Source organism: Somniosus microcephalus, chromosome 20, assembly GCF_052327205.1.
Source record: "Somniosus microcephalus isolate GS21.2 chromosome 20, FLI_Smic_1.0, whole genome shotgun sequence".
Classification (NCBI taxonomy): Eukaryota; Metazoa; Chordata; class Chondrichthyes; order Squaliformes; family Somniosidae; genus Somniosus; species Somniosus microcephalus.
The window spans coordinates 74,988,454-75,494,120 of record NC_141006.1 but is presented as its reverse complement, the minus strand read 5'-3'; the positions used below and the strand labels follow the sequence as shown (position 1 = coordinate 75,494,120).

At 47.2% G+C, this 505,667-nt stretch overlaps 2 protein-coding genes across 2 annotated transcripts in view; one reads left to right on the top strand and one right to left on the bottom strand.

Annotated features, from left to right (window-relative positions):
- Positions 1–28,311: 28,311 nt before the first annotated feature.
- LOC147103434 (polycomb protein SCMH1-like) lies at positions 28,312–288,560 on the bottom strand. The gene is made up of 16 exons (XM_085963022.1): positions 288,248–288,560; positions 285,652–285,867; positions 266,055–266,128; positions 252,001–252,072; positions 217,459–217,529; positions 193,224–193,458; positions 168,345–168,433; positions 160,165–160,408; positions 63,073–63,329; positions 62,304–62,433; positions 58,168–58,368; positions 56,642–56,830; positions 55,306–55,437; positions 54,982–55,182; positions 40,159–40,304; positions 28,312–32,511 (listed from the first exon to the last, which is right to left on the bottom strand). The coding sequence occupies exons 3-16, from the start codon at positions 266,077–266,079 to the stop codon at positions 32,386–32,388; spliced, it is 2,118 nt and encodes a 705-aa protein (XP_085819148.1). The 5' UTR covers positions 266,080–266,128; positions 285,652–285,867; positions 288,248–288,560; the 3' UTR covers positions 28,312–32,385.
- Positions 288,561–457,804: 169,244 nt separating this feature from the next.
- Positions 457,805–505,667, top strand: part of LOC147103433 (forkhead box protein O3-like) — a 219,390-nt gene continuing 171,527 nt past the window's right edge. The window contains exon 1 of the mRNA XM_085963021.1: positions 457,805–458,562. Within this exon, the coding sequence (XP_085819147.1) occupies positions 458,143–458,562 (420 nt within the window). The 5' untranslated portion in view covers positions 457,805–458,142. The remainder of the gene's footprint in view (positions 458,563–505,667) is intronic.

Sequence of the window (505,667 nt, the reverse complement as noted above, 5' to 3'; positions counted from 1 at the left end):
CTCCGATCGCAGCGCAAAATCTGGCGCTCAGGCGAGCTTGGCGCCCCGTTTGCGGCTCCACCCAATTTCTCCCCCTATGAATTTGGAAAGAAATGTCTTTGCTGAAGACTTGCTGAATGTAGTAGTGGCCAGGGGACAGTATAGTCAGGGGATAACAACAGAAAATGCTGGAAAAACTCAGGAGGTCAGGCAACATCCGTGGAGAGAGAAAGAGTCAACGTTTCAGGTTGAAACCCTTTGTCAAGTATAGTCAGGGGGATGGATACTGTTCTCTGCAGCCGTGACCGAGAGTTCTGAAGGTTGCGTTGCCTGCCCGGTGCCAGGGCTAAAGACATCTCCTCACGAGAACTTGGACTGGTAGGGGGAGGATCCAGTTGTCGGGGTCCACGTAGGAACCAACGACCTAGGTAGAACTAGGAATGAGGTTCTGCTGAGGGAGCTTGGAGAGCTAAGATCCAAATTAAAAAGCAGAACTTCAAAGGTAATATTCTCCGGATTGTTACCGGAGCCACGCGCAAATTGGCAAAGGGACAAACAGATTAGGGGGGCAAAATTGGGTCGCGCCCCTTTTGGGGCGCTAACTTCGCCGGGGCGTTACTTTTAGCGCCCTGAAAAAGTTAGCGCTCCCGCGCCCGAAAAGCACTGGTGGCGCCCCAAGAGGGAGGTGGGGCGCTACCGGAAGTGCTCCCCATCCCTCTTGGGGGGCTGCGAGTGAGTATCACGGCACTACGTGCCAACGTGCTGTGGTACTGCAGGCCTTCCTCTGCTTATTAAAGGGGAGGGGCCTTGCGCAGAGCGACCCAGGACCCAGCTAGACCACCAGGGATCGGGGTGCCAGCAAAAGAGCAGGAGGTCGGGGACCACAACAGGGGCAGGTGCTGGCAGGCGGCCAGCAACAAAAATGGCCGCCCGGCACCTCCCCTTTAATTTGCACTGCCACGGCTGCACATACACCCCCCCCCCCCCCTTGACCCTGTCGGACATAACGTCCGGCGGTAAGTCAGGGGGCACTACTGAAGATCACGGCCGAGGCGCGAGCGGGGCGCTGCCTTTGGCGATGACGTCATCGCTGGAGGCGCAGCGCCGCAGGGCGCTAACAGTCACTGCCTCCGCTAACCTCCCGCTGAATTTCGCGGGAGGCGTTGGCGGCACCGCGCCCGGGCGCTAGTTGCTTTGCACCCCGTTAACGCCCTCTTAGGGTGCTAATGGGAGGCGCAAGTCCACCGAATTTTTCCCCTTAGAGGTTTAAATGCGTGGCTCAAAGAGTGGTGTGGGAGGAAGGAATTTCAGTTCATAGGGCACTGGCACCAGTACTGGGGAAAGAGGGAGCTGTTCCGTTGGGATTGGCTCCACTTAAACCGGGCTGGGACCAGTGTCCTGGTGAATTGAATAACTAGGGCAGTAGACAGGGCTTTAAACGAATGAAGGCGGGGAGGGGGGGGGGGGCGGCGGGAGGAGGGGGGAAATTTAAAAGCAATGACAGAAATGTCAAGGTTATAGAGCAGAGTAGAGTATTGGGTAAAAATAAGCAGAGTAGGTCAGGAAGGGACAGAGAGAGTAACAAAGGTAATAGGGCATCAGTGACTAAGGTGACACCAGGAAAAAAATAGAAATAAGTCAAAGCTAAAGGCACTATATCTGAATGTGCGAAGCATTCGCAACAAAATAGATGAATTAATAGCGCAGTTGAAATGAATAGCCATTATGAAGATGTGGTTGCAATGTGGCCAAGGTTGGGAACTAAATATTCCAGGATACTTAACTTTTAGAAGAGATAGGCAAAATGGAAAAGGAGGCGGGGTAGCCCTGATAATAAAGGATGGGATAAAGACAGTAGAGAGAAAGGATCTTAGCTCCAAAAATCCAGAAGTAGAATCAGTTTGGGTAGAGCTAAGAAACAGCAAGGGGCAGAAAACATTGGTGGGAGTTGTTTATAGGCCCCCAAACAGTAGTTGTAATGTAGGGCAGAGTATAAATCAGGAAATTAGAGGCGCGTGTAACAAGGATAATACAGTAATCATGGGGGACTTTAATCTACATATAGATTGGGCAAACCAAATTTGCAGTAATAGTGTGGAGGGCGAGTTCATGGCATGTATACAAGATAGTTTTCTAGATCAGTATGTTGAGGAACCAACTAGGGAACAGGCTATTTTAGATCTAGTATTGTGCAACAAGAAAGGGTTAATTAATAACCTTGTAGTAAATGGGCATTTAGGGGAGAGTGACCATAATATGATAACATTTTATATTGAGTTTGAAAGTGATTTAGTTAAATCCGAAACTAGGGTCTTAAATCTAAACAAAGCAAACTATGTAGGTATGAGAGGCGAGTTGGCTGAGGTAGATTGGGAAACTATATTAAAAGGTATGATGGTAGAGAAGCAATGGCTAGTATTTAAAGAATTAATGCATAATTTACAACAAATATACATTCCTTTAAGGCACAAAAACCTGACCGGAAAAGTGGTTCAATCGTGGCTAACAAGAGAAGTTAAAGATAGTATTAGATCAAAGGAAGAGGCTTATACTGTTGCCAAAAAGAGTAAGCCTGAGGATTGGGAGTATTTTAGAATTCAGCAAAGCAGGACCAAGAAATTGATAAAGAAAGGGAAAATAGAATGAGAGTAAACAAGCGAGAGACATAAAAACAGGCTGTAAAAGCTTCTATAGGTATGTAAAAGGAAAAGATTAGTGAAAGTAAACGTGGGTCCCTTACAGGCTGAGACAGGAGAAATTATAATGGGGAATAAGGAAATGGCAGAGAAATTAAACAAATACTTTGTGTCTGTCTTCACGGAAGAAGACGCAAAAAACTTTCCAGAAATAGTGGAGAACCAAGGGGCTAGCGAGAATGAGGAACTGAAAGAAATTAGTATTAGTAAAGAAATAGAACTGGAGAAATTAATGGGACTGAAAGCTGATAAATCCCCTGGGCCTGATGGCCTGCATCCTAGGGCTTTGAAAGAGGTGGCTTTAGAGATAGTGGTTACATTGGTTGTCATTTTCCAAAATCCCATAGATTCTAGAACGGTTCCCGCGGATTGGAAGGTAGCAAATGTAACCCCACTATTTAAGAAAGGAGGGAGAGAGAAATCGGGGAACTACAGACCAGTTAGCCTGACATCAGTAGTAGGGAAAATGCTAGAATCTATTATTAAGGACGTGGTAACAGGGCACTTAGAAAATAATAATAGGATTGGGCAGAGTTAACACGGATTTATGAAAGAGAAATCGTGTTTGATGAATCTGGTAGAGTTTGTTGAGGTTGTAACTAGCAGAATAGAGAAGGGGGCACCAGTGGATGTGGTGTATCTGGATTTTCAGAAGGCATTCAATAAGGTGCCACACAAGAGGCTATTAAACAAAATTAAGGCTCATGGGATGGGGGGTAATTTACTAGCATGGATTGAGGATTGGTTAATGGACAGAAAACAGAGAGTAGGAATAAACAGGTAATTTTCAGGTTGGCAGGCTGTAACTAGTGGGGTACTGCAAGGTTCAGTGCTTGGGCCTCAGCTATTCACAATCTATATCAATGATTTGGATGAGGGGACCAAATGTAATGTATCCAAGTTTGCTGATGATACAAAGCTGGTGGGAATGTAAGTTGTGAGGAGAATGTGAAGAGGTTTCAAGGGGATATAGACAGGCTAAGTGAGTGCCAAGAACATGGCAAATGGAATATAATGTGGAGAAATATGAAGTTATCCACTTTGGTGGGAAAAATAGAAAAGCAGAGTATTTTTAAATGGTGAGAGATTGAGAAATGTTGGTGTTCACAGAGACCTGGGTGTCCTTGTACATGAATCACTGAAAGTTAACATGCAGGTACAGCAAGTAATTAGGAAAGCAAATTGTATGTTGGCCTTTATTACAAGAGGATTTGAGTAAAAGAGTAAACATGTCTTACTGCAATTATATAGCGCCCTGGTGAGACCACACCTGGAGTACTGTGTACAGTTTTGGTCTCCTTACCTAAGGAAGGATATACTTCCCATAGAGGGAGTGCAACGAAGATTCACCAGACTGGTTCCTGGGATGGGGGGATTGTCCTATGAGGAGAGATTGAGTAGACTAGGCCTATATTCTCTAGAGTTTAGAAGAATGAGAGGTGATCTCATTGAAACATACAAAATTCTTACAGGGCTTGACAGGGTAGATACAGGGAGGATGTTTCCCCTGGCTGGGGAGTCTAGAACCAGGGGTCAAAGTCGCAGAATAAGGGGTCGGCCATTTAGGACTGAGATGAGGAGAAATTTCTTCACTCGGAGGGTTGTGAATCTTTGGAATTCTCTACCCCAGAGGGCTGTGGAGGCTCAGTTGTTGAGTATATTCAAGACAGAGATCGATAGATTTTTGGATATTAAGGGAATCAAGGGATATGGGGATAGTGCAGGAAAGTGGAGATGAGGTAGAAGATCAGCCATGATCTTATTAAATGGCGGAGCAGACCCGAGGGGGCCGAATGGCCGACTCCTGCTCCTATTTCTTAGGTTCTTATGTTCATCAGGAAGTGAATCCCTCAACAACCTCAGCATTTGTTTTCCAACAGCTTAATCTCAGATGCACCATCATTAACAGTACAGGAGATCCTTTAATATATATACATATATATATATATATATATATATATATCATTATTAAAAAATAGTCTAGTGTCTAGCATTCATTTATTACACCTCAAATTGCACACTTCAAGGTATCAAAAGTATTCAAAAAAACAAAAGACGTCTCAAAGCGCTTTACAGCCAATGAAGTACTTTGTGAAGTGCAGTCACTGTTGTAATGTAGGAAACACGGCAGCCAATTTGCGCACAGCAAGCTCCCACAAACAGCAATGTGATAATGACCAGATAATCTGTTTTAGTGATGTTGATTGAGGGATAAATATTGGCCCCAGGACACCGGGGAGAACTCCCTGCTCTTCTTTGAAATAGTGCCATGGGATATTTTACACCCACCTGAGAGAGCAGACAGGGCCTCGGTTTAATGTCTCATCTGAAAGATAGCACCTCCGACAGTGCGGCACTCCCTCAGCACAGCACTGGAGTGTCAGCCTAGATTTTTGTGCTCAAGTCTCTGGAGTGGGGACTATGAACCCACAACCTTCCTACTGGGTGATACCCTCAGAGCCACAGCCGTATCAAAGGTAGTCATTCATTTTCTGCTGGTTTGACTGACTGGGAAGCCAGGAATGAACAAACACCCAACTGCAATTAACCTCAGTATGTGCCTATATTTATAACAATTAGACTTAAAGGAACAGGCCACTGTAAACATAGATACACTTCAGCAGCCAGAACTATACAATTGTTACACTTTATGAAGCTCCTGTACTTGTAAAACAACGAGCAATACCTCAGGAGAGCCACTATTATAAATAACTTTAGAATTCCTGCAAAATGTTTCTTTTACAACAAAAATATGTCCTTTGTAAACTGAAAATGATCTTTACTTCACAAATATTTAACACTTCTTGATATGAATTGATACATTCTGGTGTAGAAAATATTCATTCATTTTTAAAAGGAAAAATAAAGACTGGTTTCACTGGGGTTTTTATTTTGCATTTTATTGAATTTAAATTGCTTCAGATAGCACCCAGGATGTAACAATGCTTGAAACCATGCAACAATGGGAAGGTGTCGATGAGGCCGGCGGTTCAGTTCCACACAAGGAACAGACTGTTCGCCAGAGGGCGCAGCGAGCGATGCGCCAATGGGCAATATTTGAAATTAAAAGTTTTGCTGAAGATTCACCAGGAATATCACAAGGCAAGCTCAAAACTTCCCCCCCCCCCACAACCCAAAAAAAAAAACTCGCTTTAACGCTGAAAGAGATGCGGACGTACTATTGAGCAAACTTAAAGATAAACTAGTCGCTGAGTATAAGTGAGATTGGAAGGCACGATTTAAGAAAGCACTTACTTTTTTAAAAAAAAGACCTAAAAACTAAAAGGTGCTTAAAGCAGAATATTTTATAAAATGTAACCACTTGGAGACAGAAGTGAAACATTAGGGCAACTTTCCTGCTGTGTAGCATTTTAACAGTTCAAATAATTTGCACCAGAGAAATATTGCTACATTTTGTGTTGAAATAATTAGAAAACTTTGCTAAGGATATCAGGAAAAACAGACATTTCCAAATGTGCCCAAAAGTTCATTAATACCACTGGATCAGCCAGTCCGCTTGTCTCCTTCGAATCTACTTATTCCCCATCGTCTTGACCTGTTGTTTAAGAATATAATTGCACAATATAATCACATTATTGTCTAACTTCAGTGTGTCACTTCCATGTCAGAGAGAGCAGAAATACCTTTATCATCGATGGTGTTTCTTTTACGGTCTGTGAGTGACTTTCTTCTTTTTTATAAAAAAAATGATACTTGTGTCTGATGTAACAAAGGGACGTAAGACATGATGTAAAGGACTGATGTAATGCCAACCCATCAAAACACCGGGATCACCTTTCAAGCTGCACCAGCGGCTAGACTCCACGATTTCTTTGAAGCAATGACATGGCTGTGAATCATCCGCTCAGTCTGCACCAGTTATTACCCTGGCAACTACAAGGACCTCAGCAAAGATTACAACCATCGAAAGATTCGTCTCAATTGCAACTTGTATATTGCGAGGTGAGCTTCAGCCTGGTTTGTTTGAGTCGCATGTTTTGTACGTTTCTTGGTAAATTATTGCTCATATTTACTTCGATTGTTCTACAGTAGCCTCAACCCCTTCCCGATACCATTTTGCTGATCAATAGATGTACTGTACATCCACTAAGAAAGACTTGCATTTCTATAGCGCCTTTCGCAACCTCAGGACGTCCCAAAGCGCTTTACAGCCAATGAAGTACTTTTTGAAGTGTAGTCACTGTTGTAATGTAGGAAATGCGGCAGATAATTTGTGCACAGCAAGCTCCCACAAACAGCAATGTGAAAATGACCAGATAATCTGTTTTAGTGATGTTGGTTGAGGGATAAATATTGGCCCCAGGACACCGGGAATAACTCCCCTGCTCTTCTTCGAAATAGTGCCATGGGATCTTTTACATCCACCTGAGAGAGCAGACGGGGCCTCGGTTTAACGTCTCATTCGAAAGATGGCACCTCCAACAGTGCAGCACTCCCTCAGCACTGCACTGGAGTGTCAGCCTAGATTTTTGTGTTCAAGTCTCTGGAGTGGGACTTGAACCCACAACCTTCTAACTCGAGAGGTGAGGGAAAAAACTCGGAACTTAAAATTCAAACCAGTTACTTTATTTCGGTCCAGATCCAAACACAAACCACTGAAGTGATGCTGGGTCTAGTTGTGGACCTGGTTCTTCTTACACAGTGTTTACAGCACAGAAACAGGCCATTCGGCCCAACAGGTTAACGCCAGTGTTTATACTCCACACCAGGCATCAGGATTTAGAAGGATTTTTATTGTTTCAATTTTAGAAATCCCTTTTAAAAATGTTCACTGGTTCACAGTTTGCGTTTGTGTCGAGAAATATTCGTCAATAAAATACAACCCGGTAGAATAAACACGCAAGCTACAATTCGATGATGGGATTTCAATCGGCAGCGAGTCGCTCTGCTGACCCATAAGGTTCCACATGGCAGACTGGTCACAAAGTTAAAAGCCCATGGGATCCAGGGCAAAGTGTCAAGTTGGATTCAAAACTGGCTCAGAGACAGGAAGCAGAGGGTAATGGTTGATGGGTGTTTTTGTGACTGGAAGGCTGTTTCCAGTGGGGTTCCGCAGGGCTCAGTACTAGGTCCCTTGCTTTTTGTGGTATATATCAATGATCTTGACTTGATTATAGGGGGTATGATTAAGAACATAAGAAATAGGAGCAGGAGTAGGCCATACGGCCCCTTGGGCCTGCTCCGCCATTCAATAGGATCATGGCTGATCCGAATCTAGACTCACGCCCACTTCCCTGCCCTCTCCCCGTAACCCCTAATTCCCTTATCTGCTAGGAAACTGTCTATCTCCATTTTAAGTTTATTTAATGTTGCAGCTTCCACAGCTCTCTGGGGTAGCAAATTCCATAGATTTACTACCCTCTGAGTGAAGAAGTTTCTCCTCATCTCAGTTTTGAAAGGGCAGCCCCTTATTCTAAGATTATGCCCCCTAGTTCTAGTCTCACCCATCAGTGGAAACATCCTCACCGCATCCACCCGATCAAGCCCCCTCACAATCTTATATGTTTCGATAAGATCGCCTCTCATTCTTCTGAACTCCAATGAGTAGAGTCCCAACCTACTCAACCTTTCCTCATACGTCAACCCCCTCATCTCTGGAATCAACCGAGTGAACCTTCTCTGAACCGCCTCGAGAGCAAGTATATCTTTTCTTAAATATGGAAACCAAAACTGCACGCAGTATTCCAGGTGTGGCCTCACCAATACCCTGTATAACTGCAGCAAGACTTCCCTGTTTTTATACTCCATCCCCCTTGCAATAAAAGCCAAGATTCCATTGGCCTTCCTGATCACCTGCTGCACCTGCATACTAACTTTTTGTGTTTCATGCACCAGGACCCCCAGATCCCTTTGTACTGTAGCACTTTGCAGTTTCTCTCCATTTAGATAATAACTTGCTCTTTGATTTTTTCTGCCAAAGTGCATAACCTCACACTTTCCAACATTATATTGCATCTGCCAAATCTCTGCCCACTCACTTAGCCTGTCTATGTCCTTTTGCAGGTTTTTTATGTCCTCCTCACTCACTGCTTTCCCTCCCATCTTTGTATCGTCGGCAAACTTGGATATGTTGCACTCGGTCCCTTCCTCCAAATCGTTAATATAGATTGTAAAGAGTTGGGGTCCCAGCACTGACCCCTGCGGAACACCACTAGTTACTGATTGCCAGCCCGAGAACGAACCATTTATCCCAACTCTTTGTTTTCTGTTAGATAGCCAATCTTCCACCCATGCCAGTATATTACCCCCACTAAAATCGGCTGTGTGGTTGATACTGAAGAAGGAAGCTGTAGACTGCAGGAAGATATCAATAAATTGGTCAGGTGGGCAGAACAGTGGCAAAATGGAATTCAATCCGGAGAAGTGTGAGGTAATGCATTTGGGGAGGGCTAACAAGGAAAGGGAATACACATTAAATGGTAGGACACTGAGTAGTGTAGAGGAACAAAGGGACCTTGGAGTGCATGTCCACAGATCCCTGAAGGTAGCAGGCCAAGTAGATAAGGTGGTTAAGAAGGCATACGGAATGCTTGCCTTTATTAGCCGTGGCATAGAATACAAGAGCAGGGGGGTTATGCTTCAACTGTATAAAACACTAGTTAGGCCTCAGCTAGAGTACTGCGTGCAGTTCTGGTCACCACATTACAGGAAAGATGTGATTGCACTAGAGAGGGTACAGAGGAGATTTACAAGGATGTTGCTGGGAGTAGAGAATCTTAGCTATGAGGAAAGACTGGATAGGCTGGGTCTGTTTTCCTTGGAACAGAGGAGGCTGAGGGGAGACCTTATTGAGGGGTATAAAATTATGAGGGGCCTAGATAGAGTGGATAGAAAGGACCCATTTCCCTTAGCAGAGGGGTCAAAAACCAGGGGGCATAGATTTAAAGTAATTGAGGGAAGGTTTAGAGGGGATTTGAGGGGAAATGTCTTCACCCAGAGGGTGGTGGGGGTCTGGAACTCACTGCCTGAAAGGGTGGTAGAGGCAGGAACCCTAACAGTTGTGTATGTAACCGTTCTACCTTTAAGAGAACTATTGTATGTAACCGTCCACCTTTAAGAGAACTATTTTAGGTGTTGCACTACTTTATTTTGGCTGCTGTATACTGTAATACCGGTGGTGACCACACCGGCATATAAGTGCTGTGTAATGAGTGATTGGGCAGATTCGCCCTGACCTTCGAATAGTAAAGTCCTGTTAAAGTTTACTCTTGTAGTCTGTGTATTAATTCGCTATACAACACACAGACTTTACAGTGGCGACGAGTTCGATCTTACCCTGCGGCAGCGATACATCCGAAGCAGTTAACAAGCGTCGAGAAGAGGCATCCGCCCTCGCCGTTCTGCTGAGAGAAGACTTGAGTCTGCAGAGCAAGGAAGAAGGAAGAATTCTGACACGAGGCCTTCCATCAGCAACAGGCAGTGATCGTCCCTTCTGTCACGGTAGTGAGTGAGCCGATCAGCCACGAGAAGCAAGTCGGCCACGTTGACTGTGAGTAGGGGGAAAAATAAAAAAGAAACGGAGGATAAGGGCGGTGAACTCGACCACGGCCAGGGGAAAGGAGCTGGACAGAAGTCGGGGCCAGAGGCGCTGGGGCCAGAGGCGCTGAGACTGGGGCAGCGTAGGGCACGGCAGCCGCAGTGCAGGGAACGCAGCCGGTGTGAGAGACCGGACTACAAGCGGGAACGCAGCGGGTAAAAGGCCGGGCACCTACCGAGGCCGCGAGGCGCTGTGACCGGGATCATAAGGCGCGGAGGCAATAAATAAATAAATAAACCAATAAACCGCGAGGGACTCGGCCGCAGCCAGGGGAGGAAAGGACCGGACTGCGGGAGGTCTGGGAGAGCCGAGCGAGCGGGAGAGACGGAGCCCGAGAGAGAGAGCGAGCGAGACCGTGCCGGCGAGCGGGAGAGACAGAGCCCGAGCGAGGGGGGAGCGGGGCCGAGCGAGGTTCCGGCCAGCGGCTTACAGCGGCTGCCGTGAAGGACCGGGAGCTGGAGCTGTCTGACGCCAACTGGTTGTCCCCAGCGCCGGTTGCCCCTGCCGAAAAAGGGAACGCGATCGGCTGTTCTCGCGCGCGCTTCAGAATAAACTGAAGCTGGCGCGCAGGCTGCAAACCCCGTAAACCAGCGGTCGTCGTCCGAGGGCAAAGCTTACCCCTCCCACCAGAGGAAGAAACGCGGGAAGCCGCCAGTTAGGCGGGGAAGAAGACAAGCGCGAAACCGCCATCTTGAAAGTGGGCGGGGAAGAAGATCAGCGTGGGAAACCGCCATTTTAGAAAAAAAAAGTTAAAGGAAAACTTCGTTGTTGTTTCTTAGAAAGATTGTGAAGATGCCTAAGCGTGGTAACATCAACGATTTTGATTCCGAGGTAGAAGATTGGGCCACGTATGTAGAACGCATCGAGATATATTGTGAGGCCAATAAAATAGAAGATGATGATAAAGCTACAACCTTACTAAACTCAATGGGGGCGAAGACATGCGGGCTATTGAAGCATCTTCTATCACCGGCTAAACTGGCGGATCAGACGTTCGCTAATATTGTTGCTGTCCTGAAGGATCATTTGAACCCCACACCACTGATGTTGGCGGAACGATTCAAATTTTATGCGAGAACGCAATGGAAAGAGGAAAGCAACGCGGAATATTTGGTTGAACTACGTAGACTAGCGAAATACTGTCAGTTTGGGGAAAATCTGACAGAGGCATTGAGAGACAAGTTCGTGTGCGGGTTGTCGAAGGAAGGAACACGAAAGCGACTGCTTGAAGAGAACGATCTTACACTTGATAAGGCTGTCCTTATTGCAGCATCGCACGAAGCCGCAGCGAGAGGCACGGCGGAAATGCAGCTGAAGGCAGCGGTACTCAGCGTGGATCAAATGACTTCGGGTACAACGAAATGTTATCGTTGTGGGAAGACAACACACGACCAGAACCAATGCTGGTTTAAAAACCAGGAATGTAGAAAATGTGGCAAGATTGGTCACATAGCTAAAGTATGCCGGTCAGGAAAGAAGACCAGCAACAAAAAAAAGTCACCGCAGGAAAAGCACAGCAAGGTACACAAGGTGACTGAGAAGAGTTCAGATTAACAGAATTCGGATTCAGACTCCAACAGCCAAGAACTGGATAGTCTGAGAATTCACAATGCGAGTAAGGAAGTGTGGTAAACCACTGTTGTTGTTGTTGTTACACACTGTTGTACCTATGCATGCCTCAACATGTCTCGGCTGGCTCCACCCACACAGGCCCAGGTATAAAGGTGATTGACCTGCAGCCCCCTGCCTTCTTGGAACCCAGTCAACCACGAGAGGCATGCTCTGTTCTTTGCTAATAAAAGCCTTTAGTTACTCTCTTAACTCAGTCTTTTATGAGTAATTGATAGCGCATCAATTTTATTAGCAAAAACAAAATGTCGACATTTGCTGAACAGCAGGCTGCTGCACCAAACGCGGAACAGCAGGCTGCTGCACCAAACGCTGAGCAACAGGAGCTGCTGCGAGCCCTCAGACCAACATGCCTGGACCTAGACCCCCAAGAAGCGGGTTCGGGTACCAAATTCGTGCATTGGCTGCGTTGCTTCGAGGCCTACCTGCAAGCCTCAACTGTGACCCTGGACGAAAACAAGTTGGAAATCCTGGCCTCAAAGGTGAGCCACCAAGTTTATACAATAATCCAGGACGCGACGACCTACGCGGCGGCTATCGGTCTGCTAAAAGGGCAATACGCACACCCGGTAAATACGGTCTATGCCCGGCACCTCTTAAGATCCCGCAGACAGCAGCCCGGGGAATCGGTGGAGGCCTTCCTACGGGCACTACGGATACTCGGCCGAGACTGCGATTGCAAAGAAGCATCAGCCGCAGCACACACGGAGGGACTGATCCGAGATGCTTTCGTTGCGGGTCTAAGGTCCGACTACTCCCGGCAGAGACTGTTGGAAAAGGGAGAAATGGACCTGAGAAAGGCAGTGTCCCTCACGCTCTCGCTCGACGCGGCCCACAGGAATATGGACGCCTTCTCCCCTAACCGCTCCGCAACGTGGACGCCACAACCTTGGGTCATGGGACCGCCACCTTCAACTGCTGCTGCGATGTCCAAGGCACAGAAATGTTATTTTTGTGGCCAGGCAAAACACCCCAGAGCACGCTGCCCGGCGAGAAACGCTACCTGCTCCGGCTGCGGGAAGAAAGGACACTATGTCAGCGCCTGCAAAGGTAAAACCGCTAACGCCAGCAGCGCCGCGTGCGAACCGTGGGGGCAGCCATCTGGTCCGCCATCTTGGGCTCCCCCAGCCGCGTGGGGATCGGGACCATGGGCGCCGCCATTTTGTCCGCCATCTCGGACGTCTCCAACTTCAACCACGGGGGACCCGGACTCAACCACCGCCTCATCTGACGACCACATCGACTCGCTCGACCATACGCTGGCCTCCGTGACGCTGGACCAATCTCTCCCTCATCAACTGTCCAGGTCCATGATGGACATTAAGGTAAACGGCCACGCCACTACCTGCCTTTTCGACAGCGGGAGCACGGAAAGCTTTATCCACCAGGATTAAACTCCTGGTCCTGCCCCATCTTTGCGCTGCCGTTCTACTGGGGTTGGATTTTCAGTGCAACCATAAGAGTGTCACATTAGCGTACGACGGACCCCTCCCCCCACTCACAGTCTGCAGCCAGCAGCTTTTAAACCGCCCGCCGCGCACCATTTGCAGCCTCTCCACCCTTAAAGTCCCCCCCCCCTCCTTGTTCGCTAACCTCACCCGCGACTGTAAGCCCATCGCTACCAAAAGCAGGCGTTACAGTGCCGGGGATAGGAGCTTCATTAAATCCGAGGTAGCAAGACTCCTGAAGGAAGGGATTATTGAAAGTAGCACCAGCCCATGGCGAGCACAAGTGGTGGTAGTGAAGACTGGCGAAAAACAGCGCCTAGTTATTGACTACAGCCAGACGATCAATCGCTACACCCAGCTAGATGCATACCCACTCCCCCGCATATCTGACATGGTCAATCAGATAGCACAATACCGGGTGTTCTCGACGATTGATCTGAAGTCGGCATACCACCAGCTCCCCATCAGGGCTGAGGACCGCCAGTACACAGCTTTTGAAGCTGACGGTCGTCTCTACCACTTCCTCAGAGTTCCCTTCGGCGTCACCAACGGGGTTTCAGTCTTCCAACGGGAGATGGACCGGATGGTCGACCAGAACGCGCTCCAGGCCACTTTCCCCTATCTAGACAACGTCACCATCTGCGGCCGCGACCAGCAGGACCATGATGTTAATCTAGAGAAATTCCTCCGTACGGCCCAGCGGCTGAACCTAACATACAACAAGGACAAATGTATGTTTCGCACCAAGCGCCTCGCCATTCTTGGCTGTGTAGTGGAGAACGGAGTCATCGGCCCCGACCCCGACAGGATGCGCCCCCTTATGGAGCTCCCCCTCCCCCACTGCCAAAAAGCACTGAAGAGATGCCTAGGGTTTTTCTCGTACCACGCTCAGTGGGTGCCCAACTATGCGGACAAAGCCAGACCCCTCATCAAGTCCACCTCCTTCCCCCTGACAGCAGAGGCCTGTGCAGCCTTCACTCTCATAAAAGGAGATATTGCGAAGGCCACAATGCACGCAGTGGATGAGTCCATCCCTTTCCAAGTGGAGAGCGATGCATCCGACTTTGCCCTAGCTGCAACCCTTAACCAGGCGGGGAGACCCGTGGCTTTCTTCTCAAGGACCCTCCAGGGCCCCGAGATTCGACACTCCTCTGTCGAAAAGGAGGCCCAGGCCATTGTGGAAGCTGTGCGACATTGGAGGCATTACCTGGCCGGAAAACGATTTACCCTGCTCACTGACCAGCGTTCAGTAGCTTTTATGTTTAATAATAAGCAGAGGGGCAAAATTAAGAACGACAAGATCTTGAGGTGGAGAATCGAACTCTCCACCTACAATTACGATATCTTGTACCGGCCCGGGAAACTCAATGAGCCCCCAGATGCCCTATCACGTGGTACATGCGCCAACGCGCAGGTCGATAGACTGAAGACCCTCCACAATGACCTCTGCCACCCGGGGGTCACCAGGTTTTTTCACTTCATCAAATCCCGTAACCTGCCCTACTCCATCGAGGAGGTCAGGACCATGACCAGGAACTGCCAAATCTGTGCCGAGTGCAAACCGCATTTTTATAGGCCAGACAGAGCAAGCCTGATCAAAGCCACGCGCCCCTTTGAACGGCTGAGCGTCGATTTTAAAGGGCCCCTCCCCTCCTCCGACCGCAATGTGTACTTCCTCAACATAATTGATGAGTACTCCCGTTTCCCGTTTGCCATCCCTTGCTCAGACATGACCAGTACCACGGTCATTAAATGTCTGAATGACCTCTTCGTCTTGTTCGGTTTCCCTAGCTATATTCATAGTGACAGGGGCTCATCCTTTATGAGCGACGAACTCCGGCAGTACCTGCTCTCGAGAGGTATCGCTACAAGCAGGACCACCAGCTACAACCCCCGGGGGAATGGCCAGGTGGAAAGGGAGAATGCGACGGTCTGGAAGGCAGTCCTTTTAAACTTGAAATCTAAGGGCCTTCCGACCTCTCGCTGGCAGGAAGTCCTCCCTGCGACGCTCCATTCCATTCGGTCACTGCTCTGTACAGCCACCAATGCTACCCCTCACGAGAGAATGTTCTCCTTCCCCAGGAAGTCCACATCGGGGATCTCGTTACCGACATGGCTGACTTCTCCAGGACCCGTCCTACTGCGGAAGCACTTGAGGTCCCATAAGACGGACCCCCTGGTCGAGAGGGTGAGCCTCCTCCATGCCAACCCTCAGTATGCTTACGTGGTGTACCCGGACGGGCGGGAGGACACAGTCTCCATACGAGACCTCGCACCTTCGGGTGCTCCCGAAACACCCCCCTCGCCATCCACCACTACCCACGCCTACCCCCAGTACGCTTACGTAGCGTACCCGGACGGGCGGGAGGACACACCCCCCACACGAGATCTCGCACCTTTGGGTGCCCCTGAAACACTACCATTGCCATCCACCACTACCCACAACCCAACCCCGCTAGACGGCATGCCGCAGCCCCAGGACCCGTCATTGACCACCCAACCACTCAATGAGACGCCAGACTCAACGTTGGATGCTGCACCATCACCGCCACCACCACGACGATCAGGACGGCATACAAGGCCACCTGATAGACTTACTTACACGAACCTTTAGTACACTTCACCCTGCCGGACTCAATTTTAAACAAGGGGTGAATGTGGTAAACCACTGTTGTTGTTGTTGTTGTTACACACTGTTGTACCTATGCATGCCTCAACATGTCTCGGCTGGCTCCACCCACACAGGCCCAGGTATAAAGGTGATTGACCTGCAGCCCCCTGCCTTCTTGGAACCCAGTCAACCACGAGAGGCATGCTCTGTTCTTTGCTAATAAAAGCCTTTAGTTACTCTCTTAACTCAGTCTTTTATGAGCGCATCAGGAAGTTGACCTACAAATTATCTGGGTCACACTCAAAATAGCCGGAGTCCAAGTGAAAATGGAATTGGACACAGGATCAGCCCTAACAGTCATAAACCGAAAGGACTACAAGAGGCTATTCTCACATATTCCCTTGAGAGATACCAAGATTGTATTGCAGACATACACGGGGCGAAGAGTATACCCCATCGGAAAGATAAAAGTCAAGGTGAGAGACAAGGGCAAAGAACACCAAGGAATGGACTTATATGTACTGCCTGAGGGGGGTCCGCCACTTCTGGGACGGGAGTGGATCAGGAAAATAAATATGGACTGGCACTTCCTAAAAACCATAAAGAGTGAGAACTCGGTGAAGATAATCAGCCCAGACTCTGGAACTGATGATGGTAAGACCAACCCATGTGCAAAAGACAAGGCTAAAATGGACTTGCAGACTAATGTTGGAAAAACGAAGGAGTGCATAAATGCTTATGCTTTAGAGGAGAACAAAGTTTCAGAACAGAATTCCACTGAGCAACAACAACATAGTTTGACAGAGAATTCTGAGTCTGTCCAGCCTACAGACATGCACACTTCTGAGGAACACCGGGCTCGAACTCAACTCCAATTCAAACTACAACAACAATTAGAACAAATGATTCGCCGTCTTGAGCAAGAGATGAATGCAACGAAAAAGTTCTTTGATACAGAGTGGGAGAATCTGGAAAGACAACAGAAGCAGCTGATGGAGAAAATGGAGCAGGAGCACACAAACCGTCTGCGCGAGGAGGCCAAACGAATCAAAGCTGATTCGGGTTCTGAAGGGGCGTGCCCTAATCTGGTGGAGCAAGATGTTCAGCAACTGAAGGCGCTTGTTAGCAGGTTGCAGGCAGAAAAGGCTGATTTGGTTGCCATGAATTCCGAGCTCCTACTGAAGTTGGGTGCAGCACCACCGAACGATTCATTTGTTGAAATTCGAATGGTGGAGGCTGCAGATGATGGAGAATTAGAAGCAGCAAAGGGACCCCAGTGCAAGGTTACCAACAGCCCTGTAGCCTATCCGTCAAAAACACAGGATGACGATACTGGGAAACGTCTGATGTCAGAAGGGTTAACGGTCAGTCAACTCCTTCATATGCTGAGGGACAAGACTCTGAAATGGGAAAAACTTGAACACGAGCTTCAATCTTCAAAGGAAAGGGTTTCGGAGCTCTCAAAAGTTATTGAAATAGCTGAGGTGACAACACAGACTGAGAAGACTGCAGCAGAGCAGCCCGTGGATGCCAAAAGTACGCTGACTCACGTCAATGTAGAACAACAGAAGGCTGAAACAGCTGCTCCAGTAGAGGGATTGAATAGTCCGATCAATCAATCTCCGAATGAAGTTGAAGTATTGAAATCACAAATGAGGTCATTAGTAAAAGACTTGCAGAAAGCCCAGAAAAAGCTGGATGAAGCTGAACACATGAAGAAGTCTCTTCAGGAAAAATGTCTGGATTTGGAACAAAAGCTGGCTAACATCCAGCTGGGTATGGAGGAAATAGAAGACCCTCTCACTGGCCTAGCTCAGGACGACACCGAATATTACCATGACCTGTTGGACGACACCGAATATTACGATGACCTGTTCTGCCCAGCTTGTGATGAAAACTCCCAAAGTGCAGAAACCATGAAGAATCACAAAAAGTCTAAGGAACACCGGGAGATGGTGGCGCTACTACGGAAAAAGGAGGAAGAGGAGGAAATGTGCATGCAGCTGGCAGCTGACAGTGGAGCCCAGAGAGTCTCCAAGAAGCAGAAAAGGAAAAGACGAAGCAGAAGATGACCATCTGAACCATTATCACCTGCCAGATCACACACGTGGTCCCTCCGAACGGAGCCAAATCAGTTCGGAAGTAGAAAAACTTTCCAAGGTACTCAAGCTTTTAGAAGTCAGCAATGCTGGTTCAGAAGTGACGGAAGTTCAAGCTGTTAAGTCCATTGAAGGACTATTGGATGAGTCACTCCAGCAACGTGAACCGACTACACCACAGGGAACTGTTACAACACCGAGGCGTTGTCCGGACCGAGTCAGGAAGCACAGGAGACGCCTCCACAGAGACTGAATCTGTGAACTGTTTCCGCAGAGACTGAATCTGTGAACTGTTTTCCCGCAGAGACTGAATCTGTGAACTGTTTTCCACAGAGACTACATCTGTGAACTGTTTTACATGAAGTTGGATATATGTTATGTTTAATGGGGAATAAGTATGTTGTAAGCTAAAAAGGGAGGATTGTTGTGTATGTAACCGTTCTACCTTTAAGAGAACTATTGTATGTAACCGTCCACCTTTAAGAGAACTATTTTAGGTGTTGCACTACTTTATTTTGGCTGCTGTATACTGTAATACCGGTGGTGACCACACCGGTATATAAGTGCTGTGTAATGAGTGATTGGGCAGATTCGCCCTGACCTTCGAATAGTAAAGTCCTGTTAAAGTTTACTCTTGTAGTCTGTGTATTAATTCGCTATACAACACACAGACTTTACACTAACCACAGTTTAAAAGTACTTGGATGTGCACTTGGGAAGCTGTAACCTGCAGGGCTACGGACCAAGAGCTGGGAAGTGGGATTAGGCTGGATAGCTCTTTGTTGGCCGGCGTGGACACGATGGGCCAAAATGGCCTCCTTCCGTGCTGTAACTTTCTATGATTCTACCCCATCCTCCTCTCCCCTGACCCCCATCCTCCTCTCTCCTGACCCCCATCATCCTCCTCTCCCCTGACCCCCATCCTCCTCTCCCCTGACCCCATCCTCCTCTCCCCTGACCCCATCCTCCTCTCCCGACCCCATCCTCCTCTCCCCTGACCCCATCCTCCTCTCCCCTGACCCCATCCTCCTCTCCCCCGACCCCCATCCTCCTCTCCCCCGACCCCCATCCTCCTCTCCCCCGACCCCCATCCTCCTCTCCCCCGACCCCCATCCTCCTCTCTCCCGACCCCCATCCTCCTCTCTCCCTGACCCCCATCCTCCTCTCCCCTGACCCCCATCCTCCTCTCCCCTGACCCCCATCCTCCTCTCCCCTGACCCCCATCCTCCTCTCCCCTGACCCCCATCCTCCTCTCCCCTGACCCCCATCCTCCTCTCCCCTGACCCCCATCCTCCTCTCCCCTGACCCCCATCCTCCTCTCCCCTGACCCCCATCCTCCTCTCCCCTGACCCCCATCCTCCTCTCCCCTGACCCCCATCCTCCTCTCCCCTGACCCCATCCTCCTCTCCCCTGACCCCCATCCTCCTCTCCCCTGACCCCATCCTCCTCTCCCCTGACCCCCATCCTCCTCTCCTGACCCCTGACCCCATCCTTCGCTCCTTAACCCCCATCCTCCTCTCCCCCGACCCCTGACTCCTATCCTCCTCTCCCCTGACCTGCCTTTTTCCACTTACAGTCTGTAGCTCCCCCACGGCCGACTCTCAGAGTGGACACTATCCTGAACAGTCACATTTAAAAGTTACATTGAGGTTCTCAGTAATTTACATACATCTCAGGTTGCTGATACCAACAGGGCTTGATGTTTTATCCCTCAAGCACTTTAAAGGAGCCCAGTCCATTGCTGCAGTGCCACAAATTAGGTTTCAGCTCAGTGTGTAGCACACTCTCTCTCGACTGAGTCAGGAGGTTGTGGGTTCAAGTCCCTCTCCAGAGATTTGAGCACAAAAATCTAGGCTGACACTCCAGTGCAGTGCTGAGGGAGTGCCGCGCTGTCAGAGGTGTCATCTTTCAGATGAGACGTTAAACCGAGGCCCCATCTGCTCTCTCGGGTGGATGTAAAAGATCCCATTGCACTATTTCGAAGAAGAGCAGGGGAGCTCTCCCCGGTGTCCTGGGGCCAATATTTCTCCCTCAATCCACATCACAAAAACAGATTACCTGGTCATTATCACAAGCTGGCGGAGTTATAGCTAGACTGCATATGCTGACTCAACCGAGACAAGACATTCAAACAGAACAAACCAGCAAATAACAATTAGACGCAAATGAGCCCGAGCTGCCTCATCTTTTAGGCCTGGTTGGAGAGCGATGGTTTGCACTGTTTTAACTCATTGTTTACTTTACTTATCCTGTATTAACCGACACTACAACCTGTAGAAGGAACACAAACAGGAACAACCTCACACGTGACTGCTATTGGGCATATAATCCATTTGGAAACAGTTTGATTGTCAAATTAAAGGGAAAGTGTAATTGCACAGAATTGCGCCACAACTCCTATCTGTTATAAAGGGCATTGTTTATATAACAAAGGCTCTCAGTTGCCTTTTGCATGTTTTAAACTTAAACTAATAGATAGTTGGGATCAGCCTTTTTGTGTGGAAGAACATCTGATCATATCACAATGAGAAGCAGAGTTAACAATACTGGAGCATACCTCATGATGCCACACGGTGTTTCCACACCCACCTACACTGGCAGTTTTAAGGAATGAACTGTGGACCACTAACATCACTCTTTACATTGATGAGCAGCCATTGTCTTTGGTCCTCACTACAAACTCTGTTCCCTAGCCACCGACTCCATCCCTCTCCCTGGCATCTGTCCGAGGCTGAACCACACTGTTCACAACCTTGGTGTCATATTTGACCCCGAGATGAGCTTCCGACCACATATCTGCGCCATCACCAAGACTGTCTATTTCCACCTCCGTAACATCGCCCGTCTCCACCCTTGCCTCAGCTCATCCGCTGCTGAAACCCTCGTCCATGCCTTTGTTACCTCTAGACTTGACTATTCCAACACACTCCTGTCTGGCCTCCCACATTCCACCCTACGTAAACTTGAGGTCATCCAAAACTCGGCTGCCCGTGTCCTAACTCGCACCAAGTCCCGTTCACCCATCACCCCTGTGCTCGCTGACCTACACTGGCTCCCGGTTAAGCAACGCGCTAATTTTAAAATTCTCATCCTCGTTTTCAAATCCCTCCATGGCCTCGCCCCTCCCTATCTCTGTAATCTCCTCCAGCCCCACAACCCGCCGAGATATCTGCACTCCTCCAATGCTGGCCTCTTGAGCATCCCTGATTTTAATCGGGCCTTCAGCTGCCAAGACCCTAAGCTCTGGAATTCCCTCCCTAAACCTCTCCGCCTCTCTTTCCTCCTTTAAGACGCTCCTTAAAACCGACCGCTTTGACCAAGCTTTTGGTCATCTGAACGAACAGCTCATGTGGCTCGGTGTCAAATTTTGTTTGATAATCGCTCCTGTGAAGTGCCTTGGGATGTTATACTACGTTAAAGGCGCTATATAAATACAAGTTGTTGTTGAAGGTGGTTTAGGTGTGTATTGGCACAAAAGTAGTAATATAACTTGGGCGCCACAGCAAGACTGGTAACTTTACAATAACTGGCCCTTAAAAAAAACACTAAAAAGTACAGGTGTCAGCCGTGGCTCAGTGGGCAGCACCCTCACCTCGGAGTCAGAAGGTTGTGGGTTCAAGTCCCACTCCAGGGACTCGAGCACAAAAATCCAGGCCGACACTCCAGCGCAGTACTGAGGGAGTGCCGCACTGTCAGAGGTGTCGTCTTTTGGATGAGACATTAAACCGAGGCCCCGTCTGCTCTCTCAGGTGGATGTAAAAGATCCCATGGCACTATTTTGAAGAAGAGCAGGGGAGTTATCCCCGGTGTCCTGGCCAATATTTATCCCTCAATCAACACCACTAAACACAGATTATCTGGTCATTATCACATTGCTGTTGTGGGAGCTTGCTGTGCGCATATATGAAAAAGTACTTCATTGGCTATAAAGCGCTTAGGACATCCGAGGTCATGCAAGGTGCTATATAAATGCAAGTCTTTTTTCTTTTTACTGCTGTTTAACATTTAGGCGTATTAAATGATTTACGAGAATACACCGCTCCTTTTAGAAGTTCACGTCCTGGTTTCGAATATAATTCATTACTCCAATTGCTTGTAAAGGACTGTTTAGTGATAACAAGTTAAAAGATTTCATCAATTGGCAGTCGGGAATGCAGCACATCCCTTAAATCACAGGTAATGTGCACACACCTGTGGTGAAACTCTGCCCTGGACTGAAAGACTAAAGCTGGAGATGTAGGAATTATAATCAGTGCTGGATAGCCACGGTTTAGGAGTTGGTGTACTCTTCTTGTTGGGTACTTAAACAAATTTGACTGTAAATTAAACAAACTTCAAATGAAACTTAAACAAATTAAATTAAAATTTGATTGTCCGGGTTGATGATGCACTCCAGTCCCCGCAGCGCCCACCGGTCGCGGAAGTGTGCCGGTGGACACCGCGTGCTCCATCTCCAGGGCCACCCGGGCGCGAACATGGCCGCGGAAGAGAGGCAGGCAATCTGGCTGAACGACCCCCTCGACCGCCCGCTGCCTGGACTAATTAATGGCTTGCTTTTTTTTTTATAAAGGAGTTGGTGTAGTGCCTGAGGCACTAAACTTGCTCCAGGATGATAGGCTCTGGGTGGCCAATCTTCCTGTTGGATTGCTCCTTTTCCATGGCCTGCTAGTTGTACTTATTCTGTTTGTATTGATGATCATGCTTGAAGGGGGAGAGGTAATGCTAGAGCTGCCTAAAACACTAGTTAGGCCGCAGCCAGAGTACTGCGTACAGTTCTGGTCACCACATTGCAGGAAATATGTGATTGCACTAGAGAGGGTGCAGAGGAGATTTACGAGGATATTGCCAGGACTGGAGGATTTCAGCTATGAGGAAAGATTGGATAGGCTGGGGTTGTTTTCTTGGTAGAAGGATCAGATGGGAGTTGAGGAGAACCTTTTTCACCCAGAGGGTGGTGAGGGTCTGGAACTCACTGCCTGAAAGGGTGGTAGAGGCAGAAACCCTCATCACATTTAAAAAGTACTTGGATATGCACTTGAAGTGCCGGAACCTACAGGGCTACGGACCAAGAGCTGGAAAGTGGGGATTAGGCTGGAGAGCTCTTTGTCGGCCGGCACAGACATGATGGGCCGAATGGCCTCCTCCTGTCCGTAAATTCCGATGATTCTATGATTTATTTTGTTTGTATTGATGATCATTTTTCAGCCAAGCAAGTTTGCATTGACAAATAAAAACACGACAGCCAACTGCAATTAACCATTTAACAGTCGGCACCACATGATATACTACTGGCCCCAAAAAACAGCTCCTAGGATGGATGGATGAGCAGTCTATACTTTTCATTCACTCGGGAGAAACAATATTCCAGCTCTTGCAGGCCTGCTGTGCAGGGAATTCACACCTGGAAAGACTCTCAAAGGCCTGGTACTGTCATCTCTCAGATTTGTCTGTAGCCTTTATTAAAAAAAAATCTGACTAAGGCTGAGGCGTTCCCATTAGAACAGCCTCTCGCTGCAGCAAGAAACCACAAGTTTCTGGCTCTTAGCGAAGCTCCACTACTACAAAAATACAAAAGCAAAATACTGCGGATGCTGGAAATCTGAAATAAAAACAGATAATGCTGGAAATACTCAGCAGGTCAGGCAGCATCTGTGGAGAGAGAAACAGAGTTAACGTTTCAGGTCGATGACCCTTCGTCAGAACTGGAAAAAGCTGGAGATGGAACTGGTTTTTAAGCAAGTGTCGGGGCAGGGAAAGGGGGGAGGGGAGGAAAGAACAAAAAGGGAAGGTCTGTGATAGGATGGAAGGCAGGAGAGATTAAGAGACAAAAGGGATGATGGTGCGAGGCAAAAGAAGATGGTAATGGGACAAGTTAAAAAACAAAAGATGGCTCCAGATGAAGTGCAAATGGCACTGGCAGAATGAGCGACAACTACTTGAGGATGTGGAGCCAGGGGACAAGTAGCAGAATGGATAGCTAGTTGGCTTCAAGATGGAAAGCAGAGAGTGGGGTAAAGGGTAACTATTCACAGGGGCAGAAGGTGGGTAGTGGTGTCCCACAAGGATCAGGGCTGGGACCACTGTTGTTCACAATTTATATTAACGATTTAGACTTTGGAATCAAAAACACAATTTCTAAATTTGCGGATGATACCAAATTGGGGGTGGGGGCGGGGCGAAGAGTCAATACTGAGGAGGACTGCAACAAATTACAGGACATTAATAAACTTGCAGAATGGGCATATAATTGGCAAATGAAGTTCAACACAGTTAAATGTGAGGTATTACATTTTGGTAGGAAGAATAGGGAGGTCACTTATCACTTGGAGGGTGCGAGTCCAGGTGGGGTAGAGGAACAAAGGGATCTCGGAGTACAAATTCACAAATCACTAAAAGTAGCAACACAGGTTAGCAAGGCCATAAAAAAATCAAACCAAGCACTAGGGTTTATTTCTAGAGAGATAGAATTGAAAAGTAGCGAAGTTATGCTAAACCTGTATCGAACCTTGGTTCGACCACACTTGGAGTACTGCGTACAGTTCTGGTCACCATATTATAAAAAGGATATAGAGGCACTGGAGAGGGTGCAGAGAAGATTTACAAGGATGATACCAGAAATGCGAGGGTATACATATCAGGAAAGGATGAACAGGCTGGGTCTCCTTTCTCTTGAAAAAAGGCGGCTGAGGGGCGACCTAATAGAGGTCTTTAAAATTATGAAAGGTTTTGATAGAGTGGATACAGAGAGAATGTTTCCACTTGTGGGGAAGAGCATAACTAGAGGCCATCAATATAAGATAGTCACCAAGAAATCCAATAGGGAATTCAGAAGAAACTTCTTTACCCAGAGAGTGGTGAGAATGTGGAACTCGCTCCCACAGGGAGTGGTTGAAGCGAATGGTATCGATGCATTTAAGGGGAGGCTGGACAAGCCCATGAGGGAGAAGGGAATAGAGGGTTACGCTGATAGAGTTAGATGAGGAACGACGGGAGGAGGCTCGAGTGGAGCATAAACACCGGCATGGACTGGTTGGGCCGAATGGCCTGTTTCTGTGCCGTATATCCTGTGTAATCCTATGAACACATTTTAAGCAAGTGGAGGGGCAGGGAAAGGGGGGAGGGGAGGAAAGAACAAAAGGGAAGGTCTGTGACAGGGTGGAAGGCAGGAGAGATTAAATGATAAAAGGTATGATAGTACAAAGCAAAAGGAGATGTTAATGGGACAAGTAAAGAAACAAAAGATGAGTCTAGAAGAGGTGTAAATGGAAATGACAGAATCATCAACGGCTGCCATGTGAAAAAATAGGGGCCGAGGTTATAGTCTGAAATTGTTGAACTCGATGTTGAGTCCAGAAGGCTGTAAAGTGCCTAATCGAAAGGAGGTGCTGTTCCTCGAGCTTATGTTGAGCTTCGCTGGAACAGTGCAAGAGGCTGAGGACAGAGAGGTCAGAGAGGGAGTGGAGCGGAGAATTAAAGTGACAGGCGACCGGAAGCTCGGCGTCACCTTTATGGACTGAACGGAGGTGTTCCGCAGAGCGGTCACCCAATCTGCTCCACTACTGTTTGGGTGGGCCCATGGATCTGATGAAGGGTATGGATTTTTGGTGTAAAGCATTTGTTGCTGGCACCATCTTTATGAAATAAGGGATCAATTCATTGCTTTACATCATTCCGACATGAACATTATACTTTGGCAATCACCATAGAAGATAGGAGCAGGAGTAGGCCATTCGGCCCCTCGAGCAAGCTCCGCCATTCAATGAGATCATGGCTGATCATCCAAATTCAGTACCCTGTTCCTGCCTTCTCCCCATATCCCTTGATCCCTTTAGCCTTAAGAAATATATCCAACTCCTTCTTGAATATATTTAATGAATTGGCCTCTACTGCCTTCTTTGGCAGAGAATTCCACAGGTTCACCACTCTCTGGGTGAAGAAATTCCTCCTCATCTCTGTCCTAAATGGCTTACCCCTTATCCTTAGACTGTGACCCCTGGTTCTGGACTCCCCGACCATCGGGAACATCCTTCCAGCATCTAGTCTGTCTAGTCCTGTTAGAATTTTATAAGTTTCGATGAGATCCCCTCTCATTCTTCTAAACTCCAGCGAGTATAAGCCCAATCGACCCAAATCCATTGATCTGTAAAGTTAATTCTACTAGAATTCAGTCATTCCTTAATGCAGATCTAGGATGGCTTGGAGACCCTACGGACCCATTGTACCATAGATCAGGCCACTCTCCCTATGATTGGTGTCTGAAACGGTTAGTGTTCAAGGAACAAAATATTTCATTCATTCATTCTCAGATATTTAAAAACCGATCAGGAGTATAACCATCTTTGGGCAATACTTTTTCCCCCCAAATCATATCGGTTCCAAAATTCCAACAGTATGGAACTAAAATGCAGCATAAATTCGGGTCTGATGGCACTGCCAAAGGAGAGGTTATAGCAAACATACACACATCTTTCATAAAACACTTGGTGCCTGAAGCTCCCTCTCCAACAGAGGAACTATTTGAAAGGAGCAACTACGGAGCTCCAAAGGCAGCTTTACGGAGAGGGACGAGAGTATCTCCAAGGAACTCCAAACATCACACTCCGTGTGGATCATGGCCATGTGATGGAACAGAGTTCCTACCAACATTTTATGCTGTTGATTTGTATTATTAGAGCTCTGCAAAAACAGCAGGGCTGCAAAAGGGTCAGGTGAGCAGGTAAGTGTTCATCGGAATACAGGTCAGAAACAAACAAGAACCACTAACAAGCTCAGCAAGGACTGAAGAAATAGGAGAGGCCCGTAAAAATCTTTCCAGCAGTAAAGCCTAGAATAAGGCCAAGCAAAACCAACACGTGTAAGCTGGGGTTTCTGGTCAAGGAAGAGTCCTTAGTTCGGGGGGTAGGTGACCTGGTGGCACCTGTTGATGCACTGGAACGCTGCACCTTCGGCAATCCCGTGAGATGTTTACAATTGCAGTTGACCGCAATGGCAATGGAAGTATTAAGCAAACGAGAGCCAATTCTTTAGCAGAAGGGAAACAAAAAAAGAGGGCAAGTTAATCAATGAAAAGTAATCGACCTGAAATGTTAACTCTGTTTCTCTCTTCACAGATGCTGCCTGACCTGCTGAATATTTCCAGCCTGTTCTGTTTTTTTATTTATCATTAATCAGTGCAGTCTCCTGCTCATCCTGTACCTCTTGATTCATCTATACAACAGCAGCCCTACCGGAGGCCTGGTCTGGACTAACCATTGTTCTCTTGGTCAGGGAAATTTGTTGGTTTCTAAACATTTTTTCCTCTCAGAATTGCTGCACAGGTTGTACAACCATCACCATAAAATCTGATATACAAGCTTCACACATTTAGATCTATGTATACAGGGCAGCAACTTAGATACAACAGTGCAACGATAGACCAAGTTATATAGACAAGGAAAGTACCAGGTTCAGTGCCTGGTTTGTACAAAGTTGGTTGATGTCCACAGGTGTGGTAGTGGAGACAATCCAATTGACATCAGTGACCCCGAGTTAGGGAGGAGTGGTGGAGGGGGTCTAAAGCAACCATTTGAGGGACGCAGCTCCCGATTGCTATCTTGTGCTCTAAGCTGAAAAGTGCATTGTGTGTCGATGCTGGGCAAGAAAAAAAGACTTGCATTTCTATAGCGCCTTTCACGACCACCGGACGTCCCAAAGCGCTTTACAGCTAATGAAGTACTTTTTTTTTGAAGTGTAGTCACTGTTGTAATGTAGGAAACGCAGCAGCCAATTTGCACACAGCAAGATCCCACAAACAGCAATGTGATAATGACCAGATAATCTGTTTTAGTGATGTTGACTGAGGAAGAAATATTGGCCCCAGGACACCAGGGAGAACTCCTCTACCTTTCTTTGAAATAGTGCCCTGGGATCTTTTATGTCCACCTGAGAGACGGGGCCTCGGTTTAATGTCTCATCTGAAAGATGGCACCTCCGACAGTGCGGCACTCCCTCAGCACTGCACTGGGAGTGTCAGCCTAGATTTTTGTGCTCCAGTCTCTGGAGTGGGACTTGAACCCACGACCTTCTGACTCAGAGGCGAGGGTGCTCGCCACTGGCTGACAGAATAGCAGCTGGCTCAGCCGTGACACCGTCAAGTAGCCCGCTGACACTGGCCCACATTGGGCAAATGATCAATTGGGCAATGCGCTGGGTGTAAGGGGCTATAAACAACCAGAGATTACACCCCGGTGACGGGAGAAGACAAATTAGAGTGAAATAGTAACTGAAAACATGGGAGCCAGTCAATAGCAGGTTTTACAATAAATTATTGTTTTATTTCTATGAACAAAGTTGTGTACTGATATTCAATGCACAAACTGACATGTCTGTTATACCAAGTGCATCACACCAGTGACCATGCATGACAGGAGCCATACATCCCAGGGGCTGTTGCAAGGCGAGAATGCAATAAGCTTGCTCCTGGTTTAGTGTTCTACCGCAGACAGTGTCTGGCCGACAGCACTCCCAAGCAGAATGCCAAAGCTTTCACAATCGCCTTATCCATAAAGAACCTCAGTTATACACGCAGTCAATAGTTTATTGTCTTATTCTAGGCATTTGATGTTAAAATGTATTCTGGAAAAGGTCACGTAGCACAGACCATTCTTCATTAATAATTAACGGCTAGAGGCTTTCTCTGCCATTAATCACATTTGGGGACAATGACACTAACACAAAATGGCAGTAATGATATTCAGTCTTTTAACAGATTTTTTTTGTTGGATATTGCAAGGTTACAGTTAGTCAAAAAGGAATCCCTCTGATTAGCAAAAGACAAAGCATCCCTCAGATTTTTTTTTTTTATTCGTTCCTGTGATATGGGCGTCGCTGGCAAGGCCGGCATTTATTGCCCATCCCTAATTGCCCTTGAGAAGGTGGTGGTGAGCCGCCTTCTTGAACCGCTGCAGTCCGTGTGGTGAAGGTACTCCCACAGTGCTGTTAGGGAGGGAGTTCCAAGATTTTGACCCAGCGAGGATGAAGGAACGGCCGATATATTTCCAAGTCAGGATGGTGTGTGACTTGGAGGGGAACTTGGAGGTGATGGTGTTCCCATGCGCCTGCTGCCCTTGTCCTTCTAGGTGGTAGAGGTCGCGGGTTTGGGAGATTCTAGTTGTTCTTGTATCACACTGCAACAAAAAATACTACGAGGAAATCCCTTTTGTAAACCTGCAGCTGAATGCGAGGCCATGAAGCTTTGTGCATTTATCCAGGACTTTGGGGTAATCGCTGTAGGGCCAGCTTTACCCCCAGATGTACACTGGCATGCTAAAACCAAAACACCTTTTCATTCATTGCAAAAATGGAATTCAACTCAGGTGGCAAGTTATCCCTTTCATTATGTCCCAAACTTTTATCCAGAATTAAGTTGATTTATTATAGGGACAGCTTCTTCCTGTGGTCCTGACTCACCTAGGCCTCATTGGTCGCCATGGCAATAGTTTTTTGGCTACAGATCATGGGTCATCTGATCATTTCTGTGCCAACTCCTTACCGAGGTGACGTTTGTTCTCAATCGGGCAGTTGGCTGGAGGTCATGAGTCGAATGTTGTGGGCTTGACAGGAATCAACTCTCCTCTGGGAAGTTTACCCACAAGCCGGGAGGGAGTACACAGTACATAGACCACAGGGAAGCAGAGAAAAAAAGGTTCTTTTTCAAAGCCTGATGTTCACCATCTACTCCATGCTTGTATGGCAGTTTGTCAATGAGCATCATCATCTTCAATAATACTTTCCACCCGGCACAGCCTTGAATAGAAATAATGTATACACCACATGGCCTTAAAAATAAGACATGGAACAGACCACTTATCTCGCACATGTGGAAAGTGGAATTTATTCCAGACACAAGGGCCTCCCCTGGACCATTTCTCTCCAACTCCACCCCCACCAGGCATTCGCACTACCATACTCAAAAATCCCCTCCAGGGTTAAGAACTGAATCTGAAGTGTCTCTGGTCAAAAAAACAGAACAATATTCTACTGAGTCGAATATCTTGGAGAGCACTTCAGATTGGTGACTTCACAAGATGAGGATAAAATGGGGGAGGAGGGGCAAAGGATATTGATAAGCTAGCTAGAGTAATTGTGTAAACAGCTAAACTCAGACTGTATATACGGCGAGTGATCGGTGAGATAAACGAAGATTGTTCCATTTACTGAAGATCACGTATTGTATGAATTACTTTTGTTCCTTCTGGAAAGTACTAAAAGGTGATGACTGTTCATTGACCTGGAGGCAAACCTTCATTCCAGCCTTTTTACTCACTTTTGCATTAGGTTCTATTTTTGGCCTTAAGGTTACGGGAACCCTCCACTTCCGTGGAGGCGGTGAAGCCCTTGGGCAGTAGGGTGAGAAACAGCTCGCTTGTCCTGCTCAATACACAAGTACAAATCAGCCTTTGTAATATTTCTCAGTAGACGTAACTAAACAAGCGACACACTTGGGTAAAACAAGTGCCTCTTATTCTGGATAGCGTTCAAGTGATTAAATCACCTGAAATGATCAGCTCTTCCTCGCTCCAAGGTTCTCGGTGAACTATTCTCTGGAACCCGCTACCACAGGGAGTAGTTGAGGCAACTAGCATAGATGCATTTAAAGGAAAACTAGATAAGGGGGAAAGGAATAGGTTAGGGTTAGGATCAAGATGAAGGAAGCTCGTGTGGAGCATAAACACCGGCACGGACCAGTTGGGTTGAATGGCCTGTTTCTGTGCTGTACCTGCTATGTAATATTGGAACTATCACATGATTCAATTGAAACAGGTCATTCGGTTTTCCCTGATAGTTTAGTCGATAAAATCTGTTTGTAACCAATGTTCCCTTTAAGCTGTGTGGCCACATGGGCGCGCAGCTCTCTGGACCTCCCGTGCAGCCGGCTCTTCAATGAGAAAAACCGCGCACTTGCGGCACGTGCAGTATTCTGAATGGGCCGCGCAGCCCCTTAAAGGGGGCGAGCACCCCAAAAAAAAAGTTAACGGGAACATTGTTTGTAACTGAGCCATACAAAGTAGAAGGTCCCAGGTATGAATTCCAGTCCAAGCTAAATTAGCCAGTCTTAACTGGGATGCTAATTGCTGTTTTACAATGGGTTGTAGTGCTGTGGGCTAGGGAGGTCCCCATTCCCGATTGTTAACCAGTGTCTCCTGCTGGCAAGTGTGCATGTTGGGAAGAGGGCAGGACTGAGCTTGGCTGCAATATCCCCATGATTTAATCGCCTGCCAATGTAAAAAACAAACAGCCGCTCGGGCAAGGTAGCAGAGGGCAACCAGCACCCGTGGAACCATAGCCCAGCAACCACCTTCAGGAGGAGGAGAGAAAAATGGGGAGGGGTGAGGAATTGGCAAAAGAAAGTTAATAGTTTTTAAAAAATAGTCCGCTTAATGGATTTCCACCAATTGACTTGGTCTATATTATTAACAGCTCCAATTGAATAGGTGCAATATGTAAAAGTTTGGAAACCACAAATGCTACATGTTCAATTGTGCGACACGATTTTTGTTCTGTACAAAAATTCAGACTTGGTAACAAAAATGAAGAAACAATAAAATAAAGCAACTGAAGAAACAAAAAATGAGACTGTACGTAGTGTTGTCGGAGAGAGATCAGGCTCTTGTTACAAAAAGAACACTGGATCGTCTGACAGGAAAGGAAGAGCAATACCTTCCATACTGTTCTCCTCGGAGTCTTACATGCTCATTATATATATATATAAAAAAATCCTTTAACTTACTGTTAAATTTTCTTACCCCTTTGGAGCAAACTGAAGGAACACAAAAGGCAACTCATCATCACTGCTTTCGAGTCTCACTGCATCCTTCCAGTACTCGAAATGCATGAACCATGATTGAGTTGTGTAAAGAGATGGTAGGTCACCAGCAAATGCCCATCGCAGCCAAATGCCTGGACAACATACGCCAGATCCTACCGTGAAGAGCAATTTAAGTAATGAACAACTGAAACAAACTGGTAAAAAAAAAAAGAAATACAACTGCAATAACCAGAGCATTTTCTTAAAATATTTCATGTCAGCTGGATAGAAACCTCTCCTATCCAGTTCTGAAAATCCAGGACCAAAGCTTCATCGCGAGCTGCAGCTCTTTACAAAATAAAAAAGGTACCGTCCAAGGTTTTCTGTCATCAAGGTGATATAGTCACTGGCGATTCAAAGTACCCATAATCCTGTTTAGCTGGTATCTTAGAAAGACACATGGCATTTGAAAGCCGAGCCAGAAGTGATTAACGTGTTCCTTTCGGTAGGGGCGTGGGGAGTGGCTCGTTCTGGTCTTTCGCAATTTTTGGGATATGTTCCGATCGGCCGAGTTCAAGTTCAGAATTTGCCCTGCTTCAGTCTGTCGATGTGGTAGCAAATCTTCAAGGCTGGCCCTAGCTTCAGTCCCATATACTTCATCAGCATGTCGCTCCGTAACAACAGCAAAGCCTTCCCGTCGATTTCCTGTGATACAAAGTACAATACAATTTGAGCCATTTTTTGTCGGATCAGTTCCGAAGTCAGCTGTTTTCTTCCTGCAGCAGCTGTCTTCAAAGACAGGCAGCGCAATGAACCAAAGCCTTGGATTAACTCGAGGGGGATTTTATACCGAGAGTGGGTCGCTGGGAGAGTGGCACTCTGGGAGAGTGGCACTCAAGTGAAGACCATTAATAAAAGGAGCGCCATTTTTCCAGTTTTTCTTTCGAATTCTGGTACCAATCTTTACGAGGGGGAAGGACATTAAAATGGGAAGCTGGAGTATTGCACTGGTAGCTCTTGGAAAACTGCGAAACATTGGGTCCTGATGCAATGGAGGATGGAATTTGGGCGATTTATATTAAAAATTAGAATATTGTGCAGTTGCTTCCAATAGTATTATCAGTGTTAAAAAAACATTTAGACACTTAGAGGTTGCTAAAGATCAAAGACATCCATTTATATTAAAACTTACAGCAAGGCAACACCACATCACCTGACTTTATGCTTTTTCAGCTAAAATTATGCTGGCTGTCAATTTGGCATCGGCTGCTTCTGATGTTATCTCATTAGGAGTCATTGCATGTCAAGCCCGCGGGCGGTTTGAAGCCTGCCTTTCAACAACCTTGACTCTCGTGTCAGAAACCAGTGTAAAAATCGACCTGTGGGAGGACAGGAACCAGAGCGTCTCGCGTTGTGCAGAATAGCTTTGTTTTTGGAAAAATAAAAAAAAGGGTAAAGAACATTTTAAAAAATTCATTCTTGGGCTGCGGGTGACGTAAGAAAACTACTAGGCACTTAGTCTGAGTATTAAACACGGCTTTAATCAACTGTTTTACAACATGGAGATCTAGTTGTGTCCTTCACTAGTTCCTGTTAAGAATGTCCTGAGCAAGCTGGGCCCATGCCCGAGTATTTATACTCTCCCTGGACAGCGCCACCAGCAGGCTGCTCAGTATCATTTCATAAGTTATTTCCACATGAATGACAAGATTCATGTCAGTGGGCATTATTGGCAAGGCCGGCATTTACTGCCCATCCCTAGTTGCTGAGAAGCTGGGAGTGGGACTGCTTCCTGAACCGCTGGACAGTTGTTTGATACAGCTGACTGGCTTGCTAAAGCCACTTCAGAGGGCAGTTAAGAGTTAACCAGGTTGGTGTGGGACTGGAGTCATATTTAGGCCAGACCAGGTTTTCTTCCCTAAAGGACATTAGTGAACTAGTTGGGTTTTTACGACACTCTGATAACGTCATGGTCACTTTTTTGAAAAGAAACTGATACCAGCTTTCTATTTACAGATTGTTAAAATTAATTTCAAATTCTCCAAATGCCACGGTGGGAGTTAAACTCACATTCTCGGGATCGTTACTAATCCAGTAACAGAGCCACTACCCTACCAGACTCTGAAGAGATTATTTTTAACCCCACTAATCAGCCAATGATACATAGATACATAGATACATAGAAGATAGGAGCAGGAGTAGGCCATTCGGCCCTTCGTGCCTGCTCCGCCATTTAATGAGATCATGGCTGATCCTTTAATTCAGTATCCCGTCCCCGCCTTCTCTCCGTAACCCTTAACCCCTTTTGCCCGTAGAAATATATCTAATTCCCTCTTAAATATATTTAATGAGCTGGCGTACACTGCCCTCTGTGGCAATGAGTTCCACAGGTTCACCACTCTCTGAGTGAAGAAATTCCCCCTCATCTCTGTCCTAAATGGTTTAGCCCTTATCCTTAAATTATGTCCTCTAGTTCTGTTCTCACCCGCCAAGGGAAACATTCCTTCTGCATCCAGTCTGTCTAGACCTGTCAGAATTTTATACACTTCTATGAGGTCCCCTCTCAATCTTCTAAACTCCAGTGTGTACATCCCTAAACTACATAGTCTCTCCTCATAGGTCATTCCCGCCATTCCTGGTATCAGCCTGGTGAATCGCCGCTGCACCCCCTCCATGGCAAGAACATCCTTCCTCAGATGAGGCGACCAAAACTGTACACAGTACTCGAGGTGTGGTCTCACCAGTGCCCTGTACAGCTGCAGCAAGGTATCCCTGTTCCTGTATTCTAACCCTTTTGCTATGAAGGCCAGCATACCGTTTGCCTTCTTGACCGCCTGTTGCACCTGCATGCTCGCCTTCAGTGACTGGTGTACAAGAACACCCAGGTCTCTCTGTACTTCCCCCCTCTCCCAATCTATTGCCATTTAAATAATAATTTGCCCTCCCGTTCCTGCACCCAAGGTGGATAACTTCGCACTTGTCCACATTATAGTGCATCTGCCATTTATCCGCCCAATCGCCCAGTCTGTCCAAATCGCTCTGGAGCTTCCTGGTCTCTTCCTCTGAGCCCACCCCACCTCCTAGTTTAGTGTCGTCTGCAAATTTGGAAATGCTGCATCCGACTCCCTGATCCAGGTCATTAATGTAAATTGTGAACAGCTGGGGGCCCAGGACAGATCCCTGTGGTACCCCACTTGTTACTGCCTGCCATTCAGAAAATGAGCCGTTTATTCCAACTCTCTGTTTTCTATCTGACAGCCAGTTCCCTATCCACGCCAAAACTTTCCCCTTTATCCCATGAGCCTCAATTTTCCATGCTAATCTTTTATGTGGGACCTTATCGAAGGCCTTTTGGAAGTCCAGGTACACCACATCTACTGGCTCTCCCCCATCTATTCTACCAGTTACTCCCTCAAAAAATTCCAATAGATTAGTCAAGCACGATTTACCCTTTGTAAATCCATGTTGACTCTGTCCTATCCTGTCCCCATTTGCTAAGTGCTCCGCTATTTCATCCTTAATGATGGACTCCAGCATTTTGCCCACAACTGATGTAAGGCTTACAGGTCTGTAATTACCTGCTTTTTCCCTACCCCCCTTTTTGAATAGTGGGGTAACGTTAGCTACCCTCCAATCCATCGGCACTGTTCCCGAGTCTAATGAATTCTGAAAAATCATCCTTAGTGCATCCGCTATCTCTAGGGCCACCTCCTTCAGTACCCTAGGATGCATGTTATCAGGCCCTGGGGATTTGTCCACCTTCAATCCCTTTAGCTTCCTTAACACCATATCCTTAGAGATATTGATTTGCGTCAGTTCCTCCTTTGCCAATGTCCCTATTTTTCCCGATATCCCAGGGAGGTTTTTTGTGTCTTCCTTCGTAAAGACTGACCCAAAGTATGCATTTAGTTGATCTGCCATTTCCTTATTTCCCATTATATATTCCCCCGTATCTGACTGCAATGGACCAACTTTGGTTTTCACCAGTCTTTTCCTTTTGATATATTTATAAAAGCTTTTGGAGTTAGTTTTTATATTTTCCGCCAGCTTGTTTTCGTAAGCTATTTTGCCCCTCTTGATCATGCCCTTTGCCCTCCTTTGCTCTATCTTAAACTGTTCCCAATCTTCCGCTCTGGCGCTTTTTTTGGCTATTTTATACGCCCTATCTTTGGATTTTATGCTGTCTCTAATTTCCCCTGTTATCCACGGTTGAGTCACCTTTTTAGATTTCCTTTTATGCCAGATTGGTATAAACAATTTTTGCAATTTTGTCATTCTATCTTTAAATGTTTGCCATTGTTTATCTACCTCCAGTCCTCCCAGGAACGTTGTCCAATCAGACCTACTCAGTTCCCGTCTCATGGCATCATAATTCCCCTTGTTTAAATTCAGGACCTTAGTCTCTGAGTCAATTTCTTCGCTCTCCATTTCGAGTGAGAAATCGATCATGTTATGATCGCTCTGACCCAAGGGTCCCCGTACAACAAGATTACTGATTAGTCCCTTCTCATTGCACAGTACCCAGTCCAATATAGCCTGTTCCCGAGTTGGTTCCTCGACATATTGATCCAGATAACCATCCCTTAAACACTCAAGGAATTCCTCCTCCTCATTATTTTTACTGATTAGGCTAGTCCAATCTATATGTAAGTTAAAGTCACCTATGATGACAGCTGTGCTCTTATTGCACGCTTCTCTAATTTCCCTCGTGATGCCCTCCCTAACCTCTATTTTACTATTTGGAGGCCTATATACCACTCCTATTAATGTTTTTCGCCCCTCGCTATTTCTTAGCTCCACCCATATAGATTCTGTATTAACTGAGTTAATATCCTTCCTTTCAATTGCATTTATCCCCTCTTTTACTAGCAATGCTACCCCTCCTCCCTTTCTTTTTTGTCGATCCTTCCTAAATACTGAATACCCCTGTATGTTAAGCTCCCAGCCCTGCTCACCCTGCAACCGTGTTTCCGTAATCCCAATTAGATCATAATTATTAACCTCTATTTCCACAGCTAATTCATCTACCTTGTTCCTGATGCTTCTCGCATTAAGGTATAAAACCCTCAGGCTTTTTTTATGCTCACATTTTTTATGAATTAGTTTGGCCCTTTGTTTTTTGTTCCTCACCCTTTTACCATTTATTTCTGTCTGCCTTTCACTTTCCTCTATTTCACTACATAGGTTTCTAGCCCCCTGCCATACTAGTTTAAATGCTCCCGAACTGCTTTATCAAAAATTACCCCGAGAACATCAGTTCCATCTCTGCACAGGTGTAGACCGTCCCTTTTGTATAGGTCACACCTACCACAAAACTGGTTCCAATGCCTCAAAAATTTAAAACCCTCCCTCTTACACCACTGCTCAAGCCACGTATTTAGCCTAACTATGACTGATTTTTATTTACAGGTTGCCATAAATCAACAACGGCTGCCAAACTGGTGAAAGGGGCACGAGATGATTAAATTGAGTGCAGTGTTTGCGGGGCTGCACGAGCGTCAGCAGTTAGCAATTAACAACGTAAGGGATCAAGCCGAAGGCTTTTATATAACCACGCAATCTTCACGTGTAAACATTTACGTGAAAGAAAGAAAAGACTTGCATTTCTACAGCGTCTTTCACGACCTCAGGACATCCCAAAGCGCTTTACAGCCAATGAAGTACTTTTGAAGTCGTCATCATACGTGTCCTCACACTGTTCCCTTTGGGGAACTGTATGAAGTGGTGGAAGGATTTCTGGCCGCATTAACGCTCCTTCCGTGACCGTAACCATCTACATACCAGCCATTAGGGTGGTTAGTCCTATGGCGGGAGGGTTTTACGGGCTCCCACAACCCATACGAGGGGGGGGGGCACCCACACCCATGGATGCAAGTATCCCGCTGGATGTCAACCCAGAATTTAGAGCCGGAGCTCCGACTCCACTTGAGCGGGGTTCAAAACCCTACACCTTCTGGCCCAGCGGCGGGGATGCTACCGCTATGCCAAAGGCCCACTCCACTTTTGAAGTGTAGTCACTGTTGTAATGTAGGAAACGCAGCAGCTAATTTGTGCACAGCAAGCTCCCACAAACAGCAATGTGATAATGAGCAGATAATCTGTTTCTGTGATGTTGATTGAGGGATAAATATTGGCCCCAGGACACCGGGGAGAACTCCCCTGCTCTTCTTCGAAATAGTGGCCGTGGGATCTTCTACGTCCACCTGAGAGAGCAGACGGGGCCTCGGTTTAACGTCTCATCTGAAAGACGGCACCTCCGACAGTGCAGCACTCCCTCAAGTACTGGCAGCCTAGCTTATTGTGCTCAAGTCTCTGGAGTGGGACTTGTACCCACAACCTTCTGACTCAGAGGCGAGAATGCTACCCACTGTATTTGTGTTGTCTAATAGTGACCAAGGATAAATGGTGTGTGTTACACCAAGGCCGTGGTATATAAAAAAAAAAAGTATGATAATCATACTTTTAAATCCCTGAAAAATGTTCAAAAACCATAGCCTATTAAGTATTCCACACTATCACTGAGACTAGCATTTACAACAGATGCCTTTGACATACTCTGATATACCATGGCCTTGATGTAACACACACCATTTATGCTTGGTCAACATCAGACAACACAAATATTATTTATAATCAGTCTGTTGTATGTACAGCTGCCATGGTGTGTCACGGGGAGGAAGCTGCAGGACACTCCAGAGTTTTAACTTGGCAGCAATCTTATTCCTTGCAGAACAAGTTGAGTAATTCTGAAAATCGAGGAGGATTATAAGCAACGTTCCCATGAGGATCTAGCACACTTGGGGTCATTAAAAAAGTTAAGTCATTCTTTTGTAAAATCAAGCACCTCCAAATGCCTCTAACCAGCATTCCCAGAAAAGATGAACCGTCAGTGATCTCCAGGCAATAACAAAGCAGTTTATTTGGATTTTAACCCTTTGTATGCTGCAGCGCGTTTACCTGTCGGGATGCGAGCTTGCACTGTCGAGAGCTTTAAGAAAAGCTACACTATTGACGGGCTTAAAAAAAAAACCTTTGGCATTTCTTTTTTAGTGAATCAAAGCTCTTTGTTATAAATTGCTCCCAACTCCAAAAATGGGAGCCAGGAGGAAGCAGAAAGGTTAGACAAAAAGTTTAATGAGGACTTTCCTTTTTAAAAAAAAAGGGGAACAACATAAATTAGGTAGGGAGAAAAAGTAGATTAAAATGAAAATCAAAAGAAGAGAACGTGAAAGAGACGAGATTGGGAGAAGGGATGAAAAGACGATGGCAAATTGAAAACATATTTTTTTATTAAAAATGTCTTCTAAATTATTATTCTTGCAGTGAAGGGGTAATCACAGTAACAAAGCCACTTATGACATTTGAGCGGCTTTATTATTGTAAACTCGGCTGCCCCGTGTCCTAACTCGCACCAAGTCCCGTTCACCCATCACCCCGTGTCCTAACTCGCACCCAGTCCCGTTCACCCATCGCCCCTGTGCTCGCTGCCCCGTGTCCTGACTCACACCCAGTCCCATTCACCCATCGCCCCGTGCTTGCTGCCCGTGTCCTAACTCGCACCAAGTCCCGTTCACCCATCTCCCCTGTGCTCGCTGCCCGTGTCCTAACTCGCACCAAGTCCCGTTCACCCATCGCCCCGTGCTCGCTGCCCGTGTCCTAACTCGCACCAAGTCCCGTTCACCCATCTCCCCTGTGCTCGCTGCCCGTGTCCTAACTCGCACCAAGTCCCGTTCACCTATCGCCCCTGTGCTCGCTGACCTACATTGGCTCCCGGTTAAGCAACGCCTCGATTTTAAAATTTTCATCCTTGTTTTCAAATCCCTCCATGGCCTCGCCCCTCCCTATCTCTAATCTCCTCACGCCTCACAACCCCCAGAGATATCCACGCTCCTCTAATTCTGGCCTCTTGAGCATACCTGCTTTTAATCGCTCAACCATTGGTGGCCGTGCCTTCAGCTGCCAAGGCCCTAAGCTCTGGAATTCCCTCCCTAAACCTCTCCTCCTCTCTTTCCTCCTTTAAGATGCTCTTTAAAAACTACCTCTTTGACCAAGCTTTTGATCACCTGCCCTAATATCTCCTTATGTGGCTCGGTGTCAAACTTTGTTTGATAATCGCTCCTGTGAAGCGCCCTGGGACGTTTTACTACGTTAAAGGCACTATATAAATACAAGTTGTTGTAGTAATATTAGTGTGTGTTCGAGCATGACTTGGTGTGAGCTGAAAGATTATAAAACCAGAAACGGTCAATTCCCTGGACCTCATAGCTGTTAAGAGTTACTTGCAGCCAGGATCCCTGGCACCCAGGGCAGTGTGGATAGGAGCCCTGTGCGGATACATTGCTGTACACGTACGTGCTTTCGGAATAGGTCTGCGTGAGGGCCCAGAGACTGTGGATCTGCATCTCGAACAAACTGCATCACATCCTCCACAGTCCAGCTGGATGGATCCCTGCTGATCAAACGGGGCGGATCTCGTGCCCCCATAAACCGGTCAGAACCTAGGAAAAGATCACAAAATAACCAGCTGTTATGGTTCGGCACTTTTTTTCCCCACGATTGCTCCGATTTATGAAGAATCCACAAACTATGACTGAAGAATCTCAATTAGTTTAAAAGGGGGTGCAAGAACAGAGAGACCTGGGGGTGTTTGTGCACAAATCTTTGACGGTGGCAGGACAGGTTAACAAAGCATACGGGATCCCGGGCTTTATAAATAGAGGCAAAGGGCAGGATTTTCATTGGGCCGTGGAGGCGGGATTGGAGGCGTGTGGGGGGTTAAAATCTCAAAATCGGAGGGCATGAACCCATCCTGCCCCCAACCCGCCTCCATGCCAGTTTCAAAGGAGGCGGATACCCGACCTGTGCTGGGAGCCGCCTCCCCGAGGCGGGAAGGGGATTAGTGCCAATTAACTGCCTGTTAACAGGCAGTTTTTAGCCTAATCCCTATTTTAATTGTTGAAGTGTGGGATTCCCGACGGCTCCAAACCACACCAAGTTAGCGAGGCGGACCGTCGGGCTGAACATATGAACATAACATAAGTAGGAGCAGGAGTAGGCCATACGGCCCCTCGGGCCTGCTCCGCCATTCAATAGGATCATGGCTGATCCGAATCTAGACTCACGTCCACTTCCCTGCCCTCTCCCCGTAACCCCTAATTCCCTTATCTGCTAGGAAACTGTCTATCTCCATTTTAAATTTATTTAATGTTGCAGCTTCCACAGCTCTCTGGGGTAGCAAATTCCATAGATTTACTACCCTCTGAGTGAAGAAGTTTCTCCTCATCTCAGTTTTGAAAGGGCAGCCCCTTATTCTTAGATTATGCCCCCTAGTTCTAGTCTCACCTATCAGTGGAAACATCCTCCCCGCATCCACCCGATCAAGCCCCCTCACAATCTTATATGTTTCGATAAGATCGCCTCTCATTCTTCTGAATTCCAATGAGTAGAGTCCCAACCTACTCAACCTTTCCTCATACGTCAACCCCCTCATCTCCGTAATCAACCGAGTGAACCTTCTCTGAACCGCCTCGAGAGCAAGTATATCTTTTCTTAAATATGGAAACCAAAACTGCACGCAGTATTCCAGGTGTGGCCTCACCAATACCCTGTATAACTGCAGCAAGGCTGCCCTGTTTTTATACTCCATCCCCCTTGCAATAAAAGCCAAGATTCCATTGGCCTTCCTGATCACCTGCTGCACCTGCATACTAACTTTTTGTGTTTCATGCACCAGGACCCCCAGATCCCTTTGTACTGTAGCACTTTGCAGTTTCTCTCCATTTAGATAATAACTTGCTCTTTGATTTTTTCTGCCAAAGTGCATAACCTCACACTTTTCAACATTATATTGCATCTGCCAAATCTCTGCCCACTCACTTAGCCTGTCTATGTCCTTTTGCAGGTTTTTTATGTCATCCTCACTCATTGCTTTCCCTCCCATCTTTGTATCGTCGGCAAACTTGGATATGTTGCACTCGGTCCCTTCCTCCAAATCGTTAATATAGATTGTAAAGAGTTGGGGTCCCAGCACTGACCCCTGCGGAACACCACTAGTTACTGATTGTCAGCCCGAGAATGAACCATTTATCCCAACTCTTTGTTTTCTGTTAGACAGCCAATCTTCCACCCATGCCAGTATATTACCCCCAATCCCGTGATTTCTTATCTTGATCAGTAATCTTTTGTGTGGAACCTTGTCAAATGCCTTTTGGAAGTCCAAATACACTACATCCACTGGTTCCCCTTTATCCACCCTGTATGTTACATCCTCAAAGAATTTGAGCAAATTTGTCAAACATGACTTCCCCTTCATAAAACCATGCTGACTCTGTCCTATTAAATTATGTTCATCCAAATGCTCTGTTACTGTTTCCTTAATAATGGACTCCAACATTTTGCCAACCACAGATGTTAGGCTAACTGGTCTATAGTTTCCAGCTTTTTGTCTACTTCCCTTCTTAAATAAGGGTGTTACATTAGCAGTTTTCCAATCTGCCGGGACCTTTCCTGAGTCCAGGGAGTTCTGGAAAATAATCACCAATGCATCCACAATCCCTACCGCCACTTCTCTCAAGACCCTAGGATGTAAGCCATCAGGTCCGGGGGATTTATCCGCCTTAAGTCCCATTATTTTACTGAGTACCATCTCCTTAGTGATTTTAATCATTTTTAGCTCCTCCACCCCCCCCCCCCATTGCCCCCTGTTTATCCAGTGTTGGGATATTTTTAGTGTCCTCTACTGTAAAGACTGATACAAAATATTTGTTCAGCGGGGCTTGGAGGGTTCGAGATGTCCGGTGTTCAGGTGAGTGATGGGTGCATGAGTTCAGAGGTAAGTGTGTTTGGTGTGTGTAAAGTGTTTAAAGAAGTTTTACTTACATTTACAGCCTTCCTTCCTTCAGGTCTCGGGAGTCCCTCATCTCACCGGCACAGAAAGCAGAATGGCCGTGAGCTGTCAAAAGTTGCAGCATTCAGCTTTCTGTTCTGGAGATCTCTCTAAATCATCCTGAGAGGAAGGAATTAACCTGGAGTACAGATTGTCAGTGTTTGACAGCTTCAAAGAGCTGTCAAACGCTGATATTTCATCTGTCAAAAGCTTTTGACAGATGAAATATCAATCTGTGACGTCACCTGTTGCCGGGTGGCCCTTAATTGGCCTGCTGAGCCCGCTGGGCAGGCTCAACAAGGTCAATCAAGTGAAAATCGCGTGGGTTGGCCACAACTCGATGGGGCACGGTGGCATAGTGGTTAGCACTGTTGCCTCACAGCGCCAGGGACCCGGGTTCAAATCTGGCCTCGGGCGGCTGTCTGTGTGGAGTTTGCACATTCTCCCTGTGTCTGCGTGGGTTTCCTCCGGGTGCTCCGGTTTCCTCCCACAGTCCAAAGATGTGCGGGTTAGGTTGATTTGTCTATGATAAATTGACCCTTAGTGTTAGGGGATTAAATACGTGGGGTTACGGGGATAGGGTGGGATATGTGTTGGTGCAGGCTCGATGGGCCGAAATGGTCTCTATCTGCACTGTGGGGATTCTGTGATTCTGTGAGGCTGATCTACAACCCCGAAAGTTGTAGTCCCGCCTCCTACACGCCTCCTCAATCAAAATTCAGCCCATAGAGTAGAAAAGCCAGGAAGTTATTCCAAATCTAAATATATATATTTACTAGAATGGATCCAGGGCTGAGGGAACACAGTTACATGGATAGACTGGAGAAGCTGGGGTTGTTCTCCTTGGAGCAGAGAAGGCTAAGAATAGAATCATAGAATGGTTACAGCACAGAAGGAGGCCATTCGGCCCATCAAGCCCGTGCCGGCTCTCTGTAAGAGCACCTTAGCTCGTCCCACTCCCCCCGCCCTTTCCCTGTAGCCCTGCAAATTTTTTTCCTTCAGGTATTTATCCAATTCCCTTTTGAAAGCCGTGATTGAATCTGCCTCCACCGCCCTTTCCGGCAGCGCATTCCAGATCCTGACCACTCGCTGTGTAAAAAAGTTTTCCCTCATGTGTCCTCTGGTTCTCGACCCTTCCGCCAATGGCAACGGTTTCTCTCTATCTACTCTGTCCAGACCCCTCATGATTTTGAACACCTCTATCAAATCTCCTCTCAACCTTCTCTGCTCTAAGGAGAACAACCCCAACTTCTCCAGTCTCATCCCTGGAACCGTTCTCATGAATCTTTTCTGCGCCCTCTCTAAGGCCTTCACATCCTTCCTAAAGTGTGGTGCCCAGAATTGGACACAATACTCCAGTTGAGGCCGAACCAGTGTTTTATAAAGGTTCATCATAACTTCCTTGCTTTTGTACTCTATACCTCGATTTATGAAGCCCAGGATCAAAAGGGAATTGGATAAATACTTGAAGGGGAAAACACTGCAGGGTTTTGGGGAAAGAGCGGGGGAGTGGGACTGACTGGATTGCTCTTCGAAAGAGCTGGCACAGACTCGATGGGCTGAATGGCCTCGTTCTGTGCTGTACTATTCTATGATTCTAGTTACCTTCGAGGATGCTACAGAATGTGAATATTGTTGTGTCGGCTTGAATTTGGATCTCTTTTTTTTAATATAACCTTGTCGAAGCTGTCCCTTTGTACAGGTGAATGAAGCGACAAAACAGTCACAATCGGAAGCCCAAAGCACCTCCTGGAGCACATCCAGGGAATGCGTTGGTTTCAAGGAACTCAATCAATTGTACAGGAAACTTTGTGTTATTCGGAGGCTAAATGTCCGGCAAGCTCGAGCCACCAGCAAAAATCAGGAGCCATTTTGTTAGTTTTTTTTTCTTCTCGTGGCTTTTTTTTCCCCAACAGTCAGGCTCTGCAAAGTCTCTGTAGCTTAGCAACAGCTTCAGAGAGACACTTCCAAGGTACGGGCCGACTGTTTAGAAGCTGTTGCTAAGCAACAGTGTTTGTTGTCAGATACGGAGATGAAAAGCTCCGTATGCTTCAACATTAACGCTGGAGTGTCCGGCAGTTTTGAGGGAACGGCAACAGCTCGGTCCCGTCGGTGCCGGATAGCACAAAGTTTCCTGTATTGAGAAAATAGGGAAGTGCCTAGAGTACATCATTAATTGGAAAGATAACACACACCGTGTAGCAGAGCATGTACCAGGGATCAAGCCTGTATCCGCCCTGATTAGTATGGCTTTGCACCAACCGTGCAGCACATTTACCTCCTGAGCCTTTGGGGGAGCCAGATGAGCCACTTTTAAGTTAGAGATAAAAAGAATTGTTATGGAAAGATAAATCCCACTGCTTCACTGCAGAATGAATTGTGGGGCAGACATGTGGGATGGAGAACATACACATGCAGTGCAGCAGACCCTCACTCAACACTGTTGAGAGGAAGCCAGATTATGGTCTCACTAGTTTTGATAAATAAAATACTGAATAATTTCAACACAACCATTCTGTTTCCTAGAATTAGGGGAAAGACTTCTTTTGTGCAAAATCATAGACATTTATGGCACAGAAGGAGGCCATTCGGCTCATTGTGTCTGTACCGGGTGAAAAAGAGCTCTCCAACCTAATCCCACTGTCCAGCTCTTGGTCCGTAGTCCTGTAGGTTCCGGCACTTCAAGTGCATATCCGAGTACTTTTTAAATGTGATGAGGGTTTCTGCCTCGACCACCCTTTCGGCAGTGAGTTCCAGACCCCCACCACCCTCTGGGTGAAAAAAGTTCTCCTCAACTCCTCTCTAATCCTTCTACCAATTACTTTAAATCTATGCCCCCTGGTTATTGACCTCTCTGCTAAGGGAAATAGGTCCTTCCTATCCACTCTATCGAGGCCCCTCATCATTCTATACACCTCAATCAAGTCTCCCCTCAGCCTCCTCTGTTCCAAAGAAAACAACCCCAGCCGATCCAATCTTTCCTCATAGCTAAAATTCCCCAGTCCAGGCAACATCCGTGTAAGTCTCCTCTGTGCCCTCTCTAGTGCAATCACATCCTTCCTGTAATGTGGTGACCAGAACTGTAACCATAAATGTATTTATATAAGGAATAGCGTCCCCACACACATTGCACAGGACACAGCTTCATGCTGAATCTCTAAGTATCTGTGTCCTTATCTACTGTGCTAACTTTGAATTGACTAATGTAGACTTAGCGGACAGCTCATTATACAGGATCATCTCAGTCAGCCAGTGCGATTCTTGTGTGAGCATATGAACAACCCTCATTCAGTATAATTACCTGGTTTGGACAGATTTGTCTGCTAAATTCAGCTCATTACAGAAGCTTTAAGCCAGAAATAAGGTGGATAATAAGTGAATTCTACCAGGACCCATAAGCAAGAGAGATAGAAATGAAAGAGAAGTGAAGGAGTGATTTTTGTATTGACTGTAAATTGGGCATACAGTGACTCTCCCCTGGAGGAGTCGGTGTGGGACCCAGGCAATTTTAATGGCCAACCCAAATTAACATGTGCTCAGAATGCTGCCAGCCTCTCACTTGCTGTGCTGGAACAAAGAGTGGATGGTGGACTGCTGCAATATAAAAGCATCAGGGCAGCTGCCAGGAAAGTGGGATCAGAGCTGCATGACGCACTGATCACACGCCAGTTACACACTAATGGAGCGGATGCCCTTGCGTTTTATGAAGGCAGTGGGGGTCGTTTAAAAGGAGCCCGCAGGAGTGACGTGAAACAGTCAATGGCACCCTGGACTTGGGAACCCAACAATCTGCTATGGCTCAGTGGGCAGCACCCTCGCTGCTGGGCCAGAAGGTCGTGGGTTCACGTCCCGCTCCAGGGACTTGAGCACAAAATCTAGGCTGACACTCCAGAGGGAGTGCTGCACTGTCGGAGGTGCCGTCTTTCGGATGAGACGTTAAACCGAGGCCACGCCTTCTCTCTCAGGTGGACGTAAAAGATCCCGTGGCACTATTTTGAAGAAGAGCAGGGGAGTTATTCCTGGGGCCAATATTTATCCCTCAATCAACATCACTAAAACAGATTATCTGGTCATTATCACATTGCTGTTTGTGGGAGCTTGCTGTGCGCAAATTGGCTGCCATGTTTCCTACATTATTACAACAGTGACTACACTTCAAAAAGTACTTCATTGGCTGTAAAGCACTTTGGGACGTCCGGTGGTCGTGAAAGGCGCTATAGAAATGTAAGTCTTTTGTTTATCTATCTGTGAACACCAGAGCCTTATCCCGCTGCTTCCGGATGCCCCATGGGGGAAAAATGATGAACGTGTTTGGTCTAACAAACAAGGCCGTCACCTGCTCAATGAAAGCGTGAACGGCAGACTGACTGATGTTACTGATTTCCCCGTGGCAGTCTGGAAGGAGCTGGAGGCAAAGCGGCTCAGGCCTGCAGTCACCTTCACTGCAACAGGCAATGATTTGCCAACTCTGGCAGTTGACTGCAGGTCTTGTTACAGGATGTGACACAGCCTCCCTAGAGAAGTGAAGCGTTCTTATGCACCATTCACCAACAACAACTTGCATTTATACAGCGCCTTTAATGCAGTAAAACGCCCCAAGGTGCTTCACAGGAGCGCAACCACACAAAATTTGACACCAGAAGATATTAGGGCAGCTGACCAAAAGCTTGGTCAAAGAGGTCGGTTTTAAGGAACGTCTTAAAGGAGGAGAGAGAGGCGGAGAGGTTTAGGGAGGGAATTCCAGAGCTTAGGGCCCAGGCAGCTGAAGGCACGGCCGCCAATGGTGGAGCGATTAAAATCAGGGATGTGCAAGAGGCCAGAATTAGAGGAGCGCAGAGATCTGAAAGTTGTGGGGCTGGAGGAGGTTACACAGATAGGGAAGGGCGAGGCCATCAAGGGATTTGAAAACAAGGATGAAAATTTTAAAATCAAGATATTTCTCCGACAACTGCAGGTATGCTGTCCTGGGCCTATAAACTCTGTTAAGAGGGCAAGGATTCCAGCAAGTAGAACGCCTTCTATTTCCCTCTAGCTGTAGCTCCTCCTCCTCTTGCCAGAGTGGAATTCCCAGAAGGACTCACACAAATAAGGAAATGTGAAGTCAGAAGCCCTTTAACAGTTTGGAATGATGTACAGCAACTGCAAACACTTTCAAAATTGCGTAATGGTGACGACGCGCCCACAACAACAACTTGCATTTATACAGCGCCCTTAACGCAGTAAAACGTCCCAGGGCGTTTCACAGGGGCGTTATCAAACAAAATTTGACACCGAACCACACAAAGCAATACTAGGGGAGATACATAGAAACATAGAAGATAGGAGCAGGAGTAGGCCATTCGGCCCCTCGAGCCTGCTCCGCCATTCAATGCGATCATGGCTGATCATCCAAGTTCAGTACCCTGTCCCTGCTTTCTCCCCATACCCCTTGATCCCTTTAGCCTTAAGAAATATATCCAACTCCTTCTTGAGTATATTTAATGTATTGGCCTCAACTGCCTTCTGTGGTAGAGAATTCCACAGGTTCACCACTCTCTGGGTGAAGAAATTCCTCCTCATCTCAGTCCTAAATGGCTTACCCCTTATCCTTAGGCTGTGACCCCTGGTTCTGGACTCCCCCGCCATCGGGAACATCCTCCCTGCATCTAGTCTATCCAGTCCTGTCAGAATTTTATAAGTTTCAATGAGATCCCCTCTCATTCTTCTAAACTCCAGCAAGTACAAGCCCAATCGTCCCAATCTCTCCTCATACGTCATTCCTGCCATCCCAGGTATCAGCCTGGTGAATCTTCGCCAAACTCCTTCCATGGCAAGAACATCCTTCCTCAGATAAGGCGACCAAAACTGCACACAATACTCAAGATGTGGTCTCACCAAGGCCCTGTACAATTGCAGCAAGACATCCTTGTTCCTGTACTCAAACCCTCTCGCTATGAAGGCCAACATACCATTTGCCTTCTTAACCGCCTGCTGCACCTGCATGCTTACCTTCAGCGACTGGTGCACAAGCACACCCAGGTCTCGTTGCACTTCCCCTTCTCCCAATCTATTGCCATTCAGATAATAATCTGCCTTCCTGTTTTTGCCACCAAAGTGGATAACCTCACATTTATCCACGTTATATTGCATCTGCCATGCTTCTGCCCAATCACCCAACCTGTCCAAATCATCCTGGAGTTTCTCGGCATCCTCCTCACAGCACAACGCCCACCCAGCTTTGTGTCGTCTGCAAATTTGGAGATATTACATCTAGTTCCCTTGTCTAGATCATTAATATATATTGTGAATAGCTGGGGTCCAAGGACCGATCCCTGCGGTACTCCACTAGTCACTGCCTGCCACTCAGAAAAAGACCCGTTTATTCCAACTCTTTGCTTTCTATCTGCCAACCAGTTCTCTATCCAAGTCAATACCTTGCCCCCAATCCCATGTGCCTTAACTTTACATGCTAATCTCTTATGTGGGACCTTATTGAAAGCCTTCTGAAAGTCCAAATACACCACATCCACTGGTTCTCCCTTATCTATTTTACTAGTTACATCCTCAAAAAATTCCAGTAGATTAGTCAAGATGATCAAAAGCTTGGTCAGAGAGGTAGGTTTTGAGGAGAGAGAGGTGGAGAGGTTTAGGCAGGGAATTCCAGAGCTTAGGGCTTCGGCAGCTGAAGCTACGGCCACCAATGGTGGAGCTATTAAAATCAGGGATGCGCAAGAGGCCGGAATTAGAGGAGTGCAGATATCTTGGGTGGGGGTGGGGGTGGTTGTGGTTGTAGGGCTGGAGGAGATTACAGAGATAGGGAGGGGCGAGGCCATGGAAGGATTTGAAAGCAATGATGACTATTTTAAAATTTAACAAAACAGGGGTGATGGGTGAACGGGACTTGGTGCTACCCCAAACATGAATAGAGGAAAATCTCTACAGCTTTATCTGACGACCTCCTTCAAATATTCCAAGTGAAACAATGATTTACTTGTACTTCTCGCAATTCAGTATACTGTATTCGCTGCTCACGATGCGGTCTCCTCTACATTGGGGCAACCAAATGCAGTGTGTGAAGCTTGTGGTACAGATGGTGGTATGTAAGCATTTGTTGAACACCTCCGTTCAGTCCGTAAGGATGACCCCGCGCTTCCGGTCGCCTGTCACTTTAATTCTCCGCTCCACTCCCACGCTGACCTCTCCGTCCTCGGCCTCTTGCACTGTTCCAACGAAGCTCAACGTAAGCTCGAGGAACAGCACCCATAACCTTTGCCCCTATGTTTTCTTTTCTCTCTCACATGGCAGCTGTTGCTGATTCTGCCATTCCCATTTACACCTCCTCTAGACCCATCTTTTGTTTCTTAACTTGTCCCATTACCATCTCCTTTTGCCTTGCACCATCATCCCTTTTGTCTTTTAATCTCTCCTGCCCTCCAGCCTATCACGGACTTTTCCTTTTGTTCTTTCCTCCCCTCCTCCCTCTCCCTGCCCCTCTGCACTTGCTTAAAAATCTGTTACTTCTCCAACTTTTTCCAGTTCTGACGAAGGGTCATCGACCTGAAACGTTAACTTTGTTTCTCTCTCCACGGATGCTGCCTGACCCGCTGAGTGTTTCCAGCATTTTCTGTTGTGGTTTCAGATTTCCAGCGTCCGCTTTTGTATTTTGCTTTTGTGTCCTTCAAATATCGCTGGAAATGGCCGCCTCTCGACTGGCACTGTCCACAGTTGGTAGGCAGCAGCGGGGATCGCAGCAGCAATGTGGGCAGAGATGAAAATGGAATTGAGGATCCTAACTGTGGATTTTGACCCCAATTTGCAGACAGGTCTGAGCCTCCCACCTGTTTCAGGCAGGATTTCTGGTCACCAGGATTGAGGTCCGCCTGAAAATTGGAGCTGGCGGCAAATTGACACGTCCATAAGGGAGAGATTTTTGGTCCCGCTCATGCCCACTTTTTAAGAACAGCAACGAAAATCGCCGAATAACACCAACCAATAATACAGACTGGGAAGGTTCCCAGTTTGATTCTCTTTCTGTATGGAGCTGACTGACCTCATCCCAGGCAGAAAGAAAAACATACAAAATTCTTACAGGGCTTCACAAGTTTTTTAAAAAATTTATTCGTTCCTGGGATGTGGGCGTTGCTGACAAGGCCAGCATTTATTGCCCATCCCTAATTACCTTTGAGAAGGTGGTGGTGAGCCGCCTTCTTGAACCGCTGCAGTCCGTGTGGTGGAGGTGCTCCCACAGTGCTGTTAGGGAGGGAGTTCCAGGATTTTGACTCCGCGGCGATGAAGGATCGGCGATATACTTCTAAGTCAGGGTGGTGTGTGACTTGGAGGGGAACTTGCAGGTGGTGGTGTTCCCATGCGCCTGCTGCCCTTGTCCTTCTAGGTGGACGAGGTCGTGGGTTTGGGAGGTTATGAACAGCAGGCTCCTATCATCAAATGGCAGTGACTGATTTGAAGTGCTATTCTACCATACAATATCAGGAGTATATTTCACTGCATGCTACATTGAGAGATTGAGTAGACTAGGCCTATATTCTCTAGAGTTTAGAAGAATGAGAGGTGATCTCATTGAAACATATAAAATTCATACAGGGCTTGACAGGGTAGATGCAGGGAGGATGTTTCCCCTGGCTGGGGAATCTTGAACCGGGGGTCACAGTCTCAGAATAAGAGGTTGGCCATTTAGGACTGAGATGAGGAGGAATTTCTTCACTCAGAGGGTGGTGAATCTTTGGAATTCTCTACCCCAGAGGGCTGTGGAGGCTCAGTCATTGAGTATGTTCAAGACAGAGATTGATGGATTTTTGAATATTAAGGGAATAGGGATTTTGGGATAGTGCAGGAAAGTGGAATTGAGGTAGAAGATCAGCCATGATCTTATTGAATTGCAGAGCAGGCTCGAAGAGCCAAATGGCTGACTCCTGGTCCTATTTCTTATGTTCTTATGTTCATTGCATTTCTGTAGCATCTTTCATGACCTCAGGATGTCCCAAAGTGCTTTACAGCCAATGAAGTACTTTTTGAAGTGTAGTCACTGTTGTAATGTAGGAACGCAGCAGCCAATTTGCGCACAGCAAGCTCCCACAAACAGCAATGTGATAATGACCAGATAATCTGTTTTAGTGATGTTGATTGAGGGATAAATATTGGCCAGGACACCGGGGATAACTCCCCCGCACTTCTATCAAAATAATGCCATGGGATCTTTTACGCCCACCCGAGAGAGCAGATGGGGCCGCCGTTTAATGTCTCATCCGAAAGATGGCACCTCAGACAGTGCAGCACTCCCACAGCACTGAACTGGAGTGTCTGCCTAGATTTTTGTGCTCAAGTCTCTGAAGTAGGACTTGAACCCACAACCTTCTGACTCAGAGGCGAGAGTGCTGCCCACTGAGCCACGGCCGACACCAGGGGCACCACAAATAGCCTCAGACCCCTGGGCTGGGGAGGAAGAGGAGAAAACAGAAAGAATAATGAAAATTAACGAGCTTGGGTTCCTGCTCCTGATTCTATTCAGTGATATCTGCTGGAACGTGTGGTCACTGAGCGAGGATAGAGTCAGACTAGGCTATGTTGAATAGCCTGCCAATATGCACTGTTTAGTCTTGTATGTGAACAATGGCTACTTGGGGTCAGGTAATAAAAGGTGACTGTTGACCTGTACCCCAGCAAAAGTCAATGGGCTAGAAATTTGTTATAGCCAAAAATGGGCAGTGTTTAGACTAAACATGGTTAAGTAGTGCCAGTTGAATATCGCCTAGGCTGCACGTAAAATTCGTCCTCACTCCTCACTAAAATGATTGCAGTCATGATTCTCTTCTAAAAGCTCAAGCTCATTGGCGTTATTCAATTCAATTCAATTCAATTTTATTTGTCATATATGCAGCAGACGTGTGTACTGCACAATGAAATGTTGATTTTTACGAGTCCTCCCAACATTGGAATAAATATGGCATAACAATGATAAAAATACTAATAGAAATACTAATAGAAAGACAGTAATAATAAATAAACAACAGTAATAAATACACTGAAAACATAGACCAATATCAGGTGTAGTCTAAACACAAGTAAAGGGGATGTTCATTGATGCTACAGCACTTCATTCGCAGCATTGGTGGGTGTGCAGCTGCCTCAACAACCATAAGAAGAAGGACAAGGAGAAGGAGCACTTATTTACAAATCCTGATGGCAGATCTCCACCCCAGGGAGAGAGCCTGGAGGTTTTCCAAGGATGCTTTGGAGACATTGCTTTTAGCGGTGGAGAGAAGGCAGACGGTCCTGTAACCCCCCAACTGGCAGGAAGCTCTTGCCACAAGTCTGCCAGACTATGTGGAGGGATGTGGCACACCACATCATGGGCAGCACTGTGCTCCCTAGGTCCCACACCCAGTGCAGGAGGAAGTTTAACGAGCTCACACGGGTGGTCAGGATGAGTGAAGGCTTCAACAAATGCTTACATACCACCATCTGTACCACAAGCTTCACCCACTGCTCAATGCACCACACCCCCAGCACTCACCCACTAACAATCTCTACCTAGCAACACTCACACCCACATCTCACACTTTGCACACAATGGCAGATATTCAACTATGGCAGGCACAAGGATCATTAGTTATTAGAATTCATGTGGTATGTTTCTAGGTATATTTATTAAATGTGTTTGGAATATTTTATGGTCTCTCTCATTTCAGCTTTGTGCCCAGGAGGATACTGTGATGTGGCATGAGGCAGAGATTGTATGATGGGGATGTGGTGAGCTGTGGGGATCTGGCTTTCATTCATGCGAATTGGAGTCTGACGAGCCGGTCACGAACAACCCGTCCGGAAGGCTGACTGTCTTGCTGCCTCCACCATTGTTCCTCCTCCCCGTCCTGAGGCAATCCCGCAGCCCCCATGACTGTGAGGAAGTGTTGTGAGCAGATGTCCTTAAACATATAAAGAGTGACTTCTGCACTTGAATCAACACTCCTCGTCGCCCAAAAAACTTGAACTAACTAAAGAAAGCGGTTTCAGTTGCAGGAAGTAGCAAACAGGCACTGAAACTGCAAAACCCTGTCAGGTACAGCTGATTGGGGATGGTGCCTTTAAACATCGCTGCTGCAGCCTGCTTCCTGCTGGGAGACGCCAGCTCTCCCTGTCGTTGTTCTGCGCTGCCGTTAAGGTGAGTGGCTATAACAAAGTCAGGAACTCAGACGTCCAGCGAGCGTTGCACACTCACTGACATCACGATCTCCATGATGGCGAGGTCCCTGGCGATTGAGTTTACCAGCAGCGCTACCGGCAACACCGATATGGCACGTGGCGCCGGACCCAGCATCAGCTGTCATTACAGCGGTCAGTGGCATTTTAACGCCATCTTGTGGCGCAAACCACATGAATTTCTTTCCAATTTCTGGGGAAGTGAATTACTTAAAAAAAAGTGCTGTCAATCACAGTAATGAACACGAGTCAATGAAAATAATGAAATGAGCACAGGAACTGGTATTATGTCATTGTTAAGTAATTGTTGCTTCAGTTGTATACAAGAAGCATTGCCAGAACAAGACCTTTAAGAAGAAATAGCTTGATGAGCAGGATTTCCCAATGTCACTAAGGTGAACCTATTCAGTCACCAAACTCCGCCAGTTAAACTTTAACAATAAGAATGTACACCTTTGGTTCAGATTGGGCGAGGTAGACTGGTGATGGGATGTAGATGCAACAACCTGCTAAGGGTTAGATACAGTGAGAACATAAGAAATAGGAGCAGGAGTCGGCCATACAGCCCCTTGAGCCTGCTCCGCCATTCAATAAGATCATGGCTGATCTGCCTCAACTCCACCTTCACACACTCTCCCCATATCCCTCAATTCCTTTAGTATCCAAAAATCTATCGATCTCTGTCTTGAATATACTCAACGACTGAGCCTCCACAGCTCTCTGGGGTAGAGAATTCCAAAGATTCACAACCCTTCGAGTGAAGAAATTTCTCATCTCAGTCCTAAATGGCCGACCCCTTATTCTAAGACTATGCCGCCTTATTTTAGACTCCCCAGCCAAGGGAAACAACCTCCCAGCATCTACCCTGTCAATGAGATCACCTCTCATTCTTCTGAACTCTAGAGAATGTAGGCCTAGTCTACTCAATCTCTCCTCATAGCACAATCCCCTCACCCCAGGAATCAGTCTAGTAAACCTTTGTTGCACTCCCTCTAAGGCAAGTATATCATCCCTTAGGTAAGGAGACCAGAACTGCACACAGTAAGAAAGCAGAGAAAGAAGCCATGAAGATTGGAGATGGGCAGCCAAGACCTTACCTCCAGAACTGAGCCGTCGCAAGGTCCCTGCGTTACTTTGTGTTAGGCTTGTTGAGTGGTGCAGAGGTCGATAGGCTCGGAACTCCCTGGAGTTTCTACTCATTGGGCTGGAGGGATTTACGGAATTAAGGGCAGAATCCATGGGATCCAGCCGGTGCTCTGTGGGTCCTGGGTGGCCGTCCTCCAGTATAAAGGTTTCAGCTGGAAAAATTATATTGGGCATCAAAGATTAGCTTCACTAATATATTAATCTGGACTAAAACAGGATTAGATTCATTTTCTAAACAAAATGTAACTGTCCAGTAAAGTCAGGATAAAACTTGCCTTCTGAAGGATGTCGGTCTGTTTTTGGTAGTTTGGGTGATAGAGGTGCACTGTATGGTGGGGAGTCTTGCATGTACCTTTTCATTCCTCTTCCGGGTCCCTGAACACCTCCCTCTGCTGATTCATTTTTGCCTGGTGAAAGATGAATGGCTATTTACTAAAACTATGCAAAGCTGTTATCTAAAAATGATTTGCTCGTTTTTCTTTTTTGATAACTGGCAGTCTCCTGCCTGCAGATCTTCCAACCCACCCTCTGCTGAGAGAAGTTAAGCTGCTTTTTGTGGTGGCTCAACAGACATCATCCCTCTCTTCCATGGAGAGATCTCGACCAATGGGATGTCTCCTATTCAGTAGGGCAGTCAGCAAACTGACCAAATTCACCTCTTCACCCAAGTCACAGCAGAGATTGGCAGGGCTTCCTTCGTGGCTCAGTTGGTACGTTGGATGCATAGTGCGCTACCGAGCAATGGAAACCAGAAGGTCCCAGATTTGATCTCGGTCTTGCTGAATTAACCAACTTATATGTTTCAATGAGATCACCGCTCATTCTTCTAAACTCTAGGGAATACAGGCCCACTCTACTCCATCTCTCCTCATAGGACAATCCCCTCATCCCAGGAATCCGTCTAGTGAACCTTTGCTGCATTCCCTCCAAGGCAAGTATATCCTTCCTTAGCTAAGGAGACAAAACTGTGCACAGTAAGAAAGCAGAGAAAGAAGCTATGGCGGAAGTGGTGGAAGCGTGGCTGTTGGCCTTTGCACCCCTTGTAATATTTTAACAGTACAGGAAACTCTTTTTTATCCGGCACCGACGGGACCGGTGTGGTGCCGGTTGATCAAAAAGTCCGGATTACAGAGAGGTATAGTTACTAAGGTACGAGAGCCCCGTACACGGCCACAGATCCAGGCGTCCCTGTTGCATGGCAACAGGTGCAGGAACCCCGGTTACACGGCCATAGATCCAGGCATCCCTGTTACATGGCAACAGGTGCAGGAACCCCGGTTACACGGCCACAGATCCAGGCGTCCCTGTTGCATGGCAACAGGTGCAGGAATCCCGGTTACACGGCCACAGATCCAGGAACCCCGGTTACACGGCCACTAATATGAAGTAAAATTTACCTGAACCTACTCCTGAATTTTGCCGGTTAAGAGAGATTTCCGGTTATTTAGGTGCCGGTAAAGAGAGACTTTCCTGTATTTTGATTTTTTTTTGCCAAGAAAATATTGTATCATGCATCTTTCCAACACTTTCACAAATATCTGCAGGTAGAAACTTCATGAAAAATGCTTGCAAAACTCTCAAAATATCCTTTTCGCAGGTTGTAAAAGGTACCTGGCATGAACCGGTCACTATCATAGTCGATTGGGTTGTGATTGGCTGCATTGCACTGACTGAAGGGCTGGTTCCCAAAAAGGTTGTCGCATCGCAGGCTGCGGCAGAGCTTCTCCAGAAAGCGCAGGGCGTACACAACACTGTTTACGGCTGGCAGGTTTAAAGTGTGCTGCTCACGCTCAAATGTGGCTAAGGAAACAGAACAAAGGAAGAAGAAAAGAACTTAAGAATTAGGAGCAGGATTTGGCCGTTCGAGCCTGCTCCGCCATTCAATAAGATCATGGCTGGTCTTCGACCTCAACTCCACTTTTTTTTAAGAGAATCTCATTGGGAACAACACAATGCATTGGTTACTATTTGTCATGAAGTTCTTGTGGGGGTACATCCTGTTTATCACACGTCTATCTAGGAATAACTACAAATGATCAATATGTATAAATAATTCAGAATTAATTGTGGTTTGTTAATTTTAAACTTGTGCTTTTTAGGTTCTGCGCTAACAGTGCAAATTAAATAACCTGCACACAGCTACATCTCTGCCTCTAAAAGCCTGGATCATATTCCCACTCGATCTCTCGTCAATCAATGTGATGGCATGCAAATCTACACTGAAATGTCACAGCGGAGGGGACCCCGCTACAATTCCATTAGAGTCATTATAGCTTAGGACATCCTTGAGTTTTAGCTCCCTTCTCTGGAAGGCATCCGATTTAACATACGTTCTTCCAGACTATTTCAGGGGGGAAAAAAGAGAGGGAAAAATTCAGTATCGCCCCGTTTGGGGCGCCATTATCGGCCGTGCGCAAAGTTTAGCGCCTGGCGCTAATTATCGCCTCTGACGACAAACTTGGCTTTTATTGTCCCCGGAGGTGATTGGAGCGCTAAATCAGGCGCTTCACACCTGTCTTAAAGCGCAAAGGCCGAGGAGCGAGGCGCTACCTCAGAGCGCTGACGAAGCAAGGAAGGGCAAATCAAAATGAACCTGCAAAGTGCTGCTCAGTCCCCAAAACTCCTTCACACAGCGTTGAATCTCTCCAGAAGTCTCTCTCTCTCTCTCAGAATGTGTGGTGCAAAAATGTCACCAACAAAAAAGACAGGAAGCAGTCGCCTTTAAATAGTGCTCCCCCAGTCCCTTCCCGACTGCAAAACGTTCCCCTCAACCTGTCACTGCTAGCGGCAGGCGGTAAGGCAGGGGGCGCCACTCAATATCCGGTCCGGGGCCCTACCGGGGCATTGCGCACTCGACTGACGTCACGATCTGCCGGCGCAGGAGATCGTGGCGGTAGTGTTTAGTGCCGCCGCAAAATGTCTAGTTAATTTCGCGAGTGGCGCAAACATCGCCGCGCCCGGGCGCTAGTTGCTTTGCGTCCCATTAGTGCCCTCTTAAGGCGCTTGCGGGAGGCGCAAACAACTGAATTTCCCCCCCCCCCCCCCCCCCCAGAGAGTCTACAGACAAAAGCATTGGCTGCTGAAAACAGGGTTTTCTAGGGCAACACATCCGTAGCTAGGATAAGTTGTTCACTTACCAGATATCACCTCTCCACCGTGGCCCTGCTTCAGGAAGGAGAACACCATTTTCTGATTGTACGCACAGTCTATGCAGGCTTGTACAGCCTGTTGCAGGACAACAGAAGCCCGAGCAGGTCCAAAGTGATCTGGAAGTTGCTGCACTCGTTTTCTGTCCAGATGCGGTCCTGCATTGCCATTTTTGTTCAAGTAAACACAGACTGAACATACATAAAGCATAGAAAACAGATAATTACATTCCATAATGTCACGCAGAGGTCACAAGTAACCAATACTTACACATACTGGGGTCATCAGCTTTGGGCCAAGCAGATAAGCATTACAGGAGAGGGTAATCAGAAACAAGCACGTAGTGTAAAGCATTTTAGTTATCAAGATAGGCTAAAAGAGTTGGGACTCTACACTTTAGAGAAGCGTAGGGCTGGATTTTCATTAAGCTTTTGGGTTTTAGTCCCGCCTCCATCGACGTCCGGCCAATCGACGCGATTTTCCCTTGATTGACCTTGTTGAGCTCGCCCAGCAGGCTCAGCAGGCCAATTAAGGGCCACCAGGCAACAGGTGATGTCACAGACTGAAATTTCATCTGTCAAGAGTTTTTGACAGATGAAATATCAGTGTTTCACAGCTGTTTGAAGCTGTCAAACACTGACAGTTTGACTTCTAACCTGAGTCCTTCTACGCAGACTCAGTTAGAAATCTCACCGGCACTGAAAGCTGAAGGCTGTCACTTTTGACAGATCGCAGCCGTTCAGCTTTCAGTTCCGGCTGAGTGATGGACTCCCGACGCCTGGAGGAAGAAAGGCTGTAAAGGTAAGTACAGGTAATTTAAACTTCTTTACGCACTTAGACACACCAAACACACTTACCTTTGCACTCATGCACCCATCACTCACCTGAACACCGACATCGTGACCCCTCCAAGTCCTTCAACCCGACGGCCCGCCTGCTCTAACCTGGCGTGGTTGGGAGCCGTCGGGAATCCCATACGACACCCCTCAAAATAGGGATTAGGCTAAAAACTGCCTGTTAACTACCTGTTAAGAGGCAGTTAATTGGCACTAATCCCTTCCCGCCTCGGGTCGGCGGGTCCCAGTGCGGGGCGGGTACCCGCCTCCCTTGAAACTTACGTGGGGGCGGGTTTTGGGCGGGATGGTGTCGGGACCCCTGAATTCGGGATTTTTGCCCCCCCCGCACGCCTGAAAGCCCGCCTCACGGCCCAATGAAAATCTGGCCCATAGACTTTGAGGTGATCTGATTGAGGTTTATAAGACAATGAAGGGAGTAAGACTGCGTTCCAATTGACAGTTTGTTTCAATTAAATAGGATAGGGTGTAGGGTGGAGCTCAGGAGGCCATTCAGGAGAGTGTTGGAGAAGTAGAACATGGGGCAGAGATAGGGATGAAGGACAGCAATGTTATGGTGGAGGAAATGGATGGATTTGGCAATGGGCAGGATAGGAGGCTGAGCTCAGTGTCAGACACGACCCGGGAGTTTATGCACATCTGGGCTCTGGCCAAGAGGTGGAGGCAGTGAAAGCGAGGGTGGCCGAGTTTCTGGCAGAAGCCAAATAGGATAGGTTTGGTCCTGCCAGTGTTGAGTTGAAGAAAATTCTGCCTCATCTGTGACAATGCTGGACAAACAGTTGGATGCCACGGGGATAGAAAAGAAGTCTGGCTGGGAGGTATGCTGGACGTTAGCCAGCCCGACGCATGGGGACTGACTCCATACTCGAGGACAACGCCAAAGGCAGCAAGGCGACGTGGAACGGAAGGGGGCTGAGGATCTAATGTCGGAGTACACTGGAAGTGACTGTGGGAGAGCGGGAAGAGCAACCACTGCAGGAGATGTACCGGCTACAAAGGGGAGTAACCACCTGAGTGCAGTACCATGGAGACAGATGAGTGACGAGAGAACATAAGGACATAAGAAATAGGAGCAGGAGTGAGCCATTCGACCCTTCGAGCCTGCTCTGCCATTCAATGAGATCATGGCTGATCTTCTGCCTCAACTCCATTCACCGGCCCTATCGCCATATCCCTTGATGCCCTTACTCGTCAGAAATCTATCGACTTCTGTTTTGAATATACCCAATGACTGAGCCTCCACAGCCCTCTGGGGTAGAGAATTCCAAAGATTCACCACCCTCTGTGTGAAGAAATTTCTTCTCATCTCAGTCCTGAATGGCCTACCCTTTATCCTGAGGCTGTGGCCCCTGGTTCTAGACTCCCCAGCCAAGGGAAACATTCTCCCAGCATCCATTCTATCAAGCCCTAATTTTGTATGCTTCAATGAGATCCCCTCTCATTCTTCTGAATTCAAGAGAATACAGGCCTAGTTTACTCAATCGCTTCTCATACGACAGTCCCGCCATCCCAGGAATCAATCTCGTGAACCTTCATTGCATTCCCTCTATGGCAAGTATATCCTTCCTTAGGTAAGGAGACCAAAATTGTACACAGTACTCCAGGTGTGGTCTCACCAAGGCCCTATATAATTGGAGTAAGACTTCTTTACTCCTGTACTCAAATCCTCTTGTAATGAAGGCCAGCATACCATTTGCCTTCCTAATGGCTTGCTGCACCTGCACATTCACTTTCAGTGACTCATGTACAAGGACACCCAGGTCCCTTTGAGCATCTGCATTCCCCAATCTTTCACCATTCAGGAAATACTCTGCCTTTCTGTTTTTTCTACCAAAGTGGATAACTTCACATTTATCCACATTATATTCCATCTGCCATGTTCTCGCCCACTCACTGAGCCTGTCGAGATCCCCTTGAAGCCTCTTCACATCCTCTTCACAACTGACACTGCCACCTAGCTTTGTATCATCAGCAAATTTGGAAATGTTACATTTAGTCCCGCATTGAGGGCGAATGGCGTTGAAGGCGAATGGAACAACTGACCATTTTGAAGGCGGCTGTGGATAGATGAAGGAAGGATAATGAGCTGTCGTCAGTCATGGAGGATAACTTTGACCTGTGTGGTAGGCAGGATGGGAACCAGATTGAAGGGATTTGAACACAGGATGTTGGAAGAGGTGAACAGAGAACAAAAGTGACAATGACAGATTTGAGAACAGCCAAATCACAAATGTGAACGGCCACTTCCTTTTCAAAAACCAACATAGAATCATAGAAATTTACAGCAAGAGAAGGAGGCCATTCGGCCCATCGTGTCTGTGCCGGCCGGAAAAGAGCTGTCCCAGCCTAATCCCATTTTCCAGCTCTTGGTCCGTAGCCCTGTAGGTTACGGCACTTCAAGTGCGCGTCTATCATTGAGACTGGCCAAATTTTATTTTATAAGTAGCATTCCTGCTTAGTGGGATCTAGCCCAAGTGGAATAGTGGAGCCGTGCAGAGGAAGGTCTACACTGTATTCAACTAGCACGCTGCCCTCTCTGAAGAAAGTGCTCGATGTGGTCACTGATTGGGGGGAAGGGGATGGGGCACGGGGAGTTCTATCCCCCAGCACCATAAAACAAAAACAAAAAGTGTATGAAAGTTCAGTGGTGCCTTTTTTTACTTTTGGAAACAAGCCAGACCAGGTAACTGGCTTAAGTCTAACGATGATTCCCCTGAAATTGCCCTGGTTTAGTAGACTTGAGGAAGCAGGTTAAACAAACGGGTACTAACTCGCATCAAGTCCCGTTCACCCGTCACCCCTGTGCTCGCTGACCTACATCGGCTCCCGGGTTAAACACGTCTCGATTTTAAAATTCTCATCCTTGTTTTCAAATCCCTTCATGACCTCGCCCCTCCCTATCTCTGTAATCTCCTCTGCACTCCTCTAATTCTGGCCTCTTGAGCATCCCCGATTTCAATCACTCCGCCACTGACAGCCATGCCTTGAACTGCCTGGGCCCTAAAGCTCAGGAATTCCCTCCCTAAACCTCTCCCCCCCTCTCTCTCTCCTCCTTTAAGGTGCTCCTTAAAACCTACCTCTTTGACCAAGCTTTTGGTCATCTGCCCTAATATCTCCTTATGTGGCTCGGTGTCAAATTTTGTCTGATAATCGCTCCTGTGAAGCGCCTTGGGACGTTTTACCCCCTTAAAAGGCGCTATATAAATGCAAGTTATTGTTGTTGCCAGCATTAAATAGATTTAGTTCGGCCCAATGTTAAGCATTCAGCTTACCTGTTGGAGACTGCAGGATGGCCGTGCTGGGGATAGTGGCTGCATCTTGAGGAACTGTGCTGGTATCTGGCTCTGGTGTGCTAGTGGTAGGGGAGGTTGGCACAGGATTCTGTAGGACACGAGGTTTCCGCTGTGAAAAAAATAAATAAAGTGATCAATTAACTTGGAGAACTGCAACAGAATTGCTCCATCACCCGAAGAAACCGAACCAGACTACAGGACTTGAATTCAGCAAACTCAATAGTTTAGTAAATTCTCGAACAATCCTTTGAAGTGCTGGAATTTTATTATTAAAATTACACACACACACACACACACTTAAAAACCCCCCACAGAATATTCAATATTCAAAACCGAGTGCATTCAAAACACATTTCAACAATTAGAGATTGTGGCCAGTATTTTCTATTGTGCTCCGCAGTCTGCAATTTTCTGCCTACTGTATTCAACAGTTCCTACAATATCCACACTTTCTTTGTACGGTATCTAACAGTGATAACAGCACAGTGGAGGTGGACACTTTGTTCCCACACCTATTGCCCATCCTTAAAATTCCCGACTTACCCTCTGAAGTGGCTTAGCATTAAGAGTAAACCATCCTTGGGGGGGGGGGGGGGGGGGGGAGGGGGGTGGGCAGGAGTTAGTGTTCCTGACTACATGCTTAAATAAAAACCCACAAACCTCTCACCTGTGTTAAAGTTAAATATTTCACACACTCTGCATGCAAGGATGGCTTGGTAGACCAGCTGCCTATCCTAAAGTGAGCTACCTTGCTCCCAGGCTTTGGTCCTCTCTTCTTTGGGATTTTTAATGGTTCCACCGGCTTGGCGTTGGCGGGTGACGAGATTGGATGCTGAATTTCTGGCTTGTGTATGCAGGCTTCCTGCCCCACCCGGCTCCTCTTCCTCCCGGGCTTCCGGCCGCGCTGGACTGGAAGCTGCTCCGATATGGCTTTGACCGAAGCCTGCATGTTCTGCTTCTCTGAATTCACCTCCGGAGGCGCCGACAGATTCTTTGAGATGACCACTGGGGGAAAAAGAAACAAACAAACAGGTGAAAATCAATTTTCGTTCAAACTCTCTGCCTTTAGGTTATCAATGTTAATTTTTATATCTCAGATTAATTTGATTTTGAAGACTGGAAGTAAAATTATTTCAGCACAGTAATGCAGTCCAAGGACAGGATTTTCATTGGGCCGTGGAGGTGGGATTGGAGGCGTGTGGGGGGTTAAAATCCCGAAATTGGGGGGCACGAACCCATCCTGCCCCCAACCCACCTCCATGCCAGTTTCAAAGGAGGCGGGTACCCGCCCCGCCCTGGGACCCGCCTCCCCGAGGCGGGAAGGGGATTAGTGCCAGTTAACAGGCAGTTTTGAGCCTAATCCCTATTTTTATTGCTGAAGTGTGGGATTCCCGACGGCTCCAAACCACGCCAAGTTAGCGAGGCGGGCCGTCGGGCTGAAGGGCTTGGCGGGGTCGAGATGTCCGGTGTTCAGGTGAGTGATGGGTGCATGAGGGCAGAGGTAAGTGTGTTTGGTGTGTTTAAAGTGTTTTAAGAAGTTTTACTTAACTTTACAGCTTTCCTTCCTTCAGGTCTCAGGAGTCCCTCATCTCACCGGCACAGAAAGCAGAATGGCTGCGATCTGTCAAAAATTGCAGCATTCAGCTTTCTGATTCCGGAGAGATCTCTAAATCAGCCTGAGAGGAAGGAATTAACCTGGAGTACAGATTGTCAGTGTTTGACAGCTTCAAACAGCTGTGAAACGCTGATATTTCATCTGTCAAAAGGTCTTGACAGATGAAATGTCAATCTGTGACGTCACCTGTTGCTGGGTGGCCCTTAATTGGCCTGCTGAGCCCGCTGGGTGGACTCAACAAGGTTAATCAAGTCAAAATCGTGTGGGTTGGCCACAACTCGATGGAGGCGGGACTACAACCCCGAAAGTTGTAGTCCCACCTCCTACCCGCCTCCTCAATGAAAATCCAGCCCCAAGTCTCAGTCTTTGAATAAACGCCTCACCACCTCCCTCATTAATGCTATTTAATCATCAGCAGTCCTCTTCTGAATCTGCTGCCTAGAAATAAGATCAAACCTTTACATACAATAACTTGTATTTATATAGCGCCTCAAACGTAGTAAAAAGTCCCAGGGCGCTTCACAGAAGTGTCATAAAACAAAATTTGACACCGAGCCACATAAGGAGATCTTGGTCGAAGAGGTAGGTTTTGAGAAGGGTCTTAAAGGAGGAGAGAGAGGTAGAGAGAGGCGGAGAGGTTTAGGGAGGGAATTCCAGAGTTTAGGGCCTCGGCAGCTGAAGGCACGGCCACCAATGGTGGAGTGATTATAATCAGGGATGCTCAAGAGGCCAGAATTAGAGGAGCGCAGAGATCTCGGAGGGTTGTGGGGCTGGAGGAAATTACTGAGATAGGGAGGGGGCGAGAGGCCATGGAGGGATTTGAAAACAAGAATGAGAATTTTTAAACAACAGAAAATGCTGGAAACACTCAGCAAGCCAGGCAGCATCGTGGAGGGAGAAACAGAGGTAACATTGCAGGTCGATGACCCTTCGTCAGAACTTTGTGAGAAATGTTTAAATTGAGGCCTTTATACAGCAGACACGTGCTTGCAGTGACCACACTTGGCAGTCCAAACCAACAGCTGAAACAATTCCCCGGGAATTATCCTTTTGTGTTGTGATCAGCTGTATACTTTGCATTATAGCAGGTGAATTGAACCCATGTAGAACAGTCAGGCCTCAGGATTGAGTAAGAGTCAAAGTCTGCTGCCTTGGGCAGGATTTAAGAGATGGAGGTTGATAATTTGGGGAGAAGTCACAGAGGGAGGCTACTAAGTCAGAGAGGATTAGAGGAGGAGGCTGCGGGTTCAGGTGAGAATCTGAGTTAGAGACCACGGAATAGCTCATCAGACGGAGGAAGGAGTATAATGAATTCAGTTGGGTTGTTAGGCAAGATGCCGAGAGGTTGTTTCCCCCTGGTTGGAGAGTCTAGAACTAGGGGTCACAGTCTCCGGATAAGGGGTCGGCCATTTAGGACTGAGATGAGGAGAAATTTCTTCACTCAGAGGGTTGTGAATCTTTGGAATTCTCTACCCCAGAGAGCTGTGAATGCTCAGTCGTTGAGTATATTCAAGGCTGAGATCGATAGATTTTTGAACTCTAGGGGAATCCAGGGATATGGTGGTAGGAGAGGAAAGTGGAGTTGAGGTCGAGGATCAGCCATAATCTTATTGAATGGCAGAGCAGGCTCGAGGGGCCAAATGGCCGACTCCTGCTCCTAATTCTTATGTTATGTTCAAGGCGGTCCTCAGGAGATTATTTTTGTTGCGTTCCAACAGAAGTGTGTCTGGGATATTTAGCAGAACTACAGCAACCCACAATGCTTTGCACAGGGTCAGCCATGGCTCAGTGGGCAGCACTCTTGCCTCTGAGTCAGAAGGTTGTGGGTTCAAGTCCCGCTCCAGAGAGTTGAGCACAACAATCTAGGCTGACACTCCCAGTGCAGTACTGAGGGGAGTGCTGCACTGTCGGAGGTGACGTTAAACCGAGGCCCCGTCTGCTCTCTCAGGTGGATGTAAAAGATCCCATGGCACTATTTCGAATAAGGGCAGGGGATTTATCCCCCGGTGTCCTGGCCAATATTTATCCCTCAACATCACTAAAAACAGATTATCTGGTCATCATCACATTGCTGTTAGTGGGAGCTTGCTGTGCGCAAATTGGCTGCTGCGTTTCCTACATTACAACAGTGACAGTACTTCATTGGCTGTAAAGCACTTTGGGATGTCCTGAGGATATGAAAGGCGCTATAGAAATGCAAATCTTTCTTTTCATTGCAGACTAAGTGCTGATGTTGAACCATTTTTTTTTTTGAAGAAAAGAGGAATGAAACCAGACAGATGTTTCCTGGAAATATAATACATAAAGTCAAACCATTCTGATTATCCAAACGTGCAATATTGTAGGTCTGCGCTCTCTCTTTTCCTCTGCTGCTGACTCAGATTCTATATAAAGTGGCCACCAATTCAGCCAGCCCTGAGAGTTACTAATACAGGGGCATCCAACCATGTTGTATCTGTGGGCTCCAAGGGTATGTAACGACGTCAGGCCAACATCCCCAGTATCGAAGCTTTCACCACGCTCGATCAGCTCCGATGGACAGGCCACATCGTCCGCATGCCTGATACGAGACTCCCAAAACAAGCGCTCTACTCAGAACTCCGACACGGCAAGACAGCCCCGGGTGGGCAGAGGAAACGCTTCAAGGACACCCTCAAAGCCTCCTTGGAAAAAGTGTAACATCCCCACCGACACCTGGGAATCCCTAGCCCAAGACCGCACAAAGTGGAGGAGAAGCATCCGGGAAGGCGCCGAACACCTCGAGTCTCTTCGCCGGGAGCAAGCGGAAGCCAAGCGCAGGCAGCGGAAGGAGCGCACGTCAACCTGAGCACCCCACCCACCCACCCCTTCAACCACCATCTGCCCCACCTGTGACAGACTGTGTGTCCCGCATTGGACTCATCAGTCACCTGAGAACTCATTTTTAATGTGGAAGCAAGTCATCCTCGGTTCCGAGGGACTGCCTAAGAAGAAGAACCTGGAGTCACAGAGGGGACAGCTGAAGTTTAAATCCATGCTCCCACTAATTTGCATTTGATACGAATAGACCTTCATGTCCTGATTCAGTGAGGCTCACGAAACATAAAACAAGACAATTAAGCCTGAACGAAATACGAGCAGCAATAGGACCAAGTTGCCTGGGTTGTGAAGGCCTGGACTGTGCGAGCTCAGCAGCTGAATGTGGCTCACGGGCCTGCAGTGCGAGCACCCTTCCCCCCAGCCCTCAATAGACAGATTCCATCTTCCGCGGCATTGTAACAATATGCCCGCCTGCATTTTTGCCCCAAAGTAGAAGCACTGCTTTGCCACTCAGTGAAGAACACATCACAGCAACAATTCAGCTAGTCCTCCAGGAACAACTCGATAATGTCGGCTATTATATTTCTTGCCCCTTCACCCTCTATACACAAGATATTGACTGGAATAAAAATGCAGCATTCTTGTTTGCTTTCAACCAAAGCCAATAAAATGAGCAAAGGTCAGGAAAAATGCCTCAATGAAAAGATGTTGGTGCAGGTGATGATTGCGCTAATTTACAAACCCTGTCTAATCAAATTAAATGCAGATGTGGGAACACGATTTCAAATGGAACATTACTACAGCTTCTCTAGAAAGTGGCATCTGGGCCAACCAAAATCACATGCAACATACTTTCCACCATCTACAAGGCACAAGTAAGGAGTGTGATGGAATACTCTCCACTTGCCTGGATGAGTGCAGCTCCAACAACACTCAAGAAGCTCAACACCATCCAGGACAAAGCAGCCCGCTTGATTGGCACCCCATCCACCACCTTCAACATTAATTCCCTCCACCACCGGCGTACCGTGGCAGGATAGGTGCACCAACGTCAGTGTTCTTGCTCAGGCCAACATCCCCAGCATCGAAGCTTTGACCACGCTCGATCAGCTCCGATGGACGGGTCACATTGTCCGCATGCCTGATACGAGACTCCCAAAACAAGCACTCTACTCGGAGCTCCGGCACAGCAAGAGAGCCCCAGGTGGGCAGAGGAAACATTTCAAGGACACCCTCAAAGCCTCCTTGAAAAAGTGTAACATCCCCACCGACACCTGGGAGCCCCTGGCCCAAGACCGCACAAAGTGGAGGAGAAGCATCCGGGAAGGCGCCGAACACCTCGAGTCTCTTCGCCGGGAGCAAGCGGTGCAAGGAGCACACGTCAACCCAAGCACCCCACCCACCCGCCCCTTCAACCACCGTTTGCCCCACCTGTGACAAGAGACTGTAGGTCCCGCATTGAACTCATCCGTCACCTGCGAACTCATTTTTAATGTGGAAGCAAATCATCCTCGGTTCCGAGGGACTGCCTAACAGAAGAGACTGTGGCTGCAGTGTGTACCATCTACAAGATGCACTGCAACAACTCGCCAAGGCTTCTTTGGCAGCACCTCCCAAACCCGGGACCTCTACCACCTAGAAGGACAAGGGCAGCAGGTGCATGGGAACACCACCACCTCCAAGTTCCCCTCCAAGTCACACACCATCCCCACTTGGAAATATATCACCGATCCTTCATCGTCGCTGGATCAAAATCCTGGAACTCCCTCCCTAACAGCGCTGTAGGAGCACCTTCACCACACGGACTGCAGTGGTTCAAGAAGGCGGCTCACCACCACCTTCTCAGGGGCAACTAGGAATGGGCCTTGCCAGCGATGCCCACATCCCACAAACAAATTTTAAAAAAATCTAGGCCAACCAAAATCACATGCAACATACAGGTTAGAGAACGGCATCTTCTTCGAAATCTATAATGCTGCGGGAATGCAGATTTGCTTTGCAAGTTTAAAATAAAGTTTCAGACTGCAGCACTACTTTAATTACAAATGGGCGACATAGTTGTAAACAAATTGTTCCTGCATCAAATACCTTCACTCAGGATATACGGCACAGAAACGGGCCATTCGGCCCAACCAGTCCATGCCGGCGTTTATGCTCCACTCGAGCCTCCTCCCGTCTTTCCTCATCTGAATCTATCAGCATAACCCTCGATTCCCTTCTCCCTCATGGGCTTGTCCAGCCTCCCCTTAAATGCATCGATACTATTCGCTTCAACCACTCCCTGTGGTAGCGAGTTCCACATTCTCACCACTCTCTGGGTAAAGAAGTTTCTTCTGAATTCCCTATTGGATTTCTTGGTGACTCTTATATTGACGGCCTCTAGTTTTGCTCTTCCCCACAAGTGGAAACATTCTCTCTGTATCCACTCTATCAAAACCTTTCCTAATCTTAAAGACCTCTATTAGGTCACCCCTCAGCCTTCTCTTTTCAAGAGAAAAGAGACCCAGCCTGTTCATCCTTTCCTGATAGGTATAACCTCGCATTTCTGGTATCATCCTTGTAAATCTTTTTTGCACCCTCTCCAGTGCCTCTATATCCTTTTTATAATATAGTGACCAGAATTGTACGCAGTACTCCAAGTGTGGTCTAACCAAGGTTCGATACAAGTTTAGCATAACTTCCCTACTTTTCAATTTTATCCCTCCAGAAATAAACCCTAGTGTTTGGTTTGCTTTTTTATGGCCTTGCTAACCTACATCGCAACTTTTAGTCATTTCTGTTTTTGGACTCAGAGATCACTTTGCTCTTCGACCCCATTTAGATTCGTATTTTCCAAATAATATGTGACCTCCTTATTTTTCTTACCAAAATGCCATACCTCACATTTATCTGTTTTGAAATTCATTTGCCAATTATATACTCATTCTGCAAGTTTATTAATGTCTTCTTGTAATTTGTTGCAGTCCTCCTCAGTATTGTCATCGCAAATTTAGAAATTGTGTTTTTGAATCCAAAGTCTAAATTGTCAATATAAATGGTGAACAGCAGTGGTCCCAGCCCTGATCCTTGTGGGACACCACTACCCACCTTCTGCCACTCTGAATAGCTACCCTTTACCCCTACTTTCTGCCTTCTGTCTTGCAGGCAACTGGCCATCCATGCTGCTACTTGTCCCCTAACTCTGCATTCTCTGACCTTATTCATTAGTCGTTATCAAAGGCCTTGTGGAAATCTAGATAAATTACATCTACTGCATTACCCTTGTCTACTCTCTCTGTTACCTCTTCAAATTATTCAATGATGTTGGGCAAGCAAGACTTTCCTTTTTTGAATTTCATGCTGACTATTCATTATTATATTTTTGGTTTCTAGATATTCTTCTGTTTTTTTCCTTTAATAGGGATTCCATAATTTTTCCTACCACCGATGTTAAGCTGACTGGTCTATAGTTCCCTGCACATGTTCTACCTCCTTTCTTAAATATAGGTATTACGTTAGCTATCTGCCACACCCTTGCCATTACACATTTTTCGAACGAATTATTAAATATGTGTAATCGTACCTCGGCTATCTCTTCCCTAGATTCTTTTAAAGTGCGCAATGTAAGCTGTCCAGACCAGCGGTTTTATCCTCTGAGTTTGATTAGTTTATTTAATATTTATCCTCCTTTTATTTCAAATGCGGTTATATCACTTCTAATCTCATCTTCCAATGTCACGTCCACCTGACCTGTCTCCCTGGTAAATACTGAAGCAAAGTAATTATTTAATATTTCTGACATTTCGCTATCGCTGCCTGTGATGTTATCCTGACCGACCTTCACTTAGAATTAGGTCGCTCATCAGAGGCTTCAATTTTCCTTTAGTACGGAGCAGAATTTTTTTTCCCCATCTCCTGTGTCAACGAAGTACAGGCTGTCTTCTGTCTTTTCAGACACAGTACTGTCCCACATTGTTATACCGTGGCAGCCCTGTAGCTGGGGCTACGAAAAGATAATGCTTTATCCATTGTGAATGTCTGCAACCCTCGCAATCAATGGATTCCCAGCAGACAAATACAATTTACCACTGTGTGGGAATCATTTTTGGTTAAGCTACAGTCTTGCATATACCGCCACATTGTTGGGTGAAGCTTTTTACATCTTAAAAGTATAAGATCATGAAGCACAATTTTTCGGGGCATCCAGTTATCTGTGCTGCTAATTGGACAGATAATATCCAAAGACATTTCTCAAAAAGGGCAATTAGGCCATTACGGACTTTGCTGAATATATTTTGGTTCCAGTATATCTATAGTTTTTACCACTTATTTCGTACGTTTCATATTTCCAATTAATAGTAAATAAGTATTATGGTTGCTTTCGATTGTATAAACTCTACAATGAATCAGATACTAATGGCTGATAGAACAATAATGTACAGCAAAAGCAGAGAATGCTGGGAATACTCAGGAGGTCAGGCAACATCTGTGGAGAGAGAAACAGAGTTAACGGGGTAGATTTTCCTGAAGCTGTCGAGAAGGAGGCAGGACTTCAACTTTCGGGTTTTAGTCCCGCCTACATCGACGTCCGGCCAATCCGCGCGATTTTCCCTTGATTGACCTTGTTGAGCCCGCCCAGCGGGCTCAGTAGGCCAATTAAGGGCCACCCGGCAACAGGTGACGTCACAGACTGAAATTTCATCTGTCAAGAGTTTTTGACAGATGAAATATCAGTGTTTCACAGCTGTTTGAAGCTGTCAAACACTGACAGTCTGACTTCTAACCTGAGTCCTTCTACACAGACTCAGTTAGAACTCTCACCGGCACTGAAAGCTGTCACTTTTGACAGATCGCAGCCATTTTGCTTTCATTGCGGCTGAGTGATGGACTCCCGACGCCTAGAGGAAGAAAGGCTGTTAAGGTAAGTACAGGTAATTTAAACTTCTTTACACACTTTAGACACACCAAACACACTTACCTTTGCACTCATGCACCCATCACTCACATTGCGACCCCTCCAAGTCCTTCAACCCGACGGCCCGCCTGCTCTAACCTGACGTGGTTTGGAGCTGTCGGGAATCCTACACGACACCCCTTAAAATAGGGATTAGGCTAAAAACTACCCGTTAACAGGCAGTTAATTGGCACTAATCCCTTCCCGCCTCGGGTCGGCGGGTCCCAGTGCGGGGCGGGTACCCACCGTCCCTGAAACTTGCGTGAAGGCGGGTTTTGGGCGGGATGGTGTCGGGACCCCCGAAATCGGGATTTCCCCCCCCCCCCCCCACACGCCTGAAACCCCGCCTGACGGCTCCAGGAAAATCGACCCCAACGTTTCAGGTCGATGACCTTTCGTCAGAACTGGAAAAAGTTAGAGATGTAACAGGTTTTTAAGCAAGTGCAGGGGCAGGGAAAGGGGGGAGGGGAGGAAAGAACAAAAGGGAAGGTCTGTGAGAGGGTGGAAGGTAGGAGAGATTAAATGACAAAAGGGATGATTGTACAAAGCAAAAGGAGATGGCAATGGGACAAGTAAAGAATCAAAAAATGGGTCGCGAAGAGGTGTAAGTGGGAGTGGTGGCATCACCAACAGCTGCAATGTGAAAAAATAGGGACCGAGGTTATGGTCTGAAATTGTTGAACTCGATGTTGAGTCCAGAAAGCTGTAAAGTGCCTCATCGAAAGATGATGTGCTGTTCCTCGAGCTTACGTTGAGCTTCGTTGGAACAGTGCAAGAGGCCGAGGACCGAGAGGTCAGAGAGGGAGTGGAGCGGAGAATTAAAGTGACAGGCGACCGGAAGCTCGGGGTCACGCTTACGGACTGAACGGAGGTGTTCCGCAAAGCGGTCGCCCAATCTGCGTTTGGTCTCCCCAGTGTAGAAGAGACTGCATCGTGAGCAGCGAACACAGTATATTATATTGCAAGAAGTACAAGTAAATCGCTGTTTCACCTGGAACAGCCTCCACCCTCACAGTTCCCCAACCCCGCAAAGTCCGCTTCTACCTCCCTCCCAAGATCCACAAACAGGGCTGCCCTGGTAGACCCATTGTTTCAGCCTGTTCTTAACCCACGGAACTGATTTCTTCCTAACTCGGCTATTTTTTCTCCTCTTGTCCAGTCTCTTCCCACCTATATCCGCGACTCTTCCAATGCCCTCCGCACTTTAACAGTTTCCTGGTCCCAACCGCCTCCTTTTCACTATGGATGTCCAATCCTACTACACCTCCATCCCCCACCCGATGGCCTGAGGGCACTCCGCTTCTTCCTTGAACAGAGGCCCAGCCAGTCCCCATCCACCACCACCCTCCTCCGCCTGGCTTAACTTGTTCTCACATTGAACAACTTCTCCTTTGACTCCACTCGCTTCCTCCAAATTAAAGGTGTTGCTTTGGGAACCCGCATGGGTCCTAGCTATGCCTGCCTTTATATTCTTTTTTCCCATCCTACTCGGGTCCCCTCCCTCACCTCTTTTTCCAGTACATTGATGACTGTATCAGTGCCATTTCCTACTCTCGTCCTGAACTGGAAAATGTCATTCCCTTTGCTTCCAATTTCCACCCTTCCTTCACATGGTCCATCTCCGACTCTTCCCTTCCCTTCCTCTACTTCTTTGTCTCCATTTCTGAGGATAGGCTATCGACAAACATCCACTACAAGCCCACTGACTCCCACAGCTACCTGAACTACACTTCCTCCCACCACGCCACAACCTTGGGTCATGAGACCGCCACCTTCAACTGCTGCTGCGATGTCCAAGGCACAGAAATGTTATTTTTGTGGCCAGGCAAAACACCCCAGAGCACGCTGCCCAGCGAGAAACGCTACCTGCTCCGGCTGCGGGAAGAAAGGACACTATGTCAGCGCCTGCAAAGGTAAAACCGCTAACGCCAGCAGCGCCGCGTGCGAACCGTGGGGGCAGCCATCTTGTCCGCCATCTTGTGCTCCCCCAGCCGCGTGGGGATCGGGATCATGGGCGCCGCCATTTTGTCCGCCATCTTGGACATCTCCAACTTCAACCACGGGGGACCCGGACTCAACCACCACCTCATCTGATGACCACATCGACCCGCTCGACCATACGCTGGCCTCCGTGACGCTGGACCAATCTCTCCCTCATCAACTGTCCAGGTCCATGATGGACATTACGGTAAACGGCCGCGCCACTACCTGCCTTTTTGACAGCGGGAGCACGGAGAGCTTTATCCACCCCGACACGGTGCGCAGTTACTCTCTCCCGGTCCTGCCGACGCGCCATCGGATCTCTTTGGCTTCCAAAGCCCAGTCAGCGGACGTCGTTGGCTACTGTGTAGTGACCCTTTCAGTACGGGGCACAGAATACAAAAATTTTAAACTTCTGGTCATGCCACATCTCTGCGCTGCCGTTCTACTGGGGTTGGATTTTCAGTGCCACCTTAAGAGTATCACATTAGCGTACGACGGACCCCTCCCCCCACTCACAGTCTGCAGCCAGCAGCTTTTAAATCGCCCGCCGCGCATCATTTGCAGCCTCTCCACCCTTAAAGTCCCCCCCCCCCTCCTTGTTCGCGAACCTCACCCGCGACTGTAAGCCCATCGCTACCAAAAGCAGGCGTTACAGTGCCGGGGATAGGAGCTTCATTAAATCCAAGGTAGCGAGACTCCTGAAGGAAGGGATTATTGAAAGTAGCACCAGCCCATGGCGAGCACAAGTGGTGGTAGTGAAGACTGGCGAAAAACAGCGCCTGGTTATTGACTACAGCCAGACGATCAATCGCTACACCCAGCTAGATGCATACCCACTCCCCCGCATATCTGACATGGTCAATCAGATAGCACAATACCGGGTGTTCTTGACGATTGATCTGAAGTCGGCATACCACCAGCTCCCCATCAGGGCTGAGGACTGCCAGTACACAGCTTTTGAAGCTGACGGTCGTCTCTACCGCTTCCTCAGAGTTCCCTTCGGCGTCACCAACGGGGTTTCAGTCTTCCAACGGGAGATGGACCGGATGATTGACCAGAACGCGCTCCAGGCCACTTTCCCCTATCTAGACAACGTCACCATCTGCGGCCACGACCAGCAGGACCACGATGTTAATCTAGAGAAATTCCTCCGTACGGCCCAACGGCTGAACCTAACATACAACAAGGACAAGTGTATGTTTCGTACCATGCGCCTTGCCATTCTTGGCTGTGTAGTGGAGAACGGAGTCATCGGCCCCGACCCCGACAGGATGCGCCCCCTTATGGAGCTCCCCCTCTCCCACTGCCAAAAAGCACTGAAGAGATGCCTAGGGTTTTTCTCGTACTATGCTCAGTGGGTGCCCAACTATGCGGACAAAGCCAGACCCCCCATCAAGTCCACCTCCTTCCCCCTGACAGCAGAGGCCTGTGCAGCCTTCACTCTCATAAAAAGAGATATTGCAAGGGCCACGATGCACGCAGTGGATGAGTCCATCACTTTCCAAGTGGAGAGCGACGCATCTGACTTTGCCCTAGCTGCAACCCTTAACCAGGCGGGGAGACCCGTGGCCTTTTTCTCAAGGACCCTCCAGGGCCCCGAGATTCGACACTCCTCTGTCGAAAAGGAGGCCCAGGCCATTGTGGAAGCTGTGCGACATTGGAGGCATTACCTGGCCGGAAAACGATTTACCCTGCTCACTGGCCAGCGTTCAGTAGCTTTTATGTTTAATAATAAGCAGAGGGGCAAAATCAAGAATGACAAGATCTTGAGGTGGAGAATCGAACTCTCCACCTACAATTACGATATCTTGTACCGGCCCGGGAAACTCAATGAGCCCCCAGATGCCCTATCACGTGGTACATGCGCCAACGCGCAGGTCGATAGACTGAAGACCCTCCACAATGACCTCTGCCACCCGCAGATTGGGTGACCGTTCAGTTCGTAAGCATGACCCGAGCTTCCGGTCACCTGTCACTTTAATTCTCCGCTCCACCTCCACTCTGACCTCTCTGTCCTTGGCCATGAAACTACTGAATTGTCGTAAAAACCCATCTGGTTCACTAATGTCCTTTAGGGAAGGAAATCTGCCGTCCTTACCCGGTCTGGCCTATGTGTGACTCCAGCTCCACAGCAATGTGGTTGACTCTTAACTGCCCTCTGAACTGGCCTAGCCAGCCACTCTGTTTTATTCAAGGCGGCGGCTCACCACCACCTTCTCGAGGGCAATTAGGGATGGGCAATAAATGCTGGGCTGGCCAGCGACGCCCACATCCCATGAATAAATAAAAATAAATATTGATGGCTCTCAGCTCTCACAGCTCAGTGACTACCTTACAAGCTACCTGCTAGTTGTCATGATGAACACTCTCACATTTCATGCTGGAATAGAGGACCTTGAGCTATTAAGGACATCTGTCTGGCATTCCAGTGCAAAACATGCTGGAAGATTCACTTCAACTAGATTAGCGCGCACAAGACAAATGCAACACGTCGTCATATTCATTACATACCGCTAGTGCCAGTTCAAGTGTTCCCAAAGCAATCGCAATTTCACCAAGATTTCCTTTTTGAATGTTTAAGATTTTTGATAGGTGAGGGGTATGGAACAAAGGCAGGTAAATGGATTAGTCCTGATCCGACTGAATGATGGAACAGGCTCGAGGGGCTGAATGCTCTACTCTGGTTCATGTATCACGCCACAGCGCAATATGACAGAGGCTTGTGTCCATAATTCACTGAATCCAGAGTTATTGATCTCAGCTGCATGGCATGGTGAGACAGCAAGTGGAGTCCAGGAAATATTGGCGAGAAATCCATCCCGAGTATACTCGGGCATTTCCAAACAGCTGCTTTCACACCAACACAGGTAGAGACCCGAGGTCCAAGGACATGGGAATAGGGAGAAAGTACAACTGTATGTCAGAGTCATAACGGCACCGAAGGAGGCCATTCGGCCCATTGAGTCCGCGCCAGCTCTCTGTAGAGCAATCCAGTCAGTCCCATTCCCCTGCTCTATCCCTGTAGCCCTGCAAGTTTATTTCCCTCAAGTGTCTATCCAGTCTCCCCTTGAAAACATTGAGTGTCTCCGCTTCCACCACTTCCGTCGGCAGCGAGTTCCAGGTCATCACCACTCGCTGCGTAAAAAAGTTTTCCCTCACATCCCCCCTGTATCTCTTGCCCAAAACCTTAAATCTGTGTCCCCTAGTCCTTGTACCATCAACCATTGGGAACAGCCTTTCCCTGTCTAGCCTATCCAAACCAGTCATAATCTTGTACACCTCTATCAAATCACCCCTCAACCAATGTCTGAAATAGGTTTTTCTGAGAGAGTGGGGCATCTGAGTAGCAGTTATACCCACGTGTTGCATCACTGAGTACATAGAATTACATCGAATTTACAGCGCAGAAACAGGCCATTCAGCCCAACTGGTCCGTGCCGTTGTTTATGCTTCACACGAGCCTCCTCCCACCCGACTTCATCTCATTCGACGAGCACATCCTTCGATTCCTTTCTCACTCACGTACTTATCTAGCTTCTCCTTAAATGCATCATTTGAGTAGCACAACCAGGTTCCTGCAGGCAATTCTTTAATCTCACCTAAGGCGCTAAAGGTTACGGTTTTGTTGGAGAAAAAGAAATGACTCTCTTCTCAGAATCTTCACACTTGTAGAAGATCGCTCACCTCGGAATTGCTGTGACAGAGGCTAGGGCAGGGGTCCAAGAGAAGAAATTACTGAGCAGGTTTAATGAAAATCTAATCGAGGGTATCATCTGCAACTGGGTAGATTAATATAAATTTAAATAAAATACCCCAAGCAGCCTTGAGCAGATCTACATTAATGCAAGAAAATATTTTAAAATAGATCACCTATAATTATAATTTTATCTTTTCCAAATAAATGAATATTCTGTGGTGCAAGTACTACTATAGTCTTCCAGTACACTCCTTTTAAATACAGTGAAATAGTTTGAGGCATCACACCTTAGGAAGGATATATTGGCCTCGGAGGGAGTGCAGTGCAGGTTTACCAGAATGATACCCGGACTTCAAGGGTTAAGTTACGAGGAGCGATTACACAAAATTCCCTGCAATTTAGAAAGTTAAGGGGCGATTTGATCGAAGTTTTCACAATATTAAGAGGAACAGATTGGGTAGATGGATAGAAACTATTTCTGCTGGTTGGGGAGTCTAGGACTGGGGGGCAGAGTCTAAAAATTAGAGCCAGACCTTTCAGGTGTGAAATTAGGAAACACTTCTACACACAACGGGTGGTAGAAGTTTGGAACTCTCTTCCGCAAACAGCAATTGATGCTGGGTCAATTGTTAATTTTAAATCTGAGATTGATAGATTTCTGTTAACCAACGGTATTAAGGAATATGGGGCAAAGGCGGGTAGATGGAGTTCGGTCGCAGGTCAGCCATGATCTCATTGAATGACAGAACAGGCTCGAGGGGCTGAATGCCCTCCTCCTGTTCCTAGGTAATGAGAAATTTTAAATTCATCCCTTAAATAAATAAGCAAAAGGGATAGTTTCTCATCATGAAAATTAAAAAAGAACTGGATGAAAGTTAACGTGATCAGAACACTCCTCTTCAATACTGACTTAAAACTTATCTTCTCCATCATGAAGCAGCTTCGAGCCTGATCCACTATTTAAAACAACAAGGAGTATCCCATCCTCTGCGAGCAACCAATAACGACTGCACGTTGACACGAGTTAGCTCTACCTTGCTTGCAAACAGCATGAAATGAGCTGTAGCCACCTTCCCTATCTTGTGTTCAGTTACCACGACAACTCACTATTTACTTCTGCTAAATTCTGCGTCGTCCTGGAAACACTACAAAATGGATTTAGCACAATAGAGATTTCACAGTCGGCCATTCTACATTGTGAGACCGTCATTTAATTAATTTAATTCCCAAAAGGTAATAAAAGTAATAAAGCAGAACAAAGTAAAGAATGGTCAGTAACACAATTGTTCTTGCTGCCAGATCATACAAAGCCTTATATTGCACCACAGGCTTGGGTAGAAACAAGATCCCCTTGAGCACCATAATCAATTGTTTGGATTTACACTGACTGTACTGCAAATTAAAACTAGTACCTTAAATCTGCCACAGTCCAGAGGAATTACAATCTTCTTCACATGTACACCAGCCTTTCTAATTGCTTTGAAATTTATCATATCCTTTGCCCCCAAACACAATGGATAGATGGTCACCATCAAACACAGAAAGGGCAGACAGGCATCATCAATCTGTAACTGGCCACTAGATAGACAGGAACAGCCTACAACAAACAGGCCTCCTCTCCACCCTTGTTGTGCAGGGCCTCATCTTCAGTCAACCCAGCACAAATGCACGGGGATTGAGGGGGCAAGGAAACGACTGATTGATACATGTGTAGAGCAGGTCATTTCCAGAGCAGTGTCAGATCGTGGACATGGATCGGTGGACCCAGTCTGCTGATGTACGGCCCCTCCAGCCTGCTCCGCCATTCAATAAGATCACGGCTGATCTTTGACCCCAACTCCACTCTCCCGCCCAATCCTCATATCCCTTGATTCCCCTAGAGTCCAAAAATCAATCGATCCCAGCCTTGAATATACTCAAAAACTCAGCATTCACAGCCCTCTGGGGCAGAGAATTCCTTAGATTCACAACCCTCTGAGTGAAGAAATTCCTCCTCATCTCAGTCCTAAATGGCCGACCCCTTATCCTGAGACTATGCCCCCTGAGTTCTAGACTCTCCAGCCAGGGGGAAACAGCCTCTCAGCATCTACCCTGTCAATCCCCCTCAGAATCTTATGTGTTTCAATGAGATCACCTCTCATTCTTCTAAACTCCAGAGAGTATCGGCCCAATCTACACAATCTCTCCTCATAGGACAACACTCTCTCGTCTTTATTTATGTTGCTTAATTAGATTAGATTTTTTTGTGAAAAGAATTAACAAGAGTGGACTGTACTTTTTAACAGGAGATTACTTAAAAAAAAAAAATCTCTTAAAAAGGCAAATGCATTATCCACTAACAGAAGTACAGCACTACATTATTGCAAAAGTAAATTCCAATTTTGTCTTTAATTCCTTCTACTTGAGGGTTCAATTAGTTCTATATTCTACAAATATTTGCTTGTAATTTTTTTTGTTGAAAAAAAGTGTCTGCAGTCTTGATTTTAAAGTACTTTCGACATCTTACTACAATAGAGTTTCTCCACAAGGGCTGCATTCGGCATGTGTGTGGGTAACAAATACAAGTGAAAATAATTTTTTTTGGCAGTTTTCAGAATCAGAATTGCCAAAATAAAACAACACATCACCTCACCATCATCAAAATTAAACCACAAGCATTCTGGCTCAATGCAACTAGAAAATGCACCTTTCTAAACATCCCCAAAGCATAGATTTCTAGAACATCCCAATTTACAGCGTTCCTCAATGTATTTTGAATCTTAGATTCTCTAGTAATCAATTTGAAGTGATGACCAACAGTGCACTTGTTATTGAAAGAGAAGCATTTTTTCTATTTACAGGAAACTTTGTGCTATCCGGCACCCACGGGACCGAGCTGCTGCCGTTGCTTCAAAACTGCCGTACTCTCCAGAGTTAATGTTGAGAGATACGGAGATTCTTATCTCCGTATTTGACAACAAACACTGTTGCTTAGCAACAGCTCCTAAACACTCGGGTGTGGCCCTAAAGCTCTGTAGCTGAAGCTGTTGCTATAGCTACAGACCTTGCACAGCTTGACTGTTCAAACAAAGCAAAAAAAAACAAAAAGAATAAAAAAGTCTGCTGATTTTTGCCGGTGGCTCCAGATTGCCGGATAGCTCACCTCTGGATAGCACAAAGTTTCCTGTATATTAGTGCTTTATTACATAGAAATTACAGCACAGGAACAGATAGTCCTAATCCCATGTGCCCATCCTTTTCCTATATCCCTTCATATCAGCCATGGCTCAGTGGGCAGCACCCTCGCCTCCGAGTCAGAAAGTTGTGGGTTCAAGTCCCACTCCAGAGACTTGAGCACAAAAATCTAGACTGACACTCCCAGTGGAGTGCTGCATTGTCGGAGGTGCTGTCTTTCGGATGAGACGTTAAACCGAGGCCCCGTCTGCTCTCTCAGGTGAATGTAAAAGATCTACTGGCACTATTTCGAAGAAGAGCAGGGGAGTTATCCTCAGTGTCCTGGTCAATATTTATCCCTCAATCAACATCACTAAAAAACAGATTATCTGGTCATTATCGTATTGCTGTTTGTGGGAGCTTGCTGTGCGCAAATTGGCTGCCACATTTCCTACATTACAACAGTGATTACACTTCAAAAAGTACTTCACTGACTGTAAAGCACTTTGGGACGTCTGGTGGTCGTGAAAGCCGCTATAGAAATGCAAGTCATTCCTTTCCCTCAATCACCTTTCTAACATATTCGTAAAAGTTGACACGATCTCGGATTCAACCAGTAACTCTGGTGGTGCATTCAACAGCCCTCTGTGCGCAAAGGCTTCTCCGACACCCTGTTCCAAATCTCTTACTATTTCATCTAATATCTATATCCCCCCCAGTCTAGATCCTTCAGATACTGGAAACTGTCCATTTTTATCCACCCTGTCCATCCCTTCATAATATTTTTTTAAACACCTCTAGCAAATCGCCCTTTAATAAAAACAGAAAATGCTGGAAACAGTCAGGCAGCATCTGTGGAGAGAAATGTGGGATTAACGTTCCAGGTCGATGACTTTCCATCAGTACAGGTCTATTGCTTTTTTACCTTTAATCTCCTCGGTCTAATGAGAATAACCTTTCTTCATATTTATACCGGGCAGTATCCCAGTGAATCTGTGTTGCACCCTCTCCATTGCCTCAACATCCTTCCTATAAGTGGAGCCCAAAACGGCACAGAATCATAGAAATTTACAGCACAGAAGGAGGCCATTCGGCCCATCGTGTCTGTGCCGGCCGACAAAGAGCTCTCCAGCCTAATCCCACTTTCCAGCTCTTGGTCCGTAGCCCTGTAGGTTACGGCACTTCAAGTGCATATCCAAGTGCTTTTTAAATGTGATGAGGGTTTCTGCCTCTACCACCCTTTCAGGCAGTGAGTTCCAGACCCCCACCACCCTCTGGGTGAAAAAAGTTCTCCTCAAATCCCCTCTAAACCTCTGACCAATCACTTTAAATCTATGCCCCCTGATTATTGACCCTTCTGCTAAGGGAAATAGGTCCTTCCTATCCACTCTATCTAGGCCCCTCATAATTTTACACACCTCAATCAAGTCTCCCCTCAGGCTGTGTTCCAAAGAAAACAACCCCAGCCTCTCCAATCTTTCCTCATCGCTAAAATTCTCCTGTCCTGGCAACACCCTCATAAACTGACAGTACTCCAACTGTGCTCTTACTAAGGTTTTATATAGATTCACCATTGCATCTCGGCTTTTATATTCTTTACCTCTTGCCATGAAACCCAGTATTCTATTGGCTTTTTTTCCAATGGCATTATCCACTGGAGATGCTGCTTTTAGAGTTTCAGGAACATTAACCTCTAAAAAAAAATCTCTGCTCTTCTAGATCACCCAGAACTCCCCCAAAGTATGATCATTACTTTAAACAAAAATACCACCACACACTTACTGACATTGAATTCCATCTGCCAATTTTTTGTTCATTTCATCTGCTTATGAATATCCCCTTACAGTTTTCTCTAATCTTTAGAATCATTTACTATGCCTCCTATTTTAGTTTGTCTGCAAATTTGGACAACCCTCCCTCCAGCCCTATATCCAAATCGGTGATGTGCACAGTGAATAGAAGTGGTCCCACAACAGGAGTCTCGAGGGTGCTCCTCTCCACTTCCAACGACAAACAAAAAGTGCGAAGAGATCACAATAGAGGCGCTGAGAAATACATAGGAGCTGCTAGATGAGAAAAGGCCAAGGTCCGTCTAGTCCGCCTTGTACCAGCCTGGTAGTCACAGGATACAAAATCTATGTTGGCGAGTGGGCCGGAGATCTATAATTATCGGGGTAGATGAGAAGGATAAGAAAGGTGAACACTCTCCCTGCTGTGAAAACGAGTGGGACAGAGTGAGACCAAATACAGCAGAATCTTGTTTCGTTACCAGGTAAATTTGGAAAAAAGTGTACAGTTTGGTTGCACAAAACACACTAAAAAAAAATCAGCCACACACAGGCGATAGGGCAGCACATTAGTTTGCACACTCGATCAAATTCAAATCCACATTGATGGGGTGAAAGTCTATCTCTGCAATGTTTCACAACTATGAAACAAAGTGTCTTTTGATACATTTATAGAACATTTTATAAATTACAATCTTCTAGGGTAACAATTTTAGGTTCTAAATGCCAATCTCAAGCCAATGCCATGGGCCTACAACAAAAACAACAACTTGTATTTATATAGCGCCTTTAACATAGTAAAACGTCCCAAGGAGCTTCACAGGGGCGATTATCAAACAAAGCTTAACACCGAGCCACATAAGGAGATATTAGGACAGATGACCAAAAGCTTGGTCAAAGAGGTAGGTTTTAAGGAGCATCTTAAAGGAGGAGAGAGAGGTGGAGAGGCTTAGGGAGGGAATTCCCGACTTAGGGCCCAGGCAACAGAAGGCACGGCCGCCAATGGTGGAGCGATTAAAATCAAGGATGATCAAGAGGCCAGAATTAGAGGAGCGCAGATATCTCGGGGGGGGGGGGGGGGGGGTTGTAGGACTGGAGGAAATTACAGAGGTAGGGAGGGGCGAGGCCATGGAGGGATCTTAAAACAAGGATGAGAATTTTGAAATCGAGGTGTTGCTTAACCAGGAGTCAATGTAGATCAGCGAGCACAAAATTAAACTACACTGTTGTAACACAGACATGTACTATACTGAAACCCAAGGTCACAGGACACATACACAGAAATAGATTTCGAAAAGAATCAGGAAAATGGAAAATGTTTTTGGATGCCCTCATTGAAATATGCAGCGTTGACAATCATCACTCAATTGCATAATGTAAATACTTCAATATATCCCAACACTTAGGCTTTGCTGCAACAGGAGGTAATTTAACTCATTTTCCACCGAATACAAACCAATTCATGGAATGGAATTACAAAGGACTTTTGGCTGAATTGAATTTGGAAATGACGCACTATATTTCTGATTACTTAAGACAATGCTCAACATTTTTTTTTAGGAATATGTGCTCCAGGACAAAACAGAACCTTGTTACTGTGGGGTTAATAGCATGAATAAATCATAGAAAAATTCCAACACAGAAGGCCATTCAGCCCATCGTGTCCCTGCCAGTCGGAAAAGAGCTCTCCAGCCTAATCCCACCTTCCAGCTCTTGGTCCGTAGCCCTGTAGATTTCGGCACTTCAAGTGCATATCCAAGTACTTTTTAAATGTGATGAGGGTTTCTGCCTCTACCACCCTTTCGGGCAGTGAGTTCCAGACCCCCACCACCCTCTGGGTGAAATTTTGTTTTCCTCATCTCCCCTCTAATCCTTCTACTAACTACTTTAAATCTGTGCCCCCTGGTTCTTGACCGCTCTGCTAAGGGAAATAATTCCTTCCTATCCACTCTATCTTGGCCCCTCATAATTTTATACACCTCAATTAAATCTCCCCTCAGCCTCCTCTGTTCCAAGGAAAACAACCCCAGCCGATCCAATCTTTCCTCATAGCTAAAATTCCCCAGTCCTGGCAACATCCTGGTAAATCTCCATTGCACCCTCTCCTGTGCAATCATATCCTTCCTGTAATGTGGTGACCAGAACAGCACGCAGTACTCTAGCTGTGGCCTAACCAGTGTTGTATACAGTTCTAGCATAACCTCCCTACTCTTCTAGTCTATGCCTCGGCTAATAAAGGAAAGCATTCTGTATGCCTTTTTAACTACCTTATCGACCCGTCCTACTACCTTTAAGGATCTGTGGACATACACTCCAAGGTCCCTCTGTTCCTGAATAGGTAAGCACGGTTTAAAAAGAGTGGGGTTGGGAAATTCGATAAGGCCCAAAAACAGGTACGTGCACCGCGAGGCAAGATATGCCCGCGCCCGTTTAGAAACGCAGGCAGCACATCAATTTGGCGCGGTCTACTAATTTAAATGATTTTAGCGCACAGCCTAATGCTGAACGCGCTGCCGACAGGCTGTGCGCTCAGCAGGGGGCCCAACGTCGCATGGCTGGAGCGATGCCGCCTTTTCTTAAAGCTGGGTGGTTAGTTTTCAAGGCAGTCTCTAGCCCTTAAAGGGGAACTGCCTTCTGAATAAAAAATTAAAAGTCATTCAAAACTAGGCAGTCTGCAGCTCTTAAAGCTGAATTGCTTTCTGCACATAAAAAGTGGTAAAAGTGCTTCAGCACCAACACAAATGGCTCTTCCACTTCTTCCTCCTCCCTCTGCGAGCAGTTTGTCCCCTTTGCTGTCTCTGCTTCATCTCCATGTCATGCTGCAGCCCATGGGGGGCTGTACCTACAGCCCCCAGGACTGGGAGCAGGTGGTGTTCTCAGAGGCCTTCCTTGAACATCCAAAGCCTTGCAAGTGTCCGGCAGCACTCCCTGCACACTAACAACTCTAAGTGTATTGCAACAAACTACTACTCCAATAAAATGTAAAAAAAAGTCCAAAAGCTAAAATCAAAACTTACCCGAAAGTAGTGCGTGTCCCTTTAAGAAGCACTGGCAGCGTCTCTGTAGTACCGCTGCACGCACATTCCTCCGTGCGTGCTTTGGAGAGGGCGGTAATCCAGAGCGGCGACATCCAAAATCACATTTGTGCGTCAATTCGGGCGTTGCACGCCGACTGACGTCACGATCTGCATATTTACATGTGGGACGCGAGCGCAGGCAATGGCAGCGCCAACGACCTCCCCAAAATGGCGGCCGCTGTGTTCCGCGCTGGAAGCGAGGTGTCCGCCATTTTTTTCAGCCTTAACTGCCGGCTCTACACCCGTAAATTTCGCACCCTAGAACTCTTACGTGTCGACTCCAGCAGAAGTGTCAACGAGGCCAAGTTGGCACCCGAGTCCGAAGGTTCTGGGTTCAAGCTCCAATATATGGACTTCACCACAAGGTCTAAGCTAACACTTAGGGGAGTACCGAGGGAGTGCTGCACTGTCAGAGTCTTTTGGAGGAGGCATTGAACTGAATCCTTGTCCATACACCTCTTGTGTGCGAAGCAATCCCACTTTGCTATTCGAAAGTGAGTAGGGAGTTCTCCTGGTGTCCAGGCCAACATTTCTCCCCCAGTAACAACACTTCAAACAACTTAACCGGTCATTCATTTGTTTGCTGTTGGTGGGGCCTTGCTATGTGCAAATAAACTGCTGTGGTTGTTCACATAACAACAGCGACTGCACTTCAAATAATAATTCATTGATAATGCAAAGTGCTGTGGGATGTTCTGGGGACCATGATAAGGTGCTGTATCAATTTCTTTCATTTAAAAAAAAAAGCACAGATCAACCATTTGCACAAAAGTGTGGATGTACTTGGTGGGGGGGGGGGGGGGGGAATTGACTGAAAAATGAAATATAAAGACTCTTGAAATTAACTGTACATTTTTCCCTCCTAAAATAACCAATTAAGGGTACAGACCCGAGGACAGAATTTCTGATCGGCTTGAAAAATACTATAGAAAGAAAAAGTGCGCCTTTCACAACCACCGGACGTCCCAAAGCGTTTTACAGCCAATGAAGTACTTTTTGAAGTGTAGTCACTGTTGTAATGTAGGAATCGCAGCAGCTAATTTGCGCACAGCAAGCTCCCAGAAACAGCAATGACCAGATAATCTGTGTTAGTGATGTTGATTGAGGGATCAATATTGCCCCAGGACACCGGGGAGAACTCCCCTGCTCTTCGTCGAAATAGCGCCACGGGATCTTTTACGTCCATCTGAGAGGGCAGACGGGGCCTCGGTTTAACGTCTCATCCGAAAGACGGCACCTCCGACAGTGCAGCACTCCTTCAGCACTGCACTGGAGTGTCAGCCTAAATTCTGTGCTCAAGTCTCTGGAGTGGGACTTGAACCCACAACCTTCTGACTCAGAGGCGAGGGTGCTGCCCACTGAGCCACAGCTGACACATAGGGGAAGAACTCGACTGTACATTGCGTGTAATGAATTATACGCGTCATTTATGTACGAATTTATGATTTCATCACACATCATACACAAAGTTTTCTAGCTTTTCCTCATTTTAATATATGGCCCATCCAGAGGAAAGGAAGCAGGGTCTTTCAATCTACACAGTGCCCTATAAGCAAAGTGTGTGTCTGTGGCAGGCTCGTCATGGTTGGCGGACGAAATGTCCATTAGAATCATCAAATAATACAGCACAGGAGGCCGCCATTCGGCCCATCCTGCCTCTTTGGTAGAGCTCTCCAATTAATCCCACTCCCCCTGCTCTTTCCCCGTAGCCCTGTAATTTTTTTCCCCTTCAAGTATTTATCCAATTCTCTTTTGAAAGTTACTATTGAATCTGCTTCCACCGCCCTTTCAGGCAGCGCGTTCCAGATTGCAACAACTCGCTGTGTAAAAAAATGTTTCCTGATGTCGCCTTTGGTTCTTTTGCCAATCACCTTAAATCTGTGTCCCCTGGTTACCGACCCTCCTGCCAATGGGAACAGTTTCATAGAAACATAAAAGATAGGAGCAGGAGTAGGCCATTCGGCCCCTCGAGCCTGCTCCGCCATTCAATGAGATCATGGCTGATCATCCAAATTCAGTACCCTGTCCCTGCCTTCTCCCCATATCCCTTGATACCCCTTAGCCTTAAGAAATATATCTAACTCCTTCTTGAATATATTTAATGAATTGGCCTCCACTGCCTTCTGTGGTAGAGAATTCCACAGGTTCACCACTCTCTGGGTGAAGAAATTCCTCCTCATCTCAGTCCTAAATGGCTTACCCCTTATCCTTAGACTGTGACCCCTGGTTCTGGACTCCCCGGCCATCGGGAACATCCTTCCTGCATCTAGTCTGTCTAGTCCTGTTAGAATTTTATAATTTTTCCATTTAATAGTTTCTCCGTATTTACTCTATCAAAACCCTTTATGTTTTTGAACAGCTCGATCAAATCTCCTCTTAACCTTCTCTGCTCTAAGGAGAACAACCCCAGCTTCTCCAGTCTATCCGCGTGACTGTAATCCCTCATCCCCTGGCACCATTCTAGTAAATCTCTTCTGCACCCTCTCCAAGGCCTTGACATCCTTCCTAAAGTGCGGTGCCCAGAACTGGACACAAGACTCCAGCTGGGGGCTAACCGGTGTTTTATACAGGTTCAGCATAACTTCCTTGCTGTTGTACTCTATTCCTCTATTAATGAAGTCAAGGATCCTGTGTGCTTTTTTAAACAGCCTTCTCAACTTTTCCTGTCACCCTCGAAAGATTTGTGCACAAACACCCCCAGGTCTCTCTGTCCCGGTTTCCCCTTTAAAATTGTACCAGTTCTATACATTAAGCTTGAAGCTGTGCTCCAAAGACCTTCAGTTTTCACAGCTACCGTTCAGCTGCGACGTTAAACTGAGGCCCCGTCTGCTCTCTCAGGTGGACGTGAAAGTTCCCATGGCAAGAGCAGGGGAGTTCTCCCCGGTGTCCTGGGCCAATGTTTATCCCTCAATCAACATCACTAAAAAAAAAGATTATCTGGTCATTATCACATTGCCGTTTGTGGGAGCTTGCTGTGCGCAAACTGGCTGCCGCGTTTCCTACATTACAACAGTGACTACACATCATAAAAGTACTTTAGCAAAATACTGCGGATGCTGGAAATCTGAAATAACAACAGAAAACGCTGGAAACTTTTCTGTTGTTATTTCATAAAAGTACTTCATTGGCTGTAAAGCGCTTTGGGACGTCCTGAGGACGTGAAAGGCGCTATAGAAATGCGAGCCTTTCTTTTGCTTCGCACGTGTCAAGTGTGCGATGGGTGGGCTCACACTTCCACAGTGTACCACAGCACAATCACAGGCTGCCGAGTCACTCTCTGCTTCGGAACATTATTATTCATTAGATTGTGGAGACTCTGAAGTTTTGTCTCAACAAGACAGGGAGCAAGCAGTGTTTACAGATACAACTCGAGCGGTTTATATTAAAAAAAAATGCAGGAGACAGATTACTGCATAGAAGGCAGAAGAGCAAGGAACGAGAATGAGATCATGTATGAAACAACACTCCAGCGCCAGTGAACAGAGAGAAACTCAAATGGTGGGAACTACCAAGATTATACTTTCAGCCTTTCATATCTGTGCCGTATGAAAATGTTCTAATTTGTCAAATAAACACAGCTATAGGTTATCACCAGTAGAACAACCTCCTTAAAGGCTACTTTGATCAGTTGGTTTTAAGGATTTCAGGGTTTTCAAGGACACCTTCAAAGCCTCCTTGAAAAAGTGTAACATTCCCACCCACACCTGGGAATCCCTGGCCCAAGACCGCACAAAGTGGAGGAGAAGCATCCGGGAAGGTGCCGAACACCGAGTCTCTTCGCCGGGAGCAAGCGGAAGCCAAGCGCAGGCAGCGCAAGGAGCGCACGTCAACCCAAGCACCCCACCCACCCGCCCCTTCAACCACCGTCTGCCCCACTTGTGACAGAGACTGTAGGTCCCACATTGGACTCATCAGTCACCTGAGAACTCATTTTTAATGTGGAAGCAAGTCATCCTCGATCCCGAGGGACTGCCTAAGAAGAAGATCAGTTGTAGCTCCATAGAATTTACAGCAGACACAGGCCATTTGGCCCAACTGGTCTGTGCCGGTCTTTAGGCTCCACACGCGCCTCCTCCCACCCCTATGTCATCTAACCCTAGATGCATATCCTTCTATTCCTTTCTCCCTCGTGTATATATCTAGCTTAAAGGCATCTGCGCTATTCACCTCAACTACTCCATGTGGTAGCAACTTCTACATTCTAACCATTCTCTATTTATTAGTGACTATTGACGTAAGAAAACTACTAGGCACTTGGTCTAAGCGTTAAACAAAGCTTTAATCAACTGTTTTACAACACGGAGGTCTAGCTGTGTCAGTCACTAGTTCCTGTTAAGAATGTCCTGCGCAAGCTGGACCCGTGCCCGAGTATTTATACTCTCCCTGGACAGCGCCACCCGCAGGCCGCTCAGTATTATTTCATAAGTCTTTCTTTCATGAATGACTGATTCATGTCAACTATCTTATATTTATGCACCTAATTTTGGACTCCCCCACAAAAAGAAAAGCAAGACTTGCATTTCTATAGTGCCTTTCACAACCACCGGACGTCTCAAAGCGCTTTACAGTCAATGAAGTACTTTTTGAAGTGTAGTCACTGTTGTAAATGTAGGAATCGTGGCAGCCAATTTGCGCACAGCAAGCTCCCACAAAACAGCAATGTGATGATGACCAGATCATCTGTTTTTCAGTAATGTTGATTGAGGGATAAATATTGGCCGCAGGACACCGGAGAGAACTCCACTGCTCTTCTTCGAAATAGTGCCGTAGGATCTTTTACATCCACCTGAGAGAGCAGACGGGGCCTCGGTTTAACATCTCATCTGAAAGACGGCACCTCCGACAGTGCAGCACTCCCTCAGCACTGCACTGGGAGTGTCAGGCCTAGATTTCTGTGCTCAAGTCCCACAAGTGGAAACATCTTTATGTCTACCCTATGAAACCCCTTCACAATTTTAAAGACCTCTATCAGGTCACCTCCCAGCCTACTCAGTCTTTCCTGATATGTATAACCTCGCAGTTCAGGTATCATCCTTGTAAATCTTTATTTGCACCTTCGGTGCCTCTATATCATTTTTGTAATATGGAGACTAGAACTGCACACAGTACGCCAAGTGTGGTCCAACCAAGGTTCTATACAAGTTTAACATAACTTTGCTGCTTCTCAATTCTATTCCTCTAGAAATGAACCCGTGCTCGGTTTGCTTTATTTTAAATGGCCTTGTTAACTTGCGTTGCTACTTTGAATGATTTGTGAATGCGCACCCAGGGACTGCTTTGCTACATTACCCCATTTCGACTCTTATTTTCCGAGGAGTACGTGGCCTCCTTGTTCCTCCTACCAGAATGCACCACCTCACACTTACCTACGTTAAAATCCATTGGCCATTTACACACCCATTCTGCACATTAAGGTCTGATGGATACCATCATTTGCAAAGCTGCCTTTCAACAAGCAGCCGCCCTGCTGCGAACACTCAAGTTGCCTTTCGACTAACTTGGATAGGCAGATGCAACATTGGTGGCCTGAAAACGTTTCATGAGTTTAACCTTTGAAACTGTTTATATCCATTCGAGCCCGAGCACTACATCTGTTTGTGCACCTTGTTTCCCCCCCACCCCCCTTTTGTTTTCCACGATGTCCCCTCTGCTCTCTCGGGTGGACGTAAAAGATCCCATGGCACAATTTCGAAGAAGAGCAGGGGAGTTATCCCTGGTGTCCTGGTCAATCAACATCATTAAAACAGATTATCTGGTCATTATCGCATTGCTGTTTGTGGGAGCTTGCTGTGCGTAGATTTGTCTGCCACGTTTCCTACATTACAACAGTGACTACGCTTCAGGAGTGCTTCATTGGCTGTAAAGCGCTTTGGGACGTCCGGTGGTCGTGAAAGGCGCTGTAGAAATATGCAAGTCTTTCTTTTACTTAAGAAACGTACGAGGGGGAATTTTTCAGTCGCAACGTTAAAGCGGTGGGACCTGGGAATGGTGAGACAATGGGGAAAGAAGTCCACCACAAGTGATTTTCCCACTTCAGCCTCACTTCATTATCGGAAGGAGATCCCGAGCTGGAATGAGCCAAGCGCCAGCTGATGGAGACGGAGGTGGGGGAGGGGGAGGAGGGTAGGAAGAAAATTGCATGTCCATCCTCCGCTATACAGTCCAGAGATCGGGACCTCAGAGGGCCTGCATTTAAGGGAAGGATGCTATCTGACTGAGCACCAACACTTTCTGCCGTCATGAGAGGGAATGAATGAAGCGCACTGCAAGGTTAGTGAGTGTGAAGATTCCACTGCCACCATTTACAGTCATGTTCAAAGAGTTCTCGCCACTCCAGTCCACCATGGAATGTGTGGCAATTCCAGGGCCATGGACTGCAGAGCTCTCAAAGAACCCTAAGCCCAGTCGAAATGTTTCTTTTGAATGGAGATCTGCCCAAAAAAAGTGATATGCGAACAGATATTTTTTGCTTTCAAATTTTCGGCATAGAAATATTCTGTGTAATTTAAGAGATCAGCCCTTAAGCTTTCATAATCTCCCATTGTTCAGATACACAAATGCACAGGAACGGAACTATGAAAGTGGTAGGGACAGCTGGCGAGAAAGAGAGAGAGAAAAGAAAGACTTGCATTTCTATAGCGCCTTTCACGACCACCGGACGTCTCAAAGCGCTTTACAGCCAATGGAGTACTTTTTAGAAACATAGGGACAGGAGGAAGCCATTCAGCCCTTCGAGCCTGTTCCGCCATTCAATGAGATCGCGGCCGATCTGCGACCTAACTCCATATGCCCGCCTTTGGCCCGTATCCCTTTATACCTTTGGTTAACAGAAAGCTATCAATCTCTTACAATTAACAATTAACGACTGATCTAGCCAATCAATTGCCATTTTTTGAAGTGTAGTCACTGTTGTAATGTAGAGAGAGAGAAAGAGAGAGAGAGAGAGAGAAGGAAAGAGAGCAAAAAAAGTTGGGTTGGAGAAGTCAGGCTATAGCAGGAAGGCTGGCCTGTGTTGGATCTGTGAAAGATCGGACACTGAGGCAAAGTAGGCCGAGGCCTTGGGTCTGTGGCCATGCCCGGAAAGGAGATTTATATTAATTTAAAAGGAACAAAGCTGAACATAATAAAAAAAATAGAAAGGGAAAAATGAAAGAAATGCCTGCCTCACATGCTGTTCTGATTGGCCCATGCCGTCACATATGGGCCAATCAGCAACACTGGAGGCTCAGTACAATATTAGACATTACGCAGATAAACATTTTCTTTCAACGTTTAAGGAACAGAATTTCCTCATTTTCTCGGCATAATTACGGTGCAAGAACGGCCTAGTGATTATTCTTAGTGAGGAAACTTGCACGCAACTGATTTACACGGTCTTACGCTGAAGCATCGCTACGCGCAGTTTCCTCGCGCTTCCGCGCCACTCCTGCACTGCACCTGCTGAAACTGCACCGCTCATTAACATAGCTCCGCCCCATGCTAAAAAAGAGCAGCTCTTGTGAGTTTCCTGCATTTACTCCAGTAATACGTTGGCATGCATTTACGCTCATATTATAGTTAGGTGCAACATGGTCGGAAGTCACCCGACACTGGCGTACCTGAGGAAGTCCAACCTTGGGAGAGTCCCCAAAAGTTTCTAGCTTTATTTCTGGAGTTCGTTAGCGATTTTTCTTCACGCTTTTCTGTGATTTTTCTTACTGAGACCTGCACGACACTTAGCCAAAGCGCTCTCAGAATCAGTGCACACAAAGTTGCGTTACAACTGCCCAAAGCAACTGGAATAGCCTTCCCCAAGGGGAAAGTGGAAACGCTGTTGAAACACGGTGAATGAAGCAATTTAAACAAAAGTTAGAGCGAGAAGTAATCTTGACACTTACCGTTAACTCCCCAAGCCTTACTCTGAGGAATGGCGTATGTTCCGCACTTTTGTAGCGCACTGAGTTTCCTCAGGTCCCTACTGGTGGTGCTGCACGTGCGCTCGTTTTACACTGGCTTTTACGGTCTGGCATCGGCAAATGAACGCCACAGGAAATTTGGGCACAAGTTCCCGTCAGCAAGATCGGCGCAGAAACCGGCATAAATGGGATCGAGGAAATTCCAGGCCTAAAACACTATAAATATATTAGAAGCAAGCTTTGTGCGAATCCAGGGAATATTATTTCCTTCATTCACTAATTGCCAAATTTACTTGAGAATATGTGCGAAGATTCCCCGACATCAAGGGCATTATTTTCTTCCATGTTAAGCGAAACATTTGCAATGGTTTGGCAACAGTTCCCTTCTTGTGTGTTTGTCATTTATTCTAAGGATATTGCTAACGACACCACCGTCCAAGAAACAGATACCAGTGGAGTTAAAAGAAAACCTCTCGGATCCAATCACAGAAACAGCCAAACAACACAAAACCAGTGCGTATATTTCTAAGGATACTCTGAGATACTCTAATTTACAGGAGTACAACACCTAAAGTTGGCGGAAGTCACGAGTCACGAAAGCAACAATGATTTAACACGCCAAACTTTGCCAGCAATGCTCACATTAAGATCGCCGTGCCAAGTACTGGGAGCCCACAGAGCGCAGAATAAAAGCACATTTCACGTCAATAAGAAAAGCACATACCAGGCAAGCACTCGAGTGGCCACCTCACGTCTAGAACCTCCAGGGGAGGGAGGGAAAGAGAGCGAGAGAGACACGGCAGGAATAGCACATCGATGGATGGGCTGTTCGGCTTTCCCTCTGCTGTCAACGTTTTGAAACAATAATATTCAGTGCAAGTCTCCTCCAGCGCTCAAAACAAACCTTGTCCTGAAATGGACTAGAGGCACACACAGACACTGTAATAGCTGTTTATACACACGCAGTATGTTGGAAAATGCCTGCTGGCACATTCCAGAGAGATTTATGTATATACACTACAACTTGAACAGGTTGGCCCTCTTCTAACTGCCAAAGCCTACAGGAATTAAAAAAAGTTTCATTAAAAATGGCAAAAGGGCTTGAATAAAAAGGGGTTAGAAACTGAAGAGAAATACCGAAATAAGGGAAGCACGAAGCGCACCCTAAGCCTTTTGACTGCAATGACCTTTCTTTCCTTGCGGTTTATCAACCAGAAAGGCCATGAACTTTTCGGGATATGTTTGACAGAGTGTGTAACAGGTAAATCTGTCCCAATTCAATGCTTCTGTTTAGAATTACAACCCAAACATGCAGCAAATCAAACGAAAGTGGCCAAATCTAACTAGCAAGCTCCAATAGCGACCATCAGCAAATAACCACATCTTTTTTGTCCACTGTTGCTTGCAGTGAACCCTTTACCATCTTCAGCAGCATTTTTCATAGGGAAGTTACAATACAGGGATAGCCTTAGTAAAACCTCAATTAACCTCTTCTTCTTAGGCAGTCCCTCGGAACCGAGGATGACTTGCTTCCACATTAAAAATGAATTCTCAGGTGACTGATGAGTCCAATGTGGGACCTACAGTCTCTGTCACAGGTGGGGCAGACGGTGGTTGAAGGGGCGGGTGGGTGGGGTGCTTGGGTTGACGTGCACTCCTTCTGCTGTTTGCACTTGGCTTCCGCTTGCTCCCGGTGAAGAGACTCGAGGTATTCGGCGCCTTCCCGGATGCTTCTCCTCCACTTTGTGCGGTCTTGGGCCAGGGATTCCCAGGTGTCGGTGGGGATGTTGCACTTTTTCAAGGAGGCTTTGAGGGTGTCCTTGAAGCGTTTCCTCTGCCCACCTGGGGCTCTCTTGCTGTGTTGGAGCTCCGAGTAGAGCACTTGTTTTGGGAGTCTCGTATCGGGCATGTGGACGATGTGACCCGTCCATCAGAGCTCATTGAGCGTAGTCAAAGCTTTGATGCTGGGGATGTTGGCCTGAGCGATAACACTGACGTTGGTGTGCCTATCCTGCAAATGGATTTGCAGGATCTTGTGGAGGCAGCGTTGATGGTACCTCTCCAGTGCTTTGAGGTGCCTGCTGTACATGGTCCATTAGTGTGGATACATGACACACATTAATGCCAGCAGGAGCGGCATCGATGCAGTTTTTGAAAAATCTTCAAACGTGCACACATTACTCAGCAATAGAGGTGTTAAGAGTTATAGGCAGGATTTTCATTGGGCCGTGGAGGCGGGATTGGAGGCGTGTGGGGGGTTAAAAATCCTGAAATCGGGGGGGGGGGGGGGCACAAACCCATCCCGCCTCCATGCCAGTTTCAAAGGAGGTGGATACCCGACCCACACTGGGACCCGCCTCCCCGAGGCGGGAAGGGATTAGTGCCAATTAACTGCCTGTTAACAGATAGTTAACAGGCAGTTTTGAGCCTAATCCCTATTTTCATTCTTGAAGTGTGGGATTCCTGACGGCTCCAAACCACGCCAAGTTAGCGAGGCGGGCCGTCGGGCTGAAGGGCTTGGAGGGGTCGAGATGTCCAGTGTTCAGGTGAGTGATGGGTGCATGAGTGCAGTGGTAAGTGTGTTTGGTGTGTTTAAAGTGTTTAAAGAAGTTTTACTTACCTTTACAGCTTTCCTTCCTTCAGGTCTTGGGAGTCCCTCATCTCACCGGCACAGAAAGCAGAATGGCCGCGATCTGTCAAAAATTGCAGCATTCAGCTTTCTGTTCTGGAGAGATCTCTAAATCATCCTGAGAGGAAGGAATTAACTTGGAGTAGAGATTGTCAGTGTCTGACAGCTTCAAACAGCTGTGAAACGCTGATATTTCATCTGTCAAAAGGTCTTGACAGATGAAATGTCAATCTGTGACGTCACCTGTTGCCGGGTGGCCCTTAATTAGCCTGCTGAGCTCGCTGGGCGGGCTCAACAAGGTCAATCAAGTCAAAATCGCGTGGGTTGGCTACAACTCGATGGAGGCGGGACTACAACCCCAAAAGTTGTAGTCCCGCCTCCTACCCGCCGCCTCAATGAAAATCCAGCCCATAGAGTTACTTGAGGAAAAGCTGTTTCCACTGCTCAGTAAGTTGGTAAACAGGGGGCTTAAATTTAAGTTAGTCCTCAAAAGAACAAAGGAAGAGGTTAAACGCGACGTTCTCTGTAATTTTTCTTGGTGCTGTGTGGCCCCTTTAAGGGGCTGCACGGGCCATTCAAAATACCGCCTTTCCTCATTTTTTGGACTGAAAAGCCGGCTGCGCGGAATCCCCGGAGGGCGGCGCAGCCCCACAGCCTAAAAGGAACATTGATTAGAAGAGTATTTTTTAAACTTTTATTTATACAGAGGGTTGTAAGGACATGGAATGCCCAAACAGAAACAGAGGTGGAAGCAGAATCCATAATAGCTTTTAGAAGGCTTGCATTCCTACAGCGCCTTTCACGACCTTAGGACGTCCCAAAGCGCTTTACAACCAATGAAGTACTTTTTGAAGCGTCGTCACTGTTGTAATGTAGGGAAACGCGGCAGCCAATTTACGCACAGCAAGCTTCCACAAACAGCAATGTGTATTATGGGCAGTTTCTTAGAACAATACGTTGTGGAACCAACCAGGGAACAGGCTGCTTTAGATCTGGGAATGTGTAATGAGACAGGATTAATTAATGATCTCATAGTAAAAGATTCTCTAGGGAAGAGTGATCATAGCATGATAGAATTTCAAATTCAGTTTGAGGGTGAGAAACTTGGGTCTGAAACTAGTGTCTTAAACTTAAATAAAGGCAATTACAAGGGTATGAAGACAGAGTTGGCTAAAGTGGACTGGGAAAATAGATTAAAAGGTAAGATGGTAGATAAGCAGTGGCAGACTTTTAAGAAGGTATTTCATAGCTCTCAACAAAGATATATTCCAGTGAGAAAGAAAGACTCTAAGAGTAGGATGAACCATCCGTGGCTAACTAAGGAAGTTAAGGATGGTATCAAATTGAAAGAAAAGGCATACAATGTTGCGAAGATTAGTGGTAGGCCAGAAGATGGGAAATTTTTTAGAAACTTGCAAAGGATGACTAAAAAAAGAGGGAGAAAATAGATTGAGAGTAAACTAGCAAGAAATATAAAAACAGACAGTACGAGCTTCTACAAGTATATAAAAAGGAACAGAGTAGCTGAAGTAAACATTGGTCCCTTAGAGGATGAGACTAGGAAATTAATAATGGGAAACAAGGAAATGTCAGAGACTTTGAACAAATTATTTTGGCCTCGATTTTAACTGACTCGTGGAGTTGGGATTGGAGGTGTGCGGGGGGGGGGTTAAAGTCCCGAATTCGGGGGTCCCGAGACCATCCTGCCCCAAACCCGCCTCCATGTAAGTTTCAAAGGAGGCGGGTACCCGCCCCGCACTGGGACCCGCCTACCCGGGGCGGGAAGGGATTAGTGACAATTAACTGCCTGTTAACAGGCAGTTTTTAGCCTAATCCCTATTTTAAAGCTTGAAGTGTGGGATTCCCGACGGCCCCACACCACGCCAAGTTAGAGTCGTCGGGCCGTCGGGTTGAAGGGCTTGGAGGGGTCGAGATGTCGGTGTTCAGGTGAGTGATGGGTGCATGAGTGCAAAGGTAAGTGTGTTTGGTGTGTCTAAAGTGTGTAAAGAAGTTTAAATTACCTGTACTTACCTTTACAGCCTTCCTTCCTCTAGGTTTCGGGAGTTCATCATCTAACCGGCACAGAAAGCAGAACTGCTGCGAACTGTCAAAAGTGACAGCCTGCAGCTTTCTGTGCTGGTGAGATTTCTAACTGAGTCTGTGTAGAAGGACTCAGGTTAGAAGTAAGACTATCAGTGTTTGACAGCTTCAAACAACTGTGAAACACTGATATTTCATCTGTCAAAACATCTTGACAGATGAAATTTCAGTCTGTAACGTCACCTGTTGCCGGGTGGCCCTTAATTGGCCTGCTGAGCGGGCTCAACAAGGTCAATCAAGTTAAAATCGCGTGGATTGGCCACATCTCGATGGAGGCGGGACTACTATCCTGAAAGTTGTAGTCCCGCCTCCTTCCCGACTTCTGAGTGAAAATCACCCCCTTTGTATCTGTCTTCACGGTAGAAGACACTAAAAAGCATCCCAATAATAGTGGAAAATCAAGGGGCAAAAGGGAGGGAGGAACTTAAAACTATCACTATCACTAGAGAAAAGGTACTAGGCAAACTAATGGGACTAAAGGCTGGCAAATCCCCTGGACCTGATGGCCTGCATCCTAGGGTCTTAAAAGAAGTGGCTGCAGAAATGGTGGATGCACTGGTTGTAATCTTCCAAAATTCCCTGGATTCTGGAGAGGTCCCAGCGGATTGGAAAACCGTAACTGTAATGCCCATATTCAAGAAAGGAGGGAGACAGAAAGCAGGAAACAATAGGCCAGTTAGCCTAACATCTGTCATTGGGAAAATGCTGGAATTCATTATTAAGGAAGTAGTAGCAGGACATTTAGAAAATCAAATATAATTAAGCAGAATCAACATAGTTTTATGAAAGGAAAATCGTGTTTGACAAATTTATTACAGTTCTTTGAGGATGTAACGAGCAGGGTGGATAAAAGGGAACCAGTAGATGTAGCGCACTTCATGGGAAAGCTTTCCTTAATTATATCAATTTACTACCCCCCCACCCTCTAATTTTCTGCTCTCCTGGGGGCCGACTAACGACTGGTGGGGTACGGATCAATCTTGCGGACAGCTTTCCAGTGCCTTGTCCAAATGGCCACCCGTCACGTACGAGAGTGAGAGTGTAAGCTGGCTACTCGATCCTGGAGAGTATGGTGGCCAAATCCTTTATCTTCACCTCATGTCCGCACGCACCCACGTGCCGCTGGCAGGGGTTGGTCGGTAGCAGTCAGGATAAGGACTGCTGCCCGAGTTGTCCCTCCCTGGCCCATGGGCAGTGACGCCCATTGCAACGCCCTGCCTGCCCTGCCGAGACCAGCACTGACCATGGCATGCCTGCAACCTTCTGATTTGCATAGCTTAGCATGAGCAGGAAATACCTTCTAGCCACTCGGCCTTTAGGGAGCTCTTGATCTGTCCTTTTGCATCATTGAGATACTCATTCACCTCTCTGCCAAAGTGGTCAGGCTCCAATTCAAATGTCTGTCAGCCAATGAAGATTCTAGTCACACAGTGATTGGGTGACCTAGTTTGCTGAATAATGGAAGGGGGAGGGGTGGGTAGCAGTTTGATATGAAATAACCATTGACCAAGGGTTTGAGTAAGTTTTGTTTGGCTGTTATTCAAGAGATTTAACTGCAGCCTTTTACAGTTCAGTGAACAGAAAGAACATTTTATTTCAAACAGAGAATGTTGTTGGCTATACCCTTCTGAAGAAAAATTCCATTGTAGGGAATAATCACTCAGATCCTAACTGATGACAAACTTCACCCCCTTCAGCCCCCTCTCTTGAAGGGGCTGATTCTTTGCAGGGTACAGCTCCACAGGTGCCCTGTGGTACCTCAGCCAAGGACCAGCGTTCACGTTTGAACCTCGCTAGTGAGTGTCCTGACCACTGGGGCATTATAACTGGATCCAATTCTGCCAACACTCATAAAAACATACGAACAATGACCGAAAGGTAAAGGCTCTCTGGTCCACCCAGCCTGTCTCACGCAATGGCGATACCTTGTGTATCACAATATATACACTCGCCACCCCACCCCAAACCATGGGATCTCCTGGGAGAGGCAAAAAAAGATAACAACTCCAGGCCAATTTGGGGGAAGAAAATCTGGGAATTTCCTCTCCGATCCATCTAGGAGATCGAAACTAGTCCAGGAGATCACTCTGGCCCTATATTCCCAGAAGTACCCACTTCCAGAGAGGTCAATAACCAGGGGGCAGAGATTTAAAGTAATTGGTAGAAGGATTAGAGGGGAGTTGAGGAGAACTTTTTTCACCCAGAGGGTGGTGGGGGTCTGGAACTCACTGCCTGAAAGGGTGGTAGAGGCAGAAACCCTCATCACATTTAAGAAGTACTTGGGTATGCACTTGAAGTGCCGAAACCTACAGGGCTACGGACCAAGAGCTGGAAAGTGGGATTAGGCTGGAGAGCTCTTTGTCGGCCGGCACAGACACGATGGGCCGAATGGCCTCCTTCTGTGCCGTAAATTTCTATAATTCTACGATTCCAGTGGGGCAGCTGGACAGCAATCAGGAGTGAGCTGGCCTTTGCTCCCTAACCCAGGAGCAGCAAGGGCAAGTGGAGCACCTCCCACATCCAAGCTGGCCGAGAGGAGCTAACTCAGCACAGGACAGCCATCAACCGTGGGACCTTTCTTGTCAGTGTGCTGGGCTACCCAAGGATTGAGGGAGGTCGAGGGGCCTCTGTGATGAAATATTCCATTCATCACTGCCTGTGACTGTGGTTGGTTTCAGTTCCCTTACCTCAGTTCCGTCTCCTCACCATTGTATTGTATATTGTAATGTATTGTGTGTAGGGCTCCGCCCATACCTGGCCCCTATGTAAGCAAGCTCAGTCTGGCCTCATATCCAGTACTGCAGACCTCCAGATGGAAGATACCTCTCTCCACTGCGTGTTACCTTCTAAGTTAATAAAAGCCTTGTTTTGTTTCGCTAACATCGAGTCTCGGAATTATTGAGGCACATCAGCCTCGTTAAATACGAGTCGTTGCTGCTTCAGGATCAGCACCAAGGGCCAGGAAAGATGCTGATTCTCCACAAACTGAATTGGCAATTAGCTGAAAACTGACAAGTCAGTTCAAGTAGCTTCTTCCAGACACAAAATCTAAAATGGCACAAACACAGCAGACTACTTTTTTTGTTGTTGCCAGGAATAAATATCTGCAGCCAGGGGGTGTGTGTGGGGCGGGGGAGGGGGTGCACAATAGAGAAAGGATAGAGAGAGAGAGAGAGATAGGAGAGAGAGAGAGAGAGCATAAAGAGAAAGCATGAGAGAAAGTCAGGAGAGAAAGAGGAGAGGAGTTGAGAAAAAGACAGAGAGAGCGCATGCTTTAAATTTCAAGTGCTTTTTGCCCCTCTGCCAGAGAATGTTGGCTCCCATTTAACAACCTTTGGTTCACCCCCCCAACCAAGTCTTTAAGTTGGGTCAAAACGGAGTCGCTACTTTTGAGGTGTGAAGGAGCAATGCGTGCAGTCACAAACCCCGAGCACTTCAGCTGTCAAATCCTTTAACTGTGTATATATTCATTCAGTTCCTCACACACTTCAGCTCAATAATGTAAAAGCAGTTACATCAAAATTCAAGTCAATCCCATTGTTTCTTTCCGTGTGGATACTACTGACGTCATCTTGGATTTTTGAGTTGGCTCCACATTAAAATCTGGAGCTCACATTAGGAAGAGTCATTTTCTAGGTCATGCTTTTTTCAATTCTTGGAATTCACATCAGTGCACTGAAGATTTGTAAATGGTCTCACTGTATTTATAACCACTAGCTCGGACTCTTCATGGAGCCCCGTGAAACATCATAGAAGACTGAATGAGAATTTTAAGTAGCTGAATACATTTAGATAGAAAAAAACATGAACCAGTGAAAGATTTAACATGTGTCTGTAATACTAACTAGCTACATTTTTAACATTCTATTTGGGGGCAAAATGTGGCTCAAGAACAGTGTGCCGTTCAGTCAGATACCATTTGTCAATTTCACCAGATATTCATGTCAAATTCCACCAGCAACAGCGGAGAATGATCACTTGGATATGGTCAGTGAGTTCTGCCACTCCCAAGTGGTCATTGCTCAGGTTCAACTGAAGGTCACTCACAGCAAGAGAGTTAAATGAGCTGGTCAGTAAAGAAATTGGGGGACAAGGTACGCCGGGAGCTGAAATTCTTCATACTGCAAGCCTCGTGCTGAAGAACTCCAAATGCTCGCCACAGCCAAACACGTTGGCCATTTTCACCGTCCAGGTCCAGTGCTGCACAGACACACACCGTGCTGCACAGACAGACATTTTACTACCTTACAACAGTGACTACACTTCAGAAGTACATCATTGGCTGTCAAGCGCTCTGGGATGTCCAGAGGTCAGGAAAGGCGCTATAGAAATGCAAGTCTTTCCTTTTATTGGGAGGATGTGCAGATTTGCATGTGATGTCAGATAACCAGTGTCCACTACTAAGTGGCCCGTCCTCCATGACGTAATTTAGAAACATGAAGCAGTGAAAGGGTTTATATATGAAGTTAAAGCTGTCTAAATGATAGACAAGTGTGGCCACTTCTTGTTGGTTTGATATTTGCACGTGCCCCACTAGCCGAAAACCAGTTAGGAGCCTCACATCTAGAATTAACCAACCACACATTATTCTGATACGATAGCAAAATACTGCAGATGGGGGAAGAGAGAGAGACGGGGGGGAGAGAAAGGAGAGAGATAGACGGGGGGGGGGGGGGGGAGAGAGAGAGAGAGAGAGAGAGAGAGACGGGGAGAGAGAGATGGGGACAGAAAGAGAGGGACGGGGAGAGAGAGAGAGACGGGGGAGGGAGAGAGATGGGGAGAGAGGGGAGAGAGAGAGATGGGGGAGAGAGAGGGAGAGACACGGTTGGGGGGGGGGGGGGGGGGAGGGACTGTTCAGCATTATTGTTGCAGCTTTGCGGAGAGTTTATGACCCCATCACAATCTCTCAATGGAGACCCATAGAGAATTAAAATAGCCAGTAGGGTTTTACAGGGTGGGGGTGAAGCAGTTTTGCAGATCATTCCATCCTCCCCCGCCCCTTTAAAAATGATACAAATTTGTTTGCTTTTTTTTGGTGAAGCATGAACATTGGAACGTTGTGTTTTCAGACAAGGACAAGGTGTTCTGTGGCAAAGTCACACTAAACCAAGCGAATAATTAAGTTATCAGAAAGGAAGAGAGTGTACTGAGAATCACGGTTTAAAAAAATTTAAATACATTTACATAAAAAAAATCGTATCAATAAAAAAATTGGGTGCATTATAAGTCAGCAACAAAGCTGCTCGTATTATCCAAGTAATGAGTACATTTAGTACCTCGCCAGCCTGTTCAGTGGATTTCTGACTTAAAACATGTGCCGACCGGCATTATTCTGTAAAATACCGAGAGGCAGAATCTGTGGCACCAGCTGTTTCCTGTTTTCAGATAGTTAAAAAAAAAATTGGCTTTTTTTTTATTCGTTTCTGGGATGAGGGCGTCGCTGGCAAGGTCAGCATTTATTGCCCATCCCTAATTACCCTCGAGAAGGTGGTGGTGAACCACCTTCTTGAACCGCTGCAGTCTGTGTGGTGAAGGTGCTCCCACAGTGCTGTTAGGGAGGGAGTTCCAGGATTTTTGACCCAGTGACGATGAAGGAACGGCCGATATATTTCCAAGTCAGGATGGTGTGTGACTTGGAGGGGAACTTGGAGGTGGTGGTGTTCCCATGCGCCTGCTGCCCTTGTTCTTCTAGGTGGAAGAGGTCGCGGGTTTGGGAGGTTATGAACAGCAGGCTCCTATCATCAAATGGCAGTGACTGATTTGAAGTGCTATTCTACCATACAATATCAGGAGTATATTTCACTGCATGCTACAGGAAGGCAGCACATTATATTTTAAACCTTGTGAGAACTCACAAGGTCATTGCAAATTTCCACACACTGCTCAATTTCTCACGGTGCTGCTCACAAACAATAATTTTAAAATGGAGTTTGAAGGAGTAGATCCAGACAGAGATTTAAGACAAGGAGAGAATGGGGAACTGGTAATCATAGAAATTTACAGCACAGAAGGAGGCCATTCGGCCCATCGTGTCCGTGCTGGCTGACAAAGCTATCCAGCCTGATCCCACTTTCCAGCTCTTGGTCCGTAGCCCTGGAGGTTACGGCACTTCAAGTGCATATCCAAGTACTTTTTAAATGTGATGAGGGTTTCTGCCTCTACCACCCTTTCAGGCAGTGAGTTCCAGACCCCCACCACCCTCTGGGTGAAAAAAGTTCTCCTCAACTCCCCTCTAATCCTTCTACCAATTACTTTAAATCTGTGCCCCCTGGTTATTGACCTCATTGCAGCATTTCAATTGAAAGTTGATAGAATGTTTGTAAAGTTGGAGAGGATTGTATGAAATGTGCAGCAAACAACAGAGAGCGTGATGATTGTAGGCCTGGCTGTAGATTGTGTCAGCCGTGGCTCAGCGGGTGGCACCCTCGCCTCTGAGTCAGAAGGTTGTGGGTTCAAGTCCCACTCCAGAGACTTGAGCACAAAAATCTAGGCTGACACGCCAGTGCAGTGCTGAGGTAGGGCAGCACTGTCAGAGGTGCCGTCTTTCGGATGAGACATTAAACCGAGGCCCCGTCTGCTCTCTCAGGTGGACGTAAAAGATCCCGTGGCACTATTTTGAAGAAGAGCAGGGGAGTTCTCCCCGGTGTCCTGGGGCCAATATTTATCCCTCAAATCAACATCACTAAAAACAGATTAACTGGTCATTATCACATTGCTGTTTGTGGGAGCTTGCTGTGCGCAAATTAGCTGCCGCATTTCCCACATTACAACAGCGACTACACTTCAAAAAGTACTTCATTGGCTGTAAAGCGCTTTGGGACGTCCGGTGGTCATGAAAAATGCAAGTCTGTCTTTCTGTGTACAAATATGTTTTATCAACAGTATAAGTCTTTCGTGAAAGAAACTGGCTGAACTGAGACAAAACTAAACTGATCCTTACAGTCACTGTTGGCCAATCTGTGCATCCTCCATATTTAGTCTGTATGCTCACAGCTGATTCTCGCTTTGCCTAATTCCTACTAAAACATGGACACAAATTTATGATCAAAGGGCATCTTGAGGCAATAGGTTACTGGTTCTACAGGTACGGCTCATTAAAACAAGTGACAGTCCTCGGGAGTTGTGTATTCGTCAGTTGTGGCTCAGGTAGTAGCACTGTTGCCCCTCCGAGTCAGAAGTCCCACTCCAAGACTCGAGCGCACAATCTCGGCCGACAGTCCAGTGCGGTACTGTCCGAATGCTGCACCGAGACATTGAACTGAGGTTCCATCTGCCCTCCGAGGTGGCTGTAAACGATCCCGTGGCACTATTTCGAAAAAGAACGGGGGGGGGGGGGGGAAGTTCCCTGCGTCCTGGCCACAAATTAGCCCTCAATAAACACCACCAAGACAGTTTAATTGCTTATTTACCCCACTGCTGTTTGTGGGAGCTTGCTGTGCACAAATTGGCTGCCACATTTGCCTGTATTGCAACAGTGACTACCCTCCAAACAAATTAATTGGTCGAGAAGCACTTTGTGACGTTCCGAGGTCGTGAAAGGCGCTATATAAATGCAAGTTCTTTCTTTAGCACAGGTCCTATTATCTCTGATGGCCACTAAAAACAAATGAATATGGTAAAGATTGCCGTACAATGTTTATAGTAATGATTCAAGGGACATCAAACTACAAGTGAAGCTTTAGCAGTTTACGATCTGAATCCTGAAATTAGATTACTTCTAAAAAAATTGACAGCTAGAAGTAGAGGGGTATTAAACCAGGTCCAATCACTGGTCAGTGCTGCGTCAGCTGATCAATGCTCCCCAAAGTATCTCCTCCTGATTGGTGTCCGGTGGCACATGTTGGAAAGAGCAAGTGTGCGGACAAAACGAGGCTCTTATCTGAGGAAGGATGTTTTTACCATGGAGAGAGTGCAGTGAAGATTCACCAGACTGATACCTGGGATGGCAGGAATGACGTATGAGGAGAGATTGGGTCGATTAGGCTTATATTCGCTGGAGTTTAGAAGAATGAGAGGGGATCTCATTGAAACTTATAAAATTCTAACAGGACTAGACAGACTAGATGCAGGAAGGATGTTCCCGATGGCGGGGGAGTCCAGAACCAGGGGTCACAGTCTAAGGATAAGGGGTAAGCCATTTAGGACTGAGATGAGGAGGAATTTCTTCACCCAGAGAGTGGTGAACCTGTGGAATTCTCTGCCACACAGGGCAGTGGAGGCCAATTCATTAAATATATTCAAGAAGGAGTTAGATATATTTCTTGAGGCTAAAGGGATCAAGGGATATGGGGAGAAAGCAGGGACATGGTACTGAATTTGGATGATCAGCCATGATCTCATTAAATGGTGGAGCAGGCTCGAGGGGCCGAATGGCCTACTCCTGCTCCTATCTTCTCTGTTTCTATGGCTCCACAGCTGTGATGCCCACCCCTGTTGAGTAGCCACCAGGGCTTGCACATTGAGAATGGTCACTTGGGCGACGTACCCGGAGGGTGGCTGGTACCTGCAGAACTGTATCGCAACATGGGTAGCGCCCGCGGAACCGAACCCACCATGAATCGGCGCGGTGAGGATACAAGATAATTGGAAATGCAAAAAAGGAATGTAACGTGTTTGGGACAGGTTTATAGAATAACCATCTCTGGGAAATTCCACCTCCAATATTGCAAGCTTTGCAGTTTTTTGTTGGCAAGATTATTCTGGTCTATAGGGGCAGGAATCTAATTGGATCATTTTGTTCACTTATGGAGGGTTGGTTATCCTGTGCAGCATTTACAGTACTTTGACATGATTAAGTATTTAGTTTAACAACTTGAACAGGACTAAATCACAGCACATTTAGCACTCAGTTCCGGATTCGTACTGGCAGCCCGTTTGACTGATGGGCGAGGTGGCAGATCGGAGTTATACTGCTGACTCCGCATTGCTGTCTGAATCCGGGAAAGCGCAGTTCCTCGTGTGTCTACACGCATTTGCAGATCTCTACTCCAAATGCCAACTAAATTTTGAAGTCACTGAGGGACATTTAGGTAGCATTTTAAGTTTACTTTGCAACTGTCCGCAGTTATGTTGTGCCAGAGCGAGGCTGTAGCGGTGTCACCCGATATCCTGAAAGTGGTCTCGCATCATTTGCTAACATGCAGAATGCTGTCACTTCAGCGACTTGAGCTACAGTACAAATTTTTGTGCCAATGCAAAGCTGACATCACCTCGTAAGGACAAGAGAAGAAAAGGTGTCGTATACCCATCTATTTGGGCTGGTTTCCTGTAGTAACCCTGCAGTAGTGTCAAGGAAACGAGAGGCAGTTACGGAGTATGACGCACGAGCAGAGTGCACCCGCAGCACTGGTCAGAATCTTCATAGGAACAGATTTTAAATGACCTTGGCGTCCACAGCAGTGCAGATGGTTAACAAGCCCTCACACGAGGAGCACTGCCCGCTCAACCGGAACAGCAAATGATTCCCAGTCAAAGACACTTTTCAAGTTCCTACAGCTATCTCCTTTTATGATGAAGAGGGAAAGAATTATTTTAAATACATCAAGATGTCAGTACGTCCCCTTGAAGAGGGTTTATTTTCTGTTCACGACAAAGATGGATCAGTTTCTGTGTTAAAGGGTTCCGTCCAATCATAACAATTAAAGTAATTGGTAGAAGGATTAGAGGGGAGTTGAGGAGAAGTGTTTTCACCCAGAGGGCGGTGGAGGTCTGGAACTCACTGCCTGAAAGGGTGGGAGAGGCAGAAACCCTCATCGCATTTAAAAAGTACTTGGATATGCACTTGAAGTGTCGTAACCTGCAGGGCTACGGACCAAGAGCTGGAAAGTGGGGATCAGGCTGAATAGCTCTTTTTGGGCCGGCACAGACACGATGGGCCGAATGGCCTCCCCCCGTGCCGTAAATGTCTATGATTCTAACCAAGCAAAGAACAAAGTGGAATAAGCAGCAAAGAGAGTTACACGACGCAAAGAGAGAATGTGCAACTGGATGTTGAGATTCAGTGTGTGTGAGGGAGAAGGAGAAAGAGAGAGTTTGGAACAAAGAAATAGTCCTTCCGGTCGAGAAAACCTAGCAAAGGATATTAAGCTGTTGCATTCATTTATCAGTTTCTCCCTCCACCATTCCGAGGAAAAATTAAGCAAACTAGAAACTCAGCCCAAATTATTTTGAAGAAATGTTGTTACGCCTCTGCGGATCCTTTTCATCTGAACACCCATCCATCCATCCACGTGGCCGAGCCATGCTAGAAAAGACACAGGTGTGGTTTTGCCATTTGTCATTTTTTGTGCGTCATCATTAAATTTAGTCGATTGCCTTTAACTCGCAAAACCACTTGCTATCTATTTCTCCCTCGACCAGGTTTCATAAGATTTCACACACTAATGCAACGGTCCAAGATCAATCTTTGCCATGCCAGTCACTTCAGCCGAGACTTTCCAATTGGAGTGATTTTAATGGCAATGTTAAATTTGGTTAAAACAAATGCCTGACACTGGCGTAACCATAACATAACTGGAAAATCTAGGCTCCTATCTTTTGCGACATACAAAGTCCGAAACTTTCAGTTCAAGGAGATGCCCCAGTCAAGTGGCATCGAGAGGAAGGCCGCTGGTGAGGTTTGCTGGGCAGGCTGCAGTTACTTCTGACTGTTAATGCAGTCGATTGCCCTCATACTCTACTGAAAGGATTCAGCAGCCACGCCTTAGCTGCATAAGCAATGGAGCCTCAGGCCAAATCCAACATTTTTAATCAGCGGCCTCATCAACTGGAAAATATAGCATCAGATGCCAACATATCTTGGGCATTAAGATTTAGGATTTAAGCACCACTGAAGCAACGTCCTCCTCCTGATTGGTGTCCAGTGGCACATGTTGGAAAGAGCAAGAGTGTGGACAAAACTAGGCTCAACAGCATGATTCCCACCAAAGTGGAGTAGCCGCCAGGGCTTGCACATTGAGAATGGTCACTTGGGCGACGTACCGGAGGGTGGCTGGTACCTGTAGAACTGCACTGCGACATGGGTAGTGACATGAATCAGTCATTCATGAAAGAAAGACTTATGAATTAATACTGAGCGGCCTGCGGGTGGCGCTGTCCAGGGAGAGTATAAATACTCGGGCACGGGCCCAGCTTGCGCAGGACATTCTTAACAGGAACTAGTGAAGGACACAGCTAGACCTCCATGTTGTAAAACAGTTGATTAAAGCTTTGTTTAACGCTTAGACCAAGTGCCGAGTAGTTTTCTTACGTCAGGTAGTGCCCGCAGGACCGAACCCACCATGAATCGGCGCGGTGAGGATACAAGATAATTGGAAATGCAAAAAAGGACTTCAACGTGTTTGGGACAGGTTTATAGAAGAACCGTCCAGGGAAATTCCACCTCCAATATTGCAAGCTTTGCAGTTTTTGTTGGCAAGATCATTCTGGCATTGGCCAAATCCAGAATTTTAATCAGCCTCCTCATCAATCAGCAAATATAGCAGGCATCGGATCCCAACATATCTTGAATGTTGAAGTTTAGGATTTATGCACCATTGAAGTGACGTACTAAAAACATAGGAACAGGAGTAGGCCACATCAGCCCATCGAGCCTGTTCCGCTCTTTCCAAACCGTTAGGCCTGTGAAACAGCAGGAAAAAAATAGAAGCATAAACAGAATGGAGTTGCTCCAGATTGCCAGGGCTTGTGGATAAGGTCCACAGGCTGCAGTTTGAACAGGAGGAATACAACTGGCCTCAGCGTCGGCGCCCTTGGGAAAGTGAAAGGAAAATTTGGCCAGAGTGCCTGCCCCTGGGGAATCCGCAGTGATCCCCAGTGGAAATGCACGCGCACGGACTCTGGGCGATAACAGGCTTGGACTCTGTGGCGATTGAACGGACATACATGGATATTAACTCGAGCAAGGTTCTGGAAGGCACACAGAGTTCAGAGAACACTGCCTAGCGAAGGCAAAATAAAAAGTCAAGGCACCAGAGGAGGAAACAGAAGAAAATTCCCAAGAAGGCAAAAGAACAAAAACAAAGGCTGTTTAGCATTTGCTGCAGAACACTTTGGCAGTTGACAAGGACCCTACATCACGCACCATTTGAAAGGCGATTGACGGTTTTGCGTGCAGTACAAGAGATGTCCCTCTTGGCTTTAGATGCTATACACAGGGAAGCACAAAGTTACTGAATTAATTACTGAAAGCAGACTGCAAGACTCCTAATTGTCCAACGCCATTTGTTTCGAGTTAAAATTGATTTTAGAAGAAAATAATAAATCAAACAACAACAACAACTTGTATTTATATAGCGCCTTTAACTTAGTAAAAGTCCCAAGGCGCGGCACAGGAGTATTATAAGACAAAAATTTTACAGAGGCACATAAGAAATTAGGGCAGGTGACCAAAAGCTTGGTCAAAGAGGTAGGTTTTAAGGAGCGTCTTAAAAGGAGGAAAGAGGTAGTGAGGCGGAGAGGTTTAGGCCGGGAGTTCCAGAGCTTAGGGCCCAGGCAACAGAAGGCACGGCCACCAATGGTGGAGTGATTATAATCAGGGATCCTCAAGAGGGCAGAATTAGAGGAGTGCAGATATCTCGGGGGGTTGTGGGGCTGGAGAAGATTATAGAGATAAGGAAGGGGCGAGGACATGGAGGGATTTGAAAACAAGGATGAGAATTTTGAAATTGAGGCGTTGCTTAACCGGGAGCCAAAGTAGGTCAGCGAGCACAGGGGGTGATGGGCGAACGGGACTTGGTGGGAGTTAGGACACGGGCAGCCGAGTTTTGGATGAGCTTAAGTTTACGTAGGGTGTGTTGGAATAGTCAAGTCTAGAGGTAACAAAGGCATGGATGAGGATTTCAGCAACGGATGAGCTGAGGCAAGGGCGGAGACGGGCGATGTTACGGAGGTGGAAATAGGCGGTCTTAGTTATGCTGCAGATGTGTGGTCGGAAGCTCATTTCAGGGTCAAAGGTTGCGAACAGTCTGTTTCAGCCTCAGACTGATGTTAGGGAGAGGGATGGAGTCAGTGGTGGGGACCGAAGACAATGGCTTCGGTCTTCCCAATATTTAATTGGAGAAAATTTCTGCTCATCCAGAACTGGATGTCGGACAAGCAGTCTGACAATTTAAGAGACCGTGGAGGGGTCGAGAGAAGTGGTGATGATGTAGAGCTGGGTGTCATCAGCGTACACGTGGAAACTGACTCTGTGTTTTTGGATGATGTCGCCAAGGGGCAACGTGTAGATGAGAAATAGGAGGGGGCCAAGGATCGCTCCTCGGGGGACACCAGAGGTAACGATGCGGGAGCGGGAAGAGAAGCCATTGCAGGTGATTCTCTGGCTATGATTAGATAGATAAGAATGGAACCAGGCGAGTGCAGTCCCACCCAGCTAGACGACGGTGGAGAGGTGTTGGAGGAGGATGGAGTGGTCAATCGTGTCAAAGGCTGCTGACAGGTTGAGAAGGACGAGGAGGGATAGTTTGCCTTTGTCTCAGTCACAAAGGATGCCTCTGGGTCAGAAGGTCGTGGGTTCAAGTCCCACTCCAGAGACTTGAGCACAAAAAGCTAGACTGACACTCCTGAGGGAGCGCTGCACTGTTGGCGGTGCCATCTTTCGGATGAGATGTTAAACCGAGGCCCCGCCTGCTCTCTCAGGTGGATGTAAAAGATCCCATTGCACTATTCTGAAGAGGAGCAGGGGAGTTATCACCGGTGTCCTGGGGCCAATATTTATCCCTCAACCAACATCACAAAAAACCGATTATCTGGTCATTATCTCAATGCTGTTTGTGGGAGCTTGCTGTGCGCAAATTGGCTGCCGCGTTTCCCACATTACAACAGTGGCTCCACTTCAAAAAGTACTTCATTGGCTGTAAAGCGCTTTGCGAAAGGCGCTACAGAAATGCAAGTCTTACTTCTTTCCTCGTCGCTTCAGAATAAAATCCCTTCTTTTGGTTTCTTCCTGGGGATCAAACGCAATATCCTAGACCTCGGAGTTAATCCCACTAATGCAACAAGAGCAGCAGCCGAACAGAATGAACCCGTTCAAAAAGGCTGCGTGAGACTGATTGTTCTGACAATATTTGGTTTCCAGTCGGGTCCGTCCACCACTCTTACTTTCCCCAGCTAGTGCTCTTCAACTGTCCATCGTATAGTTCCTCACAACCCAGGACCGCTTCCTATCAGCTTACAATCTCAAACATCCAACAACTAGTTGGGGCGCACAAAAAAAAGCGCTGTTAAATTATCCACGCTTCCTTGCTTTAGGAATAGTTTTATCAATGCTTTCTACAGGCTGCTCTGACAATACCTTTATTGCATATCGTTACAAGTATTGGCACAATGGTACTTCAGATAATACACAACTAGTGCAGCTGTAATTAGCAATGTTATAAAAAAGTTGCCTTCACTGATTGAAGACAAAAACTACAGGTGCACTCAGACTTAAAACTAATTATACATTAGCAGAGAGGTCAATAACCCGGGGGCACAGATTTAAAGTCATTGGTCGAAGGATTAGAGGGGAGTTGAGGTGAACTTTTTTCACCCAGAGGGTGGTGGGGGTCTGGAACTCACTGCCTGAAAGGGTGGTAGAGGCAGAAACCCTCATCACATTTAAAAAGTGCTTGGATATGCACTTGAAGTGCCGGAACCTACAGGGCTACGGACCAAGAGCTGGAAAGTGGGATTAGGCTGGAGAGCTCTTTTTCAGCCGGCACAGACACGATGGGCCGAATGGCCTCCTTCTGTGCTGTAACTTTCTATGATTCTAAACGTGAATGAAGTGTCAGTACCCGAGAACTACCACAGCAGGGTTGCTGTTATCTCACCTGCTCTCATTACACTGTGTTGTGACTGGGGTTCAGCTTCCTCGATAAGACACACTAACTAAAAGGTGTCACAGTCTGGCGTCAGCACTGCAGTGACTCTTTGAAGCATCAATGTCACTCACCCCCGATCGTAGTTACTACCACGCAGTGTCAACATCTCCCTGAATGAAGGTCTAGTGCAGATCCCGTGGGCTGATGCTGCCTCACCGGCGATTGTACCAGTGAATCGGTGTTCGGACAATGCTTGTGCACTTAGCAGCTTTGCTCTGCATTACCATTCTGATTTATGGAAGTCTGATTGAGTGCAAAGAGCTGACTGGATGATGCAGCAATAGGGATCCAGTGGAAAAACCACAATGCCCGCGAATGCATTCTTGGGGTTTAGTAAGTGCCGTGCATGCATGAGCCCCAACCATAGTAGATTCACATCCGCAGATTCAATGGCAGCCACTGGTGCTAGAGCATTACAGCCCGTTAGCAGAACATGTTGTGGTAGAGTTTCCGCAATCAAGAAATTGCGCCCAAAATTGCGCTGGTTACAGTCCAAGATTTGGACGAAATTAATTTGCATGAACACAAAACGTAAAATGTTCAATGAACCAGCGCAGTCGGGCAGCGTAATAGATAGCAATCATTTCTTTTTTCCCCCCCCCTTTCCATTAAGAAGTATTCCTTGATACGGCACAAAGTGGAGGAAAAGCATCCGGGAAGGCGCTGAACACCTCGAGACTCTTCGCTGGGAGCAAGTGGAAGCCAAGCGCAAACAGCGGAGGGCGCGCACGTCAACCCAACCACCGTCTGCCCCACCTGTGACAGAGACTGTAGGTCCCGCATTTGACTCATCAGTCACCTGCGAACTCATTTTTAATGTGGAAGCAAGTCATCCTCGGTCCCGAGGGACTGTCTAAGAAGAAGATTATTCCTTGATGTATTTAAGAGCGGTAACCTGGTGCAGTTTGATTAACACAGCTGCAACTGCGGTTAATAAGGGTGTCCAGCAATGTTCCTGTTTAGCTGCGCGGCTGCCTGAAGCTTCCGTGCAGGCCGCTTGCAGGTTTCTTATCGGAAAAACCCGCATGTGTGGAAGTTTGAATGGGACGCGCAGTCCCTTAAAGGGGCCACGCAGCCAAAAAAAATTAAAGGGGACATTGGTGTTCAGTCCTCCGTCTGTGAGCAACCAGATTTAAAATCACTGAAAATGACTTCAATAAACTATACCGAACCATTTAATAGTTTCACTGATGCACACTAGTCGGTTTCTTAGTAAATTAAATATTTTTTGATTTGAAAAAAAATCTTTCAAAAACGTGCCGACTCGTGCTCGTGCGCCGAAGACAATGGGCGCAATTTGAAGAGCCTTCCCGAACCAGCGCACTCGGCGGAATCTCGTAATGTCGACCTGGGGCTTGGCCAGTTTTGTGGACGAGGCCTGATGCGGGCGAATTTAATCTCGAACCGGCGTAAAATATCGAGGAGAGCGCGAAGGCAAGTGGTTTTGGGCGTAACTCTACGCATTTAAGATTCCCCCGATCTTTTGCGCGTTGGGCCAAGTCCGCGCGGCTTGCCCCGATACGCTGAGCATGAACTCTCACCCCGGAGTCTCAATCCAGTTTGCTTTCACGATTAACAAGAGTTCATGTCCAGCGGCACCCATCAGCTCTGCTGCCACGTCACAACAAGGTCGATAACCCCATAAAAATACATTTGTAAAGGCTGCAAAAAGAAGATTGTTGAAGGCACACGAACGCCAGCAAACAAGACCTAAAAGGAAGCAACTGATGTGCGGCAACCGTTGGGAATATTCTCTGATGTAAGAAAACTACTAGGCACTTGGTCTAAGCGTTAAACAAAGCTTTAATCAACTGTTTTACAACATGGAGGTCCAGTTGTGTCCTTCACTAGTTCCTGTTAAGAATGTCCTGCGCAAGCTGGGCCCGTGCCCGAGTATTTATACTCTCCCTGGACAGTGCCACCCGCAGGCCGCTCAGTTGATTCATGTCATTCTCCAAAAGGGGCCTCGTCTTTGCTAAAAAAAAATATTTGGCCAACATTTTGTGGTTGGGGGTGGGGGGGAAGCAGTAGAGAGGAACAAAATCCTTTCCATCATATTGTGCTCCATGCACTAGTGATACATAGAAACATACATAGAAGATAGGAGCAGGAGTAGGCCATTTGGCCCTTCGAGCCTGCTCCGCCATTCAATGTGATTATGGCTGATCATCCTAATTCAGTACCCTGTCCCTGCCTTTTCCCCATATCCCTTGATCCCTTTAGCCTTAAGAAATATATCTAACTCCTTCTTGAATATATTTAATGAACTAGCCTCCACCGCCCTCTGTGGCAGAGAATTCCACAGGTTCACCACTCTCTGGGTGAAGAAATTCCTCCTCATTTCAGTCCTAAATGGCTTACCCCTTATCCTTAGACTATGACCCCTGGTTCTGGACTCCCTGGCCATCAGAAACATCCTTCCTGCATCTAGTCTGTCCAGACCGGACAGAATTTTATAGGTTTCGATGAGATCCCCTCTCAATCTTCTAAACTCCAGTGAGTATAAGCCCAATCGACACAATCTCTCCTCATACGTCATTCCTGCCATCCCAGGTATCAGCCTGGTGAATCTTCGCTGCACTCCCTCCATGGCAAGAGCGTCCTTCCTCAGGTAAGGTGACCAAAACTGCACACAATACTCAAGGTGCGGTCTCACCAAGGCCCTGTACAACTGTAGCAAGGCATCCTTGTTCCTGTACACAAACCCTCTCGCTACGAAGGCCAACATACCATTTGCCTTCTTAACCGCCTGCTGCACCTGCATGCTTACCTTCAGCGACTGGTGCACAAGAACACCCAGGTCTCTTTGCACTTCCCCTTCTCCCAATCTATTGCCATTCAAATAATAATCTGTCTTCCTGTTTTTGGCACCAAAGTGGATAACCTCACATTTATCCACATTATAGTGCATTTGCCATGTTTCTGCCCAATCACCCAACCTGTCCAAATCGTACTGGAGTTTCCCGACATCCTCCTCGCAGCTTACCCTCCCGCCCGGCTTTGTGTCGTCTGCAAATTTGGAGATATTACATCCAATTCCCTCGTCCAGATCATTAATAGATATTATTAACACTACTGGCGCAGACTCAATGGGCCGAATGGCCTCCTCCTGTGCTAAATCGCTGATTACACAGAGGTCATTTGTGAGAGATAAGTGTCGCACTCTGGAGCCTTGCTGGCGGTCAGCACAGCAGTGGCAATACAGGAGCACGTAGGCCCAATCTTCATATGCATCTTGACACTGGAAAGGCTCATAAAATTACCGCCAATATGTTTTTCTTTGACAAATCTTTATTTCGCCATCAATTGTTTTAAAGGGGCATAGTTATTAGAGCAGATTTTGCTCTGCAGTACTGATAAAAAAATTCTATTTTAAAGTCAAAACATTCAAATTACACCGATGTTTTGGATAATGTTTAGCAACAGGCGCCACACATGCTAATTTTAATTGAAGGGGAAAAAAAACTAGCAAAACAAAAGGATTGGATGGAAGAGGCCTACCTCCAGCTGCCTGCTGTACCAGGATTCAAGGGGGAATACTTAACGTATTTTATAGGCTTTCAGCCTAAATTAGCCACAGCTGGAGTAATTTAGTCTGTGCTATTAAAGTGTTTCGTATAGGACAGTCAATTTTTCCTTTTTAATTCTTAGTACAGACTTTTCTTCTTAGGCAGTCCCTTGGAACCGAGGATGACTTGCTTCCACACTAAAAATGAGTTCTCAGGTGACTGATGAGTCCAATGCGGGACCTACAGTCTCTGTCACAGGTGGGGCAGACGGTGGTTGAAGGGGCGGGCGGGTGGGGTGCTTGGGTTGACGTGCGCTCCTTCCGCTGTTTGCGCTTGGCTTCCGCTTGCTCCCAGCGAAGAGACTCGAGGTGTTCGGTGCCTTCCCGGATACTTCTCCTCCACTTTGTGCGGTCTTGGGCCAGGGATTCCCAGGTGTCAGTGGGGATGATGTACTTTTTCCCAAAGAGGCTTTGAGGGTGTCCTTGAAGCGTTTCCTCCGAGTAGAGCGCTTGCTTTGGGAGTCTTGTATCGGGCATGCGGACGATCTGGCCCGTCCATCGGAGCTGATCGAGCGTGGTCAAAGCTTCGATGCTGGCCTGAGCAAGAACACTGACGTTGGTGCGCCTATCCTGCCAATGGATTTGCAGGATCTTGCGGAGGCAGCGTTGGTGGTACCTCTCCAGTGCTTTGAGGTGCCTGCTGTACATGGACTGGCGCGCAGAAGTCAGATCAGCACCTAAATCGTCGCAATTCAATCGCCAATACCCATGCAATACAGTCCGTCCAACTACGCAGAATATATAGCAAAAGTAACAGGGCATTCGGCCCAACTAATCTGTGCTGGTGTTCATACTTCCCACAAGTCTCCTCCAATGTTCTTTATAAGCTATTCTGACGAAGGGTCATTGACCTGAAACGTTAGCTCGGTTTCTCTCTCTACAGATGCTACCTGACCTGCTGAGTGTTTCCAGCATTATCTGTTTTTATTTCTCTAAGCTCTCTGCCGGTCCCACGTAACCCGGGACCAGCTTTTTCAAGGTTAAGTTTCGCGCATGTGGGGAACAGTGAATGGGCTGTGCGGCCCAAAAAAAGAGGGACTATTGGCCTCCTCCCATTCCATCTGCCTCATCTCAGCCTTTCCGCTGATCGTTCTGTTCCCCTTTCCCTCATGCACTCGTCTAGTTTCCTTTTGAAAGCACTCGACTATTCGCCTCAACCACTTCCTGTGGTAGCGAGTTCCACACTCGCCGAGTTAAGAAATTTCTCCTCATTTCCCTATTGGATTTATTAGCAACTATCTTGTATTGATGGCCCCTAGTTTTGGATTCTCCCACAAGTGGAAACATTCTCTCCACATCTACCCCGTAGTAATTTTAAAGGCCTCCTCGAAGTCTTCCCTGTTCTAAAGAAAAAAGCCCCAACTTGTTCAATCTTTCCCGATAGCTGTAAGCTCTCAGTTCTGGTACCGTCCTTGTGAATCATTTTTGCACTTTCTCCAGTGTTTGTGTCTATTTTATAGGATGGCGACCAGAACCGTGCACAGTCCTCCAAGTGCAGCCGGACCAGGGTACGATACCAGTTTAACATAACTTCACTACTTTTGAATTCTATACCCCTAGAAATAAATCCCAGTGCCTTTTTTTTTTAGTAAAACCCATCCAATTCACAGGAGACAGATCAATGCACACTAAAGCCTGGCAGTGGGCTGAATGGGCATTCGGCCAGATTCCACCCACTGCATCCACTTCTGGCGCAGTGAGCAACTCTCACATGCCAGCTGCTTTTGCTCCCGCTTAATTTCGAACTTCAAATGATCACAAAAAGCCTGGGGGCACAGAAATCAGACTTTGTGCTTGATATTAGAGCATGTTACTAGAAGCTGTGGCTCAGCAGGCAGCACTCTCTCTCGCCTCTGAGCCAGAAGGTTGTGGGTTCAAGTCCCACTCCAGAGACTCGAGCACAAAAATCCAGGCTGACACTCCCAGTGCGGTGCTGAGGGAGTGCTGCACTGTCGGAGGTGCCGTCTTTCAGATGAGACGTTAAACCGAGGCCCCGTCTGCTCTCTCAGGTGGATGTAAAAGATCCCGTGGCCACTATTTCAAAGAAGAGCAGGGGAGTTTTGGTCGCCTTATCTGAGGAAGGACGTTCTTGCCATGGAGGGAGTTCAGCGAAGATTCACCAGGCTGATACCTGGGATGGCAGGAATGACGTATGAGGAGAGATTGGGTCGATTGGGCTTGTACTCGCTGGAGTTTAGAAGAATGAGAGGGGATCTCATTGAAACTTATAAAATTCTGACAGGACTAGACAGACTAGATGCAGGGAGGATGTTCCTGATGGTCGGGGAGTCCAGAACCAGGGGTCACAGTCTAAGGATAAGGGGTAAGCCATTTAGGACAGAAATGAGGAGGAATTTCTTCACCCAGAGAGTGGTGAACCTGTGGAATTCTCTACCACACAAGGCAGTTGAGGCCAATACATTAAATATATTCAAGAAGGAGTTGGATATATTTCTTAAGGCTAAAGGGATCAAGGGGTATGGGGAGAAAGCAGGGACCGGGTACTGAACTTGGATGATCAGCCATGATCGCATTGAATGGCGGAGCAGGCTCGAAGGGCCGAATGGCCTACTCCTGCTCCTATCTTCTATGTTTCTTTCTCCCCAGTGTCCTGGCCAATTTTTATCCTTCAAACAAAACCGCTAAAAAAAAAATCTGGTCATTATCACATTGCTGTTTGTGGGAGCTTGCTGTGCGCAAATTGGCTGCTGTGTTTCCTGCATTACAACAGTGACTACACTTCAAAAAAAGTACTTCATTGGCTGTAAAGCTCTTTGGGACGTCCGATGGTCGTGAAAGGCGCTATAGAAATGCAAGTATTCTTTCTTTAACAATCATCCTTGAACCAACGACCTTCTGACTCAGGCGAGGGTCTTACCAACTGAGCCATGGCTGACGGTATAAAGATAACACCACAGCCGATGACCCAGGAATATTCCACTCCTCCTCAATAAACAACATGGCTGCTTTAGGCTTATAAGGCACACGTGAATAGAAAATATTTGTATTATTTTGGACACTTTGCATTGATGCCACAACCATTTTTAACTGGAGAATTCTATTCATTGGGAAAGTACAATTACAACCTAGAATAAAAGCCTTAAAAATAAAGTTAAAAAAAAAATCCATTATATTATTAGGCTTTTTACCTTCAAATGTTGAAAATCACTGACCACGTTTAACATTTCACAGAGCAAAGAGGAAGCAGTAAATAACTCCCCTTCCTGTCGCAATACTTTCCCATTATCCACTCCATAGGTCAGGGAACACCAAAAGCATTTCCCCAATACAGCTCCCACACAGTTATCACAGGGTGATGACACGAGCTGTTCTAGGGAGAGATGAAATGCAGCTCAGTAGAAAGCACACGAGCTTGTACCTGGAGTTCAGCACTGCTGACTGACGAGACTGCGACACCTCTCCGGCCGGTGCTGCGCTGAGGAATCCGAAAAACCTCTGGCCATGTTCACATTGTGCTCCGTAAAGCAATCCTCTCGGCCACTTTTTTAAAAAAGAATTTGACCTGGCTCTTCACATCCTCGCTTGCTCTCTCTCTCTCTCACACTCACACACACACTCACAGCTTGAAATGCGGCAAATCATAAATACTCCACAACAGCTGGCTGAATTATCTAGCCTCGTTTAAAATCATTCCCAGCAGAGCCAGAAACTTTGTTTCCTCAAAACATGAGGCAGTGCAAATTTGGCTCAAATGTGTCCAACACCTGGACGAGACCATAATAAACAGCCCCCATTATTCCTAATCTACCCTCCGGACCGCCCGAGTTTACTGCAGCCCTTCTGAAGCATGGTTAGCCTTGGAGTGCCTGCTCCAACTCGAGTTATTCATTGTTCCATGACTCCCACCTTTCTGTACCCAGCTCGGTTATCCAGCCAGCTGATACGATGCCAAATCTAAAACCATACTCCTGAAATTCCATCGCTTTGTGAAATGAGGGGGGGGGAAAAGCCAATGACAGCGCCTGTCCCCGGCACAACCCAATGAGGTGGATCCAATGTTCTGGAGCCCCGGGGGTGGGTAGCAACTGTTCCCACGGCGAGCCAATGAGAGGCAGCAAACTGGATGCATAATTAAACCTGGGAGCCCTGCCTTTTGCAGCCTTTTCAAAACATGCATGTGATTATCTGTCCACATATACAGCCGCTTAGAATAAGAGGATTAGGCAACATGAGAATTCACGGGGATATCTGAAACAGAGCGCATCAGGGAGACACTGCTGTTTCATTTTTAGTTCAGTATTGACCAGTGCTTCTCAGCACCTCCCCGCCCCTCTCCAAAAAAATTCTATTTTTTTTTTTAAGTTTACACAGTTTAACATGGCTTCTTTCCCTACAGACACAGAAACATAGAAGATAGGAGCAGGAGTAGGCCATTCGGCCCCTCGAGCCTGCTCCGCCATTTACTGAGATCATGGCTGATCATCCAAATTCAGTACCCTGTCCCTGCCTTCTCCCCATATCCCTTGATCCCTTTAGCCTTAAGAAATATATCCAACTCCTTCTTGAATATATTTAATGAATTGGCCTCTACTGCCTTCTGTGGTAGAGAATTTCACAGGTTCACCACTCTCTGGGTGAAGAAATTCCTCCTCATCTCTGTCCTAAATGGCTAACCCCTTATCTTTAGACTGTGACCCCTGGTTCTGGACTCCCCCGCCAACGGGAACATCCTTCCTGCATCTAGTCCTGTTAGAATTTTATAAGTTTCAATGAGGTCCCCTCTCATTCTTCTAAACTCCAGCGAGTATAAGCCCAATTGACCCAATCTCTCCTCATACGTCATTCCTGCCATCCCAGGTATCAGCCTGGTGAATCTTCGCTGCACTCCCTCCATGACAAGAACATCCTTCCTCAGATAAGGCGACCAAAACTGCACACAACTGCAGACAAACTGATTCTTCAATATCTGCTCGTAAATCGCACATTTAATTGCAAACAATATTTTATTCCCTGCCCCTGCACGCGCTTAAAACCTGTAACATCTCTAACTTTTTCCAGTTCAGATGAAGGGTCATCGAGCTGAAACATTGACTGTTTCTCTCTCCACAGTCGCTGGCTGACACGTTGAGTGTTTCCAGCCTTTTCTGTTTGTATTTCAGATTTCCAGCCTCTGCAGTAATATATATTTTTTTTTAATGCAGTTTTCCTTCTTTTTCAATTCTCCCTCCACTTCCGTTAGCGTTTTCTTGTGTTTCACTCGCCCACAACACTGCCAGAACCGTCAGTAACCAGAGGGCTCAGATTTAAGGTGATTGGCAAAAGAACCAAAGGTGACACCAGGAATCAAAGCACGTCGTTGTGGTCTGGAACGCGCAGCCTGAAAGGGCGGTGGAAGCAGAATCAATAGTAACTTTCAAAAAAGAGAATTGGATAAATAGTTGAAGGGAAAAAAATTACAGAGCTATGGAGCAAGAGCGGGTGGGGGGTGGGGGCAGAGAGTGGGACTGATTAGGTTGCTCTATTGAAGAGGCACAGGCATGATGGGCCGAATGGTCTCCTTCTGTGCTGCATCATTCTAATCCCTGGCTTTCCGGTGATCACAAAGCCTCATCCCGCCATTAGCTTTCATCTCTAAATGAATACCGGCATCAATCTCAGTTCTGACATCAGACTGCGAGGGAGGGGAGAGCGCGGAGAACGAGCTTTCTCACTGGCTGATACAGGTGGGCACACAACCGCCGTCAATGGGGAAGAGATCGAGGGGGACCCAGCTCGTAAGCAGGTCGACACAGAAATGTAAATGGATTCCCTCCCTTTGGGAACTGTGGGTGGGCTGGCTTCCAGTCTGGAGCAGAGGCATTCGGTCTAATACACAGGGCACGGCTCTCCAACGGAGGACTGCTCTCCCAGGACCCACTGGGTGGCATAAAAGTTCCCAGTGAGAAGAGGCAGTGTAGACCGACCCTTAGCATAGGACGACCATACGTCCCCGTTTTCCGGGGACAGGCCCCGGATGAGGTAGTGCGTCCCCGAGCGAACAATGTTCCCGGTTTACAAAACTCATCCCCGAAGTGTGCCCCTGGGTGGTCAGTCTGCCCCCAGGCAGTCAGTGTGCCTCCCGGGTGGTCAGTGTGCCCGCAGGCGGTGAGTCTGCCCCGGGTGGTGATTGTGCCTCCCGGGCAGGGAGTCTGCCCCCGGGTGGTGACTGTGCCCCACCAGACCGGACCTGAGCTATCAGTTTGTGGCTCCCCTCCTCCCTCTCACCGTCGATCTCCCACACCTCAGGCTCGGACACTTGGCCAGTTTCACCTCCCGCCCCCGCTCACGGAGCTTTCTCCGAGCACCAAATCGGCCCTCGCAGCTGGTCGGCTCCATGCTCATGATGCCCAGCCACCCAGAGGGTCCGCCGCCCGTCCGATTAGCACAGTCGGCCCCAGCGAGTCCTCGTGGTTGTTATCTGACCCTTGTGTTGACTGCCACAGCTTGAGTGTTAGAAATAAACTGAGAGATGACCACTCGGACCCGATCCATTGTCAACCACAGATCATCCTTTCAACATTCCAATCCGGAACTGGAGATAAACCTCCCACCTGAGACTGTCAGTGGAGCCAGTGGGGTTTCCCATTGCCACTACAATAAAAAGGCACATAAACAGAAGGAACTAGAGCAACATCAAGCTAAAAGGAAACTGCGGATAGCTTGGGTCATCTGTGGAATTATTTATGATCGGAGAACTATTTGGTGAGTACATTAATCCTAGGCAGTGTGTGTGTGGGGATAGTCGGGGTCAGGAGTGACCTCAGTCACTGGGGGAGGGGGTCAGGTATCTGAATGCGCTTCAATATTAATAGCATGACGCCCCGTCCGCAGTAATTATATGGACATTTGTTTTGCAGTTTGTAGTGTGTCTGTGCAACTGTTAAAATACAGGCTCCTAAACATTTTGCCTCGCTTCGGTGTGCAACCTACATTTGCCGTCCTGGCTACTTGGCTGCGCTCCCAGCCTGCGCGTCCCCGGATTCGGCTTAGAAAATATGGTCACGCTACCTTGCCATAAAAGAATGGAGGAAGGGGAAGAAACCGGAGCCCGAGTCACCTTCTCCCGCTCTTGCCCGCTCCCTTGTAGCTGACTGGGGACAGGTAGAAACAGGGCAAAGAGTAGGATAGAAATTCCAGCAATAAAAGGCCCGATATCTGGCATCCCAACGATGTTTTAGCAATAAAAGTGGAGGACCATATGGCGAGTCTTCAAATTACACCTCAGTTTTTAAACTGGATAATCCCAGTGAGCTTTGAAAGGAAATATCATCGTTCAAGGAGCACAAGTATAATTTAATGAGGATCGGTCAGGCCTGGCGACGATTATTTCACTTCGGTAATGTTGAAATATACAGATAGATGAGTAGAGTTAGTTCCCCTCTTACTGGGGTGGGAGAGAGAAAAAAAAACCCATCAACCAGGGCTCCTGTTCCCGATTGCTGCCCAGTGATCCCTGCTGAGTCATAAGGTCGTGGGTTCAAGTCCCACTCCAGAGCCGTGAGCGCCAAACTCTAGGCCGACACTCCAGTGCAGTAGAGGGAGTGCTGCACTGTCGGAGGTGCCATCTTTCGGATGAGACGTTAAACCGAGGCCCCGTCTGCGCTCTCAGGTGGACGTAAAACATCCCACGGCACTATTTCGAAGAAGAGCAGGGGAGTTATCCTCGGTGTCCTGGCCAATATTTATCCCTCAATCAACATCATTAAAACAAATGATCTGGTCATTATCACATTGCTGCTTGTGGGAGCTTGCTGTGCGCAAATTGCCTGCCGTGTTTCCTACATTACAACAGTGACTACTCTTCAAAAAGTACTTCATTGGCTGTAAAGCGCTTTAGGACGTCCCGTGGTCATGAAAGGCGCTATAGAAATGCAAGTTTTTCTTTTTTTAAATGGTGGAGGGTATCATGTGCTGAAACACTGGACCCAGGTATGTTATTCTATGATTGTTGCTTCGTTAGTTGTGAGGTGCGCAAAGAAACTTCCAGAAGAGAGCAATTAAAGTAATTATATTTGAAAAAATTTGATTCATGGCAGCCAGCTTATAGCAGAAGGAGGGTTTCCATTTTTGTATTTAAAACATCTGGGAAAGGAGTGACGTCAATTGATCGAAAAGCAAATTGGACAACACAAAGATTGTGTAAATGAAAGGGTATTGATGGACTTTTGATCTCCCCTCACCAAGAAAAATACACAGCATCTAGAAGCCCTCGCCCCGAACCTGGTGTAATCATGTCCCAATAGCAGTCATTTTATAATGGCTTCTTGATGTTCCAGAAGTTTAATTGTTTGAGCGCATTTTCTCCCCGTCATGCCCATGGGTGTCATTCCTCAGGAAACTCGCCACTACCTTAGGAGAGATTGAGTAGAATGGGCCTATACTCTCTGGAGTTTAGAAGAATGAGAGGTGATCTCATTGAAACATATAGGCCTAGAAATTCAGTATAGCCACGTTCGGGGCGCTAAAGTCGGGCGGTCGCTAAAGTTCGCACCCGGCGCAACTTCGCGCCACCTTCGCCGATATTCAGTCGCATCGCCCCAAGAGGTTGCTGCTGCGCTAAAACAGGCGATGCACTACTATCATTAGGCGCTAAGCCGGCGGTCCGGAGCGATACCCCCGAGGCCGGGCGCAGCGCAGGTGCGGCGAGTTGTTGATTGACGGCAGACACTCTGGCGCCGGCCAGCTCTTAAAGGGGGAGGGTGGATTTGTTTGCCTGCCATGCCCTGCACACTGCAGCCCTCAACCTAGGCCTGACCACTTCTGCTTCATCTGTGCAACGCCCAGGGCTATGGAGAAGGCCAGGGAGAGAGCGCAGCGCTTCAGCGAGGGTGACCGGAGGGTGCTGGTTGGCGGAGTGGAGCGCAGGCGCCATGTTCTGTTCCCAGAAGGTGGCAGGAGGCTGCTGCCCAGCGCCTACCGGAAAGCCTGGAGGGAGGTCTCAAACAGGGTGACTTCCAACAGCGTGGTTGCCAGGACTCCTGTGCAATGCCGGAAAAAGTTCAACGACCTCACTCGGGTTGTCAGGGTGAGTACCCTTTCCAGTGTCCTCCTCATCCCTGCATGTGCACCTCAGTTTATGGGCAAAGGGACCTGAAAGCCCTAAGGGCCAGCCCTCATCCAGCAGCTATGGGACGGTCATGAAAATCACTTGCACATTCAGCACTTTGCACACTGTTCAAGCTATTCGACCATGGGAGGCAGTGCAGCCAAGATCAGGGCTTCACACTGTACTTAGAGGCCGTCCTTTCTCTTGCAGGCCAAGGTGGCGCACAACCGTAGGAAGCAGCGCGAGACCGGGGGAGGCCGTCCTGACGTCAAAGAGCTCTCCGACCTCGACCAGCGTGTGGAGCGCATTATGGCAGGCCGGCTGATTGGCCCCGTTCTGGGCACCAATGGTAAGGGCATCACCTTTTTGACCTCTCGCTTTCCACTTGCGCCTCAGATCAGCATCCTTTGCCACTGTCCGACCAATGCAGTGCATGGCAGCACTCATGCCTCCCTCGCTGCCGCCCTGTCCTCACTCTAAAGCTACTCTTGTGCCTCCCTGCTTTCAGATGGTGAATCGCCAGGTGAGGAGGCGGGCCCTCAAGCTGCCACTGTCAGCGATTCCGAATTCGAGGAGGAGGAAGAGGAAGTCGGCCCATCAGTGCCACCCTCAGCCGAGCCAGCCCATGGCGCTGAAGGGGACACGTCTTCCCTGGAGGGGAGCCGGGGGGGAAGGGTCAGAGGAGAGTGAAGCTCCGGGGCCCAGCGGCCTGCAGCAACGCGGGAGGGGTGGGGAAGCTCGGCGGACTTCTCCCCAGAGGGTGAGTGCGGCCTCCAGTCCTGCGACGGTGAGCGCAGAGGAGGTGCGGCTCCTGGAGGAAATGGCCGTCCAGGCTGAGCGCAGGCACACTGAGCTCATGGCTGCAGTGGCAAGGATGCCTGACTCCATTGAGTCTCTGTCAAGGAGTGTGCAGGAATTTGGAGCAGCACAGGCCAGGAGTCTGCAACAATTCAGTGCAGCACAGGCCAGGAGTCTGCAGGACTTCGCGGCAGCACAGGCGGCTTCGAGCCAAGTGCTCAGTCGTGCCGTTCATTCACTGGCTGGTGTCATGTGGACACAGGCCAGGGCCACACGGGCACTAACTGCTACCACCCTCGCTGGATCGGCCAGGCATCGCCAGGGCACTCGCCGCACAGCAGAAGCCCAGTCTGTTCTTCAGCTGTTTGCTGCGCATGCTGCAGTGCTGGCCCGTGCGAGTGCCAATGTCTCAGGCAACCAGGGAGTACCTGCGATCTGCCAGGTTGGCACCATTCCTGCAGCCGACACTGCCACTCCGCCATTGCAGCTGCCACGAGCCGCTGGACAGACTGCAGCCGCCCAAGCAGAGTTGGAGCAGTCAGCAGCCGGACCCTCCAGGGCCAGAGCTGGTGCAGGCCGACCCCCAAGGACATCTGCCGTCTCGCCATCTGACCCTCAGCAGCCTTCCCCCAGCCTTGCTGCAGCCACTGGGGTCCCATTGAGGAGGAGCTGCAGGGCGGGCAGGGGCCAGTCACGGATGCGAAAGGCATCACCCTCGCAGGGCAAAAAGTGGAAGGTCTGGCCAAATGCTTTGTGTTTGTTGAAAGGCCGAGACTGGTGTAGTTGTGTTTTTGTAAGGCCGAGACTGGTGTATTTCTTTTTTTTTTGTAAGGCCGAGACTGGTGTCTTTCTTTGTTTTGTGTTTTTGGAGGGGGCTTCTCTCCATGAGTTTGTAATGTGGGAAGGGCAGAGGTTTCCAAGAAATAAATGTTCTTAAATCACACACTCCATGCTTTTTTTTGCAAGTCCTGGTTGCCCTGCTCGGCTGAGGGCTTGTGGAGCGGCTACATTCATCCGGTGACATTGGCACAAGCCATTCCCTGAGAGGGGGCCTAGAACCAACGTTCAATAAGCCGCCGACAGGCGGCCCTTGCACTTTCTGCCTCCCTCCTGTGCTGGTCCTCCTCCTCCTCCTCCTCCTCCTGTGGTCCTCCAATCTCTGGTGGCAGTGGCTGAGTCCTGCGGATAGCCAGGTTGTGCAGCATACGACCACGAAATGGGAGACTCGCTCCGGCGAATATTGTAGGGCTCCTCCGGAACGATCCAGACAGCGGAACCGTTGCTTCAGGACGCCGATTGTTTGCTCAATGATGTTCCTGGTTGCTTGATGGCTGTCGTTGTATCCCTCTTCAGCAGGGGTGCTGGGCGCACGGAGCGGGGTCATCAGCCAGGTACACAAAGGATAGCCTTTGTCCCCGAGAAGCCATCCGCGTGGGTGAGGCTGGGCCTGGAACATGTCTGCCACAGAAGTCTGGCGCAGGATGAAGGCATCGTGGCTGCTGCCTGGAAAGCGGGCATTGACAGCTAGGATGAGCTGCCTGTGGTCACACACCAGCTGAACGTTGAGCGAATGGTAGCCCTTCCGGTTGCGGTAATCCTCGGCATTCTCCAGAGGTGCCCGCAAAGCCACATGCGTGCAGTCAATGGCGCCCTGCACCATGGGGAAGCCCGCGAATGCTGCAAAGCCCATTGCACGCTGTTGCTGCTTGACAAGGGCCATGGAGAAGGAGATGAACTGACGTCTCCTTCTGAAAAGGGCATTGGTCACCTGGCGGATGCAGCAATGCACGGCGAACTGGGAGATGTTGGAAATGTCCCCAGTAGCAGATTGGAAGGAGCCGGTGGCATAGAAGTTGAGAGCCACCGTCACTGCTACCGACAGAGACGTCCTGCTCCTCAGATGTGGCTGCAGATCACCGCCAAGCAGGTGGCAGATCTCAGTGACCACCGCCCTTCGGAATCGCAGCCTCCGAACACAGTGCTCGTCAGACATGTTCAGATAGGAGAACTGCTGGCGGTATACCCTGGGTGGGTAAGGCCTCCTTTCCCGACGCCTGTTGCCCCCTCTCCGTCTGGCCAGGACTGCCTGTGATGAAATATTTCCATTCATCACTGCCTGTGACTGAGATCGGTTTCAGTGTCATTTCCCTTCCCCCAGACCTCATTGTATTGTGTACTGGAATGTGCTGTATTGTATACTGGAATGTGCTGTGTGTAGGGCTCCGCCCATACCTGGCCCCGTTTGTAAGCTAACTCAGTCTGGCCTCAGTCTCCAGAAGGAAGACATCTCTCTCTCTTACGTGTTACGTTCTAAGTTAATAAAAGCCTTGTTTTGTTCTGCTAACTTCGAGTCTCGGAATTATTGAGGCACATCAATTTTATTAACTTATTTTTCAACACTATGGATCAACTCCTGAAACCCGAACGTTTGGATTTGGATCAACATGCTCCGGACGCATCAGCACGCTTCGGACACTGGTTTGAGTGTATGGAATTCTTCCTGGACAATTCCGCAGCCGTCAAAGACGCTACGGACGCTGCGCGGATGAGACGCGGAATTGGGTAAGCCACCGGGTTTACCCCCTCATCCAAGACGCCGAGACGTACCTGGCCGCCTGCGACATCTTAAAGGCGCATTACCAGCAGCCTACGAATGAGGTGTATGCTAGGCACCTGCTCGCCACCCGCGCACAGCAACCTGGGGAATCGGTGGAGGAGTTCCTAAGCACCCTGAAAATGCTTGGCAAAGACTGCAAGTGCCGAGATGTAAAAGCCGCAGTGTACACTGACGAGCTTGTTCGCGATGCCTTCATCACAGGCCTCAGCTCCACTTACATCCGGCAAAGACTGCTGGAAAAAACGGGGTTGGACCTGAAACAGGCTGCGGACACCGCGCGATCCCTGGATGTGGCCCAGAGAAACTCGGACGCCTACTCTTCAGCCCGCGCCGTCCACGCGTGCACCGCCATCTTGGAAGGCATCTTCCCCGCCCGACAGCCCGACACCGGCTGGGCCCCGCTCTCCCCCCAGAAGCCCTACGACAGCCGCGACGCGTCAGGGACCCAACTGCTACTTCTGCGGGCAGCCAAAGCACACCAGAAACCTGTGCCCGGCGAAAGGCACCACCTGCTTTAAGTGCGGTAAGAAGGGGCACTTCGGGAAGGTGTGCAGAGGGAACCCCGCCGGAAAACCAACCGCCGGAAAACCCGCCACCGCCGCGTGTGCGCCGTGGGAGCGGCCATCTTGGACGCCATCTTGCCCGACCTCGTGGGGTCCGCCATCTTGTGAGCAGACAGCGTGGACGCCATCTTGTATCGATCAGGGCCCTACAGTGGCATCGGTCACAGTGGACCAGACCAGGCCGCACCCGCTATCCAGATCAATGGTGGACATCGAGGTAAACGGGTGCCGGGTTAAATGCTTAATTGACAGTGGAAGCACGGAGAGCTTTATCCACCCAGAACTGGCACAACAACTCTCCCTAAAGGTGGTCCCTACTCAGGGTACCATCTCTATGGCTGACAAAACCCAGACATCGACCATTCTGGGTTACTGCACGGTACAATTGTGCGTTAACGGAACTGTATATGATAATTTTAAAGTATTAATCATGAAGAACCTATGTGCGAGCGTGATCTTGGGCCTGGATTTCCAGTGCAACCACCAAAGCATCACGCTCAAGTACGGTGGGTCCCAGCCGCCCCTCACAGTGTGCGGTCTGGCTACCCTGAAGGTAAAGCTGCCTTCGCTATTGGCGAACCTTACCCCTAACTGCCGGCCAATAGCGACCAAAAGCAGGAGGTACAGCTGGGAGGACAGGCGGTTTATCGCGACCGAGGTAGACAGGCTCCTGAAAGAGCGCATTATTGAACGCAGCAATAGCCCGTGGCGCGCCCAAGTGGTGGTGGTAAGGGGTAAGCGAGAAGAAACGGATGGTGATCGACTATAGTCAAACGATCAACAGGTACACCCTACTAGACGCCTACCCGCTACCCCGCATATCAGAAATGGTGAACCAAATCGCCCAATACCGGGTGTTCTCCACCATCGACCTCAAGTCAGCGTACCACCAGCTCCCTATCAGACCAGAGGACCGCCCGTACACCGCCTTCGAGGCGAACGGACGCCTCTACCAATTCCTCAGAGTCCCCTTTGGGGTGACGAATGGGGTCTCGGTCTTCCAGAGGGAGATGGACCGCATGGTCGATGACCACCACTTGCAGGCAACCTTCCCCTACCTCGACAACGTCACCATCTGCGGTCACAACCAGCAGGATCACGACTCGAACCTCGAGAGGTTCCTGAAAACCGCACAAAAACACAACCTCACCTACAACGAGGACAAGTGCGTTTACAACACCACGCGCCTCTGCACACTAGGCAGCATGGTGGAGAGTGGGGAAATCGGACCAGACCCCGACCGATTGCGCCCCCTACGGGAGCTGCCCCTGCCCAACACTCCCAAAGCCCTGAAAAGGTGCCTGGGGTTATTTTCTTATTATTCTCAATGGGTCCCCAACTACTCCGACAAAGCCCGCCCCCTCTTGAAAGCATCCTCTTTCCCGCTCTCTGCTGAGGCCCACGCCGCCTTCAAAAGCATTAAGCAGGATATTGAGCGGGCCACGCTACAGGCAGTGGACGAGAACACTCCATTTCAAGTGGAAAGTGATGCGTCTGACTTCGCCTTGGCGGCCACCCTCAACCAGGCGGGGCGGCCCGTAGCTTTCTTCTCGAGGACCCTCCAAGGGCCCGAGATCAGACACTCCTCCGTGGAAAAGGAGGCCCAAGCCATCGTGGAGGCAGTGCGCCACTGGCGCCACTACCTAGCCGGCAAACGCTTCACCCTACTTACCGACCAGCGGTCGGTAGCGTTTATGTTCAATAATAAACAGAGGGGGAAGATTAAAAATGATAAGATTCTTAGGTGGCGGATCGAGCTCTCCACCTTCGAGTACGACATCATTTACCGGCCAGGGGCCCTTAACGAATCCCCTGACGCCCTCTCACGAGGGAGGTGTGCCAGCGCCACCGGGGATCGGCTACATACCGTCCACAACGACCTCTGCCACCCAGGGGTCACGCGGCTGTTCCACTTCATAAAGTCCCGTAACTTACCCTACTCGATTGAGGAAGTTCGGTCCCTGACCAGGAACTGCCGCACTTGCGCTGAGTGCAAGCCTCGGTTCTACCGCCCAGATAGAGCCCACTTAATCAAAGCTACGCGGCCCTTTGAGCGGCTCAGCTTAGATTTCAAGGGCCCCCTCCCGTCCGTCGACCGCAATGTTTACTTCCTGAACATTGTGGACGAATACTCCCGGTTCCCATTCGCCTTCCCCTGCCCAGACATGACCAGCGCCACGGTCATTAAATGCCTCAACAGCCTGTTCTGCCTGTTCGGTATGCCGAGCTACATCCATACGGATAGGGGGGCGTCCTTCATGAGTGAAGAGCTACGCCAGTACATGCTGTCCAGGGGGATCGCCACAAGCCGTACCACCAGCTACAACCCCCGGGGTAACGGCCAAGTGGAGCGAGAGAACGGGACAGTATGGAAAGCAGTCACTCTAGCTCTAAGGACCAAGGGCCTCCCTATCTCCCGCTGGCAGGAAGTCCTCTCGGATGTGCTCCATTCGATACGGTCGCTATTGTGTACGGCCACTAATACCACGCCTCATGAATGAATGTTTGTCTTTCCCCGGAAATCCACCTCAGGCGTATCCATGCCGTCATGGCTCTCCACCCCAGGTCCGGTACTCGTGCGAAGGCATGTGAGGGGCCACAAGACGGACCCTCTCGTGGAGCCAGTACACCTACTCCACGCCAACCCCCAATACGCATATGTCCGGCACGCCGACGGAAGGGAGGACACCGTGTCCATAAAAGACGTCGCCCCAGCCGGCATCGACAACAACCACGGCAATAGCGGCAACGACGATCACAGCAACTCTTACCCACCCACTACTCTTCCATCACCCCCGGAAGAACACCGACCAACGGCACCCCCACCAACTACCCCTTCAACAACCCTGGCGGCACCCCCGGCAGAGACCCAGGAGGCTACCGGGGACACCCAGCCGACACCCGCGGCACCGCAACAGCCACGTCGGTCGCAGAGGAGTATCAAACCCCCGAACAGACTAAATCTATAGAAGGGGTGAATGTGATGAAATATTTCCATTCATCACTGCCTGTGACTGAGATCGGTTTCAGTGTCATTTCCCTTCCCCCAGACCTCATTGTATTGTGTACTGGAATGTGCTGTATTGTATACTGGAATGTGCTGTGTGTAGAACTCCGCCCATACCTGGCCCCGTTTGTAAGCTAGCTTCAGTCTGGCCTCAGTCTCCAGAAGGAAGACATCTCTCTCTCTTACGTGTTACCTTCTAAGTTAATAAAAGCCTTGTTTTGTTCTGCTAACTTCGAGTCTCGGAATTATTGAGGCACATCACTGCCACTCTCTCACGGCGTCTGTGAGCCCTTTGGATGCAATGGAGAAGGCCAGCGTTTGCACCCATTGCAGCCCCCATTATATGTTTGCAAACAATGATATGACACTGAAGGCAAAGACAAGTGGAAAGCTGTGGCCTGAAGCCACAAGTACCTGTCCGAGTGTGGAGCCAAAGTAGAAAGCTCTCTACCTTTGTCTCTCTGCAAAGATCCGTCTCTCAAAAAGGAGTGCTGCGAAATGGCAGCCTTTTCTACTGCAGGAGGAGTGCCCTTTAATTTGCGCCCCCCACGCCCCGCATCGACTGAGAACCGTTCCCCTCTATTAGTCACTAGGGGCGCCAGGCGCACAATAGGGCGTCGCGACTGAATTTCCGGTTTGGGGCGCACAAAGGGCGTTGCATGAGGAAATGACGTCAAGATCTGCGCGCGCAGCTGAGCGCGCGCAAAGACTTTGCGCCGCCGCTAAATCTTGAGTGAAGTTGGGGAGAGGCGCAGATCACGCTGCGCCTGGCCGCTAGCCGCCTAGCGCCCAACATCTCCTCCTCCTAAGGCGCTACCGGCTGGCGCAAGCAACTGAATTTCTAGGCCATAAGATTCTGAGGGGGGTTGACAGGGTAGATGCTGAGAGGTTGTTTCCCCTGGCTGGAGAGTCTAGAACCAGGGGTCACAGTCTCAGGATAAGGGGTCGGCCATTTAGGACTGAGATGAGGAGGAATTTCTTCACTCAGAGGGTTGTGAATCTTTGGAATTCTCTACCCCAGAGGGCTGTGGAGGCTGAATCATTGAGTATATTCAAGGCTGAGATCGATAGATTTTTGAACTCTAGGGGAATCAAGGGATATGGGGATTGGGCGGGAAAGTGGAGTTGAGGTCGAAGGTCAGCCATGATCTTATTGAATGGCGGAGCAGGCTCGAGGGGCCGAATGGACGACTCCTGTTCCTAATTCTTATGTTCTTATCCAAGTGGGCATTCTACTGTGTGAGCTCAGAGTGTCTGCAGGCTGCTCACCCCACATTCACTGACACTGAATTCCATCTACCATTTTTTTGTCCATTTCATCGTCTCATCAATATCCCCTTCCATCATCCATTGGCTCTCAGAATTATTTAACATGTTTCCTATTTCAGTATTGTCACCAAATTTGGACACCAAAGCCCTTATGTCCAAATCATTGATGTTTTCAGAGATGGAGGGTTTTTTTTTCCACTAGCGCAAAGCAGTTTACACAATCAGCGCCAACAACCGATTACAGGAAATGCAGTTCAAATGAGGCACAAATTCATTCGCAAGTCTAATGTTCTAGGGTCAATTTTTGTCCAATACCGGCTTGCCTCCCCCCTCCCCGATATTTCTGAAACTCTCAACCTGCCTCACTTTCTGCTCCACCACCCAATGCTGTTCATCTCCATCCAGCTCTCCCAAATGGCACAGAGTAGCTGTAACGGCCACCCACAAAGACACACCGCTTTCAACTACAACTTATTGTTGTGTTTTGGCAATGTGGGATGCTCCATCACCTTGGATTTGTTTTACCCAGCAGTTCAATACAGTACCAAGTAAACACGTCTCACGTGTGGGCCCTGTATTCACAAAATAGGGGTACGGTAGCACAGTGGTTGCATTACTGGACTAGTAATCCAGGGGCCTGGGCTAATGATCCAGAGACATGAGTTCACAATCCCACCACTATTCAGTTAATTAATTAAATCTGGAATAAAAAGCTGGTATCAGTAATGGTGACCATGAAGCTATCGGATTGTCGTAGAAACCCATCTGGTTCCTTAGGGAAGGAAATCTGCCGTCCTTACCCGGTCTGGCCTATATGTGACTCCAGACCCACTGCAACGTGGTTGACTCTTAACTGCCCCACTGAAATGGCCCAGCAAGCCCCTTATTCAAGGCGGCGGCTCACCACCACCACCTTGGAGGGCAATTAGGGACGGGCAATGAATGCCAGCGACGCCCACAGCCCGTAAGTGTATAAAAATAAAAAATAATACAGTTTGCATCTAGCACTAGATATTCCTGGAGCAGAGACCAGATGAATTTGTACGTAATAAAACACCAAGGGGGAAAAATTCAGTATCGCCCCGTTTGGGGCACCATTATCGGCCGTGCGCAAAGTTTAGTGCCTGGCGCTAATTATCGCCTCCTACAGCAAACTTGGCTTTTATCGCCCCTGGAGGTGATTGGAGCGCTAAATCATGCGCTTCACACCTGTCTTAAGGCACAAAGGCAGAGGGGCGAGGCGCTACCTCCGAGCGCGGGCGAAGCAAGGAAGGGAAAATCAAAATGAACCTGCAAAGTGCTGCTCAGTCCCCAAAATGCGTGGTGCAAAAATGTCACCAACAAAAAAAGGCAGGAAGCGGTCGCCTTTAAATAGCGCTCCCCTAGTCCCATTCTGACAGCAAAACGCTCCCCTCAACCTGTTGTTGCTAGCGGCAGGCGGTAAGGCAGGGGGCGCTACCGGGGCGTTGCACACTCGACTAGTGTCACAATCTGCCGGCGCAGGAGATCGTGGCGGTAGTGTTTAGCGCCGCCGCAAAATGTCTAGTTAATTTCGCGAGCGGCGCAAACATCGCCGCGCCCGGGCGCTAGTTGCTTTGCGCCCCATTAGCGCCCTCTTAAAATGCTAACGGGAGGCGCAAGCAACTGAATTTTTGCCCCCCAAGACTGACAGAAGCCCTATTAACCCTGCAGCTCCTACGGGAACAGGACCTTTTCTGTACAGAGTCACATTTAATTGGATTTCAATTTTGATTAAAAATAAATTGATTAAGACAGCTGCGGAACAACAGGCGTTTGCGTTAACTGCCAGAAACATACAACCCGTACATTTCACACCAAGATTAGACCAATAATCTATAAAATGCTCAAAAGCCACACGCAGCTTCCGTGTTATTGCTGCCGAGAGTCCGGCTCGCATCAGTGTAAGAAACAACTATTAGATTCATAGATGAAGTTTGACTCTTAGAACAGAAATTAAAACTGTAGTCAGGAACAGATGGGGGAAGGATCAGCACGGCCAATTAACAAACACCAAAATGATAAGGTGGTCGTAAAATGCAAGGAAACAGGGAGGATAGCACCTGCTAGATAGTAAGGAGCCACGAAGCCATAAAATGCCCTTGAAGAAACTTGACAAAACATTCCTCAGAGGAAAGGGTTCGGCGGCCATGTAGAAAGAGACAGTGAGAGATGTTTTCCCGCATCACACTTGGGATAAAGATTAGTATAGGTGATTAACATTAAATAAATCACGATAGCAAAATACTGCGGATGCTGGAAATCCGAAATAACAGAAAATGCTGGAAAAACTCAGCAGGCCAGGCAACATCTGTGGAGAGAAAAGAGAGTCAATGTTTCAGGTCGAAACCCTTTGTCAAGACTGAAAAAGCACAGGAAATGAAACAGATTAAAAGGCCAGGCTGGGACAGACCTAATCTCGAGCCGTCTTTTGTCTCCACTAGTCCTATCACCATCTCGTCTCGTTTTGAATACCTCTTAATGTCTCTTCACTTCTCTTTTGTTCTCTCCCAGCCTGGCCTTTTAATCTGTTTCATTTCCTGTGCTTTTTCAGTCTTGACAAAGGGTTTTGACCTGAAATGTCGACTCTGTTTCTCTCGCCGCGGATGTTGCCTGGCCTGCTGAGTTTTTCCAGCATTTTCTGTTGTTATTTTAAATAAATCATGGCCCACAGAAATAACTATAAATATAGTGGGCTGAGAGCAGAAGACAGACAGCGAGGGGGCGAAGGCTTCTTCAAGGTGGAAATTAATGCTGGCTCAGGCCTAACACCTCCAACAGCTCGGGGGACGAATCAACAGAGGCGACTGTTGTTGCTGACTGCAGAGACTTGCTGACCCAAGACCGCCACGCTGCCTCATCGAACATCGAACCAACCATCCATCCCGTCGTGGCGTTCCGCTTCGGGAGTCGTGGATCGCTTTCTACTGTCACGGGTTGTATGTCTATTATACTCAGCTTAAACCATATGTAATATCTGATTATGCTTTAAAACTGTAGCTCTTTAATAAAAGCCTTACAACTTCTAAAGCCCTGTTGGGTAATCTGTGTGAGCCTGTGATCCGGATCTTACATCAGCTTGTCTTGCACTTGCACGGTTAATGTTTTGTTTAGGATCAAAATGCCAGAAAAATCCTTGCACAAGGCAGGCAACATCTGCAGACCCCCTACTTCCAAATAGGATTTGTCATCATGTGCATCCCTCAAGGTTTAATCATGTAAATTCAGTCCAGAAACTAGAAGCACGCGAGCCAAACATGCTTGGCCTGGCAAGAGCTGGAGCCAAGTGGAAGGACGCAGCCGCACTCTCGGGAGGCTGGTGGTGGTGGGAAAGTCAGTGTGCGGCAACAGGCCTGCGCTGGCAGTCAAAGGCCAGTTAACACAGTAGTCTTGAAGTTGTAGACCTCGTTGCCCTGCACTGGGGAGCGAGCTGTACCGAGATCGCTCTGGGAAGCCAGTTATAAAGAGCAGCTTATCCATCAGGTTGCAGTCTTGTTTCCTCCCAAAATATTCAAACAATACAAACGCAATGCGATGAAAAGCAGGGCCGTGTCCTCAACCTTGCCACGGAAAGCACTGATAGCACTGATTTTTTTTAAAATGAGGAAACTTTAGGTGAAAGGTCAAAGTTTACACTGCAGAATGTGACCACCAAGGTGGAAAAAAAGAGGAAAGAAGTGAAGATAAACCCAAGACGCGGCAATTAGGTGACGCCTATACCAACTTGTATTTATACAGCGTCTTTAACCTAGTAAAACGTCCCAAGGCGCTTCACAGGAGCGATTATCAAACAAAATTTGACACCGAGCCACATAAGGAGATATTAGGGCAGGTGAGGGTTTTAAGGAGCGTCTTAAAAGGAGGAAAGAGAGCGAGAGGCGCGGAGAGGTTTAGGGAGGGAATTCCAGAGCTTAGGGCCTTGGCAGCTGAAGGCACGGCTGCCAATGATAGAGCGATTAAAATTGGGAATGCGTAAGAGGCCAGAATTGGCAGAGCGCAGAGATCTTAAAAGGGTTTCAGGGCTGGAGGCGGTGACAGAGATGGGGGGGGGGGCGAGGCCCTGGAGAGATTTGAAAACAAGGATGAGAATATTAAAATTGAGGCGTTGCTTAACCGGGAGCCAATGTAGGTCAGCGAGCACAGGGGCGATGGATGAATGGGACTCAGTGCGAGTTAGGAGGCAAGCAGAAGTGTTTTGGATGACCTTAAGTTTATGGAGGGTAGAACGTGGGAGGCCGGCCAGGAGAAGCTTCAGATTTTAAAACCCTGTATGTTGTAGGATAAAGGGAAGACTGATGGTGTGAGTCACACTCAACTGCTACCACGCAATGAGCTGGGAGCCAAGATCTGGGATCACACTTTTGCTGCAATTCCTCTTAAACAATTAATTATAAGTCAAGCTGCAGCAAGCAGCCACTGTACATGCACACTCCATAAGCTTAGCAATTACTTTTACAAACATAGCATCAGAATTAGCAGCAGGAGTCGGCCATTCGGCCCCTCGAACCTGCTCCGCCATTCAATAAGATCATGGCTGATCTTTGACCTCAACTCCACTTTCCCGCCCGATCACCATATCCCTTGATTCCCCTAGAGTCCAAGGGCAGGATTTTCATTGGGCCGTGGAGTCGGGATTGGAGGCGTGCGGGGGGGTTAAAGTCCCGAATTCGGGGGTCCCGACACCATCCCGCACCCAAACCCACCTCCATGCCAGTTCCAAAGGAGGCGGGTACCCGCCCCGCACTGGGACCCGCCTCCGAGGCGGGAAGGGATTAGTGCCAATTAACTGCCTGTTAACAGGCAGTTTTTAGTCTAATCCCTATTTTTGATGTTGAAGTGTGGGATTCCCGACAGCTCCAAACCATGCCAAGTTAGAAGAGGCGGGCCCTCGGGTTGAAGGACTTGGAGGGGTCGAGATGTCGGTGTTCAGGTGAGTGATGTGTGCATGAGTGCAAAGGTAAGTGTGTTTGGTGTGTCTAAAGTGATTAAGTAAGTTTTACATAACTTCTTACCTTTTCAGCCTTCCTTCCTTTAGGCTCCAGGAGTCCCTCATCTCACCGGCACAGAAAGCAGAATGGCTGCGATCTGTCAAAAGTGACAGCCTGCAGCTCTCTGTGCAGGAGAGATTTCTAACTGAGTCTGTGGAGAAGGACATGTTAGAAGTAAGACTGTCAGTGTCTGACAGCTTCAAACAGCTGTGAAACACTGATATTTCATCTGTCAAAACCTCTTGACAGATGAAATTTCAGTCTGTGACATCACCTGTTGCCGGGTGGCCCTTAATTGGCCTGCTGAGTCCGCTGGGCGGACTCAACAAGGTCAATCAAGTTAAAATCGCGTGGGTTGGCCACATCTCGATGGAGGCGGGACTACAACCCCGAAAGTTGTAGTCCTGCCTCCAAACCAACTCGAGTTAAATTCCTGCCCCAAAAATCTATCGATCTCAGCCTTGAATATACTCAATGACTCAGCCCTCTGGGGCAGAGAATTCCAAAGATTCACAACCCTCAGTGAAGAAATTCCTCCTCATCTCAGTCTTAAATGGCCGACCCCTTATCCTGAGACTGTGACCCCTGGGGAAACAGCCTCTTGGCATCTACCCTGTCAATCCCCCTCAGAATCTTACAGGTTTCAATGAGATCACCTCTCATTCTTCTAAACTCCAGCAAGTATGGCCCCAATCTATTCAATCTCTCCTCATAGGACAGACCTCTCATCCCAGGGATCAATCTAGTGAACCCTCCTTGCACCATCTCTATGGCAAGTATGTCCTTCCTCAGATGAAGAGACCAAAACCGTGCACAGTACTCCAGGTGCAGTCTCACCAAAGCGCTGAACAATTGTAGTAAGACTTCCTTACTCTTATACTCCAACCCCCTTGCAATAAAGGCCAACATGCCATTTGCCTTTCTAATTTTTTGCTCCACCTGCATGCTAACCCTCCGGCCGCGATTTTGGGGTTTGGAGGCGGGTCATAGGTTAAATTCATTTTGATTGACAGCGGGTTCCGATCCCACCATCAACCCGCCTCCAAACAGCGTTCCCAAGTGTCGGGTGCCTGATTTGCGAATGGACCCGACACCCAACGGCGGGAAGCAGATTTAAGGCAATTACCTGCCTATTAACAGGTAATTGCCAGTAGTTGTCAGCCTTTTTTTGGATTTTCCCGCTTCTGGCTCTGGTTTCCCGACGTCCGGACACCACGCCAGGTAAGTGTGGCGTGTCGTGAGTCTGCTGTAATGTTTCTGGATTGATGACAGCTGCAGAAGTGGTGTGAAGGATCCAACGGTGCACTGGTGAGTCCCAGAGGAAAGAAAATGTTGGGTACTGCATTTGAATACATTTACAGATTTCTTTATCTTACAAGTTTTAAAATCCATGTCCAGTGCCACCTCATTGGCAGAATCTCTCTCACCAGTGACAGATCGCTTCTATCACCTCACCTGCAGCTGCCATCTGTTCCAGCCTATGGAGGGAGTTATTGGAGAGCCTGGGTGCAAGAGGTCACCTTTGTGCAGTGATTGTCAGTGTTTGAAGCACCTCAACGCTGTCAAACACCGAGAAATCAGCTGTCAAAATAAAATTGTGCCTTTAAGGAAACCGGCAGATGACGCGTCATCAAATGACGTCATCTGACCGGCTTTCAGTTATCTGACTGGCAAGCCCACAGGGTTAGCTTAACAAGGTCAATCAATGGAAAATCACATCTGTGGAACGGAAGCAGCTGGGGGCGGGATTGGAAGCTGGAAACCACCTGACCCACATTCAACCCGCCTCCATAGGGACAGGTTGATCTCCTGGAAGAATTTCGATCGCCTAGATGGGTCGGAGAGGAATTTCCCAGATTTTTTTCTCCCAAATTGGCCATTGGGTCTTTATCTGGTTTTTCACCTCTCCCGGGAGATCACATAGGTTCGGGTGGATGCAGAGTGATAGAAGATTTGAGGTTAGGATCAGATCAGCCATGATCTTATTGAATGGTGGAGCAGGCTCGAGGGGCCGATTGGCCTACTCCTGCTCCTATTTCTTATGTTCTTAAAAAACCGCGGCCTCCGTGTTTTCTGTACGAGGACACCTAAATCTCTCTGAGCACGAACAGTTAATAGTTTCGCACCATTCAAAAAATATTCTGGTTTTCTATTCTTCCTACCAAAGTGAATAACCTCACATTTCCCCACATTATACTCCATCTGCCATTCATTCTCTGCATGTCCTTGACGCTGGATTCTTTCCACCCAGGGAGAAAGGCGGCAAAGCTGAAACCTTGCAATGATTGTGTTTTTACAGCATCAACCCGTTTTCTATAGACTTTTCAATCTCTATTTAACGCAGAAAAGTGCAAAGTAATACATTTTGGTTGGAAGAACGAGGAGAGGCAACATAAACTAAAAGGGGTGCATGAACAGAGAGACCTGGGGGTATGTGTGCACAAATCGTTGAAGGCGGCAGGGTGAAAGTGGTTAAAAAAGCATACAGAATCCTGGGCTTCATAAATAGAGGCATGGAGTACAAAAGCAAGTAGGGAACCTTTATAAAACACTGGTTCGGCCTCAACTGGAATATTGTGTCCAATTCTGGGCACCGCACTTTAGGAAGGATGTTAAGGCCTTAGAGAGGGTGCAGAAAAGATTTACGAGAATGATTCCCGGGAAGAGGGACTTCAGTTATGTGGATAGACTAGAGAAGCTTGGGTTGTTCTCTTTAGAGCAGAGAAGATTGAGAGGAGATTTGATAGAGGTGTTCAAAAATCATGAGGGGTCTAGACAGAGTAGATGGAGGGAAACTGTTCCCACTGGCGGAAGGGTCGAGAACCCAGAGGACACAGATTTAAGGTGATTGGCAAAAGAACTAAAGGCGAGTGGTTAGGATCTGGAATGCACTGCCTGAGGGCGGTGGAGGCAGATTCAATCGTGGCTTTCAAAAGGGAATTGGATAAATACCTGAAGGAAATAAATTTGCAGGGCTACAGGGAAAGGGCGGGGGAGTGGGACTAGCTGAAGTGCTCTCGCAGAGAGCCGGCACGGGCTCGACGGGCCGAATGGCCTCCTTCTGTGCTGTAACCATTCTATGATTCAATGTACTTGCTAATTGTTGGAAAATACTTTTTAAACACAAATGATATGAATCAGCAAATATCTGGATATAACAATTATTAAATACTAGAGTGCTGTGCTAGTTTTATACTGAAACCTAGACCGCCAATTAGAAGTAAAACTCTAAGGCTAAAGATAACAGTCTAGACAGGCAGCACACACGTTATAATATAGTACATTATCTTCCTATATCTAGCAATAGATTTTATAATCCCTCACAGAATTCACAAATCTGCATTCGCCATTTATATTGCAGTCCAGGTTTGGATGAACCCTAATATTAAAGTGCCAAATTACATAGAAGGTAGAGCACAGAAACAGGCCATTCCGCCCAACTGGTCAGTGCTGGTGTTTATGGGCCACATGAGCCTCCTCCCACTCCTCTTCATCTAACCCAGCCAGCCTAACCTTCTATTCCTTTATCCCTCATGTGTTTATTTATGAGGGAATCAAGGGATATGGGGATCGGGTGGGAAAGTGGAGTTGAGGTCGACGATCAACCATGATCTTATTGAATGGCAGAGCAGGCTCGAGGGGCCGAATGGCCGACTCCCGCTCCTAATTCTTATATCATGTTGTTCAACTTCCCTTTAAATGCATCTGTGCTACTCGCCTCAACCACTCCCTGTGGTAGCGAGCTCCAGATTCTAACCACTCTCTGGGTAAAGAAGTTTCTCCTGAATTCCCTATTGGATTTATTAGTGACTCCCTTAATATTTATGGCCCTTGGTTTTGGTCATACCCACAAGTGGAAACATCATCTCTACGTCTACCCTATCAAACCCTTCCATAATCTTAAAGACCTCTATCAGGTCACCCCTCAGTCTTCTCTTTTCTAGAGAGTCCCAGCCCGTTCAATTGGAGTTCATTATTTGCCCTAGTCCGGTGCAGCACAGGGCAGTGCCAGTTGGCATGTATGTAGAAGTGAGGAAGAGTGATGCTGACAGGGTGACTGCTTGTGTAAACAGGGCTGCAAACAGAACAACCAGGTTTGCCGGATTAACCAAATTTTCACCATGCGAGATCCATCGGTGCCCAGAGAAAAAGTTAGAATCCAAACCGATGCACATTGCACATCCCTGAACCTGTCACAAGATACCACAGAGCGGTCTGACGAGCTGTTCATTACTTCAGTAAAGTTTGAAACTTAAGCTCAAGTCATTTGAAATATAAACTAAATCATGATCAGATTTTAGTCCAGTAATTATTTCCTAAGAACATAAGAATTAGGAGCAGGAGTCGGCCATATGGCCCCCCCGAGCCTGCTCCGCCATTCAATGAGATCATGGTGATCTTCGACCTCAACTCCACTTTCTCACCCGATCTCCATATCCCTCGAATATGGGCATTTGCAGAGTTGCCAACATGCCAACCACAAATTCCAACTTCTGCTTGAACAAATTACCTGGTAGGCAGCAAAACTCCACAGTAGTTTTGACAATCAACAACAACTTGTATTTATATAGCGCCTTTAACGTAGTAAAACGTCCCAAGGCAGTTCACAGGGACGTTCCCAAATAAAATTTGACACCGAGCCACATAAGGAGAAATTAGGGCAGGTGACCAAAAGCCTGGTCAATGAGGTGGGTTTTAAGGAGCGTCTTAAAACGAGGAGAGGTGGAGAGGTTTAGGGAGGGAGTTCGAGTTTCGGACCCAGGCTGCTGAAGGCACGGCCGCCAAAGGTGGAGCGATTAAAAATTGGGGGATGCGCATTTAGGATCACGAATACAGCTCCTGTGCTAGGTGGTCAGAACAGATGGCGCACTTCAATGCCCCCAGTGCCCCCAAAGGGAACCCAGGTAGACAGCAAAAGTGTCATTCCTCCAAACAACCCAAGAGGACATCGGACACCATTGAACAGTCAGCCCTGAAGTGAGTGCACAAAAGGTCGTGTGCGTCTTCTGGACAGATGGGAAAAAAGGAAAGAGGGAAGAAAAGCCGCCCTGATAAAGTGGTTTGCCTAAATGACAACGAAGAAGAACCCAGTCACATTGGAATTGTACTACGAGATTGCAAAAACTTTAAGACAATGCAGCATTAAAAAAAAATCACTTCAAATTGTAGAAGGTTCTACAACAATGAAACAGGAAATCGAAGAACAAAATAAGCTCCAGCACAAAACTGTGCCTCAACCCAACGATCCAAACACTGGACCCCAGACTCTCTTCATTTGGTGAGTCGATCTATTTTGATGAACAGATAATTAAAGAATGTTACAGATGTTGAAATACTGTAGCGAGAATAATCTGTTATGAGAAGATCAAGGATGGAACTTCAATTGGATTTGGATAATCAACTGGCAACGTTCTTACTGGCGGCTTAAATGATCTCCCTCAGGTTGAAAAATACAGACTCGATAAATACGACAGATAACTTTGGAAAAACAAGTCAGGTCTTGAAGCAAACAAATGAGCTGAACTTGCTTTAACTAAACATTATGAAAGAACAAGCTAGCTCATTTAAACATGACGATTTTAATTACAAATCTTATCTTTAAAAAAAAGATAATTAGCTTCAAAGACATGCTCGTACAGCTGGAGGGCAAGGAAGAGGAGAACAAAATGGTGTAATGAATCAAATCCACTTCATGTGGTGGAATGAGTCTCCTCTGTCTCTCGGCCGATGATCCGATAAGACATAAATTTGGGCTGTGTCAATCCAGCTGCTCGCGGCCATTTACCCATTGCCCACAGATGCCGCCAACGGGGCGAACTGGTACGAAACTGGCCCCCTCACTGCGGGAGGCTGGTGTGGTAAATGGCGAATTGGTTGAGCTTGCGTGAGTTTGGAGTAGAGGCGAGGCAGTTTTAGTTGGCATGTAACCATCGCAGACTTGATCTGGGAGCACAGACTGCTTGATGCTTGCACTGAATGCCCAAACTAGAAATGGTTTCTGGCACTAACATCTGTCAAAAAGAGGGTGTTTAACAAAAAAGCGCCCCATTTCTGTTGATAGAAATGCTGCTACATAATGGACAACCTGTCCTAAAACATTCTTGGGTTTTACAAAAACAGGACACTGGTTCAGCCCATTAGTGTTCCAGAGTGAACATAAGAAATAGGAGCAGGAGTCGGCCATTCGGCCCCTCGAGCCGAGGTCATGGCTGATCCAATCTTGGTCTCAACACCACTTTCCCGCCTGCTCCCCATAACCCTCGACTCCCCTGTTGCTCAAAAATCTGTATCGCAGCCTTGAATATATTCAATGATTCAGCTTCCACAGCTCTCAGGGGTAAAGAATTCCAAAGGTTCACGACCCTCAAAGAAGGAATTCCTCCTCATCTCCGTCTTAAATGGGCGACCCCGTATTCTGAGACTATGCCCCCTCGTTCCAGATTCCCCCACAAGGGGAAACATCCTCTCAGCATCTGCCCTGTCCAACCCCCTCAGAATCTGGCCAAGAAATTCGGGTTGGAGGCTTCCCGCGGGTGCAAGCCTCCGACCTGCACTTACCTAGCACGCCGGCCATTTTGCTGTGGGCCCGCGTGGGATTCCGATCCTGGGCCTGCTCCAGCTGCCGGCGCGCAGTGCTTGCGTATCCCAGGGGCGCAGTTAGTTTGAAGCGTCCCCTGGGATCACGTGGGCCATGGAGAGCCAATGGTAGCAGGGAAGACCTGTCAAATCTATGAATACAATTCAGCCCCAAAATATAACTAAAACTTCAAATACATTTTTTAAAAGCCACATTTTTAAAATAACTATAAATTACATAAAATAACTATTTTAAATATAAATTTTTGAAAAAAATTACAGTTTCTAACGGGGCTAAAAAAAAAACTTACCTTTCTTTAAAGTATTTAAAAATAATAAACCTGTGGAAAAAATGTTTTAATTTTACTTAATTCACCACTTACCTTGTTAAAAGCAGGCCTTGTGACTGCTTTTTTTTTTAAAGAAGCGTAGCTCCTGGAGACTTACCCTCCCGGAGAAACCTGCAAAAAAAAACGGAAGTTCCAGGTGTACGCGCTGCCTCTCCGGCGCACGCGTTCGACCTGTGGACCCCTTCCTTTAAGGGAACGGAAGTTCCGGTTTCGCGCGCATGCGCAGTGCATGCACGAAACCGGCACTTTTGTTGGGCCTACGTGCGAGTACCCCGCGCGTACTCACCCGTGGGGACCCGAAGTTCTGGCCCTATATGTTTCAATAATGTGGTAGGTCTCACAGTCACACTTCCCATGGGCGAGTTCTTGAAGCTGGGAATGTTATCAGCAAAGACGCTGAGGGCCCCCAAGGACGTTACTCAAGGAGATGGCAGGAAAACATAAATTAGGAGAATTATTCATTACAGATTGCAGTATCTTTCTCTGCATCTCTCTCCCCTTCTCCCAGACTCACAGACCCTCTCCATCTTTCTTACATGAGCACGGAGCATACAGGTCCAACGTATGATTTGTTTCTCTTAACCCTCTCCATGTCTCTGTATTTCTTTGAGGGGGTGCTGCACTGTTAGATGTGCCCTCTTCCGGATGAGACATTAAACAGTCTGCTCTCTCAGGTGGACGTAAAAGATCCCACGGCACTATTTTGAAGAAGAGCAGGCGAGTTATCCCCAGTGTCTTGGCCAACAATTATCCTTTAATCAACATCACTAAAACAGAGTTAACGTTTCAGGTCGATGACCTTTCGTCAGAAATGGAAAAACGCAAGAAATGGAACAGATTTTTAAGCAAGTGCAGGGGCTGGGAAAGGGGGGGGGGGGGGGGGGGAGGGGATGAAAGAACAAAAGGGAAGGCCTTCTATCCTCTCACAGACCTTCCCTTTTGTTTTTTCATCCCCTCCCCCATTTCCCAGCCCCTGCACTTGCTTAAAAATCTGTTCCATTTCCTGTTTTTTTCCAGTTCTGACAAAAGATCTTCGACCTGAAACGTTAACTCTGTTTCTCTCTTCACAGATGCTGCCTGACCCGCTGAGTATCTCCAGAATTTTCTGTTTTTTATTTCAGATTTCCAGCATCTGCAGTATTTTCTTTTGGTTTCACTAAAAGCAAATGATCTGCTCATTATCACATTGCTGTTTGTGGGAGCTTGCTGTGCGCAAATTGGCTGCCGCGTTTCCCACATTACAACAGTGACCACACTCCAAAAAGTACTTCATTGGCTGTAAAGCGCTTTGGGCCGTCCAGTGGTCGTGAAAAGCGCAATAGAAATGCAAGTAATTTCTTCTTCCTTCAAATGTTGACATAAAAATGTTGCCAAAACGGGAGGAGATGGAGCAGGAACTGCTTTAGTTCATTCAGAGTTCAATGTGTGATCAGGCTGCAGTTCAGAACCCGAGCTTTGTCTGACTTTTTTGTCTCTCTTTCTCTTAAATTTAAAGTCTAAAAGTGGGATTGGAATCAATTCCACAGCGCACTGTAAATTTGTTCCCTTAACAAATGCCTTTTGAAAGTCCATGTACACAGCGTCAACCCTCTCCGTTACCTCAAAGAACTCAATCAAGTTAATCAAACACAATTTGCCTTTAACAAACCTGCGCTGACTTTCGTTTATTAACCCATACTTTTCCAAGTGCCAATTAATTTTGTCCCGGATTATTGGCCCGTATTTTCCGATCCCTATGGGTGCGAAGCGCATTCGCTGAAAACCGGCACTTCCGCTCTGTCGAGAATCCTCTTGACAGATCGGACGCCTGCCCGGGAGAAGGGCCTCCGCGGGGGGAGAGTTCCGCTTTCTGCACAACCTCCGCCCGCTGAAAACCTTTAAAAATCTAACGCCTGGTAAAAGCATGAGGCCTGCTTTTACCAGCATAAGAGTTTAAAAAAGTAAAAAAAAATTTTCCCCACTCATTTATAATGTAAAAAATACTTTAAAAAAAAGTTTATTTTTTAGCCCCGTAAAAAACTTTAATTTTTTTTCAAAAAATAAAATGTTTAAAATACTTAATGTAATTTTAAACTCATTTTAAAAATGTGCTTAAAATTAAAAAAAAAATGTTTTAGTTTCTTCTTTCAGTGATCCCCATTCATATATTTGACTTAGTCTTATATGAATAAATAAACTTACTCCTTAGCTGTGCTGCCGACCGCAATTTCAGGGCCATTGTATATTACAACAGTGACTACACTTCAAAAGCATACAATTGGCTGCAAAGCACTGAGATGTCCCGAGGTCATTAAAGGCGTTATACAAATGCAAATCTTCCTTTCTTGTGGAACCATATCTCGGCAAGAGTCAGTGGGGGGGAAAAAAATGGGAAAATAAATACCACCTAATGAAAAATAAATGATCATTTTAACATTACTAAGAGCCTGAACACAAGTCTTCTTATGGAAGGAACCCAATGCACAAGGAGTGGAAGTAATGTTTGAACTTGAGTATCCCCTATTTTAATTGCTCCACCATTGCCGGCTGTGCTTTCAGCTGCCGAGGCCCCGAGCTCAGGAATTCCCTCCCTAAACCTCTCCGCCTCTCTTTCCTCCTTTAAGACGCACCTTAAAACCTACCTCTTCTGTCCCAATATCTCCTTCTGTGGCTCGGTGTCAAATTTTGTTTGATATTCGCTCCAGTGAAGCGCCTTGGGACGTTTTGCTACATTAAAGGCGCTATATAAATGCAAGTTATTGTTGTTGCTGCTGTCAGTGTGATGGACAGACAGCAGAATATCGCCCACATCCAATGACGAAAGGCTGCAGCTCATCACTGTAAAGCTCACCATGGCTGTGACTGGTTAAAGTGGAAACCATCTGCTGGGAATTAGCTTTGACCCCGAGAACTGTGGTCCACGTCTCTGCTTAAAATAAAGATATTGTGTATGTGTGCACTTCAAAAACTGGCTTTAGCGTACAGGAGAAATGATAAAGATGAATTAGCCCCAGGAACTAGATACTGGAGGAGCGGACAGAGTATTTAACACATGATGTTTGCAACCTGTTTTTTTTTTTTAAATTCAAAACTTTTATCTCGTGTGTACTGGTGCTCGGGTGGTATATCCGTACTATTGCAGCAAGCTTTGGATACTGTCATACAAGAAATCTAAAGCTGCCCTAACCATTTTCACCTCTCCTCATGGGGTGGATGCTTGCTTCGGTGCAGGCGCCCAAACATCCATTCTTCACGGTCGAGAACACACTGTGAGCCTCAGCAGGCTAGTCATCCACTTGGAGGTGGGAGGGGCGGGCGAAGAACATAAACATAAGAACATAAGAAATAGGAGCAGGAGTAGGCCAATCGGCCCCTCGAGCCTGCTCCACCATTCAATAAGATCATGGCTGATCTGATCCTAACCTCAAATCTTCTATCACTCTGCATCCACCCGAACCCATGTGATCTCCCGGGAGAGGCGAAAAACCAGATAAAGACCCAATGGCCAATTTGGGAGAAAAAAATCTGGGAAATTCCTCTCCGACCCATCTAGGCGATCGAAATTCTTCCAGGAGATCACTCTGTCCCTATATTTTCTACAGTACTTACCTTCTGTAAAGGCGATCTCCACCCCAGCCAGGAACAGGAATAAAACCATCTCCTGAAATCTAACAGAATTAGAACACAGTAGGAGCAGAACAAGGCTACACGGCCCCTGGGCCCACTCCACTACCCACAGGGCCATGACCATTCCGAACCCAGACTCATGTCCAATTTCCTGCCCGCTCCCCGTAACCCTTAATTCCCTTTACTTCTAGGAAACTATCTATTTCTGTTTTAAATTTATTTAATGATGTAGCTTCCACAGCTTTCTGGGGCAGCAAATTCCACAAACCTACCACCCTCTGAGTGAAGAAGTTTCTCCTCATCTCAGTTTTGAATGAGCAGCCCCTTATTTTAAGATTATGCCCCCTAGTTCTAGTTTCACCCATCATTGGGAACATCCTCACCGCATCCACCCGATCAAGCCCCTTCACAATCTTATATGTTTCAATAAGATCGCCTCTCATTCTTCTGAACTCCAATGAGTAGAGTCCCAATCTACTCAACCTCTCCTCATATGACCACCCCCTCATCCCCAGGATTAACCGAGTGAACCACCTTTGTACTGACTCGAGAGCAAGTATGTCTTTTCTTAAGTATGGACACCAAAACTGTATGCAGTATTCCAGGTGCGGCCTCACCAATACCTTGTACAACTGCAGCAATACCTCCCTGTTTTTATATTCCAACCCCCTAGCAATAAAAGCCAACATTCCATTGGCCTTCTTAATCACCTGCTGCACCTGCATACTAACTTTTTGAGTTTCGTGCACCAGGACCCCCAGATCCCTTTGTACTACAGTACTTTCCAGTTTCTTGCCATTAAGATAATAACTTGCTCTATGATTTTTCCTGCCAAAGTGCATAACCTCACACTTTCCAGTATTGTATTCCATCTGCCAAATCTCTGCCCACTTACTTAGCCTGTCTATGTCCCTTTGCAGGTTTTTTATGTCCTCCTCACTCACTACTTTCAGTCCCATCTTTGTATCATCTGCAAACTTTGATATGTTACACTCGGTCCCCGCCTCCAAATCGTTAATATAGATTGTAAAGAGTTGGGGACCCAGCACTGACCCCTGCGGAACACCACTAGTTACTGGTTGCCAATCTGAGAACGAACCATTTATCCCAACTCTCTGCTTTCTGTTAGAGAGCCAATCCTCCACCCACGCCAGAATATTACCCCCAATCCCGTGATTTTTTATCTTGAGCAATAATCTTTTGCGTGGCACCTTGTCAAATACCTTTTGGAAGTCTAAATACACTACGTCCACTGGTTCCCCTTTATCCACCCTGTATGTTACTTCCTCAAAAAACTCAAGCAAATTTGTCAAACATGACTTCCCCTTCATGAAACCATGCTGAGTTTGCCCTATTAAATTATGTTTATCCAAATGTCCCGTTACTGTCTCCTTAATAATGGACTCTAACATTTTACCAACCACAGATGTTAGGCTAACAGGTCTATAGTTTCCAGCCTTCTGCCTACTACCCTTTTTAAATAAGGGTGTTACATTAGCAGTTTTCCAATCTGCCGGGACCTTTGCTGAGTCCAGTGAGTTTTGGAAAATTATTACCAATGCATCCACAATCCCTACCGCTACTTCCCTCAAGACCCTGGGATGCAAGCCATCAGGTCCAGGGGATTTATCCGCCTTGAGTCCCATTATTTTACCAAGTACCACTTCCTTAGTGATTTTAATTGTATTTAGTTCCTCCCCCCCTAGAGAAGGAAATGAAGAAAAGGACAGGGCTGCACCCCCCCCCCCACACACTAACTGTGACCAACGCTCCCTTTAAGCTGCGTGGCGCTCCGTAGCTCCCGCGCAGCTGGCTCACCGGCTTTTAAATGGGAAAAGCTGCGCATGCGCGGTGTTTCGAATGGGCCGCCATTAAAGGGAACATTGATTGCGACACCCTTGCCGTCAGCCCACTCAAGATCATCAATGCCCTACTTGCAAGCATATACAGGAAACTTTGTGCTATCCGGCACCGACGGGACCAAGCTGTTGCCGTCCCATCAAAACTGCCGGACAAACCAGCGCTAATGTTGAAACATACGGAGATTTTGAGCTCCGTATCTGGCAACAAACCCTGTTGCAAAAGCTTCTAAACAGTCGGCAGTACCTTGCAAGCGTCTCTGTAGCTTAGCAACAGCTTCAGCGAGACCTTGCAGAGCCTGACTGGTGAAAAAAAAGCAACGAAAAAAAAAACCTACCGAAATGGCTCCTGATTTTTGCCGGTGGCTCGAGCATTCCGGACAGTTAACCTCCGGATAATACAGTTTCCTGAATGATTCACAATTTGCCCTCCATTCTTCGGCTGTTTGCAAAATTATATTTGTTCAGATGGTGGGTTTGCTGATAGTAAAGGCACCAACTAAACTTGTATTTATACAGCGCCTTTAACATAGCAAAACGTCCCAAGGCGCTTCACAGGAGCGATTATCAAACAAAATTTGACACCGAGCCAATTAAGGAGATACAGCAGGTAGACTACCTTTTATCCGAACTTCCGAAAACCGAAACCCTCTAAAAACCGAAGGTTTTTTCGTTCAGCGTAAGTCGTGCGCACGACATGACCAGAGTGGCGCACGTCTTACGCTGAGCAGAAGGTCAGCGTAAGTTGTGCGCACGACCCCGACCCCCGCCGACGACCCCCCGCCTCCCGCCGACCCCGACCCCCGCCGACCCCCCCGCGGACCCCGACCCCCACTCGACAAATTTCCCAGTCTTATAAAATACCTTCCGAAATCTGAAATTTTCCGAAAACCGAAACACGGCTGGTCCCGAGGTTTTCGGATAAAGGATAGTCTACCTGTATTGGGACAGGTGACCAAAAGTTTGGTCAGAGAGGGAGGTTTTAAGGAGAGTCATAAAGGAGGAGAGGCGGAGAGGTTTAGGGAGGGAATTCCAGGGCCCAGGCAGCTGAAGGCACGGCCGTCAATGGCGGCCGGAACACCAGAAGTGTTGCACGCCCTCGAACGCTGGCCAAAACCATGCACGATCGGCAAGGGTCGAGGTCACCAATCTGCAGTACACACTGGACACTGTCGGCGCCCTACCGAGATCTGTCATCCTGCGATCACCGTGAATAAGCAAACGATTTCTGTTGTTGCTGTTGGTTAAAACAGGATCCTGCTGCTTGTTCGATGCCACAAGCATCATTCACAATAGATTACCGTGGCCAGTGATTGACGGAATGCCAAAGAGTCTGCCGACACAGACACACTCGCGAGTGCGCGATGGGAAGCGCAGGAGTTGTTGGAGGCTGCAAGAGGGAGATGAAAGGATTTTGATTTGTCATTGCTGACATTCCTGTTGTGTCATCCACTTGCAACTCCCGACTCCTCCAGATCTTAATCATCTCCCCACCCAGAGCAGCTGAAGAGCATTTCCTGTCTGCAGCTATACGTGGCTTCTCGGACTTCTAAATTATTTATTAAAAACAATCGCGTTTGCATTTGCTGAACTGTGAATCACAGTTTTGTTGCGGGTCACACACTCGGTTCAGAGCTTCCAAGAGCCTCGATTTTAAAATTCTCATCCCGGTTTTCAAATCCCTCCATGGCCTCGCCCCTCCCTATCTCTGTAACCACCTCCAGCCCTATAACCCTCCGAGATCTCTACGCTCCTCCAATTCTGGCCTCTTGTTTATCCCCGATTTTTTCGCTCCACCATTGGCGGCCGTGCCTTTAGCTGCTGAGGCCCCAAGCTCTGGAATTCCCTCCCTAAACCTCTCCGCCTTTCATAAGAACATAAGAAATAGGAGGAGTCGGCCATTCGGCCCCTCGAGCCTGCTCTGCCATTCAACGAGGTCATGGCTGATCTTTGACCTCAACTCCACTTTCCTGCCCGTTCCCCATAACCCTCGACTCCCCTGTTGCTCAAAAATCTGTCTATCTCCGCCTTGAATATATTTCCATCTCTCGTTCCTGCTTTAAGACATTCCTTAAAGCCGACCTCTTTGAAAAGCTGTTGGTCACCTGTCCCAATATCTCCTTATGTGGTTCAGTGTCAAATTTTGTTTGATAATTTTGGTGGCAAAAACAGGAAAGCAGATTATCTGACCAGCAATAGATTGGGAGACGGGGAAGTGCAACGAGACCTGGGCGTCCTTGTGCACCAGTCGCTGAAGGTAAGCATGCAGGTGCAGCAGGTGGTTAAGGCGGCAAATGGTATGTTGGCCTTCATAGCGTGAGGGTTTGAGTACAGGAACAAGGATGTCTTGCTGCAGTTGTACAGGGCCTTGGCGAGACCACACCTTGAGTATTGTGTGCAGTTTTGGTTCACTTATCTGAGGAAGGATGTTCTTGCCATGGAAGGAGTGCAGCGAAGATTCACCAGGCTGATACCTGGGATGGCAGGAATGACGTATGAGGAGAGATTGGGACGATTGGGCTTGTACTCGCTGGAGTTTAGAAGAATGAGAGGGGATCTCATTGAAACTTATAAAATTCTGGCAGGACTAGACAGACTAGATGCAGGAAGGATGTTCCTGACGGTCGGGGAGTCTAGAACCAGGGGTCACAGTCCAAGGATAAGGAGTAAGCCTTTTAGGACAGAAATTAGGAGGAATTTCTTCACCCAGAGAGTGGTGAACCTGTGGAATTCTTTACCACAGAAGGCAGTAGAGGCCAATACATTTAATATATTCAAGAAGGAGTTGGATATATTTCTTAAGGCTAAAGGGATCAAGGGATATGGAGAGAAGGCAGGGACAGGGTACTGAATTTGGATGATCAGCCGTGATCTCATTGAATGGTGGAGCAGGCTCGAGGGGCCGAATGGCCTACTCCTGCTCCTATCTTCTATGTTTCTATAATCACTCCTGTTTGTTGCCCTGAATTTTCAAGAGGGATATTTCTGTCAAATCAGTTTTTCTTTGTGCAGGAGCTAGAGGGACAACATCTGGTTGATGGACACAGGGTGAATCAGAGTGTTTATCTTTTGAAATGATAAAAGCTCACGTCAATTTTTTTTTTTTTTTTTTATAAACGAACTGGCGACATGGACTTTTGCTTAAAGCGGGAATCATGGAGATTTCTTCAACTTGAAGCGAAGTTAGGCAGAAATCCTGATAAAAGTTAACTGAGCATGTGACCCACCATCAGTGCGGCCGAAAAGGGGCAGCCATTTATCCAGCAGCATGTTCTGGGAACAAGGAATGCCATCATGGATGGGAATAAAACCGTAACTGTGTGAGGAAGAGTCAACGCTGTAATTTGGGCAGTCAGATGCATCAAGTCTGTGCTCCCTGCTAAGCAGGAACCTAGTTTAAACTCCTTTCTGCCCAGAGAGGAACAAATCTAAAGCCAGAACTCCAAGTGCATTTGTCGAAGCTTCAGGAAAGGGAACAAAGCAACATTTCCTTTGTTGGTCTTGTGGGCCGAGGCCCAAGAGCAGCAGTGATCAAGCCCATCGTAGTCTCCCTTATGGAGCGGTGATGTTGGAAGTATGTGTGAATCGATGTGGGTACAGATATCATTCGCGGGTTCACATATAGTACATTTCAAGTTAGTTGCTTTAAATAAAATGGAAATAAAGACATGGAATGGCACAAAGTTTTGGTATCTCACCTCACCCCACCAGTCCCCAGCATGCTTCAAGGCTGTGAGAGCTTTCATCCGTTGGCTGCGATCAGGTTCTTGTTGTATTGCATCCCTACCTCCGAGAGCTCTTCCGGCCCTGCGAACATCCAACATATCCGCGCTCCTCAAATTATGGCTTCCTGAGCATCCCCGATTTTATTCGCTCCACCATTGGTGGCCGTGCCTACAGCCTCGGCCCCAAGCTCTGGAATTCCCTCCCTAAACCTCTCCGCCTCTCTTTCCTCCTTTAAGATGCTCCTTAAAACCTACCTCTTTGACCAAGCTTTTGGTCATCTGTCCCAATACCTCATTCTGTGACTCGGTGTCAAAAAATGTTTTATTGATAACACTGCTGTTAAACACCTTGGGACGTTTAAGATAGAGGTGCTATATAAATACAAGTTGTTGTTGAATCAAAGCTTTAACGAGTCCCAGAACTTGCAGAACCTAAACTGAGTGTCAGTGAGCAGGAAATTGGTGAGTAGTCCGTCACTTTATTGACGATTAGGAGGAGGCTGACAGGGCATTAACCGGCTGGGTTAGATTTGTCCTGATTTTTGTGGACAGGACATACCCAAGCAATTTTGTATACTATCGGGTAGATGCCAGTGTCTTAGTTGCACTAGAACGGCTTGGCTGAGGAGCAAGGTAGTTCTGATGCGCAGGGCTTCAGTATTAGAATCAGTACGCTATCAGGGCCCAAAGGCCAGGTTGCTTTTGAGTTGGGCAGACAGCACCTCACAGTGATCAGTCCTCAAACCTCCCCACAGTGGGAAGAAATGCCAAGTTGCTAGTTTTCGTCCATCAGTGGCATTGCAGAGACCAATAACTGCAGGCTTCATCTAAAAAAAAAAAATTCATTCACGGGATGTGGGCGTCGCTGGCAAGGCCGGCATTTATTGCCCATCCCCAATTGACCTCGAGAAGGTGGTGGTGAGCCGCTGCAGTCCGTGTGGTGAAGGTGCTCCCACAGTGCTGTTAGGGAGGGAGTTCCAGGATTTTGACCCAGCGACGATGAAGGAACGGCCGATATATTTCCAAGTCAGGATGGTGTGTGACTTGGAGGTGGTGGTGTTCCCATGCGCCTGCTGCCCTTGTCCTTCTAGGTGGAAGAGGTCGCGGGTTTGGGAGGTGCTGCCGAAGAAGCCTTGGCGAGTTGCTGCAGTGCATCTTGTAGATGGTACACACTGCAGCCACGGTACGCCGGTGATGGAGGGAATGAATGTTTAAGGTGGTGGATGTGGTGCCAATCAAATTGCACACATGTCCAGCAGAGGGACCTAGTCATGGGAATAACGTGGTCATTTTTTACAAGTTGCACTGCAGCAACTTGCCAAAGCTCCTTCAACAGCACCTTCCAAACCCGCGACCTCTACCACTTAGAAGGACAAGGGCAGCAGGCGCATGGGAACATCACCACCTACAAGTTCCCCTCCAAGCCACACACCATCCTGACTTGGACCTGTATCGCCGATCCTTCACTGTCGCTGGGCCAAAATCCTGGAACTCCCTTCCTAACAGCATTGTGGGTGTACCTACACCATATGGACTGCAGCGGTTCAAGAAGGCGGCTCACCACCATCTTCTCAGGGGCAATTAGGGATGGGCACTAAATGCAGGCCTAGCCAGCGACGCCCACATCCCATCAATGAATAAAAAAAAATTTCTTGGGTAGATCCTGGCTGAGACGTAGATGGCCAGGTGTGAACACTGGCCATTCATACTGGGACGTTGTCCTCTGCTTTAGCAACACAGCAGGGGGTGGAGTCCTGTCCTGCCCTCACTCTTGACTTTTTCTGTAAAATTAATTAGGAGGAATTTCAGCTCCGTGGCATAGCAGTACCGTGACGGGTGGACTTGCATTTATATAGCGCCTTTCAATTCCTCAGGAGGTCCCAAAGTGCTTCACAAACAATTCATTATCTTTGAAGGGTAGTCACGATTATTTTTGTCGGCAAACGCAGCTGCCAACGTGCGCACAGCAAGATCCAACGCAGCTGCCAATGTGCGCACAGCAAGATCCAACGCAGCTGCCAACGTGCGCACAGCAAGATCCTACAGATGGTGGTGAAGGCTGCACAACATACTGTGGGAATTGAACTACCTGCTGTGCAGGATATCTATCCAGAGGTGTGCCGGGGGAAGGCCCTGAGAATCATCAAAGACGCGAGCCACCCCAGCCACAACCTCTTCGCCCTGCTCCCGTCCGGTAAGAGGTACTGAAGTATACGGTCTCGTACCTGCAGGTTTCGGAACAGCTTCTACCCCCAGGCCATAAGACTCATGAACGAATAGTTTATTATTTATATTACTGTTGTCTTGTTTATTGTTGCTGTGTTTCTGTTGGTATTTTTATCATTGCTATGCAATATTTATTCCAGTGTTGGGAGGACTCGTAAAAATCAACATTTCATTGTGCAGTACATATGTCTGCTGCATATATGACAAATAAAATTGAATTGAATTGATCCCACAAACAGCAACGAGATGAATGACCAGCTAATCTGTTTCGGCCGATGTTGGTTGAGGGACAAATGTTGGCCTGGACGCTGGAAGATCTGCGCATCTTCCGCCTGAACAGGCAGGCTGGACTCCACCAGCCCGGTGGTAGTCAGGCATGGAAGGTGCTATTTTGATGCAACTCAAAAGTCACCTCAGTCACCAGGAGGAGGGTTTATTAAAAAATGAAAGCGAGCGACTGAAATCGAAGAGGGCATTCACGCTGCTACTTGGGCAAAGTGAAATGGCGAGTTACATTTCGCACTGCTCCAGTTATAGTATAAATGCTGCCTGAATCTGGAGTCCGTGCTTCACCTGATCCTGGAGTGAAGATGAGAAACTCACCCTGCCACAGGGAGTTTCCCTCCACTTCATTCCAGATACCCGATCGGGCCGTAATCGAAAGAAAAACTCGCATTTCTATAGCGCTGTTCACGACCACCGGATGTCCCAAAGCGCTTTACAGCCAATGAAGTACTTTTTGAAGTGGAGTCACTGTTGTAATGTAGGAAACGCCGCAGCCAATTTGCACACAGCAAGCTCCCACAAACGCAATGTGACAATGACCAGATCATCTGTGTTAGTGATGTTGATTGACGGATAAATATTGGCCTCAGGACACCGGGGAGAACTCCCCCTGCTCTTCTTCAAAATAGTGGCTGTGGTATCTTTTACATCCACCTGAGGGGGCAGACAGGGCCTTGATTTAACGTCTCATCCAAAAGATGGCACCTCTGGCAGTGCAGCGCTCCCTCAGCACTGCACTGGAGTGTCAGCCTAGATTTTTGTGCTCAAGTCTCTGGAGTGGGACTTGAACCCACAACCTTCTGACTCAGAGGCGAGAGAGAGTGCTGCCCACTGAGCCATTGGCTGACACTGGTCTAATACCCAACTTATCCTACACAAGTACTTCACATCAATGCTAAACTTTTAGCAGAACAAGGTTGTGCAATTGAAGGGTTAATGCTCACATTATACAAGCTCCTGGTTCAAGCTCTTTATCTTCCATCCCTGCGGTGTGCAGGTCTCTCGGTTTGATCATTAAAATTTCTTTGACAATCTGGCACTTATAACTTACAATTAGACCCAGCACCATAAAACACAAACATCTCCCTGCAAGAGTTTTGTGCTCAAAACTGCAGCGCCAAAATATTGGTTTCTGCAGCGTTACCTTAGCTACAAGATCTTTAAAACTCAGGCTGTTGCTCGATTGAGAAGGGAATATTAACCCTTCAGCTGCTCCATCGCAAATGGATCTGCCAGTCAGCAGGTGAAGAGCAACAGTCAGATAGCAGCGACACCTTCAGAGAGGTCCATGGTATTGTGGTTCCCCCCTTCCCCATGACCCAGTTTTCAAATTCATGACACTTGATCGAACATTGTGCTTCGTTCGTGCTGTCGATCGGTATCAGGATTATTCCAGGGCCGCACGATCTGAGATGCTGAAACTACGCGCTCACACAGACCGTGAGCTCTGACTTTCAGGCGACCCAAAATTGGATTCAAGTAGTCAAAATGGAGGTCAAAATTAAAGTAACGTTATTCTACATCTAGGTAAATAGTGACACCTAGTGCCCGATTGCCAAAATCACAGCAATCACTAAGTCAGGCAGCATCTGTGGAAAGAACAGGACTGTTCCAATGAAGAGTCCGTAAAGAAAGACTTGCATTTCTATAGCGCCTTTCACAACCACTGGAAGTCTCAAAGCTTTACAGCTAACGAAGTACTTTTGAAGTGTAGTCACTGTTGTAATGTAGGAAACGCGGCAGCCAATTTGCGCACAGCAAGCGCCCACAAACAGCACTGTGATAATGAGTGAGAGACACACACAGAGAGACAGAGAGAGAGAGAGAGAGAGACACAGAGAGAGAGAAAGACAGAGAGAGAGAGAGTGACACACACAGAGAGCCACGGCTGACAACACCTGAAGCGTCTCATCTGTTCTCAGAGATGCTGCCGCCTGACCTGGAATATTTCCAGCATTTTCTGTTCTTGTTTCAGATTTCCAGTATCCTGTCATTATACTGAGAGACTGTCCCAATTAACAGCATGGATCTTTCTTGCAGTGTTAAAATGAAATAAGTGTGGAATACTGTGTGCAGTTCTGGTCGCCACACTATAGGAGGGATGTGATTGCATTGGAGAGGGTGCAGAGGAGATGCACCAGGATGTTACCTGGGCTGGAGCGCTTCAGCTATGAAGAGGGACTGGACAGGCTGAGGTTGTTTTCCTTGGAGCAGAGAAGGCTGAGGGGGGAACCTGATTGAGGTGTACAAAATTATGAGGGGCATAGATAGGGTAGATAGAAAGGAACTTTTCCCCTTAGTAGAGGGGTCAATAACCAGGGGGCATAGTTTCAAGGTAAGGGGCAGGAGGTTTAGAGGGGATTTGAGGAAAAACTTTTTCACCCAGAGGGTGGTTGAAATCTGGAACTCACTGCCTGAAAGGGTGGTAGAGGCAGGAACCCTCACAACATTCAAGAAGCATTTAGATGAGCACTTGAAACGCCATAGCATACAAGGCTACGGACCAAGTGCTGGAAAATGGGATTAGAATAGACAGGGCTCGATGGCCGGTGCGGACACGAAGGGCCGAAGGGCCTCTTTCTGTGCTGTATAACTCTATGACTATGACCAAGTCAACAGACTTGAGGGTCATGTGTACTCTCCCCAACTGAAGTCTGTTTTACAGGTCCCTTGTTGTGCCCCGCTCCCCTCTCCTGTTCAAAAGGTTAAATATCCCAGGGCACAATGAGCCCCACAGGCTGGGAGTCCTGCTATAAATTCCCTGCAGCAAGCGAAGCTCTTTCTCGGGTGTATAAAACAAGTCTTACCCTTAGTTCCTGGAGGTTGCAGGTTGTCACCAGTCATAGAACACCATCCCACGGGGAAAATATCCCGAGAGTCGTATCGACACCAGTAATCAAAGGCCCCTCTCCAACCATCGAACGTCACCAACACTTCCGTCCCTCGCACTTCTCCAATAGTCGCGGGGCAAATAAAATGCGGGTTCTTCCGGTCAACTGCCTCCAGTTTCATCCCCACTTTATAATAGTTCTGTGAAGGTGACGGTGGTTCCTGTTTAACGCAAAGCACACAAGCGCTGATCAATGACTTTTGTGCTGTCAAGACCCTGGGCCATGTTCTGTACAGTTGTTAAAAGGACATTGTTTGGAACTTAAGAATTAGGAGCAGGAGTCGGCCATTCGGCCCCTCGAGCCTGCTCCGCCATTCAATAAGATCATGGCTGAAATTCAACCTCAACTCCACTTTCCCGCCCGATCGCCATATCCCTCGATTCCCCTAGAGTCCAAAAATCTATCGATCTCAGCCTTGAATATACACAAAGACTGAGCATCCACAGCTCTTTGGGGCAGAGAATTCCAAAGATTCACAACCCTGAGTGAAGAAACTCCTCCTCGTCTCAGTCCTAAACAGCCGACCCCTTATCCTGAGACTATGCCCCTGAGTTCTAGACTCTCCAGCCAGGGGGAAACAACCTCTCAGCATCTACCCTGTCAATCCCCCTCAGAATCTTGTATGTTTCAATGAGATCACCTCTCATTCTTCTAAACCCCAGAGAGTATCGGCCCATTCTACACAATCTCGCATCATAGGACAGACCTCTCATCCCAGGAATCGATCCAGTGAACCTTCGTTGCACCACCTCCAAGGCAAGTACAGTATATCCTTCCTCGGATAAGGAGACCAAAGCTGTGCAGAGAAACCATTCTCAGATCTAAATTACTGCCATGTGCAAGGTCACCTGGCACTGCAGCTTATTTAATACGTGACCAACATCTCACATCAGAAGAGCTTCAACGAAATATTGCAGCTATCAGGAGTGGGTCCATTTGTGCAGCTTTACTAAAGTGGCCGTGGAGGTAAGGGCTGAATAAAATATAAAAACAATGTAAAAAAAGGAGTTTGAGTAAAATCACAGAGTTCAAAAACTAGCAGATAAATTTAAAAATCTAGAGATTGCGAGTAAGTAGGGAACTCCGCCAGAACCTCCAGCAATCTTTCTCCTCTCCTGGAGGCATCAATTCTCCGATGACACACAGTGACGCAGAGACTGGCCAACCTCTGGTACTTTGCCCAAGTTGGCCTTCATTCATTCTTCAGCCTTGCTGGGGGTCAATAGGCTATTTGACATGGGGAGGGGGCATCGTAGCCAAGCTCGACCCAATCCACAGCTGATGCCACCTCCGTGGTCCATGGAAGGTTTCTGGATGGCGAGGAGGGTCGGAAACCCTGGCTGATTTTCCCTTTTTCCGGTCCAGGGTTGCGAGACTATTGTAGTAACATTAGCACCAACCTGACATCACTGAACTCCGTACAGACTGGGGATCAAACCCGAGCCCCTCCTTGTCTGTATTGCTCAGTGATTGACTGGACAAGCTTACCTGACCAATTTGGAGGGGGGGGGGGGGGGGGGTGGATGGAGTACAGACAAATGTTAGTTCATATAATTAGGCTGAAAAGAAAAAAAAAGTCTTGCATTTCTACAGCACCTTTCACAACCTCAGTGTCCCAAAGCAATTTACAGCCAATGAAGTACTTTTGGAGTGTAGTCACTGAGGAAGCCAATTTGCGCACAGCCAGCTCCCACAAACGGCAATGTGATAATGACCCGATAATCTGTTTCAGTGATGTTGATTGAGGGATAAATATTGGCCCCAGGACACCGGGGAGAACTCCCCTGCTCTTCTTTGAAATAGTGCCACGGGATCTTTTACATCCACCTGAGAGAGCAGACAGGGCCTCGGTTTAACGTCTCATCCGAAGGACGGCACCTCTGACAGTGCAGCACTCCCTCAGTACTGACCCTCCGACAGTGCAGCGCTCCCTCAGCACTGCCCCTCCGACACTGCAGTGCTCCCTCAGATTTTTGTGCTCAAGTCTCTGGAGTGGGACTTGGACCCACAACCTTCTGACTCGGAGGCAAGGGCGCTTCCCACAGATGCATTAAAGCAACTCCACTTCCAAAAATATTCACCTGAATTACAGAAAATATTTAATTAATTAGATTTTAACTAAAACACTTTCAGGCTGTTAAAGGAAAGTTCTGGCCTCTATTTAATACACAGGCCACCCAGCACTAAATCACATCAAAAAAAATACATCACCCTGGTCGTCCCAGAGTGAAAACCAATTGTTTGCTTGGTGTCTCAGTCACAATCAACCTGCTCCAAATAATAATGTTCACGCTACTCTGATACTGACCACTAGGAGGTGAACACAAGCAGCCTGGCTCCCAGATCCTGAAAACTCAGTGAAATAAATTCTCATCTCCCCATGAGATCTTTTGTCAATGATTTTAAATCTATGAGCTCTGGTTATCGACTCGCTCACCAGAGGGAATCGTTTTTCTCTATCCACTCTATCAAAACTTTTCATTATCTTGAAAACTTCCATTAGGTCACCATATGGGATACTTGCCTTCATTAGCCGAGGCCTTCATTAGCCGAGGCATAGAATATAAGAGCAGGGAGGTTATGATGGAGCTGTACAAAACGCTGGTAAGGCCACAGCTGGAATACTGTGTGCAGTTCTGGTCGCCACACTATAGGAAGGATGTGATTGCATTGGAGAGGGTGCAGAGGAGATTCACCAGGATGTTACTTGGGCTGGAGCGCTTCAGCTATGAAGAAAGACTGGATAGGCTGGGGTTGTTTTCCTTGGAGCAGAGCAGGCTGAGGGGGGACCTGATTGAGGTGTACAAAATTATGAGGGGGGTAGATAGAAAGGACTTTTCCCCTTAGTAGAGGGGTCAATAACCAGGGGGCATAGATTCAAGGTAAGGGGCAGGAGGTTTAGAGGGGATTTGAGGAAAAACTTTTTCACCCAGAGGGTGGTTGGAATCTGGAACTCACTGCCTGAAAGGGTGGTAGAGGCAGGAACCCTCACAACATTCAAGAAGCATTTAGATGAGCACTTGAAACGCCATAGCATACAAGGCTACGGACCAAGTGCTGGAAAATGGGATTAGAAGAGACAGGGCTTGATGGCCGGCACGGACACGACGGGCCTCTTTCTGTGCTGTATAACTCTATGACTCTATAACATCCTGCTAAACCTCCTCTGTACCCTTTCTAAGACCTTTACATCTTTCCTGAAGTGTGGTGCACACAACACTCCAGCTGAGGCCTAACCGGTGATTTATAAAGTTCTAGAATGATCTCTTTGCTTTTATTTTCTATTCCTCTATTTACAAACCCAAGTAACCCAGATGCTTTTTTAACCACCTTATCAACTTGCCCAGCCACCTTTAAGGATTTGTGTAACTGGACACCAAGGTCTCTCTCTGCTCATCTACACTTTTCAAAATCGTGCCATTTAGAAACATAGAAGATATGAGCAGGAGTAGGCCATTCGGCCCCTCGAGCCTGCTCCGCCATTCAATGAGATCATGGCTGATCATCCAAATTCAGTACCCTGTCCCTGCCTTCTCCCCATATCCCTTGATCCCTTTAGCCTTAAGAAATATATCTAACTCCTTCTTGAATATTATTTAATAAATTGGCCTCTACTGCCTTTTGTGGTAGAGAGTTCCACAGGTTCACCACTCTCTGGGTGAAGAAATTCCTCCTCATCTCAGTCCTAAATGGCTTATCCTTAGACTGTGACCCCTGGTTCTGGACTCCCCGACCATCGGGAACATCCTTCCTGCATCTAGTCTGTCTAGTCCTGTTAGAATTTTATACGTTTCAATGAGATCCCCTCTCATTCTTCTAAACTCTAGCGAATATAAGCCTAATCGACCCAATCTCTCCTCATACCTCATTCCTGCCATCCCAGGTATCAGTCTGGTGAATCTTCACTGCACTCCCTCCATGGCAAGAACATCCTTCCTCAGATTTATAGTGTACTGTCTTTCCTTATTACTCCTCCCAAAGAGCATCACTTCACACTTCTCCGCACTGACCTCCATCTGCCGTGCTTCTGGTCACCAATGTGGTGTGCAACCGAGTTCCACAGACCAGGAAAATCCAAGGTTCAATTATTTGGACTTAATTAGCTGGTCTTAGGCAGGGTGGATGCGACAAACGACCTTGGAATCCCCGGGACAGGTGGGAAGGAGGATAAATCAGCTGGGGTACTTTCCGGATCGCTACCCAGTAACCCCGCTGAAAAGTGAAGGCACTATTGCGCTCGGCTGTGATGACTTCTTCCTCCTTGCCTCCACAGTGAACATAGTCTGCTGTTGCTGAGCACCACACAGAGAGCTGTGCAATGTATTGGAGGGACGTGGCCTGTCCCCATGAAACCTCATCCCAGCATGAGCCAGCATCTCCCCCGCCACCCACAAACCCGCATCACTAATTTGCAACATCATCATCAAGCCGTTTGATAATATCTGTGCAACATCTGGGCATGGGAAGGGCTATAAGAGACGGAACCATGAAAGGAATTTTCAAATCTCGGTTACAGGCGTTAATATTACACAACCTGGAATCCAGCTCAAGCAGGTGCACGATACTTTCCCAGAAGCAAAGTCACTAACCGAAGGCAGTAAATGTACTCAACTTTCCTGCCAAGGAGCTGACGCATTACTATTGCCAGTAACCACAAGCAGTCCTCTATCGCAGTGCAAGGTGGAGTGACAGAATTTCAAATGCTCAACAAAATACAGATAACACACATTGAAGGGGAGGAACTGAAGATTAAATATAAAAATGTTCTGGCCAATTTCTATCGTATGCTATAGCTCGTGTAATCCATTCCTCACCTTGCTGTAATGAAAAGCAGAGTAATAAATGCCCATAGGGAAAACGTTCTGGTAAACTCCCAGCCCTTTCAGTCGGAGCTGAGCAAGGGGTTTTACAAACATTAACCACGTGATAATCTACACAAACCCTTTTCACAGCTAAGGTCAGGAACTGGCACCAATTTCAATGGACAAAGATGGGCTGATTGGAGTGTGGAAGAGTCAAGAGTTTCCCAGTATAGCCAGTAAAAGGGACAGAATAAAGCACGTTAAAAGCTAAAGGCACAAGTGCTGTTCCACTATATAGTACCAGGTATTACAGTAGTCTTGGGCTATGGTAGCACAGTGGTTATGTTACTGGACTAGTAATCCAGAGGCCTGGATTAACGATCAGGAGACGAGAGTTCAAATCCCACCACGGCAGCTGGGGAATTTAATTCCATTAAATAAATCTGGAATTTAAAAAAACTAGCATCAGTAATGGTGACCATGAAACTACCGGATTTACCGATCTTACCCGGTCTGGCCCAGATGTGACTCCAGACCCACAGTCATGTGGTTGACTCTTAGCTGCACTCTGAAATGGCCCAGCAAGCCACTTATTCAAGGCGGCCTTTGAGGGTAATGGGACTAGGACTGCGGCAGGTGGTGAGAGAATCAACACGAGGGAAAAACCTACTTGACCTCGTCCTCATCAATTTACTTGTCGCAGATGCATCTGTCCATGACAGTGACCACCGCACAGTCCTTGTGGAGATGAAATCTCGTCTTCACCCTCCATCGTGTTGTGTGGCACTACCACCGTGCTAAATGGGATAGATTCAGAACAGATCTAGCAGCTCAAAACTGGGCATCCATGAGGCGCTGTGGGCCAGCAGCAGCAGCAGAATTGTATTCCACCACAATCTGTAACCTCATGGCCCGGCATATCCCTCACTCTACCATTACCATCAAGCCAGGGGACCAACCCTGGTTCAATAAGGAGTGCAGAAGAGTATGCCAGGAGCAGCACCAGGCGTACCTAAAAATGAGGTGCCAACCTGGGGAAGCTGCAACACAGGACTATATGCATGCTAAACAGCGGAAGCAGCATGTTATAGACAGAGCTAAGCGATCCCACAATCAACGGATCAGATTAAAGCTCTACAGTCCTGCCATATCCAGTCGTGAATGGTGGTGGACCATTAAACAACTAACGGAAGGAGGGGGCTCCAGGAATATCCCCATCCTCAATGATGGTGGAGCCCAGCACGTGAGTGCAAAAGACAAGTGTTTGCAACCATCTTCAGCCAGAAGTGCCGAGTGGGTGATCCATATCGGTCTCCTCCTGAGGTCCCCACCATCACAGAAGCCAGTCTTCAGCCAATTCGATTCACTCCATGTGATATCAAGAAATGGCTGAGTGCACTGGATACAGCAAAGGCTGTGGGCCCTGACAACATCCCGGCTGTCGTGCTGAAGACTTGTGCTCCAGAACTAGCCGCGCCTCTAGCCAAGCTGTTCCAGTACAGCTACAACACTGGCATCTATCCGACAATGTGGAAAACTGCCCAGGTATGTCCTGTCCACAAAAAGCAGGAAAAATTCAATCCGGCCAATTAACACCCCATCAGTCTACTCAATCATCAGTAAAATGATGGCAGGTGTCATCGACAGTGCTATCTCACTTACTCACCAATGCTCAGTTTGGGTTCTGCCAGAACCACTCAGCTCCAGCCCTCATTACAGCCTTGGTCCAAACATGGACAAAAGAGCTGATTCCAGAGGTGAGGGGAGAATGACTTCCCTTGACATCAAGGCAGCATTTGACGGAGTGTGGCATCAAGGAGCCCCAGTAAAATTGAAGTCAATGGGAATCAGGAGGAAAACTCTCCACTGGCTGGAGTCATACCTAGCACAAAGGAAGATGGTTGTGGGAGGTTGATCATCGCAGCCCCAGAACATCGCTGCAGGAGTTCCTCAGGGCAGATTCCTAGGCCCAACCATCTTCAGCTGCTTCATCAATGACCCTCCCTCCAACATAAGATCAGAAGTGGGGATGTTCGCTCATGATTGCAGAGTGTGTTCAGTTCCATTCGCAACTTCTCAGATAATGAAGCAGTCCATGCTCGAATGCAGCAAGACCTGGAGGACATTCAGGCTTGGTCTGATAAGTGGCAGGTAACATTCGCGCCACAGAAGTGCTAGGCAATGACTATCTCTAACAAGCGAGATTCTAACCACCGCCCCTTGGCATTCAACAGCATTACCATCGCCAAATCCCCCACCATCGACATCCTGGAAGTCCCTATTGACCAGAAAACTAACTGGACCACCCACATAAATACTGTGGGTACAAGAGCAGGTCAGAGGCTGGGTATTCTGTGGCGAGTGTCTCACCTCCTGATTCCCCAAAGCCTTTCCACCATCTACAAGGCACAAGTAAGGAGTGTGATGGAATACTCTCCACTTGCCTGGATGAGTGCAGCTCCAACAACACTCAAGAAGCTCAACACCATCCAGGACAAAGCAGCCCGCTTGATTGGCACCGCATCCACCACCCTAAACATTCACTTCCTCCACCACCAGCGCACCGTGGCTGCAGTGTGTACCCTCTACAAGATGCACTGCAGCAACTCGCCAAGGCTTCTTCGGCAGCACCTCCCAAACCCACGACCTCTTCCACTGAGAAGAACAAGGGCAGCAGGCGCATGGGAACACCACCACCTCCAAGTTCCCCTCCAAGTCACACACTTCCTGACTTGTAACTATATCGGCCGTTCCTTCATCGTCGCTGGGTCAAAATCCCGGAACTCCCTCCCTAACAGCACTGTGGGAGCACCTTCACCACACGGACTGCAGCAGTTCAAGGCGGCGGCTCACCACCACCTTCTCGAGGGCAATTAGGGACGGGCAATAAATGCTGGCCTTCCCAATGACGCCCACATCCCGTGAACAAATTTTTTAAAAAGGCAGTGGGATGATGCAGGCTTGTGCAGATGGATGATTTCCAATGCTGTCACAAGAGGGGAGGAGATGGGCGATGCCAAACAGAAATGAGGGAATTCCCATAGGGAGGGAGAAACTGGAAGAGAGAGTAATCCCAACCGAGGCTCATGTACTTCCCAACAGCTGAATCAATACCAGTCCTCGGAGGACACAGATCGCCCCTGGGCACTTTCAAGTTAGTGAGGAAATACTGAAGGGAATAGTGGAGATGGGGGAGCTCAACAGGAAACTACTTTTACCAAATGGAGAAAATTGCACAGCAATGCCATGACCTTAAATAAAAGACACTTAAAATATCAAAGGAGGAATGCCTACCTTGTGAAATATTCTGACTGGTGCCATTTCTGCTCCACTTAGAGTTTTCAGCAAGAACATGGGCCACGAAGATGCATTCAGTCGAAATCCTAGAGTCACCGTTACAAAAGAAAATGTGTAAGATTAGTTTGCTGTGCACAGTATCTCATTCAGAATGCAGCGAGAGGCCTCAATCAGCAACCAACGTGGCAGTGTGAACAACCAAGTACAGGTCTAAAATCTCAACCCACCAACACCAGGTCACATCACTAACAGGCAGATACACCGTCTCCTTTCCAGAGGAATCGAACCGCTGGGAATAAACTAAGTGCCTCGCTTTGGATCTTGACGCTGCTGCTAAATTCCGTGTAACAGGATTTGTAAGATCCGAGATCTGGGAGAGTCCAGAGCAAGGGGGCATAACCTTAAAATTAGAGCTAGGCAGTTCAAGGGTGATATCAGGAAGCACTTCTTCACACAAAGGGCAGCAGAAATCTGGAGCTCTCCGCCAACCCCCCCCGCCAAAAGGTTGGGGGTCAATTAAAAATTTCAAAACGGAGATCGATAGGTTTTTGTTAGCCAAGGGTATTCTGGGTTATGGAACCAAGGCAGTTAGATGGAGTGAAGATACAAATCAGCCATGATCAACCTGAATGGCGGACGAGGCTCACGGGGATACATAGATACATAGATACATAGAAGATAGGAGCAGGAGTAGGCCATTCGGCCCTTCGTGCCTGCTCCGCCATTCAATGAGATCATGGCTGATCCTTTAATTCAGTATCCCGTCCCCGCCTTCTCTCCGTAACCCTTAACCCCTTTTGCCCGTAGAAATATATCTAATTCCCTCTTAAATATATTTAATGAGCTGGCGTACACTGCCCTCTGTGGCAATGAGTTCCACAGGTTCACCACTCTCTGAGTGAAGAAATTCCCCCTCATCTCTGTCCTAAATGGTTTAGCCCTTATCCTTAAATTATGTCCTCTAGTTCTGTTCTCACCCGCCAAGGGAAACATTCCTTCTGCATCCAGTCTGTCTAGACCTGTCAGAATTTTATACACTTCTATGAGGTCCCCTCTCAATCTTCTAAACTCCAGTGTGTACATCCCTAAACTACATAGTCTCTCCTCATAGGTCATTCCCGCCATTCCTGGTATCAGCCTGATGAATCGCCGCTGCACCCCCTCCATGGCAAGAACATCCTTCCTCAGATGAGGCGACCAAAACTGTACACAGTACTCGAGGTGTGGTCTCACCAGTGCCCTGTACAGCTGCAGCAAGGTATCCCTGTTCCTGTATTCTAACCCTTTTGCTATGAAGGCCAGCATACCGTTTGCCTTCTTGACCGCCTGTTGCACCTGCATGCTCGCCTTCAGTGACTGGTGTACAAGAACACCCAGGTCTCTCTGTACTTCCCCCTCTCCCAATCTATTGCCATTTAAATAATAATTTGCCCTCCCGTTCCTGCACCCAAGGTGGATAACTTCGCACTTGTCCACATTATAGTGCATCTGCCATTTATCCGCCCAATCGCCCAGTCTGTCCAAATCGCTCTGGAGCTTCCTGGTCTCTTCCTCTGAGCCCACCCCCCCTCCTAGTTTAGTGTCGTCTGCAAATTTGGAAATGCTGCATCCGACTCCCTGATCCAGGTCATTAATGTAAATTGTGAACAGCTGGGGGCCCAGGACAGATCCCTGTGGTACCCCACTTGTTACTGCCTGCCATTCAGAAAATGAGCCGTTTATTCCAACTCTCTGTTTTCTATCTGACAGCCAGTTCCCTATCCACGCCAAAACTTTCCCCTTTATCCCATGAGCCTCAATTTTCCATGCTAATCTTTTATGTGGGACCTTATCGAAGGCCTTTTGGAAGTCCAGGTACACCACATCTACTGGCTCTCCCCCATCTATTCTACCAGTTACTCCCTCAAAAAATTCCAATAGATTAGTCAAGCACGATTTACCCTTTGTAAATCCATGTTGACTCTGTCCTATCCTGTCCCCATTTGCTAAGTGCTCCGCTATTTCATCCTTAATGATGGACTCCAGCATTTTGCCCACAACTGATGTAAGGCTTACAGGTCTGTAATTACCTGCTTTTTCCCTACCCCCCTTTTTGAATAGTGGGGTAACGTTAGCTACCCTCCAATCCATCGGCACTGTTCCCGAGTCTAATGAATTCTGAAAAATCATCCTTAGTGCATCCGCTATCTCTAGGGCCACCTCCTTCAGTACCCTAGGATGCATGTTATCAGGCCCTGGGGATTTGTCCACCTTCAATCCCTTTAGCTTCCTTAACACCATATCCTTAGAGATATTGATTTGCGTCAGTTCCTCCTTTGCCAATGTCCCTATTTTTCCCGATATCCCAGGGAGGTTTTTTGTGTCTTCCTTCGTAAAGACTGACCCAAAGTATGCATTTAGTTGATCTGCCATTTCCTTATTTCCCATTATATATTCCCCCGTATCTGACTGCAATGGACCAACTTTGGTTTTCACCAGTCTTTTCCTTTTGATATACTTATAAAAGCTTTTGGAGTTAGTTTTTATATTTTCCGCCAGCTTGTTTTCGTAAGCTATTTTGCCCCTCTTGATTATGCCCTTTGCCCTCCTTTGCTCTATCTTAAACTGTTCCCAATCTTCCGCTCTGGCGCTTTTTTTGGCTATTTTATACGCCCTATCTTTGGATTTTATGCTGTCTCTAATTTCCCCTGTTATCCACGGTTGAGTCACCTTTTTAGATTTCCTTTTATGCCAGATTGGTATAAACAATTTTTGCAATTTTGTCATTCTATCTTTAAATGTTTGCCATTGTTTATCTACCTCCAGTCCTCCCAGGAACGTTGTCCAATCAGACCTACTCAGTTCCCGTCTCATGGCATCATAATTCCCCTTGTTTAAATTCAGGACCTTAGTCTCTGAGTCAATTTCTTCGCTCTCCATTTCGAGTGAGAAATCGATCATGTTATGATCGCTCTGACCCAAGGGTCCCCGTACAACAAGATTACTGATTAGTCCCTTCTCATTGCACAGTACCCAGTCCAATATAGCCTGTTCCCGAGTTGGTTCCTCGACATATTGATCCAGATAACCATCCCTCAAACACTCAAGGAATTCCTCCTCCTCATTATTTTTACTGATTAGGCTAGTCCAATCTATATGTAAGTTAAAGTCACCTATGATGACAGCTGTGCTCTTATTGCACGCTTCTCTAATTTCCCTCGTGATGCCCTCCCTAACCTCTATATTAGGATGATAGGCCTACTCCTGTTCTTGTGCTCCTATAAACACTACAATGATCAGACCAAGGTCTGCAGTCATTCCAGGTAGCAATGAACACAAGAGGTTAAAGAAAAGATTAAGGCTGATTCATATTGATGGGCGTGCTCCTGACAGCAGAAACATGGTCCTCTCTCCATTGATAGTGCTGTCGAGCGACAATACGCCAATACAAGATGATCCAACCTCCAGAAATTTGGCAGCGGGGACCCACATTTTCGTGTGTTGTTACTGATCGCCACAATCTTGAATTGCAGCGCAAGATTCCCTCCATTGCCAATGGGAATTGTAGGTCCCTCACCTTGTGTAACAGCGAGAGAGGTCGGGTAAGGGCAGTGCAAGGAGGTTGAGAGACTCCATTTGAGCAGGGCTCTGTCCAGAACCAGTTATAAATATACAAAATAACAACAGAAAATGCTGGAAAAACTCAGCAGGCCAGGCAACATCCGTGGAGAGAGAAACAGAGTCAATGTTTCGGGTCGAAACCCTTCGTCAGGACTGAAAAAGCACAAGAAATGAAATAGATTGAAAGGCCAGGCTGGGAGAGAACAAAAGAGAAGTGAAGAGACATTAAGAGGTATTCAAAACCAGACGAGATGGTGATAGGACTAGTGGAGGCAAAAGACGGCTCTAGATTAGGTGTGAAATGTGCTGGCAGAATGGGAGACAGCTGCCATGTGGGAGAGAGAAAAAAAAAGGGGGAAGGGCACAAAACAAAGGTGTGGATAAAAAATATATGTAAAAATGTAATAGGGGCCGAGGTTATGATCTGAAATTGTTGAACTCGATATCGAGTCCGGAAGGCTGTAAAGTGCCTAATCGGAAGATGAATATAAATATACAAGTGTTGTAAGAGCTGTACACTAACTGAGCTACGTGTCTGGTGTGTGCCGTCGGACATGCACAATCCTCCATAATTGTTTTTTTGAACATTTGTAAATTTGGATGAACCTCAAGGCGACAACACCCAACAGATCCAATCTGAAGAGCAGGATTCACCTGCAGCATGTTGGACATGAACACAAACTACGTTAATAATGAGTACTGGAAACCCCACTCATAGCTGCAACGGCAACACTTGCCCCAATTTATAAAAACTACACCGTGTCGAGGATCTGCAGCAGTTTCTATCTCTATTGAAAAAACACGACAAGAGAAGCTCCCACAGTTCCAATTTTAGTAGCATTCTAAGTTTAATGATACCGCCCCTGGGAGGGTCGTATACTAGTAAGACGGTGTACTACAGGAAACTCTCTTAACCAGCAAAATTCAGGAGTAGGTTCAGGTAAGTTTTACTATAGATTAGTGGCCGCGTAACCGGGGTTCCTGGATCTGTAGCCGTGTAACCGGGGTTCCTGCACCTGTGGCCGTGTAACTGGGACTCCTGCACAAGTGCTGTGTATCAGGGGCTCCTGCACCTGTGGCCGTGTACGGGGCTCTCATACCTTGGTAAGTATACCTCTCTGTAATTCGGACATTTTGATCAACCGGCACCACGCCAGTCCAGTCGGTGCTGGATAAAAAAAAAAGAGTTTCCTGTACTCTAACTTATCGCGACTCATTTCTCGACAGGGGATACAGCACGTTATGTTATTTTAGGACACTGAAAATCTAGTACAGGAACTGGAGAAGTGACAGTAGCCATGTGATAATGGGGTGGCTGTTCCATTATTAATGGAGGTACCTTGACATTTCATACCTCACTAGTAATTTGCCCGTGGCCAGTTGATGAATATATTTTTTTAATGTACAAGATGGCGACTGAGTTGGGAGCGCAACCTCCGAAACTACAGCATGACAGATGACTGAGCAAAACGGAATGAAATTATGACATAGCAATTTACAAAGATCAATACTGACAGAATAGCATCAAAAATTGTGACAACAGAAGTTCCAGGTGTGTCGGCAGGAAGCGCATTATCCTACGCAAGATTTTTATATTGTATAACAACATGAGTCCTGCAAGCAATGTTCCCGCTAAGGTGCACGCGGCCGTGTGGTAATTGGAAAGGTCCCGCGCAGGCCTCTCAATGACTTTTACACTGTAAACACCGCGCATGCGCAGAAATTTAAACGGACCGCGCATTAAAAGAAACGAGCTGCGCAGAACAAAGTGCAGCGTACAGGGAACGTTGCCCGCAAGTCTTTCCTGCAGTATTCGTCAATTACAAGAGAAATGCAGGGAACAGCACCAACCGCTGTACATGGCCTTCTTTGATCTCACAAAAGCCTTCGACACCGCCAACCGTGAGGGATTATGGAGTGTCCTCCTCAAATTCGGCTGCCCACAAAAAAGTTTGTCACTATCCTCCGCCTGCTTCACGACGACATGCAAGCCATGATCCTGACCAACGGTTCCACCACAGACCCAATTCATGTATGAACCGGGGTCAAGCAAGGCTGTGTCATCGCACCAACGCTCATCTCAATCTTCCTTGCTGCAATGCTCCATCTCACCCTCAGTAAGCTCCCCACTGGAGTGGAGCTAATTTACAGAACAAACGGGAAACTGTTCAACCTCCGTCGCCTCCAGTCCAGATCCAAGGTCATCCTATCTTCTGTCGTCGAATTACAGCGTGCAGACGACGCTTGCATCTGCACTCACTCGAAGGTTGAACTCCAAACCAACGTCAACACCTTCACCGAAGCGTACGAGAGCACGGGCCTTACACTAAACATCTGTAAGACAAAGGTCCTCTACCAACCTGCCCCCGCCACACAGTACTGCCCCCAGATTATCAAAATCCACAACAAGGCCTTGGACAACGTGGACCACTTTCCATACCTCGGGAGCCTACTGTCAACAAGGGCAGATGTCAACGACGAAGTCCAACACCGCCTTCAGTGAGCCAGTGCAGCCTTCGGTCACCTGAGGAAGAGAGTGTTTGAAGACCAGGACCTCAAACCCGGCACTAAGCTCATGGTCTACAGGGCAGCAGTGATACCTGCCCTGCTGTATGCCTCAGAGACATGGACCATGTACAGCAGGCACCTCAAAGCACTGGAGAGGTACCACCAACGCTGCCTCTGCAAGATCCTGCAAATCCATTGGCAGGATAGGCGCACCAACGTCAGTGTTCTTGCTCAGGCCAACATCCCCAGCATCGAAGCTTTGACCACGCTCGATCAGCTCCAATGGACGGGTCACATTGTCTGCATGTCTGATACGAGACTCCCAAAACAAGCGCTCTACTCGGAGCTCCGGCACAGCAAGAGAGCCCCAGGTGGGCAGAGGAAACGCTTCAAGAACATCCTCAAAGCCTCCTTGAAAAAGTGTAACAGCCCCACCAACACCTGGGAATCCCTGGCCCAAGACCGCACAAAGTGGAGGAGAAGCATCTGGGAAGGCACCGAACACCTCGAGTCTCTTCGCCGGGAGCAAGCGGAAGCCAAGCGCAGGCAACGCAAGAAGCACATGTCAACCTAAGCACCCCACCCACCCGCCCCTTCAACCACTGTCTGCCCCACCTGTGACAGAGACTGTAGGTCCTGCATTGGACTCATCAGTCACCTGAGAACTCATTCTTAATGTGGAAGCAAGTCATCCTCGGTTCCGAGGGACTGCCTAAGAAGATGATTCCGTCAAGAACCTGGAAAGTTATATCCAGCAGTCGGTCTCTGGTCACTTTACAGTCACTGCATCCGCCACTTATTTTATTACCTTTACAGCACGGCAGACACACAGATCAACAAACTGAATTCCTCCCTGCTGTCAAGGCATAAACACAGTCATGTCAACCAGGTAAATACTGAGTGATATGAACAATTCTATTGCCCTTTTGCATCAGGCTCCTCACGGTGTTGCTAACATGCGCCGAGCTCCCGCTTTAGAACCAGTGAATGTCGTGATAAAAAGAACGTTCAGTTTCTTTCCAAATACAGGAACCAAAAATCAAAAAATCCACAAACAATATAGACAAACTTGGCAAAGTCTGGTGCTGTGATCAACGTCAGCAGTTATAGGGCCCAGAACATCTAGTTGTAAAGTTAAGTGACTGAAAATCAAACTCGCTGCAGCCACATTATTGTCTACAAATAGCAAAATCCATGAAATACATTCCCAAAAAGCACTAGACTATAAAGTACCCCGGAAATTCCTCCATCCTACAGGAAACTTTGTTATATCCGGCACCGAGCTGTTGCCGATCTATCAAAACTGCCAGACATACAAAGTTAATGTTGAAGCATACGGAGGTTTTCATCTCTGTATCTGACAACAAACACTGTTGCTTAGCAACAGCTTGTAAACAGTCGGCCCGTACCTTGGAAGCGTCTCTGTAGCTTAGCAACAGCTTCAGAGAGACTTTCCAGAGCCCGACTGTTGAAAATAAAGCCACGAGAAGAAAAAAAACCTAACAAAACGGCTCCTGATTTCTGCCGGTAGATCGAGGTTTCCGGACATGCAACCTCCGGATAAACCAAAGTTTCCTGTACTTTGTGTGGCTGATGTAGATGTAGAATTTTACTAATTATACATCGAGGTGATTAAGCCAGATGATTGAGTCAGGAGTAGCGGAGTGTGTCGCTGTGATGCCTCCTCTGTAGTTAGGAATCGGGCATTGAATTGTGGGTAGCAGGCTCGCCTCCGAGTCAGAAGGTTGGGGGTTCAAGTCCCACTCCAGAGACTGGAGCACAAAAAATCCAGGCTGACACTCCAAGGGCAGTGCTGCACTGTCGGAGGTGCTGTCTTTCGGATGAGACGTTAAACCAAGGCCCCGTCTGCTCTCTCGGGTGGACGTAAAAGATCCCACGGCCCTATTTCGAAGAGGAGCGGGGGAGTTATCCCCGGTGTCCTGGCCAATATTTATCCCTCAACCAACATCAATAAAAACAGATTATCTGGTCATTATCACATTGCTGTTTATGGGCGCTTGCTGTGCACAGATTGGTTGCTGCGTTTCCTACATTACAACAGTGACTACACTTCAAAAAGTACTTCGTTGGCTGTAAAGCATTTTGGGACGTCCGGTGGTCATGAAAGGCACTATATAAATGCAAGTCTTTCTTTTTATATGTTCCATGGTCTGTTCCGGGTGCTCACAGTCACGCACGGGTAAGTTTTTAATTCTCCGTTTGGGCACCAAGTATCCGCATCGGCCAACGCGGTTTGAGCGGACGCAGTTCAGGGTTGCCCATAAGCTCCCTGTAGTGATGTTAACGACAGAATTCATTTGGATTGTTTGGCATTCTATCCCCACTTTGGTCATCCCCGTTCCCAGTGACCTCTTTCAGTCCTCAGAGGAAGATGGCCCAACATTAAGGGCTTCGCCAGTCGGGAGGCTCAGAGTCCGAGAGGATCCAATTCAGATCAGCCACGGTCTAATTGAATGGTGGAACAGGCTAGAGGGGCTGAATGGCCGCCTCCTGTTCCTAAGTATGGGAATCATTTTCTTCACTTTACCTCCTTTACAAGCTCACAGTTCGTTCACTATGACTCCGAGGGAGGCGAGGTGCACTTGCACTGTGCTCCACACTACGGTAGCATAGTGGTTATGTTACTGGACTAATAAGTCTAGAGGCCTGGACTAATGATCCAGGGATATGCAAGTTCAAATCCCACCACGGCAGCTGGGGAATTTAAATTCAGTTAATTAAATTTAAATAAAATCTGGAATAATAAGCTAGTATCAGTAATGATGACCATGAAACTAATGGATTGTCGTAAAAACCCATCTGGTTCACTAATATCCTTTAGGGAAGGAAACCTGCCGTCCTTACCCGGTCTGGCCTATATGTGACTCCAGACCCACAGCAATGTGGTTGACTCTTAACTGCCCTCTGAAGTGGCCCGGCAAGTCACTCAGTGGCTCACCACTACCTGCTCAAGGGCAATTAGGGATGGGCAATAAATGCCGGCCTTGCCAGCGATGCCCACAGCCCGTGAATGAATAAATAAAAAAAAAAATCAAACATGTAGGTCCAGGGCTGACACAGTGGGCAAGATTTTCATTGAGCCATGGAGGCGTGTGGGGGTTAAAATCTTGAAATCGGGGGGCACGAACCCATCCCGCCTTCAAAGGAGGCGGGTACCCGACCCGCACTGGGACCCGCCTCCCCAAGGTGGGAAAGGGATTAGAGCCAATTAACTGCCTGTTAACAGGTCGTTAACAGGCAGTTTTTAGCCTAATCCCTATTTTCATTCTTGAAGTGTGGGATTCCCGACAGCTCCAAACCACGCCAAGTTAGCGAGGCGGGCCGTCGGGCTGAGGGGCTTGGAGGGCTTGAGATGTCCGGTGTTCATGTGAGTGATGGGTGCATGAGTGCAAAGATAGGTGTGTTTAAAGTGTTTAAAGAAGTTTTACTTACCTTTACAGCCTTCCTTCCTTCCTTCAGGTCTCGGGAGTCCCTCATCTCACCGGCACAGAAAGCAGAATGGCCGCGATCTGTCAAAAATTGCAGCATTCAGCTTTCTGTTCTGGAGAGATCTCTAAATCATCCCGAGAGGAAGGAATTAACTTGGAGTACAGATTGTCAGTGTTTGACAGCTTCAAACAGCTGTGAAACGCTGATATTTCATTTGTCAAAAGCTCTTGACAGATGAAATGTCAATCTGTGACGTCACCGGTTGCCGGGTGGCCCTTAATTGGCCTGCTGAGCAGGCTCAACAAGGTCAATCAAGTCTAAATCGTGTGGGTTGGCCACAACTCGATGGAGGCGGGACTACAACCCCGAAAGTTGTAGTCCTGCCTCCTACCCGCCTCCTCAATGAAAATCCAGCCCAGTGTCTCAAATCCAGCCAAAAGCTGCACACAGTGCAGGACCCAAGCTCCCGCGCTCATCAAATCTCAGGCCGCAAAAATCTCAATTTTTGGATGCAGTGCTTTGCGTGCCTCCGTGCTGGAGCTCCACTACAGACAGCCTGTGAAAAGGCTGCCAGTGCCTAAAAGGCTCCATTAGTGCTTGATGTGTCGCCGTTAAATAATTCAAGTTAGTTAATTTGGAGACGTGCCCAGTAAATCAGAAACCAATTGCTTAATCTATTCGTCCCATTCATAAACCTGCAAACTAATTTGATTTTACTCATGAATAATTTAATGCAGATTTTTATTTAAAATAAATATATGCACATATTTGTGAATATCTAAAAGGACCTTCTCAATTCTCAATGCATTTACACATTTAATAATTTATAATCTGTTTAATGAGAAGAGCAATTTAACAAGGCAAGGAGCAACGATTTCAATTGATCGGAAGGATTTCAATTCCACCTCGCCATGTCATCGTGCGGAGCAAGACAAGAAGCGTTACCTGCTCCAACACTGTAATTACCCGAGTCTGCTGGCTAACGTTCAGTACCCACCACCAAGCCATCAGGATGTCTGTAAACGCTTCTTCTAACACGGATGGATTAACATCTGGAACAGCCTTCTGGGTCAGGTCGTGTCGGCATAAACTCGGGGTCATTCAAGAGGCAGTGAGTGGACCACGAGTTTCTACGGATGCATGAGCTTAATCAGGCTTCCTCATCTGTACAGCTCATTGGCTGCACTGCAATCTTCCCACCTGCCTCGTTAGACAATGAGAGGTTGGTCAGCCACGTTACGATGTGGCTTCTCGCTATAGGGTACTTTTAATGTTAATGGCTATTGGATTTTTAAAATCATTGTAGACAGATGTCTTCTGCTGTTAAAAAGAGTTCATTAACCAACCCACTTGCAGGAGGCAGGCTGGGCATTTAAATGTTATAATGGGGCTGCGTGCCTCAGATTTTATCTGTCTTCCAGGTTTAACCCTGGCCGGCTGAGTTTCCCGGGTCTCGGGAAACCAGGCAGCTAAAGGGAAGTAGCACAATGGTTATGTTACTGGACGAGTACTCCAGAGGCCTAAGCCAACGATTGAGAGACGCGAGTTTAAATCCCACTACGGCAGCTGTGGAATTTTAATTCAGTTAATTAAATAAATCTGGAATTAAAAAAAGCTATTATCAGTAATGCTGACCATGAAACTACCGGATCTGGCTCACTGGAATCATAGAATGGTTACAGCACGGAAGGCGGCCATTCGGCCCGTTGAGCCCGTGCCGGCTCTCTGCAAGAACACTTCAGCTAGTCCCACTCCCCCGCCTTTTACCCACAGCCCTGCAAATTTCTTTCCTTCAGATACTTATCCAATTCCCTTTTGAAAGCCACGATTGAGTCTGCCTCCACCACCCTTTCAGGCAGCGCATTCCAGATCATAACCACTCGCGGTGTAAAAAAGTATTTTCTTGCATCACCTTCAGTTCTTTTGCCAATCACCTTAAATCTGTGTCCTCTGGTTCTCGACCCTTCCGCCAATGGGAAGTTTCTCTCTATCTACTCTGTCTAGACCTCTCATGATTTTGAACACCTCGATCAAATCTCCCCTTAACCTTCTCTGCTCCAAGGAGACCAACCCCAGCTTCTCCAGTCTATCAATTTAACTGAAGTCCCTCATTTCTGGAATCATTCTCGTAAATATTTTCTGCACCCTCTCGAAGGCCTTCACATCCTTCCTAAAGTGTGGTGCCCAGAATTGGACACAATACTCCAGTTGGGGCTGAACCAGTGTTTTATACAGGTTCATCATAATGTCCGCACTTTTGTACTCTATACCTCTTATTTATGAAGCCCAGGAGCCCGTAAGTTTTTTTAGTTGATTTCTCAACCTGCCCCGCCACCTTCAATGATTTGTGCACACATACCCCAGGTCTCTCTGTTTGTGCACTGTGGTAAACCACTGTTTGTATTCCTGTTTGTATTCCACTGTGTACATGCCTGGACATGCCTCGGCTGACTCCTCCCACAGGTCCTAGTATAAAGGTGACTGCTCCCCAGCCCTTGGTATCCTGGACCGGTCGACCACTCGAGGCAGACCTCCATTCTGTTGTTAATAAAAGCCTTTAGTTACTCTTCTAACTCTCAGTCTTTTATGAGTAATTGATAGCGCATCATGCACTCAATTCAGGATTGTACTCTTTTGTTTATATGTCCCCTCCTCATTCTTTCTACCAAAATGCATCACCTCACACTTTTCTGTGTTAAATTTAATCTGCCACGTGTCCACCCATTTCACCAGCCTTCCTGAAGTCTATCACTCTCCTCCTCACTGTTCACTATACTTCAAGTTTTGTGCCATCTGCAAGTTTTGAAATTGTGCCCTGTACACCCACGTCCAAGTCATTGATATACATCAAGAAAAGCAGTGGTCCTAGAACCGACCCCTGGGGAACACCACTGTGTACCTTCCTCCAGTCTGAAAAACTGTTCACCACTACTCTCTGTTTCCTGTCACTTAGCCAATTCTGTATCCATGCTGCCACTGTCCCTTTTATTCCATGGGCTTCAACTTTGCTGGCAAGCCTATTATGTGGCACTTGGTCAAACACCTTTTGGAAATCCATGTACACCACGTCAACTGCATTACCCTCATAAACCCTCTCTGTTATCTCATCAAAGATCCCATGGCACTATTTCGAGGAAGAGCGGGGGAGTTATCCCTGGTGTCCTGGGGCCAATATTTCTCTCTCATTCAATATCACTGAAACAGATTATCTGGTCATTATCGCATTGCTGTTTGTGGGAGCTTGCTGTACGCAAATTGGCTGCCGCGTTTCCTACATTACAACAGTGACTACTCTTCAAAAAGTACTTCATTGGCTGTAAAGCACTTTGGGATGTCATGATGTCGTGAAAGGTGCTATAGAAATGCAAGTTCCTTTTAATTGTAAATTTTTCTGAAGTTCACTTTTCTTTTCTAAAACTTTTTTTTAAAGATATAAAACTTCCCAGCCGTCAGCAAGCATCCTCTCAACAGACACAACACGCCACAGGGTGGTGCAGTGCGGATAAAAATAGGTACGCGGACAAGCTTAACCCTGCAACAGCCACAGGAAACCTTCAGAGAGCTTGCTGCACAGTTCAAAAGTGCAGAGAGGGAGAACGGCTGCCGTACGCTCGCCTCTGTCGTCAGGGGGAAGCAGCTGTTGCTGCACCTTTTGCCAAGGGGCAAGATACAGTCTGGCTTAAGGAAGCACCTTTCAGTTACTGCGTCCACCAGGGAACAAAAAAGGAGTACATGGCCACCGACCCCGCTAATGGCCGTTCGTTTTGACAGTTGTTAACCCTCTCTGGGGAGGAGACCAGTGCTGCAACTTGACGAAAAACAGCTTTGATCAGGGAGATAGCAAGCTAGGGAAACGGGTAGGAGAAATGAAGGAGAAGAACTTGCATTTATTACATCACCTCAGCACTTCTCTCCAAAGCCTCTCAAAACTTCACGGAGGAGAAGGTTGAATGGGAGGGTCAGATTAATTCAATGATAGTGCAACTGTATCAAAAATTACAGGAATTTTTTTAAAAATCCGGCACGGACGGGACCGACGAGGTGCCGGTTCATCAAAAATTCCGGATAACCGAAAGCTATAGTAAAAGATAGAGCCGAGAGCTCCGTATAAAGCAACAAACCCTGTTGCTTATCAACAGGTTCAGAACAATGGCCACAAGTTCCAAGCGTCTCTGTAACTTAGCAACAGCTGCAGCCACACCCTTGCACAGCAACAGATGGAGGAAGGCAAGTAATAAAACTTACCTGAACCTACTCCTGAATTTTGCCGGTTAACCGAGATTTCCGGTTATTTAGGTGCCGGTAAATCGAAAGTTTCCTGTAACAGAGAGTTGCAGTAGCTCTGGTCTGAGGCTTGATCATTTCAAACTGCATCGTTGCAAATGTAGATAAAGTGAACATGATGGCTGAGGTTTTTCCCAGGACATCTCTATCGATCTCAATGAAGGACAAAGGGACTTATTTTCTTTGATATGGTATTGAATAGAAAGACTTGCAGTTATATCGCACCTTTCACAGCCCCTGGACATCTCAGAGCACTTTACAACCAATGAAGTACTTTTTGAAGTGTAGTCTCTGTTGTAATGTAGGAAACGCGGAAGTTAATTTGTGCACAGCAAGCTCCCACAAACAGCAATGTGATAATGACCAGATAACCTGTGATGTTGATTGAGGGATAAATATTGGCCCCAGGACACCGGGGATAACTCCCCTGCTCTTCTTTGAAATAGTGCCGTGGGATCTTTTACACCCACCTGAGCGCGCAGACGGGGCCTCTGTTTAATGCCTCAGCTGAAAGACGGCACCTCCGACAGTGCAGCACTCCCTCAGCACTGCCAGCCTAGATTTTTGCGCATAAATCTCTGGAGTGGGACTTGAACCCACAACCTTCTGACTCAGAGGCGAGAGTGCTGTCCACTGAGTGTGTGTTTGTGTCTAGGTTATTGAAAGACAAACAAGGTGGGTTTATTCTTTCTGCTCTTGTGGCTGATGCAATTGTGCCTGAAATGAATAATCATCAGTAAAGTTACATTATTATTTAAGTAAGTGGATTTATGTAAGTCAACGCCCAGGCTAAAATAGCATCGTACATTAATAGCTTGGGCATGAATGGAAAATCCTGATCCAATTCTTCCAACATATACAGTTAATTACTTGGAAGTACTGGCTTATTTGGACAAACATGGCAGCTATTTTGTATCTACAAACAGCAATAAGGTGAATGCCTGGTTAGAATCGTAGAATCAGAGAAATTTACAGCACAGGAGGCCATTCGGCCCATCGTCTCCGTGCCGGCCGAAAGAGAGCTCTCCAGCCTGATCCCACTTTCCAGCTCTCGGTCTGTAGCCCTGTAGGTTACAGCACTTCAAGTGCACATCAAAGTACTTTTTAAATGCGATGAGAGTTTCTGCCTCTACCACCCTTTCAGGCAGTGAGTTCCAGACCCCCACCATCCTCTGGGTGAAAAAAATTCTCCTCAACTCCCCTCTAATCCTCTGACCAATTACTTTAAATCTCTGCCCCTGGATATTGACCTCTCTGCTGAGGGAAATAGGTCCTTCCTATCCACTCTATCTTGGCCCCTCATAATTTTATACATCTTAATTAAATCTCCCCTCAGCCTCCTCTGTTCCAAAGAAAACAGCCCCAGCCTATCCAATCTTTCCTCATCGCTCAAATTCTCCAGTCCTGGCAACACACTCGTAAATCTCCTCTCTACCCTCTCCGGTTAGTCTCAGTCTGCTGGCTGAGGGAATAATGTAACTATATTATGAACACACATTAATAAAAGGGGAGAGAGAGGCTGGTCCATTGACCCCACTCCATTAAACCCACTCCTCCTCATCCACAGAGTCCCTGCTCTTCTTTTGAACAGTGCTACGGGATCTTTCAACATTCATTGTTCAGTTTAAAATTTAATCTGATAATGCGACACTCCCCGAGGACTACACAGGAGCGCGAGCCTACACTAGGTGCTCAACGCCCAATTTTAACCTAACCCACCGAGAAGGAACGGGTCAGATACCCGCGTCACACCCCGCTCGATTTAACGTTGCATTGAGGTCACGTTAAAAATCGGGGCTCTTCTAACTCAGGCAAGGATTGCCGCACTAACAGACAAAAATAACACTTGGATAAAAAACAGATGTTACAGGAACAGAGAACTGAAGTTCCCAAGTGAGAGGTAATCAAAAGAACCAGGGCATTGGGCAAGAACTGTTGACTCCAAACCACTTGAGATTTTTTAAGTACACAATTTTGCTACAATAACACATCACCACATCCTACTCGATTCATAATTAATTGTCTTCTGCCATTCCCTGTAGGGTATATTTTCCTAATTTAACACTGACCCAAGCAATATGAAGCATTAGAAACAGCGTAGAATATTTACGTGTATAAAACGTCACCTCCAAAATATTGGGAAGTGCACCATTGTCAAAATTTGAAGAGGGCGGAGATGTCCCAGAATCTTAGTAATAAATCTCATTGACTTCAGTGCTCACACCTCAAGTGAAAACTTCCAAGTTCACCACTGCAGCATCCCTGGAATAAGGTTTTAAAAATCACACGAGGGCTGCAAGTGAGTTTTAGTCAACACCATGAGTGGGGTGCAAATCACACTCTCCCATCTCCACAGCATTTATGCGGTTTATACCACACATTCGTAGAACAAAATGAAAATAATAAAAAAGGTACAAATATTGAACGGGGACTAGATTTCCGTGTGGGTTTATGACGAGTGGCTTGGGCTGGTCATCCTGTAACTGTCTCTTTCACCATGCACGTCTGCACCCCACCCCCCATCCCCAATCCAACTCATTAATCAGGTCGCCTCTGTGAAATAAAGAAAACTAGTCGATGGAAGTTAATGCATTAGCAATTTTAACCTCCTGGATCCTCTTGCCGAAACGTACCATGGGTTAATGAGGGCTGTTGTGCAAAGACCTTTCTTGTTAGCCGTCTAAATGATAGCATCGTCCGCCCCGGCGGGTGGACGTAAAAGATCCCATGGCACTGTTTTGCAGAAGAGCGGGGGAGTTCTCCCCGGTGTCCAATATTTATCTCTCAACCAACATCACTAAAACAGATTATCTGGTCATTATCACATTGCTGTTTGTGGGAGCTTGCTGTGTGCAAATTGGCTGCTGCGTTTCCTACATTACAACAGTGACTACACTTCAAAAAGTACTTGATTGGCTGTAAATCGCTTTGAGACATCCGGTGGTCGTGAAAGGCGCTATATAACTGCAAGTCTTTCTTTTCTTTCTTTACTGGCAGCTGAAGAATTCAAACTTAGTTAATTAAATAAAAATCTGGAATAAAAAGCTAGCATCAGTAATGGTGATCACGAAACTACCGGATCATCATATAAACCCATCTGGTTCACTAGTGTCCTTCAGGGAAGGAAATCTGCCGTCCTTACCCGGTCTGGCCTATATGTGACTCCAGACCCACAGCGATGGTGGTTGACTCTTAACTGCCCTCTGAAATGGCCTAGCAAAGCCACTCAGTTATCTAGAAGGCGGCTCACCACCACCTTCGAGGGCAGTTAGGGATGGGCAATAAAATGCCGGCCTTGCCAGCGACGCCCACATCCAGTGAATGAATAAAAAGAAAAATGACCTGCTGCAAACTGACACTGGGACAGGAACCAGGGGCACTGGCCAATTTCAAATCTTCATCGCAGGGAACTACGGTTTCGGAACGAGGAAGAAGAAACAGTAAAAGGCAAAGTTCGGTGAGGAGCGGAGCCACGCAGACCAGCTTAGGAGCTCAAAGAAAATAATCCAGCAGGGTTCCTATTCACTTTCCAGCGACATTTGCCGAAAACGAAATGCACAGGGGCGTATCAGACAGCGCTGTGATTCCCCTCACGATAGATTAGCCTGCTGACGCACACGGCCCAGGCTCACACACGACGAGTGGCCACTCGAGCGAGGTGCTGAGCTGCGCACGCTGCCCGCGGGACTGGACCCCAGCCCGGAGAGGAGGGAGAAAATCCAAACAGAAAAAACAGAGCACAACAAGCAGACGGAAGCTAATCTACGGGACTAAATATTTTTGTGGTGCTGCGTGTAAACGTTTTCGCTGCTGGAGAACTCGCCCTGGTCAGATAACGGGATCTGGAGATCGGTTTTGCCGGATTTCTCCACCGCGCTCCGACCAGGACGAGTTCTCCCAGTTTGTGATACAAAGTATGGTTTGTAAAGGACCCCTGGTGGCAAGCCGGAACAGCTGCAAGAAAATAAACTGAAAATCGGAGCCGATAACGTGAATCAAAAGGCGGAAGCTCGTGGAGTGTTCAGATACAATGCGTGAACCCCCCGTGCCGTGGATTGCGACTGTATTTCGGTAAAAGTCCCAGTGGCGGCTTGAAATCCAGCCAGTCTTCACTCTGGCCAACCACCATCCAGGGGCAAGGGTCTTGAGCCTCAGCACCACACAGAGGCTCTTAATTGGCAGGGAAAGTGGGGCTGGGGGCAAGGAAGGACCACTACAACAACACATCCAAAGGCGCTTCACAGGAGTGTTAGAAGACAAAAAATTCGACACCGAGCCACATAAGGAGAAATTAGGGCAGGTGACCAAAAGCTTGGTCAAAGAGGTCGGTTTTAAGGAGCGTCTTAAAAGGAGGAAAGAGAGGTAGAGGGGTTTAGGGAGGGAATTGCAGAGCTTAGGACCTAAGCAGCTGAAGGCACGGTTACCAATGGTTGAGCGATTATAATCAGGGACGCTCATGAGAGCAGAATTAGAGGAGCGCAGATATCTCTGGGGGGTTGTGGGGCTGGAGGAGATTACAGAGATAGGGAGGGACGAGGCCATGGAGGGATTTGAAAACAAGGATGAGAATTTTGAAATTGAGGCGTTGCTTAACCGGGAGCCAAATGTAGGCCAGCGAGCACAGGGGTGATGGGTGAACGAGACTTGGTGCGAGTTAGGACACGGGCAGCCAAGTTTTGGATGACCTTAAGATTACGTAGGGTAGAACGTGCGAGGCCAGCCAGAGTGCGCTGGAACGAGGGGTCACAGTCTCAGGATACGGGGTAGGACATTTAGGACTGCGATGAGGAGAAATGTCTTCACTCAGTGGGTGGTGAACCTGTGGAATTCTCTACCACAGAAGGCTGTGGAGGCCAAGTCACTGAATATATTTAAGCAGGAGATAGATATATTTCTAGACACAAAAGGCACCAAGGGGTATGGGGAGAGAGAGCGCGGGAATATGGTATTGAGATAGAGGATCAGCCATGATCATATTGAATGGCGGAGCAGGCTCGATGGGCCGAATGGCCGACTCCTGCTCCTATTTTTCTATGTTTCTATGTTACAGGCTCGATGGGCCGAATGGCCGCCCTCTGTGCTGTATGACTATGAATTCAGTCCAACAATTGGGTGGAGGACGAATTCCAACAATAGATGCTCGGTTACAAACACTAAGCAGACGGCAGGCTGGGCCCGTCCCAAACTCAAGTTTAAAAAAAAATAATATATATAAAAACACCGTTGGAGCAGGAGAAAGTGCATTCACAGCAGGATCCGATCTGAAAACAAGTCCTGCAGTTGTTTTAACTTCTGTAATTAAAAGACAAAGTTGGCAATGAACCAGCTTTCAGCCTCCAAAACTTGACAAAAACGTCGACTCTGCTTGTGGAGAAACTCAGGAGCCTTCATTAACGTGCCCCAGATGTGTCTGAACAGATCTGAATTGATGGGTGGAGGGGGGAGGAGAAAACACATCTGCATTAAGTCCAAGACTTTTGAAATGGCAATGCAGGAGGGGCACACACTTCTCCACGCTCCAAAATTACTTTTCAAGCATCCAGTTTCTGACGCAAATGCTGCCCGAGGCAAAAGACACAAGTCCGTCGAGAACAGCGACAGCAACGGCGCCAGGTATTCACAGTGTGTTGATGGGGTCATCATACAGCATTTGCTAGTTAAGCGCAGCCAGCATTGCAAATGGGGAACGAGGGTAACAGCATCCCATCGTGTTGCTACACAGGCCCACACCCAAAAGCACTAATGACTCGGTCTATTAAGGGAATCGAGGAATATGGGGATCGGGCAGGAAGGTGGCGTTGAGGTCGAAGACCAGCCATGATCTTATTGAATGGCGGAGCAAGCTCGAGGGGCCGTGTGGCCGACTCCTGCTCCGGTTTCTTATGTTCTTATGACTGCTGTTTCCTGGCCTCCTCGGGCTTTTCGATTGTCTGGTTAACTCTTCTCAAGTCAGCTCTTTTCCAATTGGTACAAAAGTAGAATGGCGGGCTCGAGCTTTTATTTAAGAAATTAAAGAAAGGTCAGGCTTTGTATCAGTGTTTTTTTTAACCAAACAATGTGAAGTGAAAAATGAGGCACCACATCCTTGAAGTTAATATTGGCCCACACAAGCTGTGTTACAATCTACTCAGATACCAGCACAAAGAAGTCAAGGGCATCAAGGATCAGTAAAAGTGACCATGAAGCTGTCCGATTGTTGTAAAAACAAAACCCAACAGGTGCACTAATGTCCTGTAGGGAGGGAAACGTGCCGTCCTTACCCGGCCTGAGCCTCCATGTGACTCCAGTCCCACACCCAACGTGGTTGACTCTTAACTGCCCTTGGAAGTGGCTGAGTGAGCCACCCGCCCGATCAGGGCAAATAGGGATGGGCAATAAATGCCAACCTTGCCGGTGACGCTCATATCCCGAGAATGGATAAAAAAGGAAAATTGTAGGAAAGCAGCAGCTTAAAATGCTGAGCTCCAAAAGCCACAAGGTTAACACAGCACGAGTCTCTTAACAGAGCTCCCAATGGCAAGCAGAACGTTTGTTTTACCAAGCAAGCACTGATAAACGGAGCAAATTAATCGTTGCCCGAGCAAATGCACTCGCTCAAAGTACTCATTAACTGCAGGGCAGTAAGGTTACATGCACTTAGCAACATGTTTTGGGAGCATTAAGCCACTTTTTTTTTATATATTCATTCACGGGATGTGGGGGCCGCCGGGAAGGCCAGCATTTATTGCCCATTCCTAATTGCCCTCGAGAAGGTGGTGGTGAGCCGCCTTCTTGAATACAACGGAGACTCACTAGACCATTTCAGAGGGCAGTTAAGAGTCAACCACATTGCTGTGGGTCTGGAGTCACATAGGCCAGACCGGGCAAGGACGGCAGATTTCCTTCCCTAAAAAAGGACATTAGTGAACCAGATGGGTTTTTACGACAATCTGGTAGTTTCATGGTCACCATTACTGAAACTAGCTTTTTATTCCAGATTTATTTATTAAGTGAATTTAAATTCCCCAGCTGCCGTGGTGGGATTTGAACTCATGTCTCGTGATCATTAGTCCAGCCCTCATGTTACCACTATGCTACCATCCCCTTTTAAATTGTGCAGAAATACCAATAGGCATTTAAACATTAAAATAAACGCCAAAAGCAAAAAGTGCCAAACCTTTTCAATAATGCACGGCTACAAGCTCATTGTCCAGAGCCTTTCAACCTCATTTCAATTTGAAAGGGGTCTGGGGATTATAAGAGCGGAGCTAGCCCCGTCACAACTTGCAGTAGTTTGTTTTTTCGATTTGAAAAGGAGCAAACTGTTCCCAACTTGAAACTCCAGCGTAAAATTCAAAAGGTGACTTGACTCTCCTCTGGAGTTCCTTTTCTCCGCTCTTTATAACATGGCCACCTTTCAGCTCGTTACTATTTGCTGAAATTTTTCTCCAAGCTAGAAATCCCATCCGTCTCGGTGGCCACCATGACCAGGCTTTGCCCGTTTTATTTATCACATTTTCCTGTTACAGGGTTCCTCTGTGTCCCAGGCTGCAAACGCCATCTGCCCCCCACAAAATCCTGACCGTCTCCTGTATGCAATAATAAAGCTCGACTTGCAAAGAATGGCTAGTTATTAAAATCAATGAGCCAAGTAGAATGAACTGTTACAGACTTGTTCCTCAGGTTGGCAACCTGCTCATCACAGAATAGTGCAGCACAGAAGGAGGCCACTCGGCCCATCGAGTCTGCGCCGGCTCTTTCGAAGAACAATCCAGTCAGTCCCACTCCCCCGCTCTTTCCCCAGATCCCTGCAATTTTTTCTCCTTCAAGTATTTATCCAATTCCCTTTTGAAGGCTACTGTTGAATCTGTATCCACCGCCCTATCAGGCAGCGCATTCCAAATCCTAACCACTCGCTGCGTAAAAGAGTTTTTCCTCCTGTCGCCTCTGGTTCGTTTGCCAATCCCCTTCAATCTGTGCCCTCTGGTTATCGACCTTTCAGCCACTGGAAACAGTCTCTCTTTATTTACTCTCTGTCTAAATCCTTCAATGATTTTTAAACACCTCGACCAAATCTCCTCTTAGCCTTCTCTGCTCATCTTTGCTGATACTCAAGGTGCCGGAGGACACGGTGTGCCGTTCCCCCTCTCCATCAGCTGCATGCCAACAGTGTAAATGATCCGCTATTCAGAGAGCTGACAGCATTGTAGACAAATGAAATGCACGATTGGGGCATGACCGAGGTTTCACTGAAGTAAATTTTCCTACATCACAACAAGGACTACACTTCAAAATTGTCTGTAAAGCGCTTTGGGGCGTCCGGAGGTTGTGAAAGGTGCTGTATAGATGCAAGTCTTTCTTTCTAAGTACATGTCATTGATTTGTACGTTTGCTCCTTGGGTCTCCAGGTTATAAAGTGGAGCCTCATGCACGGTCAAGAGACTAGCCTCTGACACAGAATGTCACACACACAACTCACTTTACTTTAACTGGATACTCTATCCACCGTACTCTAGGAAGGATGTGAAGGCCTTAGAGAGGGTGCAGGAAGGATTTACAAGAATGGTTACAGGAATGAGCGACTTCAGTTACGTGCATAGACTGGAGAAGCTGGGGTTGTTCTCCTTGGAGCAGAGAAGATTGAGGGGCGATTTGATCGAGGTGTTCAAAATCATGAGGGGTCTGGACAGAGTAGAGAGAGAGAAACCGTTCCCATTGGCAGAAGGGTCGAGAACCAGAGGACACAGATTTAAGGTGATTGGCAGAAGAACCAAAGGCGACGTAAGAAAAAGCTTTTTTACGCAGCGAGTGGTTAGGATCTGGAATGCACTGCCTGCAAGGGTGGTGGAGGCAGACTCAATCTTATCCTTCAGAGGGGGAGTTGGATAAGTATCTGAAGGAAAGAAAAAAATTGCAGGGATGTGGGGAGTGGGACTAGCCGAGAGTTGGTGTGGGCTCGATGGGCCGAATGGCCTTCTTCCATGCTGTAACCATTCTATGATTCATTCTATTCTAACTGGAACTCCTAACCCAGTGCATTTAAGGGGAAGCTAGATATGTATGCAAGGGAGAAAGGAATAGAAGGATATGTTGATGGAGTTAGATGAAGTAAGGTGGGAAGAACCTCGTGTAGAGCGTAATCACCTGTTGGGCCGAATGGCTTGTTTCGGTACGGTGTAATTCTATGTAATGTAATGCCACAGCATCTTTAATTCCTTCAACCATTGAGAGTGAATATTCCATTACCCAGAGACAAATATTATTGGCCACACGTCTCCTGAGCAGATCACACAGCCTGAACGGTCTGAGAAACAAGGTTATAATTTAGTTGTAGCACGGTGACTACCTGTAGTGGTGGAATAAATTTAACTTTTCCCTTATTTCCACATTTCATTGAGTCTCTGCAACTACTGGACTCTCCCCTTAAAATCATTACTTCCTAATGGGATTGGTTTAAATTTATCGCTTTGTGAATTTTGGGCATTGGGGGAAGGGAGACACCGACAAACGTTATGAAAATCAAAAAGTATCCTGGCGATATACATCCAACTTCAAGTCAAGTCATGAATCAGCTTGCCGTGTGGTTCCTGAATGTGGTCAGCCAGCAAGAGCCACTTGTGGCCTCAATGGCCCCAAAGGTCCACGGGCCGCAATTATGGTAGAAGCGCGAGGGGGAGGAGCAATAGCCAATGTTCCCTTTAGGCTGCACAACTCTCTGGACCCCCCACGCAGCCGGCTCTTCAACGGGGAAAAACCGTGCACGCGCGGTATTTTAAAAAGGGCCGCACCACCAAAAAAAACCCCAGAACATTGGTCACAGTTGGTACTCCTAAGGTCAGAATTCCCATATCCCAAGTCATTTTTGGGAACTGGTGAGTCGCCATACTGGCCGACCGACTGGTGACTATTATGCGGCCCACCTGGAGTCTGAGCCAGGAACATGGCCGAGATCTTCTCACCTGCACGCCCCCCCGCCGCCCCTCCTTCCACCAACCAAAAGATTTGGGAGGCCAATTTATTTTTTCCCCCAAACAGCCGCCTTACAAAAAGAGCCAAAGATCTGGCCATAAAAAGTTTTCTTGTATAAAGTTTTGAAGCAGCCCCGCTTTGGGGCACCTGCAGTTCCCCTCCGAGGGGAGATGGACCCGGCATCAGGTGCGCCCCCTACCCTGCCAATGACATTTTAAATTGTAGGACAACGCCCGACTCCACAAACCTTGTGGATGTTCAAGGCCAACACCTTTTCTCCCCCCTAACGTATTGGGCAGCAAAAGAACAGTTTAGAGGTGGTGGCAAGAAACAGGTAGAGATGTCTTAAGAACGTAGCCCTGGGATCCAGAATGACTAGTACTGGGGGCCAACAAGGAAGCAAGACATTGCCCATGTTACCCTTAATTTATTTATTCAGCAACAGGAGAGAAATACAGGAGGACGGGCAATAGGGCACATAAGAACGCAAGAATTAGGTGCAGGAGTCGGCCATTCGGCCCCTCGAGCCTGCTCCGCCATTCAATAAGATCATGGCTGATCTTCGACCTCAACTCCACTTTCCTGCCCAATCCCCATATCCCTTAATTACCCTAGGGTCCAAAAATTCTATCCATCTCAGCCTTGAATATACTCAACGACTGAGCATCCACAGCCCTCTGGGGTAGAGAATTCCAAAGATTCACAACCCTCTGAGTGAAGAAATTCCTCCTCATCTCGATCTTAAATGGCCGACCCCTTATCCTGAGACTATGCCCCCTAGTTCTAGACACTCCAGCCAGGGGAAACAACCTCTCGGCATCTACCCTGTAAATCCCCCTCAGAATCTTATATGTTTCAATCAGATCACCTCTCATTTTTCTAAACTCCAGAGAGTATCGGCCCATTCTGCACAATCTCTCCTCATAGGACAACCCTCTCATCCCAGGGATCAGTCTGGTGAACCCTGGTTGCACCCCCTCCAAGGCGAGCTTATCCTTCCTCAGATGAGGAGACCAAAACTGTGCCCAGTGGCCCCAGGTGCGGTCTCACCAAAGTGGCCATTTACCGGAACCTTCCGCTCCTTACCGAGAGGTGGCTGCAGCATCCCCGCATTCTTCTCGCAGTTTCCAATTGGCTGAATCTCAGACGAGTCCACCAGCCGCCAGAAGTCGTTCTTGTTGTCGCTGCCGTCGAGGCGCAATCGCAGCCGGGCACCGGTTATCCCGACAACTGTGGCGATGCACGTGGAGGTGACGTTCCGGGGGTCCTGAGCTTCCAGCTTCATCCCGATCTTGAACTCATTTACAGGTGGCGTATATGACTGGGGGGGAAGAGAGAATCAAAAAGGGTTTTATGTAAATATTGAAAGCAACCTCTGATCATTCTCTGCCATCCCAGAATAGCTTGCCACTTTAGAAAGAATCACTGAGTTAAAGAATAAAGTATTAGAGGAACTGTGCGTCATGATGAGAATCGGTAAGGTCAGACCCCCGACTGGGTGACCTGTATTTATTTTTCCTTCCCAGTTACATTCGTTCTTTTGAGGGGGAAAAAGTAGACGTCTTCTACTTGCTGTAGATGATGGGCACAGGGCTAAGGAACACGGGGCAGAGTTTCCGCCACACCCAAAATCGACCGAACCCGTGCACAAGATCGAGGAGTTTCAAGCGCAAGTTATGCCCAGCGCAAAATCGATTAACTCGGTCCAAAAGGAGTTGAATAATATCTGGACGGAAACAGGAGGATACAAACAGTCTAGGAAAGGTTCACTTGCAGGTGGCCCTTCGGCCTACTTGATCTCATTCTTCTAGAACAGCAGTCCTGCTGTCTACCTATTACGGTATCAACTTGCTGTATAAATGGATCCAATGTCCCGGCCTCAACCCACCTGCCCAGTAACCCATTCCGGCTGCAGATTACCCTGTGTGTGTGTGTGTGTGTGTGTGTGTGTGTGTGTATAAAGAAATTCTTCCTCACGACTTGCCCTAAACTTGCTCTTCACAACTTGTGTCCCTGTATCTTGTTGCAATGATCACTCTGTGGGACACAGACCTTCTCGTGCAGCCCAAGGGCGGGGGGGGGGTGGGGGTTGGGTGAAGAAGCAAATACTGGAGATGTGGAGATGGATGAGCATTTTGGGAGTTGTGCTCAATAACTTTGGTTAATAGGAAATATTTCTGCAGAATTTTTCTTCAGGAGAGTACATGGGTGGGCTGGAGTCCATGATTAAATAAATGTAACCTAATTTAAGACAGGAACAGACTGAATGGTTCAAAATATCTTTTCTTGTTCCATGTTGTACATTCATAGAATCAGAGAAATTTACGACACAGAAGGAGGCCTAATCCCACTTTCCAGCTCTTGGTCCGTAGCCCTGTAGGTTACGGCACTTCAAGTGCATATCCAAGTACTTTTTAAATGTGATGAGGGTTTCTGCCTCTACCACCCTTTCAGGCAGTGAGTTCCAGACTCCCACCACCCTCTGGGTGAAAAAAGTTCTCCTCAACTCCCCTCTAATCCTTCTACCAATTTCTTTAAATCTCTGCCCCCTGGTTATTGACCTCTCTGCTAAGGGAAATAGGTCCTTCCTATCCACTCTATCTAGGCCCCTCACAATGTTATACACCTCAATTAAATCTCCCCTCAACCTCTTCTGCTCCAAAGAAAACAACCCCAGCCGATTCAATCTTACCTCAGTTAAACTTCTCCAGTCCTGGCAACATCTTGGCAAATCTCCTCTGCACCCTCTCTAGTGCAATTACACCTTTCCTGTAATGTGGTGACCAGAACTGTACGCAGTACTCTAGCTGTGGCCTAACTAAGTGTTTTATGCAGTTCGAGCAGAACCTCCCTGCTCTTGTATTCTATGCCTCGGCTAATAAAGGTAATTATCCCGTATGCCTTCGTAACTGCCTTATCTACCGGTCTTGAAATCTGGAATTCTCTTCCCCCCCCCCCCCGAAACAGGCTGTGGATGCTGGGACAACTGGAGTTGACGACTTTGAGCAACAGGTTTTAAGGGATATGGAGCAAAGGCGGGTAAATGGAGTTGAGGTGCACATCAGCCATGATCCAACTGAATGGCAGAACAGGCTCGAGGGGCTGAGTGGCCTCCTCCTGTTCCCAATGTTCCCATGGACAATCCTGCTCACGGTGTGGACTACAAAGTATTAGAAACATTGCTGGCTGGGGGCGGAGCGCGGCCCGTGCACAGCGCTCTTTCCTGGGGACAGAGTGTGGCTCACAGCAAGACAATACAACAGGGGGTCTTGCCAACAGAGAGATGGACCCGGCCGCTATCTGCATCTCACTGGCGGTGCAGTATAGCCACAGTCTAAGATGACACTGGGTCTGGCTCAAGTTCTCTTTCATCCCTGTCCACCTTCAACAAGGAAATCTGCCATGCCGGCAAATATGGGGAGCGTACCAGTGTCGTAGAATCACGGCCTCCGATGCGGGCAACTTGCTACTCGGACGCTGGCTCAGCTGCGCTACATCTTTTCCATGACAACCAACATAATGTTGCTGTGGTGGAGCTTTCAGAGATCTTGGTCCAGGAAACTCCCCACCAAGCTCATCCCATTAAAAAACCACAGGGAAACACCTTTACTTAGAATGTACAACACCGAAACAGGTCATTCAGCCCAACCAGTCTGTGCTGATGTTTATACTCCACACCAACGTCCCCGCTAATTTTTCTTTGGGTCATACAAGACTCCTCCCATTCCATCTACCTCATATCTTTCTATTCCCTTTTTCTCTCTTGTACTCGTCTAGTTTCCTGTTGAAAGCAGTTAAGCTACTTTCCTCAACCACTTCCTGTGGCAGCGAGTTCCACATTCTAACCATTCTGAGTAACCATCCTTGTAAAACGTTTTTGCACTCTCTCCAGGTGCTTCTATGTCCTTTTTAAAAAAAAATAGTACGGAGACCAGAACATAAGAAATAGGAGGAGTCGGCCATTCGGCCCCTCGAGCCTGCTCCGCCATTCAATAAGATCATGGCTGATCTTCTACCTCATCTCCACTTTCCTGCACTATCCCCATATCCCTTGATTCCCTTAATATCCAAAAATCTATCGATCTCTGTCTTGAATATACTCAACGACTGAGCCTCCAGAGTCCTCAAGGGTAGAGAATTCCAAAGATTCATCACCCTCCGAGTGAAGAAATTTCTCCTCATCTCAGTCCTAAATGGCCGACCCCTTATTCTGAGACTTTGACCCCTGGTTCTAGACTCCCCAGCCAGGGGAAACATCCTCCCTGCATCTACCCTGTCAAGCCCTGTAAGAATTTTGTATGTTTCAATGAGATCACCTCTCATTCTTCTAAACTCTAGAGAATATAGGCCCAGTCTACTCAACCTCTCCTCATAGGACAATCCCCCCATCCCAGGAACCAGTCTGGTGAACCTTTGTTGCACTCCCTCTATGGCAAGTATATCCTTCCTTAGGTAAGGAGACCAAAACTGTACACAATACTCCAGGTGTGGTCTCACCAGGGCGCTATATAATTGCAGTAAGACATGTTTACTCTTTTACTCAAATCCTCTTGTAATAAAGGCCAACATACAATTTGCTTTCCTAATTACTTGCTGTACCTGCATGTTAACTTTCAGTGATTCGTGTACAAGGACACCCAGGTCTCTGTGAACACCAACATTTCCCAATCTCTCACCATTTAAAAATACTCTGCTTTTCTATTTTTCCCACCAAAGTGGATAACTTCATATTTCTCCACATTATATTCCATTTGCCATGTTCTTGCCCACTCACTTAGCCTGTCTATATCCCCTTGAAACCTCTTTGCATCCTCCTCACAACTTACATTCCCACCCAGCTTTGTATCATCAGCAAACTTGGATACATTACATTTGGTCCCCTCATCCAAATCATTGATATAGATTGTGTACAGCTGAGGCCCAAGCACTGATCCTTGTGGTGCCCCACTAGTTACAGCCGGACAACCCGAAAATGACCCGTTTATTCCGACTCGCTGTTTTCTGTCCGTTAACCAATCGTCAATCTATGTTAGTATATTACCCCCAATCCCATGAGCCCTCATTTTGTTTAATAACCTCTTGTGTGGCACCTTATCGAAAGCCTTCTGAAAATCCAAATACACCACATCCACTGGTTCCCCCTCATCTATTCTGCTAGTTACAACCTTAAAAAACTAACAGATTCATCAAACATGATTTCTCTTTCATAAATCCGTGTTGACTCTGCCCAATCCTATTATTATTATATCTAAGTGCCCTGTTACCACATCCTTAATAATAGATTATAGCATTTTTCCTACTACTGATGTCAGGCCAACTGGTCTGTAGTTCCCCATTTTCTCTTTTCCCCATTTTCTCTCTCCCTCCCTCCTTAAAAATAGTGGGGTTACATTTCATAAGAACATAAGGCGTAGGAGCAGGTCGGTCGGTCATTTGGCCCCTCGAGCCTGCTCCGCCATTCAATAAGATCATGGCTGATCTGACCTTGGCCTCAGCCTCCTACCTTCCTACCTTCCAATCCGCAGGAAACGTTCTACAATCAATGGAATTTTGGAAAATGACAACCAATGCATCCACTATCTCTATAGCCACCTCTTTCAAAACCCTAGGATGTAGGCCATCAGGTCCAGGGGATTTAATCGGCTTTCAGTCCCATTAATTTCTGCAGTACTATTTTTTTTTTTTTTATTAATACTAATTTCTTTCAGTGCCTCAGACTTCTACAGACTACAAATGCCACAAGATTGACAGAGGCACTTTCATATAAATAAACATAGTGAAAGGCTCCAAAATCATTTGCAGAACCTTTGACGTGCCCCATCTTAATGCTCCATCACTCGATCTGTGGGATACATTAGGAAGACCCTTAGGATGCAAGTCACCTCCCACAGGTCTTAGCAATACATTTTGTTTATGCTGCAGGTTAAAAATTAATTAGGTAAAGTTAATTAGTCAGAGGTACAAAGCCTGGCTTAATGCAGCAGTATAGCCCTCAGTGACTCGGTTGCAGTGAAGCCGGGGCGGTGAGTTTTAATTAGAAGACTGTCACATGATGTGGATTTTGAAAGTTTATACCGTCAAGGTTTTTTTTTTAGTAAAATATTTCCAGTGATTTAGTCGAGACTGTGGGTACAAAATAAGGAAAACATTGCATGGAAATCAGAGTGTACGGCGCTATATAAATGCAAGGCACTGTCCAATTGCTCAATTTGAACAGGACGCGAGTCTCACTACACTGGAAACCGGTTTCAAGAACCTTAAATCACAGTGCGACTCAAACGCAGAGCCCGCCCATCCGTCTGGCTACGTGTTTCCTCGTGGCGATGGACAACTGAAGGTCACTGGAATGTCTGAACCACCAGACAGACAGAGGCTGTTCCAAACGGTTTGTCTATCTGAACTACCAGAGCAGGGACAGTTCCGCGTTCTCCCATTTTAGATCCTCCTGAATTTGGGTGACGCAGAGGTTAGCTTTTGTAGTGGCATCTTAAATTCTTTCACATCTTAAAAATAAATCATTTAAATTCCGATTCTAGAATCCCAAAACAACATCTTATAAAAAGGAAACCTGGCTAAGCAGTGGACCATTGTGTGGGGGCGGGGGGGAATATACAGGAATTAAATCTGAACGCCATCTTAAAAAAGGTCAAAAATAAAATACCGAGAGGCCCGATATAGTTTACAACATTGTGGGTGGAGCAGAGAGCCCAAGGAGCAATGGGATTTTAAAGGGGCTGTATTGTGCAAAATCTTAGTAGTAATAGAATTAAAACTCTAAATACATTTCCTGACTATTGGAAAATAAATGAACGAGTGAAAGGAGTGTTTCTTACCCCACTGCCATTTTCAAGATGAACCATGTGAGGGAGGGGCACTTGCACACTCTGGCCCACGTGAAGTGGCCACTTGGTCAGCGAGCTTGGGGGCAGCTTCCTCACCGCGCCTGGGCACGGCCCCGGAACTGGAGCACGAGCACTGGTGAAGCCGAGACGCGGTCTACGAATTAAGTTTTAAATTTGAGACCAATACCCCACCCTGCTATTATTACAAAAAGTACGTTCGATCAAAATCCAAATCTCGCTGGGGCTCTTTCCCCTAAAAAAGACAACTAAGTGGAGACCTGATCAACATTCCCGCTAAGCTGCGCCGCGGTCGAGGTCCCGCGCAGGCCTCTCACCGGCTTTACAATTGAAACAACCGTGTATGCGTGAAAAATTGACTGGGCCGCGCAGCCCCCCCAAAAATTTTTACAGGGAATATTGGACCGGATCGCGATCTTTAAAATGATCAAGGAGGTCTTTAAAGTGATCAAGGGGTCCGATAGGGTGGATATGGCTCAGTGGGTGGCACACTCGCCTGAGTCAGAGGTTGTGGGTTCAAGTCCCCCTCCAGACCCTTGAGCACAAAAATCTAGGCTGTCACTCCAGTGCAGTGCTGAGGGAGTGCGGCACTGTCGGAGGTGCCGTCTTTCGGATGAGACGTTAAACCGAGGCCCCGTCTGCTCTCTCGGGTGGACGTAAAAGATCCCATGGCACTATTTCGAAGAAGAGCAGGGGAGTTATCCCCGGTGTCCTGGGACAATATTTATCCCTCAATCAACGTAACAAAACAGATTATCTGGTCATTGTCACATTGCTGTTTGTGGGAGCTTGCCGTGCGCAAACTGGCTGCTGTGTTTCCCACATTACAAGTGACTACACTTCAAAAAGTACTTAATCAACTGTAAAGCACTTGGAGACGTCCGGTGGTCATGAAAGGCGCTACATAAATGCAAGTCTTTCTTTGTGGAGAAACTGTTGCCACTGGTGAGCGAGTCCAGAACAATGGGGCATAAATAGAAGATAGCTATTAAAGGACCACAAAGGAATCAGTCGGAATTTCTTTACACAGAGAGAGTGGCAAGAATGTGGAACTGAAGGAGACAGAGTCAATGCATTTAAGGGGATGCTTGGCGTATACATGAGGGATAAGGGAATAGAGGGTTGGAGCCGGATGTGAAGAAATAATTAGAGTGGGAAAGGGCTCGTGTGGAGTATGAGCACCGGCACAGACCAGTTGGCCCAAATGGCCTGTTTCTGTGCTGCGGATTCTATGTAATTCTATGTGCGCTCATTTAAAATTACCAACCACACCTTGGAATTCTGCCAAAGGCCTTATCTTTATGCAAGATTTTCATCAATCTACAATTTCTTAATTTAACCCATGTTCTATTCATTTTCTTCTTGGTTGCTGGGTTCCAAGACACAATCACACAAGAAGCCTCGACCAGTTGCCATAACACCAGTCAAGAAATGGAACCTTCTGCCGAAAACGATTTCAGCCGAACAATTATTTTGCAATTGCGTTTAAGGAAAAAAAAAGGCATGCATGTTTTCTTTTTGGGGCCATTGCCAAACCTCAAGGAGTGAGAGTTCGTCGAACCTTCAACAGCCGGGCCTTGCCTCTTCTAGACGGGGCCAGGCGTGATCATGCTCGAGTTGTGCCCACAGGATTCCAGCTCATCTTACGATGGACTGGCGCTCGGCCAACGTTCTGCACATTTGTTTTTGCTCGGGGTGGGGGGAAAACAGGTAGTCAGCGGGAAAACAAAAAAGACGGCGTTTCTGTTCAATGCTCAACTCGCTCAGGGAGGGAAGAGGTCGAATTTGTCCGAAACTTGACAGCTGAATAAGATCAAAGAGGTTGCTGGGACACGACCTGCTGCCCACGTCTTCAAATTTAGAGTTAGCAAAAATTCCCACCCGTCAGCGCTGGAAATAAGCAAAATAATAAATGTTTCTCATGAATCTGAAAGCCCCCCTATGTTGCGCTGAAGATTTGCAACTCATGGAAGAGGGTTTTTTTGGGGGGGCGGGGTGGGCGGTTGTGCAGAAACAGCGATTTTTTGAGAAGTAATTGCGAGGCTCGGCAATTAGAAGGGTTACAGGTAACAGTCTGGCAAACCCTCGCACAACTGCAACCCTCCGAGGACACCGTCACCTGAGGCTCCCCTTAATTTTTAATATTCGTTCCTGGGATGTGGGCGTCGCTGGCAAGGCGGGCATTTATTGATCATCCCTAATTGCCCTCGAGAAGGTGGTGGTGAGCCGCCTTCTTGAACCGCTGCAGTCCGTGTGGTGAAGGTGCTCCCACAGTGCTGTTAGGGAGGGAGTTCCAGGATTTTGACCCAGCGGCGATGAAGGAATGGCCGATATACTTGTAAGTCAGGATGGTCTGTGACTTGGAGGTGGTGGTGTTCCCATGCGCCTGCTGCCCTTGTCCTTCTAGGTGGAAGAGGTCGCGTGTTTGGGAGGTGCTGCTGAAGAAGCCTTGGCGAGTTGCTGCAGTGCATCTTGTAGATGGTACACACTGCAGCCACGGTACACCGGTGGTGGAGGGAGTGAATGTTTAAGGTGATGGATGGGGGGCCGATCAAGCGGGCTGCTTTGTCCTGGATGGTGTCGAGCTTCTTGAGTGTTGTTGGAGCTGCACTCATCCAGGCGAGTAGTTGGGGGAAAACAAAAAAACAAACCATCTTTGTCCACCATTGTAGAATTTTTAAAGGCCGCACATTATCCAGTTCCCTCAGTCAGAATGGATCGTCCAGCTACAGTCTATCCCTCTTAGTTCAAGGATTTTGATCGCTTCTTTTTTTATTTAAAAGCACCACGTTCTCACTCTGCTGCATTATTTTCATTGATTCCAGCAAATTATTTGTGCTAAAAAAAAAATGAATGCTCCAAGAACATCTTTTAATTGCTGGCAGTCGACATCTAGTGAGTTTTGAACAGACTGGCTTTAGAGAGAGTGCTGTCCAGGAACTGCTACACTATCAACTGGACACAAAGTCTGACGCTTTAAGTCAATTTTCTTCTACCTAATTCTGTATTTCATGATGTAGAGGTATTTGTTAATGGTCAATGATGTAAGAGATTCATTATTGAGATTACTGATTTTTTGATGTTTTAACAAGGCAACCATCACACTTCGGTGGTGAGGGAGAAATCGTTTTCTAAAAGCTATAGAAGTAATAAAATGAACATTGTAATGTAGGATTGCAAACTGATGACCTTTCAGAATTACTGTGGAATAGGTTGGTGAAATGTAGACAATTCAAACCCAAATTCCAATGATTATAAAGGTTTGCTTCAAGTGCGCGCGCGTGTTTGTGTTGGGGGAGGGGAAGAAAGGAGAAAAAAAAAAAAAATTTTAAATGCAATCTGCACACTCAACTTGCTCCCTACTGACACAGGAAGCTGCTAATGAAATATGACGACCCACTGCCAACTTATCACACAAGAAAATAAGAATTAGGAGCAGGAGTCGGCCATACGGCCCCTCGAGCCTGCTCCACCATTCAATAAGATCATGGCTGATCTTCGACCTCAACTCCACTTTCCCACCTAATCTCTATATCCCTTGATTCCCCTAGAGCCCAAAAATCAATCGATCTCCGCCTTGAATATACTCAACGACTCAGCATCCACAGCCCTCTGGGGTAGAGAATTCCAAAGATTCACAACCCTCTGAGTGAAGAAATTCCTCCTCATCTCAGTCCTAAATGGCCGACCCCTTATCCTGAGACTGTGACCCCTAGTTCTAGACTCTCCAGCCAGGGGGGAAACAAGCTCTATTCTGAATCTTATGTCTTTTTATTCATATTTTGCTTCCAGATTGTCATATTTCAATATTGGAAAAATTAATTAAAATTTTCATTTTCCTGTTCTAGTCCTTTCAGGATTTACTTTTAGGGTCAGTTTCAAAAGTGTAGAGTAAATTCCCTTCAAGAAATGTGCACAGCAGCTGTATGCCAAAGAGAAATATGTACAAGTTAAACAAGCTGCCTCCAAAATGCAAGAACAGAGAAGTTAAATTGGAGGGAAGGAAGAACAACATTCCAGATAAAGCCTGCAGTGAAGAGAACAACAACTTTGGAAAGAAGAAAATGTTTGAACTCGTTTTTAAAGAAAAAAAGACAGGATTAGGGTGCGAACAAAAAGGCATTAGGGAGGCACATAATAAAATGACACGAAAATAAAACTCGATTTCACCATCAGAAATGGTTTAAAAAAGTGATTAGGGAGGAAGTTAGATCTTTAAAAGTTAGAGGATTACAACAAAAACAATAACAACTTGTATTTATATAGCGCCTTTAACGTAGTAAAACATCCCAAGGCGCGGCACAGGAGTATTTTAAGACAAAAAATGTGACACCGATCCACACAAGGAGATTAGGGCAGGTGACCAAAAGCTTGGTCAAAGAGGGAGGTTTTAAGGAGCGTCTTAAAGGAGGAGAGAGAGGTAGAGAGGCGGAGAGGTTTAGGGAGGGAATTCCAGAGCTTAGGGCCCAGGCAGCTGAAGGCACGGCCACCAATAGTTGAGCGATTATAATCAGGGGTCCTCAAGAGGGCAGAATTAGAGGAGCGCAGATAACTCGGGGGTGGTGTGGGGCTGAAGGAGATTACAGAGATAGGGAGGGGACGAGGCCATGGAGGGATTTGAAAGCAAGGATGATAATTTTGAAATTGAGGCATTGCTTAACCAGGAGCCAATGTAGGTCAGCAAGCACAGGGGTGATGGGCGAACAGGGCTTGGTGCAAGTTAGGACACGGGCAGCCGAGTTGACCTCAAGTTTACGTAGGGTGGAATGTGGGAGGCCGGCCAGGAGTGTGTTGGAATAATCAAGTCTAGAGGTAACAAAGGCATGGATGAGGGTTTCAGCAGCGGATGAGCTGAGGCAAGGGCGGAGACGGGCGAGGTTACAGAGGTGGAAGTTGGCGGTCTTTGTTATTACATCGAATTTACTGCACAGAAACAGGCCATTCAGCCCAACCAGTCCATGCCGGTGTTTATGTTCCACTCGAGCCTCCTCCCGTCTTTCCTCATCTAACTCTATCAGCATAACCCTCTATTCCTTTCTCCCTCATGGGCTTGTCCAGCCTCCCCTTAAATGCATCGATACTATTCGCTTCAACCACTCCCTGTGGTAGCGAGTTCCACATTCTCACCACTCTCTGGGTAAAGAAGTTTCTTCTGAATTGGATTTTTTAAAGTTAAAGTGTAATAGAATAACTGATGAATATTTGGAGAAAATAGTTGAATTACGGAACTGTTACTTTCCCAACGGTACTCACCAGGGAGAAAAAAAAACTAGGTTTGCAATCCAAATTTCATCAAATATTTTGAGGTCAGTGAGGAACAGGACCAATAAATCCTCTGGGAATATAAGCCAAGTCGCTGAAGGAGACTCGGCAGGAAATTTGCAGAGCATTAACCGCAGTAACGAAAGAATCACTGGAGAGATTCTACAGGTGTCCAAGCTAGCAAAAATAGTATCTATATTTAAAGAAAGGATAAATCTGACCAGTTAACTACAGGCCAATGCTGCCAAAACACTGGAAACTAAACTAAAGAGGAGGTTGGGGCAACTTATGTACAGAAAAAGACTTGCATTTATATAGCGCCGTTTACGACAACCAGACATCCCAAAGCGCTTTTTGAAGTGTAGTCACTGTTGTAATGTGGGAAACGCGGCAGCCAATTTGCACACAGCAAGCTCCCACAAACAGCAATGTGATAATGACCAGATAATCTGTTTTAATGATGTTGATTGAGGGATAAATATTGGCCAGGACACCAGGGATAACTCCCCTGCTCTTCTTCAAAATAGTGGCCGTGGGATCTTTTACGTCCGCCTGAGAGCAGACGGGGCCTCAGTTTAACGTCTCATCTGAAAGACGGCACCTCCGACAGTGCAGCACTCCCTCAGCACCGCACTGGAGTGTCAGTCTGGATTATGTGCTCCAGTCCCTGGAGTGGGACTTGAACCCACAACCTTTTGACTCCGAGGCGAAGGTGCTGCCCCCTGAGCCACAGCCATAGTAATCGCTTAATAACTAGCAACAAGGATTCGAATGGTGGAATTAATTGCAAAAAGCACAGTAGATAGTCGAGAAGGTGCTAAATGGAATAAATGGGGTCAGTGATTTAATCCTTGTCGCTTCTCATCTACATAATTTATCTCCGTGCAGAAACCGCTTGCAAGATTGCTTAAATTTACAGGTGACACTAAAATAGGGAAGTGCTATAGGGACAGAAAATGCAGTTACGGTTTTATAGAAAGATTGCGATTGCATTTTTGATCAAGTCTCTGAAGCACTTTGGGGCGTTTATAATTGCTTCCTATTTTTGGTACATTAAAAACGGGTGCTGTGGGCTTTTGCATTATCAAAGGACAAACTTGCATTTATATAGCACCTTTCACGTCCTCAGGATGTCCCAAGCCACTCCATAACCCATGAATTAATTTTTGAAGGGTAGTCACTTGTGCAATCTAGGCAAACGTGGCAGCCAATTTTCACACAGCAAGGTGCCACACACAGCAATGAGCTAAATGGTCAGATAGCCTGTTTTAGTGATGGTGATTAAGGGATAAATCTTGGCCAGGACACCAAGGGAACTCCCCTACACTTCTTCAATTATTCATCTTTTATGTCCACTTCAACAGGAAGATGGCGCGTTGGTTTATTATTCCATCTGAAGGGTGGCACCTCCAACAGTGTAGTACTCCCCCAGCACTGCACCAAAGTGTCAGCCCTAGATTATGCGCTTGAACCCACGATCTTGTGACAGAGGCGAGAGCGCTACCACCGAGCCTAGGCTGGCACCTAAAGGGCTACTTTCATTTAGTGAGGTATTGGGCCAGAACGTCGGGTCCCCACGGGTGAGTACGCGCTGGGTACTCATGCGTAGGCCCAACGAAAGTGCCGGTTTCGTGCATGCACTGCGCATGTGCGGGAAACCGGAACTTCTGTTCCCTTAAAGGAAGGGGTTAATCGGCGCACGCGTTCGACCTGAGAGGCAGCGCGTACACCTGGAACTTCCCATTTTTTTTGCAGCTTTCTCCGGGAGGGTAAATCTCCAGCAGTTACACTTTTAAAAATCAGTCGCAAGGCCTGCTTTTAACAAGGTAAGTGGTGAATTAAGTAAAATTAAAACTTTTTTCCACAGGTTTATTATTTTTAAATACTTTAAAGAAAGGTAAGTTTATTTTTAGGCCCGTTAGAAACTAATTAATTTTTTCAAAAATTTAAATGATTGTTTAAGTTATTTTATGTAACTTAGTTACTTTAAAATTTATTTGAAGTTTTAATTATGTTTTGGGGCTGAATTGTATTCATAGTTTTGACAGGTCTTCCTGTCAAATCTATGAATACAGATTCCCTGCTACCATTGGCTCTCCATGGCCCACGTGATCCCAGGGAACGTATCGAACCAACTGCGCCCCTGAGATACGCAAGCACTGCGCACCGGCAGTTGGAGCAGGCCCAGGATCAGAATCCCACGCGGGCCCACAGCTCAGCGGCCGGCGCGCTAGGTAAGTGCAGGTCGGAGGCTTGCACCCGCGGGAAGCCTCCGACCCGAATTTCTGGGCCAATATCATCAATTTTTTCTTTGATTTAAAAACTACGAGAGGTATAAATGCACAGACATCGTAGAGTCATAGAAATTTATCACACAGGAGGCAGCCGTTCAGCCCATCGTGTCTGGGCTGGCCAACAGAGCTATCCAGCCTAATCCCACTTTCCAGCTCTTGGTCCGTAGCCCTGTAGGTTACAGCACTTCAAGTGCATATCCAAGTACTTTTTAAATGTGATGAGGGTTTCTGCCTCTACCACCCTTTCAGGCAGTGAGTTCCAGACCCCCACCACCCTCTGGGTGAAAAAAGTTCTCAACTCCCTTCTAATCCTTCTACCAATTACTTTAAGTCTCTGCCCCCTGGTTATTGACCTCTCTGCTGAGGGAAATAGGTCCTTCCTATCCACTCTATCTAGGCCTCTCTCAATTTTAAACACCTCAATTAAGTCTCCCCTCAGCCACCTCTGTTCCAAAGAAAACAACCCCAGCCGATCCAATCTTTCCTCATAGCTAAAATTCTCCAGTCCTGGCAACACCCTCGTAAATCTCCTCTGTACCCTCTCTAGTGCAATCACATCTTTCCTGTAATGTGGTGACCAGAAGTGTATGCAGTACTCTAGCTGTGGCCTAACTGGTGTAGACATTATTCTACAAATAACTCAAATTTCAAGCAGCTTGATTGCCCTATCCCAGATCAGGGCAATCATCAGCTTGGATTTTGATTCAGGTATCCAGAAATTTCAAAAATGTAAACCAGATGCCAATTCTTTTTAAAAATAAAAAGTGCTCTTTTAGCTCCTACTTCCATGTTTTAGGATGGACAGACAATTTTAAACGCTATTACAGGCTCTGAAAGAATTTCCATCATTGACAAAGCTAACATTAAAACGGAAGTCGTGTTCACATCCCTGCCCTGTCCTATCTGGAAATGGACTTGGCAAAGAGCGGAATCCAAACTTGGTAGTCCATTGGAGTGTGTTTTGAAGACTAATACTAACTGAAGGAGCAAGGAATGGAGAGGGAGATGGATTGATTGAAGCACCCAAGCTATCAAAGGGAGGAGGAGGGCACCACAAAAGATTCAAATTACAAATCCTATCAAAAGTATCAAATGATATCTTGTTTGGGCCCAGATACTACCTCCAGACTTATTAAAAAGAATTTGCATAGCAACTTATAGCATAAAAACATCTCAAAGCGCTAGGAAACTTTCGATTTACCGGCACCAAAATAACCGGAAATCTCGGTTAACCGGCAAAATTCAGGAGTAGGTTTTACTTCATATTGGTATTTGCCTTCTTCCATCTGTGCTGTGCAAGGGTGTGGCTGCAGCTGTTGCTAAGCTACAGAGACGCTTGAAACTTGTGTTCATTGTTCTATAGTTGTTGCTAAGCAACAGGGTTTGTTGCTTTATACGGAGCTGTCAACTCTCCCTATCTTTTACTATAGCGTTCGGTTATCCGGAATTTTTGATGAACCGGTACCACGTCGGTCTCGTCTGTGCCAGATAAAAAAAAGTTTCCTGTAAATACAGAAGCTTTTCTGTACCAACAGCAATAAGATGAATGACGAGCTGCCTTTTTCCAGGTGGTATTGGAAAAGGGAGGAATGTTGGCTGGGACACCAGAGAACTCCCTGCTACGAGATCACGCAATTCCAACTGAACAGACAGATGGGACCTCGGATGTAATATTCATTTGGAGAATGGCTCCTCTAACACAGTGGCACTCCCCTCAGTAATTTACTGGAGTGTCAGCCTAGATTATGCACTCAAGTCCTGGAGAAGGGCTCAATCGACACCCTACTGACACAAGCCAGCAAACATAATGATTCCTATTCTGCTATACAAGTCATTCAACAATAGAACCAGAGCACAATGCAGTTAACGAGTTGAAGTTAGGGTACTGGGTTTCATTTTTTTAACCTTGGAGAAAGCGGAACCCTGAAGTAATCTTAAATTGGTGAACAATCTTTGTTCGACACTGATTTTAAAGTTCTCATATTTGTTTTCAAATCCCTCCATGGCCTCACCCCTCCCCACCTTTGCAATCGCCTCCAGCCCCACAACCCTCCGAGTTATCTGCGCTCTGCCAAATCCCCCGATTTTAATCGCTCTATCATTGACGGCCGTGCCTTCAGCTGTCGAGGCCCCAAGCTCTGAAATTCCCTCCCTAAACCTCTCTACCCTCCTTAAAACCCATCTCTTTGACCAAGCTTTTGGTCACCTGTCCTAACATCTCTCTATGTCGCTCGGTTTTGATAATCGCTAAAAGGCGCTATATAAATACAAGTTGTTGTTGTTGTCGACACGTGCTTTTAAGTTGCCCCCCCCCCCCCCCTCCAAGCCAGGTGGAATTCATCTGGTTTAAAATGGCAGCAAAGAACATCACCCTTTGACAACACTTCCCAGCCTTATCCTATTGTACTTAAAATTACAACGCTTCTATCAGACACTTCATTCCACCTGAAACCTCACTGGAAGTCAGGTAGATATCACGCCCATTAAACACAAACCACAGAACCGGTAATACTAACTCTGGGTTTCTCACTTCTTCAGTAGTGTAAGGGTTAAATCAAGAGTTGTGCTGAATTTAATCGAAGGCAGGCGTCCCATTCACCGAGGCGCAGCAATCGTTCAGCAGACGGACTTGGAGGCAAGAGGCAATTACAGAGAAGCCCTATTTCAGTCACAGATGTGCTAAAGAGCCAATCATTAACTGTCAAAATAGGTTGAAAATTCTGGTCAAAAATTTAGATTTTCCAATTAATCAAATAAAAATAATTAGCTGGACTGACTTAGAACAACAGATACATAATCACGCCAAAGGTGAAATGAAATGACTATTACTGGAATTTAAAAAAAACTTATTTTTTCCTATTGCAGGAAAGTCATTGGCTGTATTCATGATTCTGGTCCCGTTTAACAGATGGGTTGTGGAGTCGGCACTGTATAAAATGCAATTATCTTCATTAAACTTTCTTCATCGACGGAGCAGAGATAGCAGATTGGACATCTGTTCCTGACGCAGGAGCTGAAGACAGCAGCGGAGAGAGGGCGAGCCCATGGCTTGATGGAGAGTGAATGGACAAGCTCTCCGGACAGGCACCGCTCTGCTCGTGAATGAACATCCGTATGAAAAACACACAAGGTTACGGTGGCCTCGGGACGGTCACGTAACTGAAAGTCTGCTGGGGCGTTAAAACAATAGCACTTGTGTTTATACAGCACCTTTAACGTAGTAACGCGTCCCAAGGCGCTTCAAACAAAAAAAATTTGACACCGAGCCACACGAGATGATATTAGGGCAGGTGACCAAAAGCTTGGTCAAAGAGGTCGGTTTTAAGGAGCGTCTTAAAAGGAGAGAGAGGTAGCGAGGGGGAGAGGTTTAGGGAGGGAATTCTAGAGCTTGGGGCCCAGGCAGCTGAAGGCATGGCCACCAATGGTGGAGCTGTAGGAACTGGGGTTCCTAGCCGAAGAATTGAGATCGACTCAGAAAATCAAAAACAATAAAATTTAATGAACAAACGAAGCTGTACAGGAAACTGTAGGATACAATGCAAATAGGTCTGGTCTGCTTGAAAGCCTCTCTGGAAACTACTAGAAGGTTCCGAGCTCAACTGCTAGCAGGTTCCAAGCTCAACTGCTAGAAGGTTCTGAGTTCTGACGCCATGACGTCATCATGTTCTTCCCGCCGTTGAGAGATCACGTGACGGACGGCATGACGTCATCACGCGGAGTACAGGAAAGAAGCCCTAGTACAGTTAACAGATACATTAAAGGTGCAGCCCCCAGCTGTACTACATTGCTGTAAAAAGGAATTATATACAATTGTCCGTAATCCTCTGGTGGTTCCGCCACAGAGCGATTATAATGGGGAATGCTCAAGAGGTCAGACTTGGATATCTGCGCTCCTCTGAGGGTTGTAGGACTGGAGGAGATTAGAGAGCTAGGGAGGGGCGAGGCCATGAAGGGATTTGAAAACAAGGATGAGGAAACTGGCGATACGGGATCAGCCTCCCGTTATACAGACCCAGAAAGAGCAAAAACAAAGACTTGCAGGGCATCTTTTAAAGCAGTGCAACATCCGAAGGTGTTTCACATAGTTGGGGGGGAATGCAGCCAGTAGCAAAACAAACAAACAAAACTTGAGAGATGAGTTGGGGGTGGGGGGGGGGGCGAGAGATGTGTGGGCTTCAGCCAGAAAAAAGTTTTGGCTTGTTTGAGACTTGATATCAGAGCATAAAAATCTAGGCCGACACTCCAGTGCAGTGCTGAGGGAGTGCTGCACTGTCGGAGGAGCCGTCTTTCGGATGAGATGTTAAACTGAGGCCTCATCTGCTCTCTCAGGTGGATGTAAAAGATCCCATGGCACTGTTTCAAAGAAGAGCAGGGGAGTTCTCCCTGGTGTCCTGACCAATATTTATCCCTCAATCAACATCACAAACAGATTATCTGGTCATTATCACACTGCTGTTGTGGGAGCTTGCTGTGTGCAAATTGGCTGCTACATTTCCTACATTACAACAGTGACTACACTTCAAAAAGTACTTCATTGGCTGTAAAGTGCTTTGGGATGTCCAGTGTTCCTAAAAGGTGCTATAGAAATGCAAGCCTTTTTTTTTTATTAAAAGTGGACTCGCAAAAGGAAGATCATCTGGGCTGCCTACCCTCACCACGATCCAGTGGCATCTGCTGTAATTGCCTGTCTTATGGACGGTTAATGCAAGACAGGATTAGGTTCAGCTTTGATAACACTCACGATTGAAAAGTCACCCACACTCACTATCTAGGCTCTTACACAGACTGGGCTTTTTGACAAAGTGCCACAGACACCCACTGGACCACAACCAGCAGAAGTTAATACCGTCAGTCGAGCAGAACAGGAGAAATTGGTACAAAAACCCTCACACACCATGATGAAGGCGTCACTTTCTAACTATCTACGTGGAGAAATGCCAGCCTAATTAAAAGCACTGAACTAGTAAGGGATTAAATTCAACTTTGACTCATTTTCCTTGGCTTGCCAGAACTACATTTCTTAGAGGGGGGAAAAAAGCACCACAAACAAACAACTGAACCAGGCCCAGCTCTCCGGCTCCACGCAGCCATCAGCACCGGACCCGAACAGAAGCAGGCACCGGGGCTTCCTCCAATCTGCAACCCAGGCAGCCCATCCCACTGAGGCAACAACAACTTGGAGTTATATAGCACCTTTAACGTAGTAAAACGTCCCACGGCGCTTCACAGGAGCGTTAGAAGACAAAAGAAATGTGACACCGAGCCACAGAAGGAGAAATTAGGGCAGGTGACCAAAAGCTTGGTCAAAGCGGTAGGTTTTAAGGAGCATCTTAAAAGAGGAGAGAGGTAAAGAGGTTTAGAGAGGGAATGTCAGAGCTTAGGGCCTAGGCAACAGAAGGCACGGCTGCCAATGGTTGAGCGATTATAATGAGGGATGCTCAAGAGGAGCGCAGAGATCTCGGGGGGTTGTGGGGCTGGAGGAGATTACAGAGGTAGGGAGGGGCGAGGCCATGGAGGGATTTGAAAGCAAGGATGAGAATTTTGAAATCAAGGTGTTGCTCAACTGGGAGCCAATGTAGGTCAGCGAGCACAGGGGTGATGGGTGAACAGGACTTGGAGAGAGTTAGGACACGGCAACCGAGTTTTGAATGACCTCAAGTTTATGTCGGGTAGAACATGGAAGGCCAGCCAGGAGTACGTTGAAATAATCAAGTCTAGAGGTAACAAAAGCATGGATGAGGGTTTCAGCAGCAGATGAGCTTAGGCAAGGGCTGAGATGGGTGATGTTACAGAGGTGGAAATAGGAAGTCTTAGTTATGCCAAAGATATATGGTCAGAAGCTAATTTCAGGGTCAAATATGACACCAAGGTTACGAACAGTGCGGTTCAGCCTCAGACAAATGTTAGGGAGAGGGATGGAGTCAGTGGCTCGGGAACGGAATGTGTGGCGGGGACCGAAAACAATGGCTTCAGTCTTCCCAGTATTTAATTGGAGAAAAATTTTGCTCATCCAGAACTGGATGTCGGACAAGCAATCTGACAATTTAGAGACCGTGGAGGGGGTCAAGAGAAGTGGTAGTGAGGTAGAGCTGGGTATTGTCAGCGTACATGTGGAAACTGAGGCTGTGTTTTCGGATGATGTCGCCAAGGGGCAACATGTCGATGAGAAATAGGAGGGGGCCAAGGATCGATCCTTGGGGGACACCAGAGGTAACGACGTGGGAGCGGGAAGAGAAGCTGTTGCAGGTGATTCTCTGGCTACGATTAGATAGATAAGAATGGAACCAGGCGAGTGCCGTCCCACCCAGCTGGACGACGGTGGAGAGACGCTGGAGAAAGATGGAGTGCTCAACCTTAGCAAAGGCTGCAGACAAGTCACAAAGTCAGGCAGCGCCTGGCTCCCACCTAGTTAGTGAGAGTTGGGTAGGCATGGAAAATAGCCAAGTATAAGAAAACCCGACATCGAGGCTGAATCAGGAGCATCACACAAGGGGAACACAGCTCGCCCTACCCGAATGTGGGAACTCAAAAATAGTGGTACAACCAAAGCTCACTGCACAGTGAACTGGTAGGTCAAGTAGAACCCAACACTGCCATCCTTCCACCCTTCCAGAGACTGGAGCACAAAAGTCTAGGCTGACACTCCAGTGCAGTGCTGAGGGGGTGCTGCACTGTCCGAGGTGCCGTCTTTCGGATGAGGCATTAAACCGAGGCCCTGTCTGTCCTCTCAGGTGAATGTAACAGACCCTATGGCACTATTTTGAAGAGGAGCAGGGGAGTTCTCCCCGGTGTCCTGGGGCCAATATTTATCCCTCAAACATCATCACTAAAACAGTTTATCTGGTCATTATCACATTGCTGTTTGTGGGAGCTTGCTGTGCGCAAATTGGCTGCCACATTTCCTACATTACAACAGAGACTACACTTCAAAAAGTACTTCATTGGCTGTAAAGCGCTTTGGGACGTCCAGTGGTCATGAAGGGCGCTGTAGAAATGCAAGACTTTCTCTTTCTATTTGCAGCCACTGAATACCGGCAAGAAAATTAGAGGAAAAAAACACAAGACACGGTATGTACAGTCATATCAAATTAATGCCTTTGCACTGTGGAACTGATGGCGTCCCTGCACAGTTCAAGCTCGACTCTCCCTGATGTTAGCAGGATGGATCGACTGAAGTGCAATTTTTATTTTAAACACCACAGCCGGCTGTCTCCCATCACAACTGGTGAACATTTCCATACCACACGAGGGGGCCTGAACAATGGGCTTTATTTTGTGATTTAGTGCACAGCGCCACAATGTCGACAACATCGCGCAACCTCAAGTCCCGGCAGAACGTGTGGACTAGTTTCAAGAAAAATACTTCTCGGAATTTTTAAAAAAATATTCCCCCGTCAGATTAACGTGGAACAAATTAAATTACTGTCTGCAAAGCAATGGAGGCATGACCTCGGGAACCCATCAGACCTCTGGCTTTCCAGGTCAGTCACAAGACTGTCATGGAACCAAGATATCTCCAGTCATTTTGCGAAAACACCTACTTCTGTAAATGGTTTCATGAGATTCATCTCAAGTCAGTTGATTATGAAAACTTTTACAAGAACGACTTGCATTTCTACAGCGCCTTTCACGACCACCGGACGTCTCAAAGCGCTTTACAACCAATGAAGTACTTTTTGAAGTGTAGTCGCTGTTGTAATGTGGGAAATGCAGCAGCCAATTTGCGCACAGCAAGCTCCCACAAACAGCAATGTGATAATGACCAGGTAATCTGTTTTAGTGATGTTGGTTGAGGGATAAATATTGGCCCCAGGACACGAGGGATAACTCCCCTGCTCTTGCCGAAATAGCGCCGTGGGATCTTTCACGTTCACCCAAGAGCAGACGGGGCCTCGGTTTAACGCCTCATCCGAATGACGGCACCTCTGACAATGCAGCACTCCCCCTCTGCACTGCACTGGAGTGTCAGCCTAGCTTTATGTGCTCAAGTCCCTGGAGTGGGACTTGAACCCACAACCTTCTGACTCAGAGGAGTGTGTGCTACCCACTGTGCCAAGGCAGTGATTAGTCAGCCCCGTCGAGTACATCGAACACAGTTACAAGTTCCTCTGGTCACATTCCCAAGAGCGGGTCTGTGAACAGGATGTTCGCTCATTCAGTTTATTTCAGATACAGCGATAAAGATGCGCAAATCACCAGAGAGGATTAAATATCTACCAAATATTGTTGTATTAGAAGCATCTCTGTTTAAAAATGGATTGATTTAGAAGCAATTTAACCTGATGCATCAAGTCACCTTACAGGCTAGGAAGATAAGAACTTGCATTTATATAGCGCCTTTAACATAGTCAAACATCCCAAGGAGTTTCACAGGAGCGTTACCAAACAAAATCTGACACCGAGCCACAAGGAGGAGATATTAGCACAGGTGAGAGGTAGGATTTAAGGAGTGTCTTAAAGGAGGAGAAAGGGGTGGAGAGGTTTAGGTAGATAATTCCAGAGCTTAGGGCCCAGGCAGCTGAAGGCACAACCGCCAATGGTGGGGCAATTAAAATTGGGGATACTCAGGGGGCTAGAATTTGAGGAGCGCAGAGATCTCGGGGGGGTTGTGAGCCTGGAGGAGATTACAGAGATAGAGAGGGGCGAGGCCATGGAGGGATTTGATTTGACACCACGTTCGATCCCCTGGTCTGTCCTGCATTAGCTCATTTCAACCAGGCCAGGGTCTTCAGTGTCCCCAGTACCAGGCTGTAGGATGGAAGCAGGAAACTAGATTAGACAGAGCTTGCTGCCTCTGATGACTACCTGCTGGTCCGTGATGTGTGCTGGGCAGAATTGGACTTAGTGCCGACACTCGGTGCCCAAGTTCACGTGAAGAATGACAAACATGGCAAGATACAGGAGAGAACCCTGCACCCATACCAAAGCATGGGGGGTACCGCCATCAGGACAGGAAGAGGAAGACAAATGGCAGCTTTGATACAATAACAGAGCGACAAATGCAACGTATACACAAGTAGCCAGTTGGACTTGCCAACTCGGCGAACCCGGAACAGGCACGAGGGGCTGAATGGCCTGCTCCTGCTCCTATGCAAGCCCAGTAATTCGAGATCGATACCAGACCCGGTGTGTGAGGGGCAGTGTTACTAAAAGCAATCATTTTAAAAAACTTTTCAGAAAATGAATTCTCAGAAGCAGGCAAGGTCACGATTTTAAAAACGGCATTGGGGCCCTCTGATCACAAACCCAGTAAAGTAACAGGCCCACTACATTCCCAGGATGACCAAGCCCTTACAATGCAGAACTGGTTTTTCTACAATTTAAGTCTTTAGAAGTAGATAATAAAGTTTGCCACAGTTAACTGGGAAATGTTATTTTAGATTAATTTTGAAGTGCTTATTTGGCTTAAAGTCGGATTGAGAGACGCCAGCTAATTAAGACGCAATATTCAGATTAGGATTCGGAACAGCGGGGTTGGACCAATGGATTAAGTTGTACACTTCAAAAATAAATCCTTAATTATTGTATGCTGAACCAGTCCGTGCACATGTAGCTCCGACTGTGATACAGTCGCAGATTTGCCCCACGGGTTGTGTAGAAAACCAGACGGTAGGAAATCGGTTCGGTTTGAAGTGAACGCGGGAGTGGGACTCGGATGGTGTATAAATCCCAACAGTGAAGCTGAAAGTTTTACAGCTTTCACCATTTATGTAAATGTGAACCGCAAAACTTGGACGGAAAAGTTAATTGCGAGGTGGAAAATAGGAGTGGGAGGAAAGATGTAAAATTGCAGACCAAGAGCTGGAAAGTGGGACTAGGCTGGGACAGCTCTCCTTCAGCCGGCACAGACACGATGGGCCGAATGGCCTCCTGTGCCATAAATTTCTATAATCCTATGTACAGGAAACTCTTTGGTATTCGGCACCGACGGGGCCGGCGTGTTGCCGGCTGATCAAAAATTCCGGATGACGGAGAGGGTTATCAACCAAGGCTATTTTTAACAAAGAAAAATTTTAAAAATCAAGAAATGTGCAGTGCACAGTAATTGGGTACTCACCTACAGAACGTTGTGTTAAATGGATGGTGGAAGATGCTAGATTAAGTACAGTACTGCCAGTTGAGGGTAATGCAATGCAATGACTACCAGCAGCGTGGGAGACACACAGTACCCCTGTGAAATGGCGGATCAGAAGAGACTCCCGGCAGCGCGGGAAAGTCAGACTCCTGTTACAGGGGTATTGAGGTGTTCGGACTTCCGACAGCACCAAGAAGCCGAGTAGTGGCAGTTTGGAGAACTACCTCCACTGACTAACTCGGCCACCGCGGGAGACTCGGACTCGGCAACACTGCCGGTTATTGAGGTGTTGTTTTCGGAGTATGAGAATTTTGCCGGTTAATAGAGAATTCCGGATATTTAGGTGCTGTTTAAACAAGAGTTTCCTGTAGTTTGATGATCCAGACAGTCTGCATTCCCTCCCCCCAGTTATTGTACCCAACCTCACCCTATTAATTTTACATCCCCCCCCCCCCCCCCCAACAATTAACTTTCCCATCCAAGTTTTGCGGTTCAAACTTTTATTTCTCGTTAAGGCCCAAAAACTTCTTGCCTGGTCATGAACTACTTTGCATCACAGGGAGGGGAGTGGTCCCACGACTCGGACACTAATTAGATTCAGAGAGCTTCGGCTGACGGATGAGCACGGTTCTGAAAATAGCACCCGACAGTCACATGGAGATCTCTCCGATTAGCGCAGAGTTATCAATTATGGTCCGCTTCGCTCATTTTCATAATTAACATCATACATCATGAGAGGCAACATATACCAATGTCCCCGAGTGAATATCGCCACCAACCTCGGGTGTATACAAGTTATTACAGCACTAAGAAATAAAAGCCTATTTCACCTGCTTAAAGCAATGAGAAGGAGCAGCAACAGCACTCGTCTCCTTAAGGTATTTGTCCCAACTGAAATGACCTGAAAGCAGAAATAAAATAGTGAGCAAAATAAATTCAACAACAATAAAAAGTTTTTTTTTTTTTTTTTTTTTTAATAAATAAAGGGAAAGGAAAGCTCCAAGTTCCCAAATCTATTCACAAGCCTGTAATTTCAGAAAAATACTTTGCGTTTCCTTCAGCACAAATGAAGGCCAAAACCCAGTTGGGCTTCATTTGCACTCAATCGCCTCCTCCAGTGGAGGCTTAATGCGGGCTCGGTGCGTCCATCTGCAGAGACCACCAACCTTTCAGAGCCAGCTGTCCAGGCAGAAAGCAAAGACTGCCGTACGGCATCAAGTGGCTGCATTGGCACCTCGAGAAACATGGTCCAGATCAAAGGTCGACACTAGGGCTGGTGCCCTGGCCTGTCACTTGCACCTCGACCAGTTTGAGGAGCACTGAAGTAATAAGGCACTTATTTTAATATATAAAAAGGGTGGGGAGAATTGGTACATAGACAATGAAGCTCCCCCAGGGGTGGACTTTACAGGATATTCAAGATTAAACATTTCAATGTTAATGAAACAGGCTAGGAATGTTGATATTGAATTACTGATAATACAATCTGTGCTATTGCCTGTTGCTTTAAACTTAAACATAAAGACTTTGAAGTAATTGGCAGAAACAAGTCATTTGATATTTGTACTACCGGACATGTAGAACAAGGCTACATTGTACGACTCAAAGCTGAAAGCAATTTTTAAAAAAAACAAATTACTTCTGGTAGAGACACTTATAGTTGGTGGCTCAGCACAAGTAGGCAATTTTGAGATTGTTACAGCATCGAAAACTCACTGGCCATTTATCTCTTGTCCCAGATTAACAGGTTGTTAATTGCACCAAGGTGTAAGATACCCTAGTTGTGTATAATAGATATATAGGATTAATTTCACATGATGAAAGTTTTTGGTTTCTTGTTAACTTAATGGCCCAGTGATTCCGGGCACAACGCGCGAGTACGGACGGGGTACTCATGCGTGTGCCCGGAGGAATTGCCGGTTTTCAGCATGCACTGAAAACTGGCATTTCCTGTCCTCTGACCCAAGGGGTTAAGAGGCAGAGCGCGCGTGACTGCACAGGCAGCGCGTGCGCAGTAAAATTCCTTCCCCCCACCCCCCCAAAGAGTTGCGCGCGTGTAAAGGCCTCCGGTCTTTACGCGTGGAAAAACCAGACGTAAGTATTTAGCTTTTCAGGTAAGTGGGCTTTTAGTACAATGTAGACATTTTTTTCCCCACAGGTTTGTTATTTTTAAAGAATTTACAGTAAGGTAAGTTTAGTTTTAGACCCTATTTTTTAAAAATTTATTTTTTTCAAAAAATTGATTAATTGTTTAAAACATTTCTTTAAACTTATAGTTAATATAATCAGTGGGATGTTTTTTAAAAATTTTATTTAAAGTTAAAGTAGTGTTTTGGCAGCCCATACTTTTCATGAGTTTGACAGCTCTTGCTGTCAAACTCATGAATGAGTTTCCCCTCCCCTGATTGGTTGTACAGTGCTCACCTGATCCCAGCCGGCACATCGCACTAACTACGCCGCTGGATCAGGTAAGCACATCGCGCCGACAGCTGAACCAGGCCTGTGACAGGAAATGCAAGCAGGCCCGGGCTTCAGATGTCGGCGCGCCGGGTGAGTGCACATCGGGGGCTTGCACGCGCGGCAAGCACCCAATCCTAATTTCAGGGCCAATGAAATGGTTAAATGTTGTTCATTCACAGGATGCTTTAGGGTTTGATTTGTCTGCGTACAATTTAGCCGGCACCGTGCTTTAGGTGTTTGCTGAAAGGACAGGACGTATAAGATTCGAGTCTCTTGACTTGTTATCATGGCCACACTGGGAAACAGTTAGCCAAGGAAGTTTTGAGATGAGAAATGAAACAAGTGGAGAAGAGGATAAAAACAGTTGGCATCTTGTTGTTTTGAAGGAAATACATTCTTTCTGGGGGGGGGGGTTCTTGTTCACAATAACACTTGTCATGCCATAATGGATCAGCAATAAGATTATTTAGTGAGAAACAGACTATAAAAAGATCTCAAGCTTTTCTCAACAAGTTGCAAAGAATAATCAGAATTTGAAAGGAGTAACAAAGGTTACATCTCTACCCGGGGAAAAAACACAGTACAATTGTCTATGTCTCTATGTTTACTACTGAAAGATAGTGTGTGTGTCTGGACTTGGTCGAACACAATAAACGGATTTTTTTTGCATCCATATTTGGAGTTGGATTCAAACGGTTACAAAGTATCTCTGATTAGTACCGATACACAGTCATTTATGCAGTATTGGTTCTGAGAGGGACTGAATAACTTAAGTGCTAGTTGTGCGGTTCCCATTCAGGAAGAGGAACAAGTTTCATATTCTTGCCCCAACTGACATTTCTCTCCTCCTCTCTTCATAGGGCAAATGGTAGCATCGTGGCGATGTTACTGGACCAGTAATCCAGAGACCTGGACTCATGATCCGGAGACGTGAGTTCAAATCCCACCCCGGCAGCTGGGGAATTTAAATTCAGTTAATTTTAATCCGCTAGCGAGGTAGATAAACTGAGCAGCACGGTGGCATAGTGGTTAGCACTGTTGCCTCACAGCACCAGGGACCCGGGTTCGAATCTGGCCTCGGGCGACTGTCTGTGTGGAGTTTGTACATTCTCCCCATGTTTGCGTGGGTTTCCTCCGGGTGCTCCGGTTTCCTCCCACAGTCCAAAGATGTGCGGGTTAGGTTGATTGGCTATGATAAAATTGACCCATAGTGTTAGGGGGATTAAATATGTGGGGTTACGGGGATTGGGTGGGATGTGTGTCGGTGCAGGCTCGATGGGCCGAAATGGCCTCTATCTGCACTGTGGGGTTTCTGTGATTCTGTGAATTAAATAAATCGGAAATAAAAAGCTAGTGTCAGTAATGGTGACCATGAAACTACCGGATTGATGTAAAAACCCATCTGGTTCACTAATGTCCTTTAGGGAAGGAAATCTGCCGTCCTTACCCGGTCTGGCCTGTATGTGACTCCAGACCCACAGCAATATGGTTGACTCTAGCAATTGGCCTAGCAGGCCACTCTGTTGTAACAAGCCGCTACAAAAAACAAGAATAAAACCAGATGGACTACCCGGCATCGACCTAGGCATTGGCTTCAGGCAAGGACTGCAGCGGTTCAAGGCGGTGGCTCACCACCACCTTGTCGAGGGCAACTAGGGATGGGCAATAAACGCCGGCCGAGCCAGTGACGCCAACATCCCAGGAACGAATAAAAAAAAACCATGCTGGGGTTACCAACCGCCCTCCAAAACCTCACCTGAGAGCATTTCACCATCCCCCATTGCTGAGCCTAGATAGTGAGTCTTGGCAAATGATTCCACCATGAGGTGAGGGGGGTAATCCAAGCCCCAATCCTATCCTCATCTAACGTGCACATACACACTCACTTTTGAGGCATGACTGGAACTGCGATCAGGAGTGTGGAAATCTCGCTAAATGTTCCTCGCTAACCCAGCACCAGGGAGGCCGAATGAAACTTTAACGGTCATCCCACCAGAGATGATACTACAACTACAACAACTTGTATTTATATAGCGCCTTTAATGTAGTAAAATGTCCCAAGGGGCTTCACAGGAGCGATTATCAAACAAAATTTGACACCGAGTCACATGAGGTATTAGGGCAGATGCCCAAAAGCTTGGCCAAAGAGGTAGGTTTTAAGGAGCATCTTAAAAGAGAAACATAGAAGATAGGAGCAGGAGTAGGCCATTCGGCCCCTCGAGCCTGTTCCGCCATTTAATGAGATCATGGCCGATCATCCAAATTCAGTACCCTGTCCCTGCTTTCTCCCCATGTCCCTTGATCCCTTTAGCCTTAAGAAATATATCTAACTCCTTCTTGAATATATTTAATGAATTGGCCTCTACTGCCTTGTGTGGTAGAGAATTCCACAGGTTCACCACTCTCTGGGTGAAGAAATTCCTCCTCATCTCAGTCCTAAATGGCTTACCCCTTACCCTTAGACTGTGACCCCTGGTTCTGGACTCCCCCGCCATCGGAAACATCCTTCCTGCATCTAGTCCTGTTAGAATTTTATAAGTTTCAATGAGAGAGGGGTTTAGGGAGGGAATTCCAGAGGTTAGGGCCCAGGCAGCTGAAGGCACAGCCGCCAATGGTGGAGCGATTAAAATCGGGGACGTGCGAGGTCAGAGTTGGAGGAGCGCAGAGATCTCGGAGGGTTGTGGGGCTGGAGGAGATTACAGAGATAGGGAGGAGCGAGGCCATGGAGGGATTTTAAAACAAGGGTGAGAATTTTAAGCTCAACACAGACTCGGGATCAAAACTGGAACCATCCTGCTCTGTACGGTTCTATTCCACACCGAGCGGCAATTTTACTTACTGAGGCACTGGGGAAACACTCAGAGTTCTATATTCTAAATCTTCCCGTCAAATATACTGCTTCTACAGATTTGATCTAAAATATGCATTACAGTAAAATAAAATATTCTCAGAGTCTGAACTAAAGAACGAACTCGCATTTAGATACACAGAACAATTGTGTTATCTAGAAGGAAACAAACAATTCTGTTGCTTTTGCATGAAGATAGTGTTATCTGCCAGATTGAAAATCACAATGTTTAAAATTCTGGGGCGGTACAGTCCCAACAGATTACCAGCTTGCCATCTAGCTAGTTTAAATTCACAGCTCCGTGACAATCTGCCATGCTGAAGAATACGAAGAGTTGGAAGATTAGCACGTGAACTGACCGCTGACTGCCAGGAACGGACACATTCGCGGCTTCAACTTCCTCCTCAACTGAAGATTTCAGGTTTGCAAAAGCACCGAGTCACAGTGCTGCATTTCAGATTAGCACCAAATCAAAAATGTTAAAATACTTGAGAATCAGGCCCTGCTCAAGGTAGTTCAAACCCTCTCCGTGGCCTCGCTCCTCCCCATCTCTAACCTCCTCCAAGCCCTACAACACTCGAGAACTCCACCTTCCTCCAACTCTGGCCTCTTGCGCACGCCACCCCCCCCACCCCACCCCCACTTCCTTCGCCCCACTACTGGCAGTCTTGCCTACAGCCGTCTGGGCTCGAAGCTCTGGAATTCCCTCCCTCAACCTCTTTTCTCCTGCTTTAAGACACTTGTTCAAATCTCTCTTTCACCAAGCTAGTAGTCACCCCCCCCGAATATCTCCTTTGGCTCTGTGTCAATTTTGTCTGATTATTCTGCTGTGAAGCGCCGTGGGACATTTTACTGCATTCAAGGCGCTGTAGAAATACAAGTTGTTGCATCAACAAACAATCACAACCCCTCTCAAATAAACAATAGTACAAATATGAAACAGTCTGCATTCAATGTTCTGTAACATTACACTGGTGACGCTGGCAAGTTTATTTTTAAATTTACAGAGATAAATCAAGTTTGCACGGCCAACCAATGGTACCTGCTTACCGCACACATATGTAAACATTCATGTTCATGTGCACTTTGGGAATTCAAGCATTTCAATTCTGAGCTACTTTCAATTATTCAAAACCAGCTCTCCTAGCAAGGCAATCACTTAAAAAAATCATCAGGAAGATTTGCTGAAGCGTGCACTGAGAATCTAAGCTCAGGAAAAGGACGATGCTTAATTTCCTTAGAGGAAAAACACCGACACGTTTTCTCAGACCCCTGGATTTACAGATGAGGTGTGACAGCAAGATTTGAGATGTTAAAAACCAACAGGAAAGAAGGGCCAAACCCCCAAACCGCTCTTGGCAACTTTAAAAAAAAAAAGATTTTTTAGAAAGCATCGCGGACTCAAACCTTCACTTCTTGCTGCAAGAAAAAAAAGTGATTTCTAACCATTACTTCATGCTAGGCTTCTAGCTTGGATGAGCGCTGGAACACTGAATGCACTTCTTGACTGCTATGTAAAAGCACATTTATATTAAACACTTCAATGACAAGCCGCCAATCCAAATGTTTTCTTCCCCATTTCCTGCCAGTCACAGCAGAGGCCAGCAGCGAGCCGTGTTGAATGGAGGCTCTTATTTCATCACGCTTCATGCAGCATTTCAAACACGTCCAGTCCGTTCAATGACAAAACAGCTAACGTCAGCGGCGAATTCCGACCGGAAATACGAGCAGCTCTCAAAAAAAGCGCCTTCCTGGAAAAATTGCCAAGCGAGAAGGTTCTACAAATCCAAAATGGTCAAAACACTGACAAGACTGAAGAATGCAAGGATGTCCAAAAGTTATGAGTAGTGCAATGATCCAAATTCCACCGCCTCCCCCCTGCCAAAAATAGCACTTTTAGTGCATTTTGCCAGCAAAATGCATCTGTGCTAGATCAGTGCTGGTGTGTTATTTTAAAATTTATTTTGAAGGTCCCCGCCAGCCTACTGGATAAAGACACCACCCATCGTTGTTCTAATCCATACCAATGTTCCCTTTAAGCTGCACAGCTCTTTGGACCTCCCACGAAGCCGGCTTGCCAGCTTTACAATAAGAAAAAAAAAACCCACACGTGCGCTAGTCAGAATGGGCCACACAGCCCCTTAAAGGGGCCACACACGCAGAAAAAAAATTAACAGGAACATTGGGCAGCAGGACTGAGATTTTGATTCATTGTTGAATTAACACCTCGGCTGGACACTACAGTTTGCCTCAGTGCCCTGGGTCTTTGGGGGGGGGGGGGGGGGTGGAGAGCATAGAAGATAGGAGCAGGAGTAGGCCATTCGGCCCCTCGAGCCTGCTCCGCCATTCAATGAGATCATGGCTGATCATCCAAATTCAGTACCCTGTCCCTGCTTTCTCCCCATATCCCTTGATCCCTTTAGCCTTAAGAAATATATCCAACTCCTTCTTGAATATATTTAAATAGGCCTCAACTGCCTTCTGTGGTAGAGAATTCCACAGGCTCACCACTCGGTGAAGAAATTCCTCCTCATCTCTGTCCTAAATGGTTTACCCCTTATCCTTAGACTGTGACCCCTGGTTCTGGACTCCCCGGCCATCGGGAACAGCCTTCCTGCATCTAGTCTGTCTAGTCCTGTTAGAATTTTATAAGTTTCAATGAGATCCCCTCTCATTCTTCTAAACTCTAGCGAATATAAGCCTAATCGACCCAATCTCTCTTCAGACGTCATTCCTGCCATCCCAGGTATCAGTCTGGTGAATCTTCGCTACACTCCCTCCATGGCAAGAACATCCTTCCTCAGATAAGGTGACCAAAACTGCACACAATACTCAAGGTGTAGTCTCACCAAGACCCTGTACAACTGCAGCAAGACATCCTTGCTCCTGTACTCGAATCCTCTTGCTATGAAGGCCAACATACCATTTGCCTTCTTAACCGCCTGCTGCACCTGCATGCTTACCTTCAGCGACTGGTGCACAAGGACACCCAGGTCTCATTGCATTTCCCCTTTTCCCAATCTATTGCCATTCAGATAATAATCTGCCTTCCTGTTTGTCACCAAAGTGGATAACCTCGCATTTATCCACATTACACTGCATCTGCCATGCATCTGCCCAATCACCCAACCTGTCCAAATCATACTGGAGTTTCTCTGCATCCTCCTCACAGCACACACGCCCACCCAGCTTTGTGTCGTCTGCAAACTTGGAAATATTACATCTAGTTCCCTCGTCTAGATCATTAATACATAGTGAATTAACTGGGGTCCTAGCACCGATCCCTGCGGTACCCCACTAGTCACTGCCTTCCACTCGGAAAAAGACCAGTTTATTCCAACTCTTTGCTTCCTGCCTGCCAACCAGTTTTCTATCCAAGTCAATGCCTTACCCCCAACCCCGTGTGCTTTAACTTTGCACGCCAATCTCTTCTGCGGGACCTTATCAAAAGCCTTCTGAAAGTCTAAAAACAGCACATCCACTGGTTCTCCCTTATCTATTCTACCAGTTACATCCTCAAAAAATTCCAGTAGATTGGTCAAGCATGATGTACCTTTTGTAAATCCATGTTGAATTTGTCCGATCCCGTCATTGTTTTCCAAGTGTTCTGCTATTACATCTTTTATAATGGACTCGGGAGGGGGGCGGTAGAAGCAAAGGGTAAAGAGCGAGGGTTCTCACTGCTGGTACAAAGAAACTGAATTAGATCCTGAACTCAGTGTCTGGTATCAGCTCAGTTTGGCAATGCTGGAGGTGCTCAGACTTCAGGCGTAGATTTATACTGACTACAGAAGGGTTGAAAAGAGTGATGTCCAACTCTCTCCCCCACATTCCTTCTTCACTGCTGACTACATCTATAACATAACATAACGTCATAACGGCACAGAAGGAGGCCATTCGGCCCATCAAGTCCATGTCGGCTCTCTGTAGAGCAATCCAGTCAGTCCCATTCCCCCGCTCTATCCCCGTAGCCCTGCAAGTTTATTTCCCTCAAGTTTTTTTAAAAATTCATTGATGGGATGTGGGCGTCGCTGGCTAGGCCTGCATTTAGTGCCCATCCCTAATTGCCCTTGAGAAGATGATAGTTAGCCGCCTTCTTGAACCGCTGCAGTCCGTGTGGTGAAGGTACACCCACAATGCTGTTAGGAAGGGAGTTCCAGGACTTTGGCCCAGCGACAGTGAAGGATCGGCGATACAGTTCCAAGTCAGGATGGTGTGTGGCTTGGAGGGGGTGATGTTCCCATGCGTCTGCTGCCCTTGTCCTTCTAAGTGGTAGAGGTCGCGGGTTTGAAAGGTGCTGTTGAAGGAGCTTTGGCGAGTTGCTGCAGTGCATCTTGTAGATGGTACACACTGCAGCCACGGTGCGCCGGTGGTGGAGGGAGTGAATGTTGAAGGTGGTGGATGGAGTGCCAATCAAGCGGGCTGCTTTATCCTGAATGGTGTCGAGCTTCTTGAGTGTTGTTGGAGCTGCACTCATCCAGGCAAGTGGAGAGTATTCCATCACACTCCTGACTTGTGCCTTGCAGATGGTGGAAAGGCTTTGGGAGTCAGGAGGCGAGACACTCGCCGCAGAATTCCCAGCCTCTGGCCTGCTCTTGTAGCCACAGTATTTATATGGCTGGTCCAGTTCAGTTTCTGATCAATGGTAACCCCCAGGATGTTGATAGTGGGGGATTCAGCGATGGTAATGCCATTGAATGTCAAGGGGAGATGGTTAGAGTCTCGCTTGTTGGAGATGGTCATTGCCTGGCACTTGTGTGGTGCGAATGTTACTTGCCACTTGTCAGCCCAAGTCTGAATGTTGTCCAGGTCTTGCTGCATATGGACACGGACTGCGTCAGTATCTGACGAGTCTCGAATGGTGCTGAACAGTGTGCAATCAGCGAACATCCCCACTTCTGACCTTATGATGGAGGGAAGGTCATTGATGAAACAGCTGAAGATGGTTGGGCCTAGGACACTGCCCGGAGGAACTCCTGCAGTGATGTCATGTGATTGAGATGAATGACCTCCAACAACCACAGCCAACTTCCTTTGTGCTAGGTATGATTCCAACCAATGGAGAGTTTTCCCCTTGATTCCCATTGACTTCAGTTTTGCTAGGGCTCCTTGATGCCACACTCGATCAAATGCTGCCTTGATGTCAAGGGCAGTCACTCTCACCTCACCTCTTGAGTTCAGCTCTTTTGTCCATGTTTGGACCAAGGCTGTAATGAGGTCAGGAGCTGAGTGGCCCTGGCGGAACCCAAACTGGGCATCAGTTAGCAGGTTATTGCTGAGTAAGTGCCGCTTGATAGCACTGTCGACAACACCTTCCATCACTTTGCTGATGATTGAGAGTAGACTGATGGGACGGTAATTGGCCGGGTCGGATTTGTCCTGCTTTTTGTAGACAGGACATACTTGGGCAATTTTCCACATTGCCGGGTAGATGCCAGTGTTGTAGCTGTACTGGAACAGCTTGGCTAGGGGCGCAGCTAGTTCTGGAGCACAAGTCTTCAGTACTATTGCCGGGATGTTGTCAGGGCCCATAGCCTTTGCAGTATCCAGTGTCTTCAGCCGTTTCTTGACATCACGTGGAGTGAATTGAATGGGCTGAAGACTGGCATCTGTGATGCTGGGGACCTCAGGAGGAGGCCGAGATGGGTCATCCACTCGGCACTTCTGGCTGAAGATAGTTGCAAATGCTTCAGCCTTGTCTTTTGCACTCACGTGCTGGGCTCCACCATCATTGAGGATGGGGATATTTTTGGAGCCTCCTCCTCCTCTTAACTGTTTAATTGTCCACCACCACTCACGACTGGATGTGGCAGGACTGCAGAGCTTTGATTTGATCCGATGGTTGTGAGATCGCTTAGCTCTGTCTATCACATGTTGCTTCCGTTGTTTGGCATGCAAGTAGTCCTGTGTTGTAGCCTCACCAGGTTGACACCTCATTTTGCGGTATGCCTGGCGCTGTTCCCGGCATGCTCTCCTGCACCCTGTTAAACCAGGGTTGATCTCCCGGCTTGATGGTAATGGTAGAGTGAGGGATATGCCGGGCCATGAGGTTGCAGATTGTGGTTGAATACAATTCTGCTGCTGCTGATGGCCCACAGCGCCTCATGGATGCCCAGTTTTGAGTTGCAAGATCTGTTCGAAATCTGTCCCATTTAGCACGGTGGTAGTGCCACACAACACGGTGGAGGGTATCCTCAACATGAAGACGGGACTTCGTCTCCACAAGGACTGTGCGGTGGTCACTTCCACCAATGCGGTCATGGACAGATGCATCTGCAACAGGTAGATTGGTGAGGACGAGGTCAAGTAGGTTTTTCCCTCTTGTTGGTTCCCTCACCACCTGTCGCAGACCCAGTCTGGCAGCTATGTCCTTTAGGACTCGGCCAGCTCGGTCAGTTGTGGTGCTACCGAGTCACTCTTGGTGATGGACATTGAAGTCCCCCACCCAGAGGACATTTTGTGCCCTTGCTACGCTCAGTGCTTCTTCCAAGTGGTGTTCAACATGAAGGAGTACTGATTCATCAGCTGAGGGAGGGCGGTAGGTGGTAATTAGCAGGAGGTTTCCTTGCCCATGTTTGACTTGATGCCATGAGACCTCATGGGGTCCTGAGTCAATGTTGAGGACTCCCAGGGCTACTCCCTCCCGACTGTATACCAAGTGCCTATCCAGTCTCCCCTTGAAAACATTGAGTGTCTCCGCTTCCACCACTTCCGCGGCAGCAAATTCCAGGTCATCACCACTCGCTGCGTAAAAAAGTTTTTCCTCAGATCCCCCCTGTATCTCTTGCCCAAAACTGTGAATCTGTGTCCCCTAGTCCTTGTACCATCAACTAATGGGAACAGCCTTGCCCCATCTAGCCTATCCATACCGGTCATAATCTTGTACACCTCTATCAAATCACCCCTCAACTTCCTTTGCTCTAATGAAAACAAATCCAGCTTCTCCAACCTGTCCTTGTAGCTAAGATTCCCCATCCCCAGAACCATTCTGGTAAATCTCCTCTGCACCCTCTCAAGGGCCTTCACATCCTTCCTAAAGTGTGGTGACCAGAACAGGACACAATACTCCAATTGTGGCCGAACCAGCGCTTTATAAAGGTTCAGCATAACTTCTCTACTTTTGTACTCAATACCTCTTATTTATGAAGCTCAACATCCCATATGCTTTGTTAACCACTCTCTCAATATGTCCCGCCACCTTCAGGGACCTATGCACATTAACTCCCAGGTCCCTCTGTCCCTGCACACTCTTTAAAACGGTGCCATTAAGTGTGTATTGCCTCTCCCTGTTCCTTCTACCAAAATGCATCACCTCACACTTCTCTGTATTAAATTCCATCTGCCACTTGTCTGCCAATTCTGCTAGCCTTTCTATGTCTTGTTGCAGTCGATTGGTATCATCCTCACTGTTTGCCACACCCCCAAGTTTGGTGTCATCTGCAAATTTAGAAATTTTACTCTGTATTCCAATATCCAGATCATTTATATATATCAAAAAAAGCAATGGCCCCAGCACCGACCCTTGAGGAACAGCACTGTATACCATCCTGCAGTCTGAAAAACAGCCATTTACCACAACTCGCTGTTTTCTGTCCTTAAGCCAATTCCTTATCCAAGCTGCCACTGACCCACCTATTCCATGAGCCTCAATTTCGTTAATCAGCCTTCTCTGTGGTACTTTGTCAAACGCCTTCCGAAAATCCATGTAGACAACATCCATTGCATTCCCTTCATCAATCCTCTGTTACTTCATCAAAAATTCAATTAGATTAGTCAAACACGATTTGCCTTTTACAAATCCATGTTGGCTCTCCTTAATTAGCTTAAATCTCTCCAAGTGCCTGTTAATTTTTTCCATGATTATTGTTTCTAAAACTTTACCCACCACTGATGCTAAACTGACCGGCCTGTAGTTACTAGGATTATCCTTACACCCTTTCTTGAACAATGGTGTCACATTTGTCACTTTCCGATCCTCAGGCACCTCCCCCGCATCTAAGGAAGATTGGGAAACTATGGCAAGCCCTTCTGCTATCTCCTCCCGCAATTCCCTTAGCAACCTGGGACGCAAGCCATCTGGACCAGGCGACTTGTCTACTCTAAGCATACCCAGCCTTTCTAGTACATCCTGTCTATCAATTTTCGCCCCTTCCATTGCTTCTACCTTTTCCACTGCTATCGATATTTTGTCAGCATCCACCTCCTTAGTAAACACTGATACAAAGTACTCATTGAGTATTCTAGCCTTGCCCTGCGCCTCCAAGCATATATCACCTTCTTTGTCGCTAATAGGCTCCACCCCACCTCTTACTACCCGCTTACTGTTTACATGCCAGGATACGATTTTTGGGTTCCCTTCTATGTTAACCGCCATTCTACACTCATTCTCTTTGCCAATCTTATGTTCATCTTCACATCCCCTCTCAACTGATCTGTATTTGGTCTGGTTATGCCCTGAAAAATTCACCTGACATGCATCATATACCCTCTTTTTTTATTTCATCATCTTCTCCATCTCCCTCATCATCCAAGGAGCCCTTGCTTTGGTTCCCTTACCCTTCCCTCTTGTTGGAATGTACCTAGCCTGTACTTGGAACATCTCCTCCTTAAAGATCACCCATTGTTCCATTACAGTTTTTCCTGTGAGTCTTTGGTTCCATTTTACCCTGGCTAGATTCCCTTCACATCCCATTGAACTTAGCCCTATTCCAGTTTAGAAGTTCCACTCTAGATTGTTCCTTGCTCCTCTCCATTGCTAATCTAAATCTTATGATACAATGACCACTCATACCCAAGTGTTCTCCCAGACACTTGGTCGACCTGGCCCACCTCATTCCCTAGCACCAGATCCAGCAATGCCTCCTTCCTAGTTGGGCCAAGAACATACTGGTCAAGGAAATTCTCAACACATTTCAGAAATTCCTCCCCTTCCTTTCCCTTTACCCTAGCATTATCCCAATCGATATTTGGGTAATTAAAGTCCCCCAATATCACCACTCTATAGCTCCTGCGTATCTCTGCGATTTCCCTGCAGATTTGCTCCTTTACCTCCCTCTCACTATTTGGAGGCCTATAGAATACCCCCAATAACGTGATCATACCCTTATTGCTCCTCAACTCTAACCAAATGGATTCTGTCCTTGTCCCCTCAAGAACATCCTCCCTTTCCAACACTACAATGTCTTCCTTAAATCAGCACCGCCACCCCACCTCCCTTTTTTCCTTCCCTATCTTTTCTGAACACCTTGTACCCTTGAATATTAATTTCCCAGTCCTCACCGTTTTTAAGCCACGTTTCCGTTTTTGACACATCACATTGCCACACGGCTAACTGTGCTTGTAGCTCACCAACCTTATTCACCCCACTTTGTGCGTTTACGTACATACATTCTAAACCCATTTTTGAATTTTTCATAGTCTTTCTTAGTCTGCTCCTATCCAATATGGTACTACTACCGCCTTTAGTACTATCCAACACTCATTATTTCATGCACCTTATTCCTCTTTTCTACTGCTATATGCTGGTGCCCATCCCCCTGCCAAGCTAGTTTAAACCCTCCCCAACAGCACTAACAAACCTCCCCGCGAGAATATTGGTCTCGGCTCCGTTGAGGTGTAACTCGTCTGGCTTGTACAAGGCCCACCTTCCCCAGAAACAGTCCCAATGTCTCAGGAATCTAAAGCCCTCCTTCCTGCACCATCTCTCCAGCCACACATTCATCTGTTCTATCCTCCTATTCCTGTACTCACTAGCACGTGGTGCCAGGGGTATTCCGGAGATTACTACCTTTGAGGTCCTGCTTTTTAGTCTCTCTCCTAGCTCCCTAAACTCTACCTGCAGGACATCATCCCGCTTTCTGCCTATGCCGCTGGTACGGATATGGACAACGACCTCTGGCTGATCACCCTCCCCCCTCAGTGTCCTGCAGCCGCTCAGTGGCATCCTTGAACCCGGCACCAGGGAGGCAACATACCATCCTGGAGTCACATCTACAGCCGCAGAAACGCCGGTCTGCTCCCCTAACTATTGAATCCCCTACCACTATTGCTCTTCCACTCTTTTTCCTCCCTCCCATGAAGCTGAGCCACCTGTGGTGCCATGGACTTGACTCTGGCTGCACTCCCCAGAGGAACCATCAGAACAGAATACTGGTTGGAGAGCGTGATGCACTCCGGGGACTCCTGCACTACCTGTCTGGTCCTCCTCTTCCATCTGGTGGTCACCCATCCCTCTCTGCCTGCATACTCTTAAACTACGGGTGTGGATCAGGCGGGCAACAACTTGTATTTATATAGCGCCTTCAACGTAGTAAAACGTCCTGAGGCGCTTCACAGGAGCGATTGTCAAACAAAATTTGACACTGAGCCACATAAGGAGGTATTAGGGCAGATGACCAAAAGCCTGGTCAAAGAGGTCAGTTTTAAGGAGCATCTTAAAGGGGGAGAGGTCGAGGAGCAGAGAGGTTTAGGGAGGGAATTCTAGAGCTTGGGGCCCAGGCAGCTGAAGGCACGGCCACCAACGGTGGAGCGATTATAATCAGGGATGCTCAAGAGGGCAGAATTAGAGGAGCGCAGAGATCTCGGAGGTTGTGGGGCTGGAGGAAATTACAGAGGTCAGGAGGGGAGAGGCCATGGAGGGATTTGAAAACAAGGATGAGAATTTTAAAATTGAGGCATTGCTTAACTAGCAAGGCTGCAACGTGTCCATGCCTACACTCGGTGTCTGGACTCTCTCACAAAGATTGGGTGCTTTAATGAAGTACCCCAGCAAGAGTCAGTACCTTTAACAGAAGTTATGGGGAGGGAAGCAGAAGGGGAAAAAATATATATAACCACCATATTTTATCACCAATTCATGGTCAACCTCAGAGGAAAATGCTCCACAGATTCACAAGTATACAAAGCATGTGTGTGCATGAAATATGTCATGTAACAACAGTGGGGAAAGTGACAGCTCTGGAGTGTGCCTGGCACCAGAGGCAGCGATGATCCCACTCTTATTGCTCATTTTACCTCCATAGGTCCCCAGCCAACGTCCCCAGGGTAGTTTGCCTGATGTCAGGTGATTATTAAGCTATATAAATTAGCTCATGAAGGTAATTATGCAGAAGTAGCATAACCGGAATGGACACAGGACACACAGTAACTGCTAAACACAACTGAGCAGAAGCAACTGACAGACTAACTCCCCTTCCTCCGATTTTTAGGTGAAGGTTTTGGAGGATGCAGAAGAGATTTACTAGAGCGGTTCCAAGGATGAGGGATTACTGTTACGTGGCTGGACTGGAGAAGCTGGGGTTGTTAAAAAAGGTGTTCAAAATCATGAAGGGTTTCAATAGAGTAAATAGAGACGGTTTCCAATGGCTGAAGGGTCGATAACCCAGAGGACACAGATTGAAAGTGATTGGCAACAGAACCAGAGGCGACAGGAGGAAAAACAATTTTAACATGATGAGCGGTCAGGACTTGGAATGCGCTGCCTGATGAATCTGTATCCACCGCCCTAATAGTAGCCTTCAAAAGGGAATTGGATAAATCCTTGAAGGAGAAAAAATTGCAGGGATATGGGGAAAGAGCGGGGGGAGTGGGACTAACTGGATTAGTCTTCAAAAGAGCTGGCGCAGACTCGATGGGCTGAATGGCCTCCTTCTGTGCTGCACTATTCTATGATGGAGAAAGGAATAGAAGGATATACTGATAGGGTTAGATGAAGTAGGGTGGGAGGAGGCTCGTGTGGAGCATAAACACCGGCACGGACCAGTTGGGGCAAATGGCCTCCTCCTGTGCTATTCTGTGATTCAGCTCTCTCTGCAGGTGGCTGTCACAGTATCAGACTCTGCCCAGCTCACTCAGCATCCTAGAAAAGACAAACAATTGCATGCAACAGGAGAGAACAATTGAGAAATTTCTCCCTGGCCCAATCCAACAGCCATCAATTCAACCTGGACAGGCTTCCTTTCACAGATTGTATTTTCATCGTCCCAACAGACCTGGAACCTATAACGTGATCATCTAATCCCCATGCACACTCCTGCAACCTTCAATTGGTTTGATAAACAGTTATCCTTCCAGCCTGTTTTTAAAAAGAGGTATTAATACATCATTAACTATCTTTCAGAGCAGCCTGCTCATCATTCTCACTTCACACTTGCCAATTTTGTATCCATGTTCTGTGTTTCGGAAATCATTTTCTACGCACATTTCAGCATTGTAACCGCTTGGATCATGTTCTTTCTCTCCAGCACGAACTGCAGGGAGTTTACGACACAGGTGATGACTATTCAGCCCATTGTATCTGTGCAGGCTCCTTGCTCGAGCAATCCAAAGTGCACTGCCCTGCTCTCGCCCCACAGTTTAGTATCTTCCGCTGCTTCAAGTATTTTTCCAGTCTATCCTCATTAATTTGGCATTGGGTTCCAGAACTATATTCAGTAAATAAAAAAGCATTTCACGACCTCGGGACGTCTCAAATGCGCTTTACAGCCAATGAAGTACTTTCTAAAGTGTAGTCACTGTTGTAATGTAGGAAATGCGGCAGTCCATTCGCGCACAGCAAGCTCCCACAAACAGCAATGTGATAATGACCAGATTATCTGTTGGCCAGGACAGCAAGGAGAATTCCCCTGCTGATCTGCAAATAGTGGAATAGAATTTAAAAGCAGAGAGATCATGCTAGAACTTTAAAAAAATCACTGGCTAGGCCTCAGCTGGAGTATTGCTGACAACTCTGGGCGCGACTCTTCAGGAAAGAAGGTCTTAGAGAGTACAGAGGAGGTTTACCAGGATGTTAGCAGGGTTGAGGGACTTCAGTTATGAGGAGAGATTGGAAAAGTTGGGACTGTTCTCCTTGGAACAGAGAAGGTGAAGAGGTGACCTACTAGAGGTTTTCAAGATGAGGAGAGGTTTTGATAGAGTAGAGAGAAAAATTATTCCCTCTATGCACAATTTGGCTGCCGCGTTTCCTACATTACAACAGTGACTACACTTCAAAAGTACTTCATTGACTGTAAAGTGCTTTGGGACGTCTGGTGGTCGTGAAAGGCGCTATAGAAATGCAAGTCTTTTTCTTTCTCTGGTGAGTGGGTCAATAACTAGTCACAGATTGAAAATCACTGACTAAAGATTTATAGGGGAGGTGAAGAGAAATGTTTTCACTCGGTTGTCGGGATCTGGAATGCTCTACTTGAAAAGGTGGTGGAAGCTGAGAAAGGGAGTTGGACGGGTTCTCGGGGGCACGGAACTCACAGGGGTTACGGACAAAAAGCGGGGGGGGGTGGACTGCGCATGGCTGCTCTTTCAAAGAGCACAACGGGCCGAATGGCCTCCTTCTGTGCTGCAAGTTTCGATGATGTAGGATTCGAAGGGCTTTGCGACACAATATAAGGCAGCATACACATGTTGGTCTACCTTTCATTCATGACAAGATAATTAGTCAGCACTCAGCCTGGGCTCACACGTGAAAATGGCCCCTTGACATAACCGGGAGGACTGCCAGTGTCTGTGGACTTGTACTCGAGCAAGATTCAGCTCCTGGGGGCGGGGGAGTTTAGAACATTTGATGCAGCAGAGAATGAGAACAGGTGAGGTGGGGGGGGACCCGGATAAATAGAAAGAAAATAATTTGCTCAATATAAAATGAAACATCTTTTTAAATTTCAAGTTGGTTATTTCTTTTTATTCGACGAAGATTTCTTCACTCTGGCTTCTGAAAGCCCCTGGAGTGGGACACTGGGAGCACAGCATCAAAGAGCAGGAAACGTAATTCAAACACTACAGGAGAGGCTCGGAAAATATTCCCTGTAGCTCCAACTGGAGACATTGATCAAACGCGGGCAAATGTAAATGATGTAAATAGGCAGACGGGGCATCAGTTAAAGCGGAACACTGAAGGATTTAGCAATGTCGGAGCACTCTGGAATTATGGAGAGGGGGGGCGGATGGCTCAGCTTTGTATTTCGGTTTGTGTTTTGCAGCCTTTCAGCAGGTTGCCTTTCTCGCAAGAGAGAAGAGCCGCATTGTGGCAATGAGGCGAAGAAAGAAATGTTACTGGGTAAATCAATCTGTAAATAATTAAATGAGACAGCAGCTTCGGGAGAGAACGAGGCTAAACAGAAATCACGATTTACACACCATGAAAGACATCGCCACCAGTTGCTGCATGTCCGTGAAGATACCGGATTCAGATGGAGCTTCCATCATCATCTCCCGCCCTGCATTACCAGCCTCTTCAAACAAAACCTCAATTTCCACATCTAGCCTCGACATGTGGGACTAGATTTCCCACCCACAGTCAACGGGTAGAAAACCTAGCTCCTGGTTTCACAGTGAACATGCTGTGGGTACCAAGAAAGTCAGACTAAAGGCATGAAAGGAAATTAACTGAAAAATAAACAGATACTGGGTGTGGGGGGGGGGGGGGGGGGGGAGGAAAGAGGGGGAAGAGAGTGGAGAAAGGTAAACACATTTGGGTTATTCAAAATATAATTTAATCCCACGATGTGAGAGTTAATGTAATGGATGAGCTTTGCTGGGCAAAATAGTCCTTGTGCACCTCCATGAAGGGGAAAAGAACAAACTTGCTTTGAAATAGCACCTTCCATGTGCTCCGGACATTCCGAAGTACTTCACAGTCAATGCAATGCTTTGAATACGTAGTTGGTTTTTGGTGGTAATGGTTGAGGGATAAATGTTGGCCAGGACCATCAGGAGAGCTCATTACTTTTCTTCAAATAGCATAGAAACAGAGAAGATAGGAGCAGGAGTCGGCCATTCGGCCCCTTGAGCCTGCTCCGCCATTCAATAAGATCATGGCTGATCTTCGACCTCAACTCCACCCACCTGCACTATCCCCATATCCCTTGATTCCCCTAGAGTCCAAAAATCTATCGATCTCAGCCTTGAATATACTCAACGACTCAGCATCCACAGCCCTCTGGGGTAGAGAATTCCAAAGATTCACAACTCATCTCGGTCTTAAAAGGCCGACCCCTTATCCCGAGACTGTGACCCTGAGTTCTAGGCTCCCAAGCCAAGGGGAAACATCCTCAGAGCATCTATCCAGTCAAGCTCCATTTCTTATGTTCTTATTTGGCTCACCACACCTGTGCTGGATCGAGCTCTTCAACGGGAGCAATCTACTCTAATCACATTTCCGTGGCCTTGCCTCAAATCCTTGTACGTTGTTCTTCAAATACTTACCAAATTCTCTTTTAAAATGATAGTTCTGCCTCAATGGCCACTTGTGGTAAAACATTCCATGTTTAATAACACTCAGAAAAAAAAAACTTTCAATTTCCCACTTTGTTCTTCTAGTGACAACCCTTAGCGGATGAATACTTTGATTTAGGTGAACCAAAGTTCACGGAAGCAGAATAAATTAATACGCTATATCAGATTAAAAAGGCTTACTTTATTAAATGTACACTTGGTACCCAGTTTTAATGACAATATATACTGGCTGTGCTCATAATTGTATTCATCACCAGCGTAGATTACAGTTTGCTTGTAAACAGGGATGGCATCACTTAATCAAGTAGCTAATCAATTTTCTGGCATGCATTTGAACAGCGTAACTAACCCAGGTCAGTCAGACCCTAGAGACTGCCTGCAGCACCAACAATCTATAATGGAAGGCCATTATGTACGCACCAGATAGGAACAGCTGACCCTAATTGGTCCAAACTGCAGTACCTTCACATCTGTATCCCTTTCCCCATGCTCCAGCCCTGCTCCCTCCAATCGCTCTCCAAAGATCCACGATAAACTTCAAATACTTGCCTGCACATTGAAACAATGGCACTGATTTTTTTTCAGTCCTATTCAGCTTTCTAGCTCAGCTACGTAGATTGAAACAGAAGATCACAAGAGATACCGGACAGTCATTCCAGGATCATAATCTATTCAACGGGTTCAAAAGGACAAACTACTGGAGTAATGTCCAATTGATAAATCTCAACCCAGTCACCATTGCCTTGAAAGAACTCCCGAGAAGTCCTTATTCAGAGCACATTGTTTTAATTTATTATTAGGAGGTCGCAATTCTGTTTTTATTCAGACGTGGCTCAGTGGGTAGCACCCTCTCCTCTGAGTCAGAAGGTTGTGGGTTCAAGTCCCACTCCAGAGACTTGGGCACATATCTAGGCTGACACTCCAGTGCAGTGCTGAGGGGGTGCTGCACTGTTGGAGGTGCCGTCTTTCAGATGAGACGTTAAACCGAGGCCCCGTCTGCTCTCAGATGGACGTAAAAGATCCCATGGCACTATTTCAAAGAAGAGCAAGGGGAGTTCTCCCCGGTGTCCTGGCCAATATTTCTCCCTCAATCAACATCACTAAAAACAGGTGATCTGGACATTACCTCTCTGCCATTTGTGGGAGCTTGCTGTGTGCAAATTGGCTGCCGCGTTTTCTACATTACAACAGTGACTACACTTCAAAAGTACTTAATTGGCTGTAAAGTGCTTTGGGACGCCCCGAGGTCATGAAAGGCGCTATATAAATGCAAGGTATTCTTTTTATGCAGATTTCATTCACCAATACAGATCGGAGACATCAGTTGCGCCACGTCCTTGATACGCAAGGATAATAATGACGCATCAATAAATAATTGTGCAGGATTACAGAAAAATAACATGCAGCGACATTAGCAATATACACCATAAAACCCAAAACAGCTAAAATGTTAGAATCCCACACAGTAATAATGGAATTTGAATTAATTAATTGGTGAAAATCACTGGTCTTAATTATATTGTGTCACTGTTGGATCTATTGAACTGAGAAGTGACACTGAACTCACATCTTCCGATCGGAGGAGGCAGTGTCAACTTCATACACTTGGGTTATAGTCCATACACTTGGGTTATAGTCCATACACTTACATAAGAACATAAAAAATAGGAGCAGGAATAGGCCACTTGGTCCCTCGAGCCTGCTCCGTCATTCAGTAAGATCATGGCTGATCTTGGGCTCAAAGCCACTTCCCCGCCCACTCCCCATAACCCTTCACTCCCTTATCTTGCAAAAATCTGTCTATCTTCACCTTAAATGTATTTAATGACCCAGCCTCCACGGCTCTCTGGGGCAGAGAATTCCACAGGTTTACGGCCCTCAGAAGAAATTCCTCCGCATCTCAGTTCTAAAAGGGCGACCCTTTATTCTAAAATTGTGCCCCCACGTTCTAGATTTCCCCACGAGGGGAAACATCCTCTCTGCATCTACCTTGTCGAGCCCCCTCAGTATCTTATATGTTTCAATAAGATCACCTCTCATTCTTCTAAATTCCAATGAGTATAGGCCCAGCCTGCTCAACCTTTCCTCATAAGTCAACCCCCTCATCTCTGGAATTAACCGAGTGAATCGTCTCTGAACTGCCTACAATGCAAGTATATCCTTCCTTAAATAAGGAGACCAAAACTGTACGCAGTACTCCAGGTGTGGTCTCACCAATACCCTGTACAGTTGTAGCAGGACTTCCCTGCTTTTATACTCCAACCCCTTTGAAATAAAGGCCAACATTCCATTTGCCTTTTTGATTACTTGCTGTACCTGCATGCTAACTTTTTGTGTTTCATGCACAAGGACCCCCAGGTCCCTCTGAACTGTAACATTTTGTAATCTCTCCATTTAAATAAGAATTTGCTTTTTTATTTTTCCTGCCAAAGTGTATAACCTCGCACTTTCTGACATTATACTCCATCTGCCAAATGTTTGCCCACTCACTTAACCTGTCTATGTCCCTTTGCCTGTTCTTTGAATCCTCTGCACAACTTGCTTTCCCACCCATCTTTGTATTGTCCGCAAACTTGTCTATATTACACTCGGTCCCCCTTCATCCAAGTCACTAATGTAGATTGTAAATAGTTAAGGCCCCAGCACCGATCCCTGTGGTACCCCACTAGTTAGCGTTTGCCAACCGGAAAATGACCCATTTATCCCAACTCTCTGCTTTCTGTTAGTTAGCCAATTCTTTATCTATGCTAATATATTACCCACAATTCCGTGAGCTCTTATCTTATGCAGTAACCTTTTATGTGGCACCTTATCGAATGCCTTCTGGAAATCCAAATACCCCACATCCACTGGTTCCCCTTTGTCCACCCTGCTCGTTACCTCCTCAAAGAACTCCAGCAAGTTTCATAAAAATAAGCTGACACTGCTTGACTGCATTATGATTTTCCAAATGCCCTGCTACTGCTTCCTTAATGAAGGGCTCCAGCATTTTCCCAATGACAGATGTTAGACTAACTGGTCTATAGTTTCCTGCTTTCTGTCTCCCTCCTTTCTTAAATAGGGGTGTTTCATTAGCAGTTTTCCAATCCGCTGGGACCTCTCCAGAGTCCAGGGAATTTTGGTATATTGCAACCAATACATCCACTATCTCTGCAGCCACTTCTTTTAAGACCCTGGGATGCAGGCCATCTGGTCCAGGGAACATGTCATCTTTTAGTCCCATTATTTTATCAAGTACTATTTCCTTAGTGATAGTCTTTAGTTCCCCCCTCCCTGTGGCCCCCTGATTATCCATTATTGGGATGTTGTTAGTGTCTTCTACCGTGAAGACAGATGCAAAATATTTGTTGAGTGTCTCTGCCATTTTCCCGTTCCCCATTATTAATTCCCCAGTCTCATCCTCTAAGGGACCAAGCTACCCTTTTCCTTTTTATATACCTGTAGAAGCTCTTACTATCTGTTTTAATGTTTCTTGCCAGTTTACGCTCATAATTCATCTCTCTATTATTTTTGAGTCATCCTTTGCTGGTTTTTTTAAAATTTCCCAATCTTGGCCACAGTGTATGCCTTCGTTTTCAATTTGATACCATCCTTTACTTCCTTAGTTAGCCACGGATGGTGCTCCCTTCTCTTAAAATCTTTCTTTCTCACTGGAATATATTTTTGTTGAGAGTTATGGAATATCTGCTTAAATGTCCACCACTGCATTTCAACTGTCTTACCCTTTAATTTATTTTTCCAGTCCACTTTAGCCAGTTCTGCCCTCATACCACTGTAATTGCCTCAGTTTAAGATCAGGACACTGGTTTGAGATACAACTTTCTCACCCTCCAACTGAATTTGAAATTCAACCATGCTATGATCACTTTCCTAGAGGATCCTTTACTAGGAGATCATTTATTAATTCGCTCATATTACACAGTACCAGATCCAAGATATCCTGCCCCCTGGTTGGTTCCATTTACATACTGTTCTAGGAAGCCATCCCAGATGCACTCTATGAACTCCTCCTCAAGGCTACCATGGCCAATTTGATTTGTCTAATCAATATGGAGATTAAAAATCACTGATGATTATTACCATACCTTGTTTACAGGCCTCCATTATTTGTTGATTTATACTCTGCCATACTTACGGTATGGCATTATGCAACATTAGAATTAAACATTTTTTAATAGCAGACTGGAGTACGAGGCTTGGACTTTCGGGGAATCAAGGGATATGGGGATAGTGTGGGAAAGTGGAGTTGAGGTCAAAGATCAGCCATGATCTTATTGAATGGCAGAGCAGGCTCGAGGGGCCGAATGGCCGACTCCTGCTCCTGATTCTTGTTATGAGGCCTCATGGTTAGACAAATCACACAATGGGAAGGTTCAACGTGATCATTACTTTAAGTTTGCTCGCTGACTGTGCTCATTTTGACCGCAAGCTTGAATATGGTGCCGATTGCGGTTATGCCTCTTTAGGGAGGCAGGCATGAGAGCCAGGGTCCCCAGGTCAGAATACCTCAGGCAAAAGGACCAATCTATAAATTCATATTAACGGCTAGTTTGAGACCAGAAAAGGAGTTTGAAAACTAGCCTGTTTGAGTGAGAATGACCCATTATTGCCGGGCCTCCTGGTATGCAGCAGCAGTTTTCAAACTTTTCTGCGTGGCAGTAACCCCGACAAATATTAGCAAGATTCCAGGGAGGCTCGGTTCAAACTTCCAGAAGAGAGTCAATTATCTAAAGCTAAGCAACACCATCATAGCGGTTAATGCTTTTATTGGTATACAACACAAATAATGTGCTAGTAAGTCAATACAGGTGCGAATAATTTTTTTTTTTTTTTTTTTTTTTTTTTTTTTTTAAATGGAACTCTGTTTATAGGTAAGCCCTCCTCTGAACAGGAATCGAATTACATTGCACATCACGTAAGGCTGGCTTCTTGACCCCAATTTGGAAAAAAATCTGAAATTAAATTCCATTTTTATTACACGGGATTCCAGGATCTTTACTGGGATTTTGGGATTTGCTCCACAATCTCAACCAATTTTTCAGCCACTTGTTCACCCGGCTAGCAACCATTTAGATCACACACTCCAAAATTCCCACCCTAAACCCCCTCCGCCTCCCTTTAAAGTCCCTCCTTAAAACCCACCTCTTTGACCAAACTTTTGGTCCGCTCCTTTGGCACGGCGCCCATTAAAAAAAAAACTTCCGAAGTCCTTGGAGATCAATGGCCCCATTAATTTTGTTTGGTGCCGGGCGGCCCCTTTAAGGGGCAGCGCAGTCCGTTGAAAATACCGCGCATGCGCGGGGTTACTGTTGTGTCTGTGTGTTGATAGAGACACTGAAGACAGGAGTTGGTTTGATAGGTGTTTACTAAACAAAGTCTGGAGGGGAACTAACAGATACAACACAATACTCAGGCTTATATAGCCCGAGTGGCCATTACCGGCATTACAGTACACATGGGGCTCATTAAAGGCACATACACTACAGTTACTGTACTGGAAAGCCGGCTGCGCGGGTTCCCTGAAGCACTGCGCAGCCATGCAGTTTACAAAGGAACATTGTTTGGGATGCTTTTCTGCATTAAAGACACTATAAATCAAATTGTTGTTGCTTTAGCGAGTGATCTTGATTATGGAATTGCACATGTAATGCAAATAATTTTTTAAAATACAAAATAACAGAAAATGCTGGAAACACTCAGCAGGTCAGGCTGCATCGAGGAGAGAGAAACAGAGTTAACGTTTCGGGTCGAACCCTTCGTCAGAACTGGAAAAGGTTAGGGAGGAGAGATTTTTTAAGCAGGGGCAGGGAGGAAGCAAAAAGGGAAGGTCTGTGATAGGATGGAAGGCAGGAGAGATGGACTGACAAAAGGGATGATGGTGCAAGGCAAAAGGAGATGGTAATGAGACAAGTTAAGAAATAAAAGATGGCTCTGGTTGATGTGTGAATGATGGCAGCAACATTAACAGTTACCATGTGTGGAAACAAGAGAGGGAAAAAATTAAAAAAAACACAGGAGCTAATTTATAGTCTGAAATTGTTGAAATCGATGTTAAGCCCAGAAGGCTGTAAATTGCCTAATCGAAAGATGAGGTGCTGTTCCTCGAGCTTCGTTGGAACAGTGTAAGAGGCCGAGGACCGAGAGGTCAGAGTGGGAGTGGAGCGGAGAATTAAAGTGAGAGGCGACCGGAAGCTCGGGGTCACCCTTACGGACTGAATGGAGGTGTTCCGCAAAGCGGTCGCCCAATCTGCGTTTGGTCTCCCCAATGTAGAGGAGACAGCATCGTGAGCAGCGAGTACAGTATACTAATTTGCCCCTCTCCATAGCCACGTCACTTCTATTAATCCTCCATTTTAAAAATGGTGGTGAATGTGCTGCAGCTTGGGGTGTATGTGCAGCCTACATTTGAGATACATGTCTGGAGCAGGGAATGCAATGCATTGCAAGCGCGGGTAGTGAAGATTTTGTATTCTAGATTATTCCTGTATTTGTTGACTTATTAGCCCATTATTTTTGTTGTTGCTGCACAAGGCCAATTCCTGCAACAGTTGTTGTACATCTTCCACTAACCCCAAGAACAGCTGCTCCACATCTGCCAAGAAAACTGCACTTTGTAAAGCGGAAACTTGATGTCATGCAACAGGATTGTTGGAAGAGGTTTGCTTGGAAACGCTGCTACAATTCCGCCATGCCAAAATTGGGGACCCATGTCCCCCGCCCCCTTTCTAAATGTCTCGGTTGGACTGCACATGGTTGAGGACATAAAAACATAATTAATTAGGAGCAGGTGGTGGTCATACGGCCCCTCGAGCCTGCTCCGCCATTCAATAAGATCATGGCTGAACTTCAACCTCAAACTCCACTTTCCCACCCGATCCCCAGATCCCTTGATTCCATTCATGCCCAAAAATCTATCGATCTCAGCCTTGAATATATTCAACAACTCAGCATCCACAGCCCTTTGGGGTAGAGAATTCCAAAGATTCACAACCCTCTGAGTGAAGAAATTCCTCCTCATCTCGGTCTTAAATGGCCGGCCCCTTATCCGGAGACTGTGACCCCGTGTTCTAGACTCCCCAGCCAGGGGGAAACAACCTAGTTGAGCAATAAAACCACAGCTAAGGCTGGGCTGGGGGGGGGGGGGGGGGGGGGGAAGAAAAGAGGAGAAAGAGAGGAGAGAGGAGAGAGGAGAGAGAAGAGAGAAGAGAGAAGAGAGAAGAGAGGAGAGAGGAGAGAGTTGGAAGAAAGAGATGAGAAAAAAGATAAGAAAAAGAGGACTCAATTTCTATCAGCAACCTTCTGCTATGTATAGCTCCGTAGGTAAACATAAACGAGTGTCAACAATATACAAACCATGGTAATGACAACATTAAAAAAAAACGATAGCAATTGCATTCAACACTTGTAAATTATAGCTTTCTACCTAGCAGAGCGGGAGACAATAAAGGGATAATGCGCTACCTAGACCGGATCCAAGACAGAATGGCATCTTTTGATTAATTCACAGTATAGCATCATTCTTTCACTCATTTGATGTTTAACTGGTGCAATAAAGATTACTGGGACACCACATACCAGAGCAGAAAATGATGGTAAATCATAGCAGATCAATTATTTGTAAAAAGGAAAAAAGACAAGCCAACGTTATGGATGTCCCGTTAATACGTCTTTCCTCTCCCACAGATATCGACTGAGCAGCTGTAGATTTCCAGCATTTGTTCCGAATTTCCAGAATTTGCCACTTTTTTCTTTTCCGTTCACCGACCAGACCAGACCAGACCGGCAGATGTTCAAAGCCAATCGGAAGCAACAACTCTTTATAAAAGGGATTTGTTCAATTAAAAATCTCACTTGAGTTGTGCGGGTCACAATGTTAGTGAATCAGGCTCGTCAATTAAATCAAGACCCGAATGCCCCACTGAAAATTTTACACGACACAGGCAGGTTTCCTCCTTAAGCTTCTAAATAACTCGATGTTAATGTGAAAGTTGAAAATAATTTGAAATCACTAGCCCTCTTTCAGAGCAATTCCAATTCAGACACATTCGTCCTTAAAGAAAATAAAAGTGTGAATGAACTGGCAGGAAATTCCATTTTTTAAACTAGCTTAAACCAGTGACACATTTGAACTTGGCTGGTATTGCTTATAAATCAAACTATATGGACTATAAAAAGGTGCATCGTAAGGATATGCATTCATTTGTTAAAACTATTCCAACACTCTCCCACGTTCTACCCTCCGTCATCCAAAACTCTGCTGCCCGTGTCCTAACTCGCACCAAGTCCCGTTCATTCATCACCCTGTGCTCACTGACCTACATTGGCTCCCGGTTAAGCAACACCGCGATTTTAAAATTCTAATCCTGGCTTTCAAATCCCTCCATGGCCTCGCCCCTCCCTATCTCTGTAATCTCCTCCAGTCCCACAACCCTACGAGATATCGGCACTTCTCTAATTCTGCCCTCTTGAGCATCCCCCAATTTTAATCGCCCCACCATTGGTGGTCGTGCCTTCAGGTGCCAAGGCCCAAAGCTCTGGAATTCCCACCCTAAACCTCTCCGCCTCACTTTCTCCTTTAAGACGCTCCTTAAAACCTACCTCATTCTTCCCAATATCTCCTGCTGTAGCTCGGTGCCAAATTTTGTTTGATAACACTCTTGTGAAGCACCTTGGGACGTTTTACTACGTTAACAGGGCTATATAAATACAAGTTGTTGTTGTCTGAAGTGAACCCAATTTATGGTTGAAGATTGTATCTATGAACATCTGAATGAAGAGGAGCAATCAAGTTTAGGAGGAAAGAAAACCAGATTAGTACAGGTTGAGTGTCCCAAATCCGGAGTTCCGGAATCCAGGGCGATTGGTGGCAGGCGTCCGGAATCCGTAAAATGTTCCTGAATCCGGACACCCTGAGGGAGGCTTACCAAAAACCGGAAACATCGCAACCTGGGCTTGTGGTAAACCACTGTTATACCTGTCTGTATGTGTATGTGTATTCCACTAGGTACAGGTCTGGACATGGCTCAGCTGACTCCTCCCACTATTCCAGGTATATAAGTGACTACCTCCCAGTCCCTTAGTATTCTGGACGGGTCAACCACTCGAGACAAGACCTTCATTCTTTAGTTAATAAAAGCCTGGTTGTTACTCGCTTAACCTCAGTCTTTTGAGTAATTGATGGCGCATCAATTTTATTAACTAAATTTTTTATAATGGAGAAGATCCTCACACCAGCATGCCTGGACCTGGACAGTCGGGAAGCGGACGCTTCCACCAAGTTTGCTCACTGGCTCACGTGCTTCGAGACATTCCTGACTGCCTCCACTGCGGTCGTAACGGATGCGGACAAACTGTCTGTCCTGATCTCCAAGGTGAACCATCGAGTGTACTCAGTCATCCGGGACGCGACCTCGTACACAGCCGCCCTCCAGCTCCTCAAGACCCAGTACACGCGCCCTGTGAACGAAGTATACGCCAGGCACCTTCTGGGGAGTCGCAAGCAACAACCTGGGGAATCGACTGAGGAATACCTCCAAGCACTGTCCGTGCTTGGCCGGGCCTGTGGGTGTAAGGCGGTAACGCCCGCTAAGTACACGGAGGAACTGATCCGGGATGCCTTCGTAGCGGGCCACAGGTCCAACTACACCCGACAGTGACTGCTGGAGCAGAGTGACCTCACCCTCGACAAAGCCTCCGAAATCGCACTAACGCTGGACGCAGTCTACTGGGGCATGGAAGCCTACTCCTCTGCACCGTGGACGCTGCGGGGAACGACAACCTGGGACATGGTAGGACAGCCCCATAGCACCGTGCCACCCCAGCTCAACAACGGCCCAACTACCGCAGCAGTGTCCCAAAGCCAGACAGCAGTATCCCAAGGCCAGAAATGCTACTTCTGTGGCCAGGCCAAACACCCCAGAGCGCGCTGCCCAGTGAAGAATGCGACCTGCTCGGGCTGCGGGAAAAAGGGACACTACACCAGCGTCTGCAAGGCCAAAGCCACCCCGAACGCCAGCAGCGCCGCGTGTGGGCCGTGCGAGCCGCCATCTGGGGCCCCCAACAGCGCCGCGTGTGGGCTGTGCGGGCCGCCATCTTGGGCCTCCCCAGCCATGTGCGAACCACCGCAGCAGCAGCCATCTTGGACGACTCCAGCCACATGGGAGTCATGGACGCTGCCATCTTGGACACCAGCCGGGACGCAGCAGACCGCCAACCCCCCCCCCCATCTGATACCCGCAGCGACACACCGACCCCTACGCTGTTCTTTAGTTAATAAAAGCCTGGTTGTTACTCGCTTAACCTCAGTCTTTTGAGTAATTGATGGCACATCAGGGCTCAGGAGTTTCCGGACTTCGGACATCAGAAACACGTTCCGAAGTCCGGAAAAATCCGAAAACCGGCTCAGCCTCGGTCCCGAGGTTGCCGGATTCGGGACACTCAACCTGTAGCAGTAATGGTGACCATGAAACTACCGGATTGTCGTAAAAACCCATCTGGTTCACTAATGTCCTTTAGGGAAGGAAATCTGCCATCCTTACCCGGTCTGGCCTGTATGTGACCCCAGACCCAGGGCAATGTGGTTGACTCTTAACTCGGAAATGGCCGAGCGAGACACTCAGTTGAAATTATAATAAGGCCTCCAGCAAAAGGACTGCGGCAGTTCACCGACCACCTTCGCAAAAGGCAACTAGGGATGGGCAATAAATGCTGGCCTTGCCAGCGACGCCCACATCCCGTGAATGAATTTTAAAAAATCAGCAATAAATAGGAAAAGGGAGAAAAAAGAAACATTACCAATTACATAATACTGAAATAATGCATTAGAGGGGGAAAAAAATCTAAATCTAAGGAAAGGAAACCCTGTTGACCTGCAAACATTAAACATCAGAAAAGCATCATCAAGTCTTCACATTGATAGCATGGCTGCATGAATCCTTGAAAGTAATGCAGCGCATTAAACTTTAATTGCAGATGCAAGATAAATTACAGGAAACTTTTTTTTAAATCCGGCACCGACGGGACGCCGGTTGATCAAAAAGTCCAGATTACAGAGAGGCATACTTACTAAAGTACGAGAGCCCCGTACACGGCCACAGATCCAGACGTCCCTGTTGCATGGCAACAGGTGCAGGAACCCCGGTTACACGGCCACAGATCCAGGAACCCCAGTTACGCGGCCACTAATATGAAGTAAAACTTACCTGAACCTACTCCTGAATTTTGCCGGTTAAGAGATTTTTCCAGTTATTTAGGTGCCAGTAAAGAGAGAGTTTCCTGTAGTACAGTAGCATGGTGTGTGGAAGTTCAAGAATCATAAAAGATCCAACACTCGGCCATGCCACACGTCTGACTTCAGTGCTAAATGTTCATTTATGATCATGTATTGATCTCACTCTTGAAAGACGACCGTTTTGTCTTGCAAAATGTATCCATTTTAAAAAGGAAACTCAAACATAACAATTGCTTTCCCACTGAACCAATGTCCAATAGGCACTGTAGCGCCGAGATTGCTGTTCAAATTGATTCATAGAAACATAGAAGATAGGAGCAGGAGTAGGCCATTTGGCCCTTCGAGCCTGCTCCGCCATTCAATGAGATCATGGCTGATCATCCAAATTCAGTACCCTGTCCCTGCCTTCTCCCCATATCCCTTGATCCCTTTAGCCTTAAGAAATATATCTAACTCCTTCTTGAATATATTTAATGAACTGGCCTCTACCGCCCTCTGTGGCAGAGAATTCCACAGGTTCACCACTCTCTGGGTGAAGAAATTCCTCCTCATTTCAGTCCTAAATGGCTTACCCCTTATCCTTAGACTATGACCCCTGGTTCGGGACTCCCCCGCCATCGGGAACATCCTTCCTGCATCTAGTCTGTCCAGGCCTGACAGAATTTTATAGGTTTCGATGAGATCCCCTCTCAATCTTCTAAACTCCAGTGAGTATAAGCCCAATTGACACAATCTCTCTTCATACGTCATTCCTGCCATCCCAGGTATCAGCCTGGTGAATCTTCGCTGAACTCCTTCCATGGCAAGAACGTCCTTCCTCAGGTAAGGCGACCAAAACTGCACACAATACTCAAGGTGCGGTCTCACCAAGGCCCTGTACAACTGTAGCAAGACATCCTTGTTCCTGTACTCGAACCCTCTTGCTACAAAGGCCAACATACCTTCTTAACCGCCTGCTGCACCTGCATGCTTACCTTCAGCAACGGTGCACAAGAACACCCAGGTCTCTTTGCACTTCCCCTTCTCCCAATCTATTGCCATTCAAATAATAATCTGCCTTCCTGTTTTTGCCACCAAAGTGAATAACCTCACAGTTATCCACATTATAGTGCATTTGCCATGTTTCTGCCCAATCACCCAACCTGTCCAAATCGTACTGGAGTTTCACGACATCCTCCTCACAGCTTACCCTCCCACCCAGCTTTGTGTTGTCTGCAAATTTGGAGATATTACGGCTTGTTTGTTTAAAAACAAACCAAATTTTTGGCAGCATTTCCAAAAATCCAGCACACAATGAGTTATATGGAAAGGGGGCATAGATTCAAGGCAAGGGGCAGGAGGTTTAGAGGGGATTTGAGGAAAAACTTTTTCACCCAGAGGGTGGTTGGAATCTGGAACTCACTGCCTGAAAGGGTGGTAGAGGCAGGAACCCTCACAACATTCAAGAAGCATTTGGATGAGCATTTGAAATGCCATAGCATACAAGGTTACGGACCAAATGCTGAAAAATGGGATTAGATTAGATAGGGCTGATGGCCGGCGCAGACGCAATGGGCCGAAGGGCCTCTTTCTGTGCTGTATAATTCTATGACTCTATGATCATTTGCCCATCATAACCATTAGCCTCAAACATTTGGCATGCCTCTCTTCCTTTAGCTGAACACTCATGATTCCGCTGAAGCTGTTACTACATTAAAAGGCATTATACAAATGCAAGTTAATGATGATCCGGGAGACCATAGTTCAGGTGATTCAAGGTACATTGCCTAGAGGAGATAGATTTAAAATTTTAATTTGTTTGAAGTCAAACCAGATCCAGAAAACCTACTGAACTCGATGCCAAACCAAATCCTTCTTCAATCCTCCTCTCTCTGTCCCCACAAACTAAATACACAATTATCTTCATCACTCACCAGGCAACAACAGCTCCAGTAAATTCCCAACAGGCAAAATAATTATAGCTAGATACACATGCAGACATACTTCACTCTAACAAACCTTTCATTACATTTTTCCCCATTCCCCAGTTGATGATCCATTTAAAAGAAAAAGCAAAAAGCAGCATAAGCCTTAAAACTAATAGCATCAACTCTCTGCCCTGCAAATTCCCAACAAGGACTCAGGGCACTTACTTTCTAAGTGAGAAGTTAAGGAATCAAATTTAATTGCAGCATTGAAGGTGAAGTATTGATGATATAAAGCCCTCTGCCTCGGTGCGTCCCAGCGCTTTTATATTCAATAGCATGCAGAGGGGTTGAACCGCTCCCTCAAGGAGCTCCAGAAAGAACCATTGTATCCAAGAGGAATTCACAGAATCACAGAATCCCCACAGTGCAGATAGAGGCCATTTCGGCCCATCGAGCCTGCACCGACACATATCCCACCCTATCCCCGTAACCCCACGTATTTAATCCCCTAACACTAAGGGTCAATTTATCATAGCCAAATCAACCTAACCCGCACATCTTTGGACTGTGGGAGGAAACCAGAGCACCTGGAGGAAACCCACGCAGACACAGGGAGAATGTGCAAACTCCACACAGACAGTCGCCCGAGGCCAGATTTGAACCCGGGTCCCTGGCGCTGTGAGGCAACAGTGCTAACCACTATGCCACCGTGCCCCCCTTGTTCCAGAGATTAGCTATAAAGTGCAGGCACTGGCGGTCATTACTTGCCATGGAACTGGTTTGTTTACGGCCCTATTGGAGACTGTCTCTTTAAATTTTTTTTAATCAATCACTGCCCAAAAAAGAGGGGGGGAAAAAATTAAGAGAACACACCAATTGAGAGATGCTGAATAGAGATGGCTTTAGATTGGATTCCAATCAGTCTGTGCACAGACCAACTACAAAAGCAATTAATGGGAGTCAGCAATGGAACATCTTGACATCAACAAGTCCCCAATTTAAATTGTCTTGAATCTTCAATGGTTTAAATCAGTTAAACATAAAGGCCATGGGGCCTACAACGACACCAGTACTTCACCCTATGTTATCTTCTTTAATACGGAGCTTAAGGTAACTACTCCCTCGGAAAAATGGAAGAGCCAATGAGTGTTATTTCTTTTGTTTCTTTTATTCTTTTGTCCGATCGCAGCCCTGCCTCCGATCTAGTTTCTTTTCTTTCCAGTTTTGAAGAAGGGTCCAACCCGAAACGTCAACTCAAATTTCTCTCCACGGATGTTGCCTGACCTGCTGAGTTTTTCCAGCATTTTCTGTTGTTATTTAGTGTTATTTCTATATTGTATACAATACTGTGCAAGTCTCAGTAGAGGTGGGGGGAAAAATGCGCACTCACACAAGATTTAGAATTTGAAAGCAGCATGATCTCACAGAAAAACAAACATTCCTGAATGAGAACGTGTTCTGCTACTCCAATGTTCAATGCAAGGGTTATACAGCATTGCAGTCCCATACAAAGTGGGATGCCAGCCCAGTTTTGTTCAAGCAGAACCCTTTTGTTTGGCACAGTTCCTTCCAAAAACAAATGCCACAAAAGGGGACTGACTTCACCCAGGTCAACCCAACTGATGGTTTACAATACAGAAACAGATTGGTGGCTTCTTGCATACTCAAGATAGCATTTCACTCAAGTCGAAGCATTTACCTTGATATGGAGATGGAGTATTCGATGGGCGGCCACTGCGTGCGTACTTTTGTCTTCTTCCATCTTTCCAATCTAGAAGTAGAACAAAGAAAAAAAAAGATTGGCTTACCATTCTCAGGACAATCGTTCTCATGTGTAATTTGTGCAGAAGTGTGGCCAAAGACGCTCCATATATCCACCTTTCACATGGAAGTGTGTGGGCCTCACTCAATAGGTGAATAGAATAGACATGTTAATATATAATGTATTTAATGATAAGCATTCACTTCTATTCCAGAAAGTTGCAATGAGTGGACAGTGGCAATGGGTAGTAACCAGGACATCATCTTGAAGGAGATATGGAATTCTCGCGCTCAGGGACTTTCCCCAGGAACATAATTAAGTTCTTAACAATTACAGTCGCAAAAGTATAGCAGAAAACGGTAATTTGACTGCTTTTCTGATTCATGTCACACTGCACTACATGACTATCCCATTGTGTTTGTCTGCAATATAAACATATTAAAAAGAATGATTGCCTTTATACCTTAAATTCAAGAGAATGTCTCAAAGAGTAGATGGCATTGTGTTAATACTCCTGTTGACAGATGTGCTCATATTTCAGACTTTGATGGGACATCAAACACTGCAGAAAACAATAGCATAAAACATTTCAATGAAGGATTCGCGCAAGAGGTGGCCGGTATCTACTATATTAGAACGCTGGACTCTCAAGCTGGAAACTCACGTTCAAATCTCAGACTTGACTGGCATTTAAACCAAAGTCTTACTCAGGGAACTGTTGCGAGAGTCTGGAATGGGTCCTCTAAAGGGCAAAGAAAGAAGGAAAGAAAAGGAAGGAAGGGAAAAAAGGTTGAGGGAGGTGGCAGCCTACCCACCTAGCAGCTTGACGGACGAGTCTCGTCTTTCCCAACCTGGCCCATCCCACCCTCTCGGGGACAGTGTGGGTTATAGGGAACTAGAACAGATGGCAGAAAGCTAAAAGTATAAAAAAATAAATCTTTAACCCTACCACGAAACAGGCCAGTCTCACGTGGAAAGAAATGGTTTCACATGCAGAAGACTGGCGACTTGACTCGCTGAATCCAACTAACTTGCCAGAGTACAAAACATTTCTCAGATGCTGGTTGCAGCTGACAGCAAGTGTTATTAATAGGGAACAAACAGATTGCAAATGGTATTAAAAGTCCTTAATAGTTTTATGAACAGCTTGTGACAGCACAGCAGAGTGCTGAGGAAACGAGATGAACGGTAAATCTATACTGCTGCATTCTGATGTAGGAAAACAAGCCCAATTCACATGTACGTCTTCAACCAAGATCTATACACTAACCGCGATTAAAATTCCAACAAATCCATTTTTCCCCCAGAATATGAAGTTTCTTTTTTTTTAAAAACCTAGTCAAGATCACTACGCATTACATTAGTTCTCTTGTGCACCGCACCTAGACTGAAAAGCACGAGTTCGACAGTTGCTGATGATGCAAATTGAGTGGCTCATTTTCCCCCTCTCTCTCCTGAAGGCACTGGCTCCAACTGGACTGCGGTCTCAGTCACAGGCAACACTGCAGTACCTTACTAAAGGAGCGATGCTCCATGGTATAAACTTAGATGACGGCGGCAAGCTGTTCCACCATGAATGAGCATCACAAACCTCGCCTCGCCCTACAGCCACAAACATGCACTTTTTACACCACCTTTCGAAATGTGGACCATGGCTGATGTTCTTTTCCTTCTCCCGGTCGAGGGGCCATTCTCGACCCCCTACTGCTACCCCGGGCGAGATCAGCAAACTCAGCACAAACTGGGAGGTTGACTGATTCCCATCTAGTTTATTGTCGGTGGAGCATTACATTAACACCCTTGATCTTAAACAAATCCAAAAATCGCGTTGTTTCAAAAAAAAAAAAAAAAAAAAAATGTCTGGGATGCGGGCATCGCTGGCAAGGCCAGCATTTATTGCCCATCCCTAGTTGCCCTCGAGAAGGTGGTGGTGAGCTGCCTTCTTGAACCGCTGCAGTCCATGTGGTGAAGGTGCTCCCACAGTGCTGTTAGCGAGGGAGTTCCAGGATTTTGACCCAGCGACGATGAAGGATCGGCGATATATTTCTAAGTCAGGATGGGGGGGTGACTTGGAGGGGAACTTGCCAGTGCTTCCATGTGTAGAAGAAATTTGGAAATCTCCCCCAAAAGTCTGCGGATGCTGGGACCATCGGAGCTTTCAAGGCTGACAGATAGATATGTTAGGTAAGGGTAGCGAGGGATATGGAGCAATGTTGGGAAATTAGAGTTGAGGTGCAGATCAGCAATAAACAGAAGAGCAAGCCTGAAGGGCTGAATGGCCGACTCCGGTTCCTAATGTTACTAAAGAATGAGATGTCGAGTTTCTCTCGACACACAGCACAGGATTGAATGTCAGTTATGCAGGGGCCAGGCTGACCAGGAACAACATTCCCGTCCCTGGCTGGTGCTGAAGGTGGTAGCCTGCAACTAGGCAAATGCACATCTCATTTGGACATCTCTCCAATACCCATTATAAAAAGTGCTGCATTAAACATCAACTGTGACATGAAAATATATGAGACAGCTGGCATTAGATCAATACTTTGACAGAAATATTACTGATCATTCCACAGTGTGCAATGTCTTCAAATTAGATCCACACTGACTTAAATCAGGGTTTAAAACAGTTGAATGCGCGAAAAAAAACTGAACACAGAAACGTACTGTTCGCTCAAGTCAGTCAGGACAATTCATTTAATCCTGAGGTTGTCAGTCACTACAAGAAAAATGGATTGCAAATACTCATTTAGAACTCATGCACTAGTACTGAGATTGCGTATAAACACTGAAGCATTATTTCCTAAAAAGCTGGACAGGATTCCGGATGGATTAATTGTTTACTTAACAATGTCAGCCATGGCTCAGTGGGTAGCACACTCGTCTCGGAGTCAGAAGGTTGTGGGTTCAAGTCCCACTCCAGAGACTTGAGCACAGAATTTAGGCTGACACTCCCAGTGCAGTGCTGAGGGAGTGCTGCACTGTTGGAGGTGCCGTCTTTTGGATGAGACGGTAAACCGAGGCCCCGGCTGCTCTCTCAGGTGGACGTAAAAGATCCCACGGCACTATTTTGAAGAAGAGCAGGGGAGTTCTCCCCGGTATCCTGGGGCCAATATTTATCCCTCAATCAACATCACTAAAAACAGATTATCTGGTCATTATCACATTGCTGTTTGTGGGAGCTTTCTGTGCGCAAATTGGCTGCCACGTTTCCCACATTACAACAGCGACTACACTTCAAAAGTACTTCGTTAACTGTAAAGTACTTTGGGACGTCCGATGGTCATGAAAGGTGCTATAGAAATGCAAGTCTTTCTTTTACTTGTACCAACCACATAATTAACTTTTCACTTCCAGCCTCACTTTTATTAATTTAGAAAGTGAGAGTCCATACACCATTCTGGAGCCAAGAAGGTGGGTATGTTTACCCAGCCACTCGAGCACAGCACAGGTCCAGCCCATCTAACCTGCCCCTTCTCCTGCAGACAGCTCTCCATGGGCGAGGCTCAATGTGTTTAATCTGGAATCCAGCCTTTGTTCTACCACTCAGTGGCCAGGGGGAAAAGTCTGGTTATTAATTACACATTAGGAGTAATAAACCGGTTACTTCTCCAATTTTTTTCCAGTTCCGACCACCCCAGCCACAGTCTGTTCGCCCTCCTGCCATCTGGGAGACACTACAGATGCATTCGCACCCGTACGACCAGATTTAGGAACAGCTTCTTTCCCAGGGCTGTCATCCTACTGAACTCTACAAATAAACTCTAAAGCCTGCACATCTGCCAATGCACTTTATTATGGTTATGTTTATGTTAATATACTACAAGCCAAATGTATGTTGAATGTTTAAATGTCTTAATCTAAATGTACACTCTCGGGAGCCGCAAGCCTACATTTTGTTGTACTGCACTTGTGCACTAACAATGACAATAAAAGTTGATTTGATTTGAGGTCATCAACCCAAAACGTTAACTTTGTTTCTCTCTCTCTTCACAGATGCTGCCTGACCTGCTGAGTGTTTCCAGCATTTTTTTGTTTAATGTTAGGAATAATAAACATGGCTATTGTTAATAGGTACAGATTGCATTTTCTTTTCTTACATCTTTGTACTCATCAAGGTGAGAGATGTTAATGCTGGGAACCGGAACACATTCTGCTTCAGGCACCCGGGGGGAACTTTCAACTTTGGTTTTGGCGGGGGGGGGGGGGGGGCGTAAAACAGGGTGCAGCGGATTGGCTGCTAGTTATATATATACCCCACATGACTTCCCTTTTTATTGAAGTCAACTGAAAGGAAAAATCAGGCAGGGTGCAGAAGGGGCGGCTGATCGTCCATATTATACCCCTGTGGAGTTGAAAGTTCTGTCCCCAGAGTCCACATCAAGCACTCCCAGGTCAGGTCACATATTGTACAACTAGAGTTAAGCTCCCTCGAGGAGTAGCTCCACTGCGACATTATTTTCCATTTTCCACACCAACCATCTTCATGCTTGTTCGAGTGATGTTTAGAGCTAAATTAGAGTAAGTTTTGTGCTCTAGGTCCATGCCCATTAGGACCAGGATTGAGACTGCCAAACTCATTCCATGCAAGACCTCCACAGCCTTAAGAATTAGGAGCAGGAGTCGGCCATACGGTTCCTCGAGCCTGCTCCGCCATTCAATAAGATCATGGCTGAACTTTGACCTCAACTCCACTTTCCCGCCCTATCTCCATATCCCTTGATTCTCTTACTGCCCAAAAATCTATCAATCTCGGTCTTGAATATACTCAACGACTGAGCATCCACAGCCCTCTGGGGTAGAGAATTCCAAAGATTCACAACCCTGAAGGTATGAGAGCGGAATTAATTAGAGTGGACTAGGAAAATAGATTAAAGAGTAAGACGGTACATGATCAGTGGTGTACATTTAAGGAGTTATTTTACAACTTCCAAAAAATATATATTCCACTGAGGGAAAAAAGGGTGTAAAAGATAGCCGTCCGTGGCTAAGTAAAGTAACTAAGGATAGTATCCGACTAAAAACAAGGGCATATAAGGTCGCCAAATCTAGTGGGAGGATGGAAGATTGGGAAGTCTTTAAAAGACAGCAAAAAATAACTAAAAGATTGATTAAGAAAGGGAAGATAGATTATGAAAGTAAATTAGCAAAAAATATAAACAGACAGTAAAAGTTTCTATAGTTATATAAAAAGAAAAAGGGTGGCTAAAGTAAATGTTGGTCCCTTAGAGGATGAGACCGGGAAATTAATGGTGGGAAACATGGAGATGGCAAAAACACTGAACAATTATTTTGTATCAGTCTTTACAGTAGAGGACACTAAGAATATCCCAACACTGGACAAACAGGGGGCTCTAGGGGGGGAGGAACTAAATACAATTAAAATCACTAAGGAAGTGGTACTTGGTAAAATAATGGGACTCAAGGCGGATAAATCCCCTGGACCTGATGGCTTGCATCCTAGGGTCTTGAGGGAAGTAGCGGTAGGGATTGTGGATGCATTGGTAATAATTTTCCAAAACTCACTGGACTCAGCAAAGGTCCCAGCAGATTGGAAAACTGCTAATGTAACACCCTTATTTAAAAAGGGTAGTAGGCAGAAGGCTGGAAACTATAGACCTGTTAGCCTAACATCTGTGGTTGGTAAAATGTTAGAGTCCATTATTAAGGAGACAGTAACGGGACATTTGGATAAACATAATTTAATAGGACAAACTCAGCATGGTTTCATGAAGGGGAAGTCATGTTTGACAAATTTGCTTGAGTTTTTTGAGGAAGTAACATACAGGGTGGATAAAGGGGAACCAGTGGATGTAGTGTATTTAGACTTCCAAAAGGCATTTGACAAGGTGCCACGCAAAAGATTATTGCTCAAGATAAAAAATCACGGGATTGGGGGTAATATTCTGGCGTGGGTGGAGGATTGGCTCTCTATCAGAAAGCAGAGAGTTGGGATAAATGGTTCGTTCTCAGATTGGCAACCAGTAACTAGTGGTGTTCCGCAGGGGTCAGTGCTGGGTCCCCAACTCTTTACAATCTATATTAACGATTTGGAGGCGGGGACCGAGTGTAACATATCAAAGTTTGCAGATGATACAAAGATGGGACGGAAAGTAGTGAGTGAGGAGGACATAAAAAACCTGCAAAGGGACATAGACAGGCTAAGTAAGTGGGCAGAGATTTGGCAGATGGAATACAATACTGGAAAGTGTGAGGTTATGCACTTTGGCAGGAAAAATCATAGAGCAAGTTATTATCTTAATGGCAAGAAACTGGAAAGTACTGTAGTACAAAGGGATCTGGGGGTCCTGGTGCACGAAACTCAAAAGGTTAGTATGCAGGTGCAGCAAGTGATTAAGAAGGCCAATGGAATGTTGGCTTTCATTGCTAGGAGGATGGAATATAAAAACAGGGAGGTATTGCTGCGACCGCACCTGGAATACTGCATACAGTTTTGGTGTCCATACTTAAGAAAAGACATACTTGCTCTCGAGTCAGTACAAAGGTGGTTCACTCGGTTAATCCTGGGGATGAGGGGGTGGTCATATGAGGAGAGGTTGAGTAGATTGGGACTCTACTCATTGGAGTTCAGAAGAATGAGAGGCGATCTTATTGAAACATATAAGATTGTGAAGGGGCTTGATCGGGTGGATGCGGTGAGGATGTTCCCAATGATGGGTGAAACTAGAACTAGGGGGCATAATCTTAAAATAAGGGGCTGCTCATTCAAAACTGAGATGAGGAGAAACTTCTTCACTCAGAGGGTGGTAGGTTGGTGGAATTTGCTGCCCCAGAAAGCTGTGGAAGCTACATCATTAAATAAATTTAAAACAGAAATAGATAGTTTCCTAGAAGTAAAGGGAATTAAGGGTTACGGGGAGCGGGCAGGAAATTGGACATGAGTCTAGGTTCGGAATGGTCATGGCCCTGTGGGTAGTGGAGTGGGCCCAGGGGCCGTGTAGCCTTGTTCTGCTCCTACTGTGTTCTAATTCTGTGTTAGATTTCAGGAGATGGTTTTATTCCTGTTCCTGGCTGGGGTGGAGATCGCCTTTACAGAAGGTAAGTACTGTAGAAAATATAGGGACAGAGTGATCTCCTGGAAGAATTTCGATCGCCTAGATGGGTCAGAGAGGAACTTCCCAGATTTTTTTCTCCCAAATTGGCCATTGGGTCTTTATCTGGTTTTTCGCCTCTCCCGGGAGATCACATGGGTTCGGGTGGATGCAGAATGATAGAAGATTTGAGGTTAGGATCAGATCAGCCATGATCTTATTGAATGGTGGAGCGGGCTCGAGGGGCCGATTGGCCTACTCCTGCTCCTATTTCTTATGTTCTTATGTTCTTATGAGAGAAGTTTATCCTCATCTCGGTCCTAAATGACCGACCCCTTATCCTGAGACTATGCCCCCCTAGTTCTAGACTCTCCAGCCAGGGGAAACAACCTCTCAGCATCTACCCTGTCAATCCCCCTCAGAATCTTATGTTTCAATGGGATCACCTCTCATTCTTCTAAACTCCAGAGAATATAGGCCTGGTCTACTCAATCTCTCCTCCAAAGACAATCCTCTCATCCCAGGAATCAGTCTAGTCAGTCAGACAGAAGAGTCTTTGATCATCATCCTGCATTAGGACCCAGACCCCAGGAGGTGAAGGCCAATGTTTAACTTGCTGCTGAAAGTTTTAAAACTGACAGCCGTACACGGGGTTCACAACACCCCCATTTTTATTTCAGAACTAGACAGAGCTCTCAATTTGAAGAGCACCAACCACAGCGTCAGTATGACTGCCCCTCTCAGCAATCTCGAATATCAGACATGTTGAACCCCTTACGCTGCTACACTTTGTTCAAACATTATTTGCTCACGGGGGTCAATGTTAAAAACCTTTCATGTCCTCGGGACATCTCAAAGTGCGTCACCGCCAATAAATCACAAACAGTTACTGTTGCTTTGACGGCATAGCAAGGTCCCATAAAGAGCAATGAGATGATTTACCCCCCTGCCCTCTCCCGAGCGCATCTCATCTCCGAGACCCAACTCCAACTCCCTTGACCCCATTTCCACTATACCACTGACCGCCCAACAGAGCTGCCTGGCCCCCCATACTAGCTGACATTAAACAGAGTTCCCTCACAAAAGGTAAATCGTGCTTGACTAATCTACTGGAATTTTTTGAGGATGTAACTGGTAGAATAGATAAGGGAGAACCAGTGGATGTGGTGCATTTGGACTTTCAGAAGGCTTTCGATAACGTCCCGCATAAGAGATTGGCGTGCAAGGTTAAAGCACATGGAATTGGGGGCAAGGTGCTGACTTGGATAGAAAACTGGTTGGCAGACAGGAAGCAAAGAGTTGGAATAAATGGGTCTTTTTCCAAGTGGAAGGCAGTGACTAGTGGGGTACCGCAGGGATCGGTGCTAGGACCCCAGCTATTCACAATATATATTAATGATCTAGACGAGGGAACTAGATGTAATATCTCCAAGTTTGCAGATGACACAAAGCTGGGTGGGCGTGTGTGCTGTGAGGAGGATGCAGAGAGACTCCAGTACGATTTGGACAGGTTGGGCAATTGGGCAGATGCAGTATAATGTGGATAAATGCGAGGTTATCCACTTTGGTGGCAAAAACAGGAAGGCAGATTATTTATTATCTGAACGGCAATAGATTGGGAAGAGGAAGTGCAACGAGACCTGGGTGTCCTTGTGCACCAGTCGCTGAAGGTAAGCATGCAGGTGCAGCAGGCGGTTAAGAAGGCAAATGGTATGTTGGCCTTCATAGCGAGAGGATTCGAGTACAGGAGCAAGGATGTCTTGCTGCAGTTGTACAGGGCCTTGGTGAGACCACACCTCGAGTATTGTGTGCAGTTTTGGTTGCCTTATCCGAGGAAGGATGTTCTTGCCATGGAGGGAGTGCAGCGAAGATTCACCAGACTGATACCTGGGATGGCAGGAATGACGTATGAAGAGAGATTGGATCGATTAGGCTTATATTCGCTAGCGTTTAGAAGAATGAGAGGGGATCTCATTGAAACTTATAAAATTCTAACAGGACTAGACAGACTAGATGCAGGAAGGCTGTTACTGATGGCGGGGGAGTCCAGAACCAGGGGTCACAGTCTAAGGATAAGGGGTAAGCCATTTAGGACTGAGATGAGGAGGAATTTCTTCACCCAGAGAGTGGTGAACCTGTGGAATTCTCTATCACAGAAGGCAGTTGAGGCCAATTCATTAAATATATTCAAGAAGGAGTTGGATATATTTCTTAAGGCTAAAGGGATCAAGGGATATGGGGAGAAGGCAGGGACAGGGTACTGAATTTGGATGATCAGCCATGATCGCATTGAATGGCGGAGCAGGCTCGAGGGGCCGAATGGCCTACTCCTGCTCCTATCTTTTACGTTTCTCACATCAGCCTTAACCCTCTTCCTTTCAAAACTACCAACACTCCCCTCAAAAATCCCAACCCTCGACCCCTCTGTTCTCGCAAACTACCGCCCCATCTCCAACCTCCATTTCCTCTCCAAAGTCCTTGAATGTATGGCCGCCTCAAATCCCTGCACATCTATCTATCCCTGTTTGAATCTCTCCAATCAAGTTTCCACCCCTCCACAACAGCAAAATGGCCCTAACCAAAAAATCAAACAACATCTTCTGTGACTGTGACCATGGTGCATTATCCTTTATTCACCTCTCTACAACCTTTGACATGGTTGACCAGACCATCCTCAACCAATACCTCTCCTCCACTCACCACCTGAGACTGCCCTCGCTTGGATTCTACTTTTACCTATCTCAAGTCAGAGCATCTCCAGCAACGGCTTCACTTCCAACCCTTGCACCATCATCTCCGCAGTCCCAGACCTATCCCTGCTCCCTTCCTCTTCCTCATGCTGTGTCTTGGCAGCATCACTGGCAAACATGAAGTCACATTCCACATGTACAGGGTAACCCCCACCCGGTTCTACCTCTCTATCACCTCTTGACCCCTTGCTACCTCTGTGCTCAGACTACTGGTCAGACATCCAGTCTTGGATGAGCTGCAATTTCCTCCAGCTAAACGTTGGGAAGACCAAAGCCATTGGTCCCCACCACAACCTCTGTATATTTTTCAATTACTCCATTCCCCTGCCCGGTCACCGTCCCAGATAAAGCCAGACTGTTCACAACTTCGGGGTCCTGGTTGACCTCAATATCCTTCCAGTCACAAATACCGCCTACGTCTTCCTCCATCAACATCACCCACCTCTGTCCCGACCTTCATCCATGTCAGTCACCTCCAGACTCAACCATTCCAATGCTCTTCTAGTCACCCTCCCATCCTTCACCTTCAGTTCATCAAAAACTGCTGCCTGCATCCAATTCCACACCAAATCCTTCTCGCCCATCACCACTGTCCCTGCTGACCTATATTGGCTCGCTGTCCTCAAAATTTAATTCTTATCCTTGTGCTTAAACTCCTTCATAGCCTCGCCCTGCCTTGTTTCTGTAACCTCCTCCAGTCCTACAACTCCACTCCCAAACTCTTCGTCCCTCTGCCTTCTTGCACCTCCCCTCTCTTCACTCCACCATGGGTAGCTGCATCTTCAGCCACCTAGGTTCCATGCTCTGGAACTCCACCAAAAGAAACACAGCCTCTCATCTCCCTCTTCTCCTTTAAGACCCTCCTGAAAACCCAAAACAACAACAGAAAATGCTGGAAATACTCAGCAGGCCAGGCAGCGTCCGTGGAGAGAGAAACAGGGTTAACGTTTCAGGTCTGGGACCCTTCATCAGAACTGGAAAAAGCTGGAAATGTAACAGATATTAAGCAGGTGCAGAGACTGGGGGGGGGGGGGGGGGGGGGTGGGTAGGAGGGGAGGCAGGAATTGAAAGAACATACTGTGAAAATGTTGCAAATGGGAATGGCAAAATCATACTGCATGAAAAATGGGGGCAGGGATTATGATCTGAAATTGTTGAACTCAGTGTTGAGTCCGGTAGGCTGTAAAGTGCCCAATCGAAAGAGGTGCTGTTCCTCGAGCTTACGTTGAGCTTCATTGGAACAATGTAATAGGCCGAGGACAGAGAGATCAGAGTGGGAGTGAAGCGGTGAATTAAAGTGACAGGCGACCGGAAGCTCAGGGTCACCCGTACGGACTGAACGGAGGTGTTCCGCAAAGCGGTCGCCCAATCTGCGTTTGGTCTCCCCAATGTAGAGGAGACCGCATCGTGAGCAGCGAATACAGTATATTAAATTGCAAGAAGTACAAGTAAATCGCTGTTTCACCTGGAAGGGGTGTTTGGGGCCCTGGACAGTGGGAAGGGAGGAGGTAAAAGGGCATGTGTTGCATCTCCTGCGCTTGCACGGGAAGGTGCCAGGTGAAGGAGAAGGGCTGTTGGGGGTGATTGAGGAGTGGACCAGGGTGTCGCAGAGGGAGCAGTCCCTACGGAATACTGAAAGGGGAGGTGAGGGGAAGATGTGTTTGGTGGTGGGATCACATTGGAGGTGGCGGAGGATGATCCGTTGAATGTGGAGGCTGGTGGGGTGAAAGGTGAAAACCCACTGCTTTGACCAAGCGCTTGGCCACCACTCCTAAAACACACTTCTTTGGTTTCATATCCTTTTTTTTTTTTTAATTACACATCTGTGCAGTGCTTTGGGATTTTTTTTCTGCTGTTAATGGCATGATATAAATGCAAGTTGTCACTGAACAACCAGCTAATCTACTTTGGCGGTATTACGTGAGCAATGATTGTTGGCAAGGGCACATGGAAAACTCCCTGCTCCTCTTTGAACAAGAGCCACGAGTTAGTTTATGTCCAATCGAGCAGGCAGGGCCTTGCTTTAATACCTCAGCCAAAAGGCAGCAACTCTGAAAATGCAGCTCAAGAGCCAGCTCTGATCATGTGCCTTGGAACAAGATTTGACTCCATAAACTGCAGACTCTGGAGGAGAGAATGCCATCATTGAGCCAAACTTAGACTTAGAAATACCAAACCCAGTGAAATAGTTTACAATGAAAGTGTAACCTGTGAGTGCCTGCTCTTCCACGTGAGTGTCCTCAAAATAATTCTCCAATTAGCTCATTATAGCCTCCAAACTTGAAGTGTATTAGTCTCCTCTTAGAAAGCCTAGCAGACACGATGTAGCAAACAAAGATCGAATTGACCCATTTTTAAAAAGTGTTAATTAATGAGATTTTAATTTTGTGGAAAACAAGCTTTTAGACTTCTTTAAATTCTAATGGAAAACAAAAATTATTTTCTTTGTTACTGGTCCATAATCAGTAAATATGGAAACCTACTGTTCCATCATGTACACATGGTTTCATCTGTTGCCAGCACAGAAGGCTTAAAGACTTTGGTTCTATTTCCCTGGATCTTTCCCCATATTTTTCTGTCAGCTGTGGCTCAGTGGGTAGCACTCGCACTTCTGAGTTAGATGGAGTGGGACTTGAACCCACAACCTGAAACTGTACACAAACATTTAGGCTGACACTCCACTGCGGTACTGAGGGAGTGCTGCACTGTCGGAGGTGCAGTCGTTCAGGTGAGACATTAAACCGAGGCCCCGTCTGCTCGCTCAGGCAGATGTAAAAGATCCAATGGCACTATTTTGAATAAGAGCAGGGGAGTTATCCCCGGTATCCTGGCAAATATTTATCCCTCAATCAACATCACTAAAACAGATTACAAGAAACTCTTTTTTATCCGGCACCGACGGGACCGGTGTGGTGCCGGTTGATCAAAAAGTCCGGATTACAGAGAGGTATAGTTACCAAGGTACGAGAGCCCCGTACGCGGCCACAGGTGCAGAAGCCCCGGTTACACGGCCACAGATCCAGGAGTCCCTGTTGCACGGCCACAGATCCAGGAGTCCCTGATGCACGGCCACAGGTGCAGGAACCCCGGTTACACGACCACTAATATGAAGTAAAACTTACCTGAACCTACTCCTGAATTTTGCCGGTTTAGAGAGATTTCCGGATATTTAGGTGCCGGTAAAGAGAGTTTCCTGTATCTGGTCATTATCACAGTGCTGTTTGTGGGAGCTTGCTGTGCGTAAATGGGCTGTCACGTTTCCTACATTACAACAGTGACTGCACTTCAGAAAGTTCTTCATTGGCTGTAAAGCGCTTTGGGCCGTCCAATGTCGTGAAAGGCGCGAGAGAAATGCAAGTCTTTTTTTTAAATCTTACTTTTTCTGCTTTGCCACTCCCTTCATTTACAATTCATTTAGATCAATACTATGTTACTCCGATGACAATCTAAAACACAAAATCGTAACAGCTACATTTCTCTTCCCTTCTCCACCAAGGGATCAGTCTTTGTCAGTGTATCCATTGGCCTGACTTCTAATAGCTAGTTTTCTGCCGTCCTGTGGAACGTTTCAACTCAGCCTTAGATGCAATATTCGTAAACCTCAGCAAAAACAAAATCCAGAGAAGCAGAGGGCCCTTCTCCACTTGGACCAGACTCCAACTGATTGTACAGGAAACTTTCGATTTACCGGCACCTAAATAACCAGAAATCTCGGTTAACCGGCAAAATTCAGGAGTAGGTTCAGGTAACTTTTATTATTTGCCTTCTTCCATCTGTTGCTGTGCAAGGGTGTGGCTGCAGCTGTTGCTAAGCTACAGAGACGCTTGGAACTTGTGGCCATTGTTCTGAACCTGTTGCTAAGCAACAGGGTTTCTTGCTTTATACAGAGCTCTCAGCACTCCGTATCTTTTACTATAGCTTTCGGTTATCCGGAATTTTTGATGAACTGGCACCACGTCGGTCCCGTCCGTGCCGGATAAAAAAAAAAGTTTCCTGTACCTTACCAGCAGCTTCATTTTTGACTTCCCAAATTGGGGCTATCCCATGGGACTTTTACCAACATTTTGAATCTCTCATTCTGCAATTCTCTCCATTTTTCTGTGAAAGCTATAAACCTGCGGCCTTGCCAATGACTGGCAACAATTAGGTTGGTACCGGGAATTGTTCATTTTAGCAGATTGCCTGCACTCACCTTTTTGAGGTCCCGGCTTTCTCATTGTAGAGAAATATACCGTTGATGTACTCCGATCAGCCGGGATCTGGATCCTGCAAAGAGGGAAAAAAAAAATAAGCACACAGGATTACGAAGCAAACTATAACATCTAATTAATCGGGCTTCAAATCCCTACCATTTACATGGCCAAAAGCCAAGAAATAAACTGTAGGACATATAAAATGTACTTGCCCTTGGGCTAAGGTAGGAAAGAAGAAACCTGAAGCTACTTGGTGAGGTGGACATTACCGATAGATGTGGAAAAACTACTGCAGAAAGCTGTTAATTGCAACCCAACACAACTCTTAGTGCATCATCAGGTCCATGGGGTGAAACTGGGCAAGGGAGGGAACAGGCAGAAGTGCATTTTGCGACTGTTACAGGACGTAAGAAAATAAGAATTAGGAGCAGGAGTCGGTCATTTGGACCTTCAAGCCTGCTCCGCCATTCAATGAGATCATGGCTGATCTTCTACCTCAACTCCACTTTCTTGCACAATCCCCATATGCCTGGATATCCAAAAATCTATCGATCTCTGCCTTGAATATACTCGACCACTGAGCCTCCATAGCCCTCTGGGGTAGAGAATTCCAAAGATTCACCACCCTCAGAGGGAAGAAATTTCTCCTCATCTCAGTCCTAAATGGCCAACCCCTTATCCTGAGACTGTGGCCCCCTGGTTCTAGACTCTCCAGCCAGGGGGAAACATCCTCCCTGCATTTACCTTGTCAAGCCCTGTAAGAATTTTGTATGTTTCAATGAGATCACACCTCATTCTTCTAAACTCTAGAAAATATAGGCCTAGTCTACTCAATCTCTCCTCATAGGACAATCCCCCCATCCCAGGAACCAGTCTGGTGAACCTTCGTTGCACTCCCTCTATGGCAAGTATATCCTTCCTTAGGTAAGGAGACCAAAACTGTCCACAATACTCCAGGTGTGGTCTCACCAGGGTCAATACTCTGTTCTATTAAATTTGATGGAACTGATCATCGGGCAGAGCATATAAGCAGTGGTCGGTGAGATAATGCCCATTTTACGTCCCTGCCCAATTTCACCCCCACTCCCAGACATCCAACCATTTCAACCAATGATTTTTGTGAAGAAGCCACAAAAATAGTAATTTTTAAACTAAAACTGGATTTGATTAAGTGAATTGTAAAAGTAGATATATAGCATAATAGAAACAGGAAGTGCTGGAAATACTCAGGTCAGGCAAGTTAGCGTTTCAGGTCTGTGACCCTTCGTCAGAACTGGAAGTTAGAGATATAACAGGTTTTAAGTAAGTAGAGGCAGGGAAAGCGGGGAGGGGAGGAAAGAACAAAAGGGAAGGTCCGTAATAGGGTGGAAGACAGGCGAGATTAAATGATAAAAAGGGATGATGGTGAAAGGCAAAAGGAGATGGTAATGGGACAAGAAAAAGGAGTCTAGAAGAGGTGTAAATGGGAGTAGCAGAATCATCACCAGCAGTCCGAAAAAAATGGGGGCCGAGGTTATGATCTGAAATTGTTGAACTCAATGTTGAGTCCGGAAGGCTGTAAAGTGCCTAATTGAAAGAGGAGGTGCTGTTCCTCGAGCTGTCGAGCTTCGTTGGAACAGTGTAGGAGGCCGAGGAGAGAGAGGTCAGTGTGGGAGTGGAGCTTAATAACCCAACATTAAAATTCAGTGGTCAGGAAGATAAAAAAAAATCTTGGGAGTTTCAAGAAATCCAATAGGGAATTCAAAAGAAACTTCTTTACCCAGAGAGTGGTGAGAATGTGGAACTCGCTACCACAGGGAGCTTAGTTGAAGCGAATAGTATCGATGTGGTGGTTAGATAAGCATATGAGGAAGGAGGGAATAGAGGGTTACACTGATAGGGTTAGATGAGGAACGACGGGAGGAGGCTCGAGTGGAGCATAAACGCCGGCATGGACTGGTTGGACCGAATGGCCTGTTTCTGTGCCGTATATCCTATGTAACGCCCTCAAGATTTTACTTCTGCAAAAAAATTGTCAGCTTGGCTCAGTGGTAGGACTCTCACTCTGAGTCAGAAGGTTGTGGGATCAAGCCCCACTCCAGGACTGGAGCACAATCTCGACTGCAACTTCAGGTGAAGTGCTGCTTTGTCAGAGGTGCTGCATTTCAGTCGAGATGTTAAACCAAGATGTTAACAAGAGATTTAGGCGGTGGATCTAAAAAAAAGTCCCAAAGCACTACTCGACCAAGACCATGGGACTTCGAGATCCTGGCCAAATCTGATCTTGAACCGATCACCTGGGCAGTCGCCTCCATGGGGGTCCGCTGCGTGGACATGTCCTGCAATGTTTGGCTACATGACAAGTGATAGCACTTCAAAAAAAAAAAAAAATCAATCAACTGCGAAGCCCTTTGGGACTCAGAGGGACTAAATGCAAGTTCCTGCTTAAAAAGGTACAAGGAGTTTTAGATTAATCTGGAGTGTCCACCTATAAGTAATGGCCCAGAAATTCGGGTCAGGGTACTCATCCGTAGGCACAATGGAAGTGCCGGTTTCCTGCATGCGCGGGAAACCGGAACTTCCGTTCCCTTGAAAGAAGGGGTTCAGAGGTAGAATGCGTGCGCTGGAGAGGCAGCGCATGCGCATTGAACTTACATTTTTTTCCCAGGTTTTTCCAGGAGGGCAAGTCTCCAGGAGTTACACATAAAAAGCAGGCGCAAGGCCTGCTTTTAACAAGGTAAGTGGTGAATTAATTAAAATTAAAACATTTTTTCCCCCACAGGTTTATTATTTTTAAATACTTTAAAGAAATGTAAGTTTATTTTTAGCCCTGTTAGAAAATGTAATTAATTTTCAAAAATTTAAATTACTGTTTAAAATTATTTTGTCTAATTTATAGTTATTTTAAAAATGTGATTTTTTTTTACATTTATTTGAAGTTTTAGTGATGTTTTGGGGCTTATAGTATTTATGGTTTTGACAGCTCTTCCTGTCAACTTTATGAATGGGCATTTCCCTGCTACCATTGGCTCTCCATGGCCCACGTGATCCCAGGGGACGCTTTGAACTAACTGCGCCCCTGGGATACGCAAGCACTGCGCGCCGGCAGTTGGAGGCGGTCCAGGATCGGAATCCCACGCGGGCCCACAGCTCAACAGCTGGCGCACTAGTTAAGTGCAGGTCGGAGGCTTGCACCCGTGGGAAGCCACCGACCCGAATTTCTGGGCCATTGAAGAAAATGGTCAGCAAACAGCACATATCAGGCACTGGATGCTGTACTATCCTTAGGACAGGATTTCATAATAAATTCTGAGAGGTCTCAATGGAGAGGATGGCTGGGTATCATCCATTTCATTAGAAAACCTCCAAGTGTAGTTTTTGTTGTGTATGCACCTTTAAGAGAGAACTGATTTTATACTGCAGTACCGGCAGTGACCACACCTGTATATAAAGCCATAGCAGGCTTCTGTACTTCAGTTTAAGCTTACCCTCTGTTCAGTAAATACCTGTTATTATTGTTCTCCTGCAGTCCGTGTATTATTGATACTTGATACTACACTGGCGACGAGCAGGTTCCAACTCACCTGCAGTACTGCATCACCTCACGGGGATCTTTCCCTGAAAAGAAGCTTCTTGGAGGTCGAAGTCAGAGCAACGGGCGTCGACCGCCCAGGGATCCATCGGAGTTCGGAGAATTGCAGGGGAGGCTGTGGAGAGCTGGGCTTGGCTCCCCAGTCAAGGTGTTCCAGCAAATCGTGCTGGTAGCAGGTAGTGCGCTGACCCTTCCGGACTGTGGCGGGCTCGAGCGGCTCTGCAAAAGGGGCCGTGCAGCATCATTGGGAGGAAGAGAGAGAGAGAGAGAGAGAGAGAGAGAGAGAGAGAGAGAGAGAGAGAGAGAGAGAGAGTGGAACGCACAGGGCGCAGTCGGAGCTCAAGAACCGGGCAGCTAAGAGAAAATAAAACGAGGGGAAGGAAAAGTGAGACGCGCCAAAGCCGCGGGTCGCCACCATTACCCTGTAGAACGCTAGGAGCAGCGTGGCAGCAAGGGGAAGGAAAAGCGCGGGAGGCGCCATTTTATTCCATTGGGGAAGAAGGAAAAGCGCGGGAGGCGCCATTTTAATCCATTGGGGAAGAAGAAAAAGCGCGGGAGGCGCCATTTTAAACCACTCAAGATGCCGAAGAGTGGCAGTATCACTGCTTTCGACAACGAGGTAGAAGACTGGACCACGTTGAAGTGTACTGCAAGGCAAATGAGGTGGCCGATGGAAAGGTGGCGGTATTATTAAATTTGATGGGCGCGAGAACGTACGGCCTATTGCAGAATTTAATTACCCCAGCTAAACCAATGGAGAAAAGTTTTGAAGAGATTGTTAATATCTTACAGGAACACCTAAACCCTACAACGCTGCCGATAGCAGAAAGATTCAAGTTCCATAAAAGAAACCAGCACAAGGATGAGAGCAATGCTGACTACCTTACGGAACTACGCAAGTTATCGAAGCACTGCCAGTTCGGAGCAGGACTGGCAGACATCTTAAGGGATAAGTTTGTCTGCGGGCTCCAGAGTGAAGGAACCCAGAAACGACTACTTTCGGAAAAGGACCCGACGCTACAACAGGCTTTCAGCGTGGCAGTATCCTATGAAGCAGCAGCACGGGGAGCTGCGGAAATACAACAGAAACCACAAGAATACAGCACTAACGAAATGGCATATGGAGCAGAAAAGTGCTATCGCTGCGGCAGAACAACCCATGATCAGAAGGACTGCTGGTTTAAGGGCAAAGTATGCAGGCAATGTGGGAAAATGGGACACATAGCAAGAGTCTGCAGGTCGGGAAAGAAAACCAACACTACAAGAACTACTAAGGAAAAGTACAAGAAAGTAAAAAAAAGAGACAGTAGTTCGGAAGATCAGGAGAGTGATAATGACTCCGGGAGCAGGAGACTAAGTTGTCTAAAGTTACACAACGTGATCTCAAAGGAGGATCACCGAACCATTTGGGTCACCCTCATGATAGCAGGGTCCCAAGTAAAGATGGAATTGGACACAGGATCAGCCCTAACTGCCATGAATCGACGAGGCTATGAGCAACTATTCTCACACATACCCTTGAAGGACACGTCCATTGTATTGAAGACATACACGGGGCAAAAAGTCTACCCCAGAGAAAAAATAAGGGTGCCAGTTAAATACAACAGCAAAGAAACACAGAAACTGTATCTATATATACACTACCAGATGGAGGACCACCATTATTGGGATGTGAATGGATCCAAAAAATACAATTGGATTGGCATTCCATTCAGGCGCTAACTGTGACTGACAAAAAGGATGATGACGTCACACCTGGACGACTATCAAAAATTCTAACTGACGCGAAAGAGGTGTTCCAGCAAGGACTTGGGACACTAAAAGGCGTAACGGCAATGATAAAAATCGAAGAGAACGCAAACCCCAAATTTTTTTTAAAGGCCAGACCGGTACCGTACGCGATCCACCCAGCCGTTGAAGCAGAGCTGGAGAGTCTGGAGCGTTCGGGTGTGCTGTCCAAGGTGGACTGGAGCGAGTGGGCCACACCCATCATTCCTGTAATGAAGAAATCATTGAGCAGCACGCCTGGGGAGCCAAAGAAGGTTCGCATCTGTGGGGACTTTAAGGTAACTGTGAACCCAGTCCTGCACACAGTACAATATCCACTTCCACGGATAGAAGATATTTTCGCCTCACTATCTGGAGGGAAACGCTTTACAAAGATTGATCTGGCCCAAGCGTAGCTACAAATGGAGGTGGAAGAAGCATCTAGGAAATACCTCACGATAAACACTCACAAAGGTCTTTGCCAGTACAACTGACTGATATTCGGGGTAGCATCAGCCCCGGCTATTTGGCAGAGGGCGATGGAACAAGTCCTGCAAGGGATCCCGGGGACCCAGTGTTATTTGGACGACATCCTGGTTACGGGCGAAAATGACAGTGAACACCTTGCCAACCTGGAGCAGGTGCTCACTAGATTACAACAATATGGGCTACGAGCCAACCGCCCCAAATGCGAGTTCTTCAGGAGACAAATCTCGTATTGTGGCCACATGATTGATGAGGAAGGGTTGCATAAGTCGCCGGACAAGATTGAGGCTGTAGTCAAGGCTCCAGCACCGGAAAATGTGTCGCAACTGAGGTCGTTTCTCGGGTTGGTGAACTACTACCATAAGTTCTTGCCGAATTTATCTACAATTCTGCACCCACTGAACGCCCTGCTACAAACTGGAGTAACATGGAAATGGAGTGATGAGTGTAAGCGTGCCTTTCAGAAATGTAAATGCCTAATCACTTCAAAAGAAGTATTGGCCCACTACGATCCAACACTACCGATTCGGTTGGCATGTGATGCGTCTCCCTACGGCATCGGAGTGGTGCTGTCACACAAATTCCTCGACGGTTCAGAGAGGCCAATAGCCTTTGCGTCGCGCTCGTTAACCTCAGCCGAGCGTAACTACACCCAGATTGACAGGGAGGCCCTCAGCCTGGTGTTTGGGGGGGGGGGGGGGGGGGGGGGAGGTGAAGAAGTTCAATCACTATCTGCACGGGCAGAAATTCACCCTACTGACTGATCATCAGCCCCTGGTCTCCATTTTTAACCCAAAGAAGGGCGTTCCGGTGATGATGGCGCAACGGCTGCAAAGATGGTCACTTTTTCTAGGGGCACATCAATACGACATAGAGTACAAGGGTACGAAACAGCATGGAAACGCTGATGGGCTGTCGCGCCTACCGTTGCCTACAGTGGAGGAAGCACCTGCAGTGGGCCCTGTTGAGATATTCCATACGACCATAGTCGAATATCTACCTGTTACAAACTCAAGTATAGAGAAGGAAACCCGAAATGACCCGACACTCTCTCGGGTCTATGATTTGACGGTGAAGGGATGGCCAGCACATGGCGACTCACTGTTGCCAGCATTCTCGCCAAGGAGAGAACAGCTGTCAGTGTGCCGGGGGACCTTGATGTGTGGATCCCGAATGGTAATTCCACCCAAGTTGAGAGATAGAGTGCTCAATGAGCTTCATGAGGGTCATCTGGGAGGGGTAAAAATGAAGAACCTAGCCAGGGCATTTGTGTGGTGGCCGGGAATCGATAAAGAAATCGAGGATATGACCAAGAGATGCACAGGATGCCAGAAGGTCCAAAACGCTCCACCACAGGCCCCGCTACACCCATGGGAGTGGCCCTCATCTCCATGGCAACGGGTACACATTGATTTTGCTGGTCCATTTATGGGCTCAATGTTTCTAATCGCCGTGGACGTCCATTCGAAATGGCCAGAGGTCATCAAAATGTCCTCCACCACCACGGAGAAAACTATTGCAGTCCTACGGACCATCTTCGCCAGGAATGGCTTGCCAGAACAGATTTGCTCCGACAATGGGCCACAGTTTGTGTCCGAGGATTTCCGGAGGTTTCTGAGGAATAATGGGGTGAAACATTACACATCTGCCCCATATCATCCAGCCACAAATGGATTGGCTGAGAGGTTTGTTCAGACCTTTAAAAAGGCAATAAAGGCGATGTATAACGACGACATACCACTACAACACAAGATGGATAATTTCTTGTTTGCTTACCGGAATGCGACACATGCAGTCACCAACCAAGCTCCAGCCATAATGTTCTTCAACCGAAGGCTAAGACGTCGCCTGGATTTGCTCAAACCAAACATAAGACGAGATGTTGAGGATAAGCAATTCCAGCACATCAATGAGAAGCCAACCAGGAGCTTCAAGATAGGGCAACCAGTCTTGGCCCGCAACTACCGAACAGAAAAATGGCAGCCAGGAACGATATGCACACAGCAGGGACCACTAATGTACACAGTGGACGTTGGAAAGAGCATCGTGAGACGCCATGCTGACCAGATTCTAGAGTCACAGGAACAAGCCAAACCCATACCACGAGCATGTGCACCTGGTAATGAGCCCGAAGTACAGATTGCATCTACCTCAGAATCAGTGGTATTGGAAGCTGACGAACCAACCAATGACAATGAGCCAGAATCGACTCCGCCGCAAGAACAGGATACTCGACAAAGGCGCTATCCAGTCAGGGTCAGGAAGCCTCCTCAAAGACTGAACTTATAAATGATTATTTCAGTTGATGTATATAGTACAGAGAAAATTGTAATTAGTTATTATTTAGTTGTTAAATGAATGTTATGGACTGTTTATCTAAAAGGGGAAGAATTGTTGTGTATGTACCTTTAAGAGAGAACTGATTTTATACTGTAGTACCGGCAGTGACCACACCTGTATATAAAGCCGTAGCAGGCTTCTGTACTTCAGTTTAAGCTTACCCTCTGTTCAGTAAATACCTGTTATTATTGTTCTCCTGCAATCCATGTATTATTGATACTCGGACACTACAGTTTTGTTATTGCAAAATCATGTCAAACTCCACCGGTCACGACCTTTAACACTTCTGCAATAGCGGTGTGTGTTCAGTAAGACAGAAGCAAGGATGCTGCTGGGTTTAGCATTTTTATTTTCACACTTAAGGAAAGGAAGTTGACACTTTTAAAACACCAACCGGTAACAGAAAAAAAAATTCATTTTTCACAGCACCTTTCAAAAAGCAGAACCAACATTTCAGTGGCTAAATGCATCACATGCGGTGGCACTGAACCACAGACACCTGGCAGGTCCCAGCTTCGACCCCAGGTCTGTACTGTTAGTTGACCTCAGTCGAGGCAGCATTCCCGACATTTCAACATGCCTCAGTACCCCACTGGGGTTCAAAGAGTCAGATTGTTCACTCCCGATCACTATCCCCGAATGGCCAACTCCTGCTCCGATCTTCTATGTTTCTATCCAGTGAGTGTACTGGAAGAGAACCGGCACAAGCTCACGTGCGACGCTCCCTACAGTCAAATAATCCGGCAGCACTCACTGTCCAAACTCAACACGTGAAGAATGATCCATTTGGTGAGCTACAAGGAACCATGGCCCATGAATCCATACCTCAGAAGGCAGGTCTCCAATACGGCCAGCCTTTCAGAGGTTGCACCCTTTATACGGAGCAGTGCAGGAAACGAGGGAACTGCCGTCTTCTGTCCGTGGCCCTCTCCCAACGTAACTGTAGTGATTTGAAAGGGATAGATTGGGAAACCTAGAACGAGTGCAGCAGGAGTGAAAACAACACGGAATTGCTACAGGGAACACTTGGTCAATGAGCTCACATGACCAGGGACAGCATTGGACCCAACAGTTAGTAAACAAGCAGGAAATGGTGGAAGAGTTCAGTGTTGGGAGGAGAACATCTTGGCAATAGTGACCAAAATTTGGCAAGAGAGTTAAGGTTGCGCTCACGATAGAAAAGAAGACTGAGATGAGGAGGAATTTCTTCACTCAGAGGGTGGAGAATCTTTGGAATTCTCTACCCCAAAGGGCTGTGGATGCTCAGTCGTTGAGTATATTCAAGGCTGAGATCGATAGGTTTTTGGGAATCAAGGGATATGGGGATCAGGCGAGAAAGTGGAGTTGAGGTTGAAGATCAGCCATGATCTTATTGAATGGCGGAGCAGGCTCGAGGGGCCGAATGGCCGACTCCTGCGCCTAATTCACATGTTCATCAACTTTAGAGAGATATTACATTGGCCTATTTCTGTGCCGTATATCCTATCAGCCCATGCTCCATTCGAGCCTCCTCCCATCTTTCCTCATCTAAATCTATCAGCATAACCCTCTATTCCCTTCTCCCTCATATGTTTGTCCAGCCTCCCCTTAAGTGCATCTATACAATTTGCCTCAACCACTCCCTGTGGTAGCGAGTTCCACATTCTCACCACTCTCTGGGTAAAGAAGAAGTTTCTTCTGTATTCCCTATTGGATTTCTTGGTGACTATCTTATATTGATGGCATCTAGATTTGCTCTTCCCCACAAGTGGAAACATTCTCTCTGTATCCACTCGATCAAAACCTTTCATAATTTTAAAGACCTCGATTAGGTCACCCCTCAGCAGGGAGAATCCAAGTGGGGGGGAGATGAGCTAAAGAAAATGGACTGGAGAACACTTAAGGGGAGAAAGCATAAAAAAATACACACAGAACCATTGAGAGAAAAAAGACCAATATGGGACAGAGGAGAATAAGGGCCAAAAAAAATTGTTCCTAATGTATAAAGCTATGGGTCGCATGGTGAACAAAGACACATAACGAGACAACATAAAAGAGGTCTCGAAACTGGTGAGGAAAGCAGGTAGTATTACAAGTGTCAAGCAATTCTATAAACAAATGTAGAAAAAGGAGATGGCGAGTACATTGAAAGATCCTAAAAGGTCAATTTTCTGTGTTCACACAGAGGAGATCCTGGGCTGTACCCCTAGCACAGAAGTTGAATTTCCTGAGAGGAGAGGTAGTAGTACTAAAATAAATAGAAATTTCAGACAGCGCAGTTACCGATAGGCTAGGGACGTTCAAAAAAGGACTTGCATTTCTATAGCGTCTTTCACAACCTCAGGACGTCCCAAAGCGTTTTACAGCCAATGAAGTACTTGAAGTGGAGTCACTGTTGTAATGTAGGAAACGTGGCAGCCAATTTGCACACAGCAAGCTCCCACAAATAGCAATGTAATAATGACCAGATCATGTGTTTTTTTTAGTGATGCTGATTGAAGGATAAATATTGGCCAGGACACCGGGGAGAACTTCCCTCCTCGTCTTTTCGTGCACCCGAGAGAGCAGATGGGGCCTCGATTTCACCTGAAAGGCGGCACCTCCGACAGTGCGGCACTCCCTCAGCACTGCACTGGAGTGTCGGCCTGGATTTTTGTGCTCAAGTCTCGGGAGTGGGACTTGAACCCACAACCTTCTGACTCAGACGCGAGTGTGCTGCCCACTGAGCCACGGGCTGACAAGGACGGCAAAAGCCCCAGGCTTGGACGCACTTCACACAAAGGCACTCTCTGAAGTAGGCTAGATCTAACCTATCTGTGCACCTTCCCTCGGGAGGACAAGAGGACACCGGTTCAATCTAGTAAAAGGGCGCATTAGGACAGGTTATCAGGAGGTGGTTCTTGCAGAATACGAGCAACATTTGGAGTGGGTTTCCGGGCAGAATAGTGGAGGCAAAAAAAAAACCTGGAATTGTTTGCAAAACAATTAGATGCAGCAATGGGGAAGAGACTCATTCATTAATATATGCCAATAGACCATACTCATCCATAATTATTTTGGTCCAGAATTTGCAGTTCCAATGACTGCATACGCACAGCATGCGCGAAAACCCAGAACTTGCGATCTGTCCAGGTTCGCCTCGACAGATCCAATGCACCAAAAGTAAAATCACTTTTGCTGGGGCAGAGTGGGGTTATTTGTCCAACTACTGCCCAGCAAATCCCTTACACTAGGGCCTGCTTTCACCAGCGCGAGGGTTAATATTAATCTTAAAATTTAAAAATAAAAAATTATGCACACTTTAAATTAGCTTATGCAAATTTTGGCCCAGATAAAAGGTTTAAAATTATTTTTCAAAAAATTAAATTTTTATTGTATTTGCTTTTAATTGAAGGGACTTTTAATTCAATTTTAAAATGAGAACATTTATTTTTATTCCATTTATATAAATTATTTGGGGATTCCTCGTATGCCAACGGGGGTTCCCTTCGTAAATGGAATCCCCATAAGTATATGAGGAATCTTCCTTTCTGATCGGAGGACCTGGCCCATGCGATCCCAGGGACGCTTCCAAACCACCCGCGTCCCTGGGATCCGTGGGCCTTTACGCAGGCGAACGCCTGCAGGCTCGAGACCCAAAGTCTCCGCAGCCTGGGAACCTGAAGGTAGGTGCGGATATTTTTAAGCAGGTCAGAGGCTGCCTCCAGACCGCAAATTCCAGGCCTTTTTAAAAATCGGTGATTAGTTTTTTCCAGTCCTGTATGTTCCTGCTTAACAAAAAGAAACATACTGCAGGGATGTATAACTGTGAGAATTAGGGTAGAGGTTCCTTACATGCTTCATATACAAGAGCAAAAAACAGAGTTTGCATAGAGCAGCTGAATGCAAAAAGTACAGAAAGCAAACTAACTAGCTCAGTCATCGTCTGCTGCTTTGAACCTGTGTTTTCAGACACTCCAGTTATTATGAAGTAATTCAGTGCACAAGGACAGCTTTTGAAGTTCAACTGACATCTCAATATCGGAGTTTCAAAAAAAATTCTCCTTCCGACCCTACCCCATCCCATCCCAATAAACCGAGAGAGCAGGTGTACACCCGCAAACTAGTGTCCGTCTATCGGCAAGGCAATGCTCACTGTGTAACGCGCACGCATGCTTCTGGGATTCGGTGCAAGACAACAGTACCTGGTATAAAAGGCGGAAATCTGATGTTGCCTGCATTTGTATTTCCCCCTCCCACTTCACATTTTGATGGCAAATTTTTTTGCCAAGCTACATGACCAACAGACGGGACACTGGCACACACGGGGCATGAGTCTCCGTTTGAGTATCACTCTACTGCGACCACAACGAATATAAAAGTGCCTTAGTGTCAGCCGTAGCTCAGTGGGTAGCACCCTCACCCGAGTCAGAAGGTTGTGGGTTCAAGTCCCACTCCAGAGACTTGTACACAAAAGATCGAGGCGGACACTCCAGTGCAGTGCTGAGGGAGTGCTGCACTGTCGGAGGTGCCGGCTTTTGGATGAGACGTTAAACGGAGGTCTCGTCTGCTCCCTCAGGAGGACGTAAAAGATCTCATGGCACTATTTCAAAGAAGAGCAGGGGAGTTCTCCCCGGTGTCCTTGGGCCAATATTTATCCCTCAATCAACATCACTAAAAACAGATTATCTGATCATTGTCACATTGCAGTTTGTGGGAGCTTGCTGTGCGCAAATTGGCTGCCGTGTTTCCTACATTACAACAGTGACTACACTTCACAAAGTACTTCATTGGCTGTAAAGCTCTTTGGGACGTCCGGTGGTCATGAAGGGCGCTATAGAAATACAATTCTTTCTTTAAGATTTCAGTAAAGTGTGTGATGATGGACACTTACTCCACTCCAGCAGTAAAATTAGAGGCGTTCTTACATATTTAAGTTGTTTCTCCATTTTGTTCTGTAAAGGGTGAAGTATGAGTGATAGTGGAGGGAACAATTTGAAACATCAATAAGATCATACACATTAAACTGAAGTGCGATTTTTAACCTATTGCTACCAATACATCAAAGAAGCACAGTGACAACACTGTATTCAATTCAATGACAACATAGACCACATGCAAGCATGGATTGAAATGCCTTGCTCACAATTCTCCTCCCAAATTGTTTTTTTTTTTTTTAAAAACACAGGCCTTGAAATTACACTGTGGGATAATTGCACTCGAATGGTCAACATATTCACCTGAAATTCCTCTCTCCGCTAGATTAGCAAGGCTTTAACTGGTTTTAAAATAAAATGGGTTAATGCCATCTCTAAAAGAGCATGGGGATAGTTTCAGAGGAACACAACAACATAATTTCAAGATCATTACTTTTTCTGATAGCGGGATTAATATTGATTACACACAGCCTGTGTATTCGCACTCCCACTACCTTTGCCTCTCACCATAGGTTCCAGACAATACAATACAATACAAATCGCTTTATTGGCATGATAAGGTACATCTTATGTTGCCAAAGCATCAAAATACATTTATGGTTGAACACATAAACGCGGTTCCATTCATAGTGTATAAACAGGTATATCCCTGAGTTTATAAATATATTTTCGCCTTGTTTATATATACTCTTGTCTTAGTTTACTGGTTGTCCCTCTGTTCATGGCAAGCTGTAACATAGTGTGCCGCCAGACAATCAAAATCAAAAACCAATAATCAAACAGCAGAAAGCTGGAGTCAGAGCATAAACTGCGTGTTAGCAAATATCAATTCCTGTCGTAAAATGAGAACACAATGGATAGCAAGGGGCAATTACAAGGCATTATCTCAAATAGATTTAGAACACATGACAAACCAGGAGAACAAATTGAGTGGTTAATCATCAGATTCCTAAATTCAGATCACAGCCTTAACATTCCCTTATATCCACTTTTTTTTTTTAATCTCTGGAATTTGAGACACTGTTTCTCTCCGCTTCCTCACTAATTTTTTTAATTTTCTATAAACAAAATGGTCAGTAAAGTTACCGGTGAGCGCCAACAGCTACTACACTTGGTGTGGTCAATTTGTGAGGGTGCCTACATTGACATGATTGTGATATCACACTTTCACTGCCTCTGCATCATCGGAAAATAGCCCATAAATCACATAGGGCAGGATTTGCCAACCGGACTTAGACCAGCTTTCTGGATCGGCTCCAATGGATCGGGGCGGTGGGGAAAAACATGCCGGGAATTGCAGCTCCAGCGCTCGATCCCCTCCAGCATGTTTGGTTGTTAGTGCCGGAGGGGGTTGGGCATAGACCACATCTATTCAAATGGAATGCAAGCAACAGGAATAGCCCATCTAATGTATTTGCTCTCATTTGGACCCTAGCAATCCTAGATGTCAAAAACAGCTGATCACTCTCGACATTCAGCATTCTACAGCTTGGCCAGGGCAAGGGGAGAAAGGAGATGTTCTCTACATTGCAAATACAGTAATTGGCTTTTTTTTTTATACCTTCTGCTCTTAATGTGGCAGAAATTTGCACGTCAACAGGTGATGGACAAAACACGCACTAAACATCATTAATATACACTAGTCCATGTCCTGTGGCATTGCACACAAGGAGTCGAGGCCAAGTGTGGTCCTCAGGCAAAGCAGAATTACAGAGCGCGAGATAATCCGACATAAACAAATCCATATTTTCAACTCAGACACTGTCCATCAAAAATTGCTATGTCCACGTCGATATTGGTCCATATAAACTCGGCGCACTGTAATTACATTCTCCCGCCAGCAATGTCACCACTTTCATTAAAAAAAAGGAAAAAGTTGACATTGCGCAGACCCAAGGGCCCAGAAATTGCAAAAGTAACGGCGAGTTCCCAGCGCTCGCCATCATTAAGGCAAAAAAAAAACCACAAGAATTCATGGTGAGAAAGGGCTACGGCACGAGTTGCAAATTCATAGAAATTTACGGCCCAGACAGGCCATTCGGCCCATCGTGTCTGTGTCGGCCGAAAAAGAGCTCTCCAGCCTAATCCCACTTTCCAGCTCTTGGTCCGTAGCCCTGTAGGTTACGACACTTCAAGTGCATATCCAAGTACTTTTTAAATGTGATGAGGGTTTCTGCCTCGACCACCCTTTCAGGCAGTGAGTTCCAGACCCCCACCACCCTCTGGGTGAAAAAAGTTCTCCCCAACTCCCCTCTAATCCTTCTACCAATCACTTTAAATCCATGCCCCCTGGCTATTGACCTCTCTGCTAAGGGAAATGGGTCCTTCCTAGCCACTCCATCTAGGCCCCTCATAATTTTATACGCCTCAATTAGGTCCCCCCTCAGCCTCCTCTGTTCTGAAGAAAACAACCCCAGCCTATCCAATCTTTCCTCATAGCTAAAATTCTCCAGCCCAGGCAACATCCTCGTAAATCTCCCCTGTACCCTCTCTAGTGAATTGCCACAAATTGCTGGCCGATTTGCGCCACTCCACCGTTAGCCTCGCGAAAACAAGAGCTCGCTGTTAACCTCCCCATGAGTTTTAAGAAACTGCTGCATATACAAATTAATCTCACCGCAGAAAGTTAGGGCTGGTATTTGATGTCATAAGGGTGGTGAATCTTTGGAATTCTCTACCCCAGAGGGCTGTGGAGGCTCAATCATGGAGTATATTCAAGACAGAGATCGATAGATTTTTGGATACTAGGGAAATCAAGGGATACGGGGAGCAGGCGGGAAAATGGAGTTGAGGTAGAAGATCAGCCATGATCTTATTGAATGGTGGAGCAGGCTCGAGGGGCCGAATCCTGCTCCTAATTCTTATGTCCTTATAAGGACCCTGTTCATGACATGATTTATGATCCGACATGAAACTCAACCTTGGAGGCACAGAAAGGGAACAATTGAAACTGGAGTCTCATTCCGGCAGGTAGTAAATTATTCTTAGAGGCTCTTTTTCCATTTTGTTTTTTTTCCCCCCTTCTCCTTCCCCCCCACCCCCCTTTCTGTATCTAATTTGACACTAAGTCACGCTATTTCCTTCTCCATCAGTTTCTTTCTGTATCTTTAAATTTCATTGGTTAAGGAGATAGTCCACTGGACCAGACACTCACGAGGTTCCAGACGTACTGTTGACATCGCCGTGCAGCTATCAATTCGCATTTCCAACAGGTGAGGGGAAAAACCAATTTACGACAGCCACTGCAAGATGCATTTTCTGGGCCAAAATTTGTGAGTTGATTAATTTTATGCGCAGAATAAGGGAAATGGTCTTTATGTGTATCATTTGCAGTTTACATTAGCATTCTTATGTCAGCTGTCGCTCAGTGGGTAGCACTCTTGGGTCAGAAGGTTGTAGGTTCAAGTCCCACTCCAGACACTTGTGCACCTAGGCTGACACTCCAGCGCAGTACTGAGGGAGTGTTGCACTGTCAGAGGTGCCATCTTTCAGATGAAAGCAGGCAAACATAGTATTTATGTTGCATCAGACCTATTAACAGACAACATTAAACCGAGGCCCCGTCTGCTCCCTCAGGTGGATGTAAAAGATCCCGTGACACTATTTCAAAGAAGAGCAGGGGAGTTCTCCCCGGTGTCCTGTGGCCAATATTTATCCCTCAATCAACATCACTAAAACAGATTATCTGGTCACTATCACATTGCTGTTTGTGGGAGCTTGCCGTGTGCAAATTGGCTGCCACATTTCCTACATTACAACAGTGACTACACTTCAAATAGTACTTCATTGGCTGTAAAGCACTTTGGGACGTCCGGTGGTCACGAAAGGCGCTGTAGAAATGAAAGTCTTTCTTAATGCAGAGAATGTTAATTCAGTTAGATAGTAGAGTCTAACCAAATGTAACTTAGCTACTTCCATCAAATGTGAACACTCATACCTAAAATATTAGCCAGTAATATGGTATGAAGGTGAACCATGATGTGCAAGTCATCAAATATGGTTTCAGGTCTAGCATGCAGTACGTCCTGGTTTAGCACCATCAACCCCACCCCCTCACACTTCGATGCCATAGCTGCAAAGTACAGCCAACGTATGTTAATAAAAACGTTTATGTTCAAAAATATCTGGGAGTTAAAGGCTCAGAGCATCTTGATATCCATCAATCGTTATCAGAACCTTTAACTGAAGATTTTTTATGGCCTTGTAATTCCCCGCAAATGTATTGATTATTCTGTAGATTTTTATTATATACAAGTATAAAAAAAAGCCCTTCTCCAAACAGGTTACACTGTACTGAAGTACACTTTAAAACAAGCTGGGTCAATGCCAGCTGATAGCATGGGCTGTCCGAGCAAGTCTTCATGCACTCTTTGTGACGAGCCAGTTATTCTACATAGTTTGCGTTGACACGAAGCAAGGGGTGCACGACCATGGCCAAGAGGGAATCTCCAGCTGCTGACTTCACACAAGCTATAAAATTACCAATTGTGAGCATGAAGCTCCCAGTGGCCCAACTGGGAATTTTTTTAACTTAATATTTAATCTTTTTCTTTTTAACGTCCATGTGGCAAGCGACCGCCCAACAAGAAAACATGGTCAGCATTAAATGCAGTCAGCGAGCTTTGCGCAAACGCATGAAAAGCGAGCGCTCCACTTTCGCTAGTCAGTGGGTGACACAGAAGAGGACAACGTGCCAGGAGTTTGCCAGCCTCAGTATCTTTCGAAATAGGCACCAGTCTCAATTACAGTAGTGCCTGCGGTACAGCAATGCCTTCATTCCCCCTAACTAAAGTTACACATTCTCACTTTCTATGTGCCCATCAACCTGAACCACCTTGCATTTATATAGCATCTCAACACAGAAAACGTCCCAAGATGCTTCACGACCGAGAAACAAATTCTCAGCAGCCGTATGAGAGACAACTAGAAGCATGGTTGAACAGATTCGTTCATGGGATGTGGGCGTCGCTGGCAAGGCCAGCATTTATTGCCCATCCCTAATTGCCCTCGAGAAGGTGGTGGCGAGCCGCCTTCTTGAACAGCTGCAGTCCGTGTGGCGAAAGTCCTCCCACAGTGCTGTTAAGGAGGGAGTTCCAGGATTGTGACCCAGCGACGATGGCGTGTGACTTGGAGGGGAACTTGGAGGCGGTGGTGTTCCCATGCACCTGCGGCCACTGTCCTGCTCGGTGGAAGAGTTTGCGGGTTTGGGAGGTGCTTTAAGAAGGTTAAGGTGAGGGTAGAGGTAGCAAGGCTTACGGGATCAGACAGAAAGTGCGAGATACAGAGCATACAAGAAATTCAGAGAAATAAAAAGCCCGAAACAGCTGAAGTCTCTGCAAATGAAGGTGAAATGGGGAAGGGAGGAGGGACAGTAGGTTAGAACCGAGCTACCAAAAGGCACAGGAAGGGCACAAGGTTGGAGGCAGCTATAGAGATCGGTTGGGGAAAGGCCGTGGAGGGATTTGTAGATGGGGACAAGGATTACGAATTCATTGCTGGGGTGGGGGAAAGACAAGGAGTCAATGGAGGTCACGAGGCCAGGGCTGCTGGGCAAGGGGACTTAGTATGGGACAGGATGGGAGCAGCAGAGCTTTGCACGAGCTGCAGTTTATGGAGTCACGAGTTCCAGAGGCTGGCATGGAATGCTTTGGCGATAATTAGAAGTAACAAAAGATGAGGGCTTCAACAACAGTGCAAGTGATGTGGGGCAGAGGAGAGAGATGTTGCGGAGTTGGAAATAGGTAGCCTTGGTTATGGATACGATATGGGGGCTTTGAAGCTCAGCTCTGGGTCAAGAGGACATGAAGGTTGTGTATGTTCTGGTTAAGAAAAAAAAAAAAAAGTACTTTATTGGCTGTAAAGCACTTTGAGACGTCCGGTGGTTGTGAAAGGCGCTATAGAAATGCAAGTCTTTCTTTCTTTCAAGGGAGAAGGGGGGGGGGGGTGGTGGGAGAGGGATGGAGTTAGTGGTAAGGCTTCAAAGTTTTGCTGGGAGAACAATTACATCCTACCACTGCTCTTACCAACCTTACTGCTATTTCATTTTCCAGTGAATTCAAAATGTAACAACAACTAGAAACCACCAAAATAAAACACGTAAGGGGTGGGGAATTTTCTCTGTTCATTATTTGTAGTGAAATCGTAAACAAGTTTATAGTTTTGCTACAGAATAGCTCACATAGGAGTGAGGAGAGTTGTCAAACCAGCGCTTTACTCCCACCCGAGTTATTATAAGCAGTGAAAGAGAGAGAGAGAGGAAGCTTACAGGGCAGTCCTGCTAGGGTCCATTAAAACTTGTGGGAAATTAGTTGTCACCTTAATAGGTGTTAAGCATCAGGTTTCAGGTGAAGCAGAAAAACAGTCTAGAGAAAGCAATCCTGAGAACAGCCAAATGTTCACTCATGGAACAGACCTGACATTTGTGATATAGGAGATTAAGAGGCACTGTGAGTAACTTACTCCGTTTACAGCCTCAAAGTTTCTGGCCTGACTGTTGAACAAAATAGGTTTACAAAAGACAATCAGCTCATACTGTACCTTCAAACGGTCTGTGCTTTTGTCAAGGCCAAATTGTTCCTGATTGAATACCGGTCTGCATACACTTAGATTTCAGTCCTCATTACAACACTGAAAGCTGCAATATCCCTTTCCCAGACATTCATCAATTCCAGGTAATCCTCAAGTTCAAATCCAATTAGTGATCTTGACGCGCAGCATGCCTTAGGATCGGGCGCTCTCCGGGGACAAATATATCTGCAATTAAAAGAAAACACAATTTTAAAAAGGAGGAAAGGATTCAGATAATCAGATGCAAACTAAGGAACAGATCTTTACATCGCACCTGAATGGGGGAGCAGGCTCGAGGGGCCCTATGGCCTACTCCTGCTCTCATGTTCTTTCACTGTATTCCTCTAGAAGACCTTACAATGGGATACTGAATGCTGGTTATTTCTCTCCCCCACCCACCCCAAAATCCTCCCATGACACACACACACACTATTCCCCATTTCAGAGGATGCACAAACCTGCTCCTGTCGCTCTCCAACGTGCAAGAAATTCTTCACCCTCCAATGCTTTCACTTTCCCCGCGGAGATCTGCCTATGCCCCAATCTGCACCTTCCCTGTCTTGATGGCCCAGTTTAGGTTGGAAAAAGACTGCATGGGAAGTGATGGGCCTGTGTTTCCCACATTACAACAGTGACTACACTCCAAAAGCACTTCATTGGCTGTAAAGCGCTTTGGGACGTCCGGTGGTCGTGGAAGGCGCTATAGAAATGCAAGTTTCTTTCTTTAAAGCCCCGTGCGATGGCACCATACTGCAGTGTGGAATGATGCAAATTTAACTGTCCTTAAACTGTTGAGAGGTGGGAAGAGGGTAGTTACAATGTCACAAGAACAATTTGTACAAAGTGTACTCGGGGAAAACAATTGTATTCCTTCTGCACGGAACTGGGTATCTGGGCTAAATCTTGAAGCTGGTGCAAAAGCACATCACAACCCTTGGGGTTACAATGCAAAGCCAGTAACTCCAATCACAATGGCAAACGGTTGTTGTCACAATATATTGACAGCCGGCACTGTGTGACGTGACACATGTGGCTGGAGTCTGTCAATACCGCGACTGCACATTCCTCCTCCCCCACCCCCAAATGGAAGAGTTCCAGGATTGATGCATTTTAGAAATATTTCCAATCTTCTGAAGGGTTTGTGCCCTTTGGAAAAAAAAAACTTTAGCTTCTAACTTGGCTGAATAATCCCCGGCTGGAGGCAGCAGGCGCTGCACAATGTTGAAAACCGTGGAGTAAAAGCTCGGATGAAAAAAGCCTTTTCGGTTACATTTGCTGGGGAGGTTTGAAGCTCAGCTTCGCCCAGACGCCGCCGGGGAGACGGTTCGGAGCCTCTGGGCCCGCCTTCGACAAGCCAAAGAAAACTTTCGCCGCCGAAAGATCTGAAAACTAGTCGGAGACAACGGGTCAAAAAAAAAAAAAAAATATGCGCTGGCAAATTTCTCCACCAGTCGGTCTAAAAAAAAAACTGATCAAGTTGATTAAAAACGAAATAAAAACCAGTGCCGCCTGGAATTATTTCATATAAAAAAAGACGGGGGCAAGATTTTTGCAGGCAAAAAAAAGTGTCTTCACAAAAGCACGATTATCCAATTGATAACTACTGCGAATCACAAATTAAACGATTACCCCGGTGTGTGTGTGTGTTACTGTGAACTGCAGTCTGACTGCGAGGCAGCCGCCAGCAATCCAGTCCCAGCTTTGTACAAGAATTTCCAACGCTTTGAGCCCGCCTGTTCGCAATATTCCGTGGCCCAAGTATAGGTTAAGGGTTCTGAATCGCTAACTCCGATTCTTTTGGCAGGACCTGCGCTCTCAGCTTCACTTCACCTGCTTTATAAAAAAATTAAACTAAATAAAAAAGAGGGGGGGCGGGGGGGAAGTAAAATGCTTTTGCCCCCCCAATAGTACACACACACATCAACAGACGCCTGCAATCACATTTGCAAATCATTACTTTCCTAGCAATCCTGGGGAAGAGAGGGAAAAATGCACACATATATATTGTAAAAACTGCAGGCTGGGCGCTCGCAGGCTGGGGAGGGGGAAGCGGCGCCTTGATTGACGGCTGATGTTAATTTCATCCTCGGTAACCGACAAGGCCCCTCTGCAACAAACCAGGAGGGAGAGAGCCAGCAGCAGCACAATGCAACGGGAATAAAACCAGCAACAGTCCGGACTTGGAGAGAGGAGGGCAATGCATAAAAATTGCATAAAGATGCATGTAGCGCCCCCGGAGAGCGCCCAGCACCGGACACACTGGATACATTGCATTGGATACATTTCACTGGATATATTGGACTGGATACATTGTATTGGCTACATTACATTGGATTTTTTGCACTGGATACATTATATTGGATACATTTCAGTGGATACAAAGCGCAAGGGGATACATTCAGCCTAGTTACAAAACATCCAGCGCGACTCTACCTCTTACTCCTCTGAAAAGCCACTGCTTTTGTTTCTCTCCCCCCTCCCCTTGTTTGCAAAAGAGGGTCGGCTGGGATGTTTTGTCCCCGGTGATTCCCCCCCTCCTCAATCTCCGCGGGGATCCAGTACTTACTTTTCTTTTCCAACAGAGAGGTTTTTTTTCCCCCTCTTCCTTGCCCCCCTCCCCTCTCTGGCGTGTCTCAAGGCTTAGATTTCAATCAGTCTCCGCCATATTTGAGGAGTGCGCAGTGAAGAAGGAGGAGGAGAGAGAGAGAGACCCCCATTTGGATGTGACTCTGAAAGTGCAGACACTGACACTGCACGACCCCTACTGATCAAAGCAAGGAAGCGCCCCGGTGCACCGCCGAAAGCAGCAAAGGCGGCCGGTGCTCCCGCAAACTCTGGGACACAGGAGTCCGCAATCAAAAACAGCTCACTGCAATTCGGGCATTTTTTTTCATTCAAGGTTTTGTGCAGGCATCGATTATTTGGTTCTGCCGCCTCCAAGGCGTCATTGTGGGAGGGTCACAAGGTCATTCTGACATCAGTTGTGTGTTTATAATAACATGGAGTTTGGAGATAAATCAAGTTTTAAAATATGTTCTTATGTAATTTGGGAAAGCTTTTAGTCAGGTGAAGTTTCCAAAGTTGGGAGAAAAAAATAATTGCTTTTATATTTTGTCTTTTTAGGTATCTGAGAGACATCCCAAAATGTTTCACAGTCAATGAATTACTTCCAAGTGCAATGACTTTTGCATTGCAGACAAACATGGTAGCCAACTTACGCCTAGTGAGTTTCCGCAAACAGCAATTGGATAAATGATTGTGTTGTGTTGGGTGGGGAGGGGAAGAATGCTAACCAGCACTTGCTCTGCAAAATATTGGAATAAAAAGAGAAAGATTTCCATTTCTATAGCGCCTGTCACAACCTCAGGATATCCCAAAGCACTTCACACCATCTGTTGGAGTGTAGTCACTGTTGTAATGTGGGGAACGTAGCAGCCAATTTGCACACAGCAAGCTCCCACAAACAGCAATGTGATAATGACCAGATAATCTGTTTTAGTGATGTTGATTGAGAGATAAATATTGGCCCCAGGACACCGGGGAGAACTCCCCTGCTCTTCTTCGAAATAGTGCCGTGGGATTTTTTATGTCCACCTGAGAGAGCAGACGGGGTCTCTGTTTTAACATCTCATCCAAAAGACAGTGCAGCACTCCCTCGGAGTGTCAGCCTGGATTTTTGTGCTCAAGTCCCTGGAGTGGAACTTGAACCCACGACCTTCTGACTCAGAGGCGAGGGGTGCTGCCCACTGAGTCACAGCTGATATTTGTTGGCATAGATTAGTAAGCCAATTTGGTGGTGTTATTTTAAATTGTTAATTCAAGTGAAATAAAAATCAGTAGAATCTGCTTTGTTTTGGTTGGTACTTTTTGTAATTAGCTTTCAAGCAGTTTGAGTTCAGTAGGTTTGTCGTTTCCATGGCGACTTTCATGTGAAGGAAATTTAAAAGAATGAATTACATTGTCTTGAAAGGGAGTTATTAAAATCAACATTGTAAGGTCAACTTTTATATTAAGCTATCTACAACTCACATAAAACAGACAGCGTGGTAATTTTGTTGATAGCACATTAATTTGTTTGCTTTTCACAGGCCATCATCACAGTTTGGTTTAAAGCTTATTATAGCTTAAATATCTTTTTTATACTGCGTTAAACCAAGCGTCGACTCAATGGCGGACCGAGTGGGGCGGCCTCAATAATTTTGCTGACTCTCTGGTGCACCACGTTGCTATATTTTGTGTAAGCAAATATTAATGTTTAAAAAAAAACTGTTCATATCAAGAGAGAACTTGCATTTATATAATGCTCTGTGATGACTTCAGGACGATCCAAAGTGCTTTCCATCCAATGATTACTTTTGAAGTTCTGTGACTATTACTGAAGGCAAATGCGACAGGTAATTTATACACAGCAAGGTCCCACAAAGTAGAAATAGGATGAGTGGCCAGTCAGTCCATTTCCGGTGATGTTGGTTGAGGAAGGAATGTTGACCAGCATCGTCCCACTCCAGGGACTTGAGCTCATCAATCCAGGCTGACACTCCCAGTGCAGCACTGAGGGAGAGCTGCACTGTCGGAGGTGTCGTCTTTCAGATGGGACGTTAAACCGAGGCCCTGTCTGCTCTCTTGGGTGGACGTAAAAGATCCCATGGCCGCTATTTAGAAGAAGAGCAGGGGAGTCCTCCCCGGTGTCCTGGGCCAATATTTATCCCTCAATCAGCATTACTAAAACAGATTATCCGGTCATTATCACTTTGCTGTTTGTGGGAGCTTGCTGTATGCAAATTGGCTGCTGTGTTTCCTACATTACAACAGTGACTGCACTTCAAAAAGTACTTCATTGGCTGTAAAGCGCTTTGGGACGTCCTGAGGTCGTGAAATGTGTTGTATAAATTCAAGTCTTCCTTTCTTTCAAATATCTCACAGGGCCACCTTTGAATTAGCTCCATACCATCGTTGCTTCGTGTATCAGACCACATTACTGAAAGGCATCAGGTGCTAGTTACTCACTCATAGGTGAACACTCAGGAACAAACTGAAAAAATGGAAAAGCCCGTTTCTTAAAAATGTTGAACATCACAAAAGTGCCGTCTTCTTTTTAACAGTCTTGCTTTGTGAAGGGAAGCGGGAATATAAGTTTATGCAGAAGTTACCCATACGTCAAGCTTTGGTCCACTGCTGCATTCTTCAAGTAAAGCTGAAACATTGTGAGGCAGATCATGTTGTAAGAAGGAAGCACAGGGCCAGTATCTCGCCTGAAGCTGCTTCTGTCACAGCTCGGTGGGGCGTTGGTACATACATTGTCTGAGGAATGTTATTGGTAATAAACCTGAGCATTATTTTATTTCATTGTACCATGGTTGTCCCACTTTGCTTCTGTGGAAGTGAGTGTTGGGAGGAAAATGCAATTTGTTTCATTCGATAGGGAAATACCTGTTAAGTAAATGTTGACATGTCTCTGTACATTTGTCGTATAAATCACACTCCTGCTCATGTGAAACATTTTTTTCTCACAATCGGTGACTTGACAATCATGACTTCAGTAGTTATGTTTTATATCGAATTGGTGTGATCACATGTCAGCAGTCCCAGGTGAACATACTATCACCTGGAATTTGCGGTCCTGATGACAGCGAACTGGCAGTCTTTGTCATTTCGCCTTTGAAACTGATGCAACTTCGGGATTTAGCGCATGCGCAGCCTAATATGGAAATCCTGAAGTTGCGGTCTGTCATTGACAGCTCCGACACGGGCTGCATCATCCCCAGACCAGGCCTGGTCCATCTCTGCCGCTTAAGCTTTAGACTCCCCACTCGGTCCCACCAAACCCTACCAACATGCTTGGGGCAATGTTACTCTACTCTGCGGCTAGCCCACTCACAACACGTGAGCCGCTAAATGGAAGAGATATTAGGGGGGAAAAATTCGGTATCACCCCATTTGGGGCGCCATTATTGGCGGTGCGCAAAGTTTAGCACCTGGCGCTAATTATCGCCTCCAACAGCAAACTTGGCTTTTATTGCCCCTGGAGGTGATTGGAGCGCTAAATCAGGCGCTGCACACCTGTCTTAAGGAGCGAGGCGCTACCTCAGAGCGCTGGCGAAGCAAGGAAGGGCAAATCAAAATAAACCTGCAAAGTGCTGCTCAGTACTCAAAACTCCTTCACACAGCATTGAATCTCTCCAGAAGTCTCTCTCTCTCTCTCTCAGAATGCGTGGTGCAAAAATGTCACCGGCAAAAAAAGGCAGGAAGCGGTCGCCTTTAAATAGCGCTCCCCCAGTCCCTTTCTGACAGCATAACGCTCCCCCCAACCTGTCGTTGCTAGCGGCAGGCGGTAAGGCAGGGGGCGTCACTCAATATCCGGTCCGGGGCGCTAACGGGGCGTTGCACACTCGACTGACGTCACAATCTGCCGGCGCAGGAGATCGTGGCGGAAGTGTTTAGCGCCGCCGCAAAATGTCTAGTTAATTTCGCGAGCGGCGCAAACATCGCCGCGCCCGGCCGCTAGCTGCTTTGCGCCCCATTTGGCGCCTTCTTAAGGCACTAACGGGAGGCGCAAACAACTGAATTTTCCCCCCTAGTACTTTTATAAATAATCCCACCATTGTTAAATTTCTGCTTGTCAAATGAAAACGTGATACCACAACTTTTTTACTCCAAGAGTATTCCATCGAAAAACAAGCAGGACTTTCTTCCCATTCTTGTTCCAAAATAGAAGCCATTAATTCCAACGGACACAACGACATGGTAATTTCCTGACATCTTCTGTCTGCCTTAAAATTCATCATAGAAGTATCAATTGTTTATCCTATTGAACACAGCAGGCAGCAGTGTGGCACTCCCAGACGATATTAATTGCCCCAGTTCTCTCTGCAGCAGAAGCTGTTGGCTTAGTGCAAACATTTGAGGCCAAGAAAGTGCCTGACAAGACTTGATTTAACCATCCCCAGGGACTCTGATACTCCCTGACAGCTGTGAGGATAACTGACTATTGCTGCTCACAATTGCTTAATCTTTGAATCCTGTACAATACATCGAAGCACAACAAGTAACCGTGGCGCTGTGAATAGTTGTACTATGACCTTGTCCCTCAAAGCCAGCAATAGCTGTATCAAATGTACCTTGTGTACATTTCTGTGTAATTATGGAAATAATATAGTGTTAAACATACTGTGTACTATACAGTATCAGTTGGAAAGAAGTCAATGAAAACCAGCTATTATATAGATACGGTCAGAAGCACCTATTGGATTGAAATCACGCTGTATGATGTTAATAAACATATAATGAATTTGTATGAAATTCCTTTTTCTTTTTTTAGTGAAGGTGTCAACTCATTTATTGAAATGGGTTAATGATTAAATCTGTCTCATAACTCAAGGTGACTCTGGATCCATTCTGTTGTCTCTGAGCTAGGAACCCCCTCACCTGGTCTTAGCATGGGCCAATTGATCAATCTCTTCCTACTTGCCACCTGGCAATGCAATCCGATTACCTGGTGAAAAACAAGGTGGCTGATGCGCCTCAATAACTTCAAGGCTCAAAGTTAACTGGATAAAACAAGACTTTTATTAGCAAAGAAAGATGCCTGTGGCTTCACCTAGCGTTCTGCTGCAAGACAAGCCTGGGCTTGTCTTAAGTAGGGCCAGGTACGGGCGGAGCCGACACACCCAATGGGGAGAAAGGGGGCGGTGCACTATATACAATACAAGGTGAAAACACAGGAGCAGGCAATACAATATGTGTAGTTAAATACAGAGGCCTAGAAATTCAGTCGCGTTTGCGCCCACTTACTGGCTATAAAGTGGTTTGCGCCTAAAGTTTTTTATCGCCCGAAATTCAGATGGACCCTAACATCGGCGTTAGCCGGTAGCGCCGCGCCCGCACCGATGACGTCATCGGTGTGCGCAGTGCCCCGGTTGCAATGCTATTCCGGCCCGATGGCCAAATTCAGTTGCGGCCGCCTCACCCGTGGCAGCCGCAAACAGCGTTTGTGAAACGGGGTCTTGCAGCTCCGAAAGGCCGGCGCATAAAGGTGGAGCGGCGGCCGGCCGCTTTCCCGGCGGCCGCCTGCCCGCACCTCCCTCCCCGGACTCCTGCACCACCCCCCCGCGGCATTGATGTCTGAGTCCCGCGAGCCCGGCACTTCTCCGTGGTGCCGGGCTCATTTGCCGGGGGAAACCACCGGTGATCTGACAGCTGCAGGCAGCTCCTCCTTAAGAGAAGGAGGAGGCCTGCAGTACCCCAGCCTGCCGCACCGCATCGGGTGCCGCAGCGGGAGCTGGACGCCTGAAAGTGACATTCATCGCCCCTAGCGAGGCGGCCAAACCTTGCAATAGCGCCCGCCGCCGTCTTGGCCCGTCGCAACTGAATTTTAGGTGGGCGCTACGGGAATCCTAGCGGGCGCAAAATTTCGGGCGCAAAAGACCTGGCGAGGCCATACCGAATTTCTAGGCCAGAGTCTGATGAATGACATATTTCATCACATTCACCCCTTCTACAGATTTAGTCTGTCCGGGGGTGTGATAGTCCTCTGTGACCGACGTAACGGTTGCGGTGCCGCGGGTGCCGGCTGGGTGTCCCAGGTGACCTCCTGGGTCTCTGCCGGGGGCGCCACCGGGGTTGTTGAAGGAGTAGGTGGTGGGGGTACCGTTGGCTGGTGTTCTTCCGGGGGTGATGAAAGAATAGTGGGTGGAGTGGGTGGGTAATAGTTGTTGTGGTTGTTGCCGTTGTTGTTGTAGTCGTTGTCGTTGTTGCTGTTGTTACCGGCTGGGGCGAGGTCTTTTATGGACACAGTGTCCTCCTGTCCGTTGGCGTGCCGGACATACGCATATTGTGGGTTGGCGTGGAGCAGGTGCACTGGCTCCACGAGAGGGTCCGTCTTGTGGCACCTCACATGCTTCCGCAAAAGTACCGGACCTGGGGTGGAGAGCCATGACGGTATGGATACGCCTGAGGTGGATTTCCGGGGAAACACAAACATTAGCTCATGAGGCGTGGCATTAGTGGCGGTACACAATAGTGACCGTATTGAGTGGAGCACATCTGGGAGGACTTCCTGCCAGCAGGAGATAGGGAGGCCCTTGGTCCTTAGAGTTAGAGTGACTGCCCTCCATACTGTCCCGTTTTCTCGCTCCACCTGACCGTTACCCCGGGGGTTGTAGCTGGTGGTACGGCTCGTGGCAATCCCCTTGGACAGCATGTACTGGCGTAGCTCTTCACTCATGAAGGACGCCCCCATATCCGTGTGGATATAGCTTGGCATACCGAACAGGCAGAACAGGCTGTTGAGGCATTTAATGACCGTGGCGCTGGTCTTGTCTGGGCAGGGGAAGGCGAATGGGAAACGGGAGTATTCGTCCACAATGTTCAGGAAGTAAACATTGCGGTCGACGGACGGGAGGGGGCCCTTGAAATCTAAGCTAAGCCGCTCAAAGGGCCGTGTAGCTTTGATTAGGTGGGCTCTATCAGGGCGGTAGAACCGAGGCTTGCACTCAGCGCAAGTGCGGCAGTTCCTGGTCAGAGACCGGACTTCCTCAATCGAGTAGGGTAAGTTGCGGGACTTTATGAAGTGGAACAGCCGTGTGACCCCTGGGTGGCAGAGGTCATTGTGGAGGGTCTGTAGCCGATCCCCGGTGGTGTTGGCACACATCCCTCATGAGAGGGCGTCGGGGGATTCGTTAAGGGCCCCCGGCCGGTATATGATGTCGTACTCGAAGGTGGCGAGCTCGATCCGCCACCTAAGACTCTTATCATTTTTAATCTTCCCCCTCTGTTTATTATTGAACATAAACGCTACCGACCGCTGGTCGGTAAGTAGGGTGAAGCGTTTGCCGGCTAGGTAGTGCCGCCAGTGGCGCACTGCCTCCACGATGGCTTGGGCCTCCTTTTCCACGGAGGAGTGTCTGATCTCGGGCCCCTGGAGGGTCCTCGAGAAGAAAGCTACGGGCCGCCCCACCTGGTTGAGGGTGGCCGCCAAGGCAAAGTCAGACGCATCACTTTCCACTTGAAAGGGAGTGTTCTCGTCCACTGCCTGTAGCGTGGCCCGCTCAATATCCTGCTTAATGCTTTTGAAGGCAGTATGGGCCTCAGCAGAGAGCGGGAAAGAGGATGCTTTCAAGAGGGGGCGGGCTTTATCGGAGTAGTTAGGGACCCATTGGGCATAATACGAGAATAACCCCAGGCACCTTTTCAGGGCTTTGGGTGCGTTGGGCAGGGGCAGCTCCCGTAGGGGGCGCAATCGGTCGGGGTCTGGTCCGATTTCCCCATTCTCCACCACGCTGCCTAGTATGCAGAGGCGCGTGGTGTTGAAAACGCACTTGTCCTCGTTGTAAGTGAGGTTGAGTTTTTGTGCGGTTTTCAGAAACCTCGCGAGGTTTGAGTCGTGGTCCTGTTGGTTGTGGCCGCAGATGGTGACGTTGTCGAGATAGGGGAAGGTTGCCTGCAAGTGGTGGTCATCGACCATGCGGTCCATCTCCCTCTGAAAGACCGAGACCCCATTCATCACCCCAAAGGGGACTCTGAGGAACTGGTAGAGGCATCTGTTTGCCTCGAAGGCAGTGTACGAACAGTCCTCTGGTCTGATAGGGAGCTGGTGGTACGCTGACTTGAGGTCGATAGTGGAGAACACCCGGTATTGGGCGATTTGGTTCACCATCTCGGATATGCGGGGCAGCGGGTAGGCATCTAGTTGGATATAGATGTTGACTGTTTGACTATAGTCAATCACCATCCGCTTCTTCTCGCTACCCCTCACCACCACCACTTGGGCGCGCCATGGGCTGTTGCTGCGTTCAATAATGCGCTCCCTCAGGAGCCTGTCTACCTCGGTCGCAATAAACCGCCTGTCTTCCCAGCTGTACCTCCTGCTTTTGGTCGCTAATGGCCAGCAGTTAGGGGTAAGGTTCGCGAATAGCGAAGACGGCTTTACCTTCAGGGTAGCCAGACCGCACACTGTGAGGGGCGGCTGGGTCCTACCGAAATTGAGCGTGATGCTTTGGTGGTGGCACTGAAAATCCAGGCCCAAGATCACGCTCACACATAAATCCTTCATAATTAACAGTTTAAAATTATTATATACAGTGCCTTTAACGGACAATCGTACTGCGCAGTAACCCGCAATAGTCAATATCTGGGTTTTGTCGGCCATAGAGATCGTGCCCTGAGTAGGGACTATAGTTAGAGAGAGTTGTTGTACCAGGTCAGGGTGAATGAAGCTCTCCGTGCTCCCGCTGTCAATTAAACATTTAACCTTGCACCCGTTTACCTCGATGTCCACCATCGATTTGGATAGTGGGTGCGGTCTGGACTGGTCCACTGTGATCGACACCACTGTAGGGCCCTGATCGGGACAAGATGGTGGGCCACACGAGGCCGGGTAAGATGGCGTCCACGATGTCTGCTCACGAGATGGCGGACCCCACGAGGTCGGACAAGATGGCGTCCAAGATGGCCGCTCCCACAGCGCGCACACGGCGGTGGCGGGTTTGCCTGCGGGGTTCCCTCTGCACACCTTCCCAAAGTGCCCCTTCTTACCGCACTTATAGCAGGTGGTGCCTTTCGCCGGGCACAGGTTCCTGGTGTGCTTCGGCTGCCCGCAGAAGTAGCATTTGGGGCCCCGATGTGTCGCGGCGGTCGTAGGGCTTCTGGGGGAAGAGCAGGGCCCCGACGGTGTTGGGCTACCGGGCGGGGAAGATGTCTTCCAACATGGCGGCGCCCTTGGTGCGTACGAGGCGGCATGGGCCGCGTGGCCTGAAGAGTAGGAGTCAGAGTTCTTCTGAGCCACATCCAGCGATTGCGCTGTGTCCACAGCCTGTGTCAGATCTAGGCCCGTTTTCTCTAGCAGTCTCTGCCGGATGTAATTAGAGCTAAGGCCTGTGATAAAGGCATCCCGAATAAGCTCGTCTGTGTATACCGTGGCTTTCACGTCTTTGCATTTGCAGTCTTTGCCAAGCACTTTTAGGGTGACTAGAAAGTCCTCTAGCGACTCTCCGGGTCGCTGTGTGCAGGTAGCAAGCAGATGCCTGGCGTACACCTCGTTGGTAGGCCGCTGATAGTGGGCCTTTAGAATGTTGCAGGCATCCAGGTAGGTGGCGGCGTCTTGGATGAGTGGAAAAACCCAGTGGCTTACCCGATTCTGCAGGATCCCGAGTTTCACATCTCCGGTGGCTTTAGAGGCTGTGACGGCTTCGGAGTTGGCCATAAAAAATTCCAAGCACTGGAACCAGTGTACAAACCGTGCCGATGCATCCGGAGCATGCGGGTCCAAATCCAAGCGTTCCGGTTTCAAAAGTTGATCCATCGTTGAAAGTTTGCTAATAAAATTGATGCGCCTCAATAACTTCAAGGCTCAAAGTTAATTGGATCAAACAAGGCTTTTATTAGCAAAGAAAGATGCCTGTGTCTTCACCTAGCATTCTGCTGTTCTGCTGCAAGACAAGCCTGGGCTTGTCTTAAGTAGGGCCAGGTATGGGCGGAGCCGACACACCCAATGGGGAGAAAGGGGGCGGTGCACTATTTACAATACAAGGTGAAAACACAAGAGCAGGCAATACAAACACAGGAGCAGGCAATACAATATGTGTAGTTAAATACAGAGTCTGATGAATGACATATTTCATCACAGTGGCCATCATATGTTGCCTGGAATTTGAATATTGTGACTAATAGTCCTGTGATTGTCAGAGCGAATTATGCCTCAATCAAGCAAAGTTTCTTCAGAGGCGGTCCATCTTCCTTGAGTAATGCAAGTGAAATATTGAGGGCGATTTTAACCCGACTCGCTCAGCAGACACCAGGCAGGCGGGCAGTTAAAATCGCCCTGGCTCTTACCTGTCTGAAAGCCGCCATGATTGCAATATCTGCAACTTTAACCTGCTGTCCTGAGCAGGCAGCAAGGTTACATGCCCGGAGCCAATAGGGTCCTTCTTTATATCTGCATGTTGCGGTCCGATGGCAACATTGAGACCTGAGCAGGGAATCCACCTGGAGTTAAAATCAGGGCCAAGTCCCAGCACTGTCTTAGTCTTGTGAGTTTCCTCATATCTAACTGCTAATGTACACTGCCAATCAATCAGGACCTACACCTGGGTCAGAACAACTACAGGAAACTCTTTATTATCCGGCACCGACGGGACCGGCATGGTGCCGGTTTATCAAAAAGTCTGGATTACAGAGATGTATAGTTAAAAGGTACGAGAGCTCCGTACACAGCAACAAATCCAGGCTTCCCTGTTGCTTAGCAACATGTGCAGGAACTCCGGCAACAGACCAAGCGTCCCCGTTGCTTAGCAACAAGTGCACGAACCCCAGTTACACAGCCACAGATCCAGGAACTGCCACTAATATGAAGTAAAACTTACCTGAACCTACTCCTGAATTTTGCCGGTTAACAGAGATTTCCGGTTATTATTTTTTTTAGGTGCCGGTTAAAAAAGAGTTTCCTGTACAATGCAGTTCAATTATATATTTATAACTTCATTTTTCAGCCTCACCCACTATTGCACTCTGTATATGGCACATTCAACGCTGCATTCAGAAAATGCACACATAATCTTTTTGAATAAATAGCTTTGTTTTTGTATGTTTGTATTATGTTAATCAAGCATTCACCTATCTTAGTGATGTCATCAGAGGTCTGCTAGTTGAGCTTCCGCTGGGAGCTGGGAGCCTCCACCAGTACTAATCAATTGCCAAAGTGAGATATTTGCACTGGTCAGCAGATACGGGTGTGTGGTTAGGCACAGCGCATCTCTCAAAAACCCTGACCAGTCCGAGCACCCTGAGGTCCTCCTCCTCCTCCAAACACATCGCATAGGGTGTTCCAATTGGGAAACCCATTGATGCTGGTAGTGCTGCTGGGGAAAAGTAATTTACATCAATTAGCACAAAGGCTCACACTGCGATTACTTTGCATGGCTGATGTAGATGTAGAGCAACAACTATAATGTTACATTTAGGTGGCTAAGCTAGATAATTGCGTCAGGAGTAGCGGAGTGTGTCGCTCTGATGTGTCAGCCGTGGCTCAGTGGGCAGCTCTCTCGCCACTGAGTCAGAAGGTTGTGGGTTCAAGTCCCGCTCCAGAGACTTGAGCACAAAAATCTAGGCTGACACTCCAGTACAGTACTGAGGGAGCGCTGCACTGTCGGAGGTGCCGTCTTTCAGATAGGACATTAAACCGAGGCTCCGTCTGCTCTTTTGGGTGGACGTAAAAGATCCCATGGCCACTATTTTGAAGAAGAGCAGAGGAGTCATCCCCGGTGTCCTGGGGCTAATATTTATCCCTCAATCAACATCACTAAAACAGATTATCTGGTCATTTATCACATTGCTCTTTGTGGGAGCTTGCTGTGCACAAATTGGCTGCTGCGTTTCCTACATTACAACAGTGACTGCACTTCAAAAAAAGTACTTAATTGGCTGTAAAGCACTTTGGAACCTCTGGTGGCTGTGAAAGGCGCTATAGAAATGCAAGTCTTTCGTTATTTTTGTGATGCCTACTTCATATTTGTGAGTCGTTAACTGTTCCTTGGTCTGTCCTGGGTGACCACAGTCAAGTGTCTGCATCTGTCACGGTTTGTGCGGATGCGACTTAGGGTTTGCCCGTAAGCTTCGCGGAAGAGCAAGATGTTTTGTTTGTGGACTTCTTGTGAACTCCATTTGGCTTTCCGAGCATCGCCAGGGTTGAAGTCGCATAGTCGAAGGTTAAGCGCGTGGGTCCAAAAAAGGGCTTTTGAGAACCCAAGAACCGGCAGGAAAAATAACAACAAAGTGAGAATGGTTTGGAAATTGCTAAAATACACTTACCTTTACATTACTGTGTAACTTTCATGACCGCCATGATACTTACTGCTGCCTAGCAAACCTGGAGGCCCATTTGAAACGAACATTCTTTATGTGAGGTATGTCAGAACAGTGACGTACGGTGTCAAAGACTGGCATGCCTCGAAATGAATATTAAAATGACCAGCACAAGCACGATGGGCCAAATGGCCTCCTTCTGCGCTGTATTATTCTATGTATCATTCTAAAATGAAGCACCCGCTCATTTGAGATGGTTCCACCCACCAGAAAATGCATCGGGGCACAAACCCGATGTGTATCCAGTGGGGGCAGGACTTCTGCCCATTTTCTGCTCTGACTGTTGTGACACTGCCTGAAAATCACCAATACAACCAAGGAAAATCTAGGCTTATGTTCCAGGTCTGATTTCTAACTTTTCAAAATTCTGTGGAATTCTTTAATAACAACAACAACAACTTGTATTTATATAGCATCTCTAACGTAGTAAAATGTCCCAAGGTGCTTGATGCGCTATCAATTACTCATAAAAGACTGAGAGTTAGAAGAGTAACTAAAGGCTTTTATTAACAACAGAATGGAGGTCTGCCTCGAGTGGTCGACCGGTCCAGGATACAAGGGCTGGGGAGCAGTCACCTTTATACTAGGACCTGTGGGAGGAGTCAGCCGAGGCATGTCCAGGCATGTACACAGTGGAATACAAACAGGACAAACAGGAATACAAACAGTGGTTTACCACATTCACCCCTTGTTTAAAATTGAGTCCGGCGGGGTGAAGTGTATTAAAAGTTAGTGTATTGGAGTCTCTCCGGAGGTCTTGTCTGCCGCTGTGATCGGCGTGGCGACGGCAGGGGTAGTGAAGCTTCCGGCGTCGAGTCCAGCGTAGGCTGTGGCACAGGCGTGTCGTCCTCGTAGATATCGAGCGGGTCGCGGGGCCCAGGCCTGCCGTCTGCTGGGGCTGGATATCGGATCGTGGGGGGGGTGGTAGTGGGTAGTGGGTTACTGTGGTCCCCGAGGGTGCAAGGTCTCTTATGGAGACTGTGTCCTCCCGCCCGTCCGGGTATGCGATGTAAGCATACTGGGGGTTGGCGTGGAGGAGGTCGACCCTCTCGACCAGGGGGTCCGTTTTATGGGTCCTCACGTGTCTTCTCAGTAGGACCGGCCCTGGGGACGTCAGCCATGGCGGTAGCGATGTCCCTGATGTGGACTTCCTTGGGAAGACAAACATTTTCTCATGGGGGGTGGCGTTAGTGGCAGTGCAGAGCAGTGACCGAATAGAGTGGAGCGCATCGGGGAGCACATCCTGCCAGCGGGAGGTTGGAAGGCCCCTAGACTTTAAGGCTAGCAGGACGGCCTTCCAAACTGTCGCATTTTCTCTTTCCACCTGTCCGTTCCCCCGGGGGTTGTAACTGGTGGTCCTGCTTGTGGCAATACCCCTAGTTAGCAGGTACTGACGGAGTTCGTCGCTCATAAACGATGAGCCCCGGTCGCTATGGATATAGCTGGGGAAGCCGAACAGGGTGAAGAGGTTGTTCAGACATTTAATGACCGTGGCACTGGTCATGTCCGGGCAGGGGAAGGCGAACGGGAAACGGGAGTACTCATCAATAATATTGAGGAAGTACACATTGCGGTCGGAGGAGGGGAGAGGCCCTTTAAAATCAACGCTCAGGCGCTCGAAGGGGCGAGTGGCTTTTATCAGGTGGGCCCTGTCTGGTCTATAAAAGTGTGGTTTGCACTCAGCGCAGACTTGGCAGTTCCTGGTCATGGTCCTGACCTCCTCAATAGAGTAAGGCAGGTTGCGGGCCTTGATGAGGTGGAAGAACCTGGTGACCCCCGGGTGGCAGAGGTCATTGTGGAGGACCCGTAGTCTATCGATCTGCGCGCTGGCGCAGGTGCCACGCGATAGCGCATCCGGGGGTTCATTTAGCTTCCCTGGCCGGTACAAGATCTCGTAGTTGTAGGTGGAAAGTTCGATTCTCCACCTCAAGATCTTGTCATTTTTGATTTTGCCCCTCTGCTTGTTGTTAAACATAAAAGCAACTGAACGCTGGTCAGTGAGCAGGGTAAATCGTTTTCCGGCCAGGTAGTGCCTCCAATGACGCACAGCCTCCACAATCGCCTGGGCCTCCTTCTCAACAGCGGAGTGTCTGGTCTCCGGGCCTTGGAGGGTTCGTGAAAAGAAGGCCACGGGTCTCCCCGCCTGATTGAGGGTAGCGGCCAGGGCAAAGTCGGACGCGTCGCTTTCCACCTGGAAGGGGATGGATTCGTCCACTGCATGCATGGTGGCTTTGGCAATGTCCTCCTTGATACGGTGGAAGGCTAAGCGGGCCCCTGCCGTCAAGGGAAAAGAGGTGGACTTGATCAGCGGACGGGCCTTGTCCGCATAGTAGGGGACCCACTGGGCGTAATAGGAGAAAAACCCTAGGCACCTCTTCAGGGCCTTGAGGCAGTGGGGCAGTGGAAGTTCCATAAGGGGACGCATCCGGTCGGGGTCGGGGCCGATGACTCCGTGTTCCACAACACAGCCAAGGATGGCGAGGCGGTTTGTGCGGAATATGCACTTCTCCTTGTTATATGTCAGGTTTAGGAGTTGGGCGGTGCGGAGGAATTTTTCGAGGTTTGCGTCATGGTCCTGCAAGTCACGGCCGCAGATGGTCACATTGTCCAGATATGGGAAAGTGGCCTGCAACGCATTTTGATCTACCATCCGGTCCATCTCCCTTTGGAAGATGGAGACCCCGTTGGTGACGCCAAAGGGAACCCTAAGGAAGTGATAGAGGCGGCCGTTTGCCTCAAAGGCAGTGTACTGGCGGTCCTCAGGGCGGATGGGGAGCTGGTGGTACGCTGATTTCAGGTCAATGGTCGAGAAGACGCGGTACTGCGCGATCTGGTTGACCATATCAGCTATACGGGGGAGTGGGTAGGCGTCCAGCAGGGTGTAGCGATTTATTGTCTGGCTGTAGTCGATGACCAGGCGCTGCTTCTCGCTGGTCTTAACGACCACAACCTGGGCTCGCCAGGGGCTGGTGCTGCCCTCAATAATCCCTTCTTTCAGGAGCCGCTCCACTTCGGTTTTAATGAAAACCCTGTCCCCGGCACTGTATCGCCTGCTCTTTGTGGCGATGGGCTTACAGTCGGGGGTGAGGTTAGCAAACAGTGGTGGGGGGGTGACTCTGAGTGTGGAGAGGTTGCACCTGGTGCGCGGCGGGCAATTTGGAAGCTGCTGGCTGCGGACTGTGAGTGGGGGTAGGGGTCCACCGTACGCCATCGTAACACTTTTAAGGTGGCACTGAAAATCTAACCCCAGCAGGACGGCAGCGCAGAGGTCAGGCAGGAGCAGAAGTTTAAAATGATCGTACACGGTCCCGTCTACTACGAGTGTCACCACGCAGTAGCCGCCGATGTCCGCCGACTGGGACTCGGAGGCCATAGAAATCCGCTGTTGCGCAGGCAGGACTGGGAGAGAGCAACGCCGCACCGTGTCGGGGTGGATGAAGCTCTCCGTGCTCCCAGAGTCAAAAAGGCAGATTGTATCGTGACCATTTACCTTAATGTCCATTGTGGAACTGGCCAGTTGGTGCGGTCTCGCTTGGTCCAGTGTAACGGATGCCAGCGTAGGGGTCGGTGTGTCGCTGCGGGTATCAGATGAGGCGGTGTCGGGGGCCTGCTGCGTCCCGGCTGTCGTCCAAGATGGCGGCGTCCATGATCCCCATGTGGCTGGAGGCGTCCAAAATGGCTGCTGTACCGGTGATTCGCACACGGCCGGGGAGGTCCAAAATGGCGGCCCGCATGGCCCACACGCGGCGCTGCTGGGGTTCGGGGTGGCTTTGGCCCTGCAGCCGCTAGCGTAGTGTCCCTTCTTCCCGCAGCCCGAGCAGATCGCGTTTTTCGCCGGGCAGCGCGCTCTGGGGTGTTTTGCCTGGCCACAGAAGTAGCATTTCTGGCCTTGGGGCACTGCTGTCTGGCCTTGGGACACTGCTGCGGTAGTTGGGCCGTTGTTGGGGTGTGGCTGGGGTGGCACGGCGCTATGAGGCGGTCCTACCGTGTCCCAGGCTGTCATTCCCCGCGGCGTCCACGGTGCAGAGGAGTAGGCATCCATGCCCTGGTAGGCTGCATCCAACGATAGTGCAAGTTCAGAGGCCTTGTTGAGGTCGAGGTTACTCTGCTCCAACAGTCACTGTCGTGTGTAATTGGATCTGTGGCCCGCTACAAAAGCGTCCCGGATAAGTTCCTCTGTGTACACGGCGGCCTTTACATCCTTACAACCACAGGCCCGGCCAAGCACAGACAGTGCCTGAAGGTATTCCACGGTCGATTCCCCAGGTTGTTGTTTACGACTCCCCAGGAGGTGCCTGGCGTACACTTCGTTCACTGGGCGCGTGTACTGGTCCTTGAGGAGCTTGATAGCATCCGCGTACGAGGTCGCGTCTTGGATGACCGAGTACACTCGGTGGTTCACTTTGGAGGTCAGGACATCCAGTTTGTCCTCGTCCGATTTGATTGCTTCGGAGGCGGTCAGGAATTTTTCGAAACACTTAAGCCAGTGAGTAAACTTGGTGGATGAGTCCGCCTCCCGATGATCTAAGTCCAGGCATGCTGGTGTGAGGATCTTCTCCATTATAAAAATGTTGTTAATAAAATTGATGCGCTATCAATTACTCATAAAAGACTGAGAGTTAGAAGAGTAACTAAAGGCTTTTATTAACAACAGAATGGAGGTCTGCCTCGAGTGGTCGACCGGTCCAGGATACAAGGGCTGGGGAGCAGTCACCTTTATACTAGGACCTGTGGGAGGAGTCAGCCGAGGCATGTCCAGGCATGTACACAGTGGAATACAAACAGGACAAACAGGAATACAAACAGTGGTTTACCACAGTGCTTCACAGGAGCGATTATCAAACTAAATTTGTCACCAAGCCACATAAGGAGACATTAGGGCAGGTGACCGGTCAAAGAGGTAGGTTTTAAGGAGCGTCTTAAAGGAGGAGAGAGAGAGGTGAAGAGGCGGAGAGGTTTAGGGAGGGAATTCCAGAGCTTAGGGCCCAGGCAGCTGAAGGCACGGCCGCCAATGGTTGAGCAATTAAAATCGGGGATGCTCAAGAGGCCAGAATTAGAGGAACATCACCACCTACAAGTTCCCCTCCAAGCCACACACCATCCTGACTTGGACCTGTATCGCCGTTCCTTCACTGTCGCTGGGCCAAAATCCTGGAACTCCCTTCCTAACAGCATTGTGGGTGTACCTACACCATATGGACTGCAGCGGTTCAAGAAGGCGGCTCACCACCATCTTCACAAGGGCAATTAGGGATGGGCACTAAATGCAGGCCTAGCCAGCGACGCCCACACCCCATCAATGAATAAATTTTTTTTTTAAAAATCTCGGGGGGTTGTGGGACTGGAGGAGATTACAAAGATAGGGAGGGGCGAGGCCACGGAGGGAATTTGAAAACAAGGATGAGAATTTTAAAGGTGTTGCTTAACTGGGAGCCAATGTAGGTCAGCGAGCACAGGGGTGATGGTTGAATGGGACTAAGGTGGCAATAAACGTTCCAATAAGTTTCTGCTGGAACAGAGCTTCTGAAGCTTAATTTCCTGGTAGTCGCTCATGTCCCTTTTAATATATTGAACCACTGTCAATGAAAGCAGTTCAGTATAAAGTGTTAGTTTCTGGTCTGCTAAATCTATCCCAGTTATACTGTAGGGTAGACTAAATGACAATGGGGATCTCCGCCCTTGCGTCTGACTGGGATCTTACCCGATGTTGGCGGATGGTCGCTACAAGTCAGCAGGCCAATTGGCACACTGAACGGGAATGTTTATATTTGCTAGCGGAGCTGGCTTAAGTTGGAGGCAGCAAATGAGTGTGTGCTCCAGGAAGTTATCAACTCCTGACAACAGGAGACTCAGAGGGCTGGATTTTGATTCAGGGGCAGGCTGGGGTTGTGTAATCCGCTTTTCGTGTTACCCACCCGATTCTAAATCGATGTGGGAGAATGAAGCGATTTTAACTTAAGTGGGCAATTGAATTCCAGCGTGTGGGAACCCATGGCCCAATTCGTTTTTTCAGTCTGAAACTTGCCTCCGATGACGTCATAATTGCTGCTGCATTTAAGGTCTGCAACAAGCCTTGCTTCTTCTGCAGACTGCCAATCATTTGGCCTTTCATGTTAGAGGGACCTGGAGGCAGAATGACCAGCGAGAGACCTAGGTCTGCCCCCAGGTTTGATGACGTTGCCCTGCAAGCTTTAGTGGAGGGAGCAAGAGCCAATAAAGAGGTGCTCTTCCCTTCATCAGGGAGGAAGAAGCCTCCCCAGCAGACGAAGGCTGTGTGGATCCAGGTGGCCCAGGAGGTGAACTCGTTGTCAGTAACCCGCAGAACCTGGCTTCAGTGCGGGAAGAGGTTTCCTGACCTTCTGGAAAAGTGAGTATGACTTTCCCATCACCCTCAATCTGATCCCCATTGCCTTTCCTCACCAGCACTCAGCATTAGCAATCTCTTCCTTCACATTCCACTTGACACTGACATCCATGCACCCTTACCCATTCCCTCTCTCTCTATGGTCACATTCACCTAACTATTTGACTATGCAGCCCTCACACTCCCTATCACTGTGATGCTATGAAAACAACTTACAAAACACAGGGAGGGCCCTTGGTCTTGCCACCTCACTCCATCTTTGTCTCCTTCTAAGCACCTATGCTATGGATTCTCTACACTCACTCCTTCATTCTCACTCAAACTCCACTTGTCTCCCTCATTGCAGGAAAAGAGAGCTCACAATAACAGGGAAAGAGCGAGGACAGGAGGAGGGCCACCCTCAGTAGCCCAGCTCACCCCCTGGGAGGAGGCAGTCCTGGAGATCGTGGGAATGGAGGACGATGCGCAAGTGGGGGACAGACAGACGGGTGCATCACAGCAAGCTGGTGACAGAATAGTTTTCCATCTCTCTCATTGACATTGCATGAGTTGCTGATAATGATTCTGAAGCTCTAACAGATGGACTTATGATCATCTGCAATATGCAATGTGCATGTAACCTTGGCATCACATCTCTGACTCTTTCCTTTCCTCCCCCACAGGACCATCGACAGCACCCATCCCCACTAGCCAGGAGGAAGAGCCTGAGCATCCAGACTCCTCAGAGGAAGCTGCAACCTCTGAGGGCGCAGCGTCAGCAGAATTCCCAACACCCAGCACCAGCGCAGACACTCACACCTCGGTGGGACCATCGCGAGATAGAGTAGTGTTGTCACCTGGTGTATCACAGCTCACAAGTGAGCATCAGCAGATTGTGGAGACAGGGACAGCAGTAGAGAGTCCTCATCGGAGGGCGCAGGACTCTGCCAGCTCGGCTCAGCTGCATGTCGACCTTCAGCCTCTGGGTCCATCCACAAGATCAGCGGTGCTGGAACTCCAGGAACAGATGCAGGAGTCTCTGGCAGGTTTTGTCTCCAGGGTCGCTGCAAGTGTGGAGCGAATGGAGGAGTCCATTGCAAACATGAGCAGAGCCTTTGTGGAGTCATTGGCACATGAACGCATCACCATGGAAAGGATGGCAACCTCCATGGAGGTGATAAGTCCCCAGAGTGCAGAAAACATGGTGAGTGTTCAGAATAGACTGACATCTCTGGAGGAGCGATGGTCATCTATTGAACAGAGAAACCAGACCTTCATGGAAGTCCTTCTGAGTAGGACTGCCAGTGCAGATACGGGTCCCCATGGCCCCCCTGATGTGCAGCAAGGTGCTCTCAAGCCACTTGCAAGCGCTGAGGGGGACCTGACCCATGAGAGGGAAGTTGGTGGTAGACATCAAGGAAGTGGGGGCTCTTCTCCAAGCGCTCACACTTCCATGCTACTGCAGAGCCCTCAGTCAGAGCCCCACCAGGGTCCACACCCAACTGAGATTGACGTCTCAACCCCTGCACAGCCGCAGGAGCAGCAGACTGTTGTCGAGCGCTCACAGGTTCGCAACCCCAGAGGACGCCCGCCAAAGGTGTCGAGACAGGAGCAGCAAGAAAGTGAGCAAGGGGCCTCCACATCTGCTGAAGCCACAGGGGAAGCATCATGTAGGAGCACGTGTAAGAGAAAGATACTGCACAAATAGTCACAAGGGTAGTCACTTGGGTGAAATTTGATGTTTAATATTAAAAAGCCATCAGATGGTTACTGTAAATAAAAAATCTGATGGCTACTGCTGCAGTTGTGGCGTGTGTCATTTCGCTAATGGGACTTCCACATTGAGGGCTTAGGATTACTTGGTATATGCCTCAGTTGAGGAAGCGCTCAGTCAAGGCAGCAAGAGGGGTTTCCCAGGAGGTCACACTGTAGATGGGTGTCAGGCTCCAAACTTCCACAGCTGTGTGGAAGGGTTAAAATCACAAAGGCCTTTCAAAATGGGATAATAGAGGCAATTTAGTGCTTGTTAAGGGCCTTAAGGGCCTAGCCCGCCTCTTGGAGGCGAGATGGAGATGGGAGCAGTAAACACGATTTCTTGAAAATTGCTTGGAGGCAGGATGGAGGCAGGGTTGGGCTCACCTGCCCGCCACTTTTTGCAATTTTAACACCCCACACGCCTCCATTCCCGCCTCCACGGCCCTGTGAAATTCGAGCCCAGTGTGTTTATACTCCAGAGCTGTCTCTGATGCTGCTCTCACATATTTCCAATAAACGGCCTGCTGAATTGTTTGCCTAAGCCATTAATACACGTCTCCAAATTAAACAGAGCATTGCAGTTGTTTTAGGAGCTCCAATCCATGGTCCTGCAGAAGGGATAGGACAAAGGACTGGACATATGGACTTTCCTGGAAAGTTTCAGCGTAACTACAGGGGGGAAGAGCAGAGTTGCGCCTTTTTTAATGAGGAAATTTGCACTTAGCTGAGTTATGGCAATTTACGACGAAATGTCGCTCCGCGCTAATTTCCTTGACGGTTTGAGCCGCTTCCCAGATACATCTTCCGAAACCCTCTGCCTCTCATTTACACAGCTCCAGTCCCATGAAAAGGTCGGCTTTCGCGGATTTCCTGAATTGAAACAAATACATTTACGCCCAAAACTTTGGCCGTAGATCAGCTCGAAGTCCCCTGACGTTGGAGATTTCTGCAGTTTTGATAACAATTTTCTTCACAATTAAAAAAAAAATCTTATTGAGACTTGCGCTATACTTAACCGAAATGCTGTCGGTCTCAGCGCACCTGAATGCTTTTGGACTCCCACCCCTCCCTTTGTGTTCAGGAGGACAAAGCAGCTGCAAGGGCCTTCCCAATGGGCATACCCTTGCGGCAGAGGCAAGAGGCTCAGAGTGAGACGCCATGGCAGAAGACAGCAGCCTGATATATCCCCATTACTGGTGGCGCTGAATTTGCACTTGTTTCACACCAGTTTTTACATTCCACCATAGCCTAATGAGCTCCGCAGGATATTTGAGTACAAGTTGCCATCGACAAAATTGGCACAGAATTCGGCATGACTTCTGCATAATTGCAAATTTAGCAAATTCCGCCCCATGATTCCAACAATAACCCTTGTTCTGCGTTTATTGCAAGGGGGCTGGAGTAGAAGAGTGAGGAAGTCTTGCTGCAAGTATATCGGGCTTTGGTGCGGCCACACCTGGAGCACTATGTACAGTTTTGGTCTCCTTAGCTAAGGAAAGATGTACTTGCCTTAGAGGGAGTGCAGCAAAGGTTCACTAGATTGATCCTGTGATGAGAGGACTGCCCTATGAGGAGAGATTGAGTAGATTGGGCCTATATTCTCTGGAGTTTAGAAGAATGAGAGGTGATCTCATTGAAACATATAAAATCCTTAAAGGGCTTGATAGGGTAGATGCTGAGAAGTTGTTTCCCCTGGCTGGAGAGTCTAGAACTAGGGGGCATAGTCTCAGGATAAGGGGTCGGCCATTTAAGACTGAGATGAGGAGGAATTTCTTCACTCAGAGGGTGGTGAATCTTTGGAATTCTCTACCCCAGAGGGCTGTGGAGGCTCAGTCGTTGAGAATATTCAAGGCCGAGATCGATAGATTTTTGGGCTCTAGGGGAATCGAGGGATATGGGGATAAGGCGGGAAAGTGAAGTTGAGGTCAAAGATCAGCCATGATCTTATTGAAAACATGGCCTATTCCTGCTCCAATTCTTATGATCTTATAACATTGGCACAAAAGCAAAATACTGCGGATGCTGGAAATCTGAAATAAAAACAGAAAATGCTGGAAACACTCAGCAGGTCAGGCAACGTCTGGGGAGCGAGAAACAGAGTTAACGTTTCAGGTCGATGACCTTTCGTCAGAACTGGAAAAAGCTGGAGATGGAACAGGTTTTAAGCAAGTGCAGGGGCAGGGAGAGGGGGGAGGGGAGGAAAGAACAAAAGGGAAGGTCTGTGATAGGCTGGAGGGTAGGAGAGATTAAGAGACATTAAAAGAGATTAAGAGATGGTGCAAGGCAGCGATTTACTTGTACTTCTTGCAATCCAGTATACTGTATTCGCTGCTCACGATGCGGTCTCCTCTACATTGGGGAGACCAAACGCAGATTGGGTGACTGCTTTGCGGAACACCTCCGTTCAGTCCGTAAGGGTGACCCTGAGCTTCTGGTCGCCTGTCACTTTAATTCTCCGCTCCACTCCCACTCTGACCTCTCGGTCCTCGGCCTCGTACACTGTTCCAACGAAGCTCAACGTAAGCTCGAGGAACAGCACCTCATCTTCCGATTAGGCACTTTACAGCCTTCTGGACTCAACATCGAGTTCAACGCATTTCAGATCATAACCTCGGCCCCTATCTTTTTTTTTTCTCTCTCTCACATGGCAGCTGTCAATCATTCTGCCAGTGCCATTTACACTTCATCTAGAGCCATCTTTTATTTCTTAACTTGTCCCATTACCATCTCCTCTTGCCTTGCACCATCTCTTAATCTCTCCTGCCTTCCAGCCTATCACAGACCTTCCCTTTTGTTCTTTCCTCCCCTCCCCCCTCTCCCTGCCCCTGCCCTTGCTTACAAACCTGTTCCATCTCCAGCTTTTTCCAGTTCTGACGAAGGGTCATCGACCTGAAACGTTAACTCTGATTCTCTCTCCACAGATGCTGCCTGACCTGCTGAGTATTTCCAGTGTTTTCTGTTTTTATTTTATAACATTGGTAGTTGTTGTTTGTGTGGAATAGAATACAATAGTCAAGGCTTTCCAACTGGGGTGTATCTCTGGTGGGGAGGGACTTCTGCCCACCAGGGAGATGCCTTGGTGAACACTTGAGTCCCGGGTAATGTACGTACTGGGAACTCACGGTGCTGGAGCTCGGGGCCTGCCACAGCAAGAGGAGATAGAAACATAGAAAAATAGGAGCAGGAGTCGGCCATTCGGCCCTTCGAGCCTGCTCCGCCATTCAATATGATCATGGCTGATCCTCTATCTCAATACCATATTCCCACTCTCTCACCATACCCCTTGATGCCTTTTGTGTCTAGAAATCTATCGATCTCCTTCTTAAATATATTCAGTGACTTGGCCTCCACAGCCTTCTGTGGTAGAGAATTCCACAGGTTCACCACCCTCTGGGTGAAGAAATTTCTCATCTCAGTCCTAAATGCCCTACCCCATATCCTGAGACTGTGACCCCTCGTTCTAGACCCCCCAGCCAGGGGAAACATCCTCCCTGCATCCAGTCTGTCTAGCCCGGTCAGAATTTTATACGTTTCAATGAGATCCCCTCTCATTCTTCTAAACTCTAGTGAATACAGGCCTAGTCGACCCAATCTCTCCTCATACGACAGTCCTGCCATCCCAGGAATCAGTCTGGTGAACCTTCGCTGCACTCCCTCTATGGTAAGTGTATCCTTTCTTAGGTAAGGAGACCAAAACTGCACACAGTACTCCAGGTGTGGTCTCACCAAGGCCCTGTCTAACTGTAGTAAGACATCCTTGCTCCTGTACTCAAATCCTCTTGCAATGAAGGCCAACATACCAGTTGCCTTCCTAACTGCTTGCTGCACCTGCATGTTTGCTTTCAGTGACTGGTGTACAGTAGGCTGGTAGGCAGTAGGCAGCCTCTTAGATGCCTGAAAAAATGAAATAATTATTTATTGTTGCTGCAGCTCCAGTGCCATGTACATGGCCATGGCTGGAGAGCAATTGTACCGGTCCCTCTGAGACCCCCGCTGAATTATGAACAACGGGGTCTAACAGGCACTTCTGGCCGGCCTCCCACGTTCTACCCTCCATAAACTTGAGGTCAGCCAAAACTCTGCAATCATTGGCGGCCGTGCCTTCAGCTGCCGAGGCCCTAAGCTCTGGAATTCCCTCCCTAAACCTCTCCTCCTCTCCACCTCTCTTTCCTCCTTCAAGCTCCTTAAAACCTACCTCCTTGGCCAAGCTTTTGGTCATCTGCCCTAATATCTCATGTGGATCGGTGTTAAATTTTGTTTAACAATGCTCCCGTGAGACGCCCTTGGGATGTTTTACTATGTTAAAGGTGCTGTATAAATACAAGTTGTTGTTATTGTTGTTGTCCAGGAACAAAGCAATGCAAATGGCAGGAAACCCAGCGGAGGCCATGTTTCTCTCATTTCAATACGTGGGCGGGCACATTTTACGCCCTCCGAGAAAGAGAGAGGGGAGATGTGGAACAGGTGCAGCATTGTCCCTACGCAGCCTTCCAGCCCCATCTGCTGGAGCGCTGGCAGCTGTGGGCCAGAAAGACAAAGCCCACCGTCTCTTTGGCCGTGCCTATAACTGGTTCCTCAAACAGAGAGTCGCAGCTGGTCTGTGTGAAATCAGGCGGATGCTGAAACATGTGACCCAAGACAGATCCTGTCTAAGCTTTCCAGAGTCCATGGTTATTTTTGGGCCTGAAAACAATACCGTTCACACACAGCAAGTTCCTCATTTCAGTCATGTGACGAAGGAAAGAGGTCAAGTAAAAATAGAGTAATTAGATCTCAATTAACAGCTGAATTTTCTTGTGATTGCTAAGGATGTACATTACTACCTTTATAATCAATTTCCGTACTTTTTGCAACTATCTATTTTGTTAAATAAAGCATATGTTTAAAGTATACTAATTAATCTCCTAATGTTAAGAAAGATTTTCTTTTGCTCTTTTTTTTGCCAGCAGCATTATCATTATTGTCATGGGCTGGGCATTGCTCTTGGGTAGTCTGGAGCCTAGAACACATTATGATGCTTAGTGACGTAAGAAAACTACTAGGCACTTGGTCTAAGCGTTAAACAAAGCTTTAATCAAATGTTTTACAGCATGGAGATCTAGTTGTGCCCTTCACTAGTTCCTGTTAAAGAATGTCCTGAGCAAGCTGGGCCCATGCCCGAGTATTTATACTCTCCCTGGACAGCGCCACCAGCAGGCTGCCCAGTATTATTTCATAAGTCATTTCCACATGAATGACAAGATTCATGTCACTTAGGTGTTAAGATGGAGCTACGTTAGGTGTTAAGATGGAGCTACGTTAGGTGTTAAGATGGAGCTACGTTAGGTGTTAAGATGGAGCTAAGTCTAATCTAGCCTGTGAAGATACTGCCTCTAGGGAAGTGGCCTAAATAGGTGCATTCTGAGGTCAGTTCGAGACTCGGGGATAGAGCGGAGGAATGGGACTGACTGGATTGCTCTACAGAGAGCCAGCACGGACTCGATGGGCTGAATGGCCTCCTTCTGTGCCGTATGACTCTACAGGGGTGATTTTATCAATGGGGACATGATGGAGGCGGGACTGCTGCTTGTCGGGTTTTAGCCCCGCCTCCATCGACGTCCAGCCAACCCAATTTTTTGACAGATGAATTGTCATCGTTTGACAGCTCTGTGAAGCTCTGTGAAGCTGTCAAACACTGACAATCTGTCTTCTAAGTTGGGTCCTTTACTGAAGACTCACTTAGAAAGCTTTCCAGAGCAGAAAGCAGAGGCTGCTGTATTTAAGAATGCAGCGGTCATTCTGGTTTCTCTGCCGGTGAGATGAGGCAGCTCCACAGCCTAAAGGGATGAAGCCTGGAGGAAGAAGCAAAGGTAAGTAATCTGATTAAAACACTTTAGACTCACCTCACACACTTACCTCTCCACACTTGCACTCATCATTCACCTGCACACCGGACATTTCGGCCCCGCAGACCCCCGCAGACCCACGGCCCGCCTCGCTGACCCTGGCGAGGTTCGGAGCCGTCGGGAAGCCCGCACTTTAGGGCTCAAAATAGGGATTAGCCAAAAAACTGCCTGTTAACTACCTGTAAACAGGCAGTTAATTGCCACGAATCCCCTTCCCGCCTCGGGGAGACGGGACCCGGTGCGGGTCGGGTACCCGCCTCCTGGAAAGATGGCACGGAGGCAGGTTGGGCGCGGGATGGGTACCCGCTCCCAGATTCCGCCATTATCCCGGCAGTCCCGCCTCCATACCCGCCTCCCCAGGGCTGGGAATATCGCCCCCTATGACTCTATGACTCATTGTTGAGGGAAGGTGATCGAGCTTGGCAGCTGCTTATAAATCTGCTGTTCCTATCTTTGGTGATAGGCCAGGTTATCAGAAAAAAACACCAGCAGGATAGTCAAAGGAAGGGTGGGGCCAATTGGAGACCAAAAAGAAAATCTTCATGTGGAGGCAGCGGGCACGGCTGAGGTACTAAATGAGGACTTTGTCTTCACAAAGCAAGAGGATGTTGCCAATGTCACAGTAAAGGTGGAGGTAGTGGAGACATTGGATAGGATCAAAATAGGTAAAGAGGAGGTACTCAAAATTTTGAAGGGGGTTTGATAGAGTACACAGGGAGAAATTGTTTCCATGGCAGTAAGGTCGATAACCAGACGACACAAATTTAAAGTAATTGGCAAAAGAACCAGAGGGGAGATAAGGGGACATCTTTTTACACAGTGAGTTGTTCGGTTCTGGAATGCACTGCTTGAAGCAGATTCAATCGTAACTTTCAATAGGGAATTATCCTGAGGCTATGCCCCCTAGTTCAATACTCACCAGCCAGGGGAAACAGCCTCTCTGCATCTACCCGGTCAATCCCTATCAGAATCTTATAGGTTTCAATGGGATCACCTCTCATTCTTCTAAACTCCAGCGAGTATGGGCCCAGTCTACTCAATCTCTCCTCATAGGACAACCCTCTCATCCCAGGGATCAATCCAGTGAACCTTCGTTGCACCGCCTCTAAGGCAAGTATGTCCTTCCTTAGGAATATGGGCTGTGTATGTCTAGATGAAGAAGAAAAATGTAATGAAACAGTTTTGTATGAACTCTGAAGGGAAATGGAAGGTCGTGGGTTCAAGCCCCACTCCAGAGACTTGAGCACAAAAATCTAGGCTGACACTCCAGTGCAGTGCCAAGGGAGTGCAGCATTGTCGATGGTGCCGTCTTTCGGATGAGACGTTACACTGAGGCCCCGTCTGCTGTCTCAGGTGGACGTAAAAGATCCCACGGCACTATTTTGAAGAAGAGCAGGGGAGTTATCCCCGGTGTCCTGGGGCCAATATTTATCCCTCAATCAACATCACTAAAACAGATGATCTGGTCATTATCACATTGCTGTGCGCAAATTGGCTGCCGCGTTTCCTACATTAAAACAGTGACAACACTCCAAAAGTATTTCATTGGCTGTAAAGCGCTTTGAGACGTCCGGTGGTCATGAAAGGCGCTATATAAATGCAAGTCTTTCTTCTTTCTTTTTACATAAGTGGACATCAGAAGGGTCAGGATTAGCGTTGGTTGCAATGCTCCTGAACTTTGAAGAGCCATGACTAAATGTCTGGGAAAGAAGAGGCGAAAACTGGAAAACATTTGTTATGCTCCAGTCAACGGTAGTACTTCACTGGGCGATGTCATAAATGTAACCGATTATGAGATTTACATAAGCGTTCATAGTAGTGTGTCCATTGACAACAGAGGAACGAAAACGTTTGACACTGTGAGGAATATATTTGAGATAGAAGATAGGAGCAGGAGTAGGCCATTCGGCTCCTCGAGCCTGCTCCGCCATTTAATGAGATCATGGCTGATCATCCAAACTCAGTACCCGGTCCCTGCCTTCTCCCCATATCCCTTGATCCCTTTAGCCTTAAGAAATATATCCAATTCCTTCTTGAATATATTTAATGAATTGGCCTCAACTGCCTTTTGTGGTAGAGAATTCCACAGGTTCACCACTCTCTGGGTGAAGAAATTCCTCCCCATCTCTGTCCTAAATGGCTTACCCCTTATCTTTAGACTTAAATGCCTGAACATTAGTTTAATGTTTTATTAGTTCACAGCTGGATAAAAAAATGTTGGTTTTTATCACTTTGAAGTAAAACTATGAGCAATACAACAATGGATCCAGTTCTGAAAACCACATGCAGTATTAATCAGCACCATCATATAAACATTTACCAGATTCATTTTAACACCCACTCACCAACCAAATGTTGACTGAGACCGTCCAAAACCAATTTTCCTTTTCTGTGTACCATTTTGTGGAAGCATATTTAGAATGAACCAATATTTTCTTTAGGCACATTTAAACCCATCAAATTAATGTGTGCTTTTGTTAAACAAGTACCGAATAGGTTGTTTATACCGAGAGCCAGTGCTGTAATCGGGACGAAACAATTAAGTCTAAATTGGTGGTTTTAATAGCCGATGATTTTTATACAGCTGGGCAGCTGTTTCACTGTATTTGTTACTTTTTATTCAGAACATGTGGGCATGCATACACAAGCAATTTACCTGCACACATCAAACATTGCATGTACGCCGACATACATTATGCATGCAGATAATTGAAAAAATGTGGAATGGCAATGTCAAGACATGACCTACGATACATATGGAATAAGGTAGGTGATTATGGAGCTGATGCACTGACCAAGCAAGAGGGGCATGTACCAACAACAACAACAACTTGCATTTATATAAAGAAAGACTTGCATTTAAACAGCACCTTTCACAGCCACCGGACATCTCAAAGTGCTTTACAGTCAATTAAGTACTTTTGAAGTGGAGTCACTGTTGTAATGTAAGAAACACGGCAGCCAATTTGCACACAGCAAGCTCCCACAAACAGCAGTGTGATAATGACCAGATAATCTGTTTTTGTAATGTTGGTTGAGGGATAAATATTGGCCCCAGGAATAACTCCCCAGCTCTTCTTTGAAATAGTGCCATGGGATCTTTTACATAGAAACATAGAAGATAGGAGCAGGAGTAGGCCATTCGGCCCTTCGAGCCTGCTCCGCCATTCAACGAGATCATGGCTGATCATCCAAACCCTAGCACCCGGTCCCTACACCGACAGCCATCCCACCCAAGCCCTATCCCCATAACCCCACATATTTAATCCCCCCTAACACTAAGGGCCAATTTTTTTTTTATCATGGTCAATCAACCTAACCCGCACATCTTTGGACTGTGGGAGGAAACCAGAGCACCCGGAGGAAACCCACGCAAACACGGGGAGAATGTGCAAACTCCACACAGACAGTCACCCGAGGCCGGATTTGAACCCGGGTCCCTGGTGCTGTGAGGCAACAGTGCTAACCACTATGCCACCGTGCTGCCAACTGAGAGAGCAGATGGGGCCTCGGTTTAATATCTCATCCAAACGACAGCACCTCCGACAGTGCGGCGCTCCCTCAGCACTGCACTGGAGTGTTAGCCTAGCTTTATGTGCTCAAATCCCAGGAATGAGACTTGAACCCACAACCTTCTGACTCAGAGGCGAGTGTGCGACCAACTGAGCCACAACTGACACTTACACAGCGCCTTTAACATAATAAAATGGCCCAAGGCGCTTCACAGGAGCGATTACCAAACAAAATTTGACACCGAGCCACATAAGGAGATATTAGGGTAGGTGACCAAAAGCTTGGCCAAAGAGGTAGGTTTTAAGGAGTGTCTTAAAGCAGGAGCGAGAGGTAGAGAGGCAGCGAGGTTTAGGGAGGGAATTCCAGAGCTTAGGGCCTCGGCAGCTGAAGGCACGGCCGCCAATGGTGGAGCGATTATAATCGGGGATGCTCAAGAGGGCAGAATTAGAGAAGCGCAGATATCTCAGGGGGGTTGTGGTGCTGGAGAAGATTACAGAGATAGGGAGGGGTGAGGCCATGGAGGGATTTGAAAACAAGGATGAGAATTTTTAAATGGAATGGGGCGAATTTAACTCACAAATCCACTTTATAGAAGCGCGTGTTCAAATTGAGACCAGCTGAGTCGCACTATTGAGCTGGGTTTAGCTTATACAAGTGCCAGGTTGAAATGCACAATGCATCTACATTTACTGTTAAAAAAACGTTGTATATGGTATGCACTTCCTGTCCATAAACCTTACTTCCCGATGTCATGTTTATTGGTCGTGTTAGCATTTCCCGGTCATTTTTGCAGTATGTACTTGCAGGCTTTGGTCACCAGGGGGTTCTGTTGAGCCAGTTTCTGAAGTCTATTTCCCAACTCCATTGCCACCTTGTATATAAAATGAACTTATATTCAATCAATTAGCCATGGACAACACCACAGACAATTTACTAATTGTAATATACCAAGTGATTGATTTCTTGGTTTAGATAGAGTAAATAAAGAGAAACTGTTTCCAATGGCGGAAGGGTCGATAACCCAGAGGGCACAGATTTAAGGTGATTGGCAAAAGAACCAGAGGTGACATGAGGAAAAACTTTTTTACGCAGCGAGTGGTTAGGATTTGGAATGCGCTGCCTGATAGGGCGGTGGATACAGATTCAATAGTCGCCTTCAAAAGGGAATTGGATAAATAGTTGAAGGATAAAAAATTGCAGGGATATGGGCAATGGTCCCTTTAAGCTGTGTGGCCGCGTGGCGCTCTGGACCTCCTGTGCAGCCGGCTCGCGGGCTTTTCAATGAGATAAACCGTGCATGCACAATGTTTTGAATGGGCCACGCAGCCTCTTAAAGGGGCTGCGCACCCAAAAAAAATTAAAGGGAACATTGGATATGGGGAAAGAGCGGGGGAGCGGGACTAACTGGATTGTTCTTCGAAAGAGCTGCCACAGACTTGATGGGCTGAATGGCCTCCTTCTGTGCTGTACTATTCTAGGATTCTATGAGGGAGAAAGGAATAGAAGGATAAACTGATAGAGGGGTGGGAGGAGGCTCGTGTGGAGCATACACACTGGCATGGACCAGTTAGGCTGAATGGTCTCCTCCTGTGCTGTGCTATTCTAATATTCTGTGATGGGCAACTTAGGATAAATCTGTTCTCAATACTTTCTTTAAATGGACTTCAGACTCACTGGTATAATTGGGGCTGTACTTCACCAAATAGCACCAACAACAACTGCAGAACATCAATAACTGGACATGAATCAAATTGGCGACCATTTGTGTGACATTTGGCCTAACGACACAAGAACTAAAATGTGTATATGTGTGCAGTGGGTGGTGACGGCAAGGTATGATGATTGATTTTGCCAGCAATTCTTGTCCCATTTTTCTTCCTTCCCTCCTGAACCTAATTGTGGCTCCAAAGCATTAGCAGCCCTTCAGTATCTCACCCCAGTGGCCGTTCTTTGCATGCGAAGCTGGACAGTGAGTCTTTGAAACTATTCCACTGTTGGGGCATCACCAAATGCCAACTGAAGTGCACTTTTCAAAAAGACCCTCTTTCACTGCTTTCAACAATTCAGAATTTGTGTGCACGGGGGAGGGAATGCAGGGGGTGGCGAATACTCGCTTCAGTGCCTGTATGTAAATGATGACCTTAACTGTTCAGCTGACTCCCTCTTTTCTGTCACACTTTTGGGAGGAGGCGAGCATTCTTTGTTCTATCCTAAAATTAATTAATTGTCTGCACCTATGTTGCCAAGTGAACGTTCTTAGCCCTTTCAGAAGGCATTCCAAACCAGTTATTTGCTCAATAAAAACGGGATTAAAACGTTGTTTTTTTTAAATTCGTTCCTGGGATGTGGGCGTCGCTGGCAAGGCCAACATTTATTACCCATCCCTAACTGCCCTTGAGAAGGTGGTGGTGACCCACCTTCTTGAACAGCTGCAGTCCGTGTGGTGAAGGTGCTCCCATGGTGCTGTTAGGGAGGGAGATCCAGGATTTTGACCCAGTGACGATGAAGGAACGGCTGATATACTTCCAAGTCAGGATGGTGTGTGACTTGGAGGTGGTGGTGTTCCCATGTGCCTGCTGCCCTTGTCCTTCTAGGTGGAAGAGGTCGCGGGTTTGGGAGGTGCTGCCGAAGAAGCCTTGGCAAGTTGCTGCAGTGCATCTTGTAGATGGTACACACTGCAGCCACGGTGCGCCGGTGGTGGAGGGAGTGAATGTTTAAGGTGGTGAATGGGGTGCCAATCAAGCAGGCTGCACTCATCCAGGCAAGTGGAGACTTTTCCACCACACCCCTGACTTGTGCCTTGTAGTTGGTGGAAAGGCTTTGTTAGAGTAGCGAAAGCATGATTAGGTAACCATTTGCACATGTGCAGTCTGAGTTGTGTTGAAGGGGTTTGGCCACAGACATTATAAGCACTTGCTGTGTTTTGTCACATGTTCACAGCAGGAGACCCATTCATAAGATAGAAACCCCAAGGAACAAGATGTCGAGCCGGGAACACACACACACACACACACGTGTGTAACATGCACCGCCCGTTGAGGGATCACTGAACTGGAGAACAAGAGCAGGCTACAATCATTCCCCTCTGTGGCGATGGGGTTGTTGGCCCCTGGCCCTGATTGACCCACTCCTGGTGCTCACAGATGCCAGAAGCAATTGCAAGGTGGACCTGACTCGGAGACAGATTACTGACGGGAGCGGGCGGTGGGAGGCACCCCCCTGAACCTGCTCTGTTTCTCAGGCAGTTCGCCTTCCAGTGTTGTTTTCCCTTTCTGAAACAACCAAATCAGGAGAGAGTGCCAGCCACCAAAAAACACAGTGCTTTTTAGAGGGGCATAACTTAAAGAATTAACAACAAAAAACAAAGGAAACTTCGAAACCAGCCCCAGCCCCTCTGGTTGTGTCGATTCTCAGCGGTCTATTCCGGGGGATCCTCTCTATCCCCACTAGCTGGCTCCTCTCTCCTGATTTATATTATGGAGATACAGGGAGCCGCTTTCGTTGCAATCCACTGAATTCGACTTTGTTCCAATATAATTTCAGCTAGAACTGTGACTTTGGATGAAGCCGCTATCTATCGCAAGGAGACAGGGTGCCAGATTTAGATTCCCTCGATTACAAACTTTTTGTGTGTAAATAATTTTAAACTAGATTTTTAAAAGTGTATATATATATCTCATTATTATTTTTACAATGCTGGCCCTGTCAGTGTGTTCCGTGACACACAATAATCTGGGGACATCAGATTTGATCATTTCTTTCCAATCATTTAATCCGCGATAAAAAAAAGTTTATCTTCAATCTTGTGAAGTGGAAGCAGCTGAGATGTGTCCTGTCAGCGGAGACCAAAGAGGGCTGTGGGATTAAAAATAAACACACGAGGTCAAACAATTTCAGTCTAAAAGTAAAAATCGAAGTACACTATGTCAGATCTGGCAGCACAGTGTGTCCAGGCATTGTGCAGTCTTAGACTGACTGGCCCTGGCGTTAGCAGCAATCCTCTTAGCTTTGAAATTGGAGGGTGGGTGAAATTAACGCTGAGACCGACATGGATATGACAGGGCGAGGAGTTGGGGGGGGTGGGGTGGGGGGAGCAGGTAGCAATCCTGTTGGAGATGCTCACTTCAGAAATCATTTGTAATTCTGTAAGATTAAAATCGACGGAGGGGCATCGACATGGTGACTGAAGAGGCATTTATTCCCCAGAATAAATACATTCACCCGTTTATAAATCTGCGCTTTTCTTGCTTGTAAGATTTGTGTTACTTTCTGCCTGCAAAATCTATTCATTTAGTATAGAAACATAGAAGATAGGAGCAGGAGTAGACCTTCTCTCCATATCCCTTTAGCCTTAAGAAACATATCCAACTCCTTCTTGAATATATTTAATGAATTGGCCTCAACTGCCCTGTGTGGCAGAGAATGCCACAGGTTCACCACTCTCTGGGTGAAGAAATTCCTCCTCATCTCTGTCCTAAATGGCTTACCCCTTATCCTTAGACTGTGACCCCTGGTTCTGGACTCCCCCGCCATCGGGAACATCCTTCCTGCATCTAGTCTGTCTAGTCCTGTTAGAATTTTATAAGTTTCAATGAGATCCCCTCTCATTCTTCTAAACTCCAGCGAGTATAAGCCCAATCGACCCAATCTCTCCTCATACATCATTCCTGCCATCCCAGGTATCAGTCTGGTGAATCTTTGCTGCACTCTCTCCATGGCAAGAACATCCTTCCTCAGATAAGGTGACCATAATAGTGTTACTAAAACAGATGGAGACAAGAAAGGTTGCAATGTTCAGAAGAGAGAGAGGTTGGAGATTGGAAGTATCATCTATTAGGCAACAAACTTCTCCTTGTATCCTGTTCAAGAGTATGAGAGAGGTGTTCGGAGAGCCTTACCAGTCTCTTTGAACCGTATAAAATTCTTAAGGGGCTTGACCAGGTAGAAGCTGGGAGGATGTTTCCCCGTGGCTGGAGAGTCTAGAACCAGGGGTCACAGTCTCAGGATAAGGGGTCGGCCATTTAGGACTGAGATGAGGAGAAATTTCTTCACTCAGAGGGTGGTGAATCTTTGGAATTCTCTACCCCAGAGGGCTGTGGATGCTCAGTCGTTGAGTATATTCAGTCAGAGATCGAGAGATTTTTGGATACTAAGGGAACCAAGGGATATGGAGGTAATGTGGGAAGGTGGAGCTTAAGAACATAAGAATTGGGAGCAGGAGTAGACCATATGGCCCTTCGAGCCTGCTCCGCCATTCAATAAGATCATGGCTGACCTTCGACCTCAACTCCACTTTCCTGCACTATCCCCATATCCCTTGAATCCCTTAATATTCAAAAATCTCCACATCTCAGTCCTAAATGGCTGACCCCTTATTCTGAGACTGTGACCCCTGGTTCTAGACTCCCCAGCCAGGGGAAACATCCTCCCTGCATCTACCCTGTCAAGCCCTGTAAGGATTTTGTATGTTTCAATGAGATCACCTCTCATTCTTCTAAACTCTAGAGAATATAGGCCGAGTCCACTAATCTGTCCTCATAGGACAATCCCCCATCCCAGGAACCAGTCTGGTGAACATTCGTTGCACTCCCTCTATGGCAAGTCTATCCTTCCTTAGGTAAGGAGACCAAAACTGTACACAGAACTCCAGGTGTGGTCTCACCAGGGCCCTATATAATTGCAGTAAGATGTCTTTACTCTTTGTTATGTTCATTAATAACTAGTCGTTTTTATTAAGAACAGCTAGCTTTTGCTAGACACTTTATTGAGCACATGTGGACTAGGTACAGTATCTGTAGAGGCATCCATCTTGACTGCTGCCTTGTGGGTAGCCTAGTGCATCGTGGGTAGTGTAGTCTTAAACACATGCAACTATATACACAGCAATACAGCTCTATGGCTCCATCTAGTGTACCACTCTAGAATGACATGTTATTGATCATTACATCCCCCTTTCTTTGAGGTTAAACAAAATCAATATCAATCAACTTACAAGAAACATGATAAAGAAGATATCAGTAACACTTTTGTTAGTGCTCTATAAACATAAACATTTTCACAACAGTCAACACATTTTCAAAGCTTTACTTTATACTCAAAGATTAAGTCTATCAGGCTTTTTTACTTCACGTGTGGATCTTCTCAACACGGGTAAGTCTGATGTGTCTTCATGAGATTGTTCTGGTGGTGATTGACAAGATGCAGTTGCGGCATTGCCATCAATCTGCTCTTGGATAGTTTCTTGTGTTTTCAGGAGGGAACGGCGGTTCCTCCTGAGAATCTGTCCTTCCTCAGTTCTAACAGTGTATGACCTTGGTCATACTTCCTCAAGAACTGTAGCTTTCCTGTTCCATGCATCTGGATCCTCAATCCTGACAACATCATCCCTTGTCAATGGTTTTAGAGTTTTGGATGACTTGTCACAGTAGGATTTCTGTTTCAGCTTTAACAGTTGAAGTCTCTGTCTCAGTTCCTTACTTTGCTGTTCTTTTGCACAGCAGGGTAGCGTGGTGCGCAACTTGCGACCCATTAGTAGTTCAGCAGGTGAAGAACCAGAGTCTAAAGGTGAGGCTCGGTAGCTCAGCAGGGTGAGATAAGGATCAGACTTGCTTTCTGTCGCTTTCTTCAGTAGCTGTTTGAGAACTTGAACACCTTTCTCTGCCTTACCATTTGACTGAGCATACAAAGGACTGGATGTGATGTGCTGAAAGTCATAATGTGCTGCAAACTGTTGCCACTCCTTGCAGTTGAAGCACGGACCATACAACTATATACACAGCAATACAGCTCTACAGCTCCATCTAGTGTACCACTCTAGAATGACATGTTATTGATCATTACACTCTTATACTCAAATCCTCTTGTAATAAAGGCCAACATACCATTTGCTTTCCTAATTGCTTGCTGTACCTGCATGTTAACTTTCAGTGATTCATGTACAAGGACACCCAGGTCCCTCTGAACACCAACATTTCCCAATCTCTCACCATTTAAAAAATACTCTGCTTTTCTATTTTTCCTACAAAAGTGGATAACTTCACATTTCTCCACATTATATTCCATTTGCCCATGTTCTTGCCCACTCACTTAGCCATTGAAGTCTCCTTGCATCCTCCTCACAACTTACATTCCCACCCAGCTTTGTATCATCAGCAAACTTGGATATATTACATTTGGTCCCCTCATCCAAATCATTGATATAGATTGTGAATAGCTGAGGCCCAAGCACTGATCCTTGCGGTACCCCACTAGTTACAACCTGCCAACCCAAAAATGACCCGTTTATTCCTACTCTCTGTTTTCTGTCCGTTAACTAATCCTCAATCCATGCTAGTATATTACCCCTAATCCCATGAACCCTAATTTTGTTTAATAACCTCTTGTGTGGCACTTTATCAAATGCCTTCTGAAAATCCAAATACACTAAATCCACTGGTTCCCCTTATCTATTCTGCTAGTTACAACCTCAAAAAACTCTAACAGATTTGTCAAACACGATTTCCTTTTCATAAATCCATGTTGACTCTGCCCAATCCTATTATTATTTTCTAAGTGCCCTGTTACCACATCCTTAATAATAGATTCTAGTATTTTCCCTACTACTGATGTCAGGCTAACTGGTCTGTAGTTCCCCATTTTCTCTCTCCCTCCTTTCTTAAATAGCGGGGTTAAATTTGCTACCTTCCAATCCACGGGAACCATTCTAGAATCTATGGAATTTTGGAAAATGACAACCAATTCATCCACTATCTCTATAGCCACCTCTTTCAAAACCCTAGGATGCAGGCCATCAGGTCCAGGAAATTTATTGGCTTTCAGTCCCATTAATTTCTCCAGCACTATTTTTTTACTAATACTAATTTCTTTCAGTTCCTCATTCTCACTAGAGCCTTGGTTCTCCATTATTTCCGGGAAGTTGAGGTAGAAGATCAGCCATGACAGGTGGAACAGGCTTGAAGGGCCGAACGGCTGACTCCTGCTCCTTTTACTTATGTTCTTATATGCAATATTCCAATCTTGAGCAGCCTTGGGCTCTCCGGAGACTGAGGTTGATGAGAAGAAGTGTTTGGCATGAAGTGAAAACCCCATTTCTTGGAGGCAGATGGCAAGTTCCATTTGAGGTCAGAGGAGAAAATGAAGCCAAGAATCTCAAAAAATGAGCAAGGAGGACGGTGCCATCAAAACTGAGAGGTGGCAGCTGTTGGTTTGGTCGTTCAATCGCAAGAAGAAACTGCTTCTTTGAAGAACTTCAGGTTTGTTTTTATTGCGTTGTGCGTCAAAGGGCCTGGATCAAGATGAAGTGATTCAGCCATTGCACTGTGAGAGATAGGAGGTTGTGTGCACTGAGATGTGATTTGAAGGAAGTTGATCAATTCAGAGTGGGATCAAGAATGAAAAGGTTTGAATGATAAGTGGAGTAGGTTATTGACATGAAGAAAGAAAAGATGGAAATCGCCCTTGGAACACGAGGGGGCTTCAGCATAACACTACTGACGTAATAAAACTCACTACACACTTGGTTTGAGTATAAAGCAAGGCTTTAACCAACTTGTTTCAGAACATGGAGGTCTAGTTGTACTTCACTAGTTCCTGTCTTACAAAATGTCCCTGGAAAGCTGGGCCCACGCCCGAGTATTTATACTCCTTGGATGGCGCCACCAGCTGGCCATCCAGCGTTATTTCATGAGTAGTTTCTTTATGATGATGAGATTTATAACAACTACTACCCCAAAACCTACCAGCAAATTAAAAGCATCTCTTGAATCATTGTGAACTGAACTCAATACAGGTAGCTATTTTGTATTTTTATTTCAGTCTCTAATCTAATTTGTTTACATGGGGTTCTTTAATCTAAACCACTTAAAATTAGCGCTGCACTGATTTTGTGACTTCAGAGAACATTTCAGTTAACATGAAAGCAACATTTGAAAGGAGTTGCTGCTACTGGAGTGATTAAAATGACATTGATTACTCTTAATGTCGATGCTTTCATGCTTCTCAGACCGGGAGGCCGCTCTCGGGCATTCAGTCGTCTTCCTGATGAAATTAGCTGGCAAGTTCTCGGTGAACTAGAACACATCGGGAGACCACATCAGCTCCGTGTTCCGTGAGATGGAAGAAGTCACGAGCAACATCGACCTCCTCGTTGACCAAGACTTGACAATCTCACCATGAAGGCTTTTAAAATCGCGCCGGCCATTCTGGGAAACAGCGGCCAATATTCACGCGGCTGGTGTCGATCCACTATCCAGATGGACGGACTCGTGGGACGCAAGAACCGACACCTCGTCACTGACCCAACAGCAGAGGTCCCTGGCTCCGACCTCCCTCGCAGACAATGGACGGCGCTCAACCCAATCCGCACGGGGCACGGATGATGCGGCCGCCTGCTCCACCAGTGGGAGAGGAGGGATGACCCGAAGTGTGACTGTAGCCGTGAGTCCCAGACCATGGAGCACATCACACCAACCTGCCCACTGAGATCTGTGGCGGGAGGCACCTCATTTCTCCACTTAGCATTTCAGGAGGCCATCGAATGGATAGTCAAACCGGACATCCCATAATAAGCTTTTGCTGCCATGCGAAAGTAGTAGTAATTACTCTTAATTTACATATCAACCAGAAAAAAACTGCTTTTCAATTTGTTTCGAAAAATTTAACAGTTAAAATCAATCTGAACTTTGCATTGCAATTTTTTTTTTTGCCTGTTTAGATCAAAGTGGGATGAAAGCTTCACCATCTTTTACCAAAAATCAAACAGATGCAACGTTTTACGATCTGCTTTGTTCTAGGTGGTATCTTGAACATTCTATACAACATCTCGGAAGATGAGAGTTTGGGGAAATACTGAGGAGTGTTTGCTTGTGATAGTTGCTCTGGATCATTTAATGGTATTAGAAAAAAACAAAGGTATGTTTACAAGTTTCTCAGCCAGGACCCTCTGCTCACCCGCTTCTGCCAGACGTAGGGTAACGGTAACGGTAAGTTGTGGAATAAGTTTTCCAACAGTAGTTATTTCCACAATGTTTTATTTTACTTTCCGTTGGAGTGAAATCACAATGTGTGATATTAGTATATGAACATATTGGGCTGGAGTACGCCGCCGGCCTGAAACAATACGAACCTACCTTCAGGCTCCAGGGCTCTGGAGACTTCGGGTCCTGGGCCTGTGGGCGTGCGCCTGCGTAAAGGCCCACGGAGCCCAGGGACGCAGGCGGTTCGGAAGCGACCCTGGGATCACGTGGGCCAGGTCCTCCAAGCGGAAAGGAGGATTCCTCATATGCTTATGGGGATTATGGAACTGAATCCTCATTAGCATATTGGGAATCCCCAAATAATTAAATAATTTACACAAGTCTAATAAAAATAAATGGTCCCATTTTCACATTGAATTAAAAGTCCCTTTAATGAGCCATTTACAATAAAAAATTAATTTTTTTCAAAAAGAATTTTAATCCAGGCCAAAATTTACATAAACTAATTTTAAATGTTTGTGGATGATTTTTAATTTTTTAATTTTTAATTTAAGATTTATATTAACCCTCACGCTGCTGAAGGCAGGCCCTGCGCCTGCTTTTATCGGGCGTAAGGGTTTCGTGGGCATTTGCTGGGCAGTAGTTGAGCAAATAGCCCCACTCTCCACCAATGAAAGTGATTTTGGGGCACAGGCGGATGATCTGTCAAGGCGAACCTTGACAGATCGCAAGTCCCGGGTTTTCGCGCATGCGCTGTGCATGCGGGGCCTTTTACAAGGCTTACGACGGCGTACACTGTCATTGGCTCCGCAAAATCCGGGTCATTACTGTGTTCGTAAGAAATTCCTTTCCTCTGTCTATCATGTAAGAAGTCACACAACACCAGGTTATAGTCCAACAGTTTTATTTGAAATCACAAGCTTTCGGAGCGCTGCTCCTTCATCAGGTGAAGTGGAGAGATGCATATAGACACAGCTTATATAGTCAGAGAATAATGCCAGATGACCATTTATGACTAACTGCCATTTATCACACCTTGGCAGAGAGATAATCACAGCAATCAAAGGTGTGAATGGTGTCCAAACAGGTCAGTCAGGAAAACATTACATCAAAGAACAATGAGGTGGGGTCACAAGGGGTTAGTTAGAAAGATTACCTGTAATCATCTGATATTATTCTCTGACTATATAATCTGTGTCTGTAGGCATCTCTCCACTTCACCTGACGAAGGAGCAGCGCTCCAAAAGCTTGTGATTTCAAATAAAACTGTTGGACTATAACCTGGTGTTGTGTGACTTCTTACATTTGTCCACCCCAGTCCAACACCGGCATCTCCACACTCTGTCTATCATAACAGAGTCATTGGCCTGTTTCAGAAATGCACTCTGGTGCTAACATGTTCCTATGCTTGTCATGCCACCCGTGGCTCAGTGGGTAGCACGCTTGCCTCTGAGTCAGAAGGTTGTGGGTTCAAAGTCCCACTCCAAAGACTTTAGCGCAAAAATCTAGGCTGACATTCCAGTGCCATACTGAGGGAGTGCTGCACTGTCGGAAGAGCTGTCATTTGGATGAGACGTTAAACCAAGGCCCCGTCTGCTCTCTCAGGTGGATATAAAAGATCCTTTAGCACTCTATTAAAGATGAACAGGTGAGTTGTCCCCGGTGTCCTGGGGCCAATAGTTATCCCTCAACCAACAGATTATCTGGTCATTATTGTAATGTATGTACCTTTAAGGGGGGAACTACTTTTTACAGCTCATGTATACTGTAGTACCGGCAGTGACCATACCTGTATATAACGCTGAGTAGTAATCTGTACAGATCAGTTGCAGTCTGAGCCACGTTGAGTAAACACCTATTGCACCATTCTCCGCAGTCTGTGTCTTCTTATACACGGACGTAACATTGGCGACGAGGCAGGTTCGAACCTACCTGCAACTCTGCATCACCTCCCGGGGATTCGTTCCTGGAGATCAGTGGATTGGAGGTCAAGGCCAGAGACTCGGGCGTCGACCACGGGCAACCGCCCAGTCATCCAGCAGAGACTCGAGAATTGCGGGGGAGGCTGTCGAGAGCCAGGCTTGGCTTTCCAGTCGAGGTGGTCCAGTGAAACGGGCTGGCAACAGGTAGTGCGCAGACCCTTCCCGGACAGCGGCGGGCTAGAGCCCGACCGAGCGGCACAGCAAAGGGCCGAGCAGCGTCGACGGGGGAGAGAGAGAGAGAGGGCAGAGCGCACAGGGCACAGCCGGTGTTCAGGGGCCGAGCAGCATCGGAGAGAGGGAGAGAGAGATGCGCAGAAACACGCAAGGCGCCGCCATTGCCACGAGGACCGCCGAGAGCGGCGTTGGCAGCAGCGCAGGAGAAGCGCGCGAAACCTACAGGGCGCCGCCATTGCCACGAGAACCGCCAGGAGTGGCGTCGGCAGCAACGGGGAAGGAAGGAAAGCGCGGGAGACGCCATTTTAAGCCATTGGGAGACGCCATTTTAAACCACACCCAAAATGCCGACGAGTGGCAGTATCACCGCATTTGACAATGAAGTCGAAGATTGGACTACATATGTCGAACGAATAGAGGTATACTGCAAGGCAAATGGGGTGTCAGATGACAAGAAAGCGTCGGTATTGTTAAATTTAATGGGTGCAAAGACGTATGGTTTATTACAAAATCTAGTAACCCCAACGAAGCCAATGGAAAAGAGTTTTGAAGACATAGTAACGATACTAAAGGAACATTTAAACCCCACACCGTTGCTGATAGCAGAAAGATTCAAGTTTCACAAACGGAACCAGCATAAGGATGAAAGCAATGCTGATTATTTAACAGAACTGCGCAAACTATTGAAACACTGCCAGTTTGGAGCAGGACTGACAGGTGCATTAAGGGACAAGTTTGTGTGTGGGCTTCAAAGTGAAGGAACCCAGAAACGGCTTTTATCTGAAAAGGACCTTACGCTAGAAAAGGCTTTCAGCATTGCGGTATCATATAAAGCAGCAGCACGGGGCGCTGCAGAGATACAACAGAGACCGCAAGAATATGGCACAAACGAAATGTCATATGGAACAGAAAAGTGCTATCGCTGCGGCAGAACAACACACGACCAGAATGATTGCTGGTTCAAAGACAAAGTGTGCAGACAGTGTGGAAAAGTAGGACACATAGCACGAGTCTGCAGGTCGGGAAAGAAAACCAGCAATAAGAAACCTACCAAAGGAAAGTACCAGAAGGTACATAAGATGACGGAGAATAGTTCAGACGAACAAAAGAGTGATAACGACTCTGAAAGCAGGGAACTGAGTTGTCTGAAACTACATAATGTGATCACAACGGAGGATCACCGAACCATTTGGGTCACTCTCAAGATAGCAGGAGTCCAGGTAAAGATGGAATTGAACACTGGATCAGCCCTAACAGTTATAAACCGACGGGACTACGAGCGGCTATTCTCACACATACCCTTGAGAGACACAAAAATTATTTTGAAGACGTACACGGGGCAAAAAGTCTACCCCAAAGGAAAAATAAGGGTGACCGTTATATATAACGGTAAGGAAACACCAAAACTAGACCTGTATGTATTGCAAGATGGAGGACCACCATTACTGGGACGTGAATGGATCCGGAAAATACAACTGGATTGGCATTCCATACAGGCACTGACTGTGGCTGACAAAAAGGATGACGACGTCATACCTGGGCGACTGTCAAAGATCCTAACTGACGCGAAAGCAGTGTTCCAGCAAGGACTCGGAACACTAAAAGGCACGACAGCGACGATTAAAATAGAAGAAAACGCAAGCCCAAAATTTTTTAAGGCCAGACCGGTACCTTATGCGATCCGCCCAGCCGTCGAAGCAGAGCTGGAGAGTCTGGAACGTTCAGGTGTACTGTCCAAGGTAGACTGGAGCAAGTGGGCTACACCTATCGTTCCTGTGATGAAAAAGTCGTTGAGCAGCACGCCTGGGGAACCAAAGAAGGTTCGCATCTGTGGGGACTTTAAGGTAACAGTGAACCCGGTCCTTCACACCGTACAATATACACTTCTGCGGATTGAAGATATTTTCGCCTCGCTATCTGGAGGGAAACGCTTCACTAAGATTGATCTTGCCCAGGCGTATCTGCAAATGGAGGTAGAAGAAGCATCAAAAAAATACCTCACAATCAACACCCATAAAGGTCTCTACCAATACAACCGGCTGGTATTCGGGGTAGCATCAGCTCCGGCTATTTGGCAGAGGGCAATGGAACAAGTCCTGCAAGGGATCCCAGGGACCCAGTGTTATTTGGATGACATCCTGGTCACGGGCGAAAATGACAGTGATCACCTTGCCAACCTGGAGCAGGTGCTCACTAGATTGCAGGAATATGGGCTCCGAGCTAACCGCCCCAAATGTGAGTTTTTTGGAAAACAAATCTCGTATTGTGGCCACGTTATCGATAAAGAGGGGTTACATAAGTCCCCAGAGAAGATTGAGGCAGCAGTCAAGGCTCCAGCACCGGAAAATGTGTCACAACTGAGGTCGTTCCTCGGGCTGGTAAACTACTACCATAAGTTCTTGCCAAATTTGTCTACAATACTACACCCACTGAACACCCTACTGCAAACTGGGGTGCCATGGAAGTGGAGTGACGAATGTAGACGAGCTTTCCAGAAGAGCAAAACACTAATCACATCGAAAGAGGTATTGGCCCATTACAACCCAGCATTACCAATTCAGTTGGCATGTGATGCGTCACCCTACGGCATTGGAGCGGTGCTGTCGCACAAATTCTCGGACGGCTCAGAGAGGCCAATAGCCTTTGCGTCACGATCACTAACCTCAGCTGAGCGTAACTACGCCCAGATTGACAGGGAGGCTCTCAGCCTAGTGTGGGGAGTGAAAAAGTTCAATCACTATCTGCACGGGCAGAAATTCACCTTGCTGACTGATCACCAGCCTCTTGTCTCCATTTTTAATCCGAAGAAGGGTGTTCCGGTGATGACTGCGCAACGACTACAAAGATGGTCACTTTTTCTAGGGGCGCACCACTATGAGATTGAATATAAGGGCACGAAACAGCATGGAAATGCTGATGGGCTATCATGCCTGCCACTGCCTACTGCGGAGGAAGCAACAGCAGTGGATCCTGTCGAAATATTCCATTCGACTATAGTTGAATACCTACCGGTAACTAACGCTTGTATCGAAAAGGAAACCCGAAATGACCCGACACTGTCTCGGGTATATGATTTGACGGTGAAGGGATGGCCAGCACATGGCGACTCACTGTTGCCAGCATTCTCGACAAGGAGAGAACAGCTGTCAGTGTGCCGGGGGACCTTGATGTGTGGATCCCGAGTGGTAATTCCACCCAAGTTAAGGGATAGAGTGCTCAATGAGCTTCTTGAGGGTCATCTGGGAGGGGTAAAAATGAAAAGCCTAGCCAGGGCTTATGTGTGGTGGCCGGGAATCGATAAACAAATCGAGGACCTGACCAAGAGCTGCTCAGGATGCCAGAAAGTCCAAAATGCACCACCACAGGCCCCTCTACACCCATGGGAGTGGCCCTCATCTCCATGGCAACGGGTGCATATTGATTTTGCTGGTCCATTCATGGACTCAATGTTTTTAATAGCCGTGGATGCGCACTCGAAATGGCCTGAGGTCATCAAAATGTCCTCCACCACCACGGAGAAAACTATTGCAGTCCTACGGACCATTTTTGCCAGGAATGGCTTGCCAGAACAGATTTGCTCCGACAACGGACCACAGTTTGTGTCCGAAGAGTTCCGGAGGTTCTTGAAAAAGAATGGGGTAAGGCATTACACATCCGCCCCGTATCATCCAGCCACAAATGGATTGGCTGAGAGGTTCGTACAAACCTTTAAGAAGGCAATAAAGGCTATGTACAATGACAACATTCCGCTGCAGCACAAGGTGGACAATTTCCTGTTCGCCTACCGGAATGCGACACATGCAGTCACCAACCAGGCCCCAGCCATGATGTTCTTTAACCAAAGGTTAAGATCTCGCCTGGATTTGCTCAGACCAAACGTACGAAGAGATGTTGAGAGTAAGCAATTCCAGCACATCCATGAGAAGCCAACAAGGAGCTTCAATGTAGGGCAACCAGTCTTGGCCCGCGACTACCGAACAGAAAAATGGCAGCCAGGAACGATATGCACACGGCAGGGCCCACTAATGTACACAGTGGACGTTGGGGAGAGCATCGTGAGACGCCATGCTGACCAGATCCTAGAGTCACAGGAACAAGTCAACCCCATACCTCACCCATACGTACCTGGTGATGAATCCGACGTACAGGTAGCATCTACCCCAGAAACAGTAGCATCGGAAGCTGATGAACCAACCGACGACAGGGGGCCAGAATCGCCTCTGCACCAAGAGCAAGACACTCGGGAAAGGCGCTATCCAGAAAGGATCAGGAAGCCTCCCCAAAGACTGAATTTATAAATAGACTATTTTCAGCTAATGTTGCATGTTAAAAGTGTTAATTGTAATTAGTTTGATATTTAATTGTTAAATGAGTGTTATGGTACTGTTAATCTAATAGGGGAGGAATTGTAATGTATGTACCTTTAAGGGGGGAACTACTTTTTACAGCTCATGTATACTGTAGTACCGGCAGTGACCACACCTGTATATAACGCTGAGTAGTAATCTGTACAGATCAGTTGCAGTCTGAGCCACGTTGAGTAAACACCTATTGTACCGTTCTCCGCAGTCTGTGTCTTGTTATACACGGATGAACAATTATCACTGCTGTTTGTGGGAGTTTGCTGTGCGCAAATTGGCTGCTGCGTTTCCCACATTACAACAGTGACTACACTCCAAGAAGTACTTCATTGGCTGTAAAGCGTTTTGGGACATCTGGTGGACATGAAAGACGCTATAGAAATGCAAGTCTTTCTTTTACTTTCTGCTAATTTTGCACAGCACAGCATTACTTTATATTATAGTTCATTTCAAGTGTTGCATTAGCTAGTTGAATGTGTTCTTACTCTACCTTTTCAGCCATTAATGAGCCCATTCTACGGGTCTATTTCTTCATGCCTTTTATTACACATTTGCATTTTTAATGGTGAGGGGGTTTGTGCGCAAGGGGGGTGGGTGAGGGGTGCAGTCCAGAAATTAATTAAATATCCTTAAAGTCTACACTTTTACTGAGTGAAAGACCCCAGCTCTCTAAGCCTGTCACGGTAACTGAGGGCCTTTAAACTAGGTTTCAAACTAGTGGCTTCCTTTGAAACTTTCCAAGGCCCCTATATCACCCACCATGTGAGGGGACCAGAACTGGAAACAGTATTGTAGATGAGGCCTGACCTGGGCCTTGTACAGAGGCAGAATAATATTTCTTGTTTTGTATTTAACTATAACACCCAGGCACTTCTCCTGTCCAGCAGCCCAGAGTGTGCAATCCTGTATATACTCATGCTGCATTTTTCTATATTAAAAGCCAATATAGGTCTATCCTCCCGTAAAATCTCCATTTACCTATTTTTCCCATCTCAGGCCCTTACACCTGTACGTATCTTTGTATCATCCTCAAATGTGTGGACAGTTCCCCTGACGCCTTCATCCAGATCATTGATGAATATGGGGATGAGCAAACGACTCCAATCCTTATGGGACTCCACTTGTGACTGGTACCTCAAGCAGAACCACTACCATTAATAACTATCTTCTGTTCCTTATCCAACCCACAATCTGTCTGCTTATCCCACAGGACTCAAGCTGATTTACTGGCTTTTTGTGCTGCATCTTGTCAACGTTTTTTATGAACCAAGATAGACAATGTCGATCCAGCTACCTACTTCCACTAACCTATTAACTGCCTCAAAAAAAAACCGCCGGGTTGGTGAGATCCAACCTTCTTATCCATCAACCGTGTTGAGATTCTTTACAAGGTGGGTCATCCAGTTTATCTCGAATGATCCCTTCTGGCAACTTGCCTGTAACGTAAGTTTTTTTTATTCGCTCCTGGGATGTGGGCATCGCTGGCAAGGCCAGCATTTATTGCCCATCCCTAATTGCCCTTGAGAAGGTGGTGGTGAGCCGCCTTCTTGAACCGCTGCAGTCCGTGTGGTGAAGGTGCTCCCACAGCGCTGTTAGGGAGGGAGTTCCAGGAGTTTGACCCAGCGACGATGAAGGAACGGCCGATATATTTCTAAGTCAGGGTGGTGTGTGACTTGGAGGGGAACTTGGAGGTGGTGGTGTTCCCACGCGCCTGCTGCCCTTGTCCTTCTAGGTGGAAGAGGTCGCGGGTTTGGGAGGTGCTGTCGAAGAACCCTTGACGAGTTGCTGCAGTGCATCTTGTAGACTAATGTAAAACTAATGGGCCTGTAATTTCCCAGTTCTGACTTATTTCCCTTTTTAAATATAAGCATCACACCACACGGGCCTCGCTCCAGTTCATGGGAGGATTCTGAGGCCACAGTGAGCTGTTCAATGTGTGAGCAATGGGCTCAGAAATAAAGAATAAAAGAGGAGAGGGGGGGAAGGAGCGACTTACAGAAAGAGTGGTAGAGCATGAGAAAAAGCTTAATATTCCTTTGCCTATTATTTTAACATAGGTGTTAATCTGTTGAAGTCTCTGCTAAAATAGCGGACAAAGGGAATGTTTTGCCAACATGTTAAATATTTGCCCACTACTACAGCAACAACAATTTGCGTTTATATAGCACCTTTAACATAGTAAAACATCCCAAGGCATTTAACCGTTAACTAATAACACTAATAGTAATTTCTCATGTACAAGGAGAAAAGAAAGAGAGAGAATGAATGCAAGACAAGCAGGAAGACCAAAAGGGAAACAGAAAGAATTAGAATGGGAAAGAAATAGCGAGACAGCTATAGGAAGAATGACACAATTGTTTAGTCAGTTAGTTAGTGTCCCATATAGTGAATTTTATGTATATCTACTGGTGTAAATAATGTGTCAAGAAAATTGGCTCTGCCACAAGGCCTCCTTTATAGTGCGTTTGCCCTTCACAATACTTTCAGCTCCAAGCACCATCAAAACCTACAAATCAAGCAAATAGACTGCACTACCTTTCGCATATTATGAATGATAATACGTACCTCTAAATCAAGTTAAAGCACTAATCTAATCTCTGTGTTAAAATGGCATTCATATAATGACTTGAGTTTTGCTTACGGGCCCTGAGAGTGGATTAGCTCTTTGTAAGTCACATGGAGGTATCTATTATTCTCTCTTTATTCATTGCTTGAGACCAATGCAAATCTCTCTTATGTAACGTAATCAGCCTGTGGTACTTTGAAGGTCCAGCACAGAAGATAGGACCAGAGACGTGCACTTTGCACAGTTCGTCAGCAATGATTGGCAAAATAAACTCTGCGGTTAAGAAACAGAATATGCCTTTTGCAGTTGGTGTATCGTGTTATTAATCGCACTGCGTGCTGAGAATGACTGGAAACTGACGCTGAAGCCTGGATTTTCGGACCAGCATTATTTATGCCAGCATTATTTGAAACACCATTACCCAGGGTCAAGCTTTTTCAGCTGAGCACCTGGAAATTGACCTTTACTTATCAATAGAAATGGCTCTTTAAATCAAATCGAGCCTCGCAATGACTGTTGATGATATTAGAGAATGAACACTTACTGCAATCGTATATTTCTCTGTCTGCTGGAGGTGTTTAACCCGTTCACTTAAAATGGGTCGATGCCTCTGCTAAAATAGTAGCCTGGGGTCTCTTGTATGAATGCAGCAAGTGTTTGCCTGCTGATATCACCAACAGTCATTTCTAGATTTCAGTTTCCATTTTATTAAATTTTATAGAACTGCGTCACTGAATTAGACACAATTACATAGAAACATAGAAGATAGGAGCAGGAGTAGGCCATTTGGCCCCTCGAGCCTGCTCCGCCATTCAATCAGATCATGGCTGATCATCCAAATTCAGTACCCTGTCCCTGCTTTCTCCCCATATCCCTTGATCCCTTTAGCATTAAGAAATATATCTAACTCCTTCTTGAATACATTTAATGAATTGGCCTCTACTGCCTTCTGTGGTAGAGAATTCCACAGGCTCACCACTCTCTGGGTGAAGAAATTCCTCCTCATCTCTGTCCTAAATGGCTTACCCCTTATCCTTAGACTGTGACCCCTGGTTCTGGATAACATATTATGACAAGGTTGCCGTTGCATTCGATATTAGCTGGGAAATTAATAATTTGAACACTGAATGCAGAAACGGCTCAAAGGGCTATATTTAATGTTCCACATATGACAATATAATTGCTGTGTTATTGTATTGTTACAGTGCAGCAGTGTAATATAAGTAACAATAAAGCTACTGACACACCTTAGTGTACATTATGTCATGAGCAATGTTATTCATAGTTTTTAAAAATTTATTCTCGGGATGTGGGCGTCGCTGGTAAGGCCGGCATTTATTGCCCATCCCTTGCAGCCCTTGAGAAGGTGGTGGTGAATCCTCTTGAGATAGTGGCCCAGAAATTCGGGTCGGGGGCTTCCCGCAGGTGCAAGCCCCCAACCTGCACTTATCTAGCGCGCCAGCCGTTGAGCTGTGGGCCCGCGTGGGATTCCGATCCTGGGCCTCCTCCAGCTGCCAGCACGCAGTGCTTGCGTATCCCAGGGGCGCAGTTAGTTTGAAGCATCCCCTGGGCTCACGTGGGCCATGGGGAGCCAATCGGAGCAGGGGATGCCCATTCATAAGTTTGATAGGAAGACCTGTCAAAACTTATAAATACTACGGGCCCCAAAACATCACTAAATCTTCAAATAAATTTTTAAAAAACATCACATTTTTAAAATAAACTATAAATTACATGAAATAACTATTTTAAACAATAATTTAAATATTTGAAAAAAATAATTTTATTTTCTAACGGGGCTAAAAATAAACTTACCTTGCTTTAAAGTATTTAAAAATAATAAACCTGTGGAAAAAATGTTTTAATTTTAATTAATTCACCACTTACCTTGTAAAAAGCAGGCCTTACGCCTGCTTTTTAAATGTCTAACTTCTGGAAGCTTACCCTCCCGGGAAAACCTGCAAAAAAAAAACCTAAGTTCGATGCGCACGCGCTGTCTCTCCTGCACATGCGCTGTCTCTCCTGCACATGCGCTGTCTCTCCTGCGCATGCGCTGTCTCTCCTGCGCACGCGTTCGAACTCTGAACCCTTTCAGGGGAATGGAACTTCGCATGCAGGAAACCGGCACTTCCATTGGGCCTACGGGTGAGTACCCCGTGCGTACTCACCCGTGGAGACCCGAAGTTCTGGGCCTATATGACAATAACCTACTGTGTAATTCAATGATGCATGGGACAGTCCTGTGTTGTCAATAACTTCTGGTCATCTTCCTAAATGAAATTCGGGATATGCTGGCATGATTGAAGATATGATGATGACCAAGACATGCCAAGTCGCACATTGCCCTGATGTTGGGGATATCCTAGTTCAGAACATGCAAATACATATTTTATTTTATCTATTTTTCAGGCGGAGTTTTTGTGCTCATCAGAACAAGGATGTCAATGCAGGAAAAAAGGAATCCAATCAAACCGCACTTAACCTCTCTGAAAGCTCATGCATTTCAGCACTTATTGATTCCCCGCTCAGGCCCGAGTTAAAATTACAGTCGGGTCTCAATGATGTCACCGGGGCCGCAAGCTACATGTATGTAAAGAAGGACCCTGTTGGCTCCGGGTGCGTGGTCCTTGCTGCCTGCTCAGGAGAGCGGGTTAAATTTGCAGATGCTGCGATCGTGGCGGCTTTCGGACAGGCAAGAGCCAGGGGCGAGTTTAACTGCCCACCCGCCAGGTTTCCGCTAAGCGAGTAGGGTTTAAAATCGGCCTCCATTATCAGCAAGTTACGCTTTTGAAGCTAAAATCATTTTGACCTTGATCCTTACCAAAGTCACTAGTTTCCACTTACCCTTCCAGCTTGGCATTCCTCTCCCGATGCTGTTACACTCTTGCCTGGAATTTCTTCACCCAGTGAGTGGTGAACCTGTGGAATTCTCTACCACAGAAGGCCATTGAGGCCAATTCATTAAATATATTCAAGAAGGCTAAAGGGATAAAGGGATATGGGGAGAAGGCAGGGACAGGGTACTGAATTTGGATGATCAGCCATGATCTCATTGAATGGCGGAACAGGCTCGAGGGGCCGAATGGCCTACTCCTGCTCCTATCTTCTATGTTTGCCACTGCTCCAATTCCACTCATAAACACCGAGCGTGTGCCCTGCCAAATGCTGGTCCCACAGCCTTAAAAGTTCTGCTCCCACAAAAAAAACGGGTGCTTCCCACTCCCTAAGTGCAGCATGCACGGCTGCCCTGACTGTCCCAGCAGAGAGACACATTACCGTCATCATGTTGAAAGGTCAAAGAGCAGCTGAATGCAATTGCGTTGGTCATTGCTAGTTTATGTTTTTAGAGGAGTTATGACATGAATGTGACTTTAAGGGGGAAAAATTCAGTTGGTTTGCACCTCCCGTTAGCGCCTTAAGAGGGCGCTAATGGGGCACAAAGCAACTAGCGCCCGGGCACGGCGATGTTTGCGCCGCTCGCGAAATTAACTAGATATTTTGTGGCGGCGCTAAACACTACCGCCACGATCTCCTGCGCCGGCAGATCGTGACGTCAGTCGAGTGTGCAACGCCCCGGTAGCACCCCGGACCGGATATTGAGTGGCGCCCCCTGCCTTACCGCCTGCCGCTAGCAACGACAGGTTGAGGGGAGCATTTTGCAGTCAGAAAGGGACTAGGGGAGCGCTATTTAAAGGTGACCACTTCCTGCCTTTTTTTGTTGGTGACATTTGTGCACCACGCATTCTGAGAGAGAGAGAGAGAGAGAGAGACTTCTGGAGAGATTCAACGCTGTGTGAAGGAGTTTTGGGTACTGAGCAGCACTTTGCAGGTTCATTTTGATTTGCCCTTCCTTGTATCGATTTAGAAGAGACTGTGGGGGCTGCACTCTGAGCTCTTTCCCTGGGTGTCTCCTTTGTTCTTTCCAGCAGATTTGATGTACAGGTCTCTCCAGGCCGAGATTCAGGCCGAGACTCAAGGCTGCAATGAGCAGGGTGTGGATGGAGAGCAAGATCGACCCTCCCCTTTAAGAACTGGCCGGTGCCAGTGTGTCTGTGTTCCATTGCTGACTGACATCACATGAGCTTTGCCAGCGCTCTGAGGTAGCGCCTCGCTCCTCGGCCTTTGCGCCTTAAGACAGGTGTGAAGCGCCTGATTTAGCGCTCCAATCACCTCCAGGGGCAATAAAAGCCAAGTTTGCCGTCGGAGGCGATAATTAGCGCCAGACGCTAATCTCTGCGCCCGGCCGATAATTGCGCCCCAAATGGGGCGATACTGAATTTTTCCCCCTAAGTATATTACATGTTTTGAAAAAACAATAATGATGCTAGGAACACATAACCATTATCAATTGACTATAATCTGTAGGGGTGGTAGTACTTAAAACCAGCTATAAGTATAAAAATTATCATCGTGTAATGATTCTGAATGAATCAATTAAATGGCTATTATTGTGTTGAAATACTACAGATAACAGGGCAACTTTCATTGTATTATTTAATGTTTCGGGAGATTTTCCAGTATCATTACCTACACACAAAGTCTACATTTACTCTTTATTAGAAATATAATATTCATTAATAATTACTCTTCCAATACATTTGGCCTTCATGATTCCAATTTTGTGTTGAGGTTGTGTCTACATCGGCCAGAGGCGCACTCATGAATGATTCATGACCCTGACAACATTTAATTGTTATTCTACCGAGCGTTACATCCTTCTTAATCTAATCAATTTGAGAGGAAACCACTTTAAAGGTTGCTTTACTTTTTTTTTGAGAACCTTCGGGCGGTTTGCGAATTTGTGCCAATCGAATCCGCTTGGCTGGCCTGACGTTTTGCCAGTTCTCAACTAGTCCACCAGGTGGCGCCCCTCTGTGAATGTGCGATCGAACATCTCAGGGAGGAAAAGCTGGGGCCTAGTTTTGAGCTATTTGATGTTAAACGTATGAGGAGAGATTGGGTCGATTAGGCATATACTCCCTAGAGTTTAGAAGAATGAGAGGGGATCTCATTGAAACTTATAAAATTCTAACAGGACTAGACAGACTAGATGCAGGAAGGCTGTTCCCGATGGCGGGGGAGTCCAGAACTAGGGGTCACAGTCTAAGGATAAGGGGTAAGCCATTTAGGACAGAGATGAGGAGGAATTTCTTCACCCAGAGAGTGGTAAACCTGTGGAATTCTCTACCACAGAAGGCAGTTGAGGCCAATTAATTAAATATATTCAAGAAGGAGTTAGATATATTTCTTAAAGCTAAGGGGATCAAGGGATATGGGGAGAAGGCAGGGACAGGGTACTGAATTTGGATGATCAGCCATGATCTCATTAAATGGTGGAACAGGCTCGAGGGGCCGAATGGCCTACTCCTGCTCCTATCTTCTATGTTTCTATGTTTAAACCACAAAAAACTCCACTGGTACATCTCAGAGGTGCATGTAATGGCCCAGTAATTCCTGTCACAACGTGTGAGTACGGACGGGGTACTCACGCGTGTGACCGGAGGAATTGCCGGTTTTCAGCATGCACAGCGCATGCACTGAAAACCGGCATTTCCTGTCCTCTGACCCAAGGGGTTAAGAGGCAGAACGCGTGCGACTGCACAGGCAGCGCGTGCGCAGTGAAATTCCTTTTTTTTTTCAGAGTTGCCCGAGTGTAAAGGCCTCCGGTTTATATTTCAGAATTGAAAGCGTTAAAAGCAGTATTGGCCTTTGGCGGGAATCTTGTTAATATTGTGATTTTACCACTAACAATCTGCCCAATTAAACCCTAGCAATGACTGTTAGTGATATTAGTGAATGCATGCTCAATATGTTTGTAACACATTCCTTCAGCTATTATTTAACACAGATGTGCAAATAAAAGAGTTACAGCCTGCGTTAATATAACAGGCAGCGGAATGTCACTCGAGCACACAAGGTGTTTGACTGCTCCTGCTGTCAACAGCCATTTCTAGGCTAGAATTTTAATAAAACGATACCTCTGTATGTGTAAATTAATGTCCCGAAGAGCGCATGTAAACTCCCTAGTCACGCCTGCTGTTTAAAGTAAGGGTAGGCAATGGCAACATTCACTACATTCAAGTAACTATATAAAAACATTTTAAAAACAAACCTTTCATTTTTCAATTAATCTCCAAAGGCAGGAAGTCAAAATATAGGCAGGCAATTCCAGAGTCCAGGGCCAAGCTGGCTGAAGGCACAGTCACCAGTGGTGGGGCAAAGGGAGTGTAGGATGCATAAGAGACCAGAGTTGGAGGAATGTAGAGTTTTGTAGGGCTGGAGGAGGTTACCGAGAGAGGGCGAGGCCATGGAGGGCTTTGAACACTAAGATGACACTGCATCCTATACCATGTTGTTACGAAGAAACTACATTACTACCTTTTAACAAGTTCAGTCTGAAAAATTTCAAATGATATTGAAATTTTGTCACTTCTGAACTGACTTATCTAATACCAGTTGCTGTTACTGTTGGAAAAGAAAGACTTGCATTTATATAGCGCCTTTCATGACATCAGACTATCGCAAAGCATTTTACAGCCAATTAAGTACTTTTTAAAAAAAGTGTAGTCACTGTTGTAATGTAGAAAACACAACAGCCAATTTGTGCACAGCAAGCTCCCACATACAGCAATGACCAGATAGTCTGTTTTTAGGTATTGATTGAGGGATAAATATTGGCCTGGACACCAGGGGTAACTCCCCTGCTCTTCTTTGTAATCGTGCCGTGCAATGTTCCCTGTAATTTTTCTTGGGGCTGTGCGGGCCATTCAAATGACTGCGCGGTTTTTGCATTGAAAAGCTGGCGAGCCGGCTGCACGGGTCCCCTGGAGCGCCACGCAGCCATGCAGCCTACAGGGAGCATTGATGCTATGGGATTTTTGTGTCCATCCAAGAGGGCAGACGGAGGCCTCGGTTTAACGTCTCATCCAAAAGATGGCACTTCTGACAGTGCAGCGCTCCACTCCCTCAGTACTGCGCTGGAGTGCTGGAGATTGAATCCTACACTATTGATACAATGAGTGAGTGGAAGTCACTCCTGTTGAGGTAGTTGAGAGGGTGTTCCGTGAGAGCTCGCAAAAAAGAAAAGAAAGACTTGCATTTATATAGCGCTGTTCACCCCAAAGTGCTTTACAGCCTTTTGAAGTGTAGTCACTGTTGTAATGTGGGAAATGCAGCAGCCAAATTGCGCACAGCAAGCTCCCACAAACAGCAGTGTGATAATGACCCGATAATTTGTTTTTGTTATGTTGGGTTGAGGGATAAATATTGGCCAGGACACCAGGGAGAACTCCCCCGCTCTTCTTCGAAATAGTGCCATGGGATCTTTTACGTCCACCTGAGAGAGCAGACGGGACCTCGATTTAACGCCTTTTCTGAAAGATGGCATCTCCGACAGTGCAGCACTCCCTCAGCACTGCACTGGAGTGTCAGCCTAGATTTTTGTGCTCAAGTCTTGTTGAGTGGGACTTGAACCCGCAACCTTCTGACTCAGAGGCGAGGGTGCTGCCCACTGAGCCACCCAACGCTAGATGGAGGTTATTAATTGCACCATAAATGTTTGGAAATCCAGCAACTCCGTAAAACTGGCCGGCCCCATCTCGCCGCTGCCGTGCTCTGATGCCAAAGGTGATGAATTTCCCCAGCTCTCCTGTAAAGTATGCCAGTCACTTGGCAAACGCACGCTCATACTGCAGCCTGGCTGATAGCAAGGGACTCCCCGCGGCTGCATAAAATGAGCCTGTGCCATAAAGGTTGAGTGGGGCGATTACCTTCAAAGCCAGAGCCAGAGAGAGAGCAGGTCCTCATGCAGTAGGCGGCACTACTGCCCTATTGCCTCTCCGGTGAAGCACACTTCGTTCACATATCTCCTCAGTATCATATGACCTGTGCCGCCTGTATACTCTATGGCGGGTGGGATGGGGGCGGTGGTGGTAATATTCTCCTTAAATGGTTCCTGACTTTCCTTTGCTCCATCCTGTTTTGTTTCTCCTCCTCCTCCATGATAATGGCAGACAAGGGTATTCCCACAGGGACTGTTATGTCTGTTTCTGTAGATAGGGGGTGGGGTTCCAAAATCTGCCAGTGGTCTGACCCTATCAGAAACAGTGAGGAGCAAGCCCAGCTCTTTATAGGTGGAATGTCAGAACAATTGCTGCAAAAACTGCTTCCCAGCTGCAGAAGTCATTAACAAAACTCTCCAGACTCAAAAATGCCTCACTTTAAAATGTTTTAAAATTCATTCACGGGATGTGGGCATCGCTGGCAAGGCCGGCATTTATTGCCCATCCCTTGTTGCCCTTGAGAAGGTGGTGGTGAGCCGCCTTCTTGAACCGCTGCAGTCCGTGTGGTGAAGGTGCTCCCACAGTGCTGCTAGGGAGGGAATTCCAGAATTTGGACCCAGCGACAATGAACGAACGGCCGATATACTTCCAAGTCGGGATGGTGTGTGACTTGGAGGGGAGCTTGGAGGTGGTGGTGTTCCCATGCGCCTGCTGCCCTTGTCCTTCTAGGTGGTGGAGGTCGCGGGTTTGGGACCCCTGTGTCAGCTGATCCTGGTAACAGCAGCACCTGATAATCCTCAGTCTAACCTAACCCTGGCTGCAAGTGTAAGTTTGGTTGAGTGTAAGTGCAGGAAACTCAGAGCTGGTGCATCATTATAATATATGTAAATGAGAACTCGGCGGGTCAATCGCGGGAAAGGCCAAAAAGTGCAAGGGAGCTCAGGCTGAGCGATTTTACAGCAAAAACAGCATCTGCACGATTTTCCTGACACAAAAGTTGACTTGCCCCGATAATGCACCAGAAATACAGCAAGGAAACTCACCTCCTTAACCTTTAAACAAACAACGAGCAGCGAGTGAGCTGCAAATGTATTATTAGGGACGTGGTAACAGGGCAGTTGGAAAATGACAATATGATTAGGCAGAGTCAACACAGTTTTATGAAAGAGAAATTGTGTTTGACAAATGTATTAGAGTTTTTTGTGGGTGTAACTAGCAGGGTAGATGAGGGGGAACCAGTAGATGTATTGTATTTGGATTTTCAGAAGGCATTTGATAAGATGCCACACAAGAGGTTGTTACAAAAGATTAGGGCTCATGGGATTGGGAGTAATATATTAGCATGGATTGTGGATTGATTAACAGGCAGAAAACAGAGTGTAGGAATAAACAGGTCATTTTCGGGATGGCAGGGTGTAATGAGTGGCGTGCCACAAGGATCAGTAATTGGGCCTCAGCTATTTACAATCTATATTAATGACTTAGATGAAGGTACTGAGTGCAATGTATCCAAATGTGGCTGATGGTACAAAGCTAGTTGGGAAAGTACGCTGTGAGGAGGATGCAAACAGCCTGCAAAGGGATAAAGACCGGTTAAGTGATTGGGCAAGAAGTTGCCATATGGAGTACTAGCTGGAGTGCCCGGCGGTGCCGAGGCTTTTTCGAGGGCATGTTGTTGTTGGAAGACAGAGAGCGACTGGGGGGGAAGAGAGAGAGCGACTGGGGGGGAAGAGAGAGAGCGACTGGGGGGGAAGAGAGAGAGCAACTGGGGGGGAAGAGAGAGAGCGACTGGGGGGGAAGAGAGAGAGCGACTGGGGGGGAAGAGAGAGAGCGACGGGGGAAGAGAAAGAGCGACGGGGGAAGAGAAAGAGCGATGGGGGGAAGAGAGAGAGCGACTGGGGGGGAAGAGAGAGAGCGACTGGGGGGGAAGCGAGAGAGCGACTGGGGGGGAAGAGAGAGAGCGACTGGGGGGGGAAGAGAGAGAGCGACTGGGGGAGAAGAGAGAGAGCGACTGGGGGGGAAGAGAGAGAGCGACTGGGGGGAAGAGAGAGCGACTGGGGGGGAAGAGAGAGAGCGACTGGGGGGGAAGAGAGAGAGCGACGGGGGGGAAGAGAGAGAGAGACGGGGGGGGGGGAAGGTGGCCCGATGGACCCCTGCGAAGGAAGGAAGAAGGTAAGCTCTCCCTCCCTGTCCCACCCCCTCACTCTTTCCCTCCCTCACCCTCTCTCTCCCTCCCCCATCTCTCCCTGCTTAACTCTCTCTCCCTCCCCCTCTCCCCCCGTCCTCTCCCTCCCTCCCCCTCTCCTCACCCTCCCTCCCCCTCTCCTCACCCTCTCCCTCCCTCACCCTCTCTCTCTCCCTCCCCCTGCTTTACTCTCTCTCCCTCCCTCCCCCCCTTGTCCTCTCCCTCCCTCACCCTCTCCTCACCCTCTCCCCTCCCCCCACCCTCTCTCTCTCCCCTCCCCCACCCTCTCTCTCTCCTCTCCCCCCACTCTCTCTCTCTCCCCTCCCCCCACCCTCTCTCTCTCCCCTCCCCCCACCCTCTCTCTCTCCCCTCCCCCACCCTCTCTCTCTCCCCTCCCCCCACCCTCTCTCTCTCTCCCCTCCCTGCACCCTCTCTCTCTCCCCCCTCCCCCCACCCTCTCTCTCTCCCCTCCCCCCACCCTCTCTCTCTCCCCTCTCCCTCCTTGCCCCTCTCCTCTCTCCCTCCCTGCCCCTCTCCTCACTCTCCCTCTCCCTCCCCCTCTCCCTGTCCTCTCCTCCCTCCCTATTTCTCTGATGTCTGTCTGTTGACTGTTCCCCTCTGCTACTCCAGGCCCCGCCGTCCGCCCGCTCTCCGGGGCAAGGTAAGAGCCGGGCTCCGGCCCCACACCCACAGCGCCAGGGATCAGCACCCAGGGAACCCGCCCGCCGCCCAACGTGAACAACAAACACCCTCCTCACCTGTCACGGAGTTGAAGTCTCCGAAAGCGGCCACGGTGCCCCGAGCCTCTTCCCCCGCGCATTCAGGAGGCGCGGGGAAGAGAGAGAGAGAGAGAGAGACTGGGGGGGGGGAGAGTGAGACGCCGCCGCGCACCTGCTCCGCGGAGCTCCGTGCCGCCACCGCCGCACCAGCCTTTACTAAGATGGCGGCGGTAGCGACGCTCGGCTGAGGCCCGCCCCTCCAGCCTTCACAAAGATGGCGGCGATCGGGGGGCCGCTTGTTGACTGGGGCCGGGAGGTGCCTAGCTCGGGCGTGGGTGTGGAGGAGAGGCCAAAGCTTCAAGGCCTACAAAAAACGGTGAAAGGTAGGAAAATTATAGAGATTAGAGAAAAAGATGTACAAATTAATTAACTTTTTTGAAAAAAAATTTGTGTTTTAAAAGCAACTTTATTTTTTGCTGGAAATGTAGATTTGAAAAGAAACACGCAGAAAGCGGGAAAAAGAAATGAACAGTTTGGAATCAAGATGGCGGCCGCTCACCTCGGTTAAGAACGATAAGGGCCCGCCCACACACGCACCAATTGGTCGACCATCATGTCACCGAAGCGTAGGATTGGTCAATCGTCCTGTCGCTCGACTCTAGGAGGGCCCACCCGCACGTGCGACGAACCCGCCCCCCACCACGCAGCGATTGGTCGAACCGTCGGGTCGCTCGACCGTACGATTGGTCGACCTTCATGTCACTCTATGCTGTCAGTCTATGCTAATGAGCGGATAATGAGCGGAATTTTGAACGTTTTTTGGATACCGCGGCCGCAATTTTTGTCTTGCCGAAACGTAAATACACTTATGACCGTTCCGGAATCGTAAGCTTTCTTTTGATGTAACGCACGTGTAGGTACGCTCTATAACTTTAGAGTGTATAGCCGGACAGACACACCGAAGGACAGACAGACAGACAGACAGACAGACAGACAGATCGATCCTTTTATATATATAGACTAGCTGGGGAGCCCCGCGTTGCGAGGGCAATTTGGGGGCACGAGGGCAATTTTGGGGCATTTGGTCTCCCTGCCCCTGTGTGTCCCCCCTCTCCCTGTCATGTCCTCTCCCTGTCCTATCCCTCCCTCCCCTCTCTCCCTCCTCTCCCCTCTCTCCCTCCCCTCCCCTCCCTCCCTCCCTCCCCTCCCCTCTCTCCCTCCCTCCCCTCCCCTCTCTCCCTCCCCTCCCCTCCCTCTCCCCCCCCCACTCCCCCGCTCCCCCACTCCCCTCTGTCCCTCTCTCCGGCCCCTCCCCCTGCCTAGCGCCTGAGGTCCAGTGCCGTTGCTGAGGTCCCCCGCGTATCGCGCGGCTGATGGACGGCCGCTGCGGGCGGGCGGGCAGCGCATGCACGGTGAGTGTGGGCGGCGCATGCGCGGTGAGTGCGGGCGGCGCATGCGCGGTGAGTGCGAGCGGCCCGCGGGAGCCGGCAAGGCCGTTAGCGAGCGGGAAACTTCGGGCAGCGCGCCCGCGCTACGTCCATGACACCTGAGAGGGGGAAGTAGAGAGAGACAGAGAGGGAAGAGGAGAAGGAGAGAGAGGGAAGAGGAGAGAGGGAAGAGGAGAAGGAGAGAGAGGGAAGAGGAGAAGGAGAGAGAGAGAAATTTTTTCAGCTTCAGGCCCCGAGTCCCCCCTGCGCGAGGGTGAGGAGGAGGGGGGGGGGGTTGCTAAACACAATATAAAACTCAAATAAATTGTTAATTAATTGCCTAACACATAATTGAAATATTTACCTTAGTTCCCTAACACACAGAAAGTGTGGGGGAAAAAATAGTGGAAAATCAAGATGGCGGCCACTCACCTCGGTTCAGAAGGATAAGGCCCGCCCACACACGCACCGATTGGTCGACCGGTCAGGTCACCGAAGCGTAGGATTGGTCAATCGTCGAGTCACTCGACACTCAACTGTAGGAAGACCTCGACGTCACACGGTCGCTAATGAGATGCTAATGAGCGGAACGCTGAACGTTTTTGCGATACCGCGGGCGGGATTTTTGTCCGGCCGAAACGTAAATACGCCTATGACCGGTCCGGAATCGCAAGCTTTCTTTTGAGGCGACGCGCGCGTCGGTACGCTCTGTAACTTCCAAACGTATAGAGACCAGGCGGACAGACAGACAGACAGACAGACAGAAGAGCCGCTTTATATATATCGATAATGCAGGGAAGAGTGAAATTATCCACTTTGGTAGGAAGAATGGAAAAACAGAATATTTTTTAAAAGGTGAAAGATTAGTACATGTTGGTAGGCAGAGGGATTTGGGTGTCCTTGTACACGAATCACAGAAAGTTAACATACATGTACAGCAAGCAATTGGGAAGACAAATGATATGTTAGCCTTTATAGCAAGGAGATTAGAGTATAAGTGTAAGGGGTCTTGCTGTAATTATACAGGGCTTTGGTGAGACCGCACCTGGAGTACTGTGCACAGTTTTGGTCGCCTTATCTAAGGGAGGATATACTTGCCTTGGAGGCGGTGCAACAAAGGTTCACTAGATTGATTCCTGGCTTGGGTGGATTTTCCTATGAGGAGCGATTGAGTAGATTGGGCCTATATTCTCAGGTGTTTAGAAGAATGAGAGGTGATCTCATTGAAATGCATAAAATTCTTAGAAGGCTTGACAGGATAAATGCTGAGAGGTTGTTTCCCTCTGGCTGGGGAGTCTAGAACTAGGGATCATAGTCTCAGGATAAGGGGCGGCCATTTAGGAATGAGATGAGGAGAAATTTCTTCACTCAGAGGGTTGTGAATCTTTGGAATTCTCTACCCCAGAGGGCTGTGGAGGCTCAGTCGTTGAGTATATTCAAGGCTGAGATCGATAGATTCTTGGGTACTCAGGAAATTAAGGGATATGGAGATCCGGTGGGAAAGTGGAGTTGAGGTCGAAGATCAGCCATGGTCTTATTGAATGGCGGAGCAGGCTCGAGGGGCCGTATGGCCGACTCCTGCTCCTAATTCTTAAAGGAGTTTGTGTAGCTATTTCACTCCAGTGTGTGATCTCCTCTAAATGAATAAAGTATTCCGCAGGGGAGCCCAGCTGATGAGATTATATTTTAATAATGAATGTAAAAAAAAGCGACTTCAACTCAGGTTAATGCAGCCATTCTAGGCACTTAATCTAAGCTAGGATAAAGTATTTATAACAATGAATTTGACACTTAAAGTGTCAGATTTTGCATTGATCTGAAATATTACTGTAATGTTTTATAACCCATGTTTAGTATATGGAGAATAATGATTGGGAAGGTGTCTCAAAATTGGAATGCATTTGAGGGATTTGGCTGACGTTATCAACCTTAAGGGTGAAAGCCAAGAGATTTGTACCTACCCCTAGGAATGCAATACAGCTTTGAACAAGTTATGATGTGTACAGTTTACCTTTTCAGAGTTTCCCATTGAGTTTGCACCCTATCTCTCACTCCAACCTATTGTGACTGAAACATTGTCAGAATGAAGTGTTTGACACTGAAACAGTGGGCCAGGGCTACAATGGGTTAACTGATGGACGAAGGTGGTTTTAAGAGAATAAGAAATAAGAGCAGGCCATTTGGCCCCTCGAGCCTGCTCCGCCATTCAATAAGATCATGGCTGATCTTCGACCTTAACTCCACTTTCCCGCCCGATCCCCATATCCCTTGATTCCCCTCGAGTCCAAAAATCTATCGATCTCAGCCTTGAATATACTCAATGACTGAGCCTCCACAGCCCTCTGGGGTAGAGAATTCCAAAGATTCACCACCCTCTGAGTGAAGAAATTCCTCCTCATCTCAGTCTTAAATGGCCGACCCCTTATCCTGAGACTGTGGCCCCTGGTTCTAGACTCTCCAGACAGGGGAAACAACTTCTCAGCCTCTACCCTGTCAATCCCCCTCAGAATCTTATGGGGGAAAAATTCAGTTGTTTGCGCATTCCGTTAGCACCTTAAGAGGGCACTAATGGGGCACAAAGCAACTAGTCGATGACTATTCGTCAGGACTCCCATTTAAGAATTGGCCGGTGCCAGTGTGTCTGCGTTCCATTGCTGACTGACATAGAAACATAGAAATATAGAAGATAGGAGCTGGAGTAGGCCATTCGGCCCCTCGAGTCTGCTCCGCCATTCAATGAGATCATGGCTGATCATCCAAACTCAGTACCCTGTCCCTGCCTTCTCCCCATATCCCTTGATCCCTTTAGCCTTAAGAAATATATCCAACTCCTTCTTGAATATATTTAATGAACTGGCCTCCACCGCCCTCTGTGGTAGAGAATTCCACAGGTTCACCACTCTCTGGGTGAAGAAATTCCTCCTCATCTCAGTCCTAAATAGCTTACCCCTTATCCTTAGACTATGACCCCTGGTTCTGGACTCCCCAGCCATCGGGAACATCCTTCCTGCATCTAGTCTGTCCAGGCCTGACAGAATTTTATAGGTTTCGATGAGATCCCCTCTCAATCTTCTAAACTCCAGTGAGTATAAGCCTAATCGACACAATCTCTCCTCATACGTCATTCCTGCCATCCCAGGTATCAGCCTGGTGAATCTTCGCTGCACTCCTTCCATGGCAAGAACATCCTTCCTCAGATAAGGTGACCAAAACTGCACACAGTACTCAAGGTGCGGTCTCACCAAGGCCCTGTACAACTGCAGCAAGACATCCTTGTTCCTGTACTCGAACCCTCTCGCTACGAAGGCCAACATACCATTTGCCTTCTTAACTGCCTGCTGCACCTGCATGCTTACCTTCAGCGACTGGTGCACAATAACACTCAGGTCTCTTTGCACTTCCCCTTCTCCCAATCTATTGCCATTTAAATAATAATCTGCCTTCCTGTTTTTGCCACCAAAGTGGATAACCTCACATTTATCCACATTATAGTGCCTTTGCCATGTTTCTGCCCAATCACCCAACCTGTCCAAATCGTACTGGAGTTTCACGACATCCTCCTCACAGCATACCCTCCCACCCAGCTTTGTGTCGTCTGCAAATTTGGAGATATTACATCCAATTCCCTCGTCCAGATCATTAATATATATTGTGAACAGCTGGGGTCCTAGGACCGATCCTTGCGGTACCCCACTAGTCACTGCCTGCCACTCGGAAAACGACCCGTTTATTCCAACTCTTTGCTTTCTATCTGCCAACCAGTTCTCTATCCAAGTCAATACCTTGCCCTCAATCCCATGTGCCTTAATTTTGCACGCTAATCTCTTATGCGGACCTTGTCGAAAGCCTTCTGAAAGTCCAAATACACCACATCCACTGGTTCTCCCTTATCTATTTTACCAGTTACATCCTCAAAAAATTCCAGTAGATTAGTCAAGCATGATTTACCTTTTGTAAATCCATGTTGACTTTGTCCGATCCTGTCACTGCTTTCCAAGTGCTCTGCTATTACATCTTTTATAATGGACTCTAGCATTTTCCCCACTACCGATGTCAGGCTTACCGGTCTATAATTCCCCGCTTTTTCTCTACCACCTTTTTTGAATAGCGGGGTAACATTAGCTACCCTCCAATCCATGGGTACTGTTCCAGAGTCTATCGAGTTCTGGAAGATGACCAGCAATGCATCTACTATCTCCAGGGCCTCTTCCTTAAGTACCCTAGGATGTAGATTATCAGGCCCTGGGGATTTATCGGCCTTCAATCCCGTCAACTTCCCCAACACCATTTCCCTACAAATACTGATTTCTTTCAGTTCCTCCCTCTCATTAGTCATTATGTTCCCCGACATCTCTGGGAGGTTATTTGTGTCCTCCTTTGTGAAGACAGAACCAAAATATGTATTTAATTGGTCTGCCATTTCTTTGTTCCCCATTATAAATTCCCCTGATTCTGACTGTAAGGGACCTATGCTTGACTTCACCAATCTTTTTCTCTTCACATATCTATAAAAGCTTTTACAGTCAGTTTTTATGTTCCTTGCAAGCTTACTTTCATAATCTATTTTCCCCCTCTTAATTAATCCCTTTGTCCTCCTTTGCTCAATCCTAAACTGCTCCCAATCCTCAGTTTTGCTGCTTTTTTTGGCCAATTTATACGTCCTCTCTTTGGATCTTATGTTATCCCTAATTTCCCTTGTTAGCCACGGTTGAGTCACCTTTTTTGATTTATTTTTATGCCAAACTAGGATAAACAAATTCTGTATTTCATCCATGCGATCTTTGAATGTTTGCCATTGCCTATCCACCGCCAACCCTTTGAGTGACATTACCCAATCAATCCTACCCAACTTGCATCTCATACCATCATAGTTCCCTTTATTTAAATTCAGGACCTTAGTCTCTGAGTCAACTACTTCACTCTCCATCTTAATGAAGAATTCGATCATATTATGATCGCTCCGACCCAAGGGGCCTCGCACAACAAGATTGCTAATTAATCCTTTCTCATTGCATAATACCCAGTCTGAGCTTCGCCAGCACTGTGAGGTAGCGCCTCACTCCTTGGCCTTTGTGCCTTAAGACAGGTGTGCAGCGCTTGATTTAGCACTCCAATCACCTCCAAGGGCGATAAAAGCCAAGTTTGCTGTCGGAGGCGATAATTAGCGCCAGGCACTAAACTTTGCGCACGGCCGATAATGGCGCCCCAAATGGGGAGATCACCTCTCTTTCTTCTAAACTCTGTGGAATATAGGCCTAGTTTACTCCAGTTACTGAGTAGCAACGCAATCTGTTTTCAGAAGTAGAACCCTCCAAATATTAATTGAGTTTTTCTTTGGTAGATATAGTTGTACAGCTTGGTCAAATGTTACGCTTTTACGGCAGCCACTTAAAATAAAGTACAACCAGTAAAGATTATCACCAGCGCAATCATCGTTACACTAATGCAGCTTAATAAAAGTATCATCGGCCTTCCAGGTAAAATGAACCTTATAGGAAATCTTTCTGAGCTTCAGAGACAGCGAAGAATTTTCTATTAGCAGCTTCCTGAGTCTAGCAGAAAGAGGCAAATAGATAGGCTGCATTTAGCCCGGGACGTTGATATCTGTTGTGTTTGTACCGCTATACACAATTACATAAAATAATAAAGCAGCAGAGACTGAGAGTAACTTCAAGAAATCTTTACTGGGTAACTGGAACTTCGGCACTGACTATACAAATCGATACACGTCTGTTATATACGCTCGCAACTAAGGATGTACATCCGCAAAACAAAGTAGTTCCTTCAATGTTGTATACATTACACTTCCTCCCCCTTTAGTTTAATAGTATATTAACGCAAAATTTCTATAATTAACATACAGAGCCTGTCTTTACAGTAACCTTGTTGTTTTCTTAAAAGTAACAAAATTCAAATTCCAACATAACATTTTATTTTGTCAACAGCCCTTTTACAAGTCAAGTCTCTGGGGAGGCCTCCTCTGCCTCTCTGGGTAACGTCTCTCCAGACTCTTTTGCTTTGGGGAATGAGACTGTACAGGTACAGGTGCATCAGATGAGCTTTAAGCTTTAAGGGCTAGATTTTCAGTATAGGCAGTTTTGGGGCGCTAGCTTTAGCGCCCGCCCGAAGTTAGCGCCCGCCCCAAAGTAGCGCCCCGTTGCCGGGAATTCAGTGGCTTCGCCCTAAGAGGTTGGTGGAGCGCTAAAAGAGGCGTTCCACTACTCTCTTTAGGCGCTAAGCCGGCGGTCCAGAGGGATAGCGCCCAGGCGGGGCGCAGCACGGGTGCGGTCATTTTTGCACTGACAGCAGACCCCGTGGTGCCGACCAGCTCTTAAAGGGGGAAGGGACGAATTGGTCTGCTGCCACGCCCTGCACACTGCAGCCTTGCAAAGAGGCCTCAACACTACTGCTCAGCCCCAGGGAGTCATGGCAACGCCAGAGAAGGCCCGTCAGCGTGCCCTGCGCTTCTCAGAGGGTGATCTGGACATAATGGTCACAGCTCTGGAGGTGAGGCGCAAGATCTTGTTTCCAGAGAGTGGGAGGAATCCAACCCACCACGACTACACCAAAGCCTGGAAGCAGATCGCCCAGAGGGTGACGTTCACCGGCGAGGCCCCCAGGACCCACAAACAATGCCGTAAGAAATACAACGATCTGACCAGGATTGTGAGGGTGAGTAGCCTTTCCAGTCTCCTCCTCATTCTTGCATGTACACCTGACATGATGGGCAAAGGGACCTGAAAGTCCTTTTGGCCAGCCCTCAGCCAGCAGCATTGGGACAGTCATGAGCATCAAATGGCCATTCGGCACTCTACACTTTGGCCAAGCTATTCCACCATGGGAGGCAGTGGACAGTACATCAGGGCTTCACTCTGTCCAAGCTATTCCACCATGGGAGGCAGTGCACACTACATCAGGGCTTCACTCTGTCCAAGCTATTCCACCATGGGAGGCAGTGCACACTACATCAGGGCTTCACTCTGTCCAAGCTATTCCACCATGGGAGGCAGTGCACACTACATCAGGGCTTCACTGCGCACTTACAGCCCGTCCTTTCTCTTGCAGGCTAAAGTAGCGTTTAATCGCCAGGCCCGTGCCAGGGGTGGCCGCACCAAGCTGCAGAAGCTCACTCGGCTGGAGGAGCGCGTGTGTGTGCTCATGGGAGCCCGTGTGATTGTCCCCACAGCGTGCGGTGTATCCGACCCTCCACTGCCCGGCAATGGTAAGGACCTCGCCTTTTGGCCCTCTCGCGTCGCACTGGCCCATCCGAGCTACCTCCTTTGCCACTGTCCCACCAATGCGCTGAATCCCACCAGTCCTAACTCCCTCGCTGACGCCGTCTCCTCACTCTGAAGCTACTCTTGTGCATTCCTGCTTTCAGCTGGTGACGACCAGGACCCTGAGGCTGCCAGTGACAGCACCTCCAACCAGGAGGAGGAGGAGGAGCAAGCCGGACCTTCGGGGGAACAGTCACGTCCCGCAGGAGAGGAGGAAATGCTTGACACCTCCTCACTGGACGAGTGCCTGGAGGAACTGTCGCAGGGCAATGCAGCTTCTGGGACCAGTGGCGTCCAGCCACCCAGCAGCCGTGCGCGTGGCCCGCGGCCTTCCCCCCAAAGGGGGGAAGGATCAGAGGGGAGTGCTGCTGCTCGGCACACTCGCCGTCACCAACGCGGCAAGGGTCCCCTAGTTCGGCCCCCTCCTCCCCAGCGGGAGAGTCGCGACTCCAGTCCGGACACCTTCACTTCGGAGGAGGTGCGGAAGCTCGATCAGGTGGCCGACGACTCGGACCGGCGCCACACGGAGCTCATGAGCGTGGTGGGGCGCATGCCTGAGGCCATCGAGTCGCTGGCGACCAGTGTGCGCGAGTTCGGGGCAGCAACTGCCGCGACTGGCCGCATGCTAACTGATGCCGTCAAGACCCTGGCGGATGTGATGCGCGCGCACACCAGGACCACAGGGCCACTCACTGCTGCCACACGCGCTGTCTCAGGCAGGCATCGCCAGGGCAGGCGCCGCGCTGGACCATCCCAGTAAGCCGGCCGTCGGCTGATTGCTGCGGATCCTGCAGTGCGGGCCCGGCCGAGTGCCACCGCGCCACAGCACCAGCCAGCGCATCCCAGACGCCAGCTGGCCCACATTGCGCCATCCGTCGCCGCCATTCCCCCTCTGGGGCGTCAAGGGCAAGCGGCTGCAGCTGATGGTGGCCAGGCTCAGGTGCGCCACTCAGGAGACGGCCCCTCGAGGCCCAAACGCCGTGTAGGCCGCCCCCCAGCGGCATCTGGCGGAAGGGCATCTGAGCCTCAGGCGCCTTCCCCCAGCCTCGCAGCAGCCACTGGGCAGAGCTTGCGAAGGAGCAGCAGGCAGGGCAGGGGAGGCAAAATGCTGGCCAAGGTCTCGCCCTCGCGGGCCACTCAGTAGAGGGTGTGGCCAGCTTTCCTTTAATATGGCGGTGGCCATCTTTATTTTGCCCATGGTTGTGCTTTTGGAGGGCTTTTTTTTTGCGTTAGGCCGACGTTGAGGCCCGGTTTCAATAAAGGTGGAGTGGCTCCTCCCCAGTTTGTGGGAGTGAGTCGTTTGTTGGGCTTTTTGTGGGGCCCGTTTATTGTTTTTGGGGATTCATGTGGGAAGGGCTTTTCATTTTTGTGTAATAAAAAATTATCTTTATTCATGCAGTCTCCATGGTTGTTCTTCTTAGTGTTTGTTGGCTTCGCCGGCTGAGGGCTTGCGGAGCGGCTGCATTCATCTTCCCTCATGGCCCCTGGCCATTCCCTGACAGGGGGCTTAGAAGTACCGTGTAATAAGGTGGCGTCGTGCGGCCCTTGGCCCTGGTCGCTCCCTCCTGGGAACGTACTCCTGCTCCTCCTCCTCCTCCTCCTCCTCCTCCTCATGCTCCTCCTGCTCCTCCTCCTGAGGTGCTGGTCCAACGTCAGGTGGCAGTGCCTGAGTCCTGCGGATAGCCAGGTTGTGTAGCATGCAGCAAACCACCACAAATTGGGAGACCCGGTCCGGCGAATACTGGAGAGCTCCTCCGGAGCGATCAAGGCAGCGGAACCGCTGCTTGAGGACCCCAATAGTTAGCTCGATGATGTTGCGGGTGGTTTGATGGCTCTCGTTGTAGGCCTCTTCAGCAGCGGTCCTGGGCGCGCGGAGCGGGGTCATGAGCCAGGTGCACAAAGGATAGCCTTTGTCCCCGAGTAGCCATCCTCTTGGGGGAGGCTGTGCCTGGAACATGTCATGCACAGTACTCTGCCGCAGGATAAAGGCATCGTGGCTGCTGCCTGGGAAGCTGGCATTGACTGCCATGATGCGCTGCTTGTGGTCACAGACCAGCTGCACATTCAGAGAATGGTAGCCCTTCCTGTTGCGATACTGCTCGCCATGCTCCAGAGGGGCCCGCAAAGCCACATGCGTACAGTCAATGGCGCCCTGCACCAAGGGGAATTCCCCGGGGAAGGAGATGAATTGGCTTCTCCTTCTGAACAGTGCTTCGGTCACCTGGCGGATGCAGCGATGCGCGCCGTACTGGGAGATGTTTGCTATGTCCCCAGCAGCGTATTGGAAGGAGCCGGTGGCATAGAAGTTCAATGCCACTGTCACCTTCACTTCCACCGACAGAGACGTCCTGCACCTGAGCTTTGGCCGCAGATCTCGGCGAAGCAGGTGGCAGATCTCTGCAATCACCCCCTTTCGGAATCGGAGCCTTTTAACACATCGCGCGGCACTCATGTTTAGGTAGGAGCGCTGCTGGCGGTATAGCCTGACTGGGTAAGGCCTACGTGGCCGACGCCTGTAGCCCCCTCTGCCTCTAGCCAGGGCTGCCCCTCTCACAATGCGTCTGCGAGCCCTACGGACATGGAGCTGCAGCTCCGCGTTGGCACCCCATGCAACCCCCATCAAATCCTGGCAAACACTCTAATTTCCAAATGGCCACTTGCAGCGCTGTTGCCTGAGTCCAAAAATACCTGGCTCTTGCTGCTTGAAACCAGTTAGCTATCCTCCTTGTTGTGTCTCCAGAAATGCGTTGCACAAGACTGTTTTCTGAAAAAAGGATGGCCTTTATACTGGAGAGGACGTTCCCTTTAATTAGCGCCCCCCGGGGCCCGCGCTGGTTGTGTTGCGTTCCTTTTTCCAAACGCTCCGGCCGCCCGCCGCACAATGGGGCGGTCCGACTGAAGTTTGGAGTCGGGGCGGCCAAAGGGCGTTGCACGAGGATGTGACGTCATTTTCTGCGCGCGCATCCGGGCGGGCGCTAAACTTTGCGCCGGCGCTAACGGGCAACTTAATTTGGGGCGGGGCGCAAACTGCGCTGCGCCCGGGCGCTACACGCATAGCGCCCGGAAATCACTTCTCTTAAGGCGCTAACTGCTGGCGCAAGCAACTGAAAATCTAGCCCTAAGTTCCTTGGAGTCCACATCACGGAAGACCTCTCCTGGTCCCTCAATACCTCCTCTCTGGTGAAGAAGGCCCAGCAGCGCCTATATTTCCTAAGGAGGCTGAAGGGATGTAACCTGTCACCCCTGATCCTCTCTAACTTTTACCGCTGCACAATAGAGAGCATCCTGATGAACTGCATCACAGTATGGTATGGCAGCTGTAGCTACTATGACCGGAAAGCCCTGCAGCGGGTAGTCAAAACTGCCCAACGCATTACCGGCACCCGGCTACCGACCACAGAGCACATATACCAGAAACGCTGTTTACGGAGGTCACGGACCATCATCAAAGACCCTACCCACCCCAGCCACAGTCTGTTCGCCCTCTTGCCATCTGGGAGACGCTACAGATGCATTCGCACCCGAACGACCAGATTTAGGAACAGCTTCTTTCCCAGGGCTGTCATCCTACTGAACTCCACAAATAAACTCTAAAGCCTGCACATCTGCCAATGCACTTTATTATGGTTATGTTTATGTTAATGTATTACAAGCCAAATGAATGTTGAATGTTTAAATGTCTTAATCTAAATGTACACTCTCGGGAGCCGCAAGCCTACATTTCGTTGTACTGCACTTGTGCACTAACAATGACAATAAAGTTGATTATTATTATTATTATTATCAGCACAGGTAGAGCTCTCAGCTGTGGATGAGGCTGGTGCTGATGCTGATGAATCAGGAGTGTCTGTTTCCATGTCAGGTGAGTCTGGGCAAGGTATAGAGGTGTTTTCCACCTGAACATCCAGAATTGGTCCACATTACTTCTCAAAACGTTCTCTCCCACATCCACAGTATACATCAGCGGTCCCTCTCTTGTGGATATTGTCCCTGGTTGCCACTTTTCCATCCGGAAATCACGAGCAAGAACTGGCTGTCCCACACTGAAGCTTCTTGTTGGCTTAGCATTCAAATGTTTGAACTGTTTGTTCTCTACATCACGACGTACATTCGGTTTAAGAAGGTCCATGCGAGATCTCAGGTTCCTGTTCAGAAACATCATCGCTGGAGTCTGATTAGTGGCTGCGTGTACTGCGTTCCGATAAGCAAAGAGGAAATTGTCTATCTTGTGTTGCAGTGGTAGATTCTCGCTGTACATTGCTTTGATGGCCTTCTTGAAAGTCTGTACGAATCTTTCTGCCAAGCCATTTGTAGCTGGATGGTACGGGGCAGATGTGTCGTGCTTGATTCCATTTTTCCTCATGAAACCTTGGAATTCATCAGAGACAAATTGTCGTCCATTGTCTGTGCAGATTTGTTCTGGTAGGCCATTTCTAGCGAACATGGTCCTCAGAACTGAAATGGTCTTTTCAGATGTGGTTAATTTCATTTTAATGACCTCGGGCCATTTGGAATGTGCATCGACTGCAATCAAGAACATGGAGTCCATGAACGGTCCAGCAAAGTCGATGTGCACACATTGCCATGGTGATGAGGGCCATTCCCATGGATGGAGAGGGGCTTGTGGTGGTGCGTTCTGGACCTTTTGACATCCTGAGCAGCTCTTTGTCAGGTCCTCGATCTGTTTGTCAATTCCCGGCCACCACACATAACCACGGGCAAGGCTTTTCATCTTTACCGTACCTAAGTGGCCTTCATGCAGTTCATCTAGCACTCGGTTACGAAGCTTGGGAGGAATCACAACTCGTGAGCCGCACATCAGTGTTCCCCGACACACTGCTAACTGCTCCCGCCTAGCTGAGAATGCTGGAAACAATGAGTCACCATGTGCTGGCCATCCCTTCACAGTGATGTCATAAACTTTTGACAATGTAGGGTCATTGCGTGTTTCTCTTTCAATGAGGGAGTTTGTCACTGGTAGCTGCTCAACTATTGTTGTGTGAAATACCTCTGCTGAGTCAACTGTTGTAGTTCTCTCTGAGGTCGGCAGTGGTAAACGTGACAAACCATCGGCATTGCCATGTTGCTTGGTCCCCTTGTATTCAATGTCATACAGGTGAGCCCCTAGGAAGAGTGACCATCGCTGTAGCCGTTGTGCCGTCATCACTGGAACGCCCTTCCTTGGGTTGAAGATTGAAACGAGAGGCTGGTGGTCAGTTAACAGTGTAAACTGTTGACCATACAAGTAGTGGTTGAATTTCTTGACTCCCCACACAAGGCTGAGGGCCTCTCGGTCAATCTGTGCATAATTGCGTTCAGCTGTAGTCAATGATCTTGAGGCAAAGGCTGTTGGTCTTTCTGAGCCGTCTGGGAACTTATGTGATAACATGGCACCAATGCCATGGGGTGAAGCATCACATGCCAGTCGAATAGGTAAGGATGGGTCAAAGTGAGCTAGCACCTCTTCTGAAGTAATGAGTCTTTTACTCTCTTGAAAAGCTTGTTCACAGCTGTCACTCCACTTCCATTGTGACCCTGTCTGTAGCAGTGCATTTAGTGGATGTAACACTGTGGATAGGTTGGGCAAGAACTTGTGATAGTAGTTCACCAGTCCAAGATATGATCTCAACTGAGACACATTTTCAGGTGTTGGTGCATTAATCACAGCTTCAATCTTGTCCGGAGGCCTGTGTAAACCGTCCTTGTCAATCACATGTCCACAGTATGAGATTTCCTTTTTGAAAAACTCACACTTGTCTCGGTTTGCTCGGAGCCCATACTCCCGTAACCTGATGAGCACCTGTTCGATGTTGGAAAGGTGGTCATTGTCATTCTTGCCAGTAATGATGATGTCATCAAGATAACACTGAGTACCTGGGATCCCCTGCAGGACTTGGTCCATTGCCCTTTGCCAGATTGCAGGAGCTGATGCTATTCCGAATACCAGCCGATTGTACTGGTAAAGGCCTTTGTGCGTATTTATTGTCAGGTACTTCTTTGATGCATCATCAATTTCCATTTGGAGATAGGCCTGGGCCAAGTCAATCTTTGTGAAGCGTTCCTCTCTTGACAGGGAAGCAAAGGTGTCCTCAATGCGAGACAATGGGTACTGTACTGTGTGGAGGACTGGGTTAACAGTCACTTTAAAGTCTCCGCAGATGCGCACTTTTCTTGGCTTTCCTTGTTTTGTGCTGGAGGTTTTCTTCATCACTGGAACTATAGGTGTGGCCCATTCACTCCAATCCACCTTGGACAGGACCCCTAACTGCTCCAAGTTCTCCAGCTCTGCTTCTACTGAAGGGCGAATTGCATAAGGCACTGGTCTGGCCTTGTGGAACTTTGGATTTGCGTTCTCCTCAATCTTAATTTTTGCTTTCATGCCCTTAAGTGTTCCTATTCCCTTCTTGAACACTTCCTGAGAGTCAGAGAGTATTTGTGACAGAGCGTTGCTGTCCTCCTTTGCTGACACAGACAGTGCTTGGATGGTGTGCCAATCCAACTGTATTTTCCTGAGCCATTCGCGTCCCAGCAATGGTGGTCCTCCATTTTCCACTACATAGAGGTTCAATTGCGGTATTTCTTTGTATGTCACTGTCACTTTTATTTTACCTTTGGGGCACACTCTTTGTCCTGTGTATGTCTTTAACAGTACTTTAGTTGGCCTTAGCGGTATGTGTGAAAACAGTCATTTGTAGTCATGTACAGAGATCACTGTTAAAGCTGAGCCTGTGTCCAACTCCATTTTCAGCCTAACTCCTGCCACTTCTGGAGTAACCCATATTATTCTGTGATCCCCTGTCTCTTTCACACTGTGTAGTTTTAGACAAGCCAGATCCTCTTCCTCTGAGTCTGTGTCACTTTTTTCTTTATCTGAACTGTCTCCAGTCATGTAGTGTACCTTCTTGTGTCTACCTTTAAAAGGTTTCTTGTTTTCAGTCACTTGATGTACCTTTTTGTTACTCTGTATTGTATCAGTTTTCGGCTTCTTATTTGCTTTGCAGACTGTTTCAATGTGCCCTCGTCGGCCACATTGTCTGCAGTCTTTATCTTTAAACCAACAGTCATTGTGGTCATGTGACATTTTGCCACAGCGATAGCACTTCTTTTCTTGTTTCAGTGACATTTTATTAGTTGAATATTCCAGGGATTTTTGTTGAATTTCTAAAGCGCCACGTGTTGCTGCTTCCATTGATATTGCAATACTCAGAGCCTTCTCCAATGTGAGGTCTTTTTCAGACAGGAGTTTCTTTTGTGTGCTTTCATTTTGCATGCCACACACAAATCTGTCCCTCAATGTGTCTGATAAGCCCACTCCAAATTGGCAATGTTCTGATAATTTGCGCAACTTTGCTAAATATTCAGAAATGCTTTCATTTTTGCTCTGGTTCCGTTTATGGAATTTAAATCTTTCAGCTATGAGCAGTGGTTTGGGGCTTAAATGGTCTTGGAGTGTGTCCACTATTTGTTTGAATGTTTTGTTTGCTGGCTTTTCAGGGGTTAATAAACTACGTAGCAGCCCGTATGTCTTTGCACCCATAACACTCAGCAAAACAATGGCTTTCTTTTCTACCTCCACTCCGTTAGCCTCACAGTACAACTCCACTCTTTCAATGTAAGTTGCCCAGTCTTCAATGCTGCTATCAAATGCTGCAATCGTGCCAATCATCGCCATTTTTTTTTCCAAACCCGTTTTTCTTTCTTTACTAGTTAGCTAGTGTCATGCAAGTCCTGTGCACTTTTCACTTGACTTACGTATCCCCGTTTTCTCTACCTTCTCGCTCCTTTCTTCCAAGTTTCGGTGTCCTCTGGATGCGATGCCAGAATAGGAAGACGTAGGTTCATAATTCTCGTCGCCAATTTGTTGTGTTTGTACCGCTATACACAACTACATAAAATAATAAAGCAGCAGAGACTGAGAGTAACTTCAAGTGATCTTTACTGGGTAACTGGAACTTTGGCACTGACTATACAAATCGATACGCGTTTGTTATATACGCTCGCAACTAAGGATATACATCCGCAAAACAAAGTAGTGCCTTCAATGTTGTATACATTACAATATAGGAGAACATTTTATCTTTTTGAAAGGTGAGGAAAAAGAAAAAAAGGATTTGCTTTTATATAGCACCTTTCACAATCTCAGGGCATCTCAAAGCACTTTACAGCCAATGAAGCGTAGTCACTGTTGTAATGTAGGAAACGCAGCAGCCAATTTGCGCACAGCAAGTTCCCACAAACAGCAATGTGATAATGACCAGATAATCTGTTTTAGTGATATTGATTAAGGGATAAAAGAGGGACACTGGGGAGAACTCCCCTGCTCTTCAAAACAGTGCCATGGGATCTTTTACATCCACCTGAGAGAGCAGACGGGGCCTCGGTTTAACGTCTCATCTTAAAGACGGCACCTCCGACAGTGCAGCACTCCCTCAGTACTACACTACCAGCCTAGATTTTGTGCTGAAGTCTCTTGGAGTGGGATTATGAACCCACCACCTTCGGACTCAAAGGCAAGAGTGCTACCCACTGAGCCACAGCTGATGCTGCTGGAGAGCGCTAAAGAAAGAATGAAAGACTTGGGGGGGAAAAATTCGGTATCACCCCGTTTGGGGCGCTAATACTGGCGGTGTGCAAAGTTTAGCGCCAGGTGCGATTGATCGCCACCTCGAGCGATATTGTGTTGTAGCGCCCCTGAAGGTGATTGCGGCGCTAAATCAGGCACTGCACGGTACTCTTAAGGCGCTAACCCGGTGGCGCAACGCAATTTCCCCGCGAGCGGGCGCAGCACAGGTGCTGTCAATAATTGATTGGACCTAGACACGCTGGCGCCAGTCAGCCCTTAAAGGGGTGGATCAATTCTCATCTGCAGCCACACTCTGCACCTTGTAGGCCTCAAACTCGACGGCAACCTACCTGTGGCAGCCAAAACTTCAAGGACACGGAGAGGGTCAGGGAGAGAGTGCAGCGCTTCAGCGAGGGGGCATTGGATGCTCTGGTTGGTGCGGTGGAGCGCCAGCGAGGTATGCTGTACCTGGAGAATGGCAGGAGGCCTAATCAGACCGAATACCGCAGAGCTTGGAGGGAGGTTTCCCAAAGAGTCACCTCCAGCAGCATGGTGCCCAGGACTCCTGTGCAATGAAGGAAGAAGTTCAACGACCTCACTCGGGTCGTTAGGGTGAGTGCCTTTTTCACATTCATCTTCATCCCTCCATTTGCACCTCACTTTATGGCCAGAGGGTGCGCGAAGCCCCAATGGCCAGCTGGCATCCAGCACCCATGGCCCTTTCTGGAAACACACACGCACATTCAGCTCAGTGCATAATGTAAGGGCTATTCTACCATGGGAGGAATGTGATGTCAGCTCAGGGCAGTATAATGTAAGGGCTATTCTACCATGGGAGGCATGTGATGTCAGCTCAGGGCAGCATAATGTAAGGGCTATTCTACCATGGGAGGCATGTGATGTCAGCTCAGGGCAGCGTGTTTCATCACACCCCGTCCTTTCTCTTCCAGGCTAAGCTGGCGGGTAACCGCAGGCAACAGCTTCGTACTGGAGGAGGCCCGACTCACCTGCAGACCCTTACTGACCTGGAGGAGCGAGTCCACCAGATCATTGCAAGCCGAATGAGTGGTCCCGTCGCCTCTGGAGCTGCCGACCCCATTGTGCACAGCGATGGTAAGGTCATCACCTTTTTGAACTCTCTCCTTCCACTTGTTCCCCCCACCAGCATGCTTTTTCACTCTGGACCCAAGTCAGTGCATTGCAGCACTCATGCATCCCTTGCTGCCACCCTGTCCTTTCGCTAAAGCCACTCTTCAACCTCCCTGCTTTCAGATGCTGCATCACCAGCTCGGGAGCCGGGCCCTCAAGCTGCCACTGCGACTGACTCGAGAGGCGACGAGCAGGAGGAAGCCGGACCATCCGAACCGCCCTCAGGCGAGCCAGCCCCTCTGCAGACTGGGGAGACTACTTCCCTGGAGGGGAGCGGGTGGGAATGCTCTGAGGAGGATCCAGCTCCAGGAACCAGCAGCCTGCAGCAACGCAAGGGGGGTAGGGAAGCTCGGGGGCCGTCTCCCCGGAGGGCAAGTCGGGCCCCGAGTGCTGCTGCACAGAGCGCAGAAGAAGTGCGTGCCCTCGCAGAAATGAGTGCCCAGGCTGGGCTGAGGCACACTGAGCTCATGGCTGCAGTGGCAAGGATGCCTGAATCCATCGAGACAGTGGCAAGGAGTGTCCAAGACTTTGGCGCAGCACAGGCCAGGAGTGCGCAGAACTTTGGGAAAGCACTGGCAAGGAGTGCGCAGTACTTTGGGACAGCACTGGAAAGGATTGTCCAGGGCTTCACCGAAGCACTGGCACCTGCCACGCAAGTGCTGAGTGCAGCCACGCAGTCACTCACTGCTCTCATGCAGACGCAGATTGAGGCCACGCGAGCACTGACTGCTGCCACCCTCGCTGGATCGGGCAGGATTACCCAGGGACCTTGCAGCACCACAGCAGGCCAGCAATCTGTGGACCAGCCGATTGCTGCGCATGCTGTGGTGCTGCCCCGTCAGAGTGCCAGTGTGTCGGCCGACCAGGGAGCTGCTGTCCGCTCTCAGGATGACAGCATTCCTGATGCCACCACTGGCATGTCTCTACTGCAGCTGCCACCACCTGTAGGACAGACTGCTTCCACCCATGCAGAGTTGGAGCAGTCAGCAGCCGGGCCCTCCAAGCCCAGAGCTCGTCCAGGCCGTCCCTCAGGGGCATCTGCGCTTTCGGACAGTCAGCAGGCCTCCCCCAACCTTGCTGCAGCCACTGGGGTCCCATTACGGAGGAGCTGCAGGGAGGGAAGGGGCCAATCTCGCAAGCGAAGCAGATCACCATCGAGGGGGAGAAAGTAGAAGGTGCTGCATTTACCTGTTATTTGTAGAATTCAAGGCCGAGGATGCTGGTCCGAATGTTAGTGATGTTTTGGACAGTCTCCCGGGTGTGCGAGCCACTTATGTGGCAGTCTGTTTGTTTAGCTTTTTGTTGCCATTGCTTTGTCATGCGGGAAGGAAGCACATTTTGTTAAATAAACAAATTTCTTTATTTACAATGGCCATGTCTGCTCTTTACATGCATTTTGCCCTTCACAGGCTTTGGGGTATCAGAACGGTTCCATTCCTGTTCTTGGAATGGCAGCAAGCATTCCCTGAGAGGGGCCTAGAAGCGACTTCTGATAAGCCTCTGACGGACGGCCCTTCCAGTTTCTGCCTCCCTCCCGTCTTGGTCCTCCTCCTCCTCCTCCTCCACTGGTGCTTCAATGTCTGGTGGCATTGGCTGGGTCCTGAGGATTGCCAGGTTATGCAGCGTGCAGCACACAACAACGAAGTGGGAGACTCGCTCAGGTGAGTACTGAAGGGCTCCTCCGGAATGGTCCAGACAACGGAACTGTTGCTTCAGCATGCTGATTGTGTGCTCAATAATGTTCCTGGTCGCTTGATGGCTCGCATTGTAGCGTTCTTCAGCAGGGGTGCTGGGCGAACGGAGCGGGGTCATCAGCCACGGGCACAGAGCATAGCCCTTGTCCCCGAGAAGCCAGCCTCCTGGGTGAGCCGGGGCCTCGAAAAGGTCTGCCACAGAGGTCTGGCGCAAGATGAAGGCGTCGTGGCTGCTGCCTGGAAACTGGGCATTCACAGCGAGGACCAGCTGCCGGTGGTCACAGACCAGCTGTACATTCAATGAATGGAACCTCTTGCGGTTGCGGAACTCCTCCGCATTCTCTACAGGCGCCCGCAAAGCCACATGCATGCAGTCAATGGCGCCCTGCACCATGGGGAAGTCCGCTATTCTTGCGAAGCCCTCTGCGCGCTCCCTCTGCTTGTCCGGGGTCATTGGGAAGGAGATATTTTGCCGCCTCCTTTTAAAGAGGGCATCAGTCACTTGACGGATGCAGCAATGCACCGCGAACTGCGAGATGTTGGCTATGTCCCCAGTTGTGGCCTGAAAGGAGCCGCTTGCATAGAAGTTAAGGGCAACAGTGATCTTCGCAGCCACCGACAGAGATGTCCTGCACCTTAGCTGAGGCTGCAGATCTGGCTGAAGCAGGTGGCACAGCTCAGTCACCACCTCCCTACTAAAGCGCAGCCTTCGGAAACACTGCTCCTCCGACATGTTCAAATATGAAAATTGCTGTCAGAAAACCCTGGCAGCGTAAGGTCTCGTGTGGCGATGTCTGTTGGCCCTCCTCCGTCTGGCCATGCCTGCCCCTCTATCCCTGCGTCACTGTGCCCTGTCAAGATGGTTCAGAAGCAGGACGTTCCCATCCAATGCAGCCCCCATATTAAGTGCGCATAGAAAGTTTTGCCATTTCAGATGCTCACCAACAGCAAGGTAATGGTCAGAAGGCTGAAGTTCTTCTGCCAGCACTGGCTCGGTGTAGAAAGGGCTCTCCGTCTGCAGCTGAGCAACTCTCTGTATCTCGCTAAGAAGTTGTGGTCCAAAAATGGCTGCCGCTTTTAAACCACACCAGTCCCCTTTAAAGAACGCCCCCCCCCCCAGCCCGACAGCGACTGGGAAACGTTCCAGGTAAGCGGTCCTTATTAGCGCCAGGCGGAACGGAGGGGGGCGCCACTGAATTTGCGGTCCGGGGTGCCCCAAAGGCGTTGCACACTGATCTGCGTGCGCCAGCGAGCTGGCGCTACGGTTTAGCGCCGGCGCAAAATGTCCGCTCAATATGGGGAGAGGCGCAGGGTTCGCTGCGCCCGGGCGCTAGTTGGTTAGCGCCCCACTTGTCGGCCTCTTTAGGCGCTAACGGGTGGCGCAAACAACCGAATTTTTCCCCTTGGATTTCTATAGCGCCTTTCACGTCCACCGGACGTCTCAAAGTGCTTTACAGTTAATGAAGTACTTTTTGAAGTGTAGTCACTGTTGTAACATAGGAAACACGGCAAATAATGTGCGCACAGCAAGCTCCCACAAACAGCACTGTGATAATGACCAGATAATCTGTTTTTAGTGATGTTGATTGAGGGATAAATATTGGCCCAGGACACCGAGGATAACTCCCCTGCTCTTCTTCGAAATAGTGCTGTGGCATCTTTTACATCCACTTGAGAGAGCAGACGGAGCCTCGGTTTAATGTCTCATCCAAAAGACCGCACCTCTGACAGTGCAGCACTCCCTCAGCACTGCACTGGAGTGTCAGCCTAAATTTATGTGCTTATGTCTCTGGAGTGGGATTTGAACCCACAACCTTGATAAAGGCAAGTGATGCTACCCACTGAGCCACAGAAACGATGTTGGCCTTACTGATTGGAAAATGCTGCTTGCGTCCCTGCTTGAATTTGTGATATGTGCTCCTGGGGGCACCGTTAGTTCTGCAGCATCTTGCTGAACAAAGGCATTCTCCGTGTGGTACTGAGCCACAGAATTGGGAAGGTTCCAGGATAAAAACCTGGCTTGTGATGCATCAGCTGATCTAAAGTGGGCCATGTAATGTATGTACCTTTAAGGGGAGAACTACTTTTTACAGCTCCTGTATCCTGTAGTACCGGCAGTGACCACACCTGTATATAAACCCTGAGTAGTGATCTGTACAGTCAGTTGCAGTTTGAACCCTCATTCAGTAAACACCTGTTGATCGTTCCCTGCAGTCTGTTGTCTGATTATTGAAGGACACAACATTAAGCTACACGGATATAACATTGGCGACGAGGCAGATTCGAACCTACCTGCAACTCTGCATCACCTCCCAGGGATTCGCTCCTGGAGAACAGTGGAAGGAGGTCGAGTCCAGTAGCACGGGCGTCAACCACGGGCAACCGCCCAGTCATCCAGCGGAGATTTGAGCATCGCAGGGGAGGCTGTCGAGAGCCAGCTTGGCTTTCCAGTCACGGTGGTCCAGCGAAACGGGCTGGCAACAGGTACTGCGCAGACCCTTCCCGGACAGCGGCGGCTAGAGCCGACCGAACGGCACAGAAAAAGGCCGAGCAGCGTCGACGGGGGAGAGAGAGAGGGCAGAGCGCACAGGGTGCAGCCGGTGTTCAGGACCGAGCGGCGTCAACGGGGAGAGTGACGAGAGAGAGCAGAGCGCAGCCGGTGTTCAAGGGCCGAGCAGCGTCAACGGGGCAGAGAGGCGCGCAGGAAAACGCGAGGCGCTGCCATTGCCACGAGGACCGCAGAGCGCGGCATTGGCAGCAGCGCAGGAGCAGCGCACGAAACCCACAGGGCGTCGCCATTTGCCACGAGGACCGCCGAGAGCGGCGTTGGCAGCAGCGCGGGAAACGCCATTTTTAGCCACAGCGGGGAAGAAAGGAAAGCGCGGGAGACGCCATTTTAAGCCGCAGCAGGGAAGAAAGGAAAGCGCGGGAGACGCCATTTTAAGCCAGTCTAACCACACCCAAAAATGCCCAAGAGTGGCAGTTTCACAGCGTTCGACAATGAAGTCGAAGATTGGACGACATATGTCGAACGCATAGAAGTATACTGCAAGGCGAATGAAGTGCCAGATGACAAGAAAGCGCTGGTATTGTTGAATTCAATGGGTGCAAAAACGTATGGCTAACTACGAAACCAAGTAACTCCAGAGAAGCCAGTAGAAAAGGATTTTGAAAACATAGTGTCAATCCTACAGGACCACTTAAACCCCACACCACTGCTGATAGCAGAAAGATTTAAGTTTCACAAAAGGAACTAGCATAAAGATGAAAGTAATGCTGAGTATTTAACGGAACTGCGCAAGCTATCGAAACACTGCCAGTTTGGAACGGGACTAGCAGATACTTTAAGGGACAAGTTTGTGTGTGGGCTTCAAAGTGAAGGAATCCAGAAACGGCTTCTATCAGAAAAGGATCTTACGCTGGACAAGGCTTTCAGCATTGCAGTATCACATGAAGCAGCAGCACGGGGCACTGCAGAGATACAACGGAGACCGCAAGAATATGGCACAAATGAAATGTCATACGGAACAGTGAAGTGCTATCGCTGCGGCAGAACAACACACGACCATAATGATTGCTGGTTCAAGGACAAAGTGTGCAGACAGTGTGGAAAAGTAGGACACATAGCAAGAGTCTGCAAGTCGGGAAAGAAAACCAGCAGCAAGAAATCTCCACAGGAGAAGTACAAGAAGGTACATAAGGTGACGGAGAGTAGTTCAGACGAACAGAAGAGTGATACAGACTCCGGAAGCAAGGAGCTGGGTTGTCTGAAACTACATAATGTGAGCAAAACGGAGGATCACCAAACTATCTGGGTCACGCTCAAGATAGCAGGAGTCCAAGTGAAAATGGAATTGGACACAGGATCAGCCCTAACAGTCATAAACCGAAGGGACTACAAGCGGCTATTCTCACATATACCCTTGAGAGATACAAAGATTGTCTTGAAGATGTACACGGGGCAAAAAGTCTACCCCAGAGGAAAAATAAGGGTGAACATTATATATAACGGCAAGGAAACACCAGAAATGGACCTATATGTATTGCCAGATGGAGGACCACCACTACTAGGACGTGAATGGATCCGGAAGATACAGCTAGATTGGCATTCCATACAAGCACTGACTGTAGATGCCAAAAAGGATGATGACGTCACACCTGGACGACTGTCAAAAATGCTAACTGACGCACAAGAAGTGTTCCAGCAGGGACTCGGAACACTAAAAGGCATAACAGCGACGATCAAAATAGAGGAAAATGCAAGCCCAAAGTTTTTTATGACCTTATGCGATCCGCCCAGCCGTCGAAGCAGAGCTGGAAGGTTTGGAACGTTCAGGAGTACTGTCCAAAGTGGACTGGAGCGAGTGGGCTACACCCATCGTTCCTGTAATGAAGAGGTCGTTGAGTAATACGCCTGGGGAACCAAAGAAGGTTCGCATCTGTGGGGACTTTAAGGTGACAGTGAACCCAGTCCTTCACACTGTACAATATCCGCTTCCGCGGATTGAAGATATTTTCGCCTCGCTATCTGGAGGGAAACGCTTCACTAAGATTGATCTGGCCCAGGCGTACCTGCAAATGGAGGTAGAAGAAGCCTCGAAACAGTACCTCACGATCAACACTCATAAAGGTCTCTACCAATGCAACCGGCTGGTGTTCGGGGTAGCATCAGCTCCGGCTATTTGGCAAAGGGCAATGGAACAAGTCCTGCAAGGGATTCCAGGGACCCAGTGTTATTTGGACGACATCCTGGTCATGGGCGAAAATGACAGTGATCACCTCGCCAACCTAGAGCAGGTGCTCACTAGATTGAAGGAATATGGGCTCCGAGCTAATCGCCACAAATGCGAGTTTTTCCAGAAGCAGATCTCGTATTGTGGCCACCTTATTGATAAAGAGGGGTTACATAAGTCCCCTGAAAAGATTGAGGCAGTAGTCAAGGCTCCAGCACCGGAAAATGTGTCACAACTGAGGTCGTTCCTCGGGCTGGTGAACTACTACCATAAGTTCTTGCCGAATTTGTCTACCGTACTACACCCACTGAACACCCTACTGCAAACGGGGGTACCATGGAAGTGGAGTGACGAATGTAAACGAGCTTTCCAGAAGAGCAAAGCATTGATCACATCAAAAGAGGTGTTGGCTCATTTCAACCCAGCACTACCAATTCGGTTGGCGTGTGCTGCATCACCCTATGGCATTGGAGCGGTGCTGTCGCACAAATTCCCGGATGGCTCGGAGAGGTCAGTAGCCTTTGCGTCTCGGTCACTAACCTCAACCGAGCGCAACTATGCCCAGATTGACAGGGAGGCCCTCAGCCTAGTGTGGGGAGTGAAAAAGTTCAATCACTATCTGCACGGGCAGAAGTTCACCTTGCTGACTGATCACCAACCACTTGTCTCCATCTTTAATTCAAAGAAGGGCGTTCCGGTGATGACTGCGCAACGGCTGCAAAGATGGTCCCTTTTTCTAGGTGCGCACCAATATGAAATCGAGTATAAGGGCACGAAACAGCATGGAAACGCTGATGGGCTATCACGCCTGCCACTGCCTACTGCGGAGGAAGCACCAGCAGTGGATCCTGTCGAAATATTTCATTCGACTATAATGGAATGCTTGCCAGTAACTAACGCTGGTATAGAGAAGGAGACCCGAAATGACCCGACACTGTGTCGGGTATATGATTTGACGGTGAAGGGATGGCCAGCACATGGCGACTCGCTGTTGCCAGCATTCTCATCCAGAAGAGAACAGCTGTCAGTATGCCAGGGGACCTTGATGTGTGGATCCCGAGTGGTAATTCCACCCAAGTTAAGGGAGAGAGTGCTCAATGAGCTTCACGAAGGTCATCTGGGAGGGGTGAAAATGAAAAACCTTGCTAGGGCTTATGTGTGGTGGCCGGGGATCGATCAGCAAATCGAGGACCTGACAAAGAGCTGCTCAGGATGCCAGAAGGTCCAAAATGCACCACCACATGCCCCTCTACACCCATGGGAGTGGCCCTCATCTCCATGGCAATGGATGCATATTGATTTTGCTGGTCCATTCATGGACTCAATGTTTTTAATAGCCGTGGATGCGCACTCGAAATGGCCTGAGGTGATCAAAATGTCCTCCACCACCACGGAGAAAACTATTGCAGTCCTACGGACCATTTTTGCCAGGAACGGCTTGCCAGAGCAGATTTGCTCTGATAACGGACCACAGTTTGTGTCCGAAGAGTTTCGAAGATTTATGAAAAGGAATGGGGTAAGGCATTACACATCTGCCCCGTATCATCCAGCCACAAATGGATTGGCTGAGAGGTTCGTACAAACCTTTAAAAAAGCAGTAAAGGCCATGTGCGATGACGACATTCCACTGCAGCATAAGGTGGACAATTTCCTGTTAGCCTACAGAAATGCGACACATGCAGTCACCAACCAGGCCCCGGCCATGAGGTTCTTTAACCGAAGGTTGAGATCTTGTCTGGATTTGCTCAGACCAAATGTACGAAGAGATGTTGAGAGTAAGCAATTCCAGCACATCAATGAGAAGCCGACAAGGAGCTTCAATGTAGGGCAACCAGTCTTGGCCCGCGACTACCGAACAGAGAAATGGCAACCAGGAACGATATGCACACGGCAGGGCCCACTAATGTACACAGTGGATGTTGGGAAGAACATTGTGAGACGCCATGCTGACCAGATCCTAGAGTCACAGGAACGAGTCAACCCCATGTCTCGACCATACGTACCTGGTGAGGAACCCGACGTACAGGTCGCATCTACCTCAGAAACAATCGCATTGGAAGCTGATGAATCAACCGATGACAGGGTGTTAGAATCGCCTCCGCACCAAGAGCGAGACACTTGGGAAAGGCGCTATCCAGAAAGAATCAGGAAGCCTCCCCAAAGACTGAATTTATAAATAGACTATTTTCAGTTAATGTTGCATGTTAAAAGTGTTAATTGTAATTAGTTTGATATTTAATTGTTAAATGAGTGTTATGGTACTGTTAATCTAAAAGGGGAGGAATTGTAATGTATGTACCTTTAAGGGGGAGAACTACTTTTTACAGTTCCTGTATCCTGTAGTACCGGCAGTGACCACAACTGTATATAAACCCTGAGTAGTGATCTGTACAGTCAGTTGCAGTTTGAACCCTCATTCAGTAAACACCTGTTGATCGTTCCCTGCAGTCTGTTGTCTGATTATTGAAGGACACAACATTAAGATACACGGATATATCAGGCCAGCAGTTAGTTTCCTGCTCCTGTTCCCTTTCCCATGACTCCTGGTGTAGGACACCGGGATTGTGCTGAGCTGCGATGCCCTTCCATGTGTAAATAGCTTGCAAACGCTCACCGTCCAGACTCACAGGCAAAGAATCGGTCGCTTGGGTGAGACAGCTAATTTTGCCCATGAACCGTACCCCAGGAAGGATCATCATCATCAGGAGGAGAGTGAAAAGGACTTAAATTGGCGGCCGTGCCGTCAGCTTCCGAGGCCCAAAGCTCTGGAATTCCCTCCCTAAACCTCTCCACCTCTCTACCTCTCTCTCCTCCTATAAGACGCTCCTTAAAACCGACCTCTTTGACCAAGCTTTTGGTCACCTGCCCTAATATCTCCTTATGTGGCTCAGTGTCAAATTTTGTTGATTACGCTCCTGTGAAGCGCCTTGGGACGTTTTACTACGTTAAAGGCGCTATATAAATACAAGTTGTTTTTATAAATCTAGCATTGTTTTGGTTACCAGGAAGGGAGAACAGTCACGCTTCCATTTTTCAAGTGGTGCAACTATGGGCTAGATTTTCGGGGAGACGTCAGGCGGGGTTTCAGGCATGTGGGGGGGGAAAATCCTGAATTTGGGGGTCCCGACACCATCCCGCCCAAAACCCCGCCCCACGTAAGTTTCAGGGGCGGCGGGTACCCGCCCCGCACTGGGACCAGCCGAAACCAGGCGGGAAGGGATTAGTGCCAATTAACTGCCTGCTAACAGGTAGTTAACAGGCAGCTTTTAGCCTAATCCCTATTTTGAGGGGTTTCGTGTGGGATTCCCGACGGCTCCAAACCACGCCAGGTTAGAGCAGGCGGGCCGTCGGGTTGAAGGAGTTGGAGGGGTCGCGATGTCGGCGCTCAGGTGAGTGATGGGTGCATGAGTGTAAAGGTAAGTGTGTTTGGTGTGTCTAAAGTGTGTAAAGAACTTTTACTTACCTGTACTTACCTTAACAGCCTTTCTTCCTGTAGCCGTCGGGAGTCCATCACTCAGCTGGAACTGAAAGCTGAACGGCTGCGATCTGTCAAAAGTGACAGCTTTCAGCTTTGAGTGCCGGTGAGAGTTCTAACTGAGTCTGTGCAGAATGACTCATGTCAGAACTCAGACTGTCAGTGTTTCACAGCTTCAAACAGCTGTCAAACGCTGATATTTCATCTGTCAAGAACTCTTGACAGATGAAATTGCAGTCTGTGACGTCACCTGTTGCCGGGTGGCCCTTAATTGGCCTGCTGAGCCTGCTGGGCGGGCTCAACAAGGTCAATCAAGGGAAAATCGCGTGGATTGGCCGGACGTCGAAGTAGGTGGGACTAAAACCCGAAAGGGGAAGTCCCGCCTTCTTCCCGACAGGTTTGGCAAAATCTACCCCTATGTTTTTCACAATGTAATGGGGCATTACTGAGTCTCAGTGTTTGATAAACGCATAATGAGGGTTTGCCAAACAATTTTTTCATAAAAGATTGTTCTCCTTTAAATCACCTCTGATCTGAATATGTAAAGTTAGGTTTTTTTAATTCATGGACATAATGGGGGAATCTTAATCTAAAAGAATGGGTGGGCTGGGGTCGGGTGCGAAGTTAAAGTGTTAAAAATCGGAATCGCCTCCAACCCGCCCACTTCCGTTTCTAACGGAGGCGGGACAGGGTGAGGGCAGCCAATCCACTGCCAGGAGGTGGCTCATCCATTTAAATGTTATAATGAGACTGGAAGCCTCTGCTTTAACCTTCATTTTGAATTTAACTTCAGCTGGTCGGGTTTTGCAGGCCTCGTGAAACCTGCCAGCAAATGCAAGGCGAGGACTGCTGGATCCAGTAGAGTTAAGTGCCTTTACACCTACCTCCTGGATCCAGGGTGCCTACCTCACCCACCCGCCACGATCGGAGACCCCCACACGAGGCATCCGACACCCCCAGGCCTCCGATCCCCACCATGAGGCCTCCCCACCCGCTCCATGCTCCTCCGGCCCTCCGATGTCGTCTGTCTTCCCCCCTCCCCCCCCCCACCGCACCCCCCCCCCCGCTCTTCCTTCACCCCACCGCTCCACCGGTCGCTGATCTTTGCTGTCACCCCTCCTACCCTCGTGCTCCTCCCGGCCCCAATCTCGTCAGATCACTACCCGTGCTCCTCCGGCCACCCCCCCGTCCCCAATCCTCTTGCAATCCCACCCACCCTCACCCCCCGTGCTCCTATGGCCCCCCCGCCCCCCCCCCTGGCCCGCATTCGATCCCTCCCTCCTTTCTCTTTGCGGCCTAGTGCCGCAGGCTGGCTGGCTGTGAGTGGGAAACAGAGGCTTCCCCTGCAAATCAGGCCCTGCCGTTAAATTCAGCAGAACCTGTGGGAAACCCGTTCTCCTGGAATTCACAAGTGCCTCGGAACCGCCCCCACCCACCGCCTCCACTTCCAACATGCCTTCCCCATTAAAATACAGCTCAATGATTTTCAAACTGATTTCTTTGGTTCCCTGAGTATTCAACGAGTCCAGTGCTGCCCCATAACACCAGTAAATAGGCCAGGCATTTTAATAACCATTAACAAAGCTGCACTTCGCTGCACAATAATGATGTTGCTGCATAATTGATAATAAAAGTCAGAAATTAAAATGCTGTGACTTTGAGAAGCTATTGACAGTTACTTCAGGCAGCAGTTACTTAGGCAGCATCTTAAGTGCTCCCAATTCCCACATACGTCTCTCATACACCTATCCGCTTTTACCCTAAGGAGGTTTGGCATCAGAAAGTAAGTAGGCATGTAGCATTCTGAAATGCAGGTGAAAAAGTTGGATTTCAGCTCAGAATTATTATTGACTAATTTTTGGCACACTTGGCTAAATTTTTCAGTTGCGTGATTAGCAAAGGGACCCACCGTGGGGGAATCTAGAACTAGGGGGCATAGTTTCAGAATAAGGGGGCGCCCTTTTAAATCGGAAATGAGGAGGAATTTCTTCTCTCAGAGGGTCGTGAATCTTTGGAATTCTCTTCCCCAGAGAGCTGTGGAGGCGGAGTCATTGAATATATTTAAGGTGGAGATGGACAGATTTTTGAAAGGTCAAGGAGTCGAGGGTTATGGGGAGCGGGCAGGGAAGTGGAGTTGAGGCCAAGATCAGATCAGCCATGATCTTATTGAATGTTAGAGCAGGCTCGAGGGGCAAATGGCCGACTCCTGCTCCTATGCCTTATGTTTTTATGTATCCTTTTTTAAAATCATTTATACTTGGAGACTTCTTTATATTTAGAAGTTCGGGGCTAAATGTTGTTGCTGTTTATGCTACCGCTCCCACCAACGCAAATTTGTAAAAGAAAGGAAAGACTTGATTTTATAAAGCGCCTTTCACGACCACCGGACGTCCCAAAGTGCTTTACAGCCAATGAAGTACTTTTTGAAGTGTAGTCACTGTTGTAATGTAGGAAACGCGGCAGCCAATTTGCACACAGCAAGCTCCCACAAACAGCAATGTGATAATGACCAGATAATTCGTAGATCTCACGCTCTTGCCGGTTTAACCTATGCTGCAATGCTAAGCTGAACAACGTCGAGCATTCGGCTTCTTAACGCTTTGCTGCATTACTATCAGAATTTATTTTTTATATTCCTTCACTGGCAAGACCAGCATTTATTGCCCAGCCCGAATTGCCCTCGAAAAGGTGATAGTGAGCCACCTTCTATAAATACAACTGAGTGTCTCGCTCGGACACATCAGAGGGACGGTCAACCACATTGCTGTGGGTCTGGAGTCACATCTAGGCCAGACCGGGTAAGGACGGCAGATTTCCTTCCCTAAAGGACATTAGTGGACCAGGTGGGATTTTACGGTAATAGCGTTTTATTCCAGATTTTTATTTATTTAATTAATTGAATTTAAATTCCCCAGCTGCCGAGGTGGGATTTGAACTTCAACATCGCTGGATCATGAGTCCAGGCCTCTGCATTACTAATATTTAACATGACCTTCTTCTTCTTAGGCAGTCCCTCGGAACCGAGGATGACTTGCTTCCACATTAAAAATGAGTTCGCAGGTGACTGATGAGTCCAATGCGGGACCTACAGTTTCTGTCACAGGTGGGGCAGACGGTGGTTGAAGGGGCGGGTGGGAGGGGGGCTTGGGTTGACGTGCGCCCCTTGCGCTGCCTGCGCTTGGCTTCCGCTTGCTCCCGGCGAAGAGGCTCGAGGTGTTCGGCGCCTTCCCGGATGCTTCTCCTCCACTTTGTGCGGTCTTGGGCCAGGGATTCCCAGGTGTTGGTGGGGATGTTACACTTTTTCAAGGAGGCTTTGAGGGTTGTAACATATTGTAACATGACCACTATGCTACTGTACCCTCAATCACAGTATAGTGCCAGGAGAAGGTGATTTCATTGTGCGGGGTGTTGAGGGTTGATTCTACGGTGCTGTGAGCCAGGAGACCAGGTGTTCAACATGTGCAGGAGGATCACAAGTTTGGGAGAACAGGCCCTGTTCCCATTTCCTACTGGTCTGCAGTCCGCTGCGTCACATGAGCTTGACGTGCTTGGAGTAGATCTTGACTTTATAAAATGGAGGATAGCGAGCCGGCATTCCGTGTTACATCTCTCCCGAAATAAAAATCAGGAGAGATGTCAAAACAGGCCGCCGCCTCGCTAACACTATCGTAGGATTCGCTAGATGCAACATGCTAGAAGGATGTTCCCGATGGTCGGGGGAGTCCAGAACCAGGGGTCACAGTCTAAGGATAAGGGGTAAGCCATTTAGGACTGAGATGAGGAGGAATTTCTTCACCCAGAGAGTGGTGAACCTGTGGAATTCTCTACCACAGAAGGCAGTAGAGGCCAATTCATTAAATATATTCAAGACGGAGTTAGATATATTTCTTAAGGCTAAAGGGATCAAGGGATATGGGGAGAAAGCAGGGACAGGGTACTGAGTTTGGATGATCAGCCATGATCTCATTAAATGGCGGAGCAGGCTCGAGGGGCCGAATGGCCTACTCCTGCTCCTATCTTCTATGTTTCTATGTTTCTATGAACAAAGTCAAGATCACGCCCTTGCATCCATTTCACGTCTGAATCACTTTAAGGCCCTAAATGTGATTCAATTGAACATCCAGCTCAGTTCTTTATGAATTATGTCGGGTTTACTCTTTTATTGGGGGCACGTGACGCCCTACAGGGCTGATTTTCCGAGCACGTGTTACCGGGTGGCTTAAAATGGTGATGAGCCCTGGTCCCCCGAGCAGCCTCCCATGGAGAAAGTAATGACGTTCCTGGCCTGGGAAAATAATGCGCGGGTTACCTGCAGGACACAGTTGATTGGGAGATTCAATCGCTATCTCCCGCTGTTGCTTGGAATGGCCCACTTGCATAAAAATTCAAGCTAGCAATCAGCTGGACAGTCACTGACACAGCTCTCTCTGGCTTTGGATTAGTACGAAGATCTATTTTCAGGAGACTGCTCAGTTTTGTCATGGCCTGCCTTAGTAAACTAGTTTCTGGGTGCGGATCTGAGGCATTCCTCAGTAGGAATACGCTGGCCTGTATACATGGGTAGCAAAGCAGCCTCCTTTTTTTAAATTCATTCTTGGGATGTGGGCGTCACTGGCAACTCCAGCATTTATTGCCCGTCCCTAGTTGCCCTTGAGAAGGTGGTGGTGAGCCACCTTCTTGAACCGCTGCAGTCCGTGTGGTGAAGGTACTCCCACAGTGCTGTTAGGGAGGGAGTTCCAGGATTTTGACCCAGCGACGATGATGAAGGAACGGCCGATATATTTCCAAGTCAGGATGGTGTGTGCCTTGCAGGGGAACTTGGAGGTGGTGGTGTTCCCATGCACCTGCTGTCCTTGTCCTTCTCAAGCACCTAAGGGTCAAACACACTTGCCTTGTATACCTCTTCTGATCCTCGTCTAGAATGTGCAAGTAGAGAAGGCTGCCCAGTAAGATACCCAGAGATGCTATGTAGGCTCAGTGCAATTGTTATTCCCTTGGCAAATACTGTTCCTGCAGATGGGAGATGGGGTGCAGCTAGCAAAGGTATGTTTAGCTTTAGTAGCAAAAGCAACAAATAAGACAGAGCATAGAAGCAAGGAAATCATTGGGTTAAAATACAGCTATAATTCGAATCATAGAATGGTTACAGCACAGGAGGAGGCCATTCGGCCCATCGAGCCCATGCCGGCTCTCTGCAAGAGCACTTCAGCTAGTCCCACTCCCCCCGCCCTTTCCCCGTAGCCCTGGAAATGTTTTTCCTTCAGGTACTTATCCAATTCCTTTTTGGAAGCCATGATAGAATCTGTCTCCACCATTCTCTCAGGCAGTGAATTCTAGATCCTAATCACTCGCTGCGTAAAAAAGTTTTTCCTCATGTCCCCTTTGGTTCTTCTGCCAATCACCTTAAATCTGTGTCCTCTGGTTCTCGACCCTTCCGCCAATGGGAACAGTTTCTCTCTCTCTACTCTGTCTAGACACCTCATGATTTTGAATACCTCTATCAAATCTCCTTTCAATCTTCTCTGCTCTAAGGAGAACAACCCCAGCTTCTCCAGTCTATCCACGTAACTGAAGTCCCTCATCCCAGGTACCATTCTCGTAAATCTTTTCTGCACGCTCTCTAAGGCCTTCACATCCTTCCTAAAGTGGGGTGCCCAGAATTGGACACAATACTCCAGTTGAGGCCGAACCAGTATTTTATACAGGTTCATCATAATTTCCATCATAATTACTCAGCAGGTTCCCTTTAAGAAGAAGACCCAGTATCGCTGACTTTTGGAGCCTGACACACGGTGGCCATTTCATATGTGCATTCAATGATTACTGCTCTGTTCAAGCACAGAGGCCTAGAAATTCAGTTGGCGCCGCGCCAGGGCTTTAGCGCCGGAAATTTAGCGCCGGCGCTAAGTCCCCCTGCGCGCGCCAAAAATTCAGTAGCGCCGCGCCCAAACGGCTGCCGGCGCTACAGGAGGGTGTCAGCGCCTCGAAATGGGCGCTGACTGCCGCATTGCGGCGCAATTCCGGCGCTGCGGCACCCGATGCGGTGCGGCAGGCTGGGGAAGTGCAGGCCTCCTCCTTCAGTTAAGGAGGAGCTGCCTGCACCCGCCCGCTGGCCGTTGAAATCTTGAAAAAAATGAGCCCGGCACCTCGGAGAAGTGCCGGGCTCGCAGGCCAGACGCATCTGTTCCGCGGGGGGGGGTGGAGGAGTCCGGGGAGGGAGGTGCGGGCAGGCGGCCGGCGGGAAAGCGGCCGGCCGCCGCGCGACCTTAATGCGCCGGCGCTAACTCGCGTAGGACTCTGCTGAAACATCGTTAGTTGCGGCTGCCACGGGCGAAGCGGCCGCAACTCAATTTCGGCGTTGGGGCCCGTCACCACGGCAACCGGGACGCTGCGCACACTGATGACGTCATCGGTGCCGGCGCAGCGCAACCGGTCTAACGCCGATGGCAGGGCCCCACTGAATTTACAAACCGGCCATAACTCCGGCGCTAGGCCCTCTAGCGCCTCAAATGGGGCGCTAACCCTACTGAATTTTCAGCCCAGAGTCTCCATTATTGGGCCCTCACCTTAGTAGCATTTTTTTCCTGAAGGGCTTAATGAAACGAGTAGACAGCTGGTGCTCAGGTCCCAACGCCTTAGCCCTCAGTGCACGGGTTACCTGCGGCTGGTGCCCATTAGCGCTACTGGTGTCAAGTGTGAAATTATCAACCCCTATACTTCTAATGACGAAAGCGTAAATTAGAATCTGAGTTGTTGATCATTTCTCAAGTACGATGGTAAAATCATCTAAAAATGTGCAATGCTTTAGATTCTTGCTTTAGGCCAGAAATGATATGATGCTCGTTAGAGGGCTACAGAGATATTCTTACACATCCTTTGCAAGACTGGAGGGACAGACAAAATCCATGAATGGTCTGATGCTCAGAACGAACCAAAGTGCAGGCGCCGGCTTTATCTGCAGGGTCATCAGCACCATCAATGGTATCTGAGCTGATTTTGATCAAGGAGTAATTAATTGTTGGCTGGCACCCTTAACCGAATTTAGAAATCAAGGATTCAAGCCGTCTTGAGTTCGTCTGACGTCTGAATGATGGGGAGGACCTGTGAGGGGTGTTCGGCGCTTCATTTATTAGAGGCTCTCATAAGAAAGTACGTTGAAAATGGCAGGTAATTAGTGACGTAAGAAAACTACTCGGCACTTGGTCTAAGCGTTAAACAAAGCTTTAATCAACTGTTTTACAACATGGAGGTCTAGTTGTGTCCTTCACTAGTTCCTGTTAAGAATGTCCTGCGCAAGCTGGGCCCGTGCCCGAGTATTTATACTCTCCCTGGACAGCGCCACCCGTAGGTCGCCCAGTATTATTTCATAAGTCTTTCTTTCATGAATGACTGATTCATGTCAATTAGTGTGTGTATTGAGGCCTAAATGAACTGAGCACATTCCCCTCACTTATGAATGTGCTTTGATGTGTGGAGTGAATTGTGACCATTTTTCACACAGCGAAAAGGCTCCTTCTTAACTCTCTGGTGGTAGTGAGGCGGATGGCATTGAATGGACTCTTGGCCTTGCATTCTGTTTCAAGAAAGTACTTCAAGAGTACAAGCAAGCACCCCAGCATTTAAATTCTTTGTGGGAAGCCACACAACACCAGGTTATAGTCCAACAGCTTTATTTGAAATCACAAGCTTTCGGAGCGCTGCTCCTTCATCAGGTGAAGTGAAGAGATGCATATAGGCACAGCATATATAGTCAGAGAACACTGCCAGATGATTACAGGTAATCTTTCTAACTGCCCTTTATCACACCTCAGCAGAGAGATAATCACAGCAATCAAAGGTGTGAATGGTGTCCAAACAGGTCAGTCAGGAAAACATTACATCAAAGAACAATGAGGTGGGGTCACAAGGGGTCAAATGTTGCAGATGCTGGGGTCTGTATGAAAAACAGAAAAAACCCCAAAAAACTTTGCTGGAAATCACAGCAGGTCCGGCCGCATCTGTGCGGAGAGAACAAGCCAACGATGACTCGAGTCTGGATGTCTCTACATCAGGTGGGGTTACATGTAGCGTGACATGAACCCAAGATCCCGGTTGAGGCCGTCCTCGTGAGTGCGGAACTTGGCTATCAGTTTCTGCTCGACGATTTTGCGTTGTCGTGTGTCTCGAAGGCCGCCTTGGAGAATGCTTACCCGAAGATCGGAGGCTGAATGTCCTTGACTGCTGAAGTGTTCCCCGACTGGGAGGGAACACTCCTGCCTGGCGATTGTTGTGCGATTGTTCAAATTCTTTCACATGTAGCAATGAGAAGACCCCACTGTTAGTTTACCGGAGAGAGAGGGTGAGAGAGCAGGTGTTCTCAATCACTGCCTGGTCTTGTCCTCCACGGGTCCAGACTGCAGAGACATATTGAAGGTGCTCAACATGTCAGAAGACTGGAGCCAAAAAAGAGTGACAGCGTAAGAGAAGGTTAATCATTCTGTACTGTAAAAGTGGATAGTTTTGTTGAGGACCAGATACCCTTGTGTTTTTCCTCTAGATAACGTTCTCCATCATAAATCAAACCACATATGGCACTAAGCATCATTTCAAACAAGTTTTTAGTTTCAGATGATTACTCCTGTTCCTATATTAGGGTCCTCTGGCCTCTGGGATCTCAGTGCCGACCCTTCTTGTACAAAAACAGCAATGTGTTCAAAATCATGAGGGGTCTAGACAGAGTAGATAGAGAGAAACTGTTCCCATTGGCGGAAGTGTCGAGAACCAGAGGACACAGATTTAAGGTGATTGGCAAAAGAACCAAAGGCGACATCAGGGAAAAATTTCTTTATGCAGCGAGTGGTTAGGATCTGGAATGCACTGCCTGAAAGGGTGGTGGAGGCAGATTCAATTGTGGCTTTCAAAAGGGAATTGGATAAGTACCTGAAGGAAAATTTTTTGCAGGGCTCCGGGGAAAGGGCGGGGGAGTGGGACTAGCTGAAGTGGTCTTGCAGAGAGCCGGCACGGGTTCGATGGGCCGAATGGCCTCCTTCTGTGCTGTAACCATTCTATGATTCTAATGTGTGGAACATTGATTGATTTGGTCTCAGCAGTCTGTATTGAACACCTTCATGAATTAAGATAATGTTCCTTACCGTGTTTAGAAAGTGTAGGAAGAGTTGTCAATGGCATTGATTTGACGATGTATCTTTAAATGGCAAACAGTAATTTCTCTTACAGAACAGGTCTATTCTGATCCCTTCACTGCACTTAAACAAAACCTCTTTTCATTTGCATTGATACGCACAAGACCACTCGACTCAAGTGTTTGTCCTCATTGAAATTTGAAGTACATTTAATGAACAGAATGCGTTCCTTTATTCATCATACCACAGCTAAGTTTAACAATAGCCACATCTGGATTTTTGTTACATCTCCACGTCGGCATAGCAACATGGTCCAGGATGTTCACGGAGCTGAAGAGAAGTCGCAATTAAAGTCGGATCGTTCCCTTCATGCGTTTTGAGAGCTGCAGTAACTCTCGCTAGCTACATTAATTCACTTTTAAAATTTCCCCATTATGCCATTACTAAATTCCTACCGTTATTTAGAATTATTTTCTTAAACTTGTTTGTCTTACTACAAATTTCGAGGCCTTGAAGGTTCGCAGAGAGTCCCAGATGTCACAGTTTGTTCTTCTAGCCTTAAAATGCAGAACTCTTCCACAATCCTATTGTACAGAATTCTACTGTTCTACCTGCACACTGCTGCCTCTGTGGTTTAGGAATTTGCAATCAATGGCCCGTAATGTGCGGTCAGCGGCGTTGCGACGGCGATTGCCATTGACAGCGAAGAAAGCTGCCCACAGATCTCGTGACCTCTTTGGCGAAAACGTTAGGTTTCTCGAGGTGTCATTGATTCTAGCGCCGTGAATAGGGGATACCTAGTGTAGTGCAGCAGTGACATCATCAAGCGGTCTTAGCAGCCAATCACATTGAAGAATTCTCAGACAGCAAACCATTAAAAAAAAATCATAATGGAGAAATTTGACACTCCGCGATTACAACAATTAAGGGCGCGATCTTGCCAGCCCTGGGGAAGCGGGTTTGGAGGCGGGACTGCCGGGAAAATGGCAGAATCTGGGCTCAACCCGCCTCCGTGCCATCTTCCCAGGAGGCAGGTAGCCGACCTGCGCCGGGTCCCGTCTCCTGGAGGCAGGAAGGGGATTACAGCCACTTAACTGCCTGTTAATAGGTAGTTAACAGGCAGTTAAGAGGATTATCCCCATTTTACCCACACAAGTGCGGGCTCCCCGAAGGCTGCGAACCCCGCCAGGGTCACCGAGGCGAGCAGTGGGTCTGCGGGGGTTGGAGGGGTGCAAAAGTGCGCTGTGAAGGTAAGTGATGGGTGCAAGTGTGGAGAGGTGAGTATGTGAGGTAAGTGGAAAGTGATAGAAAATGTTTACTTACCTTTGTTTCTTCCTGCAGGCTTCAACAGTTGGGTATGCGGAGAGTCTCGCATCTCACCGGCAGAGATGACAGATGGCGGCTGCATTCTCCGATGCAACAACCATCTAATTTCTGCTCACAAGAGGTTTGATGAGTCTTGAATACAAGAACTCATCAAACTACAGAGAATGTCAGTGTTTGACAGCTTCACAGAGCGGAAGTTCTCTGTAACCGGCTTCCCCTTAATTGGCCTGCTAATCCCACTGGGTGGACTTAACAAGTTCAATCAAGGGAAAATAGCGTGGGTTGGCCAGAAGTCGATGGAGGCGGGACTAAAACCCGACAAGCAGCAGTCCCGCCTCCAACGCGCCCCCAATTGACAAAATCGCCCCCTTAGTTTTTCCAGGGCCAGAACGGTTGTTTACCAGTCAATACATTGTTAAAACCCCAGTTACACCTGCTCCCAAAAGGCTTAACATTTAATGGGGTTTTTAACAAGAAAGAAAGAAAGACTTGCATTTCTAAAGCGCCTTTCACGACCACCGGACGTCTCAAAGCGCTTTACAGCCAATGAAGTACATTTTGAAGTGTAGTCACTGTTATAATGTGGGAAACAGCGAGATTAGCATGGAAAAGTTCAAGTTTCTGTCAGTTCCACTGATTTCACAGATTGCCGGCTACGGGAGTGGAGGTGGGGGGGTGGATCCACAGTGCAGCCAGTGTCGGAACAGTGAATGACTGACTGCAACTTCAGGAATTCTGCGTTTCGATGCACGTGCGCTAAATCCTGAAGCCGCGGTCAGTTTCAGAGGGGTAAGGACGGTGAACACCGAGAGTTTCACCGTCATTACCCACCGCAAACTCCCGGCCAATGTTTCTTGATAAAATTACTTTGTACTCTGCCTACCATTATTAAATAACAAAACTGGAGTTTGACAGAGTTTCCGCTCAGGCTGTCTCCCCCCTTCCCATACCTCAAGAGCTGTGGACTTGATTCGTGCTTCAAAGATCAATATTCAGCAACTATTGATTACTGTAAAAGTGGACAAATCACCACATCGTTGAGTGTGGAAGAACAGGTCTTCTAATTTTACTTTAAAGAGAAAATGGGACTCCAGTCTTGCAAAGTCTAGTTAAAATTATTTTCTTAAGGTTTTTCCCCATAAACTTTCTCCACTTTTTTTTAGGCCACATGCTGATCCACATCCTCCAGATTGATGTTTCTCTTTCATGTTGGCATGAAGCAGTCAGAAAGAATTTCTTCCATTTGTTTTAATATGGGTGTTATTTTTTCCACCTATCTGTTCCATGGTGATTTAGCAATCAGGCGCAGATCACTACTCATACTCGCTGATTTCTTCCATCTCCAACCACCACCACATTTTTTGCCTATGATTAATTCTTTCCGTGCTCAGCACAGCAGACATAGGGTTAAAATTGGTTACGGCTACGTATTCCTGCAGGCTGCGGAGAATATACATTGTGGAAGGGTTTATATGTGTGGATCAATTGCTGGCATTGCCCTTGGATTTAAAGGGGTAAAAATTGGGTAGCGCTAATTTTAGCACCCCGAAAACATTAGCACACCTGCGGCCGATTTTCCCAGGTAACGCCCTGAGAGGGAGGAGGGGCGCTACTGGAAGTACCCCGCGTCCCTCTTGGGGCGCTGCGAGCCAATATCGCAGCACTACGTGCCGCGGTACTGCAGGCCTTCCTCCCCTTATTAAAGGAGAGGGGCCTGCCGCAGCGCGCCCCAGGGCCCGGCTGGGCCACCAGGGATCGGGAGTGCCGGCAAATGAGCCCAGCACTTAAGAGGAGTGCCGGGCTCATGGAGAGCAGCCGGCACCCTGTGGAGGGGGGGTTCACGGGGGCCGAGGACGGCAGAGGGGGCAGGTGCTGGCAGGCGGCCTGCAACAAAAATGGCCACCCGCCACCTCCCCTTTAACTAGTGCCACCCCGACTGCAAGTAGGCCCCACTGACCCTGGCGGACATAGCGTCTGGCGGTAGGTCGGGGGCGCCAGCCAACATTACGGCCGGGGCGCGAGCGGGGCGCTGCGCTCAGCGATGACGTCATCGCCAGCGGTGCAACAGCGCACGTCGCTAATGGTTAGCACCACCGCTAACCTCCCGCTGAATTTCACGGACGACGTTAGCGGCGCTGCGCCCAGGCGCTAGTTGATTTGCGCCCCGTTAGCGCCCTAACAGGAGGCGCAAATCAACCGAATTTAGCCCCCAAAATGTCTTTAGAGGTGATAGAGTGTATATTCTAACAAACTGGGCTACATTGACAAGGGTTCTCTATCTGACACGGGAGTGCCACTGCAGTTATGTTAATATTGGACAGGCAAAGGCACACTCCAGTTCATGAAGGACATGAGGTCTGCTTATACCAATGAAGGATAAACCTTTGGCTTCACAGCTTATAAAGTCTATCAAGGTATTACTGCATTTAACACACAGCATATTACTGTGTTGCTCTCTTGCTCATTTCAAATGGATGGGGGCCAGGAAGTTAAATGTAACATATATCATAAAATCTTACCTCAAATACTTGTTAAATACCAGACTTTATGAAATGAGACAGCACCAATTATGATCCAACGTTCCATGTACAAACATGGATTATTTGGAGTAAATTGTCCACTAGATATTCACATTGAACAAATTCGCTCAGACAGGTGATCATCCTCGTATAGCAGGATTGTAGTAATACACAGGTAACAAAGGCAGTCTTCACATAATTTGAATAAACAGAGACAGATATTATGATGCCTTGGTGTTGCCCAACTTTTCAAAATCTATAATTGGGAGTAATATCATAAATAGAGTTACAATGTTGAAATGACTCAGCTCGGTTGATTAAGGCATTAAAGGCTGTTCGTTGGGTAAGGAAGTAGCACTTAGGGAATTTAATATGGAAATTAGTGAGTTATCAACCTGCGTGACAGCAACTCAACAAATTATTTTTTATCTTCATGCTTGATATATCATTCAAGCTAAATGTGTCCTTGTTTGTATGTTTATTATTTGAGTTGAAGTAACTGTGGATGTAGAAAATGGAAGAAATGTCATTAATGGTTACCATAGTAACAAAGTTATTTATGATCTTATGATACTGAAAAATTGCAACATTTTAACAGTATTAAAAGCATATTTTAAACTCTTTCATTGAGGAATCTTTTTTGTGTACAGGAAACTCTCGTTTAAACGGCACCTAATTATCCGGAATTCTCTAATAACCGGCAAAATTCTGGAATAGGTTTTGAGGCTTCCGTATACTGTATATTTGTGGCTGTGTAACCGGGGTTCTGATGTGCCAAATAACTGCCCGAATCCGTGAAGTTAAAGCTTAAGACTGAAGGCTTTTATTAAATAAGAATCCTGGCAGAGTTAACAGAGTTCATCATCGACCGAGCCCTTGGTAGAACATACCAGAAGAGGGGCGGGGCCAGGGAGGAGCATTAGTGGTTCCCCCCGGTGGAACATTCCAGACATTACAAGTACAAGTACAAATATCAGAACACAGTTATTTCATCACAGGTTCTCGTACCTTTTGCCGTGTAATCGTGGCTCCTGCACCTTTGGTTGTGTAACCTGGTCCCCTGTACTTGTGTCTGTGTTACGGGGCTCCAGCACTTGTGTCTGTGTTACGGGGCTCCAGCACTTGTGTCTGTGTTACGGGGCTCCAGCACCTGTGGCTGTGTCACGGGACTCCAGCACCTGTGGCTGTGTCACGGGGCTCCAGCACCTGTGGCTGTGTCACGGGGCTCCAGCACTTGTGTCTGTGTCACGGGGCTCCAGCACCTGTGGCTGTGTCACGGGGCTCCAGCACTTGTGTCTGTGTCACGGGGCTCCAGCACCTGTGGCTGTGTCACGGGGCTCCAGCACTTGTGTCTGTGTTACGGGGCTCCAGCACTTGTGTCTGTGTTACGGGGCTCTCGTACTTGTGTCTGTGTTACGGGGCTCTCGTACTTGTGTCTGTGTTACGGGGCTCTCGTACTTGTGTCTGTGTTACGGGGCTCCAGCACCTGTGTCTGTGTTACGGGGCTCTCGTACTTGTGTCTGTGTTACGGGGCTCCAGCACCTGTGTCTGTGTTATGGGGCTCCAGCACTTGTGTCTGTGTTACGGGGCTCTCGTACTTGTGTCTGTGTTACGGGGCTCTCGTACTTGTGTCTGTGTTATGGGGCTCCAGCACTTCTGTCTGTGTTACGGGGCTCTCATACTTGTGTCTGTGTTATGGGGCTCCAGCACTTGTGTCTGTGTTATGGGGCTCTCGTACTTGTGTCTGTGTTATGGGGCTCTCGTACTTGTGTCTGTGTTATGGGGCTCTCGTACTTGTGTCTCTGTTACGGGGCTCTCGTACTTGTGTCTGTGTTACGGGGCTCTCGTACTTGTGTCTGTGTCACGGGGCTCCAGCACTTCTGTCTGTGTTACGGGGCTCTCGTACTTGTGTCTGTGTTATGGGGCTCCAGCACTTGTGTCTGTGTTACGGGGCTCTCGTACTTGTGTCTGTGTTATGGGGCTCTCGTACTTGTGTCTGTGTTACGGGGCTCTCGTACTTGTGTCTGTGTCACGGGGCTCCAGCACTTGTGTCTGTGTTACGGGGCTCTCGTACTTGTGTCTGTGTTACGGGGCTCCAGCACTTGTGTCTGTGTTACGGGGCTCTCGTACTTGTGTCTGTGTTACGGGGCTCTCGTACTTGTGTCTGTGTCACGGGGCTCCAGCACTTGTGTCTGTGTTACGGGGCTCTCGTACTTGTGTCTGTGTCACGGGGCTCCAGCACTTGTGTCTGTGTTACGGGGCTCTCGTACTTGTGGCTGTGTTACGGGGCTCCAGCACTTGTGTCTGTGTTATGGGGCTCCAGCACTTGTGCCTGCGGAACGGGGCTCTCGTACCTTGGGCCATTGTCGCTCCATGTCCCTTCTGCGTTATCCGGAATTTTTAATCAACCGGCACCATCCCGGTCCCGTCGGTGCCGGATACCAAAGAGTTTCCTGTATTTTGATTTGTTCTCTCTGACACGTGGTACATAAGATCATAAGAATTAGGAGCAGAAGTTGGCCATTCGGCCCCTCGAGCCTGCTCCGCCATTCAATAAGATCATGGCTGATCATCGACCTCAACTCCACTTTCCCGCCCTATCCTCATATCCCTCGATTAGAGTCCAAAAATCTATCGATCTCAGCCTTGAATATACTCAGCGACCGAGCTAATAGACCTTGTTATTCTGCATTGCACTAATAGGAGAACGTGGAACTGACAAGTTAGTGAAAGTTGGTCATCAAAAACAAAGTCCGAATCCAAAGTGGTTCAAATAGGTGTGTCGGAAGAATTTGGAAAAATCTAAAGGTTGGCTGAATTTAGCCTCAGATCTAACCAATTCCTGATTAAAATCTTTTTACCTCAGATGAAAACTTTCATCTTTAGTGAACTCTCCTGTATATCATTAGTAGCAGTTCTGTATAAGAGTGCTCAGGCATTAACAAATTGCAAATGCTGAATTATACTCCTGAATACCAGTAAAGATTTAGGGGAAAAAATTGGGTATCTCCCATTTTGGGGCGCTAATATCGGCCGGGCGCAAAGTTTAGCGCCCGGCGCTAATTATCGCCTCCAACTGCAAAATTCACCTCTATAACCCCCTGGAGGTGATTTGAGCGCTAAATCAGGTGCTACACACCTCTCTTAAGGCGCTAACGTCGGGGAGTGAGGCGCTACCTCAGAACGCTACCGAAGCTCAGGCGATGTCCGTTACCATGGAAGCCAGACAGACTGGCGCCGTCCAGTTCTTAAAGGGGAGGGGCCATCTTGCTGGCCAGCCACACCCTGCTCATTGCAGCCTTGAATCTCGGCCTGGAGAGACCTCTAAAGCAATTGCATTGGAAGTACTAATGGACAGGCACAGGGAAAGAGCTCGGCACTTAGGAACCTCAAAAGTGGTGCTGAGGGCCAGAACTCCTTAGGACAGCATTAAAACCAAAACTTTTGCCGACAAGGAAAGGCAGGAATTGCCCGCCTTTAAATAGCGCTCCCCCAGCCCCTTCCCGACTTGAAAACATTCCCCTCTACCTGTCGTTCCTAGCGGCAGGCGCTAAGGCAGGGGGCGCGACTCAATATCCAGTCTGGGGCGCTACCGGGGTGTTGTACGCTCGACTGACGTCACGCTATGCGGGCGCAGGAGAGCGTGGCGGTAGTGTTTAGTGGCCGCCGCAAAACGACTGGTCAATTTTGCGAGCGACGCTAAAATCGCCGCGCTCGGGCGCTAAGTTCTTAGTGCCCCATTAGCGCCCCCCCAGAGGCGCTAACGGGAGGCGCTAACCAACCGAAATTTTCCCCCTTACGCCCCACATTTTTTTAGGGCCTGGGATATATTCCATATTCCAAGCATAATATGAGCAAGAAGCAGCGGAGAGGGCATGGTTTTATATTTGAGTCCTAATACCTTTGGGTAGAACTTGATCAATAAAACCTCCCTCATTAGTGGCACTTATTTTGAGTATTTTTTTATTCATTCCTGGGATGTGGGCGTCGCTGGCGAGGCCGGCATTTATTGCCCATCCCTAGTCGCTCTGGAGAAGGCGGTGGTGAGCCGCCTTCTTGAACCGCTGCAGTCCGTGTGGTGAAGGTACTCCCGCAGTGCTGTTAGGGAGGGAGTGCCAGGATTCTGACCCAGCGACGATGAATTTCCAAGTCAGGATGGTGTGTGACTTAACAACAGAAAATGCTGGAAATACTCAGCAGGCCAGGCAGCATCCGTGGGGAGAGAAACAGAGTTAACATTTCAGGTCTGGGACCCTTCATCAGTGTGACTTGATGGGGAACTTGGAGGTGCTGGTGTTCCCATGCACCTGCTGCCCTCGTCCTTCTAGGTGGTAGAGGTCGTGGGTTATCTTCAAAGGATGGAACATTAAGTAGACCTCAGGAAAATTCAAACCCTAAAGCTTCCACCTGCAAGCTCAACACTTTACCAACCGATCAATCTCACCAGGCACATGAAGATCTTCAGTCATGTGGCATAACTGAAGAGATTGTGGTAGACTGACTCCAAGACCTTGTTGGATAGTGCTGTCATTGTGCAGGACGTTCTAAGCTGTTACCATAATAACTCGCTTCGTCCCCAGTGAAATATCAACTCCCATTTAAGTGATAACGTCGATTATGAAGTGGTGCTTCTGGGGTGGTAACAGCCAACCGTACTGAATAAATCCTGAGGCCGTAGGTTATAGAGCAGCAGGGGGTCATTTTGTGTTAAGGATTTAATGATATTGTGAAAATTGCAGAGAGGATCCACTTAACCCAGTGATTGGTGGTGTGAAAAATCAGTGTTTACTTCAGTCAAAGATCACATGCGTTTCAGTAGTGGCTGTGCAAAAATACAGCTCTAATACAACCATATGGGAAGGACAAGCAGTTTGAAGACTGCCAGGAAACAAGACACCTATCAATAGGCAAAGCACACGGCACTGCAGCATTATGCAGCAACCAGTCACAACCTACTTACAGCAACACCCATATCATATTATAGATCAATAGCCACTCCCACAACATTTAGGTAACAAGACCCAAACTTGCATATTTCTTTAGGGGATAAAAAGGGAGATAATATTTATCCCTCAACCAACATCACTAAAAACAGATTATCTGGTCATTATCACATTGCTCTGTGTGGGAGCTTGCTGTGCGCAAACTGGCTGCTGCGTTTCCTACATTACAACAGTGACTACACTTCAAAAAGTACCTCATTGGCTGTAAAGTGCTTTGGGACGACCCGAGGTCGTGAAAGGCGCTGTAGAAATGCAAGTCTTTCTTTTCTTTAAATATTACTAGCAGTCCGTGAACCAGCTCAGTTAGGTCTCAAGTTTTGCTACACCGCTGTACAGCACAGATGAGCTAATGGACACTGAGGTAATGGGAATATGTGGCTAAAGGGAAGTTATTCAGGCCCTGTTTAATTCCATGTACATTCTGATAAAGGATCTAGCTGTTTTCTTTCATGAATTTTGTGCTAAGGGAAGTTAGTGTTGGGGAAAGGAGCACTTTTCATTTTGGACACCCAGTATTAATGACAAGCACAACCAGATCAGCCTTAAGGTGCGTTTGCTCTCGCCCAACAACATGAATCAGCTTCAATGTCAGAAGAGCATGTCTAATAGATGAGTTTGGCAATTTTCCATTTCCCACACTAGGCATCCTCTTGCCTCACTGTGTGACTGTGCCAAATTGGGGGCAGTTTGCTGCTTAAATGGAACTGGACTAAGACTACTAATGTAAAGAATTTAATCCAACAGTTAAAAACAAAGACTTGCATTTCTATAGTACCTTTCACGGCCACCGTACATCCCACTGAAGTACTTTTTGAAGTGTAGTCACTGTTGTAATGTAGAAAACGCGGCAGCCAATTTGCAGACAGCAAGCTCCCACAAACAGCAATGTGATAATGATCAGATAATCTGTTTTAGTGATGTTGATTGAGGGATAAATATTGGCCCCAGGACACCGGAGAGAACTCCCCCGCTCTTCCTCGAAATAGTGCCACGGGTACTTTAACGTCCATCTGAGAGAGCAAACAGACCTTGGTTCAACATCTAATCCAAAAGACAGCTCTCCCTCAGTACTGCACTGTCAGCCTATTAGGCTCATGTTTCTGGAGTGGGAACCTGAACCCACAACCTTCTGACTCAGAGGCAAGTGTGCTGCCAGCTGAGCCACAGCTGACCCTTTGAGGTTAGATTTGAATACAAAGTCCCAGAGGTAAAAATATATCTAACCCCGCTACATCACCCCATTACCCGAACAATTATGCCTCAGAGGATTGGTTTAGACTGTGGTTTCTGTTTATTGAGTATGACTTTTAGCCAGTCTTGCAAATAATCTGCTCTGGGCTAGCAGGTGAAATCACTTTAATACAAAGGCAACTCTCAGGATTTTATTTACATGTAGTTAACCACTGTAATAAATACCAATTAGATGAGAATGGAGTACAGACATCATGGTGTTCTTCATATGGCAATCGAGGGATATGGGGATCGGGCGGGAAAGTGGAGTTGAGGTTGAAGATCAGCGATGATCTCATTGAATGGCGGAGCAGGCTCGAGGGGTCGTATGGCGAAGCAGGCTCGAGGGGCCGTATGGCGGAGCAGGCTTGAGGGGCCGTGTGGTGGAGCAGGCTCGAGGGGCCGTGTGGCGGAGCAGGCTCGAGGGGCCGTATGGCGAAGCAGGCTCGAGGGGCCGTGTGGCCGACTCCTGCTCCTAATTCTTAGGTTCTTATGGTAATTTGTGTAGATTTTTTAGAACCCGCTGTTCCCTAGAAACCCAACAAGACAATATTGCCTCTTCTCACTTAATGCTCACCTGCTGTTACTGGTAGTTAATGAGCTCATTCTTGGGCCATGATGAGATACTTTAAATGATTTTTAATGCTGCTTTCTTAATAGGAAAAGCTGATTAACACAAATGTGAGTGCAGTATAATTATCACTTTTCTTTTTAACCGAAGTGTACCACCTCACATGTAGTGACATTGAATTCCATCCGACCCTTTTATTGTCCATTCCACCATCTTATCGACATCCCCTTGCAACTTCCTTTGGTCTTTAGAATGATTTACTATGCCAACTATTTGAGTATCGTCTGCAGGTTTGGACACCGCTCCCCTCTAGCCCTATGTCCAAATCATTGATGTACAACAGAGAACAGAAGCGGCCCCAGAACAGAACGGTGAAGGGTTAAACTGAAGCCCTCCAGAGGGGTCTGAGAATCCTCACCCTAAAATTAATAAAACTGCGAGATTCTGTGTCTAATAATCCCTGTTTTATGAATCAAGATTCTGATTTGTTTTGTGTTGTCGAAACATAATCTGAACACAGGGGGGCACTGTATAATTATAAACCAGGTTGGAACCTATTAAAAGACTAAAAATGGGTTATACTGTAATGCACTGTACATCCATATAACCGCTTGGAGTGAGGAATTTGTAGGTTTTTTTATTTTTAAAACTGAGACAAGCCACTAAGCTGGCTCAGCTTGCTGCTGGCCCACCACCATTCCCCGCCCGAACCATCCCAGGCTTCCCACATCCGGAGCCAATACCCCAGAATAATTTCCAATTTCTTCCCTATCCCCCAAACCGCTATCGGAGTCATCTCCCCCATCCTTAATCCCGTTTAGCACTCAACTACCTCTCTTTGGTCGTGTACTTGTGGAGATTATCAACTGCTCTTTACCCTAAGCTTCTGTTGCCCGCCCCTGGCATTCAAAACTGCCGTTGTAACCTCTATCACTAGAAAAAAGGCCACTCTCGACACTTTTATCTTCCCCCTTCCTCTCAAAGGTCCTCAAGTGTGTCATCAATATATTAATGATCTGGACGAGGGAACTAGATGTAATATCTCCAAGTTTGCAGACGACACAAAGCTGGGTGTGTGTGTGTGCTGTGAGGAGGATGCTGAGAAACTCCAGGATGATTTGGACAGGTTGGGTGATTGGGCAGAAGCATGGCAGATGCAATATAATGTGGATAAATGCGGGGTTATCCATTTTGGTGTCAAAAACAGGAAGGCAGATTATTATCTGAATGGCAATAGATTGGGAGAAGGGGAAGTGCAACGAGACCTGGGCGTCCTTGTGCACCAGTCGCTGAAGGTAAGCATGCAGGTGCAGCAGGCGGTTAAGAAGGCTAATGGTATGCTGGCCTTCGTAGCGAGAGGGTTTGAGTACAGGAACAAGGATGTCTTGCTGCAGTTGTACAGGGCCTTGGTGAGACCAGATCTTGAGTATTGTGTGCAGTTTTGGTCGCCTTATCTGAGGAAGGATGTTCTTGCCATGGAAGGAGTTCAGCGAAGATTCACCAGGCTGATACCTGGAATGGCAGGAATGACGTATGAGGAGAGATTGGGTCGATTGGGCTTGTACTCACTGGAGTTTAGAAGAATGAGAGGGGATCTCATTGAAACTTATAAAATTCTAACAGGACTAGGCAGACTAGATGCAGGAAGGATGTTCCCGATGGTCGGGGAGTCCAGAACCAGGGGTCACAGTCTAAGGATAAGGGGTAAGCCACTTAGGACAGAGATGAGGAGGAATTTCTTCACCCAGAGAGTGGTGAACCTGTGGAATTCTCTACCACAGAAGGCAGTAGAGACCAATTCATTAAATATATTCAAGAGGGAGTTGGATATATTTCTTAAGGCTAAAGGGATCAAGGGATATGGGGAGAAAGCAGGGACAGGGTACTGAATTTGGATGATCAGCCATGAGCGCATTGAATGGCGGAGCAGGCTCGAGGGGCCGAATGGCCTACTCCTGCTCCTATCTTCTATGTTTCTATGTTTCTATCACCATCCAATTCCTCATCCAGATTTCCCAACACTCGCTGACAAAATCCTTCCAGCCCAGTTTTCTCCTCACCTACAGTACCATGGCATCCCTGATTGAAATCACAAACCATGTCCTGTACGACTGTGACCTCAGCGTGTTGTGCCTCCTCATCTCTCTATGGCCTTCAACACGCTCCACCAGTCCAATCATCCTCCACTGCTCACTCTTGTTTTCCAGTCTTTCATCGTTCCCTTCCTACCTGTCCTAATGTAGCCACCACATCTCCTTCAATGGCTTCTCTTCGCATGTCTATTTTGTCATCTTCAGTGTGCCCCAAGGTTCCAGGCACTTCTTTTGTCTTTGGAAAGATAATTTGTAAGCATTTTAGTGATTTATGCACAGGGACACCTAAATCCCTTTGTTCCTCCACAGCTCCTAATCTCTCACCCATTAAGAAAATTTGTCTTTCTCGGATCCAGTGTGGATAACCTAACACTTCCCCACAATGAACTCCATCTGCCACAGTTTTGCTCACTCACTTAGTCTGACTATCTCCCTTTATATCTTATACAAAAAGAAAATACTGCAGATGCTGGAAATCTGAAATAAAAACAGAAAATGCTGGAGAAACTCAGCAGGTCAGGCAGCATCTGTGAAGAGAGAAACAGAGTTAACGTTTCAGGTCGATGACTTCCTGCTCCCACCTACACAACATACTGTGACTCCTAACTTCGTGTCATCTGCAAACTTGGATGTACAACGCTCTATTCCGTTAAGCGCTTTGGGACGCCCAGTGGTCGTGAAAGGCGCTTTATAAATGCAAATCTTTCTTTCTATTCCTTCATCCAAGTCATTGATGTATATGATGAAAAGTTGAGGCTCCAGTACAGATCCCGAGGGAACGCCACTTGTCACATCCTGCCAATCAGAGTACATTTCCTTTACCCGTACTCTCTGTCACCTACCTCCCAACCAATTACCAACCCACAATTGGTTCCCTCCAATTCCAATTGTTGTTGGAGTTATCCTAATTTTATTTTAATATTTTTTGTCTCCTCCAGCCCGCACACAATGGGCTAAAAATTCAGTTGGGCGCCGTTTGGGGCGCCAAGCTCGCCTGGGCGCCAGAATTACTGCTGCGAGCGGAGCCACTTGCGCCATCCGGATATTCAGTTTCTGCGCCCCAAATGGAAGCGGGCCGCTACTTGAGGCTTCCCGCGCCCCGCTTGGGGCGCTCACCCTGAATATCAGCGCGCTAAGGGCCGCAGCGCCACACGCTGCGGCACGGCACGCTGCGGTACTGCAGGCCTTCCTCCCACTGTTAAGGGGGAGGTGCCTGCAACAGCGCGATCCCCGCTCGCAAGTGCCAGCAAGTGAGCCCGGCACCAAGGAGAAGTGCCGGGCTCTCGGGAAACAGCTGGCAATGCCGCGGGGGGGGGGTGGTTTAGGAGGCCGGGGACGGAGGTGCTGGCAGGCGGCCGCCGAAAAAGCGGCCGGCCGCACCTCCACCTTAACTAGCGCCACTACCGCCACAGGTAGGCCCTGTGAACCGGTCGCTATTTGCGACCGGCGTTAAAGAGGCAGGTGCGACCAAATATGGTCATCGGGGCGGGAGCGGGGCGCTGCGCACACCGATGACGTCCTCGGTGGCGGTGCAGCGCTACAGGCTAACGCCGCCATTAGCGCCCCGCTAAATATCGCGGTAGGTGTGGCCAGTGGCGCTAAAGCCACTGAGTGCCCTCTTTGGGCGCTAACTGGTGGCGCAGCCCACTGAATTTCTAGGCCAATATATTTTCTTACATTCGGTAATTTTATTGAAAAAACGAACAGCATAAAGTTGTATTTCCCCCTTTATACTTGCCTTTTCCTGTACCAAGTTAGCAAAACAGAGGAAAATATGTCATTTGCTGGTAAAGAGGGTAGACAGGTGGTTAGTTCCCAGGCCTCTATCAGTGCTGTTCACAAGTTGGCAGTTAGGAAGTGTGCAGATTGCACCACACAGTCACTCACCCACTGATCTTCTATACTTCACTGGGGGAGTGCGGAGCTGCTGGCCTCTGCTCAGCACCTTCCCCAACAGCGTAGCAAAGATTATGAACATGCCATGTGGAGAATCAATAAGCATGAGGCTGCATCCTACCACCTGTTGTACAGATAGCACGTCGAAGAGTTGCTAGCATTTAATCCCTTCCATAGGACCGCAGCACAAAACATCTACTGGATTGTCATTGTAAGTGCAAAAGTGAAAACCTTTGGCCCTTATCTGAATAACCATTGTGACATCACTGAGTCTTGGTACGAGAACAACACAGAAAAGACAAATTGGGCTTAAAGGAACAAGGAAAGCGGACTGTGTGCTGCCGGGTACTAGAACACTGCCCTTTCCGCACTGGGACCTGGGCTGACATTCAGCTCACACTGTGAGATGAGAGGCTGCACATTCTGTTGCCTACCTGTGAGGGTTCCATGGAGAATACATTTGGCCGTTCTCAACTTAGCTGATGATGTAACACTGCCTGTAATGCCTCAGGAACTTGGCACAGAACTGTCAATATTCTTCAGAGAAACCAGAAGGGTGTTTGGTATCGGAAATAAGAAAACTCATCGAAGTACAGAAAGGGGAGGGCAGATCTTCTGAGGTGGTAGTTGAAGAGCGTTGCTGATCTGTGTACATGGACCCTAAGTTTCCTTGGAACTCCACTGCTTCTATAGAAGATAGGAGCAGGAGTAGGCCATTTGGCCCCTCGAGCCTGTTCCGCCATTCAATGAGATCATGGCTGATCATCCAAATTCAGTACCCTGTCCCTGCTTTCTCCCCATATCCCTTGATCCCCTTAGCCTTACGAAATATATCTAACTCCTTCTAGAATATATTTAATGAATTGGCCTCAACTGTCTTCTGTGATAGAGAATTCCACAGGCTCACCACTCTCTGGGTGAAGAAATTCCTCCTCATCTCAGTCCTAAATGGCTTACCCCTTATCTTTAGACTGTGACCCCTGGTTCTGGACTCCCCCGCCATTGGGAACAGCCTTCCTGCATCTAGTCTGTCTAGTCCTGTTAGAATTCTATAAGTTTCAATGAGATCCCCTCTCATTCTTCTAAACTCTAGCGAATATAAGCCTAATCGACCCAATCTCTCTTCATACATCATTCCTGCCATCCCAGGTATCAGTCTGGTGAATTTTCGCTGCACTCCCTCCATGGCAAGAACATCCATCCTCAGATAAGGTGACCAAAACTGCACACAATACTCAAGGTGTGGTCTCACCAAGACCCTGTACAACTGCAGCAAGACATCCTTGCTCCTGTACTCGAATCCTCTCGCTATGAAGGCCAACATACCATTTGCCTTCTTAACCGCCTGCTGCACCTGCATGCTTACCTTCAGCAACTGGTGAACAAGGACACCCAGGTCTCGTTGCACTTCCCCTTTTCCCAATCTATTGCCATTCAGATAATAATCTGCCTTCCTGTTTTTGCCACCAAAGTGGATAACCTCGCATTTATCCACATTATACTGCATCTGCCATGCATCTGCCCAATCGCCCAACCTGGCCAAATCATACTGGAGTTTCTCTGCATCCTCCTCACAGCACACATGCCCACCCAGCTTTGTTTCATCTGCAAACTTGGAGATATTACATCTAGTTCCCTCGTCTAGATCATTAATATATATTGTGAATAGCTGGGGTCCAAGGACCGATCCCTGCGGTACCCCACTAGTCACTGCCTTCCACTCGGAAAAAGACCCATTTATTCCAACTCTTTGCTTCCTGTCTGCCAACCAGTTTTCTATCCAAGTCAGTACCTTACCCCCAATCCCATGTGCTTTAACTTTGCACGCTAGTCTCTTATGCGGGACCTTATCAAAAGCCTTCTGAAAGTTCAAATACACCACATCCACTGGTTCTCCCTTATCTATTCTACCAGTTACATCCTCAAAAAATTCCAGTAGATTAGTCAAGCATGATTTACCTTTTGTAAATCCCTGTTGACTTTGTCCGATCCTGTCACTGCTTTTCACCATTTAGAAGTACTCTGATCTATCCTTTTCAGGTCCAACGTGGATGACCACACACTTGCCTGTATGAAATGGCTTTGGTCTTCCCACTGTTTAGCTAGAGGAAATTTCTGCTCATCCAGTACTGGATGTCGGAGAAACAATCTGACAAATTAGAGACAGCGGAGGAGTCGAGCAAGGTGGAGGTGAGGTATGTGATAAAAATGATAACTTCCGGGAAGTTATGTCATCACTTCCTGTGAACTATGAACTATGAACTATGAACTGTGTACATACCTCACTTCCTGTCATATGTCACTTCCTGTTGGACTGGTATAAATACTGGTCTGTTCAGTATTGTAAGAGGCTTCTACCAGAGGCATGGTAAAGACCTCTCTTGTGTATATAATGTGTTTATAAGTTACTTAAAGCTTACTTTAAAGTTACTTGATGGTAAGTCTCCTTTTTCTTACATCAAGGTAGATCTGGGTGTCATCAACATACATGTGGAGCCTAATGGCCCTGAATTTCCGATCGGAGGCTTCCTGCGGGCGGATGCCTCTGATCGGAAAAAATCTACGCACTTACCTGCTGGCTCCATAGGTCCTGAGACTTCGAAATGCGCAGAGGCCCAGGTATCCCAGCACAGGTGGTTCGCGAGCGTCCCTGGGATCACATGGGCCATGGGGATCCAATCAATGAAGGGAATCCCCCTTTACAGTTTTGACAGTTCTCTGCGCACCGATCTGTCAAAAGTATGAATGGAAATCACATTTAAAAACATAGTTAAGCATTTAATAAATGTTTTTTAAATCACATATTTAAAATTACATTAAATGGACTATTTTAAACAAAACTTTAATTTATTGAAAAAAATTATTGAAGTTTTTTACGGGGCTAAAAATAAACTTACTCTTTTTTAAAGGTATTTTTAAATTATAAATGAGTGAAAATTTTTTTTTTTTTAAACTCTTATGCAGGCCTTACGCTTTTACCAGGTGTACAATTTTTAAAGGTTTTCAGCAGGCGGAGGTTGTGCAGAAAGCGGAACTCTCAGCCCGCGGAGGCCCTTCTCCCGGGCAGGCGGAGGATCTGTCAAGAGGATTCTCGACAGATCGGAAGTGCTGGGTTTTAGCGCATGCGTTTCGTATGCCTGAAACGGGCACTTGCGAGGCCCCTACGGGTGCGTACACACCTCGTACCTGCCCGTGGGGGTCGGAAAACCCGGCCTGATATGTTTTCAAATAGTGTCGCCGAGGGGCAGCTTGTAGATGAGAAATAGGAGGGGGCCAAGGATCGATCCTTGGGGACACCAGAGGTAACGCTGCGGGAGCGGGAAGAGAAGCTGTTGCAGGTGATTCTCTGGCTTTGACTGGCTAGATAAGAACGGAACCAGCGTGTAAAACAGGCGGCCGACCAGGCGAGTGAGGATAACATTGCTCCCAGGTCTGTGGGATGCTGGGAGGTTGTGGTACTGTTGAGAGAGAAGCGGATTATTTAAGAGTACAGCTATCCTACGCTTTTGTGTCAAAGGAAAGCCATTGCAGATGCACATTGAAGCAAAAGGGCAATATAACTTGGGTATCAAGTCCCAATCTGGGCACAGTAAATCCAAGCAGTGTAAAACCTTGCAAATGGCCCTCACCACTGCAATAGTTCCTGACATGAATCAGTCATTCATGAAAGAAAGACTTAGGAAATAATACTGAGTGGCCTGCGGGTGGTGCTGTCCAGGGAGAGTATAAATACTCGGGCACGGGCCCAGCTTGTGCAGGACATTCTTAACAGAAACTAGTGAAGGACACAACTAGACCTCCATGTTGTAAAACAGTTGATTAAAGCTTTGTTTAACGCTTAGACCAAGTGCCTAGTAGTTTTCTTACGTCAGTTCCTACATTACAACAGCGACTACACTTCAAACTTAATTGGCTGTAAAGCGCTTTGGGATGTCCTGAGGTTCTGAAAGGCGCTATAGAAATGCAAATCTTTCTTTTCATTGGACCTGGGAGTTTTTTAAATATGTAATAAAAATATGTGTAGGGCGTTTATAATTTTAAGACACAGCAGATGCTCCAACCCCTGCCAGAAGTGTGGAGTGCTGCGTACCCATCAGAGCGCATGTGCACAGACCTCCATTGTCATTATATGTTGACGTGTGCCAGACTCAAGTCAGGGTTCAGTATAACAAGGCTTTGCTGACTGCACATCGATACCACACTCAGATCGGTAGCCGCAGTGCCATTTGCAGTATTATTTAGACTGCGATCAAAGAAGCAGAGGGAAGATTACCAAATGAACAAGCCTCAGGCAAGGCTAGAGATTACAAGAGTTTTTGTTTTTCTTCCCAGAGTTGCAGATATGCGGAATAGACCCCCATCAAAAGCAATTAATAACATGTTACTAAATTACCGTAAAATAAAAGAGCTCGATAAAGAGCTGGGCTAAGAACGGTATGAAGAAATTTAAGGCTAAATGGATGGACAGCGATTAATGGAGTAAAGCTCGTCAGGGTTTAATAATGTTGGATTGACATGATGAACTTTCACCACATAAACTTTTGGGTTCACGGAAAAGATTCACAGAACTTACATTGCAACATTTGCATATTGAATTATCATTGGCCCGCAGGCATCAGTAAGGAATACCTATTATATTCACATGTGATCACATGCTGAGCTGTCATTGGCCTGCAGGCATCTGTAAGGACTGCTATTGTTTGGAAGACCCAGGCTAGGGGTCCTAATGCCATCTTGTCCCCACTGTGCTGTATGAGTCAGTTGACAGACCTATTGCTTATTAAAAGAGTTGAACTGTAATACTCCGTTGTCCTGCAAGTTATTATTTTTGTACAAAGTGTGCAAAACAAGACATACATCATCATGGAAGATGTTTTCCCTCTCCTTTTCTTCCTTGAGTGTCAGCCTAGATTTATGTGCTCAAGTCCCACTTCAGAGACTTGAGCACAAAAATCTAGGCTGACACTCCAGTGCAGTGCTGAGGGAGTGCTGCATTGTCAGAGGTGCCATCTTTCGGATGAGTCGTCTGCTCTTTCAGGTGGACGTAAAAGATCCCATGGCACTATTTTGAAGAAGAGCAGGGGAGTTCTCCCCGGTGTCCTGGGGCCAATATTTATCACTCAACCAACATCACTAAAACAGATGATCTGGTCATTATCACATTGCTGTTTGTGGGAGCTTGCTGTGCACAAATTGGCTGCCGCGTTTCCCACATTACAACAGTGACTACACTTCAAAAAGTAGTCAATTGGCTGTAAAGCGCTTTGAGACATCCGGTGGTCGTGAAAGGCGCTGTAGAAATGCAAGTCTTTCTTTTTTCTTTCTTTGAGGGCCCGCCGTGTGTTGGCGTACTGTTGCACAGGTACTGGGAGCCCTCCAGTAGCTTGGCCAAATGGCCACGTACATTCACTTTTTAAAATTCGTTTATGGGATGTGGGCGTCGCTGGCAGGGCCAGCATTTATTTTAATTTTATTTTTTATTCATTTTATTCCATTTTATTTGTCACATAACCAAATACAACAAGTGAAATCCAGTCAGTGAAATGCTTTTTTCTTAACGAGCCGAGCGCACCAAGCAGCAAAGGACACTTAGCTGCCTGGTACGCACGGAGCCCGCAAGGACGGCAGCCATCTTCATCGGCGCCATCACAATAGGGTCCGCTCTCGCCTCGCTCCGCCTTTCCCGCACTCCTGCCCGACAATCTTCAGCCGCTGTGGTACCGACGTCCCGGGGCCTGCTTCTCCCTGGCTCTCCTTCCACCCAGTCTGACCTCCGAGCCTCCCGCGGTGTCCGACCTTCCAGGGCCTGCTTCTCCCGCCCTCGGTCCAGTGGCCGCCTCCCCTCCTACCGGTTCGACCTCCGAGCCTCCCGCCGAGGAGCTGCCGGCCGCCGTGCTACAGCGGGTCGTGGTGGCCTCCATCGCTGCTTCTGCTGCCTCCCCGCTGACTCGCCGAACTCATCAGCGCCGATGCACAGTGTCTGTAGCGGGAGTGGGCCGACCGACTCAGGGAGAGCGCTTACCCTGCGACCACCACGGACGCCATCTTGACCAATTCTATAGGCCGGTTAGCCTAACATCTGTTTTCCACTCACGCGCGTGATTGATTTAATTGCCAACCGCCACCGGTCCGCTTGCCATCTCTATCTATTGCCCATCCCTAATTGCCCTTGAGAAGATGGTGGTGAGCCGCCGCCTTGAACCGCTGTAGTCTGTACTTCTTTGAGTGGTTTGGTACAACTGGGTGTCTCGCTAGACCATTTCAGAGAGCAGTTAAGAGTCAACCACATTGCTGTGGGTCTGGAGTCACATATAGGCCAGACCGGGTAAGGGCGGCAGATTTCCTTCGCTAAAGGACATTAGTGAACCAGATGGGTTTTTATGACAATCCAGTAGTTTCGTGGTCACCATTACTGATACTAGCTTTTTAATTCCAGATTTATTTAATTAACTGAATTTAAATTCCCCAGCTGCCGGGGTGGGATTTGAACTCACGTTTGCCGATCAGTAACCTAGGCCAGATATGTGAGCCTAGGATACAGAGTGCCAACGGGCGAGTCTACCATGAAGGGAGTACCACTGCTTAGTCTGATTCTATCCTCACCTCACTGTCACAAGGGGTTCATTGCAGGAAGGAGTCACATGACAAGTGGGCAAGAGTGAGAAACTGATTTTTGTTTGCTTTTTCCGAGCCAATTAGGCCTCTCAAAACTTTCGTCATTGACTACAAAGCGCAACAGGAGTGTAGAATCCATGCAAAACAAATGATCAAAGGGCAGTGGAAGTAATGAACTTGACGAGTAGAATAGACATTTCTTATTGCACATTGTCTTGTGGTCTCGATGGGACAAGTAACAATAAGATGCAGCAAAAAAACACAAAGAAATAAAAAATGGAGGACTTAAGAAAACATACCAGTGCGTGTTGTAAGCTGGAAAAGTGCTTTGTTTTTCATCTCAAGAAAACTGCAAAGTAACTTGGCCCTGGCTGGTTGGAAATCAATATGTTCTCAACTTTAGTGTTTGTGTTACATATTACTTATTGCGATTGAGTAGAATGGGCTTATATTCTCTGGCGTTTAGAAGAATGAGAAATGAACTCATTGAAACGTATAAAATTCTTCGCGGGCTTGACAGGGTAGATGCGGAGAGGTTGTTTCTCCTGGCTGGAGAGTCTGGAACCAGGGGTCACAGTCTCAGGATAAGGGGTCGGCCATTTAGGACAGAGATGAGGAGACATTTCTTCACTCAGAGGGTTGTGAATCTGTGGAATTTTCTGCCCCAGAGGGCTGTGGAGGCTCATTTGTTGAATATATTCAAGGCTGAGATCGATAGATTTTTGGGCACAAAGGGAATCAAGGGATATGGGGATCGGAAGGAAAAGTGGAGTTGAGGTCGAAGATCAGTCATGATCTTATTGAATGGTGGAGCAGGCTCGAGGGGCCGAATGGCTGACTCCTGCTCCTAATTCTTACGTTTTTATGAATTCAACTCACTGCCGTCCGTTTTGCACCTGAAAATCAGAAGGCCAGATGTTGACAATCTTGGGGGATGGGCATCATGGTCGCCCTATTGATGCCCAAGGCCCGCCTGATGCCATATTCAAGCAGGACTGTGAATAGCTGAGCCGCCCACCCGCCTGAATAAAGCATGAGGCGGCTTTACTAAGCAAATCGGGCCCTCCGCCGGTTGTAGTAACATGATGCAAAATACAGTTACAAATGGGCAGAGCTCGCACCGCTCAAGCACCGCCTAGTGGTGCCAGGTTCTGAACGGCCTCACCAGCGGCCTTTTAAGGGAACAATGGATGCCACTCGAAAAAAAAAAGCCACAAAGCCTTTTTCAAAGTTAGATTTTTGGCGTGCTCCTGGCTAGGAACTACCTGCGGGCCACCTCAGCGTCGAAACCGTCCGGAATGCGCCAGACCCCGACCAGCGAGCTGCATCAGGAGGCTCGTTTGGCGGCCGCAACTTCCATTGAAATGAGGCCTGTAGCCTCGGGGCGGCACATAGTGGTTGTGTTACTGGGCTAGTAATCCAGAGGCCTGGACTAAAGATCCGGAGACGTGGGGTTCGATTTTCATTGAGGAGTCGGGTAGGAGGCGGGACTACAATTTTAGGGGTTGTAGTCCCGCCTCCATCGAGTTCTAGCCAACCCACACGATTCTCCCTTGATTGACCTTGTTGAGCCCGCCCAGCAGGCTCAGCAGGCCAATTAAGGGCCACCCGGCAACAGGTGACATCACAGATTGACATTTCATCTGTCAAGTCCTTTTGACAGATGAAATATCATCGTTTCACAGCTGTTTGAAGCTGTCAAACACTGATAATCTGTACTCCAGGTTAATTCCTTCCTCTCAGGGTGATTTAGAGATCTCCCTGGAACAGAAAGCTGAATGCTGCAGATTTTGACAGCTGGCGGCCATTCTGCTTTCTGTGCCGGTGAGATGAGGGACTCCCGAGACCTGAAGGAAGGAAGGCTGTAAAGGTAAGTAAAGGTTAGTAGAACTTCTTTAAACACTTTACATAGACCAAACATACTTACCTCTGCACTCATGCACCCAGCACTCACCTGAACACCGGACATCTCGACCCCTCCAAGCCCTTCACCCGATGGCCCGCCTCGCTAACTTGGTGTGGTTTGGAGCCGTCGGGAATCCCACATTTCAACAATAAAAATAGGGATTAGGCTAAAAACTGCCTGTTAACAGGCAGTTAATTGGCACTAATCCCCTTCCCGCCTCGGGGAGGCGGTTCCCAGTGCGGGGCGGGTACCCACCTCCTTTGAAACTGACATGGAGGCGGGTTGGAAGCAGGATGGGGTCAGGACCCCCGATTTCGGGATTTTAACCCCCCACATGCCTCCAATCCCACCTCCACGGCTCAATGAAAATCCAGCCCGTGAGTTCAAATCCCACCACGGTAGCTGGGGGAATATAAATTCAGTTAATTAAATAAATCTGGAATTAAAAAGCTAGTATCAGTAATGGGGACTGTAGGGGGTTTTGCACAGGCGTGTTCGGGTCAGTCAGCTTTGCCTCTGACTACCTTCCTTGAGCGGTTCGAATCGCTCGCCCCTGGGTTCTGGACACCGGACTTAGATACAGGCAACGATACAGAGAAGACTCGAGTAGACAGGTGGTTGGATGCAAACAAAACCAAGATTTTATTGAAGAGGAAAACTTGATACAATCTTATGGAAAATTATTAGTGTCCACTTCTACAGGCAACAATTACACGAGAGTCATAATGATACTATACTTATACAGGGAATGGGGAACACACGGCACATCGAGGGAAAACAACTATCTTAACAATCCTCTTATCCTTAACCCACCCCCTATACCTAACTAGGTTAATCTATGAGGGGTCAGAATTCATGCTCACCAATAAAAAGGGTTTGTTAGACTCAAAACCGCGGTTGGGTTCAGGGTTCGCTCTTGGTGCTCTCTGGAGCCTGCCGTCGTCACGTGGGCTCCGGGTGCTGCAAGGGCGTTGCCCAGGTTCGAGTACCCCAAAGTTACAGTCTCTGCTTGGGTACTTTACTTTGCAGGGATGATTCTTTGCCGACAGTTTGAGTTTGCATGAAGATACTCGCAGGTCGGCTAAGGCTGAAGGCTCGATAATTCGAAGCCTACCCTCAGTTGGCCTTCCCCGGGTGGTCTTCCTCCTCCTCCCCTCGTCGCGTCCCGCTTCGCCTGGCCTGAATTGCCCGTGTTCGCCCGACCCGGTGTCGGGACGAGTCTAGATGGAGTTGGAGAGGGCATGGGCAAAGGCCAGGGGGTAAGCGCGGGACGGGGGAAAGGGTGGCAGTCACAAGGGCGAGGGGCCGAAGGACCGGGGAGCGGTGATACCGACAGCAGTTGAGCAGCAGTCTTCTTCTTCTTCGTCCAACGACTACGACTGCCCCTTGCTACCTGGGGGCCTTCAATTATACCTTCGTCGAAAAACCTTATCTGCCCGTCAAATCAGGTTAGTTCTTTGTTTTACTTTTGGCGGGCTAGTTAAAATAATGGTAGCAATCTATACTGACGGGTTTTTAGATGGCCGGTAATTGCTTCTACCGGCCCGATAATGGACTCGTATTGTCCTGAAAGTCCTTGATGGGCTTGTCCAGCCTCGATGGATGTGTTTAATCTGTTTCCGATTATGTATGCAGACTGTTGATGGCTTTAACTGTAGGCCTCATTGAATTCAGATCTGCCTCTGATTCGGCCTAATACATAATTCACAGTTTGTCTGGGTCCCAAATCACAAAATGCTGTTCACAGGAAACCTGCAGGCTTGGTTTCGACTTACCTCAAACAGCCTGGGTTGCAGAATCCATTTTGGAGACCCGCAGGCTTTCTGCCACGAGGCACGGACGCCATTTTGGGCACCCTTTTTAATTTCAAAGAAATGTCCACACAGGGTCCCTTTCATCGATAATAACCTTCGGGGAAATGCACAAATTTTGTGAATCTTACAGGACCACGAAACAACCAGATTGTTGTAAAAACCCATCTGGTTCACTAATGTCCTTCGGAGAAAGAAATCTGCTGTCCTTACCCGGTCTGGCCTATATGTAACTCCAGACCCACAGCAATGTGGTTGATTCTTAATCTGCCCTCTGAAATGGCCAAGTAAACCGATCAGTTTTCTGCTATGAGAAACTGCAGCGGATCCAGAAGGTGGCTCACCACCACCTCCTCAAGGGCAATTAGGGATGGGCAATAAATGCCCTTTTGGGTGCAAGTCGAATTTATGCCCCACTCTCTTTAGGGGAAACTAGCCAAGTGTCGACCATTGAAAGATATGAATACTTGTAGAAAACAAGTTTCGTCCGGATCCAAGGTTGGGACCAGTGTGACTAGAGGAGATTCGATAGAGGTGTTCAAAATCATGAGTGGTTTTGTATAAGGAGAGAATCTTTCCAGTGGCAGAAGTGTCGGTAAGCAGTGGATACAGATTTAAGGTGATAGGCAAAAGAGCTAGGGTGGAGATGAGGAAAAATATTTTTACATGTGAGTTTTTTTGATCTGGAATGAGTTGTCTAAAAGGGTGGTGGAAGCAGATTCATCGAGTCATAGTGGCACAGAAGGAGACCATTCGGCCCATCGAATCCGTGCCAGCTCTCTGTAGAGCAATCCAGTCAGTCCCATTCCCCCGCTCTATCCCCGTAGCCCTGCAAGTTTACTTCCCTCAAGTGCCTATCCAGTCTCCCCTTGAAAACATTGAGTGTCTCCGCTTCCCCCACTTCCGTCGGCAGCGAGTTCCAGGTCCTCACCACTCGCTGCGTAAAAAAGTTTTTCCTCACATCCCCCCTGTATCTCTTGCCCTAAACCTTAAATCTGTGTCCCCTAGCCCTTGCACCATCAACTAGTGGTAACAGCCTTTCCCCGTCTAGCCTATCCAAACCCACCATAATCTTGTACACCTCGATCAAATCACCCCTCACCCTCCTTTGCTCTAATGAAAACAAATCCAGCTTCTCCAACCTGTCCTTGTAGCTAAGATCCCCCATCCCCAGAACTATTCTGGTAAATCTCCTCTGCACCCTCTCAAGGGCCTTCACATCCTTCCTAAAGTGTGGTGACCAGAACTGGACGCAATACTCCAGTTGTGGCCGAACCAGCGCTTTATAAAGGTTCAGCAAAACTTCTCTTTTGTACTCAATACCTCTATTTTTGAAGCCCAGGATCCCATATGCTTTGCTAACCACTCTCTCAATATATCCTGATTCAATAGTAACTTTGAAAAGGGAATTGGATAAATACTTGAAGGGAAAAAAATTATAAGGCTATGGAGAAAGAGCAGGGGGAGTGGGACTGATTGGAGAGTTCTTTCAAAGGTGTGATGGGCCTTATCTGAGGAAGGATGTTCTTGCCATGGAGGGAGAGCATGGAAGATTCACCAGGCTGATACCTGGGATGGCAGGAATGATGTATGAAGAGAGATTGGGTCGATTGGGCTTGTACTCGCTGGAGTTTAGAAGAATGAGAGGGGATCTCATTGAAACTTATAAAATTCTAACAGGACTAGATAGACTAGATGCAGGAAGGATGTTCCCGATGGCGGGGGAGTCCAGAACCAGGGGTCACAGTCTAAGGATAAGGGGTAAGCCATTTAGGATTGAGATGAGGAGGAATTTCTTCACCCAGAGAGTGGTGAACCTGTGGAATTCTCTACCACAGAAGGCAGTTGAGGCCAATTCATTAAATATATTCAAGAAGGAGTTAGATATATTTCTTAGGGCTAAAGGGATCAAGGGATATGGGGAGAAGGCAGGGACCGGGTACTGAATTTGGATGATCAGCCATGATCTCATTGAATGGCGGAACAGGCTTGAGGGGCCGAATGGCCTACTCCTGCTCCTATCTTCTATGTTTCTATGAATGGCCTCCGACTGTGCAGTGTCATTCCGTGATTCTATAATTGGATGTGTTTTACCCGGCTCCTTCTCTGTCTATCCCGGCCCGTGGCTGTGTTTATTCCTGGTTTTCTAGTGTCGCTGCTGTCACCATGTTGTCCTTTTCACCTTCCTGGTAAAACAAAATTTTAAAAATTGGCAGCATATTTTGTAGCACTGCGTCATAGTAGGCGGGTCAGTGACATCACAATGATCCAGCAGCTGCAATTGTTCCCCCAGAAATGCTCAAAGGCAGGAAGCCTGGCTCCACCGAAATGCCGTCTGAAAGGGCGCATTTTAAGACTGAATCATACTGAACCCTCTAATTATGACTATGGCAGATAAATATTTTCTGTGTTAAAGCAGAACCCAGTGCTGAGGCTGGAGACAGGGGCTGGGAGCAAACTGGCCACCGTTACCATATAAACTCAAACTCACCGCCCCCTCTCAAAATTGCTTAAAGAAAGAAAGACTTGCATTTATATAGCGCCTTTCACGATCACTGGACGTCCCAAAGCGCTTTTCAGCCAATGAAGTAGCAAGATCCCACAAACAGCAATGTGATAATGACCAGAGAATCTGTTTTTAGTGATGTTGATTGAGGGATAAATATTGGCCCCAGGACACCGGGGATAACTCCCCTGCTTTTCTTCGAAATAGTGCCGTGGGATCTTTTACATCCACCTGAGAGAGCAGACGGAGCCTCGGTTTAAAATCTCATCCGAAAGACGGCACCTCCGACAGTGCAGCACTCCCTCAGCACTGCCCCTCCGACAGTGCAGCACTCCCTCAGTTCTGCCCCTCCGACAGTGCAGCGCTCCCTCAGTACTGCCCCTCCGACAGTGTAGTTCTCTCTCAGTATTGCCCCTCCGACAGTGCGGCGCTCCCTCAGGACTGCCCCTCCGACAGTGTGGCTCTCTCTCAGTACTGCCCCTCCGACAGTGCGGCGCTCCCTCAGTACTGACCCTCCGACAGTGCTGCGCTCCCTCAGTACTGACCCTCCGACAGTGCTGCCCTCCCTCAGTACTGCCCCTCCGACTGTGCAGCGCTCCTTCAGTACTGCTCCACCAACAGTGCGGCACTCCCTCAGTACTGCCCCTCCGACAGTGCTGCCCTCCCTCAGTACTGACCCTCCGACAGTGCAGCGCTCCCTCAGTACTGCCCCTCCGACAGTGCAGCACTCCCTCAGTACTGCCCCTCTGACAGTGCGGCACTCCCTCAGTACTGCCCTGTAGTTCTGGTCGTCAATCAGAATTGTCTTATAATTGTTACTGGCCAATGAAATTGCTGAAAAGTGACTGCCATTATTTTGTTATTAATAAAGATGTGCTTGGATTTGGAGCATGCGTTATATTGGGATGAAGAATTGTAGTCAATCGGGGTAAATCGGAATGATATGGAGTGTTGGAATTCTCAGCCGGGCTTGCTTAGATTAGTTATGTTTATCAATTGGAAATGATTGTACAACCTTGTCTCCTTAACAATGCTGATTATATTGATAATCAGGGACATTCACAGCAACCCTGTTTGGTATTCAGGTCATCCAGTATCCACGGTATAGATCCTTTACATGCTTTCAACTGTAGGACAAACATGCCAACGGTCAACAAAAATACACTTAATTGTTTTAATATTGACAACCCTAAGAGAAGGTAGAAGACTAAAGTACAGAACCCCACCAATGCTGAAAAAAGTAACAGAGTAGACAAAATGGGCAGGATTTTCATTGGGCCATGGAGTCGGGATTGGAGGCATGTGGGGGTTTAAAATCCCGAAAGCGGGGTGCACGAACCCATCCCGCCCCCAACCCGCCTCCATGCCAGTTTCAAAGGAGGCGGGTACCCGACATGTGCTGGGACCCGCCTCCCCGAGGCAGGAAGGGGATTAGTGCCAATTAACTGCCTGTTAACAGCTAGTTAACAGGCAGTTTTTAGCCTAATCCCTATTTTCATTCTTGAAGTGTGGGATTCCCAACGGCTCCAAACCACGCCACGCGAGGTGGGCCGTCGGGATGAAGGGCTGGGAGGGGTCGAGATGTCCGGTGTTCAGGTGAGTGATGGGTGCATGAGTGCAGAGGTAAGTGTGTTTGGTGTGTTTAAAGTGTTTAAAGAAGTTTTACTTACCTTTACAGCCTTCCTTCCTTCAGGTCTCGGGAGTCCCTCATCTCCGGCACAGAAAGCAGAATGGCCGCGATCTGTCAAAAATTGCAGCAGTCAGCTTTCTGTTCCAGAGAGATCTCTAAATCATCCTGAGAGGAAGGAATTAACTTACAGTACAGATTGTCAGTGTTTGACAGCTTCAAACAGCTGTCAAACGCTGATATTTCATCTGTCAAAAGGTCTTGACAGATGAAATATCAATCTGTGATGTCACCTGTTGCCGGGTGGCCCTTAATTGGCCTGCTGAGCTCGCTGGGCGGGCTCAACAAGGTCAATCAAGTCAAAATTGCATGGGTTGGCTACAACTCGATGGAAGCGGGACTACAACCCCGAAAGTCGTAGTCTCGCCTCCTACCCGCCTCCTCAATGAAAACCCAGCCCAATACATCAACTGCGTCTGGTGATATCACCATGCCTGGCGGACATGCTTTGTTAGCACTCTGCCCCAATCCTGCTTGTTTGCTACCTATATTTTCTTATATTATTGCAATTTTTTTTTTAACTCATTGATGTCCCTTAATATGGTTCTTTGATAAAAAAAATTGACGTAGGTTTCAGAATCAGACTTATTTATGTACAAGTACCAGTCTGTACCCGCATGCAGCAAGACCTGGATGACATTCAGGTTTGGGCTGATAAGTGGCAAGTAACATTCATGCCACACAAGTGCCAGGCAATGACCATCTCCAGCAAGAGTCTAACCACCGCCCCTTGACTTTCAATGGGCATTACCATTGCCAAATCCCCCACCATCAACATTCTCGGGGGGTCACCATTGACCAGAAACTTAACTGGACCAGCCACATAAATACTGTGGCTACAAGAGCAGGTCAGAGGCTGGGTATTCTGCGGCGAGTGTCTCACCTCCTGACTCCCCAAGGTTTTTCCACCATCTACACGGCACAAGTCAGGAGTGTGATGGAATACTCTCCACTTGCCTGGATGAGTGCAGCTCCAACAACACTCAAGAAGCTCGACACCATCCAGGACAAAATAGCCTGCTTGATTGGCACCCCATCCACCACCTTAAACATTCACTCCCTCCACCACTGGCGCACCGTGGCTGCAGTGTATACCATCTACAAGATGCACTGTAGCAACTCGCCAAGGCTTCTTCGGCAGCACCTCCCAAACCCGCGGCCTCTTCCACCTAGAAGGACAAGGGCAGCAGGCGCATGGGAACACCACCACCTCCAAGTTCCCCTCCAAGTCACACACCATCCTGACTTGGGAATATATCGGCCATTCCTTCATAGTCACTGGGCCAAAATCCTGGGACTCCCTCCCTTACAGCACTGTGAGAATACCTTCAACACACGGACTGTAACGGTTCAAGAAGGCGGCTCACCACCACCTTCTCGAGGGCAATTAGGGATGGGCAATAAATGCTGGCCTTGCCAGCGATGCCCACATCCCGTGAACGAATAAAAGAAAACAAGACCATTAAGCAAAAAGACCCAACAAGTTGGGATTGCTGCAATTCTCTACAGTGGCTTTTCCTGCTATTTTGCCTAAAAGTCCATCAATTTGAGATACAATAGGATGCTGTGAGCAGTAGCTATATTATTCCTTGGATATTGAATTCAAGGGCTTTGCCTCGCCATTTATTGTAGCACTCTACTTGGGCTTCTCTGAGCTTCTGCAGTCATTTAGTTATAGAGTTCCTGCCCATTCGTAATCAATGGGCAGAAATTCTAACTTCTCAGAAGATTGCCTCTTCTTAATCAAGAGGCGTTTCTTCCATCGTTGCTCTCCGATAATGTTTGCAGAACCATCGTTCTTCTTGACCTTTACATTGTGCACTTTCCTAACTTTGTTACATGTTGTATTTTCTTGCTGTATAACAATATTTAGGATCAGAAAAATACAAGTCGCTAGCAATCTATGAGCTCTTGAGAAAAGGCAAAGGGTATCACACATGCAGAAACTGGAGCCATTGAGACCATCTTGTTTCCAACTGAAGTTTTGAATGCGTCGAGGAGCCAAATGCCAGATTGCAAAATTGCTTTAAATCAGTAAAATATATTCCTTGGATCTAGGTTCACCATCAGCTCTGCACTGAAGCCATTAAATTCAGTGTCGCCCATTTCTCGAATCTTTCGATCAGGCACTTTACAGCCTTCCAGACTCAACTTCGAGTTCAACAATTTCGGATCATAGCCACTGCCCTCATTCCTTCGGACCCCAGCTGTTGATGAATCTGCCATTCCAATTTATACCTCCTCTAGACCCATCTTTTGTTCCTTTACTTGTCCCATTACCATCTCGTTTTGCCTCGCACCATCATGTCTTTTGTCTCTTAATCTCTCCGGCCTTCCATCCTATCACAGACCTTCCCTTTTGTTCTTTCCTCCCCTCCCCCCTTTCCCTGCCCCTACACCTGCTTAAAACCTGTCACATCTCGAACTTCTTTCCGTTCTGACGAAAGGTCATCAACCTGAAACATTAACTCTGTTTCTCTCTCCCCAGACGCTGCCTGACCTGCGGAGTGTTTCCAGCATTCTGTGTTTTTATTTCAGATTTCCAGCATCTGCAGTATTTTGCTTTGGTCTCAAATTTGATTCATCCACTCCTCTCGCTTTCCTGATCAACCTAATGAGCAGTGAGGAGCATTTTGTGATTGACAGCATGGATAATCCAAATTCTCAGCTTCGGCGTACAGGTCAACCAAGGGGCAGGTGTGGGGTCCACCAGAGTCTGCATACTAGGGTATTGGCCGAGGATATGCAGTCTCCAGAGAATACATCCGCTACACCAGCAAAGACACGCTGATCCAGGCCGACTTGAACAACCTACCACCAACCCGTCCCAAATCTAGAAGGCAATTTTGGACTGTCGCCGAAGCCCTTCAGCGATCTCCCCTCAGCCTTGATGACCGATGGTGAAATGCTTGGAAGGACTGCGACATACGGAATGGATTCCTTATGGAGGACCCCACAGTCCAACCCGAAGGATCAAACCTTCCTCGCAAACAGCGGACAACCATCAACCGCCTCAGAACCGGTCAGGGTAGATGCTGCCACCTTCTCCATAGATGGAAGATTGGCACACTGAAGGCGGTGTTGGACTTCGTCATCGATATTATGTCCGTGTATAATTGAGACACGGACTGCAGGAGTTGATTATAACAAGTCTTTACTGAATGGAGACAACCTGTAAACTGAAACTACAGAAGCCTGCTAGGGCCTTTTATACAGGGGTGGTCACTGCCGGTACTGCAATCTGAGACCAGTTATTCCCTTAAAGGTACATACACAACAATTCCTCCCCTTTTAGATAAACAGTACATAACATTCATTTAACAACTAAATAATAACTAATTACAATTACAATTATGGTTGCCAGATACATTGGTTGAAGTTAAGCAATTATAAGTTCAGTCTTTGAGGAGGCTTCCTGATTCTGTCTGGATAACGCCTCTTTGGGATATCAGGTTCTTCTGGCAAGGTTGAGTCGGGATCAATGTTGTTGTTTGGTTCGTCTGCTTCCAATATCACCGATTCTGCGGTAGGTGCAATTGGTACTTCGGTTTCATCACCAGGTGTATCAGATCGTGGTGTGGAGTTGACGTTTTCCAGTGACTCTAGAATCTGGTCAGCATGGCGTCTTACAATGCTCTCTCCAACGTCCACGGTATACATTAGAGGTCCTTGCCGTGTACAGATCGTTCCTGGCTGCCATTTCTCTGTGCGGTAGTCCCGGGCCAAAACTGGTTGACCTATCTTAAAACTCCTGGTCGGCTTTTCATTCATATTCTGAAACTGCCTGTTCTCCACATCTCTTCTGACGTTTGGCTTAACCAAATCCAAGCGGCATCGTAGTCTTCGATTGAAGAACATCATGGCTGGAGTTTGGTTGGTAACCGCATGTGTCGCATTCCGGTAGGCAAACAATTTGTCCACCTTGTGTTGTAGGGGTATATCTTCATTACACATTGCCTTGATAGCCTTCTTGAATGTTTGAACAAACCTCTCGGCCAATCCATTAGTGGCTGGATGATATGGGGCGGATGTGTAATGCTTAACACCATTGTTCTTTAAGAACCTCCGGAACTCTTCAGACACAAACTGTGGTCCATTGTCAGAGCAAATCTGTTCAGGCAGCCCATTCCTGGCGAATATGGTTCGTAAGACTGTGATAGTTTTTTCTGTGGTGGTTGAGGACATTTTTATTACCTCTGGCCACTTTGAATGTGCATCCACCGCAATTAAAAACATCGAGTCCATAAAGGGACCAGCAAAATCAATGTGCACCCTTTGCCATGGAGATGAGGGCCACTCCCATGGATGTAGAGGGGCTTGTGGTGGGGCGTTTTGGACCTTCTGGCATCCTGTACAGCTCTTGGTCATCTCTTCGATTTCCCTATCGATTCCCGGCCACCACACAAACGCTCTTGCTAAGTTCTTCATTTTTACCCCTCCCAGATGACCCTCATGAAGCTCATTGAGCACTCTATCCTTCAATTTGGGTGGAATTACTACTCTGGATCCACACATCAAGGTTCCTCTGCACACTGACAGCTGTTCTCTTCTCGGCGAGAATGCTGGCAGCAGTGGTTCACCATGTGCTGGCCATCCCTTCACAGTTAAATCATAGACCCAGGAGAGTGTCGGGTCATTTCGTGTTTCCTTTTCTATGTTTGCATTCGTCACAGGGAGACATTCGACTATAGTCGAGTGGAATAACTCCACTGGATCCACTGCCAGTTCTTCTTCCACCGTCAGCAACGGTAGGCGCGACAATCCATCAGCATTCCCATGCTGTTTAGTTCCTTTGTACTCGATGTCATATTGGTGTCTCCCTAGGAAAAGGGACCACCTCTGTAGCCGTTGTGCCGTCATTATCGGTACGCCCTTCTGAGGGTTGAAAATGGAGATGAGAAGTTGATGATCAGTTAGTAGAGTAAATTTCTGACCGTGCAGGTAGTGATTGAACTTCTTCACCCCCCACACCAGGCTGAGGGCCTCTCTGTCAATCTGGGCGTAGTTAAGCTTGGCTGAAGTTAACGAGTGTGACGCAAAAGCTATCGGCCTCTCTGAACCATCAAGGAATTTATGTGACAGTACCGCCCCAATGCCGTAGGGAGACGCATCACACGCCAGTCTTATCGGTAGTGATGGGTTGTAGTGAGCCAATACTTCTCTTGAAGTGATTAGGTCCTTACTCTTCTGAAAGGCCCGCTTACATTCATCGCTCCATTTCCATGCTACTCCCGTTCGTAGTAGGGCATTCAGTGGATGCAGAATTGTGGACAAATTCGGCAAAAACTTATGATAGTAATTCACCAATCCGAGGAATGACCTCAGTTGCGACACATTTTCAGGCGCTGGAGCCTTAACTACCGCTTCAATTTTGTCAGGGGACTTATGTAACCCCTCTTCATCAATCACGTGGCCACAATACGATATCTGTTTCTTAAAAAACTCGCACTTGGGGCGATTGGCTCGTAGCCCATGTTCACGTAGTCTAGTGAGCACCTGCTCTAGGTTGGCAAGGTGTTCACTGTCATCTTCACCTGTCACTAGGATGTCGTCCAAGTAACACTGAGTCCCCGGAATCCCTTGCAGGACTTGTTCCATCGCTCTTTGCCATATCGCCGGAGCTGATGCTACTCCGAATACCAGTCGATTATACTGGTAAAGACCTTTGTGAGTGTTTATCGTGAGATACTTCCTAGAGGATTCTTCAACCTCCATCTGCAAATATGCTTGTGCTAGGTCAATTTTTGTAAAACGCTTCCCTCCAGATAGTGAGGCGAAGATATCTTCTATCCTTGGAAGAGGATATTCTACTGTGTGAAGGACTGGGTTCACCGTCACCTTGAAGTCCCCACAGATGTGAACCTTCCTTGGCTCCTCAGACTTATTGTTTAACGTTTTCTTCATGACAGGAACGATGGGTGTCGCCCACTCGCTCCAGTCTACCTTAGGTAACACACCTGCATTCTCCAGATTCTCCAGCTCTGCCTCGACGGCTGGGCGAATTGCATATGGTACTGGTCTTGCTTTGAAAAACTTGGGAATTGCATTCTCCTCTATTTTTATCGAGGCGGTCACGCCTTTAAGAGTGCCCAGTTCTTGTTGAAATACCTCTTTGGCATCAGCTAAGATTGTTGACAATCATCCAGGAGTGACGTCGTCATCCTTTTTACCAGCCACCGTCAGTGCCTGAATGGAGTGCCAGTCTAAACTTATCTTTCTGATCCATTCACGTCCCAATAACGGTGGTCCACCATCTTGCAGAATGTAGAGATACAAATTCCGTATTTTCTTGCCGTTGTTTTCGACAGGCACCCTTATTTTTCCTCTGGGGTATACTTTTTGCCCCGTATACGTCCTCAAGACAATGGATGTCTCTCTCAAGGGTATGTGTGAGAATAGCCGCTCGTAGTCTCCTCGATTCATGACGGTTAGAGCTGATCCTGTATCCAATTCCATTTTGACTTGGGACCCTGCTATCGTGAGGGTGACCCAAATGGTTCGGTGATCCTCTTTTGCGATTACGTTGTGAAGTTTGAGACAGCTTAGTCTCTTGTTACCGGATTCACTATCGCTCATCTGGTCTTCGGAACTACTGTCCGTCATCTTTTGTACTTTCCTGTACGGTTCCTTAGTAGCCTTTTTGTTGTCGTTGGTCTTCTTCCCAGACCTGCAAACTCGTGTAATGTGTCCCATCTTCCCGCATTGCCTGCATATTTTGTCTTTGGACCAGTAGTTCTGCCGCAGCGATAACATTTTGCAAATCCCCGTGTCATTTCGTGGGTGCCGTATTCCTGTGGCTTTTGTTGTATTTCTGCAGCTCCCCTTGCTGCTGCTTCGTATGATACTGCCACGCTGAAAGCCTTATCTAGCGTCAGCTCTTTCTCTGAGAGTAACCTCTTCTGGGTTCCTTCACTCAGGAGTCCACAGACAAATTTGTCCCGTAAGGTATCTGCCAGTCCTGCTCTGAACTGGCAGTGCTTTGATAGCTTGCGTAGTTCCGTAAGGTAATCAGCATTGCTCTCATTTTTATGCTGATTTCTCCTGTGGAATTTAAATCTTTCTGCTATCAGCAGCGGTGTAGGATTTAGGTGTTCCTGTAGGATAGCAACAATTTCGTTAAAACTCTTCACCATCGGTTTGGCTGGAGTAATCAGGTCCCGCAATAGGCCGTACGTTCTTGCGCCCGTTAAATTTAGCAATACTGATGCCTTTTTCTCATCGGCTATTTCGTTTGCCTCGCAATATACCTCGACTCTTTCCACATACGTGGTCCAGTCTTCTATTGCATTATCGAAGGCAGTGATATCGCCAGTCTTTGGCATCTTGAAAATCTAAGATGGCGCCTCCCGCGCTTTGCCTTTGTCCCCGACGGATCAAAATGGTGCCTCCCACGCTTTTCCTTCTTCCCCGCCGAGTTAAGATGGCGCCTCCCGCGCTTTCCCGCCGCTGCCGCAGCTGCCAACGCTGTTGCTGGTGATTATATTTATTTTACTATCCTGTAATGGCGACGCCCTATGGTCTTCACGTCTCCCCGATCGCTGCTGCCAACGCCGCTCTCCGCGGTATTTTTATTTTTCTATCGCGCTTCAATATTTGCTCCGTTAATTGAAGAACTGTTTCCGTCATGGAGCGGACCCTCTGGGACACTTCCCTCCATCTTCTTAGGTCCGAACGTTGCCCGGCTTTGAAGCACCGGCTGCGCCCTGTGTGCTCCACCCTCTCTCTCTCTCTTTGCTTCCCGACTTGCTGCCCGGCCCCGTTGCAGAGCCACCCGATCGAGCTCTAGCCCGCCGCAGCCCAGGAAGGATCAGTGCACTACCTGCCACCAGCCCGATTAGCTGGGAAACCACAGACTGGAGAACCAAGCCTGGCTCTCGACAGTCTCTCCTGCACTTTTCAATTAGATGATTTGGATGGCGGTTGCCCACGGTCGACGCCCGTTTCTCGAGTTTCTTTGGATTATTTTTTTTTTTCTTTCTTCTGGCTTCGACCTTCAATAACGTCGTCTGAGGTGCTGCCGAGTTGCAGGTAAGTTCGTTTCTTACTCGTCGCCAGTATTATGTCCGTGTATAATTGAGACACGGACTGCAGGAGTTGATTATAACAAGTCTTTACTGAATGGAGACAACCTGGAAATTGAAACTACAGAAGTCTGCTAGGGCCTTTTATACAGGGGTGGTCACTGCCGGTACTGCAGTTTGAGACCAGTTATTCCCTTAAAGGTACATACACAACAATTGACATTTGCCCTTGTTGACAGTAGGCTCCCGAGGTATGGAAAGTGGTCCACGTTGTCCAAGGCCTTGTCGTGGATTTTGATAATCGGGGGGCAATACTGTGTGGCGGGGGCAGGTTGGTAGAGGACCTTTGTCTTACGGATGTTTAATGTAAGGCCCATGCTCTCGTACGCTTCGGTGAAGGTGTCGACCTCCTAAGAAGAAGAAGAAGAAGATGGAAGATTAAAGAATCCCCATCATGCGACTGTGGAGCTCCTAATCAGACCCTGGAGCACATCATTGAGCACTGCCCTCAGAGGAAATTCACAGGCAGCCTACAAGATATCCACGCTGTTACACCGTAAGCTTTGGCCTGGATATCTGACTCAGATATTGACATTGATTTGCTTTGCTACTGCCATAGGAAAGAAGAAGACCTCGAGGACCCCAGCTATAATACACTAGAAGGTTTAGATCAACCTTCCTGTAAAGGGGGCAGATTAAGAGGGCAACCTGCACATTATGGGGTGGGCCTGGCAGTGACTCTCCCAAAGTAGCTATCCAGCACCACGTTTCCCCCCCCACCCCACCCCACTAACCCCCCACCCACCCTTCTGTAGCAGGTGCCCAACATACACCCGGAGTGGCACCGGTGCCTGCCCAAAATATGCCAATGTGCTGACCGGATACACTGCAAGGGCAGCAGCTGTCCTCAGTCGTGCCGGCTCCCCCACATTTATCCCAGCAGAATGGGCCTGAGGACATGTGGAGGGCCTGGACTCGATAAAGGAAGATTTTTTTTTTTTAACCAGTACTTGACTGAGCCAGTAAACTAATTTCAGCCAGTGTCGAAAGTGTAGTAAGCCAGGTTTTTCAGATCACCCTTACATTTTGGGCAACAAAGATTCGCAACTCCAGGTTATCCCCCCTTTTGAACGAAATGGAAGTCAGCGGAAGAGTTAAATCGTGGCACAGGGAAATAAGCAGAAGGCTGAGAGAAAGCAATGTGTCAGGAGCTGGGGCAAAACAATCCCCTCGTGACACACCAAGAGGAAATGTAATCCAGGTCCGATTGAATATACAACTGGGAGGGTTGATTGTATGAGCTTGGTGAAGCAGAAGTGAGCTGTCTACCGCCAGGATCAAGCAGTCAGTGTCTGCAATCGTAGCAGTCTGGCCTTTTAACTGATATAATTGCCAATGATAACTCCAGTTGAACCAGATGCATCCATTTCATGAACATATTCCTGCCGTCTCAAGTATGTTGTATTTATCTGTTAAACATTATCTAAGTGCCCAGCAGTTGTTTCAGCATTTTGACCTCGACGTGGGCTGTGGTCTGTTTTATTGAATCTATCCTGTGGCTTTAAAGCAGTATTGCTGTTCAATAATTATTCCTGCTGATATTAAATATGCCTACAGTACAGTACAGTGACATATAGAGACAAAGTATTATAAAATTTATCGCATCAGGCCACAGCGGCCACTTCATCTGACTAGCTCGCCGGCCGTTAATGCACTACCTCTTAAAAATATAATCTTTCCTTGAAGTGCACTGGGAGATTGACAGCAGATTTTACACACTGCACACTGTAGTCTAAACTTTTTTTTATGATGGAAGGTCATAAACTCGCATCTCCCAGCAGAACCTTTACTGCTTACATTTCTTGGCTTTCAATCTCTGGAAGTACTGACAATATTCAATATTTAAGACAGAAGTTGCTATGGCCCAGAAGATCTACTGAAATGTAACCTATTAGGTCAGACTGCCCCCATAAATAAGTCTAACTGGTGCAGCACTGTGGCACACAGCATGTCAATACAACGGAAGTATAATTGAAAACCTAGGCAAAACAAATATGAAGCTTAAAAGGTTTTTGTTTTAGACGAGCACTTTATGGGCAGTCTCTTATCAGTAAATAGAATATCCCCCAAAAATGTAATTGCCACTAATTGAAATGGCTTTTTTTTCCCAGCAAGGGTTCTATTCCTTGTTACTAATTCCTGAATCAATAAATGAAGTAAATTGCTCCAGATCAGTACTGCCCTGGCCTAGAACTCTTGTTCAGCCTCCAGAGGAATGGTTGAAAAAATTGTTTAAAAAAAAAAGGCATTCGTCAATATAAATATGGCGTGCCCACCCCGGGGCAGGGTAGAAGCTGCTGTACAGGTTACAAACGGTGGAGAGTTAGCCCCATTGCAGCCAATGGACCAACCTTCTCAGATACCATCAAGGTTAAAGTGTATTTAATTAGATTAACAATTAGACACATTGTTGGAAAATTCAGGCGCACCACCATTTGTGCAGTGGAATAAAGCTGGCATGAAAGAAAGATCGATTCGCATTTATATAGCACCTTTCACGACCACCGGACGTCCCAAAGCGTTTCACAGCCAACGAAGTCCTTTCTGAAGTGTGGTCACTGTTGTAAATGTAGGAAACGCGGCAGCCAATTAGCGCACAGCAAGCTCCCACAAACAGCAATGTGATAATGACCAGATAATCTGTTTTTAGTGATGTTGGTTGAGGGATAAATATCGGCCCCAGGACACCGGGGAGAACTCCCCTGCTCTTCTTCGAAATAGTGCTGACGTAAGAAAACTACTAGGCACTTGGTCTGAGTATTAAACACGGCTTTAATCAACTGTTTTACAACATGGAGATCTAGTTGTGTCCTTCACTAGTTCCTGTTAAAGAACGTCCTGAGCAAGCTGGGCCCATGCCCGAGTATTTATGCTCTCCCTGGACAGCGCCACCAGCAGGCCGCCCAGTATTATTTCATAAGTAATTTCCACACGAATGACAAGATTCATGTCAAGTGCCGTGGGATCTTTTATGTCCACCTGAGAGAGCAGACGGAGTCTTGATTTAACGTCTCATCCGAAAGACGGCACCTCCGACAGTGCAGCACTCTATCAGTACTGCACTGGGAGTGTCAGCCTAGATTTTTGTGCTCAAGAATCCAGGACCTTCTGACTGAGAGGCGAGGGTGCTACCCACTGAGCCACAGCTGACATGGCAACATCTTGGCCCTGAGATTACAGTGTGGGATACATGTACGAATGGTTAATGGCCTGGATGTCCTGCATATTTACTTGACCTAAAAGATTGTGGAAAATCATAGAGTCATAGAAACGTACAGCACAGAAAGAGGCCATTCGGCCCATCAGGCCTGTGCTGGCTCAAAATGCAACGTGATTTACATGTAGAATTAGAATTTCACACAAATCTCATCGATCTTTTACGATCGTCTATCGATTGCTCCACCCGAACGCAACTTTGCCCATAATAATAGCCCTTTCCTCAAGTTACAGAGCCTCATACACGAGTCTCCTGCAATTGCGCTTGCTCAGAGGCTGTCTTCAAGTCACGACCAGAATTTCAGCCGCACAGACGCTCGTAGTCACCTGAAGCGGCCATTTTCCAGTCTTTCTGAGAACTAAAATGGGCTCTTTTGCTGGCCCTATGCTTGCTTGCTATTATAATGGATGAGGAAGAGGGCTGGGCTGAGATGCAGTAAGGGAGCTGGGAAGCCAGTCCAACACCCTTGCCTCTGAGTCAGACGGTTGTGGGTTCAGGTCCCACTCCAGAGACAATCGGCGATTGAAGGAGATTTGGGTGAAATTCCAATTCCGCACATAAATTGCTTTTTTGAGCTAGCACAGGCATGTGATTCCTTGGATGAGAAGGTTTCCCTATGAGGTGAGATTGAGTAGATTGGGCCGATACTCTCTGGAGTTTAGAAGAATGAGAGGTGATCTCATTGAAACATCTCAGATTCTGAGGGGGATTGACAGGGTAGATGCTGAGAGGTTGTTTCCCCCTGGCTGGAGAGTCTAGAACTAGGGGGCATAGTCTCCGGATAAGGGGTCGGCTATTTAAGACTGAGATGAGGAGGAATTTCTTCACTCAGAGGGTTGTGAATCTTTGGAATTCTCTGCCCCAGAGGGCTGTGGATGCTGAACCATGGAGTATATTCAAGGCTGAGATCGACAGATTTTTGGACTCTAGGGGAATCGAGGGATATGGGGATCAGGCAGGAAAGTGGAGTTGAGGTCGAAGATCAGCCATGATCTCATTGAATGGCGGAGCAGGCTCGAGGGGCCGTATGACCTACTCCTGCTCCTAATTCTTATGTTCTTATGTTCTTATGTTGTACTGACAGTGAAGTATGAGTAAGAATTTTTCAGTGTGTAGTAATTTCTTTTAATTAGATTGGAAGGTTTTCCAAATGTATGAAATATTACAGTATTATTACCTTACATTTGGTATTATTTAATAGATTACAAAAATAACAGAAATCCTACCACAGGCTCTCAGGAGATCCAAAGACTGTGATTTGTTTTTTAAACATCATAAATTGGGGACAAACCAAAATGGAGCATTTAATTGAAGTTAATAGAAAGCTGTGTCAGCTGTGGCTCAGTGGGCAGCACTTTCACTCTCTCAAAGCAGAAGATCGTGGGTTCAAATCCCACCCCATGAGACTTGAGCACATAAATCTAGGCTGACACTCGCAGTGTTGAGGGAGTGCTGCACTGTCGGAGGTGCCGTCTTTCAGATGAGACGTTAAACCGAGGCCCCGTCTGCGCTCTCAGGTGGATGTAAAAGATCCCACGGTGCTATTTCGAAGAAGAGCAGGGGAGGTCACCTGGTGTCCTGGGGCCAATATTTCTCCCTCAACCAACATCACTACAAACAGATCATTATCACATTGCTGTTTGTGGGACAGTGACTGCACTTCAAACAACTCCATTGGCTGTAAAGCACTTTGGGGCATCCTGAGGTTGTGAACGGCGCTATATGAATGTACATTCTTTACAATGAAAATGTACAGTACATCGATCAGTATCTATTAAAGGTAAGCTGGCGTTTGGGTGTAACTCTTTATTGAATTAGCAAGATCAGATAGAATTAGATAAAAAGGAAAATTTACCTACTCTCTTCAACTTTGATGATGTCCTGTATTATGGGCTTTAGATCTTCACCTTGGTTTCGCAATTAAAAAAATATATAGGCCCGTATATTCCGATCCCTACGGGTGTGTACCAGCTGTGTACACACCCGTAGGGGCATCGGAAATGCCGGTTTCAGGCATGCCAAGAGCATGCGCTGAAAACCAGCATTTCCGATCTGTCAAGAAAGCTTTCGACAGATCGGACGCCTGCCCTGGAGAAGGGCCTCTGCTGGGGGGAGTGTTCCGCTTTCTGGAGAACCTCCACCCGCAGAAAACCCTTAGAAATCTTACGCCTGGTACCAGCATAAGAGTTGAAAAAAAGCTTTTTAAAAATAATTTTTTTCACTCATTTATAATTTAAAAATACTTTTAAAAAAGGTAAGTTTATTTTTAGCCCCGTAAAAAACTTTAATTATTCTTTTCAAAATTTTAACTAATTTTAAAAACGTGATTTTTAAAACATTTATTTAATGTTTTAGTGTGTTTTTGGGGTTATCTACATTCATATATTTGATGGGTCTATCTGTCAAAAGTATGAAGGGAGGTTCCTTCTCCTATTGGCTCCCCATGGCCCACGTGATCCCAGGGACGCTTGCGAACCGCCTGTGCCCCTGGGATACCTGGGCCCTGCGCATTTCGACTGTGGAGAGGCCCAGGATCGCAAGTGTCCGGACCTCAGCAGCCCTCAGGTAAATTCGTAGATTTTTTTCCGATGGGGGCAGCCGCACGCAGAAAGCCTCCGATCGGAAATTACGGGCCATAATTTCAGCCAACCATTCTGATAGTAAAAAGAAAAGGGAAGAACTTTCATTTCTGTAGCACCTTTCATGACCACCGGACGTCCCAAAGCGCTTTACAGCCAATGAAGTACTTTTGAAGTGTGGTCACTTTTGTAATTTAGGAAACGCAGCAGCCAATTTGTGCACAGCAAGCTCCCACAAACAGCAATGTGATAATGACCAGATAATCTGTTTTAATGATGTTGGTTGAGGGATAAATATTGGCCCCAGGACACCAGGAATAACTCCCCTGCTCTTCTTCGAAATAGTGCTGTGGGATCTTTGTCGCACACTTGAGAGAACAGACGGGGCCTCGGTTTATGTCTCATCCAAAGGACAGCACCTCCAGTAGTGCTGTACTGGACTGTTGGCCAAGATTATGTGTCCAAGTCCCTGGAGTGGGACTTGAACCACACAAACCTTCTGACTCAGAGGTGAGAGTGCTGCCCACTGAGCCACGGCTGACATACTTGAAATAATTTCAAAGCCACAGTTTTGGTTACATATCTGAAACTATTAAAGAGGAACTAAGGGGGGAGATGACAATGGTCTGCATGAGTTCTGTAGATGGAACTAAATGATAAAAAAACTCTAGAAGGCCCGAAAGACCTTTTCTCATTATTATATGCTTCAGTGTGTCAGGTCACTCACAAACACAGCCCTTTGATGCATTCAGAATCAGATATTTTTTTACATTTGCAGATTAATCGAGTTTCTTACATTGTACTTTTACATCAAAATGCAACACCATCCATTTACTTTCTTGCAGTGTCCTCTGGGTAGGCTGACATTACTGTAGCTAGCCTGTACTCGGCAACCGTTCCACATAACTCTCAACCAAATTCCTTTCTCATGAATAAAATAGATATCTATCAGTTCTACCTAGTACATTATGGGCTATGCTGTTCTTGTGATTTATGCAGAGGTTGAACTCATCTGACAACAATCTACTGCCAAGTTAAACCGTTGCAAGGTTTCTGGCAACATTAAATAAATTGATGGCTTCTTAAGCACAACTTACTCAATTTTTTATTTTGAATTATTTTTTTGCCCGATTCTGTCAGCCTTCACAGTCTCCGACCACCCCCACCCCCTCCCCACCCCTCTACTCTTTCCCCTTCATGTCATTTTCATTTCTGGTTTCATGCCTTGCAGAGTTACCTCGCACTGCTCAATAAAACTTAAAAAAGCAAAAATAGCTGATTTGACATTAATGGTCACGCTTCATATATTTGTGGTGGCAGACAACATATTCATGAGGCATTAACTTATTTTAAGTGTCTGCTGCAATTATTCTGTGACTGGACTGTGAATTATAAACTTTTCAACCTGCAGTGGAGAATGGAGTTGAGATCGCTTCAGCGAAGATTTTTTCTTGTACCTTAGCCATGCTTTTTTAAAATAATATATCATAGAATGATACAACACAGAAGGAGGCCATTCGGCCCATCGTGCCTGTGCCAGTAAATTTATCAAAACAGAAAGTAAATCACAAACTTACCAGATGAATAACAACCTGTGGGTTATTTGAGCTCGATAGATTAGGGGGACATTTAGACCACACTCAGAGTACTGCGTACAGTTCTGGTCGCCATATTATAAAAAGGATACAGAGGGTGCAGAGAAGATTTACAAGGATGATACCAGAAATGCGAGGGTATACATATCAGGAAAGGATGAACAGGCTGGGTCTCTTTTCTGTTGAAAAGAAAAGGCTGAGGGGTGACCTAATAGAGGTCTTTAAAATCATGAAAGGTTTTGATAGAGTGGATACAGAGAGAGTGTTTCCACTTGTGGGGAAGAGCATAACTAGAGGCCATCAATATAAAATAGTCACCAAGAAATCCAATCGGGAATTCAGAAGAAACTTCTTTACCCAGAGAGTGGTGAGAATGTGGAACTCGCTCCCACAGGGAGTGGTTGAGGTGAATAGCACAGATGCATTTAAGGGGAAGCTAGATAAGTAAATGAGGGAGAAAGGAATAGAAGGATATGCTGATGGGGTGAGATGATGTTGGGTGGGAGGAGGCTTGTGTGGACCAGTTGGACCGAATGGCCTGTTTTCTGTGCTGTAAATTCTATGTAATGAGGGGTGGATGGAATACGGTGCTTTTTCTTGGCAGACTAACTGGTGGGCTTCAGAAATGTCCATACATGAAAACCCTCGATTCATTTTCATCTATCATATGCCTTTCCATTTTATTAGTCTTTTCTTTAATTGTTTCTGTTTTGTCATCCTGTCTCATTTCCTTCCGTTGCGTCCAGTATGTTTCTTCATAACCTGCTGCTGATAAAAACTCTGTCATAACTATAGTCGGCAGTGATGTGTGCATTGCCAAATACTGTAAGGAGCAGTCATACTTGTTAATCTGTCTCCTGCACCATTGCTGGTCTATCACACTCAGCTCACTCACTCAGTAAAACCAAGGCAGATTTTTTTAAAATACTAAATTGCTACCAGTGAGCAGTAATCCAGTCTCGAGGTGCTGCTGACATCCAGAAACCACTCAAGCTTCACACTTTTGCTAAACGAATCACCCCGCATTTTTCGAAGCTATTATTGGTCTGGTGGACAGTGAGAATTAGAATCTATAACATAACAAAATCCAGATTGAGAAGGAGCCATATGGTCCGTCAAACCCACTCCTCCAGAGGCACTGTATACTCATTCTATCATGGACTTTGCTCCCCCCCATCACTGATATTGTATACTTGAATTTTCAGGAAGCTTTTACAAGGTTCCACATCAGCAGTTAATAGCACAGGCACAATGGACCGAATGGCCTCCTCCTGTGCTGTATGATTCTATGAATAGCCAAGGTAAAGATTTGCAGAATAGATGGACATCGTACTGCAATAGGTAAATCATTTGCTTAGAAATAGGAAACTGAGGATAGACATAAATAGGAACTTTTCAGGCTGAAAACAAGTTACGATTATAAAGGGGACTGAGAAGATTGATCCAAGCAAATTGTTTACTGCAGCACACAGTTCAAATACCGAGGATTCAAGTTAAAATGAGGAAGTTAGGACCAAGAAGGGAAGCCGAGTAGATTGTTTTGATACAAAGGGTAATAGAGTTGTGGAATAAGATACCAGGGAAGGCCACTGACATGGACAACATAGATGGGCTCAAGAGACAGTCAGATATGTTTCTGGAAAGAGAAGGGGTTGAAGGTTATAATGGGAAGACAGATTGTTCGGCTTTCGATCAATTGAAAAGCTTTGTTCGCCTTTGTACCTTTCAAAGGTTTTTTCCTGTTCCTAAAAGTGGTTTAGTTCTCTCAGAAAGATAGAAAGATAGAAAGATAGATAGATAGATAGATAGATAGAAAGAAAGAAAGAAAGAGAAAGAAAGAAAGAAAGAAAGAACTTGCATTTATATTGTGCCTTCCACAACCTTAGGGCATCTCAGAGTTTGAGAAACACAGCAACCAATTTGCACACAGCAAGCTCCCACAAACAGCATTGAGATTAATGACCAGATCATCTGTTTTTGGTGCTGTTGTCTGAGGGATAAATGTTAACCAAGACATCCAGAGAGTTCCCCTGCTCTTCCTCAAATAGTGTCATGGGATCTTATAGCCCCACCTGAGAGAGCAAACGGGACCTCGGTTTAACGTCTCATCCGAAAAACAGATTATTATTAAAAACTATTAATTTGTAGGAATTTCTAGTTCCTATCAAGAGACTGAGGTCGACTCAGGCGATCAATCAAAAGATGTTTAATGTAAAACTAACTGAGTTTAACAAACAAACGCAAGAGAACTATGCATACAGGTCTTATCAGTTCAGAGGCTCCACGAGGACTGCCTGGGCGGTCCCGTGGCTGGCGTCATGACGTCATCACGTTTTTCCCACCATTGTGGATCACGTGATGAACGGCGCGACATCATCGCATTTGCCCGCGCTCTTAAAGGGACCGCGCTCTGTACATGCAAACAGTATATACAAAGATACAGATTCAGGCTGTAGCTAACACATTGTTAAAGGGAATTATATACAGTTGATCAGAGTCCCTTAGTGGCTCTGCCACATGCGCCCCCCCAGAATTGTCTTTAATAGAAAAAGTCAAACGGCGAGGAGGCCTGACAAGCCTGTCAGAGCGACTTCTGTACACCTGAAGTGGGAGCTGCTGGATGGCGGGCGGGCTGGCGGGTGGTTGCGCTTGATCTGGCACGGCGACTGTGGGTGGTCGACCACGTTTTAGCAGCTGTGCGGTCTCGACAGGGCGGTCAAGGTCCAAGTGTGCCGGCTTCAACTGGTCAACCGAAATGTGGTCCGGTTTACCTCCGATATCCACTGAGAAAGTTTTGTCTCCCGGCTCTAGCACGCGGAAAGGACCAGTGTAAGGGGCCTTGAGCGGATCCCGATGCGCGTCGTGGCGGATGAACACATATTCGGCGTTCTTCAGCTCTGCTGGGACGTGGGAGCTCTGAAAGCCGTGATGCGATGTTGGTACTGGTGCAAAACACCTGGCTGCCTCCTGGTGGCTGAGGAGTTGGTCGGATGCGGACCATGGTTCTGTTGGCATTGGAAGAAAGTCCACTGGCACTCGCAGCGGCTGACCATAGACTAGCTCTGCCGAGGACAAGCGAAGATCTTCCTTGGGTGCCGTGCGAAGACCCAACAGGACCCACGGTAGCCTGTCTGCCCATCCAGCGCCTTGGAGGCTGGCCCTCAGTGCGGCTTTTAGCGACCTGTGAAATCGTTCGCACAGGCCGTTCGCCTGTGGATGGTAGGCTGTGGTGCGATGTAGCTTGATGCCGAGCCCCTGAGCCACTGCGTTCCAGAGCTCAGAGGTAAACTGCGGTCCACGGTCAGAAGAGATGTCCGCAGGTACCCCGAAACGGGTGACCCAAGAGGAGATGAACGCCCTGGCTACGTCTGCCGAAGTGGTGGATGACAAAGGAACTGCCTCTGGCCATCTAGTGGTGCGGTCTACCATCGTTAGGATATGTGTAAACCCATGGGAAGGTGGAAGTGGCCCCACCAGGTCCACATGCACGTGGTCGAACCGTCGTTCCGGAACTGCAAAGTTGGCCAATGGAGCTTTGATGTGGCGCTGAACCTTGGCCCTCTGGCAGACCACGCAGGTGTTGGCCCAGTCGCGGACATCTTTATGCATGTCCCGCCAGACGAACTTGGACGACATCAGCCTCTGAGAGGCCTTCATTCCAGGGTGTGACAACCCATGAATGGCGTCGAACACTTTGCGGCGCCAGGCAACCGGCACGATCGGGCGAGGGTCTCGTACGGAGACGTCACAAAGCAGCGTGGTGCCTGCGGAATGGAATGGGACATCGGCCAACTGGAGGCTAGAGATGCCGGTTCGGTAAGCCTGCACCTCTGGATCCGAGGCTTGATCCACAGCCATGAGGGCATAGTCAATGCCGAGCTGGACTGCATGGACGGTCGCGCGGGAGAGGCAATCTGCCACCAGGTTGTCTTTACCGGCCACGTGCTGAATATCAGTAGTGAATTCGGAGATAAACGTTAACTGACGTTGTTGTCGGGCTGACCACGGTTCGGCGGTCTTGGCCATAGCGAACGTTAGTGGCTTATGGTCCACAAAAGCAGTGAAAGGACGTCCTTCCAACAAGAACAGGAAATGGCGGATGGCCAGAAAAAGAGCCGGCAACTCCCGGTCGAAGGTACTGTACGCTCGCTCGTTTCGCCGTAGTTGACGGCTGAAGAACGCCAGCGGTTGCCACGTTCCATTTACCCACTGTTCCTGCACTGCACCGATGGCGTAATCTGACACATCGGTGGTGAGGGCGATGGTGGCGCCTGGCAGCGGGTGCGCGTTGGCTAGGGCGCGTTTTGTGTCATCGAATGCCCGGTCCATGTCGACCGTCCAGCTTACTGGATCCTTGCCAGACTTGCCCTTGAGGGCCTCGTACAGGGGCTGCATGAGCAGAGCTGCCTTAGGCATGAAACGGTGGTAAAAGTTTACCATTCCGAGGAACTCCTGCAGGGCCTTGATGTTCTGCAGGCGCGGAAAGGATGTCACCGCCTCTACCTTCTCTTGCAAAAGCACCACTCCCTCCGATGTAATGCGATGTCCCAGGAAATCAATGTGGGGCAGACCAAACTGACACTTGGCCAGGTTGAGAATCAGGCCGTGTTGGCTGAGGCGTCGAAAGAGGGTGCATAGGTGCGCGATGTGTTCCTCCTTATTTCGACTGGCCACGAGGATGTCGTCTAAGTAGACGAAAAGGAACTTGAGGTCCCGCAGCATGGAATCCATGAGGCGCTGGAAGGCCTGGGCGGCGTTCTTCAACCCAGAAGGCATCCTCAAAAATTCAAAAAGGCCGAATGGGGTGATGACTGCGGTCTTCTGCACATCCTGCGGGTGTACCGGGACCTGGTGGTAGCCTCGGACAAGATCCACCTTGGAAAACACGGTGTTCCCTGCCAAATGGGCAGAGAAATCCTGAATGTGGGGGATCAGGCGTGGTAGCGTCGCCGCATGGCCGCCATCCGCCGCCAGGTTTCGGTACTATGTGGAGAGGCGAAGACCAGAGACTATTCGACCGGCGAATAATCCACAGGCGTTCCATCGTAGCGAACTCCGCCATCGCGACCGCCAGCTTGCCGGGTTCGAGGCGCCGGGCCCGTGTGTGGACCGGGGGGCCGGTGGTGGTGATGTGGTGTTCCACACCATGTTTTGTGGCCGTAGAGGAGAACGTAGGTCTGGTCAGGTCTGGAAATTCACCTAGCAGGCGAGCGAACTCATCCGGAGTTGGGAAAGCGCAGGAGACGGAGCGCGACATGGTGTTACAATGGTGGCAAGGAATAGAGTGAAACGTGGCCGCATTGATCAGCCGCCGGTTCCGCACATCGACCAGGAGGCCGTTGGCGCACAGGAAATCTGCACCGAGAATGGCTTGTGAAACCTTGGTCGTAACAAATTCCCAAACAAATCGCTGGCCTCCGAAGCACACCTGGACCCGCCGTTTGCCGAAAGTCCGAATAGCTCCGCCATTAGACGCTTCGAGAGAGAGGCTGTGCCTCCCAGCTTGTACATCAATAGCGGACACGAGTAGAATGCTGCACTGTGCGCCGGTGTCGCATAGAAATCGCCGACCAGAGATGGAATCAGTGATGAACAGCAGCTTGCCAGAATTTCCGATTGCCATCGTAGCCGCGGGGCACCTGTCAGACCCGTTCTTCTTTTGCCGGGGTTGCAGTTGTTTTTTTTTGGGAGAGAAGCTGCAGGGAGGGTGGCAACATCTGGCTTTCGTGCCAAACCACGCATGTTAGAAGCACAGCCCTGAAGGTTGAGGAGCTGGTGCGACGTCTGTGGGGGATGGGCGCCTCGTGGCAGCGCAGTACTGCTGCATCACCGCGAAAATCTTGTCCGCTTCGGCAGCAAGCGGTGCGCAGTCTGTGACTTTGGACCTGGCCAGGGCAACTTGTACTTGCTCCAGTAACTGACTGAGGAATAGCTCCCTAAAGAGGAAGCATTCCGGTTCGGAGCCAAGGAGCATGAGCATTTGGCTCATTAGCTCAGACGGCTTGGAGACCCCGAGGCCGGGCATAGCGAGCAGTCGGCGGGCGCGCTCCGACTTCATGAGCCCGAAGACCTGTAACAACTGCGCCTTGAGTGTTTCATACTTGCGGTCGTCCGGGGGTTTCTCAAGCAGGCTGACGATCCGCGAGGCGGTGGAGCTGTCGAGTGCGGAGACCACGTAAAAGTATCGGGTCTGATCCGCAACGATGTTCCGTAGTGCAAACTCGGCTTCAACCTGGATGAACCACGAGGTCGCTTGTTGCTCCCAGAATTGCGGTAGCTTCAATGCAATGGCGTTTGTTTCCATGCTTCATTCCTTCTGCGAAAACCATTCGCAAAAGTCGGGGTCACCAATGTAGGAATGTCTAGTTCCTATCAAGAGACTGAGGTCAACTCAGGCGATCAATCAAAAGATGTTTAATGTAAAACTAACTGAGTTTAACAAACAAACGCAAGAGAACTACGCATACAGGTCTTATCAGTTCGGAGGCTCCACGAGGACTGCCTGGGCGGTCCCATGGCTGGCATCATGACATCATCACATTTTTCCCGCCATTGGGGATCACGTGATGAACGGCGTGACGTCATCGTGTTTGCCCGTGCTCTTAAAGGGACCGCGCTCTGTACATGCAAACAGTATATACAAAGATACAGATTCAGGCTGTAGCTAACACATTGGTAAAGGGAATTATATACAGTTAATCAGAGTCCCTTAGTGGCTCTGCCACAACTTCAATAAATTGCTCCCTTACAACTATCTCCTTGTTTTATTCTCTCTGTCTTTCCATCACATGTTTATCTGAAGAAATCTAAGATTAAATATTACTGTTTTAGATATCAAAACTTTGACATTTCAGCAGCACCTCCCAAACCCGTGACCTCTACCATCTAGTGAAGGGATAATTACTAGTCCTAGCCCTTTTCGGGCTACCCCAGATCAGGCGTATTCCCCAGACGTTCACCTTCAACTAAAGTTAGAGATAGCCCAATTCTATAAGATGCTTAATTGGGTCTAAAGGTCCAGACTATCTCTCCCTAAAGGAAAGAAACGACCTGAAGATATTACCGTCCTCCAGATAGCACTTTTAATAAGTTTAACTAGACTTGTAACCTTCCGGATATTATGAGGGTCCGGAATACTCCCCCAGAATTTGCAACTCCTTACCAAAGAGTGTACAGAAATTGAGTTTGCAAGTTTGATACAGAAATACTATTTGAGACAATTCTAAAAATATATAGATTTATTTAAGAGCCGACATACAGTTAACAGCGTGTGAGTCAATCGCGACTTTAACAGTTCAAAATACAAATAGCTTACATTTCTTATTCTCAGGGATCCTTATTCTCAAATCTTAACTTTGTACATTTTTACATTTCTTATTATTTCTGATCCAGAATATCCACCAAAATCAAATGAGTACCTCTTGATCCCCAAGACTCAAAGAATTAAAAAACTTACAGAGCCTGCCTCTGAAGTTGAGAATCGCTTGCCCTTTCCAGCGACTTCTGACTCTCCATCTGAAAAGCTCTATTTTTATACCTTTTTTTCATGGTTTATCCTTTGAAGTTTTCTGCTGATGTAAGCTAATTATCTCTAGTCATTCTTTGTTGAATTCATTTCTACTCTTATTGTCAATTCAGCTGCCAACTCTCAGAATCCTGTCTGTTGTTTAGGTGTTCAAAACGTATCATAAAAAACGGTTATAACTTATGTATCTATTTGATGCCTTTTTTATCGAAGGTCTTCCATTCAATTCTAAAATCACCTAGCTGTTTGGAAGCAGACGTCGTGACTCCTATGTGTTCCAAGTTCAACACAAAAACCATGTGATTGCTTGGTGTCATCTATTGAAGACATATTTTCAAAGTCTTCTGTTTGTATATTTTACAACATGTAAATTGAAAACACTTCAACCAGGGTGTTTGTTTTCCTAGCCATCTTAGTTGGTTATATTACTGATTTATGTTTCCTGTCTCATTTGATGTTACTTTTATCAAAGGCACATGGTTTTTTAATGTTCTAAGTTTCTGTTCGAAGTGTTAGTTTTTAACACTTTACATGGGCATTGTTATTGTGTTGGACCCAATGTTCAGACATAGAGGAACCTCCAACCCTTTGCTTCAATGGGGCCATTGTCTTAGTATTAACAATCAATTCCCATTTCAAAAACTTGTATGGTGTTTACAACTTTTGTGTTAACACTTCATCTTATCTCAAAAGCCTGTGTTCTGTTTGCAGCCTGTGTCGTTAAGGCTTTTCAATTTTTAAACCTAGTTTTCATATTTTAATAAAGTCAAAATTCCGTTCATAGGATGGTGTATCTCTTGAAATATGGCTATTTCCTTTACACTAGAAGGACAAGGGCAGTAGCCGCATGGGAACACCATCACCTCCAAGTTCCCCTCCAAGTCACACACCAGCCCGACTTGGAAGTATATCGCCGTTCCTTCATCGTCGCTGGGTCAAAATCCTGGAACTCCCTCCCTAACAGCACTGTGGGAGCGCCTTCACCACACGGACTGCAGCGGTTCAAGGAGGCGGCTCACCACCACCTTCTCGAGGGCAACTAGGGACGGGCAATAAATGCTGGCCTTGCCAGCAATGCCCACATCCCATGAACGAATTTTTAAAAAGACAAACGTGAACACATGAGGATGCTATTCCTCAGTCCACTATTTTAACGCGGGTTACGTTTCTGCATTTCATTCAGAAGTTTCTCTCATGCTCCCAGAAGTGAGCACTTACTCCTTATTAACCAAAGTGCGACCTTAAAAACACAGTCCTTGTCCTTCTAGTGTAAAGGAAATACCCATATTCCAAGAGATACACCATCCTATGAACGGAATTTTGACTTTATTAAAACATGAAAACAGGGTTTAAAAATCTAAAAGCCTTAACGATACAGTATCTGATACTGTAGTGTTGCCCGGGGTAAAACAGAACCCCTCATTACTGTATTTAGCCTACTGGATATGACATTAGCCCTCTCGTGACCTTCTGAATGTTGGAAAACAGTGGAATAAACAATTTATTAGACTGTGGTTTAGGCCAGGGTTGTCCAGTCTTTTGGAGCAGTGGGCTATATCATTGAGGTACATCTGATTAAGGACGCACTTAAGTGAATAACTTTAGCATGGGCGCAAAGCGGAAACCACTTTGCCGCAATGCTAAAGTTGTATTGTACGTACACTCTAGGTTACCCCCTCCGCCATCATTTCAGTCTCTCTCTAACAGTGAACTTCACAAGGATAATGTTGTGTATGTACCTTTAAGAGAAGAACTGATTCTATACTGCAGTACCGGCAGTGACCACCCCTGTATATAAAGCCATAGCAGGCTTCTGTATTTCAGTCTTGAGTTCCCCTCTGTTCAGTAAATACCTGTTTTATTGTTCTCCTGCAGTCCGAGTATTATTGATACCCGGACACTACAGATAACATTTCATAAGTAACCCCCAGAGTCACAGCTGTTTTGAAAATTTGGGCCTCCTCTCCTTTGCCTTTTAAATTTACTTTAGTACTTTCTACTCCAGAAAGCCCAGGAACCCTGCACTCCAGGGACTTGTGCCATTGGTAGGTCCAGATCACAACTGCAGATTGGTAGTATTATTGGAAGTTGGTAAACCCACTATGCTCGTGGAAGGATACAAACCCAACTACAGGAAACTTTCGTTTAACCGGAGGCTAAATGTCCGGAAAGCTCTATCTACTGGCAAAATTCAGGAGCCGTTTCCTATAAGTTTTTTTACTTCTCGTTGCTTTTTTTTTCCAGTCAGGCTCTGCAAGGTCTAGCTGAAGCTGTTGCTTAGCTACAGAGACGCTTTTAAGCTGCGGCCGACTGTTTTGAAGCTGTTGCTAAGCAACAGGGTTTGTTGGTTCACACGGAGCTCAAAAGCTCCGTATGTTTTAACATTAGCGCTGGTTTCTACGGCAGTTTTGATGGTACGGCACCAGCTCGGTCCCGTCACTGCCGGATACCAGAAAGTTTCCTTGTAATTTAGTAATGCGAACCATGATTTCTGTTGACTACACATGATTAGATATGGAGAGTTTCAGGAACAGGGGTCGCCCATTTAAAACGGAGATGAGGAGGAATTTCTTCTCTCAGAGTGTCGTAAATATTTGGAATTCTCTGCCCCAGAGAGCTGTGGAGGCGGAGTCATTGAGAGATTGGTTTTTAATTTTGATGAACGCAAATAGTAAAGTTGGAGAATTCCATTTGTAGTTCTGTAAAGAGTGTACTAGCTTGAGATTGCTAAGTGGTTATTCTGACTGTGTCTATATAATGCTCGCACGGTGCAACACTTAGGCCCCGATTTTCTGCCAGCCGTCGGGCGGCTTTTCATGCGGCTGTGGGCCGAAAATCGCTGAAAAAGCGGGTCACGACCCCCCCCCCCGCCTGACTCCCCGCCCTGTCTGACTTTCGGACCGCCGTTTCTCTCCGACCCGCTTCAGTCCCGCCTGCCGCTGGCGGGACTGGCCGTCGGAACAGTAATGATCAATTATCACCTTGTTTAAGCCAATTTTAGGGTGCCCTTGCGACTTTCAGGGGATCCCCACATTAAACACGCCTGCGGGGAACCCCGCTGATGAAACTGGCGTGAAGCTTGCCAGCTTGCTTGCTGTCAGCTGCAGGTCAATCGGAGAAGCTGCGATTTAAAGGGACAGCACTTGTATGTTGAAGCACCTTGTTGTTGCAGGTTTGGGGCTACTTCTTCAAGGCTTGGGCACAGCTGTGGAAGGTTGGAGCCTCACACACTTCTCCAATGCGATCTCCTGGGAAGCCCCTCTCGCCACCCTCACTAAGCGCTTCCTCAGCGGAGGCATCTACGAGAAGCATGGGATGCCTTTTTTTCCTTCCCTTCTTGCCATTAGAGGATCTCCAGCAGCAGAGGTGGCAGCAGCAGAACCAGGAACAGCAAGATGAGCACCAGGAGCACCAGGCTGCTGCTCACTCACCTGAAGCTGCACAGGCCAGAAGGGGCCAGCGCTTGGAAGTGGCTTAAGAGCACCTTGCTGCGCGTTAGGGGGCCATGGGGTCCCGTTTCTGCACTGGCAGTACTACTCAGAAGGACTTCCATGAAGGTCTGGTTTCTCTGTTCAATAGATGACCAATGTTGCTCAAGAGATGTCATTCTCTTATGAGCACTCACCATGGTTTCCGTACCCTGGCGAGTTATCTCCTCCATGGAGGTTGCCAACCTTTCCATGGTGATGCGTTCATGCGCCAATGACTCCACAAAGGCTCTGCTCATGGTCGCTATGGACTCCTTCATTCGCTCCACACTCGCAGCGACCCTGGAGACAAAACCTGCCAGAGACTCCTGCATCTGTGCATGGAGATCCATCACCTCTTCTGTTGCGGATGGACCCAGAGGCAGAGGGGCGACATGCAGCGCAGCTGAGCTGAGCTGGCAGAGTCCTGCTCCCTCCAACGAGGACTCTGCACTGCTGTCCCTGTCTCCAGAATCTGCTGAGGCTCACTTGTGAGCTGTGAAGCACCAGGTGACAACACTACTCTATGTCCCGAAGGTCCCCCTGAGGTGTGAGTGTCTGCGCTGGTGCTGGGTGCGCTTACTTCTGCTGACGCTGCGCCCTCAGAGGTTGGAGCTTCCTCTGAGGAGTCTGGCTGCACAGCCTCTTCCTCCTCCACAGTGGGGAGTAGAGGAAGGAGTTAGAGATGTGATGCCAAGGTTACATGCACATTCGAGTTGACATCTGCTGACACCTGCATCCATGCAGCCTTGGTCTCAGTGGGAGGCCTCTTCCTGCCTGACCTAGGGAAAAGGACCTCCCTGTGGGCCCTAACCCCATCCAATAATGCCTGCAGTGAGGCTTCGTCGAATTTGGAGGTAGCTCGGGGTCTGGCACTGGCCACAGCTGCTGTAGGCTCCTCTGCCATCCTGTATGGTTCGTTTGGAAGCCTTCAGAGGATGCAGTGCTTGCTATGGACCTTGAAAGCACCACGAATGATGACATCATACTGTGGGGCTTTCTGACACGAATTGAACAATTAGCAAGGCTGCCCACATACTGGGAATTAATTGGCCACTTGAGGGAAAATTGCGTGGAGCTGGCTGACACATTTTTTTGTGTGTCAGAAACCCCACATTCGGGGAAATCCGACCATTTCCCACACAAGCCAAAAATCGGGGCCTTACTGTTTTTGTCTCCCTATAGCAGGCTCAAGAAACTTTTCAATGAAACTTATAAAGAAAAGAAAACTCCAAGGAATACACACTTCATCCACGGACATCAAGATATGATAAAAATATATATAGAGGTTACATTACAGTCCAAAGATGTGCAGGTTAGGTTGATTGGCTATGATAAATTGATCCTTAGTGTTAGGGGGCTTAAATACGTGGGGTTACAGGGATAGGGTGGGATATCTGTTGGGGTTATGGGGATCGGGTGGGATATGTGTCGGTGCAGGCTCGATGGGCCGAAATGGCCTCTATCTGCACTGTGGGGTTTCTGTGATTTCTGTGATTCTGTGATTACATCTCCGTCCTTCACAGACACACTCACATTGCAGTGACCTTTGCACTATATCGTTTTTATGCACAGTAACTGTCCATTGGATACAATTTTATGTTCTCAGTTTCAGAAATTCAATGTTTTAATGGTTAATAAATGTGTTCAGAGAGTCCCTGATCTTGCTCGGTAGTAATCAATATTCCTTCAGCAAAAATCATAATTTTAAATCAATTCAGTTTTAAAATATTGAAATGAATATTTGCTGAAGTGAATTTAAAGCAGCCACTTTTTATTTATATTTGACTCAGACCCCAGCCTATCAATCGTGATGCAATTGTACTAGGTGGGGCGAAGAACTAACATTCATTTTATTTTTTTTATTTTGAAAACTGTGTACAGATGAAACATTCTCGATCTCTTCAGGGATCCCCACTAGGAGTAAGTGATTGTGCGCAGATTATAATTTGTGAGAAAATAAACAAAATGTGGCTGCATAGAATCTTTAAAAGGAGGTCAACCTGTTCTCATGTTAAACAAAGATACACCGGGGGGAAAAAGATCATCCAAACTTAATCGATGTCCAGCATCTCCTGCTGCAAAACATAGAAACATAGAAAAATAGGAGCAGGAGTCGGCCATTCGGCCCTTCAAGCCTACTCCGCCATTCAATATGATCATGGCTGATCCTCTATCTCAATACCATATTCCCGCTCACTCCCCATACCCCTTGATGCCTTTTGTGTCTAGAAATCTATCGATCTCCTTCTTAAATATATTCAGTAACTTGGCCTCCACAGCCTTCTGTGGTAGAGAATTCCACAGGTTCACCACCCTCTGAGTGAAGAAATTTCTCCTCATCTCAGTCCTAAATGTCCTACCCCGTATCCTGAGACTGTGACCCCTCGTTCTAGACCGCCCCCCCCCCCCCCCCCCCCGCAGCCAGGGGAAACATCCTCCCTGCATCCAGCCTGTCTAGCCCTGTCAGAATTTTATACATTTCAATGAGATCCCCTCTCATTCTTCTAAACTCTAGAGAATACAGGCCTAGTCGACCCAATCTCTCCTCATATGACAGTCCTGCCATCCCAGGAATCAGTCTGGTGAACCTTCGCTCACTCCCTCGATGGCAAGTATATCCTTTCTTAGGTAAGGAGACCAAAACTGCACACAGTACTCCAGGTGTGGTCTCACCAGGGCCCTGTATAACTGTAGTAAGACATCCTTGCTCCTGTACTCAAATCCTCTTGCAATGAAGGCCAACATACCATTTGCCTTCCTAACTGCTTGCTGCACCTGCATGTTTGCTTTCAGTGACTGATGTACAAGGACACCCAGGTCCCTCTGTACATCAACATTTCCCAATGTGCACACAATTATGCTGGCTAAAGATAGGAATCAGGCTATCAGTGGTGGCCTCCATTGTTAAATAGGCAGCTAACGCTCTAGCCTCCAACTCTCTCCCCAGTACAAACTTTTCCTACCTCCTCATTTAATTAACACTACTATAGAAACATAGAAGATAGGAGCAGGAGTAGGCCATTTGGCCCCTCGAGCCTGCTCTGCCATTCAATGTGATCATGGCTGATCATCCAAATTCAGTACCCTGTCCCTGCTTTCTCCCCATATCCCTTGATCCCTTTAGCCTTAAGAAATATATCCAACTCCTTCTTGAATATATTTAATGAATTGGCCTCAACTGCCCTCTGTGGTAGAGAATTCCACAGGTTCACCACTCTCTGGGTGAAGAAATTCCTCCTCATCTCAGTCCTAAATGGCTTACCCCTTATCCTTATACTGTGACCCCTGGTTCTGGACTCCCCACCATCGGGAACAGCCTTCCTGCATCTAGTCTGTCTAGGCCTGTTTGAATTTTATAAGTTTCAATGAGATCCCCTCTCATTCTTCTAAACTCTAGCGCATATAAACCTAATCGACTCAATCTCTCTTCATACGTCATTCCTGCCATCCCAGGTATCAATCTGGTGAATCTTCGCTGCACTCCCTCCATGGCACGAACATCCTTCCTCAGATAAGGCGACCAAAACTGCACACAATACTCAAGATATGGTCTCACCAAGGCCCTGTACAACTGCAGCAAGACATCCTTGCTCCTGTACTCGAACCCTCTCGCTACGAAGGCCAACATACCATTTGCCTTCTTAACCGTCTGCTGCACCTGCATGCTTACCTTCAGCGACTGGTGCACAAGGACACCCAGGTCTCATTGCACTTCCCCTTCTCCCAATCTATTGCCGTTCAGATAATAATCTGCCTTCCTGTTTTTGCCACCAAAGTGGATAACCTCACATTTATCCACATTATACTGCATCTGCCATGCTTCTGCCCAATCACCCAACCTGTCCAAATCATACTGGAGTTTCTCGGCATCCTCCTCACAGCACACACACCCACCCAGCTTTGTGTCGTCTGTAAACTTGGAGATATTACATCTAGTTCCCTCGTCTAGATCATTTCCCCGACGAAATTTCTCTCTTTTTCAACTGTCAGCCTTGGCTCGGTGGTAGCACTGAGTCAGAAGGTTGTGGGTTCCAGTCCCACTTCAGGATTTGAGCACCTAATCCAGGCTGACAGTTCATGCAGTACTGAGAGAGCCTCCGCTGCACTGTCGTCTTTCAGATGAGAGGTTAACCCAAGGCCCTGTCTGCCCTGGGACAATATTTAGCACTCAATCCACATAACAAAAGCAGATAATCACATTGCTGTTTGTGGGAGCTTGCTGTGCGCAAATTGGCTGCCGCGTTTGCAACATTACAACAGTGACTACACTTCAAATAGTACTTCATTGGCTGTAAAGCACTTTGGGACGTCCGGTGGTTGTGAAAGACGCTGTAGAAATGCAAGTCTTTCTTTCTTTCTCTCATGGACATGAAAGATCCCATTGCACTTGACGTAAGAAAACTACTCGGCACTTGGTCTAAGCGTTAAACAAAAGCTTTAATCAACTGTTTTACAACATGGAGGTCTAGTTGTGTCCTTCACTAGTTCCTGTTAAGAATGTCTTGCGCAAGCTGGGCCCGTGCCCGAGTATTTATACTCTCCCTGGACAGCGCCACCCGTAGGCCGCTCAGTATTATTTCATAAGTCTTTCTTTCATGAATGACTGATTCATGTCAGCACTATTTCGAAGAAGAGCAGGGGAGTTCTCCCCGGTGTCCTGGGGCCAATATTTATCCCTCAATCAACATCACTAAAACAGATTACAGGAAACTTCGCGATATCCGGCACCGACGGGACCGGCGTGATGCCGATCTATGAAAACTTCTGGGCAGACCAGCGCTAATGTTGAAGGATACGGAGGTTTTCATCTCCGTATCTGACAACAAACACTGTTGCTTAGCAACAGCTTGTAAACAGTCGGCCCGTACCTTGGAAGCATCTCTGTAGCTTAGCAACAACTTCAGAGAGGCTTTCCAGAGATTGACTGTTTAAAAAAGTGCTAGGAGAAGAAAAAAAAAAGAAAAAAAACCTAACAAAATGGCTGCTGATTTCTGCTGTTAGATCGAGGTTTCCGGACATACAACCTCCGGATAAACCAAAGTGTCCTGTACCTGGTAATTTATCTCTTTGCTGTTTGTGGGAACTAGCTGAGAGCAAATTGGCTGCTGGACTTCCTACATCCTGAGGTCGTGAAAGGTGCTATAGAAATGCAAGCTCTTTTCTTTCTTTTATGCCTTGTCACAATGATGCCGCTCATGTACCTTCCTGCACAGTAGTCCGTAGAGGTGCCTGCGCTGCTGCCAACCCAGCCATGGCACAGCATTAACTCACCGACAGGTTGACAGAACCTTTAAATTAACACAAAGGCCACCAACATGCAAATCACAGCTTCTGGCACACGTACTGTCATGAATCTTGCCATTCATGTTGAAATGACTCATGGGATAACACTGGGCGGCCTGCTGGGGGCGCCGTCCAGGGAAAGTATAAATACTCAGGTGTGGGCCCAGCTTGCTCAGGACGTTTTTGTAACCAGGAACTAGTGATGTAACTAGAACTCATGGTTGTGAAACAGTTGATTAAAGCCTTGTTTTAAACTCAGACGTAGTTTTCTTACGTCACGTACATTAAATTAAAAACTTACCACAAGTCATCAGAAGCAGGCATTATAAAAACCCTGCCCCCATTCCCTCTTGCGTCTCTCATGGGTCTTTTACTGTACCTGCCCCTTTAATGGTGCCGCTGCCTTTAAGGCCCGAATTGCTGTCAGTCTTCTGGTCCTCACTAGCCCTGCACTGAATAAAAGCATTTCTAGCAGTGCCCGGAGTCTGTCCTCTTCATTATAATGAGAGCCATCAGGATATCCTGGCACTCCAATACATGCCGGGGCACCGTGCACTTACACGCACCTTGACCCCAAGCAATGCCTGTCTAGAAAAATTGGCCCTTTACTTTTTTCAATCAAGGTGATGCGCGGCACAGTGGGACTCGGCCTCTCGCCTCGGTTTCTCAGTTTTAAAAGTAGCAAAGACAATTAGGTCTTTGAAACAACTTCTACAAAACATCTTTATTTTGGATTTCTATATCATCATGACATTTACTGAGGCATTTAAAAAAAAATATTCGGTACACTGAAAGGCATTGTTAATTAAATCATAGAATCATATAATGACACAGCACAGAAGGAGGCCATTCAGCCCATCGTGCCTGTGCCGGCTCCTTGGTAGAACTATCCAATTAATCCCACTTCCCCCCTGCTCTTTCCCCACAGCCCTGCAAATCTTTTCCCCTTCAAGTATTTATCCAATTCTCTTTTGAAAGTTACCATTGAATCTGCTTCCATCACCTCATGCAGCGCATTCCAGATCCCAACAACTCGCTGCGTAAAGAAATATTTCCTGATGTCGCCACTGGTTCGTTTGCCAATCACCTTAAATCTGTGTCCTCTGGTTATCGACCCTTCTGTCACTGGAAACAGTTTCTCCTTATTTACTCTATCAAACCCAGTCATGATTTTAAACACCTCTATCAAATTTCCTCTTAACCTTCTCTGCTCTAAGGAGAACAATCCCAGCTTCTCCAGTCTATCCGCGTGACTGTAATCCCTCATCCCCTGTTACCATTCTCGTAAATCTCTTCTGCACCCTCTCCAAGGCCTTGACATCCTTCCTAAAGTGCGGTGCCCAGAACTGGACACAATACCCCAGCTGGGGCCTAACCAGCGTTTTATAAAGGTTCAGCATAACTTCCTTGCTTTTGTACTCTATTCCTCTATTAATAAAGCCAAGGATCCCGCATGCTTTTTAACAGCCTTCTCAACTTGTCCTGCCACCTTCAAAGATTTGTGTCCATACACCCCGAGGTCTCTCTGTTCCTGCACCCCCTTTAAAATTGCACCACTTAGGTTATATTTGCCTCTCCTCATTCTTCCTACCAAAATATATCACTTCACACTTCTCGGCGTTAAATTCCCTCTGCCATGTGTCCGCCCATTTCACCAGCCTGTCTCTGTCCTCCTGAAGTCTGTTTCTATCCTCCTCACTGTTTACCACAATTCTGAGTTTCATATCATCCGCAAACATTGAAATTATGCCGTGTGTACCCAAGTCCAGGGCATTAATATATATCAAAAAGAGCAGTGGTCCTAATATTGACCCCTGGGGAACACCACTGTGTACTTCCGTCCAGTCTGAAAAACAACAATTCACCACTACTCTCTACTGTCCATATCTTAGCCAATATTGTACCATGCTGTCACTGTCCCTTTACTCCCATGAGCTTCAATTTTGCTAATAAATCTATTACGTAGTGCTTTGCCAAATGCCTTTTGAAAGTCCATATACACAACATCAACTCCATTACCCTCATCAACCCTCTCCATTACTTAGAAACATAGAAACATAGAAGATAGGAGCAGGAGTAGGCCATTCGGCCCTTCGAGCCTGCTCCGCCATTCAATGTGATCATGGCTGATCATCCAAACTCAGTACCCTGTCCCCGCCTTTTCCCCATATCCCTTGATCCCTTCAGCCTCAAGAAACATATCCAACTCTTTCTTGAATATATTTAATGAACTGGCCTCCACCGCCCTCTGTGGCAGAGAATTCCACAGGTTCACCACTCTCTGGGTGAAGAAATTCCTCCTCATTTCAGTCCTAAATGGCTTACCCCTTATCCTTAGACTATGACCCCTGGTTCTGGACTCCCCGGCCATCAGAAACATCCTTCCTGCATCTAGTCTGTCCAGACCTGACAGAATTTTATAGGTCTCGATGAGATCCCCTCTCAATCTTCTAAACTCCAGTGAGTATAAGCCCAATCGACACAACCTCTCCTCATACATCATTCCTGCCATCCCAGGTATCAGCCTGGTGAATCTTCGCTGCACTCCCTCCATGGCAAGAACGTCCTTCCTCAGGTATGGTGACCAAAACTGCACACAATACTCAAGGTGTGGTCTCACCAAGGCCCTGTACAACTGTAGCAAGACATCCTTGTTCCTGTACTCGAACCCTCTTGCTACGAAGGCCAACATACCATTTGCCTTCTTAACCGCCTGCTGCACCTGCATGCTTACCTTCAGCGACTGGTGCACAAGGACACCCAGGTCTCTTTGCACTTCCCCTTCTCCCAATCTATTGCCATTCAAATAATAATCTGCCTTCCTGTTTTTGCCACCAAAGTGGATAACCTCACATTTATCCACATTATAGTGCATTTGCCATGTTTCTGCCCAATCACCCAACTTCATCAAAGAACTCAATCAAGTTAGTCAAACTCGATTTGCCTTTAACAAATCCCTGCTGACTTTCATTTATTAACCTATTCTTTTCCAAATGCCACTTAATTTTGTCCCGGATTAATGTCTCTAAAATGTTCCCCACCACTGACATTAGGCTGACTGGCCTGTAGTTATCGGGTTTATCCCTCTCCCCTTTTTTAAACAGGGGAGTAACATTTGCAATCCTCCAGTCCTCTGGCACAACCCCATAACCAAGGAGGATTGGAAGATTGTGGCCGGAGGATTGGAAGATTGTGGCCAGGGCCTCCACGGTTTCCACCCTTACATCCCTCTAGGATGCATCCTATCCAGACCGGGTGAGTTTTCTACTTTGAGGACTGTCAACCTTTCAAGTACCTCCTCTTTATCTATTTTTATCCTATCCAATATCGCTCCAGCCTCCTCCTTTACTGCTACAGTGGCAGCATCCTCTTCTTTAGTGAAGGCAGATGCAAAGTATTCCTTTAGTACCTCAGCCATTCCCTCTGCCTCCACAAGAAGATCTCCTTTTTGGTCCCTAAACAGCCCCACCCTTCCTTTGACTAACCTTTTACTATTTATATGTTTATAAAAGTGTTTTGGGTTCCCTTTTGTTTTAGCCATTTATCTTTTCTCGTGCGCTCTCTGTCCCCTCTTATTCTTTTTTTAGCTCTCCTCTGTACTTTCTCTATAAACAATGATGAGTACCTGGAACTGCATGTCTCTTATTTAATGAGAGATTTGTACCTGATTAAGTAGTTTACAATTATTCACTGACCTCAAGATTAAGAGGTAGCCTTACATTGGCTTCCTTGTATTTAAAATATATAATATTCGTTTCCAGTTGTGCTTTTTTATTCAGTTATTAGTCAGTTTATGTGCGAGCTGTGGCCATCAACAAATCCCAAGCTCTTGATCAGTATTTACATCTGCAAACGGATCTTTGAAACTAGGAAGGGGTTCGATAGTGTAGATGTGGAGAAGATGTTTCCACTTGCAGGGAGTTCAAAACGAGGGGTCAAAAATATAAGATAGTCACTAATAAATCCAATAAGGAATTTGGGAGGCGCTTCTTTACCCAGAGAGTGGTGAGAATGTGGAACTCGCTACAACATCTCATTGAAACGTATAAATCTCATTGAAATGTATAAAATTCTGACAGGGCTAGACAGTCTGGATGCAGGGAGGATGTTTCCCCTGGCTGGGGGGCTCTAGAACGAGGGGTCACAGTCTCAGGATACGGGGTAGGACATTCAGGACTGAGATGAGGAGAAATTTCTTCACTCAGAGGGTGGTGAACCTGTGGAATTCTCTACCACAGAAGGCTGCGGAGGCCAAGTCACTGAATATATTTAAGAAAGAGATAGATAGATTTCTAGACGCATAAGGCGTCAAGGGGTATGGGGAGCGAGCGGGAATATGGTATTGAGATAGAGGATCAGCCATGATCATATTGAATGGCGGAGCAGGCTCGAAGGGCCGAACGGCCGACTCCTGCTCCTATCTTTCTATGTTTCTATGTAACATGGAGTAGTTGAGGTGAATAGCACAGATGCATTTAAGGGGATGCTAGATAGGTGCATGGGGGAGAAAGGAATAGAAGGAGATGCTGATAAGGTTCGGTGAAGTAGGGGTGGGAGGAGGCTCGTGTGGAACATAAACACCAGGATGGACCTGTTGAGTCCAATGGCCTGTTTCTGTGCTGTGAATTCTATGTATTTCTGTGTAATTACTGCCTTACGATGTTGAAAAGAGTCATTAATGAGATTTGCAGTAAACTGGTTCTCCAGGATTTAATGTGCTAAGTTTATAAATTACATTTTGTTGGTCAATAAATGTTACACTTTTGTACTTTACAAGTGTCTTCAAGAAAGTAGCTGAGCAACAAAGCAGTTAAATGAACGTTCTGGAAATTACTGTTTTATGGAGTTTTAGTATGAACATGGATAGTTTTATACCAGATCATGTTGACACGTTTCACCTTAAAGGATTCAAATGCATAATTATGAGAATTTGCAGGCTCCCAATTATTGCTTGCATAACACTTATAAATGTCAGTATCCAGAACCTATGCTTATTTCTCGCTTGCATTTAAACCCAATGCACGCAACGTGCACTCCTTCCATATCACTGCCAAATCTAATTAAAATACATTATGTACAAAATAGGAATAGGCTTTCATTTATTTTCTGTTGAAACATTGTTCAATATTAAATTGAGACATGCAAAAGCATTGACATTTGTATCAGAACTGTGATTTATTTGTTTTGTAAATGTTTTATGTCAGCATATACTTTATTTACGTTATCCACAAAAATTGTATGAAAACATTATATTAGGGAAAATATTTTGGAACAAAAGATCTACGCATTTTATAACAGAATTACTCAAAGGGAAAATACATTTAGCAAAATGCCACATTGTTGCAGGTGGTCCCTTATTTTGTGTCAGCTGTGGATCAGTGGGCGGCACCCTCGCCTCTGAGTCAGAAGGTCGTGGGTTCAAGTCCCACTCCAGAGACTCGAGCACAAAAATCTAGGTTGACACTCCCAGTGCAGTGCTGAGGGAGTGCTGCACTGTCGGAGGTGCCATCTTTCGGATGAGACCTTAAACTGAAACCTCATCTGCTCTCTCAGGTGGATGTAAAAGATCCCATGGCACTATTTCAAAGAAGAGCAGAGGAGGCGTCCTGGGCCAAGATTTATCCCTCAACCAACATCACTAAAACACATTCTCTGGTCATTATCACATTGCTGTTTGTGGGAGCTTGCTGTGTGCAAATTGGCTGCTGCGTTTCCTACATTACAACAGTGACTACACTTCAAAAAGTACTTCATTGGCTGTAAAGCGCTTTGGGACATCCGGTGGTTGTGAAAGGCGCTATATAAATGCAAGTCTTTTTTAATGAAAAATATTAAATACATATTGTTTAAAAAAATCTTGTTTGCAGTCAAACAATGGTGGAGAAAAAGTAAAATGTGTGTTTTAAGTTTTGGCAGTCACTATGAAAAAGTGAAGACTATATTTTTAAGATTAAGAGTGGGACACAGACTTCAATGGGACAGTGAGAAAGAAAGACTAGCATTTCTACAGCACCTTTCACGACCACCGGACGTCCCAAAGCAATTTACAGCCAATGAAGTACTTTTTGAAGTGTAGTCACTGTTGTAATGTAGGAAACGTGGCAGCCAATTTGCTCCCACAAACAGCAATGTGATAAAGGACCAGATAATCTGTTTTAGTGATGCTGATTCAGGGATAAATCTTGGCCTGGACACCAGGGATAACTCCCCTGCTCTTCTTCAAAATAGTGCCATGGGATCTTTTACATCCACCTGAGAGAGCAGACGAGACCTCGGTTTAACGTCTCATCTGAAAGACAGAGTAGATGGAGAGAAACTGTTTCCATTGGCGGAAGGGTCTAGAATGAGAGGACACAGATTTAAGGTGATTGGCAGAAGATCCAAAGGTGACTTGAGGAAAAGCTTTTTTTTACGCAGCGAGGGGTTATGATCTGGAATGCTCTGCCTGAAAGGGTGGTGGAGGCAGATTCAATCGTGGCTTTTAAAAGGGAGTTGGATATGTACCTGAAGGAAAAAAAAATTCAGGGCTACAGAAAAATGGCAGGGGAGTGGGACTAGCTGAAGGGCTCTTGCAGAGAGCTGGCACGGGCTCAACAGCCTCCTACTCTGCTATAACGATTCTATGACAGCACCTCTGACAGTGCAGCCTTCCCTCACTACTGCACTGTAGTGTCAGCCTAGATGTTTGTGGTCATGTGCCTGGAGTGGGGCTTGAACCACACAACCTTCTGAATCAGAGAGCGAGAGTGCTGCCCACTGAGCCAGGGCTGAGGCTAGAGAGAGAGACAGAGAGAGAGAGACAGAGAGAGAGACAGAGAGAGAGAGAGAGAGAGAGAGACAGAGAGAGAGACAGAGACAGAGACAGAGAGAGAGAGACAGAGAGAGAGGCAGAGAGAGAGAGAGAGACAGAGAGAGAGAGAGACAGAGAGTTCAATTATATATGTTGAACCAGGGCTGAGACCAGAGAGAGAGCTGCCCACTGAGCCAGGGCTGAGCCAGAGCTGAGACAGAGAGAGAGACAGAGAGAGAGACAGAGAGAGAGAGACAGAGAGAGAGAGAGACAGAGAGACAGAGAGTTCAATTATATATGTTGAACCAGGGCTGAGATTAGAGAGAGAGAGAGAGCTGCCCGGTGAACCAGGGCTGAGGCCAGAGAGAGAGAGAGAGAGAGAGAGAGCGCGAGAGAGGGAGCTGCCCAGTGACCCAGGGCTGAGACCAGAGAGAGAGAGAGAGAGAGAGAGAGAGAGAGAGAGAGAGAGAGAGAGAGAGAGAGAGGGAGCTGTCCCGTGACCCATAAGAACATAAGAACATAAGAAATAGGAGCAGGAGTAGGCCAATCGGCCCCTCGAGCCTGCTCCGCCATTCAATAAGATCATGGCTGATCTGATCCTAACCGCCAATCCACTATCACAGAACCATCTCCTGAATCTAACAGAATTAGACACACGAAATAGGAGCAGGATCAGGCTACACGGCCCCTGGGCCCGCTCCGCTACCCACAGGGCCATGACCGATCCGAACCTAGACTCATGTCCAAATTCCTGCCCGCTCCCCATAACCCTTAATTCCCTTTACTTCTAGGAAACTGTCTATTTCTGTTTTAAATTTATGTAATGATGTAGCTTCTACAACTTTTTGGGGCAGCATATTCCATGGACCTACCACCCTCTGAGTGAAGTAGTTCCTCCTCATCTCAGTTTTGAAAGAGCAGCCCCTTATTCTAACACTATGCCCCCTAGTTCTAGTTTCACCCATCATCGGGAACATCCTCCCCGCATCCACCCGATCCAACCCCTTCACAATCTTATATGTTTCAATAAGATCGCCTCTCATTCTTATGAACTCCAATGAGTAGAGTCCCAATCTACTCAACCTCTCCTCATATGTCCATCCCCTCATCCCCGGGATTAACCGAGTGAGCCTTCTTTGTACTGACTCGAGAGCAAGTATGTCCTTTCTTAAGTATGGACACCAAAACTGTACGCAGTATTCCAGGTGCGGTCTCACCAATACCTTGTACAACTGAAGCAATACCTCCCTATTTTTATATTCTATCCCCCTAGCAATGAAAGCCAACATTCCATTGGCCTTCTTAATCACTTGCTGCACCTGCATATTAACCTTTTGAGTTTCGTGCACCAGGACCCTCAGATCCCTTTGTACTTCAGTACTTTCCAGTTTCTTGCCATTAAGATAATAACTTGCTCTACGATTTTTCCTGCCAAAGTGCATAACCTCACACTTTCCAGTATTGTATTCCATCTGCCAAATCTCTGCCCACTTACTTAGCCTGTCTATGTCCCCTTGCAGGTTTTTTATGTCCTCCTCACTCACTACTTTCCCTCCCATCTTAGTATCATCTGCAAACTTTGATATGTTACACTCGGTCCCCTCCTCCAAATCGTTAATATAGATTGTAAAGAGTTGGGGACCCAGCACTGACCCCTGCAGAACACCACTAGTTACTGATTGCCAGTCTGAGAATGAACCATTTATCCCAACTCTCTGCCTTCTGTTAGATAGCCAATCCTCTATCCATGCCAGAATATTACCCCCAATCCCGTGATTTTTTATCTTAAGCAATAATCTTTTGTGTGGCACCTTGTCAAATGCCTTTTGGAAGTCTAAATACACTACGTCCACTTGTTCCCCTTTATCCACCCTATATGTTACTTCCTCAAAGAACACCAGCAAATTTGTCAAACATGACTTCCCCTTCATAAAACCATGCTGACTTTGTCCTATTAAATTATGATTATCCAAATGTCCTGTTACTGTCTCCTTAATAATGGACTCCAAAATTTTACCTGCCACAGATGCTAGGCTAACCGGTCTATAGTTTCCAGCCTTCTGTCTACTGCCCTTTTTAAATAAGGGTGTTACATTAGCAGTTTTCCAGTCTGCCGGGACCTTTGCCGAGTCCAGGGAGTTTTGGAAAATTATTACCAATGCATCCACAATCCCTACCGCCACTTCCGTCAAGACCCTAGGATGTAAGCTATCAGGTTCAGGTGATTTATCCGCCTTGAGTCCCATTATTTTACCGAGTACCACTTCCTTAGTGATTTTGATCGTGTTTAGCTCCTCCCCCCCTTTAGCCCCCTGTTTGTCCAGTGTTGGGATATTCTTAGTGTCTTCTACTGTAAAGACTGATATAAAATATTCATTCAGTGTTTTTGCCATCTCCATATTTCCCACCATTAATTTCCCGGTCTCATCCTCTAAGGGACCAACATTTACTTTAGCCGCCCTTTTTCTTTTTATATAACTATAAAAACTCTTACTATCTGTTTTTATATTTTTTGCTAATTTACTTTCATAATCTATCTTCCCTTTCTTAATCAATCTTTTTGTTATTTTTTGCTGTCCTCCCACTAGATTTGGCTACCTTATATGCCCTTGTTTTTAGTTTCTTTACTTAGCCACAGATGGCTGTCTTTTCTTTTACACCCTTTTCTTCTCAGTGGAATATATATTTTTTGGAAGTTGTAAAATAACTCCCTAAATGTACACCACTGATCATGTATCGTCTTACCCTTTAATCTATTTTTCCAATCCACTCTACTCAATTCCGCTCTCATACCTTCATAGTCTCCTTTATTCAAGCTTAGCACGCTTGTTTGAGATCCAACCTTTTCACCCTCAAATTGAATATGGAATTCAACCATGTTATGGTCACTCATTCCAAGGGGATCCTTTACTAGGACATTTTTAATTAATCCTGTCTCGTTACACAGGACCAGATCTAAGGTTGCTTGCCCCCTGGTCGGTTCAGTTACATACTGCTCAAGAAACCCATCCCTAATACACTCAATGAACTCATCCTCAAGGCAGCCCTGCCCAATTTGATTTGTCCAATTAATATGATAGTTAAAATCCCCCATAATTATAGATGTTCCCTTATTACAAGCCTCAACTATTTCCTGATTGATACTCCGTCCAACAGAGTTGCCACTGTTCGGAGGCCTATAGACTACGCCCACTAGTGCTTTTTCCCCTTATTATTCCTTACCTCCACCCAAACTGTTTCATTATCCTGATCTTTTGACCCAATATCATTTCTCTGTATTACAGTGATTCCTTCCTTTATTAACATAGCCACCCCACCTCCCCTTCCTTCCTGCCTGTCCTTCCTGATCATTAAATAACCTGGTATGTTTAATTCCCAGGCATTGTCACCCTGCAGCCATGTTTCTGTAATGGCCACAAGATCATACCCATATGTAGTTATTTGTGCCATTAACTCATCTATTTTGTTACGAATGCTACGTGCATTCAAATAGAGAACTTTCAAATATGTTTTGTGACACTTAGTTCCTGCTTTTGCCCTTTTTATTACTTTACCTTTTACTCCATACCTTCTGCCCCTTCCTGACACGCTCTGGTTTTTAATTTCACCACTGCTACCTAAGTCTATGACCTTCTCTGTTGTCATTTGTATTATTTGCTCTCTAGGAACCTCCCCCCCACTAGTTAGTTTAAAGCCCTCTCTACAGCCCTAGTTATATGATCCGCCAGGACTCTAGTCCCAGCACTGGCCAAGTGAAGCCCGTCCCAACGGAACAGCTCCCACCTGCCCCAGTACTGGTGCCAGTGTCCCAGGAAGCAAAACCCATTTCTCCCACACCAGTCTTTGAGCCACGCATTTAACTCTCTAATTTTATTTGTCCCAGGGCTGAGACTAGAGAGAGAGAGAGAGAGCTGCCCAGTGACCCAGGGCTGAGACTAGAGAGAGAGAGAGCTGCCCAGTGACCCAGGGCTGAGACCAGAGAGAGAGGGAGAGAGGGGGAGAGCTGCCCAGGGCTGAGACTAGAAAGAGAGAGAGAGAGAGCTGCCCAGTGACCCAGGGCTGAGACTGGAGAGAGAGACAGAGAGAGAGACACAGAGAGAGAGAGCGAGAGAGACAGAGAGAGAGAGAGAGAGAGAGAGAGAGAGAGAGACACACACACAGAGAGCTGCCCAGTGACCCAGGGCTGAGACTAGAGAGAGAGAGAGAGAGAGAGAGGGAGCTGCCCAGTGACCCAGGGCTGAGAATGGAGACAGAGAGAGAGAGAGAGAGACACACACAGAGAGAGTGAGAGACACAGAAAGAGAGAGAGAGAGAGCTGCCCAGTGACCCAGGGCTGAGACTGGAGCGAGAGAGAGAGCTGCCCAGTGACCCAGGGCTGAGAATGGAGACAGAGAGAGAGAGACACACACACACAGAGAGAGTGAGAGACACAGAGAGAGAGAGAGAGCTGCCCAGTGACCCAGGGCTGAGACTAGAGAGAGAGAGCTACCCAAGGCTGAGACTGGAGAGAGAGAGAGAGAGGGAGCTGCCCAGTGACCCAGGGCTGAGAATGGAGACAGAGAGAGAGACACACACAGAGAGAGTGAGAGACACACAGAGAAAGAGAGGGAGGGAGCTGCCCAGTGACCCAGGTCCCAGCCTGGAGACCGAGCTTGTTGGGGAGTCTCCAGTAGCCGGGCCGGGGGGGTCACCTACTGCCGTCACCGGGCTGGTGCGTCACCGCAGCGTGACGTCAACAAAGGGGATTTCTCCCTGTTAATTTATTCAGGGATGCGCCCCGCCCCCTCCAGCAGCGGCGGCCAATGGGAGCGGCGCCGGCCGGCAGGCCCCGCCCCCGGTGGAAGGCTGCTGTCAGCGGGCTGGCCAATCAGGCGGCGGCCGGCGCTGTAACCTTTTCTCAGTGGAGCCACATGGAAGTGGCGCCGGCTCAGTGCGGGCGAGCGGGGCGCCAGCTGGGGCGGGCGGACAGAGCTCAGTGCGGGCGAGCGGAGCGCCGGCTGGGGCGGACAGAGCTCAGTGCGGGCGAGCGGGGCGCCGGCTGACAGACAGAGCTCCGGGTGGGCGAGCGGGGCGCTCAGCCCCTTTAAACCCGCGCTGCTTGTCATTTGCAATTATTAATTATTTTTAAATCCCCTGCACTTGACATCCATTCACGATATTTTATTGCAAATTATTATTTTTGTGGGGGGTTTTCGGGGGAGGGGGGAGCGCTGGCTCATCAGACATGGAAGAAGCCGTGGCGCCTCTGGTTGACATCGACCCGGATTTCGAGCCGCAGAGCCGGCCCAGATCGTGCACCTGGCCGCTCCCTCGGCCGGAGCTGCCCGGAGCCGAAGGGAAAGGCGAGGAAAGCGGCCCGCGTCAGGAAGCGGCGGCCGGTACCGGCACCGGGCTGCGGGCGGACGCCAAAGCTCCCCCGGCCCCGCAGTCCGCCCCGGGCGCCGGCGGCGAGAGCAGCCAGCACCGCAAGAAATCGTCCCGCAGGAACGCCTGGGGCAACCTGTCGTACGCCGACCTGATCACCAAAGCCATCGAGAGCTCGGCCGAGAGGAGGCTGACACTCTCCCAGATCTACGACTGGATGGTCCGGCACGTCCCCTACTTCAAAGATAAAGGGGACAGCAACAGCTCGGCGGGCTGGAAGGTATGGCTGCTTCTTGGGCTGCATTTACAGCCGGAGCGTTGCATTTATTTGAGAGAGAAAGAGAGGGGAAAAAGCATTTTAAGAAGGAGCTGGTTAACGTGACTCGAGCTTTGACAGCACCTTGTGCAGGTTGTCAGGTTTAGAAGGAAGCTTTCGGCTGTGCATTAAGTAAGAATTAATTTTAAAGTGTAGAAAGACTAATTTTGAACTTGGGGAGACAAATCAGCTCACTCGGAGTTTCAAAGTTTATCTGTCATTCTATTTCAGCCTCTCTCCACACTCCAAGTCTAAATGCAGCCAGTGTTGCGGGACAGGTCAGTGCGAGATTACACAGCAGTCCAACTTGTTGAACCCTTGGCGATGTGCAGACAAGCTATGGCCCTTCTATCTGTAATTTTTTCAAGTGCAAAAAACGGCAAGTTAGTAATCTGTAGATCAATCCAATATGTGTTTTGTTGCAGAAAGCTAGCCAATTCCAAAGCACATTGCACAATCTATTGCTGTTAGGATTCGGGAATCGCAATTCACAAACCCAGCTCCAATCCGCTGCCAGTTACCACATAGAAACCACAGTCACTGAGCCCAGGTCCTAGAAAGGTTTTGAAATGCGGATGGAATTTTTTAAACCAGATATTTCCCAGTGCAATACACATTGTGGTCGTTAATGATTGTACAGTATCTCGGGGACAAGGCGATGCATTTTGCCTCCTGTACTAATTCCAGAATGCAGCATTATAATCGTTAGTTAAACAAAAGAAGAAAATCAGGTGATAAAAGATTGGATCACCACTTTAGAGTTAACCGGTTCTATACATTGTGCTGGCTGCACAAGCATTCTAATTGGGGAAAATGTGCTGAGATTGATCAAAGAACAATTGGGAGATGTTTCATCGCGTTTGCTTTCTTGTGGCGAGTCCCTGAGGACGTGTAAAGGGACAATGCCAGAGCCCGATTAATGCTTTATAAATAAAAACTGTAGTGCTGTTCTTCCGAAGTTGATGTATAGATGGTAGTTGGAAACAAGTTTGCACCGAGTTGCCTTATATACAGTAATAGGGAACAATGGGTGACCATTGTAAGAGTGGTCTCAAGTTAAGCATAGATAAACCGAGAGGACAAGATGCACCTTAGTGGGCAGCCGTGATTGTCAGTTTTGTTGTGTAGTGCATATGCATTTAGTGCAATGCATGCAGTATACTTCTTTGAGGATCTAGTTAGGTTGACTTGGTGTATGAGTGATTGTCCTCTTATAACTTGCCTTCTTTGCATCTACACCATGACTCCACTCCACCATTGATTTGTGGAGCCCTCTGCCTATCTTCAAAAGCCTCCAACATATCCTAGCTCTCCGAACCATGCCTTTGGCCACCCTCTCCCAATACTTCCAATCCTGTGTGAAATGCCTTGGTGCATTTGCCATGTTAAAGAAGCTGCACAAATGCAAGCTATTGTCATCACAAGTTGGCCTTCCAGGTGGACTGATGGCTGCAGTTAAAATGAAAAGATGAATTGTGTCAGAGGATCAAAATTACATGGTTTGAGTGTCAATTTACACAGTGAGCTTTACGATAAGACTCACTTTATAAAAAAAAAAAATCAGCGAGGTGAAAATAATGCATTGAGACACAACTACTGAAAAAGTGATGTGCAAAACCATTGACATAAGTTGCTATAATGTGAGGATATACATGTAGGAGTTCAGAGTTCAATGATATGATTCTGCCTATAACAGCTGGCATTAAACTGTCATTGACCTTAGCTGCTTATAGGGAATCTCCCCTTTCTCACATCTGAACTAGTAATGTATTGTTGAGCAACGCAATCTCTCGGAGGTAAAAAGAAACATTCTCAGTAAACTGGGGAAGGACCACAAGTGCCGCGATGGGGAGCTGTTACTTTTATTTCACTCTGTTTGAGGGGAGTGGATTGCCTTTATTCATTTGTTTTCAGTTTCAATGTTAGTCATTTTTAAGCTATTCTATTGCATGTGCCAGATTAAGTACTAAAACAAGTGTTTCAATCATAGCTGGGTCTCCAGTCACTCTTGTGTTTGCTAGTTTGATACTTTTGGTCTTTGGGTGAATTTACATGTGTAACATTAAAAAAAACCACACATTTTACAACTGCAGGAGTTAGGCCAAGACTTTTGCAAGGAATAGTTTAAAAATTGGTCTATAAACTTAGCTTTTTTTTTATTAGCATCTTTCTTGATTCAAATGATTGATACAAAAACATACCTTTGTCTCTGTTAACTAGCTTCATGTATCTAATTTGACACTGAAATCCCCATCTGTGCTGTGTACAGGGCGGTGAACTCCGGCCCTGTGCCTTTTGCCTCTCTGGGCAGTACAGAGTGTGCAGAATAGCACATGTTTGCTTGTGTGTAAATGTATTTTCTACAAGTAAGCACTGGTAAGATTGAGTTTCATAAACATTGGCAGTGAGTTTGTGTGAAACTAGAAGGGATTCACCAGGTCTTAGCTAAGGAATAGATGGGTTGCTGTAACATTTTGTATTCAGGAAACAACGGTTTGAGCTACATTTTCATTGTTTGAGCCTAGTCTTCAGGTGGGGAAAGTCTCAACCGTCATTGAATCATAGGCAGTTACAGCACAGGAGGAGGCCATTCGGCCCATCGTGTCTGTGCTGGCCGACAAAGAGCTCTCCAGCCTAATCCCACTTCCCAGCTCTTGGTCCGTAGCCCTGTAGGTTACGGCACTTCAAGCGCATATCCAAGTACTTTTTAAATGTGATGAGGGTTTCTGCCTCTACCACCCTTTCAGGCAGTGAGTTCCAGACCCCCACCACCCTCTGGGTGAAAGAGGTTCTCCGCAACTCCCCTCTAATCCTCCGACCAATTACTTTAAACCTCTGCCCCCTGGTTATTGACCCCTCTGCTAGGGGAAATAGGTCCTTCCTAGCCACTCCATCGAGGCCCCTCATCATTCTATATACCTCAATTAAGTCTCCCCTTAACCTTCTCTATTCCAAAGAAAACAACCCCAGCCTATCCAATCTCTCCTCAGCTAAAATTCTCCAGTCTTGGCAACATCCTTGTAAATCTCTGTACCCCCTGTAATGTGGGGACCAGAACTGTACACAGTACTCGAGCTGTAGTCTAACTAGTGTTTTATACAGTTCAAGCATAACCTCCCTGCTCTTGTATTCTATGCCTCGGCTAATAAAAGCAAGTATCCTGTATGCCTTCTTAATATCCTGAGTGGTGGTTGTGCCAGTGATGATTTGGATCTATTTTAATATCCTTCAAACAGCCACGAGAATTAATTGAATCCAGTGGCCTGTGGGAACTGTATTTCCATCCACACAGATAAAGCTGGAGCACTGGGGGATAATTATGTTAAACTCCACTCCTTTACATTGTCTGAATCAGTGAATAATTCAAGTCCGCACCCTGGTGATGTCATTACGACTGACTTTATTAGAACCAAAAATCTTTAATAAAAAATCAACATAATTAGAAAGTCAAACAGATATTCCAATTTACCATAATTATTTTAAATGGTTGGAGTATTAGAAGGACTCCTGATTAGTGAAATTTCCCCTTCAAGTCCCTCTTAACCGAGTGGACCCAACTGAAACATTGTTGCCTGACATATTTTATTTAAAAACTTACACCATGATTTGGCTGCAATAGAACTGCTTTAAGTGATTAAGGGTTAAATACATTCATACCCTTATAAAGATTTTCATGCACAAAGACTATGAACTGTTATTCAGAGTTTAACACGGTGAGTTAGAATTTTGAAAATGCTGCAAAGTTTGGCGCTTACTTCCAAAAATGGACGTGTTTAACTCAGTTTAATACGATGACTAAAAATTCCTTTAAAATCTAAATAGGTTTTAAATTTATAAGCTTCATCTGAAGCTCTTTACTCAGCAATGTGAAAGAACACACACTGGTGTCCTCTGTATGACCAGCGGCCTGTGAAACACGACGGACCCGAATGAGATTGGAACATTATTCCAGCAATGTCTTGGCTGGCATTTAGTTGCAAGGACTGAATTGCAATCTTACCGGCTGGATGCAAGCAGCAGGGGGACGGAATCGAGATCATTCTGAGGACTCTAGTACGTAGAGAGTGTATGTGTTTGTTATGGCCTGTGGTTCGACTATTTCAGATGAGTGAAAGATTAGTGAAACCACTTAACTAACTATTGTTATGGCATAACTAAACTCCATACAAAGGGTGGTAGAAGTTTGGAACTCTCTTCTGCAAACGTCTGTGGATGCTGGATTAATTTAGTTTTTAATTTTAAATCTGAGATTGATAGATTTTTGTTAACCATAGGTATTAAGGTATATGGAGTTAGGTCGCAGATCAGCCATGCTCCCACTGAATGGTGCAACAGGTTCGAGGGGCTCCTCCTGTTTCTATGTTCAATATCTCAAAAGTTATTAATTTTTACCAAAAAAACCCTCACTATACAATGGCCTGAACCGAACTGTATGTAGAAATGTATATATAAAAAATGCCTTTCAGCTCTCCCTCCCACCCCCTGCATCTCACTTGATAAAGCCAGTGTGTAAATGAGTTATCCAGGTCGAAGATTCCAGGTTTGATTTGTTGAGTTTAGCCAAATGGCAGTAGGGGGCACTACAATTGTCCTCCAGTGGTGCGAGGCTGGGAAGGGGGAATAAATCCGCTGGGATTCCCATACCTGTTCAGCGATACCTGCTGGAGAGTGCACCTGCGCGGCCAGCAGGATGGGGACCGCTGTGCTAACTCCGGCGTGTTAAATAGTCAGCTGGCCTCACCGTCCAGGTTCGCGCAGGAAGAATGGCTGTTTGGAAGAGGTACTGGAGCCACTGGGCCATACCCCACCAAGAGTCGGTGCCTTCAGGAGGCATTAGCAGTATTTTTCTGTTAAACCCTTTCCATCGGAAGGAGAGAAGGAAAAAAAAAAAAGCCTCTGCATTTTTAAACACCGAGATCATTTTCTACTCAGCTCCAAGGTGATCTGTGCACCTGACTTCGAAATCTCTGGAGAGCCTGTGAGTGCTTGCCGTTTTCTGAGCACACACTTTAGTAGGAATTGATATTTATTCCAATCTCATACATTTCAAATGTGGGGAATTGGAAATGTTCCAAATGGCAAGTCAGGATGGGAGAATACCTGCAGCTAACTGTTCTGTGACATGATTTGCTGACTTGGTTTTAAAAGTTCCAGAATTTTATAGCAGGAAAGGTATGTTTTCAGATTGACTAGCGTGTAAAGGATTATGTTATAAAGCGATCTGAATGATATTTAGTGAGGCGTAATATTGTTTCAGCAGCTTTCTGGAGTGGCTTTATAACAATTTCATGAATAATTTAATGTAAACAAATTAAATCTTGAGAACGATTGTATTTTTAATGTGCTCCAGCTATTCCCTTTATGTTGTTTGAAGAGCCGGATTGCTGCTCTGTGTCGCGCTGTGCTGCAGTGTAAGTGAGTCTACTCTTCCCCAGGAGTAGGGGAGCGTCCGCGATGAAGTGAAGCAGCAAAATACTGTGGATGCTGGAAATTCTGAACAAAAAAACAGAAAATGCTGGAAGGACTCAGCAGGTCGGTCTGCGTTTTTGCTTCGTAAGGAAGGGAATGATTTCCAAACATTGAGGTGTATAAAATTATGAGGGGCCTCGATAGAGTGGATAGGAAGGACCTATTTCCCTTAGCAGAGAGGTCAATAATCAGGGGGCATAGATTTAAAGTAATTGGTAGAAGGATTAGAGGGGAGTTGAGGAGAACTTTTTTCACCCAGAGGGTGGTGGGGGTCTGAAACTCACTGCCTGAAAGGGTGGTAGAGGCAGAAACCCTCATCACATTTAAAAAGTACTTGGTTCCGGCACTTCAAGTGCATATCCTACAGGGCTACGGACCAAGAGCTGGAAAGTGGGATTAGGCTGGAGAGCTCTTTCAGCCGGCACAGATACAATGGGCCGAATGGCCTCTTTCTGTGCTGTAAATTTCTATGATTCTATGCAACAGTGCGTAACATGAATAATAAGATGGATGACTGCTCGGGTGCAAGACCTGGTAAGATTTTATTTGCCCCATGTAACTAGTAAGGTACACAACAGTTTCTGGGGTAGATCCTCCTTCTCCTGAAACTGGGTGCATTGGGTCGTCTGTGCACAGCAACTACAGGAGAATTGGGAGAGGAGGAATGCACATCTGTACAGACCCCCACCCAGTATTCCATCCATTTTTGAGTAGATAGCCAGGCAGGTCCCTAATGGGCGTCTGCTCCTCCTTGCCTGCTTTTCCTGTATTTGCTGTGCCCAGGTGACCCAGTTCTCCCAGGTATAGGACTAGGAAATTCCAGGCAAGATTAACAGTGCCACTGTTGTGTAGGATTCTTAGCTCTGCTACTAATACATCTGTGTCAGCTGTGGCTCGGTGGGCAGCACCCTTGCCTCTGAGTCAGAAGGTTGTGGGTTCAAGTCCCACTCCAGAGACTTGAGCACAAAAATCTAGGCTGACACTCCAGTGCAGTACTGAGGGAGTGCTGCACTGTCCTAGGCATCGTCTTTTAGATGAACTGTTAAACCGAGGTCCCGCCTGTCCTCTCGGATGGATGCAAAGGATCCCGTGGCATTATTTGTAGAGAAGTGGGGGAGTTCTCCCCAATGTCCTGACCAATAGTCGTCCCTCAATCAGCATCATGAAAACAGAATATATGGTCGTGTATCGCGTTCGTGTTTGCAGGATCTTGCTGTGCGCAAATTAGCTGCTGCATTTCCTACATTACAACGGCGACTACTCTGGCTGTGAAGTGCTTTGGGATGTCCTAAGGACATGAAAGGCGCTATATAAATGCAAGTTCGTTCGTTCTTCTGTGACAGTAGTGGAAAGCAAGCATTGCAATGAGCGGAAGCCCCAGTTTAAACTGTCCTTTATAGGCCAATTTCTTTATAGTAAAAGGGTATATTGTACCCTCATTGCTCTGGAGAGTAATTTGAAACATTTTCTCTTTGTCTGAAGGACTCTTGCTATAGTGTGGTTCAGTACACCGATGGCCCTTTTAATACTGCACTCAAATGATAATTCTTCACTGAGTTCAGACAGTGTCAGCAGCCTATTCTACCAGGGGGCGCATTACACACAGCCTACTTGTGTCCTTACCCAATATCTACACACATTTTCCAGCTGGGGTGGTCACAGTATAGTGAGTGATGGTGTTCAACAAGCTCTATCAGGTCTTTGACTGGAAAAGGATCAGGGTGCAGATGGGTGAGAGCACATGTTTGCAGTGTGCACTGTGAATTCCCCAGCAGGATCTGCTGGAAATGAATGCTGTTTTGTTTTACCTCTCAGATCATAGGTTGTTGCTGGTTGAATTGCAATTTTAACAGATCTACTGCCAACAACAACAACTTGTATTTATATCGCACTTTAAAGGTAGTAAAACATCCCAAGGCGCTTCATAGGAGCATTATATCAAACAAAACTTGACACTGAGTCATGTAAGGAGAAATTAGGGCAGATGACCAAAAGCTTGGTCAAAGAGGTAGGTATTAAGGAGCGCCTTAAAGGAGGGGAGAGAGAGATGGAGAGGTTTAGGGAGGGATTTCGGAGCTTAGGGCTTTAGCAGCTGAAGGCACGGCCACCAATGGTGGAGTGCTTAAAATTGGGGATGCTCAAGAGGCCAGAATTGGAGGAGTGCAGATATTTCGGGGTATGGGGGGTTTGGTTGTAGGGCTGGAGGAGGTTGCAGAGATGGGGAGGGGCGAGGCCATGGAGGGATTTGAAAGCAACATCAGTTCTGGAATAGCACTCCTTTATCGGAACGCCCATTTACTCTCATGTTTTGCTGTTATGTTCAGATACTGAAAAGCTATCTTTGCCCGAGCACGCTACAACCTAGGTTACCAATACCGCTGATTCGAATACCGCAGCATGTCTATATTTTTAACAATTAGTTCAGTATTACTGGTGTGCAATCACTCAATCGGTAATAATTAAATAACATTCTAACTAACAAGTAGTTAGTGATGAATTTTAATTGATTTTCCACTGCCAACAGTAATTGCAAAGTGAATGAACACAAATGGATACACTGGTTCGACTGTAATGTGAGATAACCCACATTTAATGTCAATTCTCAGTAGACCTACAGATCTATTATACTATAATGTGTCAATGACTTCGGCGCGCGACACATGCGCAAGCTGAATCTTTGAGATTTGGCCGGCTAGCTGGCGTAAAATCAGAGACTTTGTACACACAGTGACACCAAATGCCAGCTTTTACACTAATATATCGTGACTGCTAATTATCTGTAATCAATGATTGGGAGACATTGTTCGCTCACAGCAGCAAACAGTTCTTGATATTTGGGTCCAGTCTAGGTCCGGGCCAGGAGATGAAAGTCTCTTGTCGTCATGGCTCTGTCCGATACGAAATCAGTTTGGGTAGCCACACCTAGGTCTTAGTTGACAGAGGTCCAAAGGCTTAAAAGAACCCTTAATCTCATTTTGTTTGACATTAAGTGTCAGCCGTGGCTCAGTGGGCAGCGCTCTCGCCTCTGGGTCAGAAGGCTGTGGGTTCAAGCCCCACTCCAGAGACTTGAGCACAAAAATCTAGGCCGACCCTCCAGTGCAGTGCTGAGGGAGTGCCGCACTGTCGGAGATGGCTTTCGGATGGGACATTAAACTGAGGCCCCGTCTGCTCTCGCAGGTGGATGGAAAAGATCCTATGGCACTATTTTGAAGAAGAGCAGGGCAGTTCTCCCCAGTGTCCTGGGCCAATATTTATCCCTCCATCAACATCACTAAAACTGATCACATTGCTGTTTGTGGGAGCTTGCCGTGCGCAAATTGGCTGTTGCGTTTCCTACATTACAACAGTGACTACACTTCAAAAAGTGCTTCATTGGCTGTGAAGCGTTTTGGGACGTCCGGTGGTCGTGAAAGGCGCTATAGAAATGCAAGTCTGTCTTTCTTTTTAAATACATCGTGTCCCTCAGCGATGGTGCAAGAATGGCTGGTGTGCACAAAGTGAACATTTTCCATTGGTGCCTTTGGGAGCAACCTCCTGCTGTTGGCTTTAAGGTGCATTCTTGGAGCAGTGAGGAGCATGGCGTGCCCGTGGATCATGCTGTACCTGACCTGAGGGTGCTGGCACTAGATGTAACGAGGAGTGATCGGAACTGCAGGTAAGTGTGAGTAATAAGCAGTGAGGTGGTTCAGAGTTGCTGGCATCTTTGAGTTCTAGGTAGAGAGGGAAGATCAGAGTTCAGATGTTGGAGCCCTCTCTGTTTATTTAGTATGGGTCTCCTCACGAAAAAGCTAGTCATCTCCAAACCCCTGTGTAAAGGACACTCCATCGTTTCCCTCTGTTATTGGACTGCAAGAACAAAATCCTATCGGAAGGACAAGTGCTGTTTTAATGGAACCCTTGGATAGGGGAAGCAGCAACAAATGGTGTAAAATGAAATGAAGCCACCCTAGTAAAATCCACTTTATCAATAAAAAAAAATTATAAAGACCGTTTCAAAGCTGCAGACTTGTCTCAAGTCAGATGGTTGTAAACTGCTTCAGTTTCGTTTGAGTGTTTCACGATGTCCTGACTGAGAGAGTGCCTTATAATCACTCCCAGTTATCCATTATTCTCCATTTAAACGCTGTTGACAGAGGCACCAAAAGTTTAGCCTCAATACATTCCGGTTGCTTGCGGTAAACTTTGCATTTAGGTCACTGCCCTGAAAGACAACAGCTGGGACCAGTCAACAAGTGGATTTTTTCACTTTGTTTTAGCTTCTTTATCTTTACTTTAATGCCTGTATAGAATCATAGACTGGTACAGCACAGAAGGAGGCCATTCGGCCCATCGTGTCTGTGCCGGCTCTTTGAAAGAGCTCTCCAATTAGTCCCACTCCCCTGCTCTTTCCCACAGCCCTTGCAAATTTTTCCGTTTAACGTATTTATCCAATTTCCTTTTGAAAGTTATTATTGAACCTGCTTCCACCGCCCTTTCAAGCAGTGTGTTCCAGATCATCGCAACTCGCTGCGTACATTTTTTTTTTTCCTCATGTCGCCTCTGGTTCTTTTGCCAATTACCGTAGATCTGTGTCCTCTGGTTACCAACCCTTCTGCCACTGGAAACATTTTCTCCTTATTTACTCTATCAAAACCCTTTTTGAACACCTCTATCAGATCTCCCCTTAACCTTCGCTGCTCTGAGGAGAACAACCCCAGTTTCTCCACATAACTGAAGTCTTTCATCCCTGGTGCCATTTTTAGTAAGTCTCCTCTGCACCCTCTCTAAGGCCTTGACATCCTTCCTAAAGTGTGGTGTGCAAAATTGGACACAATACTCCACCTGGGCCTAACCAGTCAGTCCGTAAGCGTGACCCCAAGCTTCCGGTCACCTGTCACTTTAATTCTCCGCTCCACTCCCACTCTGACCTCTCTGTCCTCGGCCTCTTACACTGTTCCAATGAAGCTCAACGTAAGCTCGAGGAACAGCACCTCATCTTTCGATTAGGCACTTTACAGCCCTCTGGGCTTGACATCGAGTTCAACAATTTCAGACCATAACCTCCCCCATTTTTTCAGGCGGCAGCTGTTGATGATTCTGCCATCCCCATCTGTAACATTTCATCTCTCCGGAGTTCAACCCTAGCACAGATCGTGCCTTTAGTTCCCTCCTCCCCTCCCCCTCCCCCTCCCCCTCCCCCTGCCCCTACACTTGCTTAAAACCTGTTCCATCTCCAACTTTTACCAGTTCTGACGAAGGGTCATCGACCTGAAAAGTTAACTCTGTTTCTCTCTCCATGGATGCTGCCCTGCCTGCTGAGTGTTTCCAGCATTTTCTGTTGTTGTTTCAGATTTCCAGCATCTGCAGTATTTTGCTATTGTATTAGTGTTTTATAAAGGTTTAGCATAACTTCCTTGCTTTTACACTCTGCCTCTATTTTGAACAGCTTTCTGAGCTTGTCCTTCAAAGATGTGTGTCCATGCACCCCCAGGTCTCTCTGTTCCTGCACCCCTTTTAAAATTGGACCATTTAGGTTACATTGCCGCCTCTCCTCATTCTTCCTACCAAAATGAATCACTTTATACTTATCTGCATTAAATTTCATCTGCCATATGTTTCACCAGTCTGTATGTCCTTCTGAAGTCTGTTACAAGAAACTCTTTTTGGTATCCAGGACCGGCGTGTTGCCGGTTGATTAAAAATTCCGGTTGACGGAGAGGGTTATCTACCGAGGCTATTTTTAACCAACAAAAATTTAAAAAAATCAAGAAATGTGCAGTGTACAGTAATTGGGTACTCGCCTATAGAATGTTGTTAAACAGATGGTGGAAGATGCTAGATTAAGTACAGTAGTGGCAGTTTGGAGAACTACCCCCACTGACTAACTCGGCCACCACGGGAGACTTGGACTCGGACTCAGCAACATTGCCAGTTATTGAGGTGTTGTTTTCGGACTATGAATTTTGCCGGTTAATAGAGAATTCCGGATATTTAGGTGCCGTTTAAACAAGAGTTTCCTGTACTATCCTCCTCACTGATTACAACATTTCCGAGTTTCTTGTCATCTACAAACATTGAAATGATGCCCCGTATACCCAAGTCCAGGTCATTAATCAAGCAGCGCAGTGGTCCCAACAGCGACCACTGGGGGACACCACTGCAGACTTCCCTCCAGTCTGAAAAACAACCGCTCACCACGACACTCTCTGCTTTCTGTCTCACAGCCAGTTCCACATCCACGCAGCCACTGTCCCTTTAATCCCATGGGCTTCAACTTTGCTAACAAGTCTATTATGTGGAACTTTATCAAACGCCTTTTGAAAGTCCATATACGCAACATCAACTGTACTACCCTCATCCACCCTCTCCGTTACTTCATCAAGGTAGCCAAACATGATTTGCCTTTAATAAATCCAAGATGGTTTTCATTCATTAACCCATATCTTCCCAAGTGCCAGTACTTTTGTCCTGGATATTATTGTCTCTAAAACGTTCCCCACCACTGACGTTGGGCTGATTGGCCTGTAGTTGCCGGGTTTATCCCTCGCCCCTCTTTTGAGCAGGGTTGTAACATTTGCAATCTTTCGATCCTCTGGCACCACTCCTATATCTAAAGAGGATTGGAAGATTGTGGCCAGAGCCTCTGCAATTTCCACCTGTACTTCGCTCAGTAAGCTAGGACGTATGCCATCCAGACCGGGTGATTTTTCTACTTTGAGCGCCGCCAACCTTTTAAGCACCTTCTCTTTTTATCTATTTTTATCCTATCCAATTTTCTACTAACTTCTCCTTTTACTGTGATATTGGCAGCATCCTCTTCAGTGAAGAAAGGTGCAAAGTCCTCATTTAGTACCTCCGCCACACCACCTGCCTCCACCAGAAGATCTCCTTTTTGGTCCCTGATTGGCCCCACCCTTCCTTTGACTAACCTTTTGTTATTTGTGTTAATAAAAGACTTTTGGATTCCTTTTTTTATGTTACCCACTAACCTATTCTCATACACACTCTTTGCCCTGCTTATTTCCTTTTTTTCAGTTCTCCCCTGTACTTTCTGTATTCCGCTTGGTTCTCTACTGAATTATGAACCCGACATTTATCATAAGTCTCCTTTTTCTGTTTAATTTTATCTCTATATATTTAGGCATCTAGGCTGCTCCAGCATTGGATGTCCTTCCTTTCCCCCTTGTAGGAATGTGTCGATTATATACCCAAACTCTTTCCTCGTCAAAGGCCTCCCATTGCTCATTTATTGTTTTATCTGCCAATCTTTGATTCCAATCCACCTGGGCCAGATCCTGTTTCTACTCACTGAAATTAGCCCTCCTCCAGCGGAGTATTTGCACGTTTTCCATAATTACTCTCAACCTAATGACGTTGTGATCGCTGGTTCCCAAATGCTCTCCCACTGAAACATGCATGGAGGTTGGAGGGGCGGTGGGGGGGGAGCGCAGAGGAAGGAGAGCTGGGAATTGCTTTGATTTTTGACTACGATTGCCAGTCAAGCAAACGCTGATCTGAGTAGATTGGGCCTATATTCTCCGGAGTTTAGAAGAATGAGAGGCGATCTCATTGAAACGTATCTTAGAGGGCTTGACAGGGTCGGTGCTGAGAGGCTGTTTCCCCTGGGGTCATAGTCATAGTCGTAGGATAAGGGGTCAGCCATTTAGGACTGCGATGAGGAGAAATTTCTTCACTGAGGGTGGTGAATCTTTGGAATTCTCTACCCCAGAGGGCTGTGGCGGCTCAGTCATTGAGTATATTCAAGACAGAGATCGATAGATTTTTGGGCACTAAACGAATCAAGGGGATATGGAGATAGGGTGGGAAAGTGAGTTGATGTAAAAGTTCAGCTATGATCTTATTAAATGGTGGAGCAGGCTCGAGTGGCTGTACGACCGACTCATGCTCCTAATTCTTATGATCTGAAAATGGACAGCTGACATGCAATGTTCCCTCTAATTTTTTTTCCCTGCACGGGCCCTTTAAATTTGTTTCACGGCCACTGTACGCGCCACATCTCTTCCCGCTGGATAGCTGGTGAGCGGCCTGTACGGGACCTCGCGATCAGAGCGCGGCTGCGCACCTGGGGGAGGGGGGTGAACATTGTTGGCGTGTGTGTGACCCTTGACAGTGCCAACAAGCTATTGCATCATGTGGGTGAATTGCAGCTGAGCTGGATCCTGGAATCGCCCAATGTCCAGCTCACACTTCCAGCATGGCGATCAGGAGCAGGAACCCTAGTCACTTTTCCCCTTCTTAACGCAAGGGAACTGAGGCCAATTATGGTGCCCCAATGCCATTTTTGCCTGAGAAGCCAGCTCGGCACAGACTGGGGATTGAGATTGAGATCATCCTCGTCTGAGGTTCATATTCAATGGGTAAAGTTTTTTTTTTTATTCGTTCCTGGGATGTGGGCGTCACTGGCAAGGCCAGCATTTATTGCCCATCCCTAGTTGCCCTCGAAGGTGGTGGTGAGCCGCCGCCTTGAACCGCTGCAGTCGGTGTGGTGAAGGTACTCCTACAGTGCTGTTGGGGAGGGAGTTCCAGGATTTTGACCCAGCGATGATGAAGGATCGGCCGATATATTTCCAAGTCAGGATGGTGTATGACTTGGAGGGGAACTTGGAGGTGGCGGTGTTCCCATGCACCTGCTGCCCTTGTCCTTCTAGGTGGTAGAGGTCGCGGGTTTGGGAGGTGCTGTTGAAGAAGCCTTGGCGAGTTGCTGCAGTGCATCTTGTAGATGGTACACACTGCAGCCACGGTGCGCCGGTGGTGCAACAGCTTATCCATCGAGGAACACACCTGGGATTTGTCCAACCCTGACTACTCTATTACAAGAGTGATTCTTGAAGACTGTACAATGTGCATATTGGAGAAGGATGGTCCATCATGTCTTTGTTGTGAACAGTTGTCTCCAATGTAGATCAGCAATTGCAGAATGATGTGGAAATCCCATTTTAAATTGGGTAGCGCATTTCTGATAGGAATCCTTGAAGTATATTGGAAACCAGGAGGCTAGCAGCCAAATAAACTGAATACAACTGTGGTTTTTGGCAGGTAATCACATTCTCCCACCCAAAATGCAAATAAAAGCACTTAAATGTACTGTACAACTCTGAAATGCAACATAAACAGCTATAGCTGTTACCGTACAGTCAATCTCCTCATCAACTGCCTTCATTAAAGGGGCAATCCTGTTCTAGTCTGAATGGCCCAAGAAACTGCTGGGAAGGTGATTTTTATCACTGACAACCATTAATGAAATATGACAACCCCACTGCTGTTGTGACTTCATAATAAACATACTCGTGGTTTAGTGTAGAATGTAGATTATTGGGGGTAATTTTAAGCTAATGCGCCGGGCGGGGAAAGTCTTCAGATTTTTCAATTTCTTCACCTTGACTTCCTTTGGAATATCACCTGCTGTCTTCATGTCTCCTATTTGGATAATGTGGGGCCAGTGTTGTAATGTTTTGCCAAAGAAAGGATTGGTCACTCCAAGAATGTTGGTGCAACATTCCCTTTCATTTTTTTTTGGCCCGCGCGGCCCCTTTAACGGGCCGCGCGGGCCATTCAGAATTCCACACATGCTCGTTTTTTTTCTATTTTAAAAGCCGTCTCTCCGGCCACTCGGGACCTCGAGAGCGGCGCGTGGCCGAGCTTAAAGGGAAAGTTGGTTGGATGCCCCATTTAAGGCGGAAACGAGGAGGAATTTCTTCACTCGGAGGGTGGTGAGTCTTTGGAATTCTCTACCCCAGAGGGCTGTGGATGCTGAGTCGTTGAGTATATTCAGGGCTGAGATCGATAGATTTTTGGAATTCTGGAATTTGGAGGAATTAAGCGATCTGGAGATTGGGCGGGAAAGTGGAGCTGAGGTCAAAGATCAGCCATGATCTCATTGAATGGCGGAACAGGCTCGAGGGGCCAAATGGCCGACTCCTGCCCCTATTTCCTATATTCTTGTACCTCCTGATTTTACTTTCCATTGACCTTAATGCAGAATTAAATTGGCCAGGGTGTAAATTGGGTGGTGGGTTAGCTTAAAATGATCCCCCATAGAGGCTATGCATTAAAAATGCTAATCTGTTAACCTCCTAACCAGCAGCATGTGTATGATGCCTGATTGGATGTTTTCAATTTGCATGTGGAAGAAGTATAGTCCAAAATCCAATGACCTGGCTCTGATCAGATACTTTGATCTAAATTGGGGGTTCCTCATGTTAACCTAGGCCATTAGAGGGTAGAATTCCTATACATGGGTTCAGGACTTCAGTAAATCTTATTTTATCCAACATTTTATAATCTCTCGACTCTCAGTCTTTGTGATCCCACTTGTGATATTACTGAAGCTGAATCATCAGATTAATGCTTTTCAGTGTTTCCTTGTGCTGCACATGTAAACATAACGAATTAATTCGAACCTGGTTTATTTGTCTTTCTTTCCTGTTGTATAAATGCAATGGGCCATCTGTTTTATTCTATTTCTAACTAAGATGTCTCCAGCACATTCATTTGTGAGTTAGGAGGTGTTACTCCGATGTGGAATACAACTGGCGAACTCCTGCATATTCAGCGTCTTTCAGTCCTCTGAGTATCCCTCCGATAGTGCAGTACTGAGGGAGCGTCGCACTGTCGGAGGGGCAGTACTGAGGGAGCGTCGCACTGTCGGAGGGGCAGTACTGAGGGAGTGTCAGAGGGGGCAGTACTGAGGGAGTGTCAGAGGGGGCAGTACTGAGGGAGCGCCGCACTGTCGGAGGGGCAGTACCGAGGGAGGGCAGCACTGTCGGAGGGGCAGTACTGAGGGAGCGCCGCACTGAGGGAGCGCTGCACTTTCGGAGGGGCAGTACTGAGGGAGTGCTGTACTGTCAGAGGTGCCGTCTTTTGGATGAGATATTAAACTGAGGCCCCGTCTGCTCTCTCGGGTGGACGTAAAAGATCCCATTGCACTATTTTGAAGAAGAGCAGGGGAGTTCTCCCCAGTGTCCTGGCCAATATTTTATCCCTCCGTCAACATCACAAAAAAAAATGATCTGGTCATTATCACATTGCTGTTTGTGGGAGCTTGCTGTGTGCAAATTGGCTGCTGCATTTCCTACACTTCAAAAGTACTTCATTGGCTGTAAAGTGCTTTGGGCTACCCTAAGATCATGAAAGGTGCTGTAGAAATGAGTTTTTTCTCCTCGCTGTGTACCCTCGCTCCTCCACTGGAGTCCCCATTCCTCCTTTTGTGTGTCTCGATTCCTCACTGTGAATCCTTTTCTTCCCCATATAAAAGCAAGTCCTTTCCTCCCTCCCTCCGTCTGTCTCTTCCGTACTGCGTCTCCCTCACTTCTTTCACTGTATACAATTCACAATTCACAATTCAAATCACTTTATTGGCATGATAAGTTACATCTTATGTTGCCAAAGCATCAAAATACATTTATGGTTGAGCACATAAACGCAGTTCTATTCATACAGTGTATAAACAGGTATATCCCTGAGTGTATAAATATACATTCGCATTGTTTATATATATTCATTTCTTAGTTTACTGGTTGTCCCTCTGTTCATGGCAAGCTGTAACATAGTGTGCCGCCAGTGTTACACAGCTTCTCTCCTCTCCCAGTAGGAATGGGAGTTTTTGGTTGTCATTCAGATTTCTGAATTCAGGGCATATTTGTGAGAATTTTTGGTAGAAATTCTCCCTGATGTCCTGATATTTTCCACAGGCTGTGAGGAAGTGCATCTCTGTCTCCACTACTCCCTGACTGCAGTGAGAGCATATCCTGTCTTCTCTTGGCAGCCTGGTCTGCCTGTGTCTGCCTTTTTCGATCGCTAGGCTATGTTCGCTAAGTCTGTACCTTGTCAAGGTTCTTCTCAGTTTGTTATCCTTTACCATGGTCAGGTAATCAGCTATGTTGTATTGTCTGTTTAGGGCCAAGTAGCAATTGAGTTTGCTTTGGGTTTTTGTTGTTTCTGCCCAATATGTCAGATATTTTTCCTTTTGCTTAGCGACGATTGTGTTGGGTCGAATTCTTTGTGTTACCCTGTCACTGTCCTGGGGCCTCTCTGCTGATTGTGTATTCCCTTCTCTTCACTTTGTACTCTCTCTCCCTATCGCCCATTCCTCCCTGTGTAATCCTTTCATCTCATTGTACATGTTTGACCCTCATTGTATAGCCCTGTTTACTCACTTTATATCTCATTCTGTAGCCCCTCTCCTCCATTGTGAACCCCTATTCCTTGCTATAAATAAAGCATCTCTCTTGTACATGTAAAGTGACAAAGCCTACGGCACCAGGCTAAATATTAAAAATGCTGATCTGTTAAATGTACCAGAATGTGGTCAGTAAAAATGTCTCAAAATTAAACTCTTTGCGTTGCCTGAAGCGGTCACATTACTGAAATGTATAAACCACTGTTCTCCAGGCGCCATAAAATGTGCAGTCACCAAAGAAAAAATAATCCAGCTTGTTTTATATCGGTTCAACTTCAGTGCACATCCCGAAAATGAGTGCGCAAAACACGTGGAAAGCCATTTAAACCTTTATCAACAACGCATTATGTTGAGAAATTAAAATGAGAAAACTGGGATTGATGAAGTTCATCAGAGTAGTGACTAGTCCTGAGTGAAGTGAAGAAATGTTTGGAATGATTTTGGTCCAACGCCAGCAAAGGACCCCGAACCCCCTCCCCCTACCTGCAACTCACCCGATCACCTGTTATATTGTGAAATACACGGACATGATGGACTTTATCTATCTTTACTTCCTTTTTTCTATTGAAACAATGGCCGCACTTGTGCTCAGAGTCATTTATGTACATAGCTTGGGGGGGGGGAATTTATTTTTGATGAAGAACATTTGGTGTGTGACATCACAGGTGTTACTATCTGACACCGAAACACAAAATTAACGCAAAATAATCTACACATTCTTCCATGAGGCTGCCGAATGTACAGGAATATCATGATTATAAAATGCATGGGATTAAACATCATGTATAAATTTCATAAATGATTTGTACGGATGATCATTAAAATATTACATCATGTGGATTGTCTCAAATAAGTCCTATGGCCTGCAGTGTCAGGGCGAGAGTGATGTCCTGTGCTGTTTAAGCCCTTCACCAAAAACAAAGAAATAACTTGAAGCAATCAGACTGAGAGGTAACAAACGAGGTAGCGAGAGACCAGAAAAAAATGCAAGATTTTTACAACAAAGTAAATTTTTCTCCAAGGTCCTAAATTTTTTATTTTAACATTATCCTCCATAAGCAACACCACGCCACCAGTAATACTAATATGGTGTATAAATGGGAATGTTTAATGAATAAAAGTTGTACTTATTTTTTTCTTGTGTCTCTACCTTGTTTCTTACTGTCTGTCTGATTTGCTATACATCTCCCTAGCTTTTTGAAGCAGAGTTTAAACCGAGTAAGAAGGGGAAAGAATTGTAGTCAAATGATTTCAAACAGCCTTCACCTTGATTAGATGATGGGTATAAGCTTCTTGTGTTTTGTTTTACGGTACATGAACCTTTCGTTGAGGTTATTGTCTATCAAGCATTTGTTTTCATAGGAACTGGAATCAACTAGTTCATTCCTTTCCAGATCTCAACATCTCCCTCAATCCCATCTCTCTCTTCAGATACATATCCAATTCCCTTATTCTGCAATGCGTACTGCCCTTTGGGTGAAAATGTTCCTTTTTTACTCCTAACAAACTAATTTTTAATTTGTGTTCCCCTGGTATTCGAGCCCTTCTCCATCGTGAAAAATTTGCCTGTATCTAATGCCAATTATGAGGCACTGTATTCCATTTGCAAATGTATTCTCTTGGCTGCCTCCTCCACTGTCAAAGTATTCTGCCGCTCTGGTATGTGGGTGTTAAAATTTGAGAAGACCGTGTCCAAAGAGAGGCGCATGCTTTGCCTTCCTGACAAGCACAGAAAAGGACGGCCATCGACGTAAAGGCTTTCTAAGCTGCAGAACCTGACCAAATGTAGGGCCCAGAATAAGCAGGCGCGTGTCATTGCGAATCCAGAGACAGTTAGTTACACTTTGACAGTGAAGTAAAGGGCACGGACGTGGATCTGGGAACAGCAGTGCTCCTTCAGTGCGCGGAGCTTCACAAGGAACCAGCCATGATGTCAATGGAAATCTTTGTTGTCAGAATGAACGAAAACCCACGTGACAACATTCCCTTGATTGTGACAATGATTCCCTTAAAGTTGCCCATTTTGTATTCAGAATTGCAGCAAACCGCTCCATCAAAACTGAAGGCACTGGTTTGAAAAAACAAACTACATTTACGCATTGATACGTTGAAGAGGAGGTGATATGGAGCGAGCGATAGTACTTCCCTCTTTGGTACTGAGGAAATGCTACTTTTATATTTTCACATTAAATACACACTACTAAGGACGCCATTCAGCCTCTTGCTCGCTGTGCCGTCTAGTCCCAAGAAGACACTAAATTATGTCTCTATTGAAGTCGCACAAAGTGGATGTGAGCGGCAGCAGGTGATGTGACGGTGGCAGTGTGCAGTCAACATCAATTCCTGGGATTGCTGACTCCAATATCATTATTTGAAAATCGGCTTTCAAAAGAGCAATGGGCCGTGAGCACAGCCAAAGTTCTTTCTAACTGAAGGTAGATTTGGAATGCTAACCAGTCGCATTTTGCAGAGGCAAGCTCCATTTATAAAAAAAAAACCCTATAAATATTAGGAATATGAAGTAAAGACACAAAATCCTAGAACGCACAGTCAACAGGCCCATCAGTCCTGTAAAAGGTTTCAAAGTGTAGACCCTTCATCACAACAGCTCGGACAAACTTCTGATCAAGAGTCTACATCTAAAAAAATTAACAGACCAAGGCCGAGAAATTCGTCCTGGGCGCTGGCGCAAAATAGGGGGGGGGGTATCGGATTGGCTGCCCGTTCTACACCGCGCCTGATATTCGGTTCCACTGCACTCCGTGGGGCTATATAAATGCAAGTTCTTCCTTAACATACGTGTTTTACAGGTTTTGATAAAATGAGTGATTTCTGCGCAAGAAACATTCTGACATGCACAGAATGAACAATAAATCCAATTCTAACTGTCGAACAAGATTCGATGTGGGAATTGGTCATTGCTGCCGGAGTCGTTCAGTCATCCCAGAAAATGCATCTTTCTTTCTGCCATTCTCGTCGTTCTGTTAATTTCAGTAAGGGAAGCTGGAGTGAATTTCTAAAATTGAAGGTAGATTTCAAGCAAATGGCTCAAAGAATTCTAGGCTAGTTTTGCTCCGTGCTCATTAAAGGTGAAAACTTTGTATCCTTTGACATTGAACAAGCTAGCCTTGTAAACTTGAGATTCACTGTGAATATCACTGGGTTTCCATGTTATTGAGAAAAGACAGACTTGCATTTACATAGCGCCATTCACAGGGCGTCCCAAAGCGCTTTACAGCCATTGAAGTACGTTTTGAAGTGTAGCCACTGTTGTAATGTAGGAAATGCAGCATTCAATTTACACACAGCAAGCTCCCACATACAGCAATGTGATAATGACCAGATGATTTTTTTGTGATGTTGATTGAGGGATAAATATTGGCCAGGACACCCCTGGTCATCTTTGAAATAATGCCATGGAATCTTTTACGTCCACTTGACGGAGCAGACGGGGCCTCGGTTTAACGTCACCTCCGACAGTGCAGCACTCCCTCAGCACTGCACTGGGAGTGTCAGCCTAGATTACATGCTCAAGTCTCTGGAGTGGGACTTGAACCCACAACCTTCTGACTCTGAGGCGTGAGAGAGTGCTACCCACTGAGCCACAGCTGACAGAGCAGGTTACGCCGTCAGTCATGGAGGCAGAGCAAGTTTAAAAAGTCATGCAAAAAGTCACTCTGAGTTGGAAAATATCTTTTGAATTATTTTACTGAATCTGGGTGCGATAAAGTTAAGCATTTCTCCTAATTATTGCCATTGCAGTCACATTTTATAATGTGTGTAAATAATTCTGTCAAGAAATAATAATTGTTGCGTGCAGTTTGTCTGTTTTAATGGAAGCACATGGAAAAATACAGTTAAAGGGAACTCCAGTTAATGGTCTTCTCTTTTGAGCATTTGTGTAAAGAAATATACCTCGAGTGTAATTTTAGAAAGGACTATACGTGAAATGTTTTTTTTAAAACTTGCCATGAGGTGGCTGGCTTTCATTGAACAGCGTCCAGAGAGCCAGGACTGAGGTTTAAGGGAATAAACATCTTGTGACCCTGCCTAGTGTCAGAAATGTGGATCAGGACAGCAGACACCCTGTGCTGAGTTATTACTACTTATGTAATTTTTAAAAAAATAATAAAAATGATTGTTTCATGTGCTTTTCAGGATAAGGACAGTTCATTGAAACATATAAGATTCTGAGAGGGGTTGACAGGGTAGATGCTGAGAGGCTGTTTCCCCTGGCTGGAGAGTCTAGAACCAGGGGGCACAGTCTCAGGATAAGGGGTCGGCCATTTAGGACTGAGATGAGGAGGAATTTCTTCATTCAGAGGGTGGTGAATCTTTGGAATTCTCCACCCCAGAGGGCTGTGGATGCTCAGTCGTTGAGTATATTCAAGGCTGAGATCGATAGATTTTTGGACTTTATGGGGATCGGGCAGGAAAATGGAGTTGAGGTCGAAGATCAGCCATGATCTTGAATGGCGGAGAAGGCTCGAGGGGCCGTGTGGCCCACTCCTGCTCCTAATTCTTATGTTCTAAAGCTATGCTGAAATAATTGAGTGATTCAGTTGACACAAATTGTGATCATCAGAATAATAAGACTGCACTCCAATTGTAACTTTCTGTAGCCCAATTATTATTTCTCTAACATGTACAGGTAGCGGATGTGTAAACGTGCTCACTTATTTCTAATGTGGCTGAGGAAACAGTTGGCATCGGGCAAAGCTACAAAGCGCACTCTGATGCCACCTTGAAGGTTGATGTCACAGGAGAAACCGAGAGAAGATCCAATAGCGCCTATAAGGAAAGTCCGTCAGATGACGGGAAAGGTCAGGATAGTTGGAAATATAGTTAGTGGTTATGATGAAACAGATTGACACAACTCCTCTATATACTAGAATGAATACAGCCCTTTTGATTGTTGCTGATGGCCTTTTGGGTAGCGGCAGGGCCTGATGTGATGTAGGTGTTGAGGCCCTGAGTTCTGGAGCTTCCTCCCTAAACCTCTCCGCCTCTTTCCTCGTTTAAGACGCTCCTTAAACCCTACCACTATGACCAAGTTTCATCTGCCCTAATATCAATGGTGACAACTTACCTTTATATATCACCTTTAACATAGCAAAACGTCCCAAGGTGCTTCACAGGAGCGATTATCAAACAAAATTTGACACCGAGCCACATAAGGAGATATTAGGGCAGGTGATCAAAAGCTTGGTCAAAGAGGTTGGTTTTAAGGAGTGTCTTAAAGGAGGAAAGAGGGGTAGAGAGGCAGAGAGGTTTAGGGAGGGAATTCCAGAGCTTAGGGCCCAGGCAACAGAAGGCACGGCCACCAATGGTGGAGCGATTATAATCAGGGATGCTCAAGAGGGCAGAATTAGAGGAGCGCAGAGATCTCGGAGGGTTGTAGGGCTGGAGGAGATTACAGAGATAGGGAGGGGCGAGGCTATGGATGAATTTGAAAACAAGGATGAGAATTTTAAAATTAAGGCGTTGCTTAACCGGGAGCCAATGTAGGTCAGTGAGCACAGGGGTGATGGATGAACGGGACTTGGCGTGAGTTAGGACACGGGCAGCCGAGTTTTGGATGACCTCAAGTTTACAGAAAGAAAGAAAGACTTGCATTTCTATAGCGCCTTTCACTACCACCGGACGTCCCAAAGCGCTTTACAGCCAATGAAGTATTTTTGAAGTGTAGTCACTGTTGTAATGCAGGAAACATGGCAACCAATTTGCGCACAGTAAGCTCCCACAAATAGCAATTGTGATAATGACCAGATAATCTCTTTTTTTTAGTGATGTTGGTTGAGGGATAAATATTGGCCCCAGGACACCGGGGAGAACTCCCCCCTGCTCTTCTTCGAAATAGTGCCGTGGGATCTTTTACGTCCACCTGAGAGGGCAGACGGGGCCTCGGTTTAACGTCTCATCTGAAAGACGGCACCTCCGACAGTGCGGCACTCCCTCAGCACTTCACTGGGAGTGTCAGCCTGGATTTTTGAGCTCAAGTCTCTGGAGTGGGGACTTGAACCCACGACCTTCCGAGACACGGCTACGGAGGATGGAACCTTGGAGGCCGGCCAGGAGTGCGTTAGAATAGTCAAATTTAGAGGTAACTAAGGCATCCCTTTATGTGACTGTCAAATTTTGTGTGATAATCGCTCCTGTGAAGCGCCTTGGGATGTTTTACTTCATTAAAGGCGCTACAAGTTGTTGTTGTTGTTGTCGATAGAGGCCAGCGATTCTTGCGTATGATTCTCGGTCTGTGCTGAGTTACTGATCACAAACAAGACATCAATTGGTCTCCGCACTAAGTGGTGAAACAAGATATGGTTCCTGCTCCTGACGGACGCTCCTCGACACCTGGTGAAAAGGACATGTATGTGTGGACATCGGGTGAGGACCTGGTGGAGCTCCGTTGTGATGCCTTCCACGGTCAAATTGCAACTGACATGCCCATGTCTAGGCTCAGGAATGAAAGAATGTCCAGTGGGGCAAGGCACCAGAGAGCTGCTGATGCCCACGGGACCGTTCCTGGAGTAAGAATCTGCACTGTTGGGAGAGGATGGGCGAAATTTAAAAAACACATTATTTGTGACAGGTTCTTGCAAGGATTCGGGGAGGGGGGGGGGTGGGTGCGTCTGAATATTATCTTTGTATTATAACTGCGCCATACAAAGGCTTAAAAAAAAAATCTCCAAGCATTTTAAGTTAATTACATGTAATACAGCTGGGTAACAATAGTTCTTCAGTTTTTTGGCCTTGTTTTCGTGAATGCATATGATCCCCTGTCCTTTCAATGACCCCAACTCGATTCGGCAAGCATAAAACATTCCTTTGCCTGCAACAACGACGCGGATTGGTGGCTTGCGTTGCCTGACCTCAATTGCTGATTCTTGGCTGGCGAGTGCATGCAGATGATATTGTGTCAACACTCGGCAAACTGTGAGGTGAAGCGAGGGAAGTCGGTTATAGATGCTTTTGTTGCGGGGTGGGTGGGGGGGAAGGACTGGCGCAGAATGATAATCCTGACTGCGCACTGAGCTTTGGCTCGGGTTACTGAGTTACCTAGGCTTCATTCCAAACATAGACACTGCTCCCTTGAAATGATTCCGTGAGAGGTTTTGAAAAGTAACTGAAGGTAATCCCACCCAGACTGGCGCGCAGTTTCAAATGTACTTTGATTATCCATCAGTGCCACTTCGATACATTCCTAATTTTGACTTTTTCACTCCTATATACGAACATACCCACAATGACGGACAGGTAAAGACCCTCTGGTCCACCCAGCCTGTCTCACATAATGGCGATACCTTGTGTATCACACTATATACACTCGCCGCCCCACCCCAAACCATGGGATCTCCCGGGAGAGGCAAAAAAAAAGCAGATTAAAAAAAAACCCAGGCCAATTTGGGGGGAAAACAATCTGGGAAATTGCTCTCCGACCCATCTAGGTGATCAGAACTAGTCCAGGAGATCACACTGGCCCTGAATTTCCTGCAGTGCCGACCTTCTGTAAGAGGTGATCTCCGCCCTAGCCCGAAACCGGTCCAGCTCTCGCTTGAAGGAATTCAGCGAATCGGCCTCCACCGCACCAGACAGCAGCCTGTCCCAGAGGTCCAACTACTCTCTGGGAGCAGAACCACCTCCTGACATCTAACGATAGCAAAATACTACAGATGCTGGAAATCTGAAATAACAACAGAAAATGCTGGAAAAACTCAGCAGGCCAGGCAACATCCGTGGAGAGAAAATAGAGTCAACGTTTCGAGTCAAACCCTTTGTCAAGACAAAGAGTTTGACTCGAAACGTTGACTCTATTTTCTCTCCACGGATGTTGCCTGGCCTGCTGAGTTTTTCCAGCATTTTCTGTTGTTGTTTCCTGACATCTAACCTCGATCTGGCCTTGGAGATCTTAAGCTTGTGCCCCCTGGTCCTTTTAATTAACCTATTTATTTAATATGGTGGGGAAGCTTACATCACAGGATATAACAATAGGGACAAGCCCAAACCATCAGAATACGTCTCGGTACTCCAGTTGGGTAGAGTTTGGTCATTTTTAAAGTTGTGTTTGACAAAGCTTTGTCCATTTGTTTACTAAGATACCTCACAAACTCTGCCAAAAACCCCTTTGTGCACCTTGGCAGGGGACCTTGCCATGGGCGTGGCAATGGTGCAGGCCTTTATGCTTTGTCACTTTGGCAGATCTTTATTTTGTTAAAAGAGGCAAACACATTTTCATGGACAAAGTGTCCCTTTGAGACTTTTTGCAAAGCAAACAAATCAGGTGGTTGTAATGGAGAAAACGCTAGAAGACAGAATGGCAGCAGCACATAAACAGGAGCAGGAGTCGGCCATTCGGCCCCTCGAGCCCGCTCCGCCATTCAATAAAATCATGACTGATCATCGACCTCAACTCCACTTTCCTGCCCGATCCTCATAGCACTTTAGTCATGATATCAACTCAGTTATTGAAAAGAATTCAATATTTTGCATATATATTTATACAATGTGTTTGGCATGTAATTGTTCATTTATACTGTTACTGCATAGGACCTTTTTTCCAAAGGGGAGAAATTGGCTTCCTTTGTGCCTCCTGCTAGCACCTCCGGGGGGTATTAACGGGTCGCTTCGGGCTTTACGACCGGGCGCGGCGAGAGTACCAACGCCTGTGAACTTCCCCTGCAGGTTAGCGGCGGCGGTAAACCCTAACGCCACGATCTGCTGCGCCCCGGAGACCGTGACGTCATCCAGTGCGCAGCGCTCCCGGTACCGCCCCGGATGCGAACTTGGCTTCCGACCCCTGCAGCGTCGCCGGGCGTCAACACCGGCAGCTGCAGGAGGCGCCGTCGCCGCGGATGGCCACTTGGGGAGCGGCATTTCAAGGGATTGCCGGTGGGGTAGGCGAAAAATGTTTGGTCAGGACTCTGTGCTTTTTAATCTCTTTTTCAGGTGGCGTGCTTGATCAGCCCTGCACTCTGTTAGAGAGCTTGGGGCTGATCGGTGCCGATCAGAGGTGCTGCCGGCGATCGGGGGATTCGTTTCCTTGCAGAACCTGCAGCGACGGCCCTTCCCTTTAAGGGAGGGAAGGAGCCTCTGATCCTGGCGGCACTGCACGGCCCAGTGTACAGGACTCTGCCGCGACTGCCCCTCTTGCCTGGTTTAGCACTCCAGGGGAAGTGGTAGTGCTTGATTTAGCATTCCACCTCCCTCCTGGAGCGCTAAACCGGGAGTTCGGGTCCGTTAGAATTGGGTAGCACCCAGCGATACCTTTGCCCTCCCGCAGAAGTTATCGCTCCAAAAGGGCTGCCACGCAATTTCTAGCCCCAAGTGTTGCGGCAGTGTTGGTCCAGTGAAATGATCTTCCGCTGGTTTCTCCCTGATTTCGGGCAGGTTACTCTGATAACATTATTTATACTGCCCCGCATCCACTCTGGTACTCTGAGCCAAAGTCAATGGCAAACAGAATAATCAGTAGGTTAAACAGATTTTTCTTTTACAGCTCTGATCTTTGGTATAAAAAAAATACATCGGTGGTTGTGTCAAAAATAAATCACTTGTGTCATGCCGGACAGAGCTGTGGTTGAGTCTTGTGGTCGAGCTGCTCAGTAGTTCCATTTCTGTATGTTGGGCGTGTCTGTCTGTGCTCTCGGGCCAAGTTAACCATGTTTTGGCTTGGAGGGAATTTATTTTTCTTGTGGTTTATCCCCCTTTCATTTTACTTTAAAATGGACTTATGCTCACTGGTGCTGTGAGGGTGAATGGGCAGCCTGCTCCCATAATAACATCGATGGCTCCTTTAGCCAGTTGGTGGGAGCCAGAAGACCAACGAGCTGGGAGGACATTGGTGCCAATTCCAAGTGTTGGGGCAAGGGGAAAGAGGTAAACATTACCCATGTAGCAAAAATGGAAGGGTGAAAGGGCGATATCCCCCTTGTATCCCCCAAGTGATTACAACTATGCCGAGAGCCACAAAACCATGTAGGTAGATCATCCCTATTTGATTCTTCAACTTCCCTGCAGCCCCTGCCTGGTACCTCACTGTGTTTCCCAGCTCAGGAACACAGGGTTGAACCAGCAGCCTTCCTATTCTATCGTGCTGTGTGGCAGTCCATGGTATTGCTAATAATGGGGGTTATCTAGAGGAGGTAGATGACCCATTAGTGAATTAAAGGCTCTTATTCATCGAAGGGATAGAATGATTCCATAAATCAGAAGCGTGAAGCTCGAGCAGTTTCTATTCATCAGTAGAACTCCCGAGACTGGATTCATCTCATAAATATATGGGCGGCCATCCAGTGTTATTTATATTATGCAGCAGATAATTCATTTGCTTCTGTAAAACACTTTTAAGACAAAAAGCAAAATGCTGCAGACGCTGGAAATCTGAAATAAAAACAGAAACTGCTGGAAACGCTCAGCGGGTCGGGCAGCGTCTGTGGAGAGAGAGACCGAGTTCACGTTTCAGGTCGATGTCTGACGAAAGGTCATCGACCTGAAACCTTCGCACTTTTTTAAAGAGTTGAGATAATGCTACAGAAGCTGTCGATGTTCTCCCAGTTGTAATCTCGAGTGTCCCAAGTTAGTCTGAGATGCCCAATTTTCAGTGGCAATAAGAAAGCCGATTGCACGGATCGTGAGGGATTTCCAATTTTGCGGACCAATGTGAATGGAGCGTGTGGATGGTGGATGTGCTCATTGGCGGTAGAATGTGTCTAAATACTTGTTAATATTGGAGTGCAGACCAAGGCTGGGCAGCCACAACAAAGTCGCTGAGACAGTCAATGCTCGGGTGGAAAATCTTTTTCTGAGACAGTTTTTTTTAAAAGAAAAAAGTATTTAATCACCCTGCCTGATTAACGGCTGGTTTCAAGAAGGAAGGCAGTAGAGTCTCTCCTTTCAAGGACACAGCAGTGGTTCAAAATCCTATAGCCAGATGGGCTGTGGAGAAAGAAAAGAGAAATAGAACAAACAAACTAATGGGTAGATAGAAAGAGAGAAACGGGAATAGAGAGGGGAGAAAATGGCACTTTATTTACACGACATTGATTCGACTTTCGCAGCAGTGCAGTGTGTTGCTCACATCACTATGACCTTTCAGAAGACACAGCTTCACCTGTGCATAGTCAAACATATAATAGACTGGCTTTCTACAGCGCCTTTCACGACCACCGGACATCCCAAAGCACTTTACAGCCAATGAAGTACTTTTTGAAATGCAGTCACTGTTGTAATATAGGAAATGCGGCAGCCAATTAGCACACAGCAAGCTCCCACAAACAGCAATGTGATAATGACCAGATAATCTGATGTTGATTGAGGGATAAATATTGGCCCCAGGACACGGGGGAGAACTCCCCTGCTCTTCTTTGAAATCGTGCCATGGGATCTTTTACGTCCACCTGAGAGAGCAGACGGGGCCTCGGTTTAACATCTCATCCGAAAGTCGGCACCTCTGACAGTGCAGCACTCCCTCAGCACTACACTGGTAGCACCTTCGCCTCTGAGTCAGAAGGTTGTGGGTTCAAGTCCTGAAATTTGTGTGCTCAAGTCTCTGGAGTGGGACTTGAACCCACAACCTTCTGACTCAGAGGTGAGGGTGCTGCCCACTGAGCCACGGCTGACTTGTGGATGAAGTGCTGGTCACTGGTCCCCCACCACTAACCAGTGTGATTTTTAACGGTTGAAAAGGACTAAGGAAATACAGGAAACTTTTTTTATCCAGCACCAACGGGACCGGCGTGGTGCCGGTTGATCAAAAAGTCCGAATTACAGAGAGGTTTACTTCCCAAGGTACGAGAGCCCCGTACACGGCCACAGGTGCAGGAGCGCCGGTTACACGGCACTTGTGCAGGAGTCCCGGTTACACGGCCACAGATCCAGGAGTCCCTGTTGCACGTCCACAGGTGCAGGAACCCCGATTACACGGCCACTAATATATAGTAAAACTTACCTGAACCTACTCCTGAATTTGCAGGTTAAGAGAGATTTCCGGATATTTAGGTGCCGGTTAAACGGGAGTTTCCTGCACTCAGTTCTTTTCCATCATTAAGATGTGAAGGGTTGCACGGTGGACAATGGGAGTTGCTTGTACTTGAAGACATTTTTTTGGAGGCACTCTGCACTGGCTACTTTTACCCAGTGTCTATCTGTGTGACCCCACCTTCCCGGGTGCACTGATATACGTTTGCCTTTTTTTTGCACTGTGCTTTTGTTGTCACATTTGTACCCAAGAAGACAATGCAATGACACCAAAAGTGTTGTCCAAAAGCAACATGATTGGTGGAATGCAACCTTCCCTTGTCAGAGATATAGGCCGCGATTTTAACTCCGGGCCAGTTTGAGGTGGGTGATCAGCGGTCTGGGTTAGAAATTCACCTGCTGCTCCAGAAATGAGGCCCGAGGAATTTTAACTCCTGGGCTTCATTTAAATCCTGCGGGCCAACTTCCCTCCCATTCCGGGCGGAAAGTGGGGAAAACTGGAGGCCACTCGCCGACGGCGGGTAAGTGGCAAGATTTGCTGTTGGGCCGTCCCGCGGGGAGTCCCGCGATCGGAGAAGGGGAGCTGGGGAGGCCTAAGGTTTCCCTGTGGGGACAGGAGGTGCAGTCCCGCTGCTCCTGGGCCCAACAAGGAAAGCAAAACCAACATTTACCTTTGGGCCTCTTTCGGCCCTGGCCCTCTTCGCCGCTTGGTTGGTCTGATGGGGAACTCGCTGCCGCTTCCCGCTCAGGCCACTCAGTAAAAATTGCAGTCGGGTCACCATCTGTGGCCGTGCAGCACTGTGCAGCTCCCGCGCAGCCGGCTCACTGGCTGTTAAATAGGAAACACCCCCCCGCGCACGCATGCGCGCTATTTTGAATGGGCGGTGCGGCCCCTTAAAGGGGCAGTGCACGCGAAAAAAAATTGAAGGGAACATTGGTCGCCATGATGTCATTGGGACCCAACATGCCTATGATATAAAGGACCCCACCGGCTTTAGACGGGTGTCCTTGCCGCCTGCTCAGGAGAGCAGGTGAAACCCGGAACCTGTCCGGTCCGGTCCGCTCCCCTCCAGGACGGGAACTAACCTGGCCACTTTGAACCGGCCCAGCCTGTCTCAGGCCAGGAGGGTTAAACTGGTCACTGTACAGATGTTCAGACTGGAGATGGTATATGCAGTTAGAAACATTTTGATCATTTGTCCTGATTTTTTGTGATCTGGTGGATCCGAGATTGAGAGATCACCAGAGTTTGAGTTTCACACCTGTCTGGTGCCCAATCTAATAAGTTGTGATGTATATGATGTAGAACCTCACGGGTTATTGCTTTCTGAAACCCATCTCCTCACAGAATGTAAATTTGAGGTAGTAAGACAAAGACATTTTTGAACAGTAAAAGACAAGGGGGCTGTTTTCTCTATCTTTGTATTATAATAGGATATTACTGAGTCAGGCATTTTATGACTTCTAATCGGTGTGTGCTTAGAGCGACTGACCCACGACGCGGTGTCAAATCCAACATGAAAAGCTTGGGAGTCAAGCTTTTTGCCAAAGATGGTATTAACCGAAAGCCCTGTGCTGGGGATAGAGTGCATTAGCATTACGTAAAAAGTGAAAATGGCAAATGCTGGAAATCTGAATTAAAAAATGAAAATATTGGAAATACACAGCAGGTCTGTCCGCGTTGCGAGAAGAGAAACGAGCCGATCTTGCATAAGGCTGTATATCCGTCACTGAGCCTGATGAAGGGTACGCTCCCGAAATGTCACGACCTTTGTTTTCTTTTTACAGATGGTGACTGCCCTGCTGTGTAGTTTCAGAGTTTTCAGTATTTAGTTGTTCAATACCGTACATGTTAAAGTGCACCGATCGATTAATCGATGTGTTTCCACTGCTTTCATAAGAACATAAGAATTAGGAGCAGGAGTCGGCCACGTGGCCCCTCGAGCCTGCTCCGCCATTCAATAAGATCGTGGCTGATCTTGGGCTCAAAGCCACCTCCCTGCCCACTCCACATAACCCTTCAGTCTCTTATCTTGCAAAAATCTGTCTATCTCCACCTTAAATGTATTTAATGACCCAGCCTCCACAGCTCTCTGGAGCAGAGAATTCCACAGGTTTACGACCCTCAGAGAAGAAATTCCTCCTCATCTCAGTTCTGAAAGGGCGACCCTTTATTCTGAAACTATGCCCCCGAGTTCTAGATTTCCCCACGAGGGGAAACACCCTCTCTGCATCTACCTTGTCGCGCCCCCTCAGTATTTTGTATGTTTCAATAAGATTACCTCTCATTCTTCTAAATTCCAATGAGGATAGGCTCAACCTTTCTTCATAAGTCAACCTCTTCATCTCTTTCATACTTTTTAATGGAATTGGTCAACTTTTGAAAGCAATTTTTCATACTTCTGGATTTCTTACCACTACTGGGCTTCCGTGTAGTTGGCCTGGCTTGGTTACTTGCATATTTTTGAGGCAATTATGTCGAAGCCTTTCACAATTGTCATCTTTTTAACAGATGTACCAAGAGTTCTCTTCTGTTTCCGCTCCTCCTGAAAAGCACAATGAAGAAATACTAACTTTAAAAAGAGAGCCCTCCTTCACCTCTTTCGATCGCTCCTTTACCTTGCGCTGTTCCCCGGTCAAGAGCGAGGTTGGGCAACCAGTTGTTGGGAAGTGTGTGAGGTGGCAGGGGCAGGGTGACTTCCCTCCAAGTTTTCATCTATCCCTATGGAAAAGATTCCAATCCCTGCTTGGCAAGGCCAAGTGGGGAATTGTTTTTTTGTGACAGGGAATCACTGGTGTGAACCTCGAGGTTTAACATTCGTGTACGGTGTTGCAGATCATTATGTACTTCTAATTGGTCAGGTTTGTTCAGACAACAACAGTAACCTCGACAAACCGCGTACACACCCATGCCAAACGCATTAAGAGGTCCATGAGTTTCTTCAGTTTGTTTGGGCAGGATTAGCGCTTTGTCCAGACAAAGTGTACATTGCATGATTAGGTTTGGTTCAGGAGGCTGCCAGTGAGTGATGGGGAGAATCTCGAGCGTCATGTCTTTTTGTCTGAATGCAGCAGTGACTTATTAAATCGTGGCCGGTTGCACAGCTGACCTGATCTGTCTGGTTGCATGGACATCAGGTGAACCAGAAAGACCAGGCCTGCCCTGTGCTGAACGGTATGTTGTAAGGAGCGCTCGCTGTGTTTCGAGGTGGAGCAGGAACTGCCCTCCTCCAGGGAATACCTGCATTAAAGTGAACATTATGGACAGCTCCTTCAGACAGTCAGACGTTCTCCTCGCTGCAGCTTAAAAAAAAAAAACCTGTATATATTTGATATTCACTGCATTGTGGCAGAACATTCCAGACATCGACTTTGCCACTTATATGGCTGCATATCTGCTGATCATTTATCATTTGCTATACAGCCCCTATAAACACTTCCATTGTGTAATTAAGTACGCTTGGCGTTAGTGTTGAGCGCTGACTAGATTTATGGAGCTTTTTTTAATAATATGATGCAAATTCAAGCCATTTTTCTTCTGAAGTGAAGTCAAATTAACTTTCCTGTTTGTCGAGTCCAATTTTATTGCACATTTTTATACTTTGTGAGAGGACAGCCTCAGTTAGGTTACAGCGCTTTCTGTGCCTGTGAGAATCTAGTCATAAAGTTTCTGTGGAAACCATGGTAATTCTAGTTGACTTTGATGATACCATTTTCCAATATTTTTTTACTTCAATTTATATTATTTCCTTTCACCTCCAACTCCAAGTCCTCTATAATCGAAACTAGTTTGTGAACTTGTCTACATACAGCATCAGTGGCCTTTCGAACTAAGCCTAATCCAATGCATCCTTGAGGGGGAAGGAACGGAATGACTACTTGGGCCATGTACTGGTGCCCAAGGAACAATACTCCAGAATGACTCGCTGCTCTCAGGGGGAAAAAAGGAGCAATTTTGGGGGGAAAAATTCTTATTAAAATTTTTTACAGGATAGATAGGGCATTCATTCAAAAAAAGTGTACAAATTTTTAGGAAACATAACAACTTGTATTTATACAGCTCCTTTAACGTAGTAAAACGTCCCAAGGTGCTTCACACAAGTGATATTAAACAAAATTTGACACCGAGCCACATAAGGTGAAATTAGGGCAGGTGACCAAAACTTTGGTCAAAGAGGTAGGTTTTAAGGAGCGTCTTGAAGGAGGAAAGAGAGGTGGAGAGGTTTAGGGAGGCAATTCCAGAGTTTAGGGCCTCAGCAGCTGAAGGCACGGCCGCCAATGGTGGGGCGATTAAAATCGGAGATGCTCAAGAGGCCGGAATTAGAGGAGCGCAGATATATCGGGGGGTGGGGTGGGGGCAGGGGCGGGTTGTAGGGCTGGAGGAGGTCACAGTAATAGGGAGGGGCGAGGCCATGGAGAGATTTGAAAACAAGGATGAGAATTTTTAAATCGACGTGTTGCTTAACTGGAAGCCAATGTAGGTCAGCGAGCACGGGTGATGGGTGAACGGGACTCGGTGCGAGTTAGGACACGGGCAACCGAGTTTTGGATGAACTCAAGTTTACGGAGGGTAACAGTCCTACTATCTAGAGATGAACAGCTGTCTTCATGTAAAGATAGAATTAAAACGCTGGGCCAGTCTGAACACCTCCCTCATCACTAAATCGCAACCTTAATAAAGAATAAAAGCACATGTGCGTTTTGGTGCTGCCAAATCAAACCGAGTTGATACTGACGCCTGATAATGGGCAAAGTGCCCAGCCCACCCAGCTCCATGGAAGCTCCATCCAGTACCAGGCACCTGTTCTTCACACAAAGTTTGATTAACACATGGAGCGGACTTCCGGACATGGAAGTAGAGGCGAAACCCCAGGAAATATTTAAGAAACCGTTGAATGCTGCGATGGGGGAAATGTCGGGTCATTATTGGGGGATAAACTAAGATGGGGCCAAATGATCTTCCTTCTCCCATAACTATCACGTGATCTTGTGAAAGCACAGATTAGATACTGGACATACTCTAACAAGACTGTACCTCCGCCCCTATTCTATGATGGTGTGACACTTCAGTTTCTTACACCAGTCATCCTCAAGCCTTCCTTAGTGCGACCAGCAGTCTTGACATTTAGCAGATGCTGGCTGTGACCCACACCCACTGAGTTGAGACTGACTAAACGAATCTTACTTGGTCTCTCCGTCAGCGATAATGGTCCGATCAGTCCGGGCTCAGTCCAAACCAAATCACTGAGGCGAAAGGCCATCCAATCTTATTTAATAAATCACTCTCCTGTTCTTTCGATGCCATTCTAATATCTGTAGACGAGCTGTCAGACGGTATAGTTTCTTTGACTAGAGTGTGTGCTGGCTTTTCACATTGTTAAATTGCACGTTGAGTTTAGTGCTTGAGATTGACAGAGTTTCCCTGCAGCACTATGTGAACTATTCATGCGGTCTTCTTCTCCCTCTCTCTCAGCACCTGAAAACTTCGAAGCTCGCTATTTCATTCAGTTCCTTTCTTCCTCCTGTTATGAAAACCCAAACTTGCATCAGCTAACCACAATTTCCTCATTCCGTTTTCTCTCGTACTTTTTCAACTATTGGGGGAAGGGGAGATGCCTGGCATCGTGAGGTTAGGCCTTTCACACTGGTTTCGCAATAAAATATAGTTAACCAGTTACCCAGCGGTTAGAGTTAAAGAGGAACTAGCTGGATGATTAACCTTGAAAATCTGAGTTATTACAGTAGTTTCATGAAGGACCACTACTGATGCACAGTGGCATCGAATGCCTGTGTCAGTTGTGGCTCAGTGGGTTCAAGTCCCACTCCAAAATCTAGGCTGACACTCCAGTGCAGTGCTGAGGGCATGCTGCACTGTCAGAGGTGCCATCTTTTGGATGAGACGTTAAACCGAGGCCCCGCCTGCCCCCTCAGCTGGATGTAAAAGATCCCAAGGCCACTATTTCGAAGAAGAGCAGGGGGAGTTATCCCTGGTGTCCTGGGGCCAATATTTATCCCTCAATCAACATCATTGATAAAACAGATTATCTGGTCATTATCACATTGCTGTTCGTGGGAGCTTGCTGTGCGTAAATTGGCTGCTGCGTTTCCCACATTACAACAGTGACTACACTTCAAAAAGTACTTAATTGGCTGTAAAACACTTTGGGACATCCGGTGGTCGTGAAAGGTGCTGTAGAAATGCAAGACTTTTTTTGTCATTTCAGCAGCTCATTACATTAATCTATTTAGGTACCCTTCTATCTATAAGAGGCAAATTAAATCCCATAATATCGACCGCGGTGGTGCACCGAGAAGCTCTTTTAACACAGTATTGTTATGACTTTGTTGCACGCTGTCATTTGGTGTAGCGCTGTGGTGAACCCAGTACTTTCGGTTTGAGGTTTCGATTGATGTATTGCTGAAATCTCAATGCATTGAATTGTGCTTTGTGGTTGCAGGAGGCAGTGAGTAGCAATTGGAAACGAGACTTCAAACTCAGCTGCTCAAGTCTAAGGGTGCATTGACCTTACTAGCTTACCATCCATATGCTGCACAAACTGCTCCACACCAATGCTGCATTAGTGGTGTAGCTCTGGAGTCGGGGCAGAGTGGGACTCCTGAGAGGAGACAATGGCCTAGAAATTCGGTTGGTAGCGCCAGCGATTAGCGCCTAAAGAGCCTGAGAATTGGGGCGTTACCCAATTTTCGGGCGGGCGCAGTGAATATAGCGCCACCTCCCATATTGAGTATCCTTTTAGTGCCGGCGCTAACTCTTTGCGCTCGCCCGTGGGCGCAGGCAGATCATGACGTCATTTCAGTGTGCAACGCCTTTTTGGCACCCCGGACCGGATATTCGGTGGCGCCCGCAACCTTTCCGCCTGGCGCTATTAGTGACAGTTGGATGGAGCGTTCCCAGGCCCTTCTCGGACTCTGGGGGCGCTATTTAAAGGGGACAGCACTAGTATAAAAGCTGCAGCCATTTGGGCTGGCCATTCTGATCGTTGCTGGAGAGAGTTGCTGACCTTCTGTTGGACAGTAATTTTCTCATTGAGCCTTCGGAGGCACTGGCAGCTTGAGGGCCCGGCTCCCGAGCTGGTGATGCAGCATCTGAAAGCAGGGAGGTGGAAGAGTGGCTTTAGCAAAAGGACAGCTTGGCAGCAAGGGATGCCAGATTGCGGCAAGGCTATGACATGGGTCCACAGTGAGAAAGCATGCTGGCGGGGGGAACAAGTGGAAGGAGACAGTTGTAAAAGGTGAGAACCTTACCATCGCTGTCGACAATGGGGTCGGCAGCTGCAGTGGTTACAGGACCACTCAGATGTTCTCCAAGAATCTGGTGGACTCTCTCCTCAAGATCCGTGAGAGTGACCACTTGTGGAGGTCCTCCACCGGTGCGAAGCTGGTCTTTGCCAATCCTCGCCAGCTTGGACTGCAGGGGAAAGGAGGGGAAGTTATGTTACATGATGCCCTGAGTGATCATCTCATGCCCCCCATGGTGCAAGAGCCCTTACATGATGCCTTGAGTCAAATGTGCATGTGTGTGCCCCGAAAGGGCCATGGGTGCTTGCTGGCTGATGGCCAATGGGGCACAGCCCACCCTGTAGCCATAAAGTCAGGTGCAAATGAAGGGATGCAGAAGTTTGCAGAAACAACACTCACCCTCACGACCCGAGTGAGGTCGTTGAATTTCTTTCTGCATTGGACAGGGCTCCTGGTCACCATGCTGCTGGAGTTGACCCTCTGGCATACATCCCTCCAAGCTCGTCGGTAGTCCTTATGATTCGGTCTCCTGCCATTGTCTGGGTAGAGAACATCTCGCCGGCGCTCCACTGCGGCCACCAATTGCTCCAGAGGCTCATTGGTGAAGTGCTCTGCTCTCTGTCTCACCTTCTCCATCTGGTCCAAGTTTTTAGCACCAGAGAAGGGCCTGCGCCGATTCTGAGGCCTGCAAGGCGCAGAGTGTGGATGCTGAAGCTGACTGACCCACCCCTTTAAGAGCTGGCCGGCGCCTGGAAGTCTCATGGTCATCGGTAATTGAGAGCACCTGCGCAGCGCCCGTCCGCTCCGATATTGGGTTGCGCCAGAAGTTTAGCGCCTTAGCCCCGTGTAACGCCTGAATTCGCGCCTCAATCACCTTTAGGGGCGATGCAACCCAATATCGCGCCAGGTGGCGATAAGTTGCGTCTGGCTATAAACTTTGCGCTGCGCCAATTCTAACGCCCCAAGCGGGGCTATACCCAATTTCTAGGCCAATATGTTTTGGCACTGTATGAACACTTTGTAAACTTACCTGACCTTCATTTAAATATTTAGAGAGCAGAGATTTTCCCCTCTCTGCAGTCTAAATATTTTAAATTTCTAACTTTTGGGAGCTAGTTCTGCTCTTGCTTGTCCCCAGACATTCACCGAGCCCTCTCCTAAACAGGTCATTAACATTGCTCAGCTCTTGCCTGTTCTAGAAATGTTAACCGGGTTCTGATGACTGGAACCCCAGCTGCAGCTATTGGTCTCGGCCTGATAGCCAGACTCGAAATCCACTTTGAGTTCTGCTACAAAGAAGGAAAGTACTTGCCTTTATATGATAGCAAAATACTGCGGATGCTGGAAATCCGAAATAACAACAGAAAATGCTGGAAAAACTCAGCAGGCCAGGCAACATCCGTGGAGAGAGAAATAGAGTCAACGTTTCAGGTCGAAACCCTTCGTCAGGACTGAAAAAACACAGGAAATGAAACAGATTAAAGGCCAGTTTGGGGGCTGGGAAATGGGGATGAGAGAACAAAAGAGAAGTGAAGAGACATTAAGAGGTATTCAAAACCAGACGAGATGGTGATCGGACTAGTGGAGACAAAAGACGGCTCTAGATTAGGTGTGAAATGTGCTGGCAGAATGAGAGGCAGCTGCCATGTGGGAGAGAGAAAAAAAGGGGGAAGGGCACAAAACACAGGTGTGGATAAAAAATATATGTAAAAATGTAATAGGGGCCGAGGTTATGATCTGAAATTGTTGAACTCGATACTGAGTCCGGAAGGCTGTAAAGTGCCTAATCGGAAGATGAGGTGCTGTTCCTCGAGCTTACGCTGAGCTTCCGTGGAACAATGCAAGAGCCCGAGTACAGTGAGGTCTGAGTGAGAATGGAGCGGTGAATTAAAACGACAGGCGACCGGAAGCTCGGGGTCACCCTTACGGACTGAACGGAGGTGTTCCGCAAAGCGGTCACCCAATCTGCGTTTGGTCTCCCCAATGTAGAGGAGACCAAGGAAAGTACTTGCCTTCATATGCCTTCTTTCATGATTTCAGGATGTCCCAAAGCGTTTTGCAGCCAATGACATACTTTTTCAAGTGTGGTCTCTGTTGCAGTGTCGGAAACGTGGCATTCAATCAGAGCACCGCAAGCTCCCACAGACTGTAATGAGATACTGATAATCTGTTTTTAGTGATGTTGGTTGAGGGATGAATATTGCCCAGGTCGCCAGGGAGAACTTCCCAGCTCTTTTTGAGTCATGCCATGGGATCTTTTACGTCCAACTGAGAGAGTAGACGGGGCCTCGGTTTAACATCTCATCCGAAAGATGGATATGGGGGAGAAATTCAGTTGTTAGCGCCACCTGTTAGCACCTTAAGAGGGCGATAAGTGGGGCGTGATGCAGCTAGCGCCCGGGCGCGGCGAGACCTGCGCCTCTCGGGAAATTGAGCGGACATTTAGCGGCGGCGCAAAACCGCAACGCCCGCTCAGCTGCGCGCGCTGATCCTGATGTCATTTCATGGTGCAACGCCCTTGGGGCGCCCCAAACCGGAACTTCAGTGGCACCCGCCTTCTTTCCGCCTGGCGCTCCCAGCGACTGGTTGACTGGAACGGTTCCTAGTCGCTGTGGGGCTGGGGGGGCGCTATTTAAAGGGGGCTCTTCCTGGCTTCTTTGTGGTAGCCATTTTTGGACCACTCCTTCTGTGAGAGAGAGATTTGCAGAGAGACAAAGGGAGAGAGCTTTCTGCATTGACTCAGCGCTCGCACAGGTACTTCTGGCTTCAGCCCAGAACTTTGTGGTTGGTTTGATTTTTCACTGGCATAACCTTGAGTGGCCATATACTATGGGGGCTGCAATGGGTGGAAACATTGGGTTTCTCCATTGCATTGAGAGGGCTCAGAGACGCCGAGAGAGAGTGCCAATCATGGCCAGACAGAGGAGGGCCAACAAGCATCGGCACAGGAGGCCTTATCCTCCCAGGGTGTTCTGCCAACAGTTCTCATATCTCAACATGTCTGAGGAGCAGTGTTTGTGGAGGCTTCGATTCAGCAGGGAGGTGGTCACTGAGCTCTGCCACCTGCTTCAGCCAGATCTGCAGCCTCAACTGAAGAGCAGGACGTCTCTGTCGGTGGCAGTGAAGGTGACAGTGGCTCTCAACTTCTATGCCACTAGCTCCTTCCAATCCGCTACTGGTGCATTGCTGCATCCGCCAAGTCACATTTCCTTCCCCATGACCCTGGACAAGCAGCAAGAGCACGCAATGGGATTTGCAAGAATAGCGGGCTTCCCCATGGTCCAGGGCGCCATTGACTGCACGCATGTGGCTTTGCGGGCGCCGCAAAAGAATGCCGAGGATTACCGCAACCGGAAGGGGTTCCATTCGTTGAACATCCAGTTGGTGTGTGACCACAGACAGCTGATACTCGCTGTCAATGCCCGCTTTCCAGGCAGTAGCCACGACGCCTTCATCCTGTGCCAGACTTCTGTGGCAGATCTTTTCGAAGCCGCGGCTCACCCAGGAGGCTGGCTTCTCGGGGACAAGGGCTATCCGCTGTGCACCTGGCTGATGACCCCGCTCCGTGCGCCCAGCACCCCTGCTGAAGAACGATACAATGAGAGCCATCAAGCGACCAGGAACATCATTGAGCACACAATCGGCGTGCTAAAGCAACGGTTCCGCTGTCTGGACCATTCCGGCGGAGCCCTTCAGTACTCACCTGAGCGAGCCTCCCATTTCGTTGTTGTGTGCTGCATGCTGCATAACCTGGCAATCCTCAGGACTCGGCCACTGCCACCAGACATTGGAGCACCAGCAGAGGAGGAGGAGGAGGAGGAGCACCGGGACGGGAGGGAGGCACAAAGTGCAAGAGCTGTCCGTCAGCAGTTTATTACAAGTTGGTTCTAGGCCCCCTCTGAGGGAATGGCTTGTGCCATTGAGAGAACATGAATGGAACCGTTCCGCAACCCCTGAGCCGGTCAAGGCAACAAATAGTTCAAAGAGCAAACGTGCACAATCTGAATAAAGACACTTTATTTAACAAACTGTGTGCCCTTCCTGCATGACAATGTAATAGAGAAACCCTAAAAAAAGCAGTCAGACACATAACTGGCTCTCACAACCTGGAGACAATGAACAAAAGAGTAAACAAAAAATGACCACGATCCTCGACCTTCAGTAAAAAAATTACCAGCATTTTGCCACACCTCCTACTTTTTGTCCTTCGAGGGTGATCTGCTTCGCTTGCGAGATTGGCCCCTTCCCACCCTGCAGCTCCTCCGCAATGGGACCCCAGTGGCTGCAGCAAGACTGGGGGAAGGCTGCTGAGTGTCAGAAACTGAGTCGGCAGATGCCCTTGAGGTACGGCCTGGACCAGCTCTGGGCCTGGAGGACCCGGCTGCTGACTATTCCAACTCTGCATGGGCAGCAGCAGTCTGTCCTACAGGTGGTGGCAGCTGCAGTGGAGAAGTGACAGTGTTGGCAGCAGGAATGCTGCCATCCTGACAGAGGACAGCGACTCCCTGGTCAGACAACACACTGGCACTCCCACGGGGCAGCACTGAAGCATGCGGAGCAATCTGCTGAAGCACAGACTGCTGGCCTGCTGCGACGCGGCGAGGGCCCCGGCGAATCCTGCCCGATCCAGCGAGGGTGGCAGCAGTCAGTGCTCGTGTGGCCTCAATCTGCGTCTGCATCAGACCAGCCACTGACTGCATGGCACTACTAAGCACTTGCGTGGCAGCCGCCTGTGCTGCACCGAAGTCCTGCAGACTCCTTGCCTGTGCTGCACCGAAGTCCTGGACAGTGCTCCTTGCCAGTGACTCAATGGAATCTGGCATCCTTGCCACTGCAGCCATGAGCTCAGTGTGTCTCTGATCCGCCTGGGCACCCATTTCAGCGAGGAGCCGCACCTCTTCTGCGCTCACTGTAACAGGACTGGAGGCCAGACTCTCCCTCCGGGGAGAAGGCCGCCGAGCTTCCCTACCCCCCCTGCGTTGCTGCAGTCCGCTGGGCCCCGGAGCTTCACCCTCCTCAGACCCTCCCCCCCCCCCCCCCCCCCCCCCTGCTCCCCTCCAGGGAAGATGTGTCCCCATTATGGCCATGGGCTGCCTCGACTGAGGGTGGCACTGCTGGTCCGGCTTCCTCTTCCTCCTCGCCTTCAGAATCACTCACAGTGGCAGCTTGAGGGCCCGCCTCCTCACCTGGCGAATCAGCATCTGAAAGCAGGGAGGTACAAGAGTTGCTTTAGCGTGAGGACAGGGCGGCAGCGAGGGAGGCATGAGTGCTGGAATGCACTGTATTGGTTCGATAGTGGCAAAGGATGCAGGTGTGAGGCACAAGTGGAAGGAGAGCGGTCCAAAAGGTGATGACCTTACCATTGCTGTCCAGAACGGGGTCGGCATTTCCAGTGGCGACGGGGCCAATCATCTGTCCTGCCATAATCCGCTCGACTCGCTGCTCCAGATCGCTGAGGTCTTGAAGGTGAGGCCGGCCTCCCCTGGTCCGTTGCTGCTGCCTCCTGTTATGGGCCAGCTTGCCCTGCAAGAGAGAGGACGGGCTCTGAGTACAGTGTGAAGCCCTGATCTTGGCTGCACTGCCTCCCATGGTTGAATAGCCCTTAGTGTGTAAAGTGCTGAATATGCGTGAGAGTTTCATGAAAGGCCCATAGGTGTTGGATGAGGGCTGGGCATTGGGGCTTTCAGGACCCTTTGGCCATAAAGTGAGGTGGACATACAGGGATGAAGAGGATACTGAAAAGGGTACTCACCCTGACGACCCGAGTGAGGCCGTTGAACTTCTTCCTGCATTGCACAGGGGTCCTAGGCACCATGCTGCTGGAGGTCACTGTGAGACACCTCCCTCCAAGCGCTTCGATATTCGTTGGGCAGCGGCCTCCTGCCACTGTCCGGAAACAGGATAGGTCGCCTGCGCTCCACTGCGCCAACCAGAATCTGCAGGGCCCCCTCACTGAACCGCTGCGCTCGCTCCCTGGCCCCCTCCATGGTCCTAGGCGTTAGAATGTGGCAGCAGATCTGTCCAGGCCGAGAATCAGGGCTCCGATGCGCAGGGTGTGGCTGCAAGCCAAGATCGAACCTCCCCTTTAAGAGCTGACCGGCGCCAGCGTGTCTGCGTGCAATTGCTAACTGGCCGCACCTGCGCTGCACCCGCCCTCGGTGTTAGCGCCTCGCTTCTCCGGCTTAGCGCCTTAAGACAGTCGTGCAGCGCCTGTTTTAGTGCTCCAAGCATCTCCTGGGGCGAAGCAGGTCAATTTAGCTGAAGGTGGTGATAATTTGCGCCGGGCGCTAAATTTTGCGCCCGCTCGAGTATAACGCTCCAAACGTGGCGATACCGAATTTCTCCCCCATAGTCCAGTATTTGAAGTGGCTCGTTCTCAAATGGTGGTTGCAAAACATATGCCTTTTCAAGGTCTCAGTAAGAGTTGTAGAGAACCCATAAAACAGGCACATGGATTACAGACATAACTGACTGTGTAAATACAATCAGATTTTTAAAAAATTAAATCTAATTTACAGTAATATTTCACTCCCATCAGGAATGTCACTATGCTGTATGGAGATGGTTGTTACTGGCAGTTCAATTGAATGGACGAACTAGACTCCCACAGTGGCTTAGTGAGTAACTGTACCACCCAGCCCTACTGACCAGGAAGCTCTAGGTTTGAAGCCTAACCTGTGTGATTTAGCGGATCAGCCATGGCTCAGTTGGTAACACACTCACCTCTGAGTCAGTAGGTTGTGGGTTCAAGTCCCACTCCAGAGACTTGAGCACAAAAATCTAGGCTGACACTCCAGGGCAGCACTGAGGGAGTGCTGCACTGTCGGAGGTGCCGTCTTCTGGATGAGACGTTAAACCAAGGGCCCTGTCTGCTCTCGGGTGGATGTAAAAGATCCCATGGCACTATTTCGAAGAAGAGCAGGGGAGTTATCCCAGGTGTCTTGGGGCCAATAATTATCCCTCAATCAACATCACTCAAAACAGATTATCTGGTCATTATCACATTGCTGTTTGTGGGAGCTTGTTCTGCATAAATTGGCTGCCGCGTTTCCTACATTACGACAGTGACTACACTCCAAAAGTACTTCATTTCCTTTCTCTCTCGGGGTTGCAGTTGGCTGCTACCATTTGTTTTTGAAACTCCCTAAGTTAGGGAAAAAGAAAAAAAATGTCGGTGCGTGTTTCAGCTCCTGAATAAATGTCTTCTGTTGCGAGATGCACATGTGTGGACTTCAAGTGAAATAATCTGTCAACACTCATCACACCAAACCACATTCATGAAGAATGAGCACTTGGGTGGGGTGCTGGAAGCCTTCCTGGAGCTGTAGGAGGAGAGAAAGATTGTTGAACACATGGAGGAAGCAATCCGGCGTTGGAAACACTCGCCGAGAACTTAGCATTTCCAGACTTTTACCTGAATGTAAAGTCGTGTCTGTCTAGTCCAGTCTGTATGCCTGACCTACAAATGACTACAGACCGTATTAAGGATTGTGTGGGTGAAGTTCAACTTTAGCAGTACCACAAAACGGCCGAGAGTGAATCAGTCGCCTGTTTTATGCCTCCTCGGTTTACTTTTCTAATCGGGCGGGCTGCCCATTCACAGTCGCCCTTTTTGTTTTTCCATCAAAGTTGGACTTCACCCTCCGTGAATCCGAGCGAGATCTTTCTTGCGATTGAACTGCAGTATAAACCCCTTTCAAAACATAAGCAAAATACTGCGGATGCTGGAAATCTGAAATAAAAAACAGACAATGCTGGAAACACTCAGCAGGTCAGGCAGCATCCGTGGAGAGAAAGAGTTAACGTTTCAGGTCGATGAGAACTGAAAAAAGTTGGAGATGTAACAGGTTTTTAAGCAAGGGCAGGGGCAGGGAAAGTGGGGAGGGGAGGAAAGAACAAAAGGGAAGGTCTGTGATAGGGTGGAAGGCCGGAGAGATTAAATGACAAAAGGGATGATGGTGCAAGGGAAAAGGGGATGGTGATGGGGCAAGTAAAGAAACAAAAGCTGGGTCTAGAGGAGTAAATGATAATAGTAGAATCAGCAACAATTGCTGTCTGGAAAAAATGGGGGCATTGGTTCTGATCTGAAATTGTTGACCTCGGTGTTGATTCCGGAAGGTTGTAAAGTGCCTCATCAAAAGATGAGGTGCTGTTCCTCGAGCTTCCGCGACCTTTCAAAACATGCAGTTTTTCCCCCTTATATCCAGTAGTAAATTGGCAGCTGAATAAACTTGTGATTTGACTCCACTTTGCCACTAGAAATGGGGTGAGCTGCACCTTTTGGGGGAGGGGGAGGGAGGGCGTGACAGTCAGAGGCACCGGGCATGGCCACAGATCTAGCTGCGGTACAAAAAACAGTGGCAAAAATGAAGCTGGCGCTGTCAGGCGAGCTGGCACGACTAGCGCACGCCCCACTCCCTGCTCAGTGGTGCAGCATTTACAGGTGCTGCGCCTTTTTGGCCGTTCTTCAAAGTTGTGCAGTGAGGGAGAAAAAAAAAATGCATTTCAAGAAGATCTAAAAGTTGTGCAATCGGTAACTACAGGAAACCCTTTGGTATCCGGGACCGGCGTGGTGCCGGTTTATCAAAAGTCCAGATTACAGAGAGCTATAGTTAAAAGGTACGAGAGCTCCGTACACAGCAACAAATCTAGGCTTCCCTGTTGCTTAGCAACATGTGCAGGAACTCCAGCCACAGACCAAGCGTCTGTGTTGCTTAGCAACAAGTGCAGGAACCTGATTACACAGCCACAGTTCAGGAACGGCCACTAATATGAAGTAAAACTTACCTGAACCTACTCCTGAATTTTGCCGGTTAACAGAGATTTCCGGTTATTTAGGTGCTGGTAAATCGAGAATTTCCTGTAGTGTGTGTGAGCAGCGTTTATAAATAAATAAATAAAAATGCGTGAATGTGTTTTCTCTTGTTCCATAGCTTTACAGACAATGAGCGGGTTAGTGCTGAAAATCCACTGCAGTAAGGGAACAGCAGCTTTGGCAGCAGTCGGTGTGATCCTGACCATGTTTTTGGCTGCTCATTTTGTCCTGCTGCGGGTAAGCCTGTGGGCACCAGAAACGGAGTGGTTTTACCAGTAGCAGGGCAGGTTATACGCGGGATGTATGGAGTCGCTTTTTGAAAGCCGCTTTAAATCGGGTATGAGAGGTTCAGTCGGTGTGCAGGCGCTTGAGGAGTGGAGGCAGCTGGTTCTGATCTTTCAGGAACCAGGCTGCAGTGCAGCAAATGAACTTAGCATTGAAACATCGCAGCTCAGATTTGTAATCCGCTTGTAATTGCTATTGTATTCAGTTACATGGTAAGCGAATGGGATTTTCTTAACTGCAAGCGGATTTTCACCACCTTGTTGCTCCAGGCAACACGGAGATCACAGCGGCTGTGAGGAACATCGGAACAGGAGGAGGCCATTCAGCCCCTCGAGCCTGTTCCGCCATTCAATGAGATTATGGCTGATCTGCAACCTAACTCCATCTTACCCTGCCTTTGCCCCATATCCCTTCATACCTTTTGGTTAACAGAAATCTATCCATCTCAGATTTAAAATTAACAATTGGTCCAGCATCAATTGCCATTTGCGGAAGAGAGTTCCAAACTTCTACCGCCCTTTGCGTGTAGAAGTGTTTCCTAACTTCGCTCCTGATTGCCCTGTGCTTATTTTCCAGTACTCTGAGGTAAAGTGGGAGTGCTCGATACTGAATCCCGGCTCCCCTTACTTCAGCATCCAGCCAGCTACTGAACAAAGTAAAACCAGATTGGCACTTGCGTCACTCCAGCAGGTCTGGGAAGAGGATCTAGAGCAGGGTTGCACTAAATCCTCTTTTGAACAATCTATAATATATTAATATCTGTGCGCATTTTCTATCTACTAAACCATACTTCCTGTTGTCATGTTTTTGTGTCAACTTTCCCCATTATAAATCCCTGTGTCCACATTTATTTATAATACACTAGCTGGGGAGCCCCGCGTTGCGAGGGCAATTTTGGGGTGTTTGGTCTCCCTGCCCCTGTGTGTCCCCCCTCTCCCTGTCATGTCCTCTCCCTGTCCTATCCCTCCCTCCCCTCTCTCCCTCCCCTCCCCTCTCCCTCCCTTCCCCTCTCCCTCCCCTCCCCTCCCCTGCCCTCCCCCGCTCCCCCACCCTCCCCCACTCCCCTCTGTCCTCTCTCCGGCCCCT

What these genes read in the sequence shown, in the direction of transcription:
- LOC147103434 (XM_085963022.1), bottom strand. Translation starts at nt 266,079, where the DNA reads ATGAGAAAGCCGGGACCTCAAAAAG. An exon ending in GATGCTGCAGCCACCTCTCG is followed by an intron (nt 168,434 to 193,223) that starts GTAAGGAGCGGA and finishes CGGTGACTCTAG; the next exon opens with GATTTCGACTGAATGCATCT. An exon ending in GCAACCTCCAGGAACTAAGG is followed by an intron (nt 63,330 to 160,164) that starts GTAAGACTTGTT and finishes TTTTTCCCCCAG; the next exon opens with TGGTCATCTCAAAGAATCTG.